This window comes from Oryzias latipes, chromosome 7, assembly GCF_002234675.1.
Source record: "Oryzias latipes chromosome 7, ASM223467v1".
Classification (NCBI taxonomy): Eukaryota; Metazoa; Chordata; class Actinopteri; order Beloniformes; family Adrianichthyidae; genus Oryzias; species Oryzias latipes.
The window spans coordinates 4063519-4525351 of record NC_019865.2 but is presented as its reverse complement, the minus strand read 5'-3'; the positions used below and the strand labels follow the sequence as shown (position 1 = coordinate 4525351).

At 41.3% G+C, this 461833-nt stretch overlaps 15 protein-coding genes and 2 long non-coding RNA genes across 28 annotated transcripts; 12 read left to right on the top strand and 5 right to left on the bottom strand.

The window, feature by feature from the left end:
* The first annotated feature begins 7566 nt into the window (after positions 1-7566).
* On the top strand, positions 7567-27599 carry pard6b (par-6 family cell polarity regulator beta). Its single transcript, XM_023956376.1, has 3 exons — positions 7567-7943; positions 9064-9286; positions 24494-27599. Exons 1-3 carry the CDS (start codon positions 7881-7883, stop codon positions 25405-25407), a joined length of 1200 nt encoding a protein of 399 aa, XP_023812144.1. The 5' UTR covers positions 7567-7880; the 3' UTR covers positions 25408-27599.
* Positions 27600-27919: 320 nt separating this feature from the next.
* arfgef2 (ADP ribosylation factor guanine nucleotide exchange factor 2) lies at positions 27920-61942 on the top strand. Its single transcript, XM_023956375.1, has 39 exons — positions 27920-28226; positions 31408-31438; positions 34090-34213; positions 37259-37405; positions 37825-38004; positions 39438-39747; positions 39817-39954; positions 40027-40154; positions 41092-41225; positions 42603-42837; positions 42909-43008; positions 43308-43447; positions 44359-44467; positions 44550-44736; positions 45434-45545; positions 45616-45821; positions 45925-46009; positions 47076-47247; positions 47349-47500; positions 47597-47725; positions 47802-47960; positions 48866-49013; positions 49098-49194; positions 49278-49318; positions 49400-49569; positions 50619-50770; positions 50981-51153; positions 51226-51386; positions 51473-51603; positions 53150-53279; positions 53443-53578; positions 56055-56193; positions 56286-56343; positions 56445-56553; positions 56651-56781; positions 56859-57036; positions 57259-57397; positions 59938-60055; positions 60749-61942. Exons 1-39 carry the CDS (start codon positions 28064-28066, stop codon positions 60905-60907), a joined length of 5511 nt encoding a protein of 1836 aa, XP_023812143.1. The 5' UTR covers positions 27920-28063; the 3' UTR covers positions 60908-61942.
* Positions 61943-62220: 278 nt separating this feature from the next.
* LOC101159503 (bcl-2-like protein 1) lies at positions 62221-89058 on the top strand. The gene is given in 4 exon segments (XM_023956378.1): positions 62221-62566; positions 65155-65878; positions 87255-87374; positions 87376-89058. Coding segments are annotated over 3 exon segments (762 nt in total). The 5' UTR covers positions 62221-62566; positions 65155-65329; the 3' UTR covers positions 87469-89058.
* A 994-nt stretch (positions 89059-90052) lies between these two features.
* On the bottom strand, positions 90053-93912 carry LOC101172078. The gene is made up of 5 exons (XM_023956379.1): positions 93777-93912; positions 92021-92120; positions 90882-91046; positions 90446-90577; positions 90053-90365 (listed from the first exon to the last, which is right to left on the bottom strand). Exons 2-5 carry the CDS (start codon positions 92118-92120, stop codon positions 90232-90234), a joined length of 531 nt encoding a protein of 176 aa, XP_023812147.1. The 5' UTR covers positions 93777-93912; the 3' UTR covers positions 90053-90231.
* Positions 93252-97283, top strand: LOC101172330 (transcription initiation factor TFIID subunit 13). Its single transcript, XM_004070292.3, has 3 exons — positions 93252-93343; positions 96538-96630; positions 96737-97283. Exons 1-3 carry the CDS (start codon positions 93267-93269, stop codon positions 97110-97112), a joined length of 546 nt encoding a protein of 181 aa, XP_004070340.2. The 5' UTR covers positions 93252-93266; the 3' UTR covers positions 97113-97283.
* Positions 97284-98910: 1627 nt separating this feature from the next.
* LOC101171829 (troponin C, skeletal muscle) lies at positions 98911-102255 on the bottom strand. The gene is made up of 6 exons (XM_004070290.4): positions 102126-102255; positions 101292-101343; positions 101028-101171; positions 100652-100766; positions 100425-100561; positions 98911-99403 (listed from the first exon to the last, which is right to left on the bottom strand). Exons 1-6 carry the CDS (start codon positions 102126-102128, stop codon positions 99372-99374), a joined length of 483 nt encoding a protein of 160 aa, XP_004070338.1. The 5' UTR covers positions 102129-102255; the 3' UTR covers positions 98911-99371.
* A 936-nt stretch (positions 102256-103191) lies between these two features.
* LOC101171577 (troponin C, skeletal muscle) lies at positions 103192-110141 on the bottom strand. The gene is made up of 6 exons (XM_004070289.4): positions 109932-110141; positions 107693-107747; positions 107442-107585; positions 107244-107358; positions 105893-106029; positions 103192-103560 (listed from the first exon to the last, which is right to left on the bottom strand). Exons 1-6 carry the CDS (start codon positions 110124-110126, stop codon positions 103529-103531), a joined length of 678 nt encoding a protein of 225 aa, XP_004070337.4. The 5' UTR covers positions 110127-110141; the 3' UTR covers positions 103192-103528.
* Positions 110142-117388: 7247 nt separating this feature from the next.
* LOC101159262 (olfactory receptor 14I1-like) lies at positions 117389-118805 on the top strand. The gene is made up of 2 exons (XM_004070571.1): positions 117389-118489; positions 118740-118805. The coding sequence occupies exons 1-2, from the start codon at positions 117389-117391 to the stop codon at positions 118803-118805; spliced, it is 1167 nt and encodes a 388-aa protein (XP_004070619.1).
* Positions 118806-122663: 3858 nt separating this feature from the next.
* LOC101159013 (phosphatidylinositol 4,5-bisphosphate 3-kinase catalytic subunit gamma isoform) lies at positions 122664-136872 on the top strand. Its single transcript, XM_023956374.1, has 12 exons — positions 122664-122955; positions 124084-125273; positions 125648-126224; positions 126816-126881; positions 128849-129074; positions 129637-129731; positions 132779-132922; positions 133014-133104; positions 133240-133370; positions 133865-133976; positions 134072-134229; positions 136363-136872. Exons 1-12 carry the CDS (start codon positions 122683-122685, stop codon positions 136618-136620), a joined length of 3321 nt encoding a protein of 1106 aa, XP_023812142.1. The 5' UTR covers positions 122664-122682; the 3' UTR covers positions 136621-136872.
* An 11870-nt stretch (positions 136873-148742) lies between these two features.
* On the top strand, positions 148743-206261 carry LOC101158765 (laminin subunit beta-2). 2 transcript variants are annotated; one of them, XM_011476771.3, is made up of 35 exons: positions 148743-148887; positions 160776-160834; positions 171272-171441; positions 175128-175263; positions 177475-177548; positions 177680-177868; positions 179072-179135; positions 180014-180216; positions 180305-180425; positions 181084-181272; positions 182286-182465; positions 182594-182706; positions 182932-183011; positions 183851-184007; positions 188344-188484; positions 189326-189487; positions 189863-189984; positions 192077-192197; positions 192402-192594; positions 192681-192824; positions 193399-193630; positions 193706-193869; positions 194158-194382; positions 195332-195546; positions 195623-195719; positions 197078-197450; positions 197720-197895; positions 199143-199390; positions 200840-201055; positions 201150-201294; positions 201379-201586; positions 203171-203312; positions 203810-203986; positions 204063-204228; positions 205625-206261. In XM_011476771.3, the coding sequence occupies exons 2-35, from the start codon at positions 160795-160797 to the stop codon at positions 205762-205764; spliced, it is 5523 nt and encodes a 1840-aa protein (XP_011475073.1). In that variant the 5' UTR covers positions 148743-148887; positions 160776-160794; the 3' UTR covers positions 205765-206261. The 2 variants fall into 2 exon arrangements, with proteins under 2 accessions (XP_011475073.1, XP_011475074.1); XM_011476772.3 differs by lacking the exon at positions 148743-148887 and adding an exon at positions 158424-158549 and having other exon boundaries at positions 205625-205877.
* A 3303-nt stretch (positions 206262-209564) lies between these two features.
* On the top strand, positions 209565-253750 carry lamb2 (laminin subunit beta 2). Of its 4 annotated transcripts, none has more exons than XM_023956370.1 (36): positions 209565-209705; positions 209903-209981; positions 227021-227190; positions 227995-228130; positions 230357-230430; positions 230515-230703; positions 231206-231269; positions 234565-234767; positions 234858-234978; positions 235061-235249; positions 236927-237106; positions 237194-237306; positions 238118-238197; positions 238702-238837; positions 238915-239073; positions 239139-239266; positions 239344-239476; positions 240663-240855; positions 241203-241346; positions 241446-241677; positions 242683-242852; positions 243348-243383; positions 244739-244963; positions 245034-245251; positions 245651-245747; positions 245859-246040; positions 246111-246301; positions 246541-246725; positions 246814-247055; positions 248386-248589; positions 249887-250031; positions 250115-250322; positions 250405-250546; positions 252134-252310; positions 252380-252539; positions 252794-253750. In XM_023956370.1, exons 2-36 carry the CDS (start codon positions 209951-209953, stop codon positions 252928-252930), a joined length of 5394 nt encoding a protein of 1797 aa, XP_023812138.1. In that variant the 5' UTR covers positions 209565-209705; positions 209903-209950; the 3' UTR covers positions 252931-253750. The 4 variants fall into 4 exon arrangements, with proteins under 4 accessions (XP_023812138.1, XP_023812139.1, XP_023812137.1 ...); XM_023956371.1 differs by having other exon boundaries at positions 209565-209710; positions 209908-209981; XM_023956369.1 differs by having other exon boundaries at positions 209580-209710.
* Positions 253751-255643: 1893 nt separating this feature from the next.
* usp19 (ubiquitin specific peptidase 19) lies at positions 255644-278880 on the top strand. Of its 7 annotated transcripts, none has more exons than XM_023956364.1 (26): positions 255644-255954; positions 256728-257084; positions 261785-261913; positions 261986-262122; positions 263960-264427; positions 265079-265412; positions 265623-265779; positions 265869-265940; positions 266015-266130; positions 266675-266916; positions 267025-267217; positions 267825-267958; positions 268602-268760; positions 268840-268950; positions 269044-269154; positions 269250-269351; positions 269441-269581; positions 269663-269781; positions 269868-270011; positions 270523-270878; positions 270958-271068; positions 271161-271377; positions 271695-271847; positions 272384-272550; positions 273072-273247; positions 275654-276928. In XM_023956364.1, exons 2-26 carry the CDS (start codon positions 256898-256900, stop codon positions 275915-275917), a joined length of 4500 nt encoding a protein of 1499 aa, XP_023812132.1. In that variant the 5' UTR covers positions 255644-255954; positions 256728-256897; the 3' UTR covers positions 275918-276928. The 7 variants fall into 7 exon arrangements, with proteins under 7 accessions (XP_023812132.1, XP_023812133.1, XP_023812130.1 ...); XM_023956365.1 differs by having other exon boundaries at positions 255644-255980; positions 266681-266916; XM_023956362.1 differs by having other exon boundaries at positions 255644-255980.
* Positions 278881-280132: 1252 nt separating this feature from the next.
* On the top strand, positions 280133-286146 carry LOC105354325. Its single transcript, XM_011476769.3, has 6 exons — positions 280133-280543; positions 282873-283045; positions 283198-283416; positions 284525-284685; positions 284762-284894; positions 285438-286146. The coding sequence occupies exons 1-6, from the start codon at positions 280267-280269 to the stop codon at positions 285612-285614; spliced, it is 1140 nt and encodes a 379-aa protein (XP_011475071.1). The 5' UTR covers positions 280133-280266; the 3' UTR covers positions 285615-286146.
* LOC110015327 lies at positions 282996-289308 on the bottom strand. The gene is made up of 5 exons (XR_002290506.2): positions 288655-289308; positions 287848-288525; positions 285408-285610; positions 283185-283972; positions 282996-283104 (listed from the first exon to the last, which is right to left on the bottom strand). It is a non-coding gene; the product is annotated as an uncharacterized LOC110015327 (long non-coding RNA).
* On the top strand, positions 288475-430720 carry klhdc8b (kelch domain containing 8B). Its single transcript, XM_023956361.1, has 6 exons — positions 288475-288562; positions 320082-321296; positions 378487-378651; positions 382943-383167; positions 408508-408609; positions 419636-430720. The coding sequence occupies exons 2-6, from the start codon at positions 320906-320908 to the stop codon at positions 419830-419832; spliced, it is 1080 nt and encodes a 359-aa protein (XP_023812129.1). The 5' UTR covers positions 288475-288562; positions 320082-320905; the 3' UTR covers positions 419833-430720.
* On the bottom strand, positions 323081-324457 carry LOC110015328. The gene is made up of 3 exons (XR_002873504.1): positions 324268-324457; positions 323940-324044; positions 323081-323401 (listed from the first exon to the last, which is right to left on the bottom strand). It is a non-coding gene; the product is annotated as an uncharacterized LOC110015328 (long non-coding RNA).
* Positions 430721-449555: 18835 nt separating the features above from the next.
* On the top strand, positions 449556-461397 carry LOC105354320 (scavenger receptor cysteine-rich type 1 protein M130-like). 2 transcript variants are annotated; one of them, XM_023956358.1, is made up of 20 exons: positions 449556-449819; positions 450715-451032; positions 451121-451228; positions 451745-451951; positions 452025-452213; positions 452288-452442; positions 453977-454124; positions 454488-454787; positions 454871-455176; positions 455248-455538; positions 455755-456057; positions 456600-456893; positions 456991-457251; positions 457338-457516; positions 457839-457950; positions 458057-458206; positions 458417-458512; positions 459250-459420; positions 459513-459693; positions 460515-461397. In XM_023956358.1, the coding sequence occupies exons 1-20, from the start codon at positions 449759-449761 to the stop codon at positions 460546-460548; spliced, it is 3864 nt and encodes a 1287-aa protein (XP_023812126.1). In that variant the 5' UTR covers positions 449556-449758; the 3' UTR covers positions 460549-461397. The 2 variants fall into 2 exon arrangements, with proteins under 2 accessions (XP_023812126.1, XP_023812125.1); XM_023956357.1 differs by having other exon boundaries at positions 459250-459423.
* The last annotated feature ends 436 nt before the right edge of the window (positions 461398-461833 follow it).

Here is a 461833-nt window from a genome sequence, read left to right as displayed (position 1 = left end):
GGTCTATCCTTAGATTTTCAACCCTGTTGAGGTCAGCTGATTGGGAAGGCCACGGCAAAACCTTCATTTCATGCCTCCTAATGTGCTCCAGCGTGGATGTTTAGGTGTGTTTAGGGTCATTATCCATTTGTAAAGCCAACCTCGCTTTTTCACAGATGGCTTTAAGTTGGAGTCCAAGTGTTTCTGAGATTTTGTTGTATCCATTCTTCTTTTTACTCGTGAAATGTTTCCTTTGCTGCTGGAATTCAAACATTTTCTTCTGATGACTCTTCCATGAAGACCATTTTACAACTATCTTTTTTACAGTAAGACAGAGTAGTAATTCAATTCTCCTGGTCTTTGCAAATGAATATAGTGACCAATCCATGACATTGTCAGGTCTCAGCTTCCCCAAAGGGGGCGGAGCATTCTATCACTTCTGCAGGATGCCCAAACGTTTGCACATGCCATTATTTTGTTTTCTGTTATTTTAAAAGCTAAATGTTGGAAAGAAAACCTTCATATATATATATTTATATATATATATATATAAAACAAGAATGTCTCATGAAGGATTTTTCCATCTTACCTTGCCTTTTTTTATACACAATAAAATAAAGTTTTACCTGGGGGGCCTAAACTTTCCATCCTCGCTGTATATATTGGTGAACTGAGAAATTGGCAGAGAGCCCTTGTTCTTCTTTGAATACACAAAACTACTGTATTTTAGTCACAAAAATGAAACAAAACTACACAATCTGAAAAAATAAATCACAAATTCAGTAAAAAAAAAAAGGTTCATTTAGTGGATAGTTGGATCAAATCCAGTAAAACGAGTCTGTAAATCTTGTTTTTTTTTTTTGCTTTATCATTTCTTCTATTGTTAAAAAAGCAAAAATTTTTATGCCAATCAGTTATTTTTGTAACTTTCGAGAGAGAAAAATTGCATCTTCTGTTCTGGTTCTTCAGTGAGAGGCACAAACCATTTAAGCGTCTGCTGCTTTTATGCTACGTCCCTATGAGTAATCGCTGAACTATATCCTTTTCTTCCATCACAATATAGATTCTTAAAATATAACATACTCTCTACCTCCACGAATCTCTTAATTTGACGTACATCTGAGTCTTTTTGGGTTATTATTAACCAAGCTTTAAACCCATAAATGTAAACATCACCATGGAAACGTTTGGATTTGGGGACCAATGACAGAAAAACAGGAGAACTCTCCAACAAACCTCCAGCAGAGGAAGTTAAGTTTTTCTGGGACAAAAGATGGTTTTTGCCAAACTTCGTCACCTTTTCCAGTTTCTATGATTATTTTTGTGGATGTTTTTGGATTTATACCTGTGAACTTTAGTCCACCATTGGCCAATAAGCATCTCTACTATAGCAGCTGTTTAGGGCGGGGCTTCTGTCCCACAGCCGTGTAAGATTTGAACCAGCAACCTCTTCAAATCCGGGTTCATCTCACCAATCAACAGGTCACGACTTTTAATTGGTCCTAATTCAATGGTCAGACTGTATTGGTTTCTGTTTTTTATATTTTATTTGATCCTTTATCATTTTATCATCGTATTTTTTGAGACCCAGCACATCCTAAAGGTTAAATGTTAACCTACATTTGAGCAAAATCCACAAAAGTATTTTTTTTTATGTTTGAAAGCAAAAGCTCATATTTTGGTTCAGATGTTATAGTTTTATTTAGGGTGGTTACCTTAATGTAAGTCTGCCACAGTTGCCATGGCAACATTAGACAAACTCGTGAACCTGGATGAAGAAAGGTTCGTTTGTTTTTTCTGTTCGGGTCTGTACCAAAGTTTGACTTTGCAGCCATGATTGTTTTTACTAAAAACGAGTACAGACGGATGCAGGAGAGGAGAAGACGCTGGGAGAAATTAAAGAAACAACAAAGAAGTGATTTTATTGGAGGAAAGTAGAGCTCAGTGGAGTTTGTGGTGATGCTACTCTGATACATTTGACTTTTGTGGCGTCTCAAGTTCACTTTGATGCATCTTCTGCAGATTTGATGGTTTGTGCATCCTCATCCAAAACCGTTTCAGTTGCCATCTTGGGAGCAATGGGATGTAAAACCATGGGAAATGGACCCTGGGAGGCAAGGCTCCTCGGCTACATGGTGAGTGTTGCTATGCCTTTGTGAGGAGTGGGAATGAGGGAGGGCAGGGAGGAAGGGAGAGGTGGGAGACGCTGGAGGAGAGAGCTAGAGAGGCCTGGCAGACTGTGGGGGAGGCGGAGGCCTCATCTGCAGTGCTGTGTGCAGGGGGAGAGCTTCAGAGGGGGGCGGGGGATGTGGGTGAGATAGGAAAGGGAAGAAAATTGGGTGGAGGAAGAAGCTTGAGGGTGGGGGGAGTCGGAGACAAACACAAGGACCCACAGATGGGTGATGGAGAAGGAGGTGACGGGTGAGTATGCTGTCAGACACAAAGAGGCTGCAAAGACAATGAGGACCCCTGTCGATAACAGGAGGGGGGTGAGGATGGGGGGTAACTACAGCCGGGTCTGGGTCACAGTTTGGCATTTGTCCCCACCTGACCCGCTTTGTGCCTCCACCTGAGTGCAATAACCAGGTCCAAAAACACAATAACTGGTGCTGACCTGGGCAGAGGAGAGATGGGACGTGAGCCTCTGGTGTCTTCTACACACGGCGCCCCCTGAGGTGGGGCAAATGGAAACTAACTGAAAAGGTGGGGGGTGATTTTTTTTTTTTTTCTAAATACATTTTTTCTCCTGTTCTTTGTGGGTAAGTGCTGTAGCACGCCCTCCTTTTGACAGTTTCGTGCTACTGGAGGTCAGACAAACCACAGTGTCACACAAACCAGAGGCAGGGAGGTGGTGGTGATGGGTGGGGGGGGGGCTAAAGAAAGCCAATGCAGACTATCGGGAGACAAGAGGCCTCATCTGCAGTGCCTCGTAATGGAGGTTGGGGATGGGGGGAGGGGGGGGGGTAAATGAGGGAGGAAATGGGAGTGGGAGGGATAGACGAGAGAGATGGTTCCCACTTCTGGCTCCTCCTTCACTATGAAGATAATTATGAAAGAGATTACAAATTATTCATGAGATGAATGCCTTGGACCATTCAGAAAGTAAAGTTTATTTTCTGAAGACATCAAACTGAACCTTCTTTTCTCCTGTTTTTTTACCTGTTTTTATGTGCCAGAACAAAATCCAGCAAACAGGGTCCTCATTTTGGGCCAACAATTGGATAAATAACCAAACAACCATATTGATATGAAATCAATATTTAATGAAAATTACACAGAAATACAATAGCAGAGTGAAATACAGCATCCCAAGGATTCATCATACAGTCCTGTCAGGATTCTGTCCAAAGTATCAGATTATATGGACTGTTAGAGTTACGTAATTATCATTTGCTCACACGCTATTATCAGCATAATATGATTGTCTCAGTTCTATCTTTCAGTAAGTAAACAATGACCTGAAAAGTTCTGATTATACAAGAATATGATGTTCCTGTAGTTCCTGATTAAATGACCCTCGTTCATGTTTGCAACCTTCAGTTTTCAATTAAAAGAGGCTCCATGCACTAGGAAGGCAGAACTCCTCCGTGACAGTTCGCGCTGTGACAGACCGATTCTCATTCTCATCTCCTGTGTGGTTCTTCTCTTTTATTAAGGAAAAAGTCAGAACCCTGACATGGACGTTTTTAATTATAAAGCTTACTTGAAAGATCATTTCTTTACATATGCTCTAGGAACAAAAATTAAATCTCTTGTTTTTGCTTTTTTATGATAATAAATCTCAGATTTTTTTCTCTGTTTTTGCAGAAAATTTCTTGTAAATGTAACAGATTTTGTTTTCTCAATGATGTGATCACATTCCAGAATATTTCTTTAAAGACAAAAAAAAAAATTAACTTCTATAAACACGTTTCCAGAATTTTTTCTAAAAGATGTGAAACAAGCCGAGGATCTTTGAGCCTTGCTGGCGTCGACATAGATCTTTGCTTGCTGCTCTGCTCTGTCGTTGGTTTGCTGCCATGCGGGGGATTTTTAATGCTTCATTTTTCAGCCCTTTTTTTTGTTAAAGGTTTCCTTTTGTTATTGCTGGTATCTGATTTCATATTTATATGTAACTTTCATTTATAACTTTTAATCAGTTTGAATTTATACAAACATTAAAGTCCCAACAGCTTTAAGTTGAAACAAAAAGGTATGAAAACATTTTCTTTACCTCAAAGTTTTTAACCTTTCATCGTTATATTTGAAGGTTTCAGGAATTTCAATTGGACATTATTTCCATTTTATTGAAAGTATTTGAAATGTTTGTTTTAAATTTTGAGCGTTTCCTCTGTTCTAATAAATGATTGGCATAAATTCTAGAGGTGTGTATCGGCAAGAATCTGGCGATACGATACGCATCCCGCGATACGATACCTATCATGATATTTTACTGGAACACTTTTTTTGTTTTGTTTAAGAGTTTGACTTAGAAAAAAACTCTACCTCAATATCAATAAATGAATTGTAAAATTCCTTTTTATTTAATGATCACAACGTTAAGCAATGCAACTCTATCTCATATGTAAGTTGTTTTGACCTAAGCAAATTCACAGTGCTTTTATTTTAGTTATTTAAAATATATTTGTTCTTAAAGGGGACAGTCAATTTCAACAGTCTGATTTCACAACAAAATATTTTTAGTATGAGGGAAAAAAATAGAATGAATGTGCCTTAAACAATGAGGTTCTAAAAGTATGATTCTGTTTATTTCCATTATTGCTTAATGTAACTTCTCCAGTTCTTTGAAAATGCTAAATTTATGTTTTTTAAATGTGAAAAGTAGTTAATGTCTAGAATCTATTTTACAAATAAACCAAATACAGAAAGTGGATGGGTTCTAACTGTAGATTAAGCAGCACAATAAAGGTTTCAACACTATTTTGTTTGAAAATAGTCTTGTTTGTTTGAGAGATTTTGCAAGAAACCCAGATACCTTTCAGCAGTCCGTCCAATGAAAGGGTGGTGGTGTTGGTGAGATGTAAACGTAGAGGATGCAGAGCAGAAATGTGCTTCTCTGTGACTTCTGCTGCCACTAAACGTAGGTGGACAGAGGACGTCTGCAGACGCACAGCGGACATGGACTTTAGGGAAGCAGGGAGGGAGGTCACTTAAGGTCATTGAAGCTGTAACGATGGTATTTCCGAAAAATGCGCTGAAAGTGGAGCTCAAAGGTTTGGAGACATGTAGGATCAAACAGGTGAAACAGTAAAAATGAAAAGTAAAACTTTAATATATAAAATTGAAGCCTAATGTAGGGTTTTAGATGGAGAAGGTCATGGAACAGCATCTCAATCAAATGAAAGGCTGGACTGGAACTAAAACATTACAAAGGTGGGAAAAAAACATACAAATCAGGATAAATAAACAATGCAGATTCCCTTCAAATAAAATCACATTTTCTATTCAATAGTCTCATTTTTCCAAGAGGTTAAGGAGCCCTTGGCTGCACGCCGTGTACTTTGATAGTATGACATTTAATTGGATTTTATCACTAATCATGTTCATAAATGTGACAAATTGCACAGTGCTGTACTTATTTAAATCAAAAATATTCACTGCTATTCTTTCTCTTTCTTGTTTCAATATCTAACATTTGCCTTTCGTGATGCTGCCAATCTATCATTTTTACACTCGGTTTACATTTCTTAGATGACGGATGTGGTTTCACCGATGCTTGTTTATATGTATTTTCTGTTTTGAAATGTGCTGCCTTGTTGGCCAGGACTCCCTTGCAAAAGAGGTTTTTAATCTCAATGGGACTTTCCTGGTTAAATAAAGGTTAAATAAAAAAAGAAAAGAAAATAGAAGTGTTACCATACTGACAACCCAACTCCATTAGCAGCTTTTGTGTTTTTTTTGGCCAGTAGATGTCCCCACACACACGCACATACACACCAGGCTGTACATATTCATCACAGCATCTTTCACAGACAAAAAGACAACACAAAAGTTTATTGTTTTATTCATTTTAAAGACCATTTTAATGGAATCTTCGTGGTTTTACCTATTTTTACTTAATCTTTTCAGACAAAATGATAATTAGAAACCACTATTTTCTCCTCTGAATGATCAGCTGTCTGTTTTTCAGCACAACACAAGAACAAATGATTTTTATTATTTATAATTATTTACAGTTTTTGCTTTAAAAGGAGTATTTTTTTTTTGAAAGTTGAGTTGCTTGAAAAGTTGGAACAAAGCCCCCCACCCCGACACTCACATGCACTGGGTAACAGTTGATGTGTTGTTTTACAGACTTTTCAGAGCAAAATCTACCAAAAGAGGGAGCATGTTCTGACTCAGACTGTGAGGGTATGGAAAAAAGTGAATAAATTGCAGGCATAGATAAAAACAACATTGACTTAGTTTGCAGCCATTGAAAGTCTGTTTCTATTGTAACGATCCGGCCGGACCGTCACTTTAGTGGGATAGCGAAAGCCAACTGCTCATGAAGTGGTCCTAATGGAAATCTGTCCGTGCCCCATACACCGCACGACCCCTGACAGTCTCAGGTTGGAAGAAACGTAGAGAGAGACAATATTAGCTTTTAAGCAAAAAGCCTGTTCATTCCAGCCAATATACAGCCCAAACAGCATGGATCGTGACTTCAGCTTCCAGCCCTCTGACTCAAGGTTTGACCCTAAGCTCCCCACTTCCCATGAGCCTTAGGGGCTGAAGGCGGGGCTAACCCCCAGGTCGCTACACTATCATCACTGATTTCGGTCGTCCGTCCCCGCTCTTCAACGCTCCCTCCAACCCAAATACAATCTAAACTGTTTTAACCCAAAATGACAAGTGGACTTTATCATGGCTTCACTTCTGCACCAAACTAAAATGAGAGTAAAATCCCTTAAAATTGGTTTCAATGCTTTTCTTGGTCCAATTCACCAAGTTTTCAATTTTTGGGAGCAAGTTAACTTTTTTGCTTTGCCAAAAAGCTAAAACATCTGTTTGCATTTGTCAATGGTGCCAGCTTGAGTCCAAACTTGAGATAAAATGTTTATTCCTGATCTGATTTATTTTATATGATAATTTGATTGTTTTAGCACATTTAAGGTAACCATTTATCGTGATTTTTGCCAACTTTTGCGATATGCGTATTGCACAGCTTATGTTGCGATAACGTTGCATCTGCAATTTATTGGGAAGGGCTTAATAACTTCAAGTAAAAAATATATGTATATTTTTTATTTAGTAGGAAAAAAATATTTATGGTAATAATAATAATCATACTTCATAAATTAAAAGTAAACCCATCACCCAAATTTCCTTTATTTTCCTGAAATGATGGTGTACATTTTGAATCAACGTAGACATTTTTTATTGAAAATGTAAAAAATGTTTTTTGAATGTCTGCCACTTTAAATATTATCCCTAATCCACATTATCTGTCCCTCGACGGTACAGAAATATTGTTTGTATTTATTAAAAGTTTTTCTCATGACGTCCTTGTTCAAAATAGTGATAAATATGAGTCTTATTTTGAAGTTTTAAATGTATTGAAATGTCAACGACTCTTATTTTGAAGGGCGCAGCTTTCCAGGCACTCGGAGGGCGGCTGGGCATTCAGCCGAGAAGAGTCGCAAAGACACAACCGGACGCAGCGCGAGGTCCACGCACAGCGGCAGCTATGAGACGAGAGAAGTTCACGCGCTGAGCCAGGCGGGTTGACAGCCTTCGTTGGACACTTCCGGACCGATATAAACGAACCGGCGCACGCGGAGGAGAACCGGGACGTCTTCTGCTGCTGTCGGAGAAGTGACTGGCGGACGCTTTTTTTTGGGGGGGGGGGATACGCGGCTGCGGCAGGAGGAGCGGAGAGAGAGGGTGTGCTTCGGCGGCTGTCCCGCTGCTAGCGAAACATGAACAAAAACCACCGAGTGCCGAGCAGCCGTTCTTTGAGTGCCGTGGAGGTGAAGAGCAAGGTGATCCCTGGACTCCTTTACCGTTTCCGTTCGATGTGTTTGTGATCGCAACTCCGCGGTCATTAATCTGTCACTCTTGCTAATTTAGCCTGCTAAGTAGCCCGGTACCAGATTAATGATGGCGCAAAAAAACACATGAACAAAATGTTAAACATTTTTGTGTTATTGTTTCCACAACATCGATCGAGACGTCGACGCGCCGCCAAACGTGAGAGTGGCGTCGTCGTTCTTCTCGGTGTAGTTCGAGGGTTTACGTTAACGTCAGTTGACGCCGCGGTGAGCTCGTGTCACCTGTCACCGCTTCCTCCGCCGCTCCCGCCACCCGTTCACTAAAGTTTAGAGCCGGGGTTCTTACCGCTTTTCCCTCCCGGGGGGATGGGGGGGGGGGGGGGGCATTCGCGGGACTTTTCTCATCTTTCTAGTTGATTGAAACTACCGGAGGAAGGCAGGAGCGGCTGCCCCGAACTTAGGGCGACGTCGCCCCTCCCGCGTGCACAGGTGTCATTCGGCCTGCGACAGGCCGGCTCCTTCCGCCAGAGCCTGCTTGTTGCATGATTACACACACCGTTGACAGAATAGGCTCTTTTTTTTAGCGCCTCTAAACTCGTTTTTGTTCATGTGTGCGCATGTCGACACAAACTACAACCGTCCCTCTGTTGATTCTACGGAGTTCTGCTCTACAATTTGTGTTTTGGGAGTTTTATATTTTGTTATTTGGTCATTTTCTACTCATCCCTGGTTCTATTTAGGGTGTCTCCTCCCAAAAACCTGAGCCTAACACACTTCTTTTGGTGTAAACCTGGCCAAGTTGGCACTGAATTCTCATCATCTTTTGTGGAGCTTGGCAACAGTAACCACAACAACCCGTCCGTATTCATCAACATTAGCCAGGAGACATTATAGTACAGAGTCTCTGAGCTGCACTGAAGAGCTCAGACGGCGTGTTAGAATGCAGCTTTTATAAAAAAAAAAAACTGATTAACTCTATTTACTGCATCCATGTTTCATTTAGAAACCCTATTATTCATGTTTTACAGACAATACTGGTAGTTGAACACCTACATGTTCGTATTGTAATTAATGCTGACAAAACTTTATTTTTATTTTTTTTGCGGGTCAGTTTGGTGCAGAGTTTCGTCGGTTCTCTCTGGATCGGTCGAAGCCGGGGCGCTTTGATGAGTTCTACGGCCTTCTGCAGCACGTGCACCGCATCCCCAACGTGGAGCTGTTGGTGGGCTACGCCGACGTGCACGGCGACCTGCTGCCCATCAACAACGATGACAACTACCACAAGGCCATCTCCACGGCCAACCCTCTGCTCAGGCTGTTTCTGCAGAGGAAAGGTAAGAACAGGAAGACTTTGAACTGCTCTGTGCTTGTCTGAGAGGTGAAAACTGCTCACCTGAACAGAAATGATCAAATGTATACAATGCTCTGCTGAAGGTTTCGGGATTTAAAAGGATATTTAAAGAGCCACTCCGATGAAAATGCAGTTTTTCAGCATGTTCTTGTGGCTTTTTTTTGGTGTCGGAGGACATATTCAAAGAACATTTAGCTCAAAGTTGCATTTCTGAGTATTTCTGTGTTCAAATCTATGTGAATCAGGAGCAGACAAAAAATGCTGTTTGAAAATGAGCATCTTTGTGACGCAGAAAATACACTTGGTGAGTGACAGACAAGCTCCCGCTCTGACCTCTCTGCACCAGGGAGAGGAAGCGGGGCGGGGTTGCCCCGTGCTCAGAGGCAAATTTCTAATGAACTACTGCAACCCTGCAGTAAACTATGTCCTAGAAAATGACACAAGTGTTTGGATTTGAGCAAAATTGTGACATAATCATTGTTAAAATACCACCGGGAACGCTTTGAAAATAGATCAAAAGATGGAAGGCGGCTTTAGAAACAGGGGTTTTATTAATTTGTTAAATTGATAATGCATTGGAGAGCCATGTTTAGCTGTAATCATAGATCTGGATGCTTTCCGAAACCTTTTTGTTTGTTTTCCAGCTCTGACCGGAGTATTTCTAGGTTTGAAACTTAAAAAAAAATGTTTGGAAAAATGTCCTCACTTCTTTTTAATACTTTTTTTTAGAAGTAGATGTTTGGATTTTGTGTTCTGCTCCTGTGCTGTTGAGCATTTCCAGGAAATGGTGTTGAAAAATGAGGATTTTTTTTTTTTTTTTTTTTTACCATCTGTCTCCTTGGGGTCAAATTTGACCCTCCTTTCGGGTTTTTAAACTTACTTGGCAACTGGGGAGTTTCCGAGCGTGACCTGTTGAACGTCCCCGCCCCCCTGGGTGTGCTTGATCGGGGCAAACCTCGTGTGTTTAAGCCGTCCCGCTGTGCCATATGACTGTATAGAGGCTAAGCCACTTTGTCAGGAGGAGATTAGTGGGGGTCACCGTGCAGTGCTGCATGGGACGGTGTTTCTATGACACGCTACAAAGGCAAACCCACGCTGCGTCTGCTGCCGTTCGTAAACACAGCAGCAAAAACGACGCATGCTAACGGAGGCTACCAGGCTGCAGACATACAAGCTGTGTGCCGCCACACGCCACGTTGAAAAATGGGAATAGAGGAAATGGGGGGGGGGGTGACTTAATGCAGTACCCCACAGACTCCATTAACTTCAGAGCTTAGTATCTCTGCTGATTTGTTACTACCCCCCCTGTCAGGCACCAGTTGGTCCCAGCTTAATAACTCAACAGACGCAGAAAATTGCCTTTGAAAATGATTCAGAATTTGCCTTCATTTTTTTTAGAATAAAAAGGAAAGGAACTTAAGCAACAATCTGATTTCAGTGTATTACAACCACACAAATCAATTTTCAATTGTGTCAAACTGGAAATGAAATAAATATAGTCGATTTGAATAATAGAAAATGCATCGGCAGCATCTGAACAGAGTTCAGCTTTCTTAAAAAGCTGTGTATTGTTGACTTTGGATCATAAATAGCTTTAAGAGGAATTGTGGCAGAGAGACGGATGCTCCTGTGGTGAACCTGTGGCAATATTTGCACAACCATCCATCCATGTGGAAAAAAAATGACGCGTTTCTTCTGTAATCTCCTGCGATTGAAGGAGGTGAGGCTCCAGCAAACAGAGGAGGCCTAAAGTGGATCCTGGGGTTTCACGGCAGCTCCTTCATGAAAGCACAGGGGTGTCGGTATGCGTCCGTCTCATGACACACGGAGGGCAGGAATTTGCAGCAATGCGAGAAAACATTTCGACGCGTGCTTGTGAAGGAGCATTCAGGAGACATTAAACAATAACACCAACGTCCTGCAGTTTGTTTTGCATTATGTCAGTTCATGTAAACTTTTTCTGAGTACGGTAGTTGATATGATAGAAACAAAAGGCTAAATATTTTGTAAACATGCATGCTTTTAATGGGTTTTAGCGTGGGTTTTTTGCCTAGACAGGACACTGAACCAGTTTAGAGTGTTATGCTTTGAGTCACAAATTTTGAAAGCCTGAACTTTCCTGTTTTGGGGTATAGTGCTCCCTCACTATGTCGCAGTTTTGCAGATTTTGTCAGTACAATTTTGCATGCTGTTATTAATTATTTTAAATATATATATATATATTTTGTTTTTTTTTTTACACAGCACACTGTGTTCTGCATCCCATGTGGCTTTAGACCATGTCAATCAGTCTCGTTTGTACCGTGTCTCCTGTACAGAATGCCTTCAGTTTACCAAAATGACATCAACCTTTGATCACGAGCCGATCTCTGGTTTTATTCTACGATACTGGAATAATTTTTCTATCAAACTTCGAACTTTGAGAGGTTGAAGAGATAAAAGTGTGTAGTTAGGGGTTTTACAGCTTTTAAACATCTGTAACCCTATTTGGTGGATTTCTGCGATGGCAGGTTATTTCTAAAACATTACCTCCGCAATAAATGAAGGAACCGATCCACTTTGACCGGTACATTTAGAAAAATCGGTCTAGTTATGAGAGTAACGGCCGTTCTGACCAAGATTATGTCGGTAAAAATTTATTAAATTGTTAAAGAAGTAAATAACCAGTTTGTCGGTTTCTCTTCCTGTTGTGTCTCTGCTGTCTTTGCCTTTTCATGTACATGTGATGCAGACAAAAAGACGTCCAATCATAAGCTTGCTTCTGCCAAACGGCCTGAGATGAATTGAAGAAGTTATGGCAAAAAGCATTTCATTTTTGTTGCTCAAAATCTAAAACAAGTTTATCTACTAAAAGGCGTTTTCATGTATGTTTTTAAATGCCAAATGTATAATAAATATCTAGATTGGATCCATTTAGGGATAAAAGTTGTACTGTATCATATCACCACAAAATGAGTTGAATCTTTTATGTTTTTAAGCGTGGACAGCGTACGCCGATGCTTATTGAATCATGGGAGAGGGGAAGGTACACCCCCCAAACGTTGACTGATGGTTTTTGAAGAGTTTAGCGTCACAGCAGATGGTGTGTGATATTCCTGGCCTTCTGCGCGCTCCTTCTACCGCTGTGCAGATGCTTCAGTGCATGGTTGTTGGGCTGTGAGTGTGTTGTTGCATTGTTGCAGTCTGGTTCCTGAAGAAAGCCCACATTGTTGTTGTTTGTGCGTACGCCCGCTGTCACAGAGCTGCTGTTGAGGCGTTCGGGGAAGGATGTGTGACCCGCTTCCCTCTGTGCCAGTCATTTTGGAAGGTTTTCTCCGTCCACCGGTGGACATCCCCTCTAACCACGCCCGTGTTGTGAACGATGTGTTGAGCTGCCGGTGATGTGTAGGCTTCAAGAGGCTTTCCATAGGTGGGGTCTCCTGACAGAGAGGTTTATGTCAGGACTGTTGGGTTTGTTATTTTGAAATGTGTGTCATACAAACAGGCTGGGTTACCTGATAGAGCTGTAATGAGGAGGAAGCGACACCCAGACAGCATGACATCACTCCGAAAGGAGATTTGCTTGGAGGCATTTCCTAAACGTCAGTGTTGGGTTTCTTTTCTACGCAAGCTAAGCATTCTTGACGATCTTTGCACCAGCATTCAGCTGCTGCAGGCGAAATATTAAGGTGAATAATGCCGAGGTCATTTATCTCTTGGAATATTTTTGTTATTGTTCTCATGTGAAGGATTTCTATTTTTGTAACGGTAAGGAGCAGCTGCCAGCCGCTCAGATACAAAGCTGTTTCTGGCTCACAGTCACCCCGTCTGACATTTGTTGTTTTTGTTGTTTAAGAGGATTAAAAAAAGGTCAGAGGAATGATCGATAACCTGCTGATTGGTAACAAAACCCATGTCAGGCTTTAAAAAATATCACGATTTCCTTAAATTTATAATATTTTTAAGTTTTTTTTTCTTGTAGAAGAAAAACTCGACACACCGGGGGGAAAAAAGCTTTAAAGTCTCACTCTGATCATCTTATGATCTAGTTTTTAAAGCTTTCCCATTGGTCTTTATGATTCTGCTGTTTTTAGCCCATATCAAAAAACTTTGTTGTTTTCTAGGACACGGTTTCTGTAAAGCGGCGGGATTGTTGGCTGGGAGCAACCCCACCCCCCTTCCTCTCGCCCATAACTCTGGGCTTTCTGCTTAGGGTACACTCTCTCTCTAGCTCTCAGCCGCTCACAGCCCCAACTTGACATTAGCGGTCCATCAAAAATGGCGAGCAATATCAGAACTATCCATTGGTACAGTTTAGATCCAGATTCCAGCTCAGACGAGGAAAACAAAGACGTTGATGGATCCATTTGTCTACTAGTGAATTTATCAAAATGAAGCTTGTGGCCCCACCCAGAGTATTTTCTTTGTCACCAATACGATGTTTTACCAACAACTTTTGTTCGTCTGCTCCTGAATTACTATGGCTTCAATAAAGAAATGCTCAGAAATGCAATTTTGAGCTTGAATTTCCCTATATGTGTCCTCCATCATGAGAAAAATGACACTTGAACATGTTAAAAACACCCAAAACACCATTTTTATCAGTGGGTCTTTGAACATGAGAGATTTCTTTCCTTGTTCTCCATTTGCTATTTTTTAAGTGCAAAAGACAATGTGAACCTGAAAGCATTCGTCATCCGAATCGTAATTTGAGCTCAGACCGGATCACATTTCTTTAACATACCTTTGCAAAGGCCGAGCATATTCGGAGGGACAGGAATGCCTTTATTTACCTATCATAGCTGAGACTGCCTTTGCAGTTAGTAACCTGTGCATGAGTCATCGAGCCAGAGTCATGGAAATGTGGACTGTGAAAGTTCACACACATGCACTGCAATACGAAAAACAAAAAAGTACTTTTGTCAGAGGGGAAATATGGCAGCTCCAGAAGCAGATGAAAAATAGAACATGATTAAAGACAGACTGAATGAGGACGGCGCCACGCGAGAAGCGCTCAGATCAAGAGACTGTAGCGGCGTTCAAGCGACAGGTGTAAATGTCGCCGTTTGTCAAGTCAAAGAATCCTCCTTTGGGTTGAAACTCTTCCTCTGAGCATGCATTATTCTGAAGGATGGTGCATGTAATGAGCAGATGATGGATTCAGCGATCGAGAAGGAATGTGAGGGGGGGTTGCTGGGGTCTATTGGGATGGACGGGAGGCAGAGTTAACGGCACGCCGGTCTGAGTAAGGCAGAAAGCATTGTTGTGGCAAGGCACATAATTAGTGAGGAGAGGGAGTCGTGTAAATGTGATAAGAACACAAGGAGAGGTAAGAGGAGAGGGAGTGGGAAGAGTATTAGCGAGGGAGGAATGCAGAGGGAGGCCCGAGCTGGGGAGGGAAAGAAAAAAAAGAGAGTGGGAGAGGGATGGATGAATGGAGGGGGTGGGGGGGTTTCCTGGGTGGAATGTGGCCAGCGTCTGATCACGTCTGCTGGCTCGATTTGCCGGGACAGGCCGACTGGATCCCGCATTCGGGGATGTGGCTTCAGTCGGCGGAGGAGAGCGACTTTAAAGACCCACTTCCATGAAAGTTTGAAAAATGTTTTTATGCATGCAAGCTTAAAAATGCATTTCTGAGTATTTATTCAAATCACTGAGAACCAAAGGCAAAGATTGGAAAAACGTTGTGTTGTGACGTAGAAAATCCGCTGAGTGGGCATCAAGCTCCCTGCTTTGCTCCATTCTGACGCCTCCACTTGCAGACAAATGGATCCACGGACGTCTTTGATCTCCTTGATCAAAATTTGTCCAGATGAAAAGTTCCGCTATTATGGTTGTGGGTGTTGGTGGCTGTAAAGCTCAAAGTTATGGGTGACGGGAAGGGAGGTGGGGTTGTTTTGCGTTAAGAGGTGAATTTTTAATGAACTACTGCAGAAACTAAAAAACAAACAGAGGTTTTTTTTTTTTTTTTTGGCAAAAGAACAACATCATCGTTATTAAAAGTCCACTGGGAACGCTTAAAAATAAATCAACAGAGGATCGGAGGGAGACTTTAAAAAGGAGAAGGAGCCAAAAGCACTTCTGGTACCTGAGCTCATTGCTGTGTGGATGAGGCCCAGACCGAGTCGCCGACCTCCGGGTTTTTGAGATGGATAGAAAAAAAAGAAAGAGGCTGCGCTTCTATCTCAGACGTGAGAAAGGCGTTCGGTAGATTGGTGACGACAGACGAACAGGTCGAGGGTGGCAAAGGGAGGGAAAGGTGCAGCGTCCCAGAACATGAAGTCTAGTTTCAACATACTTTTAAAGCGACCTTTGAGCTTGTCTGCTTCAAATCATAAATCTCTCAGAACAAATTGCTGCTGAGGTCATCGTACATTCCCACGACGTGAAGCATCTAAAGTGTATTTTATTGTCAAAGTTTTGAATGCAGGCATATAAAAAAAAGTCCCATTTGCTTTCTTACACCTGGCTGTGTAGAAATTTCTCTCTGTTTTTTACTCATCCCCTGGGGGAGCGGTGAGCTGCAGCCACCAACGCGCTCAGGAACCATTTGGTGATTTAACCCCCTCACCCAACCCCCTTAATGCTGAGTGTCCATCAGGGAGGCATTAAGGCCCTGTGAGTAAAGTCTTGGGTGACTGTGGATTTGAACCCACAATCTCCACGTTTCAGGGCAGACTCTCTGCCACAGAGCTGGTAATGGGAAACGTGAAAACGACTTGATTTGCAGTTTCTTTTTTATGTCTTTGGCTTGCACACAGACAGTTTTATAGTTGTTTTTTTATCCTTTAGTCTCTTGTGGTTTTTTTGATATGAAATGAAGCACTGTTGATGCTTCATTTGTTGCTTTGGCTCGATTCTTTATGAACTCATATTTGAACGAGGGGTCCGGCTTTTGGCTCCTGTAAGGTGATCATTCCCAACATGCTTTTCTTTCACATGATAGAAAATATTATTAAAACTTGGGTTAGGGTCAACCATGTCACTATTTTTCAAAATTCCCTAGTCTATTGTTTTTAACATCAGTGACAAACTACTAACTCAATTCAATTCTAATTCCTACGTTCATTTGTATCATTTTTATTTAGCAGGATTTGATTAAATATGTATTTACTTGCCAATATTTTTTCTAAAACTATTTATTGTGAAAAAATATTTTGACAAAACTCTTGATTCATGAACAAAGAATAATTATTCACTCTGGCATTAAAGCTCAGACAAAACAAAAAAAAACAAAAAAAAAAAACAAGACAAAGTCCAGACTAAATTGCTGAGATAAATACGTTTTTAAACCATGACTTCCTATTTGGCATTTTATGAATGTTTGTGCACTGAGAGTGAAACACGAGAGAATATGGTTTGCTTGTATCTTATTGTTTTATTTCTTTATTTTCTGAAACATCAGATTTTTTCTTGTCGAGCAGAAATGATTAAAATATTTATTAGGAAACGAAAATAAGGTTTAGGTTAGAGCTGTACAATAAATCGCAAATTTATCGCTATCGTGATATCAAGCTGTGCGATACACACATCACACAAGTCGGCAAAAACTGTGATAATTGGTTACCTTAAATGAGTTAAAACAATCTTAAAGTATTTAACGAATCAAATAAATCCATTTATGCATTTGACCAATCGGATGGAGCACTTCACGTTGTTGATCAATCGATCAATCGCTAAATTGATCACTATCATCGCACATCGTGAGTTTTCCTCATAAAGTGCAGCCGTTATTTAGGCCTTATCAGAGTGAATCAGACTACAATCATCCAAAATCTTTGGAATAGACTAGATTATTGTAATCCTACTTTACTTAGCTTTATTTGGCTTTTCTTGCTTTTTGTGTGATGCTTTAAAAAAAGAAGGTGGTTGTGATTTTGTGCTGAGTATGAAAGAAGAGTAGTAATTATGGGTGGATTTAAGTGATCCAATGATAGTTGATCTCAGTGAGGAAGTGAGGAGCTTCTTGTTGAATCACTGCTGCCTTCAAGATGCTGGAAGCAGCAGAGAATCCAGTTCTCCTGTGTGTCCATCCTGGAAAGCAGAGGGTCAGCCCTCTGACTCGGGGTCTGCAGCTGTTCCTCCTCACTTTTATCTTCCTGGTCCTGCCATGTTCAAACCCCAAACACAGCCTCCTCTCACTGGTAGAATCTCCCCTGGACATCAGCTGCAGTCCCTCCACAATCAGCCCCGTCCACATTCCACTCACCGACCCTTATCAGGGTGGCCTCTGTCAGGTGCCTCCATGACTCACAGGTCCCAGCCCTGTTCTTCCAGATGTTTCTGGATGACATCATTCCTTTTTTTCTCTCCTTCAAACGATCTTTGATAAATGGTTTTTTGTTAAAAATGGGTGATAATGAGTGGATGATGAAAAAAAAACTGTCTGGTGTCTGATGAAAGAAGGAGAATAATGAGTCTTATTAGGAACTCCTTTAAATAATAGATTTAAAGAGAACTTACTCACAGCTCGGTCACAGCCTCCCTTGTTGAAGATTGTGCCAAACCCCTGCAGGTCTACCTCACTGCTCCATAAACCCTCCCTGATACCTGCACTCTGCTGCAGCCTCAGTCCTCTTCTGCCTTCCCGTCATTCTCACCCGAACTTCCCTTCTTCCTCTTTCCCTTATCAGTGGCTTTAGGAGACTTATCTCGCCTGTGCCAGGGAGTTTACTCCCTGCACCAGGAATAGCAGCCTTCTGGGAATGTACTCCTTTGAAAGTTTTTTTTTTTATCATTACCTCCTCTCTTTTTCTCCTCGTTTCTGTAGCTGCACGTGTGCATCTTCGTGCCGTGTTTTGTTTTTCACTTCTTCCGACTCCCCTCTCCAAAGGCTCACCCCCACACTCCCCATCATGGATCGTTCCGTGTCGGGAACGCCGGGGCACCGACTCATCAGCAAACCTGAGTGTTTCCAGAACACCACAACCTTCAGCCGCTGCTGTTTGGCTCCAGCATTTTTGTTTTTAACCTTACATCCCTGTTGAACAAAAGCAGAATTTTAGCTTTTCTTTCCTGGTGTTTTGTGGGATTTCACAATGAAATCTGCAGCTTTTTTTATTATTCGATTGGTTTGTGCAATTGTGTTAATCTGATTCAGATGAACACAGATAAAAATGAGCGTGTTGTGTACTGAGTAGATGTCTTCAAGTCTAAACCATGACAGGCAGGAAGTGGTTTGCTTGTGCGTTGCAGTGAGGATAATGGCGTGTTTGGGAACCGTCGTGTTTTGCCTGCTGGACGCAGCGTCAGGTTTCCATGACGCAGCACCAAAACCACAGGACATAATGGATGGCAGGGACAGTGCTGCTGTCACTCATAACTGTGTTCCAACCAAACCAACTCACTGTTGTGAAGCAACTTAATTGTGAGGCTGTCTGCAGCAGCAGTGGCGTTCGTGTAATGAGAGCACTGCAGCCAAAGCATGCATGAATGCATGGCTGGAGACGGCGGCACTTTAACGGCCTCTGAGAATGCAGCTCTCCAGATGCATCGGCGCATCGCGTCTCTGCTTTAAATGAATCCCGATGACTCCATAACACCAAAATCAGAATTTGAGGCCGAACGTTTCCAGACTTTTCCCCTTGAGGTCACAGTTTAATCCCTCCGGTCTGCGGATGATCCAGCTGATATCCGTGCGTGATGTTGTGTCGCTGGCCTGTCATTTTCTCCTCCACTGCGTCCCTGTTTCGCTCCTCACTAACTCCATTCACAGTGTGGGAAATCAAAGCAGCGGCAGCATTATTGGAATGCCTAACCTGTGCAGAGCCGTGGCCGTGTGGGGCTGGAGACCGTTTTCTGTTCACATTATAGGAAGTCTGCCTTTTAGCATCAACTGTCCGTCTGATTCTCAACAATTTTCGTTCTCTTGATCTTCAGAGATCACACTGATTTAGGAAAGTTTTAGTTTTTTTATTACATTTAGGAAAGCATGAAGTCCTTCCTGTAAACGTATCTAGTCTCAAATCTTCCTTAATGATGGTGTTTAAAAACAGGATTATTTAAAGTTCTCCTCTGTAATTTTTTCACATCTAATCCATCAAATGGTTTAAACATTTCTGACACATTGTCTGCATATCGAACAGGTGTCAAACTCAGTCTAAAAGTCTGTGCAAAAGAGAAAAATGTCATTGCTTTTGCATTTAGTTCTTTTTCTTATTTTAAGGCTGATGTAATATACGGTAATAAAAAGCCATAAATTAACTAACATTTAAAATAATTAACTTATTGAGAGAACGGACAGGGTCAAAATTGGCCACCATTTTGGAAACTGAACAAGCAAAATAATTGTCAGTTTAATCTAAAAGCCCCAATGGAATTGCTCTTGGGTTGTCCTGGGTTCTTTGAGGTTGTAATTAGGGATGGACGATAAATCGTGGCAGTATCGGTATCGGACGATATTTGCATATCAGTATATCGGTCCGATATTAAAAAAGTCCATCAATATTCTTCTGACTATTTTCAGAAAGACTTTATTTCTGAACAGATCCCTGGCACTGGGAGCTTATGTTTACAGTTTAAACCGTGTTATTCCAGACACTTAAATATTGGTATGGTCAAATAACGGCTATCGGCCACAATTGCAGTGGAAACCAGTGGTGGTTGGTTATCGTATCAGCCTGAAAAAACCCTCTGTCGGCCCATCCCTAATTATAATACAATATCATGCAAAGATCATTATTATTAGCTGCTAAAGTGTTCTGTGGTTCACCACGAAATGCATCTTTGTTTCTGTCATTTGCATCAAACATGAGGCTGACTCTGTTTTGGAGAAATACTTTGGAGAAGTGAATCTCATGAATGGAAATGAGAAGTCCTGGTCTGAAAGCAGGAAGTTGTTTCAGAAGGTTGTTCTGTTAGTTCTGTGTGCACAGAAGGTTTAAAGAGCACAGCGTCTGCGTCCACTCTATTGATACTGGTTGTTCAATGTGTTTGTGCATTTTTGTGAAATGAAGTGTCCCAAAAGATTTTGCACAAATATTCATAAAAATGTTTGGATTGTGACACAGCCTTTTTATGTTTATGGTTGTATGAGTTGATTATTAGCCTAGGTGGCTGCATACCTGCACAATCTGTGGGTGGAGTGCGCCGCAGTCGTGCTTTTAATGTTTACCAAGCGCTGGATGACTAAATGTGATGTTATGTTGATTCACCATCAGGGAACCACAGAGCAGAAAGCCAGGTCACACTTTGAATCCTGTAAATACCAAGGAGGGCTTGGTCAGTTTGCGCCTTCGGTTTGGAGTCGGGTTCATTTTTTTCAGAGATGTTTTGACCGTTGGCACATTCTGGAACGTTCTGTGCAGATTTTGTCCTAGACATTTTTCTGACAGTAGTTTGTTTGGGTTCTTCGTACTGCATCAGTTCTGCATCTCTAAACAGCATTGCATCATGTTGCCGCTGCCTGTCTAAGGCTACGTTCACACTGCAGGGCTTAATGCTCAATTCCGATTTTTGGAAAAATTACGATTTTTTTTTTTTTTTTTTTTTGCAAGGCCGTTCACATTTCCAATTAAATGCGAACTTTTGTGAAATCCTGTGTGACCGTGAAATGACCCGGAAGTGACCCGCATGCGCAGAAGAGTACTCAACGTTGAACAACGTCACTCATTGTTGGCTGAAGTAGCTAACGCTAACAATGGATGTCAACAACAGTGTTGTCAACAGCGGAGCTCTTTTTGCATTATTACATTTATTTTCACAAAGGAGCCAGCACAGCAACAATCTTCTCATTTTAAGAAGGCATTGGAGCCGGGATCGTCTGTACCCACTGTTGTGGAATAGGGATGTTTATGTGCTGCGGCCGCATGCGTGTGTGTGTAAGAGAGTGCGTGCAGCCAGGTAGGGAATGAGGGGGGGCAGTGGGGGCGCACATTCATGTTGTGTGTTACAGAGGAAGGAGAACGATTAAAAAAAAAAAAAGGCTTCCCCCAGAATAAATGCCATTGACTCTTTATTAACTCGCTTTCGAGAATCTGAGGGTCCGAACGGGGAAGTGAACCCCGAAGGAGATCCGCCTTCGGTCCCCCGCGCTTCTGACCACGGTTTTCAAAAACCGCCCGGTTGCGATAAGAGCCCTGGAGTTTGGTCTGAATAGAGCTGTCACCCCAAATATGAATCCAATCGGTGACCTCACTTCCCTTCCACTGACCGCTCTCAGCAGCATCGTCCGCCATGGTTGATGTTTATGATCTCGTTCCCGCCTACTTCAACGCAGAATGATGACTTTTGTAGCGTATCGATGACGTACCGGTCGGATATATGTGGCCTGGCCGTTCAGGCGGAGGTTGCATTTTTTTAAAGATTTAAAAGATACGTATCGGATTCAGGACCATATACCCAAGTGGCCTGGGTCGCATTTGAAAAGATCGGATCTGTGTCGAACAGACTGTCATGAAAACATCAGATACAGGTCGCATGGGGCAAAAAAAATCGGAATTTGGTTGTTTCAGCCTGCAGTGTGAACCTAGCCAATAAGAAGGTGACACACCTAACGCTTTTAGTGTCGCGTAAATGAAAGAAAATCCTGCAATAAAGTTTCTCATTTTTAGTTGATGTTGAAGTGGAACGCTCCTTGAACACTTTTGAATTTGATAAATATTTAGACTCTGTGGGCCAGAGCATGTATGACATCATTATTTCACACTAAATGATCTTATTCTGATTTCAGTTGTGAGTTTTTGCTTTCATCCAAAAAAAAAAAAGGTTTTTACCTGGTTGTCTTCAGAACGTCAACTGTCATTTAAGTATTTTACAGAACTGGATTTTTTTGGTATTATTTTTGTGTTAAGGAAATGCAAATTTGATAATGTAATGTAAACATTTGATGGCACATCCATCCAAATACAGTTTGAGGTGGATGGCAGCTATTGTTGTTGTTGTACATCCTGGACAGGTCGCCAGTCCTGTCTCAGGGCTTGATAGCAGATTTTTACTGAAAATATTTTTAACTATAAAGATACTGAATATTCCTACTGCCCTACCAAATGTTGTACCAGCACCACTAAGCATATGTGTGTTCATGTACATTCATTCTGGTTCTGCCTTTAAGTTCCTCTTCAGACCAAAAATGCTGATTGAATGAAATGAGCACCAGAACAGGGAGGCTGTAAAGAACCGGTTTAACTTGTATCTTTTTAAAATGATGGTATTCTGACTCTTATTTGGTTTATGATTTGTACGCAGGTGGATGATCATTACTTCTTATCATAATTTCGAACGGTGTGTTTTTCTATTTTTGTTTCTTGTATCCCACGCTGCTGGAGCCGTCTTCATCTAGTTGTTTGTGCACATTAGTAAAGATGTTTGTTTTAACCTTGATGTTTTTTTTTGAGGAAGTCAGGATTTTGGGCTTAAAAATGGCGTTCTGTGTGAACATTCAAACAGAAAGTATCTGTAAATCAATCGTCCTTTAATCTTAGTTAACCGTCTCTGTTAAGTTCATTGTGTGTTTCAAAAGGGGAAACCGGAAAGCGATGGCGTCTTTTCATGGTTACCGGCTGCCGTTCCTCGGTAAATAATTAGACTAAGAGCCCGGCATTCTGCGCTCTAATAAGCTATAATGTAACCATAGTTTCTCAGAGGGTTGGGTTTCTGTGAGCAGCTCTTCCTGTGGGCTCAGGTATCATGGTTGAGCTGCAGATGTTTGTGAGTGTAACTCATAAATGCACACGTGTTACGTTGGCTCAGGAATGACCTGCTCACACAGACGGAGGAGCCCGGCTGGGATGGAGCTGGATGCTGTTTGGACCTGTGACTGGTTGTGATGCCTACGTCTGTGCAGTAACGTCACATGTATCGTCATGTTTTGTGACGGACTGGTCTTTATGCCGCTGTAAAACCTAACAACAAAACAAACTGCTGCAGTCCTGAAGAAGGTGACCTGACGCTGTGGGAGGGCTCTAAGTTCAGAGCTGGGGAGGACATGGTCTCCCCCCATTGGAACTGAAATGTTAGCCTGACTCGCCTGTCGGGACAAGCAAGGCTTTGTCTCAGATTTTGGATGGAGCGGTGGGGAGCAGCGGGGTTTGTACCTGTCAACCTGAGAGCTGGAACCCGTGTCCGTCCCCCAGTTCCCACGTGCACGGTGGAGGAGAAGCACGGGGACGCACGTTCAGCCTCTGAAAACTTTATTTATGAACCCCTTTCATCCAAAAGCAGAATCACTTTGCATGAAAAACTAAACGTTTCGACGGTCAGAACTTCCCAGATGGTTTTCAAATAAACAACAAGATAAAATGAATCTAAAAAGTTGCAGGGATGTTAATGTTTAGCTGCTGACATTGTGTTGGTTAACTATTACAGATCCAAGGTTCAGCTTTTCCCTCACTCTGTCCTGTTGACCTGTCGCACTATGACAGGCTTCACTTCCTCCTCTGGCAGCTCTTCAGAGCGACGCCTTCAGGTGACAAAGCTCTGACGCAAACAGCTGAAGGTGGTTTCTATGACCTCCCGACTGAGACGTTTTTAGTTTACAGAAGAATGAAAAGTTTGCTTTTCATATTTTTGAGTGAACAGGACAGATTTTTTTACAGCGTTGTTGATTATTATTATTATTATTATTAAATGTATTTATTTTTACACTGATGAAATAAAAAATAAAATTAATACAAAGATGTACAACGATGGATGTCAATATTCAAAATTCAAGTCCAAACTTAAAATTTTACAAACAGTATTTTTACAGAAATAAAGAAAATACGCAGAAAACAATCAGAATTCCCTGCAGTTATTCCGTATCTGAGAGAGTTTCTTCTTTGAGGAGATTTTTCTCTTTTCTGTTGTATTTTTAATCTGTAAATAATGACTTAACTTTGTTTAATCGCTCAGAAACATCGATTCCCATTTGACTGCAGCTCTTCTTGTGGTTTCATGTATGATTGATGGTCCTCTTCAGGCTTGCGTCAGAGGTTCAGAGTAGAGATAGACGGATAATTCATCTTCAGGTGGACCGGGGAGGTCATTCACAGACGGCGTCGGGTAATTTCTGGATGGCAGCTTGTTGTTTTTGTGTTTTTCTGAAGAAAAAGCACCTTTAGTATGTTCATGATTACGAGCGATGCCTCAGGTTTAAAGACGAGATGATGCAAAAGAAATCTGGCGTGGGTAATACTTTGATCTGAAAGTTTTTAATGGAAAATTAATCATTTGTTTCTTTCCTCTTCCTCCTTTTGTCTTTCTTCTCTTCTGTTCTTCCTCTTGGGTTTTGCAGAAGAAGCTGAAAACACGTTTGCTACAGACCCGCTGACCAGGAAGAAGAACACGGTCCTTTCTGCGGTTCTTCTGAGGCCGGACGCCACCAGGAAGAAGCACCCGGTGATCATCAGCCTCCCGAAAGACTTCCGCCCGGTGTCGTCCATCATCGACGTGGACATCCTTCCGGAGACGCACAGACGCGTGCGCCTGTACAAGCACGGCCAGGAGAAGCCGCTGGGTTTCTACATCCGCGACGGCTCCAGCGTGCGGGTCACTCCGCAGGGTCTGGAGAAGGTCCCGGCCATATTCATCTCCCGCCTGGTTCCTGGCGGGCTGGCGGAGAGCACCGGCCTGCTGGCGGTAAACGATGAGGTCCTGGAGGTGAACGGCATCGAGGTGGCCGGCAAATCTCTGGATCAGGTGACGGACATGATGATCGCGAACAGCCACAACCTCATCATTACAGTGAAGCCCGCCAACCAGAGGAACAATGTCGTTCGGAGCGGAGGGGGCGGGGCTGCATCTGGTAGTTCAGGGCGGTCGTCGGACAGCGGCGCCAGCTGCTACGGCTACTCCACGCACGGCGCCACGGCCTCCATGCCTTCACACATCATCCAGAACTTCTCCGCTGGGGAGCTGGAAAGCGACGAAGACGAAGAAGACCTGGTGATCGAGGCTGGCGGCGAGGCCGAGCCCATCAGACGCACCTCCTCCACATACAGCATGCCCTCTATGCCTCGCTACGAACCACACCTCAACCTCCGCACCGCCTTCACTTCCGCCTCCGCCTTCTCCATCCACACCAACGGGACTCTGCCCGCCAGCAACAGCAGCGGATCGCTGAATCACGCCGACGCCAATTCAGCCACGCCGTCGCCAGACAGGGTCAGGCGGAGCCTGGAGGAGGAGGGCACCGTAATAACGCTGTAGCCTCAGCACTGACTGAACTGTCCTGGGAAGGAAACACTCAGGGGGGGGGGGGTAAGGCATCACAGACCAGAAAATAAAACCCCCCTTTGCCCCCGTCAGGCAGCGACTGTTCCAGAGAAACACTAGCGTCACACCGACACCTCCATGCAGAAACGTGAAGGAAAACACTACACTTCTCTACATGCCAATGATCATGCATGTGTGCCAAAGAGGTGACACCCCCTCCGCACCCCCAGCTCCATAGAAATGTGAAAGAAGAAACACAAAAGTCTAGTTTAGCCCCCAGAAGCAGTTATTTTCTCAGTAGTTTTGTTTTTGTTAGCCAGCTCCTTTTTTCTCTGGTAACCCCCCACCCCACCCCCCACCTGTAGCTTTACAGCATAAATAGTTCTATTCAAATCTACTTAAGTCGGTGACATGTCAGTCAACCAAATCTTCAGTTCTACTGCTTTTAGGAAACGCTCGCTCTGCGACGCTTTTAGACGAATCTTTGTACCTCTCTGTAAAACGGACGGACCCACTAAGATGGCTTTTTTTAATGACAAAGCTTTAGTTCAGCCGGTACTGAGATTGCATTTTTAAAATTCAGAAACTGACAAATGTCTGCAAATGTGACTCCTGCACATTTTCTACAAAACCTGTCGCGATGTTTAGCATTTCTGCCCTCATTTCTTTCTGGACCACGTTTTAATGTGTTTCTTAATTTAATTTTATGCTGCATTTAAAGTCCCACTCCGATCATCTTGTCATCTATGTTCAAAGCGATCCCATTGGTCCTTTAAGTATAATTATGCAGTTTTTAGTCAAAATTGGTTAAGAAATTGTGTCGTTTTGTAGGACATAGTTTCTGCAGAGCGGCAGGAGTTCATTAGAAATTCAGCCCAGAGTTGTGGGTAGGATTTTTGGTGCAGAGCAACACCGCCCCCCTTTCCATCCCCATTGCTAAGCAGAGCAGGGAGCTCGTGGCTTGGAAATGCAATGTTAAGCTTAATTTTCTTTATATATTTGTCCTCCATACTTAGAAAAATGGCACAAGAATGTGTCAAAAACACGATTTGCATGGGACTTGAATGTTTTCAATACCTGTTTGCCTATGGAAAGTTTTATTCTCCAACATGCTTCTGTTAGAGCTCTATTCTGAGCGAATGACTTGCATTAAAACACCCACATTAATATTTATTTTAGTTGGTCATTTGACGCAGTGAGTCCCTGAAAACACACCCTGAGAAGCAAACACACATCCAGCCACACAAAATAATAACATTTCCATGTTTGTTAAAGGTGAGGCGGAGCCGTTTGCTCTCACCTGTGCTTTGCTGTCATTGGCTGTTCATTAAGTTCTTAATCATGAAGCAGATTCATTTATCAGAAGACCTTTTGCACATTGCTGCCAACTGCTTTGCAGGTGTCTTTGTTTTGTTTGTACCTGTTTATTTTTAGCACACCTTTGCTCTGAAGTGCTAAGTTCCATTGAAAGACATTCAGAGTTGTGTAAACACGCTAACGGTAGGAATGTCTGCGTTTGTAGGGAAACAATAATCATCTATAGATGAATCCATATTATCCGTACGACACTCTCTTTAGCCACAAGCTCAGTGCTGAAGCGAACTGTCCTGTTTGGATTTGGGAGCAAAAGCTGGTGGGTCTTCTTTCATTGCCAGCGTTCATCTAAATCTTTTACTAATCACTGTAATTTATTTACTGCATATCTAACTTCATCACGTGGCACTGGAATTGTAACCACAGCAACAGTTTTATTTATTCCACTATTTTTTGTCTGCTTTATTATTATTTTTTTTACAACAAAATCTTTTTCTGTGTATTCATGATTTTTCCCAAGGTACGATAGATTCCTTTAACCATTTACGCTCATTTAACTGGGTGATTTCAAGGCTTTTGTAAGGTATCAGATCTGTTGCTATTTTTTGATACTGTGAATTCTATTGGGGGGGGGGGGGGGGGATTAGCAACCTCAACATAGACAAATGTTTTAGACTGATTTTTGTTTTAATAATGGAGCAATGACTTTTGCTTGCCTGTTGAATCCTATGATATAGATTTGTAATGAATGTCAGTATTTTCATATCAATGCTGCATATGTTTTTATCACTATAAATAAGATGTACACACACAAACCAACAGGTGTAACTGCTGATGGTGGAGCTGGAAAAATAAACTAATATGTAGCAATATTTGCTGTTAAGTGTCGGTTGTATTTATGGGTAGCTGTGATGTTCAAAGTAGTTTGTTTTTTAAAGAAATGTGGGGGGAAACTGCAGATATCGTTTAATTAATTCTCATCATGGAGTTTGGCGCCATCTACTGGCTAAACGAAGTACTGATGGAAACCGGAAGTGCAGTCTACTACTCAAAATGTTAAAAATTAATTATATTTGTTTAATATGTAAATAAATTAACTTGAATTCTAGTCTATGGTTTATTTTAGGCGAGCTGTGAAGCCTAAAGTTTTCATTTCCAAGTGTGTGAGTTTTTGTCGAGACAGCTGAATGTCACGTGACGTGACGTCTAACCAGCATGGCGACGCTGAGCTGAGACAGGAACCCTGCTGGACACTGCGAGCCTGCCGTTCGTTAGCTTTCCTCGTCACCTGCAGCCGCGGGTCCTGGCGGAACATGACGGCCTGAGAGACCGAGCGATGCAGCAACCGCGGCCCCCGCAGCAGCACTCGCAGTCTGAGGCGGCAAACAACAAAACCAAGAGCATGTTTCTGTCCAGGGCGCTGGAGAAAATCCTCGCGGATAAGGAGGTGAAGAGGAGCCAGCACAGCCAGCTGCGGAAAGCCTGTCAGGTGGCGCTCGGTAGGTCGGTGTTTTGGTTTGGGACTCTGCTTTGGGGAAACCCGCGTGCGTGCCGTGTCTTTTCGCGCGTTTCAGTCGTTGTGTTTGTTGGAAACCGTAAGTTAGCTAGCTTTGCGCATGAACTGGCCTTGATCGGTGTGTTTTCTGTCTTTTTTGTCATAAAAACGGCGACGATCTCCATCGCTGCGTTTCCATCACCACCGTGTCTGCACGTAAAGTCGTTTTAATGACATTTAAGTCCGGGGACGTGAGCAGATAAACGGACGTAGATGTTGTTAGCGCGTGACAGCTAGTTAAGCTAGCTAAACAGACCAATCCCAGTGTTGTACGTAGCACTGCCGCCCGGTCAGACAGCCCGGTCCTGCCCTGCACCCACACGCAGGAGGCAGGACGAGGCCGCCTCCCTCCCGGATCCTCTGACGCTCCTGTTGCCCGGATAATGTCACACACATCACAACGTTCTGCTGTTTTAGGTGCCAGTGCTCATTAGAATAGTCTGCACAAAACCAGTGGATATATCATGGCACGTGCGATTCTGGCACGAGGCTGAACAGCTTCTAAAAGAGTCAGTCTGACTTTGTCAGGCTGTGGAAAGGCTTTAACTCTTCCTGAGTGGAGAATTTGAGGTGTGCTGCCTCCAGGCCACCTCTTCTCATTATTCATGATGCAGGTAGATACCTTTTCCGGATCCTCGCCTCACCTTTGTGTCCCATTTCAGCTCATCAGAGCTCACAGACGGTCCTTCAAACCCTCACCTGTTCACAGCCTCGTGATGGTGAAGGAGGATGAGGCTCCTTCATCATGTTTGGGGGGTTGGAGGTGGATATTTTTAACCAGTTCTGACTGACTCTTGGACCCAAGATTGACTTACAAAAGTTCAAAAAGCTCAAATTCTATGATTGATTTTTTTTTTACTTTTAAGGCTATTTTTTTCAGACAAAACACAATTATCTTTTTTTTATATATAAAATGATAATTCTTCCCATATACACTTCCTGCATTTGTTTAGTTTTAACTCATAATTGTGCAAAAAATGTTATTTATAACAAAAACCAAACTATCTTGGTTTTGAGTTTCATGTTTTCAACTAAACTAAAAGATCAAACCGTAAATAAAATTACACGGTACGTTTGTTTATCGATTTGAAATCAAGTTTAGTATTTAAACTTCTGGTGACACCCAGAAGCCTGACCCTTTAGACCGCTCTGCAGCATTTCTGCCGTCGTTATTTTCCTTAAACATGTCCGTAAAAACAAATCTACAGGGACTAGTTTAAATCTAAAACTAAAAATATTCTGAATTTGTGCCACTTTAAGATGAATTTGAGTTATTTGTGGATAAAACTTACAATATTTGATTGAGTCAAATGCATTAAACAGGTGAAAAGACCTCTAGGCTCATCCTGTTTTAAGCTTTGACTTAGTTAAACAGAGTAAAAGCACTATTTTCAGTAAATTTGAAAATAAAGAGTTGTAATTCTGGAGATTGACTTACTATCTATAAAATTGTAATAATGCAGCAAAAAGTGCCCCCAAAAATCGAGTTGTTCTTCTCTGATCGGAGAAACCTGTTGAACATGATGTGCAGCGTCACACATTCCTTTGAGTTTTTGTTCACAGCTGGAAATGATGAGATGGAGGAAATGACGGCGTGTCACGGTCAGTAGAGCATCGTCGCAGCACGACGTGTCGATGAGAACGCGTGCTAAGACGCTCTCATCTCCACAGACGTCTGGATCTTCAGGCCGAACCGCCGTCCCTCAGCAGTCTCTTTAACTCGGTCTTTAAATGATGCAGTGAGGCAGCAGCACCAGAGAGCCAAACGGTGCTCCGGTCTTCAAATATGACTCGTTCTATGTCAAAAATGACCTTTTACTCTTGCGATGAGTTTTATGGTGTTATGGATTTTCTAAATATGAAACATGCAGTTTGGACATTTCCGTCACAAACATGAACACCGTCAGGTTTTAATCTTTGCTTTCTTTGTCTCTTGTGAATTTCCTGGACACTCAGTTGTTGTTTTTTGGTCCTTTTTGTTTGTAATTCTGTTCGCACGGCTGTTTTCTCCCGTTTTCCTGAAAATAATCGTTTAAGAAATAATGGAAGTTGGTCTGTTTGGGCCTCAGTCTTCATCAGGGTTACAAAAAGTCCCTTCTTTTTTCTATTGAGCTCTCCTCCTTTTAAAGAAATATTAACTTTTCTTCAAGCGTGTGGTTTTCCCGTGTAACTGATTAGACATGCCGTCGGGGGAACTTCAGCTGGGAGCAGCTCGGATGGGCATTTTCTTTTTAAAGTGTTCTCATTCGGGTCCTGTGTTCACGTCTGCATCATCGACGAGAATTACCGTCTCAGGAAATGACAGATCAAACTCCACAAACCTAAAAATGGATATTATCACAACAACAGGCAGTTCTGGTGAAACAAAGTTACGCAACTTGGAGCAGTTTAGCTGTTTGTGCATTTAAATTTTACAGGGAACCCAACACGTTTCAGTGTCTCATAATAAAGAGCAATGAAATGACAAATAAAAGAGAACGATGATTTAAGGTGGAAACTTTAGACGGACAGTCTGCTGAGGTATCCATACGATGAGAGGTTTTGCATCCAGAGACATTTTTAAATGTAAAGACTCGTTTTTTTTTTAAATTAGCATTTAGATAACTCATTTAATTGAGTATTTTATAGTTTTTATAGTTTATAATTTGTGCATTTTTTGCCCTTTATTCCTTTTTACTGTATTTGGTGCCATCTCAAACTAATAACTCCAGCATTTATAGTTAACCTTTTAGTGCTTTATCCTATTTTTCTACAGTGGGGCAATTTTACAAGTTCTCCCACTTAAAAAGATGAGAGAGGCCTGTAATTTGTATCATACTTCAACTATGAGAAAGAAAATGTGGAAAAAAAATCCAGAAAATCACATTGTCTAATTTTCTTAAAATCATTTATTTGCAAATTATGGTGGAACAACTCTCCAAGTCCAACTATGTACCATTTGTTAGCAATGACAGCAGTCACATGTTGTGTTTCACAAACTGTGTGTTCTACACATGTTGATGAAAGATGCTCTACAAATAGTGATTGACAGGAGGCGGGCTGTTGATAATAAACAAGTGAATCCACTGCAGTCACTCACACAGGGATGCTCAGATCTAAAATGACTTTTTCTCCTTTTTTCACAGATGAAATCAAGGAAGAACTGGAGAAGCAGAAGTAAGTTTTCCTTTATACAGACCAGTCCTTTTTTTAAATAAAGTGGATTTTAGATGTTTTTTTTGGCTTAAGGAGAAGTGTTAAACATCAACGGCCTCCTTATTTCTTGGTAAGGGATTTTAAAAGATCCCCATCGATCATCTTCTGATCTGTTTTCAACTTTCAACTCTAATGTTTCAGTTTTTAGCCAAAAGCGTCTGACCTGTGGTGTTTTCTAGGACATAGTTTCTGCAGAGCGGCAGGAGTTCATTAGAAATTCACCTCTGAGTTGTTTCTCCTTCCTGTTTGCTGAGAGTTCTGTGGTTACACACTCTCCTGCTAGCTTACAGCCCCTCACATTCCCACGCTAACATTGTTGGTACAAAGAAAAATGGCGAGCAATATCGGAGCTATTGGGTCGTATAGTTTAGATCCAGATTCCAGCTCTGACGAGGAATACAAAGACGTTCACGGATCTATTTGTCTGACAGTGGTTGTATCAGAATGGGCGGAGCAGGGAGCCTGTGGCCCCGCCCATTGTATTTTCTACATCACAAATACGATTCACAACAATTTGAGTAAAGAAATACTCAGAAATGTGATTTTAATCTTAATTTTTTTTATAAATGTACTCCATCAGAAAAACAAGAACATGTTAAAAACACCAAAAACACATTTTCATTGGAGCGGATCTTTAAAGCTGAGACCTCGTCTTTAGAGCTGGACTTTTTAAATTATTACTTCTCCAACAAACAAAACAAAATCGGAATTAGTTTGTGGATAAAGATTTTCATTTATGGTGTTGAAGACTTTGAAATTGTGTCCAAATTTCCTCGCTACTCAGTCCACCATATAGATCAGGGGTCGGGAACCTTTTTGGCCGAGAGAGCCATAAATGCCACATATTTTTAAATGTAATTTCGTGAGAGCCATACAATAATGTAGCATCCCTTTCCCACACTGAGGCACGGAGACTTAACCTCTTTTAAGGTTCTTTATTCTGGTTACTGCAGGCCGTAACCGACGCCGTACAACTCCTGGCATTGCCCGCACGGAGTTCTGTTCCTCCACGGCTATTGTTTGTAGCACTTATTAGCCTGATTCTAACCCTTGTTCCACGTGCTTGCAGCCAAGAAAAAAGCACTGACCGCATGGATTTAAACAATTATGAGCGAGCAGGCCCTTAATAATAATCATGACAGAAATTAAAGGACATTTAGAAGATACGTGTTGGTCCGACCAGCAAACGTTTAGCATTGCGAAATCTGCTTGAGCTGTTGACGGGGCTCCAGCTGTCATCGAACAGCAAAATCAGCGCATAAAAGCACATTTAGTCTCCTGCAGCTTTACGCTGATTTTGCAATGCCGCAATGAGCATCTTGGATGTAAATATGTGGGAATTACACCAGCCTTTATTTTGTCTGGACTCCACTGGAAACACCAATTCATATGATGGTCTAGTTTCTCAGATCTGCGTAGCAGCACTTCCGCCTTCGGCGATCGGGCTGCCGGTCCGAAGATAAAGCTAGTCAGGGGGACGTTTCAGCGAACCACGGTGCGTCAGAAGGAGGATGGCTTAAGGCGGAAATGCTGCTATGTAGTCCTGAGAAGCTGTGTACAATCATCAGGAGTTCACAACCATCACAAAGCCCTCACCTCTGCCGCTAACACAAAGCTACAAGCCTGGCCGCACTGCTCCTAGCATGTCTGTGTCTGTTAGCAGCCGGACACATGGAGATAGCAATGATGTCATCGCCCCGCCTCCCCTCTGGAAATGCTAAGTGGAATTGAATAATGCGACAATGTTCGCAGGGTGGATGTTAAAATGCAAATGCAATCCCCTCTTTGCATTTTAATTTTAATTATGACACAGAAAAAGCGGTTTTTAAGTATAACACGAAAAATAATTTTGAAGTATTGATTTTTAATTTTGGGTCATTTGATGCAGTTACTTTTAGAAAATGAAAAGAATTTCTGTGAATTCATTTTAATTGTCAAATTAGACATTTCTTAATGAATTTTGCTACACATTTACCAGAGAACTTTTGGAAAATGAAATGTCAAATACCATTTTCTTTATCATTTTAATTAAGTGACAGAATAAGCGGTGTTGAAGAAGAAAATGAAAAAGCAGTTTGGAGGATTGCTTTTTATTTAAAGAAAAAAAACAGCTTTATTTTGAAAATGAAAAAGCATTTCTGGTTTTGACTTTTATTTTTAATTATGCTACACAAATGCTTCCATGCAAGGTGTTTGAATCTACAATTCCAAAATCCAGAGCCCTGAAAAAAAAAACCGGTATGCATCAATGCTAACTAGATTGACAAATATAGACCACAATGCATTGCGTTTGAATGATTTGTGATTAGCTAAAATATATTTAATATTATTTTTTGTATAAAATACTAGTTTTAATTATCAGAACACATTTGATTTACAAATAATTTTTGTAAAATGTACATATTAAGTTTGTACTTTGGCAAATGAGTGACGTCATATTTGCTGTTTAGAAAAAAGTAGTGAGCACGTGTCTGAATTACGTTAAACGCCAGGCTACTGTACAGTCCTGCACGAGACAGTCTTTCAGGGTTAGACTAGTTACATACAAGTCACCTTCATGACTAGAACCCGTCTGCATCTTCACCGAGATGCTCTCACTGCTTGTCTTCCAGAGATGGCACAGTGGTTCCTCCCAAAGCGAACTACATCGAGGCGGACAAATACGTGCTGCCCTTCGAGTTGGCCTGTCAATCAAAGTGCCCCCGGATCGTCAGCACCTCTCTGGACTGCCTTCAGGTAAACCTTTGCTCCCGGTCGGATTACCCGCCGGTAACGTTTCCACGCTCGTGTTTCCCGCCTGCAGGCTGCAGGGCGGTGCGAGGCTGAAATCTTGCTCCACCTGTCCGGTCTGCACCGACAACAATGCCTCTGCACTCATTCGTGGGTTTTGTCTGGCATCCTCACTGCTTCACGTCGTAGTTTTTCCGCCGGCCTGCTTTCCTCTCTGCTGACCCGGATCAGGTGTTCCGTTAAACCCGATCGAGTCGTTAGCAACGGAGCCGGGTGGCTTTGAGTTAAGACTGTAAACACAGGAATCTATAACATCTATGACAGAATACAGTCATGACAGTGCCATATGACTGTAGGGAACATGTCTAAGACCTGCTCTTCTGCTTAACTTTGCTGGTTTCTCCACATACTTTGCTTCTGGATCCACCCGCCTCCTGCCCTCAGGAGATCTCGGAGCAAAGACACACAACGCTTTTTAGTTCCATGTGAGCGCTGGCGCAGGCGTCGCATGCAAACATTAGGAGTGGTAGGAGATCCGCACATCATCTGGTGCATGCTGGTTAGTGTTTTGTTCCGACAGCACACGCCAATCATCATGGGTGCAGCCTTTTACCCCGGCGTTGGCTTTGTTCAGGCAGCGTGACAGCCTGCTGGATGCCCTTTAGAAACACTAAGAGGAGCATCCGTTGATGGAAACAAGAATTTACAAATCATGGAGTCTTACATTTATGCATTGTTGTAAAAATATTAAATATACTTAAACTTCACCAGAATGCAGTGAGTGAATAACATGTCTACACGTGTTATAGCTATAGAAATGTTTTAGTTTTTCATATATATATATACAGGGCTCCAGACTGCGAGCAATTGGTCGCATTTTGAGACCAAAATTTGAGAGTGTGCGACTGAATTTTACATCCATTCGCACATGTGCGACCAGTAAATTTGCCTCCCCCACCCTTCATATTTTTTTATACATTAAACGTGGAAGGGGCACGTCAATGATCAATGAAATAATCAATGAGACGCGAGCGCACACGCACGCAGGCAGACACACACACTCGCGCACATACTCATGAAACGCGAGCACACACTCGCGTGATACCTGTGTTTGAGGCGGCCACTGCGTGTGAGAAGAATAGGGAAAGCCACTGTGAGTGGCTAAAATGCGTGTAGGCGGAGGGGCCTAGAGCTGACCAACCAATCACAGTGGGGTATATGACTCTTGGGGGCGTGACAATGACAGGGCTTGAAAGCAGGACACCTGACAGCGCCCTCCCTCCCCGGACCACATGAAGGAGTTCCTTACTTTCCTTTAGAACGTATCTTTTCGCTCGTAATTTTCTAAATACATGCAGTCCGTGCTGAACTTTTCTCTGGGCCGCACAGACCCGGAGGAAGGTTTAGGTTTTGGTTACGGTTACGGCGGCGCATCAAACGGGTTACGGCAGCACACCGACCGCCCCCGTCCCGCGGGAGTCGGGTCAGCTGAGGAGAATATGTCCCACACCTACATGCGTGACAGCTAACTGGGCTTGAACTTTAAACACGCTCGAGCAAAAACAACATTAGTTTTAGACACACTGAAAATACGTGGGGAAAATGCAACGATAGGCGTGTTTGAGATGAACCGGCACCTCGCCTGGATCGTTTGGGGGGGGGGGGCTGTGAGATGAAAGCGAATCTGCAGCAAGACTGAAGGAGAACAGGAAATCGGAGTTGTCCTTAACATTCAGTTTAGTTTTAATATTCTTCTCCCCCTTAGTATGATCTGTGTTATTATATATTTTATGATTATTTAAGGTTTTGTAATGTATGTAGCCTTTTTTAATGAATTGGTATTTTAAATTATTTTGATTAATCCCTCCACTACAAAAACCATCAGGACACATGTCCCATAATGCATTGTTTTGTAGCCTGTGGGGCAGCTTTCAGTCAATTCAGTTTCCAGCTGTGTCCGGGTAGGTTTGCCCCTTGCTCCCGCCCCTTTCTCCTGAAATTTTTGTGATGATTGACAGTTAATGTTGGAGCAAAAACAAAAATATATGTCACACACCAGGTGATCTGCGCAGCGTTGAGTTCACCTGGGTGATCTCAAACACGGTTATTGTGCATCTTGGCTGTACCTATTTGGTGTCACCAAGATAAATTTCCATCAGTTTTCTTAACTATTTGTACTGTCATGACAGCGATGCTTTTGTCAGTTTACCTTCTTGGTGCATCTTCAAAAGTGCAGATTAAAATGTGACACTGAATTTGAAACAGCACATTGTAATTTCTGCATCTATTATTAAAGTATTTATTAGTAATACAGTGGAAATGAGTAGATTTGGTTAGAATTTTGATTTACGGTATGCGCCCCTAAATTTTCTAGTTGTGCCCCTAAAATTTTCAGTTAGGGGCCACTGTGCTCCTAGTGAAAAAAGTTAGTCTGGAGCCCTGATATATATATTTTTTTTTAGAAAGGTGCATCCAGTCAAAGCAAAAATGTCTTCAGTTAATCTGCAATTGAAGCTTTTTATCTCACAGTTCATTCAGATCTTTCTGGAAGCGTTTAGATGAACACTTTCACTTCAAAAAATGAAGAATTTATAATTTATAAAGTCGCTCGGCAAATGGAGACTCATAGGAGCCCCACATATTAAAGAGGACTTCTGTGATTCTCATCGATACTGGCAATAGTGTTTACATTTTCAAAGGTCAATCCAAACATCCCATCAGTCTTCTCCAGAGCTTATTTTGCATCAGAGAATCAAAGCAACATGGCAGCCATGCTGCGGAGGTAGAGCGGTCAACCTCTGATCAGAAGATTGCAAGTTCGGTTCCCGTGGGTCACAGTGTCCTACGGCCAGACGCTGACCCCTCATTGCTCCAGCCGGTTAAAGGTTAACGCCAGTGAATCAGTGTGATTGATTTGCTCACGTTTTCAGCAACTACTGCCTTTTTTTTATATGAATGGAAATGAGTCTCTGTTGGAACGTGAAGGAGAAGTGCACACGCATAGAAAAGGCGTCCATCCTGTCCCCTGAGCCTTCCCGTGTCTCTCTGCAGAAGCTGATCGCGTACGGTCACATCACGGGCAACGCTCCGGACAGCCGAAGCCCCGGCAAGAGGCTGATCGACCGGCTGGTGGAAACCATCTGCAACTGCTTCCAGGGCCCGCAAACGGACGAGGGAGTCCAGCTCCAGATCATCAAGGTACATCTGGAGCCTTCAGATCCTCCTGCTCCATTCAGTCAGGACGTTAAGCTATGTGCCTTCCAGAGAAACGGAGTTTACGGGCAGCATTATTCCCCAATTTTAACACCTGACAAGCCTGAAATAATTTGCCTCCATGCTTGTTCTGGTCCTTCCTGCACATGTGTGGAAAAAGGTCCTGCAGGAGGCCCTGCTTTATCTCTGGAGACCAATTTATAGGATATTAATTTGCCAAAAGAAGTCAGGTCTGCTGTGTAGAGACAGTTGTGTGGAATAGGAAGTGTACAAAGATGTTTTTTGCAGCTAAAGAAACAGGGAAGTAGAGCAGTGAATCAGCAGGTGCAACCGCATTTTTTCTAACGAGACGTCCTGTCAGATAAGCCGCCAATTCTCTTCCTCCTCCTCCTCCCCCCTTCCAGGCCCTGCTCACGGCGGTCACCTCCCCGCACATAGAGATCCACGAAGGCACGGTGCTGCTCACCGTCCGGACCTGTTACAACATCTACCTGGCCAGCCGCAACCTCATCAACCAGACCACGGCCAAGGCCACCCTCACGCAGATGCTCAACGTCATCTTCACCCGCATGGAGAACCAGGCCGTCAGTCTGACGCACTGTTTGCATCTGCTCGTCACACACCACAGGCCTGATTTAAGTAAAGTTAGCAGGCAGAGAATTATTCCAGGATCCAGACTAGACCAGAGGTCTGGAACCTTTAAAACCCAGTAGGAGCCGCAAAGTCTTATTTACCCCTTTAATTAGACCGTTACGTTTATTATAAATAATCCATTATGGTTCTTTTTTGGCATGAATAAAAATACAACTTTAATGACAAACTAGCATTTTCTCAAAATTGAATATTCTTTTTCATTTTCATAAAAACTCGTATTACTTCCTAAAAAAAAAAGACTTTCTGTGCAAAACAGGATCCTCCCAGTACGTTTTAGACAATGAGAGACACAAAAAAGCATTTTCTCTTTGTCGAGTTATCATCCTTTTTCCTCCTGACAACTGCTAACATAAACGTGAAATCGTTGGTTTATGATATCGTAGAAAAAGTATATAAAGAATATGAATATGTAGATATATATACATATAGTAGTAACTCCCCTTTGGACAGTCATTAACCATAATTGAGCAGCATGAGACACTATGTGCTTAGAACTCGTAAAACAAATGTTTGCTTAGTATTCTAAATCTGTGCATTCTGGAAGAAGCTTTGAGTGAACCTCAGCCATAAGTTTACAAACTTAACAAATTTAAATTAAACCAGAGATAATTAAGTAACCCTTGCATTTTTAAATTACTAAGATTGTATTTTTCTTCAGCTCCAGAGCCACTACGGAGGGGTGACCGAGCCTCAGGTGGCTCTGGATCCGGTTACAACGCAGAGTCTCGGCTCCCAATTCAGAGAATCCTACACAGAATCAAACTAAAGTTTATTTTTTTAACACTTTCTGTCTGTTTCCATTCAAAATGGGACCTCTCTTTGAAGTGTGGAAGTTAAGTTTGAACTCATTTAAAGTTTTTGTTTTCATCCACTTGCATATGATATAGATTGATAAATTGATATAGATTTTCCCTCAAACGTCAAAGCTACAAACCAGACGCTAACTTCAACCTCCTCCAACTTTTAAGGTGTGACCAATAAATAAAACAGAATCAAAAAACAACACAACCCTCATAAATATGATATTAAGCACAAAATCATCTTGACTGTAACTTCTTTTATCACCACACGTGTAACATAATAGGCGGTTGCAACAAAATGGGGAAAGTGGGTTTGGTACCTGGGGACAAATGTCAAATTGCAAAGCTTTATTTATAAAAAAAAAAGAACATTTTCCTGTTTTAGCTGGTAGACCAACAGCACTGCTAGAGAGTTTGTTGTTTTTTTGTTTTGTTTTTGTTATTAATCCTTTTTGTGTCGGTGTAGAACAAACATAACTTCCTGTTTGAACCACATGTATGTTCATATTCACCTGCCTTTCCTTCTCTTCTTGGATTTCCTTCTCCCGCCGCGGCCTCCACAGGCTCTGGAGGCTCAGGAGCAGGAGATGGAGCGTCTGCGTTTACCCCAGCAGAACCCCTCCCCAGTCCCCTGCAGCCGGAGGTCCGGTTCCCCTCGGTCAGACCGGACCCCGTCACCAGAACCCCAGAGCTCCCCGTCCCCAGCAGCCAGCATCCCGGATCTCACGAACAGCACCGCTTCCCGCTCCACACCCCCACCTGCAGCCCCTGAGCTCATCCAGAACCAGACAGCGGACCCGCCGCCCGTCAATGAAGGACCAGAGAGAGGCGTGGCTCCGATGAACGGAGAAGAACAGGTCACGCCGTCCAAAGGTGTGTCCAGGTGTCCTGCTCGAGTGTCGCTGCGCAGCTTAAAGCTGACGCTCTTCATGTTTCCTTCAGACTCCGTTTTTGAAGATGACGGCGTAGAGACGCCTCCAACGGCGACGCAGCAAACCGAGGAGGAGGAGGAGCAACGAGGCGGCGATATGAATGCAGCAGATCAGGAGGAAGAGTCTTGGTCCAACCTCAGAGGAACAGGTACAGGCCTCTCCTCCCACCCACCTCTCTTTCACTTCCTCAGCATTTCCTTTAAAGAAGCTCTGTCTTCAGGTGAGGAGGCCCCGGCCCCCACTCCACCTGAGCCAGCGGAGGTCCCTCCCCCCACATTCAGGACAGAAGGTCAACAAATGAACGGCTTCATCGAGGACCGCTCCTCCGTTTCCTCCACAGACATGCTGGTGAGCACCGCCCCTTCCTCTGACATCACCGTGCAGAAAGAGGATCCTCCTCCTCATCCTCAACACGTAGGATTTGGAAGAAGTGTTGGAAGGCAGCGTGAAGGATGCAGATGAATCTTCAGGAAGAAAAAAAAAAACTTCAGGACAGCCATAAACCTCCCCTGATGTGACGTCATCACCCTCGCCTCGTGTTCTGTGTAATGCCTCATGGACTAGGAGATCAGGGTGGAAACGTCTCCGTGAAGGAGCGGGTCTTCAGGGTGTAGCTAAGCAACATCCGAGTTCCTGCAGAAGTGTGGTTCTTTTGTGTTGATGTGTGGTCTTCTAGTGATTTTTGAAGAAGCTGCTTAATAGGCTTGAAGTTTCGGAGGCTTTAGTTTTTATGAAGTGGTGCCAGCGTGACCTTAATGGACAGGTCAGTTCAGAGTCCATCACTGCAGGTTGATGATTAGAGGTTGGAACTGCCCTCACGCTGCAGGACGGTCCTCCTGGATGAAGATTGTAGACTTCAGTGGTTGAAATGCTCCAGCTGCAGGCTGTCCTGGCTACCATCAAAGACTGTTCTACAACGGTAGCTGGGATTTGATGGTTATTTTTACTCCTGCCTGGTTTGAAAAAAAACCTGAGCTGTTGTAGCTCAATTTTTCTTTTCAGCTTTATTTTATGTTTATGGTTTTGCTCATTAAATATAAAACAATTCTTCTAATTAAAAGGTTTTTCCAGAATTGTTTTTTCTATCCCTGTAATAGTCGTGGTGACTTTCACCTGTGTTGACACGAGTTTTTACAGTCTTGTTAGTTTAGATTCCAATTTTAAAAAATGAGCACTCATGTTTTTGCTTTTAAGTAAATACGCTAAGTTTGCAGCTGTAGGGGTGTGATGCATATTTGCATCAACCAGTTTAAATGCTCTGACTGACCGTCTTTGCCTTTTCCAGGACGCTGAGGCTCTGCAGGGTCCACACAGCTCCGCCCGCTTCTCTCACATCCTGCAGAAAGATGCCTTCCTGGTGTTTCGCTCTTTGTGCAAACTGTCCATGAAACCGCTGGCTGACGGACCTCCAGACCCAAGGTGCGTGTTCTCTTTTCTTTGTTTCAGAGAGACTTCTCATTGTCTAGTTCTGGATCAGAGGAGGATTTGGGTCATTTTAAGACCCGCTCCAGTCATCTTTTGATCTGTTATAAAAGCATTCCCAGTGGTCTTTTGATTGTTTTTAACCAAAATTGTCTTCTAGGAAATAGTTTCTGCTCAGCGGCAATAGGTCATTAGAAATTTAACCTCTGAATCGTGGACGGGACCGTTGCTGCAGAGCCACCCCGCCCCCTCTTCCCCTCCCCATTGCTGAGAGCTCTCTGCTTACAGCCCCTCACACCCCAACCTAACAGTACTGGTGCAATAAAAATGGTGACCACTATTGGAGCTCTACAGTTTGGAGCCAACTCGTACATGGATCTAGTCGTATGGAGCGAAGCAGGGAGCTTGTTGCCCGCCCCCGCGTATTTTCTACGCCACAAATTAAATCTTTTTTTTTTTTTTACTGAATGTATTCAGCTGCTCTTGATTCAGAACAGTGGCCCCGCCCAACAGTGTGGCTGGGTTCGGACCCTGTCAGGGATGAAATGAGTCTAGTAAATAGATGGGGGGAAATATAAAAGTTACATTTTGAGCTTTATTTTCTTTATTTATGTCCTCCATCGCCAGAAAAAAGCTTACAAGAGAATGCTAAAAAATCCCAAAAGATTTTCGTTGAAGTGGTTTTTAAAGAATAATCTCTAGAAATAAATGGACGCATCGCGTGTGACGTCACCCATGGGAGATGCCTCGTTTCCGGTTCCACCCAAATGAAGTCAATTCAGTCGCCATTTCCGCGATATGTCCTTCACCACGTTGGAACCAGACGTCCTCAGTAAGCTGTGATTGGTCCGTGTCGGTCTGAGTCTACATTTCCAGGACAACCTCTCTCTCCAATCAGGAGTGAGCATGTTAGAAGGCCACACCCCTTTCACTGAAAGCAAGCTCAGGAGAATTTGTCAATCACATACGAGGCCACCTACTTTTGAGGCATCTGATTGGTCGGTTAATAACTTGAACAACTTGCGCTACAGTGAAAAAATCATTAGGATTAGAAAAACATGTTAATAAAAGGTAACGGAGCAAGAAGGGTTATTCTGACGGACATAATGACTGAGTAACAGCTGTTTATTTATCAGTGGAAGTCTATGGGATTTTGGCTTTTTGGGACCAGCAGGTACTTCCTGTTTGGAACGCCAAGGGGGAGGGGTCACTCAGTCCAGTTCTCATGTACTGTCAATGCGTCTTCTATTCCGGTGTGTTTCTGTCCTCCTTCATTTCTGGTGCAGTTGAGCAGCAGTCAGATGAGCACAGATTGTTAGTTGGATGCGTCGACAGAAACCACATTTCAACGCGAGCTCCTCCTCTTCTCCTCAGGTCTCATGAGCTGCGCTCAAAGATCGTGTCCCTGCAGCTGCTGCTCTCCGTGCTGCAGGGGGCCGGTCCCGTCTTTCGCACCCACGAGATGTTTGTGAACGCCATCAAGCAGTACCTGTGCGTGGCCCTGTCCAAAAACGGCGTGTCGTCTGTGCCCGAGGTGTTCGAGCTGTCGCTGGCCATCTTCCTCACGCTGCTCTCCCACTTCAAGGTCCACCTCAAAATGCAGATCGAGGTACAAAACACGGCGATCGGAACTGACCTGCGGGAGCCAAAACTTTTTAAAGTCACCATTCCTTCTCACAGGTGTTCTTTCGGGAGATCTTCTTGACCATCTTGGAGACTTCCACCAGCTCCTTTGAGCACAAGTGGATGGTTATCCAGACACTCACTCGCATCTGTGCAGGTAAGATGTAAACAGGTAAACACACATGTGCTCACCGTAGTACGGTTTTCCCTCACTATCTTATGGTTCACCTTTTTTTTAATCTTTATTCCATTCGTCCAGCCTTGAACTGACCGAAACTTTCCACCAACTCTAAATATTGTTGTTTCAAAAGAAACCAGAAAATGTTTATTTGCAGTCCAGAGTTCTGGAATAAATTTACTTGTTTGTTCATGCATCTTCGTCGAAAAACATCTTATAAACAAAGTAAAAACCAAGACGGTTTCATCTTTAGTCAAATCTCTGTCCTCTCCTCTCAGATGCTCAGTGCGTGGTCGACATCTACGTAAACTACGACTGCGACTTAAACGCCGCTAATATTTTTGAGCGTCTGGTGAACGATCTGTCCAAGATCGCTCAGGGGAGGAGTGGCCAGGAGCTGGGCATGACTCCTCTGCAGGTACGTGAAGGCCTCTGAATACTCCTCTGACATACGACCCTTTTGTTTTCTTCTCATTTTCTTTTTTTAATTTATGTTTTTCTGGGTCATTTTGAGATCTGATTCTTAGCTGTCAAAGTAACAATGTAACATCACATCTACCTTTGCTTTTACTTCCACTGCAAAACTCTAATTTAATTCATTTTATTTGATATAAAAAATGTGACTGAACAGAAACATTTCACTGAGATTGAATCACCTGTTTTGAGATGAAAAAACATTTTCTTTAAATAAGCAAAAAAAAAAATCAATGGGGTAAAAAACATGAATTCCTATTTGAAGAAAAATATTCCAGTCACCAAGACATGTTTTCTTAAAGCATGATTATTTTGCTGTCAGAAAACTGTCTTGAGAAGATTAATAAGACATAAAAAAGTTATTTTCCTAAGATTGTCTGCAGTTTTTACCCCTTTTTCAGGTAACATTTCACTCCTGAAGACATTTAGTCTTCTAGGGGGAGGAGTCGCTCAGTCCAGTTCTCATATACAGTCAATGGTTCTCATCTGTTAGTGTGATATGAAGTGTAAAGTGTTCATGAGACGATGAAATACTTAACATTTAGCTGTTTCGTGGTACGTACAGGTTTTACTTTGAAACAGAAGTCATTCTTCTTCTGTACATGAATAAAATCAAACTGCTTTAATGTTTGAGCTTCGAAGTTTCATCTACCTTCTATCTGATGCAGCAGTTATGTTTGTTTATTGAAGTCTAAAGTTCTGTTTATTGTAGGATTTACAGAAACCTCACCTTCAGCTAATTTTCTTTTAGCTTTCTCTGTTTTGGTTGACATAAATGTCGAGGCTTCGATGATCCAATCTGAATTGTTGTTTGAGTTGGAAACCAGAGAAAAAATCTTTCTGTGACCTCTGAAGGAGCTGAGTCTGCGTAAGAAGGGCCTGGAGTGTCTCGTCTCCATTCTCAAATGCATGGTAGAGTGGAGCAAAGACATGTACGTGAATCCAAACCTTCAGACCAACCTGGGTAAGTGAGCAGCGGAAAAAGGTTCAGCACATTCTGCAATAGCAGGGACCTGCATCTGAGGCCTTCAATGCCTTCCTTTCAGGTCAGGAGCACCCATCTGACAGCGAGGGGGCGGAGCTAAAGCTGCCCGAGCAGCTGGCCGGCCGCCGAGACAGCATCAGCTCGCTGGACTCCACCGTTTCCAGCATCCCCATGTCGCAGGCGGACCACCCGGAGCAGTACGAGGTCATCAAGCAGCAGAAGGACATCATCGAGCACGGCATCGATCTGTGAGTGGGGCTCAAAGACAGGATCTCAGTCGTGTTACAACCTACTTTTATTTGCACAAATGTAAAAGTTTAGAAAATGTTCGCCATGGCAAAAGTAGAAACATCTGAAGCTGCTCATCTCAGCTCTAACCTGCTCTGTCTATGAGGAGATTATTTATTGAGTTTTTAAAAAAAAAACTCCTTTTGTCTGATCATCAGCAGAGAAAATATTAAATGCTGACATTAAAACCAACAGTTTTTTAACAAAATTGTTGTTTTTTGTGAAATATGGAATTTTAGCATTTTTATTTAAAGTGACTTGATGTATGTAGAACACAATCTGCTGTGACAAAAATGAAAGTATGCACAAATGCGTTAAGAAAACTGCTAGACTGCAGATGGTGAACGGTGAAATAGTGAGGGACATTTTAAATTCAATCCTTTCATTTCTTTATTTTTTTATGTCAGATGTTCAGAAACTTTAAAACGTAAAAAAAAAAAATCTACTTGAAAATGTATCTGGGAAACAAAAATTTGACTTTAGGGGATTTCTTGATTTTTGAACCGTAAAAACAATTTCTCCAATTTCCTGAATAACGTTGAACAAGAGGCTCAGTGAGTTCTTTTCTGCTTTTTTCTTAGTGAAAGTCAGATCCATGGATGATGGAAACTTTTTTTTTGTTTGTTTGTTTTTTACCCCCATCTTTCATCTCTGCAGTTTCAACAAGAAGCCAAAGCGGGGCATCCAGTACCTGCAGGACCAGGGCATGCTGGGCACCACCGCCCAGGACGTGGCCCAGTTCTTACAGCAGGAGGACCGACTGGACACAGTGAGGACCTGGAGACGTTCTGGCTTCTCAAGAGGATCAAACGAAGTCTTGACCATGTGTCCATCCACAGACGCAGGTGGGGGAGTTCCTGGGCGAGAACAACAAATTCAACATAGAGGTGATGTACAGCTACGTGGACCAGCTGGACTTCTGCGGACGGGACTTCGTCTCTGCCCTCAGAGCCTTCCTGGAGGGATTCCGGCTGCCGGGGGAGGCGCAGAAGATCGACAGGCTGATGGAGAAGTTTGCCGCTCGCTACCTTGAATGTAACCAGGGGTGAGAGCCTCGTTCCACCTCAAACTGTCAGCAGAATCTGTTTTTACTTCACCAAAGACTGGAGGTAAAACGCTGACCGTGCTGATCCGTTTCCCCTCTGCAGGCAGACCTTGTTTGCCAGCGCTGACACCGCCTACGTGCTGGCGTACTCCATCATCATGCTCACCACCGACCTGCACAGTCCTCAGGTGAGACATGTGCGCCCTGTTGAGTCATCCTCTCACAAAAACGCCATGTTGGATTTTTGCAGATATCCAATATGAAGATATTGATCACAATTTACACCCGTTTTCATTGGTTGAAGATTTAATCAAAACAAAACTCCACTTCAGGATTTCTAAAAAAAGATAAAAATAAAAAAATAAGCAAAACAAGAAAGCTTTTAATTTCTAAATAAATGCTTTTAAACCACAAAAGAATAAAAATTCCCTTCAGTTTTACTCTGTTTTATTTAAAAAAAAAACAGCAAAATCTTTTAGGCACTAGATTAAAGAGTGTTATGTTAATGAGACTTTTAGAGGCAGACTTTAATATCTGTTTAAGCAGATAATTATCTTTTTATCTGCTGGTTCCAATAGTTTGGAGTGTTTGTCGCCTTTATAACAAAAAATACTGTTTTATCTGAAAGCGCAGACAGTTTTAGGAAAGTGATTGTTTGTTTTCTTAAATCATATATTAAAACTACTAAGAACCAGGACTAAGCCAGCTGAGATTTTGAGTTTTTCTCGCTCTTTTCATTGCCCTTTTAAAAAAAAAAAAGCTGCGTTATTTTCATGGTTTTTATTCTGCACAAAGTTGCGGCAAAAGTTACTGACAGAGGAAGAAGAACCTGAGATTTGTAGTGTGAATCAGTAACAGTCGGAGAGCCGTATCAGATGTTATATATTCAAATGCGACGGTAAATGGATTAAAGGTGAACTGACCTCATGTTCAGTTTTTATTTACAGTCATTGTTTACTTTATCCAAATCCTTCTTGAAAGGATGAGTCACTTCTTTGCTTGAAGTTTTTCTAGTAAGGAAGCTCGATTTTTGCCATCTATTAGGTTATTAAATTTTAATTTAGCTGTTTTTTCATAAACATTTGTTTCAAATGCCAGATCAAAATTGTGTCAATACTTAAATGTTCTGCCTGAATGGACTAATTATAATAGAACCGACTTGTCAGCTTTAGTGTGTCAATAAATGATGGAATGTGCCGCATTTTTTTACGACCTTTTGCCTAACTTACCGTTTCTCCACACGAACCGTTCCAGGTGAAGAACAAAATGACTAAAGAGCAGTACATCAAGATGAACCGCGGCATCAACGACAGTAAGGACCTTCCAGAGGAGTACCTCTCCTCCATATACGACGAGATTGCGGGCAAAAAGATCGCAATGAAGGAGAGCAAAGAGTATTCCATCACTCCCAAGTCGACCAAGCCGAGTGAGAACGTCCACCGCGCTCCACAGTTTTCACAGCTGCAAGTTCAGACTGTGTTTACGGGAAGAACGAGGTCGCTTCTCTGACATCTTTTCTTCCTCCAGATGTGGCCAGTGAGAAGCAGCGCCGTCTTCTGTACAACGTGGAGATGGAGCAGATGGCGAAAACCGCCAAGGCTTTGATGGAGGCCGTGAGCCATGCTCAGGCTCCGTTCTTCAGCGCCAAACACCTGGAGCATGTCAGGCCCATGTTCAAGGTGACACTTCCCACCATTCTGCGTTACCAAACAGAACTTGAGTGTTTTTTGAAGAGCTGCTGTGATCGAACTGTTCATGCGGTGTGTGAACCATAGCTGGCGTGGACTCCGCTGCTGGCGGCGTTCAGCGTGGGACTTCAGGACTGTGACGATCCGGAGGTGGCTTCCCTGTGTCTGGAGGGCATTCGATGCGCCATCAGGATCGCCTGCATCTTCAGCATGCAGGTCTGAAGCGCTGGTGGTGGCTGTTCACCGCCTCCTGAATCCACCATGAAGCCGTAAACGGGTCTCCTGTCTGCAGCTGGAGCGAGACGCTTACGTCCAAGCCTTGGCCCGGTTCACCCTGCTGACCGCCAGCTCCAGCATCACAGAGATGAAGCAGAAGAACATCGACACCATTAAGACGCTGATCACCGTGGCTCACACTGACGGCAACTACCTGGGCAACTCCTGGCACGAGGTGAGCCCATCACATTCAGTTCTCTCTAAATAATCTTATTAGGACTGCGGATCCGTACTTTAGTGGCGATCCGAGTCACAAATCTAATCTGTGGTTTGATTCTCTGTCTAAACATGTTTGGATGGTTACTATAAGTTTGTCTTTATACTGGATGTATGAAAATTAAAATATACATTTAATCATTTATTCCTTGATTTAGAATAATCTATTAATTATAACAGATAAAATCACAAAAAATATAAGGAAAGAAATGATATTCATCTCTCTAAACAATGTCACAACTTCCTGGTTAACTCCAGCAGTAAAGGAAACATAAACGTCACTGTTGTTTTGGATCATCTAACAAATCCTGAAAATGTTCTCCACGGTTTTTCAGTCCTCAAAGATAGTAGATGAAGTAACTCCTCAGCGAACATGGAACAACTGGAAAACCCTCACAATCCATTCATCTGAACTGTTTTATGAACTGACTGTTTTTCATTTTTAGTGAAAATACAAAAAAGGAATCTCCCAAAAGTTTAGATGAACATTTTACAGACGCCATCCCGATCCGTGCTAGCAGACGCTCACATGACATCACATCAAAAATCACAATATTTACAATATTCTGAATGTTTTTTATTCATATAATCTACTTTACTTAAAACAAAATATTTTTTTCAGAACTTATTTCAGAAAAGTGAACTTCAGTCTCATTTTTTTATTGTCTTTTTAATCTAAAACCCTCGATAGTTTTACTTTGAAAATAAGCACCTTCACAGACACTTTACTTTGAAGATATATTTACTTCCTGTGGCAGTAGCGTTAAATGTTTACACCCTTTTAGACTAGAGATGATCTTTCAGACCGGCAAGTTTTTTGCTCTGATGGTGTTTTTAATCGTCACGTCCCTCAAAATCCTGCAGATCTTGAGGTGCATCAGTCAGCTGGAGCTCGCCCAGCTGATCGGGACCGGCGTGAAGACGCGTTACATCTCAGGGGTGGTTCGGGACCGGGACAGCAGCATCAGGGGCTTACCTGCAGGCACAGAGGAGTTCATGCCCCTGGGGCTTGGTAAGTGTCGTAAACTCGCCGCCAAACTGTGATGCATGTTATGGGAAACGACCTCCATGCAAACGTTTGTCTCTTCCGCTGCAGGAAACCTGGTGGGAAGTCAAGACAAGAAGCAGATGGCTCACATTCAGGAGTCAGTGGGAGAGACCAGCTCTCAGAGTGTTGTTGTCGCTGTGGACAGGTGAAGTAGAAACATTTTAAATCAGTAACCAGAAGAAGATTTTTTTAGAGGATTAAAACAGTTTTTTTTTGTTTTTTTTGTAGGATCTTCACAGGCTCCACCAGGCTGGACGGGAACGCGATCGGTCAGTTTGTTCTCTTTCGCTGTTTTTTTTCTCAAGTCTCTTCCCCGTTGGAAATAACCCGCATGCTGTGATGGTTTCCAGTGGACTTTGTGCGGTGGCTCTGCGCTGTGTCCATGGACGAGCTGGCCTCTGCTCACCAGCCCCGCATGTTCAGCCTGCAGAAGATCGTTGAGATCTCCTACTACAACATGAACCGCATCAGGCTGCAGTGGTCTCGAATTTGGCAGGTGATAGGAGATCATTTCAACAAGGTGGGTGACGTTTTGAAGATGCTATCCGAACTCATTAGCACTCTAGAGGTCAGCGGTGACGGCTAAATGACACGCCCTCTCTGACATGTTGTAACTCTTTAACACGATCAACTGAAATCAGCTGATACTGACACAGAGAAAAAGCCGCTCTTATCGCCTAAAGTCTCCGCTTCAGAAGAAGCCCCTCCCTGCTGGTCCAGTGTGAACGCCAAGAGCACGGTAAACGCGAGAGTACAGTTTGAACCATTTGCATGTCTGTTTGAGAAAAGTGATTACAGCCCTAAAACATCTGAAATTATTATAAAAAAAATACAAATACAGAAGACACAATAGATTAGAATTCTACATTTTTGCAAATAAAATAAATTTTGTCCAATAATGTACCAAAACGTAAAAGAGCGCGCTAAACTGGGAGTCTTGGACGTGCTTTTAGCATTTGGTGTTCACACTGGACTGTCCCTACCCAATACTAGTGCATGTACTCGCAGTGGAAGAGGCTTGGTGTGAAAACGGTACAAATCTTTTTCAGCTCTATTCCCATATACGACAGATTTGGGGTCATAGAATTCCGTCCGGACAGAAGCCGTAATGATTCATTTCTCTTTCGTGATCAATTTTCCAACGGTTGGAACTTCCGTGAATTGAAAAGGACGTCATCCAAACGTCACTACGAAATCAGTGTCCCTGATAGGTCAAAGTTCAACTGGTTTAACCTTCAACACGCCTTCAGTGGCGGTGGGTTTTGTGTGTAGAGCCTGAAAACAGACCTAAAACCTTGCGTAGCTACGCATGAACGCGGAAGCCCAAAACACGCGTGTATGTGTGTTTCTATAGACTTTTCATTGGAAGTAGCTGCTTGAACATGCATTGCTGAGGCCAGCGTGAACCTAGCATCAGACTCAACTGTTGCAAATCTTCAACAAACTGCTCTTTGAGGATTCTGTGCTTGAGGAGGAGCTTTTATGCAGCTGGAATCGACCTTTTCTCTCTGTAATATCCATGATGCGGAGCGGCAGTGTAACTGGGGTTTCCCACGACGTCCTCTGCAGGTGGGCTGTAACCCCAACGAGGACGTGGCCATCTTTGCAGTGGACTCTCTGCGACAGCTCTCTATGAAGTTCTTGGAGAAAGGAGAATTGGCCAACTTCCGCTTCCAGAAGGACTTTCTCAGGCCTTTTGAGCACATCATGAAGAAGAACAGGTGCGGGTGCGCAGAGGCGGGGTTTGTTTGCCTGCAGCTCAGGGATGTCCATTCAACGAGACTTCTGACATCTGCACTGCTTTCATTGGGATCTCTAGTTTTTTGGCACAGTTTGGCAATCGCACACGATCAGTCGTGTGACTCCCGGGAGGAGTCGATGACCGTGGTGAGAATTCAATCCCAGCGGTGATCAGCCTTTGCTCCCCTCAGGTCTCCCACCATCAGGGACATGGTGATCCGGTGCGTGGCTCAGATGGTCAACTCGCAGGCGGCCAACATCCGCTCCGGCTGGAAGAACATCTTCTCCGTGTTCCACCAGGCCGCCTCCTCCCACGATGAGAGCATCGTGGAGCTGGCGTTCCAGACCACCGGCCACATCGTCAGTGAGTATGACCACAGCTGAGAGGAGGAACGGTTTAGGAACCTCTTTTGACATCCTCATTTTTCTTCATCAGTGAACACCTTCCGGGAACACTTTGCAGCAGCGATCGATTCGTTCCAGGACGCAGTGAAGTGCTTGTCAGAGTTTGTGTGCAACGCAGCTTTTCCTGACACCAGCATGGAGGCCATCAGACTCATCCGACACTGCGCCAAATATGTCGCCGAAAGGCCGCAGGTATCAACGGCGTGGCTCCTCCCTCATGCTGAAGAAGCCATATTTAAAAAAAAAAAGAAACGTATAATGTTTTGCCGACTGTCCAGGCCCTGAGGGAGTACACCAGTGATGACATGAACGTTGCCCCCGGCGACCGGGTGTGGGTCCGTGGCTGGTTTCCCATCCTTTTTGAGCTCTCCTGCATCATCAACCGGTGCAAGCTGGATGTTCGGACGAGGTATCAGACCCGCTCAAATGAATGTTCATGTAAACCAAGAAAACGCAGCTTTCGTTGACCAGAGTACGTAAATCGGTTCGGTGAAGGAATCCCACAACAGAGGAGTTCAGAGGAAACATCTTTACTGAATGAATGAAGGAACCAAGTGCGCTCCAATGAGGAAGACATCAGAATTTAGCAAACTTAACATAATTTACCAGTCTATCCTTTAAGGAAGGAGCAGATAGTTTGGTCCTGCATCTATCTGGCAGGAAAAACTACGTTTAAGTTTGAAGTTTATTTCCTTTCCTTACTTAAAGCATTTCTCATATTTGTCAATCAAATTACATACTTCACGGTGAGGATGATTATTCGCTGAAAGCATTAAAAAAGGAAACATATACAGCACAGACCAAAAGTTTTGACACACCTTCTCATTCAAAGAGTTTTCTTTATTTTCATGACTATGAAAATTGTATTTTCACACTGAAGGCATCAAAACTGAATTAACACATGTGGAATTATATACATAACAAAAAAGTGCGAAAAAAATGAAAATATGTCATATTGTAGGTTCTTCATAGTAGCCACCTTTTGCTTTGCAGTTTTATTTTTACAGTGCTTTGCACTCTCTTGGCATTCTCTTGATGAGCTTCAAGAGGCAGTCACTCTCCAATTTGGACTCATCAGACCGAAGCACAGATTTCCACTGGTCTAATGTGCATTCCTTGTGTTGTTTAGCCCAAACAAGTCTCTTCTGCTTGTTGCCTTTCTTTAGCAGTGGTTTCCTAGCAGATATTCTACCATGAAGGCCTGATTCACACAGTCTCCTTCGAACAGTTGTAGTGATGTGTCAGTTGTAGAGATGTGTCTGCTGCTAGAACTCTGTGTGCCATTGACCTGCTCTCAAGTCTGAGCTGCTGTTAACCTTTTCTTTGTAGCACTTGATTGTTTTTGTGGCCACTCGTTTTTCTGTACTTAGCTGCTTTTTTTTCTTGCCATAATACTAAATTCTAACAGTCTATTCAGTAGGACTATCAGCTGTGTGTCCACCTGACTTCTGCACAACACAACTGATGGTCCCAACCCCATTTACAAGGCAAGAAATCACACTTATTCAACCTGACAGGGCACACCTGTGAAGTGAAAAGCATTTCAGGTGACTACAAAGCTCATCAAGAGAATTCCCAGAGGGTGCAAAGCAGTAATCAAATCTAAAGGTGGCTACTATGAACAACCTACAATATGATATACTTTCAGTTGTTTCACACTTTCTTGTTATGTATATAATTCCACATGTGTTAATTCACAGTTTTGATGCCTTCAGTGTGAATCTACAATTTTCATAGATGAAAATCAAGAAAACTCTTTGAATGAGAAGGTGTGTCCAAACATTTGGTCTGTACTGTACATATTTTCATTTATTTTTGATGGCCCGATCAACATAATGACCACTCCTGCATTACATAATACAAAAAAGCCATTTGGGACTAAAAACCATGAAAGAATGTTAATTGCTCCTGGTTTGAACCATCCTGACGCCTCTTCATGTTCTTTATCTGGACAGAGGCCTCACCGTCATGTTTGAGATCATGAAGAGTTACGGACACACCTTTGAGAAGCACTGGTGGCACGACCTCTTCCGGATCGTCTTCCGCATCTTCGACAACATGAAGCTTCCCGAGCAGCAGACCGAGGTCAGACTCCAGGAGGATTCGGAGACGGGATCTCTGAATCAACCGGCCCCCCGATTCCAAAATTTGACAGTTTGTTCCAAACGAATTGAATAAAACATGAGAGAGACATTTATATGACTTTTTCTTTCTCAAAAATAGTTCTGGTCATTTTTTTTTTCATCAGAAAACCGAGTGGATGACGACGACGTGTAACCATGCGCTCTACGCCATCTGTGACGTCTTCACGCAGTTTTATGAGCCGCTCAGTGAAATCCTGCTGGCGGACATCTTCACTCAGCTGCAGTGGTGCGTCCGTCAAGGTGGGACTGAACATCACTGCGTTTTCTGTCTGTTTTTGCATCCAGTCCAAAAGAGAAAGATACAAAACAAATCTTAGTGTTATAAAAACTATTTCCCCCTCCAGAGGATTTCATGGTTTTTCATAAAGTGCCCGTTCACCTGTTAGGTTATTTGAAGAAGTGACACAGAAATCAGTTGAGTTATGACCCTCTAACAGCTGAGCTGCAGCTCCAGTGTTAACATTCTTTTGACTGCAGTAGCTCTTCAACTGTTTCAGCTGTAATTCCAGCAGATTCAGAGAAAAGCAGCCTCGTGTCGTTGTGTGCCAGGCTAACGTCATTATGTCAAAGATGCTATTTAGGTGTTAAAGGGTTAACAATCATAACTACAGGTTGTTCTTCCAGTTCAGCTCCTAAAAGATCATTAAGGCCAAACTGTCTCAAATCTATAGTAATTATGTACTAATGGCACATATGTAAGCGGCTTCTGTGTAAATAAATCAGATCTTCATGTCTAAAGTTACAAAGACAAGTTAAACCAAAATAAGTAGGGGCCGCTTTTATTTTTTAAAAATCGTTTCACTTTTGAGAAAACTTTTCAGAAATGTTTCTTCTCTGTTGTAAAATCCCAAACAGAATTTATTTTGAACAGAATTTCTTATCACACCATGATAAGAAGAAGAAGAAAATTATGAAATGTAGAAAATTTGTACTGAAGTGGGGAAACTATGAAAACAATAATTACGTAATTAGGAATAAAATAACAATTAAAATAGATAAAAAAAACAGATAAGTGCATAAATAAACCTTTTTAGGCAGATATAAAACGGTAAATGTGAATAAAAAAATAAAATAAAGATAAATATATATTAACATACACATATGTAAAATTAGTCAAGAGAGAACATTAATAAATAAAATATCAAATACATTTATAAATTTCAACTGAAAGCTAGATTAAGAAGGTAGGTTTAGATCCTTCCTTTAAAAACATGAAAGGTCTCTTAGGCTCTCTGGGAGGCCGTTCCACAGGCGAGGTCCATAAAACCCGAATGAGGCCTCACCGGATGTTTTAGTTCTTACTTTTGGAATAACCAAAAGACTCCTACTTTAAGTACATAGCAGATAAATATGAAGACCCAAGACCATTAAAAACGTGTATAAACCCATAAAAGAACTTTAAAATCAATTCTGAATTTCACTGGGAGCCAATGCAGCGATTTTTAAAATCGGTGTAACGTGTTCCCGCCCCCTGGTCCTCGTCCGCACGCGTGCGGCTGAATTCTGCAGCAGTTGAAGGTTTGATATCCTTCTTCTGGGAAGACTAGAGAGCAGGGCATTGCAATAATCTAATCTGCTGGGAATAAAAGCATGCACCTCTGTGCTAGCAAGAGAGAGAAATGGGCGGACTCTGGCAATATTTTTAAGATGATGAAATCCTGTTTTTGTTTCTCACACACTGAGAAGTTTTGTCATTTTTTTGTTTAGATAAAACAATCTCTCTCACTAAAACCTCTGTTTTGTTCTGGTTGAGCTTTGGTACATTCTCAGCCATCCATGACTTGCTGTCTAAAATGCATTTTAAGATCATCTTGACTGACTCTTCGTCATCAGGAGACAAAGCGATGTAGAGTTGAGTGTCATCAGCGTAGCTATGAAACCAAAGGCCCCCAAGTGGCAGCATATGTAGATTAAAAAGTAGCTGGATAAATCTGAACCTTAGGAGAGCCCACAATTGATTCCAAAGTCCTTTAAAGGGGCACGTATCCATGCTTACATAAAATCTTTGATCTGTGAGATAGGAGTAAAACCACTTACCGGTAAGTGGTTTTATTCTTCACTTTATTACCGACTGTTGAAGCATTTCAAAGGTCTCAGAAAAAGCTCCCTCATCAATCTGCATGGATTCAAGAAAAGACCAGAAATTTAGAGGATGGAGACGACTTGGAATAGTGGAGAAGCAAGCAAAAATGAGTCTAAAGGCAGAACCAGAACTCATCCAGGAGGTGATGAAAGAAGCAAAGGGAGATGGAAAGAGCTGCTGACCTCATTCAGAGACAAAAATGGAGTCTTCAAATGGAGACTTCCCCAAAACCTTTAGACAAATATTTTGTGAACTGAAAAAGGAAACGTCCTGAAGAAATCTTAAAGTAAAAAGGTTCTCCTGCAGTTCAGAGGGTCAACAATGGATCAGAATGGATCAACAAAAAAAGGTTCTGAGACTCGGTTTTAGAACCTTAAACAGACGTCGGTTCTCTGTAGTGTGATTACATTTGAAGACCTTTTTAAGAATTGATCAGAAACTGAATATTTTATTTCTTCTAGATCTCTTTGTGTGAAACGAACATTTGTTTGACTCGAATCTATTTAGGAAAAAAATAAACATAATTTCAGAGTTCTATTTTTGGCCATCCATTATGTTTTCATTGATAAATAGCAGAGGTTCAGAGAGCGCGCATGTGCCAGCTGTTCTGACGTGCACGTCTGCTCCCTGCAGATAACGAGCAGCTGGCTCGGTCCGGAACCAACTGCCTGGAAAACCTGGTGATCCTGAACGGGGAGAAGTTCAGCCCCGAGGTGTGGAACGTCACCTGCTCCTGCATGCTGGAGATTTTCCAGAACACCTGCCCTCACGCGTGAGTGCCGAGTCGGCATCCAGCTCCAGCTCTGCTGCAGGATGCGACGGGTCGGGCCGCCTGACTCCTCGTCTGTTTGCTTTCCCCATCAGGTTGTTGACTTGGCGACCGGCTGGACAGGATGAGGAGGCCGCCGACAGCAAGCACTTTGTAAGAAAAGCAGCTCGGAGGTTGAATGGGCTTCGACACACTGATGCTCGTGCTCGTTTGTGGAAGCCCAGAGTGAGTTTGTGAGTGTTTTTCCACTGCAGGACGTCGATTTCGACAGTCAGTCGCAGAGCAGCTTTGACAGAGCTCTGTCTGAGAGAGGTCACAGTCAAATGTCCAGCGACGACACCTGGAAGGGAAAGTCCAACGCTAGTGAGTGGTCCCCCCCCCCCCAAAATAAGTCAACTTCTGCCTCTTTCCTCCCCCCTTCCTGGCTGTGAGTTTGGAACCAAACATCTCTGCGTTTCAGACCAGAGGCTTTTCGCGGGGCTCCTGATCAAATGTGTGGTGCAGCTTGAGCTGATCCAAACCATAGACAACATCGTTTTCTACCCGGCAACCAGCAAGAAGGAGGATGCTGACAACATGGCTGCCGCACAGGTAGACTGACGGTTTGTCCAGGTGGACTCAAAGAGCTGAGACCCAAGTGTGACTAAAGCCGTCTGGTTCTCCGCCAGCGCGACGCTCTGGACGAGCCGGAGGCTGGGAGGGGAGAGGCGGCTGCCGATCAGGGCATGTACCGACTCATGACGTCAGCTCACCTCTTCAAGCTGCTCGACTGTCTGCTGGAGTCGCACAACTTCGCCAAGGACTTCAACTCCAACAACGAGCAGAGGACGGCCCTCTGGAGGGCAGGTGAGGCCAGGAAAACATGGAAAATCCCCCAAATTTAGTCGGCAAAATCCTTTTGAGTTTGTCTCCACTGAAGCAGTACTAAACCACCTGTAAATATAAAGGATAATGTCATTTAAAGTCTCACGCTGCAGCTTTTTGTTATTAAATCAGAGAGAAGCATCGAATTCCCGTACTGTAAAGTGACGTCACGTCTCACTCGGTGCTTTCTGCTTCTGCTCTCAGGGTTTAAGGGGAAGTCTAAGCCCAACTTGTTGAAGCAGGAGACCAGCAGCCTCGCCTGCAGCCTGAGGATTTTGTACAGGATGTACTCGGACCCTCAGCTGCAGGACTCGTGGCCCGACATTCAGACTCGCCTGCTGCTGTGAGTTGAATCCGCGCACCCTTCATGATGTGGCTTGATGACACGATGAAGAGGGAACGCCTCCATCTGGAGCGGTCGTGTTGCTTGTTCACACCCAACGGGATTCGCGTGGCGGTTCCTGCGGTGCATTTTGAGCGTCAGGCGCAGCACGTTGTTTCCAGAGCTTGAACATCTGAACTTTGGCGAAGAATTCGTGTTGCGTCAACTGATCAAGAACTCAGCTTTGGCCTGTGACGTGTCGATGATCAGTGGCGTAAAATTGAAATGCACACAACCCGTTTCACAAATGCACACGCTCTGATTCACAACTGTACTTTTATGCAAACGCGCAGTATCAATTTGGAAATGCACACGTTGCGTTTCACACAAGCACACTAAATGCTTCACTCACGCACAATAAGTGTTTCTCACAAAAACGCAATAAATGTTTCAGAAATGCACAGTAGTTTGTTTACAAACATAATTTTTAGGTACACTTATAATATGAACTCACAGATCACGTAAATTGCAGCATGTGTATTTACAAACGCCCCTCTCATTTGTGAGAGAAATCCCTGCGGGGAATTTTGAGACTCTCCTGACGCAGCAGGTCAACTAATGTCATCATTGGCTAATGAATCTGTCAATCAAACTCATCAGCAGGGCAGGCGTGTTCGCTTTCATCTAGACGAGCATAAAACTGTAATTATTGTTTTCATTTTTTCCCCTCCTTGGACCAATGTGGGTCAGCAAGTCATCAGAGAGACAGAAGTGCCGCTGAAAGCCGTGTCATTCAGACGCAGCGCCTGCAGGCGATGGTGAAGCTCGCCGTACCGGCAGAGTCTCTGAATGACCTCATGAACCCAGACATGGAGACGTGATTACTGATGCTTTAGTAGAGATCTTCAGACCGATCTCTGAGCGTCATTTGAGTCTTCAGTAGGGCTGCACGATATGAGGAAAACTCGTGATTTGCGATGTTGGTGATCAGTATTGCGATGACGATATAACTTGCGATATATGAACAAATAGCAAAACAACCAAAAACATCAATTCCATTTTAATGCAGCAGTTTAATTGAAATAAGAGTCAACATAATTTAAATTATAATCCAAATGACCTTCGTCTAAATAGGTGAACATCTGATTGGTCAACAACGTGAAGGGCTCCGTCCGATTGGTCGAATGCATAAATGGATTTATTTGATTCGCTGAATACTCCAATAAGATTGTTTAAGCACATTTAAGGTAACTATTTATTCCCATTTTCGCCGTCTTTTCAGATATGCGGATTGCGCAGCTTGATATCGCGATGATGATGGATTTGTGGTTTATTTTGTGCAGGCCTAGCCTTCAGTAATGCAGAGATGAGGCGGGAAAACTTGACGGTAGCTCCTCCCTCACGCCGCGGGAGCGGCGTCAAGCAGGGAATTTGACGCACGTCCAAACAGAGGCTGCAATTGGTCGGGTAAATGGCGTTGGGTTTAAGAGCAGCATTAGATCAGGTTTGGACTTTTGTCTGAGGAGGAGCATACATTTGAGTTCTGCTGGATTCAGTGTCTTGCAGAACGTTGAGGTTGTTCTCTGCGGTCTTTACATGACGTAGAAACGTAGACAGTAGAAAGCAATGATTGCCAGCTTTGAAGGTCCTGTTGGATGTGATCATAGAACAGTGACATCATGACTTCACCTGTTTGGAGAAACGCTCCTTCTCCGTACAGGTGGAAGCCTCTGGTTTTAGGTTTGCTGACCAGTATGGCCGCTAACTGGGCTTTAGATACCGGTTAAAGTCACTTTAAAGACCCACTCAGGTCATCTTTTGAGCTACTTTAGAAATTTACCTTCAAAAGTTCTTTGTTTACACTCTCTCCTGCTAGCTTACAGCCCCTCACACCTCCAACCTCATATTAGCGGTGCAACAAAAACGGCGACCAATATCGGAGCTATCCAGCCATACAGTTTGGATCCAGACGAGGAAAACGAAGACGTTCATGGGTCTGTTTGTCTGTAAAAGCCCCCCCTCCCTGCTTAAACATCAGAAATATGATCTTTTACAAAAAGATTTTTTTTTGTCTTACAACAATTTGAATGAAAAGATACTCAGACACTCTATATATGTCCTCCATCATCAGAAAATTGGCATAAGCAAACGTTGAAAACACCATTCTCATCAGAGTGGGTCTTTGAAATGCCTTAAATTGAACTTTCTGGAAACCTTTGGGAGCTCGACAATAGCAAAGATGTCCAAATGTTCTCATTAAACATGCAACTAAAACTGAGTCACTGACATTTGGACCGTGCATGAATAAGCACCAACTGTGTGGTTTGCAGCAGTTGTGTGTTTTTTTATGAGCTGTTGTGGAATAAATAAGGAGGTTTGGTGCAGATCACCGTGTTGCATTTGTCACTGAGCAGCTGCACTGACTCACACATGAGGTCATCCATGTATCAGTTACTCGCCGCTGCCGCCCGATTCCGCTCGTTTCCATGCAGATACGAAAGAACGGTTCTTGTTTTCTGCAGCGGCTCGGAGCTCGTCACGAATCTTTTGGTGTGTTTCAGGGTGTGCAGCGAAGCTCTGGGATACTTCATCAGTCTGACCTCAGAGAGCCACAGAGAGGCCTGGAACAGCCTGCTGATGCTGCTGCTCACGCGGACGCTGCGGCTGCCCGATGACAAGGCAAGGACCCAACGCTTCAGGGGGCTGGGGCAGGCGGGGGGGCTCGGATAAGAAGCAGGGTTGGGGGATTCTCAGGTTGTGGTTGGTACGACTCCCCAACTGTTGCTAACCACAACCCGTTGCAGCTCTGCATCTGTGGAAACCGTTCCTGATGAAAAACGCCTAGATGTAGAGACTGAATAAAATGGCAGGTTGCACAAATGTGACTCCTGGAGCAGGTTAGAAGTTCATCCTCCATGTGTGATGCTGCGTTTATTGATTATGATTATTATTATTTTTAATAAATAATGGACTGAGGTTTGAAACTCCCACTCTGATCATCTTTTGATCGATTTTCACAGCGTTTCTAGTTGTCTTTTAATGATGATTATACCTTTTTTCTTTTAGCCTAAATCAAAAATCCTGTTGCGTTTATTGCTGCTCGTTTGAAAGCTCTCAAAATGATGATGCACTCTGTGACTCATCCCAGCACGAGACTCTTGTGTCATTTCTGGAAAATTTAGGCCAAAGGGTTTATTTGGTGGAAAACAGGCTGGCATCGGGAAATGTTCAGACCCTCACAGAGTAAACAACCATCCGAAGGCTGGTGTTAAATGCTGGCATCTCCTCTCCTGTGAATTTTTCAGAGAGTTGTTACAATATGCTGAGGCGTTACAAACCCTGATTGTGTTGTTCAAAATGTTTTTCCTGCAGTTTAAGCCCCACGCTTCTTGCTACTACCACCACCTGTGTGAGATGATGCAGTTCGACCTGATCCCCGAGCTGCGAGCCGTGCTCAGGCGCTTCTTCCTGCGCATCGGCTCCGTCTTCCACATCGCTGCTCCTGAGGGCCGCCGCGCCCAGGCTCCCTAGGTGTGCGTGGAGCGGCGGAATGAACGCCGCTTCCCCGTTTTTGGACTGGATCCTGTTTTCAGAGTCAGAGGGAAGGATAAAAGGACTTTTTCAGCTTTGATTCTGGACTCTGCGTTGAAAGTGTTCAAGCTTTTCTGATGTGTGCAGCTTGTAAAGAAGAAAAAAAACTACCTGCAACCGCCCCCCCCCACCGACACCTTCCTTGTTCTTTCTCCTGGGGATGAACAGCACTGTGACCAGCGCTTTCCACTGACTCGCCGTCCCCTGAATCGCCTCAACGACCGAACAAAAGTCTAAATTATTAGTCTTGCTTTGTTTTTTTGTTTCGTCATGACTGTCAGAAAAATAAACACGACCTGTCATTTCATTTCCATCCACGTTCAGTCGCAGGCAAACGCCATTCTGAAAGAGAGCTGCAACACTATCAAAGATTTCAAGTGATTCTGCTTGTCACTTAAAGACATTTTTATTTATTTTTGCTGTAATTTGTTTTGCTTGATTTTGTTTTTTTCTTTTCAGAAAATTTGCTGGTTTACAACGAAAGTTAAATGTTAATTCATCCCCTCCTCTCTCATGCATTCCTGCTGGTTAACCTGTAAGCCTTATTACACTTACGACTAGCTCATAAAACCTCCTCAGTCGGCTTCCTGCTCTTGCACATCCGTGTTCTTGTGTATCGGCTAAAAACGCCTGACTGTTTTCATCTGAAGGTTCAGGATCGGGTTGAAACCAAATCCAGAAGACTGGATCCTTTGCTGTGTATTCCATGCCTTTTTTTGAAGGATGTATGTAATTATTTAAAGTGCATTTAAATATTTTTGAAAGCGTTCCTTCCCTTGCAACTCTGGATGTCTACTTTTCTTCCCTAAAACCTGGGAACATATAAATATATATAAATATATATATATATTAAATGAACTGTAAAGTTTTCAATGTAAGGTGTATAGAAATGAAAGAGGGTTCTATACACATTATTGTGATGTAATCTTCCAAACATCTGGTGAAATAATCAATAAACCCGAATTCTAAACGATAGTGGTGCAGTTCTAAAGATGCCCGCCGGGTGTCGCGTGCCCGCTGAATTTGGGGGTAACAAAGGTTACTATGGAGATCTCGCATCTTTTGTTAACTTCAATGAAAAGATGCCTAACAGCTGTAAAATGGAGCCCTGCTATCGCAACCAGAACTTGATAAATCAGTAAAACAGTAAGTAAATGAAAAACAAACGTCCGGAAATGTTCATGATGGTATTTTATTAACCACTTCTTTCCTTTTAGACCTAAAATTTAAAGTGACTTACATGTCTCTTAAACTTTAGCCAGTTGGCTAACGTTAGCCGAGCTCGTGACCACTAGCTCAGGGCATCAGTGAACCCGCGGATTTTTGTCTGTAGCAGAGTTGTCGTGGACTTTAAAAATGGATTCTGAACCGTAGTAAATGGATGTCGTCCGTTGGGTTGGAGTGAAGCGGGCGGTCAGACGGAGTGGGGCCGGCTCGCACGTTCGGTTACGTAGAGGACGTGGATCTATGTGTGGGCTGGGCTAGGTGAGCTCTGTCGGTGTTAGCCTCACTGGGCTAGCAATGTCGGATTGGACCGCTTCTGCCTGGGTTCGGATCGTCTTTTTCACCAGAAATGAGTTTCTGAAGACCACCCTACAAGTAAGAGCTCGCGCTCGGACAGTGAAAGTGACCGTGGTGGCTGCGGTTGAGGCGAAATCACGAGAGGAACATGTCAACTGCTGGCGTGGGTTTTCCTCTGAATCATCATCATGTAGCGCAGAGACCGACAGATTCCTGAGAGGATTTTTTTTTGTAGTTGTTGCTTCTATTGTCCTGCAGGACTCTAAAGGATTTGTCCTCGTGTGCGTGAAGCCTTCGCGGGGTTCGAGGCGGATGCTCGCGGCTTTGCGGGACGGCGTTCGTGACGGTTTTCAGTGAAGCTGCGCGTTTCCATCCATGTTCATCTCGGAGCTGCTTTAGCTTATAGGGGGAGCAGCAGCGTCTGCTCCTGATTTGCGTTAGAAAAATGCGGGTGGCGGAAGAACGGATTGCCGCCGTGGCGTGGCCGAACCCTGGAGCAGACAGGGTGGTGTCACCCGGTGGCATTTCTATGATGTGACTAGCTTCCGGCCCAGTGTTTGGGTGGAGGATATGATGGCCTGTCCTGCCTTCAGGAACCGACCGCCACTCTTTAATTCAGCTTTTTAAAGTTCGGGTTTGGACGATTCATCATAGAACAGCAGCGATTAACGGTTTGCAGGATCTGTAGGTATATTATAGGTGTGGTGGTGGAAACATGAACAATTTCAGGCGAATAAAATAATAGAATTAAAATAATTAAAGATCTAAAAACGAACACTGATTGTAGTTTTTTTTCAGGCGCACTCACAAAATGAAGTGGTTTTTAGGGAAGTTTTTAAGGCAGAACACTCTAGAATTTACTCCCTTTGTAGAGCTTTTGATGTCTGTGTCCTGTTACGTAACAGAATGGGCGTGGTTTGGACGAAGAAAAAGATGGGAGGGGGGTTGTGGGCGGGGCATACAGAGGCGCAAAAGTGAATATCTAACATTCTTGTAATATGACAGCTTTGGAGCACGCAGAGAAACGCTAACGGGATCTGACTTTTGTGTCGCAGGAAAGAAGAAAAATAATCGGCTAGAGTTGTTCGTATTCCGGCGCTGGTAAGAGACGCTCCTCTTCATGTCTGTGAAACAGTGGCTGTTGACAAGTTTTTATCTGTGTTTGGGGGTGACACAGGCAGGAAAAACGGTCGTGTCGCAGGCGGTTCGATACCCCATATTGATTGTTTGTACGTGTTGGTGACGATAAACACCGGCGGGGTGGATGTATTTAAGGGGAACGCGCTTCTCCGTGGTGCGTTCATGCGCTACTTTTCCTGCTGCTGCGACGCAGTGTTTACATCGAGGCTGGGTTATTATAACCCGAGCCACGTGCTGGAGTGGTTGCTAGCTTGGGACCATGTGGGCATTGTTAGGACTGCTGGCTGCGTTGCTGCTGCTCTTTTCTCCTGCCTTCGGTGTCTCCACGTGTTCTGGTTGGTTTTGGTACTAACGGGTCGACGCGTCGTGGAATTGAGCTCCTTCGGTCAGAACCTCAGTATTATTCTAAGAAAGACCAGGTTCCTTAAAAGATAACCTGCTGGACCTACAGGTGTCCCCACGGTTCCAGTATGTACACGTTAGCCACTGAATGCTCAATAATCTCCACATCATCTGTAATTTTATTAAAATCTCTAACTTTGGGCTATTCCCAGAGTAATGAAGAAGTTCAAATTATTGTATTTTTGTCAAAATAGACAAATACTGCAAAATTTATTTTAATCCAGATGAATTTATCCTTACACATTTATTTGATTGAATTGTTAATTAACAAAGTGAAGCTTAGATTATAAACTGTTTAAAAGACTGAAGTTTTTAATGGGTGTTACCATGTTGTTTACGCTTTATGACACAGAAATCGGCCTAACATTAGTTTTAAGGGGTAAAAAGTTAAAGCAATGACACAAAACTAAATGTGATGAAAATGTGAAAACCTTTTCTCTGAGCGGAGGTTGTCTGCTTTTACCTTCTCTCCTTTTAAAAAAAAGATACTCGAGTTCAGAGAGTTACATCTGTGGTTGGAAAAGTCATAACGAGACCACAGAATCACCCCAGCAAACGTTGCTTGTTTATAGATATATCTATTGTGAGTTCAGGAAGAGTTCACTGAATTGTAGACTACAGTGCTGCAGGCGAAGAGGCTGAACTTTGAGAGGATAAACACTGACTGGGCTTTGGAAGAAAAAAACAAACGTTTTTGCTTTAGGTTTCAAACCAAAATCCAAGTCAAAGTCGTGTCTTTAAAGGGCGACGTGCAGAACTGAGGACTTGGATCAGGTATAACAAACAAGAGCTGAGACAAACAGACCTCGTGCCTCTGAGCTCAAGCTGCAGGTCAGGAGGTCGATGATGAAGGCGGGCCTGTCGCAGCGCTCCGTCCCTCTGATCTGCCCTCGCCTTCCTCAGACCGGCTCACTGTATAGTTCTAAGGCACGACGTTTTCCAGCCATTATCTCATTAATATCTCAGCCATCTGCTCCACATGTAACAGCCCAATTAGAGAGCTGCTCTTTGACCCCACCTGTCTGGATTTCATTTGAAGCCCACCCCCTCTTCCTCTCAGGCACACATTATCATGCTGGAGAAGGCTGTCCAGACTTTGACCTTTCCTTGTTGTCTCTCCGCAGGGTCTGAGCTTGTTTGTCAGCCTTGAATAGGTTTGGTTTTCACCCTCCAAGTGTCCTGTGGACGACAGCGGACCATGGTGGTCTGAAGACGGGGCTCGCAGTGTGAGTTCAGTCCAACGCAGCGAAGGCTTCATCCAGACGGGAACGGAGAGGAAAAAGAACGTTTGAACACAAAATGTCCCGGAACAGAGAACTGGTTGTTTTCTACGTGAAGTATAAACTGTCTCAGAGGAACTACCCCCTCAACCACATAGTGCTCAATGAGTCTCCGAACAGGACTGCTGCGGGGGAGGTGGGCGAGGAGCAGAGCACGGAGACGCACGCCAACGGGACGTTTAACGGGACAACTCCCGGGACCCCGCCGCTCTCCCCGCTGCGAGAGCAACAGTTGCCGTCGACGACAAACATGGACGCAGTGAAGGAGGCGCTCCGGGACACGGCCAACGAGTTCGAGCTCCGGTACGCCCTTGCCTTCAACAACCTGCACAGCCAGCTGCACATCACGCCCGCCACGGCCTACCAGAGCTTCGAGAACGTGATGAACGAGCTGTTCCGCGACAACATCAACTGGGGCCGCATCGTGGGGCTCTTCGCATTCGGCGGGGCGCTGTGCGTGGAGTGCGTTGAGAAGGAGATGAGCCCCCTGGTGGACCGGATTGTGGAGTGGATGACCGTCTACCTGGACAACCACATCCAGCCCTGGATCCAGAGCCAAGGCGGATGGGTGAGTCTCGTAAACACGGGAAACAAAGACTTGTCTTTGACTCACACAGCTCTGCCCTCAGAGGGATTTCAGGTTTCTTTCCTAAATAACTGGAGGAAAGTAAACATTTTTAGCACGGAAAGTTTTCATGTTGACAGTTCCCCCCTCCCAGTCCTGCCTGATAGCAGTCAGGTAGAGAAATAGAAGCACGTCGTTTTTGCTGTGGAAAAGTACATGGGGCTAGAGATGAATGTTTGGTGGAATTTTGTTTGTTTTTTTCCGTTCGGTTGATGAACCTTCAGTGAGAATTCTGATCTTCCCCATCGCTCCTTGAGACAGCGGGTTGGGGGGAGTTTCTGTGTCAATATGAGACTTTAGCACAGCAGAAGGCGTTAAAGAATATTTGAAAAGAGGAATATTTGTGTGGTCAGCAGCTGCCTCAGCTGTCCACTAATTGATCAGGGTCTCCGAGCCCCGCGATTCCAATCGAAGCGGGAGATTAACGAGCCATTCCCGGCCTTTGTGGCTGGAGATCGAAGTTCTCACCAAACACACCAGAAAGTCCAGGGCTTTTACAGATGGCTCTTTGTTCTGCTCCGGTCAGTTGAATGGCCTTGTGCTACCCCCCCCCCCATCAGGCTGTTTTATCAGTGTATTTTCCTCTGTTGTGTTCCTCACTAAGACCTTTGCTTATGAAAGCCTGGTTTCTGCAAAGCGTTGTGTGTGCGCTCACTTCCAGGACGGCTAAGGTCACTTCTTCTCTTTTGTCCCAGTCATTTGATGTTGGAACAGAGCCACGGATGGGCGGGGCTGTTTGTATTCATCGGCCCTATGGAAGGTGACCACCTCGTGGCTGAAGACCCCTTTGTTAGGCTTTGTGCTCTTGCTGAGAACACTGGGAGCAGGGCGGTGAGGGTTTGAACGGCTGGCGCAACGGGGTTTGTTAGAGCGAAGCTTTACGATGCACTGCTATATCAGCTGACTCTTACGCCTACACCTTTAATCACCTGCAGGGCTGGGCTCAGAGCCATAACGCTGGATGCATCAGCACACATTTGTTCATTCACACTGAATAGCTCACGTGTTTGCACCGTTTTCCTGGCATCCCTTTATAGTGTGACTATCATCTAATTAGGCCACGTTGAGCCTTAAACATAGTTGTTTTCACCCTAAGCAGGACTAAAGTTTCCAGGAACACATTAATGATCATGCATGCCAGTGAAAATTAAAAATGGTCCACCTGATTAATTTAAAGTATTACTTCACTTAAAAGATTCTGCTTCCAAACTTTTGGATGCTGAGACTGGACCACCTGGATGAAACCTTATCCCCTGTTGCTATGGCAGCACAGCAACCCTGCTCCGTCTCAAAGCTCAGGTTGATTTGAAGCGCTTTTTCATTTCTTAACATAAGTGGTTCTTAATAATAGAAAAACATTCCTTGAAAATGAAAATTATTAAAAAAAAGATGTTCTGTGAGACAGTAGACTGTATTGGCAGTAGAGGATGCTCAGTTTGATTCTAGTGGGGATAGATTGGTTCACAATTTCCTTTTAACATTATTGTGTGTAATGCTTAGATGCTGCTTTTAGAAGGGGAGGTGTCAGGTCCCCAAAGCATTTGAGCCACAGCAAGGTTAGAGGGGAGGATTTTGCAGTCGCTGTTAGAAACGCATCAACACTTGTTTTCATCTGCATTAAAACGGACCGCACACGCGTGTTGTTGAAGGCACTTTGCTTAGCAACAAGTGAAATCTGCCAGAGCAAACCCGGCCGCAGGCGGGCGCGTGCGCCTCCTGGCCTGCATGTCATTGTAACCTGTGCCTTGAGAAGTGAATGACTTCATTGGAGAAACTGAATGGATGAAGCTACTGGTTGGTGGTTTCACTTCTGCTGTAGACAGTCTCGAACACATGATACCACTTCCTTCCTCCTAAAGTTGTTTTGGTTTTGCTGTGCTTATTCATTCAGCTGCTGCGGGCCAAAAGTGTTCTGAATTTCTTTGGTCCGTCTGTTGATTCATAAATTTATCAGGACAGACAAAAGACTCAACATTCCAATGGAGCAGTTCACCAAAGAGCGCCATCAGTTTTGTTTCCATTTTTTATTGGTTTTGCCCTTGTCTGTGTCACAGTCCCTGTTGTAGTTTCATCTCCTCAAAGCTGCCTACTCCTCTGAAACATGCAGGTCTCTCGGTAAACCCATGCGGGACTTTTTTGGGTTTCTTTTTTTTTTTTTTTCCTGCCGCCTGTCTTCCTGGCTGTCCTCCCCTGACGCCTCCTCACAGAATTGAAGTCAAAGCTGTTGGCAGATGTGGGGTATAGCTGTGAGGCAGGTGTGCCTTTAGTTTTAGCTGATGAAATATGAGTCTGCTCCGAGCAGCAGCAAGGTCACTCTCTGTTTCACTCGAGCGTTACTCATTCTCATCATCTCATTTATGCACATTTTTTAAACTAGTTTGACTTTAGAAGAATTCTGCCAGAGTTTGGACGAAGAAACTTGTTCAAAACTTTCCTGTTTTCTGTGTCTCTAAGCAGGGATGAAGTGCATAGGTGGTTTTTTGTTTCACGGGTTTGTGTGGTTTTTTTTTTACACGTTAAATATTCCATCTGAGATCAGACTGAACAGAGTTGGTGTGGCCCAAACCTCAGGATAATGGAGTTTGTTGTTAAATTACTCTTTAATGTTCAAATGGAACTGGATTTCTGAGGTGAGAAAGCCCCGGATTGTGGATTCCTCAGTGACAGAATCCCCTGCTGTGCTGCCGGGACATGACAGTCTGATTAAACCAGATAAGGAAACCCACAAAAATAGAATAGGATGACTTCTGAAGGCTCTTTCCTTCAGAAACAGGATGAAAGACAACAATAAAAAGGTTTGGGCTTCAAGATTTGCCCACTTATTTAGGGTTCATAATAGTTTGAAGGTTAACATACCCTATGGACACCTTAATCAAATCAATATTAAAGGGGGAATGTTTGTTCGTGTACCTTCTGTATTCCATGATCAGAGGCATTAAAGAGACCTGCACCATAATAATCGTCTTGTCGCGGTGGAGCACACAGACCTGAAGTTGACTGCATTCAGGTTCTTTGTGCTCAGGTCTGCACACCTGCAGCTGTGCTGGACCTCCTCTGTGTGGAAGTGATCCAGACGGATTGCTGATGATGAGCTTTAAAGTGTTCAATCATCACAGAGCAGACGGCAGCATTCAGTAGAAATCTTCTGCACACACTCAGCCTCACCGTCTGTCATTAGCCTCCGTTGTTTTTCTGCGTCTCTGACAACCAGGAGTCCCGGGGTAACGCCCCCCCTTGGTTCCACCACGGCAAAGCGCACTTTGAATGGAATCACAAGGGCGATATTCTCTACCCCGGGGGTTTCCCTGTAAATCAGACAGATCTCAACTGGGCCTTTATTCTGTAATTTATGAAAAGGACCTGAGATAAACTAAGTTCCAAATGTCACCCTGGAATCAGAATTTTAAATTGTAAAATTTCACCCTAAGCCCCCAAAAAGGGTTGCTGCTCTTTCCTGGGTGAGAATCCCCGTTCCTGCTGTCGGAAGCGGAGCGTGACAGCCGCTCATGTCAGCCATGCTGGCTCGTCTCTGCTGTGAATGAAAGCACGACTGCACTGTCACTCCAAATTAGGGGGAAATTGAAGCTGTATTGCCACCACGGTGCATCATGAAGTTTTGCCTCAACAGTGGTCTAGACTGCTAATAGCACGGGGTGGGGGCAAGAAAGATGGGGCAATTAGAAGCTGCTTTTCAGCTTTATTTTTATTTATATGCAGCTCAAAAGTCCTTGCGTCATTTTTCAATACCTGCTTTTTTCTGTTTGGGGGTGCGGAGCGACGGCTGTCTTATGGAAAAGCTTTCCGTCTTCTGATTAGGAATCCTGAATATATTGGGAGCCGACTTTGCACAGTGGTCAGATTAGAAATAATTATAAAGAATCACTGAAATGATAAACGACAGAGGAAGAATGTCTGCAGAGTTTTGACTCGGCTCCTGAAAGACACGGAGGGCTCACGAGGTGGAGACACACCTGAACTGACAGGGAATCGCTGGAAAGTAGAAGCTGTTTTGCACAACAGAGCAAACGTCATAAAAACTGAAAGCTGCTCCCTAAATGATCCTGCCAGAGCCTATTTCCCAGCTTCAGCTGCCCTCCGAGCTGAGATATTTGATGGTAGCTAAGGATGTGAGATAAATGCGCTCAGCCAGAGTCACCCTCTGCAACTCGCGCTTTTAAAAGAAGCCATATATTTTCAGATAATAAACCTCCTTGGCAGGCAGCAGAGGTAGAGACAGTGCCATCGACCTAATAATGCCGTTTCCAGCAGAGCAGGCGATGGCAGTGATTACACGGTGGAGACTGAGCTGCCTCGGGGTGGGGGTCTGGGGTTATTACCAATTATAGATGAATAATATCTCAACCTGCTGCTGGGAAAAACAATGTTTTTTTTCTTTTTTTTTAATCTGACAGACTAATGAAGCCTAAACTGCTTAGTTGGAGAAGAGAAACCAAAAAATAAAAGGCATCATTAGTCCAGTTGGTGGTTTCAGAAAGGTCAAAGAAAAGTTAAGTACGGTAGGAATGCTGGCTGAGCGAGCAGATTTTCCTTTTATTTGACTTTTTCTTTTCTCTCAGCAGCCCAAAAACAGAACTTTATCATAAGCTAGGGTATGTTTTTGGTTTATTTTGATCTGGTTTTAGAAACAAGGAACCCGAAGTGGAATAAATCCCAGATGAATGAAGAGAAAATATACATTTTGTAACTGTAAATCCATTCATATTTTCACAACCTGTATGAATCCTGGGACAAAGAGGAATGTTGCTTATTCTTTAGATATTTCCCAAACGCAGAGAAGCTCAAAATACCATAACAAAAAATCTTGTTTTTGGAAAAAGCTTTATTCCATTTCAGGAAGTGACAATCTTACGAAATAAATCGTCATGATATTTTAGCACAAACCAACAGGCACAGGAAGTCACTACAGTGTTATGGACCCTTTTTTATAGGAACCATTAATACCAAAGGAAGACGAGGATGTAACCTGAAGTGTTCAGATGTGTGGCTGTAATCGGGTTAGATGGCATGGCTGTAATTAAAGGCAATAGCGGGGTGAAGTCCATTAACCTGGTTCAGTTCTGGGAACACCTGAGCTTCCTTTGTGCAAACGTATTTACTCCCCCGTCTCTCTCTGTAATTAACATTCACATAGGATACACGCTTTGATGGAAAGAGACTCCTGCCAGACGGCTCTAACTCACAGGAGCTGGAAATCTCACCCCTGGGACCAATCTGGACCGCCTCCCCGTCTCCTCCTCCACCCCCTGTGTCATCTTCCACACACGTCCCCCTCTGTTACATCGCTTGTGTTTTCATTTTCTCCGCCTGTCACTATTGATTTTTAGACTTTTTTTTTGTTTTGTTTGTTTTTCTTCCGGGCATCTCCACCCACTCCATCCATCCTTGTTCTGGTCATCCCCTCTGAAGTCCTTTTCCTTTTGTGTCATTCCGTCAATCGCTGCACCCATTTTTATGTTCGGAAGCCCAGACGTGTGACCCCGATTCCTTATGTGTGAGCGCACGGCTTCAAAACGCCCAACCCGACGGCGTCCCAGAGCTTTGTCCTGTGGCTGTCACTTTTGTGAGGGAGCAACGCATGCTATATTGTCTTTAGGGCTGACATCAGCTCCATCGATTCTCTTTGACTGCCCCCGCACCACCTCCCCCACCTGCACATCTGCCACCACCCTCCCCTCCACCCTTCCATTATTCCTTCGTGACTCTCAGGTCAGCCTTTTTGGCTTCATCTCCTGAAGTTTGCAGAACTGCTTGGTTAATGTGTTGGCTGTTTTTATTGTATAAGTGGCGCATTGCAGAGGGGAGGGGACGGCGCCGACTGCTCACGTGACTTGCACAGACAAAGAGACCGTGAGCGCACGCACACACACACATGCTGCAAATTCTGCTTTGCTCGTCTTAGTTGTGCACTCAGGTGTGTTGGTGGACTTTTCTTCATCTTCAACTTATGACCCGAATGGCGTCCTCACGCACACAGTCTGCATCCGATCAGCGGCCGCTGCTTCTGTGCGAGCCGTATCGATAAACGGCGCCCTCATGCAGATCCAGCTCATGAACGTGGCCGCTCAACCACGCGCACGTCCCCATTGTTTTTCTTCCGTGGACGGTGACATCACGTGTTTGTTTGCTGATGTGTTTGTGCCTCTGCGCTCGGTTAACGGCTGTCAATCACAGCCAGAGCCGACAGATTGCGTGAATCATTTGCCTTCAGCTCTTTGACGGGAACTTCAGGTGATGCTTGTTTACAGCAGCGTTTCAGACGTGTCCCACTTGCATCAGAGATCACAGACGGGCCATAAAAAAAACACTTATTGTGTGACAGATTGATGCACAAACGTTGCATTCATTAGAATCATGTGTTTTTATCATATAGAGCCTTAAAGCCATGCTCTGGTTATTAATGTTTGTGTTAACTGGAAGAACAAGTTTGGAACAAGGACTCTCCTGTGCCTGTGTGTGTTTACAACCTCTCCCAGGACATCAGCTGCTGGTGCATGACATCAAACCTGCGGCCCCGCAGCGTCACGGGGGAGGCACCCGGACGTCAGTGCAGCCCGGAGAAGCCGCTGCACGGCGTCGGGTCTCCTCGCTGCGCAACACAGAAATCCTCATCCCAGCAGCCTTTGCTCCAGATGCTGTTTATGTTCGCGGGACGCTCTTCCTGCAGAGTAATAGATTGGTGAGTCCGTGCTGCACAGCAGGCTGCAGAGCAGCCATGGCTGTACTGACACCCCCAACAGAAGCCTGGTAACTCAGACGAGGATGAAGAGGCCATAGAGAGGCAGGTGGCAGAGATGAAGATGAGGCTGGTGACTCAGCTTGATGAAGATGCAGTATGTGGGTCAATAGGTTAAACGGCATGAATGGTGCACGCGTGCAGTGAGCGTTTTGTGCATGTTTGGGCTCCGTGCTGCACGAGCAGAGCAGCTGGGATGTTTGCAGAGCACAGCAAAGATGCTGCTCCACTTTTATAGTTTAGTGTTGAAATCGGGTCAGAGGAACAGAACCCCCCCCCCCCATCCTCCTCTGCATCGCTCTGCTTGCCCCCTGTTTTTTTGTGCCCTTTTTTTCCAGTTGACTCTTCCTACTGGGACTTTTTTTTTTCCTGCAGCCTGCTGCATCAGCCCCCCCCGTCCCGGCTTTGATTGCATTTGGTCCCTCTCTGGTTTTTCTCATTGTTTCTCTCTCTATGCTCACATCTCTGATCAGATTATGAGCCATGTCATGGGATTAGCGGATCGTACGCTGTGCATGAAAGTGGGAGAGTTGAGGGATTGATGGAGAGGGCTGATGAGCATTTCATGTTAATGTGGTAGCCCATATCAGACAGGACTGAACGACGATAAAGAGCATCAAGGCCATCACATTCATTCATCAATGAATAGCTGGGGGGGGTTGGGGGGTGGCAGTCTATCTTTTTTGGCTCTGCAGAAGCAGAGATAACCAAAAGAACAAAAACAAACTTCAGTTTCTTTCAAGTAGTTAAACCTTTTGAACATTCATCCAGTGAAAGTGAGTGAGCTCTCATTCTCTTCTTCTCACATACTTTCTCCTCGTGGGTTTCCCCTCGCTCAGTTTCCAGTTATTTTCATCACCCTTTCCTCTCTTTCACCCTCCTTGTCGTGCTCTAGTTTTTTTTCCCCTCTCGTCTCGCACTCAGCTTCTTTGTTTTTTTCCGCCTGTCTCACTCCACTTCCCTCCGTGTTGCCCTCTTCCAGTTCTTGCAGACAGATGGCGGGTCTCCGGGTCATGGTGAGGTGTCAGGGTGGGGTGGTGGCCTTCAGGGTGGATGCTGTCCGGAGACGTCCAGCTCCATCCGGAGTATCCGTCTCCTTCCCTCTCCTGAGCGTGCACTCTCGCTGGCAGACGTGCAGGCTCAGTCCGGAGCCGTCCCGCTGCGTCGCTGCAGTCTCATACCTACAGTTTGTACGTGTTCGCGCGTGCGCCTGCTGACAGAATGGGGTTCTGGAGAGAGACGGCCCCCAGAGTGCGGCGGGGAACAGATTGGAGTCTGAGCCTTCTTGTCCTGACTCATTAATCTCCTCTTTAATTCATGGTCCCACCTCCGGCTCAGCTTGTGCACGCTCACACACACACACACACACACACACTCACTGTGGAAAACAAACGGAGGGAGAGCGCACACAGAGGCGCGTTGATGCTTGGCTCAAACTGAAGCAAGCGTCACCTCTGAGGGGGTGACACATGATTACATTTTTGCCTCTTTCTTCTGTTTGGAAACAATCCATTGCCATTCAGACAAGGGTACCGCCATCACCCCCCCCCCATACTCAGTCCCCTCAGCGTTGACGGTACTTTGCAAAGTAGGCATGTGGCCAAGAACATGGAGAAAAAATCGGTGTCAAATGCTTCAATGACTAATGGAGGGTACTCTTGCATACAGGTTGTTCTTCTGAGGATTCCTTAGCTCTGCTGGAATTTTCCTCTGAGCAGAGTGTTGAAGGGAAGGATGAAATGTTTTCCCACCACTTTTTCTCAATGTTTTGACTCAACCCTTTCTTTTAATAGCCTGTCAGCCTCCAAATGCCATATCCTCTTACTGTAACCACCACAAAGCTGAATAAAGCCGGGATGCATGCACATTTTTAAGCAACAGGCTTTGACTGAATGCACTTGGTCAGGGATCAGCAAGTATAATAGGCAGTTTTCATATTTCCCTCTTGCAGTGGCTGCATTTCCCCCACATTGTACATGTAAAATTCCCATTCTGCTGCTCCTACGTCCAGCTCATGAAAAGGCATCAACTGAAAGCCAAACAGTCTCTCGCTGCTCGGTGTCTCAGAAAGTCTGGCAGCCGATCCCACCCAAGAAGATGGTGATAAACATGGGAAGTATGCTGTGTTTTGAAAATGATGTTTTTGGGGGTTTTAACATGTTCTTGACGCAGCTGCTACAGCTGGCAGGCCACAGACTTCGTGCTCCGCTCCATTCTGATCCACCTACTTGCAGACGACTAGATCTATGCGTGTCTTCGTTTTCCTCGTCTGAGCTGGACAGCTCCAATATTGCACACCATTTTTCTTTTTTTTTGGGTACCAGTAATGTGAGGTTGGGGTTGTGAGGGGCTGAAAGCTAGTGGGTAAGCGTGGAAATAAAGATCTCTTAACAACCGGGACTGAAAGTTTTAATGAACTCCTGCCACTCTGCAGAAATTATGTCCTAGAAAACAACACAGGTTCTTTGATTTTGGCTAGTAAGAGCATCATCACAATTAAAAGACCACTGGGAAGGATTTGAAAATGGATGAAAAGGCGATCATTAGATATGAGGAAAACCTGCGATGTGCTATATTAGTGATTAATATGATGATATGTTTTGTGATACAAATAGCGAAACAAAAACAACTAATTCATAATTTTCAGTTCGCTGCAACAGTTCTATTAGAATAAAAGTCGAATAACTTAAACTATGAATGACCCAAGTCTACATGGGAGCCGTGCATCTTGCATAAAAAGACTCCATTCGATTGGTCAGCAACGTGAAGGCATCCATGCGGTTGATCCAATGCGTGAAGGGATTTATTTCAATCCTTAAGTACTTCAATCTGTCGTGTTGCTGCCACAGATAAATGAAATTTCCCCATTGTGGGATTAATAAAGTCATCTATCTATCTATTTACCGTGAGATTGTTTTAGCATGTGCAGAAACATTTTTTTTTTTTTAATTTATTTAAGGGACAATGCATACAACAAACAGTGTAGAATACTCTAAAGGTAATGAGACACTGTAAATATGCAGGATTGTAGCCTAGGCTAATTTCCATCCTCTGTCCCGTTCTGACCATGGCCATTTCAAGTAACCATTCATTGCAGTCTACGCTCTTTTGCAATGTGGCACAGGCTGATATCGCCCAACGATAATCTTTTGATTTATTGTGCAGGCCCATCTTTAACACAGAGTTTTAACAAAAAAAAAATCTTCATCTGTATTTGCCTCACGGGAACTAAACACCAGTTAAAGACAGCTAAGACCAACATGCAACAGAGAAGCAACTGCCATGAAATGTTGATGCTTTGCATGCATCTGCTGCTTACCACACTTTTGACTACCACTTATTGACTTTGACCCAATATAGATCTGATCTTGATGATTTGATTGACATTTTTTCTGATTTACCAGCTGTTGCAGACAGGTCGCCTACACGTTGAATATTTTATAATTTCTCAGTGGTTCTTATGAATAAATAAAAACTCCTGCCTAAGACAATAAAAGCCGCTGAACTGATTGCCAATAGTTTAGAAGCGCCTGTGGTTGTCTGGGAGTTTCTGTAAGCTTCTGGATTTATGGAGAATCCACCGTTCGTTCTCCCAGATCCTCCCAGATCCTCCCAGGCTCACTTAGTGTGCATTAAAGCTCCTTTGAACTGTCAGGGCTCTCCTCCGAATGTCTCAGGTAGAAGTGAACGGTCAATAAAATGCATTTCATTCGCGATTTTTCTAAACCTCAGATGTTGTGAGGTCATGTGAAGACAATAGCTGAAATGTGGAAGGGCTTATGAGAAGGCCACTATAGAAACACTAAGCTTTTATCAAAGAAATGAGCGGATTATCAGGGTTAATCATTTAAAAAATTTCAAGGAAGCGCAGGAAAAAATGTTATCTACATCTGCAGAAACTCCTCTGTCCTCAAGTTTACTCTGAAGAATTGAAAAAAGAGTAAAAGATAGAGCACTCTGAAGGCTGTTGTTGGTATTCTCAGTGTTTATGTTCTTTCATTTTATGGAAGATCCAGTTTCGCTGAGGATAAAGTTGGTTTGTTTTCTTACTTTTTAAAGACTTTAACCTACTCATCACTGCTGATGCATAACAAGGTTTGGGGCATTTCCCTGTGAATTTAATGGATGCTTGTTTTTGCCCATTTGCAGACGTTTATTAAGGAAGAAGTCTGTCCTGTATTCTTCAGGTAGCTTGGATCAGCAAATGCAGGGAGTGAGCCTTTGCCCTCACAGAGATAAGCAGTATCTGCCGCTCCCCATGCCAGAATAGTTTTCTCTGTGCTCTGAGTCTTCGCGTAAATCCACATGACTTGTCAAATGTCTTCTAGTCAGGAGTGACCTCCATCTCCGCTCTTGCAAAAAGGCCCAATTGGCAAAGTGCTAAGCGGGATCATCTTCTGTCTTTTCTGCAGAGGACGTCTGAAACCCACACTGATGGGTTCTTTGTCAGCTTCCTGGCTGTTATTGGGATTAGTGGGTTTGGTTTGTGAGAAAATGAACAACTATTACACCCTTTATAAACAAGGTTGTACAAAATAGAATTTCTATTAAAAAAAACTGTTGTAACACTTCCTTTTAAAAGTAGAGGTTCCTAAAATGTTTATTTTGTCTATTATTTAGTACTATGTAATGTAAAAATTTGATGTTTAGAATATTATTCTTTGTCAGCTTTTGGAACCAATACAAACATTTCTGTAAATTAAGCTGAAATTTTAATTAATTTCTTCTTTTTGTCTTTTTTCTGATGCAAATGCAAGTTAGCGACTAAACGATTTCTAAAGATGATAAAGAATTCTGAATGGGCTAAATATCTGCAAATAATAAGAATAAAAAAACAATGAAAAATTATGGTTGTAGATGCAGCAATAAAAAAGGTGGGGGAAAATGCGAACAAAAATATTAGAAAATATTATTCAGCTTTAATAGAACTGGTAATGCTGAATGTAAAAACAGTCTGAAAATGTTAGGGCTGAATGAAAGAAAAGGGAAATCGATGACAAAACACTAACCTCCCTAGACTAACATAAACAGGAGAAAACGTGTGAAAGAAAATGGCAGTTCACCCCTATAGCTTCACTTAAACATAACTACACCAAACGAAAGACTACACAGAGAGGGCCTGGACACAAAAACTACAAAGTTTTGGTGGAGAAGACTACCAAGTTGCAGCAAAGCTCCCTACTCGCAGGCTGGAGGTCCACATGGTCCTTTTAAAGGCTTCTGCCATCAGTTTGGGTCCAACGGGAGCCACACCTTCTCAGCACCACACCTGAAAGTAATCAGATAGACAGGCACACAAAGATCCACAAAATCCCACTCTGATAGAAACAAAATAAACAAAAACACAGAACCAAAACGAAATGTTATATTTATGCCACCACATGGCAGACAAAACGTTCTAAGTAGCAAATTAAAATACCGGTATTAAACATTTGCTTTCAAAAAATATTTTTGCGTTTGCAACACAGATGTTTTCACATGTGTTCTGTTTCATCTCGTTTTTTCTACCTTAAAGAATATGAGACGCTCTACAGAACACGCTCTACACGGTTTTATAAAACAGTGTAAAGTGCGTTCTTGAGCGCGCTATACTCAGCCGGTGTGAATGCAGCATAAAACATAAGTTTGAATCTGTCTTCTTCTATGGTTGAGGAAGGACTAAACCGCCTCTAAAAGTTACTGTTGTGCTTTGTAAACCATAGACAACCATATACGTTTTGCTACAAATCTATAAGTCAGGCAAAAATGTCTTTTCTGAAAATCCAAATGTTTTCCAAAGCCTGTGAAATGTTGTGACATTTTAATGCCAAGACTTTGATGAATGTCAATACTCTATTAAATGTTTTTCAATCCTATTTATAATACAGCTTAAATGCCTTTTTCACATTCCTAAGTCATTGAAAGTTTATTTTGATCCTTGCCGATCATTTCTACCTCTGGGTCAACCTGATTTAGTCAGACACTGATGCGATGTTTGTTCGTTTCAGAATAAGTCACGTATGTGACTGTTTTGTTTTGTCCCAGTCTTCTTATCAAAGGCTTGTTTAATCAGTCGGCCACATGCAACACTGCGCAATAAACAGAATGCGCAGTCAGGGATTGCATTGTAATTGTGTACTCTGGCCACAGTGAAACTGCGGTGTCCTTTGTAGTGTCCACACACAATCACATCTAGAACATCTGAACTCATCAAAGCAGACATGTGCACTGTCAAAACTGAAAGTAACATTCTCCTAAGTTGCATTGGGTGTTATGACTCCTGAAGAATGACTGGGAGTGTCACATTCTGACTGTCTGGTTTTTGTACCACCTGCAGGTTTATGGTATTTACAGTCGCATTTTAAGTCCATCTGTTTAAAATACCCAAATATGCACCAATAAATAAACTCAGAGTTTTCCATTTAACATAAATTCATTAAGTAGCTCTTTAAGAAAAAGCACACACACTGCAGCTCACTGACATTGACATATTTATTGTATGAATTCTTGACAAACATCAGTTTAACGCAAACCTTATATATTTCTGTTATGCCTCGTTTGATATGAATTTGAGGTTTCACCAAATTTAAGGTCGTCTTCTGGTTTTGGTCCCACAATGATCAAGGCCCAAACATGCAGTGAAGCTGTTTGAAAGTCTTTGAATTCCAAACTCTGCCTCCATCTTACTTCCTTATCACATAAATCTTCTTAGTGGAGGATGACTCGCAAACATCCAGTAACTTTCCATTTGCCCTGAAGTGCTCTGCTTTTTCTGCAGTGGTTTTTCATGAAGTTTCTTAAATCCTCTTAAGAGAAAATGTCCCACTGTGAGTTTTATCACAGGGAGGTGGAGTCAGAGCCAGCTTTCACCACGGGTCCCCCTTGTAGCTGGACCACTTGTGACTTCTGCAGGTTCTGGTTTTCCGTTGGCACAGTTTGATCAAATCCTCCATCCTGAAGCATTTCAACTAATTTCCTTCTGCCACTTGGCCTGGACACGATACGTTTCTACTGCTCATTTGTCCAAAAGATGTAGATGACATGATGCAGGCAGGAACAACAAACAGTTTTTATATCAAATTTAGAACTGCACCTACACATGTGGCTGATCTCAGTCTGCATGAGGACTGCATGAGAAAAGAATCCACAAAAACTACAATTCCCAGAGCTCCACCCCTTCACATATGGTATCATTGAAAGGCCCCAAATGTGCTCTGTTGAAACCAAATAGTTATTTTAAAAATATGCAGTTGTTGGAAGATATTCAGGTTTAAAAAAAGAGGATACATGACACATTGCTGGTAGTCAGAATGACATAGTACAACCGTGGGTTGACTCTGTCGAACATCTTTAGAACATCTCCCATCATCTTGTCTAACATCACTGCAGAGGACGTTGAACTCTGCCGTCCGTCCAAACGTTTTCATTGTGGGTTCTTTTTTTTTTTTTGCATAAGTTCATTTACAGAGTTTTTGCTGTAGAAAGTCATTTATGAATAGACAGTTCCTTTAATTGTTTTTCTCCTTTCGCTGCTTTGAGTCTTTTTTTTTCTCTTCTTTGCACATTTCAACCTTAAGCTCTCAGACAGATTAAAATATTACTCTGAAGAGTCTGCTCATACAGAAAATTTCCGGATCCACATTTTGACTTTGAGCTCTTTGAGCTTTAAATTCCAGTGTTGTCGTTTTTTCGTCAACTGTAATTCTTTAACTGTTTACGTAATTCCATTTGATTCTGAAGTGGAGAAAAGCAGCTTTGAAAAAAAGCATAAAGGTCTCAACAACGTTGCTGCAAACGCAGTTGGAGTAGCTACAAATTTTGGGGCGGTATTGTTCGAAATGTGTTCTGACTAGAAACGGGGAATAAACGCCTGCATGTCATCAGCCCACAACATTTATCAACAAGAGAATCATCAACCTCTTTGGGATTTTTAATTGGTTCTTTTTTTAAATTGGTGCTGTCGGCTGTTTTTATTCCCATTTGTGATGTGTGGCGTTTACGAAATGTCCTCTGCTTAGTTTGCTTCATTTGAATTGTTCTTAGCTGAAGAAAACTACCCCAGGGTTCATGTACAAGTAAACGGTCCATCTTCTTAAGTGGACTAGAGTCAGAGTGTTCGTCCACACCAGAGTTCAGGTGAGTTTTCACACCTGACAAACAAATCCAACGATCTGAAGAAACAAATATCCATTGGAAAAAATCTTCATAAAAGTAAAATACTCAGTAAGAATTAGTTATTTTTAAATATAGAAAGATGTTGGTATGGTCTCTTTAGTACTGAAGACTTCCTCTTAGTAGAGAAAACTAGAAATTTCCCTTCTGCTTTCACACAGCCTTTCTTTAACACCACTTGGGTTTTTTTTTTGGTCACACTTTCGCTCATCATTGACACAATAAGCTTTTTCAACATGTCCTACTCTTACTGAATTTCAGTCCATCTTCTGCCCCCGTTTGCTTCAGAGGAAGGCGGCATGAGGTGTCAAAGCATGGTGCGTGAGTGTCATGGTCAGGGGAATTTTGACATCAGGGAATTCAAACGCTGCATCTTGTTCTGGTGCAACACGGAGGCAACCGCCAGGCGGACGCTGACGAATGGTCCCACGCCGCTAATGATCGCTTAAAAACTCCTTTCATCACGTGCAGCGTTGGATCATTTATCACTGCATGGATTTACCTACATATCCATACACGTCGCACGCACAAAACAACCGCTTTTGCCGTATCCATGGCAACCAGATGGAGCTTTTTTTTTTCCGGTTTCTTCTTTTCTTTAACACACTCTTCCTGTTTTTATACTCAACCTTTCTGCTTTCAAGACCTAATCCATCCCTCATCCCCCCAGCTAATGAAGAAGAGAAAGTTAAGGATGTAGAAAGAAAAAAGACAGTTGGGGGAGGGGGGGGCAGCATCCGATTACATCTGGGAATGCAGCAGAGATGAAGGGAAGAGAGCGTGACCGTGTGAAACAGAAGAGGCAGATAAAGACGGGCTTTACCTGCCAGGTGGGGGAAAAATAAAAAAAGACGGAGCTTAACCAAGCAAGCGTGCTGCCTGGACTTAGGCCCCGTAAACAGAGGGGTATCATGGGAAAGAAGTAAGAGTGGAGCCTCGTGGGCCTCAGCAAATGAAAATGAAGTGGGTCCGATTTCAAAGTCCGGACATTTGAGGAGCGACAACTGAAAAGTCATGTTTATATTGTGTGTAAATTGGAGTTATGTAAATGGAGAATGAACTGCAGATGACTTCAGGTGACGTCATGAAATGGGACATGTCACCACAATAGTCAGATGATGAAGTATCACACATGAACTATTACTGCATATTAGTCAGAACTTAAATTATATTTGCAAATTTACTTCGGACATCAAAAGGTCTTAGGCGTCACTTTTTTTAAATTTATTTTTTTACTGTTCGCCTTAAATGAATCACTGTTTCCTGTCTTTGAGGCTTTCTAAAGAGCTTTCAAAGTTGTTCAGTTTTAGTGAAGTTCTGTTGTCTCACTGCTTTTACAGAGATTTACAGATTTATTAGTTGTTTGCTTGTTTAACCTCCGAACCTTACCCAACAATAACTAAACCGTAACGAGGGAACTAGCTTAAGAGATAAACATGTAACCAATTTTGAAATCTGTAAAACAGTCGCTTACAAAACATTTGGTAAAATCAAACAAAAGGGGTTTAGCTTCTCAGACACCTTGGAGTTGCAACACCTGCGACTTCCTGCAGAAACATCTCCCAGCAGTACCTGCAAACTCAAGACCCCAAAGAAAGTTCAGCCCAACAATCCCACCTACTGCAGCATGAAAAGAAGCTCTGCAAACCTCCCTTCATGGTCGTTACCTGCACCGCGGTCGGACGGGTATTGATTGTGTCTCATGTTGGTTTTTCAGATGTCTGATCATGAACCACAGCAGGAAAAACCAGCAAGTGGCCGCTGTTTATTAGATAAAACTTTTTTTTCACTAAGGCAGCGCTAACCCCCCCCCCCCCCCCCACACACACACACACACTCTGATAAAAATCCTGTTTTGGGTGTTGGTCCTGTTTTTTCTGATGATGGAGGACAAATTTATAGAATTTTAAGCTTTAAAATAGCATTTCTGAGTGTTTCTTTATTCAAACCATTGTGAATGAGGAGCAGATGAAAAAATGCAGTTTGAAAAAGATTGTATTTGTTTCTGAGAAAATATGCTGCCTAAAAGAAGACACACAAAGGAAAGGATTTTACAGTAGTTTAAAAGATGATCATCTTTAAAGCAAACTTTCAACATATATTTGTTGTAACTTGAAGTTTCATCTCCCCCTGTATGTCTCTACAGATGCACCTTTTTTCCTCATATTAAAGACATTTTGCTGTTGTGAAAAAGGCTGTTTTACAGCGAGGAGTGACGAAAACGCCTCAGGGGCAGAAAACGGTGGCAAAGGGCCTTCAAGCTGCTAGTGTTGAAACTCAGAGTTCCAAAGAAGCCGTGTTTGCACCCTTTCTCAATCCAAAGCTCGCCGCGCTGTTTGCTCTCGCACGCTTCAGTCAGCTGATCAGAGATGCATGATGGGACACAAAAAGCTGAATGCGTCATATCGGGGGAGAAAATACCTCAAGCAGAGAGGGACACTGAGTGGACAGAATGGGGTCTCTTCTGGCCACCTTGGGACATGTTTAGGCTTGTCCTCTCACAGGTGTGGTCATCTCTGACCTCGCATACCTCGCATGGTTCTTCAAGAAATCACAGGAAGGTTTGTTCATGGCCGAGAAGGCTGCAATAAAACTGACTCATGGCCTGAGGCTGATGTAATCACTCCACCCCTGTGGTCACTTCCATGGATGTACAATAATGTTGCTCACCGCTTCCTTTTTTTATATCCTAACGTCTTATCTGTCCCTGTCAGAGGTGTCTCTGGTTCTGGAGGTCCTGGTCCGCTGCTGCCGTGCCTTTCAAAAGCCCAAATATTGACTTTTGTTTGTCAGCTTCCTCCCACGAATATAAGTCTCTTTGAAATTCCACTCCTGAAGGGGCGTTTCAGTGAACTTTAGATGAGGAACGTTAAAGGATGGTTCTTCTACCCGTTTCTCTGTTAAAATGTTGTATTTAAATTGGAACAGATCCTGTGTTTGATCGGGAAAGGCTCCCGACGCAGGCTGGACTTTGTAGTGCTGGCCCACTGAGACCGGCAGTGAAGTACAGTAGCAGTGTGTTGGTTTACGTGCAGCTGAACCATGAATGGAGCCACTGTGAGACGAAGCCTGAGATTTCATCGAGGCAGCGTGAAAATATGCTTTCTGCTCTGGCACCAAATGTCTGATGCTGTTCATGTCCATCCAACCAAACATGTCGGTTTTGACGAGAAGACAAGAACATGCTGACAGAAGGAAGGCAGTTGGTTCTTTGCTGATCTGCTGAAGTAATAATCAGCAGATCAGCTCTGATTAGTTTAATTTTCTGACCTTCTTCAAGCAGCCGAGCAGTTTGACCCTTTTGGTTTTTTAAGGCTTTAAAACGAGTCCAGCATCAATTCAGTTATTTTCAGCTGTAGGTTCCTTTCCTTCCAGAGAAGATTTTTACAAACAAGACAAACAGACCTTCACTCAGACACTTCACTCAAACATATGGTTAGAATGTTTAATTGAAGACATTTTTTAACACTTTCTTGAGCCGATTTACTTTAAGCAACAATTTGATCGTTTTAGCCGTTGTGCACCGACACAAACCCATTTCAATCGAAAATTCAGAGTTTTGTTCAGTCTCCTGAATTTCTTTTTTACAATATTTGTCTTTAGTTCTCTTTTTCCCCAAAGTGTCTCCCTTTCTTTACTTAAATAAGCATCTATGGAAGCAATAACATTTACAATATCTATTTTTACATGTCCTCCATCATCAGACCATTCATTCATGAAATTCTTTTAGTTTATAGTTTAGGATTTTTATCAAGGTGATATTTAGCTTCCTCAGATGATTTAACACTTGTTTATAGAGTTTATTGTTATTGATTTTACCCTTTGAATAGGATCCTTTGTAGGAATCTTAACATTTATTTAGCGATTTTTAGCTTAAACCTTAAACATTTGAAGTATTCTCTAATATTTAACCACTGTTTTGGTACCAAATGTAGTTTTTTCTTTTTCTCTATGAAGCAGCAGACCTCCTTTAAACTGGAGTTTAACATTGTTTTAGAATAAACTGCCGACCTTCATGACGGTGAACTGAGAGGAGTGAAACCGTCATCTACTGGAATTATTCATCCTTTCGGAAACTAAGACCTTTTTTTGACGTTTTATGATTTAAGGGTGAGATTTTAAAATCCTTCTGAAGGAGCGGGGGGGATTTTGAAGACATGTTTAGCATTGTTTCCTGATTAGAAATGCAATTCCTGGAATAAAAGACGCCTTCAGATGAATGTTTGGTTTGTTTCTGTACAGGTTACAGTTTGTATAAATGTGGCACAGATGCACTTTGTTTAGGGTTAATATTATCAGTGGACCCTCCCAGCTTATCTTTCTGCTGCACTCACACCCTCATGATTTATTTCCACCAAAGGTGATGGAGGCTTCCTGCAGGGATGTGATTCAGCCAGTTTCCTTCTCTGCCGTTAACAGGCTTCCAGAGAGGTTTGGAGATGAAACATTTTCCATAGAAGGGGTGAATCAGCTTTTTGCAAAAGTTTCGTTATGTGTTTTCCTTCGTCGCAGGGAAAGAGCTGTCAAAAACAACGAGGTTTGGAAATATTGACCCGGTTGACTCAGAAGTGTCTGAAAACCTGAAGGTTTAGATTTTCTGTGAGGGCGGAGGATGCTTGAACTCCATGAGCGTCAGTGTGGTGACATCAGCTGCTGCACCTCTCTCATGTTTACCTGGATTTGCTGTGAGGGTCTGCTGCTGGGATGAATTATTCAGCATTACTCTCTGTGTGAAACAATAGTAGATGTGCAGTGAGCTCATCCTCCTCACGCTGTAAATGCTTCCTTAAAAATGGGGTTTATGTGACACTTGAACCTCTCCGGACCCGATTTATGATTACTGAAAGCCTCATCGTTTATGACCCTTTGACCTTTTCACTAAGGTTTTCATATACTTCCTTCTGCGTCTCTGTTTTATCTGTCTTCAAAGCATTCAGGGGTCTTTAAATATGGTGATACCGTCCAAAAACGTCTCATTTTCTAGGACATACTTTCTGCAGAGCAGCAGACGTTCATTAAAATTCACCTCTGAATTGGGGTCGGGACTGTTGGAACAGAGAAACCCCCCCCCTCCCCCCCCCCCCCCCCCCCCCCCCCGATGCGTAGAGCTTTACGCTCTCCCACTAGCTTACAGCCTCTCACACCCCCAACCTGACATTAGCGGTGCAACAAAAATGGTGAGTGATATCGGAGGAATCCAGCCGTACAGTTTAGATCCAGATTCCAGCTCGGAGGAGAAGAACAGACGTTCATGGGTCTATTTATCTGCAGGTGGATGCATCAGAATGGAGCGGAGCAGGGAGCTTGTGGCCCCGCCCAACGTATTTTCTACATCACAAACATTGAATTATCTGCTCCTTATTCACAACAATTTGAAGAAAGAAATACTCACAAATTTTGTTTTGCGATTGGTTTTATTTTTACATGTCCTCTATCATCAGAAAACCAAGAACATGCTAGAAAAACAGAAATTGCTTTTTCAGATTAGGTCTTTAAACTGCTTTTAAAAATGTTAAAATAGCTTCACTTCTGTCGTGTTTGCTTCTGTTACGTGACAATAATTGCAAATTTGAGAAAAGAGGCCCCTGTTGTCATAGATGTCCTAAAAGACGTACTTGGACTCTTTAATACTGTTATAGAATCTTTCTTTAATCCATGGTTTGACATATTCTGCTCTGAACTTGCTGGACAAACTGAACCACAAAGCGTTCATGCAGATGGTTTTTAGTGAAGATGAAGCTGAACTGGAGCATTCTTCTGTCTGAGAGTCAAACTTTCCAAGTTCTGTTTCAGGCCTTTTGCCTCTTCATCCACTTTACCTCTTCATCATCACCCCCCTGTCAGACCCTCCCCCTGACTAAGAAGCACTCTTGTGACTCGGTCATTACCACACTTGTTTACTGGAAGCGATGCTGAGGAGCAACTCGGGCCTCACAAATGCTGTTTATCCTCCAGCAACCTAGCTGGGGGGCGGGCTCTACATCCCAGCTGATCAGAGCCTGACTGGCGCCTTCTTGTGGCCATCACGCTCCCTGCAGCTCAGTTCCAGGAAACGCTGTGAGTGGGCGGCAGCGCCAGTGAAGGATGCATGGTTTGATGGTTCACTGGATGAATGTTTTTGGTTCCTGTGGCCTTTGGGGGGGGGGGTGCGTTCACCTGTATGACTGTGGCGGTGGAGAGGAGCTCTGCACTTTTAACCATGTTAGTCATACCGATAACCAGCTCAGCTGCCGGTTTCACTGCGACTTTTCTCAAAGAGGGGATCCACCTACTTTGCTTGTGGCCTTCAGTTTGCAGTCGGACGGGGATTTCTGGAAACTTCACCGCTGAGGGGTTTTCTTCACATTTAAATACATCGCTGCCCCCGCTAACCCACACGGGGTTAACCCTTTCCTCGCCGTTTTTCTCTTCCAGGAGCGTTTTGCTGAAATCTTTGGGCAGGAAGCCGCGGCTGAGAGCAGAAGGTCTCAGGAGAGCTTCAAGAAGTGGCTGCTGGTGGGGATGACGGTGGCGACCGGCGTCCTGGTGGGATCCTTCCTCGCCCAGAAACGCCTGTGAGGGGACGGGGCCTCCTCTCCAGTTCCACGTCCCAGCTCCCATCTGCCTCCTCCACTACCCTCAACATTGAAATAAAGGTCCTGTTCGTCCCATCAGGGCTCCTGGTGCTGATGATGTTTACTTCAGCCGCTGCCATGCGTGAGCAGAGCGAGGATCCGCCCAGCATGTTGAACTTTTAGGGAAAAAGACAGAGAGAGCGTTTTAGTATTCTTCTGTTCGCCTTGGATGCAAACCTGTGCTAACACACACGCGTTCCTTCCAATTTTTGTTCCTTCATCTTAATCCTGTGCAGATTTAAAAGAAATTGAGTTTAAGTTTCATTCCTGAATGTTGGTTTGTGTTAGTTTGAACCTTTTTCGCCATGGCCCTGTCACACTGAGACGATGCAGAGACGCATCGGCCGTCCTCTCAGACACGTGCCATACAGATGGCGAAGGCGGCGGGGAGGATGAACGGTGTCTGTCCCGACCAGAGAAGCAGCAGGCTGTTTTCCACTAGAACTCTCTCTGTAACTTTGTGTTTGTTGGTGTTTTTAATCGTTTCGTTTGATTAAAACTCTGGTTCCTCCACCGCTTTGTGCTTCAGTCACACACAGAGTTTGGTTCAGGCGCAGCAGCTGAAGAACGCAGCGGATTCTGTAGCGACAGGAGGGCAGTTTGAAGTGCGCCTCACAGTCTGTGCGTGCGGATTCGGATCTTATTTCTTTTCTTTTTTTTAAGCTTTGTAGACGAACACATAGTAGTCCTGCAGTGCTGTGTTTGTGGGCAGAAAAAGGGACAGCAGTTTCTCCAAGGTGAAGACACTAACTGTTGTTTACAGAGGATTCCTTGTTGGAGCGTTTCTGCCCGTCAAACCCGACCATTCTTCATCGTCCTTTTACAGATTTATGTAGCAAACCGATTCCACCTGCCATTTTTGAAGATTGAGCCCCCGTTTCTTTCTCCTCCTCAGACATCAAACTGAGTGCTTAAGAGTCACTACATTCCTCCTCCTCCTCCTCCTCCCATCACGCTCTCCTACATTCCAGGACGGGACTTATAGATCTATTTTTCTAGCGTGTGCTCCGTGAGAAGCTGCTCCGCGAATCTCCCCCCGCCGTTTGGACCCGCTCTTTAACAGCCTGTGACCCCCCCCCCATCATGAGCGTTTGAGGAAGGTGTTCTGTTATTGAAGGAGGCACAAATGAAGGAAGCGTGACCACATTGGCAGGACCCTACATATATATAAATCTATATATATGTATATATATATATATATATATGTATATATACATATATATATGCTTGTTATTTAAACTGATTTAGATTAGGAAGTTAGCTTAGTTACATATTTAAGAAAAACAGAACTGATGGCTTTTAAATGTAATTTATATTTGGTGTAAAACGCATAAATGTGCTCCTTCAAACAGCCTTAAACTCCATCCATGTGCATCGTCAGTTGTGACTTTCTTTTCTTTAGGATTGTTGGACCGCAGTTGGATGACAGGAAATCAAACCAAGCAGGGTAGTTTTACAGAAACGTGGAGTCGCTTTCTGATCCATCCTCATGGACTCAAAAGTCAAGATCACAACCATGTCCTAGGGTCTGTTTGTTTGTCTTTAGATTGCAATTGTAACATTTGAAATGACACTGAATCTAATAAAGTCCCATGTTGGAAGAAGTTCTGAGTCTGTCCTCTGTGAGGAGCGGGTACCCCGGCAGCCAGAACCAGCCTGGGTTTCACAGACGGAGAGGGAGGTGGTCCCGGAGGTCCGCTGAGGTGAGCGTTGGGCGTCAGCTATGGATTTCTTTTCTGCTTTTTTTCAGCTATTTGCTCTGATCGTTGACTGTATATGAGAACTGGACCGAGCGAGTGCGACCTCACCCAAAGGAAAGGCTTTACTTCCGGGTTCTTTCTTCTTTTTTTCACGTTACACCTCCGTGTTGAAGTCAGGCGACGTCGGTCAGCAGTGATTGGTCTGAGTCAACGTTTCTACGGAAACCACTCTTGCCAATCAGGATCGGGCTTGTTTGAAGGCCACACCCCACGAAATCTGTCAAACGTTTCTGGACGTGGGGGCCAGCAGGCTCCACCTGGGGGTGGATTGGTCACTCAGTCCAGTTCTCAAATACAGTCCGTAGTTGAGACTGTCGTCTCCGTGGAAACGCATTGTCACTTTAAAATTGGCTTATGAGAAATAGAAAAATTGTTAAGCAGAAAAAACCCAAATCTTAAATAAAAGTGCACTGAAATGCTCTTTTCTGACCATTTTTTCTCAGGAGGTGGTACGTTCCTTTTAAAGATCTGTGGATGCATTAAAGGGTGTAAATAAATATCTTAATGTTGCAATAGTTGTAAGCTAACATTCTACCAATTGAATGTATTTTTTTGGTATCGTTCTATCTTTTCATTTTGTGTGCTTCTAAATCTCCTGCCTATCTGTTTCCATGTTTTTTTTTTAATTCTTCATGCTTTTGTCTTTCGTCTTTTTTCTCTTTTCTGCCGTTTTTTCCTCCTCTTTAGCCGATTTCTTGTTTTCGTCTTCTGCACCTCCTTCCCTTCACTTATTTTCCTCTCTATCCATCGTTTTCCATCTTTGAGGGCTTTTTCTCCTTTTTTACTGAAGATCTTTTTTGACCTTAAACTCGTCTTTTCTGTCACACAACCGGACTCGTTTCCTTGGGAACCAGCTTCATATCACTGATGTTTGTTTATTAGAGATTCACAGACAGATAAAACTTTATTGATCCATGGTTCTGTTGGAGCCGACAGACTCAGGGAGGACGACCGGATCCTTGAGGGAAATCTCAACAGAAATTGATTTTCCTGGAGACTCGAGGACTCGCCGTGGGTTTACTTCCACTGGCCCTTCTCGTAATCCCACTTGGCGGCGAAGCCCTGGACGGGATTGACCCTCATGTCCAGCATCCTCTTCAGCTGCATGGCCTGAGAGTCGCCCTCAAACGTCTTGGGAAGCGGAGGGTAAACTGGCAAAGACAAAAGTGGACGGAATGATCTCCACGTGAGGAAAGGAAACCTCTGCCCCGTCAACGTTGACGACTTTTACCGTAGATTCTCTGCCACCAAACCACCAGGCCGGTGAAGCCCAGGAAGAAGAAGATGCCGCCCAGGACGGTCTTCCACTCGGAAGTCTTCTGCTTCATCTCAGGGTAGGTCTGGCAGAACATCAGGCGGTACACTGCAGGGATGAGAGCAGGGATGGTGACCAGTCCTCCAACAGCTACAGACTTTCCTTTTTTTACTTTTAAATTCTGAACAGATCTACGCCCGTTAATGTTCTCATCTTAGGACTGTGGGTGCGGCAAAGGAAATGCTGGTTGTTGTGGGAAATATAAATATTTACTTGAGAGTGAAGATAAGAAAATTGCTGCACGCAAAAATCTACCGCAGATGGGAACGGAACCAAATGGATCTTCTTCTTGGAGGTCATCCGGGCCATTTTGAGTAGAAGGAAGAAGAAGATTAGCCGTTCTGTGTCTTACAGGCAATCTTCTCCTCTTTGCTCAGCTGGGTCCACGGTCCTTTCTCCTTCTGCTTCAGGCTCTTGTCAGCGTCCGTCAGCAGGTCTTTGTAGGGTTTGTCAGGCAGAGGGACGTCCGCGCGGTCATAATACATGGGCCGGGACATGTCCACTGTCTCTGACACCTCTGAGGGATCAAGCAGAAACCATGCTCAGAACCTTTAGTTTTATTTTTGAGAATGTTCTGTGAGTGAAACACAAGAGCTGGTTCAATGTGGTGCAACAGTGCCACCTACTGGTCGAACGCATCAGTTTACAACACAACAAAGAACTGTTTCATTTTAGATTTCTGAAACTTTAGCCCTAGAGGCCCACATTTTGACAGGTTTATAGTTTAAAGATAAACCGCTAAAGGAAACAATTTGTGTAAGAGGAGACAGAAGAATGCTACCATCACAAAAAACTGATAGAATAAAAAAAATGAAAAACAACGTTTGAGTCCAGTCACTGAAGATGTCAGATGGAAAAAAAAAGAATTTAGCCGATTGTTTTTACATTTTTATTTAACTGAATTCATTTGGATCGAAAACTACCTGAGTAAATACAAAATAATAGATGATGAGATAAAAGAGGAACTTTCTGTAAGCTGTATGTCCAGTTACATCTGGAGTCAAACAGAACAATTCTAGAAAGAGCAGGTGGTGACAGTATGATGATGTGGGACTGCTTTGCCTGTCATCACTAAAAGAAAAGGCTCTCCATTGATCTACAGCCAGAAGTTCACCTCTGAGTGGTTTAAAAAATATTGTTGGAGCTTTAGTGTCCATCTCAACTTTTATTTTTTAAATAAAAGCTACTTTTATTGTTGGAATTACACAATTTTGATAAATATTCTCCTGACTACCAACAATGTTTTCTGTGGAAGACTTATCTAAACCTGAATATCTCCTAAATACTGCATTTTACTAAATTAACTGTTTAGTATCTACAGAGGACGTTTCAATGAAGCCGAATGTGAAGGGGCGGGGCTCTGGGAGTTGTAGTTTTTAGAGGGATTTTTTTTAAAAAATGTCTGGACGACGTGCAATGATTTTTTTACTCGTATGCGTGGAAGAACATCCCTAAAACCTGCACGATCACCAGCACAGACGAAGGACGTACCATGACCCTGGCTCGCCATCCTGACGGCGCTGCTGGTCACGGCCACAGAGGCGCGCCTGGCCAGGAGGCCTCTCATGTGGCCTGCAGCCTGACGCAGCATCTGGAACCAGACGCAAGAGATTAATTTCATTTATAAACTACGTCTTTTTTTTAAATTAATTTTGTAGGTTTTATTTCCTTTAAGTTTCTTTTTCAAGAAAAAAAGTTTTTCCCATTTTGACACATTTTGACTCAAGGTGGCGCCTTCCCCAAAGTTGGAATTTCCTGTTTACCAGGAAGTTTCTTTAGGTTTTCCATTACAGGAAAAATAAAAAATAAAAAAAAATAAAAAAACGACGTCACAGCAGGGGACAAGTCAAAAAAGTGAATGGAACCAAAATCTCTAATATGTCAGGACTTTCCAAAGTAAGCTTTAAAATTATTATTGGATGGCCACAGGACCTACGACTTGATGGACATTTTGTGCCAAATTGTGACATTTGGCGGTTTTCATACTGTCACACAAGATGGGGAAAAAGAAAACTTTTGTCTGAGCGAACTTCTCAAAATTTCATTCACACACCAACAGGTCAAGTCTACTGCCAGAACCGAAGGTTTGTTGACCTTTGACCTCAGTAAGAGCCCCCCTTCATTGAATTTCCAAAAAAATAAAAGCATCTTTAGTATCAGCTACAAATTTAAATTCCTCCGAGGGATTTCGATCTATCGCCTCCTAACTCCTCAAGCATCAACAGGAAGCTACTCTGGTAAAAAAAAAAAAAAGGTTGTGACAACAAAATTAAATTGTTGCTATGGAGATAAAGCCAACAGAAAAGCTGCCATTTTGAAAATAAAAAAAACTGAATTGGTAATTTATCCAAAAATATAATGCAGCCATTTTGGGGGATTTTAGGGATTTTGGGGGAAAAATCCCTAAAACGTCATTTTTTTTTACTGCATTTTTATCCAGACGTGCCACTTAATGTGCACAGGTTGTCCTGCGTCACACTGGACAGACAGGCTGCATGTCCTGCATGCTCCCCAGCAGCCCATCAGAGGATCTCAGCAAACTGCTTTGGCCTGGACGATGGCCAAATCCTGCCTTCTCCTGTCTGGACGGCTCTTAATCACCGGCAGCTGATTAACTGAGGTAAACACCTCTGAGTTTAAAGGTGCAAGTTGCCCCCCCCTTCCCCTTCCACGACTAAACAGACAGAAACCAGACTGAAGATGCTGCGCTGAAAAAACCCAGAAGGCTTTGAAGTTAATGTTACCCAGGAGATGTCATCAGGGAAACAGACCAGAGTTTCTGCATCTGCCCCACATTTCACAAGGACCTTCAGCGTGAGATTTCTCCTTTCACATCACTCTGGTTTGTGTGATCTTTTACTTTGCAGTTTTGTCTCTTTTCGGGCGTCCATTTGTCTGCTTTTACGCTCCATCGGGGAATCTCCAGATGGAGCCAAACTCTCCGAGTTTTTGTTTGTACGTTTCAGTTTCAGTAAAGATAACGGTCCCCCTGAAGCGTCAGGGTTACGTCTTTAGGAGTTCGTTTTTTTTTCCTTTTTCCACGCGAACATGCGTTCCAAACTGTTCTGCCGTCTTTCAGCTGACGCACTTCTGCAGCCTGTGATACTCTCCGCCCTGCACGTCCACCACTCTCCCTTATCCAGTTGTTTGTGTGCATGTGTGTGTGTGTGTGTGTGTGTGTGTGTGTGTGTGTGTGTGGAGGGGGGGGGTCTCCCCTCTAACCTCCTCAGTCAGAGAAAATACTCACAGTTGTTGCAGGATTTGAAGATGCAGCGTTGAAATCTGGAGAAGACGAGTGTTCGGGGCCTTCCACCCTGTTTCGTCTCTCCTCTTTCACCTCCTCACCCTCAACCAGAACCAAGCGGTGGGCGGGTGAAAAGCCTGGAGAGAGGAAGAGAGAGGAGGGAGGGAAGGACCTGATGAGGGAGAGGGAGAGGGGGGGGGGGGGGGGTTTGAATTTGTAAACAACTAAGCAAAGCCTGTGAAAGGAGGACGGAAAGAATTTGGCCAGCTGGACAGAAGTGACAAAGGCCACTTTGTTTGCCTCTGCTGTGATGAGGACACAGATGAAGCTCAGTCTCACTTTTGTGCATCAACTTAGACAAATATGGAAATCAAAAGATAAGCAGCCAGACGTCCCACTGAACCAAACCCCGCACAGGCTGGCAGCGGGCCACCTCGATCCGCCGGCTGAGCGGCGGCCAAGTCAGCGGGAGGGGTTAAGAGAGGACAGACCTGTCGGAGGTGACCTCCCACAACCCAAAGTACAACTCAGATTAACTTTCACACATTCCTCTGCGGGTCACGCGCCCCGACAGTCGCCACGATGTGAGAGAACACAACAAACCGACACCTGAGTGATGCCGATCTGGTGAGGCGGGGCGCTGCGTCTGACTGCCTGCTGCAGATTTACCGACTGCTTCTCCTGCATTTGCCAGCTCGGGGCAAAGTTCATGCAGAGAAATTTGGCAGAAGAAGACAGTTGCCTGTAAATTATTATTTGGCTTTTGTGTAAAATTGTGCAGAAAAATTTGTGAATGTGACGTTTTTTTAAATTAATTCTGAATTTCTTTTTTATATAAGTAACTTAACATCAATAAAATGTAAAAAAATAACAAAAATGATCCTGACCTACATAAAAATGTTGTGAATACAGCAGAAGCTTTTCTGCAGGTCTTTCCATCTGTCATCTCTGTCTTTTTCTATTTGTAGCAGATAATTCCAGAGTTTCTGTGTTTTTCATCTCTGGTCTTGAACCAGTTAGACGCTCATCCAGCTGGACTCTATTTTTGTTTACCTCTTGTGACCTCATGTATGCTCAAGTTTAACCATTGACTGCATCTGAGAACTGGACTGAGAGGCCCCTCCCCCAGCGAGTCCCTGCAAAACCAAAATCCCACAGACGTCTAAAGAGAAAATAAACAGCTGTCGTTCTTTTTTTTTTGACATGTTCTAGATCATTTTAATTATTTTTCATGATATTTTTTTCTGTAGTTCAGGTTCTCTAAGTTATAAACTGACCAATCACATGCCTCAATAACAGTAGGTGGAGCCACATCCAGCCTTCAAAACGTTTCTGACAGATTTGGTGAATCCCGCTTTCAATGGATGTGGCCTTCCAAAAAAAGCTAACTCCTGACTGGATAGAGTGGTTGCCATAGAAACGACGCTGACATTGTCTGGCTCCAACATGGCGCTGTCCTCACAAAAACAAAAGACTAAACTGACTTTGTTTGGTTGGAGCTGGGGCTAAACCGTTGTCCACGAGTGACATCACACTCACTCAGTCCAGTCAACTACATTAAAGAATTGACAGAGAATTCAATTTTGTTAAAATAAAGTTGTTAGTTGAATCCTTTGATAAAATCTACAACAAATGTTTTTATAATGAGGTATAGATATAAACAATGTTGGGTGATTTGGTAGGTTTTTGCTCACAACAATGTCAGTTTAAGACGCAATAAAAAATTGACCTGAGTGTTCAGGAAAAAAACTCTTTCTTTACCCACTGACTCAAATTTGTTTATTGCATTTTTAACATAATAAACCTTTGTTATAAATAATTATTTATCAACTTATTTTAAATTAATTTAATATTTGCATGCTGAAAAGCTGAAAACATAAATAATTCTAAAGAAAAACTTGTTTGAATGTATGGAAGAGTCTTTGAAAAGGTGTTTCAGCTTTTTAAGGGTCCTCTACTAAATAACACATAGAGTTAAACCGTTGCACTGCAAAGTGTTTTGTATTTCCAGATTGTAGATTTACATATTAAAATAAAATGTTCTTTTAGTCATTGGTTGAGAGATATTATGATTTGAATATAATCACATTATCTCTCAGCTATTTGTTCATTCACAATTGTATTTGTAAATTAATTTACACCTAAATTTGAAAAATGCATTTGGAAACACAAGGAAAAACAATTTTGTATTTTAATACACTTTTTTCTTCTGGTTTAAAGCCTCAGAAAGTCTTAATGAAGGCCAAAAGGTTTAACAAATAGTTCTGTTAAGCAGATTTGAAAATCCAGTGAAGAAAATACATTGAAAATGAAAAAGGTTATTTCTTTTTTTATCTTTGACATGAAAAAGTTTTTCTGATGAAATAAGAATTTCTAATCTCCTCTGCAAAGAAGACAACTGGATCTATTTACTTAATTCTACTTTCATGCTGGCTAAATATTACATTCATGAATTTAAATATACTAATGAAAAACCCTTCTTGCCCATTTTTATCTGTAAAATTAAGAAGAATGCTAAATCTATTCAAAACTGAGAATTTATAGGCTTTTAAAACTTGAATCGTATTTTAAAAATACAATTTATTGGTGATGCCCTTTTTGATTCCCATTCCTCATAGTTTGTGATTAATAGTAATATCCTTTGTAATTTTGTTTCCTTTTTCACTTGTTGCTGTTTTAGTTTCTCCCCTTTGTTCAGTTTGATCTGTCGTTGTGTCACATGTCACAATAGTCAACATTGTTAATAAAGTTTTGTTCTTTGAAGAAAAAAAAGTGTCCTGTTGTACTTCCGGGAGTCGTCCTCCGGTCCAGTAGGTGGCAGTGTTGCTTTCACACCGTCAGACCCAAACAGACGAAGGTAAGCTGGCGCCCGTGTTGGCTTTTGTTTTCTTAAGGTTACTGATTTTTATTTTTGTCTGAGAACTCTCATAAACCTTCTCGGTACTCGTGTGTATTCCCGGTAGAATGGCGGAAGAGGAAGACGAGCCCGGCTTCGAAGAAGAGCTGGAGGACGCCAGCGGCGGCGCTGATGTGTCTCACGGGCGGAGGAAGCGGCTCTTCTCCAAGGAGCTCCGCTGCATGATGTACGGCTTCGGGGACGACCAGAACCCCTACACGGAGTCCGTGGACATCCTGGAGGACCAGGTGATCGAGTTCCTCACGGATATGACCCACAAAGCCATGTCTTTCGGGCGGCAGGGCCGCGTCCAGGTGGAGGACATCGTTTTCCTGATCCGCAAAGACCCCCGGAAGTTCGCCCGAGTCAAAGACCTGCTGACCATGAACGAGGAGCTGAAGAGAGCCCGAAAAGCCTTCGATGAGGCCAACTATGGATCCTGAGAGCCGCTTATGGGCCGGAGAAGATGCAGAAACACGTTCCGGGGAAAGGTGCCTTCACCTCTAAAGACCTTTCTGTTCTATTGGTTTAGAAAAAGGTTTTTCTTGTTTTCTCCTGAAAATCTTCACACAAACAATTAAGGCAAAATAAAACATTTGTCCTTCAAATCTGGGTTTTGCATCCAGGCTCAACGTGTTTATGTATTTTATTTTTTTACAACTGATGTTTTTATGTGACACGTTTCACATTCACACATTTTAATTCGGTCTGTGCGATATGAGGAAAACTCGCGATATTAGCGATGACAATATAACTTGCGATAAATGAATAAATAGCAAAAACATTTCCATTTCACTGCAAAAGTAATTTAAATAAGAGTCAAAATGTCTTAAAATATTCTCCAAATGACCCTCATCTGATTGGTCAACAACGTGAAGGGCTCCATCTGATTGGTCTAATGCATAAAGAGATTTAATTCATTAAATAGTTCAAGTTGCCATAAGATTGTTTTAGCACCTTTAAGGTTTACCATTTAGACTTTTGCGATATGGATATTGCACAGCTTGAAATTGCGATAATTAATTTGCGATTAATTGTGCAGGCCTAATTTTTATGTTTTTTAATTAAATCTAATATATTTTTGGGACTGATTTTGAACAGTTTTAATTTGATTTAAATTTTCATGAACAACTTTGGTTTCCAAAATAAAATATTTAAATTTGTAGATGTCCAGGTTTTAGGGATGCCACAATTCTCAGTTTAAAGACCCAGTCCCATCTTTTGGTCTATTTTCAAAGTGGCCTTTTAATTCTGTTTATGCCTGTTTTACGCATAAACAGTTATTGGTTTTAGCAAATAAAAAAATTGTGTTTAATATTCTTAGAATCTTAGAGCCAGAGCCAGATTTTAGCCAAACACAATTTTCTTTAGCCAGAGAAATAAAAGATTTTTAGCCAGAGAGGGAATACCCCCCTGCTGTGTCGCGACTGTCTTTTTCTTTTTATGTCCTCGTGATGCAAACAATAAAAGACATCCAATCACAAGCCAGCTTCTACCAAGTCGGGTCAATTCCCATTGGCTGAAGGTGATACACACTATGATAGTTGTGTTTACTAAACACAAATGAATAATTCTTTTTACAGCACTTCAAACAAGACCTTGATGAGGCACAAAGAACAAAACCGCCTAAAAGACCCAAAATGCAGGTTTTTTACGTTTGAAGCTGTGATGTCAAACATTTTGTTTTGGTTGCTTCAAACAAAAAGTGCCGGTAAGACAAAAAAAAAAGAGTTTTGCTTGTTTGAAAAAATCTATTTGGGTAAAAGGACTGTATCGTATCGGCATCAAGTTAGATGAACCTTGTATTCATGGATTCGTGGACCATGAATTGTGATGCGTACGGAATCATGCGAGACGAAAAAAAAAAACTCCCTTATCCAGAGAGACAGACTGAAGCTGTCCCAAATCTGCAGCGTGTCAGCTTTTTGAGGAAATGAGATGTGAAGACGTACATCTGTGATGTAGTTTGAACATGACTGAAACTTTTCCCTTCTGTAATCCAGCCTTTCACATTAAAGCCCTTCTTTTTAATCTTTCAAAATGTGAATCTTTCAAAAGTCTGCAGACGTCACAGCGTTCATCCTACAGTTATTTGTCTCTATTCATCTTAAAACTTTCTCCATTTTCATGAAGCTTGAAACCGAGCTGATGTTAATCCTCTCACATGAACACAAACCTCTGGTTCCCGCCAAATTAAAAGCACCGACGGCTGAGCTGTGGTTCAAACAAAATGTACAAAAAGAAGAAACAAACAGACTTTATTTAAATTCCTCAAAACAAACTTTTTTTTTTTTTACAGAGACCAACTACAGGTGAGCATGTGTGACTTCATTTATTCTGTTCAAGCCAGAAACTTTGTACAGAGAAAAGTTGAAGCATTGGTCTAAGCAACAGGTAACACTGGTTTAGACTACACCTAGACCGGAGCTTTACCAGCAGAAGGGTGGAGGTGCGGCTGTGCGCGCTGCACTGAGTGCATGCGATGGATTTCCTTTGGCGTCAGAGCAGCATCGGTGAGCCGTTTGTGTTGATTCGGGGAGGAGCGACCCACCACCACCACCCACCGGGTGTCCTAGCTATCTGTTGAGGATGAAGAGAGGTGGTGAACCAGGTGGACAGGAGGGAGAGGGGGGGGCGGAGGGGAGCTGATGGTGCAGGGTTTCACAGCCAGGTGGAGGAATGTCCCAAGAGTCTTTCTTGTTTTACTGCACATTCTCCATCATCTTGAGGAATTCTGGGAAAGACAAACGCAGATTAAAATATTAGCAGAGGTGATCGTGGTGCAACCGCAAGATGAAAGTAAAATGGAAAAAAAGTCTGCGAACACGAATATTCTAGGATATCTTTCATTAGAATCTGGTGCTTAAAGAGTTCACCCACAAAATCCCATCATTGCTCAGTAGGGACTTCCTTAAAGACGATAAAAAAAGGGTTTTTAACATGTTCTTGTGGCATTTCTCTGATCATCGAGGGCATTCATAAAGAAAAACTAAGATTAAACCTCAGTTTCTGAGTAGTTCCATATTCAAACGGCGTAATCATGATTAAAAGACCAAGGAATGATTTTAAAATAGCTCAGAAATTGATCGGACTGGATTAGAAAAGAATTGAAATGCTGCAGGTTCTGCAGTTTTGAATCATACCTAAGTTTGAGCTGAGAGGCTGCTTGTTGTAGACAAAGAAAACTCAACAGTTTTCTGATTGAAATCTAAATTATATCATTTTAAATGCAAGTGGAGCCAAAAACTGAAAACAAAAATGCAGAAATGCACAGACTGGTGGACAAACTTAGTCTGACTTTTAATCCAGAAAATTAATTTTTATTTCTCTGTCACCTAAATGTCACAGCTGGGTTTACAGCACATACACTCCTTAGCAAAGAGTACACCTGAAGTTTGTTTTATGGAGAAAACTAGTATGTATAAGTATAGCAAGTATACTATAGACAATGTACATGTCGTGTATAAGTATACTAACTCAATACTTCTTCTTAAGACAAAATTTAAAGGTTTTAAAATAACATAGTATGTATAAAGTTAACCTTAAGTATAGATTTAGTGTACTTGTAGTAAATATACTACGTTTAGCTAAAGCCATGTTTATATCGTCCATATCAACCTGATGTTTTGTGTTCGAAATGTCACCAACCACTTAAATGTGCACAAACACTCAAAAATAAACAAACGTGTTTCTTTGGCTTCACATTTTCCCTCTTAACTGTCGACATCGTTTGTGTCCTCAGTGACGTAATTTACCGTCAAAGTCAAGCATGCCGTCGTTGTTCTTGTCTCCGTCCTTCATCAGCTCATCGATCTCGTCCTCCGAGATGGGCTCACCGGAGCTGCGGATGATTTGAGCGAACTCCTCTCTGTCGATCACCCCGTCGCCGTTTCTGCAGGAAAGCGCGGCGAAAACAAACGGTTACGCACAGAAACACGGCGGCCAGGCCGCTGGCGTCCACGCCGTGACGCAGGGAGCGTACTTGTCGAAGACGCGGAAGCACTCTGCCAACTCTTCCTCGCTCTTTCCGGCCTGGTCCTCCTTGAGCAGCCTCACCATCATGACCAAGAACTCCTCGAAGTCGATGGTACCGCTACCTGAGGTTGGACAGGGAGCCATGTTAGCCATTGTTGCGCGCGTCCCGTTTGAATCTCATTTTTGCGCATGGTTTTACGCACGCACACACTGCCAAACTACAATATGAAACTGTCTAATGGTCTTAATAGAGTGACTCTACAGCAGGAAGCGATGAAACATGACAGCATCGTCAACATGTGATTGCCAAGTGTTGCGTAAGGGCGAAAGGTTTGTGCGTAAAATCGTCGTTACGCACAATTAAAACATTTCCCGTCGCTCACCATCCTCGTCGACCTCCTCAATAATTTCATCCAACTCCTCTCTTGTCGGATTCTGGCCCAGCATCCTCATCACGGTACCCAACTCCTTGGTGCTGATGTCACCGCCACCGTCGGTGTCAAACATGTCGAAGGCGGCTTTGAACTCTGAAAACATGGATCGAAGCAGTTTGTGTCTACATCAAAGCTTGATCCATTACTTTATTGGTTATTTTATTTATTAAAAGCACGAGCTAAAGAATGGTGAAGTGAAGCAAAGCCACTTACCAGCCAGCATTTCTTCGCTCAGGTAGGAGCGGGCCTCTTGTTGCGCGTCAGTCTGAAAGGAAACAGGGCCACTTTTTAACAACACCACCCATTACAAGCTTAGTTTAGGCCTCCCTTTGTTGCGAAATTGTCGTGATTTTAACAACAAACCCTAAATAATTGACATTATTCAAGTTAAGATACACGATGCCTCTGTTGTACCATTTTATTTAGGATTTCACTCCTTTTACGCACAATTCAGGTGCAACTTTGCACATAGTCCGTTGCAATAAAAGAACTACGGACGATGTTAAAGAAAATATGACGCATTTCCATCAGTTTTGTGCTTCACTATTAAATGGTTTCGTCTTAACGAGACTCTGGAGTGTAAATCAGTCCGGCTATTTCCGGCTCAACGCATTGGACTCGCTGTATATGGCCCGCAGTCATCCAATCCTCTGGAATCCGACGCTCCAGCAGAATCAGCACTTTTACTGTCGACGTCCATCCCGTTACCCATCAGCACCCAGTGTCCAGTTTAAGATCATTTGCATCTGATTTGAAGGAAGAGTCACGTTTTTGGAATTAATGTGAACGTGAACAATTAGTGGGTTGATAATTAGATCATTGTTTAGGAAATGACGGTGAAGTTGTAAGAATGTGTGACACTATTTAATTCAATTCAACAGATGATAACTTTCTCAAAGCAACAAAAGCCAACGACAATTGATCAACAATCAGAAAACTATTTAAGAAACACTAATTAAGACTCACTGTCATCATGAATAATGAATAAATCAGCACCTGCTTCACCTGTCAGTTTCACATTAGACATCTACACAAAAGTACTCTCACCATGTTTGTGGCTTAGCCTTTCCTCCCAGATATCCAAGAAAGAAAAGCCCAAAGGAGTGGTCAATCCGCGTGCACCCCAACAGAGAGACTAGACATCAAGACAAGGTTCACACACACTTTAAACGGCGCAACTTGGCCCCGCCCACTACCCCATCACACGCCTCCAGATTTAGTATCCTGAACTTTTAGGGTTCGGAGGCCAGGGCAAGCCAATCACACCTTGAAGGGTGACGTTGTGAGCCTTGATGGGGTAAAATCTGTAAAATTGGGTAAACAGGAGAAGATTTGGGAGCGGGAGTGCAGCGGTTAGGAGGGAAAAGGTCTCAAATCGGATTCAATGTCAGCATCAAGTTTAAAGATTTAGTGTGAAAAGAGAAATTTGACAGAAAATTTGTGAAGATTCTTAGTTGTTGTTCCAACCATGAAAAGGAATTTTACTGTAATTACGAATCAACAAAAACAGAGAGCAGGTGTGTGTGACACGTGGGGTCAGGAGGTGATTCCTGTTCTTTAGATTTCTAAAGAGGTTCAGTGGAGATGAAGTGTGAAACTGGAAACCGAGAGCAGAAGCTCATGGAGTGGGTCGGTCTGTTCCGGGCCCCTCCTCAGGCCTGCCCTGAATAGCAGGTTTTGAGACTGGCACCAGAGAGTTCTGCTTCTGAGGGAGGGGCCCAAAAAAAAAACAGCAGAGAGGAAAGTGGGAGGGATCCGATCGCGGCTGAGAAATGGTGGGAAGCTTAAAAGGCTTTAAATCCTGAGGGGAGCCGCCACTTTCTAAAAAGAAACAGAACCAACTGTTTGGTAGCAACCAGCTTCATCTCATTTCTGGGTTGGAAGGCGAGCATCAGGCGGCGCCGCTGCAGTCAGCCTTGATTGTCAGAGAAGCTTTCAGACTCTGTTCATGAAAGGACAGCAGCTCAGAGATCAGACCGGACCGTCTGCATGGTGTTAGACTGTCTCTGCCAGCGAAATGTGAGCAAAAAGGTTGACTCAAAAAAAAAGAAAAACAAAACAGTTTTGAAGACACCATGCAGAGTGATGCTCAGGAACAGTCTGACACAGAGAGGAGAAACGGAAGAAACCATTTTATTCAGGATCAACAGCTCAGAGACAGCAGGCAGTTTTCATGGGGAGGCGACGGTTGAAGCTCTGCGGTGTTGCATTTCTGAGGAGGAGCAGCTGCCAGGGGGGCAGCTGGGGGGTGGGGGGTAGCTGCGCCTTCGTCTTAAAAGGTTTGAATGGGTATTTATAGACGAGAGGTCTCACTCCCAAATTTCATGAGAGGGAGAAGCATCCGACTTAAATCCGTAACTTTATCAGTTGTGACTGTTTTTCTATGGCATTCTATAGGTTCATGCTCCTCTTGTGGGTGGAATCCCCCAAACAATGTAGATCTGAAGTCCTCACTGGACGTTCTCCATCATCTTCAGGAACTCTGTGGAAAAAAGAGTTCCTGTCACCGGCGGAGCCACCAACGGCCCAGAAGGCCACGCTTCGAGTGCAGACAGATAAAAGTGTGCAACTGTTTCAGAGCTAATTCTGTTGTTTGCCACACACACTGAACAAACACCAAGTTAAAGACTTTAGCCCCTTTCAAAAGTTTGCACATTGGCTGGCAGATTGTCTTTAAGAGTCAGGCAAGAAAAATAGTCTTAACTTTTTATTTTAAGAAAAAATTCTAGTCACTAAGACGTTTTCTCAAACTAAGATTATTTTTGCTTTTGAAAATCTTTCTTGATAAGATTATTTTTCTTCCAACACAGAAAATAAGACTCTCGAAACAAGTCTTACTTTCCTAGAATTCAGATTTTGCAGTGTGTGTCCCATGATAAGACATGGTGTGTTTGAACATCGTGATGGAGGCAACCTCTGAGGATGCAGCAGAAAAAGTGAATATTAGAAAAGTCAAAGAAAAACTTAATATTTGCTTCAAAAAATGCCAAACTTGGAGACTTTTTACATCAAAGCAACAAAAATGTAACATTTTTGACGTCTGCCCCTCACAATATTCTGATTTAACACAATAAACTCTAGCAGAATTGCCATTTTACTGACTCTGACACATTACTAAAGTGTAAATCTTTTCTTCGGTTTAATAAAAGAGCAATAGAAGAGTTTCTGCTCTAGCTGCTCGCCCATCGGCCAGCACAGCGGCCACACATCAGCTCGGATCTGGTTTCTTTTTCTTCAGATTCATGTTTGACTTCGGCTCCTCTGGTTCTGCTGGACTCGTTTTGCCCCCATCATGACCACACCTGCTTCTTCCCACACCTCGTTCGTCCTTCAGTGTATTTCCAAGGGTTAAGGTAGCGATGAAGGTTCTTGTCCATCCAGGTGACGTTGTCTTGAAGATGAATCTTGGCATCTGGACTTACAGTTTTCTTTAAGACATCAACTTGTTTGCGAGTTGAAGGCCTTGTGTGTGTTTTCTTCCATTTTCCTTCAGTTTTACATTTCATAGTTCACACTCTGGTCTTTCTACAGGTCAACCTCCATCCACGACTCATCACTTGAAATCCCACAGAGCAGGCATCTCAGGTTTCACACAAGTCTGATTTTTGTTCTCATTAGGTCACACTTTAGTTTCCATCGATTCATCTCCCTTTTTTGCTCAGAGTTTGGCATAAACTTTCCATCTTTGTCCTCCAGGAGCTGGTGAGCAGCTTTTCTCTGCTTCAGCCTTAGCTGCTCTGCTCGTCACTAAAGCTTTCATAGAAAATCGTGACAGACGTCTGAAATGTTTCCCAGTTTTCCACGAGTCACTTAGCTGTTGTAACTAGAAACAAAACCACCTTCATGACAGACTAACTGAGTCAAACAGCTTTCGACAGATTGCAGAAACCTGCAAAGAATTGTTTTTCCTTTTGGGGAATTTGTGTCTCCCTCTTTCTAACATGGACCATCCTGTGATTTAAGCTTTCATCTGAGAAAACCAAAATGGGGAAAGGATCCTCAGATGAACCATATTTTAACATATTAGGGAGAAAAAAAGTCCCATTCTCCATGTGGACAGAAAGACCTCGGAGCTGCTGGGGAGCACGACAGTGGGAGGCTGATGGTTTGGGCTCGTTTTGCAGCTACAGAATCTCGTTACCGTTTCTTAAAACCACGTTGGGCGTGAGAAATAAAGTTGCTGCTTGTTTGTTTTAAGGTTATTTCTAAAGGGTACACTGCAAAAACAGCGCCCTAGTAGAGAAGTCAAAAGTTCTTACACTTTAAAAAAATGAAAATAAGACGAGGGTCTTTTTACTTTCTGCAGATTCAGGTTTTGCATTTTATGTTCACACCTCTTTTGTTTTACACAGCGTGACTTTTGTGTCTTCCTGTTACTAATCTGAGGCATTTGTTGGCATTTAAACTAGTCAGGTTTTGAGTTTTCAGTTTGAATTTTATGGTTTTATACTTTAAAGACTTTCTCCTTTTTGTGTTGGCGTTTAGTAATCTTTAGCTTTTTCAGTTTCCTGTCACCCCTCGGTTCAGTTTACGTTAGACTCAGATTTACCTCAGTCCTCATTGGTTTTCAGTCACATCCTTTCTTGTTGCTGCACTTTTTCTTGGTCATGCTTTTGTTTTTGTTATTTTTTTGTTCAATTCTTATCAATTTATTGGAGACCTTGTTCAAGTTTCTGTGATGGAGCCCTTTCATCTTTAGTATCCGTCATCTCTGATGATAACCCACATGTTGTGTGTTATAGCTGAAAGGATCTCAGAGGTCGGTCTTTGAACTCATCACTATTGAATTCTGGCTTTAGGCAGCTCAGACTCACCATCAAAATCAAGTTTTCCATCTTTGTTTGAGTCTGCTTCACCAAACATCTCATCGATATCCTCCTCTGTGACGGCTTCCCCCGTCATGTGAAGGATGTCTCCGAACTCCTCCCGGTCCACGAAACCGTCCGAGTTCCTGCAGAGACAAGAACAATACTGTTGACAAAAGGTTCAGGGTTATTTTCATCCTTTTTTAAGCCACAAGTCCAACAAAATATTGAAAATGAAGGAAAATTCTAAGAAGATCAAGCAGCAAAATCCAAAAGGAGGAGAACTTAAAAGAAAAAACTTTTTGTGTTGTTTTTTTCACAGCACCTTGTTTAATTCCTTTCTATTTAGTCAGTTGTAGTTAAACACTTAAAAACAAGACCTCACTGACTGCTGTAAAAAGAGCTGAACCCACTTAAATATAATAGAAATGCATTTATCGGCTGAAAAATTAATTGAAAATCTTTATTTTCTGTTTGATCTTCAGTTCAACAAACTTTTCCTCTGTTGCTAAAGTAAGCATGAATCTTGACATCAGGGAAAATCAGTGAGCTTCAGAACATGTAATAATGTGAGTTTAATAACTCCACCTCTGAGAAAAAGCAGCTTTGGACAAATAATATAACACCAAAAAAAAGTTAAACATTTTTTGCACAGACTTCTTGAGACAAACCTTCTTAAAATATTTAACTGTAACTTAAGCCCCTTTAAAAACATTTAAAACACCCATAGAGTTATAAATAAGATGACACTTGGTAACGGGAGTGACTAACAGGGCTTTAAAAAAATCCTGGGATAGAAATGCAAACATTTTTATTCAAGTCTTCCGTTTTTGTTGTCAGGAAACCCATTTTGACCTCAAGTTTATCCTACCTCAGGGGTGGGGTGGGGTATTTTTAGATGCACAGGATGTTGGCTGCAGTACTCATTTTAAACACTGGGTGTCAGGCCAACATGCTGATGCTGTAATTGATTTTCAAGGAAAATCTGGCACTTACACCTGCTGAATTACCGTTTTTTTCCTTTTTTACCTGATTGTATCTTCTGTTGAACCCTTAAGTAAATGTCATTGTTGATTATTTGTCTGTTAACAGCAAATGTTTAAGTTTTTTTAGTTTTTACAGTAATTTCTCTCCATCATTTCTGTTTACACTCTTGGAATGAGGATTTTAGTGAAGACTTTAATGCAGAATTTGTATTTAGATAATATAAAAGAATTTGTAAAAACATCTTAAACTGAACTAGAAGGGACCGGATTAAAATAATCTAAGATTGTTTTTGTTTTATTTTTGTTCAGTCTTTGACCTTGATGATGTTCCTGCTAGTGAACTTCTAATATAATAATAATTTTACATCTCTTACTTATCAAAAATGCGGAAACATTCAGAAAGTTCTTCTTCGCTCTTTCCAGCTTGGTCCTCCTTCAGCTGTTGCACCATCATGACCAGGAACTCCTCGAAGTCGATGGTGCCGCTGCCTGCAGAGACATGAAGAGGCTGGATGAGGAATAACACTTTCTTCAGTTCTGTTAGAAAGTATTTTATTTGAAAACGCTCTCACCATCTTCATCCACCTCCTCAATGATGGCATCCAGCTCCTCTCTGGACGGGTTCTGGCCCAGCATCCTCATGACGGTGCCCAGCTCCTTGGTGCTGATGTCACCGCCACCATCTGTGTCAAACATGTCGAAGGCGGCCTTGAACTCTGAGGAAACAGAGAAACTGTTTAAAATCCCTCCAAAAGGATCACTGCAATAAAAAATAAAAGAAAACACACAGCAGGACGTCCACACCTGCGCCTCAGAAACCCACCTGTGATCATTTCCTCCGTCAGGAAGGAGCGGGCGTCGCTCTGGGCGTCGGTGGGCTTATAGGAGCAGAAGGAAGGAGATTTAGAGAAGCAGAGAGAAAGAAAAGAAAATTGGAAGAGACTGTGATTGATTTCAAATCAGAGGCTTCTCTGACAAAAACGTAACAGGCCTGTCATATTTCTCAACAGTAGCCTTTAGCTTTGATCCTAACTTAAATATGCTGTTTTCTTAGATTAAGGAGGTTGTCAGAACGTTTTTTTACCCATTTCTGGTTTATTTCAAATGGATTATTGACAGTGATTTAAGTCATTTAACTTGTTTTGGATTCATACTACGATGACCAGAATAAGTCTAAAAAAACAATTATTTTCTACAATAATCTATATGCCCCTGTGTGTAGAAAAGATGGAGCGGGAGAGACTCATTCCAGGGGAAAAGGGGGGCCAAAAAGAGTCCAAGAACACAACAAAGGCCCACCCTGAAGGTCATAAAGCAGCCAGAGATCATGGAAAGATGAGCAGACCTCACTGGACTCTGAGTTCAGGTCAGAGTTCATGATTCTACAATCAGGAAGAGACTTTAAAAAACTGATTGATGGTGGAGTTCAAGGAGAAAGATACTGCTGAGCATCAAGAACACAGAGAAACATCTGGATTATGCACAAAACCTTCAAAGGTAGGACCTCAGAGCAATATCCAAACATGGTGGTGGTAGGCTGATGCTGTGGGCTGCCTTGTTGCTTCAAGTCTTTCTTCAAACTGTTGTGAATCTGTCCTCGTCTGAGTTGGGATCTGGATCTAAACTGTACAGCTGGATAGCTCTGGTGTTGCTCGCCATTTTTGTTCCACCCCTAATGTTAGGTTGGGGGTGTGCGGGGCTGTAAGCTAGTGGGAGAGTGCGTAAACAGATGGATGGCGGGAAATGGGGGCGGGCTCACTCTACGGCAACAGTCCTGCTCACAACTCAGAACAGAATTTTTGATGAACTCCTTCTGTTCTTCATAAACAGAAAACCACCAAAAAAAATTTGGCTAAAAATGGAAAAATCATAATTAAAAGAGCACTGGGAACGGATCAGGAACGGGACTTTAACACACAAAAATGAGCTTTTTTTGAACAAATATTTCCATCATAACATAAAAATGACCTTCACCTTAGTTTTGTTTGGAATCCAGTGTTTTACTGAAATGTTAGTTTAGTTTATTAAAATGTACAAACCAAACCTTCTCAGAAAAAGCGTGAATTAAAGAGGCGTCAGGAAACGTTTATCTGAGGGGTTTCCTCTTTGGGTCTATAAAGCTAAAGAAAGAACTGCGTCAGAAAAAGTGACGTCCAAGAATCGGAAATAAGAAGCCCGGCTTAATCTCCACCACCTGCCATGGGCCTCAACATTTACACTCTGAATCGCATCTGAACGTCTTTCCGCTGCTCAAATGCTCATCAACATCTTTAGATTTGATAAAAGTAATTCTTTTCCACATTAGGAACTGGGTTGTGTGGAGTATGAGCAGCTTTCAAGAAACTAGGCAGAAAGACTCGGTCAAGACAAGGACACACTAACACCACCTACAACAATGAAACCGCCGAACTCTGATAGTCTGAGGAAACTGCAGGATAAGAACCTCCAGGCTGCTTCACTTCCTGTTTCCTCTGTGAAACAGACTCAGGAGCTTCGTTTGCAGCTAGAACACTGAAACTGACAGGTGCTTCCTCCCAGAACCCACTTCTTTCTCCCTTTCAAACGGCTGCAGCCTGGGTGGGGGCGTGAGGGGGTGGCTCACACTTATCCCACAGGCTGCAAACGAGCTATTTTTAAGGCGAGACCCAGAGGAGGATTTGGGAGAGATTTTCCCAAGGTGAAAGCCGGAGTTGGGACACTCGGAAAAGGCGGCTCGAGGTCTCAATTTACTCAGCTGTTTGCTTTCTATCTTTAGTGTCGCTTCCTTCGGAGCAAATAATGGTGTGAGGTTCTCTAAAAAACAAGTACAAAAGTTTGAAAGGTTTAGTTTGGAGTTAAAAAAAAATGTAAAAAAAATCCAGTGTCCAATTTGAGAAGTCCTGGGAGGGCGGGGCGATCCAGAAAATCTCTCCTTTTGATGAGGAGAAGCAGTGGATCTTCACCATCTCCATCCTTTGAGATCATCTTTGATCCTCACCGATACAAAGCAAAGAGCACATGCTGGAAAATTCATCCTCTCTTCTTCTTCATCCACCTCCTCATCCTTTTTTTCGGTTTCTTACCATGATGTCCGACGTCAGAAGAACAGACGGGTCGTGAATAAAGTCTTCCTCGTCCTGCACAGTCCAGGTGCTTCTCTGCCCCGCTCCATAAGTACCCTCTCCAGACGATCCGGATTGGACCAGGATTGGTCTTCGGAGCACAGCTGACCAATCAAATCCATCTCTGGATTGTGGTCTCTCACAATAACCCTCCATATTTAGATCTGACACAAGGGAGCTCCTCACACCCATCAGCTGGAGATTATTTGGGCAAGAGATCAACTACTCACATACTTGGAGGTCGTTGCCCGCTTGGACAGACTGTCCCCCGATGAGCCGCTGTCTTCACAGCCCCTGACCCCCCCCCCCCCCCACACACACCTGAAACACAAGCCGAGTTACGGCATTCTTCAGGGATCTCTGTCTTTTTGTTTTAAAGATCTTAACAGAAGAAAAAAGTGAAAATAATTTGTTAGAAATATAAAATAAGAGGAGGAAAGCAACAAAAAAAATGTTCACTGTATGACCTGTGAGAACAAAACATGTTACTACAAAAAGAGAAACTTAATTTCTGACTTTTGTCAGAAATCTTTGTCAATCAGACAAAACATTAACGACATAAACAAGTAAATAAATAAAAAATGCAAATAAAAAAGTGAGGTCAGAAAGTTTCTAAAACAGTGGGAACTAAACCAGCAACTCTAAATTAAAAGCAGTTTTTATGAATCACAAACAGAACAAAAAAAAAATTAGACATTTTTGTTTAAAAGAGTCCTTTTGGACCAAATCTTTGTACTATTTGCAAAAACTTTGCATGAAAACATCTAAAAATAGTAAATCCATTAAATATTTCTGTACAACAAACTGTAGCAGCAGCAAAAAACATTTCCCGCATAAAAGCGAGTATTTTACTGTTGTAGCCGCTGTTGCATCACAAACACAGACACCTGTGGTTTTTCTCATAAAAGGATGATGGGAAAAGACACTGAATGAAAACGGACGCCATCTACAGGACGTTCTTTTTTGCCAACTCGTTTACATTTGGTTCAGTCACATTATTGTTTGGACCAGACTTTAGTTAGTTTGAATTGATCCATTTGGAAATTAGAAATGTGTCTTTTCTAATGTAAATTGGCTGAGGTCGCAAATGATTGAAAAGATTTTCCAACTTTTACTGGCGTTGCTCCAGTGTCTGTTTTTGCCTCTGGAGGAAACGTTAAATTTACTTTACTTTTGCCCACAAACACACTGATGGTAGATCTGATGCCACGCACTGGTGCCAACCTGGAACCACCAGGAGCACTGTGGGGTTTGGTGTATTGCCCCATGGAGGGTAAGGCATTGCTTTACTTGAGAGTTGGTGGAAGCTGTACAGTAACCACACAATAAAGGGACTTAAAAGAGCAATATCTTGGCGCCTCTGTGCGGGAGGAGAGGGACGCTACAGAATATTCTTTGTTATCTTGTGATAACGAGATAGTGGATCTTGTTATCACAAGATAATGATTTAAATAAATAGTAGGGCTGGCCTGGTCATGTGTTCTTGTTAAAGGATTAGACTACAAGTCTGGAATAATATCTATCTATCTATCTATCTATCTATCTATCTATCTATCTATCTATCTATCTATCTATCTATCTATCTATCTATCTATCTATCTATCTATCTATCTATCTATCTATCTATCTATCTATCTATCTATCTATCTATCTATCTATCTATCTATCTATCTATCTATCTATATTTAGAAATAGACAAATCTTGTCAAATTGAAGAAAATTAATGAGACAAAACGGAAAAAGAAATTCTGCTTCCATTAAACTACAACATCAGATTTTCGTTACTGTTGGTTGAACTTTTCTTTTGTGTTTTCTGGTGTTTGTTACATTTGAATTCATTTTTGTTCCCGGTCTCTCCACTCCCACGTTAGACCAGGTCTGAGATAAACAGAAATAATCAGCTGTTCCTTATCAGCTGATTGTTCTCTTGTGTGTTTAGGTCGATGTCTTTTTGTCCAGGTTTGTGTTTTCAGTTTTTCTTGTCTTTCTCTATGGTCATGTTGGTCACGCTTACCTTTTATCTCTTCTTTATGATTCATGTTTTTGAGATTGGACTCCCGTGTTTGGGCACTTTTCATTTTTATTCTCTAAAATGCCCCCCCCCCCCCCTGTTATTTGAATGTGTTCCTCTTCCTTTTGCTGTATGCCCCCCTTATTGATCCACTCAAGCTGTGCCCAGAGGGTGCAGGTTCAGCTTCTCCACTCCACCTTCCATCACTCCTTCTATGAGGAGCTGCTTGCTTCTTTGAGTGACGGCACCAGCAGAGCTTCTGCCCAGCTCAAGAGTTTCCTCAGATGAGTGCCTAGGCAGAGACAGAAGTTGAAGTGAGACGAGGTGAAAGTCTTTCTTCTCTGCTCTCCGCCAATCCTTCAGCTCCTTCTATTCCTGAACGTTGATCCAAGGAGCAGCTGAGCTCTTTGGACAAACACCTTCTACATATGGGCAAAGGTATGTTATCACCCCCTGCACCCCCCCCCCCCCTCACCCAACCAAGGTTGCAGTCACTTTTATCCAAAACTGTTCCCTCTCTTCTGATCCTTTTCATTCATTCTTATATAAGCAAAACAAGATAAGGACACGAAAAGAGAAAAAGCAGAACAGCATAGCGGACAGAACAAAAGGACAGCAACATATATCAAAGGTTGAAATAATTAATGTATGTTTTATTTGATCAGTCACTTGTTAAATTCCATATGAAAATTCTACGATTATATTGATTCCCCAGTTACATGGGTTTCGACCTATTGGCGAATCTGTATAAATAAGTAATGCCACAGATAAACAAACAAACAAAGTATGTGAAAAAATAAAGCAAAAAAAAGGGGGGGGGGGAAGAAAGGCTTCTTAATGCATTCATACATTCATTACTGAATAGCACGATGTCCTTATTGCCTTAGAAACTGGTAGCTACTTTTCATAGAAAACCTGTATAATGAATAGAGGACACATCAGCACTTGCACAGTCCAAAAAAAGTTCCATTTTTTGGAGAAGTGATCAGTTGTGAAGTGTACAACACAAGGGATAAGATCCGGGATTATTTATGAGCCATCCAAATATTGTCGGGGGGCTTCTTGGAGATCCGTTTGAGCAGAGTATTTTTCCTGGCACAGAATATTAGGACATTCAGTAATTTAATTCGTCTATTAGGGACACCAAGGAGGTTCTAGTTTCATTTCAATTTTCAACATTTGCAGCAATGCATAAGCTCTCCATATCCAATTCTTTTTTATTTGAGGGCAGGGCAGTAACAATGTGAACCAGTAGCTGTTTTACATTAAGGGCACAATGAGCAGCAGCGGACTTACATTTAGAAAGGGGGTTTCTTCAGTTCCTTTTGATCAACCCCAATTTCTTCTTCTGTGTTCTAGTTTGATCAATGTTTCTTTATTCTCTATGGACGGCTGGATTTATGTATTTTTTTAACATTAAAAAGTAATATAGAATTCTTACCGAAGGCAGGCAGGATGTGTGAAGGGATGAACCATTTTCGCAGTTTTTGAACATGTAATGATGGAGTTAAACACTAGAGGGAGCCAGAGCTTTTACTGTTGACCTGAGGTCACTTAAAATTTTCTTTTGTTGATTTAAAAGGGCAGGGGTGTCAAACTCATTTTCACTGAGGGCCACATCAGCATAGTGGCTGTCCTCAAAGGGCCAGATATAACTCATAAATGTAACTACTCCTTAATGTAAAATAACTCATTTATTTATTTATTCTAACTTTTTAAAGTGACAATAACAGTTGCATAGAAAACATATGTTTGCTTGTTACTTTAGCATAAATCCTTTTAAATTTTGACCGCTTATTAAAACCCACATAACTCCATTAATGAATGATCAAACTGTCCAAGTGAATAAAGAAAAAAACATAAAACTGAGCTAGAAAGAGCATGTATTACACGTGTAACATTTTACTAAAAAAGGCTGCACACAGCCTTGCATCCAACTGTTGGTCTGATGACAACAATTTGTATGCATACACACATAAGACCTGCAAACACTGGATAATTACAACTGCAGCTATACATAAATAATATGTAATCAACAACAACAAAAAAATTCTTCTTTGTCTTTAAGTTGCTCCCTACAGTAAATCCCTCCACCTCCATCTAATCCCCTCCTCAGCATCCTCCTCCTTTACATCAACCACCCTCATGTCCTCCTCTTCCACGAACCACCTCTTTTCCTTCCTCTTTCCGGGTAGCATCCTTTTATCACCGTCCTCACAGATCCTCCTCTCAGTGTGTCCAAACCATTTCCACATCTGCCATGATCTGTTCCTCTGATGGATTCATTCCTTACATAAATGATATATTCCATGTTTCAAAGTTTATGAAACTCATATTATTTGCTGATAACACAAATATATTCTATTATACAGACAATCATAGGGAACTTATCAAGGTGGTGAACACAGAGTTAAACAAAATAAAATTATGGATGGATTACAAAAAAATATCTTTGAACCTACATAAAACCAAAGTGATGTTTTTTGGAAACTTCAATGCAAATAAAGAGCTTTCAATTGAAATAAATAATGTCTTAATCAAAAGTGTTACAGATATCAAATTCTTAGGGGTTTTTATCGATGACAAACTAAGATGGAAGCCACACATCAGACACATTCAAACTAAAGTCTCAAAAAGTATTTCAATCGTAAATAAATCTAAACATATATTAGGATACAACAGTAGATATTTATTGTACTGCTCCTTAATATTACCATATTTCACCTACTGTATAGAAATTTGGGGGAATAATTACAAGAGCTCACTACATCCTCTCTTTTTACTTCAAAAACGAGCCGTCAGAATTGTACATAAAGCCGGATATCTTGATCATACAATCTATTTTATCAATCAAGACTTTTAAAACTGGATGAACTTGTGGATTTTTATTCTGCGCAACTTCTATACAGAGCCAGCTGGAAATCGTTACCATTCAACATCCAAAAACAGTTCTTAGAAAATGAGGGAGGCTACAGACTGAGGGGATGTAGGAACTTCAAGATCAAACTGATAAGAACCACAAACTTTGGAACGGGTTAAGTAATGAGCTCAAACAATGTTCAAATATTCAAATATTCAAGAAAATGTAGAAAGAAACTCTTATTTCAGGATATGAAGATTAGAGGATTTAAGGATCAACAGGTGTTTGAATAATTCCAAATCCATGTGTGAACTTGATTGTGGTGAAATTATCAAAGCTCTTTTAATTACAACCACTGAGTGTTACATTGTAATGTGCAATGATGATTACTGAAATGTTTAAATTAAAATCAATAAGCTATTGATTTTGTTTACTTGATCTGCAATGTGTAGCAATAATTACTGGTTTAATGTTATCATGTGTTCTAATGATAATCAATTATTATTATATATCGGTACCGTTACTGTTTACTGAAATCATGAATGAATGTTTTCCGAAGATCATCAATCATTAATAAGCACTGGATTTTGTTACTTGAAGAGAATCTATCTGATCAGAACCGGATTTAAAACGCTGTAAAACTATCAAATGAATGAACTCAGTAGGGGTGGGATTATATAAGCTTGTTTCTTCCCTCTCCTTTTCAAGCAATAAATCAAACTCTACTTATACTTCAGTTAATGATCACTGTATTTAATTAAGCAAATGTGATTTAAGTGACATTTTAGTTTTGTTTTCTGTCTTTTTAATCTATGCATTTCATCATTTCTGTAATGAGTTTGATAATATGTGTAAATTCTTTATTGCTTTGACTACAATGATTGAAATAAATCAATAAATCAAATCAAATCAACACTCTTTTTCAATATCTACTTAGTCCTCTAGTCTCCCCTTGTCCTCCTCACACCACCATCCTCTGCTGTCTGTCTACACTGTCATGGCTTGCTAGGCGAGGCAGACAGACGCTGGAAGCCAAAAGGAAAACGCAGGTAAGTTATGAGGTAAGGAATAAAGTTTATTTTGATCCGGTGTGGCTTGGAGTCGTGGCGTGGCTGGGGGTTAGTAATGGCTCGTGGCGTGGCGGGATGATTCCTGGGCTTCCGTGAGGAACTTCGACTCAGGAAGAGGGGAGACTCAGGTGACCACTCGTGGTTTGGAAGTCCTGAAGACGAGGCGTAAAACGAGATTAGGCAAGCGCAAAAACACATGAGCTAAACAAAACTTAGTGACAGCCTGTGCACCATCAGGGGTAACGAACTGGCGATGAATGCTGGATCTGGATCTCATTAAGAAGGTCTGGAGGATGATGAGGTGAGTAGTCACAGCTGGTTTGAGTCAGGAGAGCAGAGCAGAGAGGGGAGGGGGAGGAGAGCTGCCAGAGACACCATGACATACACTTACTTTAATCAAGTAATTTAACCCTGAAGAACCTAAGAACAAATTCCTTCTGGGTTTTTAAAGTTAATATGACTTTTATTTTTTATATAGCAAAGTGGAAAAAAATAAAACAAAAATAGAAAAATAAATAAAGGCAGCTGCGGAGTTTGACCCCAGGTTCTCCAGGCTTGAAAGCTAATTTAGTGGTGTGTTGTTTTAATAATTTTGATTTAACTGCCTGAAAAATTAAATTGAGACTAGAAAATCAAAAATTAAACATTAAAATGAAAATTCAGGTTTTGTTTAAAAAAATACTCGAACAAGAAAAAGGATGGAGTTGTTAAACCAGCGAAAGAAAAAAGAGAAATAGAAAAGCAGAACTCTGAAACTGAAGAAATAATGACAAACATACAGCTGTTTTATTTTAAAGGGAACATTTTGATGGAAATGTAATCTTTTTAACATTTTCATTTGACAAAAAAAGAAAACAAATGGGTCACTTTATTCATTTTCCAGTAATTCCAATGTTTCCAGAAAATATTGAAATAATGTTTTCCTAATGGATATATTTTTGGGTTAAATAATTCGACTCCCTCCCACATCCTTTCAAGCAATAAAACTCTTTTAGAGTAACAGACGATTTCAATGTGTCATATTCTGTTTCCTTCATAGCTAACAGGCCTGTTTGTGATTAGGAGTTATTATAATTCTGTGTATATTTCTGTTATTGTTTTGTCTTTGAAATCATTCTTTTTTGTTGTGATGGCTTCTCCATTTTCAAATCCAAGTAATTTCAGGTATTTTGAGAAGAGCTGTCTTCTTCCAGAAATCTTCTCGTTTTCCATCCATGGGTAGACTCATCTTTTCAAGATCCTTTTGTTGATGTTGGATTTTAGTTTTGTCATTTATGGACAGGATTCCTCGCGCGCTGTCCACGCGAACAGCCAGTTTCTACAGAACAGCTGCGCGCAAAGTTGCGCGCTTTACGCGAGCGCGCCGCTGAGCGCTCAGGTCAAGAGGTGGACACTCCATGGACACACGACCAGATGAGAGGCGCTTGACAGGTCTGCGTAACCTGGTGGTCCAGTTTGGACCCAAATGCCCGCCGTGATGTGGGATACGGAGGCGCCCAACATCAGCATCGGGTGCGTCTGGCCCAAGAACAACGGCACGGCGCGCGGGACGGAGAGACTCCAGGATGCAGACTACCTGTTCCGCTTCTTGTTGCCTGAGCTGGCGGTCCCTGCGCTGATCTGTCTGTTTGTACTACTGACAGTCTTCTCCCTCGCGGTGAACGTGCTCACCCTGTCCAGCATCGGGCGCTCCGACGACCCGTCCTGGCAACCGCGCTTCACCTTCTGCAGGAACCTGATGCTGAGCGACCTCCTGCAGACCGTCACGTTCGGTCCGGCGGTCATCCACTGCCTCATCCATCGCCGGACGATGGTGTCCAGCTCCTGGTGTTACGTTCAGTACTTCGTGGGCTCGGCGAGCGTGTTCACCAGCCTCGTTACCATCACCTGCATGGCGCTGGAGCGGTACCTGTACGTGTGTTACGCCATCTACTACGTGGTTATCCTGACGGAGCGGCGCCTGCGGCAGATCATGGCGGCGGTGTGGGTCTACTCCATCTCCATCAGCACCGTCATGATAAGTCTGCTGCTGCTCCGGGGCGCAGAGGACAAGAGCGACTCGGCAGTCACCATGGGGCTGCTGTGCGAGCCAGACGTGCTGGAGCAGCACATGGGCTCCCCGCGCCATCTCGCCATATTTCGCAAATTTTTTGGTGCCTTCACTCTGCTGTTGTGCCTGCTGGTCCACGCGGTCTCCTACTTCAGGATGTACAAGGACGCGCGCAACGCGGTGGTCCCGTTCAACGCAGTGAACGTGAAGGCGCGCAAGACGGTGGTGTTCTACTGCGGCATGCTGTTCCTGCAGCTGCTGCCTCTGCTCATCAAAGTCACCTCGGACGCGCTGTGGGAGTTCCAGGGCACCGGCGTGCTGGAAACTTCTCAGGCTCGAGGCAACTGCCAGCAGAAGCAGGGCCCCACGGCCACGGCGGCCGCGCTCCACGTGTCGCTACTGATCCTGCTCCTGGTGCCTCCGTGCATTAACCCGCTGGTGTACGGGCTGCGGAACGCGGAGGTCCGCCTGGCGCTGTGCAAGCTGCTCCGGAGGAGACGGAACAGGGGCGCGCCGTTTGTAGAGGAAGTGATGAATGGAAACATTTTACTGCAAAACCACATTCAAGCGGGTTAAATGACTTCAAACCCAACTTTTATTCACAAAAAGCTGACAAACCGTTCCTCTGCATCTGCGTTTATCCAAGCAGCTTCTATGGAATAAAACTTAACATACAAGAAACTTGCAGCTCCAGAACGAGTCCTATCTGCTCAGACACGAGCGTTTCTATAGTTACTTAGAGATGTAACGATTCACTTTATCAACGATCATTCTTCAGGATGCGCTGTCCTACTTCAGGATGTACAAGGACGCGCGCAACGCGGTGGTCTCGTTCAACCAGTGAACGTGAAGGCGCACAGGACGGTGGTGTTCTACTGCTGCATGGCATGCTGTTCCTGCAGCTTGGTTCATTTTGAACCATCGGATTCACTGACCTAAAATGGATCCAGATCCAGAACATCTTTCCCCAAAAGTCTAACCAGTGTGGCTCAGAGATATATCTGTGCAGGTGAAGTTTTCCAGATTCCTTGTATTTCTTTCAAGAACATTATGTGTAAATTACATATGTGTCCAAGCAAACAAGTAAACAAGAATGAATGTTATATGAATTCATGTTTCCTAAATTTCATCCCACTGTTGTTTTGCACATCCAAAGATTCCAAAGGGAACATTATTATAACATTCTGTTTGGTCACATGTCTTTGCTGAATTCAAAGACTAGAATGATGAACTGGTCAGTTTTTGCTGCTTAAATTTGTGTTGTCTGCTGTGATGTAATTATAACCTACTGTGCCTCAATATAAATGTTATTTTCCAATGTTGATAATAATCATTTTTCATTTCATTTTGAAGTAGTTTAATAACGGTATAGGTTGATTCGATTAACAAATGCTTTTAATTTTCTTTTAAACATGTCCTTTCTAGAAGCAGATCAATCAGATGAGCTGAAGCACTCTAACAGATTTTACTGTTATGAATCTTCGGACACGCCGTGTGTATATTTAAACAAACCCCTTTTGTATTTGAGGCTAAACTTTATTTATATTTGAATATATTTATTTTAATCTTTTAACTTCTGCAGCGTGGCAAGAGTTAATTAAAACTCACCTCTGAGTTGTTGGCGGGACTGTCGGTGCACATTTAAGCCTCTGCTGATTTCCCATCATCCCTTTGTTTACATTGTCTCCTGCTAGCTTGCAGCGTCTTACAACTGCTACCTAACATTAGTGAGCAACAAAAATGGCGAGCAATATTGGAGCTATCCAGCCGTACTGTTTGGACCCAGACGAGGAAAACAAAGATGTTTGGATTTATTTGTCTGTGAGTGGATGAATCGGAATGGAGCGGAGCAGGAAGACTTTGGCCCGCTCATTTCAGTTGCTGCATCACAACTAAGAGCTTTTCAAACATTTTTCTTCTGCTTGTGATTCATCCCAGTTTGAATTAAAACATTTACACGCAGTTTTAATCAAACTCTTATAATGAGAAAAATGCAACAAGAACATGTTAAAAACACCATTTTTCATTGGAGTGGCTCTTTAGGTTCTGAATTGTGTCGTTGAAATGTGCTTCATATTTGCCTTGTCTCCGTTTTACATTAAAAGTTTATGCAAAGCAGTTTTTGTGCAGCTAAACTTTGTATGGGCAGTTGAGATTCCTCACACGTTTTCATAAATATTGCAATAACATAAATGTTCCTGCTTTATCCTAGGCATGTCGGTGGCTGTGTGTAGTGTTTGTTTTCTTGCTCTTCCCCTCATATGGGAAGCAAAAAGTGCTTGTTTTCTATCACTCTGAAACAAACCCTTTAGTTTAACCCTTGTGCTATCTTAGATGACCCCACCCTTACATTAACGTGTTCTTCCTACCATGACAAAGGTGGAGAGGATTTCATGTAATCCATGGACACCAGTGAAGATCACAAAACATTGAAGGAAAAAGGTTCAGAGCACTGTCTAGTGGGTCTAGATGACCCAACTCCCAACGTTAAAGTGCCTAGGATAGCACAAGGGTTAATGCCTGAGGGATGCAACTTTTCACTTTCACCACAATTCAGTCCAGTGGTGTAATGTGCTTTTTGCTTTTAAAGAATTGTTCCCCAGAGGGAATATAAGACATAAATGAATGAAGCAAAAACAGAAGAAATAGATGTTATTCTGTTGAAATATGTTTCATAAATTATGTTTATTATTATTATTATTATTATGTTTTTGGTCAAAAACATTTTAGTTTTTTGTGTTTTTGTGCGTATGATGTGTAAAGTGAACATAACGTTCTTTAAATGAGATGTGGTTTTGTGATTAAATGAGTCAGAAAATTAGAAATAAAAATAGATATGTCAGTTATGCCTTTTATATGTCAATTATGTATGTATATGTCTACAAAATATCGTGTGTTTGTGTGCATACAATTTCTGCCGTCAATATTATGTAGATGCGGATAACATTCAGCCTTTTTATTATTTATCTTGTAGCATGGCGTTGCCCTCTGCTACGCCATGTAGAGGGCAACAGAACTCTTTAGTTTACGCCTTCTACAACGTGAACTAAGAGTGGTGAACTGAAACCACTCTTTTAGTTCACACAACGCCCTTTTACATTTTTTGAATAAATTATCTTATTAGTAATTTAATGACAAGTCTGTCACCAACTAAGTTGGGTGAAAAAGTCCTTTATGGGACCACAGCTGACTTCGATATATATAAATTTGACTTCTTCAGTGTGTTCAAACTTAAGTAACTATGTAAGAAATCCACAATGTGCATTAATATGTGAAGACACATATTTGATAAAGACGCTTTTTGTTGCCATTTACAGAAGTTTTCCACTGTCCAGTTAAACCACTTTTATGTGAACTATAACATGCTCATGGATGGAAATGTGTAGGGATGCATATTTATCAATATCAGCATATCTTTTAATTTTTTTGCTGTTACGCACAGGAATTGGTTGCATGAACATTTTATGGGTGTTTGGATCTTAATTTAGCTGTTGGGCTCATTCCTCCCAATATTTAGCTTTAGGAGAGAGACAGTATGGATGAGTGGACTCCAGAATATCAGGGTTCAGTCAGAGGAGATACATACGGTATGCAATAAACATGTGCCTAAAATGTGGTGGTTTCTTTTGAGAATTGTTCCCAATTCCATGTATTAAAACATTGGGGTTTTAGCATCCTCCCTGCATCTTGTTGCCATATGGCAAACCAAAATCTGACCCGGAAGGAGCCCCTCCAAGCACCTCAAACTCAGGTTAAATATTTTTTTACTTAATCAAATTAAGGATCGTTCCATTTTTAAAATACTGTAGTGCAATTAATAAAAAGTTTGATTTGTATTTGTATTGCACTCAAGGTCACCTCACAGAAACACAAATGTATTAATAAATAAAAGCATAGGAAACAACAATAAAATAAAATAAGATTAAAAAAACAGTTAAAATGTCATAATGCACTGCGAAAAAGAGATGTTTTAAGAACTGGGAAAGTGAATCCACGTTTTGTAGATCAGAGGGGAGGAAGTTCCACAGTTGCTCAGATTTTACTTCAAGGAGGCAATTGAAGAGGGAGAAAGGAGGAAGAGTGGAGTCAGTTCTGGAGGAGATGGACTGGATTAAGTGATGTAAAAATCTTACAAACATCCCCTTTGATGCAAGAACAAAATCAAAGCGAAAGTAAAACCTATCAAGTTGTTAACTTACCTAATTTCAGCAATGAACATGTAATAAGAAATTTGTTAAAAAATAAAAAAGTAAAGTTGTTGAAACACTCATTAACTTCATGCCCCTTAGAGTGAAGCAGAGATCTGAGCCGTTAGATTTTCCGTCCTCTGAAACGCTTTCATTGTGGTAGAGCTCTTAATCAAGACAGATAATACCATGAGAGGATCGTGATCAGAACAAAATAAAGAAGCAGCCTTATTTGAATTCTTTCAATCTTGTCATAAAAAAGGCTTTCAGGCATAATCAAAAGTAGGATTTAATTAAAGTGCATCTGCAGTTGATTGCATAACAGCCAAACAAACCCCACAGGTTTGGTTGTTCCTGGAACAAAGATATTTCTCCAGGATGCAGAAGTTGATCACTTCCTGCTTGCTGATTTTAAATGGAAGTATTAAAAGGTTTTCAGTCATGCCTAAAAAAAGTTACTGCTGCTAACAACCTGTGTAGCAAAAACAAGGAAGTTACCTCTGTTAAAGTGTCAGAATAGCAATCTGAAAAACAATGAGGAAGTCACCGGCTAGGCTCAGAAACCGGTCAGAGCAGCAAAGAAGCTTGGAAACCTTCATAAACGATCCGGACCGTCGACCAGATATGGCGACTTCACGCCCCTCAGAGAACCTGTTGAAGTTCATCTGTGAGCTTCAGCCTGAACCTGGTGCTGTGCAGATGTTCAAAGGGGACGACCAGAGTCTCAGCGTGGATTATGAGTCTGTGTCAGTCGTCATTCCTGCACAATGCAGCGTTCATCAGCTGCGGCTGCGCATCTGTGCGCAGGTACGTAAGAACCAGTTGCACAGGACTTGGGACAGGAATTGGTTTTCTTTTTATTTCGTTGTCTAGAAGATCTCGTTGTTTGGCTATGTCCTCATTTAAGCTCTGCAAAGATAGAAATACCTTTTTATTTACCAAACACAGGAGCGGTTTCTCCACTTTGGTTTGGTGTAAAAAGTGTTTGAAAGACGTTGTTTCTGTTTCTTGCTTGTCTGTTTGTTCACCCGTACAGGGGCTGCAGGTTTTTGGGTTGTCCGGGTCCATAGAGGCCCATACAGAGTTACTCAAGGGGAATGCAGGTGTGTCTTTCAGTTCAGCTCAAAGAACATATCCTTGTGGTGTGTGTAAAGCTGCTGGATAGCCCATTTGATTAGGTTCAGGACTGCCAAATGGGACACCAGGGTTCAATTTCCAGGGCTGTGATGAGCTTTGCTCATAAAACACGAAGAAATGATAAATCTGTGGCTTCCCTACCAAAAGGTGAACAACAGCCATTGTCGTGTGTGGCCTAAGTTTTCGTAAGGTAAAATAAGTTGTACTCATTAAGTAAGTCTTCATTGAGGTGCATAAATTTGAACGTACACGTGACACGTAAGAGCCAGTAGGATCCCCACACAGACTACTCTCTGATTGCCTATTTTCCTAAATTCTGACAGTCAGGTTGCATGCGAGGTGTGCACACTTATCACATGAACAGCACTAATGGGCTCCTTGCAGTAATGGGGTTTAAAGAAAAATCTGTACAATGGGGCTCCGTCTGATCTACTTCCCCCTTACCCCTTACGGGTTGTGTAAGTCTTCACCACGACCTCTCGCTGGCAGCATGCCTATAGAAAAAAAAATAGCATTAATATTTTTACTGAACAGGCTTATAGAGTGGTCCACGACCTTGATATCTGGTATGGTCCACTGGCGTGCCCCGTGCAGGTTTGCCCATTTTTCAGCTGCAGGCAGCTCGTATCCACCCTTAAGGGCAGTTGTGGATGAGGCTTTACTTTGAGTTTGGAGGGAGAAATGTTGAAGTTCTTAGAGAAACAAGAGAAACTAAGGCCAGTGTGCTAAAAAAGACACTTGCTTTCAGCATTTTTACAGCTTTTCTTCATGTGTTTGTATGTGTTTGCATGCTTTCAGGCACAAGAACAAAACTGTCTCACAGATCCGTTTGCTATACTGGATCCCAAGAAGTATGCACTGCTGTATGCCCGAGATGATGATTTGTATGAGGCCTACGATGACTGTCAGGTTCTCAGGACGTTGGACATTCCATGGTCAAAGGAGGACTCCTGCTGTCTGTCGGCGTACATACTTGTAAAACCTATGGTGGTGGTGGTTGATACCGAGGAGATGAAGAGACAGCAGCAGAGTTTGACTTACCTGGTGGGACACGACTTGGAGGAAGACGCCACTGACAGACTTGATGAGCTCACGTTCACTCGCAGGAAGCTGGCGTCACTAAGAAGACAGGAGCTGAGGAATCGGGATGATGTGCAGTACACCACGGATCCCTGGGTAACATCTGCCCCCATCACCGATGAGCTCCAGGAATGGCTCAACAGACGGCTCCCAGTCACTTTTCACTACATGAGCAAGATCAGCTTCAGTGTAGAGGTTGATATTAATGCAACACCTGAAGTTCTTCTCCAGGTTTTTGTAAAAGTGATAGAAGACCAAGGGCTTGAATGTGATACCAGTAAGGATCTGGTGTTGAAGGTTACAGGCAGGGAAGAATATTTCACTGGAAACCACACCCTCATCAATTTTCTGTGGGTTCGCCGGTGTTTGATCACCAACCAGGAACTCCACCTGTCAGTGCTTCCTGTGTCCCACGTCGTGCCTGAAACTGTCCAGTTTGTGGACTGGCCGCTAGTTGATGGTTTCAGTGGAAAGTTCAGCTCACACAACGACCTCACGCTCCAGGAGAAGGATCTGGACGACATCTTCATGATATCCTTGTGGGACTGCAACAGGAAGTTTAGAGTCAAACTGCTCGGTTTTGACATTCCTGAAATGCCAAACAAAAGCCAGCAGATGGTTTATGTCGAAGCGTCCTTACTTTATGGTAACAAGTCCATGTTTTCCGTGTCCTCCTCTGCCAAGCTCTTGGCGGATGAAGTGCTGTGGAATGAGTGGTTGGACTTTGATGTTCTGCTCAGTGATCTGCCGCGTGGAGTCAAGCTGAGTCTCACCATCAACGCAAAAGACAGTGACACGACGTCGGCAGCCAAAGAGCAGAAGCAGAGCTCAACCAACAAGGCATCCGAGTCCCTGAAGATCAAAGGCAACGTCCTCTTCTTCGTCAGTCTCTTACTCATTGATCACAGGTGAGGTCCAGTGTTCTGGAACCTTTCAGCAATGCCATCAGCTCTGAAAGCACATCCACTCTTCCTAACAAATTATTAATGTGTTTACCAAGAAAAAACTGTCATGTATAAAATCTTAGATTAGAAACACAGGAAATTTTTAGACATAACACCCAACGAGATGTCCATCATCAGAAATTAATGGACGACGATGAAGAGTGAACCACCCGACGCAAAGTCCATCCATTTCTGGTAATGGACACCTCATGAGGCATTGTCCGCTTACATCCTCCAGCCAATCAGAATAGAGTATTCAGACCAAACAGGTATTCTTTCATTTTCTTTTGACTAAGTTACATCCAAAAACAAACAGTTTTTTGTTGTTTTTGGTGCAGATCTGTGCTGAGCCAGGGTCCCTTCACCCTGCACATGTGGCCTTACCTTCACAAGGAGCACGATCAGGCCGACAGGCTGTCCTCTGCAACCAACCCGGACAAAGCCAACTCCATGGCCATCAGCATCCTGCTGGACCGCTACAGATTCCCTGTGGTCCTCCCAAATGCCTTCAGTGACAATGCCCCTTCCTCCAGTGCTTCCCTCTTTTTACCGTCATCCTCCAACACAGATCCCCTCAGTCCTGATGAGAGTATCCCTCAGTTCACTGATAGTCCTACTCTCAGATCTCCAACTTCAGTTGCCAGCTGCAGAAGGAGGTCTTTTAAAATGGGGAGTGTCCAATATTCCTCCAGTTTCCCTCAGTTCCTGCGCAAGGTTGAGTGGATGAACCGCAAAGCGGTTGAAGACGTCCACTGGCTGCTGGAGAACTGGGATCCTCTGGAAGTGGACCTGCCGGTGGCCCTGGAGCTGTTGAGTATGGATTTTGTAGATGAGGTGGTGAGGAGACTTGCAGTGAAGAGACTGGAGGCCCTGTCCAACGACGACCTGCTCATGTATTTGCTGCAGCTGGTCCAGGTAAAATCTCCTTTGTCTTTTAGCTGCTGCCTTTTAGGGGTCCCACAAGCAAATCATTTGCCTACTTCTAACCTACTTCTGATCCTGGCTACTCTCTACTTTGATCTTACATGTAAGGCCAGCAAAAGAAAAAAAGTACATTTATAAAGAAGTTTAAAATACAGCAAAATAAATACATTTTCATTTAATTGCACTTCAGGAAGACTTTGAAAAGAGTCTTTTTGTTCATCACTAAAGTCCTGCAGATTTTAGCTCAAACATTTACATAAACGATTCACAATTCAATTCTTTTATGTTTGGACCTATTAAAGTCTTAAAGTTTTGTATTCAACAGGACAGTTTCATTGTAGGACAACTTAAGATGTTGCTTTAAAGCCTTACAGTTTAATTTTCTTTCATGTTGTTGCCTGAGCTAAGAAGAATGCCAGGAATTAGCCATTACCTGCTACATGCACCCTTATGAAAAGTAGTGCTACTTTAATGCCATTTTATCTCAGTTTTTATGTTATATAGTATATATATATATTTTTTTCTATTAGGAATGAAATGAAATGAAAACAAAGAATACATTTTATGTGTCTACTCTGACAGACCTTGAAGGTGGAACCGTTCCACGACAGCTTTCTGGCTCGGTACCTGATCCAAAGAGCTCTGCGGGTGAGTACAGAACCTTTACTGGGGACACACACTTCCTGCTCTCTATACTGGTTTTGATTTTATTTTACTGGTTTATTTCAAGTAACCAAAGTGAAGTGAATGTGTCAATTTCAAAGAAGACTTTTTAAAAAGCCCTGAATTGTTGTCATTGGTACGTTTACTGCTCCATGCAATCAACTCAGTGGCCTAGTGGAAGAGTGTGCATCCCGAGTCATACCAAAGACGCCCCAATTCCTGCTTGACACTTAGCATTAGTGGGCTGGATTGAGAAGTTAAACCCCCAAATGGTTCCCGAGTGCAGCTGTGTCTGCAGCTCATCACTCCACCTATTGGCAATGGGTCAAATGCAGGTAAACAAATGACACACATCCAGATGAGTGACGACTGACAGGACTTTAACTTTAAATCAGGGGATTCCCAGTAACCACTTAAAATTTCCCAACCTTTTCGGTGTCCTGAAGAGTTTGGATTTCACAAATAGAATCCACTCAGGTATTCATTTGGGCTCAGATCAATGATGAGATATTGTGCATCAAAAGTTGAGCCGTGAATCAAAACCTGAATTGGTTTTTATGTGAAGCAGTCAAAACAAAACCAAAAAATCTAGATACAAACTGAAGGAATGTTTATCCAGACATAGATATGTCTTTGCATGTAATTAGTTGGGAATTGATAGGAAAATAAAAATGTATAAAGTAAACCATGAATGTGTTCAGCTGAGATAATCTCTAATCATTTCCAATGTTTAATAAGGTAAAATCTTCATAAAATTCTGTGCAGAGGAAAAATGTCAATTTAGTTCAACTTAACCCCTGACTTCATAAACAATAAAAAAAAGTTATTTTACCTGCCTAAACTAAAGTTATCGAACCGCTCGTTTTAATCAACTGTAGAAGTTTGTCCGACATTTTCTGCCAGATTAGTAGCAGTTCGTCCTCGACTTGCCTGTCAGACACCAAAGCCGGATTCATCTTGCTGGGTTTTGAGCAGCTAGCCTCAGCCGCTGCTGTTCCCCTGACGCTTCGTGCATCTTGTTGGAAATATTTCGTCCAGTTGTTAGTTGAGGAAGGAAATAGGTTTGAATGAAAACGAGTCTAACAATATAATAAAGGAATTGGAGTGTCATGATTAGCTGAAGCGAAACAGACCCAGACGCTGGAACCCGGAAAGAGCACAGGAGAGTTAGTTGGAAAATAAGATTATTTATTGTTCGGGAGGAGGACCAGGGATGTGGTGTGGAGTTGTGATCTTGACGTGGAGAGGAACCAGGACTTGAGGTAAGTCTTGACGTAGCTTGGAGTTGTAACCTGGCAGTGAGCGGATGCGTGGCTTGAAGCTGTGGCGAGGCTTGGAGTTGTGGCGAGTCTTGGGATTGTACATGGTCTGGAGTTGTGGCATGGCTGGAGGTTCTTGAGGGCTGCTGGAGATCAGGCTGCTGGTGATGAGAGGACCCAGGTAGACACTCCTGGAATTTGGTCCTGAAGATGAGCCAGAGAATAATAATTAGCATGAAGCATGAGTAACGAGAACAAGAGACAAAACTTGATACCAGGTAATGCACTATGGAGGGGCGAACTGGCCATGAATGTTGGAACAGGATCTCCTCAAGAAGGCTTGCAGGTGATGAGATGACTGTCTACAGCTGGGTCCAATCAGGAATGCAGAGCAGAACGGGGAGGGGAGGAGAGACTGACAGAGGCACCATGACATGGAGGTTTAAATAGGTGGTGATAATATGAATATGTATGGCGCTCCATCAGAAAACACATCCTACTCTTCTATTTCACTAGCGCCCCCTATTAATTTGTTTATTAGAATAAAAAAAAAATAAAAAAACAATAAAGTTTATGGTATCTAAGCCTCTAACTAGGCAACTTTTGAATAGTTTCAATTAAATAATAATGAACAAAATGATATGAAGAGTCGCTGAATATGATGAGTATCAATGGGCGTCTGTCTCTCCGCAGAGCAAGAGAATTGGCCATTTCTTCTTCTGGTTCGTCCGCAGTGAGGTGGTCAGCGGTCAGTACTTCAGGGAGCGTATGGCTGTGATTTTGGAGGCCTACCTGCTGGGCTGTGGTGCAGCCATGATCAACAGCTTTATCCAGCAGGTCCAGGCGGTGGAGGCCCTGCAGGAAGTGGCCATAAGAATTAAGAATCTTTACCCTGACAAAACCAACCTGGATTCCACAAGTAAGAAACTTTCAGTTAAAATCAAATAAAGCATTTAAATAATGACAAACAATATTTCTTACTTGAGCAGAACTTGCATCTGAGTGCAGTGACACTCATGTTGGTTCCTTGTTAAATGTCTGGGCTCACCTGCTTCCATTTTCTTCTGTTTTATCATCTCATCATTTGAAATAAAAACCTGAGAATTGATGTGTGATTTCTTCATAGAAGCTCATCACGTGAGAGATAAAGCCTTCAGTGTTTGGTCAGATTTAGCTACAAACTTTAATTCACATCACTTAAATGCTCATGCATAGTTTGCATTTGTGGATTAGCTTCTGTACATCTGGTGCTTGTCAGGAGCAGCTTTTTTGGTTAAGCTTTAAGAAGAAATCCTAGTTAAAACGCTCCAGCTGGAAAGCTTAACAGCATCTTGAATATGACTGGAGGTAATCCCCAACAGCTGCATATTCCACAGGTGTACATTGTCTCTTTCATGACTCATTTCAGGTGCGGTTATTCCTGTTTCACTGTTGAATCATTCTAGTCGTTTGCTTAAATGTGTCTGTTTTTTTTCTTTCAGCTCCTCTCAAGCTGCAGGAGCTGCTCAGAAACAGTAATCTGCCAAATGAATTCGTGCTTCCCTTTGACCCCCGGGTCAAAGCCGGAAAGATCCTGGTGGGTGTTGCTGCTTTCTTTGATTGTGTTTGGAAATTCGAGTAAACAAAACACATTAACTGGGTTCAAACAACAAGTAGGTAACTTGTAATAATTACAAGTTCTATATCACTGCGCTGAAGCCTGAACCATTCGACACGAAGCAGAGGATGGTTCAGGCTTCAGCGAAGTGCTTTTATTCTCACAATGCACACTTTGAAGACCATTAACTCGCTGGTACCATGGTCACTTACAAAAGAAAGAAACATTCAATCAGTTTTATCACTTTATTCTTTTTATTTTTCGGTTTGGATCGCTTTTTTTCACAAAAAGCGGACTATTTGTTATGTGGAGCGCTGCTCTGACCTCTCATCTCGACTGCAGCGGCAACGGAAACGAGATCTAAATGTGCAGATGGTCACGATGGGTTGAATAAAGCATCAGTTCAGAGAGAAAGCCCCCCCCCTACTGCTTGTTTTTGTCCAGATGATGAAGCAAAAGTTTGTTTTAAAGGAGCCAGCGCAGGGATGTGGAAATCTCAATGTTGCAGTCTGTTCTCTCTTCTGTGACATTTCTTTCTTCTTAGACATATTTACTGTAAAGCAAAATGGTTTTTTTTCCCACAGAAGCAGCTGCACAGAAAAGTGTCTGCTTCCACTCCTCAGCAGGAGCAGAACAAAGCCCAGTGTCAAAAAGAACAAAAGGTGTGAATGTGTGCACTTTTTTGTGCACAAAGGGCAAAAGTCTCCAGTTTCATGGAGAGCTTGTCATGTTTATACAAAGCATTACAATAAAGTTAGGATAAACCTTTTTTTCTGTTTAAGTAAATTAAAAAAAAACAATTTCCTTAGTTTCAAATTATTTTTGCAAAATTTCCAGGACTGACGATAAAAAGCAAACAAAAGTTTGTTGTGTGACTTTGATTAAATGCAGATCTAACCCTGGGTTTGTTTAGTAGAACTAACGGAATTTGATTTTTATATCTGCATGATTTCAGCTTTACAGCAGTATCTGTGCAATACTCTAAGGGAACTTTACTAAGTTCCAGTTATTCGTATCACATTGATATCTTTGTATTTGTATTTGTGATCATGCAAAGTAATACCAAAGTTATGGACAAAATTAAATAAATTATATAAACCGGGATCAGATTGAAAGGAATTAATTCAAACATACATTCAGAGATACAAATTTGTTAAAATATAAACTAAAAATTGATTCTGAATTCCTTTAAAAAATCTTTACAAAAATAAAGTCAATCTGATCCCAGATCTGATCCCCAAAGTAAAAGTCTGTCCCCATCTCTGTACACAACCATGAAGAAAAAAAGCTGTTTTTTGATGGGTAAACTTTGATACAATTTTGTTTTGTGTTTTTAAAATGAAACAAAAGCTGCAGGAGAGACATCACCCTTCAGTGTTTTTCTGCATAACATGTAGAAAATTAAAGGAGAACGACCCAAAATCTAACTTTTAATGAAGCTCTAAATTCTTATGTTTATTTAAAATTTTATTTTATGGTTTCGATGCATTTAAATCATTTACTATTTTAAGTTTTTCAGTTAGAAATCTTTTTCTATTTTATTCATATTTTTTAATCAGTTTTCTCATTTGCAGCCGGAGGCGGATCAGTTGATTTTGCCTGTTTGTCCGCGTGGCCAACGTTGATGACGGCGTTCTGAATTTCTGAATTGTTCCAATACTTTAGTTTTCCTGTTTTAATTTTGTTTTTGGAGGTTTAGACGGTTTGATGATAATCTTATTATGTTTCACCATAAGAAGCATTTTAAAGTGCTAGTAGAACCGTTATTTGTCTAAATATATTTCAGAACAAGTTTTTATTTGTAAATATAACAGATTTTGTTGTAAAGTCCTTCTGAACAAAATCAATCAACTCTAGAATTGATGCACTGACTCTTTATTAATTGAGCCCGGTTGTGTTCTGACCCTTCTGGGCCACCGTACTTGATTATCTGAAGTTTTTTCTTTTCTTCTGAATCAACCTTTTAATAAATTGTAGAGACTCCTGCATGGTCACCTCAACCCTGACCTCTAGTGGACTTACATGATTACTGGAATCAAAAAGTGTTTCTCTTTTCCACTCTCTCAAACCTTTTCCATCCATTTTTCCCACCTTTATTATACATTCACATACAAAAAAGCGGAGACACTTTTTTTTTCACAGTAATGTACTTTGCATTGAGCAGAAAAAAGCCTAAAGTCCTTGAATTTCATTGGATTTGTTAGTGAATCAACTTTGTAAATTGTTATGAATTAGTACTTGCTAATGTGTTTTATAACCTGCAATATAAATGATAAACTCACCTTGACTGAAGGCCTTGATGAGCCTCAGCCATACCTATATTGAATTAAATGCAGAAGTTCAGGAATTTTAAAATTCTTAAAAAATAATTTGATTTAAAGTGGTTTGATTAAAAGGGACAAATTCACCTTCTTTTGTCTTTTAATCTTAAAAAGGCAGATTGCTTTGCTAAAGAATTTTCACCTTGTGTGTCTTTCCATGTATGGTAATCTTTTAAATTTTATAGAAAGAAGTCCTACACATTGTGAGTTTGTGAGTTGCAACTAGAAATAATTCAATCTATCAAATTATTTTTCCTTGAACTTCTAGTAACCCATGTCTTTAAAATACAGTTATTTGTTTGGTAGAATTCTCATGTAATTAGTTTGTATGTGTAAAGACAATTTTAAAATGGTTTGTGAAAAATTTAGTGAGTTTTCATCGACTTTAAAGATTCAAATTTGAGCAATAATTTTAGTTCTTGATTCATCCAAGAAAATTCTGGGTACCGAACAATGCAGGTGAAGTTTTCTAGATTCCTGAGATTTCTTGCAAGATTTCCAACTGTATCTCAAGTTCCTTTTATCCAAGCAAATGGTGTGTTTCTTTCGGTAAATTTAGATGTACTTGTTGTTAAAGAGAACAGTCAACATTGTCTGATTTGAATACATTTATTGTAAATTCCTCATTACACACCAACCCAGATACAACGCTTTGACCACCTTGAAACAGCTCAATAACACATTTTGCTGATGGTTCCATTCTAGCTGGAAAATTGCAAGGTGATGGCCAGCAAGAAGAAACCTCTGTGGCTGGAGTTTTCTCCCATGCCTTCACCCATCTCCTCCTCGCCTGTGGGGATAATCTTCAAAGAGGGGGACGACCTCAGGCAGGACATGCTGGTCATTCAGGTCTCTGACATTATTTCTGCCATCATCATTTCCACATTTCTAATAAAAGATCTGATCAGTAAAAATGGTTTTGGTTCTGCTTCTTCTTTAGACGCTGGTGATCATGGATTCCATCTGGCAGGAAAAATCTCTGGATCTCAATCTAATTCCATATGGATGCATCGCCACAGGACACAACATTGGTATTGTTTTTTTATTTAAAATCATTTACACTATTCACAAACTGAATTTTAGAGAACTTTTTTTAGGTAAAGTGGTGAAAGTTCTGCACTGTTTTTATTTAAAAGAAATGCTGACGCAGTCTCTATTATGTGCAGGCATGATTGAAATAGTGAGAAATGCGGTGACTCTGGCTGCGATCCAGAAAAGCTTTGGGGGGTCTGCGGGAGCCTTTAAGAACAACGCTCTGTTTGAGTGGCTCAAGTCCAAGTGTCCCCTTCAAGAAATAGTGAGTTGTTTTTAAAAGGAAGTTTGGACCCAGAGTTGCATCACATTCCAGTCGTTGTGTGGAATTCATGTTATTTTGTTGTAATAACGGTCAGAAGTTCAATTCCCTGGCCTGACACCAATATAAATCGAATCCAATCGAATCCAAGCAAATCAAATCAAATCAAATCAATTATGTTTTATTGTAAAAATTATGATTAAAGATAACTTTGTTAAAAATGGCTCAGGAGCTCAATTCACTGATCTTCCAGCAATTCGAATGCAATTCAAGCTGTCTTCATAAAGTCATGTTTTCTGTACAACTTATTAAAAAAAGGTTTAGTTTAACACACAAATGTTATATTTCAACCTTATACTCTTCTGAAAATTAACACAATTGCATTGTTTTTGTAAAATCAACAATTTTATTCGGCATTAATCGAAATCGCATCAACTCATGTAGACAATGTCCTAAATGGACTCAAAGACAATTTAGTTATTCTTCTATTCTTGCAGCACTACAAGACAGTGGAGAGGTTTGTGAAGTCCTGTGCCGGGTATTGTGTAGCCATGTATGTTCTGGGGATTGGAGATCGACACAACGACAACATCATGATCACAGACCAAGGTGTGCAAAACAGATCCGGCTCATGTTTGGAATTTGACTGAAAAAACTTTGAAAAGAAGAAAATGAATGAAAATAATTCCTGCTTTCAAACACAGGAAATCTGTTTCACATCGACTTTGGTCACATTCTGGGAAACAGGAAGCAGTTTTTGGGCATGAAGAGGGAGCGTGTGCCGTTTGTCCTCACTCCCGACTTCCTGTATGTCATGGGCCGCGTTAAGAGTCACAACAGCCTCTACTTTCAGAAGTTTGTGGTAAGTGTGCAGATCAGCTGTGATTTATTTTAGTTTCATTAGACGATTCTTTTCTGTGTCTGTTTTGGGTTTATCTTGTCCTCCTGACTTTGTATCTTCAAAATGTTCATGATTCAATAAATTAAGTCAACCAACGGCTGCACAGCGGTGTAGTGGTTAGCGCTCTCACCGCTGTGACACACCAGGAATGTGATGCGCATTCAAGAATGTGCTGAATGCAGGATCGAACCGTGCTTTTAGCATGCAGGGTTCACACCGGACTTCTGGAGTGGATTGTCACTATCTCGTGAATCTTGCACCTAGCTTTTTTTTCTTTCACAGCTTTATTCCGATATATTAAAGTCGTATAACACCAGCCGGGCACAAATTATATAATTTTTCTCCTCCACGATCACTTTTCATAGTTGGCACTTCTGGGAATTAAAAAGGACACTACCCATACATCACTGCCAAATCTGAGTCCTCGATTGGTCAAAGTTTCATTTTTGTTTTGTACTTGGAGCCCAAAAACCGCCTTAAAATCTGGTATACCGGTAGCTACATTTGAGCGTGAGAGTTTTGAGCGCAGAAGCCTGAAACGCACATTTATACCCATTTACAGAGGCTTTTCATTGGAAGTGGTCGCTTGAACGCACGTTGCTGAGGCCGGTGTGTACTTAGCATTACAACGAGAAGGCCCTGGTTCAAATCCCAACTGGAACCTTTTTGTGAAGAGTTTACATGTTCTCCTCATGCATGTGTGGGTTTTCTCTGGACTCTACAGTTTTCCTCCCACGCTCCGAAAACAGGCTTCATGGGATAAATGATGATTTTAATTGTCCCTAGGTGTGCATGTGAGTGTGTGAGTGTGTGCTCCTGAAACCGGTTCTGGTTGTATCCCACCTTAACCCAACAGTAGCTGGGATAGGCTCCAGCAGCCATATGACCCTAAAACCCGGCAGCCTGACATAACAAAACAATGAAGTTTTGCGTTTTAGTACGCTTCGACTCTGTGAATAATCTATCAGTTTTACAATCTGTTTTTTGTTTTGTTTAAAAAGCTTCCTTTTTTATAAAAATAACATCAAAAGTGTAACATAAGTTTATAAAACACTAATATTGTTTTTTTCCCCCAGAAGGTTTTATATTAAAATAAAAAAAAATTCAAAAGTTGCCATTTTGTTGTACAATGCTGTTTCTCATGGTGACCTATGAGTTTGCCTGTCAATCATTGAAAAAGGGTGTGAAAAATTATTTTTGTTTTTACACAGACATGACAGTGTCTGGTGTGAAAAAAGACTTTTTAATCATAGCTTTTTATAGAGGAGCCCCTTTAAACAAGATGCTCCATCTCAAAGGGCCAATTCTCCTTTAAATCTAACTTGAATAAAAATAATGAAAATAATTATTTTGAAGAAAAAAATAAATCTAAATAAAATTGATATTTATTGTTTCATTAATTTTACAAAATTTTTTATTTACTTATTGTCACTATTTTTGAGATCAGTACTGTTCAAAAGCTCAAAATGCTCCTTTCATGAGATTATTTGATTAATCAGTTGATTGCAACAAAAACTATGGTTGCATTCCTGTTCATCATAAATACAGGTACTTTCTAAATGTGTGCCCAGGACGAATTCTGATACTATTAGAAAGAGAGTGATCCCCCAAAAAAAGGGCCTAAGGAGGAGTTCAGTTCAGCAGAACTGAAAAGCTGCGCTTAAACAGCCTGGGTCCCCATTCGCCCTGTGTTCGCATATACATGTATAGTCAAAACACTGCACTGCATCTATTTTTCTAACCCCTTTCACACAAATAGAATGATTTTATGTTTGGATTTCTTTACTTTCATGTCTTTCTACCTCGTCTGGATGCTTGAAAAGTGTTTTTATGAAGAGCTGTGTGCTGTTTAGATTCATTGGCCTTGAGCTGTCAGGGCTTTTAGTGTGAACTCATAACAACTTTTCAAACTGAAATAGAATATTTTCCACTTACCACATGAAAACAGAAGCTTTTAGACACCACGACTTTTTAATTTGTTGCAAACAAATGTTGAGAAAATGCATCTGGATGAATGTCAAGCCATAAATCCATCGTGAAAAGTGAGCTTCCTCTTTTCCAATAAGTTCTTTTGCTTGCTCTTGTTCTCCTCAGGACACCTGCATCCAGGCATATCTCCTGCTGCGCCCCCACTCTCAGCTGCTGGTCACTCTCTTCTCGCTCATGCTGCTCACGGGCATCCCAGAGCTCAGCACCTCGGAGGACATGCGCTACCTGAAGGAGGTGCTCCAGCAGGAGCAGACTGATGCCGAGGCCAAGGAGCACTTTCTGCAGCAGATCTCTGAATGTCAAAAACAGGGCTGGACCGTGCAGACCAACTGGTGGATCCACATGGTGGCAGGTATAAGGTAGACTCCACCCACCACCACCATGCGGAGTGAAAGCGTGTGTTCAATGCAAAACGATTTATAGTCTAAATGAAGACGAAAAAAGTTAAGAGTCTAAATGAACAAATTGAAACCGACAAATGATTATTCTTTTTATGTTATTGAATTTTCTTTTTGAAGGTTTTCTTTTTGGCTTCCTTTTTTTCCTTTCAATTCTGTTAACTTTCTAAGTTTGAAGTTTCTCTTTTTTCTTTCCAATAAAGTCATAAAGATACAAACAAAAAATTCAAAGCTCAAGAGACAAACATGTTTGTGAAGAGGTGCAGAATCCCACCTTTGCTCTGCTGAATCCTTCTCACTTCAGTGAAGTGTTGCACAATGGGGGGGTTGACCTGACAAGTGCTGCAGGTCTTTGGGTCGTCCAGGTCCGTGGAGGGACGTAGAGAGGAGCAGTCGCATCGTAAAGGGAGCGCAGGTGTGTCTTTCAGTTTCCTTGAGGCTCATACAGCCACCTCAAGGGACATCATGAAAATGGAACATACCATTGTCGTCCGTGTGGAAAGTGTATTGTGAAGTATTTGCATGGATGTTGCATGCACTTGTGATGTACGGGCGTTGCTGCCATACCATTCCTTCTCTGCAATGCTCCAGACATTAGTAAGGTGTCGGTACTACCTCCTTACTCCCTGCGCACAAATGCTTTACGTACATGGCATGCACGAGATACGTTCAGTCCCTGTAACACAACCACACAAACAACACTTTGATTTTCTCATTTCTAACAACCAGGTATTCCAGTACCTGTACTTGTACCACACAATGGTTGGTCAAGGAGCATGCACCTTTTTTCTTGAACTCCACACAAAGGAACATTTTGTACAACATGCCTGCGTCTAACCTATTTCACCCTTACTTATCCTCAAATGTTGTTAATATGTTCTGTGTGAGCTGCATGCCAGTAGATATAAATGTGTCACGGGGAGCGGATGAGGGAGTACCCAGGTGCAGAGAAGGAGAGGAGGCAGGAGGTTGCAGGGGAACGGGGGCTTTAATAAACAAAACTAAAGACACAAAACCAAAACCACTGCATACGGCAGGCTAGAAACTTAAAACACTAAACACTCGAAACAGGGAGAGCAGACTTACATACTATGGACCAGCACAGGAGGAAGGGAATGACAAGACTTAAATACATACAGACAAACGAGACACAGGTGGAAACACTCAGGAAGGATGGGGACCAAAGTAAAACTCAAAACTACAACAAACCAGGAAACACTACAAAGTAAAACAGGAAGTTAACTCAAAACATCACAGAACCAAAAACAACTTGAACACAAAAGCAGAAAAACCTAAAACCATGACAAAATGTGCATGAACTTTTGTGCCCTACAGGTTTACAGAGGGGTCTACAATCTTGATGTTTTGGACAGACCCCCTGCATGCCCTGTACAGGTTTGTCCGTCTTTCACCTGCAGATGTATCCACCTCTAAGGGGAGTTGTGACTAAGGCTTAGGATGTATTCAGACTGGAAAAATCCTTCCGTCTGGACCAATCTGCTCAATTTGGTCCAAATCAAGTTCCAAACCCTCCGTTTGGTCTATATTCAGACTGCCATCAAGGGACTTTCCTGCTTTGAACCAAGGCTTGTAAACAAAACTACATTGGACGAGGGCGGGGCTAAGCAACGAGAGGCAGAAATTATAAAAGTCCTGCGCTTTGCAATCCTTGTCGGGATAGTTCACTGATTCAAGCATTATTTTTCGCTGACCAATTTTGAACTGTCTGTACCAATATCAGGTTCAACACTTTTTACTTTGGTGCGGCAGAGTCATGCTGCAAGGCGCTTACTGAGGAGACGATGGCTAAAGGTACACTGATGAATGTTTATGACGTCTAGATTGTCAGGAAAACAGTGTGAGAAGCAATGTTTATCACAAGACGCGTTGTTCTAAGGAGTCTGCATTCATCCGACCACATTTCAGTGAGTTGCTGTGTCTCATTGTCATGGTTGCTGCATTCCATTCCATAATGCCCAGCTACGGTGACCATTTTGTTACAGTTGTTCTTCTCCGAGCACAGAGCCTATTCAGAGTGAGGAATCTCAGAGCGAACCGAAGCTCAGTCTGATTGGAAATGAACTGAGACCACCTCAAAAGATGGGTCAGCGAGCGGTTCCTGGTCCCGGGAATATGTACAGTCTAAAAACCCCCTTAGAGGACATCAGGGAATCAAACCATTGATTTTGTCTTATTTTTCCATGGTAGTCAGAAGAAGCAATTTTCAGGCAAACGTAATGTCCGTCACTGAGGCACTAACAGTCCTTTGAATGCTGTCAGGAAGATTTGACTTGAAAAGCCTCTTGAGAAATTCTGTTTTGGGATTTTTCACATAGTTTTGTTAAACAGAAATTTAGCTCCACTGTTCTTGACAGAAATATGTAAAATGTAGAAACCTGCTGAGATCTTCCTGCATAAACTGTTTAGTGCCATTCACCCACTGGACCATTTGAGTGTTTTTTCACTTTTGGATCATTGACAGCGTTGACATTCACACTAAACTTTAAATTAAAAGCATTTATGATGCATGCAGTGGACTAGTCCACTTTGCATATTTGTGGGAGGAAATGATCCAAAAAAAATAAATACAATTACAGAGAATCAGAGGCAGAAGTCATTACGAGATTGTCATTTCACCCGAGGGAATGAGCGTTGAGTTTTTACGGTTGATGGATAATCCATATGCTTCACAAATTACCTAAATTATCTAAAACAAACATTAAAAAGTGAAGTATTAAAAAATGAACTGAACTGAAACCAGACTCAGAGAAATAAAAAGATGACAGAAAGATCTTGGTGGATTTAAGGCACGATGAAGAATGGGTGGCACCTGCGATGATGAACTAAAACAAGTGTGAAGAAAATCTGTTCCAAAAAAAGTGAGAGAAAAAGATTCAACTCGGCTCAAAGAAAGGAAGTTGTTGGTCTTCACGCACCGTTTGAAGGTTAACCAGAGGAGTTTAGAGAAAAGTTTATGTAGGTAAAATGACACAAACTGGTGAGACAACATCTGCAGTTTGATTTTAACAGAACACCATCAGAAAGTGAGTGTTTTTATGCTTCTTCTAATGTACATTTTGTAGGGCTGTCCGAGTGAACAATTCCAAAATCTAGTGCCCTAGAAGTTTCCCTGAAGTCTCTGCGAAAAACCAGTGTGCATCGATGCTCACAAGATTCGCAAATATAGACCACAATGTATTGCGTTTTTTTTTGTTTTTAAATAAACCAACGTTTTCATTTTCAGAACACAGTGGATTCACAAAACGCTCATTTCAACTACGACATCATATTCAAGTTTAAAAAAAAAAGTAATAATGTAGTGGGCATGGTCTCCGAATTGCTTTTAAAAACCAGGGGACTATATAGTCCCGCACTATATCATTTTTCAGTGGTTAGGGTGGGAATTCGGACACAGTCAAGAGGATCTCATAGTCTGTGTGATGCTTCCATATGAAGAGGCCCAGTTTTCGGCATTTTCAACGTTATTATGCTAATTATTCCTTTGTTGTTTTGTGTAAAACAAGACGTCTCATTTGGAGGAGGGGACGTATGTGACATTTTCATTCCCCTTTGATATTTCATTCATCTTTGTTGTTGAATGTTTTTTATTATTAATTTTTATTTTTTTATTGAACTTTTCAAAGACAAAATAAAAACTCCAGCAGAGGATGAACACACTAGGAAATACACACTCACTAGGGGGGGGGGGGGGGGGGGGTACATAATACTCTCAGATGTCATCAACATACAGTGTTAGATCAAAAAAAAAAAACACAAACAGGGGCCAAATGATAGCACAGGACAGAAACTAGAATAACAGCCACAGGGAAATTTGTTTAGATATTACTTTAACACCTACTGAGGATTGTAATCTTTTCAGTGAGGAATAATATAATTTAAATTCGTTAGATTGGATTTAGATTGTAGTTTCCTAAAAGTAAAATGATTTAATGATATTTGAGAAAGAATCATCTATATTTTCCATAAACAGAAGCACATCAAAAATACCAAAAGGGGGAATGTTCAGTTTTAAATTAATCCAATTCCTTATGTGAGTCCAGAAATCCTTAGAGTAATTGCATGAAAAAAACAAATGTTCCAGCGTTTCCCCATTTGAGTTACAAAAAGTGCAAGATTCCACATCAAATTTAAATCTGCTTTGAAGAAAATCAGAGACAGGATCATATTTATTAATTATTTTGAAATTAGCTTTTATTTCGGGCAGAACAGGCCATCTAATATACTTTGAGTGTGCTTTCACTAACAGAGATTGGCTGTTGGAATAAGAAAATGATCTAAAAGAAGCTCGATCATGGACATGATGATAAATTCTTTCTTTTATAATTCAGTTGTTCAAAAATTATTTAGTTTGAGATCTAAGAAATTACATCCATGTATCTGTAATTTTGGTAATGAGATCATTGTTCTATGAGAAGTTAATACAGTGTTCTTTATTAAATGAATCAGAGCAGCAGGAATAACTCGACATACTTTTTAAATTCTTTAAGGCTGCATTTGTTGTTGAAAGTTGTAACGGGACGTTTCAACTGTTTTCCTTCCGCTTTGGTGTTTCTTATGCGCATGACAGGTTCATGACATAAGGTGACAAATGGACTTCTGGTTATGTGAATGAAAAGGGCAGAATAAAGTAGCGGTCCTCTACACCAAAACCTGTATCTGAGCTCTTTATTTTACGTAGGAAACTCCACTTTACCGACACGGAACCTTGGGACGCCGCCTAAACTAATAAAATGATCTTGAGTTGCCAAAAGGTTCAGAATGTATTTGTTGTTGAAACTTAACTGGAAATTTAGCTTCACAAAGCGCTCCGCATCTTTTATCTGTCCCATAAACGGACAACTTTGGTGTTTTTTCATTCATGACTTTCTCGTAAAGTTTTGACTCGTACATTTACGTGTTTTAAAGTAGCACATTAACAACTTTATTCTCAGAATTTAACAATTATGACTTTTATTTCTCGTAAATCTAGGACTTTAAGGTCATAAAAACTCTGTCGTATTAAGAATCTAATTCACACAAAAAATATTTCATTACAGGCTTGAGCCTCTTTTTTTCATAAGACAGAGTTAGGAAGCTCTTACATGTAAGTCATGTCAGATAGAAGTTGCTTCCAGAAAAAGAATTTCCATTAAAGAAAAAAAAACTGAAATGATCAAACCTTGACATTTCACCGGGACCACCATTATTTTTATCAATTCACCATAGGTTCATGGAACTGTAGCAGTGCTATTTAGAAATACATCTATCACATTAAAAACTCTGAATTCAGAACTCAAGGGATTGATTCATAATAAACTGCTTTTAAAGAAAACAAACCAGAATGAATGCCGGTTTTATTGTCGTAGTTTCAGGGCGAATTTACCAAAAGCATCATTTAGAATAAACTATATACTGTATATATATGTGAACATATTTTCCATTTGTAATTAACATGCAGCGTGGGGAGTTCAAGCTGAGCGTGTCTAGACTCAGTGAACTGTAATTATCTAACGTGACTGTGGTTTAAGCGTGAAAATATGAGGGAGGAACCAAGGAGCTCCTTGCTTTTCCATGTCTGACAGTCATTAACGTCAATCAAAGAGTGAAAGAAACTCATGAAACTCAGAGCTCAGTGTTAAGATTTTAAAGAATTTTGTCCAATTTTATTTGCTATTAAATAAAAAATGTGGAGGCGGATGGTTAATAGCCTACTTCCCCTTAGAAATGAAAACACAACATAACAAAAATGATGACACAAGCTGCTGTAGAGAAACTGAATGCTCTACTTGTAAGCCCTTTAAGCACCCACTCTCATGAAAATTGTTTTTTTGGTGTTTTTAGCATGTGCTTTTCTGATGATGGAGGACATAGATTTAGAAAATTCAGCTCAAAACTCAGTTTCTGAATATTTCTTGATTCAAATCATTGTGAATCAGGTGCAGATGAAAAAAACGCTGTTGAAAAAAGATCATATTTGTGACGTAGAAAACATGCCAAGTTCTCTGCTTCGAGCTCTCAGCAAAAAGGGAGAGGAAGAGAGGGCGGGTTGCTCCATGCCAACAGTCCTGCTCACAACTTGGAGGTGAATTTCTAATCAGAATCATTACATCTGCTTGAGAGGATTATTGGTTCCAGCCTTCCCCCCATTCAGGATCTGTGTCGATCCAGAGCCAAGAAGCCGGCTTGCAGGATCATAAAAGACCCCTCGCATCCTGGTCACTGCCTTTTCAGGCTCCTCCCGTCAGGGCGGCACTTTAGGACAATGCACACCAAAACCACTCGCCACAAAGACAGCTACTTCCCCCGAGCTGTCACTCTGACGAACTCCTGACTCCGGACCACTCAAGGACACTGAACATCCACAGAAACTGTCAAACTGGAACCTTTGCTGCTGCATTTTTGACTTTTTTATTTTATTTTATTTCTTTATTTAGTTATGTTTATTTATTCATACAGCTACCTTATATCTAGCTTCTTTTATTATTTATCCTTTTGTTTGTCTTACCCCTCACACTTTCTATACCTTGCCAGTTTGCACGAGAGCACAAGTTACTGAAGACAAATTCCCTGTACATGCGCTGTACTTGGCAAATAAAGTGATTCTGATTCTGATTCTAATGAACTCCTGCTGTTCTGCCCTAGAATGTTCTATAAAATAGCACAGATTTTTTGGTTTTGATTAAAAACAACAATTGGCGTTAAAAAACCCCACTGGGAATGTTTTTAAAATAGATCAGAAGATGATAGGTGTGGGACTCTTTAATTTTTAGATTTGCTTAATTTCAGTTTTATTGATAAAGCCCAATATTACAACACAGTTGTCTCAACGGAAGTCACTAATTGTACAAAACATGAAATCAGTTACACAATGCAATAGCTGATTGCTATTGCAAATAACTGATCTCGTGTATTTCATTAAACAATATATCTGAATCTAAAACCTAGCAAAACTGTTTTTTAATTAACTTTAGAAAAAAAAACTCTACACATTTAATAATAATACGCCTAAACCCGATACGGGTAAAACACTTTAAAGCATAAATAATAAAGACAAATTCTATCAAGTTCAAATTCCATTCAAGGCTTTCTTTCGTGCTCGGTGCTCCTTTCTTCGGTTATAGCTTGCAATTCGGTTTGCATTCACGGCTTCACAAACATTTACGATGGTTCTTCTCCAGAGCGGTCGGTCGGCAACCAACTCCTTCCATTGATCTAAAACTCCTCCTGACTTCAGAATACTTTTACAAGTGTCCTTATATCTTAGTTTCGGTCGACCAACAGGACGAATACCATCGTCAAGTTCACCATAGAGGAGGGATTTTACAGGACGATTGTTATCCATTCTATATATACAGTGGGAAAAAAAGTATTCAGTCAGCCATCAATTGTGAAAGTTCTCCTACTTAAGAAGATGAGAGAGCCCTGTAATTTTCATCATAGGTAAACCTCAAATATGAGAGAGGAAATGAGAAAATAAATACAGAAAATCACTTTGTCTGATTTTTGAAGAATTTATTTGCAAATAATGGTGGAAAATAAGTATTTGGTCATTTACAAATGAGCAGGATTTCTGGCTCTCACAGACCTGTAGCCTCCTCTGTAAGAGGATCCTCTATCCTCCACTCGTTACCTGTATTACTGGCACCTGCTCTCTATATAAAAGACACCTGTCCAAAACTTCAAACAGTCACACTCCAAACTGCAATATGGCCAAGACCAAAGAGCTGCAAGATTCAAGATGCACAGTTAGAAACGGGTTTCCCTGCACAATGAAATTCTTACTTTGCTGTCTGCTACGAATACCAAAAAAGTATACAGGAAACTGAAAATTCACACAAAACATACACACAAAAAACACAAGATGTCGTGCAAATTCTAAATGTGCAAGAACAGTGATAATAAACAATAGCGAACAATGAGGATGTGCAAGGGTGTGTGCAAGGTGCAGTTTGTTGTTCCTGAGTCTGGTGGTCCTGCACTTCACACACCTGTACCTCCGTCCCGAGGGGAGGAGAGTGAACAGACCTCGTTGCGGGTCGGTGGGGTCCTTGATGATGGAGGCAGCTCTCCACATTTTCTGAAATCTCTCACGTGATGTTTAATGGAAGCAAGAAGTCGTTTTAAAACTCTAGAGTTTCGCTTTCTGGACTTTATTTTTACAAAACTGTTCTAATCCAGTTTTGGGCCGTTTTTTTTTACTCCTGGGCCACAAAGGGAGCTTAGACAAATGCTGCCTTCATGTGGAGTCGGAATGACCGGAAAAATGAGCGTTTGACTCAGAAAACAACAAATCGTCAGACACCACATAAAATGCAGAATAACTTCATGCACCTAAACAAAGGTCAATGTAATTGTCGTATATGTAGACACCGAGTTACATAGAAAATAAAACACGAAAAAATGATTTTTTTTCCAATAAACTTTATTGCCCATTTTTCAATTTACACTAATTCACATTCAGTTGCACAATAAAGAAACAATTGCTAATATCAAACACAAATATAAGACCAAACAACAATTATAGTAATAGGTGCTGTTTGGGGCATTTTTTTTTTAAATACTCATATACAAACCAAGTTAAGGTGAACAGATGTTATAAATGCACATACAGAAAAAACAAAAGAAAATTTAAAGATAGGCAAAGGCAAGGCAAAAAAGAATTCAAAATAACAATACTTTTGATGTATTTTAATAAACTGCTGTAGTTTTCTTTTTTTTGTTTGGAATGTTTTTAAGACACTTATAATAATCAGAAAAATAATTTTAAAAAAACTAAACAAAGGGCATGTATTTTTCCATTTACATAAATGAATGAAATGTTTGCATAAAATAATAACCACATTGATGACGTCAAAAATTCCCGGGTCCAGATTTTCCCTAAAGAAAAGAACATCAAGTAAAGAAAAAAAGGGAATATTTAAAACTTTGAGGGAAAACCAGTTATGAATATCAGTCTAAAATATTTTTATCTGGTTGCAACTGTAAAGGAGATGTTCTAACGTTTCAGATAAGCAAAGTATGCATGGTTCCAATTGAAATTTGAATTTTTTATGTAATAAAATCTCCAACAGGGTACATTTTAGATATTATTGTAAAATGTGTTTCTTTCATTTTAGGTGGAAGTGGGTATTTTGTGTATAAAGAAAAAGATTTGTTCATTAGAGTGGTTTCTAGGTCGCGTATATCGTTTATACTAAAGTTGCAGAAATTGTTTTGTAACACGGAAAAGGATTGTCAATAACGTCTGCATAAGGCCCCCAGGCCCTCCCTGTTTTAATCTATGTAGATGCACTTTGACCGCAGCAGAATTCAGGAGACTCGTTTCTTTTGCTGAAAATGAAGGTGGGTCTTTCTACTCATGTCTTTCTTTCCTGACGCTTGAGCACTCACTTGGAGCTGCTCCTATAGACACACCGCTTTGTAATTCCCCCACCTTTCATCTGAGCTACAGTTTCAGAGAAGGCTGCAGCACAGAGCTGATGATAATGATGGATTCCATCCATTCCTGGCCCTCTCTCTGAACAACCACCCAAACTCAGAACCCCACCGGCACGCTCCAGTCCTGACGCCTGTGATTATCTCAGCTCTGTTTTCAGTCGCTGTATAGAATATAGATGTTGCTGCTTATTTTAATAGGGTGTAAAAAGCTGATGTTCTATGATTTAAATACACTTCTGGGACTAAAATTGTTTCAGTTTTCCAAAATAAACAAGTCAGAAGTGCTCACAGTTTCTCCATGTTCTCTTACGTGAATTATGAGTTCAAATAAGGGACAAGAAATGTGCAAACACCAACTTGCATAAACACACAAATATATAGCGTGGTCATGACAGAAGGTTGTCCTTGTGTGGGGCGGCTCCTGATTGGGGACATGTGATAGTTGACCCGACTGGCACCACTTAATGAGCTTAATGAAAGAAGCTGTCATCATCCATCCATAAATCCAAGAGTAAAAATCCTGTCAGTGATGAGTTGAGTCATCTTCCTCTCATGAAGGCAGACGAGGCGGCAGACTTTAACATCCATTTTTTGTCCTTTAAAATGCTGCTCAATATGGCAAATTGAACAAAAAACTCAGGAAATGAGCAGAACTTTTCAGTAACCTTTGAGCCACTTCAGATCCAGGGATGAAAATGTGCGAAAAGACGTGCAAACAAACATGGGATCAGTTTTGTGTTTTTATTTGAGCTGTTGATGGGAAGAAGGACAAACAAATAGAGAGAGAGTGCAGGTCAGTCAATATTAAAAAAGAAATCTATTCTCAGAAACACAAAATGACAGCGTTTAATTTGCAGCACTGACATTTACATGACATTTTGATAAAGCAGCCAACTGATTGCACTGATCAAAGAACATCCTTATCCTAAGTTGAAACATTTCTGTTTGAATGTTTATCGTATTGTTTGTACTTTATATTTGCTTTGATTGCTTGAAATAACTAAAAAAATAATTTTAAATTAAATCGTGAGGAAAAACTTCAAACCAAGGAAAACTAAAAGAACCAGGATTTATATGCAGTTACTGAAGAACTAAAAAAGTGCTGACAAAATCACCCCAAAAATGATCTTAATGGTATTTGGCCCAAATAAGTGATTTTAGATAACATTAAATAAATGTTGATGTGATGAAGCAACTGCGGAGAGGAAAACTCCCTTCAGAGGTACAAATGTGAAGAAAGACGAACCAGAACGTTTGTTTTGAGGCAACATAGAGGTGACCTGCAACAATAATGGTTTCCTGTAGTGAAGGTTGTTTGGAAATATGCTTTTTTTTAATTTCCATTTAAACCAAAGCTTACGTTCCTCTGAAGATTAAAAAACATGTTGATACCACTTAGAGAAAGCCTAAATGCTGAAAAAAAATGGATAAATGTCTCCACAGGAACATTTCTACACATTTTTTTCCCTTTTTCTTTACAATTTTATCACTTTAACTCCATAATGGACTGTCGTTTACAACATGGAGTTTGATATGGGCTACAGTGTAACCAATGGCGACAAAAATAGCGACCAACATTGGAGCTATCCAGCCGTAGTTTGGATCCAGATTCCAGCTCAGACGAGGAAAACAAAGACGCTCATGGATCTATTTGCGTGCAAGAGAAAGGACGTGAAAAAAATACTCAGAGATGTGGTTTAAGCTCAATTTTCTTTTTATATGTTCTCCAACATCAGAAAAATCCAACATGAACATGTTAAAAAGATTTAAAGAACACAATTTTCCTAAAAGCAGGGCTTTAAAAAGTGTCATAATTTGCATTAATACACAAACACATTTGAAAAAGTTAACAATGACGGAGAAAAAAAATGGAAAATTCTGATTTATTTAAAAATAATGTAATCAAATTGACAATGGCGTTTTCTAGGGATTGAATCAGCTTCCTCCGTCTAACCCTGTCTCCTGCATCCTCTCCTCTAACACCAGCTACCTTCATGTCTTTGTTAACTGCCTCCATAAACATCCTTTTTGGTTTTTCTCTGGACCTCTTGCCTGGCAGCTCTAGACTCAGCATCCTTCGACCAATAGATTCACCATCTCTCTTCTGGACAAGTCCGCACCATCTCTCTGACTTTATCTCAAAAACCTCTAACATGTTCTCTTCCTCTGATGTCCTCACTACTGATCCATCTGAAAGAGAACCAGCATTTTCATCTCTGTCATCTCCAGCTGTGCCTCTTGTCTTTTCCTCAGTGTCTCTATAGGCCGAACAAAAAAAAACTTTAATAAGCTTTTGTTTTTCCAATGTTAGGTAAAAAAAATGCTGGAAATGGCAAGTTTTTGTTTTGAATTATTGTTAAATTAATGTGTAAAAATAGCAGTTTCAGGAAGCAGAAACTACAGAACTTTATGGTAGAAAAGCTTTTAGGCTGAACTTAATGAAAGTTTCACTGTAAGTCATGCAAACACAACAAGTGCGGTTATTATCCACATCTAAAAACAAACTGTTAAAGAAAGAATCTGGAGCAAACAGTGAAGTTTCTAATGAGGAGCTCAGGAGACGAAGTGTTCAGGTGATCTGTGGGAGGAGCCTGCGGCTCCACCTGCTCCTCCTCCGGGAGGGGCGCAGTCCGGTCCTTCCCTGTGTGGACGGACGGAGGGAGCTCAGTTTGCGCGCAGCTGCTGCGGGACGGGCCCCGCACACAGGAGGACAGCGAGAGACACCGGCAGTCCACGCGCGTGCGCTTGCGTGACCAAAGCAGAGGAGCGCCAAGCCCCCCTCCCTCCCGAGCAGGTGAGAAATGTTTCCATTAAAGCCTAAACGCACTGAAGTCAGGGAGTCTGCGGGGAGGCGGGACTCTGCGGGGAAATCTGCCAGTTTTTATCGCCTCGGAACTTTCAGTTTCCTTGGAGTTGTTGGTTCAAAACCCAGAGCAGTTCCTGAAATCTCAGTGTTTCTTCTTTTTGGAGCTGAACGTCACCTTATCTTTTTTCATTTTGTTCTGATTAATATTTAACAGACTTGCAGCTCATGGATGAGTGTGAGCGCTGAGTTTGCCCTGAAGTCACACAAACTGTAAGACACGCACAACTGAGAGCCAACTGCGCAGTTTCCTCTGCAAATGGGCTTTAAAGGCATTATTTTCAAGAAGAGCCTCCTCAGGAAACGCTGAGATACCTTTTCTAACTCGAAGTGATCCCACTAAAATCACAACTGTCTGATGTCTGTCTGTACAGCAGACATTCAAGTTAAAACATTATTTTGCTTTTGTTTTTTTTGCACTGCTATGTCTGACAGGACAAAAACTACACTCCTGGAGGATCTATGGGCATTTATTTTAACTTTTGGAAATGGATATCCTCCCACAAATTGGAAAAAAAGTACATTTTAATTTAATAATTGCTTCTCAAAAGCTCACGAGTTTCTAGTAAAATGTTATTATTAAAAAAGATCTTTAGGATGCAGCAGGCAGTTCTGGTCTCAGCTATTTACATAAAAAGCACTGTTGGGTCTTTTGCTAAACTCAAATAATGTAGTAATTTTTTTAATTAATTGGTTTCAGTCCTAGAAACAAAACAATAAACAACAAATAAATACTGTAAAACAGTTGTCTCTAAATGGAGAACACAATGAAAATTAAAAAAAGGGGTTTAACTGAAACAACTAATGAATGCTGACTTTAGAAAGATTAATGTTAATTGGCAGTTGCCAAACTTTACGCTTTAAAAGATAAATACTGACACACTCCATTTACAGCAGATCTAAACTCTTGTGTGGACCAAACAAGCAAACTCTTCCAGGTAAACTCTGATTCTTCAGCAACGTTCAGAATGAAAACAGATCAGAACTTTGACATTAACTTAAGATAGGAAGAAATGCTAACATTATGCATTGCTATTGGTTTCATTTGAACTTAGTTTTCTTGTTTTATTGAACTCTGTTTGGTGTCAGAAATTCTAAATAATTAAAATTAAGGCCTGTTTACGGTACACCAGCTGGGCGTTTCCGTGCCAACCATGGCTCCGCCCATATTATTATTTTCATTATTATTTTATCATCAATGCCCTCATCCCCGGCAGGGCTAACAAAAACAGCTGATATAATAGGGGGCGTGGTTTTCTTTTATTGGCTGCAAAAGGCGTCGTGGCTCACTTGCAACACCACTGTGCCATTCTGGAGTCCAGGGGGCGGGGCTTACTTATACTATGTGAGGTGGGGGCAGTGGCTAGTGCCATTGACGGCGCCAGATCAGTCGCATCTACTGTATGAGTTGCTCTTTTGGGTCAAATGCACTCTGGAACGGCCCAGCTGCTGTGCTGTGAGTGGACCCCGAAAGCATCACGGCATGTTTTAGGTGTCAATATTCTTAACAATAGTCTTTCCTCCCAATAGGATGTGAGAGGGTTCTGATGAGCATCTCAGTCGCTGCTTTCCTGAACTCTTTAGTCGAGCTCTGACTTAAAGTAAAATATCAGTGATCCCATACAGATCTGAAACAGAATGACTTACAAACCTATTAAGGTGTGAGTCACAATATTCTCAACCTGGTGCTTTGCTTTGATGACGTGGAGTTTGGTTGAGTTTGTTGTGTGTTTGGAGGTTCTGGATCAGGTCAAGCGTCCACGCTCATATTAGTACAGCCTGGAGAGTCAGGGGGGTCAGAATGAACATAGCAGTGCATCCCTGAGCTTTAAAGTCTCACTCGGATCATCTTTTGATAGAATGTCAAAGCGTTCTGGGTAGTCTTTTAGCCATGATTATGATGTTTTTAGCCAAAAACCTGTCATTTTGCAGTTGTTTATTGTTTTGGATGGGACTGTTGATGTAGAGCAACCCCGCGCCCCTTTCCCCTCTATCTTGCTGAGAGCTCAGAGCAGGGAGCTTGTGGCCCGCCCAGCGTGTTTTCTACATCGCATTTACGCTTTTTTTTTCAAACTTCAGTTTTTCGTCTGCCCCGGATTCACCACAGTTTGAATTAAGAAATACTCAGAAATGCCATTTTGAGCCTAATTTTCTTTATATACGTCCTCCATGACCAGAAAAATGCCACATCAAAACATCGAAAACACGAACCTGATTAGAGCTGCACCATATGAGGAAAACGTGCGATATTAGTGATTAATATTGCGATGACTATATAACTTGCGATATATGAACAAATAGCAAACAACCAAAAACATCATTTCATTTCATTGCAACAACGTAAAGGCATCCATCTGATTGGCCAAATGGATAAATGTATTTATTTGATTCGTTAAATACTTCAAGCTGCCGTAAGATTGTTTTGGCACATTTAAAGTAAGCATTTATTGCAAATTTTGCCGTCTTTTGCTATATGCATATTGCACAGCTTGTTATAGTGATAACGATAAATTTGGGATTTATTGTCCAGGCCTAAACCTGAGACTATTAGTCACTCTACTGCTCATTAGTTTATGTCCCTCGGTAATTTATGTCACATTTTGTGTCACATTTTCTCCCACGTCTGCTTTTTCTTGGATGCTTTTGACTCTGCACAGGCTGCATGGTCTTTTTGCTGCAGCATCTCTTTGTGAGTCAATGGGGGGAAACTTGGACTAGGACAGATCAAGTTTACACAATTTTCTGTTTGTCTGGAGAATTTTGAAAATATTTAGCACCTATGGCTACTGCACAGTTGAATAAATACTGAAAGACCGAGCCTCTGTTCAGACACAATTTCATAGTTTTGTAAACTCTTTGCTCAAAGAAACCTGCACGAACCTGAATTATGACACAGGTGTAAAGGTTATTCTGCGTGTTTTTCTCAAAAAATGTCATGGTCCATGTGCAACATGTTGGGTCAGCTACAGTAAAAGAGCCAAAACTGACTCCTAGAGTTCAATCAAGAGAAATTCATTTTCAGAAACGGCGTCACTCAATTAATTTTTTTACAAACAAGCATGCTATAAACACTGAAGAAACAAAAATCAATCAAACACAGGTGCAAAGCAATCAAAGAGGGCAATCTAAAACTCAGCAAAGACCGAGCTCCTTCAAAATAAGACGAGGAAAAAACTGAAGCTTTGAATCCTGAAAGACAAATATTAATATTAAACTATAGAGGGAAGTACTTTAAGAAAAAACAGGAATGTTCTCTTCTTTAGGAGTCACACCCCTATAGATCTATGGCAGGAATGCGGATTTATAGATCTTAGTTTTTAAACTGAGATCAAACTGTACCTGTAGATCTTTAAACCAGACTGTGGCTTTAGCTGCAGCTCTGGATGCTTGACCTCTGACCTTATCCACACGAGTAAAGATTTAGCGCCACCTCTCAGCTCTGGGCTCTCTGCCTTTCCAGTCCAAACACGAACGCGGTTCTCTGAATGAAGTCACTTTATTGCCTCGTCGGCGGCTACTGTTTGTTCATGTTGTTGCAGCACCCTTTTCCAGCTGTGCGCAGGTGTGTCCCGCTGATTAATCTGGGATGAATCAGCTCAAATCTCAGACAGAGCAGCTAATTGGGCCTTGATCCGATGCTCTGAGTCGTTTCAGTTTGTATTAGAGGGCATAATTCAGAGGCGGCTGTCTGCGAGTGAGTTGTGAAACTGGAAACGGTGGAGGAATGGCAGTAAATTTGTTTCCAAACTTTCTGGGCCGATGGCAGTGAGAGTCAGCTGTGTGCCTCCCACAGAGAGATGCTGCATTCCTTTAATGGAACATTTTCTTGTTCTTTAATCCTTCATTTTCTGCAGCAGAAATAAAGTCACTGTCCCAGCGGCATTATGGGATTTCCTCAGGCTCCAGGGACGATGATCTGCTGGTGTGTGTGGAGGATTAGGAAGACGTCTGTTGGGAAGTCTTTTCCTTGTCGGCACTGTGGTTAAATCAAATCCTTTTATCTGGACAGGTTGTCTTTGGGTGGTCGGCCTCTCTTCTTCTTCTCCCTTTTTTCCTGAAACATCAAAGGTGAACTGATTGAGATAAAGACATCAGGTTTTCATTTTCAAACTTTGGTGCTATTCTGTGTTCTGTTCCTTAGGATTGTGGATGTGAAGCAGCTTTTTCCCCGAGGATAAAGGGTGAAGTGATGTGATTGATAGTGTAGGAGTTGCCCATCGGTTTAAATAGACTTTTTGTGAATCCGTTGGTCAGAGGTTTAAATACCAGGCTAGATGGCCATTGATTACTTGGGCAATAATCAACCCCACCCACATTGCCTGGGAGGATTGACTGTGGAAGTGACATTTCTGTGTTTTATTTCCTTTTTCCCCCTGTTGTGAAAAAAAAAACCCTATGTGCTCCAAACACTGCTCTTGAATTGTTACAGTTCAATTTACAACTCAGTGGCCTTGTGGTGGAGTGTCTGCCCTGAGACTGGAAGGTTGAAAGTTCAAATCTGGGCTGAGTCGTGTCAAAAATGGGATCCAATGCCTCCCAGCTTGACATTTAGCATTAAGGTGTTGGATTTGGGGGCTAAAACCACCAAATGGTTGTGTCTGCAGCTCAAAAACAAATTCCACACACCTAGGTGTGTGACAACTAATGAGACTTTAATTTAACAGGCTTTTTACACCACATCTTTTTATTAGTATTTTGCATAAAAATGGGGTTAAAATACAGATTTAGGAAAGTGCAGACAATTTAGAACATAACCCCCCCCTCCCCCCCACTGCAGTGCTCTTTCAAACTGCATATTCATATTATAAGATATGCATTATGACCACATTTCAGTGAGTTGCTGTGTCTCATCGTTGTGGTGTTATGACATTGTTTTTAAAAGAAAACTGTAAGGGAAACTACAAGGTAGCGTTTAGGATGACATCACAGCAGCACCTGTTGGATGTGGTCACATCACGCGACACAGTAAAGCACGTAAGAAGTGTTAATTCAGCGGTGTTTAAATAAACATTCTAACAAATAACCAGCTGGTCCCTTTTTTCTGTTTGATAAGACGACAATCATTGCTTTTACGTTTGTCCGCGTCTCGTCTGATCCTTCATTTCTACTCTGTTCACGTCGGCTACGGTGACCCTTTTGGGACAAATGTTCCGCTCCGAGGACGGATTGTTTTCAGACGGAGGAATCTCAGAGCGAACCGAAGCCCAATTGGAAACGAGCGGAGACTACCTTCAAAGATGTGTCAGAGAGCGGCTCCTGGACCCGGACCAGGGTCCGCTTGGGTGTATTCAGACTGAAAATTTGTTCTGGATTATCGACTGAAAACAAACTCTGGGTCACTTAAAGTGAACCAAATGTGTCCAGTCTGAATACACTCTTAGAGTCCTCCTTTTCTTCTATAAAAGGAAGAGACAGTTCAGTGTAACCTGCAGTCGCTGTTGAACACTTATGTTACTCATTATGTTAATTTAACAGAAAAAAAATACGGGCGGTAAAAGATCCACTGCTTTATAGAAATCTTTTCATACATTTTTTTAAAAATGATCTAACGACTCTTTGTTTCCAAGCTTCACCAAAAGTCCATCAGTTGAAGAGCTCAGGCTCAAGAGCACTTCAAAAGTTTTTTTTCCCCCCTTTCATTCTAATATCAAGACCAGTAATGCACTTGTGAGCAGCTGCAGAAGCAAGGACACGATCTCTGTGTGAGAGGAGCCCAGGTTCGTTGTCAGACCCAGCGGCAGCTCGGTCTGATGGGATCTGAATGTTTGGTCTGCGAACTCTCAGACACACAAACCAAACCAGGCTTAGTGTGACGGTGAACAATATCAGTGAGTCTGGTTTGTTTGGGCTAGGGCCTTCAGATAGCTTTGCTTTGCCCATCTGTTATGTGGGAGTTATAGTGGTGGCATTCAGCTTTTTGCTGATTTCCATTCATCTTCTGACAGATATTGTGTGTCTGTGTGCGTGTAGAGGTGTGTGCGTGTTTAACCTGGATCTTTGACTGAACTTGAAATTGAAGTTTGTCACTTTAGAAAAAAAACACATTTTTATTTCCATTTAACTCATAGTAAAATAAAAACAGAGACATGACCCTCAAACAGTTTAGAGTCACCTTGACGTTTTTAGTCTTCCATGGAAATGCAGGTACCAAGGTTATTTCTAACGAGGTTGGAAGTGGTGTTATTAGAAACTAAATGAGTTCTTTGAACTCTCCTACCTGACATAAAAAAGAAATCTTTACAGCAGGTAAATTCTGTTCAATTTGTATAAACAAGCAATTCTAATGGTCCCAGTATCCGCCCAAAGAAGGCCATAGTTCTTCACATTTCTCTTGTTACTACAAACAACTGTCATAAAAAATAAAGGGTTTTCTAATTATAATCTTATTTTAGTCATTTGAATTAGCAGTGAAACATGGAGGATGATAGAGATACATCTGTATGTAAAACCTGAATAGTTTTAAAGTGGACGTAATACCTTCATAGAATAGAATATCTTTATTTGAATAGCACTTTTCCCAGAAAGAACCACAAAGTGCTTTACAAAAGGAGCATAAAATCCAATCAAAACACAGAGAGTTAATAAAATACAATAATAATAATACAACTAAACACAGTAAAGGTTGTAAAGCAAGGACTAAAACCAACTCAAAGCTCTCCTGAAAAGAAAAAAAACATCTTTAACCTGAGATTTAAAATACTCAGCTGAGTCAATTTAAAGGAGCGACAATGGGAGACGAGGAGCAACGGCTTGAAATGAGAGATCTCCTCTAGTCTTAAAGCGGGTTTTTGGAACGTTTAAAAGATTTTGGTTAGAAGGCCTCAAGGATCGGGCCAACGAGTATGGGGTTAAAAGGTCAGATATGGACGTCGGAACTTGGCCATGCAAGGCTCCAAAAACTAAAAGTAGAATTTTAAAATCAATTTGAAACTTGAAAGTTAACCAATGCAAAGCCGACAACAGAGGAGTGATGGTATTTCATGTCATGAAATAAAATTTTTGTGCGTTTGTGTGTGACCCCAAACTTTTCAGAGGTTGTGCGCCTAGATGGGACATGATGAGAGCAGAGTACAGCTCCTGACCAGGACAAAGCCCTGCAGTCTAAGCCCACAGCAGCATAACTAAAGGAATGGGTCGGCATTTGCTGCGTCAGCCGTGAGCTTTCCCAGAAAGGAACGTCTGCTTTCATAGATGGAATCTGCTTCCTGAACCAAAGCACTGATAGAGAAGAAGACGCTTCTTCCCAATCTAACTTTGTTAGGTCGGGACCCTAGCTTATTTCATTTAATTTATGGAAAAAGCCCAGCTTTACAAATTAAGTCAACTCAGCGGGCTGTAAAGGATAACTTCAATAAAAGAAAACATTTAAATTACAACAAGTTATTTAGAAAAGGAAGGTCTGCAAGAAATGAGAGCAAATGCACTATGAGACCTTTGGCACCTGAAAGAACTTTCAGAGTCTTATGAACAAATGAGAGAATTAATAGTCTGTGGAATTTGAAAATGTGGAAAAAATGTGGAAAAACCTGCCTGCAAATAGTTTTTTTTAAATGCTGCAGTTCTCTTTGAGTCCGTGTTTCTGATTTTAGCAGGACAAACTAAAAGACAACAGTCCAAGAAGCTTTTTTGATCACAAATGTGATCGAGATCCCATCAGCTGTGATCGGGACCGGCGGGTCCAGCGGCCTCCGCTCTGCTTCCTGTGTGACACTGGGCCTGTCGATGCCCCACTTTTGTAGATGTCAAAGGTCAGCTCAGTGAGCTGCATGTGAAGGCGGCTTTGTTCTCTAATGCAGTTTTTTTTTTAAAAAGATGTCTAGCCTTCATCACACACATGCATGCACATGACCCACGCCCCCAGACGCAACACCCCCCCTTCTTTAAATCTCATAATGGACACCAAACCATCAGGCTTCTGGTTAAAGTACATCAGATCATGCACAGCTAACACAATACATCTAAAAAATACACATTTAGTATGCAAAGTAAAAAAAATAGATTTTCTTCAATGCGGGGCTGAAGGAGCAAGAACCATGGTCTTCAGGACTCCAGTTTGGAGATCCATGAAGACCTGCTCGGTTCTTCTCAGTGCTGCTCTACTGCAGCGGATTGTAAGTAGCCCTGAATGCAAGAAAACAAATCTCTCCCTTCTTCTTGCAGTAGAAACCAGGTTTGAATGTTATGAATGAAAAATATTTGCTAATCTCAAAGAAGTTAAGCCGCGTGTGACAGAAACCAGGAAAAGCAAGTTAGATAGTTCAAGAAAATGGACAAAAACTAAAAAAGAATGAAAGAAATATAGAATAATAAATACAAAGAAAACTGCAAAAACTGCAGTTGTCTCACCAAACTTCCAAAGAATTAGAGAACCTTAAGAAATCTGTCCAGATGCTAGAATCCATCACCAAAATAAGTGTTTGCTTTGGATGCTTACGACCTTTGGGCTGTTGAGCAGAACTCATGAGGGAACTGCTAGAATCTGAAAACAAGTTAGCTCTCAGGCTGAACATAAAGGAGGATGTTTGAGTTGTTGGTTCATAGGGACAATGATGATAATGGTGTGTAGAGTGACAGAACAACCCAGCATACCAGGAAGTGAGGTAGATCTTCCTCCACCAAAGCTCTACCTATTATTTAAGTTGTTTTTAATTTAGTCATTGTGTCTCACAGAAATGTTCACAAATTTCTTTTTTTTTATGGTGTAGTTAAATCTGATTAGATTTGAAATAAAACACATTTACTCTGACTTTTGGTAATGCAACCCCTACCATTGTGTCGAAACGGATTGATTAAAGAGATTTTTAGTGTAGTGTCTTTTTGGTGGTTAGTTTTTTAAGAATTAGAAGCTCTGGTTTGTCAACCTGCTGCTCTTCGTAGAAAAGTTTTGCTGTGATTCTTCAGAGTTGGAGTGGAGCCTTCAGGAGCAGATCAGAGGCAGGTGGAGGGAAACCTCAACTATTGTGTTCCCAGCAAGCTTAAACATGACAAGAGCAAACACAAGATCTATGGAAGCAACCAGAACCAGATCCAGCTTTGATACGTTTGTGATCATATGGGGTGGGGGGCAGCGACCTAGTTAAGCCTGAAAAGCTGACAACACTCTTTGGCTTCCTCCTTGTATTTCTTTTTTTTTTAATCATGACATTTCTCCTCTTTTTTTTATCCTCCTCTTCCTCATTTCTCTCTTTTGGCGCCTCTTCGGTCCTCCTCGCCCCTCAGTGTCCAGAAGAAAGGGGTGGTGCATTCCAAAAGCCTGGAGACCGTTCCTCCTCTTTCAGACAGCGGCCCACAGAGTGACAGAGGAAATTAGAATAAGAATGGCTGCCCATTCACCCCCAGTGCCCCAGCGACGAGCTGGAGGGAGCGAGGGAGGCCGAAAAGAGGGAGGAGAGGAACGAAGGGGGTCCCGTACAAACCGTGTTCCCATTGGCCGCTGGCGTTCCCTCTGTTTTTTTACCACTGCCCTCAGTTATGCTTACCAGTTTGTTTTACACATGCACTCCACACATGTGCATGCACGCGTAAATGTACACGCTGGGCTCCAGAGCTGACCCACGTCCACTAAGATACAGGACTCTGTGACCCAGGACTCAGTGAGTACGACTGCATCGTTCTAAAACTCAGCTTTATTTGACTCAAACCTTATTTTAAGTCCATTTCTGCTGCTTTAAATTTCAGATTGTAGTAGGTTTGTTTTTTCCATGACTGCTTCTTTCCATGGAGTGTATGTATACATGTTCAGATTTGCTTTAGTCAGTGTCATGACACTTAAAAACATGTTTCTAACACCTGTAGCTCTCACAGGTAAAGAAAAAAAAAGGGTTCATATTTCCTGGTTTGTGCAGTGAGAGGAATTCAAAGCTGCAGAGCTTCTGACACTTTTCTTTAGTCCAGCTGTCATCTGAGAGTCTACAACAGAACATTGTGTCACCTTTTGCATGCTCAGTATGACTCTCTAGTGCAGGGGTGTCAGACTCATTTTCACCAAGGGCCACATCAGCATAAAGCTGTCCTCAAAGGGCCAGATATAACTTTTACATGTAACTAAATGCAATGAAAAATAGATGTAACCACTCCTTAATGTTAAATAACTCATTCATTCATTTCTTATAACTTTTTAAAGTGACAATTCCAGTTGCATAGAAAACACGTTTGCTTGTTACCTTAGCATGAATCCTTTTAGATTTTGTCCGCTTATTAAAACCCACAATCAAACTGTCCAAGTGAATAAAGAAAAACAACAAAAAACTGAGCTAGAAAGAACACGTATCACATGTGTTACATTTTACAAAAAAAAAAAATTGCATCCAGCTGATGGTTTGATGACAACCATTTCTCTGCATTCTCACATAAGACCTGCAAACACTGAATAATTAAAACTGCAGCTACACATAAATAATATGTAATCAACAACAAAATGTTTTTTTTTAAATATTTTAAAAACATTTATGCTTTCGCGGGCCACATAAAGTGACACGGCGGGCCACATTTGGCCCCGGGCCTTGAGTTTGACACCTGTGCTCTAGTGTGATCTGTTAGTCACTTAAAGACCCACTCTGATCATCTTGTAATATATTTTGTTTATGGTTATGCAATTTCTAGCCAAAATCAAAAAACCTGTGTCGTGTTCTAGGACATAGTTTCTGCAGAGCGGCAGGACTTCATCAAAAATTCTCCTCTGAGTTGTGGTGCAAAGCAACCCCGCCCCCTTTTTTCCCCTCCCCATAGGTGAGAGGTCGGAGCAGAGAGCTTTTGGCTCGCCCGGCGAAATGTTCTATGTGACAAAAACGCTCTTTTTCAAACGGGTTATCACCTGAAACACGATTTGAATTAAAAAAAATCAGAAATGCAGTTTAAAGCTCAGATTTTTAATACATGTCCTCCATCATCAGAAAAATGCCACAGGAACATGTTAAAAACAAAATTCTTAGTGGGTCTTTAAGCTGTTGTTTTGTAAAAAAGGTAATCTGAAATAATCAAATTAGAACAGTTGTAATTACTGTAAGAAAGTTTGTTGTGAGGTTTTTTGCTTTTGTGTACTTAAAGATATTTAAACATAACGATGCAGCCAATTGACCATTAAATCTGCATTTATTTATGGAATTGTTGGTAAAACCTGGAGCTTTTTCTGTCAGTAAAAAGTCAATATTAGAAAACTTCCACCCACTTCCATACAGCTTCTAGCCCTCCAAAAAAAACCAGGGATGTGCTGCTGTTTGATGACCGGACGCTCACTGATGAACCAAAGCGAGAACAATCTGTTTTGTCCAATGATCTAAATAAAAAAAAACCTTTTTTGGGATGAAACCGGTTGTTTAAAAAAGAAGTGTGCACCCATGGAGCTCGAGCAGGACGGTCAGCAGTCATGCTTTGTTCATGCATGTGGCCCCCTGGATTAGCGAGCACAGTTTAGAATTTCTTTCAAAAATGAAGGCCTTGAAGTCATCTAGTAGGGAAACAAAGCACCTCCTCTCCTGGATTTAGGATTTATTTAAACGGCTAACAAATCCTCGGTTGGGACGGGTCTTTAAAAGGTTTCAGTTTACTCTGCTCAGCGTTTCCTCTCCTGCCAGTGTACACATAATTATATTGTCAGCTCTGCATCCATTGTTTTTGAAACAAGAGGGATTTTCAAAGATGGAGAGCCGCTGCCTGAGACTTTCCTTTTTTATGCTTTTTTTCATGACAAACTGTTTTTTTGACTAAAAGGGAAAACTCTTGAGATTTTAGGCTCATGCTGTGGTGGGAAGTCAGCTCTAAAAGCAAGTGGCTGACTGAAGCAGCTGTGAATAAACTAACTCTCTGAAATTGTATTGCAGCCTGGTGGTCTCCTGTTCCATGACCATCATGATCCCAACGCTAAGCCTCCTCATATTTGGTGAGTGGACCCTTTCCTCTACACTTTATGCCTCGGCAACAGCTCCTTCTTCAAGAGTACGGCACAAAGGATCATATGCTAGATTCCTATGGTACAAATGCTCTGACTCCTTCAAAAAGCAGCATTTGCTTGTAATAAGATGAAGACCAACCAGAGGCACAGGAAGAGTCATTCAAGTCATAAAACCTTTTTAGAGAAGATTTTATCCTGGAGATTTTAAGTGAAGTGCTTTTTGCAAACCTTGGTTTTGAAAGGATTGGGAAAAGGTGATCTGTAAACCTGTTTAACTCTTTCAAAGATCTCCCTTTGGCTCATCTTTGTAATTTTTCCTTTATCCAAAACAATTTATAACTCCAAACGTTGAAAGGCAGTAAACACATGCATCAGTTTATAAAAAAAAACAAGAACAAGCTGAGCTTGAAAGAAAATGAGAATTATCTGCTCTTTGTTTTCCATTGAAGGTTTATGTTAAGGCTGTGTCTCACAGCCACTATTTACATTTAGCACATTTTCCACGTATGAAATTTCTGTCTTCAGTACATGTGTGATGTACGTAATTCATAATTGTTTTGACATTCAACGATACGCACATATGTCCTTCGAAGGTTTTGGCCGACGGGTCTTTACGGGAATTCGTTTTTGAGCTGTTCAAAATATTTGGTCTGTTGAGAATTACGCCATTTCCACCTATTTTACGTGTTTTATACGCAAATCATACGCAATTGTGCGTGATTTTTGTGAGAAAATTGTGGCTTTCCACGATCGTTTCCCGAATGTCTAACAGACTTTTCTTTTTTTTTGTTGTTTTAATATTAATTTTCATTTAAGTGAGACAACAGAAAAACAAAAGAACAACAAACAAACGAAAATACACTAGAAAAACAGATCTGACACGCACAGACAACTACCAATACTAACACACAAAAGCAGGAGATAGGGCTAGGGCTACATTATTAGAGAATCATATAGGTAGACAGGAAAGGCTCGAGACATATATAACTATGCATTCATTATATTCTTCATACTGGAAAAATCAATAGCATTATTTCAAAAATAAATAAATAAAACAAACAAACTTGAGAGTAATTACCCATAACCATAAGACGCCTGCAAATGAAATGAATAGGGTATTATAAAGAGAAAAATGCAGGGACACAACACCCCAGAGAGTCCAAGATAGTCACATATTTGATTCTCAGATCTTTCTAACATGTCTAACAGACTTTTCAGGCATGTACCACCGATGTATGCCTTTTATAACGCATATACGGCGCACATATCACGTCATAATTACATAACTGAGGCATAAATCACTAATGAATTCCAAATAAACAGCTCAATATACATTTCGGTTCATGTCCTACAATAATTTACGTGTTCTATGCGGGGTTTACTCGTCTTTCTCCCCTGATATTAACATGGTTCATTCGCGATACATCTGTGATTTTTTTAAGAAAAGACCACAACTTTTCTCACATTTTCCATGTATATTCACGTATGACCAATTATCACACGTACAATATGCGCTAAATGAGCGTAGTGGCTTGTGACAGGGCATAACCGTGTAGCCTCCAGCAATGCGAATTTGTCCTCTAAAGCACTTCTCTAAACCAATCAAATCTTTCTAACTCCTTTTGGTATCTACAGAGGACATTTGAAGCTTTTCATCTATACCAAATGTGAAGGGGTGGGCCTCTGGGAATTGTAGTTGTTGGTAGATTGAAAAAATATTTTGACTGGACACTCTTTTAATTAGACGATTACAAAGCTTGAATTGTCCAATCAGAAAACCAAATCTGAAGACTATCAAGATGCTTTGAGAATCAGGACAAAATCTAAAATCATGTATGAACTTGAACCTCTGTGAATGGAGATGGAGAGGATTTAAAAATTAACGAATCCAAAAATATCTTGTGATTCTTAATTTTTGGGTTTTTAGCTTCATGAATTTGCTTAATTTCTGGTTTCTTCACCATCAAGCCTCACTAGTTCACTGTACAGTGCTTCATTTAAAGTTCAAACCTTGCAAATGAAAAATGAAAAACAGACATTTTCATAAAATTGTGTAACTAAGTTTCTCCTCCTGTAGTGTTGCTGTACTTTCATGTGGAAGCGGTGATATTCCACAAGAATTGACATTTACTAGAACAGTGTACCTGGGCAAGTCCTTTTAGGTCTAAATATTGGTACGCATTTTTAGTTCTGAATCTTTATTTTTTTTTATCCTCATAAAACAAGGAGTAAATTCTTAGAAGTTCCATCCTGAGTGCTTGCACTAAAATGCTTTTTTCTGGTTGTTTTTTCCTCTCAAGGTACATTGAGGGCTTTTGTTTTATGCTGACATTCTTTACATTTCATGTTAAAAGCTTTCAGTTGAAGATTTTTCCTGGAAAAGCAGAACAACCAGGGCAGTAAAACCATTAGAGTGCAGGTGGACCTTGAGACACTACTTTAAAAAAATAAAAAGGAAAGCGTAGATGAAGGTTGGAGACCAACCATTGAGAACAAAGAGACACTTTGAGCATCAAAATGGTTGTGCGTCATAAATACTACCATCATATTATGATCACATTATAATCGCATTAAGCCTAAAGTACCAGTTAACTGCAGGAAAGCCTCTGATTATCCATTTTCATCCAGTGTGATGGTCTTTATGGCTACATGCCTGCTTTCTTGCAGCAATATGCAAACACCCAACAATTGTGGAAACCATAATTTTTTAACTAAAAATTGGGACACAGGTTTTTAAGAGCAAACTTTTCCTTCTAGACATCTTTCATTTCTACAGACCTATTTGTTGTGCGCATGAACTCATTCTAAAAGCCAGAAATAAATGTTTTTCACAAAGTGAAATTAAATTCCTTTCTGTATTTTCTACCTTCCACTCATGGAAGCTGATGAGCTGTATTATACTTGTTTCTCTAATTTGACAGGAAACCTGTCGATGATTAACTGAAGGAAAAAGGCGGAACCTTTTCAGCCTCAATCATCCAAAGCCTGAGCCGTCAACCTGCAGCAGCTATTAGTGAATGAATAAAAGGGTTGACTTAACTTAGTCTCCAGGTTATCAAGGCCGTGTAAAACAGTGTCAGGAAAGAGTCGGATCCTCAGTAGTGGATATTTAAAGAACTGAAGGCTCTTCTGCCTGCTTTAAACTCACATTTTTAGTTTGGACAAAACAAACTTTAATTTTAGATAACTTTGGACCAAATCTTTGGAGAAAGAAGGGCCTTATAGGTACTTTGACTTAGTTACTTCCTTGCATTTGCGGGGAACTAAGTAAGTATGGAATTTTTGAAGAAATGTGATCCAAAACGTAATAATCATTGCACAAGGAGCAATGTGGGGTTTCAGTGTCTTACCCAAGGACACATGGGTGACCAAGATGGAAGCCAGTTCTACTTTTGTATCTTTTAGCCTTAAAGTGGAAATGTGTGAATTTCTGCTGAAAATCCAGTGAACGGGAAATCAAATCAAACTTTATTTGTAAAGCACTCTTACAACTCAGGTAATAAATAGATTAAAAAAGAATAAAAGTAATAAAATAAAAATGAAAAATAAATAAATTACCAAATACGTACATAAATAAACCTTAATAGACAGAGAAAATGGTAAATGTGAACGAAAACATTAAACATAATAATAATAAAATAATAAATAAATTAAAATAAATACATGTGTGTATATATATGTATATATAGATATAGATATATCAAATTGGCAAAAAGAAGATGAATAATTAAAATATCAAATAAGTTCCTAAATTTCAACTAAGGGCTAGATTAAAAAGGTAGAAAGACAGCAACCTCTGTGTGGCTCTGTGACTCTGGTTCGGTTGAAACATGCAGCCCACATTCTTGCGACTCCTGCCGTAACCTAACCTTGGCTCGGTTTTGACACAACACTCGCCTGTAATGGAAAAATAGTTGTATTCGTGTCATTTTACAATCACCTCTCGGTACATATTTGCAAAGGTGTGTTTGCATTGTTTTTGTCCGGCCCCCTACCACCTGGAATGTCTCCCAAATGACTGACATTTTCCTCTCTTTGCCTGCATTCCTGTCATATGGAAAAGAAAGATGCCCAAAGGTGTGTTTTTGTGTGACTTTAACACTATGTGCTTTATGGCCACGTGCTGCACTATAATCACACTCTTAAACCACCTGGTGTCACATAAGCGTTTTGGCGGTATAACTACGACCGCTCACCTTTGCTTTGAGAGCTTTTGGTCAGCAGAACCTTTAACAGAACTCACCAGTTCCTTGTTAATGTTCGTGTGGAGCATGGTTTCTCCCTCAGGCACTTCCTAGGCATTTGTTCCCAGAGGTTCTTTCTGTTTTTTTAAGTTCAAAGCTTCCAACAGAAGCTTTTTCACCCAAAAAGCAAAAAGGCGCACTCTGTCACTCTGAGATGCTTCTGTATAGATTTGTCCTTGACCGCAGGGTGACCATAAAACTGTGTTTTCTATTTCTGTGAAGTGAAACAAACTGTTTTTCAGTTCAGACACATTGGAGAGTTTACCAGCATGCTTAATATCAAAAACTCTTCATCCTGAAAAGACAAATCTGATTTACGTCTTAAGTCTGATCAGATCTCTGTAAAACCTTCATTTGTTTTGAATTCATTCTTAGGGTGGCGCAGTGGTTAGCGCTCTTGCCTCACAGCAAGATGCCACTGGTTCAAGTCCCGGCTGGGGGACCTGAACCGAAACGCCAAACTCCAAACACCATGCATGTTCTTCCCGTGCATGCATGGGTTTTATCAGGGGACTCCGGCTTCCTCCCACTGTCCAAAAACATGCTTCATAAAAGTGAAAGTGAGTGTGTGTTAGGCCTGCACAATATACAGCAAATTATATCGTGATCGCAATATTGATCACTAATATCGCATTTCGCAAGTTTTGCTCATATCGTGCAGCCCTAGTGTGTGTCCATAATTGTGGACCTGGGACAGACTGGCGACCTGTCCAGGTTGTCCCCAGCCTTTGTCCATGAGTGCCGGGATAGTCTCCAGCAGCCCCGTGACCCCGAAAACAGCTAAGAAGATGAATGAATGAATGAGTCATTCATGGACCTGCTGTTGTGTTTGGATCACTTTTAGGTTTGTGCATGTGAACAAAAGAGCCTGAAAATTTGTTCCGTATTATCGTAGGAAACAAACTCTGGTTCACTTAAAATGGACCAAATGTGTCCAGTCTAAATACACCATTTAGTATCATGACATTTTCACTTTTTCTCATAGTTGTATTTCATTTTTGTAGATTTTGCTACTTTTTTTTATTTGACTTTTTTTTCTCATATATGTATTTCTTCGATGGTTACACTAACATTCCATTGTACAATATGAAGTTTTAAAGGGGAAAAAATCAGCTGCAAGAGCCAGTTTGTACCTTGACGTGAGCTGATGACACATAGTTAATTAAGATGGATGGATTCTGAAAGAGGCAGCTGCTGAATTTATTATTTAAAACGAGTTGGAAAGGTGCTATACAGATAAAGTTTGATTTTAATTGAAAACAGTTCAGTCATAAGCAACTAGAATAACTAGTTAACTCACCTGTTAACCTCTTAAGACTTAAATAAAAATTTTCATTTTCAAAAAATACTTATTTTTTTTTTAGAAACAGCTCAGTTACACACATCTATACCCAGACATCTTGATTTTAGAAGCAGCACATCCAGCCCAAATAAAGCCACCGATAAGCTCAAACATGCTCTGTTGTTTTCAAAACTTTGCAGCAGTTCTGAGGTCAAACTGGCTCCTAAATCTCATTCCTAGATTCCTAGATGTGGTTTAGCTTATCGCATACATCTTCATATGAAACCACAAGGGCTCCCGTGGATTCTGTTTCTGAAGATTCACAAACTTTTGTAAAGTTACTGAACTTCGTTTTATTCAGGAGAAGTCGAGCAGAAACCTGCTGTCATGTCCCAAATATCCAAAATGTGTTTTGGAAAAACAAACGCGTTCCATGTTTGCGGCGCTGCCCTGTAATTACCAACAGCAGCGCCGTTTCCTCCAGCTATCTGAGGCTGACAGACCAGAGGAAGCCGTTGGACGGATTATTCCGTTCATGTGTGGTCTGTCTGAAAACACAAACTCCATCATTAATTATAGTAGATGCTGAATTATGAGTGCTGACGTGCCCATGCAGGGATGGTATCAGTGTCCCCATCAGGCCCAAATATTTTACACCTGTTCATACCTGTGATGATCCTAACAGGAACCGTATTAATCATTGTGCAGTGATGTAGAGAAGAAATCGAACCGAAAACACAATCATTAATGTTTTCTGTTATCACCGCTGAGTCAAAAAGAAGAAGACTTAAACTTTCTGTTTTCCTTGTTTTGTGTCGCTCTCATAAAACCCACGTTCAGAGCAAACACAAGTGTTTTTTTGTCCACCCACATGGGTTTGCCTCTGTGATGCTTTATGGCGCCTCACCCAGGCCGACCTCTTTGACCGCTGCATGAACCTCTTGTGTGAAGTAACACCTCGGAAATAAGGTCAGGGAAAAGCTGCATTCCTTATTCTTTAGGGGACGATGGAACAGAAAGGAGGGATTGTTGCTGCTGTCAAACTTCCTGGTCTTATCGTTTCTTGTCTTGGTCCAGGGTGTGTTTTATCTCAGTCTACAGTCCACAGGCTTCTCCCCTGACACATTCAAGGGCAGTGCTGCCTTCAGCTGATCATTAATGTTTCGAATTTATCGCGTAAACTGCAAAAACCTCGTATTTTTGTCATGTTTCTAGTTTAAATGTCTTTTAACATGTGATGTAAGATAAAACTACAACTTTTTAGGTACTAGAGTGATGCTGTAAAATATTTTTATTTATGTATTTATCGATTAGTACGACAGAGTTTTAGGGCCAGTTTAGATTTAGATTAAAGTTGGATTAAAAAAAAATAAACTAAAGTCCTAAATTTCCCGAGAAAAAATTCATAACTGTTAAATTACGAGAATAAAGTAGTAGATTTACAAGAAAAAATTCATAAATTAACGAGAAAAAACACAAAAATTGTCTGTTTATTGGACATTTGCTTGAAGATGAAAGATGTGGAGGATTTTGTAAAGTTTTATATCAGGATAGGTTTTTAAAAATCAAGAAATTCTGAACCTTTTGGCAACCCAAAATCAAATTATTGTTAGTGGTTTCTGAGGTTCGTGTCGGTAAAGCAGAGTTTTATGTGTAAAATAAGGAGCTCAGAGACATGTTTGGGTGTAAAGGACCGAAGCTTTATTCTGCCTTTTTCATTCACATACCCAGAAGTCCATTTGTCCCCTTACGTCATTCAAGTGCACAAGAAACACCAAAGGGGAATGAAAACAGTGTTACATAGGTCCCCTTTCCCAAAATAAAACGTCTCGTTTCAACATAAAACAAGAAAGATGAATGAAAATAGTCTTTAACATTAGCATGAGAACGTTGAAAATGCCAAAAACCGGGCCTCTTCAGACGGAAGCATCACACAAACATAGAGATCTTGTCTTTGGTGGAGGAAGAAAGGATGGAAGTGGACAGGTGCAGGGATACCGATGTCTTCATCATTGGGCTGCAGAGATCCTGTAAGAAGTTATCCTGTATGCCCACGACTTTAAAATCCTACATTTTTGAGAAAAAAGTTGTAAATTTAACACTTTAGATCTCGTAAAAGTACTTTATTTTTGGTGACCCTAAAACTTTGTCGTGAATTAGAAAGTAGACGGTCCTAATATGCAAAGAACCTTAAAACTACAATTTTAGTAAATCTCTTTTGGTAAATAAAGAGCTTAAGGCTTATTGTTGTAGATTGTGTGCACACATGTGCATGAACTCAAAGTCTGAGCTTTGTGTGCGGAAAGCGAAAGCTTTACTTCCAGCGCTGGACCTGGAAGTTCTAGTTGAAGTGTCGATCTTTAGGCTTCGGCACTTACAGACGGCAAGTCAGATGTCGCCCACTCCTTCTTTAAAAGGTTGTCTGAAAATGTGTCTGCACGCTTGTGCGTTTGTCACGAACTTCTCCTGACATTTATCTCTTAGGTTTTTGCTGCTGATCTCTCTTATCACATAAAGGGATTGACTGGGGTGTGAAATGAAAACATGCCCCAACTCACCCCAAGCGTTTCTCTCTTTTTTTTTTCTCCTAATAAATAATTTGAAGCTGATATACCTGCTAGAATATATGGAAAAGGCAGCCAAATTCCATAGAAACATCTGAAAGTCCATCAGAAATTTTAGAAACTGAAAGTTGGCTTTTAGGTTCACAACAGAAAACGGAACGAGATATGGGGGGGCGAGAGATTTGTGTGATCATGCTAGCGGGTGGAACACATTGCTTTGGTTCTTTGTACAAAGTGTGAGACAGATGTTACAAACTCGTAAAACTTAATGAAGCAACACATTTCTACGACCAGTTCACATTCAAAGGTCTAAAAAAATCTAGTTTTATAATTAAAAAATGTTTTTTCTTTTTCCAGGCCACAGTTGTAAATAAGAATGTTGTTTATCTGTTTTGCCGGAAAAAAATGAGGGTTAAATAAATAAATGAAAAATACATTTTTGTTTGAGTCTTAAAAACAAAGACTTTAAACAAAATTCTGAAGATTTAAATACTTTAATAGAAAGAATTAAAACCTAAATCCTCTAATTAAACAAAAAAATCTGCAAGGTTAAATGAGCTTCTGCTGCAGCAGAATCGAGTTAATGTTTTCTGCAGAGGATGCTTTAGGTTCCATTCAAAGCATGCTTGTCTTTCCAATCGAGCTTCAGCATGTTTGCTTCTGTTGTTTCCTGCAGACTCGAGACGGAAGCTTTTCTCCTCTCCATCACTCTTGGAGCGGATGATGTTTTACCCCAGAGGGACTCTGTGTTTTGATTAGAGTGGAGGATTTTTTTGAAAAGCTAAAAATAGACTGAATGATGGCTAACTATAGAAAATGAAACGATTATAATGGAGAATGGAATCACAGCTGCCCTGACGGTGAACTGTTTCATTATTATGGTCATTTTTATTTTTTTAAGAAACTTTGCTACTATGCAATTTTAGTTTGGATTCACTTAAAGAGCCACTCTTATCAGCTTTTCATCTCTTTTCTTAATATATGTCCTCCATCATCAGAAAAAATGCCACAAGAACATGTTAAAAACACAAAAAACCTAATTTTCATCATAGTGAGTCTATAAAAATCTAAGTCTTGATGACATTTTTAAAAACATCTTTGGAACCATCCAGGAATGAATGAGAGTCTTTACTGATACACCAAGTAAGGTTACTTTACATTCACAACGTAATAAAGTGTTGATCACAGACGACTGAGCAAACAAGTGCAGCAATAAATATAAATATTTCCTTGAAATGTAATATATAGGAAATCATGGTGCCTGCACTATCTCTAAAAGTCAACAGTGACCCTGATTTTCAGCAGACTTCTGACCTGCAGACAACTTGACCTCAACTTATTCAGCTGCATTGATAGCAGTTGCAGAAGGACAACCTGACAAACACTGTCTGCAGACATGACAGTACAGAGAACTGGGACTCTGTTTTTCTCTTGTTTGTCTTGTTTTTGTATAATTTCTGCTTTGATTTGAAACAAAACATTTCAAATCCAATCTCCAGTTTGACAGATTTGTCTTTATTCATCCAAATAAGACATTTCACAGGAGTTTGCTACAATTTCATATAAAACGAACTCTGAATGTGGTTGCCGAACACAAATGTGATAATTTCCTCAAATAAAAAAAATAAAAGTTTTCATTTCTGCTGTAAATTTAATTTGATTTACGAGAAAGTCAATGGAAAATAACTTGCAGAATGAACTTTAGATACTTTCATTTTTAAACGACTTCTATCCAGGAGTTGAATTATTAGTACATTTCTTTCTCAGTCAAAACACACCAAAATGCTGTCACCTAACACATGTTCATCATGTTCAAAAACTCACCGCAAAGGCAGCGTCCCAGGTGGTTAGCCTAGGATTGCTTGGTTAGGATGCTGCTACACCACAAATAAAAAAAAATGTTGCAGGTCAAATATTGTAAATGTATTTTAAAAATACCCACAAGGAAGGAGGGTAGCAATCTGATATCCAAAGCTACAAAGTTGGATCTTGGTTTGACACATTTGTGTCTCCATACTGAATCAGTAAAAACCTAATTTGAAGAAAGAATCAAACAGAAAATGAAGAAAAATGTAAATGTTTTAGGATTTTTACTTCATTTTGCAATTGAACTGATGTTTCATATGAGAGATTTTTTTTCTGAACTTCATGTTTAACAGAAAAAAAATAAACTTCTAGAAGTTATGAAAGTGAAAACTTTGACATTTATTTTGAAGCCAGTTGAATCAAAGGTCAAACTGGGCTGCAGCGAGCACAGACCCATTAAACTGTTAGACTATTATATAGTGAACCGGGGTAATTATTATAATGCTCCGTCTTTCTCTCATTTCTCCAGCTCTGAATGCAGCCGGACAAGAGCTTCCATCGAGCCCTCACGGCTGCACGGAAGGAAGCTGTTACCCCGCAACAGGAAACCTCCTGATTGGGCGAGCTGTCAACCTAACCGCCACTTCCACATGCGGCCTAAACGGACCCGAGCAGTACTGCATTGTCAGCCACCTGCAGGTAACAGACGGGTGAAAGAAATAAAAAAGAAAACTCCATCTAGACTCGGAAGATTATGGGAGATGAAAGTACTTATAGCTTTTTATAAGTCTTTTATTCATAAAGACTCAGGTAAAATGAGACGATGTCATTTTATTTCAATACTTGCTGTGTGAAATTATGATATTTTTTTAAAACATTTTTTAAAGCAGAGATTTTTTTTTCTGGCTGGCTTTTCTTGTCACAGTAAAACCACTCTGAGTAGTTTCATCGTTTTTTGATTGTAACATCATTGTGTTTTTGCATTTATTTTACTTTGGATCTAGTTCCGGTTGTAAAAAGATAATAGTTTTCCTAAGAAGGATTTCTAAAATTCAGATATAACCCCCACAAACATCGGCTTACTTCTTTTGATGAGAACCTTTATGCTGCATTCACACCAGATGTGATTCTCGTGTCAAATTTGCATCTGATGTAGCGGGCTTTATCGCTCTAGCTCCGTGTGCCCTGCGACAGGCTGATGACCTATCCAGGATGTGTCCCGCCTTTGCCCAACAGTAACCGGGACAGTCTCCAGCAACGCCGTTGCCACAGCGATTAAGAAAATAGATGGAAGTTCAGGACAAAAAAAACCTTAATCGAGTCACTAAAAACGTTATGTGGCAAAAGCTGAGTCCCTGATTTTGCGTCCAACGCCCAAATCGGGCTGCAGTACCTCAGATCGGGTCTGTACATTCACTTAACATTGAAACTTGACGCACGAATCACTTCCGGTGAGAATGCAGCATTAGGCCGAACCTGAGCCTACTTTGAAAAAAAGTGTCTTCAAATTTGGATGTTACTCCCACTCAACGCTGAGATTGGTCACCAGTCATCCACAATACCAATAAGCTGTCGGCGCTTGGAAAGGACATAACAATGCGGGACATAATGTAAGCGCTTTGGGTGTCTTGAAAAGCGCAGATAAATCCAATCCATTATTATTATTATTATTAATGTTGGTTTATACCTTATAATGCAAAAAAGAAAATCACTTTGGTGCTTCAGAGCACACCCACGGCAAGAAATGCGTTTCTCCTCCGCGTTACCAGCGCGATGAGGATCGTCCGACGGGGAGTAGGGATACCAAGCCTAAAGTCCCTACAGCAGCCTCTCCTTGAAAAAACAAGTACGGACTCCGCTACGGCTCCAAATGCCCCTACAATTGGAGGAGCCAGAGGGGTAGGGGGAGAATTGGAATTTGCTATTGGTACTATTGTAAATGGAGGAGCATAAAAAATGTACAGGTAGCGGCAAAAACCATTTACTGTATTCGAGAACTGGACTGAGTGAGTGTTACGTCACATCACCAATTAAAAATAACTGTGTTCCCGTGTTTAAGGCGGGAGTGTTGCGTTAAATTGATCTACAATAGTTGAAATCTAACTTCTTTTTTCCCCCTCAATTATTCTAGATGTTTTAAGGCTGTAAAACTCCTTACTACACACTTTGTATACTTTTTCAGATAAACATGAACATTTTCTCACTTTTTTGAACTTGAACTCTCATTTCAAACCTTAATAGAAAAACAAGGCCAGTACTACAAAATAAAAAGATGAATGATGAAATTTGGCACTTTCTATACATGAGACATTACACTAAGGAGATTGATTGACAATGGTGAAGAGCCAATCAGGAGGCAGAACAGGAGGCAGTTAAAAAATATTTGCACTGAAGTAAAAAAAACACCAAGTATGAATGTTTGGTAGCAGTTTATAAAAACATGCAGAAAAACTGAAATGGAGCCATGAAGGCAGAAACGAATTATCTTGCAGTTTCCTCCACACCTGTGTTATGTTGGTTCTGGTCTACCTCTACCGGCCACGTTTTCCATCTTTCTTCACCTGAAACACCTCCCGACATGCTCACCGTTGTTTACATTCATTTGTCTTGCACCGTGCATTTCTTTAGCATGCCCATGCCTGCACTTCGGGGCCTGCGGACAGCAAAAATTCAACTTCCAGGTGAACATAATGAAGATTCTCACTATGGTGACAGGCTTTCTGCTGCAGTGCAGTGACAGCCCGGTATGTCTGATGCAACCTCAAGAGGCCCCATGAAACAGTTGTCTCAAAGCGTGTAAACGTCCACATACCCATCTATCATTGGGATTTGAGCTTTTGTAAGGTGTGGCTTGGATTTCTGCCTCGGAAACCCAGAATCTACCTTCATTCACTACTCATGAAGGAGCTACACTGGTACCATGTTATCCGTTGACAATTGGAGACCAAAGGCCGTCCTCGCTTCAGAAAAGCCGAAACTAAATGGGGAGTTGGTGTGTTACACGGGTGTGTTGTTGGGGCAGAAAGCTTTATCTGGGCTTGACTAATGGGAGTTGAATAAGAGCAAAAGAATAAGTCTTAATTACAAACAGCAACTGCCGCTGTCATAGAAACTCAGGAGAAATCCGTGTGTTTGGCTCCGTCCTGATTGCTCTAATTGTTAGATTTGACTGACGGGTCTCTCAGGGTTAATTAGACTTAAAAATAGCATTTGCTTCAAATGCACAGGTACAAGTTGTGTGTTTGCAGCTTTTGTCATTCACTTCCACATTTCTGTTCAGTGCCAGGCTGAGCCTTTCTAACAGCCATGTTGTTTCTAGCAGCTTAATCGTCCCTGACAACAGCCTAATTAAGAAACGCTCCCCTGGAATTCAGATGCCTGTGCCAACTTACCCCACACTGCTCTTTTTTTCCTCGGATTGCCCCTCTTCAATGGACCCGCTTCTGCCAGCTCTCTGCTTGTTCACAACTCATTAGTGATTTGTTTTATGCTAAAAATTTCTCAACTAATTAAAGACCCGCGGTGATAAAAATTGTGGTTTTTTTCTTGTATTTCAAATGTTCTTATAGCATTTTTTTGTGATGATGGATAAAAGAATTTAAGATTAAAATTGCATTTCTGAGTATTTATTTATTCAAATTGTTGTGAATCAGGAGCAAAGGCTTACTTGTGGGCGGGCGGAAAGCTCCCTTCTCCGCTTGGGAAGGGGGGCCGGGGTTGCCCTGTTTACAACTCAGAGGCGAATTTCTAATGAACTCCTGCTGCTCTGCAGAAACTATGTCCTAGAACACGACAGGTTTTTTTTAAAATTTTGGCTAAAAGCTGCATATTCATGATTAAAAGACCACTGGGAACACTTTGAAAATTGATCATAGAATGAATGGAGAGGGACTTTCAGGAAAAAAGTCATGATAAATATCATTGGTCCGTCATTACTTCATCAGATATGATTCCTCTAAAGCACATATTCCACATCTTTAAACAGTGGGCTCTTTACAGTCCCATATCACTATATCCCCACCTTTACTCATGTTTCAACTGTGAGTTTAAAACTAAAGGCTTTCTTTTTTAAGCAAAATTATCATGTGTGTTCACATGCAACTCTCTCATGAGTTTTCTTTCTTTTGTTCCTATGAAGACATGGTTATTTATGGAGCAATGCAAAAACTACTCAGGCTTTCTCAGCTTTCTTAGTTTCCTGCAGGCGTTTGAATTTGACTCTGCTTTTATGGTTTATTCGCAGCATGGACATTATGCTAAACTGACCATCAGTGACCTGAGAACTATAGAAAATGTAGATCTGAGACCATGCTTAGTGAGATTGCATTATAAATGTTTTAAGCCAAACTTCATCCTTCAAACAAACTTGTTCTCTGCCTCACCAGGAGCTGGACAAGTGCTTTGAGTGTGACTCGCAGCGTCCGTACCACCCTCTTCGACACAGAAACAGCCACCGTATCGAAAATGTGATCTACCTGAGTGATCGCAGCGGAGAGCTCACCTGGTGGCAGTCTGCCAGCGGTGGGTATTTAGAACAGCACACATCAAACGCCCTTATTGTTATCTTCTGTTAGCCAACAGGGTCTGATTGATGTTCAGAAACAAAGTTCTTTAAGGATAGAAATGCATTAACATGTAAAGAATGTTTAAAGTTACATTTAACAACAAAGCTGTTAATAAAAGAATAACTGTGCACTAAAGTCATGATAATAATAGAAATGCAAAAAAAATAAAAGGAACTTACAAAATAAGTTAAAATTGTTTGTCGTGGGTCCCGCCGGGAAATAATGCCGAGGAGCCATGGTGAGAGTGGCCTTTCATTTATTTCAGACCTCGAGCAGCTCCACGCAGGGCACAACAGGTCATGACACCTCCGTCACTCTCTTTTTCACTTCCTATGATAGTCCCTTTTAAATGATAAGCCCCTCCCATTGGCCGTGGCTCTTCATTATTATCCAGGTAACATCACAGGAATCAATCTTACATTGTCCAGCAAGACACTTAAACATAAAATAGATAAACAGTTTGGAAACCACCACCAGCTGACGGTGCCACACCATCACTGTGTTATATTTAAAAACTGAAACACGGTGAGAATTTTATTATTAAAAATATTTAAAGGCTATGTTTTATAAATGGTTTAATGACTGCAGAAACAAGAACAATGTGTACTTTGACTTTGCATCTCTTGCTGGGTTGAAGTCATAAGAAACTGGACCTAATGGCTCTTTTAGGGTCATAGGTTGCAGACCCCTGGATGAAGCGTTTGAGGGGAGCCCTAAAATTTCATTCCAAAGCCAAATATCCCAAACGTTTTGCGGGCTCTGCCTGATAGAGTACTGCCCAGACGTGTACATAAGGTGCCTTTTTTATGTCCAACTGTTTTTGCGCATTTATTTATGGTAGGAAGGTCAAAATCGAGTCCTTTTTTAAGCAAACCGTGTTAGAATCCACAGTTTCTCGTTCTCTCAGAGAACCCACCCTGATCGGCCACAGAGCAGCTATGTGCTGAAACCATTTAGGATCAAGTGCCTTGCTCAAAGACACTGCGGTCAGTCAGGGTGGAGAAAACACTTCCGGGCATCTATTCCACACAGATGCTATCTTTCAAGTTCAAGGTTTAAACGGCAGCCCTCCTGCCATAAGTTAGCCTCATAAATCATCGGGGCGCTCCCAAATTTGCAACTTTTTTATCAAATTTGACAAATTCTTTTGCGTCCTCAGTTTTCTCGAGAGGTTTGCATGACACATTAGTACGAAACTGTTTTAGCTTATTCATGTGTTTCCACACAAAAAGTAAAAAGCCCTAAACTGCTAAATTTACCTGACGATTTTAAAAATCTGCTCTGTCAGGCTACAAAAAACACCCAAACTTCTGTTTTGTGCCTGGATGCAGACATCATCACTCCACTTCTTTTCTTTTGTCTGGCTCTCTTCTATGAACCTGTTTCTGCCAGCTCTGTCACTCATTAGTGCTTTGTGCTTACAGTCACCACACCAACTGTAATTGTTGTAAAGTATTGAAAAAGGCCCAGGGCCATCATTATCTTCTCAGATATTCAGAGAGCTTGGTGCATTCCTCCATACTGAATATAATCAGCTGTGTTGATTCTTTTTTCACCTCTGCACAACAAAGCTTAATTATTTCTTTTCTGAACTTTTATCAGACAGACATCAACATTTTCACACGTTTCTCTCTTGTTTGAACTCTCATAAGTATTATAGAATAAAAAACAAAGATCTGTTTGTGATAAAAGATCACTGTAGATTTTGCAAACTGAACACAGCACGTAGAAGATGGATGGACAAGGTCTGTAGAACAAAGTGAACTGTAAAAAAAAAGAAGAAAGAAAGCAGACAAACAAACAAAATGTGAAGCACAATATAGTGAGCAAACACTGTAAATTGAAGGTTTTCTTTCTGCTTCGCAAATCTGAGGAACAATGTCTGATTTATACGCTTGATAGTGGAGTCAGATGGTTATGGAGATGTTTTTCTTCCTTATGGAGCTTGTTAACCTTTTGAAACTGTAAACTTTTTTAGCGACACCTAAATAAAACACGCTCTTTGACTTACCGGATCTCTTCAACCGTCTATGCAATCAATATGCTGGTTCTGGTGAGGAGAAAAGCAGCTTATCACATCAGCTTTGCTGTGATATAATTTTATAAAAATGAAGAAAATAACAATTCAGTTCATGCTTTTGACACTGCTGGATGATTTCCTCCACAGGTAAGGAGGATGTCAGCCTGAGACTGAATCTGGAGGCTGAGTTCCACTTCACACATCTTATCATGAAGTTTAAGGTGAGCTTTAGTAGAGCTGTACAATGTAAATGTCCATCTTTTAATGATTGTTCTGAAGTGAATTCATGTGGTTTCTGTCTGCTGCCGTCTGTTCCGTCATTTCACTGACTAACTTTTGAAAACTCTCCTAGACTTTCCGACCTGCAGCGATGATCATCGAGCGCTCGGCAGATTTTGGCAGAACGTGGCGACCCTACCGCTACTTTGCCTCCAACTGCACCAGAACTTTCCCCGGCGTACCCGCCAAAGGCTTGCACCACATTAACGACGTGATCTGCGAGGAGCGCTACTCCGACATCGAACCGTCCACTAACGGGGAGGTACGTGGAAAACCGTGACATCTGACCCGGGTCTTATATGTTTTCTGTAGTTGCATGTTTGACACTGGTGTAGAACGGGAAAAAACATTTTTAAAGTAATCGGGTGAAACTTCAAAGAGATTCAATAATAAAGCAGTTTTTAGCTGCCATGTTTATTGTAGCTTTTTTTTTTTTTAAGTTTGAGTCAAAACCCAAATTTCAACCCCTACTTTTTCAAAAAGTGCTATTTATTTTTAACTAGCTGAAAGCTCAACTGGTTTTGACATAATTTCTGACCTCGATTAGCCTGAAATCAAAACAAAGGAGACATTTTCAATTATTGATGCTAGGTGCAGCAACAAATGTCTGCCTTTTGCCCCCAAAAAAAGAAAAAATTAAACTAATAGTAATAAGTAATATAATTTTTGGAAATATGGAGCCAAAACCAGCTGGTTTGTATTTTTTCAAAGTTCAGTCACAGTGTTTATGCATAAATGTATAAGCATAATCTAAGTTAAAGAATTCATAAAATACCAAACATAAAGTAACAGAAAGCTTGAGTTAATTGATTTATTGATTTAGCTTGATTTATTTCTTAATAATTTATTTGAAAGGGACTGGGGGAAAAAAAAGCATTGTTATAATTTCAAATGGAACCGATGCCATCGCCAAAACTAACAATAACAAACAATCAAACAAAGAGACTAAGATTAACACATACAATACATATAATACAGAATATTTATAACAAAACACTAGTAAAGGCTTGGTTGGACTTGGGCCATACATAAAAGAAGATTGTTCAAATAAAAGCTGGGAAATGTTGTCAGACCAATGAAACATTGAGCTCAATTGAACACCGTGATTCATAGAAAACATTTTTTGTATGCCTGCTAAAATATGGTAACTTTTTTATGCAATCAAACAAAAAAACCTAAAGAAGACAGACAAAAGAGGTAAACATACATTTATATATATCAAACTTAGTTAAAATGATGATATTGCTGGGAATTTATTGGAAAATTAAAAAACTAAAATAATAAAATAATTATTAATGCTACTACTACTACTACTACTACTACTACTACTACTACTACTAATAATAATAATAATAAAAATAATAATTATTGTAACATATAAATGTCACAACTGTTTTATAACCCGCCCAAAAATGTGAAATGTATCTTTTGTCTTATTTCCAAACATTTTTCTTCTGTATTTTAGGTCATTTTTAAAGTTTTGGATCCATCAATTCCTGTGAAAGACCCTTACAGCTTGGAAATTCAAGGTCAGTCCCATGACATATAAACTTCTCGTATTGTCAGAACGTTACAAAGTAAAAGTAAAAGGTAAAAGAACCAGGTCCCGAATACAAGCGGTCAAAATGAGCTCCCTCCAATGGGTGGCTGGGCGCTCCGATAGTGATAGAGCGAGAAGCTGGGTCACCTGGAGAGAGTTGGGAGTAGAACCGCCACTCCTCCAAATTAAGAGGAGGAGCAACACCAACGATTTTCAGAACAATCAGGCAGCGGCAGCTGATGTTGGAGATTCTGCCGAAGCCTCCCCGTACATGTGACTGTAGCTTAACAAGAGAAACTGAGTCATAGAATGAAGCTAAATCTAGACTTTTTATAAAACACTTCATGTCAAGTACAGGAAGCAGCAGGTCTGTTACCTCAGGGGTCTAAGCTCCAGCTCCATTAAGACCTCACCCCCCACAGTCTCCATACAGAGCAAAACAACTAAAAAGTCTTAATTTATACAGAGAAAACTGAGGAAGCCTGATTGTAACTGTTCTCAGGGCTTAATGGGAATTCAGGATGGACAGAAAGATTGGAGTAATGTAGAGGGAGGTTGCATAGACATGAAGTTTTAATTGGATTTTGACATCCATGACAAATTTGAAGGCAGTCTCTTATGTAAATAGAATCAGAATATTGTCTTTTTTTAGAATAAAATACAGAATATTCATGTACTATTGCTTCTCATCTCTGCATTTCAGTGAGTTAGATTACAATTTAAGGCAGACGAACACACAGCATATTGTTGTTGTTTATTATCAGGATTCTTCAGTGCTTTAGGTCGTAAGAAAAAGAATAATTCATTTTCTGAAAGAAAATGCGATGATTATAGATGTTTTGTCAAATCTTCCTATTTCTTTCACAGAACTTTTGCGCATCACCAACCTGCGTATCAACTTCACAAAGCTCAACACCTTGGGAGACGACCTGCTGGACCGTCGCACTGATGTCCTGCAAAAGTATTACTACGCCATCTACGAGCTGGTGGTCAGGGGGAGCTGCTTCTGCTACGGACATGCATCAGAGTGTGCCCCGGTGCCGGGAGTCTTCACCCGGGAGAGCGGCATGGCGAGTTTCTGACGCCCGTCACCAGATAAACCGGTTTAGCTTTTGTTTTGTAATTAACCTCTAACTTTGCATACCTTTGGTCGGTCAGATCCACGGTCGCTGCGTTTGCAAACACAACACGGAAGGGCTGAACTGTGAGCGCTGCAAGGACTTCCACAAAGACCTGCCGTGGAGACCAGCAGAGGCAGAGAACCCTCACACCTGCAAAGGTGCGCTGGCAGCCTTCTAGAAAGCATGTTAATGAGTCTGTTTCTCAGTTCTGTGTAAGTGGAGAAGACCCAGATGCAGGCAAAAGTCAAACAATGAGATTTTTTCAAAGCTTTCAACATAGTTAACTGCAGGATGTGAGGGATCTGCACTTTGAAAATACATCCATCCATCTTCTGCTTTCCTTTCCGGATCACAGGGATCAGTCGCCTGTGCCGGCTACTTTTGGGCAAAGGCGGGGTCCACCCTGGACGGGTCACCAGCCTGTTGCAGGGCGGCTTTGGAAATAACTTTAGACATTTATTTCCAGATTGTCCAAAATTGGATCATGGTCAATTCAGTAATTTCCAGTCATTTTCTGAACAAGCCTGGATAATCATACCTCCACCTCTGTGCTTGACAGAAGATTTTAACACCTTTATGCTTTATTTTCCTAATTGGAAACATCGTATTTAATCCAGGGCTCCACTTAATTTTGCATCACCTTAAAAAGAAAAAACACTGAAAAATAAAGGGTTTAAGGGGTCATTTGAAATTATAATTGTTTTTTTGGATGTTAACAAACAACTCCACTTAAATGTTCAAAGAAACACAAAAAAGATGGCTACCTATTTATTCCAAGAAAACCTATGCATGTCGCTGTTTGTGTTTTCTTTCCAGAGTGTAACTGCAACGGTCATTCCAACCAGTGCCACTTTGACATGGCTGTGTACCTGGCCACGGGCAACGTCAGCGGAGGCGTTTGTGACAATTGTCTACACAACACAGTTGGGCGCAACTGTGAGATGTGTCAACCATTCTACTATCAAGACCCCAACAGGGACGTCAGAGACCCACAAGTTTGTCTTTGTGAGTTAGTTTACTAGTGCAAAATACATTTGAATCTCTAAAACACTTTGTCTTTCTTATCATTTCTTGGCAACGCCCTTTGAAGTCCCACTCCGATCATCTTTAGTTCTATTTTCCAAGAGTCTTCAGTGGTCTTTTAATGGTGATTATGCCTTTTTTAGGCAAAACCAAACAACCTGTGTTGTTTTCTAGGACATAGTTTCTGCAGTTTTTGGGGATACAGTGTAGGACGAACAAAACAGGCTGGTGACTGATATGGTGACAAGCACATAAACAAAAAAGGATCATGTCTACGACAGATTGTGGCTTTTCAACTTTTAATTGCAGTGGATCTTATAGTTTTCATGAGCAGGTGAGGTTTTAGCCCAGCCTGTTTTGAGTTTTTTATTCCTGTAATTAGCAATAAAATGTGGAAAGAATCGGAATGAAAAGCATAAAAACAGAACAATTTTTTGTTTTGTTGTGAATACACCAAAAATAAGAATGAAGATCACCTTATTTCTTTTTAAAACTAATATATTTTGTTAATTCAATACGCTTCCACACCTTTGTGGTTTATCGGGTAAGGAACATGTTACACTTAAATAGTGCTTTTAGGTAAGTGCGTGCTACTTCCACGCAGCTCGACCGTTCGGAAATTTACCTGTCAGCGTGTAGTTTGTGTGGGTATTCTATGGCCGTCCTATGGGCACTAGCATATCACATGAACACCCCATGCGAGTGGCATTTGCACGCCATCAGTGAGGGACCGTACAGGTTTTATCAAAATATCCTCAGAATGGGTCTTTAAGTAAATCTTTCTGCGTTGATTCTCATTCAGCAATGCACTATAGGTATAAAAGCAGTCAACTGGACTTGGTTTGTCTTTTATAAAAGGTATTATTACAAGTTTCTAACCTGAAACATGGATGTTTTTAAGTTCATTTCTTGATTTATTTTTTTTTATGTTCAACTTGAGGTCCTTGACCATAACTCATAGCCTGTTATGATGGAATGTCCTCTCTTGAGCGCAGTGTGTGATTGTGACCCGGTGGGGTCATTCGATGGCGGCGTGTGTGACAGCCACACCGACTTGGACATGGGGATGATCGCAGGCCAGTGTCGCTGTAAAGCCAACGTGAAAGGCATACGCTGCGACGACTGCAAAGTGGGTTACTACGGACTCAGCCAGAACGACCCACAGGGATGCCAGCGTATGTATCCTCACCTGTGGAATTAAAGTGGAATTAAATGTATTTGAAAAAGAATGATGTATTATCTGCCTTAAAAATGAGCAGAAACCAGATCAGCTAAATTCTGTTTGTGTGCATTTCTTCATCAGCTTGCAACTGTGACCCGCGTGGCATCATTAGGATGGGAGATCCATGTGACCAGATCAGCGGGGACTGTTCCTGCAAACGATACGTCACCGGACGTTACTGTGACCAGTGTCTGGTCAGTGACACTGACTCCATGAGTTCACGTCTCATGATTTACTCTTTGACATCTTCCATGAATTTTAAACTCATCAAATCATGACCTGAACCTCGTTACCTTCTGAGGATGTAATAACTCTGGTTACAATAACAGAGTTGTTCATCTAGAACCGCTGGGCTGACTCAAACCGGTAGAATTCACCTGCGATTGTTCCTTATGGTTTGGGCTTCTGTGTTTCTGCAGCCTGAATACTGGGGGCTCAGTAACGACCAGTTTGGATGCAGACCCTGTGACTGCGACTTTGGTGGAGCCCTCAACAACAGGTGAAGACTCACTCCATCTTCTGTTCTTAAAGAAAATCATTGTTTCTCACACTAGCGTTTATAGTCATGTTAACCATGAAAATCCTTCAATTTTTTTGTCAGATCATTTTCTCATGTTTGCCTCTAGCATAATGCTGCTTTAGTTTTGGGGATCCTCTTCTAGTTCTGAGGGCGAAAAACTCTGGTTGTCTTATAGTAAACCATTTTAATTTATCATTCCTCCACCAGTTTTCCTGGACGGCTGTATCTTCTTTGCATTAAGTGTGGGAATGGGCAGTAATGCTGCAGCTCAGCTCTGGTTTAGTTTGTCAAAAAAAAAAAAGTATTTCTACAGCTTCAAACCTATGACATTCTATAGATAAAGGAACAAATAGGGATTTTTTTTTTTTCCCATTTAAAAGTTTGGGCTGAATTTCCCTGATCGTCTAATGAAAAGACTGAATGCAGTTACTTGCACGCTCTCTGTGATTTATGACTTTGTCTGGAAATCCCCTTTAACCCCTCCTGGATTTATGCGCTGCAGCAGATACTCCATGGAAATTAGTGCTGATTACTCCTTGGCAAAATTGCTAATTGTTAGGACACAGTCGCTCACACTAATGGACAATCATTTGGATTGTCCCATGGGAGCAGTCACAGTTGTAATTGGCACACTGTCAGTAAATTGTCTAATCATTGGTAAATTAACAATAACTGTGTGTAATCTTTGTCAGAATGGATCAGCTGAGCAATGGTTTTGTGATTGATGAATGGAAGTCAGTGTAATTAGTTTTTATCAAAAGCCAGGATCGGAAATGATATAAAGCTCTAAGTTTTACCCCCCCCCCACACCCCCTTAGGTGCATGATGGAAAGTGGCCAGTGTGACTGCAGAAGGCATCTAATTGGTCGCCAGTGTTCAGAAGTGCAGTCTGGGTATTTCTGCGCTCCTCTCGACTATTACAAATACGAGGCAGAGGATGCTAGCGGTCACTCTCCCAATGACCCTGCCCTGCCGGTGAGTGTAGCTGCACGACACAACATTTATGGTCACTTTTTTTCCTTCAACAATTGCGCTCTAATGTAATTATGTTTGTGGTTTTTGTCTCTTCTGGAAGGCTTCAGGCTTCACAAATTTCACACCTCCATGTTTGTCAGCCAGAAGTTACAAAAAAAAGACTAAAAAATGAATGAAGTTCAAGCTACAAATGTCTAGTGTGTCCGCCAAAATTTCCATCCATGTATATAAAACAGTTTTGCTTCTTAAGATCCACTTTTAGTTTTTGCACTAAACTAAAATGGTAAATAGCGTATACTTGGATACCCTTCTGAAAGGCACTAAGCGCTTTGCAAGCAGAGTCCCGTCTTTACAGTGTCCCTTCTTGGCCTAGGACACATAAACATAGTGCCAGTCTAGGCGGGAACCAAACCTCGAATCTTCGGATCAGAGGTCGACCGCGGAACCACGGCCGCCCCACTATTTAAATGTCAGTAAAAATAGCAATTTGGTTTCCTCAGCATTTTTCTTGGTTATATTCCGGAAAGTCAGCTTTCCTGCTGACTTAAAAACGGCCTGTCAGTCTTAAGGTCGTGTCACACAGCCATTACGTACATTTTGCGCATACTGCAAGAATGAAAATGGGTCATATGTGAATATGCATGGAAATAATGGAAAAAGTTATGGTCATAGCATGAAATTTTCACAGATGTATCATGAATGAACCAGATAAAACCACGGAAGAAGTACAAATAAAGAACACTCAAAACATGAACCGTGCTTTATTATTGCACTGCATATATGCAATTCATTAGTGATTGTGTGTCAATTACACTTATCTTGTAAACCCATTTTTGTGCCTTTCGGGGTCACGGGGCTGCAGGAGTCTATCCCGGCCACTTGAGGATGAAGGATGGGAACATCCTGGACACGTTGCCAGTCTGTCTCAGGGCCACAATCACACAACCTTGCAGACTCACATTCACACCTTTAGAGTAACCAATTAACCTATGTAGCATGTTTTTGGACGGTGGGAGGAAGCCGGAGTCCCCAGAGAAAACCCACGTATGCACGGGGAGAACATGCAAACTCCACACAGAACGGCCCCCCATTGGGGTTCTGTTTCAGGTCCCCCAGCAGGGACTTGAACCGGGTGTTCTTGCTGTGGATGAATGAATGAATGAATGAATGAATGAATGAATGAATGAATGAATGAATGAATGTATGAATGAATGAATGAATGAATGTATGAATGAATGAATGAATGAATGTGCATCAATTATGTCATTTTAACGTGACACAAAAGTTATACATCAGTGGCAAATGTGTGAAAAGTCAATTAGACATACATGGAACAGTCATGGAAAGCTGCAAATTTGCAGATGCATCTTGCAAAAACAATCGCGTAAGATTTACATAATAATTGCATATAAACTACATAAAATACACGTTAACTGCGTAATTCTCAACCAGACAAAAAGTTTGAACAGCTCAGAACTGAATTCACGTAAAGACCTGTCAGGCGAAACCCTCGACATCTGGTAACATCGACGAATGACGAACACAACAAACACTTATGAAGTACATGTGTCACGCATGAATCACGAAAGACCGACATTTTATACGTGGAAAATGTAAGTCATGGCTGGGTGACATGTCCTTTAAATTTATGTAACACTCTTAACTGTAGAGTCTGTCTGCAGGTTGATGTTGCTGTTGTTCTTCCATCAATTTAGCAAAATGTCAGATCATAAAAATTCAGGTTTACTGCTGTTTAGGTTTACTGCAGAGCAAATATGATTCTGAGGATTCAGCAGGGATCAAAGAAAAGGGATTTAGGGATAAATAAATGTCTGGAGGGGGTTTAATGTTGGGTCTGTACTGAAAAAAAGAAGAAAAACTTCTCAGGTACTATACAGTTTTCCTCAAATGCCTTCCTTCATCTGTCAGGGATAGTACTTTGCTTAATAAACACGAGAAAAAAGTCCAAAGGGTCTTTTTCCTGCCACTTTTTTCAAAACTGTCTCTCTTCACTTGGATTTGACGAGTTCAGACAGTCCGTCCCTCTTGCATCACAACCACAGCGATGAGCTGTAACCTTGTTGCGAGGAGACGAGGCATCCGTGCAGATCCATGAAATGACATTTTCTAAATAGCATCTCAGTGTTTCAACGGCTGCTGCTGAGAAACTGAGCAGAAAGTGAGGGCTGTTTTCAAAACCAGCAGGATTAGCAGGACTAAACTGCTCAATACATTCCGTTCACAGGAATCTATTAAGCAGTGGTTTAACTAATTAACCATCATTTTATGATTACATTTTAAACTAATTCTGACAGGTTAGACACAAAGGAAGGAGAGAAGGACTTGTACAGGCTAGCCAGACAGAGAGACAGAGATGGGAAGGACGTGCAACAGATAAGGGTGATTAAGGACAGAGATGGAAAGGTGCTAACAACCCAGGAGAGTGTACAGAAAAGATGGAAGGAGTATTTTGAGGAGCTGATGAACGAGGAAAATGACAGGGAAAGAAGGGAGGAAGATGTGGTTGTTGTGGAGCAGGAAGTAGCAGAGATTGGAAAGGATGAGGTTAGGAAGGCTCTGAAAAGGATGAAGAGCGGAAAGGCCGTTGGTCCTGATGACGTACCTGTGGAGGTATGGAAGTGCCTAGGAGAGACAGCAGTGGAATTTCTAACAAGGTTGTTCAATAGGATTTTAGAGAGTGAGAAGATGCCTGAGGAATGGAGGAGAAGCGTTCTGGTCCCGATCTTTAAAAACAAGGGTGACATGCAGAACTGCAGCAACTATAGAGGAATAAAGTTGATGAGCCACACAATGAAGCTGTGGGAAAGAGTAGTGGAAGCCAGGCTTAGGAAGAAGGTGGAGATCTGTGAGCTGCAGTATGGTTTCATGCCCCGTAAGAGCACCACTGATGCCATTTTTGCTTTGAGAATGTTGATGGAAAAGTACAGAGAAGGTCAGAAGGAGCTGCATTGTGTGTTCGTAGATTTAGAGAAGGCGTATGACAGGGTGCCGAGGGAGGAGCTGTGGTACTGTATGAGGTCGTCTGGAGTGGCAGAGAAGTATGTCAGAGTAGTTCAGGACATGTATGAGAGAAGTATGACGGTGGTGAGATGTGCTGTAGGTCAGACAGAGGAGTTCAAGGTGGAGGTGGGACTACACCAAGGATCAGCTTTGAGTCCTTTTTTGTTTGCTATGCTGATGGACAGGCTGACAGACGAGGTAAGACAGGAATCTCCCTGGACAATGATGTTTGCGGATGACATTGTAATTTGCAGTGAGAGTAGAGAGCAGGTGGAGGAACAGCTAGAGAGGTGGAGGTTTGCTCTGGAAAGAAGAGGTATGAAGGTCAGTCGTAGTAAGACAGAATACATGTGTCTGAACGAGAGGGATCAAGGTAGAAGCGTTAGGTTACAGGGGACTGAGGTGAAGAAGGTGCAGGATTTTAAGTACTTGGGGTCAACAGTTCAGTGTGATGGGGATTGTGGAAAAGAGGTGAAGAGGCGAGTGCAGGCAGGTTGGAGCGGTTGGAGGAAAGTGTCAGGAGTGTTGTGTGACAGAAAAGTGCCAGCAAGACTCAAAGGAAAGGTGTACAAGACAGTGGTGAGACCAGCTCTGCTCTATGGGTTAGAGACGGTAGCAGTGAGACAGAGACAAGAGGCTGAGATGGAGGTAGCGGAGATGAAGATGTTGAGGTTCTCCTTAGGAGTGACCAGGTTAGACAGGATAAGGAACGAGTACATCAGAGGGACGGCTCATGTTGCCTGTGTTAGCGACAAAGTCAGAGAAGCCAGACTGAGATGGTTTGGACATGTTCAGAGGAGGGATAGTGGATATATTGGTAGAAGGATGTTGGAGATGGAGCTGCCTGGCAGGAGGGCAAGAGGACGGCCAAAGAGGAGATATATGGATGTCCTAACAGAGGACATGAAGTTGGCTAACGTTGGGGTAGAAGATGTTCATGATAGAGTGAGGTGGAAAAGGATGATTCGCTGTGGCGACCCCTGATGGGAAAAGCCGAAAGAGAAAGAAGATTTTAAACTAATTCTGCCTGCCCATGAACATTTTTTCTGCAAAACTATGGATTTAATCCAAACAAACTTCAATGAATAAAATAGTAATGTGTGACAATAAAAATGTATCAAGTTATTCTGTGGTTTGTCTAGAAAAGGCAAAGATCAAAAAGGCATGAATAGATCTAATGGACCATCCTGAAAATTAATTTAATTAACCCCAAGAGTAAACAGAGAAGTGAACTTTACATCGCATAATAATTCTAATGACTTTCTTCTGACAGTTTCTCTGCACACGCATGTGAAAAATATCCTCTGCTCTTCAGGGAAAAGTTCGTCCTCAGGCCGCAGACGACTGCATTCAGCATCTGAGCAACCAGGCGAGGAGGCATCGGCGCCACAGACGGGTCTCCAGCTCGCAGCAGTACCACACCGCGCTGAGACGCATCCGGCAGCTTCAGCAGACAGTAACACTTTTAACCACTCACCTACAAACCTTCATGTGTGCGTTAAGATGTCCAACCATCCACTTCTATAAGAGCAGGTATGTCAGTACCTGAAAGTTGAATAGTTGGACATGGAAACAACTTTTAAAAATGATCAGAAATTACATTTAAATCAAGTTTTCTGCTGTTAGAAATATGAACGCATTGATGATTCTACGTTGCCAGCATACACTTTATCTCATCAGGGAATGAAATTATTACTCAGATATTCGGCGAAACATTCACAGGGTGGCTTCAGGTTCTTCATGAAATTGTTTTTATGCTTTGACAGAAAACACAGAGTCTCCCCCAAATGCCCCCCTCCTTCCACATCAAAAAGCTTTTCTGTTTGAGTCCAGAAATTTGGTCCAAAGGGATTCATTAATTTTCAGCTGATTTATGAACAGGTCACTGTTACTTAAGTCATTTCTGCATTTTGAACATTTGGCCAACAGAAAAGTGACTTTACATTTTGGTTTTGCACCAATATAAAGCCCATTACTATCGTAAAGTGTTGCCTAATGGAGTTTATTTAAAACAGCAATTGGATAAATACCTTCTTCTATCCATCATACTCCTGTTCTCCTTCCTCGCTTTTATATCATCCATCCTTTTTTGTTTCTTCTATTAGTAACTGTCTGTTTTACAATTTCAATTACTCTGTAAATATATGAGCAGCAGGAGACTTTATGGAAGAACATTTCTCCTCTGAGGACTAGGCCATAAATCACAGAATCAAAGTGTCAGCCTGCGGAAAGTGGAGCTCTGAATAAACCACGGAAACAGTGTCCATGAGCAAAAGTTGGTTCTCTGTGTTTTTCAGCCCGATGTGACGACTCTGAACAGAGAGCACACTCCCGGCCTCGTGGTGACCTGGACTGGACCCGGCTTTGCTCGCGTCAAAGATGGCGCCGGTTTGGTTTTCACAATCGACAACATCCCTCATGCCATGGAGTACCACATCATGCTTCGCTACGAGCCTGAGGTGTGTGACTCTGCAGTCTATGGACGACAGTGCTGTGTACATCGGTTCAGCTTTTGCGGCCTCACTATTTCATGGACTTTTCATGGATCTTGTCAACAATCTCCTCCACGCCATGTCTCCTGAACAAAAAGCATTCACCTGGACAAATCCAAATAAATCTTTAACCGGTTGCAGATCTTTGTTAGTATACTATAATACTGAACTTATCTATTTATCAACAGAGAAAAGTGTGAAAATGTTCATGTCTGTCTGAGAAAAAGGTATAAATTGTGTACTTTTACAGCCTTAAATCATCTGTAATTCTTCTGCACCTATCGCTGTCTTTTTTTTTGTTAGAACGTTAGTTCAATAAACTGTATTGGTGTGTTTGTGCAGTCAACAGAGGACTGGGAGGCTGTCGTCAGTATTACCTCCGTAAACCTGCCCTCGAGTCTGCGATGCGGAAACCTTCTTCCAACCGAGCAGCTCTACACGGAGACTCTGCTGCACAGAAACAGGTAAACAGGCCTGCATATGTGAGCAGCTCTATTCCTTCAAGTCACTGCAGGCTCCTGTATAGAGCATTTTTTCCAGTTGTCACTTGAACTTGCCTGGGCCGGTGTGTTCTTTGTGAGTCAGGTGGGCTAACTCAATAAAGAGGCTTTGTAGGTATCGGTTGAAGGAAGGGAGCAGCCCTGTTTGCTGAGGTCCAGGTTATAAAGTACATGACTTCCTGAGGGCAAAGGTACAACCTGACAGAGAGGCTGTGCAATATGTCCAACTGCATTTACCCGGCCAAGGTTCAGAGACGTCAATGGGCCACGCTTTCTCTGTTTGATTTATTCGTTCATGAGGAGACTTGTTTGTCTGAATACATCATCCATGATACTATGGTGAAAAGCAATCCAGTCGAGGGCTGTGTCCACATTTCCTCACTACTTAGAAACACTATATGGGGCATTCATCATTGTTTTCAGGGTGTCCCAATTCAATCTTTCAAAATCCAGTTCCCCTGGAAGTCTCTGTACAAAAGAAAATACAGTGTGCATCAACGCTCACTAAATTGCTGAATACAGACCACAATGCATTGTGGTTGAAAGATTTGCGATTTGAAAAAACTGTATTTTTTTACAAGTGGGAGGTGTATTTATAAGTCATCCATGTCTTCATCAGAATGCAGGGAATTCAGAGTCTTTTAAGGGTTAGTTAGGGAGTAGTGAGGGAATTTGGACAAAGCCTGGTACTACGTTCACACCGGGCTCAGCAACGTGCGTTCAAGCGGCTACTTCTATGTAAATGCCTTTTTAGGTTTCCGCGTTCAAAACTCTCGCAATTATGCATCACTGCCCAGGTTCACTGCTCAGTTTTTTAGGCTCTGCACAAAACACGCGGTCATTGAACGTGCACTGGAAGTTAAACCAGTTAAACTTTGACCAATCAGGGACTCGGATTTTGTAGTGACCAATGGATGGCGTCTTTTTTATTCACGGAAGTGCAGACTATTTAAAATGTGATCATAATTGCTGTTTGTGCCCGGCCAGGATTATATAATATTTTATATAATCCGGAGCTGGATTCACCAGATTTGTTCCAACTTTAACATTTCAAACCAAGCCTCTTCCCACTGTAGGTACATGCGCTATTATCGGGTAGTAACAGTCCAGTGTCAACACCGTATGCTAAAAGCAGGTTCTAGAACCCATGTTCAGCGCATTCTCAAACGTGCATAACATGCCTGGTGTGAACGTGGCATTAAAGTTTGGAGCAAATGTTCCTTCTGTAAAAGATTCATGATCTTTGTTTGAGTAAGTCTTAGAGATAATGCATCTGTGGTCAACCCTGATCCACCCTCAGATGTTAGACTGCTGGACATTAGGGTGGACATTAAATGAAGAGGTTTGATTCATCAAATGAACACCACCTGTGTGTTCCTCCGTTGGTCGTCTGTCAGCATGACAGTCGGAGACAGCCGAGCTGAGGCGTGGAAAATGAACGGTTCTGTGCCACGGTCATATATCAGAAACGCAATCTGTCAAACACCACGAGTATTTTTGAGGCGGCGCAGCAATGTGACGATGGATGGGATGGACAGGAAAAATATAGAGTTCAGAAATGAGGTGCTGACAAATGCCTGGCTGTTGCCAGGAAACACTGGAGGTGAAGCAGAGAAGAGACGACAGACGGGAAAAGAAAAACAAACACCTGATGCTAAAACGAGGTTAACCTGCATAAAAGTCAGACCAAAACAGCGTTTGGATTTAAGTCCTACATGGACAATTTTCCTGTCAGTGTCAGACTAAAAGCCCAATTAGTTTTGTTTAAACTGCCCCTCCAATGAAAATCACGTTTCTTGATTTTTTGACATGTGGCATTTTTCTTATAAAGAGAACAAATGTTATTAAAAAAAAATCATTTCATTTTTGCCTTTCTCCTTTTAAATTGCTGTCAATCAAACTGTGGCAAAGACACTCGGTTCGAATTAATGAGCTTGGTGATGTCACAACGGCCCAGTAGCCCATACGTATTGGATTTTATTTTCATACACCCATACAAACACGGAACTGGATTATTCTTTTGCTGAATTTTGCGGCGGTCTTGTTTTACCTGCAGATACATCCAGATGTCCAGACCCTTTTGCTTTGAGCCCAACAACAGATATGTGGTGGCGATCAGGTTCCAGCGACATGGAGTCACGCACAGACACCTGACTGCCTTCATCCTCATCGACTCGGTGAGTGAGGCGTCTGGATAGGTGAAGCGTGAGATCTGGGTCCCAAAGCTTTTCGTATTCTCCTTCAGGGGAGTTTGGCAGGATGTCTTTCCCCTCTACAGTTGGAAAACCTATGTGTAGAATTCAACACTAAAAGTCTAAACCTTGAACAACTGTTTTAGAGTATCAACTGTTAATTCCATTGTTTCTGTTTTTACCTATTAGCTCATTTTGATTCCCAAATACACCGAACTTCCTGGCTTTCAAGGCAGTGGGCTTCAGGCGGAGCAGAACCGAGAAGACATGGTCCGCTACATGTGTTTGGATTTCTTCATGATCACTCCGATGCCCCTCCTGGCTGAGATGTGCTCCAAACTCATCTGCAGCATCTCATCCATCATCCATGATGGAGCGCTGGGTGAGTCCACGCCGCAGCTCCGGAAGCAGCCACCTTTCGGCCTGTCCGTTTTGATCAGTCTTTGTGGGGTTTTTTTGTGTGTGCAGCCTGTCAGTGTGACCCTCAGGGCTCCCTCAGCAGCGAGTGCAACCAAGTCGGAGGCCAGTGTCGCTGCAAGCCCAATGTGATGGGGCGGCGCTGTGATCAGTGCGCCCCGGGGACGTACGGCTTTGGAGTAAGCGGCTGCACCGGTGAGAGTTTTTTTTTTACTTTACTAAAATGCTGGGGGGGGGAAAGAAAACTGGAGAACTAAAAGGCCAAGATCAAATCAAAGACCCAATCTAAAGAAATGTTTTTAACATGTTTTTGTGGGATTTTTTTCTGATGATGGAGGATATTTAAAAAAGAAGACAAAGCTTAAAATTGCATTTCTGAGTATTTTTTACTCAAATTGCTGTGAATCAGGAACTAACAAAAGAATGCTGTTTGAAAAAGATCGTATTTGAGGTGTAGAAAATACTCTGCTCTGATGGATCCACGTGCGTCTTTGTTTTCCTCGTCTGAGCTGGCGTCGAGCCCTAAATTGTCCTGCTGGACAGCTCTGATGATGCTCAAAACTCAGAGGTGAATTTCTAATGAACTACTGCCGCTCGGCAGAAACAAACAACACAGGTTTTTTCATAATTATAATTATAAGATGACTAGGAATGCTTTGAAAATAGATCCAAAGATGATTAGAGTGGGAATTTAAATATTCAATGTTTTTAAAAATATATTGTTACTTTAAAGAACTAAATAGAAATCCCATTCTCCCCCCTCATTTAGCTTGTAATTGCCACCCTGATGGCTCTTCGAGTCACCAGTGTGACCCGCTCACGGGGCAGTGCCCCTGCAGGCAGGGCGCCATCGGGCGCCAGTGCTCCGACTGCCAACCAGGCCAGTGGGGTTTCCCCAGCTGCAGGCGCTGTCAGTGCAACGGCCACGCAGACCTCTGTGACCCCCAAACAGGAGAATGCAGAGACTGTCGGGACAACGCCGCAGGACACCAGTGTGAACGGTCAGCCAAGCTCCTTGTCCCCCCCCCGACATCAAGCTTTGAACAAACGCGTGAGCTTTCCCTTCCCTCCCACAGGTGTAAGAACGGCTTCTATGGAAACCCGGTGCTCGGCTCTGGAGAACACTGTCAGCCCTGCCCCTGCCCCGGAAACCCGGGATCAAATCACTTTAACGGACATTCCTGCCAATCTGACTACTCTGCTAATCAGATTATATGTAACTGTAATCAAGGCTACACTGGTGAGCAAACACAAAGCCATAAGATTCCGCTTCTGTCGTCATGTTTTCCTAATCTTCGGCAGATTTAATAACTGCTAAACTCTAAACATGCAGCAGAAGGCCTTCAACCATGCAGTTGGTGTGCATCCTCACGTCTGCATGCACTGCGCAGTATTTTACAAGCTGTCGCATCCAACATTTTGCTTTAATGAGTTTAGAAAAGGAGCAATCAGGCAAATACATGACCCAGAATATTCAAACATAGGTGTAACAGAGGGACTACTTTTTTCCTTTTTCTTTTCCCTCAAGGTTCCCGCTGTGACCAGTGTGCACCTGGTTACTACGGCAACCCCGAGCAACCTGGAGGTCAGTGTCTGCCGTGCCAGTGCAACAACAACATTGACCCCAACGACCCCGAGTCATGTGACCCCAGGACTGGCCGGTGCCTCAGGTGTCTGTACCACACCCACGGGCAGTTCTGCTCCGAGTGTGAGCCTGGTTACCATGGAAACGCCATTGCCCAGGAATGCAGACGTGAGTAAAGTTAACACATTTTGAATAGCTTCTGGAAAAAATCTTATCAAAAGCTCTATTATAATAAATTTGAGTTTAGTAAACTTGTGACTTAATATGAGTAGATGAAATTAATAACGTTCTATTTAGTCCTTTTTTTACCCATAATTCCTTCTCCTTTTTGTCAAAATCCAATTGATGTTTGTATGGGGGACGAATAATGAGAAAAACATTATTTCTAACTGATTAATAATGTTTGTCCTCCAAAAACTTAAACGTCTTTCTTTCTGTGTTTTTTTTCGTGGTTACCCAAGGCTTGATTTGATTTGATTTTTATTAAGGGTGTATTCAGACTGGACACATTTGGTCCACTTAAAGTGATTTGGAGTTCATTTACCCTGATAATCTGCAACAACTTTTCTGACTGAATACACCCGAGCTGATCCTGGTCCGGGACCAGAAGCCGCTCTCGGACCCATCTTTGGAGGTCCTGGTTTGTTTCCAATTGGACTGAGCTTCGGTTCGCTCTAAGATTCTTTTATGTTTGGGACTGTAGGATGTTCTGTGTTTGGTTTGGGCCTCCTTGGCTGATGGTGGTAGGTGCTTTATAAATAAATACATGTTTTTTTTAATCTGTGGGAAAAGTATAATTAACTACATTTACTAAACAAGATGGGATTTTTCTGCTTATCCTTTATTAGTACAAGACCGTAAAAAATACATCTTTTTAATATTGAAGAGTATATTACAGTGAGAACAAATTCTACAAATTGTTTGTATTGTCTTTATTGAATGTTAACCATGTGATATTTATTATTATTTTAAAAATCTAAAGGAACAAAACACACATTCCTGGCTGTTGTGTTTGCTTGTGCAGCTTGATTATTCAAACCCAGAGGTTCCTGTGCATCTCATGGTGAACGGGTGGTAATGGGACTGTGTCTGCCTTGCTGTCATTCTGTTTTCCCAGGCTGCACCTGTGTAACTGCTGGAACCCTGCAGTCTGCGTGCCACGATGGACTCTGTCACTGTGACCCGGAGAGCGGCGCCTGCCCCTGCAGGGAGAACGTCCGTGGCCGCGTCTGCGACCAGTGCGCTCCAAACCATTGGAACTTCGGCGAGGAGAGAGGCTGCGAGCCGTGCGACTGCGACCCGCAGAACTCCCTGGGAACACACTGCAACATGGTGAGGGGACGTCAGGACTCCGAGAAACCCTGAAGGGACATTTTTAAAGTTCTTATGGGGTCTTTTATGGGGTCAGTTCACAGGCCAGTGCCACTGCCGTCCAGGTTTTGGAGGAAAAACGTGCACCGAGTGTGAGCAGTTCTACTGGGGGGACCCACAGGTGGAGTGTCGAGGTACACATCAGAGGAACTCAAACTACAATGAAATCATCTTAACAAATAGATTTTTCTCCCTTAAACTTATAGGTTTCATTCCCACAAGACAATTACTAAACCAGAAGAATAAAAATAAAAAACACAACACACAAACCAGATTGTTTTTTGACAGTAAAAGGGAAAGAGAAATAAGGAAACATTTTTTCTGGCTCTTTTATTTAATTAATAAAGTCATTTTATTGTTTTCCCTCCTACAAAAAAATAAAAAAATTTTAGCTTTTTGAGTAGAACATTAGGATTTACCGTGTCAAATGCTTTTTGGCAGTAGATATTCCTTCCATTATTTCCATTAATGCCATTGGTGTAGAATTATTTGTTCTGAATCCATAATGACTGCTGATTAGATTGTTAACTTTGTTACAAAATCTGTCCAGTAGCACAGCATGGCTCTCCACAAACTCTGGGTGCAAATTATGTTAAGGATTTTTTTTTGTGTAACATTCTTTTCAAGTAAGAAAAACCACTTTTTTTTTGTATTTTTTGAAATACAAAAAAGTCATAGAAAAAAGTCCAGTTCAGTTCTAATCTTAGATAGAGACTCAGAAATGCATATTTTACACTTAAAATGAGCCTAAAGACTTCAAAGTCCCCTTCTGATTGTCTTCTAATCTATTTTTAAAACCTTCCTAGTGGTCTTCTAACTACCATAATGCAATACTTAGCCGAAATTAAAACAAAAAAAGTTTCAATTTCTAGGTAATAGTTTCTGCAGAGCAGTAGGAGTTCATTTGTCACTGAGTTGTGGGCGGAACAACTGGCGTGTAGCAATGCTGCCCCACCTCCTGTCCCCCCCTTTATACATGCCTTCAATCATAAAAAAACAAAAACAAAACAGGAACATCTTAGAAACATCAAAAACACGATTTTAATCGTCTTTAATTTGCAGCAACATGAGCATAGAAAACTAAAGGAAAGTCAAGTTGGAAATCTCGGAGTCATGATGGACTCAGACGGGAGTTTCAGCTTCACTGTGACTAAATTTAGACTTTCATCAGTTTTTTTTAAACATCTCTGTCACACAAAGAGATCAAAGCTTGAAGGCCTACAGGAAGCAATCAGCTGGTACAACGTTGGATTACCACCAAACAGGGTGCAGCTGCACAAAGCAGCTTCCTGACGAGATCTAGTGCTACACCCAGGTTCATTCCTGCACCTTTAACTGTTCCATTTTTGTTTCTCAAATGCTTTTGTTCCTTATTTCATTCATCTATTGCTGTTTTATTGTAAATTGCTTCTACTGTGTCTGAAAAGTACCTGTTCTTTCTGCACAACGAGAAGTTTTTGTTTCAACCGATTCCTTCTCTGTGTCCATCCAGAGTGTAACTGCCACGTGCACGGCTCTAACTTGCGTGTGTGTGACCGGACAACCGGACAGTGCGATTGTCAAGAGGGAAAGGCGGGGCAGAAGTGCGACGAGTGCGCCCGCGGCTTCACCGGCGCGTTTCCCAACTGCGTTCGGTGTCACCAGTGCTTCCAGCTGTGGGACGACATCATCTGCCAAATCAAGAGGGACCTGGACCACATCCACTTCACGGCGCAGAGAATCCTGGAGAGCGGGGTCATGCCGGGAGTTGGGGACGCTCGCATCCGGGAGCTGGAGGAGAAGCTGAAGCAGGTGAAGGATCTGATCGGGTCAGGCAGGAATGAGAGCATCCATCAGCTGATTGGGCAGGCCATTGACGACATCAGGTATCCAAACAACACTTTTGGTTATACTATACTGTACTTGCTACTTCTCTTTACTCTTTTTGTTTTTATACATTTACTCACACTGCTTTTTATTTATAAATTGCATCCTTGCACAAATTGCACATTTGCACACTGACTCAGTCTCGTTTTTGCACACTGATGTCTTTCTGTTTGTCTTGAGATGCTCAAATCTCATTGCAACTATTTTAAAAACAACGAATGATTCTGATCCGGCTGTGTCAGTTTCACGCATCCTGCTGTGCTTTCAGGGCTGAGATCGCTGTCACTGATGGACGTCTGATGGCCATCAGTCAGGAGATTAATACAACTGCTGGGGAGGAACGGTTCCTCCAACGCACGCTAAGTATCATGGAGGATGAGCTGAGGGACCTCAACTACACCGTGGCTAACATGCAACTCTACCACCTACCCGTAGGATTTGCAGGTGCCGACCTGAATCACTACAGGCTTCATTCAGATCCGGGTCATTTCAGGATCAGCTTGAACAAAAAACAGTACAAAAGTCTAAAACTCTAAAGTACACTTGAAAGAGATATAAAAAATCTCTAAAACTGCTTAAAAAAAGGTTTGCCAAACTTTCATTAACAAAAACAAACAAATGTTTCGTTATCACTACTGTACGCCACACCATCACTACACCAACAACAGGAAGAGACATCACCGTGACCTCTATCACCCGATGTCAATCACATCCTGGTACCCAATAGGCTCAAAGCCCCGCCCCTAAGGGAAATTAGACTCGAACACTGTGAATGAAAAGTGAATTGAAACTGTAAATTGAGGACTGAAAGTGAAGAGGAAGAGAAAAAAAGAATCAAAAGTTGAACATATGAAAGAGCATCTATAACAAATAAACAGCGTTTTTTATTTGGTAACAGTTTTAGGTTCATAGGTTTTCTTTTTTAGTTTTCAGTTTTTCTACAATTTTAAAATATATATTTTTCAAATGTACAATATTTGTTCCAAGTCCAAAAAAAGATTAAATGTACTTTCTGGTATTTCATTCACTTGAAGCTGATCCTGATTTGACTCCTTTTTCTGGTCTGTTTCTTTTTTGAAAAGAAAGGATCGTTGCAAAGTGAAATGACCTGAAAATGAGTGTCTGCTTTAAAATCAAAGTTCAAATTGAGCAGGTTAAAACTGAAAGGGGGTTTAGTGCTTTATTTCTTTTCTTTTTTTTTTTGGCTCTGGAGCATCCTTTCTGAAAGTAGGATCCAATCGCACAATCCTTTGTGGTCTCAACATGTTGTATGTTTTTTAATCATGGATGGATTTGTCAGATCATTTGTTAAACAAACACGTCCAGCAGAGCTGAATTTACTGAAGTGATCTTACTTTAAAATTCTGACTTTTTCTTTTGAAACTTTTTGGATTTTGTGTTTAGACGCAGGTGTAAGTTCACTTTTTGCCGACAATGTACATTTGTAGTTTTATTCAGCGGGACAGAAAGTTATTAACCTGCTATATCCTCATTTATATTGTAGAAAAAGGTAAACTGAACTTTGCTGTGACGTGTATCTTTTAAATCTTTTGTATTATTAACTGTGTTTTTCAAAAAGGACAGAGCAGAAGAGACAGAAACATCTGACACATCCTCAGACTCCAACAGGAGGACAGCTACTGAAACAATGATCAGAGTTAACAATACCTGCCTCCTTCTTCCTCTTTTAGATCAGTTTGAGAAGCTAAAGAAGGACTATCAGAAGTCGCTGCAGGCTGAGGAGAAATGCAACGCTTCGGTGTCGGGACCTTTTAGTCCTGTGGAACAATCCAACAAAACCCGAAGGATCACAGAGGAGCTGCTGGAGGCTACGAAAGACGAATTCCTGAAGGCCGTGGAAGCTAACAACCAGTCCTTGAATGAGCTCCAGCAAGAAGCTCTCAAACTTGGCGAGACGGTCCAGGACCTCAGCCAGAAGGTGAGCAGATCTCTAAACCCCCACGGATGTGTGAGGAGTTTGGTTATTTAGAATGAAGAGACATACGAGATGCAACACTCAGGCGATTTACCTGCTGTTTACCTAAACTCACACCTGTCTCTTTCAGTTCAGCGTCAGTTTGCATTCAGGCGATCTGAAAGTGCTCCCAACAGAAAGCATGACTACCATCAAACCAAGCCTAAAAACGAGAGACATCAAGCGATACAAACAGCTCCGACCTACTTCCTGTGGTTTACCTGACTCACATCGGTGAGCCGCGACTCAAGACTTGAGTCGAGCCGGTTTACCAAAGCTTCTATCTAATTGCCATAAATTGACCGTCTGAGCGCCTTTTGAAATGGTGGATACATTTTGTCCCATCATATTATCCCGTAGCTCTCAGTGGTGTGAGTTCTTTTTATAAAATAAGAGGATAGGAAGTAGGTGGGAGCTGTTTACAGCGCCAGCCCCTGCTGGACAGTACATGAATTTAGAAATCAGTTTTTTCTAAATCAATCAGGCTTCTGGGATACTTACAGTCCAGTTCAGTCCAGCTTGTTCTAGTATTAATGTCATTCATTCATTTATTATATTTAAAGATTACACTACAACCTTTCAGCAGGTTGCTGCTCTGTACTACATAAAGTCAGATCCACAGAAAAAATTACAATCATAAGTCTAGTCAAAGTCAAGAAGTCAAAGTAAACTTTATTGTCAATTTCTATAATGTTTTCACATTCATAGAAATTGAAATTGAGTTTCTCTCAGCTCCAGTCTAAACAGGGAATCTAAATTCAAAATGCAATATAAAATACGATAAGATGAAAAAAATACGGTGACTATGAAAAGAAAAAATAAAGTGACTGTAAAAAGAGGAAGAAAATAAACTTGCAATCATAACAGTAGAAAGAGACGTTCATGAAAAATGAAGCAGTATGAGGGGGACGTGAAAAGTGGGTTCAGTGTTGGCACTTGTGTTTGTTCTTTAAATGTCAAACAAGTGTTCTTTTGAATAAATGTCATGATGATGTTGTTCTAATGTCTAGCGGTAGCTCACTCGGGGCTTGAGTGAGAGCATAAATAAGGTAAATAATGCTAACAAAAGGTCTAAAAGTATGGCAACTGACTAACACCCACAACATTGTTAGTTTTCTGTTTAATTAAAAACTCAAAAGAAATCTTTGAGAAAAGCTTATTTGAGTACAAAGTTCATATTATTTCTCTAAACAGTGAAATGGTTTTGGTCCAGTAAAGTTTCTCAGTAGATCGAAGTCCCACGTCACATGCACCCATACAGGTTTGACTATTTTCATAGTCAAACCATAGAAAACTGTGGGCAATTATTTAAAACATTTAAAATACAAAAGAAAAAGAAATCGCTTTTTATTTTCATCTTGAAGCACACTTGATGATTCTGCGGGGTAAATTTCACTCCATCTCTCATTCGAGGTGTGCGGCGGTCACAGCAGCGTCAGTGTCAATGGCAGCTGTCCGGACAGCCAGTGCGGTGGAGCGGGGTGCCGCGATGATCGGGGTGACCTCATATGTGGAGGCGAAGGCTGCAACGGGACGGTGGGCAGCGCCCGGGCAGCACTGAACCAGTCTGTAAACACCATCCAGAGTCTGATGGCTGCAAACGAAGAGCTGCAGAACATCTCCAGGAAGGTGCAGAACTCCTCCTCCTCCTCTTCCTACACAACGCTGCTTCAGACCGCAGTGTATAAAAAAGGTTCTGGGGCTTTTTTCGCTTTGTCTTCAGCTCCAGGAAATTGCCAGTCTGACTCAAGATGTGAAGAACCAGACGATGAAAACGCTGGAGAAAGCCCAGGAGAAGAAGAAACACTTTGAAGACAACAACAAGAATCTCAAAGACTTCATTAAGATGATAAAAGACTTCCTAACCGGTGCGCAGATGTTGCTTTTATTAGAGTCACGCCAAATGATCCTCGTTGAGTCACGGATGTGCCGTTTGTCTGTGTTCTGCTCAGGGGAGGGCGCTGATCCGGAGAGCATAGAGAAGGTGGCCCTGCAGGTGCTGTCGATCACGCTGCCGTTCAACAGAACCACTCTGGATAAAATCACCACAGAGATCAGGGACAGCCTCTCCAACCTCACCAACGTCGAGGCCATTTTGAATCAGACCGCTGACACCGTCAACAAGGCCAAGGAGCTGCTCAGCAAAGCTAAGGATGCAAAGTAAGTCCGACTTTTTCAAACGTCTTTGCAGAACAACAGAGCCTAAACTGTCACGGCAGGAACTCTGTTGTCTTTGAAAGTCCTGAAGACAGAGATGGTCTCTGACTCTGGAACTAAAAAAAACATTTAGTTCCACAAAAGAGGATCTTGAAATGGGATGAAATGTATAAAGTAGAAAGTTGATTTGTAAATATAGTTGTTTTTTCAGTTGTTAGCATTTACTGTCTACATTTTATATGGTTCTAGCCCCGCCCCCTCCAGTCAGAATGACTTTTTTGCATTTGAGGGGGAGAATGAAACTGCGGGAGGCATTCAATAGTGTTCTTAGACATGAATCGAAACTCATAGATATCGGTGAAACCGTTTTTTTTCCCCACATCTCACTTTCAGCAAACTACATTTTTCAATTTATGTTTGTGTCTTTTTACACTGTTGTCTGAATTTGAATAATGCCAGGTCATGTCTGATAACGGGTTCATACTTTGCACAAGGTCATTACTTTAAAAATAAAGTTAAGTGAAAAACAAGCGGATCTTTTTTTCTGCAAACTTTGACAATTTGTATGAGTGGAAAAAAGTAACAAGTAGTGAATTACTTTTAAGAAGTAATTTAATTACTTGATCCAGGAACTAAAGTAAAGTAATCAATTACTTTTAAAAGGTAATTTACCCAACACTACCCTCAACAAATCACCCAACGTAAGAAACATTAAAGATCGCAACGACAAATAAAACAATAAAAACTAATAATAATTTAAAAAAACTTTATATTTTAGAAATTAAAACAAAATTCCAGAAACCAAAACGTTAAAAAAGACATTTCAGAAAGCAAAAGTAATTTCCAAAAATCAAAATGAAATGTTAAAAAGGAAAACAAAACAAGAAACTCACCTACTGTAAAAGTTCAGTGATGGTTCAACCAAGTCTTTCTCACTGTTCCTTCTACTTCCCCCTCCTTCAAAACTCATGTGTTATCATTCAATCAGTGACATCCCATAATACCTACCTTTTGTTTCAGCTTTTAACATTTCATGTTGATTTCTGGAAATTACTTATATTTCCAAAATGTTTTCCTTGTATCTTACTTTTTTTGGAATAACGTTTCAGTTTCTGGGATTTTGTTTGGATTTCTAAAATGTGAAGCTGTTTTTTGTTTATTTGTTTTGCTTCCTTAATTGTCATTGTGTGTAATATGTATTTGTGTTGAGTGATTTGTTGATGTGATTGTCACTTCAGAGCCACCGTACTTTCTTGTCAGTTGAACAGATCACTAAAACCTCCGTTTTGTGGATTTCTGGTCGTTATGTTGGCTGTTTTTGCAGTGATGGACTTCTATTTAACCAGATTGAACAAATATTTTTGATTCCCTGCTATCAATGGAGATCTTTCAAATCCTTTTCGTGACCCGGGGTTTTAAACTTGTGTCCATTCCCCTCTTGTGGCCTGATTCACCCAACCCAAATTTGAAATCATGGTCTTTCTGAAGTGGTAATGAAATTGAAAATGAAGCAACATCGATTGGAACATCTGCGAGATGCTGCACAAGCATAAACATTTCTATCCTTTTTTTGTTGTCGTTGTGCAGAGCTCAAGCCGAGGGAGTGAAGGATGCAGCCAACAGCACCAAGCAGGCATTGGAAGCGTCTGAGAAAGCCATTGAAAAGGCAACCACAGCCCTGAAGGAGGCACAGAGCAACCTGAACAACACCCAGAACGCCACAGCAGAGGTACGGCTCAGTCACAGAAAAGCAGATCCAAATTCTGCTCAGTCACGGCAGAGCTGATCCAAACTCTGCTCAGTCACAGCAAATGGTAAATGGCGTATACTTATATAGTGCTTTCTACCTTCCTATGAAGGCCCAAAGCGCTTTACAGTCACAGTCCCATTCACCCATGCAAACACACATTCACACACACATTCACACACTGATGGGGGCTCCGCTGCCAAACACTGGCGCCAACCTCCCACCAGAGGCAAGGTGGGGTTCAGTGTCTTGCCCAAGGACACATGGACACAAGGACACATTTGACACATGGGCGTGCAAGGCGGGAATCGAACCTGCAATCTTACGATCATGGGTTGACCGCCCTACCGCTGCACCACGGCCGCCCAGCAGAGCAGATCTAAACTCTGCTCAGTCCCAGCAGAGCAGATCCAAACTCTGCTGTCGTTCTTCACCCTTCATTTCTCCACATTTGTTTCCCTTTTTTTTGTGTACTTTAGGTGGAGTCACAGCTGTTGCTGCTAGAGAGGAAACAGATGGACATAGTGATGCGTTTGCAGAACCTCTCAGCCGAGGCAGAAGCTCTGAGGAACAAGACGGAGATGAACAGAAGGATGGCAGACGACGCTCTAGCCCTGGCAAACAACGCCACCCTCAGGGCTTCATCATTGGAGCAGGTTGGTGTGCTCCACACCCGGTTTCACACTTAAATAAGGAACCGCGGTTGATGTTGACTGTTGCTCTGTGTCCCAGAGCCTCAACGACACGGAGGAACAGTACCAGGAGCTGCTGCGGAAAGTGGATTCCCTTGGTGGCGAGTCTGGGAGCCTGGACACCATCAGCCAGAAGGTTCGAATGATGAAGAGCGACGCAGAAGATCTCTTCAACAAGGCAAAGGATGGCATAAAGGAACTGGAGGGTGAGTACAGGAAGCTGATTTAGTTTGGATGCTTAACCTGAAGCCTGCAGCTCCTAAACTTTAGTAATCCAGGGCCTTTTTTCAGCTTTTCCTCTGCTTTCAAATTTGCTTGATTAATTTCTCTGTAAAACTGTTTGACATCCATATGTTTAGTACAACCCCAGCTTCTTTTTGTTTATATTACACAACAAACCTTGAAACTCTCCAAAAATCTCAATTATGAAAAGTAGATTTTTTTTGTTGGACAAAAATTGATGTTTTTATGAAAAATCAAACATGTAGAGAGTTCATAAAAAGCTGAAGCTACACTGAATATTTTACGATGTCCCAAGGATTCATTCCAAGGGCTGTCGCAATTATGAGTCATAACATAAGTGATGTTTGTTTTAAACCAAAAATTTCAATTCTAAAAAGATTTTGAAACCTTCATGTTACATTTTTAATAAAGACAATGCCAATTGCGGGGGTTATATTAAACAGCCGATGAGCTTCAAAGACTAACTGATGAGTTCAGAAACCACAGAGGGTTCATTTTTTTGGTCAATATTTTTAAATATATCGTTAATCACCTTAACTTTTTCTAATTTCATGCTATACCCAACAAGAAATATATGAACTCATTCAAATGAGTTGATTATGACAAGTTTTACAAGAGTTCTTTTTTTGTTACATAAACAATAAGATCTGAGTGAAGCCTTAAAAATCATGGAGTTAAGTGTCTACAGCAGTCTCATCTTCACACTTTACCAGATAATGTTCTGTACTAAATACTTTGACCAAGAAAAAACTAGAAAAAGAAATGAAAGCTGTGACAGAAAAGAAACAGTATCACATGAACAGCACTTTACAGGTAACTTGCTAAGTGTGAAACACACCTGCGTCTCATACACCTGCACGCTCCATACAGGCACTTTGACCCTTTTTCACCGGCGGACAGCCCAGATCCACCTGTAAGGCTTAAGAGGAAATGGATAAAACAATAGGAAAGCAACAGAGGACCACAAATGTTCAGTTAAAGTAGAAGAACGAGCAATGATCCTGCAGTTTATGAATTTAAAGATCAGAATTGTTGGGGGGGGTGAATATTTAACTCTTTAAAGAGAAAAACCAATTCTAAAATGGACAGGAACTTGTCAGGGAAGCAAGAATGTGACTCACACGTTGACTGCTTTGCAGCAGTGAACGTTCAGCCCGGAGGTGACCCTCTTTTTTTTTATACTAGACTTTTTTTTTTTTTATTTGTTACAAAATTTCCATTAAGAATTTATTTTGAGTTTTGCTAATTCTTGTTGTTCCGGTTTGACCGCGACAGCCCCGATCTCGGTGGCGCCCCACAGGCTCTCACTAGCATCGTTCGCCTGTGGTTGGCCGCTCTAACTTCCTTCTCTGTCCGCAGAGCTGACGAACACATTCAAGGACAACGAGGACAGGATGCAGAAACAGCTGGTGGAGCTGGAAGATCTGAAACAAAACGCCACCGACGTGCGGGATGAGCTGAGGAGGAAAATGCAGACGTTTAGTAGCTGCCAAGTATGATGATCTGTGCAGAGGAGCGCCGAATACTGTGACTCTGGAACAGGCGAGCATCACTCATGAAAAACAAAAGGCTGCTGTGGAGATACCTCTATTCTTTCAGTGTATTTCAATGTTTTACTTGTCAAGTGTTAAATGATAGAGCTGCATTCCTCTGTACTGTACGTCTGAAAGCATTTATATCCACACTACACTCTGTGGTGTTTGCGCCATTAAGCTATTTCATCTATTATTACATTTCCTGTGGAGAATTTGTTGTTTTTTGAGTGTAAACTTTGACTTTATCACATTCATACATAACCAACTATAGAAATGTCAAATTTTATAATAAAAAAGCTCTGAGAAATGTTGTGGTTTTATGATTCAGTTATGATTCATTCTTAAGGTCGTTGGAGAAATATATCTAAACCTCTGATTTTTGGATGAAATTTGTATATATTTTTGTTGCTCTGATGTGCATTAAGGGGAAAAACAAATAAATGTGATGTGGTTTCTGTTAATTCGTCCTGTTGTGCCGCATTGATGCCGCGTTTGTCATCTTTTTTTTTTTGTTTCTGTTGGAGTAGAGGTGTTGTTTAAATTCTTTGCCACAAGAGGGCGCTCTGTAGTTTTGTTAGCAAAACCCTGTGATTCAAAGGATTTCCAATGTTTTAATCCCAGATAACAGATAACCAGAGGGACTTTGGGGACCAAACAAGTATTGTGAACCGCACAGACAAAACTCAAATTTACTGATTTTATTTATTTTCAGGCAAAAGTTGGAGAATTTTAAAAACACGCAGTTTTATTATTAAAAAATGAATGTCTATAGTTAAATGACAACTTCCTTTATGTTGACATATAACAACTTTTGAGCCTCTTGTTTACAAGATTCATTCCTTCCACGTCTACATTTAGCTTTCTCCACAAATGGTCAGGACAGGCGGTTGTAGGACTCAAACGCTTAATGGCAGACCCTGAAACCTTAGGTCATAAACCCAAAAGAAGACACTAAAAATGACACAAACACTTTGAAATGACTAAGTCCTGGGAAAAAAACCCAAAGGATGGCAAAAGGGGACCAGTCACTGACGAACAGAAAACTATAGCATTGAACACAGTTATCAGTTGGAAAACTGAAATCCAGATGTTCTCAAAACACAGGACAGGAAATCAAGAAACTACTCCACATAACCTGAGTGCACAGTTGTTGTGGTGGTTAGCACTGTGGTCTCCCAGTGAGAAGACCCTGGTTCAAATTCTGGAGTGTTTGCATGTTCCCCTTCAGCATTTATGGATTTTCTCCAGTTTCCTCCCACAGTACAGAAATATGCTTCATATGTGAATTGGTGGTTTTATATTGCCCCATGTGGGCATGTGGCCCTTCAACAGACTAGCAATCTGTTAAGTTAACATCTGGGATAGGCTCCAGTAACCTCATTGCTTTGAAAGGGATTCGGAAAATGGAAGGATGGGACCTTCCTGACCATAAAAAATGAACCTAGTCTCACAAAAGATCCTTAAATATCCAAATATCAATTTAGAAAACTGTCATAAAACTACTTTTAAAAGATGGGACAGATGTTGACACTGCATTATCTCCTAATATTTTGGTCAGTTCACAGCTCCATTAACCCCCATGGAGGCCCTTTGAATATGTCAGGCGTCTCTTAATCGTTTATTGTATCTTTCAAAAATATTCCACCGACTGCTGATATTCTTTACATTATTTCTGTTCCCAAATTTTATTTTAAACATTTAGCTATTCAGTAACAGCCCAGAATTGATTAGAAAATAGATGTTTAAATGGAAAGAAAACTATGTTTAAAGTTTGTTGTTAAAGTTGTTTGACGCAAAAATACATTAAATGAATTTAACATTTTTCATGTTTAAGATTAAGCTTTTTTTTTCTTGCCTGTAATGTAGAATGTTTAAAACAATGGGACATTTTATTAAAAAAAAAAAGAAAAACAAAAGAATTCATTGATGTCCACCCTGCCCATCCCTGCAGTCCAGTCCTATAGGAAGCACTGGTACTGCAGACTTGCTCACAAAGATCCTACTCATTTGCTTTTGTGGCTTATCAAACCGACCTTGAAGTGGAAATTCTTTACCACTCTTCAGTTATTCTCCAGCTTTCCTCAGTGTGAAGGAGGCCTGCTACTCCCTTTTGTAGCTGAGCTCTAACAAAGAGAGGCTGTCCTCCAGCAGCTCATAGAATGTGGAATATGACAGATTTCATCGGATTTGTCCGGCGGGGACCGTCTGCCAGCATGAGGCTCCAGCACCTGCAGCCATCAGACAAACCTGCACCTGTCTGAGGGGAAGAAATGCTTTTCTGAACTTTACTCAACCACCAGAGCTTTCTCTGGATTAAAAACACAGGAGCTGATGTACTTTTGACTTTTTGTGAATCAAGTCATGCTGACAGCATTTAGCTGGCAGAGTGCATTCCTGCTTTGGGAGGGGGGGGGAGTTTATCTGAAAATGATTTTCCCTGCTGTAAAAAAAACTCCCAGGTAAACAACTTCAGATGCTACTTCGATAGAAATCGGAGTAAAGGTGGTAAAACCAAGCTAACTTAGACAGAATGGTGGTAAATTGTGTTGGTGTACAACGTTTGACCCATTTTTTTTTTTTACAACATTGGTTCAGTTCTTTAAGGTTTGCTTGCTTCAAGTCATGTTGGGCTTGAAAATGATCCAATAGCTATGGCTTCATTTATTCCTAATAAAAAAACTGGAACACAAAGCATAAACTGTCAGTGATGTGATTGTTCCAGTGTGAAATGATGCAACGTGTGGTGCATTGTCTATTTTGGACTTAGAAGTAAACATTTTGTTCTAAAGCAATGACAGGAATCTGTTTGGTACGTTCAAATTCCATTTGTCACACACCTGGGTGAGCAAAATTTGCTCTGCGCATTTGACCCATCTATGGGGAGCGGTGACCTGCAGTCACAGCCTTTTGTTGGTAAAAGCCTTAATCGGACACTAAGAATGAAACAAGCTGAGGGTCAAGCAGGGAGGCATTTGGGTCCCTTTTTATTTTTACTTTTTGCTATGACCCATAGATTCAAATCCACCACTTGTGAAAAACCCATGATTTTACCATCACAGTGAGACTGGACAAACGAGAGCGTTCAAGAAGAAAGATGCTGCTAAGGAACAATAAACTATTCTATTCTATTCTGATCTATTCTATTCTATCGTAAACTTCTGCACACAAGGTCTTTGGACTGATGCAGAACTTTTTTAGACTTAAATCTTACAGAAGTTCAGAAAACATCATCGGAGCAATGGTTAAACATGCGTGTGGTGTAGTGTGACGATGCAGGACCACTTTACGGCTTTAGGACCTGGACACCTAGTTATCATTAATGCAAACATAAATTCTGATCTCTTAGAAACTGAAAATAAACAATTGGAATATTTTAAAGTGCATCACTTTTGCTGGAGGGTAACTTTTTTTCCAATCTCTGCTGGATCTCATTTATTCTGTGAGCTCAGGATCCTGTTTGGTTGGAATTATTATGTCACACATGATGTGGATATTGATGTATTTTAAAACATATGGCGCACACCAAAATTAAATTCCTAAAACTCAAATCTCAATGAAAAACTTACTAATACAAACTTACATTTTTGCATTTTTTGTTGACTAATAACCTAAAAAAAAATCACAAAAGTATTGTTTCACATGTATTTTCTCTAACGATATTGATTGTGAACCACTTGGTGCGCCCCGTTGTGGATTCCGAGCTCGCGCGCCTATCGTCCGCGAGCGAACTCTGACAGACTCCCGCTCCAGTGGAAGTCCAGCACGGGGTTTCCGACGGACAGCGGCAGGAGTGGGGGGTCCGTTCGCCGCTTGACTCTCCTCCGCAGAGCTCCGCAACAAGTGCTGCAGGAGGAGCCAGCTCCCGACGGAGGCGAGAAGCGAACATCCAGGACGGGACCGAACCCGTGAGGTCCGTCCTTCACCACTTTAGACCCATTTTAAACTTAAAAACTCAATTTTAAACCATTCTCGAATCTGTTTGTGATTTAGTGCAGCTGTCTGGATGAGTTTTGAACAGTTAGCTTAACGAAGTTCGTTTGTGTCTTTTGGGACAGAAAAAGAAGTTCCGGGCTTTGACTGTCATGAACGCTTTTGTTTCCAGCACAGGTTACAGGTGATCCGCGGCCCCGCGGCGGATGCGCGCGCAGAGATGCAAGCCTCGCTCTTCACGCTCGTCAGCGGTGAGTCCACCGCGCGCCGCAGGGAAGCCAGCCCGCGCCGGCGCAGTAGACCCCCTCAGAGGGGGAGTCAGTGAGTGCGCGGGCGCGCGGGTTCTCCGGGTCCTGGCTTCTCTTTGATGAGTCTGTGGAAAATGCAGAACTTGTGATGAACCACTTTCATGTCTTTATGGCTCCAAAGCAACACCCACTTGACCCCTCTGAAGCAACACTATTTTAGTTTTTCTTTACAAATGTCTCCTTAACTTCAGAAAACGCTGTCCCCAAATGTAATCCCAGACCTCCCTTTCCCTCAGAAAGAGTGGACATGATGAACACAGAGTCTCTGTGTGCAGAGATTAGATAGCTGAAGTTCCTTTTTTTAGGGCCTCTGGACCCTCTAAGGTTGACTCCATCTGCATCTCTGTGGGTGGTGCTGCTCTGTTTATGGTCCTCCTAAAACTGGCCAGCTGAATCCGCAAATAGAGGCTTCAACGGCGCACCTTCGCCGATGAAGACCTCTGTGGATGCTTGTGGGCTGCAGATCTGTAAAATCAAGACGGTGTGACAGCTGGATGACCAAGCAGCCTGGCAGTCTTTGTGGCCTGTTTCCTGTTTTTTTCTTGCACTCAAAACACTTTTCCTGCCACTTTCTTGGAAAACAAGTCAAACTTTGCAGTAAAAGAGATGGTTTCATGATTATAACAAAGTGATTTGTAAGGCTGTTGTATTTCCTTGGTTGTTTGTTTGTTTTTTTGGATCAAAGTTCTCAAAAATGTTAGCAGGGTAATTTAAAAGATCCTGGGACTAAAAGCAAGAAGCTAAAAAGGGGCGATTGTCTGCTGTGAATGAAAGAAAACGATTCGTTTTGGAGGTTTTCCCGAAGCCTGGCGCACGTCGGGGTTGACAAAAACGCTCCGCTCTTAAAGGAAAAGCTGGAGGTCAAAGGTGACTTCCTAATCCCCAGGTCAGAGATGGGGTTAATTGGCTTTTGCACAAATGAATGTATGTGTCACTGCTTGTGTTTGATGAAAGAGAAAGAACCAGAAAACAGGGCTGACTCGGTCTGAGAATGAGGACAAAACAAGCGGCGTTGGTTTAAGTTTGTCCTCTTGTGTGCTGGACACATCTACCTGCTCAGTCAGTCTTTTGGCAAAGACCCCTGGCATCTTTGGTTTTTCAGCAAAGCCAAACTTTGAATTAGTTTGGTGACGGGAAGAAAAGTTGCAGATGGAGGCCATCCTCAGAAAGTCGCCTCTTTGCAGGCATCAGGGAGGACGCGTGGTCCTCGCGTCCCGCTCAGACGTTCGCCCAGGTGAGAGCGGGTCGGGCGGAGGGAGTCGATCTCAAACCTCCGGAAATGTGCTGATCTTTGAACAATGGAGCGGCAAAGCCGACCGACCACGGCTCTGAAAACAAAAGAGAGAGGCTGAAAAGAGGAGGGGGTGGGGGGGGGGGCAATGAAAGGCTGGTAAATTAGGTTTCTCCGTCCTGTTGACAGGAGATTTTCTGGAGTTAAAGAGGAGGAAGAGATGAAAGCAGAGGAGGAGAGCTGAAGGGGGGGGGGGCAATGGAGCGGCTAAAGCAGAGGTGAACAACGCTGAAGCAGAGATGAGATGGTCTGAAGTAGGGCTGCACGAAATGAGGAAAACTCGCGATATTGGTGATTAATATTGCAATATAATTTGCGGTATATAAACAAATAGCAAAACACCAAAAACATCATTTCCATTTCACTGCAACAGTTTAAAAATTATACACCAAATGACCCTTGTCGACGTAGGAGGCAAACATCAAACATAAAAGGGCTCATCTGACTGATCAACAACGTAAACGGGTCCTTCCGATTGGTTAAATGCATAAAGGGATTTATTTCATTTGTTCAATATTTCAAGCTGCCATGAGATTGTTTTAGCACATTTAAGGTAACCATTTATTGCGATTTTCGCCGTCTTTTCCGGAATGCATATTGCACAGCTTGATGTCATAACAATAACATAAATTTGTGCAGGCCTAGTCTGAAGTACAACATAAAAGAGCACGTGTCTGAATTCAGTCACTACTGACTACTTTGAGCACTATATAGTAGGGGTGTCCCACGATACGCGTCCCACGATACGATACATATCGCGAAATTGTACTGGAACACATTTTCTTTTAAACGGTTGGAGCGGCGCTTCAAAGGTTAAGAAAAATTAATAAAACACCAGTTCTTTCCAGAAACAATACAGTGTGATGAGTCAGCATGGCAGGATGAAGAAGAGCGCTTTAATGGGGCTAAGGTGCTTCATTTACGTGACAGTCTGCTCTGCAGCTCCACTTTCTCACACAGGTTTCACCGCTCATCGCCTCGACGTTGGCCTTTTTTCTTCAGAGCGTTGTACACATCATGCTGATCCATCAGGTCGCTAAAGCAGAATCTATTGCTGTGAGGTTCTGTAGAACTTTGGCCCGCTTTCGACAGCATTTTAGCTGGTGCTCAGCGCATTAGCCGCTGTGCAGCTGCAGTGCGTCACTCGTTCTTATCTGAGCCCCAAAGCACCACAATCCACGGTTTTATGATACTGACAGCAACATGGGTCAGAGTTTCAGTTCGGTACCCATCCTAGGCAAAGACTAAGTAGTGCATGTCTCACAACAACAAAACAAGCTGCTTCTCGCTGAGATCTTGTAAATGTTTGGTGCTCAAAGAGGCTCAGTGTGCTCTGCTGCCAGCTAGCGGTAGGGGGTTAAAGTGGAAAACAAGAGTCAGACGCTGAAGGACGCTCATAAATAATTTAATAAGTATCGTCCTGACAGCATTTGAAATCGACACAAATATCGCCAAATGAAATATCGCGATATATCGCAGAATCGATCTTTACCTACACCCCTACTTTAAAGGGCGTTCACCATTTTTTTTCCAGATCTACAATTCCAAAAATCCAGTGCCCAGGAAATTTTCTGCAGAAAAACAGTGTCCCTCAGTAGATTGGCAAGTATAAACCACAATGCATTGCGTTTGAGTGATTTGGCATTTTAAAAAATATGATGAAAATGCTTTTTTTTTTAAATCATTGAGGTTTTCATCATTAGAACACAGTGAAAGTCTTTATAAAATATTCATATTCATCAAGTTCTTGCTTTGCCTTTAAATCCAGGGCACTGTCCTGCACTGCAGTGTTTCAGCAGTTTCCCAACCCTGGTCCTGGAGGAACGCAGTCCTGCATGTTTTCCATGTTGCTCTGCTTATGCACACCTGATTCAGCTCATCGTCAGGCTCTGCAGAAGCCTGACATGACGGTCATCAAAGGCAGGTGTGTTTGAGCAGGGTTGGATTGAAAAAAGGCAGGACAGCGTTCCTCGGGTTGGGAAACACGTCGCTCCATGTTAAGTCTACATAAAGCTTTACCTTCAAACTTCAGATCAGCCGTTTTGAGGGGCGGAGTTTCACAAAACTACGAATAAACACTAAAATACGGATTAAAGGCAGCATCAGTTTATGGATTTGATTTACATGTTAGCTTCCGTCACGTCTAGATTTAGTTTAAAATCAATTTCTTGTCCTGTATTTCAAGCCAAACTGTAGTTTTTAATATTGAATTCAAAGTTTTCTTTAATAAAGAATAAAAATAAATAAAGAGTTTCAACATTTAGTTTAACTAGTTGTGTGAAAGTAGTTATTTATGGCTAAACCTGTTTTCTGTCAACTTTACCAAAACAGCTTCATTTGATAGAATTTGTCAAACTTTTTTTTAAAGAAAACTGTTATTGCATATAAAGGGATTAAAAACTAAACAAAGGTGGATTCTTGGATTCTTAACATAATTAAGAATTTGTACATAAAAGCATTATTTTTATCCGTTTTTGCTTGAAAACCTACAAAAAAAATTTAGTTTTGGCTGCAGAATGGTGTGACAGATTGAAATCCCAGCCGGGTTCCTTTAGGATGTGTTTTCTACAGGAGCTGCTGCTTCATCTCTCTGCCCAAAACATGGGTTGATTGGTGTCTTTGAATTGTCCTTTGATTCTGAGGGAAACAGTCCAGGGTGTTCCGCTGCTGGAGCCTGAAGGATAGGCTCCAGCATCCCCCAGTATAGTATGGATGAAACTTTAAGGGGAAAATGGTTTCATATTGGTTTTTATGGATAGAGATTAGTTTGTGTTTGTATCTCAGCTCTATTTGTGAACTTGTGGGTTAAAATATCAAAGATTTCTTTACAGGTGCATCTGGATTGCCAGATTTTAAGGACCCCCTTAGACAGGTGCAGCTTTAAGTGAGCAGGTGCGTCAGTGTTTGACAGGCTTTGGTTGCTTTTACCGGCATTTTGTGACTCCAGTCTGGTTTACTCAGACTCTGTTAAAAAAAAAAGGAAAAAAAAGTTCTGTTTTCAACACCAAGCAGTCTGCAAGAAGCATTAAGTGTTTTTCCGACTGTGAGGTGAGTGAATCAGAGCAAACAAAGGGAGTGCTTTTCCTGCAGCTTTGCCTGAAAAATACATTTTTGAAACCAGAATTCAAACTTTATATTGAAATCCGAATCTTTTCTCCACTCTGCAACCTACCTCCAGTGGTCATGTGAGGAACTGCAACATCCGGTACTTCTGTCGTGACGCGTCACGTGATCGCAAAGTTGGTAGCTTAATAACCAAACAATAAAACATATTTGAAAAGTTTCTTTGGGGAGAAAAGTCAGTGAGGAAACTGAAGAAGAACCTTCGAGTTCAAAGAAACATAAAGCTGCTGTTTTCAGACAAAAACAGGAGTTTTCTTTGATACATGAGACAGTTGTTCCCACCTGACTTTTGAATGTTTCACACATGTAAATAATAAAGTTGCATATACCGTTGATTCGTGTTTATTATTATATTTAGAAAATACCAGTTTTATGACGGTTGTGTTGCTTTATTTTATCTTGGTTTATTTATCCGTTAAAAGTCGGACCCGGCTGAAGTTAGCGTCCGATTGTTAGCATCCACTTTGTTGTTAAAGGGAAAGTCTTCCTCACAAAGTCCAAGTTTAAAGCAGACAGAGAATGAAGATTCAATAAAATGAAGATGTTTCTGATTTATGGAAACCTGTAAAAGGGACATTTATGAAATTTCCTACAACAAAGGGGAATTAGAGGGTTATTTGTTAAAAAACTTGAGCCCAAAAAATGTCCCTCTGTTAAAAACACAATCAGGATTTATGTAAAAATAAAATATGATCAACCTATTTGTCCTGAAAGATGATCTGAGACTGTTTCAGTGCTATAATAGTGATCTATGAAAAGAAAACTGTAAAGATGCTTTTATTGAATTCTGTACAAATCAGAAACAACTTCTACAAACTAACAACTTTGTTTGATTAAATCACAAAAATCATCAACAAATTACAAAAAAGAAAAAGAATTTGGTAATTTTTTCAGATTTTTTTGAACAAAATGTCTTGCAGTAGCATTTTAATTTAAAAAAATTGTTTTTTCTGAAACCGGAAGCTTAAAAATATACTTCTGCCCCGTTCAGACAGGTCTGTGAAAATATTGCCTGACATTAAAGCGGTCGGTGAACTGAGGTAGGTTGGGCCCACTGCTTCAGAACCTCAGAATTCTCACCAAACTGGCTGTTTGATCCGAAGTTATCCAGCCTGAAACCTCTGAGCTGAAACTTCAGAGGTTTCCTGTGAAGAAAAGCTCAACAGAGGCCAGCCTGACAGCACAACAGGAGGTTTGTTAGACTAAAAACAGAGTTGTAAAAACAGCAGAACCGTTTTTATACGTTTCTGGGATCCTTCTGTGGTTTTGCTGCTTTGCTGTTAAAACCATTAAAATCCAAGTGAGACTAGTCAGAGTATTAGGATGACTGTCAAAATCATAGATGCAGAATTCTGTCAAACCACTGAATTTTTTCTGTTTTGATCCACAATTGAAAACAATTTACAATTTCACTTTTTAAATATACATGTATTTATTTTATTTTGAACCTAAAAGGTAAATTTTGCTTTGCTATGTAGGACCGTTTTCACAAAGCTAAGGAATTAAACAGAGCTAAGTTGGTACTTTTATAATTAAAAAAAAATTTTAGATTGAAAATGAGCATAAAATCATTTTTTGTTCAAAATGACACTGATCTTGGTAAAAGTCCATTTGTTTTTTAGTGTCTCAGGCCGTTGAGCAGTGTCGCCCAATGATGAAAGGGTCGGCAGTTCGATCCCCACTCCCCGCAGTCAACTGTTGAGTCCTTGGGCAAGACACTTCACCCTCTCTGCCTCCAGTGTTGCTCCGCTGGTGCGGGACGGCGTATGAATGTCTCGTGATGGCCAGAGGGGCTGTAGGCGCGTACCGGCAGCCACGCCTCCGTCGGGCTGCCCCAGGGCAGCTGTGGCTACAGCAGTAGTTTAACATCACCAAGTATGAGCCGTTTCCCAATCCCATCTGAAGCATTGGAGGGATTTTCATTTCTGGTATTTTTTATAGGGCATTTGCAACAGAAAAGAACAAGTTGTTTCCTGAAAGCAAACACATCCCATGTTCTGTGCAACAAGTGTTCTCTGCCACCGTTTAATATTTGAGTTTTTCTGCTCTGATCAAAATTTCTGCTTTCCTTGGGATTGTTCGGCAGTCGGAAGGTTAACGGTTCATATCTCAGGTTAGACGGCTTTTCAAAAGACATTTAACCCAACGTTGCCCTCCCTAAAAAAAAAATGTGTGTGTTGCTTTGGAAAAGGCGTCTGCTAAATCCTACAGGATGCCCATGAGTGGAGAGGAAAAGGAGGACAGAGTTCAGCAAATTTAAGGCTTAATGAAAGTTGGAAACCCCCCTGAAGATCACTCCTGTCTTGTTGCATGGAAAAGCTGCATGGATGCAAAAAGAACCTGAATTTAAAATGAGTTGATTAAGTGTTGCTTGGTTAAAAAAAAATGGCACATAATAATTTAACTGTAGATGAACAGCAATTACAGTTTGATGCAGTGAATACAATGAAGGAAAGAGGGATGAAAGGATTAAGTCTCTGACAAAGAGAAGGAAGCAGGGATGTTTGCCGTTTTCAGATCCTTGAGTTTTTTGTATGCGTGGTACACTTACACCCCCACACACACACACAGAGACTCAAACAAATACACAAACATACTGGGTCACCTGCCTTGACTCACATATGAACTGAAGTGCCATTCCATTCCTAACCCATAGTCGGTCCACTTTTTGCAGCTATTACAGCTACAAATCTTGTGGGAAGGCGGTCCACACAGTTGAGGAGTGTGTTTATAGACATTTTTTTCTTTCAGTTTTCTTTTTCTTCCAAAAGCGCATTGGTGAGGTCACACACTGATGTTGGTGAAGAAGGCCTGGCTCTCAGTCTCTGCTCGAATTCATCCCACTGGTGTTCTATGGGGTTCAGGTCAGGACTCTATGGATGGAAGCCATTCTGAAGCATAATTAAAAATAAAAGTCAAAACCAGAAATGCTTTTTCATTTTCAAAATGAAGCTGCATTTTTTGACTCAAAATGAAAAATCAATACTTCAAATTGCTTTTTCATTTTTACTTAAAAACTGCTTATTCTGTGTCAGAATTGAAACGAAAATGCAAAGAGGGGAATTCATTTCAACATCCACCCTGCGAACATTGTCGCATTATTTAATTCGAATAAGAATTTCCAGAGGGGAGGCAGGGCGATGACGTCAGTGCTGACTCCGTGTGTCCGGCTGCTAACAGACCTGTCAGTCTGCATGCCTGAGTGTTTGATTTTATACACCTGTGGCCAGGTGATTAGGGCACCTGATTCTGATCACTTGGATGGGTGAGTGAATACTTTTGGTAATATAGTGTAATGCCTTTTGATGCCTTGAAATCTTTCAGCCGTGTTGTCAGGCGAGAATGCCACGTTTCATAGCTTCTGATTTAAGGCTTTAAAGCCTCAGTCACATGCACACGTATGAGGGGCTGACTTGTTCGGGTGCTGCAGGTTTTTTGGGTTGTCCTGGCCCGTGGAGGGTTGTGGAGAAGAGCGGCTGCATCTTAAGGGGAGTGCGGGTGTGCCTTGCAGTTCCTTTAAAGATCGTATGGCCGCTTCAAGGCACATCAGAGCGCTCTACGACCTTCATGCAGACCACCTGCATGTTCTGTTTTGCCTGTTTTTCACCCACAGACTGCTCGCCCCTACCCGCAGGGGCAGTTATGTCTAAGGCTGTGCAAAATAAGTGGACTAGAGTCTCTTTTACATTTGCATGTCAGTATTGTAGTTTTTTTGTCAAGTTCGAACGTCATCCCTGTCTTTACACAAAACAAAGGCAGCATTTACAGCTCTGCCCCCAAATCTTCTGATTTGCTGATAGATAGGTAGATAACAATATCTGAAAGTGCGTTAAGATTGTACCCCTCGCCCCTCCCAGAGTAGAAGCTTCTTTAATAAAAAAAAGGTCGACGTCCAGATTTAAGCTGCGTCAAACTTAAACACGGCTTCACCGTGTTTACATGTGACCTGAGAGAACACCATGGGGAAGGGGGGAAGGGGGGGATGCATGACGGACCTTCAAATTATTGAAATCCAACATTCTTGATTTAGGAGGAGCGTCTGACTCATGGCATCAGGAAGTAAAAGAAGAAGAAAGATTTTGAGTACAGATGCAATGACTCAACTTTAGGACATCTTCCTGATTTATTTTCAGTTTTGCAGTTTCGTAAAGTGTTCAGATCCTGTTCCATGAAGAAAACAAAGCCATCATTGATCCCATCTCTTCCTCCTCTGGGTTTGTACGGGGTCACGTTTATGTCAAACCTGTTAATCATGACTTCACATGCTGGTACTCCCCTGTGTATTTTTAATTATTTGCAGAGGGGCATGACCTTCTGTCTTTGGCCTCACACAGAGTCTTAACTCTTCCGGACCCGTAGCAAACTTTGCAGGTTCACCACAACCTGATTATTATTGCTTCCTTTTGTGCATGCTTTGGCACACAGGAAAAAAAAAAACATGTTTACGGAGATTTAATGATAAGATCCCACACTGTTTGAGGTTTTACAGAAGCAGAAGGCGATTTTCTTTATCAGAGGAGTGATTTGCAGCTTCAGGGTACCGGACTGTTCCATCTGTCTGGAGAGCATCGAACCACAGAACAACGTCCGGTCCTGCAGCGAGCCGCGGCTGATCCAAGTCACCGATGTCAAAACTGCTTAACCAGCAGGAACCATCATGTGTGTTCATTTAACCTTCAGGCAGCCGGGTGGGTTCTTTGGTCGGCTTTGGAGCAGACCTCTCTAGATGTGGTGGTAATTATTAGTCCCAAAGCTCAGTTCAGGCTTTATGATGTGGTTGGCGTGGACGGCGACGGAAAACTGGAAAACATGTTGTGTTCCGTTACTGGGAGAGTTCTAAAAATGACCACCTCAGAACCAGCAGCTGCAGCCTCACTGTCCTCAGCCCACCTGTTGCTGCTGGTGATTCATTTCATATTTTCTGTCCAGCGAGGGAGGGGTGGGCTCAGTCATTTCCAGGATCCTACATGAGGGAGAGCAGCTGCTTCCCAGCGCCATGCCTTGTTAACAGAACAGTCTGCGTGACGGGCAGCGTCTTTCAAACTGACGACTGTCAGCCGGCAGCTCAGACTTCACGAAACGGGAAATGTCTCCTGGTTTCATGAAGATTGGTTTGTGCTGTTGAGAAAAGGTGAACAGCAGCTCACCCTGCAGAGCTTTCCTGGAAACCAGAAGAGCTGAGCCCGCAGGCCAGAGTTGGAGATAATAAAAGCAGGGAGGGAACAGCTGGCTGGCCGTGGGAGCTGACCATCTATCAGCTTGGTGCAGAGCAAAGACAGGACGGAGACACAGAGGGAGAATGTAAACTAATTAGCCCAGAGGAGTTAAAAATAAAGGACTGTTGACTTTTCCTGGCCCAGAATTGAAAGGAGCCGTCTGACACCCAGAGCTCCACCTGCACAGCTGATGCTTCCCTGCAGATCAGCCATCAGCCTGCAGGGATGGATGGATCTCCTCCTGCTTTATCTCTTCCTGCCTCAGCAACAGCATGCGTGTTTGCATGTGCACTGTTTGTTTTGATGCATTGTTTGTGCTTGACGGCAAACTGCGTCTCGCCAGGTTGTGCCTAAAGAATGTGTCACGCCGATGCCAGATCTCACTTCCTCCACCAAAGATTGGGTTTTATTTGCTCTCACTTGGTTGATTTAAAACAAGAAAACTTTGCATTCACGGGACGTTTTGAGTCAGTGGAGAAGGTCAGATACAAACGGTCTTAAATGGGAAATCAGTTATTTTTGGTTTTTCTGCGTGTTTTTGATGCTCCTTCTTCTGCAAACAAAGTGAAGGCAGAGCTGGGCAGTCTGACCTGAAGAACCCGTGACTGTTTCTAGGAAAAAGCTGTTTTTATGATCACGTTTCAATTCAATTCCTGAGTCTGGTCGCTAAATCAGCTGATAACCCAAAAAATAAGTTGATCGTATTTAATTAGCCAGCTTCACTCCCTTTAGCGACTCCTTTTTTCTGTAAAAGTGACTCAATTTAATTGATAAATATATATTTATGAATATGACAATAAAACAATTCTCGCTTTTTAACTTTTGCTTAAACCTCTGATTGGGTTTCATTCAATGAAAGAGTTTTTCTTTAACAGAGTTTTTTCTTAAATAACAGTTAGTTTTTGGTTTAGTTTTTTTTTATTTTGTCAAAAGATAATTGCCATGACCTCTGACAGGAAAGCGATTTGTCTGTGTGCGCCATCCTCTGGAAGAAACTGACGTCCTAAAGCCCAAAATCTGCTTTTTCTAAAACACAGAAGCAGGTCTGGTTTCATTCCCACAATAGAGACTCCCATTTCAGAAATCTGATGTGTTTTTGTGTTTGCTGGTCAGAGGGAGCGCAGAAGCCAAAGATCCCCGAACAAAAGCTAAGCTGACTGCAGTCGGGAGTGGAATTCCGTTTGTGGAAATGAACTGGATACCCTGCAGCCCCGTCCGTGTGTGTGCCTCTGACAGTTGAAGCGCTGCCTCATGTGGAAGACGTTTTGGCTCAGATTCCAGTTTCAGCGTCCTTTGGCGTGAGCACGACCATATTTGCTCTTCCTCTTTTTTCATGCCAGCCATGGATAAGTGAACACAGAAACAGCAGCTGCCACACTTACATGTAATTTATAGCAAAAGCTTGAAAGCACAAGATACACATTTTGTTGCTAAATAATAAATGTTTTTAAATAGAACTTTAAAAGACCTCATCCAACAACCTGTACCTCAAATGTCAGGATTTTGATGTTTTGATTTAGTTTCATTCATCTAAAGATTTTAAAGTTTTAATAAGAGGTGTTTCTTTTCTTTTTTTTTTTTTTAAACCAGAGTCTTTCCCTTTTTAGGAAGAATTTTCAGTTTTTCTTTTATTTAAACGTACGTTCACAGGAAGCTGGAGCTTCTCATTCTAGTGTTTTTGTCTGAATGTGTGTGGCCTCTATAAAATCAGTTACAAATATATTTTAAAAATTATTACTGGTATGAAAAATATAGCTTTACTTTTTGGTTTGACTAAAAAAAAAAGGTTTTTATATGCATGAAAATAGTTTTAGGCATCTTTCAGAGAAACAGTTTTGTTTTAACAGAAATCATTTTCTGATATGTAAATACCAGGCCCTATTTTATACTGACCCGCTAGTCTGTATTCTGAAAAACAAGATGCTTGTATGAGACTTTTGCATCTAAAAGAGGTGCTGTGGGGGAGGAGGGGAACGCCCTCTCACACTTAACTGATAGCTGGTTTTTTTTAGACAGGGGAGCCCAAATCCAGGCCTTTAGGGGCGGTGTCCTGCTGGTTTTCCAGAATCCCTGCCATATCTGCTGCTGTTTCAGAGGGATTTTTGATGAGTAAGGATCTTTGACCGACATTTTTCGACCGCGGGGGTGAGGGGGGGTTCTCCGCGTATTCGCGGGTGTCTCTGGTCGCTAACCGCAGCGAATAAGCGGGGGAAACCTGTATTTGTAAGGATGTTAAGTAGAAGTTGGCTGCTTTACTGCCCCCTGTGGCTGCTGGTAAAACGACATGAATAAATCTAAATATTATACAGTACAGACCAAAAGTTTGGACACACCTTCCCATTCATTTGAATGAGAACGTGTGTCCAAACTTTTGGTCTGTGCTGTAGGTGACTCTTAAATGTTGTTCACCTTTCGGCACAGCCCTTTGGGGGTCGCCATGGTGAATCAGCTTTGTACTGATTCTCCTCCGTAGTTTGGTAGAGATTTTTACACCGGAAACCTTTCCTGACACAGCCCCGTGTTTTATCTGGGGACGGGGACAGCGAGGCCCAGACTCGGGGCCCCCTTGTGGCTACATGGTTAGGCAGTAACACAAAGGGTCTTGGCCCAGGATCCATGATGGATGAGGCTCATTGACCTCTGGGAAACAAACCCTTGTTTTCCATGTGCCAGTCGTACAAGCAGCCATTAGCTGACTCTTAAATATTTAGATTAAGTTGTTTAGACCTGCATAATCAGATTTATTTTGCTTTACTTACAAATGCTAGAATGCATTTTGAAGGTTAAAATTGGGCAGACATTTGAATTTGAGCTTCAGTTTCAATTGTTATTAGGCATATTGACAATAATAAGTTCCAAATTATGTTTGAATTTAACAATTCTAACAGCATCCACTGGAGGTAAAGCCTGTGAGTGTCATATGAAAGTTGTCGCAGAATAAGATGAAGGGATTATGTGGCAGAAACATTTTTGGGTTAAAATTTCCATCCATTAGTGAGAAAATTGAAATGTGGCTGGATCTTCCAGCAGGACAATAAGGTTAGCAATTAGGATTCAGTCAATCTGTGGAGCAAGTTCAAAGGCTGTGCACCAAAAGGTCACAGCTCTTGAGAAGATCTGCATGGAGGAATGGACCAGAACAGCAGTCACAGTGCAAACCTGCTGAAGACCTACAAGGAACCTTTGACCTCTGTCAATTCCAACCAGGGTTACAAAGTTTTGAGGTGAATTCTTGTTTTTGACCAAACACTTATTTTCTGCACCATAATACAAATAAATTCTTTAAAAGTCAAACAATGCGTTTTCCTAGTTTCTTTGTTTACATTCTTTCTCTTACAGTTGAAGTGTAGCTCTGATGAACATTACAGACCTGCAGAATTAGTGACTGATAAGTACTCCTTTACACCACTGTATATAAAAAGCAACAATTTGAAGCGATTTTCTTGAAATAGATTTTAACAGTAAAGGATGGAATCCCATTCTGGATGGTTGTACTGTTTGTTCTTGTCTCCTTTTTGACTGCAGAAAATCAACCGTATCAACCTTTTAGATGGAACAAATAGAAGTCCCTCGTGTAAGTTTCTATTGCTGCCGTCAGCTTTAGTTGGACTCTTGCCGTCTTTGTTGCTCAGAAAGCTGAGAAGTTGTCCAGGCATGCTCAGAAGTTTTACTTTGTTCTTCTCAGCTCTGCTCCACACGGTCTTTCAGGGGTTTAGTCATGCAGCTCAACTTTCAGATCCATTATTTTAATTTATGTAACACCCTGAAATTACAAAGATGAATCACTGCTCCATTAAGGAGGAACCAGGTTTGGTTTGAGGAGGGGCTTTGGGAACTTCAGGAGTGTTCATGGAAGCAGGTTGAAAGGCCACCGTCACACGTTCAAGTCTAGGACCATGTTGATCTTTTACTCTGGAGGGTCTTAAGCAGAGTTCATATAGACTTTCTACAGACGAGCAAACACAGACACAATACCACAGATTAAAGATGACAAGTAAACCCAGTGAATACATGAATGTCCCCTCTTCCTGCTCCCTCCTGTCGAGCTTTGAGTTTGTGCCAGCAGCTTCCAGAGCTGATTTCATGTTGTGTTTGGGTGGATCTTCTCATTGTTTGCTCTGAAGCTCTGCACTGTGTGTCGGTTCTTCCTCAGTTCTTCTCAGCTGGCCTGTCTGTGGTTTCTCACACTCTTCCTCGACTCAGACAGAGAGGATAAAGGAACAGCCTCAGAACAAACGACTTTATCTCAGATCATTTAGCTTGTTGCTGTCTCTGCCGGTAATCACACTGGTTGAGCAGCTTAGCTTGTTATCTTGTGCTTGGGTTAAACCTCTAATGGCTGTCTTGTCTGTTGCCAGTAAGCATTTGCTTGATTCCTACCTTCAGTGAAATGTGGGAGCATGGGTTTTCATGTGATTGTGAATGAGTGTGGCTTTGTGGAGGAGTGCCCGTGTGTTTGTGAGTGTGTGCACAGGTGTGCAGCGATGTTTTTGGAACACACCTGTGTGTTTGTCCTCTGGCTGGCAGCTGCCCGACGTTTGGTTTCAGGGTCGTTCAGTTGGGAAGTCTTTCTCAGGCCTCTTCCTAACTGATTTTAAACAAACCGTCTCAATATAGTGTACATTTTGAAATATAAAATATAAATAGAGAAGTTAAATTAGGAACAGAAAAGCAGATTTTTGCTTGACAAAATTTAAGAAACCACTTTAAAGACCCATTCTTGTGTTTTTGGTGTTTTTAACTTGTCCCTGTTGCATTTTTTATGATGAGAGAGGACAGACAGTATATAAATAATAATAATAATGGATTGACCATCACCGGGGTCGTTCATGCGCGGTCACACACCAGCCGAGCCTCACTGGATGCAAGGAGGGTGAAGTGTCTTGCCCAAGGACATGATAACAGTTGGCTGGGGGGGGCGGGGATCGAACCGCCGACCCTTCGATCATTGGACGACCTGCCCAACCGCCTGAGTCACTGCCATGTGTCAAGAAAATTAAGTGCAAATTGCATATCTGAGTATTTCTTTATTCAAACTGTTGTGAACCTGGAGCAGACAAAAAAAAAGTTGGTGTTTAAAAAAAAGAGCTCATTTGTTACAAACTCACTGCTCCGCTCCATTCCGATGCATCCACTTGTAGACAAATAGATCCATGCATGTCTTTGTTTTCCTGGCATCTGGCTCCAAACTATATGACTGGATAGCCGTAATATTGCATGGCATTTTAATATTAGGTTGGGGGTGTGAGGGGGCTGTAAGCTAGTGGAAGAGCCCTCAGCAGCAGTGAGGGAAAGGGGGGCGGGGTTGCTCTGCACCAGCTGTCCAGCTCACACCTCAGAGGGGAATTTCTAATAAACTACTGCCTTCTCCTAGAAAACAACACAGGTTTTTTTTTATTTACCTAAAAACTACATAATTATACCACTGAGAACGCTTTTAAATAGTAAAAAGATGATCAGATGGGGCTTGTAAAGAAAGAATTAATACATTTGATTGTTTTTTATTTTGTTATTTACTAAAGATCATGCAATTTTATTGAAAGAGTAGAATGTGTTGATTTTAGCAGAAACTTTTGAACATCAATGCTCATTAAATCCTCCAATAACAGGTCTTGAACACAAATCCATCAGTGAGGTAGAAAACTGATCAGGTTTTGTACATGAAGGGTTTTTACTGATAACACCGGCAGCAGTGGTGCTTGTTCACCTGAAAACATGTTAGGTCCTCCAATGTGGCGTCCAGCACGTCCCAGCTGTGTTTCCACCAGAGCTGCAGAGGAGTCACCCCGTCCTTCAGGGGGCGAGAGCGGAAATGTCGTTTCAGGAGGAACTGTTGAACCTGATTGACGGCGGAACTTTATGTTGTCACGCAGACGAGAAGATTAGGGGCAGCTGTTGTGGGCGGACTGTAGATTCACATGAGGAACATGGTCTCCTCCTCAGCACAGACAGGCAGGTCCCAGAAGTGTGAAGGAGGAGCGGAATGTGTGACGGCTGCTGTTCTGAAAGTTTATAAGGTTTATTTTAACTCCCACACATTGCCCGCCGGTTCAGTCACACCGAGACTCCAGTCCTGGAACAGACAGCCTCACTGCTTTATCAGAGCTTCACTATCAGTCTGTAAAACTCCTGGTTCTGCTTTATGTGACAGGATTTGACTTCCTCTGCACTTCTGGTCTGAAGCCTGTAGGCATGGTCGGTTGTCCATCCCTTCAGACCTGTCTGTCTGTAAAAGCTAAAAGTATATCAAGAAAACCATTCAGACCTGTCTGTCTGTAGAGGCTAAATGTATATCAAGAAAACCATTCAGACCTGTCTGTAGAGGCTAAATGTATATCAAGAAAACCATTCAGACCTGTCTGTCTGAAGGGTTTTCTTGATGTATATTTAGCCTCTAGTCAACAGGTGTGCTCAAATTATCCTGGTTAAAAGGACGAATAGCTTGTAATTTAAATACTTCTGTAAGGGTATTTTAATCGTGAGACAAGGCTCACGATTAGCTGCTGGTTTTCTTGTAGTTATTTCAGGAAAAGAGATAAAGACTTTGATCCAGTTTAGTGCAGACATCTCAACACTTGACATCAGGAAAGGGCCCTGTTGAGAAGTGCTCTTTAACCGCTGGGCCGTAGATCGGTACCGGTCCGTGGGACAGTCGGTACCGGGCCGCAGAGGACAAAAAACATTTTCTACATTTTTTCTGTTTTATTTCTCATCTGATTCTGAAACAAGTTTTATTTTGAAAAACTACTGTATTCACATCCGACTCCTTCTTGACACATGTCAAGTCGCTCGGTAAAGTGTCGAAAATCCATAATTAACTGTCTTGACTGGCAACCACGCCTTTGTCATCACCAAGTATGAATGAGGAGTGAATGAATAATGGACACGCTTTGAGAATCTGGAAAAGCACAGATAAATTGAATCTATTAGTTGGTGTGTGTGTGTGTGTGTGTGTGTGTGTGTATGTGCCATTATCCAATCCAACATAAATGTGTTGGCGTCCAATTTTGTAGCTTTCACTTTGACAGTTATGGACTTTTCCTAATCCTGTGCTGTCTTGTGGGGTCAAAATGACATTGATGTGTCATCCCTACCATGACAAAGGTGAAGAGGATTCAGGGCCTATATCATACAAAACAGTCATAAAATTACATTTTAATTTTGCACAAAATGTAGGGTACAAATAAAGTTTAAAGCAGGTATTTTACAGAGGGTGCAGATGAGGATAATTTTTACCCTCAAAGCTTTAGGGAAACTGGAGGTTTCGTGGTCTGAAGAAAATTAGGGACCACTCGTTGAATAGCGATGGTGCTCTACAATCCGCTTTACTGTAGATCTGTCCCCCCCCCCAGTCCTGGCCGCTGCAGTCGGCCAGGAGCCGGACCACGCCCACGGCTGCGCCCATGGAAGCTGCTATCCGGCCACAGGAGACCTGCTGGTTGGACGAGAAAAAGACCTGAAGGCCTCGTCCACATGTGGAATGCGACGGAAGGAGCCGTACTGTATTGTTAGTCATTTGCAGGTGAGTTTATGGTTGAACAAGAATTCAAGCTGAATGCAGGAATATTTGGGAACAACTGAGGAGACGCATTCTAACCAGAACTAGGATTTGTTCACATTTTTATTCTGATAAATGTTTTTTGTTCAATCTTCTTGTTGAAATAGAAACTTGAGTTTCTTGGTAACTGCTGTTTGTGCTCAACACAACCCCATCTTGGTCCATTGTGGTCTTCAGGGGCATTAAAATTCCTTTTCTCTGCGATGTCCTGGTGAAATGCTTTTTGTTTCCTGTTTGTTTTCAGCAACATGTGTGAGGATTTTCCTGAATGATCTCAAACAGAAAAAGCTCGCCTCTTAAACTTTTGGACCGCGCATTGGTGACGTTTTTATGAAGGTAAATATGTTCCAAAAAGAACGCACTTGTAGATTTGAGGTGAGAACTTGTGATATAGAATGTGAGAACTTGCACACCAAAAATCTGCATCTGTGTGTAAAATTTAGTTTGTCGAATTTTAATGCAGAAGAATTTTACACACAGATGCAGATTTTTGGTGTGCAAGTTCTCAGATCAAATCTACAAGTGCCTTCTTTTTGGAACATATTAACCTTCATACGTTTTGCAGCTTAGCATTTGTAGAAAAGTTGTCGGTCCAGAGGCGTGTTGAAGTTTTCTGGAAATCTCTGGGAATTAACGTTTGGATTATTTTGAAATAAATGAAAAGAAATGTCGTTTTTCCTCCACGGGATCTCTGGTCTTCTTCAGATTCTGTCCTGTTTCTGCCTGAATTAGTTGTGTGATGCTGGCTTTTTTCCTGCTCTGTCTCAGGATGAGAAAAAGTGCTTTGAATGCGATTCCAGGCGGCCGTATAACCCAGTATACAACACCATTAACCACCGGATCGAGAACGTCATCGCCACCTTCAAGCCTCACCGCAAAAACTCCTGGTGGCAGTCGGAGAACGGTGAGGAGACCTACTAATCTACATGTTCACTCTGTTATTTAAAGACATTGCTGCATGTTTTAATACAATCATGTAAAAGGTTAGATAAGTTTTTGCAAGATTTGAGACCAACTTGAATTGGGCTTAATAAATAATAGAGTGGGCTGATGTGTGGTTTCTCCTCAGAGAGGAATAAAGTAGAACATGAGTGGAAAACATTAAGGGGGAAAGCAGAAGGCAAATGCAGGGTTTTCTTTTCTTTTATTCAATTTGATTTATTTAACCTTTATTTATACAGGCAAGACAGACGAAAAAAATATATTTTGTTGAAATATATTTCAACTGTGGCCTGGCAAAAGGCAAGACCTTTTGAGGAAGAGAAATGAAAAGAGTTACAGCAGACACATTTGTTTTTGATTGAAATGTATTTTGACAAGTTTGTGTAAAAATCTGAGAATAAGTCAGGCGTAGAGGAGGGTCCCCGGAGGTATTTGTATTTTTTTACTTTGCTCGTTTGTGCTATCTGCACTGTGTACTTCTGGCCTGTTTGACTGTTTAGCTTTATTAATAACTCCATTTTTTTTTAGATGTAAAGCTTTGGTTATTTGCACATTTTATCAATGCAGCATAACAAACTTCTCGCCATTTCAGTTTCGTTTTGAAGGCTAAGCCGCTAAAGAAACCCTGGTGAAGTAAGAGTCACAGAACTGAATCTTGGTGTCCTGAACTCTGTTTTGATTTATACAGGTTTTCTGAACTATGGGCTGTGCTTAGCTGCTAACTTTGATTCAGACTTGTTTGGGTTCTAGCTCAGACTGTTCTGTCCTGCTCCTAAAGGAGACCATTTCCTGTAAGGTGCAAGAAAGCGTTCTACACCATATCATAAATTTACAGTGAGAAGCAAAATATGACAAAGTCTACAAAGTCCATCACCTCTCATCTCTTAGTCTAAATCGTTTATTCACCTACTTTCATTAGATACATTTCTAAGGGGCAAAGAAATAAGCTTGCAAGATTAGAACATCCTTCCAGTGGGAGGGCACGGTAGAAGAAGTGTCACAATGTGGGGCTGCTTAGCAGCTTTAGGGACGATAGAATCTGTCAGAGGACTTCACCTCCGGATGTCAGTGAGAGCTTTTGATTCTGGATGGCAAAGACTCCAAAGATGTTTAAAAATCTACTTAGAAACTGAATTAAAACCAACCCCAGAAATACGTCTGGATTCAATTGATGACTGCTTCACTTCAAAAAACATTTTTTATGCTTAATTTGGGTTAATATATTGTATTTTTTGGCACTAAAAACCTCATTTTCATCAAGACAAAGCAAGCTTTACACTGGCTGCTGCGGTCAACGTTGAACCATTTGTGCGTATTTCTGCTGGTTGTATAATCTTGTTCAGGTTGTTCTAACCTTAATTTTGTGAGCCAGTGGGAGCTGTGCATTTGACAAATGAATGGAATCCAGAGTTTTCCTGATATTAAACGCCACAGATTGACGCTGTAAGGAAAACACCAAAGTAAATCCTCTACAGAATTTTGTTCCCCTCCAAAAGTTCTGCAGAAACTTTGAAATGAAAAATGCAAACTGAATCTGGGAGGAAGGGGGCTGGATGTTTCTGTAAATTTATGATTTTTAAACTTTTTTTCTTCTTCGAATGTACTTATTTGGGTTTTAAGAAGTATTGCAAATGTTAGCTTTTGCATAGTTTCTGGTTTTAAAAACCGGTCTGATCTGTACTAAAGAAAGGCCTTTTTATTTCATTTTGACTGATTCTTCACAAAAAGGTGAGCGTTGTTCTAAAATTAGAAGACTGCTGCCTTAGAGAAGAATTACAGACAACGCTTTGTTCCTTCAGTTGTTAACTCAAGAGGAAAACGTTTGAATGTTTTGGTCCGTTGGAACATCTCAGGATGAGAAAAAGATCTTTAGAAAAATCACAGGGAGGAAGAGTGAAAGTGGTCTTCAGTGTGGAGTGGCTCTTCAGAATCAAGAGCTCAGGAAGCGTGTGGACTTTTCCGCTCGGCTCTGCCAAGACGGTCTGTCAGGAAACCATCCATCACAACCAAAAAACAATTCCTCCTGACCTCACTGCCATGTTCCATGATGGCGCCGATAGCACACAGGGTTCTAACATCCCAACTTCAGGCCAGCCAGGGATTTGTTTTCAATGGTATTTGATGAATAACTTAAGTTTTAAGTTAGATTGTCTTGATGACGGCCCGTCTTCACCTCTTTGTTCCTCAGGAAAGTCTGATGTTTTCATCCAGCTGGATCTGGAGGCAGAGTTTCATTTCACTCATCTCATCATGACCTTCAAGGTAACATTCAGCTATCTTCAAATATTTTTTAACAAACAAAAATAAAAAAAACTCTGAAGGCGTTTGGGGGTTGTTGCCTTGCAGACTTTCCGTCCAGCAGCCATGCTCATAGAGCGATCGGCAGACTTCGGCCGTACCTGGCAGGTGTATCGTTACTTTTCACACGACTGCGACGCCTCTTTTCCTGGAGTTTCCCACGGTCCTTTGCGTAACATCAATGACGTCATCTGCGAGTCACGCTACTCTGACATCGAGCCATCAACAGAAGGAGAGGTGAGCTCCCAAATTACTCACAATTACAGTGTTTTTTTTATGACAACGGGTAAAGTTTTAGCGCCCTCCAAGAAAAATGTGATGTGATTCACGACAGTAGTCTGTTATTTGATCCAAAAGGGTTCATTAAAGTAAAAAAACGCGCAACATATGTTTAAGCCAAGTATCCCAGGACAAAAAAAATATTTGAGAAATCCATCAATGTTCTAAGACCTTAGTTTCTGATCATTAATAAACTATTGGAAGGCCTTGATGTGACCTGATGGGCATTTTTTTCCTGCTTGAACCAAACTCTTGCCATGTTTTTTTTTTGTTCAGACCCTAGAAAAGTTCAATCAGCCATTTTTAATCTTTCATTGAAAGATTTTTTTAGTTCCTCTTGCAATAAAAGTCCGAAATCCCTCTTTAGGTTTGAAACCCAGCTCCTCTTGTGTGGCGCTGAAGCTTCAACCATCAGTTATGTCACGCAGACTTTTGACATCATGTGTGTTTCTTGATGAAGGTGATCTACAGAGTTCTGGATCCGTCCATCAGGATTGAGGATCCATACAGTCCTGCCATCCAGAGTAAGTCACGCTCAGACTCTTAAGTCAAAAGTAAGCTGAAGGCAGATGTTTAGCTTATTACAAGACGCCTGGTCTTGCTTTATTTTCTCTGTGATTTTCCTACATTTCCTGCAAAGAGCTTTTGTGTTTCATTGATGTATTACCTGTTAGTCACTTATCTTAAGTAAAGGTTTTATTTAGTGTAGATGTTTGTTTACGTCTGTCATCATAGGGGACTGAGGACAGAGCAGTTGGTTTCTCTGGGGCTGTGAAACACGGCTGCGATGTGAAAAGCAGCTGTTGCTCAACACACACACATGTCCCGCCTCTTATGTTTAGACTGGCAGGACATGAGAGCTTTCCCAGAAACCCAGACTTTGTTTCCAGGACAGCAGCGAGGGCTGGCGTCCTCTGATGTGAAATATCTCATGGAGGTGGCCCACATGTACACCCCAACCATCCTCATGATCCGATGTAAAGAAGATGGTCATTGTCAATTCGTTTGAGCGCTTTGGCTCCTTCTGCGGTTTGATTTTACAAGATTTAGGAGAAATCCTTCAATTGTGATTAAAGGACGGAAATGTCGCAGAAATTAGTTTTTGTGTACTTAGTTGTGTTTTGGTGTTTTTGGAGAAAAATAACCTGCAGAGTCCAGAACAGTTGCTGATGCAGTCCATCTTTATGTCCAACCCTCAAAGCAACTTTATGTTGATCAGTGAGTTCATGTATTTTAAGCTAAACATGCTATTCAATCAATCGATCGACCGACCTTTATTTATATGAACTTTTCATATCAAAGCATAACACAAAGTGCTAATAATTTCTATATTCTTTTGAGAAAATCCGTTTATTAGTACAGCCAATGGTAATCAATTTAAGTTGATCCAAGACAAAAAAATAATAAAAAAACTAATAAAAAGCACAATAAAGTACCTCCAATAACCATCCGATAAGAAGGTTTATGATGATGAAGATAAATGTATGTTTATCTGAAAGTTTTATATAAAAACAGAAAATATTTACGCGAAATGTTGTGTTTGATTAAAAAAACAAAACAGACTCAAAGTTTTTTGTGAAAGTATTAGTGATTAACTAGTTTAGATGCTGGCTCCTACAGGCTGAGTTTTTAGTAACAGTTCAATGATGACTGATGTCATTAAACAAAACAAATGGATTAGATTGTAAATGAATGTAACTGGTAATGTGGTTTTTCTAGAAGCTTCTTCTGCAGCACAGAGAAAACCTCTCCTAAAAACATAGCGAGGCTGAAGTCCAATCAGATGAAAAACATTGGTCATAAAATTTAAATTAAAAGCAAATCCAACTAAATAAATAAATGAAAAACAGCTAAAACATCTTCTTTCTGCCCTTTTTCTAGCACAGAAGCTATTTTATTGGATCAGAATAAGTTATAGGCTGGTGGATCAACTGGTGTATAATATGTTTTAGCAGATATTATCCTTGCTTAATGTTGCTGATGTGTAAAGCATTGAACAGAATTAATAAAGAGTGTTTTTTTTAGGAGGAAAGGAAACCAGTATCAGGGTTTTTCTGTCATTTCTGTAACCTCTAAACAGCCTCTTTTGACTTTTCTACTAGTGCAAACAATAAATCTGCATGATGTCATGTTATCTTCAGGAGAGGCTTATGAAATATCGAGCACAGAAAAGCGGCTGCAGCGCCAAGCAGAGTGTCAGATTCAGCTCCTGGTTTCATGAAAGCGGCGTCTGGCAGCAGCTTTCACTCTCAGCTGAAGGGGAAAACTGTTCTCTGGAGTTTGAGGAGCTGCACTGACAGATCATGTTACTGGAGATAAAGCCAACACGGCACGGCCAGAATCTGGCAGAAAAGAAATCCCCCTGTGAGGCTTCTGCTTCAATGTCTGCAGGGAGAAACGAGTTTGTTCAATAATGACGTAAAAGGGGGGAAAAAGATCATTTTTATGGACAAAGCGGAAAAAAATTAATGAACTTATAGCTTTATACTTTTTTCTGGGAGAAAGCTGTATGTTGGTGAAACATTTGCTTACATTTTACAATGTAAAGAGCCCTTTTTCACACTTTATGCTCATTTTTTTATCCGTCTTTTTTGACAGCTGGACTTTAATGGCAATACATGAATTATTTTCTTTTTTTTAGAGGATTAAAAAGGAGGAAACACATATCTCCCAGGAAAAAAGTATTTTCTATTTGTTCCTCCCCAAATATTTTAAAAAGAATGAAGGAAATGTTTTATTATATCCACCTTTTTCCTGTTTTCCCTTTTCCAATTGAGCTTTAACATGACATTTAGGTTATAAGAACTTTTTTGGATAAATGTAAAGAAGCAAGTTGGTTTTCTTGTCAGAAGATTGAATTGAAAGGAAGGATGTTACTTCTTTAACAGTTTACAGCGAATACACCAGCAAAGAATAGTCCCTTAAGTCAAAAAAATCTGCTTTTAACAGTGAAATCATTAAATTTAGTGAACATTATGTGCCTTCCACTGATCCACAGCAACATAATTTAGACAAACCAGCACAGGAACAGCAAAGAAGTTACACTATTGTCTTTAAAAGTACATGTTCAAGTCATTTTTTGGTACTCGGGTGAAGTTGATATATGAAAATTTGCACTCAAATGTGTGGTAATTTTTACATTTCAGTCTGATTTTGATAGTTGGTGGTTTTAAAATGTAATTATTTTAGCAATTTTACTTTTTTTGTTGGTTGAAGCAGCTTATCTTTTTTCTTTTTGCAAAATTTTCACTGATACACTGGCAAAAGTGTCTCTTCAGATTGTTCTGAATTAGAAGTACTTGTTTTTCATCAGTTAGATTTTTTAAAAGGAACACGTATGGATGTGTTTTTTTGTCATCCAAAGTTCAGTGTAAGATTTTCTGTTTCGGCTTAATGTTCTCCCACAAGTTCATCTCCGTCACGCTCCACTGGCTGACCTCCAGAGCTGCAGTTTTTCCATTTCTGTGAGCTTTGGTTGAATCCAGACCTCCTTCATTTTTGTTTTTTTACTTTGAAATCTACGTTTTGACGCATTCTTTAGCTCCCTAAACTTGAAAAGTCTTCTGTTTTACCCCCAAAGTGCATCTCTGATGGACCCCTTTTTGAGCTCAGTGTATTACAGCTGAAGGGCCTTTTTTCTGCTCTTGTTTGGAAGGATTTTCTTGCTCAAATTGTAATTTTCGCCTGTTTTTTCTTCTCTGTAGAGCCTTAAATTTACATTGTGTTTGAGTTTTGCTTTACACATAAACTTGCCTGATTTCCAAAATGTGTCATGTGACTCACAGTTTCTACATTAAAGCAGAGTCTTCTTCTCCTCAGATCAGCTGAAGATCACCAACTTGAGGGTGAACTTCACCAAACTCCACACCCTGGGAGACAACCTGCTGGACCCCAGAGCCGAAATCAAGGAGAAGTACTACTACGCCATATACGAGCTGGTGGTGCGCGGAAACTGCTTCTGCTACGGCCATGCTTCAGAGTGCGCCCCCATCAAGGGCGTCCGGGCAGATATAGAAGGAATGGTGAGAGCGCTGAAGGCGTTTTCTCTGCTTTTCTCACTGTTTTGTTGAGCTCCTCCACTAAACTCAACTAACCCTAACCCTCTCTTTAAGGTTCACGGGAGATGTGTTTGTAACCACAACACCAAGGGTCTGAACTGCGAGCAGTGTGACGACTTCTACAATGACCGGCCGTGGAGGCCGGCCGAGGGCCGCAACACCAACGCCTGCAAGAGTGAGTCTGATGACGCCGTCTCAGCAGATGTCCGGGGTCCCGCCGCAGACCCATGAGCCGCTGCCTGTCTCCTTCTGTCCAGAGTGTAACTGCAACGACCACTCCAACTTGTGCCACTTCGACATGGCGGTGTATTTGGCCACGGGAAACGTCAGCGGCGGGGTGTGTGACGAGTGTCAGCACAACACCATGGGACGCAACTGCGAGATGTGCCAGCTCTTCTACTACAAAGACCCCCTCAAGGATATTCGGGACCCTCATGTCTGCAAACGTAAGCATTGTTGACCTAAGCATTCGTGCTGCTGCAGATGAAACACCCCCCCACCCCCCCCAGGACTGTGGGCAGACCCCGCTGAGTTTAGGAGGACCACTCTGCAATGAAACGTCAGTTTTGAAGATCCTTTTCTTCTTGAACCTTCATTTATTTGCGCAATAACAGATTAAGAACAGACTCTTGCTGACAGTTGTGACAAAAGATAAAGATATTTGATGCCAAACAACCCAAAACTTAACAAAATTAAAAGAAATACCCTCACCAACTGTGAAAAAAACTTTGTTAATCTCCCAAGGGAGAAATTCAGTTGTCCGGCAACAAAACACACATAATAAATAACATTAAAATAACAGTTCATAAAATAAAATAGCAGTTCATATCAGGCAAGTTTGTTAAACAGCCTGATAACTGAAGGGACAAATGAGTTCTTAAAGCGCTCTGTCCTGCAGCGCAGTGAAAGGAGCCTATTACTGCGTGTGCTCCTCTGTGCAGGCATCGTGTTGTGCAACGGATGTCTGGGATTGTCCAGGATGCTTTGCGTTAAGGCCCCTCATCCTCTCCTGCAGCACAATTCCCACTGAGTCCACCCTCCTCCCGATCACAGATTCACACTTCTTTATCATTCAACAGCAAAACACAGCGCTACACGAACTGGCTGCCACCACAGCTGGCGCATGCGTCCATAGGGCACACTTATCGTCAGCTGCACCTAACAGGCTCCCTGCGCGGTCTCCAGGCAGTTAAAAAAGACAAATCCATATGAATCTCACGTACCTCCCCCTTCCTTCCCCTTACATGTTGCATAATTGTTCACCACAACCTGTCACTCACAGCTTTTTCTCTGTACGGGCCCACCGAGCGGTCACCTCTGTGCTCCCTACAGGTTTGATCATTTTTCACCCGCAGACAGCCCAGATCAGCCCTGAAGGGCAGTTGGGACATTTTCCAGAGTTTTAGAAACGGGGGCCACACATTACACAGTTGGATCACAAAAAGTGTCACAAGATTATTAACTGGATAAATGTTTCAGTAATGTCAGGTCGTTGTTATTTGTTCAGGACACACATGAACACAGGTGATGCAAAACTTTGATGCACTTCACATTTGTGCACACCAATTCTTTTTTTTTGCTTAAGAACTTTTGTCTTTTTTTTAATTTTTTAATAAAAATGACATTTTTGTTTAAAGACTTTCTGTTCTTCCACATTTTGCAGGTTTGGTTAAAATGCTTTGATGCTGCTTTTCTTCATGTGACACATTAGCAAGTCCACCTTAAATTCATCACCCAAGGATGCCTCACATAGATCAAACAGCCGTAAAAGTCTCTCTTAAAGTTTGTAGTGTCTCGTCCAAACCCGAGATCCTGATGAGGCCTGACTTGAGTTGCATTGGATGCCTGATGGAAAAGCTCCGGCAGTCACAAGATCCTTTAGAATACAAAGAACTTCAAGGATTAGAATAATGCTAAAGAGTGACGGATGCTCAGAAGTGACTTATTCATGTGGAAGCCTCTGGCTTTAGAGTCATGTGAGGCACAGAGATGCCTCTTCTTCATAGGTCCTTGAAAATCAGAAATATAGATTTTAATCTCTCTTTTTCAATTAATTGATGCTGTTTTTTGTTCTTTCATCTGACTCGATGAAGTTTTGTGTGGATGCTGTTTGTGTTTTACAGCTTGTGATTGCGATCCGGACGGCTCAGAGAATGGAGGAATGTGCGACAGCCACACCGACCTGGCGCTCGGCATGATGGGAGGTCAGTGCCGCTGCAAGGCCAACGTGGAAGGCCCGCGCTGTGACAAGTGCAAGACCGGCTTCTTCGGCCTGAGTGCAGACAGCGCTCATGGCTGCCAGCGTGAGTGACTGCGCACATTTGTCAGCTGGCCGCAGGTTCTCGTGGTGAGGCTGACCCACGTTTCCCAAACGCTCTCCAAACCTCCAGCTTGCCGTTGTGACCGCAGAGGAACCGTGACCGGAAGCTCGCAGTGCGACCCGGTCAGTGGAGACTGCTTCTGCAAGCGCCTCGTGACGGGGCGGAGCTGCGACCAGTGCTTGGTAAGAAGATGGAAGAAGGTCACTGGTTCAAATATCTCCATAAACCTTGTTGTACATGTTTTGTTTACTTTCTTTTTCTTCATACATATTGTTGTTATTTTAGAGTAGCAAGCAAATTGACTACAAGATCACCCAGCTCAGGTTAAGATGAGACTCTTAGCTGTTTCTCTTTCTGTTCGTCTTGCCTCCTTTCTTCTCTTTTTGCCTGATTTTCCTCTCTGCCTGTTAAAGGTTGGACAGTGATGAGTTTCCTGTTATATTTTAACCTCTTGTCCCAGATCTACTCAGCCAGGAATAGTTTAGACGGGAATGCGAGCTCCTGCTTGGGTCACGCGTCTAAATTTAGTGCAGGCATTTATTTGAGGCTCGTCTGCTGGGTGTGTGTTACAGCCGGCCTAACATGGGCAGGCCTGGACCTGATCCTTAAGTAGAACCTGGTGATGAAAAAAAAAACAATCGCGTTGATCGTGGAAGTTTAGGAGGCGTCCTCCGGATGAAACGGAATCCTGCCGCCGGAGGGGAGGGGCTTTAGTAAGCCCGGCTGCACAATCGCCTAATGGAAACAGAATAATAGTATTTAAATACATCAAAGACAGAGATAAAAACCAGGAAAAAAAAGGAAAAAAGTTGGATTGCTAAAGGTCATATGATCTGAGAGCTGGATGTGTGATTCTCACAGTGATCGACCTGGAGTGGAGGTGGTGGTGGAGGTGCTAAGGGTGTGTGTGTGTGAGTGTGGGGGGGGGGTTTCCCACTCAGCTGTTTGCTGTCGTCTGTCAGTCACCCTGCTTCTGTTTGACTTTGCTTTCAGCCAGAACACTGGGGGCTGAGCCACGACCTGAACGGCTGCAGAGGCTGCGACTGTGATGTGGGAGGAGCGCTGGACAACCTGTGAGTGCTGCCCCCCCCAACCCCACCCACACACGACCTGCTGCCCCCCCCCCCCCAATCCCACCCACACACGACCTGCTGCACCTAAAAGCATCACCCACAAGCTTTTGTTTCAACAGGCTAAGCTAAACCATATTATTTGATCAAAAGACACTCACTTTGACTCCATTAAGCGCGAGGCTTCAGGTAGACACACCAAGATCATCTGAAAACCGCCCCCACATCCTCAGAACGGATGACCAAAAACCCAGAAGGAGATTTCAAGAGTTTACTTCTAAATTAAGAAAAGGTAACATGTGTAGCTCTCAGGTGTTTTCACAGAGAAACACTGGAAATCGAAGCAGCAGAAATTCAGCACCAAACTGATAAGAACTTTACCTCTCCACCCAAGCTGGAGCTTTTTGGCTCCTCCCATCACCTAATGATCTCTGGAGCCTTTACAATGAATCACCAAAATATACCGGTAGTGGTCTCTTGCTGTAACGTGGTACACCTTTTTTTCAGTTGCTCCATGGAAAGCGGTCAGTGTCGCTGCCGCGGTCACATGACAGGACGCCAGTGTACACAGGTGGAGTCTGGGTATTTTTTTATGGCTCTGGATCACTTCCTGTATGAGGCTGAGTTTGCCAAAATGGGGCAGGTGAGACGGCAGCACGCTCTACTCAACGGAGCGACCTGAAGATGGGTCTGACTTTTTCTTCTGTGTATTTTTCACAGGGCTGTACTTTAGAGACCAGGGAGCACCAGTCGGGCCGCCATGCCTCGTGGACAGATGTGGGCTTTGCCCGAGTCCCCGAGGGCGGCACCCTGGAGTTCACCATCAGCAACATTCCTTACTCCATGGAGTATGATTTGCTGATCCGCTACGAGTCTCAGGTGTGTGTCCGTGTTCATCCGCCATCCCTGTTTGTTCCGGACCTCCTAATCTGTTTTTTGTGCAGATGCCTCGAGACTGGGAGGAGGTACAAATATCCGTCATCCGTCCAGGTCCGATTCCCACTAGCAGCCCCTGCGGGAACACCATCCCAGATGACGACAGACTCCTGGTGTCCCTCCCGGCCGGTGCCAGGTGTGTGACCTCCCCGTACTCGCCATCGTAGCCCTCCGTTTGTCTGCAGCTGTGCTGATGAGAACTGCCTGTGGTAGGTTTGTGGTTCCTCCTCAGCCTGTGTGTCTGGAGAGGGATGTGATCTACACACTTCGCTTTGAGTTCACACGCTACCAAGATGCCAACAGCATCCTCATCGGAGGATCCAACGCCATCCTCCTCATGGATTCTGTGAGGAACTTTTCCCTTTAAACTACAGTGAACAGCCGACTTTTGAATGAAGAATGACATGGGTATTTGTGGATTTAACTCTTTAACACCAGCACTGTAGCTCCAGTGTCAACATTCGTTCAACTACCGTAACTGCAACTGTTCAGGGAATTAACGTAACTCCAGCGGTGTCTGAGATGGAGGAAAGCAGCCCAGCTCTGATATGCAATACTTTACAGTTGTGAAGTGCTTACGCAATCGATGTAAGTCTGTTGATTCTGTCCTGGCGAAAGCGGCTTTACTAACTTTCTGTGAGTCATGTGTTGCATAACGATGCAAAGCAGATATGATGAGCCGCTTTTATTTGGGTCCGAGTTACGGTAGGTGTTATACCTGTGTTAATCAGGTGCCCCGGCAGCATCTCGGGCGTTAAAGACAACTTAGCAGCTGGACGGCCCTAGAGTGGTGGTGGGGGGGTGGGGGACTAATGACTCCACTTGGCTCCGTCCAACTTGACAACAATCCAAAAATGGCATTTTGGCAGGAAGCAAGGAAGCCCCATTGGGTCTGTCCACCTTCCAATCAAAGACAAAAAAAAAAAAAGCTAACTTGAGTTCAAATAAAATCAGCCAATTAAAAAAAATCTCCCCACGGCTGATATGAATGGGACACAATACATCAATTAGATGCAAGAAACTAGACTTTACGTTCATTCATCTGACCTTTTCCCACGAGAGTCTTTTCTGCTCTCCCTCCAGTGGTCTTTGGTGGAACTTCAACCTTTAAACAGAATATGGGGGGGGGGGGGGGGGGGGGGGTGTGTGAGAGAAATCCAAAAGAGCAGCATCATAGATTCTTAGTTCTGTGGTGATGGAAAAAACTCTTTTTCAGGTTGGGGTGGGGGCTGCCGTCTGTTTACTGTCCCAGCGCTCATTTTTGTGTTTGACGCTTCCAAATTTGCTGCTTACATCCAGAAACGGGCAGAATATTTTTTCCTCCTTATGTATATATATATTTTTTAACGTGTTTATGTCGTTTTAAGAATAATTGTCAGAGGGGTTTCCGTTTTAGAAGTTTTCTGCCCGTCTTGGGCCTCTACGGTCTTGACTTGGACTCGTAGCCAAAGACTCGCGTCCAATCCATTCTCTCTTTTGGTAGCCGATGTTAACTCTTTATCCTCTCCTTCCCATGATCCTCTCTTCTCCAGATCGCTCTGATGCCTCGTCACTCCTCCTTAGATATGTTTACTGCGGGAGATCCTGCCTCTGCGGTCAGAAAGCAGACCTACGAGCGGTACCACTGTCACGAGGGCGCAAAGAGCGTGATCCGCCCACAGATGAGCGACACCTGCGCCAAACTGATCAGCAGCATGTCGGCTATTATAAACGATGGGGCTCTGGGTGAGTGAGACGGATCAAAACCTGTGTTACTCATGACAGGTCTGAACTCAGTAAGACAGTGCAATTATTTCTGGACCCGCTGGGAAATCAGTTCCAGAAATTAAGCTGATGTTTCTTTTGCTGGACTTTTGCCAAAAGAGACATACATCAGCAGAAAAAAACAGGTGGATCTAATTCTCTGTGACTCGGCTGCTGCAGTTGGATGAACATTAGTAGCAATTCAAACACTGACTGTTTTAAAATCACTGTAGTTTGAGTAAAAATTGAAGAGGAACCATCTGGATTTATTTAGTTTTTTTCCTCTGCAATCAGTCATTCTTCACAACAGCCCTTTGTCTATCCCCCAGCTTGTAACTGCGACCCGCAAGGGTCCATGAGCTCCGTGTGTGATGTCAGAGGGGGCCAGTGCCGCTGCCGGCCAAATGTGATCGGCCAAAGGTGTGACAAGTGTGCACCGGGAACCTACGGCTTTGGACCCTCGGGCTGCATACGTGAGAACCTCGTCTGTCATTCGGCCTAATCCGTTTCTTTACCGCGCGTTCTTGCCTTGTACATCAGTTCACATGCTGGTTGTGTACGTTCCTGCACAGCCTGCGGCTGCAGTCTGGAGGGTTCAGTGACCCGACTTTGTGACAAGTTTAGCGGTCAGTGCCAGTGCCGGCCCGGAGCGTTCGGTCAGCGCTGCGACGGATGCCAGGCGGGACACTGGGGCTTTCCCAGCTGCCGGCCCTGCCAGTGCAACGGCCACGCAGACCAGTGCGACCAGAGGACCGGAGCGTGCATCAACTGCAGGGACAACACCGGAGGAGACAAGTGTGACAGGTGAGGCTCAGAAAGGCCAGAAGATCAGGCTGAAACGGCTGTGGTCTGAGATTAGGAGATAGATTAGTGCAGGACGTCTGGACATGCAAAACGCCAAAACTATGCATTAACATAACATTAAAATGAAAAGTAAATACTCCCTAAGAAACAATGATGAATTATCAAGGGATTTTCAGACGCACAAAGCTCTTACAATGTGTCCATTATTCATTCACACTTGGTGATGGTAAACTACTGGTGTAAACTAGTTGCCCTGGGGCAGACTGACAGGGGTTGTCAGTCACCAGGACATTCATACACTCACACACCAGTGGAGCCACACTGGAGGCAGGGAGGGTGAAGTGTCTTGACAACAACGGTTTGCTAGGGGGAGCGGGGATCGAACTGCCAACCCTTCAGCAACCCTGCAGGGTTGGCAGTGCAGCAACCCTGCAGCCCGAGCCACTGCAGCTAGCTGCAGTGGCTCGGGCTGCAGCAAAGCTGTGAGCAGCATTGCACGCCACTCTCGCCCTTGCCGGCTTCTTTTGACCTGGCCTTACTGGCTGGGCAGCTGCTACTTGCCCCTTAATGCCCCTTTCTGTGTGGCAAAGTCATTTAAAAAAAATAAAACTTTTTTTTTTTTTTTAGTGATGGCGGCCTTTCTGTTGGTTTTATCTCCATAGCAACCGTTTAATTTTTTGGACTCCTGGGGGGGACGAACAGGTCTTGGTAATTTTTGGAAGAATCAACTTTGAGATTTTCTTGGCAACTGACAATTGTTATAGCCACGCCCACATTCCAAACATGTTCAAATCATATGACTTAGGAAAACAATCTGGTCCTTGCAGTCCATGACTGCCGCGGATCGGAATCAACTAAAATCAAAGTAACATTATCACAGGAGCTCAAATAAAGATGCTGTAATTTCTGTCTCCCACTCAATGTTTGACCTGCTCTGTCAGATGATCAAAAGGTTAAATACTTTTTGTATTTTTTTCTACTAAGGCTTGATTGTCCTCTATGCAGGTGTGCTGATGGGTACTACGGAAGCCCCGTTTTGGGAGGAGCATCCGGGGCTCAGTGTCGCCCCTGCCCCTGCCCAGAGGGACCCAACAGTGGACGTCACTTTGCAGCATCTTGTTACCAAGACAACCGTAACCTACAGATTATCTGCAACTGTAACCAGGGTTACACAGGTAGGCCTGAGAAGGGAGTTTGTTTTTGTTTTCAGCTCCATTCCTTTCATCCTTTTGATTCTCCTGTAATGGTTCACCATTGATTAGGAAAAACGATATTTTGATCACTTTGAGGTTTTCTTGGAATTTATTAGACTTTAAATTGAGGTTCTGTTCAGGAGCTCAGAGCTAACTGGAGAGTTACAGATCATCGCCATAGAAGAACTAGGTGAAGCAGGTCAAACTCAGACCTAATGGTTCCTGGAATAACACAGAAACCACAAAGGAGTAATCTACAGGAGCTGAAGAAGACGACAAATGAGCGCCTGCACACAAAGGAGCTTTGTATGTTCATGATGGGATGGAACAGGAACCTGCTGGTCCAGAAACCTTCAGCTGCTGAAACTCTGATCCAGCTGTTCAGGCAGTTGTCACACGGCTTGTGACACAGAAGGGCGCCTTGATGGCGAGGGGTAACTTCTCATCACCCCCCCCCTCTCTTTATGACTTGCACAGGGATTGTAAAACGCTCCGGGGCGACCATTTTTAAGCGTGAGTAAAGGTGGTTGACACCCACCCACCCCCACTTTCCACTCCTTCCCATTTTGTTCTTTAAAACCACGGCTTCACCGTCTGCCCTCCCCATGCATGGCGTCAGCAGTGGTGCTGTGCCACCTGAGTGACACCTGCTCAAAGCATGTCAGTCTGTCCTGTGACTGCCTGTGTTTGGTTTGTTATGATGGAAACAAAGGAGAGGAGGGCCGTTTGTCGACCTGCAGGGCTGGGATCAAACTATTAAGCGCTCGTTTGAATAAAAAGGATGTATTTATTTACTTTTTTAACCAAGTCTGCAAATGAAGCCCAGAAAATGATTGAGATCAACTCAAACTGAGGTTTTTTAACCCCTTGATGCCTGAGTTTATTTCCCCGCAATGAAAAACAAGAATATTCCCTCTTTTTTTTGTTGTTTTCCTGTAGATTTGACATGGAGGTCATTTTGTAGCTGAACTGGTTTGATGCACATTTGCATCAGCAGCCATTAAGGGGTTTAAAATAATAAAAATTATATTTAAAAATAATAATAATAGTTTACTTTATTCGTCCCACAATGGGGAAATTCTTTCTCCGCATTTGACCCATCCCCTGGGGGGAGCGGTGAGCTGCAGGCTAGCCGCGCTTGGGGGGCGACAGCTGGCTGGGGAGAGTGGGGATTGATCTGCCAACCCTTTGGTAACTTTATTCAAACAGGGAAGTTTCGTATCTTTTCTTTACAAAGACAGTGACCAGCTCCTTAACCGATGACTCTTCACTAGAAGCTAAATTCTCTAGATTTGTTTCTTTCAAATATGATGAAGTTTGATTATTCAGAGCTCGATTTGTACAAAAAAAAAGTTACATTTTATTCTGATTTCACCAAGAACCCATTAAAGAGACACTAAAACTGGAAAAGGTTGTTACAATTTCTATTAATGTAGCTTTTAATGCACACAATATCATTAAATGGTAAAAAATGCCACCCTCTCACAAAAACAGGTTTCACTTGCTATTTTGGATGTCAGGGTTTATTTACCTCATTTACTAAACTTTTCATAAACAATTCTCCTATTTAAACCTGTTTCAACACATAAAGTGAAACAGGTCAGTAATGCGATTGGTTAACTAGTTAACTTTTACCCGCTGAGGAACCAGTCTGTTAACACATTTATGCCATTTATTTGGTTTGCTTTTAATTTTTCACCTTTAAGACCCCAAACTCGACTTTTGTCAAAAAAAATTTGAGTCCAAACAATTTCCTTTCTTTTTTCTTTAAAACTCAGACCGGTTTAAAGCAGCCTCAGAGTTTTAGAGCAAATCCATCACATCCTCTTTCCCTTTTGTCCACCTTCTGCCTCTCCTCTGTGACACAGGAGCGCGCTGTGAGGAATGCGCCCCAGGTTACTATGGCAACCCCTCCCAGCCAGGAGGGCGCTGCCAGCCGTGCCAGTGCAACAACAACATAGACATGTCAGACATGGACGCCTGTGACAGGCGGACTGGGGAGTGCAGGAAATGCCTCTACAACACCGAGGGCCCCAACTGCAACATCTGCAGGAGCGGATACCACGGCGATGCGGCGCGCCGCAACTGCAGGAGTAAGTGACACAGCGCCACGTTAAGAAAAAACCCGTGAACATTTTTTTTTAAAGTCTCATTTGGCTTCAGAGTGCACATGCAACTTTCTGGGGACGGAGCGCAGCCAGTGCACGGGGCGGGAAGACTGCGTGTGCCAGCGAGCCTCCGGGCAGTGCCAGTGTCTGCCAAACGTAGTGGGTCTGACATGCGACCACTGCGCCCCCAACCACTGGAACCTGGCCAACGGGATGGGCTGCGCGCCGTGCAATTGTGACCCCAACAACTCTGTCACATCCTCATGCAACGAGGTACTGAGCCCCGAGTTCAGGCAGAACCAACCTGAACGCATAGAAACGAGTTTGAAAGGTTTGACGCTTCAGTCCAAAGGAAGTTTGTAGAATTCTGTTGTGGTCCAGTTTTGTGGCATCAGAAGCACAGAGATGCCCACAGTTTCCCTTTTTTCTTACTAGCTGAGCGGGTCTACCTCAAAGTCTGCTTGACCTGCGATAGATATGTCTAACTGGTGGTAGACCCATAATGCAATGGGTGAATTACTAATGAACTGAACTGGCCTGGAAAGGCTCCCAGAGGAGCTGCAGTAGATGTTTGTGCACAGGAATATCTGTTCTAGAACTTCATGCTCTTCATTTTTTTAGATGCTCTCTTGTGTTTTGAGTTTCTTTACTTTTTTGTTTTTTAATGCGCAGTTCACGGGTCAGTGTCAATGTCGGGATGGCTTTGGGGGCCAAACCTGCAGAGACTGTCAGGAGAACTTCTGGGGAGACCCCAGGACCATCTGCAGAGGTTAGTAGCTTCACTTTGTTTTCCTCCTTTGTGTCTTTTTTTTTTTTCAGCGTGACGTTCTTCTGAAACGTTTGTTCAGCCTTTTCTCTTCTGGGCTTTTCTCCTCCTCAGCTTGTGACTGTGACTGGCGAGGGATCGAGACCTCCCAGTGCCACAGAGCGACCGGTCACTGCGTCTGCCAGCAGGGGGTGTCCGGGGTCCGCTGTGACCAGTGTGCCAGGGGCTTTTCCGGCCAGTTCCCTGACTGCCAGCCCTGTCACCAGTGCTTTGGGGACTGGGATCGGATTGTGCAGGTGGGGTTCTGACAAGCAGCCGACATTGGACCCTAAACCTTTATCCTTCGACATGTCGCCTCGTTTCCAGGACCTGGCGGTGCGGACCCGGGCCCTGGCGGAGCGAGCCCACGAGATTCAGACCACTGGACTTATTGGGCCTTATGAGAAATTCTTCAAAGACCTGGAGGAGAAACTGGCTCGAGCTCAGGGGATCGTCAACGAACGCAACGCCACGGCCGCCGCCGTCTCTGCTTTAATGGAACTTATTGAAGATCTTAGGTAAATCTGCTGGATTTCACTGCATACTTTTCTTTAAATCCACAGCAGTTTAGTTCATTACATTCTTTATTAAAGAGAGCAAGCAAAGAAAATGTATTTGACTTAGTATAATAAAAAATGAAACACAAGGAAATCTGGGAACATCCCACCTTTTTCATCCCTGTAGCCCCTTAATTTATTTTCTTCAGCTTCAGATCTGCTGTTTGAAAAAGAGATTTAAAGCTCTTTGTTTCTCACAGGGCACAAATCGGTGAAACAACCGACACCCTAAACCGCCTCGAAGGAGACTTAACACTAGTTCAGGACAGCAACTCTGAGGCCAGCAAGGAGCTGAGCGCTCTGGAGAGGGAGGCCAAAGAGCTGAACCTGACCTCGGAGCAGCTGCATCACCAACTGGACGTCCTCAAAAACTCCAACTTCCTCGGTGAGCCAGAAAGGAGGAAGTGTAGCCCAGCAGCGTTTTAATCCTACACACAGAAACGGTTCATGTGGGTTTTTTTTGTTCATTCCAGGTGCGTATGACAGCATCCGCAGCTCCCATAACAGGTCTCGCGACGCAGAGCGGCGTGCAAATGAATCAACCACAACCCGGCCCAGCACGGTCAGCCAGTCTGCAGACACTCGCCGCCGTACCGAGCGGCTCATCGCCGCCAAGAAGGACGACTTCAATCGCAAAAACGCTGCAAACAAGCGCGGGCTGGGAGACCTCAACGCCAAAGTCCAGGATCTGGACATGACGAGGCTCAACGAGAAGGTCCGAATGTTTACATACGTTCAAAAACAGGTCCTAGTCATTTCTGTCATGTAAAATGAAAAATTGTTTTTTGTTAGTTCAACATAAATTGAAAGTTTTATATTACATGTTCCTTTGTTTGTGCAAAACATTTTTGGTAATTTAGATTGTTTTGCAAATATTTTTGAAACGTTATTTTAAATAAATAAAAAAATTTGGGGAAAACATTGTTTAATACAAAAAGTTTAGGGAGTTTAAAACGTCTAAATATGGGGTTTATAATTAAATATTGAGCTAAATCTGCTTTGAAGATGCCATTGTTTTCTCCAGTTTAAATCACAAAAACTGTTTCAGTTATTTAGTGTTTTTGTTTAACGTGAGAATACAATACATTTCTAATGTAAATTAAGAGGCTTTCTTTATTGTTACGAGTTCCAAGCAAAGATGCTAAGATGTGTGATAGATAGGGGCGTCCCAATTCCATTTTTTTATAATTCAAAAACATATTACAAATGCAAATTAAGCAGGTTTTCCCTTATTTTGATTTTATTTACCTTATTTTTAACAATTGAGCAGTGCACTTTTCCATAAGGTATTTAACTATTAACTAGCACAAATAGCACAAATGTAAACATATTTATGAATTAAATAAAAACACTAGCTCAATTTTAAAAACCCAGCAAGCATTTAAACAAATGCTAGGCAACATTTTTCTACAGTAAGGCCAGTAATATGCTGTTTCGAACTGTAATCTTATTTCTTATTGTCCTTTACTGCCTAATAAGGTGGATTGTATTAGATGCAGCTTTGTGTTAACTCACTCTTAAAATCCTAAACTTGCACATGACGTGATGATAACAAACAAGGCATCCATCTTTGTGAGGTTTCCACTTTCAAACCATCTGAGTTTTTCTGATCTGGATTAAACTCATTAAAGCTTTAATGTGCAGATTCTCTGGCAGAACTTTGGAAAAATTCAAAGTCTTTCATTGCGATGATAGAATGATTTGTGGTACTCCAGTAGAGGGTTTTTTTTAGAAATTATTTAAACAAATTCTGTTGACAAAGAAGTCAAAAGTCAAATAATTTGCTGGACAGATTCATCTCCCAGTCTTTATAACCTTCAGGAGTTCCCAAATTCACAAAGTCTTGGCTGCACTATGTTGGAATGAAGATAGTTGCTTTACAGCTTCTTCCTGTAGTTTAGAAACATGTTTTATGGGTTGACTTCAAAGTCTGCAGTGGACTGGCAGAGCAGATGTAGAAAATGAATGGAGAACCGTTTTACTCGATCTTCAAGCTTGTTCAGCTGTCCTCAGTAAATATAACTGATCATCCGGTTTATGAACAGGTCTGCGGGTCGTCGAGTCACGATCCTTGTGGAGAGAGCCCGTGTGGAGGCGCAGGATGCCGTGACGATGATGGAAACAGACACTGTGGAGGCCTGAACTGTGACGGAGCTGTGGCGGCGGCTGACGATGCCCTGCAGAAAGCCAAGCACGCAGAAAAGGAGCTGAACAAAGCCTTGGAGGAGACACAGGGACTCTTCACCAAGGTAGGTGTGTGTAGGAAGTTCCAAGGCTGACAGGGACGGAACTAATCGCTATGGCGACCCGAACACTGCTAGAGCTTCCGAATAAGTTCCTGTCGATCCACGTTCACATCGCCCTCGGAAAGGCGGGTTCAAGCAACTACTTTCAATGAGAAAGTCTTGCGTTTACGCGTAGCTACGCACATTTTTAAGACAGATTTTAGACTCTACGTACAAAACGCGCAGCCATTGAAGGCACATTGAGAGTTAAACCAGTTGAACTTTGACCAATCAGGTGGTTTTGGTGGATTTGGTGGTGACGTATGGATGGTGTCCCTTTTAAGTTATGGAAGTGCCAACTGTTTGAAAACGGATCATGGAGGAGAAATGAATAACTACGGTTTGTGCCCGGCTGGAATTCTCTGACACCAAGTCTTTCGTACATCAGAATACAGCTGGAAAAAGCTGAAAGATTTACACCGCTTCAACATTTCGCACCAAGCCTCTTAACTGTAGGTGGCAGAGATGCGCTAGGAAACCGTAGAAAAGGGAGAAGCCCCTTCCTGCTTGTCCAGTGTGAACACCATAAGCTGTACTTGCATTCAAGAACTCATGTTTAGCGCATACTTGATGCCCGCTGTATCTGGAGCTTCAGAGGGAGACCCGTTTTTTGATTCATTGATATTTCCATTGATTGTACATGAGAATCGAATGACCCCTCCCCCCCTGGTTCCAAGAAGCCAAAATCCCATAGACTATTTTTGAGAAATAAACAGCCAAATGCAGTGCAGCGGAGCACACCAATGAAAAAATGTTAGAGTAGATTCACAAGCAAAGATGAATACAGACGTCTGCGTTGGCATCAGCGTTAGGAGACACCTGTGCTGAGGTGAGGGTGTGTTTGGTAACATTTTTAAAGATGGGAGCCCTTCCCGCCGTCACTCAAAGCTCACAGTGTAGCAGCAATGGCAGTCGGAGCCCCCACACCCCCTATATGAAGACCATGGGACAACTTGGCACCCACAAACAGCTCCAGAGAGCAGACAAACTACCCAGAACAGACCTCCAGGAAGCTCCACCTCCCAGGAGGGGGGTCCCAATGAGAGACAGAGGTCCACCATAGGATAGAAAGGTAAGTCCAGACCCACTGGGCTGCAGACGCCAAGGCCATGATATATAAGGAATGGTTTTAGATGTGATCCCAGGTTCAGGGCATGGCCCCCCTCACTGTGCGAAGAGAGATCCACCAGTTCTTGGGAGCCATAAACCTTCTCTAAGTTGGACTTTAATGTTTTTAATCTTAAGACCTTTTCTCCTCCAGGTTGCAGAAGCGAAGAGCAAAGCAGAGGAAGCGAAGAGTAAAGCACAGGCGGCGCTGGACAAAGCCACCGCCACCAAGAACAAAGTGGAGCGCTCCAACAACGACCTGAGGGACCTCATTAAGCAGATCAGGAACTTCCTCACTCGTGAGCACTCAGCAGGTTGATCTCCATCCAACGTCTTGCTTGGTGCGTCCTCGTCTGACACTTCTCTGTTCGATCCCCGCCAGAGGAGGGAGCGGACCCGGACAGTATCGAGGCAGTTGCCAACCAGGTGCTGAGGCTCTCCATCCCCGCCTCCCCGTCCCAGATCAGAGAACTGGCCGATGAAATCAAGGCGCGCGTCCGCAGCCTTTCCAACGTGGAAGCCATCCTCCAGCAGACGCAGGAGGACGTCCGCAAGGCAGAGCAGCTGCTGCTGGACGCCAAGAGGGCCAGGTAAGCCCCCCTGCTGAAATCTGACCCAAATGCACCTGTGGGGGGGGTTTGCTGGTTGACATGAACATGTTGGTGTTGTCAGGCATCAGGCGGAAGGAGTGAAGAGCACAGCGGAGGCCGTCACTCAGGCTTTACTGGACGCTCAGACGGCTCAGACGTCAGCGGAGAAGGCCATCGCCAAAGCAAAAACTGACATCGGCGAGGCGAGGAATCGCCTGACTCAGGTTACCACAACTCATCTGGTCTTTGTACGCTTTTATGCTCTTATGAAGGACATAGCTAAAGCAATAAAGTGACAGATTCTTTTTTATTTCCCAGTCAAGCAGCTAAAAGCATCACCACCTTAAGCAGAAACCGTCAGAAACCAGTCAGAGCGGACTCTCTGGACGCACTGTGGTGCGGCCCAGCAATGCGTCCAGTGAGTCCGTTTACTAGATGACACCTAAAAGTAGGAAGTATGACCTGCTTACATCATTTAATCTGTATATTTGACAAAATTCACGGAAAAAACGGGCAATTTTTTTATTTTCTGGACCGCTGAAATATAAGAACGTGGAGGGACATGATTATGTAAATAAACCAGACAATACAGATTTATATATAATGACCACATGATTATTTACTCCCATGTTGTAAAAGGAAAAATGGATAACTTATGAAGTAACTCATTAGGAGCCGGTTTAGCTCGTGCTGGTTTGCGGCGCCTTCCGTCCGTGAAACCTGGGTTCAACTCCGGGCTGCTCCCTGTTCCCTTCTCTACTTCTGTGCCGGTCCCAAGCCCGGTTGCTTTGAGAAGGTTGCGTCAGGAAGGGCATCCGGCGTAAAACATTGCCAAGTTTACCATGCGACTCGTTCGCTGTGGCGACCCCTGATGGGAAAAGCCGAAAGAGAAACATGAAGTAACTCATTACTTTAGGTATTCATTTATAATTTTATTACTGTTTGAAAGTTACACATCTCCTGATAACTACAGTAAAAATGTCTGTCGGTCATCACTGACGTCTTAGACATTATCAGACATCTTAAAGTCCCACTCGGATCGTCCCCTCTGAACTGTTGGTGGGGCTGTTGCTGCAGAGTAAGCCTGCCCTGACTTCCCATAATCCCTTTGTTTAGCCTCTTTCCCAACCCCAACCTAACATTACTGGTGCGACCAAAATGGCAACCAATATCTGAGCTATCCAGTCGTAGAGTTTGGAGCCAGATTCCAGCTCAGACAAGGAAAAACAGAGACGTACATGGATCTATTTGTATAGAAGTGGAGGCATCAGAATGGAGCAGAGCAGGGAGCTTGTGGCCCGCCGTCTGTAGCAGCTACGTCACAGCTACAGGATTATTCCAACAGCCTTTTTTCGTCTGTTCCTGATTCACGATTTGAATAAAGAAACTCTCAGAGATGCAATTTTAGGCTTAATTTTCTTAAAAAAGAGAAAAATGCTCACAAAAAAAATCTTACATGTCAGAAACCTACATTTAAAGAAAAAAGTATTTATGTGGTTCATAAAACTCCCGTCAGTCATAACATGGTGATCTGTCTTTGAAAGGAAAATCAATATCAACAGGAAATGAAGCTACTCTATATAGAAATAGCTGAAAGCTTCTGAAAGATGGCCTCTAAACCAAAGAAACAATCACAATGAAGATCCAGACCTGCCTTTAACACATAAGATGAGTTTGATGGTCATGTTAAAAACTTGTCACTGTACGTCCTCCAAAGCGTTTAAGGCGTCCTCGTTCCAGCAGCTGCTAAAGGGTTGATGGAAGCATCCAGACTATCAGGAAAACCAGCATCCGTTTGGGATTCTGTGCAGATTGAATCAGAGACATCCGACAACGAGAAAGACCTGAACGACGCCATGGACCGCCTCGGCACTCTGGGACGGGAAATCAACATCCTGAAGACAAAATGTGCGGAAAACAACATGGCAGCGGCCCGCGCCGAAGAGACGGCCACCATGGCTCGGGACAAGGCGAACGAAGCCAAGCAGGTGCGTCTCTGAGCTCGCTCAGACCCCGGTCTGACAGGAAATCAACCGTTCTCCTGTCCTGATGCTCAGATTCTAGACGGCCAGCTGACAGACAAATACAACGAGGTGCAGCAGCGGGTGGACACCAAAGCCAAGGCGGTGCAGGAGGCCAAGGAAAAGGCGGAGACTTTCCGAGAGGAGGCAAACGATTTACTGAAAGACGCTCAAGACAAGCTGAAGAGACTTGCAGGTGAGTTTGGTTTTATTCAACCTGGTAGAACCAAATCAATAAAGTCGGGAGTTACATTTAAAATGGTTTATTTTGGCTCTAAAGTAAATAAAAATGGGAAGAATCTCTTGTGATGAACAGCTGAGGGGAGCCTCAGGCTGTGATTTTTAACCTGAAAACAGTTAAAGGTCTGAAAATAACAGTGTGAAGTGGAAACAGTTGAGCCGACTTCCCGGTTAATCCCCAACGGTTCCTGGAAATCCCGGTCCCCACAGAGCTGGAGTTAAGCTACGAGGAGAACCAGAGGAAGCTGGAGGGAAAAGCTCGACAGCTGGACGGCTTGGAGGGAAAAATGCGAGAAATCCTCAACGAAATCAACCTGAAGATCCGCATCTACAACACGTGTCAGTAACTCCAGCGCTGCCTTTACAACCCCCGGACGCTGAAGGAGCCTCTGTAGGTCGGGGCACACGTCGTGCAAACAGGCTGGCCTTTTAGGTTTTGTGCCGATTTTGGACTGAAGTGAATCGTGGAGGTGCATATTTAAGATTTCTGCATCACAGCTTTCTGATTTACACTCTATCTTGTGCATTCTGTTTTTGTATGGACAGTAGCATGTTGTGCTCCTCAAGTACAAAATCTCACCTTGCTGGAAACATTTCTTGCATTTCATGTTAAAAAAAGGGCGGCAGAGGCCCGATTCCTGTGAATGTTTGAGCATTGATGGCTGTAATTATATGTAAAATAAAAAAATATATATATATACTAGGATTTATTTTACCCCACACACAAACCCACATTTTTAAAACTATTTTTTAGGAACACGTTTGTATTTATGCAGCACAGCAAACTGGAATAATCAAAATTTGTGTTGAAAGAAGATGAAGTCTATATTTTCTTGCAAAACTCCTTAAACTTCAAGTGAAAATGGGAAGAACTTTTCAAATCTGTGATCACATATGGTGGTTCTGCATCACCTGTAGAATTTAGTGCCTTACATAGACAGTACTATGATGTCACCTGATTGTTTTTTTTTTTTTTTTGCATGAGAAATGTTGCCTAATAAACAGCAGTAAAGCCAAAAATTTTACTTTTCAGTAAATCGATTGTCGTTTAAAAAAGGAGAAAAACCAAAGGATACCTGTTAAGTTTACTGGTAAATATATTTGCTGAATAAAATTGAAATAAGCTAAAGTTTTTTGTATGTATTAAAGTGTTTTTTAAACATGAAAGACGCTTCCTTTTGTCCTTTTTTCTACTTGCATTCAAACACACACGTGAACCAAAACATGGTCTCCATTTTAACATCGTCATTTAATACTTAATAATGTGTGGCCTTGGCTACTTTTTCAACCTTTCTGTATTGAAAATGATATGAAATGTAATCCTTTTATTGGTTTGCAAGTGTTTTTTCTACTCTCCACGGCCTGTTTTTCTTTACCACTCTCAGACTAATCAAATTCCTGGTTAATGCTAGATTTGTCATTTGAAATTCTCCTTTATGGGTCTTTCGTGTCTCTATTCAATTCAGTTTATTTCTGAAGTGTCAGTTCACAGCTAAGGTTTTTAGGGAGTTTCTCACTAAGAAGGAATCAGGAGTCTAAGTATGTTTTTTGTCTAAGATGACATTAAAAAGACAAAAAAACTGAACACAGAAAACGAACGTTTGTAATATGGCTAAAGGGGTAAAGTAACTAGAAACTACCATTTCCACAAGAAAATTCAGGTTTGAGTGCTATATTTCTGAATGAAAATAAAACTTAAAAGGTAATAATTGGCAAAAAAAAATAGAAAGAAAAATGATCAAAGTTGACCATAAATAAAGATTTTTGTGAAAAATGCCAGCCCCGAGTATCAAACCAGCGAGCTTCTGCACCAAGGATTCCCCGTGTATTTCAATGGAGGCAAAAATCATGGAATATCTTGAAAAGCTCAAGGATTTGAAGGAACAACAGTCATACCTGGAAAAAGCTGAAAGAGCTGAACATTTGAATGTTTAAAATAGCTGAACGATTTTAGAAGTTAAGCGGCAAAAAAAATTAGCAGAAGATACTAAAAGAAAGAAAGAGAAATGGGAAAACAAAGGCTTGAATACCTTATAGCTGGAACATGGAACGTCTATCAAGCATCCAGGAGATAAAACAAATGAACACAACTGTTGTGAGACAGAAGAGGTACGTTGGCAGCTGTAGAAATGATGGAACAGACAAACCGATTCAGTGGAACATCAATGGCAGGATGTCAGACTCCAGGACTCAAGGGCCGTTTTTGGAAATCCAAGTCTGACTTACTACCAATTACCTGGATCCAGGTTGGTTTTACCTTCAAGAGGTTACTATGGTAGGTTATTTGACAAACATGAAGGACACTGGCATGGGGTCAATTTTGCATCAGCTTAAAGTGAATGAAAAAAAAGAGATTTTAAATTTAAATTTTGAAAAAACTTTTAAACTCGAAATTAAACATTGTAAACTTGAAGTATCAATAAAAAATGTTTTTAAATAAAATTATAAATTGGAAAAACTGCACTTGGGGACACTTTTAAAGTTTTCCCAATTTTTCAGACTGACTGACCTTCATTTCTTACAGTAATGGTGGCCACTCGGTTTTCTGTACTTAGCTGCTTTTTTTCTTGCCATAATACAAATTTTAACAGTCTATTCAGTAGGACTATCAGCTGTGTATCCACCTGACTTCTCCACAGCACAACTGATGACCCCAACCCCATTAATAAGGCAAGAAATTACATTTATTAAACCTGACAGGGGATTTCAGGTGACTACAAAGCTCATCAAGAGAATCCCAAGAGTGTGCGAAGCAGTAATCTAAGCAAAAGGTGGCTACTATGAAGAACCTACAATATGACATACTTTAAGTTGTTTTACACTTTTTATGTATATAATTCCACGTGTGTTAATTCAGAGTTTTGATGCCTTCAGTGTGAAAATACAATTTTCATAGATGAAAATAAAGAAAACTCTTTGAATGAGAAGGTGTGTCCAAACTTTTGGTCTGTGCTGTATATAGAATTTACCCATAATAATACAAAGAAGAAATAAGTAAACAGTCTTCCGTTTCATTCTGTCTCTGAACGTAGGGAGGCGTTCTGGTCACGTGATAGCGCCACCAGGAAGTAGGTTCGCTTCGGTTTGAGTCGGGTCCATCCGGGCAGCGGGACAACAAAGTCGTCTTACTCTGCAGAGGCCGAATGACACCCGCGGATTAAACGAGGTCCTCACCTCAATGTGTTCTTAAATAAATTGCGGCAGACATTTCCATTCAGTTCACGGAAATGGGATCCGGCTAAATGTAGAACATTCTAGAAACACCGCGGACCGCTGGGGTTTCCAGTCCGGAGAAGGTGCGAAGCGGCCCGCGGCCGTGAAGCAAAGCGGCAGCAGCAGCCGGACGAGGAGCACCGAAGGCGGCCGCTATTGTGCGTTCAGACGGCGTGATTACCCTGTAATTTTTATATTTTGAAGCAAGTTTTACATTTGGCGTATTGGTAAGTCTGTAGCTTACGTTGACCCAGTGTTGTGTAGTGTTTTAGCTCCAATTTGAGCGTTTTCGTTGCAAGTGCTGCTAGCAAGCCGCTAACGACAATAGCTGCCGAGAGGAGCGTTTGATTTCAGGACCCGTTCTGCGCTTCACACGGAGAGACGGAATCTGTGGCTTAATAGTCCCACATTCTATGTTAATTATATGCTTCTGATATATAGTCAGTTGTGTGGCGTTCTTACTCCGTAGGTCGTTTGATATAATTCAAGTAAGTTTGTATTTTAGACCACAGTCACGTGACAGGCACATAAACATAATGCCCTAAAACAAACGAACCCCTCTGCTTAAGCTAGTTACTAGCTTAGCTAATATTTACTCTTTTAGTGTTGTAATTATTTGTTTGACGCCCGATATTTTATTTAAATGCATGTGAGTCGCATTGTTTTGTATATTGACAGGAAGAATTGGACTGTCTTGTGATTTTTGGCAACGAATTCAGACTCTTCTTTTGTCCGTTACCATTATAGCCTCGTCCTGGCTGCTGCAGTGCTTCTCTGTGTTGACATTTGAAACCGGCTCCCAAATGGCCTAAAGCAACAACCCCGTGGCTGTTTGCTGACTCATCTAACGTGGCTTGGCTTTGTTGTAGCAAACTTTGGTTAAATTACAGTTATGAATCATTAATATTTATACCCCCCCTCCCCCGTTTAGATCCCCACCTCTTTCCTCAACCTTCCTGATTCAATTCTGGGGGAGATCACATCAGTACCATCGCCAAGATAGCCGGCCCAGGCAGGAAGAGGCACACCTCAGATCCAGACCCCAGCAGCAGTGGTAGCGATTCCAGCGACGGGCGGCCGGTCAGCGCCAAGTGCCAGAAGATGGCCAGCAGTGGAGGCGGCGGAGATGGTCATCGCGTTGGGGCTCAGCAGAGAGGAGGCAGCGGCTCGGACGTGTCCTCCAGCAAGAAGAAGCAGAAGGACAGGGCCAACCAGGAGAGCAGAGAGGCCAAGAGAGCGGCAGTGGCGGCGGCGGCAGTGGATGGAGTTCTCGCCGAGGTCAAAAAAGGTAAGAGTCAAGCATTTATGTAGCTGAGAAATTCTTTAAAGTCTTTTTATCTGGCCATTTGTGGCATTTTTTCTAACGATGGAGGACATGTAAGACAGAAAATTTTGCTCAAAGTATTATTTCAAGAGTATTTCTCTATTCAAATTGTGAATCAGGAGCGGACAAAAAATATCAATTTGACTTGGGGAAGCGTTGAAATACGCTCCATCCTGCTCAGCTCCATTCTGATTAATTTTTGATTTTAACAAATGATTCACGGATTCATGAGCGTCTTTGTTTTTCCTGGTCTGAGTGGGTACCTGGCTCAAAGCTGTACGGCTGGATAGCTTCAATATTGCTCGCCATTTGTTGGACCAGTAATGTCAGGTTGGGGTAAGCATGTAAACGGAGAGCTCTCAGCAGAGTGGCAGGATACAGATTTTTTTAAGTTTAAGTAATAGGCTAAAATCTGCATAATAATGATTAGAAGACCACTGCTTTGAAAATAGGTCAAATGATGATCACTGGGAATATTGTGTAAATTGGAAACGTTATATTCAGCGTTCGAAATAAGCGGTTATCCGGTTGTCCGAGACAACCAGATTTCACAGAGGACAACCCAAAAATGAACTTGATGGTTGTCCGTGTGACAACCAGGTCTTTTATTCAACATTTTGGTATTTTTCAACTATTTTTCAAGTTTCAAGGGTTAGTTTTTGGCAACCTCTGAATTGAGACGTATGCAGCAAATTCTTTCCACTGACAAACTAAGTGCGTGCATGCTAGCGAATCTTTTCTGTTTCTACATTTTCACTTTTCAATAAAGATTATTCAAAGGAAGGTGTTGAACAACAGTACCTGGCGCGACCGCTAGAGGTCTCCAAAACAAGTTCAAAATAATCAGCCCATTAACAGAAGATTTAAAACACATTCATAAAACACTTTAACTTTCACTCATAACAGAACAGACTGACACGAGCTGAAAAAAAATTTTTTTCCATGGGATTTATATGATACTATAAATTTTTACTTCAGTCTTTGTATTTTATATTTTTTGAGCAACAATTATCAAAACCAAAGAGAGAAAAAAGAACCAATATATTTGAATCTGTGTAAAGATACTAGTTATAAAGATATTACTTTCAAGTTTTTGGCAATACTTTGTGTAACCAGATGCTTCAATATTTAGTAAAAAGTTTGTTTTTAATATTTAAAGAGTTTTTCAAATGTCCATCATAAGAGGCAGTTGATATTAGATGTATAGAAGAAATAAAGATGCAAGTACTGACATCTGAGTAGGTTTCATTGCTGTTGAATATTGGTATCGAAGGACAAGCAAAAATTGGGGACGAAAACCAAACATTACTTGCCAGGTTACACCCCCCCCCCCCCCCATTTCTAACGCTGTACAGTATATGCAGAGGTTCGGAACTAGGGACCCCCGCCAATACAGAGGGACCCCCCCCCCGCAGCCTAAGAATGTCCGTCACCGGCTCTTACTCATCAAAAACCCTTGTAAAACATCTATCAATTAATGTTGCTCAATAAAAGGGGTTACTTATTTATTTGTACCGTTACGTACTTTATAGAGCACATCAGGGTCGTCTATGCCTAAAAACAGGAGTCTGTGCTTCCTCCTTCAGCAGGTTAGTGCCATAGGTCATCTTCTTCCAGAAGAGGCCGGCTTGATTCACATTAAACACCTGCTCCATTATTATCTTTCTCAGCGTTTCAGGATATTTTCTTGCCACTTCTTTTTTTTTTATAACTTTATTTTTATTAGTTTTTGTTACAGGAACACAAATAACAAACGACATCACAAGAAAAGGTCTATTCTAGGTGCTTGATCTGTCTGTCTGTTATACAGTGTCCATTTCTTCCACATTGGGTGTAATGGTGCCTCTTATAGCAGCCGGCAAGGAATGCTGAGGGCCGCCGTGCTCTCCATCCCCCCCATCCTCCCCTGCAGCACCTCTTTGGATCAAAAGTTACAAACAAGCGTCTTGAGCTGTCTTTGAGTTTTTGTGATGACTTGGAGGAGTCACGTGAAATCTGCTAAAATTGAAAGACGAATAAGCGGGTGAAGACCGTATTCCACACTTATGAAATTCTATTTTTCTATTATCAGGCCTATAGAGCAGAGATGAGAAACCACAGTTTATCAAGTCTCTTTTTTTCATCATTGTGTGATCTCTGTGCAGTTTCTGCTTCATGCACAGCAGTAAACATCACTGTGTCTTCACCAGATCCTCCGGATCTCTGCTGCATTCCTGCGACTTCTACAGACTTTGTTGATGTAATAATTTTATGTATATAGAAAAGATAGTCTAACTATATTTAGTTAGACTCATATCTCTCCAAAAAATGTGTTTTAGTTTTTTTTTTTGTATTATTGGTTTTTTGATTCTTCAGCTCTTGGCTGCAAACTAAAAACAGGAACTCAAAAGCTGAAACTCCATCACAAACTGAAGAAGCTGTTTTTACATCTCATTCACTAATACTGTGCAGCAATTAACTAAATATATCAAGCTAGAAGTCTCTCTTATCAGAAAACCACACAATTTCTAAGTTACTTCAAAGAAATCTGCAAACAATTTCAAACTAAAGAGGTAAAAAAAGAGCAGAGATAATAAATGCAGGGACTTTTGTCGATTGTTCCGAATTCTGAGTTTAGTCTCAGCAGCATAGAAATTCATGGATTTCTCACAAAAGATTGTTCAAGTTAAAAAAAAAAAAGGTTTTTAAAACTATGAAAGAAAGGTATACGACCTTAAATCGGCTAACCGTACTCTCCATGATGCAACTGTTTCCAGTTAATAGTCTTATCCCAGAGGTGTTGCATTCATATGATCGCTCTTTCATTTACTTCCTACCACAAAGTAATAAAAATAAAGAGTATTATTGGACCATAAAGAGAGTTTACTGATTGACACTTGGCTCTCTGAGGAACATCTAACTTCACAGCACTATAGTCAAACACACCAACACTGAGGTGAAAGTGCTGTGAAATCCTTCTGTCTGCTGTTTTTACAGCCTTCCTTTACTATTTGATTTTCCACATTCTGATGAATGCAGTGTTTTATGGAGAACTTTTCAAGCATGTGAACTACAGACACAGACGTTTTTTTTTAGGAATTTACAAATTAGGAAACAGTAAAGAAACAAAAAAAAACACTTCAGATTTTTTATACAACAATTTCTTAAACTTTAGTAATGAAGTGTCCTCAAGAAGAAAACCCTTTAAGAAGCATGTCCTTTTGTATGATTCTAAATGATCATTATTTGGCTTTTAAACAGATGTATTTAAAATATCTTTTTTAGTAATAACTCTTTCATGGTGCGTATCTCTTTAAAAGGGAAAGCCTGCTAATGTTGCTCCATGTTTGTGTTACCACATTGTGTAACATGAACTCTAAATGCCTTTCACTGAATGCGTGTTTTAAAAAAAAGGTAAGCTGAAAGGGGCGGCCGTGGTGCAACGGTAGGACAGTTGTAATATTGCAGGTTCGATTCCCACCTTGCACGCCCATTTGTCAAAATGTCCTCTGCCTTTGGTGGGAGGTTGGCGCCATTGTTCGGCAGCTGAGCCGCCACCAGTGTGTGAATGGGACTGTAAAGCGCTTTGCCTTCGAAGAATGTAGAAAAGCGCTATATAAGTATACGCCATTTACCATTGACCGTGCGACAGAAGACATCCGATGACCGACTAGCCTGCAGTTTGTTATAACAGATTATGTGGCACAAAAAGGTACCAAACAACCTCAGCGTGCCGCTAAGCGGGCTCTTTAGGTTTGTTTGTTCTTCTTTGTCTTGTCCGTCCTGTTCACCCTATAAACCATCATGATAAATATAGCAACTTTAAAACAAGTTTATTTGTGTTAAACTGAAGTTGGTCCTGGTGTCTTGGGTGACATGTTTGATAGTTTACTGCTTTTAATTTATTTAAACCCAACTTTTTTACATTTATCAGCAAATGATAAAGACAACAACATCAGGAAAAAAAATACAATAGTGAAACATTTCATTTAGAAGCAACTATCTATTCAATTCAATTTTATTTATAAAGCCCAATATTTACAACAAAAGTCATCACAATGGGCTTCATGCCGGTAATTGTGTAATAATAATAATAAAGAACATAAAGTCATAGAATTCAATAGCAGATTAGTAAACTAAACAGACTAAACTAGTTTGTCATAAGGATGAACAACAACAAAAACAAGCAATTTAAATAAAAAGCACAAGATCTAAAACAGGGGTGCTTGCACTTCTTCAGCATGCAAGCCACTTTTGATATGTCTATATATACACACACACACACAGAGCAATGACTGATGAGACTGAGGTTCTCTGCAGCAGAAGCATTCATGTCATTTCACTGGTGGGGCTCTGCTGTTAATACAACCGTCACCAGCTGGGGGGGGGATTGGGTGTTGCTTCTGACCTTTCCAGGGCGATTAGGTCAGAGCAAGAGGCTGAGCAGGAAAGCCGAAGCTCTGCTGCAGGCGGCTTTTTTCTGAAAACTCCGGTCTGCTGCGCTACTTTCCTTTTTAGTCTCTGCTGTCTGTTTTAGGTCAAAATGGGGAGTGGTAGGTTGTTGTTTTTGGTTCTATGAGTAGTTTCATGACTTCTTGTTGAGTATGGAGGTAGTTTTGAATGTGTGTGTGAGCCGGAGGGCAGCCCGACGTCTTTGTGGTTCTAACGTTCCATCGTCTCCTCAGACGTGTTTGTAGACTGGAAGCAGAACGACAACGAGGTGACGGTGAGGCTGCGCTGCGGAGACGGCGTGCAGAGGATCGACGACATCGACACCAACTTCACCGACACCAACTGTAATGTTTCTTTCCCGGGTGAGTAGGAATGAAGCAGAGCGACGTCCAGCTACCCGCAGGACATGGTTTCAGACCCCTCTGTGCGTGCAGATGGACGTGAGTGGAGCTGCCAGCTGCAGGAGGAAATTGAGGCCTCGTGCAGCAGAGTCCAGTACAAGGAGAAGGGGGGTTTCCTGCACCTCATCATGCACAAGAAGATCCCCTTTCACATCTGGCCTTCTCTGAAGGTGAGCCCGTTCCCTACTTACCTAAAACGCTCAGCGCTCTCTAGCTGCACCGGGATGACTCTAAAGGTCCGTTTGCAGTGCGCCTCCGTTGATTGCCGTATTTTCACGACTTAAAAGGCGCTCTTGCAAGTCTAAAACTTTCTCCAAACTGTAGGGGGCGACCTATGAGGCGGTGCACCTAATGTGTAGTTTTTGGAGCGCCAAGTACGACGCACGGGCGCCTCTGCGCTCCGTCCTCGCCCTGCGGGCTCCTTGCCTCTCCCTTTCCACCCTCTCGAGAAGGAGGGAAGGGAGAGGGCTCTCCTTCTTGGGGGGCGCCGAGGAGGAGCACTTCGTGCCCCCCGATGTCCGGACACTGCACGGTCCGGGCTCGGCTGCCGGTGGACCGAGCGAACCTTGTCCCTGAGCAGAGTAGCCAGACTTATAGATTTGTTTTTGTGGGGAAGGGAGGATGCTTTGCTACGGTGTGCACTATGTGTCGGAAGCTTCGCACTGCGAGCCCAAAATGATTCCTGCACTTTACGCCCTGACCAGAGCTATGGTACAGCAGAAAGAGTGGCATCCCTGCCCTTAGACCCCCCCCCTCCTCAAAAGACAGACGAGCAGCGTCTTGACGCTAAAAAGCCTGTGGTTCTCAAGAAAAACATGAACATATACACATAAATCACATGCAGCTTTTCCCCAAACGTTTTGCTCACAAAGATGTTTGCTTTTAGATGCACTTTTAGTTCATGTATTTTATCCCTGGTCATTTATTTTGAGAGCAGTTTATGTCTTAAATAACTTAAAGGAAAGTTCCTAGCTACTTGATTTTTGTTTTCTGGGAGATTTTTATTTTTGTTTACACCACATTTGCAACAAATTGTGTCATTTATTTTTAACAAAGACACTATAATTTGTTCACAGAATTAATATCTGATTTACAGCTATTTTTTTTTTAAATAATGCGAAAACTATGGCTTTGTTTTTTCAAGGTTAACACCAATGTGCCTAGCAGCTACTTGACTTATTCTATTTTATCCTGTTTACAGCAATTTAGTACTAAATAATGGCTGCTGTTCATGTTCACTATTGTTTAAACTGAATTTTACAGATATTTCCAAATGAAAATGTCATTGTTTTGCAAAGACAGTATTACTGATTTCAGCAATGTTACACAAAAGTCTGTTATTCATTACACCAAATATGACACAAGTTGTTTATTATCATTGTGTTTAAAAACGAAAAAATAAATGGGGAAATATTTTCCCAAAAGCAAATTTTTAAGTTCTTCTTTCTTAAAGTTTGATATATTGTGAGTTGTTAGAGACGATATATATCGATTCACATTATCGCCATATCGTGATAGTATCGTTATCGTGAGCAATGTATCGTGTATCGCATCGTGATTCCCAGCCCGAATTGAAACTGGACGCTCCTGCAGCGCAGATGGCATTTGGTGAAAGCAGCTTCAGGATTTCACTAAGATGAACTGATGGTTGAGTCTAAATGTCTCCAAACTTTCCTGGTTGACATTAGTTAAACTGTTATCTCTGCTGTTTTAAACTGTCCCTAAAGTTTACATGAATCAACTAGGACTGCGCTGCTCTATATGTGAGACTGAATGACATTCTGTTGCATAAAAGTCTTGTTAAAAATATTAAAATACAAAGTTTGTGCAGGGGTTTGTGTATTTTTTTATGCATTTTTGACGAGATTTCATGGAAAATTTCAAAATATATTTGGTTAATGTTCTACAGGTTTTTTACTTTTTGCTGATTAAAATTGTTATTTCCGTTGTGTCCTGCTGCTGGTGTTGCTGCATTGATACCTTTTACTTATTTCTTCTCTGTTCTAGTCAAACAAGAAGGTGAAGCAGGCTGCGGCTTCATCAGAAAAAGTCCGACCGTCGTCCCTCCAGCCTCACCCTCCCTCATCACCTTCACACGGCGAGTCAAGGCGAAGTAAAGCCGAGCGGGGTATGAAGCGTTGCTTGAAAAACAAAGCCTGTGACAAGGCCCCCGCAGACCTCGCTGGGGTAAAAAGTGGAGCTTCAGAAACGACCACCAGGCCAGCCGCTGCTGTATTAGCGGGCGAGCCGCATCCCCAGGAACCCAGCACCAAGCGGCCCATCATACGGCTGCCCAAGACCACCAAAGGGGCAGAAAAGGAGAAACTCGCTGCAAAGTCTGCAGCAGTGAACGGCGGTAAAGCCACAAACGGGCGGAGCCCCCAGACTCCAGGCAAAGACACAAACAGCAGAGCAGAGGAGCGACTCACCGGTCAGGAAGTCGGACCTGAAGTCTCTTCTGCAAACAGAGCCCAGGTGAGACTTGCTCAAAAACCGTCTTAAAAATGGTACTTTGAGTTTAAAAAAACCTGGGCGTTAAACTTAAATATTAACTCTTTGAAGTCCGGGGCCTTTTTAGTGTTTTTATAACTTAACAATTGGCTTTTAAAGCAGTTTTATGTCATTGATATTCTTTTTAGGATAACCCCTGCTACTTTTTTTTAGTGATATTTTTCATTCTATTACACAGTAGCTTAACAATAAATCTGAAACTATATGAAAAACACAATTCGGTGTAATTAATTTAGTCTTTTTTCTAACTGCAAAAATCACAAACATTGAGAACAAATTGGTTTTATGTTTTATAACACAATCAAACAAGTATAGATTTAACCCCCAAAAATGCATAAAAATGTTTAAAAAAAAAGCATGGGCTGGGAGGACAATTCACAATATTGCGATAAAGTTATGATTTGTGATACATGAACAAATGGCAGAACAAAAGACAACTAAGACAGCAGGGAAAGTTTACACTTTCTTAATTCAGGAAAGGCTCAAATCCCAGTCAGGTCGTTAAAAAGCTGAACGTCTAAACCGCCTTAAACATCAGTCGGTCGTCTTTAGAGATCAACGCAGAATCTTTTGGTTAACTTTCACTTCGGTCTTGTTCTTTTTCTCTTCCAAAAGAGAAACCAGTCATTAAACCGATCCGGAGTAAAAGCACAAGTTAAAGACGAACAGCCCAGAGCTCCTGAGAGCACCAGCCCCTGCCTCAAACCCGTCTGCTTCAACAAAGAAGCAGACTCCGCCTCTGGAAAGCAGAGGGAGTGCACGAACTCCGAGGTGGCGGCGAAACCCGCCGAGCTTAGCCCAGAGCCGGGTCCTGTGATCCAGCAGCAGCTGGTCTCGACAGAGGCGGTCCAGAGCCACGCAGCCGGTCTGATCCAGAACAGCTGTGATGGAGAAGAGAAACGGGATCGGCCAAAGGAAGAGCCTCCTCTGGAAATCAGTCCGCTGGAAGGTTAGCCGGGATTTTTGGTTTCCTGCAAAATGTAGAGCATCATTCATCCAAGTTCATCCTCTGAGCTGTTTTTGAGAAAACAGTTGATAGAAATGTTTTTACCTGGTTTTTAGTAACTGAGATCTTAACAATCAGGGCTCAGGAAGCTTTTGATCTGTTGGTTTTCGTTCAGCGCTAAATGTGAGTTTCCCGATGTGTTCGTCTGTGCAGCTCCAGAGCCGATGGTCAACCTGCAGTCTGTGAAGAACGGCTCGTACGAGAAGGGCACCGATCTGATGGTGGTTAATGTTTACATCAAAGGGGTTTGCAGGGACACTGCCAGAGTCATCTTCAGGGAGCAGGACTTTACCCTCATCTTCCAGACCAGGTCCGGTCATAAATACAAAGTTCGTAAACCACAACGTCTTCCAACACAGAGCGGGAAGGGATCACCCAGCTTGATCTTCTCTTTTACAGCGACGTTAACTTTCTGCATCTTCATTCGGACTGCGGACCCAACACTGTCTTCAGGTGGCAGGTCAAACTCAGGTAAGTTATTTTCCCCGAGCTAACGAGCGGAAACGTTGGCTTCAGGCGTGACCAGAGTCCGTTCTGTCTTCCAGGAACCTGATCCAGCCTGAGCAGTGCACTTACACCTTCACCCCGTCCCGCCTGGACATCACCCTGAAGAAGAGGCACAGCCAGCGCTGGGAGGGGCTCCTGGCTCCAGCCTCACAAGGTCTGCTGCCGGGCTTCTATTTGGACCGCTTTTGCCGACTCTTCAAGCCTTCACGAATCCCAAAACCCTTCCATCAAAATTTGCAGATTACGTTTGGATTCCTGCTGACGCTAAACATTTTAGAATTTTTATTGGAAATGTGTGGTTTTATTTTAAAGCGATGCTGGTTTTTCTTTGACTTTATTTAAGCATGTGCCGCACTCAGAAAATGACTGAGATAAAGTCAAATTCTTTTTTCAGCAAACTCAGTTCAAATACAGAGAGGCAGAAACACTTCAACTGTAAAGTTTTGCGTTTATTTGGTTGTGAGAGACCCTTTTGAGCTGTTTTTAAAGCAATCCCAGTGGTCTTTTTATTTTATATCTGATGAAAATTACATGTTTGTGACATTTTTCTGATGGTGGAGGAATGTTAACCTTAAAATATTATTTCTGAGTATTTCTGTATCCAAATTGTTGTGAAACAGGAGCGGACGACAAAAAGGCAGTTTTTTCCATTTTTGGGCTCCGTTTTTCTAACCACAAGCTCTTGCCTCCTGTTTAAGGTGCAGTGGGTGGTGCTAAGGTGGCTGTGGCCTCCAGCCCCGCCTGCATGGACAAAAGCCAGCCAGGCAGCAGTCAGCACAGCCTCCCTGCCAAAGAGGAGCCCCCGAGAGTTGGGGAGGAGACGGCCAAGGCCCCCAAGGCCTCAAACAGAGGCGTGGAGGGAGGGGCTCTGGACAGCGTTGCACCTCGCTCCGTCTCTGAACACGTTGCCATCACCAAATCTGAGCCCGCCGTTACCGCGGTGAGTACGAAGTGAACATTTGGTGAGCAGTTCTCCTTTTTGAGGAAAGTGCTGCTCATTGCTCGTTTAAATAAGACATTTCGTTCAGACTCTTGCCTCCTGCTTCAGCCTAAACCCACCTGCATGGTCCAGCCTATGACGTACAGCCTTCCTGCCAGCATCGAGCGCCACGAAGAGGAGGAGGAGAAGAAGGTGTGCCTCCCCGGTTTCACGGGACTGGTCAACCTGGGCAACACCTGCTTCATGAACAGTGTGATCCAGTCCCTGTCGAACACCAGAGAACTCAGGGATTACTTTCACGGTAAACAAAGTTCATGTTTCCTCGCCTCCGTAAAAACGAGCTCGAGCTTTAGCGAGAACTCTGAAAGGCCGTCCGTCAGCCAGGTTTACCTCAGCTTGAGGCTTCACTCCAAAAAGAGGAAGACTAAGAATAGGAAAGGAACTCCAACCTCAAGAAGAAAATCACCTGAAAATAGTCAAATGATCTAACCATGCAGCAGACAGAGTTCCACACAAGCTTTCATAAAGGAAAAAATGTTTTACTAAAATGACTGAAACTTTGATATTATGTAGTTTTTTTGCTCATTTAAATCAAATAGTTTGCATTTTTTGATACTGTATTTTTTGTGAAAAAAAATGTAGTTTATGTTGATTGTTGATTGATTAGAATCTCGAATGTCTAAAAACAAAACTTTGAATCTTTGTGAGGATCAAATAGTTTGAAGTGTTCGAACCGGAAAACATGAAGGTCACCTCAACCCCGGAAGTGACCTTTTTATGGCAGTTTGGAAAATGCTTTTTCTGTGACGGCTGAACACGATTGAGTCAAAGCTGTAGAATCTATCATCCATTTGACCATGTTACATTTTTTTTTTGTCATTTAAATTTGTATCCCTTTGTCCTTCCAGACCGAGCGTTTGAGGCTGAGATCAACTGCAGCAACCCTCTGGGAACCGGAGGAAGGCTCGCCATCGGCTTCGCCGTGCTGCTCAGGGCTCTGTGGAAAGGGACTCATCACGCCTTCCAGCCCTCAAAACTCAAGGTGAGCCAGAACCACGGACCCTATCTGAGAACTGGACCGGTGCTCCAACCACATGAAGGCAATGCCGTCGCCATTGTCTCGCAGTATATGACATGTTGGAACCAAAAACTGTCAGCAAGCATAGTCGGTCTGAATCAACTTTTCCTTGCTAATCCCTTTCACCAATCAGGATTGAGCTTGTTGGAAGGCCACACCCCTATCACTTAAGCGGGCTGCCCGAAATGTCAATCAAATGTTTTAAATGCTGTGGGGACCATTAGGCTCCACCTATTTCTATTGATGCATCTGATTGGTCAGTTTATAACTTGAATAATAATATAAATAATAAAAAGAATAATACCATGATAAAAAGAGGATTATCAAGAAGATGTTGAAAAAATGTATCAGAGCAAGAATGGATATTATGGTTATTTATTTAATGGTTATTTAGATTAAATGTTTAAAAAAGGAAAAAGAATAATAAAGAAACTGTGTTTAAAATAGAACGAGAATCATGTTTTGCTCCTTTTTTCCACTAATGATGTCAAATCTTCCTCAAATAGAGCTTTTGAAAAAATCTCCAGCAAAAAAAAAAATTCCTTTTGAAATTCGTAAATGTTTTCCTTTTGATCTCGCCGCTCACACGGTCATTGTCTGCGTTTAGGCAATCGTGGCCAGCAAAGCCAGTCAGTTCACGGGTTACGCTCAGCACGACGCGCAGGAGTTCATGGCGTTCTTACTGGACGGGCTGCACGAAGACCTGAACCGCATCCAGAACAAACCGTACACGGAGACGGTGGACTCCGACGGACGGCTCGATGAGGTGGTGACGGCGGCGGAATCTGGGTTTGGGTTCAGTCAGAATCCGCTCTGACCTGGCGGTTGTTCATCTGTCGGTCTAGGTGGTGGCAGAAGAGGCGTGGCAGAGGCACAAGATGAGAAACGACTCCTTCATTGTCGACCTTTTCCAAGGCCAGTTCAAATCCAAACTCGTGTGTCCCATGTGTTCAAAGGTAATGTGCTATTCCTACAAAGAGACTCGGACAAGCTTTGCTTCACCTGGTCTGACATTCTGCCTGTTTTTTTTTTTGTTTTTTTTTTTTTAGGTTTCCATCACCTTTGACCCCTTCCTGTACCTGCCTGTTCCCCTTCCTCAAAAGCAAAAGGTTCTCTCCGTTTTCTTCTTTGCTAAGGAACCTCATAAGAAGCCCATCAAGGTGAGACCAGTCAGTTTCAGTGGGTTTTCCTGAACTTCTACCTTTTGTTGGAAACGGTGCAAACAACTCCTGCTTTTTTTGGGGGTTTCTTCTAGTTTTTGGTGAGCGTGAGCAAGGAGAACTCCAGCACAGCTGAGGTGCTGGAATCCATCTCCAGGAGCGTGAGGGTCAAACCCGAGAACCTCAGAATAGCAGAGGTTGGTCAGTTTGTGTCTTTTTTGCTCCATAAAAAAGAAAATCACAATTTGTTTTAGTCCAAAGAATCGAAGGAAATTTCCTCTTGTAGGTGAGCAAGAACCGCTTCCAGCGCATATTCCTGCCGTCCCAGTCTTTGGACACCGTGTCGCCCTCAGACATGCTGTTCTGCTTTGAGCTGCTCTCCAAAGATCTAGCCAAAGAGAGGGTGCTGTTGATCAAGGTGCACCAGGTAGGACATGGGCTGTTTTCGGGTTGTCTCCTGCATGACGGACAGCCGCAGAAACTCAATGGTCTCCTGATCATCTTCCAGAAACTTCAGGTGCCCAACACTCCCATCTCCAAGTGCGCCGCCTGCCTCAAGCCTCCGGTGTCTGAAGAAGACAAGCTGAAGCGCTGCATGCGCTGCTATCGAGTTGGCTACTGCAATCAGTGAGGAGCACCGGCGTTTTATTCTTGATTCCACTGTGAAGAAGTCAGAATCGTCACGTGGGTGGTTCCCGTTCTTCTCCTTTCAGAGTTTGTCAGAAGACGCACTGGCCCAGTCACAAAGGTCTGTGTCGGCCCAACTCTGAGAACGTGGGCCTGCCCTTCATGGTCAGTGTGCCGGAGTCTCGGCTCTCCTACGCCAGGCTGGCCCAGCTGCTGGAAGGTTACTCCAGGTACGTACTTTGCCAGAAAACTGCTTGTGAAGTGGATCAATTCAACCTCAATTTTAAAGACTCACTCTGATGAAAATTGTGTTTTTTATTTTCTCTTGTGGCATTTTTCTGATGATTGAGGAAGTAAAAAAAGAAAATTCCGACAAAAATGTCATTTTTGAGCATTTCTTCAATCAAATTATTGTCTGATGCATCCACTTACAGACAAATAGATCCATTTATGTTTTCCTCATCTGGATCGGAACGGTTTGGCTGGTTAGCTCCAATATTGCTCGCCATTAGAGACCACCGGTAACGCTTTAAAAATAGATCCAAAGATGATCTGAGTGGCACTTCAAAGTTTTCTTACAAGTATTTGTTGTTGTCTTTTTTAACCTTTTTGGTTTGGGAGAAATCTGTGTTTTGCTGATACTTGTATCAAAATTCAAACACATTTTCATCAATTACAAATATAAAAACTTATTTTTCCAATCAACCCACATCTCTTAAAAGGCTTCCTGACTTTCTGCAGGTTTTCAGTAAACGTGTTCCAGCCTCCTTTCCAGTCGGGCAGAGCATCTCCTGAAACCCCGCAGTCCCGGGTTGACCTCCCACCGATGACGGCGAGCTCTCCTGAGGCTCCTGGTTCTGGGGATGAAGCCGTGGGCGGCAGCAGTTCAGTGGGAGCGGCGGATCTGGAGCTGGACAGTCAATCCCTGGCAGACATTGCTCCGGCCTCGTCGATCCACCCTGAGGTCTCAGACTCGCTGTCCTCCTCCCGGACTAAAGATTCAGGCTTCTCAGAGTCAATCTCCTCCACCTCCTGCTGCTCTCTCGACCCCCATGCAGAAAAGGAGACATCCTGTGAAAAGACGGTGCGACCCGAAGGTAAAACGCTAATAGAAAATCTGTTTTTGTGATTTATATTTGCACAACCTGAAAAAAAAAGTTGTCTTTTCCTATGTAGCTGCAGTAACGGGGTATCAGCATTCGAGTGAATCTGCGTCTGGTCACGCCAGTCAGTTCTACATCGCACTGCTGGACTCCAACAACAAGGAGCAGAGGCTCGATGAGAAAGGTGCTGCCAGAATCCACGAGAGCCTCCACAGAAGCTTCAAACCGCCTTACTTACCAACTGTCCTCCCCCCCCCCCCCCCCCCCTCTCTGCAGAGGACGCTCTGGCGGATCTCCCCGAAGATGCCACTTTGGAACTGGTGTGGAAAAACAACGAGCGCCTCAAGGAGTACGTGCTGGTGAGCTCCAAGGAGCTGGAGTACGAGGAGGACCCGGGCTCCCTCAGCGAGACGGCCAGAGCGGGACACTTCACCCTCGAGCAGTGCCTGAATCTCTTCACCAAGCCGGAGGTGCTGGCGCCAGAGGAGGCCTGGTAGGAGTCCGGCTTCTGCTGTTAAAGACGAGAAGAACAGAAACACTCCAGGGGACGTTCATGTGTCCTGCCTGCTCCATCAAAAACTTATAGGACAGACTAAATTAAAATGATCCACACAAAAAACTTTAAATATCTGTAAAGTGGAAATGACTACAATCATTTATGTTTATGTTTTATGGTAAATTTGGGAAAAGAAAAGTTGTTTTCCTCTGAAAAAAAGGCTTTTAAAGTAGACAATGTTCACATTTTAGGCCTTAATATACAAACGAGTCTCTTCTTAAACATTTTTTTGTTCCTTGTGTGCATCTGCTTAGGTACTGTCCCAAGTGCCAGCAGCACCGCGAAGCTTCAAAGCAGCTGCTTCTGTGGCGTCTGCCCAACGTTCTGATCATCCAGCTCAAGCGCTTCTCCTTCAGAAGCTTCATCTGGAGGGACAAGATCAACGACATGGTCGATTTCCCCGTCAGGTAGGCCTGCACAATATACCGCAAATTTATTGTTATCGCGACATCAAGCTGTGCAATATGCATACCGCAAAAGACGGCAAAAATCGCAATAAATGGTTACCTTAAATGTGCCAAAACAAACTCATGGCAGCTTGAAATATTGAGCAAATGAAATAAATCCCTTTATGCATTTAACCAATCGGAAGGACCCGTTTACGTTGTTGATCAATCAGATGAGCCCTTTTATGTTTGATGTTTGCCTCCTATGTAGATGAGGGTCATTTGGAGTATAATTTTTAAACTGTTGCAGTGAAATGGAAATGATGTTTTTGGTTGTTTTGCTATTTGTTTATATACCGCGAATTATATCGTTATTTCAATATTAATCACCAATATCGCATATCGCGAGTTTTCCTCATATCGTGCAGCCCTACCGTCGGGTAACGCTCGCTCAGTTGTTTGTCCCTTCAACAAATCCTGTGTGTTGAAGACCTTCTGGATCATTCCATTCCATTCATCATTTTTTATTCTTTAAGTGACATGATTTTGTTTTCCAGAAATTTAGATTTGAGCAAGTTCTGTATCGGCCAAAAGGACGACATGCAGCAACCCCCCATCTATGACCTGTACGCTGTCATCAACCACTATGGAGGAATGATCGGAGGTCACTACACGGCGTACGCTCGACTGCCGAGCGACAAGAACAGCCAGCGCAGTGATGTTGGTGAGGCTGCGCTTTCTGAAGCAGGGGCGACAAACTTAGCATAGTGGCTGTCCTCAAAGGGCCAGATATAACCTCTAAATGTAACTAAACGTACTGAAAAATAAATGTAACTACTCCTCTTTGTTAAATAACTCATTATTTATTTATTATGACTTTTTTATAGGGACGATTACAGTTGCATAGAAAACATACGTTTGCTTGTTACTCTAGCATAAATCCTTTTAAATTAGATTCTGTCAGGTTAGGTTATATGGAAAGTGTTTAAGTCCTAATGTTTAGCTGCCCAATCAGATATTTCAAGTCCGATTCCCCCTAAATATGAATAAATACACACCAATATTTATCTTTTTATTTCAAGAAATTAAAAACCTTTATGCTCTCGTGGGCCATGTAAAATACTATGGCGGGCCACATTTGGCCCGCGGGCCTTAAGTTTGACACATGTGCTCTTAACGGGTTTTAATCTTGTCACCTAGCTTATGAGCGGCACCTTCTAACCGTGCGTCTCTGTGGTCCTGCAGGGTGGCGACTGTTTGACGACAGCACCGTAACGATGGTGGAGGAGAGCCAGGTGGTGACGCGATACGCCTACGTCCTGTTCTACCGCCGCCGGAACTCCCCCGTGGAGCGGCCGCCACGCTTCCTCAGACCTGTTGGAGCGGATTCACCTTCTGGCGCCGGGGCCACTGCCAGCCAGGTGAGGCACTGAGGCTTCAATCATCTGGCTTCATAATCTCAGGATTTTCTCTGCACTTTTGCCGTATTTGCTGCCGCGTTGGAAATGTACAGCAGCTTTCACTTCAGCGTCTCCTAACAGTTTAAGGATATTTGATCATAAGATTTATCTTTAAGAGGCCTTTACAGCAGCTGCTGCTGGGTTTAAAAGCAAGTAAAGACAATAGGGGATATGCACACGCTACCTCCACCTTCAATGTACAACCGCTCCGTCATTTCAGGTTTGGGGAGTCGACAGCGGAAACGATGCCGTTTTACATGGAAATGAGTCTTTAGAGTTTACCATTTCTTTTCTGAAGCTTTCTCAAGTCCCAATAAATGAAATTTGGCTCCAGAAGTGCATCAGGTGGACACATTGACTGTATAAGAGAACTGGACTGAACGAGTGTGATGTCACCCATAGACAATGGTTCCCACCAAATGAAGTGCTGTTTTTCCGCGATCTGTTTAGCGCTATAGTGGAACCAGGTCACCTCAGTAAGCAGGGGTTCAACATTTCTATGGCAAGCACTCTCCAAACAGGAGCAAGCATGTTAGAAGGCCACACCCATTCCACTGAAAACGGTTTGAACGCTCTGAACGTTTGACGCGAGGCCGCCTACTGTTATTGAGGCGTCTGATTGGTCTGTTTATCCAACAGCGTTCGAAAGAAGCTGTTATCCGGTTGTCCGAGACAACCTGAGTTCACGGAGGACAACCAAAAATGAACTTGCTGGTTGTCCGTGTGACAACCTGGTCTTTTATTCAACATATTGGTATTTTTTGACTATTTTTCAAGTTTCAAGGGTTAGTTTTTGGCAACCTCTGAATTGAGACGTATGCAGCAAATTCTTTCCACTGACAAACGTAGTGCGTGCATGCTAGCGAATCCTTTCTGTTTCTACATGTGTTCTTTTCAATAAAGATTATTCAAATAAATGTGTTGAACAACAGTACCTGGCGCGACCGCTAAAGGTCTCCAAAAACATGCAAAAAGATTTAAAATACATTCATAAACCCTACAACTTTCACTCATAAAAGAACAGACTGACATGTGCTGAAAAAAACCTTTTTCCATTGGATTGACATTAAACTCTAAATTTTCTACAGCAGTCTTTGTATTTTATATTCTTAAAGCAACAATTATCAAAATCAAAGAAAAACATGACTGTGTAACAGCTGTTTATTTCTCCATAGAAGTCTATGGGATTTTTGACTTTTTGGAGCCAGTGGGGTACTTCCTGTTTGGGATGCCAAGGGGGGAGGGGGTCACTCAGTCCAGTTCTCATATACAGTCAATGGATGGACATAACAAGTAGTTATGTAGTAATGTAAATAAAGGTGTCTAGACTCAAATTGACAGCAACTTGTCACGTAGACCTATATTTATCAAAACCTCAACACACACTACGTACTTGTGTTCCATCGCTATTTCGCGGATCTCCTTTCACAGTCTCTTGGATTTTTGTTTTTAGTTCAATTTTTCATGATCTTTCTCTTCATTCCTTAATTTTCTATAAAGGTTTGAACTTTAAAGGTTTAAGCAAGAGAGAAAAGTGTAAAAAGTGTCTAGTTAGGAGTTCTACAAAAAGCTCCTAGTCCACTCCTGTCAGTCGTCTCGGGCCGTTTGGTGGCTCGGATGGTTTCCAGACGCCGGGACGTTCGGCCGGAAGCGAGTTCCGTTCAAAAAGAACAGGGATGGCTCCTCCCCTGAAACGCCTGCGTCCATCAGGATTTGACGGCTCAATCGGCTCATCGGGAGTGAAATGAAAGCGATCTCGTGGAAAACGAATGTCTCACTTTCGCCGGTTCTCACCATCTTTTGGGAACGTGTGGAAAGTTGTATTTAGCTGATGCAGCGCACTCGGGGACTCGGCAAATACTAGCTTGTTTTGTTTTTTTAAATTAGGAAAACGCACAAAGAGAAACACTCAATGCAAAAAAAAAAAAAAAAAACAACTCAAACGAAAACCAATAATTACTTGGGGTCGTTTGTTTTTTGGAAATCATTGGGAAATGCAGTAAGAGAGGAAGTAACTCGGCGCAGTTCTGTGCATAGAGCCCTTTGGGGATCTCCAAAGCTCACCGGAGCCTTTTCTTCTCCCACTCTGACTCTTTCCTTAAGCAAAACAGGTTTACTTCCCAGATTTGCTGTGACTTTTGCTGGTGGTCTTTGCTGCTGGAATCATGTGACGCTGCTTTGCTCAGGTTCAGTCTTCGTCTCTGACAGACGGTTTCTGGACGAGTCTCCTCTGGAAGGAAAAGCGGCTCAAGTCCGTGTTTTAAATCGGCGCCCTCTGCTGGCTGTGACGAATGTTAGCGTTCACTTTTAGGGTTTATTAGAGCAGGCCTTCTCCCAGAAGCTGACACCAGTTTCCGCCAATCGCAGGCCTCTCTAATATGGCGGGAACTGGAGGAGGAGGAAGAGGAGGGGCTTGACGAAGAGCCCAGAGGGCTGTTCCGTTCTGTCCTGCGGCGACAAAGGAACAGAGAAGAGGACTACCGGACGGAGGGCCCAGTGCGACGGCAGCGGGTGTTGGATCATCCCGATGACTACTGTGTGCGATATTTCCTTCTGGGCACGCTCGCCGCCGTGCTCGCCGTCTTTGTTAACCTGGTCTACCCTTTTCTTTTCAAGGCCAGGTGGAGCTGAACCCATTGCTGTCTCAGGTTTGGCTCAACCTACTTTGGAAGATCAGGTTGTTGACTCGTTCAGAGGAAGATCTTGCTGCTTGACGGCGCTTGACCCGCCGGAAGCACAAAAAAAGTGACTGTAGATGCTGACCTCACTTGAAACATTTTTATTTTTAAAATGAGCGTATATATATATATATATAAAAGTCTATGAAATGTCCCTGAAAGTTTGTTTAATATATAAAAATTGAGTTTAAAACCACAAATATATAAACTAGACACAATTATGCTTGTGTGCGTTTAGCGGCACACCTGAAAAGCACAAAAGATGCAACATAAAGTTGACCAGTAGAGGCGCTGCAGAGCCTAAAGGCCTTAATTTACCTGTGGGTGTATCTGACGCCTGAAACCAGTCCGTCCTCTTTTTGTCCTTGCTGCTGCATGTTGAACATCAAAAGGGGCGGAGTCAGGAGCGAGAAAAGGGGATGTCAGAGTTTTACTCGCCTCTCCAACAAAACCGTAAACTACACAACAGCAGGTCAACACGAGGTCCCGTTGACCTCAGGTCAAAGAGCGGCGATAAAGGAAAATGGACATGAAATTTGTCACATAGAGAAAAACAAAATGTTCAAAATAACCAAAACCAAACTTTTATCGTGAAATCAGTTCAGCTTTTATTAAACTGAATTTGTCTTTCAGTTAAATCCATCCTTTAACTCTGGATCAATCCCAGCTGAGGCAAAGTCACGCCCTCTTTAAGCTGCTTTAACGCCATCAACATCCTTCTGACACGGGAAAAAAGCCAGGTCAGAATCAGCCGATTGGTGTGGATGGTGCGTGTGCTTCACTACTCTTCAGTGTTGCATATCAGCACAAAGCTGCTGGAATTACGATAATTGCACACATGGTTATGATGGTTAAAAAACATCAGCACCGGAGCTAAAGCTCTGGTGTAATATTGTGTACGCAAAGAATTGTGGACTTGGATTATTGTCTGTCCTTTTAGAAAGGATTCCTTACACCCCCCCCCCCCCACCCCCCCCCCCCAAGAAAATAACCTTAGAAGAGACTTCAGACGGACTTTTATCTCGTTGAACAAAAAGCCGACCTCTTCGTGATCCTCTTGCTTGCTCGCGTGTGTTGCTCCGCCCCTCGATGACGCCCACCTGCTCCAGGTGGGAGGAGCCTGCTGGAACATAAGTACGTTTGGCAGATTTCTCCCCCAGAGACAGTTCTAATGCAGCAGGAAGGGAATGGTTTTTGTCTGCAGTTCTTTATGTCGTTACAGCTTTTATGCCGTAAACCTGCGTTTTCAGTCCGGCTGCCATCGCCATCGGCGTTCTGTTAACGTTTCGATCGTCTCTTGGTCTATTCTGAAGGCGTTCTCGGCTGTCTTTTAATTCCGACTATGGCGAAACCAGAAACACCTGTCGTTTTCTAGGACATAGTTTCTGTAGAGCGGCAGGAGTTCATTAGGAAGTTGCTGAGAGCTTGTGGCCCCGCCCCCAGCGTGCCATCTACGTCACAAATGCGGTGTCTTTCATCTGCTCCGGAATCGCAACGATTTGACGACTGAAATACTCAAAAATGTCATTTTAAGCTTAACGTTCTCTTTATCTGGAGAACTAGAACGTTTTCATCGGAGTGGGTCTTTCAGGGTTTCAAAGCCATATATGCAAACGGATGTTTCTGATCAATGTCTGATCCATATAGATCACTTCTTTCTGTATGTTTGACTGCAATGTTTGTTTTTGGAATGTGGAGATTTCAGACCCAGAATGTTGTTTGTTTTATTTTTTGAATGTATTTTATTTTTCTGTTCAGACTTTTGCCCTGTAGCTTGCTGTGATTGGTGGTCATGCGACCGTCCGGGTTCTCAGGCAAACCTCTTCTGTGTAGAGTCTTTGCCTTACATGTGTCCAACAACAGAGAGCACTTGTGTATTGTGTGACTCTCCTCTGATATATGCAATGAAGTTTAAAGATGCCTCCTTGTGGCCTCGGCAGCAGAGGGGGAGGAATGTGGAAGTGGAGATGCTGCTTGACTGAAGGAGAAAATGTCTCATCTGCAATGTAAATGTAGAATTTGTTGTGCTTCTTAAAAAGGCTGATGCACAAAGTCTGTATTTAAGAAGCCGTCACAAGTTCCTGGCAATAATTTACCGACGTACGTCCTGAATGCTGCTGAAAAGAAGCAACAATAAATCTTCCTTTTGAGCTGAAAGTGTTTGTTGTTCCTTTGGCGCCGTGTTCACGCTGCTCCTCACTGACGCTGAACGCTGGTTTGTTTTCCAGGCTCCCAGCCAATCCCTGTTCACCACAGACCTGGATCCCGAAGGCCCGCCCACTCTGACCCCCGAGGTGTCCTCTGACCTCTACGCCCCCGCCCCCGAGTGCGCGTCCCCGTCGTACAGCAACATGGAGGAGGTGGATTAGTGGCTCCTGCAGGGCGAGAACCAGGGCTGCTTGGGGGGGTCTGAGTACAGTCCCTGACCCGCCACATTTGCGTGCACCGACGCACCTCGACGTTCGCTTCCTCCCCCCCAAAACCCTGGCTTGGACCTTGAAGCGGGGGTCCTTCACGAGAGTTTGAGTTTGTTAGTGTCTAAATATTTCTGTTGGTTTGGGTTTGTTTCACTTATTTATGACAGAAAAAGAGGGGGGGTGTTGGTTCTGAACCCTCAGTGCTTTCCTCCTGAACCCGTTTAGATGTTGGGATGCAGTAGGAACGGGAGACGTGCATGACGGCATGTTCACACAGGCTCTCGCTCCTGTCAGTCGCTGGTCCCCCCCCCCCCTCGTCATGGTCTTTGTACGTGAAGATGGGACACATCTGACTCCTGCTGTGGAATCTACAGATGGTTAATATAAATAAAGACAAAGTGTACAATTGCTGACGGCAAAGTCTGCAATCGTTTGTCCTCTTTTCTTACTCTGAAGGATAAAAAGGAGTTTATGTAAATAAAACAAATACAGACTGAAACTGGTTTCCCTCTTTCAATCTCATTTTTTAAGAGCTGAAGAACTGAATCCTCGCTGCCGTTCACCTCGTCTTATCGGCTGAACCCCGCCGCCGCCAAAAATGCTCTCCTGTCAAATTTTTGACCAAAAGTTAATAAATCACAAAAATGGCTATTTAGATTGATTAAAGCGGTGCAAAAAATGTTTTCTAGTTTTAATGTGAGGAAAAAAACGTACAGGTTTTCAAGCCCATTAAATCTTATAATTTGATTTTATATGACAGCTTTTTTAAATATAAATCCAGATTCATTTCTGTTTTAGAAAAAAAAAAGTTTAAAACCAAGTAGCCTAAAATTAAACAAAAAATGGGTAAAAGAGCACCTTTAGTTAAAAAAAACCCTGTAGGTTTGTTTTGCATTGAATGTAAAGTAATTTAAATCCTGTTATGACACAGTGGTAAAACTGCCTCTCCAGAATACCTCACAGGTGAATTCCTGAACCATACAGGTATTTCTGCTTAACGTTAGACACGTTTGAAATCCGATCTGTATCTGCAGGAAACATCACCTGATCCATGGACACAACTGTTGCTCATAAACGTGTTTATTTTTGGATTATGTTACACAACTTTTGTGAAATAAAAAAGTTAAATTGCTAAATGTTTTTGAAAAAGTCCATTTTCCCCCCTATATTTTTTTTCACATATTATTTGTGTGACCAAACAGATATTGTCCCACATAGATAATGTCAAAAGTTTACAACTCAGACATATACAATCAAATTAAAACTAACATTTTTTTTAAGAATTTGGTTAGCCAGGCTTTAACACGGTTTTCCCGTAAAGATTCAAATCCTAATAGTTTTTCCCTGAAGATTGGAAAGAGTTTACTTTTTCAGATAATTGCACACATTTTGCATACGTTTATAATGTACATTTTTAAAAATAAAAAGCAAAAAAAAAAGGCTATGACTTTTTTATGGTCTTCTGCGTTTTGTTGTTGATTAACTGAATCCTGTGAAATTTTATATCTTTATACTTGTACAGTGACAGTAAAACGTGTGTTTTTTTAAAGTTATTGTCTTTGCAGAATACATGATAATTATGTTTAATTTTTTATTGTCATTTTAATAAAATGTCACTTCTATTTTTTTTGTTGACAAAGTTTTGGCTATATATATATTGATTTTTTGTTTACACCATGCTTGTTAGTCTGTTCAACTACCAGTGTAATTGCATGTAACGGCTCTAGGGGTCGCTGTTCCTTAAAACAGCAAAGAAGAGAAAGACGACGAAGAAGAAAGCGGAAGTTGACAGAGGTACCGGTAAATAGTGTCACAGAAACATAAGACTAAAGTCGTCAGGAAAAACGTCTTATCCGTAACCTTTTATTTTCGTCACCTCGCTTCCATGGAGAACCTCTGTGACAACGGCGACCCTCAGGTGGACGAACATGACGGGGTCGACGGCCCCGGGCGGGCGTTTAATTTGACAGGTGATGTATACGTCTGTGATGGGGATGTCTCGCGGGGGCTGTCGCCAGTGAATCCGTCTCGGAGACGGAAGCTGGTGCTTCACGTCGATCTGAACAACACCATCCTGGTGTCGGACGCTGTGACGGCCCAGGGGACGGTCGCTGCGCTGGAGTACTTCCTGACCACCGTCACCTGGGGGAGGATGTACAAAGGTAACCCCCTCCGTTGATGCCCACGGAGCTTTTATGGTGGAATTCTGAAACTGGAATGTTCCGGAAGTTGGAACTGATGACATCATACAAACATTTTTAACAGATTATCTTCTTCTCCTTTGTCATCACAATCTTGATAAAATACCAGCTAAACTCGACATTCCACAAACAAGCTCTTCTTGCATGGGCACTTTATACAAACACACTTTCTCTCCCCATAACTTCTTTATTATTTGGAACAACACATTTATATTATATAAGAACAAATCTTTGTTTTTTCCACATTAATTGGTTTGAGAAAAAAATTCTACCGTGGGCTAACTTTTTGACACGAACGGGCATTTATTAAGGTATACTGAACAACACTGAATACAATCTTATTGTGACTCCTAAACAAGATGCCTTTTTGTGTTTGATGCTGTTTCCAAAGAAATATGTCAAAAGTTTAAAACACCTGTTAGCCCTTGTGCTATCCTAGGCACTTTAACATTGGGAGTGGGGTCATCTAGACCCAGTAGACAGTGCTCTGAACCTTTTTCCTTCAATGATTTGTGATCTTCACTGGTGTCCATGGATTACATGAAATCTTTCCACCTTTAACCACCTTTGTCATGGTAGGGAGAACACGTCAATGGAAGGGTGGGGTCATCTAAGATAGCACAAGGGTTAAGAATGAAGAAATGCCCTCTATGGATGCAACTGACACCACCACAGGAAAAATCTGTTTTACCCCTACCCACAAGAACATCGAGAACAAAATACGTGTGTTGTGTCAAAGGGATGTCATTTCTGTACCGTGTACTAAAACCTACTGGAGACGTTTTGCTCCTGACAGTATTTGGAAGAAAGGCTGGAGTGTGACCCAAAAATGTGGGATAAATAAAAAAAAGAAAGACGTTTCTTTTAAAATAATTCACTTATCAATTCATGCTAAGATGCGTTAAAACAATTGACCCTAACTGCACCTTTTACAACAAACATCCAGAAACAGTTAACCATCTTTTTTGGAATTGTTCTGAAATTAGAATTTTTTGGAAGATGTGTTTACAATTTATCAGAAATCATATTCATAATTTTTGGCTTTCATAATAAAAACTTGGACTCAAATAAAAAACCCATAATTAATCTTATTATATTTGGCAAATATTATGTTACGGAATGCAAATTTTCTTAATCTTCTATATTTTTCCCCCTGTGTTAATCAAACAAATTGAAATGCATCTCAGTAACATCTCCAAAAGTCTTAACCAGAAAGCTGTACGCTTGTATGAAAGTTGTAGAAACCTACCACTTATGAAATGTTTTTTACTGCTAATACAGCAGTAAACTCACAATATTTTGCAAGTTTTCTACATTTTTTCATTGTTTTTTTTACCTTGTAGTTTTTTGGTCATGCAGTCGTATTAAAAATTTTCAGCCTTTTGTTAAAAGTTTTTTAATATTTTATAAACTTTAGTGCTGTCTTTCTGATGGTTTCACTGTTATAATCATCAACATTTACGCTGAAGGAAAAATCTATTTTATAATTTATGTAAATAGTAGAATATTTTTATGTTCTTCTTGTGGTTGTTTATCCCCATAATGAATTCTTTCCCAGAAATTCCAATTTAACTTAAAAACAACAAAAAGAGATTAATGAGCAAAAATGCCAGGAAGTATTATTGATGTGTTAGAAGTAGGGGTGTAACGATGAATCGATTTATATTCCTATGATCCAACTAGATCAATCTGTCTGAGGAAAGTTGCTAATCGAGTCAAGCTATACCATTTATAAAATCCTTTCAAAATGTAATAAATCAATTAAATCCATTTTAATTTGATTTATTTACCTTTATTCCACAAGGTAAAAAAGACCAAACACATTAACACACATCAGCAAAAACTGATCAGTCCATCATTCCAGTCCAATGTGTGGAAACACTTTGACTTTTGTAAAGTCATGTGACCAAACAGAAAGAATGTTCTAATAATATTCCCTTTGAAGTTATTCCAGTTATAAACCGGCCAATCAGATGCCCCGATAAAAGTAGGTGGATCCTGCCGGCCCCACTTCCAACATTAAAGAGCTTTGATTGACAGATGTTTGTGTAGCCTGCTTTCCAGTCGTAGGGGCGACGCCATAGTGGTTGCCATAGAAACGCTGACTCAGACCAGTCGCTGCTTTCTCCCTTGTGAGAGAAATATGGCGACTGCATTGACTTGATTTTGTTGGAGCATTTCTTTTTACCATTTTCTATGAGTGATGTCAATCAATCGCTCCAGTTCTCGGATACAGATGAAGCCCCTCCCACTCCTACTGTAGCTCTTATCATGTCCTCTTTGAGCGCAGGACAGTGGGAGTGGCTAAGTGACACCCCCTCGCTGCTGCCGCCCCACAGCAACGCCGAGAGCTACTACTCCCACTTTGGGCGGACGGTGGGCTTCACCTCTGGTGCTGGGCGGCGGTTCAGGGGGGCGTTGGATGAACATCTGCAGATGCTCCGCTGGCCAGAAGGGATGAAGGTGAGCCGCTCGCCACAGCGTCTGAGTGAGGAACGTGGGATCTCCACTCCTGGAGATTCCTGATGATCATTTTTTTCAGTCAATTTTAAATTCTGGATAAAAATTAAATTGTGTGTTTTAATTATCTGTACGGATGTACCGGCCGTCCACAGAAGGACAAGGAGCTGTCGATCCGAGGTGAAGACGGGTGTCTCTACCACTGGATCCTGCCGTCCTTCTTCCAGCTGCTCAAAGACCTGACGCAGGAAGGCCTGGACTTCGCCGTCGTCTTCCGCACGTTTGGAACCGACCTCCCGCGCGTCCTGAGAGCCATGTCCCGGGTGCTGCAGGAGGGGCTTCACCCGCTCTTCCCTGACCTGCCCGAGCTGAAGGTGAGGAATCATCTCACCCGACACCAACCACAGGAGCATTGAGGGCGGCGGTACAGTGGTAGGGCGGTCGGCCCCTGATCGGAATATTGCAGGTTCGATTCCTGCCTCGCCCGGCCTTGGGCAAGACACAGAGCCCCACCGTGGCCCTGGTGGAATCTGTTTGACTAAAAACATTTATCAGCAGCTCAGACTCATTTGATTCAAGTCTCACTCCAGATCTTCATCTGATCTATTTTTAAAGCATCTTCTAATTATAATGATGATGCTGCTGTTTTTAGCCACAAAAAAAAAAAAACGGTGTCTTTTCCAGGACATAGTTTCTGCAGAGCGGCAGGAGTTCATCAGAGTGTTGACAATTTGAATAAAGATATACTCAGAAACGTTTCTTTTCGTCATACATGTATGACAAATGACATATATATGGCATATATGTCCTCTTTTGTGAGACAAATGCCATAAATGCCTCAGCATTTTCTTTGGAGTGAGCGCCGCCCTGCTGGTCTTTCTTCGTCAGGAGAAACCCGAGGAGATGCTGGAAACATCCGAGTTTGAGGTCCTGCAATAAAAGAATTCTGTAAAGTCATTAAAAAGCATCAATTTAAATTTTCTGTTGCACTAACCCTTGTGCCATCTTGTGGGGTCATCTGGACCCCACAAGATGGCACAAGGGTTAAAAAACATTTTGCTGTTGCCATCCTGGAAAGGCCGCTGAAGGTTATAAAGTGGAAATTATTTCTGCGATGGGAAAAATGACTAAATCGTAGTCAGATTGGGATTTAAAAGTGGAAAAACCTAAACATTAGAGCAATAGAACGACTCTTAAACTGTTTTTTATTTGGCATAACCTGTTGTTGCCATTGAAACATTATTATTACATCAGAGAGGAGCACTGCTGATCCAGAACCTTCAGTGCTCGAGTCAAAACAGGCCGTGGCTGTGAGTTTCCTCAACAAGTATCTGATGGCTAAGAGTTTCTTCATCTGCATGAATGCCCCTCCATCATCATCTTCACACGGCTGGAGGAGTCCTCGCGACTTTCAAAATAAAGATCTAACCGGCAGCTTTTATTGTGAAAGGTGCTGACTCTCCTCCGGGTTTGTTCCCTCAGCTGAGCGTCGACGTGGAGCCAGGAGATATCAGCAGCAGCAGGAAGGGCGTGGTCCTGACCCGCGGCGACCTGAGCCGGTCCTCTCGTGACGGAGAGAGGAGCCTGTACCAGTACCTGAGCTCCCTGGAGGGTCTGGGGGGGTTTCGGGACAACTTTGAGTGGTACGCTCCAAACAGCAGCTTCTCTTCTGAGGGAAATAACTTCTCTAAGCTTTGTAGTTTTTTTCTTTTTCTCTAGGTGGGCGGCGAACAAATTCTCCAGCCGCGGGGGAAAACCGCTGTGGATCGACCCGTTTGACCAGCAGGTGCAGCACATCTTCATCGATGATAACATCCGGCAGAACGATGAAGATTCGGTGGTGAACCCAAAGGTATGGGCGCCTCTCCCGATGGGACGTTTGTGGATCTGATTATTCTACAAAACGTTTGGCTCTAAACTAAACTAGGCCCGCACAATAAATCGCAAATTTATTGTAATCCCGATATCAAGCTGTGCAATACGCATATCGCAAAAGTCAGCAAAGACTGCGATAAATGGTTTCCTTAAATGAGCTAAAACAATCTTATGGTAGCTTGAAGTATTTAAGATGATCACAGTGACACTTAAAGTATATATATCTATATAAAAAAATGGGTCTATTTATTATTAAGAGCAAATATAATGTTAAAAAGATAGCATCATTCAGGTTTGATATATCTGTAGCTTTTTATTTTTTGTCATTTGTTTTTACTGCAGAAACTGATGGAAGTCTTGAATCAGAGGCTGTTTTTTTTTCCCCACAGAAGCTTTTTCCTTGAAAAACTTTCTCTAAGAAAAGAGATTCCCGTCAGTCACAAAGACCCATCAGACCGATGGGTTGTGCGATCGTACTCGTACGGTTTACCTGTAATTCCGTCCCGTGTTCGTTCCGCAGGTCTTCTTGGACCCTGGCGGTTCTGAAACCCGCACGGCCTGCACCTCTGAGCTGTTCGACATCGCGCTGATCCAGAACGACCTCCTCCGAGCCATTTCTGACCGCAGCTACTTCACCCAGCGCGTCCACATCTGCATGGAAAACTATGACAGGAACCTCCAGCAGGGGGCAGGCTAGGACCACAGGGGGGGGGGGGGGGCGCAGTTCATGTGGAGCACAAAAGGGGGGTGGAGGGTTAAAAAACAAAACAAATGTAGCACTGAATGTAGAGAAGGCGATGAATGTTCCATCCTGAGCGGAGCTTTTTGTCCCACTGCCACACAGTGTGGCAGTGAGGTTCAGTGCTGTTTTAAAATATTTGCACAAAACCGATTTGCGGAACAGAACCTCCATAGTTTTTCCTTCTGGTTTTAAAAGCCAAAGATAATCCTCTAATACTTCCTGCAGTGCAGTGGGACTCCTGTCAGAAACGCTGAGCTCTAAACGTAAAAAAGCAAAACTGTCTTTAATGCCGAGCCGGCAGATTCTGCTGTCTAGTGAGTTTTATTTGCACAGATTTAGTTTTTTAAATCTATTTTTCTGAAAGCACTTTGTTTAATCTATTGAACAGTTTACATTTGTGCAAATATTTGGATTTTTATAAACATTATATTTATTGTAGGCTTCTAAATAAATGCTTTTTTTATTGACAAAAGCAAAAACTTGAAAGTTAGACGACTTTCTTTTTGTAAAAAAAAAAGGACAAACTTTTTTTTTTAAGTAAAGCTGAAAAAAGAATTTTCTTCTTATGCTGTTACAGTGTTTTACTGTGAGCTTTAATATAAAAATATGTTTAAAACAGAAATAATCCAACTTTATTGAAGGTTTTGCAGAACTTTTTAAGCACTTTTCCTTGTGTTTTTAACAAACTAAAACAACATGAAGTAAAATAGAATATAGGGAATTCATGTTAGATAATATGTGAGGTGGTTGAAATCAGGCTTAAAGTTCAAAATTATGACTGTATAAACATAAATGTGACTCACTAATTCTGGAAATACAACATCAGTTCTATATATTATGGTTTTCTGTTCTTCGTGACATAATTACATAAAATGTCTTCATCTATGAGGCAAAAAACTGAATATAACAAAGAAAAGTGTCATTTTTAAAGGAAAGAATGTGGCTGCTATTACACATTTGAGACAGTAGAGGGAGCTGTTTGCAAGAAAACGATACCAATTAGGAAAGAAATGCCATAAATACAAATGTTCTTTTTAAAAATTGTGCTTTCTTTTCCAATCTTATCAAAAAAAATTTCCTCAAGTCCTCAGTGTTGATAAAGTGTACTAAAGCAATCAGCTGGTGATGAGCTTTTATTCCTGTGTGGTTTCATTTTTTGTTTAAACTAAATGAAGAAAAAGGTTCATCGTTATGAAAAAACCTGTATCACAGATTCAAATCTATTGTTTTTTTTTTTAAAAAGGCAGTAGTTCAACTTTGTTGGATCAAAGTTATTGAAGCTTTTATCATTTAGGTAAAGCTTAGCGCAACAAAACTTAAAGATTCTGAAAAAGATAAAAGCTTTGAAAGCTAACAGCCACAGAAGATAAGTTTTTATTCCCAAATTAAAGCAAGTTTGTTCTCACTTGTTTATGGTTTTGTGTTTTATCATTTTGGTTTTAAATTCAGAGTTAACCTATGTAACTCTGCCTTTTTTGCTTAGAACCTGAAATCCACTACTTTTCACGTCCGGAAATAAATTCAGGCTCTGAGGGGTTTACGTTTTACTGTTTTACTGTTTTGCAGAAAGAAAATGGTTTTTGGTTCAAATCCTGCAGAAAATGCTGCTGATGCTGCAGAAAGTCCAGAGGAAAAGCTTCTCGTTACATGTGCATCCAGTTCCATCAAAGCTGGAAGTTTGAAATCCAATTTTTTTCTCCTGATTTGACTGTAAAAATAAAATATGAAGTTAATCTGAGCTGCTTTTGTTTTTTTTATGACCAGAAAACTGCAATAAAGTCAAATAAAGGAATTTGTAACTTTTGTGAAATTCACTGAGCACAGCTTGCTTTTAAATATTTAACTCAATAACTAGATGAAAATGATGAAATACAGATTATTTTGTTAATTTATAATCGTTTTATCACGTTGTATTTATGTACTTTAAAAAAGTACACAAGTTGTGTATTCGAACACTTTTTAGACCAAAACATTTTTTATATTTGGTAATTTTGTTCTTTTAATTTTTTATTTCGGTGTCATTTATTTATTAAAGTTTTTATTTTAGTCTTGTTTAGGCCTCAGCATGAAATCCGCTCGTGGCTTCGTTGTCACGTGTCCTCTGCCCGCGTGGGGGCAGCAGTGCAGCTCATGCCCCCCACCCCCATCTCCCCCTTGCATCCTCCCCCTCAGGTGAGTCTGGACTTACCTGACAACTTGTTAGCGAGCCGGAGAGCCGCGCGCCAGCTTCGACGCCGCGTGCTGCTGGGGGGACACGCGGCGAAACGCACGCGGGATTTGTTTTGGTGAGGCTGCGTAAAGGCTCGCTGGTGGGGAGGAGAAGAAAAGAAAGAGGATCACGGGGGGCGAGAGACTGCGATTCAGCACGAGACGAGGAGCAGTAGGGATGCGACATGTACCCCCCTCCAAAAAAAACCCTCCCCGCTGGCCCGCGCGCGCATGGAGGTAAGCGGTGATAAGCCAAACTTGTCCTCCACGGCTGGTCTCGTGTCTGCAGGCGGTGCAGAGGAGTGAGAACTCCGGCTTTGGAGGAGAGTTCGCTCCTGGGGGGTGCGGACGCTTTCAAGAAAAAAATAATCTCAAACGCATTTTTTCTTGGGGCGGGGAGGGGGGGTCTGTTAATGGCAGTCGCGCGCCCTCTGCTTTAGGTGCTGCGCCCTTTTTTGCCTCGTGCCCCCTTAGTCGAAGCCATCCAGTTGTTCGGACGCCTCTGCAGGGGTTCTGCAATCTGATGTCAACATCTGGAGAGTCATTTCTGCTCTGACAGCAACTTCTGATGGTCCTCCTCATCCTCCTCTTCATCATCATCTCTCCAGGATTATTCCAGCATCTGGTTTCTTTGGTTCCCATCTCGTGCGCTCTTCACCTGCATGGATGAGGATTATTGAGGAAGCAGCTGGCAGGTCTGTGATGAATTCATACTAACATCATTTCATGAAGATGCATGTCCACAAACAGCCTCAGATGTCAGAGGAAGATGGAAAAACGGTGCTACCTGCAGATGCGACATCAGATTTGTGCTGCAGAAACGTGCGCTGAAGTTTAGATTAAAGGCTGGAGCGCTCCTCACGCTCCTGACAGACGTGGAAATGGGGTTTTGGTGCGGCAGGTTGGTTCTCAGGTGGATGACACCTGCTGGAAGCATCGAAGCGAGTCCTTTGCTGCCGCCGTGATCTGCTGAAGCGTCACCTTCTCGTCCGTCGGGATCAGACGTGAGCTCCTCTGCATGCTGAGGAGAAGATCCCAGCACCATCAGGAAGTTATTGGCTACTTTCAGTTGTTCCGTGGCTGCAGGGAGGTCATCTACTGTGTTGGTATCAATAACCCAGATATCCTAGTTTTTCTTAAGACTTTTTAATTATTTAGGTGAAAACTGCAGACTTGAACCTACAGGGATGATCAGAGCGTTAAAAACTCACTTTAGGATTTCATTGGTATAATACTCCTAAACATTTATTTTAAGGAAAATGTTGCTTTTCACTTTTGTGAAATTTTAGAACCCTCTGTGGTCCACAAGACCCAAAGTTTGCCCACTCCCTGATGTAGACCTCCTGCTCACCAAATATTACAGTTCCTGCAAAGACCACTGGGGGCAGGTTTCCAAAGGCAGTGACACTTTTTACTCCCTTATCAAAAAGTTGGTTTTTACAGTCAAAATTAAGCTTTTTTGGCTTCTAAAGCTGTTGATGTGTGTTTGTTTTTTTAAATTATTGTTAGATGATAACTTTGTAGTGATTTTAGCTTAAAGTGCTTCCTATTTGGGAAGTATATTTTTGTGATTGGCAGGTGAAATGGCTTAAAACATTGCTTTGTCTTTCTGATGCGGTTGGAGTAAAGTGCAGTTTACGTGCCCCTCCCCCTTTTGGCGTCATTTTTGTGGAAGTCAATGGGTGAATATATACGTGTTATGTTTGTCTATGATTATAAAGCACCAATCTGACAGTTTGTTCAATTTTTACTATTTATTCATTTTAATATGTTAGTATGTGTAAAAAAAAAAGGCTGCACGGTGGCGCAGTGGTTAGCGCTCTTGCCTCACAGCAAGAAGGCCCACGGTTCGAGTCCCGGCTGGGGGATGTGAAAAACACAACATCAATGGGGGACCTTTCTGTGTGGAGTTTGCATGTTCTCCCCGTCTATGCGTGCGTTCTCTCCGGGGTCTCCGGCTTCCTCCCACCGTCCAAAAACATGCTTCATAGGTTGATTGGCAACTCTAAATTGTCCATAGGGTGTGAGTGTGAGAGTGAATGGGTGTGTGATTGTGGACATTCTACCCTGCGACAGACTGGCGACCAGTCCAGGGTGTCCCCTGCCTTCGCTCACAAGTTGCCGGGATAGGCTCCAGCAGCCCCGTGACCCCGAAAGGGAAAAACGGTATGGAAAATGAATGAATGAATAGTATGTAAAAATATTGCCCAGTTCCTTCAAATACTATGGATGTTTTTATAAATGACATTTTAATACCTACCTGTCCAAGGTGTCCCCTGCCTTCGCCCATAAGTGGCCGGGATAGGCTCCGGCAGCCCTTTGACCCCGAAAGGGGAAAACGGTATAGAAAATGAATAGAAAATGAATTTTAATACCTGGTTGGCTTTGAATTCATTTTAAAGTTACTTCTGTATTATTATATTGTATAGTAAATTGCAAAATGCATTTTTAAAAATGATCTAATTGCAAATTGGAATGTCAATTGATTTGTTTTGTATTATGACTCAAAAACCCATGACAATTTAAAATGCAATTGATATTGTTTTTATTTAGTATTTTATTTTGAAAATTTTCATATTGAATTGTAAATTTCAACACTGAATTCTAAATTGCAAAATTTATTTTCCTAATATCCAAGCCTGAATTGCAATTGTCAATTAAAGAAGTCATTTTAAAAATGCATGATCAAATAGCAAATTGAAATTTCAATTGAGAATAGCATATTAGTTTTAATTATGACTCAAAAAAACCTTTATAAAACATTTTAAACGAAGCAAACCAAATATTTATTTGTGACTGAGGCACAGCAATATTTTAGGTGAAATGGTTATTTTAATGTTCCATTTGAAGTAAAGATATTTATTGTCACTATATTACAATTTACGGCAAATAAGAAAAAAAATCACAAGAGCGAGACACTTTTATTTAATTATTCTGTCCGTCTTTGAACACAAACCCATCTCAGTCTTAACTATTTTAATTCCTCCTGGACTATTTTTGGAAAATGACCCATTAACTGTACAACATCTTCAAAATCCAATGGGATGCAGATTCTATGAGATTGATTTTTGTCAGAAATGATCCACTCAGGCATAGAAATGGGCAGCTTTCTCAACATTCAGGTCCTTCGGCCAGCAGGAAGTGCTGCACAGGTGAGCAGGGAGTGACATGAGGACGGAATTAAGTTTCATTTGTTTCTCCTCGGCACATTTTTACAGCTTAGTGTGTCCCGCATTATGAAGCTTCCTCCCTGATTCTTTTATTTGTTTTAAACTTTATGTTTTGTGTGTTTGTCGTTCCGTTAATTATTAGTTCTTCTCTTTTGCTGGTGATGTGTTTGTGAATGCAGCATCCAGCATTCAGAAGTCCTCACTGTTTCATTCCAAGTATTCGGACTTCTGGGCTTAATTTTTATAATGTTTCAGGGATTTGGTTTAAGAGGTGTTTTTTTTTTTTTTTTTTGCAGCATTTTGCATTTTTTTTAAAGAATTCTTCATGTTGTGATAAAGCACTTAAAAATACGGCAATATAATGTTGCCAATTCAATCATAATTTAGAAGTTTTAACAAGTTGGTTTATTCCTTCCTTTCTGCTGACTCTTTTTTTTTAAACTAAATGAGCATTCAGCAACTTTATCATTGTTCCACATTAATATGAATTTAACTCTAACCTTGGTTGGTTGATATAGTGTTGAAGTTCTTATTTAGCAGTTTTTAAGCAGGTAGTTTAGCCTTTTTTTACCATTATGTCTTATTTGAAATATTATAATCTGAGATTTTTTTTAATATAGTGTACAAAATTAGCCTTTTACATATTTTTTTTGTTTCCTTTTAGTTACTCTTGAGCTTTTTCTTAAGGATGAGTGATGTCAGATTATTTTTACTTTCTTTATATATATCTATGGTATTTGAAGGTTGTCATTTAGCTGATGCTGTTGAACTTCTGCATTTTTAGCCTTTAATGCTTGAGTCTCAATAAGGGTGACTCCATTTCTAATGAATTTCTGCTTAGATTCAAATTCCAAATGAAAAGTTTCATCAAAAAACACACTAAATAAAGCAAACATGCATTTTAGATAAGAAAAATGTTAGATGACCATTTAAGCAAAAGGGGGAAAAAATCCAACAAAATGATTCACTTTAGAGTCCACATCTTTTAAGATTCATGCTATGTGTAAAAAGGCATTTTTTCAAGATCATTTCCAGTAACATTGAGATTGCGTTTCCCATCGAGACGACTGTTGTTGTGAATTTGGGCTTTACAAATAAAATTGAATTGAATTAACAGAAATGCTTTTTCTCTTAAAGGACAATAGTTCCAGACTTCCAAAGGAGACAGAATGTGTGTAAATGCCTCAAAAACCAACCCAACCCCCTCATGATGGGGGGTTGGGGGGTGTCATTAGGAGCAGATTCAGAGGGCAGGTGAACGACGATGATTGGCTGAGAAGAACAGCATTGTTTTGAACCAGAAGGAGGAAGATGACGGCGAACAGAAAGCTGAAGAGGATGAGACAGATTTGTGAAATGACTTTAAAGCTTCACTTCCTTATGTTACTTTCAAAATAAAACCTACAGAGGTCTTGGTTCACAGGTCAGAGTGTTTCTCATAATCGTGTATACGGCCATTACAAATGCGCTTCCTCATAATTCTGAGGCTTTTTTTGTTGTGGTTTGTATTCTAGCCCTGCTCTTCTAGAAACGAATCCAGTTCGTTTTTTTTTTTTTTTTTTTTTTAATTCTCATCTGTAATAAGTATCTTTAGTTTTCATCCTAAACTCTATCAAGGGGATGTTTTTCTGGGTAATTAGCATTTCCTTTGCAGGAGTCACGTCTCACTGCTGTTCTTTCTTATTCTTCTGCAGAACAGAAGCAGAGTGCAAGCATGAAAATCTCTTTAGCTGCAATTAAGGCGGTTGTTTGGTACTCCGACAAACACGCAGACATTAACCCAGACTGAAAAGTGTGGAATTTGGCCAGCATTCCCATCTGAGGCGTTAGTGGATTATTTACCGTGCATGCCTGCAGTCCTCCAGGCTCCTAAGCCTGCAGGATCTGTCAGGTTTGGGACTGGGCAGAAAGTAATAAGGCAGGAAAGGATGTGTGGAGAAATCTGCTCCTCTGTCGCGGCTTATTTCTGTTGTAACAGGAGTTTCTGCTGGGAACTGCTGGAGACATGGGTTGTCCTCTCTATTGGTCCACCAGCGCTTCCTAAATTCACTCATCCATCCACTGAACTCCTCATCCTCGTTTTACCAGCTCTTCTTTACGTAGCTGTTTCAAAGTAAGCTAAATGCAGTAGCTAAAGGTATCGTAGAACTGTGGCGGGCAGATTGTGCAAGAATTGGACTCGATTAAGAGCCAAAATTAGGGATGGGCGACATATCGGTGCCAGTATCGGTATCAGCCAATATTTGCTTAATTTGAGTTTATCGGTAGCGGACCGTTATTTAAAAAAATCCTCTGATATTCTTCTGACTGTTTTTAGAAAAACGTTATTTTTTAAATATATACTTGCTCCTGATAGATTGGGAAGTTCATGTTTACAGTCATAGTCAGCAGTTGACTGTTTTCTGTGGCAATGGGGAGCTTATGGCTTACAGTTATGTCCAATATATGGTCCGAGGGCTTTCAGATATATTTATATGAAAGTTTAAAAGTGATACTTGTTCCTGTGAGATCCTTTGCTGTACTCTCAAAAAACTTTCACATTGAATGAACATACAACAATTATGGAAATGATTTCCACCTGCATAGATAGCTTTACTTAAAACAAAAATGAATCAAATTGGTCCTACTTAATGTATGTTGGGTCAACTTAATGTATTTAGGTTCAACCTAAATCACCTCAATTGGTAATTGAAATAAGTTTGTTCAACTTAATTTTTATGTCTATCCAACTCAATTTAATATCTTGATATAACTTCAATTTTCTTTCTATTTTTCTTTACTTTTGTTCATTTTTCTAAAGTTTCTACCAATGGGGCTTGTACTTTTCATATCAAAGACATGAATGACCCAGCCATGTCTCTCATTACGGGGCAGGGACATACTGTGTTTTACCGCACGAGGGGGTTGGTCATCATCCTCTCCCACACTCTAACTCATGGTGCAGAAATAAATAAACATAACAGTTTAAATTACTAGTTAAAACTGAGTAAAACAGACAACAAAACCCATGGACAAAAACTCACTTAAACCCCATCTGCCCAGATAGGCAAAGAAAATGGTATCCCACAATTCCTTGCACTGCCTTATGTTATTGCGTCATGATGCATTGACAGCTTCACACCAAAGTTACACCATCTTAATGGAATTAAGTTTATTGAAAGTAAAATAACTATGTCAGACAACTGCGTGTTATTCTTAAGTTGAATGATCTAAAAAAGAGATTTATTTTCACCAAACTAAATAATTAACTTAGATCAATGTAAAAAGGTTTTTCTTTCCAACTAAAGCCCAAATAATCTTTTTAGAGTGCTGTAACTAATTTGTAAGATGTTGGTTCAACAAAATGAGACTATGCCCTCCTTAACTTCCCTAAGGTGGCAATATTGCACATGGAAACTTGTAAAATGTGAAGAAGATGAGCTCAACGTGGGCGGGGTTAACTTTCTGCAGCGTAATGTGGGCGGGGTTAACATTCTGCAGCGTTATGTGGGTGGGTTTAGCATTCTACAGCTTTATGTGGGCGGGGTTAACATTCTGCAGCATTATGTGGGCGGGGTTAACATTCTGCAGCGTGATGTGGGCGGGGTTAACATTCTGCAGCATTATGTGGGCGGGGTTAACATTCTGCAGCGTTATGTGGGCGGGGTTAACATTCTGCAGCGTTCAGGCCTTCCGCGACGTTGAGCGTTCCCCAGGCCGCAGCCAGGTGTAGTTGAGGTATGTCCCATAATCTCGTGATATTGTGAGGTTATCTAGGTCAAGTACGATGTGATTTTCCCGAAAAGAAAAGTTGAGCATTTCATATAAAGAAAGAAAAAGGAAATCTAAACTTTCTGTTATTCTAGACACTTAAGTATCGCTTATGCAAATATGGGCTGTTGGCCAAAGTTGCAGTAGAAATATCGGTTATCGGTATCAGCCCGGAAAAATGGGCCCATACCTAGACAAAATACTTACCTAACCATTAATATATGAGTTTGATAGTTTTTGTGTCAGAGTATAATGGTGTTTGTAAATGACTATCATAGTACTTGGGAGTACTGTGTTCTCTTGCTGCAATCATGGTTTACCTTTCGCGGTTTCGCTGTTTAGTGGATTGTTTCTTTTTTTTTTTAACAGTGCACTGTTAACTGATTGGCCGGAGGTGTTGTCACTAAATCTTCTCTGTGCTGTGTCTCCTTTACAAATATATGCAGCTGTTTATGATTATTTATGGGATGTGTCGCCCCGTGATAAACAGAGGAATGCTGTTTACTAACACATCCTTTAGTTTTTGGTGCTTCTCTCTTCTTTTGAATCATCATTTTCCTTTTAAAGCGTAGTTTTAGAACATTTGCATCTCATTAGAAACATTATTGACATTATGGAAGAGGCTCCAGATTCAGGCTTTAAGTGGGTTAAGTAATTTTGTTTAAAGCTTCGGGAAAATGTTTTCTGTAATCTGTTTAAGACCGATGCTGAAGGAAATCATGTTTTGTCACATTGATTTCAGCGCTGCTAATTTTGCAGTGTTCAAGTTGCTGAAAAAAAAAAGAACAAAATTACAAACCATTAAAAGGAAAATACATTTTTGACCCAATTTGAATGGAGGACGCAAACGCTGCACTGAGAGTCTGACCAGATTGAAGCAGCAGATCATTTCGTCAGCTGTTTTCTGGACTTATCAGGTTGGAACAGACGTTCTGCTCTTCCAGTTGGCTGCTGGCGTTCACTCGATAAGAAACGTGGCTCTCTCGTGGACCGGTCCTCGCATCAGCCGGATGCTGCCATGGTAACTAAAAACACTCATCTGTCGAGAATTCTCTTTTACATCTTGTCCTCCAAACACAGACTTTTGTTGTGACGGGAAAGATTTGAATACAGAAGACTGTGAAACGGAGTTTAAAGAAGACATTTCTAGTCAGAACATTTGACTTTAAACAGATAAATTTGTCATGTGTCAGACCCGTAGTGAGGAAGCTATGAACTCGCCATAAATACTATTCATTTATTTTGAAATTTCCACCGCTGTTTTATTTTGAACTTAGTGCCCAGCTTCCTGTTCCTGAATGATCTGCTCTGGGGTGAATTGATGCGTCGTGTTCAGACGCCTGGCTAAAGTAAAAAGTGACATCTTGACTAAAGTGTTTTTCTAAAACATGAACCATATTTAAGCTCAGTGAATCGGCAGACGGCGACTAGTCCGACCAGAACTCTCAGATTCAAGTCGCTTCACTGTCGCGTCGTCTCTTCAGGTCTCTGTGGGGCAGAAGTTGTATCTCAACAGAAAGTTATTGAATGTTCATTCAGAAAAAGCAGGGCATTTTTGTAATAGGAGGCGAAAAAGGGCAGGTGTTCAAGCACCCCTATGAGTGCACATGCCTGACGACGACAAAAAAGCTAAACAAACCAAAAATGAAACATTACAGAAAGCAAAAGTATTTTCCTGAAATCAAAATGAAATGTTGAAAAATGAAACCAAATGAGAAACTGGAGAGGGTAGGTCACTGATTGGAAGATGATCTTTTTAACCAGAAGGGCTTTGGCATGGCGATAAGACCTTTCTTTAAAGGCCCACAACCATGAAAATGGTGTTTTTTGTTGTGATGACATTTGTTCTTCTTATGATGGAGGAGTAAATAAAGCTTAAAATTACGTTTCTGGGTATTTCTTTATCCAAATTGTTGTAAATGAATAGTAAACGGAAATGCTAAAAAAAAAATTGTATTATTATTATTTTCTTAACATCAAAAATCCTCTGGGTGGGGCCACAGGCTCTCTGCTCCGCTCCATTCTGAAGCATCCATTTGCAGACAAATAGATCCATGAACGTCTTTGTTTCCCCCGTCCGACCTGGAATCTGGATCTAAACTGTACGGCTGGATAGCTCCGATATTGCTCGCCATTTTTGTTGCTTTGCTGATGTTAGTTTGGGGGTGTGAGGGGCTGTAAGCTAGCAGGAGAGAGTGTAAACACATATGGTGACAGGAAGCAGTGGGTGGCGTACTCTGCAGCGACAGTCCTGCCCATAACTCTGAGGTGAATTACTAAAGAACTCCTGCCGCTCTGGAGAAACTACGTTCTAGAACAGAGTTTTTGATTTTAGTTAAAAAACAGCATCATCAGAATCAGAAGACCACTGAACAGCCACAGTTTGGACAAAACATCTTTCCTCTTCCTCAAACATCATCCACTCATCCAATCAGTGACGTCCCTTAGTTCCTACCTTTGTTTTTTTGATTATTTCATTTTTTAACATTTCTGGAAATTACTTTTGTTTTCCTAAATGTTTTCTTTTTTTATGTTTTGGTTTCTGGAATTTTGGGTTGTCTTGTCTTGTTGTCTTGGCATAGATTTATCAACATAAAGACTTGATATAAATAATTTGCGGAAATAAGGGACTCCAGTTTAGTTTTGGAGTGTCAATTTCTAAATTTAACTGCCGATATTTGACTAAATTGGTGGCAAAAGGATCATATTTAACTGGAGCCTCTGCATTAAATTGCAAAACTGAAGCAGTAGTTTTTTTTAAATTTTTTATTCCTTTTTCTTTCTGAAATCTTAAAAATCTGCTTTTCTCAACTAACCTGGTTTAAGCCAAAAACTGTGTTTCTGGAACAAAGGAAATGGGAAAAGCGGTTCCTCCCAGGAAAAGCATCTCTTGTCTAATGGGAGAAGCTGGATGAAAGAAGTCCCTCTGAGGCTGTGTGGGCTGCAAACCTGTGACTGGATTTCTCGAGGTTTCCCCTGAAAAACTGGGTTGTTTAAGAACGTGTAAACAAAGGGTGAGTGTGTAGCTACAGCTAAATCAAACCAGGAGTTTTTGGCTGCATCTGTTCCAGCAGCTCAGAAATGTTCAATGTTACCATCCACAACCCCTGAACTTAAACTTTGAGCCAGGAACACCTGAAAGACGGCTATACATGTACTTTTTATAAGTGGTTTCCTCTTTTTTTTAACTTTCTATCTGAAATAAATGCTGGGCTAAAATGAATAATACTGCTACTCCATCTGCATGTTATAAATAAACCACTTTTCAGGGAACCTTTAGGAGTGTCTCTGCTGTCTGAAGTAAAATTCACTCTTGTCAAGCTGAGGCTCTTCTGGGATCGCGGTATTAAAAAATAGTCCTGCATGGACCAAGAGCCATGAAGGCAGGAGCAGGGATCAGCGTTTGTGCGTTGTCACAGTTGCTTCTGTCGGGGCTGAAGTCGGCACGTTGACATCTGCACTCTTGGTTCGCTTTCGGGGGCTTCTGGTCGTACTTCAGAGACGATTCTGAAGTGACACTGAGATGAAGACCTTCTCGTTTGAGTGGAAACTGTAAGCCTGCAGTGCAGCTGAAGAGCCTTCAAAGTTTTGTAGAGCCAAAACTGTCAGAGCATAAAAGAGGCTCATTAAAACCCTGATTAGCTGCAGAGAAGACGGGGACGCTCTCTACGGGTCGGTGCAGGGAACCGTTGACATGCAGCTGCACTGATGTGAGCACGGACTACAGACAAATAATAGATTCATATAATGATCATTTGAATTTGATCCGGTTCATAGTGGATTTTTGGTTCATTTTTAAAAGATCCGATTCACTGACTTAAAATGGATCCAGGACACCTTTAGTCAAAAATGTAACCAGTGTGACCCACAGATAAATACCTGAGTACTGATCAGTGCAGGTCAAGTTTTCCCATAGACTTCTATAGAGAAATAAACAGCTATTAATCAGTCTATTGGTCAGAACAACCACCCTAGCTTTCTTGTTAATCCGCGTGTTTTCTTGATATTTTCACGTTATAAACTGACCAACCGGAAGCCTCAATAAAAGGTGGTCTCTTTTCCAATGTTTCAAATGCTTCATCAAACAGATTTCGTGTAGCCTACTTTCAAGTGGTAGGGGTGTGGATTTCAAGAAGTGCACTCCTGATTGGTGAGGGTGGTTGCCATTGGTTCATGTCAACAGTCAGAACCCTGTCTCCCCCTCTGGTCACCGGCAGGAGCCGCCCCCCGACTTGGACCAATCACTGCTTACTGTCTGATGTCGTTTGGTTCCAACATGGTGGCGACTGAACTGACCTTTGGTTGGAGCTGAAAGTAAACTCTGGATGACATCACGCTCACTCAGTCCAGTTCTCATGTTCAGTTAAATGTTTGAATTGTATGCAGACACGCAAACAAAAAATGGGCCTTTGCATTGCACTAAGTAGTAAAGACTGGATACAGCCATAGTTACGGCTACATGAAGTGTGGGAGGGGCTTCATTTCGTCATTAGTATTACAGCTCAAGACTTCCGTTTACACAAAGTTTGTTTGCAAAGCAGTTTAGGATCACTAAAAAAAAGAGACTTTTCTGACTCCCTTGTTTTGTCACTGCAGCACCCGTCTGTTTGAACGAGACGGCAGAAAAAATACCAAACATTTATCTCCATGGTGATCATCACATCATGTTTCATTTGTGGGCCGGGAGTTACAGATAACAGCGGTAGTTGGGTAAATGTCAGGATGAGACGACAGAGAAAACATCATCTTTTTTTTTTAATGGATGCTGTGGGTGTTTGTGAGCACATCAGCTACTTTTTTTAATCAAGTAATCAGTGAAAGTACTGCAGGATCCTGGTGCTGCAGAGACTGAACGGTTGGGGTCTTTGCCTGGATTGGTTCAACACGAACATGAGAAGCAGACGTGCACTGAGGGGAAGCCGGACGGTGTGATTGCTGCGTGAACGCTACGAGGGGACACACTGCTGGAGATTGGCTTCATCAGTGGGGATGCGCTTGATCTTTGTCCTCCTCTAAAGAAAGCTGAGTTCCTGTTTAGCTGAGCCACTGTAAAGGATTCATCATCTCCTCTGGTCTTTATGTCTAACTTTTGAGCTGCTGCATCAGCGCTTCAAGGGATGCTCCGTCTTTCAAGCCCTGAAAGGATTGCAGATGATACAGTCCACTGAACAGAGAAAGACGGAAGTATTGCACTCTAGAGAGTCACTGGGAGTGCAGGAATCATTTATCTCTAATTAGCAGACGGGATCTATGGTTATGCCTCACTGTTAACCCCCCCTCCCCCAGTCCGTGCTCTGCCGTTGCCATTGGTTGGTTGTGACTGTCAGGACCCCGCCGATTTCAGATGACAGGCCGGGGAAAGATGGGGCCGGCGTCCAGCAGCTGGTGCTTGGTGTTGTGTCAGGAGCAGTTGATGTTTTAATAAATTCATCTGCACTCCTGTAAAGTGCTGGCAGCGATTCAACACAGCATGTGAGGGACTGCAGCGGTGTTTGGAGACACTTTTAAGCTCTTTAAATCTTTACAGGTTCTAAACGTCTTTTGATCTATTGTCAAAGTGTTCCCAGTCGTCTTTTAATTACGGTTATGCTGTTTTTAGCCAAAGCTTTAAAAAAAAAACAACTGTAATTTTCTAGGACATAGTTTCTGTAGAGCGGCAGGAGTTCATTCGAAATTCACCTCTGAGTTGTGGGCAGGGCTGTTTGGAGCAACTCCGCCCCCCTTCCCCTCCCCGTTGCTGAGAGCTCTGACGAGTCGAGCTTGGAGCCCGCCCAGCGTTCAAACAGCATTTTTTTAATCTTCTGATTCACAAGAATTAGAATAAAGAAATACTCAGAAATACAAATTTTATCCTAATTTTCTTTATATATTTATTCCATCAGAACAAGAGCAACAAGGACATGCTAAAAAAAACCCGATTTCCATCGATTGTCTGATTTCCACAACAAAATATTTTTTTGTAAAAGACAAAGTCATAAAATAAATGTGTAATAAGTTTCTAAAAGTATGATTGAGGAAATAAAAATGTTTCTTTTCAACATTCCTTAACTTAGCTTCTTCAGTACTTTTAAATGGTTCAGGAGCCTGAACGGTGCTTCAAAAATAAAGGGGAAAAAAGCACTAATTGTGGCTGTGGGGCAGCGGTAGGGCGGTCGACCCATGATCGTAGGATTACAGGTTCAATTCCCGCATTGCACGCCCATGAGTCGAAGTGTTCTTGACACTGAACCCCACTTTACCTCTGGTGGGAGGTTGGCGGCAGTGTTCTGCAGCGGAGCTGCCGCCAGTGTGTGAATGTGTGTGAATGGGACTGTAAAACACTTTGGGCCTTGAAGAAGGTAGAAAAGCGCTATATATGTATACGCCATTAATCCTTTCCAGAAATGGCACGACGGGGTGAAGGAGAGCGCTTTAAGGTGAATAAAATACAGACAGTCAGCTCTGCAGCTGCAGCTCCGCTTTCAGCGGAAGTAAACACGGATTTCCCCGCTCATCGCCACAACGTTGGCCTTTTTCAGAGAGTTTTACATATCTCTCTGATCCATCACTAACCAACTAGAATCTATTTCTGTTCGATTCTGTAGAACTTTGGCCCTTTTTGCCGACGGCGTTTTGCTCCGTGGATTAGCCACTGCACATCCGCAGAGCTTCACTCGCTCTTATCTGAGCCGCTGAAAAGCACAGCAATCCGTGTTTTTATGATACCGGCAGCAACACGGCTTAGAGTTTCGGATTTGTTACCCATCCACAGTAAAACCTAAGTAGTGCATGTCTCACAACAACAAAACAAGCTGCTTCTCGCTGAGATCTTGCAGAGGTTCAGTGCGCTCTGCTGCCAGCTAGTGGTCGGAGGTTAAAGTGGAAAACAAGAATCAGACCCTGAAGGACGCTCATAAATAATGAAAAATCATTTTGACAGAATTTTGAATCGATACATGTATTGCCAAATGAAATGTCACACCCCTACATGAGACTGAGGGTGTGAACCATGTGCTGATGTGCAGGAAAGGGAAGAAATGATGTTAGCTCCAGGCATGAATTGGAAAACGGAAGACACAGGAATCATACATGAGTTGGAAAATGTCTGAGGGTAAATGTGCTGAAGTGGAACAGACACAAATTACTATGTGATAAAATAGACCTGCTGGTCCATTTTCTCCTATGTTCTCTTTCCCTTTCTTGGTCAGGTAAAACTGCCCTAAAGTGAGCTGCGTTTGGACAAGAGGCCGACTTGAAAAGAATGAAAAACACTTGTAATAACAGAAAATTTGCCCAGAAGTGGAGTTTGAACTGAAGGTAATTCAGTGTCAGCGGTAATGAACAACGTGAAAAGCCAGCAGTGTTTTGAAATGAAAAAAGGAAAATGGCCACTTTGCTCTGAGCAGAAGTGCAGGATTGCATCTAATCCTCTTTAGTTATAACCTTCAGAAACTGCAGGAAGATGAAACTCTCCTGGAGGGTCCCTCCTGTTTTCATTGAAGCAGTCAAGCGTAGGCTTTAGCTGCAGTCGGGAGGGGGAACGTGTGAGCCGTGGCTGTAAACCTGCTGTGGATTAAAGCGGAACAGTCGGCCTGAAAACAGCGGACATTCCTATCACGACTGCTGCTACCTTTTTCAAACAAAAACCTGCCTCTGATGGCTTTCATGTACTGTGTTTCTGAAACTTCAAATATTTCAAGCACAGCCTGGATGGAGACTCTGGCTTTTGACTTCCTCTGCTGTCGCTCTTCCAGCTCTGAGAACAGCAGCAAAACGACCCCTTTTCACAAAAATAATCCAAATTATGACTTTAAAATGGAAGAAAACTCGCATTTTAAAGAGATGGCTGACTGATATTCGACACTTCTCAACGCCAACCAGTTTTTTACCGTTACATATTCAGTAAACCCAAAATGCTTAGCAAAAAAAAAATATGTGCTAAATGACAGCCTTCCCTAAAATTAACTACAGTAACTTGAAAAAAAAAGGCCAGTAATTATATTTCTGTCTCTGGGCGTACTTAAAGCACACACTTTTTAAACTTGACATCTTCTGATTATTCTATTTAATTACAGGAGATGAGATTCTTTCTTGTTAGTTTTATCCGAGGACCCTAAAGTAATTAAACTTTTGAAGTAATTATAAGACGCCGAAGTCAAAAGAAGAAGTGGCTCCAGTTTTCTCCTTTCATCGAGAGGGTTAACTTAAATCTAAAAATCTATGACTCATTTTTCTTTTTTTTCTTTTCTTTTCGGGCTGTCTACAGGTAAAAAAAAAAGACAAACCTGCATGAGGCACGCAGGTGACTCGTACGAAATATTAAGGTTGTTGACCAGTTAGTGATCCTGTAGAGTAAAATGTTGATGCACAGTCATTTGTTATGCTATGGGCGACAGATCGTAGTGAACACCTACTGTATGCAACACGTTGGGGTGAAGTAGGTAAGACAAAGGCGTGTCGTACAGATGTTTCTTTTTTTTGTTTTCCAACTCCAAACCCTGTGCACTGCAAGGGGGTTCCTTAGCGCTGTTGTGTGCGCTCCTTGCGTGCAACCGGATTGTCCAGTGTAGTGTAGAGTGTAGTTTGTGTGGACACCATATGGGCACTTGTGGATCACGTGCACACCCCGTGCATGTGTGCAGCCTTTGTGCGTGGTCAGTAAGGAGCCAGAACTCACCTTACAAACAGCTAAAGTGGGGTTTTCAGGACATCGTGCAACAGCATCACCCACTGTCATGGGGGGGGGGGGGGGGGGGACACTTACATTAGCCCTATCAATACAATTACCAAACACACAACACAATGGTACTTTCCATTTTCATGTCCTCCCTTGAGGTGGCTGTACAACCTGTGGGTTACTTAGACACACCTGCACTCCAGGTGTGTCTTTAGCTCCAGTGTTTATGTTCTTTGAAGAACCTTTAACGTTTCTGCCGTCTATGCGATTAATTTAAAATTTCAACACATTGGTGGGTAAAAGCAACCTTGCACTTGTATGCAAAATTTTACAATACTGACGTGTTTACCTAAATCAGCTGATTCTGACATGGAGAAAAGCCGCGTGGCAGAGGTGTTTGAATGTTAAGTTGTTTTTTTTTTAATTTGAAATGGTTTATTTCAAGCAATCAGATAGGAATAATACACAAAAACAATCAGTTATACATTCATACAATAACTAATCAAACTTAGGATAATTAGACATGTTAACAAATTTATATAATCCCACCCCTGTTCTACCGTAACCATTTTATTACATGATTTATCATTATCCGGTTCATAACTTTTATCAAACAGAATTAAGAATCCTGAAATATCAATAAAGCACATGACAAAGATGAAGTGCTTAAATTATTTATTAAAAAATAACTTTTAGAAATCAACTAGCAAATGAAGATCAGTTATCCAAAATATATGCAGATTATGTTACTTATACAAGTCATTTATATGATTAAAAGATAATACTATATCAGTGAAATAGACATCAAAAGTTAAAAATATGTGCAGAGAGAGATGGAAAGACTGCGGAAGCGGCCGCCTTTCAGACACATCAGGGGGAGTGAAGATCAGTGAACCGGGAGAGACTCTTAATGAACCCATGGATGAACATGGAGACGTGATCATTACCAATGCGCACAACATAATCTTTGTCTTCCATGCATTGGAAATCAGTTTAAACACATGTAGCGATCAGGCTAATCATTAGCTTGTAGCTCCTCCCAAATGTGGCCAGGGCGTCAAGGTAAGGAAGACATTTTTGGCGGCGAGCAGAAAATTCGCAACACGGCAAAGGAGAGGCAGTCGACGTGAATTTGACGCGTAAATCACATCTGGTGTGAACAAAGCTTTATGTGACGCATTACTGACGTAGCGTCAGTGAAAATCCTTGTCAAGACGTTTATATTCAGAGGAGCGTTTAGTTCCTGTTTGACTATTTTAACTTTTATTTTGACTTTTGGTGGGCCTTGTTAATACTGGTTGACAGTGTGTTTTTCTTGATTTTATGCCATCTTTTGTAAAGCGCTTTGTGATTCTTTCAGTGAGCAGTGCTATAGACCTAAAGATATTCTATTCTATTCTATCCCTCTGCTTGGTTTGACATCCTCAGCATGTTTCCATCTCTTTCATGAGTTGTTATCCAAACTGTATGTAAATCCTGGATCAGAAGCCAAACAGGAGGAGGACCCGGAGCTCTGGTGTCTCCTCCCAGAGCAGCAGCTGTCACATAAAGAGGGGATCAGGTCATTGTGCTGCGGCAGGTTAATGAGCGCCGTCACGGCTGGTCTGGAGAGCCAACAGGAGAACTGACGAGCTCAGAAGGACGAGGGCTGATAGACCAGGTCAATGACAGCTCAGGTTAATGGGGTTGATGGAGTTTTGCATCCGGTCACTGCAGGTCAACAAATGGATCCTTTAATCTGTATTTGATCTGTTCAGGTCACTTAACCCTCTGATCAGAATATTCCACACTTCAGACTTCTTTTCTTGGATTTTGAATCAGACTTTGTGTAATTCCATACTTTGTGTCAGCCTGTTGAGCTGCTTTTATAAGGCAAAGCAGTTGTTTTCTCTTGTGAATATCTTTAAAAAGATATTTTAATGGTAAAATTACTATAAAATTGCTGTTTAGATGAAAAGTTTTGTTAATTAAAATGTGTTTAAGTCCTAAAAACAGACCCATTTCTTATCTACTTCTGCTGTGTGAGCTAATTTTTATAATCAGCTGTGGTCTGAATTATGATTTCTTCATGCGGCAGATTAAAGTCAATATTTGCATTGTTTTTTTCTGGTTCTTTCCTTCCCTGTTCATATAAAAACATTTGTCATGTGTCACAGCCTGGAAAAAGCTTCATGCTCAATGCCTGCTCAGACTTCCTATCCACTGACATGATTTTAAAACATAAAAATAATCATTTTTCTTTTAACTCACTGCAGGTTTGCTGTATTTGTTTGGTTTTAAAAGGTTGAACACACCTGATCCAGGTAATGAGCTATATTATGGTTTGTCAAAGACGAAGGGCGGTAGATCCAAAAACACCAGACTTGGCAGCAAATACTGCTGGGAGATAACAGATAACAGAACATTGACTGACGGGTGTCAGTTAGCGGTCCTTAAAAACTGCAGCTAAGTTTGGGGAGGGGGGGGTTATCCGGCGAGGAACCAGCAACAGTCAGAAAGCATCAAACTGACTTCCACTTGAAAAATGAGGATTCAGACTATTTCAGTGATGTAGTAAAGGGTGTTCACATTGTCCTCACGGTAGTTTAAACAGAAGCTAAATAAAAACATGCAGTTGAAGGCTAACAGACTGTTCTTGTCCTTCCATTTTCCATTTTTGTCTTGGTTGAAAATGATAGAGGGAAAAAAACAAACATAAACTTCTGCAGTTTAGCTTTTTTTTAAATATTTATTTTAAACTTTATATTGCACACTGTCAGTATTTCCACCCAGCTGAGATGTGGGCGATTTTGCATAAAAGACCAACTTCACTCACCGTTTGATCTATTTTCAAAGCATTCCTAGTGGGCTTTTATTCATGATGATGCAGTTTTAAGCCAAAATCCAAAAATCTGTCGTTTTCTAGGACAGAGTTTCTGCAGAGCGGCAGGAGATCATTAGACATTCCCCTTTGAGTTGTGGGCGGGACCATTGGTGCAGAGCATCCCTGCTCCTCTTTCCTCTTTCCAAGAAGATTTTTGTTGACAGTCATTCTCGCTAGCTTACAGCCCCTCACACCCCCAACCTAACATTACAACGCACAATATCGGGACTATCTAGCCGTACAGCTTAGATCCAGATTCCAGCTGAGACGAGGAAAACGAAGACCTTCATGGATCTATTTGTCTGCAGGTGGATGCATCAGAATGGAGCAGATCAAGGAGCAGTCTAATTTTTAAGTCATAAAGTTTTTTTCAAACGGCAATTGTTTTTCTACTCCTGATTCACGATTTAAATAAAGAAATATTCAGAAATGCCATTTAAAGCTTAATTTTCTCTGTTTGCGTCCTCCATCATCACAAAAATGCACGTTAAAAACACAATTTTCATTGAAGTTGCATCTCATTTGTGTCTGATTCTGAAATTTTCAATCATGACAGAAAAACAAACGTGAAATCGGATCCATGGGTGGGTCGGAGTTTTAGATCAACAAAAATGACTCCTGAACTGTTTTTTATTGGTTAGAGATGCTCTCACAAACTCAGACAAATTTTAAACATTTCTGTTTTCCAGGATCTAAAGCTTCAGTTTTGACAGACTGTAGTAATGGCAAAACTAAAAATGAGCTTTTTAATGAAAGATTTTTTATGAAATGCCCCAAAAATAACCCCAAACTGTTTTGCTTCATCATTGAGTTGTCTAATGTCTTTGTCTTTTCTCTCAAAAAGCTTTACGTTTAGTTAACAACATGGTTTTAAGCATCAAACAGGAAGAGTGTATTTTATTGTATTTATTAATTTTACCCAAACTATTCAACACTTCAGTGATATTTGAGACAAAATAAGTTTACAAACTGAACCTCTTTACTACCGTTAATGTTAAAAATGTCTCACTAAATGAAATACTAATTTCTTTTGTTAAAACAGTGTCAGTGGAAAAATACGTCACCTTTTTTGTTTGAGTAAAATCCTGCACACAGTAAACATTTATTCTATGATGCAGTTTAATCTATAGTACTTTACATATTTGTAGTTATGCGGTTGCTGAGCATTATGCATACAATAAACAGCTTTCTTCGTGGATTAGCATTAGTTAACTGCTGACTAATGCTGACTTTGCCGTTTCTCTGTGCCTCCTGAACTTGTACCGTATTTTCCGGACTATAAGTCGCACCGGAGTATAAGTCGCACCAGCCCAAAAATGCATTATAAAATAGAAAAAAACACAGATAAGTCGCACTGGACTATAAGTCGCATTTTGACGGGACATTTATTTGACAAAATCTGAGACCAAGATATAATAACTTGCACAAACTCATATGACACAATCATAGGAGACTGTTTATCTCATAATTTCACAGTAATTCTTTCTCATACTTATTTATTTATTCCTTTCATGAAGCATCATTGGCCAACTAATACTCTGTTTTCATCCTGTATTTGTAGAAACAGTTGTCATTTTTATTTCATTTCTGAATCTATTAAATCATTGGAAAATAGAATATTATGTTTTCAGCCTTCAAGATCTTACTGTAAAAAAAAGGTTTGCTGATTCTCTGAGTCACTTAACATACTCTTAACACTTAACATACCTCATACATCAAATTGACCCAGGAACATCATCTCTGTTCCTCACAAATGAACATAACAAGAGGGTTAACAATGTATTTAATTCAATATATTTCTAATACAAGTCGCTGCGGAGTATAAGTCGCACCCCTTGCCAAACTATGGAAAAAAAGGGCGACTTATAGTCCTGAAAATACGGTAGTTGCTTGAGGTTGGACAGTGGATAACGCACCGCTCAGCTAGGTCTTCGGTCATCCCCGCCCCCCCAGTGCAAAACTAGGACCTTGCTAGTTAGCATGGTTGACCTCTGTTCCACATAGACCCGAGGAACACGGCAGCTGCTACAAAATGTTCATAAGTTGATTTGCATTTCATGTTTCTAAAATAGTTCAAATAACATCAGGCCTCAAACATTTCCAACTCTGGCCGTCTTTGCAAAACGTTTGGACCCCCGTGCTCCAGAAAGTTCTGAGCAAAGCAAACAAACACAAATAGTGGAACATTTCTAAACTAAAGCTAAGATGTTGGACCAAACCCAGTGTAGAAAAACTTAAAACCGTTAAGTTTGTGACGTGCAAAAGCTTATTATTACTGGTTCTGCTTTTTCCAAAATACTCCACTCATTTAATGAGTTGTCCTGTTGAGCTTTGTTGTGATGAAAAGGGTCTTTACCAACATGAATAAAAGCTTTTTTCTGTTTGCTTTAGCATTTATGTGAAGATGCGGCAGATAACTTTACCAGTCTTGTGCTGTCGCCTGTTGGTCAGTTATCAGTTAGTCATGAAAAAGACGACTGAGATGAGGATCCAGAAGGTACACGGCATGAAGAACATCTTGTTTACAAGATCTTTATGATGGCTGATGGCACAGAGAGAACTGATCGATCTAGCCTACAGCCGTCTTAATGCTCATTAAAGGTACATAAACTAACAGTTTCCCTTTAGAGAATTATAGTGTTTCTGAAGTGCATCTCAGTTTACTGTAGTTTAGAGATCCTGTTCGTGATGACATCCACTTTTGCTCACCTATCATCCCAAATCTTTTTCTTTCTCCACATTTGCAGGAGGATTTTAATGGATTTTGCTGAGACAGATTTGGATGGAAAGGATGTAAGCGTCACGCAGCAGAAGACAGATGATGTGCACAGACAGACAGACAGAGCGCAGCCAGCTGTCACTGCGGTCTGACGCTCACTTCGGCCTCCACACTTCCACCCAGAGATGATTCCCTCTCGGCCTGCGCAGAAATCCTCCTCGTTGAGCCGATAACGCTCCCTGCAGCGTTTAAGTGGATCACTGCCTTTACTGTAAAATCCTCTCTGAAGCCAGCGGGTCAGTTTGATTACCGGAAAGTGCTGGATCGTCACTTTACTGCTGCAAGCCGATGCAGTAATGGTGCTTTTGGGCTAAAATCTGCATGATGAGCACTCTGCCGAGTCTGGACGGCTTTCTGTTGCAGGATTAAGAAACAAGCGTTTAGTAAATGTTTTAATCTTTTAGCAAATAGTTTGAGCAAAAACGTCACATCCTCAAAAACTCACCAAATTTTTTTCTGGGCATAGGGAACAAATTATGATGACATCGCAGCGGCAAAAACCACCAAAAATATGAATGAGGCCAAAATCTCTTATGAGGATATTTCAAAACACACATGTTGGGGATATCCGAAAGAAAGTTTTGAAATTATGATTGAACAGCCACAGGCTCTACGGCCTGGTGGTCATGTTGTGGCAAAGAGTAAAATTTGCCAATTTGCGCAACTTCCCACAATATGGGAAAAGAAAACTTTTGTTTGTTGATCTGCACAAAATTTCACACGCATTTCACACAGGTGAGTGTACAACCACAGGCAAAGTTGACCTCCGATAGAGGCCGCCATCTTAAATTTTCTAGGTTAAAGCACCTTTACTACCATCTACATTTTCGATGCATCACCTCCTCGAGCGTCCTTGGAAAGAGCAACTTGAGAATGGATTGTTGGATTTGAAGTTTGTAAATTTTTGAAGGGTGTTAGCGTAGCGACCACGCAAAAGTAACATTTCCCTGTTGCTCGCATAATTTTACCAGAATGTTGTGAAAATTTAATACATGAATCCCTGACTCAAGCTGAACGAAATGACATAACATACGAAAAAAAACCTTGGTTGCCAAGGAAACCCTAAACTTTACTTGTGCGGATTTTTCTAAATCTTGCATAAATCTTTTCGTCACACCCATGCAAGCAAAAATACAAATGGTTGCTATGGGGATAAAACCTTTTTTAAATTTTTTTTAACGTATTTGTCACATGCAGCTCTGACCAGGGCGGCAGAGGGAAAGTTAAAGGGCATATAGCTCAACCAGTAAGGGTGTTTCAGGAGGGGGTTACAGGCCTGGGGAGCGCCTGCCGGCCATAAATGTGGCTCACCGCCTTCATTATTTTTGCTGTTTTCAAGTCGTAAATTTGCAAAAAATCTAGATTTATTTCAAAGATACGGAGTCAGAGATGGATTGGGTTTTAGAAGCCGCCGCTGTGTCACAGACAAAACAGCATCCAGAAGTTAAAACAGCTGATTTTAAGACATTTCCATACTGTACCATGCAGCTGTGTTCATGTCAAAATATGAACCCTGGAAACCTATTTTGATACCAGCCTGGAATTTTCCAGAGTTGCCTGTTTTCAAGAGTGACTCAGGAGATTCTGCTACTCTGCCTCTGCTGCCACTTTAATCCCACAAATGAAAAAAGCAAGCATGAGTGAATCGAGATAAAAGCTGGCATGAGCAGAAGAGAACTTTAAATGAAGAAGTCCAGGGCTTTGCTGAACTTCCCGAGGAGCTGAAATGTGAATGGGCTCCCAGTCAATCATGCGGTTCTCCACCGGCAGACGGGGATTATGCTCTGGAAGGAGTCACTTGAGTATGGAGAGGAGAGCTGCACAAGTTCAGAGATGAGTCTATAATGGTGAAAACAACAAGATCAGGGAGGAGTGAAGCAGACTGAGATAAAATGAAGCTCGTGGAGGGCAGGTGATAAAGTACCAGACGTTTGCATAAAAGGAAAAAGGGATAGACCAAAGGGAGTAAAGAGATAGAGAGGCATCGGAGAGCAAGACGGAGTGCAGTCACAGTCAATGAGGCACGGAGAGGAAAGACAAATGTGTCTGCATGGGAATTATATCCACGCAGGCTGTCGTCCCGACCCGCCAAATGAAAGCATTTCTCTGCGCCGCACATTTCCCATCAGTCTCACTAAGAGGAACGGCGGACTCGCATGCCCCTGAGGTTAACGCTCCAATAAGACTCCCCGTTCGCCGTCTCCACGGAGACAGCCCGGATGACATCATCCCCAGTGAGGGCCAGCAGAGTAACCGACTCAGTCAAGAGTCCCGACCCCCCACCCCCACCTCTGTGATGCTTCCTGTTTCTCCAAAGCTCTGTTCCTGTTGATCTAGATGAGGCTAATCTACTTCTTTCCCTCAGTCTGTCCCTTCTCAGCTCTGCAGCAACCTTTTAGTCAGAATCAAATAACTGAGACCCTCTTCAGCCGCTGCAGTATTGTTCTGAATGCCTGATGGCCATTCTGGTTGTACAGAACATCATGTTGCTACAACAATCCATCTGGAAAAACTGTCAAAACTGTGGGAATTTTTCTTTTTTGAAAGCCTTAGTCACAACTGCCCTCACTGGCGGGTGAAAAATGGGCAAACCTGTACAGGTCATGTACAGTAGGTGGCCCACACCAAATATCACAGTCATAGTTCTCTCTGTGAACCAGTAGCATTTTTTTTCTACAGGCCTGCTGCGGGCGACGTGTCGTAGGGAGCACACACACAACACGTAAGGGTGAAGGACAGATTTTTCCTTTTTCCAACCCCCCCAGATCCTGCGCACTACTTGTGTGCAGCCTGATTGTTAAGAATGAGTGAGTTAGACAATTGGACGGTTGGTAGTGCGGCGACCTCCACGACCCGTGTGTGCAGCATTTGTAAGGTGCCGGTACTCTCGCCCTACGAATGACCGCAGGGGATGGGTAACTCCAGGACTCGAGGGCCACATTCCTGCATGTTTTCCAACACACCGAGCTTTGGCGTGTTCTAAGTGGCTGGACACACCTGAACTAGTTTATCAGTCATGAGTAGGGCTTGGATATCTGGAAATTATGCTGACACGGCGGCACTCGAGGCCTGGAGTTGCTCATCCCTGGACTGGAGTGTGGCGCTATGCCACCGTATGACAGCATCATAAGTGCGTGCAACTTCCCTTATCCTTACGAACAGTTCATGATACACTTGACCACACAGGACAATGGTGCGTTCCATTTTCATGAAGTGAGGGGGGCTCATCTGGGGTGGTTACTGTGATTTAAACTCACGACAATCAGAAAGGAAATCTTAAAGCTTTAAAACCGTTTTTTTGTGTGTGACTAATATTGATTTGCCCCACAGAATAACAGGTGCTAAATCCCATTTTAGCCAGACTTCATTTCAACAACCAAAAAATACTTTTCCCCCCAGTATTTCATATCAGCACACCAAAAGCATAACAGATGTTTTCGTTTATAGTTTCAGATCACATAAATGTTCCAAAGAAATCATGTTATTGGTTAAACTAGGACATGTTTTCTGTTGAATTAGGCACATTTGCTTAATATTTGATACTATAAAAAGCCTTTGCTAATGTGGAGCAGAGACTGATTTGAGTTAAATGTTTTTTTTTTTTGTTTAAAAAATCTGAGAGTAAAAGAGTAGTCACACAAGGTCATTTGTGTTGTCCGGGAGGTTCTGGTGTTTCTAGGGGGATAAAAAAGCTCAACAGGTGGTGGTGGTTTTAAAAAAAAATATATTTCACCTCAAAACAAACCATCTCTGAATCATTTTTTCATCTAAGCCTTTAAGATCTGATGATTACTCCTAAATCTCTTGATTCTGTTAAGGTTTTGATGTTGTGAACAGATGCATTGTTCGTCACATCAGACATTCTGCTCTTTTCCTGGTTCTAGTTTAATAAATGGATGGCTCCTGAGTGCAGAGGTTAAATGTTTTTGTATTAATAAAACTTTGAGGAGAGATATGAAGTTTTTCACCACAATAGACGGCTTCCACATTACGTGCAGTCAGCTGGTCCATCATGGATAGAATCTGGGAAAACCGGCCATGTGATTACATCCAGGAATTGGTCACTGGCTTATCTGCTGCAGCGATAACTTCCTCCAATTTTCTTGTGGACCTCTGCAAACTGCAAACACTCGACACCAGGAAGCTGCAGACTAACTATTTACAATCCATGACGTGTTTTATAAAGTAATTAACTTTAGAGGTGGAGTCGCTGTCAGTCTGCGATGTCTCCAATGTGACATGAAGGTGGCCACTGTTCTAGAAGAGGATGCAGAAGACAGAGTTAGATGGAGGAAGCTGAAAAAAAATGACACGTGACTTGCTATCATTATATTTATGCTCAACTTTATTAATTAATTTAGCACTTTTTAGGCAGAATCTAAATCCCATTTGGCCCTCCCAGTGGAGAGTATCTTCATATTCAGATGCTACTACCAATCAGTGATGTCATCAATATTCGGCCGTCATTTGTGTTGGCGCGTAATTGCCAACGTACAGGAAAATACGCAACTTTTGTTTAAAAACTTTAAAAAGTCAACACGACGCGGATCGTGGAAGGGATACCCAGCCCTAGGTCCTTACAGCCTACCCTTAAAAAAAGGTCGGACACCACACACACAGCTTCAAATGCCCCAAACAGATGGAGCAATAGGGAGGAGCCAGAGGGAGTGAATTTGGCCTTCGTTTTGGTTTCTTTTAGCCGAGTTACCATCAATTATTTAAATGAGACGTTTGTGTCATGTTTTACATGAACCTTTTTGGTTGTTTTTGTGCTTTTTTTGGGGGGACATTTAACTCCTAATTGTGGTTCCATCCATCCATCCATCCATCCATCCATCCATCCATCCATCCATCCATCCATCCATCCATCCATCCATCCATCCATCCATCCATCCATCCATCCTTCCATCCATCCATCCATCCATCCAACTAACTTGCAGCTTCATGCAAAAACAGACATTTGCACCTGTGAGGGGCAAATCATGGTCACCAGTCAGGGACCAGTTGTTGCTGTACCTTGGTTCACACAGGTGTCTGCACTTTTGGGATGGTAGTTGTTTATATGAGGAATGTCTCTAAAAGCTTTTATTATTGTTTAGGTTTCTCATGGGAATACAAGACCTTTCCAAATGACCTTTTTAATTTGGTCATTTGTTTAAAAGTAGTCAGATCTGAGCGTTTGCAAAATTGAAATCTATCCTATTTAAATTTTTGTTTCCATCACTCAGCTCAATTTTTCTAGTGTTGTTGTCGACTGACTATATTGGGCTGTCGGCATGTGTTGCTGGCAGCGACGGCACACCCCGGGGACTCTTGGTCATAGTCACATCTGCCATGCGTGCTCCACCATGGCACCACTCACAGCTGATAGAAAGAGAATACAATAATCACTAGCGGATGAGAACGGAGAGAACAAAGTGTTCCTTCTGGCCTTCTGGTGTTATATAAGTGCATCAGCTGAGTTGTGTAATTTTACTAAAGTACCACAGTGAAGCAAATATTGGCTTTAAAATAACTTAATGTTCGAAGGGTGACTAAAAACCATTTTTGTGCCATTGTTACCTGGATTTCTGACAGAAGCAAAAGCCAAACTAGAGGTGTAAGATGATCTGTTTATGAAAAACTGAGGTACTTGTATTCTACTTGTATGCTCCTCTCTCTGGGGTTTTGCTCTAATGAAATGGGGAAAATATTCATAATATTTCCCTGCATTACCGTCTATTCTTGCAGGTGGATACAGGCCGTCTGCAGACATAAAAAAGGTAAAACTGTACTAGGCATGCAGGTGAGCCATACAGAATATTAAGGTTGTAGTGATCTTGTGGAGTGAAAATGTTGACGCACAGTTTTTTTTATGCTGCGAGCGACAGGTTGTGGTGAACACCTATGCAGCACGTAAGGGTGAAGTAGGTGAGATGCAGGCGTATCGTACAGATTTGTCAGTTTTTTTTTAAGCCCCTGCAAACCCTGTGCACTGCAAGGAGGGCTCGTTAGTGCTGTTCATGTAAGTGTGCACTCTTTGCGTGCAGCCGGATTGTCTTATTTCCCCAATTTTAACAATCTGAGTGTAGTTAGTGTGAACATACAGGCATTTTCGTATCACGTGCACACCCCGTGCATGTGTGCCTGGTCAGGAAGGAGCCAGAATGGGCAAACCTGTATGGCATCACGCAGAACATATCACGGTCGCAGACCGCTCAGTGAACCTGGAGATAGAATATGATCATGCACATTTATTTGCAAGCTTGCTGGAAGCGACGGGTCACAGTGAACAATTAAAATGCAAGGCTGATGTCAGTGAGACGCAGGCAAATCATATGGATTTTCCACTTTCAATGAGGAGCCAGTACTCGCACCTGACTAACAACTAGAGTGTGGCAAATGAACACTGTACAACATAGTCATCTGTATGTCACAAGTGCATGTAATTTCTAACCTGTACAGGTGCATATGACTATTTTAGAAAATTTAGTTAGCAGGACGCATGTTTGATTTGGGTCTGTTTAGATTTGTTTGAAAAACCTTTTCGGGGTTTCGTTCGTCAGAGATGGTTCGTTCCGTTTTCTGTCACTTGTGCTGCTGAAGTCTTTAAGAAAACAATTAAATTTGATCAAATGGACCTCCAGCAAAGGTCATCACCGCTGAAACATGTTACATCCTCCCATAACGTGCAGGTATGGACGTGCAAACTCACTGGGTCTGCTCTCATTTATCCATCGCTCTACCTCCTGAAAGGTCACAGTGTCCTCTGGGAACAATTGAGCTGCAGAAAAGAGCGCCATTAATTATGAATATTGTTACACTAAATGAGTGAGAGAGCAAACCTGAAGGTCGCCGATGGGGAAAAATGAGTAATATGGCCGCTGAAAGATGCTTCTGCTGTCAGTCCTAATGTCGCGTCATGGAGAAACGCTCTCGGTATGCAGATGCTGGTCATACAAGCTTCACGTATGTTTAAAGACAACTGTTAGAATGCAAACAAAATATTTTAGTTGAAATAACAAACTTATCTCTATAGCTAACTGAGACTTTCTTTAGTCTTTTTCTCATCGGATTTAGCTTGTTTTTTCAGCTTGTTCTGTGTGGTGTGCATGGATTGTTAGTTTCTTTTCAATTTTAAAATAGTATAATCTATTTTTTTAATCTCTTTATTGCTCTTTTGAGCCTCTTTATAGCTGTTTCAAATAATTTATTATTGTAACATCCAAACATACACTTTCCGTATTCATTATATTCTATACTATTAGAGCTTTTCCGTGTATTTTATTTTCTGTACATTTTCCGTTTGTCCTGGTCAGGGTGACCGGGTCGCTGGAATTTACTCAGTTACTTTTGGGCGAAGGCAAGCTTCGTTTTAGATATTTTACCTGTCCATGTTATATTTACTATATCTAATTTCGCGTGAACACAATTTCTTGATGCTTTTTAATGTATTTACATTCTCACATTTTGCTTTACAAATTTGATTCAGCTGTTTTAAACTAGTTATATCAAAAACTTTACTACAAAGAATTTCACATTTTCTATGATTTAAAAGTTTCTATATCCAGGAAAAAAATTTCCATTCTTTCCGATTATAAATATGACCTTTTCTGACATAGTTTTTAACATTTGTAAAGTTTTAAATAGATTTTTGGGTTGGCTTTTTGTTTATTGTTTATTTTTAGTTGAACCAGTCGTAATTTGAGTCTCTTAAGTAAAGGACTCAATGGCAGTTTCACTCCATAAAAGCTTCATCAAAAATACATTCTGAAATGTTGAGTTTAAGGGTCAATTCAGGCTGGACACATTTGGTCCGCTTTAAGTGAACCAGAGTTTGTTTCCCCTGACAATTCGAAACAGAACCCTGATTCTGAAATTCAGAAATTGTTTTCCCAACAAACTATATGTCATGAACACTTATCAACGTTCCTTAACACCGACGTCTCCTCATCACTGCAGCTTCTAGCATCCTCTGAGTTACAGCGCACGGCTCGTCTCCTTGCCAGTAACCGCCTTGCAGCACGCCTCCGCCGTACCAAACTTACAACTAAAAAGTTTTGCTCCCGACGTTCAAAACTGGTAATCAAAATAGAAAGGATCATAAAACGCACCACGTCTGTCTTTGTCATTTTGTCCCGCCCTCGTAGTTCCTGGCCAATGACTGAAGAGATCTTTAGTCCCGTGATTTTGTTTACACGCTTCGGTCCGGAGCAGCTTGATATCAGTCTGAATTCAGACCAAATGCAAGGTTCAGGACTCAAACCTGGAATAAATTAAACGGACTTGATCCGAAACAAAGGATTTGTCCTGTTTGAATAAAACCCTACATAATCAGGAAATGAAGATAGAAGATGCTTTTTTTCTTCATAAAAGTTTGGATTTTATGTAATAAAATGATGTATAATAAGATGTTTGAATTCTTTGATCGCTTTAGAACTCAGTTCTTTGGAATCTGAGATTTCTAAAGATGTTCTTGACACTTTGACAGCAGTAAAAAGACAAACGTTTTAAGAAGACAAACAGGAAAATGTTTGGAGAAAGTATAAATGAAACGTGAACCTCCTTAACACTCGGTTTACTAACCTTTTCCTTTTTAAATATTAGTCCGGATCATTGCACCGAAGCCTTAATTTAACTAGAAAAAGATGTTCCCTTTAGAAAGAGCGCTCAGTGGTTTTGTGGTGGACTCCCAGCCAGCAGAAACCTCTGGCAGCGTCTGAGCGAGCAGCCATCTGCTCAACTGGTTGTTTGCAGGAGGCCAGAGAGGCGAGAGATGAGCTTAGTGAAGCTTTAAGCGTGGAACCGGCTGGTGGAGGCGCAACAGCAGCACAGGATAGAGCCATCATAGAGCAAAGATGTAGTTATCTGGAGACAAAACTCAGGACAGAAACCAGGAAGATGAAGCTTCGTCTATCGTGGGTTTGGGAAATCCATCTGGACTGAAGGCTGTGGTGAGGAGGCTTAGGGAAAGGTGAGGCTATGATAAAGCTCTGAGTGTTCATGCACGATTATGGACAAATTTAAATGTGAGGAATGGGGAAAGGCTGCTAACCCGACAGTCAACCAGCATGAAAACCCGTTTTAAAAAGCTTGTGGAAAAGTACCATTTATCCAGATCTAAATCCGGGAGCGAAAACAATCAAATTTTAGCAGTTAAGTTTAATGAATTTTTCCAAATTACAGTTAATGTGTTTGTTAAACTGCTTTAATCTGTTATTATCATATTTTCTGTTACCCCCCCCCCCCGTTTCTTCCATTTTTTTTTATCTCTGCTGGGAAATATTGATAATTTTGACAATAACTGTTAAAAAAAACGTCATAAAAAACATCAGAAACAATAAAGTGGCTGTTTTGGAAAAGAAAGTTGCTAATTATAACCAAAAGTTGCCTAAAATATGAGTTTTTTTCAAATATGTAATTATAAAATGTAACAAATATGAATAAATTTATTTATAATTAGTTTTTTCAGATTTTTTATTAGATTTTAAAGGTGTAATGTCATATTTGCCATTTAAAGAAAAGAATCGGCGAGCATGGTGTCTGCATTGCGTTGAAATCCATAGTACTGGAGAGTCCTGCACTACATAGTATTTTGAGGCATTTCGGACAAAGTTTTCAAAATGGCCGCTCCATGTGACCTACTGTGGTTACGTTGTTCATTGTTTCATCGCATCATCGCAATCGTCAACCATGTTAAACGGGATGGGCCAATGTGGTCGCAGTGCTGTTGCCGACATGAAATAGCATCATGAATACAGGTTTTTTATGCAACTGCTGACCGTGCCGGCTGCCATTTTTAATACTTTCTTTTTTTAAGGGCTCAGGGCAAGGGCCACCCTTTGACTTGGTTTGGCACCGAAGATGTCGCCGGCGACACTGAAAATAACACACACTCTGACGTACTGCAACTCCTCGACCACTAATGCAATTGACGTGAATCAGCTGATTCTGACGTGATTTGCAATATTATACCACCAAAATGTACCACAACACGATTGGCTGACGCAATCAGCTGATTTATGTGTCAACATAGCTTGCTGAGAACGTAGCTTTTAGTGTTGCATAACACTGCAAGGTTGCTTTTCTGCGCTTCAGAATCTGTTGGAATGATGTTAATTTCACAAACGGTTGAAGAGTTACGGTAGTCAAAAGAATGTCAACTCTGGAGCTAAGGCTTTTAAAGGGTTAAACGAATAAGACGGGAGAAAAAAAAATAGAAAAGAAGCATAAATCAAAAGAGGATTTAATAAAAAATAAAAAAACACGAATGGGGAAAAACTGTGTTTTGCACAAAGACAGAACTGGCAGCCGACTGTCATTTGAATGTTGCTGTGAATGAAGAATCGAGACCCAGACTGGAGTCGCACGTAAATCCCACAGAGCGAGTGAACAGTTTGCTTTTTGCTTTTATTTTATTGACGTGTTCTCCCTACCATGACAAAGGTGGACAAAGGTGGAAAGATTTCATGTAATCCATGGACACCAGTGAAGATCACAAATCATTGAAGAAAAAAGGTTCAGCGCACTGTCTAGTGGGTCTAGATGACCCAACTCCCAATGTTAAAGTGGCTAGGATAGCACAAGGGTTAAACTAGAAATGTATTTTGTCTGTTTACTTGCTGTTGTTTCATCTGTGGGAGTAACATTGGTTGTTATAAGGAACTTCAATCCGAGTTTTTTACAGTCAAATACCCATTTTAACCACGAGTTTTAGACTTAAAGCTGCAAGAAAGGACTTGTGAACGTCTCTGGCTGGAGCACATGCAAACTCATTATTCCTCATAAAATTGATTTATGACGTGAGCTATATTTGGAGTGCAACATGCTCATATGATATTCATTTTGGGGTCTAGAACTTCAGCTTTGACTACTAGAAGAGTAATGCAAAACAGAAAAGCAATTTGAAAAGTCCTGCTGCCAATGGAAGCCTATTATTCAGATCTGAGAACAGTATATGTTCCAATCTGCAGCTCTTCTCCTCGTTCTAAAACGGCGTTCTCTTTTTGTTTTCCAGGTTGTCTCGCAGCAGAGGAGCCTGATCTTCTCTGAAGCTGCCAGCGAGCGTTGAGTTGCAGGGTTCAGAAATCCCTGCGCTGCACTCGCCTCAGTCTCAGGGCGCTCCGGCGTTTGCAGCTCCGGTTTAATTAAAGAGGAGAAAACTATCTCAAAATGCAAAGAAGATTATCTTGCTTAGCTTGAAGTTCCTGTTTTTTGTTGCTGACAGATCTATCAGGTTTGTTCAGACAGATCAGAGATCAGCTGAGAGCCTGGCCTGAATAACTGCTTCTGTCTGAGGAAATAAAACTGAGTTATAAAGGCTCCCTCCTGGATTATTGGTGGAATACATTGTTCTCTAACTGCCCCTCTGCTGCCTCCTCCTTGTTCTGGATTCTAGTCTCCACGCTCCAGCTTGACCTCCCGGTTTTTGCAGGATAAATCCCCTCCAGCACATTCATCTTATTGTTTCTGGGAGGAACATGCCAGAACTGGAATCCGAATGAAAATAAAGCAGAGGAAGAAGTGACAGAGCTGGAGAGGAAGGAGCCTGAAGGGCAGATGGCTCAGAAACACTAACATCTGGATGAATAAAACATGTGAGCAGAGGAGGGGGGTCGTGACATCTGGAGGAGAAATGAATGACTCTTTTTCCACTTCATCTTCCTCGTTTCTCATTCTGCTCAGTTTTTGAGGACTAACATCTGCGTTGGGTTCACCCTCATGTTTCTGCCCCTGTGGAGCTCAGTCACCTGATCACACAGAAACCAGCGTCTTTGACCCCCCTCCCTCGTTGTGCTCTGTCCGTGTGATGGTGCATCCCCTCCTCCCGGTCCAGGAGACATGCCTGTGCTGGAGATGGCAGTGAGTCCTGTGAAGTCCCTGCTCTGGGAGCAGTTCCCCCCCATGTCGCAGTCCCGCGTCTACTCCTCCACCGTCCACCACGAAGGCCTGCTGTATGTGGTGGGGGGCTGCAGCGAGACCGGCACGCCCCTGGACAGCGTCGAGGTTCTGGACGTAGAGAGCCAGACATGGAGCCAGCTTCCGCCTCTGCCCAGGGCTCGGGCGGGGGCTTCAGCTGTGGTGCTGGGGGGCCAGGTGATGGTGCTGGGAGGCATGAACCGGCAGCAGACACCACTGGCTTCTGTGGAAATGTACCATCCTGACGAGGGGAAGTGGGAGACAAAGGCCAGTCTGGGTCAGCCCTCCATGGGGGTCACAGCAGTGGAGAGAGGTAAGAGTCAATGATGGAAGTCTACTTTTATGAGGAGAACTTCAAACAAGTTCAATGACTTCAGAACTTTGCAACAGCAGGTCTCCTAAGCCAGTGTTTTTCAACCATGTGCCATGGGAGATGGTCAGGTGTGCCGTGGGAAATGACCCTTTCCGTGATCTAAAAACATTTACCATCTCCAGGATGTCAGCTCTGTGTTCATCCAAACAAACCCTGATAAAACACTAAGTAGTTAGGAATATGAAAGATTATAAAATACTTTTTTCTTTGTGTTTATTTAATTCTATTAAAGACATTTTGGTAAGAATGACGGTACCGCGATTTATCCGCAGCATCAGACGTTTTCGGAAAAGTCTGTGTAGACTGGACGTTGTAGCTTTCCACAGAATCCGGTATCAGACCGTGGAACAAGTGAACAAAACAATGAAGCTCAGAGAAGAGAGTCTGTCTGCGATCGGCGGCTGTTTGCACTACATCTCCCATGATGCATTGGGTTAAAGTGACAGCGTCTCAGCGCACAATAAATCTTCGTTGTTTAACGTCTTGAAACCACAACGAACACACATCAAACAGTTTTTAAATCTTTTAACTTAACTTTTATTACATCTTTTAGAAAAAACAGCTGCAACTTCCAGCTTTTTCTGCCACAATAATTATCACAAAAATGCATGTGAGATTGCAGAGGAGCTATAGATCAATACAGACTATAGAGTTTTCTCCTTTATTTTTTGGATCCTGGTGTGCCGCGGGATTTTTGTCAAGGTTTAATTGTGCCGTGGCTCAAAAAAGGGTGAAAAACACTGACCTAAGCTACGTTTACGCCGGGCATATGAGGCAAGAACACGCTAAATGCTGGTTCTTAGTATTCACACTGAACAAGCAGGGGGGGACTTCTTCTTCTTCTTCTACGGTTTACTAGCGCAGGTACCTACAGTTGAAAGAGGCTTGGTGCAAAAATGTTGAAGCGGTACAAATTTTTGTCAACCTGATTTTACTTTCCACGTGTGTTCAATGGCTGCACCTTTTGCACGTAGAGCTGAAGAACTTGAGTGGCAACGTGTGAAGGCTAAAGTTTTAAACACGGAAACCGGAAACGTACGTTCGCACTCGTTTTACATAGTAGTGGAGCCGGTTATTAAAATAACTGTGCATTTTGAGGAACAAACACCATCTTTACAAACGGCCATTCTGGAATTTTGTCACAGCTAATGTGCTTTTCTGAAAGATGGGTTCCTAAGGTACATTCAAGCCAAATTTAGCGCTTGTACCACAAAAGACACAAGTAGTCTGAAACGTCAACCTAACCGGCTCCGCTGCAGACTTTTCATTGGAGATGGCCGCTTGAATGCGTGTTGTGAACGTTGCTTACAACTTTGGTATCCTTCACGCTTCTCAAGATGACGAACTTCAGCATCTTTTTGTTATTTGTGCAGTTTTATTATATCTTCTTATACTAGTTTTGTGCAAAGTGGTTTGGCAAATTTGACGTTTTTAACACCATTTCAAGGTCAGTTGCTTTCCTCGATGAAGTTTGGAATTGTTGTAGTTTTCAATCCTTTTCAAAACTCTTCTTCCTCTGTGATTATTCATTCATAAATCCATATAATATTGTAGATTAAGTGAATTGGTATTTTTTGATTTCACAAAGATGTAGAAAAGTTGAAGGAGCAGGAATAATAGGACAATTGCCTGACTTCTATTGTACATAGCTTGGTTTTTATTTTGAAATATAATATAATATATATTTATTTTGTTTTCTTAGTTAAGTTGAACAATTCATTAAAAAAAAAAGGTTGCTGTGATTTAAAAAAAAAGAGGTCCGTGGCAGAATGAGGATTTGGACGAGAGGTTCTGTAATATGTGAGGAATAAACCATTTGATGCTATCAGGGGGTAAATGCACATCACACATCTAACACTGTAAAATCCAGGGATTTGCTGAAATTGATAGAAAACCTGAAGCAGAAACCCAAAGAAAATAGGTCGTTGTTGTTCTTGTTGTGGTTGTTGTTGTAGTAGCACTTCTTTCTTCACGGTTTCCTGTGTTTACATCCTGGGCTGCCTGCTGTTGCCCGCCGAGCAGATGAAGTCTGGAATCAATGTGACCTTTTAAAGAAATGGAGAAAAAGTCGGGCTGTGTTTTTTGCACATTTTATTCCACACAGTGAAGCCGTGTACAAGCAGAATCCACAGAAGCGCGGCTGCTGAGTGGAATGCTGATCAATGTGATGCATCAAACCTGCATGGTGTCAACTGGAGGAGATTTGATGAAAAATCCTATTTTAGGGAAATAAGCCATTCTGCACATGGATCCGAATATTCTAACATATAGAATGTACGGAGGGAAGCCTTAAAGTCTGTTTTAGACGCTTGTAAATTTAAAGAATTGTCGGTTTTTAGATAAAACGTTTTTAAGGATTCTTGTTTAAAGGCTAAAACCACAAATATTTAACTTTGCAACAGTTTCTATCAGCTAAAGAGGATATTTTGGTCAGATTGCAGTGGATTTTTTGGATCCCAAAGGCAAAACGGTTTCAGTCACAATGGTGAGTTGAGGTTGAGTCTTGATCAGAAATTATGTTCAGGCTTCCACGGCGTGTGTTAATTTCTGATTATGCACACTTCGTTGGCATTTATCCCTTACCTAACAGCAAAGGGCAGGAGGCTGATGGACGACTGATTTCCTGTTTTCTAACAGGGAGGATGCAGAAACGTCACTGAAGCTGTGGTTCCATGAAAACGTCCGATTCTAAAACACAAGACAACAGGATTAAAAAACACGACGGTTTTGTTGATGAATCAGACCTGCTGATGTCCATCTGTGAGTCCAGATCCATGATCTGATGGAGAACAGGCTTTCTTCAGATTTTTCTGCAAAGTAGTCCCTCACGATCACACTACCACCACCGTGTCTGCTGTTCTAGTGTTCGTTTTTGTGTTTGTTTGGCTCCAGATGTGGTGTAGATGCTTACTGTTTGTTGAAAGGTTTTGGAGATCATCCAGATGTATCTGAGTCTTGGTGTCTTTTCTCTTGATTGAGTTTTCAAGCCTTTTTTGTGTCAGTCACTCCTGAAGGTTTTCTACTGTTCCAGCTTTTTCCTTTGTCTGGATGATGAATCTCACCGAGGTTGTGTGGAGGCTGAAAGTTGTTGAAATCTTCTGAAGGATCTTAAATGAAATATATTTTTCAATTTACAATTTAGTATTAAAGAAACATTACATTTTAATTCATTGTTTGCTTCAAAATTATTTAAAGTAATCCACTGCATTGTAATTTGCCATGAAGTTTTTGTCTAAATCCAAAAGGAATCGCAAAAAGGAATCTGAATCAGAATCCAAAATAAAGGATCTGTATCCAGACTGTACGGCTGGATCACTCCAATATTGGTTGCCATTTATTTGATAATAGATTAAAACATGATCTGAGTGGGACTTTAGGTTAGATCTGTTGAAAACATCTGGTGAGATCTGGTGAAAACCCTGAAAAAGGGTTTCAACTGTTTACTGCTCCAATTGCTTTAAATTTGGAATTGCTTGACCTTGTGATGGTTTTGTAGCATCACACCACCAGTTCCTAACAGCTCTCACTCTGAGTTAAACTTCAGAATCCAGTTACCCATAAGAACAGAAACCCTGTGATAACAGGACTTGGATGAATGAGAAGTTGTTCTTCTTTTCAAGTGTAATTAGTTTAAATATTTGCATAAATCCCGGAGCTTTCGGAGTTGTTGATTTCCCAGTATTGCAGTGAGTCTGAAGCGTTAGTTAAACATGCGGCGTGAGAGCCCAGCAGTCAGAGCACTTTCACTCGTTATAGGAGCTCCCGCCGGAGGAACGCTTCACTGCAGAAATGTTGTTTCCTCTTTGCAGCTGCAGTGCAGAACCAAGAGTAATGTTGAAGTGTGTGGAGCTCCTGGAAATATCTTTAGCAACATGAAACTCACTCTGGTTTCAGTGTGAAGGGCTTCTCTTCCGGACTCAGCGTGGCGCACTCAGGTTCCTGGGTTCTGCTCACTGCCGCCGTGATCCTCAGACGTGCTGCAAAAGCCGGTGGAGAAAGAAACGGAGGAACTTTTCTTGCCCGGCTGCATAATTGATTTGACAGCAGCATGTTTTTTTTAAATGCTCTGCTGTTCCTGCAGTGTGGCGTCTGCATCTTCAGGATCCGTCAGAACGTCAAAGGCATGTAGCGAGGCTGATGGAGGTGAGAGTCATGAAGGAGGCAGCCGGGCCCTCATGCTGAGTGAAACAATGTCGCTGCTGCCTGATTTAAATATTAAACCCAGGGCGATTCAGCCAACGACAAGCAGCTTCCTGCTAAATTTATCTAAGACCAACTTATTTATGAGGCACTTTTGACAGAGTGAAACCCTAAATTAAATTAGACAGACATGGGAACAAAAATACAACATTAATAAATAGGTTAAACCAAATAACAATTTAGTAATTTGGTCCGGATTTAAGCAGCAAATAAGATTAAATAAACAAAATATTCCTAGTCCAACAAACGAGGAAGACGTGATCCTGAAAAAAGATCATTTTATATATGATCCGATTTCTTGAGCTATCAGATTTTTTAAGGGTAATCCGATTTTTTGTGACCTAAGTTTCGTGTGTTATGTCGGACAAAAGCACATTATGAAAACGTTTTACAAAATCTCACAAGTATCCATGTTGCAGTGACCAGGTGACAGAGCTGTTCTACATAATAGGCTGGAAGGATTTGCAGGACTGAAAGGTTTCTTCTTCTTCTTGTGCCTTTTTCATATTTTCTGTTCAAAGCTTGTCTCAGTTGTTACCCTGGACATGTATTACGAGGGACAGGTTTGTATAATGAACCTAAAGCCCAAAGTGGTGTATTAAGAGGAGGTTTGTTCCGCCTACCTTAATGCACCTGTCAATCAAAGAAATGTTTGATCTCTGATAAAATCAACATTCATACAGTTGTCATGAAAAGAAAATACAGCTTTGAGAAGATCTTTGAAACTAAAGAATAATATTGTGTTATTCGTGTAGACTTTTTATTATTATGGATCGATGGGAAATTTCGGTCTTTTACAACTCGACCCCCAGTGGTCATTGAGGGAACTGCAACATTTTGTGCTTTCAGATTTGTGTGATCTGAGATCTCAAACTTCTGAGCTTCCTAATCCTTTTGTCCATGTTTTGAACTTTAAAAAAGCTAGATGAATCAAAGTTTGAAGTTCTGCAAAATAATACTACTACTAATAATAATAATCCACAATAAGACTCCTGATTGACTGAAAGGATCTTTTTGCTGAGAGGAAGTAGTTTTCACACTGCTTTAGATCAGTATCTGATTTAGGACAGGGATGCAGATTTCCTTTTCTCAGATAACTTGTTTCTTCTGCTGGGTGTGAAGGCTTACCAAAACTTTGGTTTAGACCAAGTGGTCGGATCTGGATCCAGCAGAATCAGAATTCGTGAAGAACGTTGAACACCGTTTTGGGTTCAGTGTAAATGCACAAACAGGGTAAGAATGGGGAAGTTCTTTTACCTTTGTGTGAGAAGGCCTTGGTTAAAAGCTGCTTGACCAGACCCACGGCCCACTTTTAGGAAGTAAGAGCGACACCGTTGCGCCTTCGGTTTGTGTTGGGTTCTGCTTCTGAGCAAACATTTGGACCTTCCTGATGTCTGTGCTGACCCTGTGTCTGTGCATCTGCCTTTCAGCTCCAATGGTGACAGACTTGGGTCTGTTCCCGTCCTCTTCATCAGCTGCTCTCATCATCAGTCTGCCTCTCGCTGTTTTCCCGTTTCTTCACTTCCTGCGCATTTCAGGGTCGGATGATTAAGCCAGCATTGCTGTTGCTTGGCAACAAGTGTGTGATAGCTGTGTTTGTTTTTAGACTAATCAGAGGCAGCCCGATGATGACTCGTCTGCATTGCGTGCACATCTGAAGACGGAGCGCGTGTATTATGATTTTTTTTCCCTCTCCTTTAAAGCCACTCAGCTGGTTTCTCTTGTACTTCTGAAACACTTTCATTCCTCTCTTTCTGTTTCTTCCTTCACCGTTCCTCTCTTTTACCTTTTTCTGCGAGTAACTAATGGATCATTCCAATATGGTGACGTGTGAACTCGGGTTCTCATCAAAATAAATGTCAGAGAGAGGATATTCAGGAAAAACAAACCACTTATAATGAACACAGGTTTGATCTTTTCAGAATTGTGCATTTTGTGTTCTGTCATTGGTTACCTTGAGTAACCTTGAGTCAGCGCATCCTTCTTGTAGGCTTGTCAGTTTGAAAAATCAAAGGGGTTTTTGAAAGACTCCGACTTTTTTTTTGTATTTTATTTGATCATTTTGCACATTTAAAATCTGAAGTCAAAGTTGTGGGCAGCCATGGTGCAGAGGCAGAGGGGTCAACCTCTGATAGGAACATTGCAGGTTTGGTTCTCACTTTGCCCACCCCTGTGTCAAAGTGTCCCTGGGCGAGAGTCTGAACCCCACATTGGTCCTGGTGGATTTTGGTTGGCCCTGGTGTATCAGTGTGTGAATGAATGTAGGTAGATGGGTGAATGGAGCTGTAAAATACTAAGATCCACTCCGATGAAAACAATGATTTTGGTGTTTTTAACATGTTCTTGTGGCATTTTTCTAACAATAGAGGACACGTATAAAGAAAACTAAACTTAAAATTGCTTTTGTGAGTATTTATTTCATACAGGAGAAACTACGTCCTAGAAAAAAAAAACAGGATTTTGGCATAGTTATCAATAAGAGATCGCTTTGAAAATAGATTTGAGTTATTTATTTCAAGCATTAATTGTAGTCAATACAATGAAAAAACAAATTGCACAGATTTATCAAACTCATTACAGAAATGATGAGATGCTTAGATCAAAAAAGGAAATTCATTTTCAGGTGAATTCCAACTCTGATATTTGTGAGGTTTGTATCATGTTCTTCAGAAAGCTGATACTGAAGGAGCTTAAACTCAGAGATGTTTTAATGTTTTACCCACAGAAATGACAGCTTTTCTGCCTCAGCTTGCTGTGTAGCTCATGTTTTGTCGTCTCCTACAAAAGCCAAACGTGTGGTTGTCGTAAATCCTCTCAGCTTTGAATACAAGACCGGACATATCAGGATACAAAAATAAACCAAAGTCTTGGAAAAACAGTACATTATTCATGAAAGGGAAATATCTTGGTCAGCCGGGTTTTAGCTGTTCCAAATAGTTCACATTAAAAACAGCTGCACTTATTTTTTTTTATTCTTGGGGGGAGTTCATCTCTTATTTAAGACACATCTGCAGCTCCAGCGAGGACTCAGTCTTTTGAGGAGTGAAGCTTCGAATGAGCTCAACTCGAGGTTAAGGTGTGCAGTTCATATACAAACTGTCAATCATCTGTCAACTAAAGTTTGACAGCATTAAAAAAAACAACTGAACAAAGTGTATTCTAAAAACTAATCGACATATTCTATAATAAAAATAAAACCCTACAATAAAGTAATGGGAAAAGTTTAGACGACCCAGCAGCAAAGTCTCTGTCCACCTCTGAGCTTCAATCTCAGTATATCTAGAAGTTGCTGATTGGCCAACCTGAGGAGCAGGACTCAGAACCAGCTGACTGCAAAACTGGATTATTTAGAGGTTGTGAAGTGTTGATTAGTGTTTTAGAGGACATGCAGGAAGGAATGCAGGAAATTACTAGGGTTTCCATGAGCTGCTTTGAAAAAAGATCAAAAGATGATTGGAGTGATTCTTTAAATGTCTGGTTTGCTTTAGCTAAACATGAACCTACAGGTCATCCAAGAAGCATCATCATCTGGTATTGGGGTATGATGGCCTAGACTGGAGGGTTGCTGGTTCAAGTTCTGAAATGTGCAAGATTAAAGATCTTGGAGATCTTCAACGAAGATAGGTTGATTTATGTTTGCATCTCACATCAAGTTTGAACAGAAAGTCCATGTAAAACTGCTCTCTCCTTTACAGTTAGGTTTTAAAAATATACTTACGTCATCGACGGCTGCACAGTGGGGCAGTGGTTAGCCCCGGTTTAAGTCCCGGCTGGGGGGACCTGAAACAGAACACCAATGGGGGACCTTTCCGTGTGGAGTCTGCATGTTCTCTCAGTGCGTCTCTCCGGGGACTGCGGCTTCCTCCCACCTTCCAAAAGCATGCTTCATCGGTTAATTGGTTAATCGAAATTGTGCCTAGGTGTGAATGTGAGTCTGCATGGGTGTGTGATTTGTGGCCCTGCGACAGACCGGCGACCTGTCCAGGATGCCCCCCTGCCAGGGCACAGAAGTGGCTGGGATAGGCTCCAGCAGCCCAGTGACCCCGAAAGGGACAAAGCGGGTTTAGTAGATTAATGATGAATGCATTTAATCCAAAGACAGAGGTATGTGTTTCCCTTTTAATAAATTAACTAGTATCTGAATCTAATCTCAAACCTGTTAAAGACCCATTCTGTTTGGTGTTTTTAACATGTTCTTGTGGCATTTTTTTCATGATGGACGACATATATAGAGAAAATTAAGCTCAAAATTGTATTTTGGGGCAGGGTTGCTCTGTGCCAATGGTCCTGATCATAATTTAAAGGTAAGACAATCGGAGTGGGACTTTAATGAGCGCATCCAACCAGGTGGACGCCAACGGTAGATTCAGGAAACCCTGGAGACATGATGCTTCTTTCAGCTCACCCAGGAACACATCCGATCCCTTTTGAAAGAGGTCAGATTTGGAAAGTTTGGTCTGGAGTCTGCCCCCGTCACCCAGATGGAGATTATTTAAAGTTAATATATCTATAGATTTGACTAATGAACCTTTGCTCAAAAATTCTGACATGCATGGAATGTATTCTTTTCCAGGTTTTTTTTTCTTCTTCTCAGATTTCAACAAGCATTACTGTAATTGGCACTGCGGGGAAAGTCAGGGACAATTAGGCAGATAATTGAGGCTGGAGACCAGAATGTAATCAGGAACATAATGTAGATTCACGAGACAAAATGGAAAAAAATGTCGAGTTTTTGCAATGACGCACAGATGCAGACCGACACAGAAAGCAGTGATCCACAATGCGGCTTTCTGGGCCTCTTGATGGGATCTGCTGCTCCTCTGCCTGTGGATACAAAGTGACCAAAAATTCACAACACACTCAGCTATGCACTTTAAATTAATCTTTTTGGACTTTAAACGAGCCTTCTTAGATTTGGAGCAGTGAATTATTATCGACTAAGAATAGAAGTGCGTTATCTTTGTGTGTTTTTCTACAACTGCATATTCAGTTTTATTCACACACGAATCTGGTTTCTCTCTTTATGAGGACAGTTGTGGGTTATTTCAAGACGTTCATGTGCATTACTCAAATATGAATGAATATCAATCAGAGTTTTTGCACAAGTGTAAAGCATGCGTATGCAATGTGTTTATTTCAAAAAGGCCTCGAGTCACCCAACGTTTCTCTACATGTAAGTACTCTTGAGCAATTCTGAAGGATTTCCATAAGAGTTTCTTTGACCATTTGCTGCTTTTCCAGCCATTGAAACTGAAGATTTTTGTTTGAGACACTTAACAGAATATGAACCATTCAAGGATAAAATTACGTGAATTTTTAGCTTTTTTTGCCCTAATTTTCCTATTTGTTTTTCAGCAAACAGTCTGATTTTCAGATTCCTGCAAAAAAAAAGGCCACTCTAAACCATTCAGGACGCCATTTCTAACAGTTAGGCTGCACCCAAAAATGGGAAAATCTGGACGGCAAAGCACCTAAAAAGAAGGGTCAGAGAGAGGTCGGTGGTCCTGGACCAGCATCCGTTTGGGTGTATTCAGACTGAAAATTTGTTTCAAATTATCGCAGGAGACAAACTCTGGTTCACTTTAGGTGAATCAAATGTGTCCAGTCTGAATACACCAATAGTCACTGTCATAACACATGCCACTTATGAGTCTTTACTTCTAAATTCTTCTCTGCTGCACGAAGGGAAGGGACTGATCTTTGCACCATTAGAGCAGAACTGATTCTAGCCTGAGGACATGTTGAATTCAGATGCAGACAGTTTTTCTCCTCTGAAAAAGCCTCTTGCACTCATCAGAACAAGTCCTGCCGCTGCTTTCTCCGCCTACACATTCTGGGTGGAAAAATATTGAGAAAATCCTTCAAACGATGGTCAGGATGATGTTTATTCTGAAAGTAGATGTGGATGAGAGCAGCGGAGCAAAGGGGTCAGACTGAAAATGCAGAAAAACATCTTAGACCAATGATGGATAACAACTTTGTAGTGTTGATGTTTGAAGTCATTTGATTGCATTGACGGTAGAAATACCAATCATACTCCTGGTTCCACTTTGACCCTGCAAACGTCTACTTTTGAAGAGCCAAACTTTGAGGTGCTGGCTTCTCAAAGCTGGAGGCTGGATTTTCTACAGCTCACCGTCAAATGGCTGAGATTCATCCTTTACCAGCTGTGTATTTCATTTGAAAAACAGATTACTGAGGAGAAACTACGTAAAAACAAATCTCAGCCATGAAAAAAGACAACAGCCTGCAGTTGTTTAAAGCATGTTGTGGTCAAAGTAAAGGACGAAAATCAAAGATGGAGGAGGCTGAAGGAAAATGTCTGAACTGCATCCATTATATCCTCTAAAGCTATGTTCATGGGCTCTTCCAATTAAAAGTTTATATAAAAAATGTAAACACGCTTTTTTTGGGCTTCCGCATTCAAATCTCTCACGCAGCTATGCAAGTTTCTACAGCTGATTTCATGCTCTACGTACAAAACGCGGTCATCCCGTGCATAACAATGGAGGATGATATCATGGACTACCAGTGTTGTCTGGATGACATTTCCTGAATACGGATGAGTGTTCCTTGTTATTGCTCAAAGCAGGCAGGCAGACTGATGACAAAGCTCACACTCAAAGAGATGAACTGTCTGAGAATGAATCACAATTTGATCTGCCTAACCTCATCCAAGGTCTGCACAATGACGGGTCACAGCAGAGAAGACGTTCATGTTTCTGTGGGCCAATTTATTTTTCTAAAGGTTTTCACCTTCAAAATACAAAGCACTGCTGCACCATTAGTATATTTCTAAAGCTAAACAGGAAGTCGGAATGGAAACTGCGCCTCCACGCCTGCATCAGTTTCTCATCCCCAGGGGGATGCTGGAGGCCTCATATTGTAAAAGACATGATTTCTGTTTCATCAAACTCCATCCTGCTGCTTTTCCCCCCCAATCAAGCTGTGGCAGACAGAAGTAGGTGGATTTACTGTGTCCTCGTTTCTCCCTTATTTCTCTCCGTTCAAGCACCTGCCGACTTCCCTTCTTTATCCTTTATGTCAAATTCGATCTCATGTTCCTCTTTTCAAGCTCCTCTATCTACTGAAACCAGCCGGCATCCCCGAATAATCAAATCATTTATAACTTATCGAGTGCTTGAATCCATTTTTCTCCCTAGAAAATGACAAAGTTAACACTCACAGAAAGTTTTTTTTATTGTATTTTATTATCATTGCCATCAACTGTGTAGATTTGAAGCAGTTGGAATGTGTTTTCTAGGGGAACTGAAGAATGCCTTGATGTTTTTATTTATTTGATTTTTTGTATGTTTATCTTTTGCTTCAGTGTCCCACTGTGGTTAAGAAATGAAAAGCAAGATTCAAATTTAAAGATAAAAAAGTTGATCAATGAAAAGTTAAAAAGATTATTGTCGCCGTTTCCACAATAAATGCCTTGCAGAATGCCCACACCGTACCAAAGTAAAGGATATAAAATGACGTGTACTCATGTCACGCTTGTTATTACTTCCTTTCAGGCCCACAGGGCTTTACAGTCACAGTCCCATTCACACACCGATGGCGGCTTCGCCGCCGTACACTGGCGCCAACCTGTCACCACCAGGAGCTACGTGGATTTAGCTCACTGACACATGGGCAAGGCAGGAATTGAACCTGTGATCTTTTGATCGACCGTTCCACCTCACCTGTTTGGAAAATATTTGTTGTTTATTGCTGGGAGGTGTAGAGTGTCTAGAACTCTGGAGAGACAGAGCTCTGACCTCTGACCTCTGACATGTCATTTGAAATAAAAGAATAAAATCTTTCTTCTCAGATTTATGGAACATCTGATAGAAGTTTGGCTTCTGCACGAATTCATTTTCCAACTGAGCGTCCGATTAAATGCTTTCTACATTTTATTTGGTTTACTGGGAAACTGTTTGCAGAACATTCTGAAGAATTAGTTTCTGTGTAAAGTCAGAATTAAACGGTTTTTGATTTAAAAGGAACAAGCTTTTCTGATTCCAATACCTAGTATTTATTAATATTCAGTAATAGAAATGTTTTGTGCTTATTCAGATTATTGAATTAGTTATACGTGATAAAAATAAAAACCCTAAAAGGACCTAAGGAACAGGCAGATTTCTGGTAGGTAAAAAATAAACCTAACAATGTGCAAAAACAGCATGATTGTGGTTTCCATTGTTTGCTGCAGACCAAATTTTATTCAGAATGTTCCAAACGTCTGTGTGGAACATTCTGAATAGAGTTTCCAGGGTGTTCCCCACCACCCCCCAACAATAGCTGGGATAGGCTCCAGCAACCCCACCACCCCAAAAGGGATTCGGCGGGTTCTAAAGATGGATAACTCAAAACTCTTTTTTTCTTTTTTTAATGATCCACTCAGATGAAATTGGTGTTTTTCTGGGATTTTCTTCATGAACGTTACGTGTAAATGAACGTAAAAGCAAAGTAGTACAAGGTAAGAATGTAGCAATTTAAAGGAAAACAGTTAAAAATTGGCTTATAGAAGGCTGTTGTAATATTTTCTGCTTTTCATGTGTATTTTGACTATTAAACAGTAAATCAAAGCTAAAGTTGAGTGTGCCACTTGTCGGTTGTATGAATTATTTCTGGCGGGTTGTGAACGTGAAACATTCAGCTGGCCTCCATTCCGTTAACCGCATAGCCAGAGTAGACATCCATACTACCATTAATGAAATATGTATGCTGGAATTCTTTTTTCTACATTTCCACCCTTGAAAGCGATGAATTGAAAAGACACTTGTCTCTTCAATTCTTTTTTTTTTTCTTCTTCTTTTTTTTTTTGACAACCGCGTGAAAACTGCAGAATCCAGAGAATCAGTCACTTTTGGCTAAAGCTGCAGGGACGATGAAATATCACCCTTTGAGGAGCTCTCTGCATGAATAATGCAGATTTCCGCCTCGCTGGATCTTTGTCCTGCAGAGAGGAGGTGTGGTTCTGTGTGCAGTGCTCGGCGGCCCGGGTCAACATGAAAAACCATCAGTTTACCGCAGAAATCTCTGATCCATCAAGCTGTTAGGTGATGTGGTGGTGCAGCCCCCTCTTTGCAGCCTCCACAAATAATTGACTTATGAAAGTGAGTAACACACACACACACACACACACACACACAGACCCACACCAACTATTTATAGCAGCATGCAGAGATGCTCTGAGCGCTGTGATGTCTTCTTTCCTGCTCGCTTTGGTTTTGATGTCAGAGCACGCTGCTGTCGGTGCTCATCTTTCTCCTTTACATGCCCCTGATGTCAGGAACGCAAAAACAAATCTAATTATTATTGGTTCTTCTCTGGTTGACGGAGCAGAAAGTGGAAGGTCATCGTTCTGTAGTGGTGGCACATTTGAAAAAGTTGACAGGCGATCAGAGCATGTGCAGAAGTGTGTCACATGACCGGCTTGTGTCGACTCAAAGGTTAACTGCGCTAACTGATGTTATTGACTGAGGTGAAAGCGCCTGAAATGCTTGTGTGGAGGCTAAAGTGAACTGACGGCATCAAAATAATGGAGCCATTCTTCTGTGTTTGATTCAAACCTCTTGACTTCATTTGGCATCTGATTCGTTCATTGTGTGATGAAAACTGCTCCAAGTGCCAAATTCTGAAAGCTCATCATGTTACCATTTTTGAGAAATGTTTTATAAAATTCCAAACATTGCTTTAAGGAACAGAGCTTAATGCCCACCATCTTTTAATTTGAAGTGTTGATAACCCAAAGTTAACCAGCATAAAACGAGACGAGAGGAATTAAACACTCCAGTTCTTCTTTTGGCTTCCTATTAGATTCTTCTTTTCAGTGGTTTTATTTTTCTTTGGCCAGTTTAGAAGTTAGCTTTGAGTATCTTCCTTTTCACTTATAATTAAGAGCTAATTAGCTAATTGTCCCACCCCCCCACCCAGATCTAGCATTTATTGCATGATCTATCTCAAAGGATGGTAGTAAAAAAAACCAAAGAAATCTCAAGTTCACACCAAACATTCGATTCGGGGGCATCCTGTTCTAATGTTAAGTCAATGTACGGGTGCAGTCAAAGGTCCTGTTATGAGCGTCAGGCATGGCGGCATGTTTCTGGAGTTAACATTTTTGAATTTTGGTGAGGAATTCTTGTCGCATCTACCAATCAGGAACTCAGCTTTGATCTGTAATGTGTTGAGGACGCGATCTGCGGCCGGACTCCAAAACCAACATGCAGGAGAATCGGATCGTTTCCTCCTAAACCTTGTTTTTTTTATCCGTGTTGTGATGATAATTGCAGCTGGATGGAAGGAGAAGTGGCTGCAGACAAGATGGCGCCCAGACATCATTAGCCGGAAACGGAAATTCTACAGGATTTCAGAATTGTAGCACCTTTTAGTAAAAATGTGAATAAACGGTTCAGTGTGTAACGTGATCTGAAAACAGGCAAAATACAGTAATCGTTTTATTCCTTGCAAAAAGGATATTAACTCAAATAAAAAAAGCAGAGCTTTGTAATACACTTAATACCTCAAAAAGTTGATTTTGCCTGATATACAGTACAGACACACCTTCCCATTCATTTGAATGAGAAGGTGTGTCCAAACTTTTGGTCTATACTGTAGGTCCTTTAACCTTTGTGCTATCCTAGGCACTTTAACGTTGGGAGTTGGGTCATCTAGACCCACTAGACAGTGCTCTGAACCTTTTCTCTTCAATGATTTGTGATCTTCACTGGTGTCCATGGATTACATGAAATCTTTCCACCTGTATCCACCTTTGTCATGGTAGGAAGAACATGTCAAAATAAGGGTGGGGTCATCTAAGATAGCACAAGGGTAAAGAATGACTCGTACTACTTTGTGCTTTTTATTTTCAGCTAATTTGGGATCTTATTAATTATTCTAGTTAATTTTTTCAGCTGGTGAATTCAGCTTTCAAACTACAATTCCAACAATAAAAGAAGATCCAACCTTCCTCTGTCAGCATTTAGCATAGAGTTTTCATATTCAATGCCTTGTTTACTCCTCTAAAAAAGTTAAATCCTTCAATGAATTAAAGATGCCAAGGTATTTGCAAGAGTGTCATTTTTTTCAAGGTTAGTGTGATTTATTGAAGAAGGCGTCAGAGACCAGTTTGATCACTGCTACAAGGTCTTTTGAAAGCGGCAGTCATAATAATCTGTATCTCTTGAAAGCAGCTGAAAGAACCCCATCATCAGTTAGAAATTCTGTCTCTGCCTTCATTTGGAAAAGTTTTATTAGGTGTCATAGACATGACTTTTGGAATACAGCGTTGTGCAGCTGTTCCCGGGCGGAGGTGTATCATGAAAGCTCGTCGGCGCTCAGTGTTTTCCAGTGTCACAAAATGTGACAAAAGTCGGAGCTCGTTCCTGGTGCTTTAGTATAAAAGTGCCGCTGCCGGCTGGAGGTTTTTCAGAGAGCCCTAAAAGCTGCTTCCAATCCTCACCTGCCATGCTGTGAGACCCCATCAGTGAGTCAGTATTTAGGAGGCAGCATGGAGGAACCTTTAGTGACCTTTTGGCATTCGCAATAAAAATATACAGTTTTCTTTCTTTACTTTTTGAATGCTGTTACAGAAATCCAGTTGGCAAAGAAACGTCTTAAGAACCAAAAGGAGGAAACTTTTCAAATCTCATTAAGCAACCAGCACCACATCCGTATACTTTATAGCCTCTATGGTGCAGTCAAGCTGGGGTGCAGAACGGATTACAGCTTTAAGCGGCATGTTCTGGGTCAAAAGGCAGTCAGACCAGGGATAAAGGCTGCAGATGGTGAAGACTGGCAGATGGTGTTCAGAGCGGGTTCGGGCGGGCGGAGGAAAATGGAGGAGAGCGGCTCCGGCTGCAGAGGCCTGCCCGATGGAGGTCCAGTGACGTACGCTGGGGATTGTTAATGAGGAGCAGCTTGACGGGCAGATGACGGGGTCAGGTGATTACAGGAGAGGGACACAGCTGTTGTCCCGATTTACAGGCGTTTTTTCCATCATGCCAGAGTTCCTGTTCAGAAGGACCTGATACCTGATACGGCAAAGACGGAAATCATCTATTTTAGCTGATTCGTTCATCAGTTCTTTTATAATAATAATAATAATACATTTTATTTAAAAGCGCCTTTCAAAACACCCAAGGTCACTGTACAAAGTTAGAGGTAAAACACAATAAAATCACAAGTAAAAAACAATAAATAAATTGGATTCATTAGTAAAATCAGCTAACAGAAAATGAGAAACTGTGTTCCGGAAATGCAAGCTTAAACAGATAGGTTTTGAGTCTGGATTTAAAGATCAGAAAGGAGTCAGTGTTACGGAGGTCTGGGGGGAGAGAGTTCCAGAGTTGGGGAGCAGAGCGACTGAAGGCACGGCTCCCCTGGTGACCATACGGGCCGGAGGGACAGAGAGCTGAAGGGAGGAAGAAGACCGAAGAGAGCGAGAGGGAGTGTTAATATGGAGGAGATTAGAGAGATAGGAGGGAGCCAGGCTATGGAGGGCTTTAAAAGTGTAGAGAAGGAGCTTGAACTTAATCCTAAAGGCTACTGGAAGCCAGTGCAGTTGCTGGAGAACGGGAGTGATGTGATGGAAGGAGGGGGTTCTGGTGATGATGCGGGCACCTGAATTCTGGACTAACTGAAGCTTATTTAGAGTTTTGTTGGGAAGACCAAAGAGAAGAGCATTACAATAGTCGAGACGAGAAGTGACCAGACTATGAACTAAAATGGAGGCGGAGTGGATGGTGAGGGAGGGGCGGAGACGATTAATATTACGTAGATGATAGTAGGCTGACCGAGTAATGCTATTGATGTGGGATTGAAATGATAATGTACTGTCAAGGATGACACCCAGACTCTTTACTTGAGGGGAGGGGAAAACTGGAGAGGAATCGATGGAAAGGTTAAAATTAGAAACTTTGGAAAGGGTGGATTTGGAACCTACGAGGAGTAATTCGGTTTTATCACTGTTAAGTTTGAGGAAGTTTAGGGTGAACCAGGTTTTTATTTCAGACAGGCAGGAGGAGAGGGAGGCAGGTGGAATACAAGAGTTGGGTTTACTGGACAGATAGAGCTGAGTGTCATCCGCGAAACAATGAAAATCAATATTGAATTTACGAAATATATTGCCAAGGGGTAGCAGGTAGGTAATGAAGAGGAGGGGACCGAGAACAGAACCTTGAGGAACACCAGATGAAATGAGTGAGGGTTGGGATTTGAAAGAATTCAGTTGAATAAATTGAGTGCGGCTTGAAAAATAAGAATGAAACCAGCGGAGGGGGATGGACTCGATACCGAGGGCTGAAAGTCTGTGGAGGAGGATGGAGTGAGATATGGTGTCAAATGCTGCGCTCAAGTCGAGGAGGATGAGGATGGTGATGAGTCCAGAATCAGCTGCAAGGAGAAGGTCATTGGTGATTTTTAGTAGGGCAGTTTCTGTGCTATGAAGGGGACGGAAACCAGATTGAAAGGGTTCGAAAAGATCATTTTGGGTGAGATGATGGGAAAGTTGGGAGGCGACTATTTTTTCAAGAATTTTTGAAATGAAGGGGAGGTTAGAAATAGGACGAAGCTGGCTCTGGGGGCCTTGCGGCGGCCCTGCTGGCCCTGGCCTGGGTGGCGGGCTTGGTCGCCCGGGCGGCGGTTGTTCCCCGCCGGTTCCCGTGTGGCGTTGGGGGGATTCCGGCTGCCGCTGCTGGTGCGGTGGGGGTCTTGGGGTGGGGATGGCTGGGCACTCTCCCTCCTTCTTTTCACGTTCCACCATCCATTTTAGAATAACATAAACACTCACCTGAGCACAGGTGTTAGCTCAACAGACTGAATGACTGAAATATTTCACACTAGTTGGTTTTAAGGCATAAGTATGCGTGTGAACACTATCTGTTTTGTGTACATGTCGACAGGGGGACATTTTTGCAACTAACAGGTGTGTTTATAACATTTGAGTGTGTGTGTGGACAGGCTCCGCCCTTTTTTTTTTTTTTTTTTTTTTTTTAACATTTAAACCTTACCATAATGATTAACAACCAGTAAACTTGTTGCTTTATGCTGCTTCATGGTCTTATCCCCCTTCCCCTCCTATTATCCCCCCCTACCCCCCCCCCCCCCCTCTCTCTAACGTCCCTCTCTCTTCTTCCCCTCTTTCCTTTTCCGTCCGGTCCAACACCAAAGATTTTCAAACATGATTGAAATTAATAAAGTTTGGCCTCAATTACAAAAGGGGTTTATTCAGACATACCTTTGGTTTGTCTGAAGATTAATAACCCCTCTTGTTAAAGTAAAATATGTCCAACCCAAGAGGCCCTCAGCTCTCATCTGACTGCCCAGCTGTTGGACAGGACAAGTTAAAAAAAAAAAAAAAAAAAAAAAAAAAAAATAGGAGGAAGATTATGAAAGGAATTGGGGTCTGAGCCGGGTTTTTTTAGGATGGGTCTGACGGCAGCGATCTTGAGGAGTGAGGGGACAATACCTGATGTCAATGAGGAGTGAATAGTGGCACAAATGAAAGGAAGAAGAGAAGGAAGGCAGGATTTAACATGGGATGTTGGTAGGGGATCTAGCAAACATGTGGATGGTTTGGACTTATGGATGAGGTGGGAAATTTCACTGGGATCAGGGAGGAAAAAGGAAGTGAATATATGAGTTACAGAAAATGAGTCAGACGGGGTGGGAGGAGAGGTGGAGGAATGGAGATGCTGATGGATATCTAGAATTTTCTGGTTAAAGAATAACTGAAGAGAATTACAGTGGTCATCTGAATAAAAATGAGGGGGAAAACTTTTAGTTCTTCTTTAGTCTCTAATTTAGACTTCTTTTTTATTTTTTACCAAATGCTGTTAGATTCTGTGTTTTTTAGCTTAGCATTGAGCTGTTTTCGTGTTTAGAATCATTTTTAGCTTCTTTTTTTTTGCCTCTTTTTGTCTAGGAAACTTTCAAAGCAAAAGTTTTTTTTTTGTTTTTTTATGGCTGTATTCACAAAAGTTGCCTTTTTTGTTGCTTTAAAATAGAAAACACACAACTTCCGTTGTGCAATCTCCTTTTTTCCCGGCTCATTCATCAATAATTTGGTTTCATCTTTGTGTTCTCTCTGCTGACTCTTCCTTCTCTTAGTGTGTCATTGTTAACACCATTTCAGCAGCTATTTTACATTCTCACTTAGGATTCTATTAAGTTTTATTAAAAGTATTTTGTTCTTATAAAGCAGATTTACACTACTTCTATAAAACCTATGCCTACTATATATACTATACAATATAATTGCTACAGAACAGAGCAAAGGGGCCATAAAGAATGAATGAATTCTTTTTTTAAATTTCTGCAGCACTTTCCCACCCCATTGAAGAGCCGAAGAGATAAAAGAAAATATAAAAATTGAGCAAATTAAGAACAAAAATGTTTAAATATTTTTAGAGTGAAGTTAACAAAGACAATAAAATGCAAAAAACACGTACAAATTTAACAAAACGGGTTATAAAAAATATGATTCCACCAATTACTGAGCGTTAAAGGTTTTTCAAAAAAGCCAAATTTTTAGTCGATGTTTAAGAATAACAGAATACGTTTTTTTGAAAATTTTAGTCTCCTTTTGTAGAGGATTGCAGGATTTAGATCAGAGAGGTTTAGATTTGTAGAAATGGACATGTAACCCTTGTGCTATCCTAGGCACTTTACCATTGGGAGTTGGGTCATCTAGATCCACTAGACAGTGCTCTGAACCTTTTTTCTTCAATGATTTGTGATCTTCACTGGTGTCCATGGATTACATGAAATCTTTCCACCTTTATCCACCTTTGTCATGGTAGGGAGAACATGTCAATGTATGGGTGGGGTCATCTAAGATAGCACAAAGGCTAAATAACATAATCACATTATTTTTACGTGAAGGAAATTCATTTTTGTTTTTGTCTGCAGCAAAAACGTCCAATTTATTTAAGTCTGCGTCCATGAAATTCAAATAATTTCTAAAATTGCTGTTCTGCCTTTCAGGCTTTTCTTACCCTCTCCTTTTTTTTTCTAATTTCAGAGGAAAACGAACCCCCAGCTCATTTATTAATCAAATCAAACTTTAACTGGTTTGGCATCTCACTGGGACTCATAAATGACGAGTCAGTGTCTGTTTACTTTGGAGCAGCCTGTGTGCTCATTTATGTCCTGGGTTTCATTTGTTACAGCAGCAACACTAAATGATGTTTTGGCCTAAATTTTAGTGACAAAATGTCCTCCCTGTGGGAAAGCCACTCTAACTCATGTCTCACAGAAAAAGATTTGTAAATGTAGAGTCAGACATGCCTTACTTTAAAGCGGTCTGGAGAATGCCAAAAGCAATTTAGAAAGTCAGCGTGTGATTGGTTCAGAGATGAATGTGCTGCAGTCATCATTAACTTTGTTTACAAAGCTTCTTCCAGCCACATTTCACACTCAGATTCGCACAAGTGTTTCCTTAATTCTGCTGCACATAAAGGATCCTACTGTCCATCTGTCTGGAGAAACCCGAAGTGTGATCAAACAAAATGCAGATCACACTTTACAGTTTTCTAAATGTTAAATAAAAGACTAAACAGGAGCTTTAGGCTGGTTCTTCCTCTATATCAGCAGTGTGCCGGTGCCCAATTGATCATGAAGGAAGTATAGATGGATTGCAAGCCATCAAGCATAAACAAACAAAAAACAATGTATCTATTATTTTTTATTAAAAATACATTGACATCAGTCAGTCATCATCCTCGCCGTGTATTGTTTGATGAACACACAGGACAGCCAATCGAACATCCTAAGATACATGGGACTCTGCGCACACCTGTTCCCCTATGAGCGCCGTATTCCACTAGCAGATCTTTGAGTTTTTCTTCCTCCTAAACTTCAGAACAGATGAGTGTTTTGCACCAGACTTCTAACCGTTGATGTAGCTGCTAATGCGTCTCATTTTGTCTCGACTGGCTCAAGGTCGGTCTCTTAAAAAAGAACCTGAAAGAGAACGCACGTGGACCGTTTCTGTTGTCGGACTCGGCACACCGTATGGTGTGGTGCAGTATAAATGACACGAAATACATGGGTCTTCAATAAGCTGTTGAAAAACTTATCATGCTATAATGTCATATTTATCTAAATGTATCAATTAAAATGGTCTAATTCACTTTAAAGTCTGGTTTTTATAAGTCTGTGCATTCAAGTACAAGAATATAACCAGCTCAAATTTTGTTGTTTTCAGATATACATACATGTGTGTCTATATATATATATATATATATGTGTCTATATATAGATAGATATATATGTATATATATTTGTATGTCTGTATGTATATATATATATATATATATATATATATATATATATATATATATATATATATATATATATATATATATATATATATATATATATATATATATATTTACTTGCCCACACCTGCCCATGCAATAGCTTCGAAGTCAATTGTCCAATTACTTATGAGACCATGAAATGAAGGGATTGTGTTTAAAAAATGCTTTAGTTTTTCACATTTTTATGCAATCTTATTGTTCAATCCATGGAATAAAAGCTGAAAGTCTGCACTTCAATGGCATCTGAGTTGTTTTATTTAAAATTCACTGCGGTAATGTACAGAAACTAAATTAGAAAGAATGTGTCTCTGTCTAAATATTTATAGTCCTGACTGTATATATAAAGTTTTGGTAGGTAACTAAGCAGGTCTGCCCAAAATCAGCTTGGATTTTTTGTAAACATCTACTGTTACGGAAACAAGCAAAGTTTAACTAAAAAAAGAAAAGCCATAAAAGTTGGTGGACAAACTCTTAACAAAGAATAGTGCACTTATCATTTATTTTATTAAATATACTTGAGAATTAGTATAAGCATAGCCAGTTTACTATAAACCATGTAGGTGTAAGAAGTATACCACCTGAATATGTTTTCAGAATAAATTGGAACATTTTAAGTTCATAATATATAGACAGTATATAAATAGTAAACTTCAACTGCCTCGTTTTTAGTGTAGAGTAGTTGTACATTTAAATAGACTACTTTTTGCTAAGGGTATTCACCAGCCCAAAACAGTAGACGGTAAAAAACAAAAAATAGTTTTTATGAAACTCCCTTTGATGTTTCACCATATATCAGACCTGCCAGCTTCTTTTTCACTCTTCAGGAAGAGAACAGCATCCCTGCTGTCATCTGAGGGCCCTCCTTTGCAAACTTCCAGCTCTAATAGCCATCGTCATGGAAACGTGCTCACGCGGTAGTTAAGGATAATCTACGTCTTGGTGTGTTGACCGACACTGAAACTTTCATCAAGAAAAGCAAATATAAAAGCTGAACGATGTTTACAAAGTCTAGCGTGAAACCGATCTAAAATTCCTTATTTTTAAACGGTGCTGGTGAGCTGTCAATCATCCTGTCGGCTGTCGGTCGCTAAGACAAATTGGTTTGGAACAGAAGCGTCTGACCTCAAACGCCACCATGCATGTCCAAAACCCCCGCCGTCTGAATGTAAAACCCCTGCAGAGGCGCCGTGCCGCACTCATCAGTTATTTCTGAGGCTCCAGGTGCGAGCTCCACATCTGAATTGTAAATTACCCGGGAAGAGGAGGAATCTGAGCGGCAGCTCGGAGCTGCGCCACGACGACCCGGTCTCCAGGCGAAGATGAGGGGAAAAACAGAACAGGCAGGTGACTGTTGGAAATGTGAAATGGAGAAAAGCATAAAGTGGGGAAAGAAGAAGCAGAATATAAGACACCGACCACCCACACAGCTCACATGTGCATAAGCTGCTTAATGTAGAATTGGGTGGATGTTGGTACAAAGGAGGAAAAACGCCTAAATCCTCTGATTCAGCAGGACAGCTAAGCTCCCAGACTTCCCGTGATTCCCAGGCTATCGTTGTTCCCATCTGAAATCTATAAACACTTGACATTTACATAGAGAGATGTTCCAGGGTGTGAAGAGCTGCTCCATGGTGCTTCTCCTTTTTTTCACACGGCTTACAGAAATACTGTATTTGCTTGAGCAGCCTATCACCACGCCTCATGTGTCTTTTTGAAGATAAGTCTGCGTTTATTTCCCGCCACACTGACAGGTTTTCTAGCTAGGCAAAAGTTATGAAAACCTTATGGGCCATTCGGGGAGAAAAGATGGAAAGAGGACAGGAGAAAGGAAGGCAGTGAGGGGTGGGATGTGACGGACGGATGTGGGCTGACAGTCCCCCAAAGAGGAGAGAAATGGAAGGTGAAGGGACTGACACAGTGGTATTTCTTTGAACACACCAAAGCCAGACTGGCTTCGGTTTAAAAAAAAACACGTCAAAATTACAGATCACAGTACGACAGAGTTTTAGGGCCAGTTTACAAAAAAGATCATTTTTTAAATAACGACTTTTAAGTCGTAAATTTACGAGAAAAAATCTTGTAAATTTATTAGTTTTTTCCTCGTATATTTACGAGTTATTTTCTCGTAAATTTACGAGAATAAAGTCATAGATTAACAAGGAAAAAACACAGAAGGTTTCCGTTAATCGGAGCCTAGCTTGAAGATGAAATATGTGGAGCCTTTTGTGAAGCTTTATTTCCGGATAGGTTTTAAAAACAAAGAGATTCGGTTCATTTTGGCGACTCTAAATCAGATTATTTTCAGTGTAGCCGGATTTCCGGGGTTAGGTGTCAGTATAGCAGAATTTCATATGTGAAATAAGGAGCTCAGAGACATGTTTGGGTGTAGAGGACCGCTGCAGCCTTTATTTTCATTTTCATTCACAAACCCTGAAGTTCATCTGTCACCTTACGTCATGAACCTGTAATCCGAACACCAATGCGGAAGTGAACAGTGTTACATACGCCCCCTCCTCCAGAGGAAACGTTCCGTTTCAACATAAAACAATAAAGAGGAATGAAAATAGTCTGTTGAATTAGCATTAGAACGTTGAAAATGCCAAAAAGTGCTCCTCCTCAGACGGAAGCGTCACACAAACGTAGAGATCCTGTCTTTGGAGGAAGAAAGGATTCAACTGGACATCTGCAGGGACACCGATGGCTTCATCAAAGGGCTGCAGAGATCCTGCAAACCACCCATCAATAAATAAAACATTGATAAATCTTAAATTATACAAATGAGCTTCCAAACATTTGGAACGTTATCAATAAAAATTCAGCTCACCTGTTCCATTGAGTTTAGTCTGTCTGCTCTGCTGCTGCGTGGCGTTCACGCACTGCTCTGTATGCTTACTTCCACTATAATCCCATACATCTACGAGTTTTTTTCTCGTAAATCTACTACTTAAATCTCGTAATTTCCGTAGTATCACAGAAACAGGACAGAGGCTCTGAAAAACTGCAGGACGATCCTAGTGGGAAAAAGGAGAGTTCAAACTGGACTTCCATGTTTCTGTGGATCATCATCTGCCTCTGCTGTTTCTCACTTTTGAATTTGAGTAATTATTATTTTTATGAGGTGGTTCAACGCCTAGCTGGGACCTTTCTGTGTGGAATCTGCGTGTTCTCCTCATGCATGCGTGGGTTTTCTCCAGGCACTCCGGTTTCCTCCCACAGTCAAAAAAAAAAAAAAATAGCTTTATAGGTTGATTAGAGTGTCGAGAGTGTAGCTGTGAAAGTGAATGTGTGTTGTTGTGTGGGCATGCAATGAACTGGTGAGCCAATGCCATCTTCGCCCCACAGTGGCTGGGACTGGCTCCACCAACTGAATGGGACGAAGCTGGTCTGGAAAATGAATGGATGGATTTTTCCAGCCCTGGTCCAAAAAACACTTGAAGCCCAATGAACATGGAATGCTGCCGTTTTCACAGACACTGTCGTTATCAGGAGGAGTGACAGAGTTTGTCCAAAACCAATGTTCTGCTGTTCTGCTTTGTTCCTTTGGGGAGTCATAATTGAGCCACTTACACAAATTGAATAAAAAAATCTAAATGCAGACATGACTGCGCTGTGGTGTAGTGGTTATCGCTCTCATCACACAACGACAAGGCTCTGGTTCAAATCCTTCCTGGGACCTTTCTGCATGGAGTTTGCATGTTCCTCTCGCTCACGCTGGGGTTTTCTCAGAGAGCTATGGCTTCCTCCCACAGTCTTTAGAGGTTAATTGTTGTCTCTTAATTGCCTTAAGGTGAAAGTGCATGTGAGTGTGTGTCCCTGCGACAGCATGATGACCTGTTCAGGGTTTACTCTGCCTTTGCCTAACATTAGCTGGGATAGGCTCCAGCAGCCCCAAAAGGGATTCAGTGGGTTCTGAATAATGGATAGATGGCCAAGTCGTGTGATTGACTGAGTAGTCACTTAGACGTTTATCTTTAACTGTGTGTGATTCTCCACACATTTTATAAAATGTTCAAAAAAAGGAAAAAAAAAAATCAAACCAAGTTTAGAATAGATAAACTGGTCACTTTTAAACCAGGTCTTCAGCTGACGTTCCCCAGTTTGAGGCCAACCTGGATGTAGGAAACTTTGCAGTTCCTTAAATGACCACTTGAGGCACAGTAAATGTGAAAAGTTCTGATTTTATTTGAGCTAAATTTATTATCAAGAGGGTTTTATTTGATCAAGTTCAGTTATAAAGCACCAGTTCCTGACCAAGGTTGTTTTAAGGTGTTACACAAAATGCAAAGAAGGGTCAAACCAACCTCAATTAATTACTGTTGTTATTATAAATGACGTAAAGGGTATAAATGGCGTATACTTACATAGCGCTTTTCTACCTACAAGGACAAAGCGCTTTACCGTCACAGACCCATTCACACACACATTCACACACTGGTGGCTGCTCCGCTGCCAAACACAGGCGCCCGCCTACCACCAGAGGCAAGGTGGGGTTCAGTGTCTAGCCCAAGGACGCTTCGAATCATGGGCGTGCAAGGCAGAAATCAAACCTGCAATCTTACGATCATGGGTCGACCGCCCTACCGCTGCACCACGACCGCCCCGTATACATCTATATAGGACTTTTCTACCTTGATTTAATGCCCTAAATAGTTTACAGTCCCAGTCCTGTTCACCCACGTACACACACACACTTCTAGCAGCTCCATCAGTCCACATCCTTCAATACCTTTTAATTGCATTTTGATGGTAACTTGAATAAGTGACCGACGGCTCTCACTGAAGGCTTCCCTTTAACACTTTCTGTAGATTGGAGATTTCAGAGAAGCCTCCAGCAGAACCACATCCAGTGGCGTCCATCTCTCTTGACCAGAAGAGTCTGATAGGACAGCAAAGAGACAAACACACAGCTCAGTGCTGAAACTCCACACAGTTTTCAAAGAGTAACAATAAAGTCAAACAACTTTATGCAACTTAAATCTAGAAAACCAGGAAAAGCGAGGGCCTGACCCACCTCCTCTGCATGACTGCTTCAGCCAGCGCTGCTCTGCTGCCTTTAAAAATGAAATAGAATGAGACACGCTGTGGTGCCATCATCACCATCACTTTGGTTTCAGTCAGAGTCCAGAATCTTGCTCAGTCAACAATGTAAGCAGTCAGCGTCTGATCGATTCCTGTTAATCAGCTGTCTTTCATTCTCCCATCTTAATTATCAGAATTCCTCCTGCAGTTGCGTCTGTTTCTTCCTCCTGCTGCTCCGACAGTTGGTTTTTCATTAATCGCAGCGATGGGAGCTCATCTGTTCCTCTTTCTCCCTACGATCACTCCTGCTTTTTTCAGTCATTATCACAACAGTTATGATACATTAGTTATGAAAATTAGAAAAACCGAATTATTTCTTTTTCCCCTGTGGCTCTTAATGTTATTAACTGAAAAAATGTCACTGCAGAGTCTGGACTATGTTTGCGGTTCTGTCACAGTAAATATCTTTTTTTAATAAGTTGTACCAGGTTTTCCTGGACATGTTATGTTTTTTAGAGATTTAAAGCTTTTTATTTTGTTCAGTGTGCAGCGGCACGGAAGTATAAATGATAGTTTTAGTAATATTATTGGAGAAAGAGCGGCTCCATCCAGCTTCGGCTGATCTCCATCTGCAGTGAAGAGCAGAGGCTCAGCAGGCATTAAACTACCCCAAAAAAGACTGTGATATATTTACATATATATGGCAAACCCATGCTGCTGCTGTTAGAGGCTGCAAAAGACGCATTAAGACTGTTGAGACATCAGAAGCTTCATCTTTGTGTGAGGCAGTCACTGACGGGTAGAAAACAATTTGATGTTGGAAACTTCGAAGATAATTGAAAAGACGCTTAAACAACATTTGTGTTGCCAAAAATGAGCCCATGGGGGGCTTGACTTGTCACCAGTTCAATATAGTCAGTATTGGTTTGGATCATTGATTGGATCCCTCAAAACAAACTTTTATGATTCACATCTTTTTTTTAATGCAAAAATGTGAGCATTGGAACAAATTTAGCTTTCCTGGGAGTGATGAGGACAGAAAGAAATTTAAACCACTTTAAAAACATGACGATCCAATTGATACAGATACATTTGATCTGCACCAGGTTTGATTCAGGATTTTGGCTGTAAATGTTGGTCCTATTGATTGGATTATTAAGGATGTAATGTCTACTGGCCTTATCTTTCCATTTTTGAAATAGAAATAGTTGCATTGTTTTAATTATGAGACATTTTGAGCTGTTCTGTGATGTGACTACATCCTTACATACCATCTGCAGAGCCTGGTATGAGTGACTGACAGCTTTTCTTGGTTCGTTTATAGATGCTGATATGTTTTCTGTGCAGAAAAGTTACTGCATCAGATGCTTCCTCCTTCTGTCAAAAGGTGCCAGAAAATGAGGAGTACATTAGAAGGTCACAGAGACGTAACCTCTTTATGAGCCTTTAATGTGATCTCTGTTGGATGAAGCTGAGGTCAGAGTTGGATTTCCTCCTTTGTGCTTGCGGTGTGATTTCCATCCGTTACTTCCTTTTCCAATCCAACATTTTTTTTTAACTTGAGTCTTCTATCCACTGCTCCTGTATCCCCTCTTTCATTTACACCCTCCCCATATCTGCCCATCGTTGCCCCACAGGGGGTAAGTCAGTATTGATTAAAAGCTCAGTGTGTGTTTTTGTTTTTTGCCTGCTGAGCGTTTCATGAAGCTACTGTACACACCCCACAGCCTCTCACTGAACTCAAGACACCAAAAGACTAAGAGGAGCCGTATGGGGTTGTAGCTCACAGCTCAACTGCAGCTCTACTTCTCCTCCTCCCAAAAAAAACTCCTGTTTGACATATTTGCAAACTTCAAAAAGATGGTCGTGATTAGGTCATGTCACAAGGACAGTTCTTCCTCCTGTGCAGTTTCAAGGAAAACCTTTGAAAAAAAAATATTCCCGTGCCGTGAGAGCTTGGGACAGGTCGTGAGCCCATCATGCTTCACACCATGACAAGAACCCTGCACCCACTGCCACTCCTCCAACCGACCATAAACCAAAAGAACATCATGGGAAGCATCAATGGAGCTGGGCAAAGAGTTACTGGAAGCAAGGTGAATAGAAATAGACTCATTGATTACTAAAAGAGTTTGATATCTCACCATCAGAAGGCCATGTTAATAGGTAAGCTACTCTCCTTTTTTTTATTTTTTTATTTATTTATTTTTATTTTTTATTTTTTTATTATTATTATTTTATTTATTTTTTTTTTTAATTATTATTATTTTTATTTATTTATTTTTTTTATAAACTTGTCCTGTCCAACAGCTAGGCAGGCAGATGAGAGCTGAGGGCCTCTTGTGTTGGACATATACAGCTACTCTCCTTTTTAAATATTAAGATTTAAAGTTAAACCTGTTCATGTCATTTTGATGTGAGCATCACCAATAAGTAATCAATGAGCCCACAAAGTGCTGCAATTTAAATGTTTCTAGGAGGACCTGGCTGCAGACAAGGTGACGCCCACACATTATTAGTTCGAAGTGGAAATTCCGCAACTGTACCCAGAAGCAGAAGTGGTTTAATTCTTTCAGCCATTCATCTTCTAAACCCTATTTGTCCCTTTCGGGGTCACGTGGCTGCCGGAGCCTATCCCAAACACTTGTAGGCGAAGGCTGGGGCACCAGAGACAATTTAGAGTAACCAATTCACCTGTGAAGCATATTTTTGGACGGTGGGAGGAGTAGTGCACCTGTACTAAAAGACTTATTGAACTCACCTTCAACCCTGAACTCGACCGACATGGAGCAGCTTATTCTGTCGTGGAGAATAGCCACTCTTATCTGAGAATCAGCTGATGCATGTTGATCGTGTGAGGTGTTACGGTATGCACATAATAGGTTTTGACAGACAAATCTCCAAAATTAAAGATTTAAAGCTTAAAATAGGGAAAAAAGTACAACTGTCAAGGTCACCAGGTAAATGAGTCTTTTTCTATAGAAAGAGTTTTTTTTTTTTTAACCAAAACGGTGGGAGAGAACTTGAACTCCCGGTCCCGGCTAATGATCTGGGCCATCTGCAGCCAGGTTCTCTTGAATGTTTCCAGTATTTTCATGCTAACAACCCCAAAGCCTTTGCTGAAGACATCAGACTGTTTCTGTTTTGGAGCAGACGGTGTTAAAATTCACTGTTATTGCTTTGGCTCCTTTAGGATTTTTGCTTGAACCAGTGGTCTCCATGTCCCGTTCTGACATGTCCGCTCCTTCATGTCCTCCTTCACTACTCTCAAGAAACTTCCTCCTGGTCTTTACCTCCTGCTGTCGAGGAGCTCCTTCTTTTAAAATGCATATCAAAATACAAAATACTGCGTCTATTTTTTTAGGACAGGAACAAACTCTGAGTCTGAGCCCTCATTTTTTTCTTTTTCTTTTCAGTAAAGACCTTCCTCATCCTGTTTGGGTTTTCTATATACTAACAAAAAGCCCAGTTATAAAGAATATATACATCTAAGTCTTACATTACTAAACTTTTTTACATATGCAGATTTCCAAAGTTAACCAAACTGGAAGCATGTGCCTGTGCTGAAAACTCTCAGTACTTTCCATTCAGGTGGGTGTTGACATCTTTATACATAATTTAAACCACTGACTATGGGAGAAACCATCACTGAAGATAACTCAAAACCCAGATCACGAAAATAACTGTCTTCCTGAAGTGCTGTGTTGTGATAAAGTTGTTTAGCTCAATTGCCGGTGGTTGTTACTCAGGAGGATGTTGCCCATTTTGCATGAAATGCAATGCTAATCCATGATTTCCCAGGTGTCAGCGGTAAAGATTAAACTGAAAATTCAGACACTAGCTAAAAAAGGTTTTTGTCCCACTGCTGCGTGTGCACAGACGGAGGTGTTTAGTCCATATTTCCCTCATGATTTTAAGGCGCTATTTCAAATGGAGAGACAAACTAACATCCTTTCTCCACTGTTGGGAAGTCTCGTAGTCTTTGTGGTCTAAGGTTTTTCTTTTTGGAGCCTTAGTCAAATGGGAGGTACCAGTAGTCCTGTACTAGTGCTGCGGTTTTTTTTGGTCATTCGGGCCTGTTGTTGGTAGTAGAGGGGAGCGACAGCACCTTAAGGGGAGCGCAGGTGTGTCTTGAAGTACCCATGAGGCTCATGCAACCACCTCAAGGGACGTCATGACCATGGAACGTAACATTGTAATGCGTGCGGTACTTGCTTCAGGAAGTATTTGTATGGATAATGGAAGTTAAATATACTCCCAACGGCTCCCAGCTAACCCCCTCCCCCACACCTCTGAATTTGTGAGTCAGTATTAGTGTCATTATTGACAAAGATTGAGAAATCATCAACACAAACTTCTTTGAGCCTTAGAAATAGCACCTCAACTAAATGAATTGCCGTTTTAATATTAATAACAATAATAAAACGGTTTGAAATATATATTTTTATATTTTCATTTGTAATGGCCTCCCGCTCCGCTGTTCTCATTTGCCACCCTTCTAAAGTCTTCTGCCCCCACCCCATATAAAATCTTTTATCTCTGCCACTGACTAATGCTAAGAAACAGAAAATCAATAGAAAGTTGTAAAATCTTCTTTTCATGGTTACTTCGCAAAGGTATCTTTGAAAAAATGTCAAAAGCTAGTAAGAAGGATTTCCACACACACATCTAAAAAGGGACAAATAAGCTAAATAGCTAATTGTTAAATAGACTTAATTAAAATTGAATGTTATACAGCCCAATAATAAGTATTTTTTTGCTACTTCTGTAAAAAGGGTTTGTATTGTTGGAGTTTTTGCGTACCTAAGTTTAGTCCTCTAGATTTTGGGATTTGTTTCTCACCTACTTCCCCTTTACTCACCCTTACATGTTAATTAAGTGTTTGCTATAACCTGTTGCCCGCTGCATGCCTGTAAAAAACAAAAAACAAAACTGTGCATGAACGTTTTTACTCTTCACGCTCACAAACGGTCTATGATCTTGATGTTTTCTGCTGGCCACCTGCGTTTCCCAAACAGGTTTGATCATTATTCAGCCCATGTCCACCTGTGAGGACAGTTGTGGCAAAAGATTGATGGTGCATTGTTTAGATCAGTGTTTTTCAACCAGTGTGCCGCGGCACACTAGTGTGCCGTGGGAGATGGTCAAGTGTGCCGTGGAAAATTGCCCTCATTCACTGATCTAAAAACATTTCCCATCTCCAGGATTTCAGCTCTGTGTTCATCCAAACAGGCCCTGATAAAACACTGAGGAGTTAGGAATATAAAAGATCGTAAAATACTTTTTCTTTGCGTTTATTTTATTTTATTAAAGACATTTTGATAAGAATGACCGTACCGCGATTCAGCTGCAGCTCCGGCTGTATTTGGGAAAAGTCCCGTCCCTTTGACGGTCTCCACCAATCATTCTTAAGGGGCTTAATCACATGTCATCAGTCTGACCAATCAGAAGTGGTTAAAGTCTTCACTTCCTTGTCCCGATTTAGCTCGTAAAGTCGCTCAGTTCTAACAAAAATACCAGCTAAAGCTCGTCTTTTGCGCTGTAGCTTTCCACAGAATCCAGTATCAGACCGTGGAACAAGTGAACAAAACAATGAAGCTCCGAAAAGCGATCTCCGGCCGTTTTATGCACTACATCTCCCATGATGCATTGGGTTGTGAGAGTGACAGGGCACAAGGAGATCTGTCGTTAGACGTCTTGAAACCAACGAACACACATCAAACTATTTTTAAATCTTCTAACTTAACTTTAATTGAATCTTTTAGAAAAAAACAGCTGCAGTTTCCAGCTTTTTCTGCAACAATTATCTCAAAAATGCATGTGAGATTGTGGAGGGGCTGTAGATCAATACAGACTATGAGTTTATCCTTTTTTTTTTTAAATTTTTGGATGCTGGTGTGCCGCGGGATTTTTTTTAAGGTTAAAGTGTGCCGTGGCTCAGAAAAGGTTGAAAAACACTGGTTTAGATAATGTGTATGTTATGGGATGAGTTGATCGTCTTCGTTACAGGGTTCCTCTGATGGGATGCACGTGTCTATCAGGACATCTGCGTGTCTGTGTGGTTGGTCCTCTCGCCTCCTTTCCCACTGACAGACATCTCTGGATTATAATGAGGTCCCGTTCCTTCCGCTGCTTTCGTCTCTGCAGTAATGAGCCAACTTGTTTCCAGAAATATACATGAGGAGAAGCAGAGGAATACAGAAACATGAAGGAACCTCTGATCTCTCTGCCTTACCAACCTGCACTGTACAATCACTCTGCATCTGCAGTGCATCATTCTGCAGAAAGCATCAGTCAGAATCAACACAAACAGCAGGAGCTGCTTGTTGTTGTCACAATAGTGCACCTATTTGTTGATTTAGCTGCCATTTGGAAATCATTTTGGTTCACCAAAGCTAAGACGTTACTCTTTATGTGGTCTCTGAAATGGTTGAACTTTCTTTGACCATCTACTGCAAATTCTTTTTTTTCCCTCCGACACTTCCTCTTGACACATGCTACGCACTCAGCAGGCTTTGGTAACCACAGACTGACTTAACCTTTGAGCAGAGCGTGTGCAAAGGGCACGCCTTACTGTCCTCCAGCAGCAACAATGCCATCGTGGATAATCCTCTTAAATATGTGGCTGAGGAAGAATCCCTGTGACCTTCCTCGCTTTATCCGAATGCTGGTGTTTCATCTGTGTGGTCGGCTCAAAGTTCACAGATAGTTGTGATGATGGCAAACACAAAAAGTGTTAATCCTGAGACAGAGATCCCACATTTATCGTGGCAGTTGTGCTCTAAAAATGACTCACGATAAGTCAAATCCACAAGGTAATCATTTTAATTTTTTCATCTTTCTTTCAAACCTTGAAGAGAGGTCTGGAGAAAGAATGTCAAGAAGGGAAATGAAAGATCAAAGAAATGTAATTCTGTCTTATGTTATCAATTCAGGAAGGTGGATAAAACTCCGCTGGGATGTGAGGCTGCGTTATGGGTTTTCCCGACCACTGAGCTCTGCAAAGATGTTCGGCATTTTGAATCACTCTCTGAAGTACAAAAACAAAGTGCTTTAACAGAGCTAACAATCTGGATTCTGGAGCTAATGATGAAGTTACCAATATTGACGTTCTCTTTAGCAAAGCATTGGATCTGTGGAAACTACAACGTGGAGGTTTGAGATGGAGCCTGACGATGAGCCAATTAGAGGTTTGAAAATGCCAGCCATGACCTTCTTCCAGCATTCAGGGGACATCTGTCTGATTATGGTACCGTGTTACCTGCTTGATGTGAGACTGGCGAACTTTTATCTGTCCCACTGAAGCTTCCATCTTTCATCTTTACGTGTAAGCAGACTCCTGATCTGAGGAGATTTTCTGCCTCAAGCGTCCATCGACCTGCCTCCTTCCTCTCACGCCGTCGCCCTTCAACTCTGACAGAGCAAATCTAAAGCATGAATCAAGTTAAGTCTACAATGAATTCTCTTTACGGCTGTAATACAGTGAAGTTACGGGTTTTACTGACATGAAATTAATTATTATAGAGGAAGTGACTCCCTGGTAAAATGGCTTCATTTACAGGTTAAATACATGAATGATTATTATTAGTTTTTTTTCAATGAGGATCATTGAAAAACCTTTAATAAAACTTTTTTAAACAATTCTTGAGTTGATTTCAATGGACGGCTGTCCTTCCCAGAAATCAGAGAAAATGCAAACAATGTTTTCTATTTTTTATTTAACTTTTTTATTTATCCAAGCAAGATAGATAAAGAAAAAAGATCTTATTTTTAACTGTGTCCCTGGCAAAAGCCAAGACCTTTGGAGAAAGAGAAATAAAAAGTTACAGGAGGGGACACATAGACGGAAACAGTCAGGAAACAATAGCAATAACACAGACAATTATTAATGTAAGTAAAATCAATAAATTCTTACAATAATTCGAGCTAGGTTACAGCAACATTTTTCTTTAAAAAAATGGTGCAACAATTTGAAAGTGGGGTGAACTTAAAAGTGCAAATAAATATCAATCAGCAATGTTGTTTAAATACAGCAAGAGAAATGAATAAATACTAAATTAACTTCTTCTACTAAACTTACAGGGCCTAATAAACTACTAGATAAAATACTGGTTTAATTATTTAATAACAAAAGAGGATTGTAAGAAAGCTTTGGGATGCTGAGCAACTAGAACAAAATGGACTAAAGAAATTGTGTTTTTACCAAAGTGCAAATGCCCTTTTAACACAGTTTTAACAGTTAAACCAAACATAAAACAGCAGAAAAGTCGCATGCATTATCAAATGCCTCACCGTTATACAAGTTTTAAGACGTTATTTTGAAACAGACAGTGAGGATGCCTGACCAACGCTCAGTGTACCACGTTCTCCTGCTTCAGGTGCTCCAGCAGAAGCTGCTCAGCTGACCTGAGGCACAGCTGGAGTTTTTGGAGAGAGCAGCTCAGGGAGGTGAGGTGCTGATGCAACATCATTTTAGGATAAAAACACAAATAAAACATGTTTTAAAACCAACTCTAAAATGTACAGGCAGCCATAAATAAGCAAGAATTGGAGTCATTTGGGTCCTCTTTCCCGCTTTGACCAGAACATGAGCTGCAGGTTTATGGACTCGTTGGAGATGTGAGAAGAATAACTGGAAGAGCCAAGAAGTTGAAAAAAGGAAGAGTGCTGAGTGACTTCCAAGGAGATCAGGAGGTTCTGTCAGATGTTTGAACAGCTACAACTAAAGTGATCAAGGAGATCAGAGCAAAGTATTTCATCTTGAATAAGGAAAGCAGATGAGGAGACTTGGTGGTGGAATGAAGAAGGTCAGGAGTGCAACGGAAAGGAAAATGTTGGCGGAGAAATGTTAGAAATGTTCTGGAGGTAGACTGAGATAAGAGGAGGACCAGTGAGGATGCTGAGGTTGGATAAATCAGGAAAGAGACCAAAGAGGAGGCTCACAAAGGAGGTCAGGAGCAGGTTAGATGGCGGCAGATGATCCTCTGTGTTGCCCCCTAAAGGGGAAAAGCAGATCTACAAAAGGGAAAAAGAAGTTTATATAAATTAAACAAATAATTTTAAACGAGGCACATGTTAGCCGCTGTCCCTCTTATCCTAATCTTCTTCTTCTGGACTATTAAATCTTCCCTCTTTCCTACTGACTGTGATCAGCTCTGGAGAGTCTTTTACAAATGAATATTTATTTTATAGAATTTAACAAAGAATATGAGAAAAAATTAAGTCCATTCTAGGTAACGATGCAACAACCTATAGATCCTCCAGCTCAGTAAAAAACAAAAAAGTTTCTGGAGTTTGTGTGCATTTCCTGCTGTGGACAGATCAATGCTGCTCTGTGGCTGACAGGTGATTATTCTGAAAAAACAAGAATTGATCCTTGTTCTGGCCTTGTGAGGTGAAGTGGAGGAAGTGGGGCTGACAGCAGCTGCCCACACAACAACACCAACAGCCTGTAACAAGCCTCTCCGTCCGTCTCATGACAGCCGCTGGGAGTTTTATTGTGGGATTTAAGAACCTTGTTGACTCTCTGTGGTGAAATCAGTTTTATGTTCCATTTCATGATTACATTTCACCTCTGAGGCAGGCCGGCGGCTCTAAAAATATACTAATTGGGTTTTTACTGGATACAAGGACAACCGGAGGAGGCTTGTCTTCCAGCTAATTTACATGAAGCAGCCTGTCTCCAGACTCTCTTGAAAACTGTGTTAGACTTGATCTATAAATAACAGATGTGCCAGCGTTTAAAAGTGTGCATTATGCAACTGAGCTGCAGTTGGAGCAGTCTCGATCTGGAGGAGACACACGTGCTCACCCTGACGACGGCTGCGTTGTTTCATCCTCTGATGTGCAACTGAATCATAACAGAAAATGTAAGAACACTTTGATTTGGTGGAACAGCTTTAAATCTGTTACAGTTGGAACTCTTTGTTTAGTTTCCTTTAAAGTAGAGCCACAAGTAGGTGAAAAACTGGCCCGGTCTTCTCTGCCAGGCTTCCACGCCAACGCCGATCCCTCTAGCGTCCAGCGGGGTTGAGGTGAGGACTGCTGGCGGTCCAGTCCAGCCTCTCCACTCCTAGAATGAGGAGGTAGTCTCTGACGGTCCCGCTCTGTGCGCGTGACCGCTTTTTTGTTTGCAGATAGTTTGACTCAGTCTGTGGCGGTATCAGATTGCCACTGATTGTTTCTATACATCATGATTGCTTTAAATTTTTAAAAGTTTTGGTATCGGAGGGCCAATTTAGGAACCCAACATTGGAGGCAATGCTGGTGAAAAAGTTTAGTTTTCTTCCTCTGGAATGGAATAATGTCGGCCACTTTCAAAGCATAGTCTTGCACAAACTCGTAGTCACCAAATGACTATTTCTTAAGCTACCAGAAAGCTAGCGTCCGTCACCGCTTCACTAGATTTGGATTTGCTCGTGAACATTATCTGCTGCACAGCATAGCCTCTAATTGGTTGTTTAGACTTGTCACCAGTAGGTTTGTTGTAGTTTTTATGATTTGTAACATAATGGCGATTAATGTTGAGCCTTGTGTTAACCTGCTCACAGATCAGGAGCAAGACTTCATCCGGCCCATGAGGCACGACAATGTATGCATTCGTCCGCTTAGCTTGAAAACGCCTTTTTTCCTCACCAACACACCTGCGTCCCTTCCCAGAGCAAAGGGACGTCATCTGGCCCCCCAGTGGTGACAGGATAGCACTGCAACGTCGACCTCCTGGAGACACCCCCCCCCCCCCCCCCCCCCCCCCAAGCACTGAAACCACCCATTCTAATTTATCGCGGGCCACTAAAAATGTTCCTGTGCTTTGAAGCTTTGAAGTTGGCCTTGGTCTGATTGGACTTGCCCAGTTTAGATCGATCAAAAGGGAAAAATATCTTCATCAGGCAAGACAGAAGTGTTGGTCTTTTGTGTCAGCCTCTCAGCAACACCATTTAATTGGTTTCTTTGTGTGTGGTTTTCCCACACAAGTTCTAGAAATTTGGGAGTCATCTTCATCAAAAAACAAGAAATGGAAATGCTGGCTAGAAATGAAAAGTGCGACAGTTTTTGCACGGTGGATGTCACAGAATAAGCGATGTTTAAGTAGAAAATGAAAATGCATTTTGGGTAATCGATTTTTACATTTATTTTTGAGTCAATCGATGCAGTTGCATTGTCAAAATGAAAAAGCATTTTTTGTTAATCCATTTCAATTGTCAAATTAGATATTTCTAATTGAATTTTGGAACACATTTACAAGAGAAATGTTTGAAAACGAAATGTCAAATACCATTTTCTATATCATTTCAATTAAGGGGCAGAATGAGCTGTGTTGGTTTTTCATTTTTATTTTTAAGTCAACAAACATCACTTTATTGTGCAAAATTGAAAAGCATTTCCGGCATTTATACTTTGAATTATGAGACACATATGCTTCCATAGAAAACTCTACAGGAATGTGTCCTGTAGAGTTTTCTTTTGAAGTTTAGTCATATTTTCTCTGCATAGGAAGAGTTTTTCATTTTATTTGATCTACAGAAAACCCAATTATAGCTTAGAGCCACTTTAAGAACTTACAAATCATTGAAACAAACGGATTCCCTAAACCTACTACTATGATGGAATCAATTTGGATGAATGAGAGTCTTCATAGACATTGAAAAAAAACTTTAAAATTCAAACGTTTTCAAGGATCTCCAGCCAGAAAACTAAAAAGAAAACCTTACCCTTCATCCATTTTAGGACCTCTAATGAGATCAAACCCCCAGAACAAAAAATCCCATCGTCCAGTGAATAAACAGCCCCCGGTTCTCTAATGACCCATCGTCCTGGACCACATCTTCATAAAAGAAAATCATTTATACGCTAAATCATTATCTAAAACACTGATGCCTTTTTAATAACCTCCAGGCAATAGCAGGGAAACTTCCCACACAAGATTCCTCGAATGCAGCAGCTGCCTTTGTTGTTGGCTCCACAAAACAGACACGCAGCCAGGTGGCTGTCCAACCATTTATCATTTTAATAAGGTGCTGGGCTTTTTTATATTTTTGTTTGGGGCCCTCAGACACATTAATTCATCGTCTGTCTTCACCAAGCGCCGAATTCATCTGGATTTATTGCAATACCTTCTTCCACTCGTCTGAGTCCATATCAAGCAAACTATGTGATCATTTAAACTACACCTAAATTTATGGTTGGAAAAGGAAGTTTACTTTAGAAGATTTTATGTTTTTTTCCACTTGTCTGCTCTAACTGCTTTTGGGTTTTTTTCTCACAAAGGCAGCAAAAATCTGTCAGAACTTCATTTAATTAACAGAAGAAAGAAAAAGACGGATTAAAAGAAGCTTCACTAGACTGGAAACAACACATTTGGCAGCACCATTTAATGCTCATTCATCTTTCAGGAAAGTTAAGTATCATTAAATAAAAATGTAAGAGAGAAAGGTGAATCATTTCCACAAGAAGCAAAATTCACTTCCAGATTATCTGAATTAGATGCACAGAGTTAAAAAAAAAGTAGTAAAGCTGAAAAATGATCAATTTAAATAAATAGTTATTATTTAAAAAAAATAATGAATCATAGTTGAAAAAGAAGCTTGGTCATTTCTACAAAATGAAATCAGAAACACAAAATTAGAGGAAAAAAAGTAAAACGTGCAGTCTAATGCTTAGCACAACATTTAGTGCTACTTTTTAAGTTTAAAAGAACTAATTAATGCTCAAAATGGCAAAGTTTACAGTTTTTGCAGGTGCTACTGGTTAAAGAAATGATAAAAAAAAGGTTTGACATTTTTATTATTAAAATTTGACTTCCATTCAGATGTACAAACATAAAGTTTTGCAGGAAATCAAAGGTAAAATTATTATGAATGAAGAATATAAAATATACAAAACACAAATCATAGATGGAAAGTCAAAGGTTTTGTGAGCTTTTTTAATAGTTTATTTTAATAGACGTCTCAGTTTACACGCTCAGTAGAGATGTAAATAGAGAGCTCTCAGTTTTGCTTTTTAATCTACACCCTGCAGCCAATCAGAATTGAGTATTCACCCAGACCGTTGTGTCATTAAAAGACCATTGGGAACACTTTGATAATAAATCAAAAGATGACTGGAGTGGGACTTTAAAGCTCTTTAACATAACTAAGTCATGTTTTTACCACATTTTTTTTCAAGATAAAATGCTCTCCTTCTCCTTCAGTCACTTTATTTGGTTTTGAATCTAAACCAAAGTTGTTTGTTTTAAGTTGCAAAGTTTAATCGGAGGAATTGTAGACTATTCGGCATTAGACCGGACTCGGTGTGTGAGGCTGCTGCTTGTGTGTCGGCGCCGAAGCCTTCGCCGTGCGTCACTGAGCTGTCACTTCAGGTTAACGCAGGCTACCTTGTATTTGACAAATAATGACGCGCCTGCACAACATCGCAGCTGCCTTGTCTCTGTATCTCATCATCATTGTGCACTTTCTGACATGCCTGCACCTATCCCCCCACCCCCCCCACCCCCCTCACCGCCACTTCTCACTGCACTGCACGTGCATGCAAGCTTTGTGAGATGCTGACACGCTGCCACTTCTTCAGGTGGGTTTTCATTATGCACGGCGCCCAGGTTCTTCTTCTGCGCCAATTAATGGCCGTTTGGACCGGAACCTGAAGGTTGTCAATTATCTAGAGAAGAAAACGATGTAATCGCTTAAACCCTGAACAGGAAGCCGTGTTCCCTACACCGCACGGGTTCCTTCCACAGCCAGAACCCATCTTGTTTTGTTCAGCTCAAGTTCACAAATTAAAACAGCGGTTAGCGAATGGAGACACTTATTGCAGCTGCTCGCAATTACTTCAGTGAGGCTTCAGCTGAAAACCTGATTACCGCTGCAAGCAGAAAAAAGCAGCAACACGAGGCTGTGCTGATGGGAGTGACAGGTACATACAAAAAAAGGGCTGGTAGAGTCTGATGGAGTCAACATCAGAAAAAAGGACACGCTTTTACAGTCCAAAATAAAGCTGAAGGGTCCTCGGCTCTGCGGCGCCGCATACTCTCCCCCATCTATGCCCCCCCGGCTGCCCAAGAGAACTTTATTTAGGGCTGCCCGCTTGACTGTTTGCTCCACCGCAGATAGTCGGCTTTGTTTGCAGGGGGAATCCCTCATTCAGCAGTAGATTATGGGTGGTGAACAAGTTTGACACCAAGAGGCCGAATTTTTTTTACTGAGAGTCAAAGAGCCACACCACACACTGACCTTCCAAGACGTATACACACACACACACACACACACACGCAATTAAAGCCATATTATTTTCCATAACACACTCCTCTCCCGACAGTACAACAGCAAGTATTGTACTTGTTTTTATTTCAAGGAAAGTGTCCACACTCAACACACACATCAAATGCAGCTTAGCCAGAGTTAACACGACTACCCTGGAGGTCAGATACCCCCTCCACACACACAGGCATCCTCTCTCTCATCTCACACACTCCTCTGAAGTCATATTTATGATGATAGAAACTGAAACTGAATATTTCACCGTTCATCCAACAGTATTTAACTGGTAATTCTTTGTATCTCAACATTCCTCTTTCACTGACCCTCACACCAACAAACATCTGGACAGAGCATCCTTCTGGTGTCTGAGTAATTCATAATAACAATAAACACATTAAATACATTACATTTCATGTGTGTGTAGCATAAATTTAATTTGAACCCTCAGTAAAAAAATGTTTTCTTTTATGACTTTTTCTTTTTAACCAATGATTGACTTTTGCATGAAAAACTGATAATTGATGGAATATTAAAATGTTCACACAAGCATGCTCTGTCAGTTGCGTTTTCCAAAGTACATCTCAGAATTTCTTACGTTGTTGCAGTGATGGGATGATGATCTCAGTGGGATTTTTCTTGTTTCTAGTAATCCTCTGCAGATCAGGTTTATAGTCAGTCATAGCCTCTCTGAGCAGTTCCTTTACGTGAGCGTCGGTCAGAACGGACCGATACGGAGTTAATTCAGTCTCAATAATCTGAAATGCACACAACCTGTTTCACAAATACACACGCTCTGATTGACAACTGTGATTTTACGCAAACATGCAATATTAATTTGGAAATGCACACGTTGTGTTTCACAAATGCACACTAAGTGTTTCTCACAAATGTGCACGCTGTGTTTCACAAACACACAATACATTTTTCAGAAATTCACAATAAAGTTCTCAGAAAATCACAATAGATGCTTCACAAACATCATTTTTAGGTACACTTGTAATTTGAACTCACATATCGTGCGAATGTTAGAATGTGCATTCACAAACCCGCTCTCATTTGTGAATCTCCCATTTGTGAGAGATTTTTCTACGGTGAATATTGAGACTCCCTTCACGCTGCAGATCAGCTAATGTCACTATTGGCTAATGAATCTGTCAATCAAACTCATCAGCAAAGCAGGCATGCTCGCTTTCAGGCAGTTGAATGGCCTAATGTGTTGCACGGCTGTGGAACGCCAACATGAAAAACTGCTTTTCTCAGCGTCCAAATCAGCTGATTCCCGCTGATCGCCTAAACTGTCAGTTACAGTAGGTCAAAGAGCTTGTGTCATGTAGCTCTCGCCATGACCTTCCCGGTGTTAAAGGGTTGATTTCATGAAAGGTTTTCAAAACTTTGTGCTTGTTTTTAATAAAACTACGATTACAGAAGAACAGGTCTAGAGGTGTGAGTACCTGGAAGGAGTTCATAGAAGTTCAAGAGAAGAAATATGTTTTTTATTCATGCTTTCAATATTTCAGTCCAGTCAAAGCAGGGCTGCATGGTGGTGCAGTGGTTAGCACTCACGCCTGTAGGCCCTGGTTTGGGTCCTTTCTGAGTGAAGTTTTTTCATGCATTTGTGTTTTTTAGCTCTGAGTTTATAGGTTAATTGGTTCCAGTACAAAACTGTATCTCAGGTGTGAATATGAGTGCGTAGTTGTCTGTCTCTGTGTTGTCCAGTGATGAACTCCTGTCCAGTGTGTACCCACCTTTGCCCTTCAGTAGCTGGAGAGGCTCCAACAACCCCATGGCCCTTAAAGGGAGTGAAGCAGGGTTAGAGGATGGATAGATGGCTTATGAAGCCCCACTTCACAACCAAGGTGACTTTAAGGCCCTACGGAGAATGAATACAAATATAAAACCAACCAAAGTAAAGTATGAGTCTCTTAATCCACTGCTGTTGAAGATTTGGAGACACTTACTTATCAAGATGAAAGACTGCCTTGCCTTTGTGAAGTTCTGTCTGTGTTTGGCATCAGTCTAAACCCTGGTGAAAAGCTAAGTGGATGTACAGTAAAGGTCACAACTCTGGAGGAATTCATCTGCATAGAGACGATGCTGCCAGATATCAGGATCAGCCAATTTTTCTTTGAGGACAAGCATTAAATCCCTCCCCAGCTGAGATTGATGGCGGCTGCTGCATAAGGAATTTAAAGTGCCAATAAAATCTGTATGATCTCCTCTTTGCATTAAACATGTGACTCGTTTTAAGCTTTTTCATAGATCCCACCATTTTTCTACACAGAACTCTATAGATTTATGCAGTATACCTCTCTTAAAAGATAAAAAACAACTTTTTTTTTTTATTCTATTGGTCTCAGCCAGCTTTGGTTAGACGAGTAGGGTTAAGGTACTATGAAAGCTCAGGAACATCTCCTGATTACTGGTGAATAAACACACCGTTAAAAGAAGCACAGCAATGATAGTCCTGCAGTAGAAGATGACCCAAAGCAGATATGGCCTAAAGCTGCAGAACTGCTGGCATGAACTGGGATCATCAAGGTCTATCTGGACCATGAACCTTATTTCAATCCAGTTAAGGCCGTGTCACACAGCCACTGATCCGTTTAGCACATATTGCACAGATGAGAATTGGTCATATGTGAATATACGTGGAGAGGTTGAGAAGAGTGGCGGTCTTTACATGAAACTTTCAGAGATGGATCACGAATGAACACGAACAGGGGTTCCCCGAGGCAGTGTCTGCGGGTGCATGGTCGCCCGCGTGGACCACTTAGTGCGCCCGCAAGTCATGCTCTAAAAACACAGATCAATAACCACGCTTCCGCACACGCACCGCAGATTCCACCCAACCTCTATGTGCGCACCTAGCAAGTGCATCATATATATAAACCGTCTGTTCACACCAAACCCAATTCGCTCATCAAAGTACTGCTGTTACTGTACTGTATAACTGTACTATTACTACACCGTCTTTGTTTTTAAATGCCTCAAAATTTCTGCTTGACGTCTGTCCAAAGGCGTGTTACCCTGAACCTCCCGCCGCGTGTGGGAGAAGCTTCCAAAAAGCTTTTCTCGACCTAATTTTGCTTTCAAGAGCCTCTACTATGAGATCCTGGGTTTGATCCACTGATATTCTTCTCTGCTGAATATCCACCAGCTTGGTTCCTTTCCATACAAAGGTGTGATGTTTTCTGTGGCTAAGTGCCTAAAATAGACTCTGGTGGGATCATGCTGATTGCGAGTGGGCGGTGCAACCAGGAGACAAGTTCACACGATTTGCATTGTAGCCGTTTTGACAGCAATTTAATTTATTTGATGACTGACCTCTTGGTGGCTTTTTACACCAGTGAAACAGTCAGTCATGCTTCAGTGTAGAAGGACCCGACATCACGGATGGAATGAAGAGATCACTGTCATCTTAATGTAGTGGGCAACTTTACTAGCAGTGACTTATTAGGAAACTCTTGCTTTGTATGTTCAAAACTGATGTTGATCACAACATCAGAGTTCTTTTAACCCTTTAACGCCAGAGCTTTTGGCGGCAACATCAAAATATCAAACGCTCTTCCGTAAATCTTTGACAGTTTATGCAATTAATGTAACTCCGTCGGATTCTGAGGCGGAGAAAACCAGCTTGTGCCACTATGGCGCAATAGCTATGGTTGCAATGTGTTGCATATCGGGACAAAGCTGCTCTTTCCCACGTCATAATCTGTTTAAGTTGCATTGATTGCGTAAACAGTAGAAGAGCTTTACGATAAATCACTGGATAGCACTGGAGCGAAAGTTTTGGTCTCAGCCGACGTATTAACAGATTAGCATAACATTCCCTGGCAGCGAACAAATACTTGAGAGAATATTCCAACAACTGACCATACTTGAAAAATGTGGGATTTGCAAAATAACTCAAGTATAAAATCAGCCCAGTACTACCAGATGGCTGAGATGGGATATGCACTGTGTTCCTTCATAATAAAGTCAGTGACCTAGACACAGCTGTAAGCCATGGCACAACTACATTTAACAAGCCCCAAAAATAAAGAAAGAAAAGAAAAAACACAAAAACAGATCAATTAATCATCAAATCAGAAGTATATTGTTATTCCTCAAATTACCACTAGGGCCTGGTATCAGATAGGAGCAACTGTCCATCAACTTTCATGTTAAAAAAGCCAGAATTACATAAAAAATACACAATTGTGCAGTCAAACCATTTTTGATGCGTTTTGCTTTGTTTGTCTTCAACTGTAGATGGATGATTCTTTTTAAAACAGCTATTTCGTTAGAGTTCAAATTGGAGCTTAATAGTGGGATGTTATTATCAATTGACAATAATGCCAGGACCCATGGGTGTATTTTTGTTATCCCATCTTATCAGTATTTTAGAAGTGTCATGAAAGTAAACAGAATAAAGTCCAGTCAATATGCTTGACCAACTTGTGACTTCATTTAAAGGCTTTGAGACAAAGACGAGTAACTCTTCCTGGTAGGGGCTGTACTCACTCGTCTGCACCACCTCATGAGAACCCGCTCGTTTCGTGGGTTGGGAGGGGCTGGTGCTCAGAGCGCAATTTTTTAATAGTCAGAAATGCGGGAAAGGATCAAAATACCACTAAGGGGTTTCTTTTCATAAAAAATGAGCGTTATAAGACAATTAAAAGCTTAAAATTTTGATTTAGCTTGTTATAGGCCATTTAAACTGAAATGATTGAGTGAAAAATGTGTTAGGTGCTGGTATTTGAATTGGTGAAGAGCTTATGGTAAAGATTTCAGTGAAAATTCCCAGGCAATTTAAATCTGTGCCAAGAGAGGGCATCGTATTTGATATTTAACCAGTCAAATGTGTGCTTTACCAGCTGTAAAAGTGGAGTCAATGAGTTGGAGAAAAGTGTGTCTCAAAAAGGTTTAAGAAAAAAACTGTAGAGAGTTAGGAAAACTGTGAGGAAAGTTTAGGGAACAGACGAGTCAAACGGACACTAGAGACAGATCCACAGGGGAAATATGAGGAATAGAGAACTCTCGTAAAGGGAGTGAAAGACTCAACATGACAGAAAAAGAGGAGCGCATTGGAGTAAGAGACAGAAAAACAAGAGTTTGTTCTTCAGAAAAACAAAATCAAAGTGCACAGAAATTTAATCTGGGAGCCCTAAACCAGCAGGTCTCATGTGTTCAGAAGCAGTAGCACTTATTAAAAAGTGCCAACGTGAAACAGCATGAGACAAAACAAAAAACTACACACTGAAATATGAAGTAAGATCACAGAGAGAGCTTAAAATGAGCCTCTAATTCAATGTCTGACATCGTTCTTAGCTGTGTCCCTGCTGCTTGGATTGCTTGGAAACCATTTACTGATGGATGGTTGTAAAAGGTACTTCAGGACAAAAAGAAACAGAGGCTCTGTGATAAAACAAAGCAAACAGCAATTCTTCTACTTTTCTCACGTCTGACGAAAGCAACTCTGCATCTTGACCGTGTTTGGCTCCAGACAGAACCGACTGCTGGGCAGTTTTCTCTTCAGTGAATATTACGATGACCAAATACTATTAAAGGCTCATCAAAGAACAGCCACACATGTGACCCTCTTTCAATCTAGATTTACAATCCTGCCAGGAAATGCCGGGGCTCAGTTCTTTCCCTGAGTGGGATAAAAATGTAAATCAAGCCTCTGGGAATATTCAAATGTTAAGATATGTAAAGAAGTGTCCTAAAACTGGTTATGACTGAAGACCAGAGGTCTGCAAGCTGAGGCTCCAGAGCCACACGGCTCTTTTACCCCTTTTATTTAGGCTCTCTGGCTGAAAAAACAAACAAACAAACAAAAAAGGTAAATATTTTACAAAGGATCGTATTTTTGGACTATAAGTGAAAAACAGTCGTCACAACTCATTCACAAACAGTTGAAGGACATTACGCATCAATCCACCAGACTACAGTACCCATAATGCTCCAACAACACTTCAAGTGGTGTAGCTTTGTAGTCCTACTAAAACAATTGTGTGGTCCCAAGATGCAACATTGATTTTTGAAAAAAAAATGTAAAGAATTTTAAGTTGATCTGATTGGTTCTGGTTTTACAATTTTCTTGCTATGGTGCACCAAAAAATTGTAAAATTACCTTTGTTTTTTTATTTTTTATTACTAGCAGTACGCAATCTATTACTAAATGTTCTCCATTCAGATGATCCTTTGTCGCACAGGATGTCTTTTATTTTGAAAATAAGTCAGAAGTTTCTGTCAAAATCTTTACATTTTTTCATTTTTGAATGAAAAAAATAAAAAGCAATTATCCCCTTATGTTTTATTCATGCCAAAAATAAAACACTGGTTCATTTCTATTATCATGATTGTAACATTAGCATAAATACAAAACAGTGTCGTTGTACGACTTTGCTGCTCCTGGGGGGTTGTGGATGGTGAGAAAATCACCCCAAATGAAGGTTACAGACCTCTGCTCTAGACATTAAACTGAAAAGGAAAACTTTACCTTATTTATTAGATCTTAATCGTATTTGCATCTTTGTTATTATAATTTGTTTTGAAAAGTAGGAATATTTTATCTTCCTAATTGAGAAAACGTTGAAGACGTCCTGAGTCACCAATGCATCAAATTATGTGTTTCATGACAACAAATAGTTTTGAGTTGTTGCAAATTCATTTGGGGTTTGAGTCGTGCAAAGATTTCATAAACGATAAAACGATAAAACGATTCTTTAATATTTGTTACACATTTGTTTAATGGACCCTTTTAAGGTTTTCGTTAATTTCCCTGTTTTAGAACAGCATGCAATAGCAAAATGTTTTGTTCAGTTTTGTGTCATAAGCGATGTTGTAGTTCCTGACCACTCAACTTGATTCACTAGTTGTTCTTCTTTAATCGTCTCACAGAAAGGACTAGTTACTCCTTCACCAATATTGCAGACATTCAGATGTCTTCTTAAAATGCAGGATTCATGAGACAGCGTCTCACCTGCTGCCCCCAACAGCTGCTGAGCCACCACGGCAGGGTTTTTTTTTCCTGCCATGCCTCATTAAGTTTCATGCTTCTCATGTGATACAGATGTCCTGTCTCCACGTGAAGGTCTGATGTCGGACATCAGATGCACAGAATTCAAAAGGCTTGACATTTTTAGCAAAAATGTTTTTGTGATTTTCTATGTTTTTTTTTTTTTTGCATTGTTTCTCCACAATCTGCTATGAAAGTTGCGGATGTTCCTTTCATACTTTTAGAGGTTTTTATGTTTTCAAAAAATTTTACCTTCTCACTCCCATGTAAAATGTTTACCAAAAACTTAATTTCATACAAAGTTATTTTTTTTTCTTCAATTTTAAAAAGACAAAAACATTTTACATATAGGAGAAACCAAACAACCTCTACACAAGCGGCTTTACCAACATCGCAGAGCCAACCCAAGTGGACCTGAGTCTGCAGTACATCTCCACCTGAAGGCCACAAACCACTCTTTCGAGGACAGTGAAGTCCGAATTCTAGCCAGAGAGAAAGGATGGTTTGAACGAGGAGTGAAAGAAGCCATCTTTGTCAAGAAGGATAAACCTTCTCTTAATAAGAATGGTGGTCTCAGGTTTATTCTTCCATCCATCTACGGCAGTGTTTTGAAACCTAAACAAACCAAACCAGTTCCACCTGAGTCGTTAACCGCTGAAAGAGACGACCAATTTGGAGAGGGAGTCACTGGCTCCCCAACCCCCAGCTGAGGACAAAGGACTATTAACGACCCGAAACCATGTAGGCTAAGTGGACAATACCTCCAGTTTCAGGTCTGACTCCTCCCCCATGAATGCATATATATACCAGCTCTTAGATCAGCTAATTCAGAATTGACAAAGCCTCTTGGATAAGAGGTGAAAGGCCTTCTAACTTTAAAAACCAAGTCCAGATGACATCCCCTAAACCTACTACAATGGAACCAACCTGGATGAATGAGAGTCTTCATAGACACTTTTCTTAAATTACACTTTAAGAAATATAATACTTTTAAACTTCATTTAACTTGATTGAACATATTTTGGTGTATTTTTTAAAATTTAGTTATCTAAATTAATTTTTCAAACAGAATTTGTTTTTGTTTGCTCCTGATTCACAACGATTTAATTAAAGAAATCCTCAGAAAGACAATTTTGAGCACAATCTTCTTGGCTTTTTCCTCCATCATTAGAAAAATGCCACAAGAACATGATAAAAACACCAAAAAACAGTGGGTCTTTAAAGCCAGCACCAGTGTTTAAAACTGTGCCTCTGAATAAAAAGCTGATCCTGTTGCTGGCAATTCTCACCCCTCTTGTCTGAGGAAATGGACGTGTCTGCACTGCAGCTGCATTAAATGGCCTATATCATGCAATCCTCTTTTTTTTTGAGCGTTTAAGTGTATTATCATGTTCTATCCTCATTTATCCAATCACACATTTATAAGCATTGCTTTAATAACCTCGCTCTGAGCACCAGCCCCTCCCAATCTACCAAAAAAAAGCTGTTTCTCACTTTCGTATGTATGAAAGTGAGAAACAGCCCCTTCCAGGAAGAGTCCGGGCTGCCAGCTCTGCCCCCAGACTAACACACACTTTCTCAGTGGAGCTGGCGATGATCGGCTAAACGCTTTCATTTTATATTCACAATACGGCCATTCCCTACTGAACTCTTTGACTTTATATTCTTTATGATTCATGTCTATTACACAATTACCGGTATGAAGCCCATTGAGATGACTACTGTCGTAAATATTGGGCTATATGAATAAAAATGAATTGACTTGAAAAAGCAGGATATAGGCCTCTGAACACGACTGGAAGCTGCAGACGTGTTGCTTGTTTCCACGCTGGAACTTCTAAAGTCAGGCTACTGAGCACTCCACTTTTCTTTCCACCACTAAAACCAGCCACCTTTTGGGCCAATAAGTGACACACTTTGATTATCCGGTCTCCCGGCAAAGCTTTTGGCAGGACTATTGATTCACTCTTTCACCCGCTTTCAAGAGAATCCTGCGGTTTGATGTGTCAACTGTACCTTTCCCATCGACTGCTCTGCTGTTGGGCTCCAGTAAAGCCTGATTCCATACAGTTTCCTCCCTGACCTGTTATTGAGTGGAAAATTGGCTTCATTTTTGAGCAAACAATGAAGCTAGCCGTAGAGATTCCCTCCACCAGTTTGTCGCTCTTCATCATCCGGGTCATATCTCTCTGAGGGAACAGAGCGAAACCCAAACACATCTTCTATTTCGGGCTGCAGTGGCGTCGTGGAGGCAGCTGGCCTGAAAATCCCCTCTGGAGAGAAAAACCTGAGTCAGTCATAAATCTACAGAAAATAGAAACTCTTAGATTATGTTGGAACGGAAAGAAAGAAATCCCTGGTTTGACATTTGTCCTGCACCTGTAACAACATGTGCTTCTACAAATTGAGTCCTCTTTGACCAGAACACGGTGTAAATTACTGGAGCCACGAGGAGGTGTGAAAGTTATTGATTTGATATTGACGGGTGTTCATTAGGCCGAGCCAGGTGCCCTTTAGAGGTGTTTGGTACACGATGTCACTGCAGCCGCAACAGGTGAACACGACCATTTTTTTCCTGTTAGGTATTAGTAACAACACAAGAAAGTAAATACATATCTAAAATGATTTAGTGAGACTATAATCAATGAAATAGCAGTGTAAAAACAGCACAAATACATTTTATTTATTTTTTATTTTTCAAATAGAGTTTCAATGTCGAAATATCATTCCTCCCATGACATCTCTTCTGGGTTTGGGTCTTCATTAGTTGTTTTAGTTCTTTTTTAAGGTTAAATTTGGACATTGTTAGAATTTTTGAGTGTCATGTGAGAGAACCTAAAGAGCTTCAAACTTTCCTTTATCCTGTCCAGTTTCAGTTTTCAGGTAGGTGAACTAAAATCCCTCTTGATGCTTTATTTTCATGACTGATGTCAGAGATTATCTGTCCTGTTAACCCTTGTGCTATCATAGGCACTTTAACATTGGGAGTTGGGTCATCTAGACCCACTAGACTCTGAACCTTTTTTCTTCAATGATTTGTGATCTTCACTGGTGTCCATGGATTACATGAAATGTTTCCACCTTTATCCACCTTTGTCATGGTAGGAAGAACACGTCAATGTAAGGGTGGGGTCATCTGGACAATACAGATACGTCATTGACGTCTGACTCTATAGGCACTTAGTTGAGTAAAAGGATGTCGAAGTTGGAGACCCAGGGTGAAAATACATTTCGTGGCTCAAATTATTTCCATTTTGTTTAATTTCTGCTTTTGTAGGAAGTTTTATTTTGGAAAATTCTCTCTACCACATACGTCCATGACTTTATGTTGGAACAATGTCAAGACATTTGCCTCCAAGCCACGTTAACGTTGGGAGTTGGGTCATCTAGACCCACTAGACAGTGCTCTAAACCTTTTTTCTTCAATGATTTGTGATCTTCACTGGTTTTCATGGATTACATGAAATCCTTTTCCACCTTTATCCACCTTTGTCATGGTAGGGAGAACATGGCAATGTAAGGGTGGGGTCATCTGGACCCCACCAGACAGCACAAGGGTTAAATAGATCTAATACAGCTTTAAAGCTGTTGCTCAGACTGCTAAATGAATAGTCCAAAGTTAATAAGAAACATATCAGAATTCATCTTTTAGCTTTGTAGGATAAGTTTTCATTCTCAAAATGGCGTTCTGTTAAAGCCCCTATATTACACTTTTACACATCTGAAACAACTTCTACAAATCAAAAACTTTGATTGAATCTGTGTCATCCGGTGTCATTTTCGGACGGTCTATTTGCACATCATAGGAGCATTTTTATTTGAAAAACAGATTTTCTGTTTTCTGTTTCTGGGCTTATTGTCTGACATTAAACTGGTCCGTGGCTTAAAAAAGTGTTGGAGACCACTGGGTTGGAGGAAAACCAAAGGAGATATTAATGGAGTCTGTAGAGAGCAAAATGTTCACAGGAAATGATCCAGAAGATTGGGTTAAATGGAGGCAGATGTTTGCAGTGCACCTCCTGAAGAGAATATTTTGTTAAAATTAAGCTACAACTGAGTTGAGTAGTTTTTATTTTTATTTTTTATTTATTAACCGGTTAAAGCATCTCTGAACCATCCAAAAAACAAATTGTGCTGAAGGATTTTTCACAATGTGATCTTTTGAAGACCCGCTCCAAAGAAATGTGTGTTTTTTATGTTTTTAACGTGTTCTTTGTGTCATTTTTCTGATGATGGAGGACTTATATTACCAACATTACATTTTAAATAATGTTTGAGTTGTGTATCAAAAGCAGCGAAAAAAAGAAGAAGAAAAAAAGCCGATAAAAAAATAGCTTTTGTGATGTACAGTTTACACTTGGTGGGTTTTAAGCTCCATTCTGATGCACCCACTTGAAGACAAATAAATCCATCTGTGTTTTCTTCCTCTGAGCTGGGATCTGTACAGCTGGTTATCGCTGATATTTCTCGCCGTTTTTGTTGCTCTGGTAATGTCAGGTTTAGGGTGTGAGGAGCTGTAAGCTAGCGGGAGAGAGTGCAAACAAAGGGATGATGGGAAGTGTTCGCAGGCTTACCCAGCGTCAGCGGTCCGGCCTACCAGAGGCAAATTTCTAGTAAACTACTGATATGATCATAATTAAAAGCCCCATGGGAAAGCTTTTGCAATAGATCAAACGATGATTGGAGCGGGGCTTTAACTTTACTATTATCCAAAGAAGGAAAAAGCTGAGAAAGCTTCTTTGTTGAATGTAAAAAGCAAAAAATCAGCAGCTTTTCCAGTAAAACGTTTTCCTCCCAGCAGATTTATTGCGTATTAAATTCTTTTAAAATATCCTCCTGAGCCGCCTGGTTCAGGCTCCTATTTGCTTTCCCTCTTTCTTGCTACTTTGTTGTCGTCTTTTCTCCCTCCGAGTGTCTCTAATCCAGACTGAGCCTGCGAGCAGGAGGCCTCTAAAAATAGTGGAACAGCTGGAGTGATCTATCTGCGCGCAGTTCGAGTCGGTAAACCTGCGCTGAGTGGAGGAGTCCAACAGGTTATCAGAAACCAGCGTTTCACTCGGAGAAGAAAAAACACTTTTCTTTCCTTTTAAGCTGGGTCATGTCTTTTGAATCCTGAGAAAATGGAAGCAGAATGTATGAAGGGAGCAGCCAGAGTGACAGAGATTTGGACCCCCAACCCCTCAGACATATGTGTTTTTGAGCTTTAGAAATGAGAGGGGAAAAGGCAGGTACCTTTGTTTTTCAGATGTTCTTGGTGTTTTTGCAAACAAATCTCTGCTTCACTTCAAAACTCTGACCCAAATCCACACAGTTCTACGGCGAGCAAATATGTGACAGGAAAACGGGGGGAGGAAGGCGGGGGGGTTGAATGGATTAGCACCAATAGAAAAAAAAAATAGAAAAAAGAGAAGAGAGGATGAGAGGGAATGGGATAAAAGGATGAAATGAAAGGCAAGAGAAGAAAGGAAAGAGAGAGGGGAGGACTGAAGCTGTCAACTAAATGAAATGGGGGGGAAAAAAGATGAAAGACGTGAAAACAGCTGTGAGAAAAACAAAAAGAGATGATTATTCAGACAAGCAGTAGAATATCAATGAGACATCAACAGCGAGCGTGAAGGATGCTTTCCTGTTTTGTCTTTTCATACCTGGACGTTAACCTCGGCTTATTTTTGACCTGAATTGCCCCCCCCTCCCGTGTTTTTTAATGGTTTCGCTGCAGGGAAAACTCAGTGGTCTGACTTTGAGTGCTGATGGCTTTTATTCAGTAACCTGCCAAACAGACACTCCATAATAACACTGTAGATTACAGTATCGTTGCCATGGAGTCTCCTGGGGTGACAGGCATAGAACAGAGCACAGTTCCTCTAATTAGAGGAGAATGGGCTTGTTTGGATTACCTAATGCCATTCTGGATCCACAATGCACCCGCATCCCAATATAGCACCAGAGAACAACTCAGTCATGCATGATTTGACACCATGACATGAATGAGATCTTAAAAGCTACTCTGAAGCATTTCTACCCAAAGAATCTTAACGCGTGACGCTTATTTTGAGTCAACAGGTCATCTCTTCTAAGTGGGTGGCATTTTCTTTTGAGTCGGATTGCCCAGAAAATCCCAAATCAATTTTTTTTATCCTTTTGACTTCTGGCGCCCCTTAGGGTTTAAAAGCCATAGATGAAAATGCAACAAATATACCCTGATTATCTGAAAAAACCCATTTTGATGCTAGTTTGTATGAAAATATTATCATTATTATCATTAAACCATTATAAATAACATTTTTAACAAGCACATTTTCTCAGAAAAGTTTGCTTTATTGTACTTTTTTCCCCCCCAAGTGCCAATTCTTTCGACAGGCTAATCCCTTAAACCATTCTACAAAGAAACAACCTGAAAGAAGAACAAAATGTTCTCAGCATAACAGAAGTTGATCATCTGGTATATTGAAGTTCTCTGAACCAGAACATCACCTGTATCAATAAATGCTGTGTTTACTATGACAGAGACAAAAGAATTCTCTCAGAAATTATGGTGAATGAAAGTCATTTCTTTGATACTAAAAAGTTTTGAAGGAATAATTTCTAAATAGTGTAGTATTGAGGGGAATTCAGTCAGTGCTTAAAAAGGATGTAACTCGATAACTGGGCCTGTAGGAACCAGGTATTTACTTCAGTAAACTTTGCTAATTCATGTGCATGGCCACAAAAGATTTGATCATATACACTATTTATTAACTTTAAAAAAAATTTTTATCCTTTAACACCAGAGTTTTAGCGACAGTGATGATGTTAAGATTATTGAAACTCTTCAACCATTTACACCATTAACTTAATTTCAGCAGATTTTGAAGCTAAGAAAAGGGGCTTTGCCCCAATATGTAACACTTTAAAGGGCCTTTATCGTGTAAAGTCAACTTTTTGAGCTTTTAAGTGACATTAGTCTCATTCCTTACAATAAACACCCCTAATGCGTTGTCATTCACGCTAACCCGTCCTGCATAAAAAAACTGAGCTGTTTTATCCTGGGAGTGACAGACTTGTTTATAGAACGAGCCTCCCGGTGTTTACTGGTTAAACTGCATCTGTGTCAATTTAGTTTTGCTTTTAATTGAGCTTCAATCAGGAAGACAAAAGACTGCTCCATACTTTTCCCTTCCTACCGGCATGAAATAATTCATTCTATAAGCTTGATTCACTGTTTTCATGATCAGAGATAAAGTTTCTATAAAAATGAATTTTTTTTCCTTAAAGAGATTCAGAAGATGGAGTTAATGGCTTTTTATTTTTGGGCTTGTATAGTAAAGCAAAAATGTGACTATAAGTATATGCAGCACTTGTGACACAGTGAGTTTAAATTTCTGTTTGCTCCATCCTGTCGCTAAGCAAACGACATATTTGATTTACTGCTTCATAAAAACTGAAGTCCCCCAAAAGAGCAAGCTCAAAAAGAGTTTTATTTTTATATTCAGCACAGGAGCTCCCTTCTGGGTTTAGCTTTTTCCTCCTTACCTCCATTTATTCCCAGATAAGCAGCCTTTGATATCCAGAGAAAGAAATGCATTATTGTATTGTATTCTAAAGTTAGAAAAGTGCAAAAGATTTTCTGCAACTAAGCATCTGCTTGAAGAAATACATACACTACTTTGCTAAAATTTCCAATTTTATGTATATTTACACCCCAGATGTCAATCAAATAGGAATAATTATTTGTGTGTATGTGATTATCAGGAAAAATATGATGAAAAAATGTTGGGGAAACAGGGAGAACAATCCACCTACGCTTCCAGGGCCACAAGCAAAACATCCCGAGACACCAGAATACTCACCGCTTTGTGCTCCAGCACTTCACCTCATGGGTGGGATTCAGTCCAAGCGGAGGTCCTGGAGTGCAATTCACACTGGAGCCAGGCACAAAAGCAGAGAGTTGAAAGTAATTGGATCACCCACATAGCGCCTGAATGAGAGATGGCCTTTCTGTCCCCAAGAGTAACCCCGAGCACCTTTTAAATTTAAAAGGCCTATATCCTGCTTTTCTTAAGCCTTTCAGGGTAAACTATTTATATTATAAGTTACCTTTGGCACACTAAAGAATGATTTTTATGAGTTATTTTCAGCAGTGTGTCTGTATTTCGCCCACGAAAACAAAAATCCGAACTTTTGCAAAGACGGATGTGGATATCGTGCGTAGAAAATGAAAGCGTGTAGCTCTGCAGAGAAAGTCTGCCAGCCTGGCGGTTTTGGAAGCGCACTTTGGGATTGTTTATAGTGTAAAATGAACATTATAATACACTTAAAAGCACAAATAATTGCACTTTGCACGAAATAGGCCCTTTAAATTGAGTTTAATCTTATTTGAAACACTAACCCTACAGCTCATCAATCCTAGCCAGACTCACCTGGAGGTTGAGTCTGGCACGCAAAGCATGATGGGATCTGCTAGCGATCTAAATGGCGATGTACCTCTATGAATGATGCATAATGTGTATCTGTAAAGTCAACATAGCCATGACCTACTATAAGTGTATGAGGTTCAGCCTTTTTTGCATTCAGCATGTGACCTCACCAACATTAGGAGTCTGCCCTGCACTCAGAAATGACGGCAAACTTGAATTCTTTCCAGCTGTGACTGCACTCTCCTAAATGCATGCACTCCCAGGTGAGCACCTGCCTGTTCTGGGAGTGCTCCGTCTGCACCATTTACTTTATGTACACCAGAAAAATTGCATTTGCTCCGTCATAACTGGCTGCGTTCAGGAGGACAGCTTTATTATTGCTTTCTCCTTCACAGTTTAACTCGCAGCTCTGAGGATCCATCATCTCTCTGTCCCTTCTCTCCGTTTTTCTCTCTCTCACTCTTAGCAGAGTTTGGTCCCGTTACAGCTTTCAGAGTGATGATCGGGTCTTAATCTAATCTAAACCTCCTCCTCTGCTCTCTTTCTCTGTTCTTCTCGCCTTTTTTTTCTTCCCATCGCTGGGCTCCTTTTATTCCACCCTGCAGCTTTTCTTTGCCGACTCAGCAGTTCCGTCGGGCCTCTCCCTGTATTCTAATGAGGCTGCAGCTGTTTGGGATGTTTGTCTGCGCCCTTGTGAAAACCCAATTCCGGGGAACTTTCCTGGAGACGGGTGATAAATATTGCAGATAGGCTGGGTGGCTGTGGGGGGGTTAAGGAAGGGGGGGGACAAAAGGGCTGCATTAGTTGATGAAGCTGCTTGCAGGTGTTTCTTCAGCCCATTTTATTTATTAATGATTCTGAGAGCAAAGTTGTTTGGCACGTTGTTTTCTGTTAGACAAGTGGGGGAGCTTTTAGTGACTTTTTTTTTTCCTTCCCGCTTTTTTTTTTCAGATGGGAAGGTGTATGCGCTGGGGGGTATGGGAGCAGATACGGCCCCCCAGGCCCTGGTCAGGCTTTACGATGCAGAGAAGGACCAGTGGCAGCCGCTGACGTCCATGCCAACCCCGCGATACGGAGCCACGCCCTTCTTGAGAGGAAACAGAATCTACTTGATGGGTGAGGCCTCCACTTCTACTTTTTCTCACTTTAAGACGTTCTGTCAAGAACATTGAAGTATTAATGTTGTTGGGCCAAAACTGTAAACAGAACTTTAGCGGGCCAAACATTCTCACATTTATGGATGGAAAGTGCTGATGCACGTTAACATTTAGGCTACTTTAAGCATTCAAGTAATGTTCCTTGAATTCAATCTGTGTAAAAACAACAACAATGTCTTTATAAATTTAAAAAAACGTTATAAAAAAAGGAGCCCCTTTTTTAAATTTATTTTTTATTTTTGGCATTTTCCACGCTAATTTTCAATGGTAACATAATAGACTATAACAGACTATTTATATATCATTCCTCTTTATTGTTTTATGTTGAAACGGGACGTTTCCTCTGGAGGAGGGGGCGTGTGTAACACTGTTTACTTCCGCATTGGTGTTCGGATAACAGGTTCATGACGTAAGGTGACAGATGAACTTCAGGTTATGTGAATGAAAAGGAGAATAAAGGCTGCAGCGGTCCTCTGCACCCAAACGTGTCTCTGAGCTCCTTATTTCACATATGAAAGTCCGCTTTACCGACACCGAACCCCGGAAAACCAGCTACACTGAAAATAATCTGATTTTGAGTCGCCAAAAGGTTCTGAAACTCTTTTTTTTTTCAAACCTATCCGGAAATAAAGCTTCACAAAAGGCTCCACATATTTCATCTTCAAGCTAGGCTCTGATTAACGAAAAACGTTGGTGTTTTTTCCTCGTTAATTTATTACTTTGTTCTCGTAAATTTACAACTTAAAAGTCGTAATTAAAAACACTTTTTTTTTTTGTAAACTGGCCCTAAAACTCCGTCGTATAAATTTACTAACAGTTAAGGCAAAAATAAAATGCACAGGAATTATTTGGAATAGATGTTTCAAAAGCAGATGTAGCACAAAAAAAATCAAATTTGTTGTTGTTATCTTGGACAAGAAAACCCAGAAAAGTTTAGTCAATTATTTAACCCCATCTGTTCTGCATGTTTAGACCTTTTTTTCTTGGTTTTAATTGTGTTTGTATGTGAGGCTGCATAGATTAGATAAAGAGCTTTAAGCTGCTGAATTCTTTTCTCCCTATTTGGTTTAATTCCTTTGATATTTGGCAAGAATTTCAAAACATCATTAACTTTTTTTTTCTTTGTGCTCAAACTGTACGTTCTGGACCTTTTGTTTTGTTGTTTTTCACTTTTCTGATGAGGTCAATTAACAAAGAGTAGTATTTCAGTACGTTAAACCTTCAGTTCCACAAGTTTCTGTTTATTGAACAACGGACATTGTTGTGATGTCATGAATGTGAATGCTGTCTGCTGGAGGGGTCAACACAATGTGTTTGTTTCATGCTGCTTCTGCAGCAGCACGACAAGCGTCCGTGCTCCCTTTAAACGTGCACACAGTTCGCAAAAAGCAAAAAAACAGCCGGATTTGAAACACATCACAGCACGCCTGTTTGATAGTTAAATAAAAAAACAAACACCAGAAAAGCGCTCAGCAAATGTTGGTGTTTCGGTCTGCAGTGTATTTTTATTCCAGCGTTAGTTGCCGGTTGATCTCTCTCTTTCTTAGCTGCAACCATCTTCATAATAGATGAAAGTGAAACCGTGATCCTGCAAAGACTCTGAACACCCAGACCAGCGGGCTGATTCATCTCAGTGTGGCTGGGCCTAATGAAGCCCGGTAGGGGCCCGGTTCACAGATGACTGGGTTGTTTACTCGTGTGCCCACACTGTCGCAACACATCAGTCGGGCACATGCAGCGGGATTCTCCTTTCAATTTTGAACAGATTTGCAGCATGTTTTCAGATAAAGAAACTACTTTTCTGTCTGACCTTTTGTCATGCGGCTCTGAGACATCCGTTTGCTTTGTTCTCGTTTTGTTCATCTGTTCTTCTCGTGAACAGAACCGCAATACATTTACATTTAAAGTCGAGCAAGTCCACACATGTATCTGACTGGGAGAATTGAATGCTGCCCACATAAATGACTTTTTTGGTGTTTTTAAAAATGCATTTTTCTGATGATGGAGGACAGATATGAAGATAATTAAGCTTAAAATTGCACTTTTAAGTATGTTTATATTTAAATCATTGATGCTGTTTGAAAAAGATAGATCCCTAACCCAAACTCGCTCCAGCTGGTGTCTGGCTCCAAACTGGATAGCTCCGAAATTGCTCGCCATTATTGTTTGGTTGGGGTTGTGCAGGACTGTAAGCTAGCAGGAAAGACTGTAGACAGAGAGCTCTCAGCTATGGGTGACGGGAAGGGGGGGTGGGAACCGAGTGGGACTTTAAAGAAAGAAATATATGAGACAAATACTATATTAACTTTACCGCCTCCCACTACACCCAACACTAACCACACATAACATATTCCTCTAGTTTCTTCTTTAAAAAATTTTTTTTTTAAAGTTTATTTTAACAACTTTCAGAACTTTGATAGAAATCCTAAAATATTACAAAGGAAGAAAAAAAAGATATATCTTTTTTAAACTTTCTTTTGAACTTTAAACATGTTTAGTTAAGTTTGCTTTTCCACAGAAACTTCAAATTTCAACAGTCTTAACTTAAAAAATAAAGAAATGTGTGTTCCTATATTCAACTTTATGTGATATTTGAATAACTTTTGACTGCAGTAAATGTAACAACATTAAATTAGTTTTATATCAATCAATACGTAAAATAAGGCGATAAAATTAAATTGCAGGTTGAATAATACTTAAAATTAAAACAAAAATTTAGCCACTTTACTTTTAATGTACAAGACATATTTTCCCCCAAAATGCTCACCGAGGAAACTAAACTCAAATTCTAAGGGACAGACATTTTAGGGAAAGAATTAAAAAATCACTGAATGTTTCACTTAAAGCCTTCAGTGAAAAATACAATAGAAAAAAAAAAAATCTGAATTTTTATGGTCAGAATTTTTCCAACTTTTCTCGACCACTAGGGAGCAACCAGGACATTTCTACGCATTGATATAGTGGCTGTTTTAAAAATTGATTATGGCTCTTTGACATTCTGCTCTTCAGCGTGATCAAAAGGTAAACTCTTCTTCTGGTGAGGCCCTGAACGATGGTCAGAAGACCAAACAGGAGGAGGATAAAAGCAGATTTCATTATGTAAATGTGATCTCAGGTCGGTGCCCTCAAAGAATGACGTGGAGCTCCATTCCAACAGTTTCTGCTGCAACCACAACATCCTTTTGCTCCAAAATCCTTTTTCTTTCTAATGCCTCCCACACACTTGGACTCTGTCTTACTTTAGATATTGATTTTTTTTTCTAGCTGTCCCGCCCACTCCAGCTGACCCTCGTCCTGCTTTTTCTTTCACTCCTCCACATTCTCCTCTCCAAAATTTCGGTGTCATTGTCTTATTCTTTTACCCCTTTTTTTTATTTCTGCTCTTCCTTGTTTTGTTTTTTTCCATCTTTTTTCATCGTTTTCCAGGAACTCGGTTGTTGAAGCGTCAGAAATATAGCAGACATATGTCCTCGAAGCCATGACGTCATTCTAGAAATGACAAATGAAAACTATAAATTGACCTTTAACCTTTAAGGAGAGTTATTAAAATGAATATTTTGGCTTTGAATTACAGAGTAAGACATAATTTTGTCTGAACTATTCAAAGCAAAAACAAATCCACAAAGTTCCGAGTGTAAAATATTATTACACAAAACGAAAAAGAAAAACAAAGAACAAACTTTAACGTAGAACTTTGAAAAAGTAAAACACCAGCAAATCCAAGTCTCCTCCTTGGCCAGAGTTCACATTTCCATAGTGATCTAGACCTGATCATGCACTGGGGGTTGACCTGTACGGGTGCTTTGGGTCATTCAGCCCATGGAGGGTCGTAGAGACGAGCTGCAACACCTCATACATCACACTCTAGTTGTTAGCAAGGTGCGAGGACTGGCTCCTTACTGATGCACACGCATGGTATGTAAGTGCCCTGGGATGCACGCAGGGTGTATTTCAGTTTAAAAACTCCTGCAGAATTGTGAGGTTGACTTGAGGGAGGAAACTGAAGTGTGGCTAAGTTTAGTGTTTTATCTTCATCAAGTGCCTTTTCCTTTTCTGAAAAGCTTCCTGGTTCTATTTTTCATAACTTCTTTCCTATAAAATCTCCTTTGCCCTCCTCTTGTTTGTATTTTACAAGGTTAAGTTATTTCCTGCAGCAAATACTGAGTAGGCGTCCTCAAGGAGCGCTGCATTGTGCTTTCACATAAACAATGGATGGAGGTGACTGACCCCCCCCCCCCCTTATCCTGCAGGCGGTCGTCAGGGGAAACTGCCGGTGACGGCACTGGAGGCGCTGGACCTGGAGGTGAACAGCTGGACGCGGTACCCCTGCATCCCCAGCAGGAGGGCCTTCTCCTGCTGCGCCAGCAGCGGGCGGAGCCTCTTCAGCCTGGGGGGGCTCCAACAGCCAGGGCCCCACAACTTCTACTCCCGGCCTCACTTTGTCAACACCATGGAGGAGTACGACCTGGATCAAGGTAAGGAGTACAACTGGTATTAGAAAGTGTTTCAGTGTAGGACGTGGTGTCACCACCGCAATACTGAACCCATACAGGTAAACATAAGGGAGCTTTATTTTTGAAATATTGCTATATTAACTAAATATTTTACATAGGAGTTATGGACAGAAAAACATATCGATGCATCAAACTAAAGTTACAGACTAAGGTCATTTCACAGGTTCTGTTGAAGCCAAAATCCCATTTAACCCAAACTTTTAAGAAAACCCAAACAAGACTTTTTGCTAATCGCCAGTGAGAACAGCAGATCTGTGGCGTGAATAATTACAGCACTTAGTGATTTAGTTCTGTTTCAGCAGGATCCCATCAGTCTAATTTAAAAACGCAGCAGATCGCCCCCCTCATGCATATTATGAGGCAGTTAATTATGTTATAAATGAAACAATTCTCCAGATGTTCCTGAGGTTTAGGAGACAAAATAGATAGAATTTTAAATATATAATTAAAGTGTTTCTTTAACTTGTTTGACTAAAAATAACATGTTTTAACACAATCAAAAAGTAAAATTTTCGAGGCTTGAAAATGTCAATACCAAGTGAAATAAAGACATGAATAAAGTCCTTGAAAAACACAGTATATCAGTTTAAAACTAAAGAAAAGGGTTTTAAGTTTGTGCGTACACAAGAAAAAGCTCTAAGGTCTTCAGCGTAGCTTTTAGCGTCAGCAAACCAGAACCTGAGGACAGAATGTTCTGGAGGATCAGTGAAGAAGAAGAGGATGTGAAAGGATGACTGAGACCTTCAAGACATTTAAAAACTTTAGGATTTCTGTGTGTAACATGTTGCTGAATAATCCAAACTGACAGGTAAAAGTAGCAATTAATAGGATGCAACAGTTCTAATTAAAAAAAGAATCAATAGGCAAACAAGTCTAGTTTTTTGTTGCCTGATTAACATAAAAAATAAAACACATTTGCTATATTTGAGCATTTTCTTACTGCACAAAAACATGAGCATAAGGGTTTGGAGAGCCAGAGAAAAGTTTGCCTGACTGTCATCCTATAATGATATAAGTTCAGACACATTCAAGTCTTTCTCTTTATATCTGTGAAACTAATTATTCTCCTTTAGAATTCTCCCTTTAGAGAGAAGAATTAAAGGTTTATGAACAATAAGAGGTTAACCAGGTTGAATATGCAAGCCCAGACCATCATATAACCTCTACCGCGTTTGATTGTAGCTCTCTTTTTTTCCCTTAAACGCTTTTAGCTTTCAAAAACGTTCCTCTTCTGTCTCGTTCAAAGCTTTGTGGATAGTCCAGATGTTCCTTTGCAGCTGGTTGCTCAGCAATGTCTTTCTCCTTGGACTCTCCACGGATCCATTTTTTTTACTTTTTCTGCTTCTTTGAAGACCGGCTGGAGAATTCCATGATGTGTTTTCTCGAGTTAGCGTGGTCAGTCAAAGCTTAAGGTTCCTCACTGTTCCATGTTTTCTCCATGTGTGGATGATTGCTCTCGCTGTGATTCTGCAGACCAGAACGTTTGAAGGACGTTTTGTTTTACAAAATGACCAACGCGCCGACCGCCAAACTGAAGCCCCCAAGCGAGCACAGTTACCAAAAGACAAACGTATTTGAAAAGCAGAAAAGAGCCAGAGAAGAAACAGAGGAAGAGCCTTTGAGTTTAAAATAAAAGGACTCTGCATTTAACAGACAAAAACCAGGAGTCTTTACTCCAAAAAATGGATTTATTGCAGCGGTTGTTCCTTCAGACCATAATAAAATGTGCACAATATTGTTCAATGTTACCAGGATGCTGCTAATAAAGTTTTCCAAACAACAGATTCACATTTAATATTATTTTTAGAAAATAACATTTTTAGTGACATGTTTTTTCTAATCATTTGTTGCATTTTAAAAGTTGGACAATGCTGATGTTGCTACCTGAATTTTTAATGTTTTCTTTTAAAGTTTTTTTTTTAGCTTCCACTCTGACGGTTATGGGTTAACGTAAAATTTCCGGTTCCAGACTTTCGGTTCCGGCTAATGATGTCAGGGTGCCACGTTGTCTGCAATCAGGTCTTCTTGCAAATGGGCCCCAAGTCTGACTCTCCCTGTGCCTGTCCCCAGCCTGGATAAAATACAGGGTCGTGTCAGGAAGGGCATCCGGCGTAAAAATCTCTGCAACAAACGAGTCAGTGGATTTAGTGGATGATAATCTGGCATATTCTGAAAGGTGAACAACAACTTTGACAGTTATTGGTTAAGGGCTATATTTTCACCGACCAGCTTGTAAGTCACTGAAGTTGGCGTCTGATTCCTTTTTTGTATTCTTTTTTTTTTTTTTTAAGCTTATAGTTTTATCTTGTAAGGGTGAAGTTTATTTTGATCTTCTGTAAAATATCTGCAGCTGGTGTAAACTTTATTTGTGCTCTAGATTTCATGTAGAAACCATTCAAATTAAATTGATCCTGGCTAGAAAATGATTGGGGACTGCTTTCCTAGAGTCTGAAATCCTAAGAAAAAAAAGTGAAACTTCTGTGAAAGTGGTAAATCACGTTTTGATGCAACACAAAGGAAGTTCATTTTTCATTTAGAAGCCAAGCACATTTCCTTTAAATAAAGTCCTTATTTAAAACAAGCATTTCCTGATGCTTAGGTTGCCCCAGTGTAATGATAGCATTTGTTTAATCAGAGTTTCTTTAGAAATAACATCTTTTTCAGCGCTGTGATGTCATGTCCACCTTTCCTGTCGGGTCTTTTCTCTTGAAAACATGTATTCAGCCTCAAACTGTCCACTCGAGCTGTGATGATTCATATTGTGAGACAGGAAAACATGGGGCATGGAGGTCAAATCTCCACGGTGAGTCAGAATTTCTTTGCTTTGACTGACATTTCTAAGAAAGAAAGAGAAAAGAAGAAACATTTTAACCGGAGGGAAAAAATAAAGGTTGGGGCGCCGAAGCAGTTTGGAAAAAATTCAGCCTCTTGGCAGGTGAACAAACTGTCAAATGTTGTTTACAGGTTTAAAGTCTCTTTTGTGTTTTAAGCATCATTACATTGGGCTGTTTGTTGGTGGGCGGAGGGGATTTATTTTTATTTTTATGCAGAAACTCAGGCTAAAGGTCAAAACTGGAGGAAAACGTTGCATGTAGATAAACATGTAGATTTATTGATTGAATGCTTTATAGCTTTGTTTTCTCATTTCTCTTTATTTATCTCATTATTCTAGGATCCTCTGTCATTTTTTGAGTTTTTCAGCTATTTTAACCATTCAACTATTCAAATGTTCAGCTCTTTCAGCTTTTTCCAGCTATGACTTTTGGTCCTTCAAATCCTTGAACCTTTCACGATATTCCAGGATTTTTGCCTTGGAATCCTTGGTGCAGAAACTCGCTGTTTCATTACCTAGCTCTGGCATTTTTCACAAAAATATCCTTTTTGTTATTATGCTGTTTTTACTTTATATATGGTCAACTTTGATCATTTATTTATTTCCAATTATTACCCTTTAAGTCTCATATTCATTTAGCAATTTAGCATTTAACCCTGCATTTTCGTCTGGAAATGCAGCTCCTTCTAGTAGATATAGATCGACAGTTCCATTTTTATTTTATATATTAATTTTTAAAAGGTTTGATTAAACACGTCCAGCTGCTTCACTGTCATAATCCATGATTTTACCGGAAAGGTAAAGACGGTGGGGAACCATCATTGTGTTTGCATCAAAGATTAACAACAGGACTCGACAGTCTTCATGTTCCTCACCTATTAAAGAAGCTGTAGAGCAAATTGATTCAATTTAACTCATTAGTAACTGTTTGATTACAGAAAACTAGCAAATTTTCACATAATGTCACAGAAAAAGCAAAGACGCAGAAAATTGGGAAAAAGTTTCATAAAAGTGAGGGTTTCTTGTGTTTTTTTCAGATGGTTTCAAACCCTCGTGGATGTCTGTGTGACTAATCCATATGTCTCTTCATCTGCACCCCACGATGACACCGATTATCAGACAATTACACAGCAATTAGCTCGGCGGATGTCAGCGCGTTTGTGGGTTTATTAAAGCCAACAGGCTTTTCAAAGCAGGTGGTCCTCTTTCCGTTCTTCCCTCCCTCCCTCCTTCTCTCTCCCTCTTCCCCATCTTCGGCTTAATGCAGGGAATTAAGCAAGGCGCCCGTCCGTTGCTTGTTTTACACTCTGTCACGAAATGCAACAGTTATAGAAACACTATTCAGTGTCCTCCCGCTCGCTTCGCTGCAGCTCAGAACTTGGAAACGACAGGAACCTGCAAGAGAAAATGTGGTTTTCATTCACAGTAGAAGCTTTAAACAAATACACAATTATGTTAATCGCAAAGCAGTTTGGATTGGAGCAGAGGCGCTGGATCTGTTATCTGGGATGTTGATTAAAAGACCAGCTTGTCGTCCAGATAATTACTGGATTGGACTCGCTGCCACAAGAAGCCTATAAATAGACCCGAGGGAGCACTGAGATGATGGCGCGCACGCATTCCCTCACGTGTGCACGTCAGTTTTTGCTTTGTGCGACTGCATTGTTTGGATGACGTCTGGAAACCACGAAAAAAATGTGAAATTACACTGAAAAGATAGAAGCTGAATGCTGAGGAGGAAGGAGCCTGAGCCTCCTCTTCTTCACCTGTGACACTAATTTGTCGTTGACATGAGGCTCAAACCATCAAAACATGTAGAAACACAGCTTTGAGACATTTAAACGACCTTTATGAAACAAATGTCTGATTGGAAACTAAAATGAGAATCTGACATTACAGGAGCAGAAACGTTCCATAATCGTTTTAATAAAAATGTATTTATGCAGATTATAAAAATACTTGTGGTGTCTTCCTCTCCTCCCAGCTCTCTTATCTATGGGATTTTGGAATACAACATATTAGGATTAGTCAATTCCTAATTTTGGGAATTTAAATATGTCTTTAAGCAAACATTTTTGGGTCAAAATCTTCATGTCAAACTGCTTTTTGGAACATTTTATTTTTGTCCTGCTGCAGTCCTGGACTGCAAGGACCAGACTGTTGTCGCAATTCTTCTTTCTTACTTCACCGTTGAACAATACAACACACCATATGTGGTTAACAAAACAAAACAAAAAATCTCAGTTGCCAATTCCTATTAAAATGACACAGACCTGTTTGTCAACCAGAGACCAAAATATAAAATGGTTGCCATGGAGATAAAACCAGCAGGAAAGGCCCCGAATTGAAAACGATTTTTTCATGAATTTCTTACGTGCAGCTCTGATTAGGGTGGCAGGGGCAAAAGGGAAGGGTGAGGGGCAAGTAGCAGCCAGTGGTTGTGTCAGGAGGGGGCAGCGAGGGCAAGTATGCTTTCGGGCCATACAGTTGCATACATTTAATGTTCATTCTTACATTTAGTCTTTTTTGTTGGAGCTCAGATTCGTCTCATCACACAAAAAATTTATTGACAACATCAGGCAGCAACTGATTTAGTTAAAGGTGGATTTTATTAATCTTGTCATTAAAAAATAAATAAAATAAATAAACCAGTTGTCATGTTGGGTGTGACACATTTTGCTGTGTAAACAGACGCATTGCAAATTCGGTGGTTTTGTTGTGGTCAGTCATTGTGGATTCTCAATTGTCTTCAGTTTCTCCTGAGAACAGAGTCCACCTGAACCTCGAAAGGTGTCGCATGGAGCTGTCTTTTATACACTGCAGCTTCAAACATCCGTACTCGCCTTTTTCTCTGCTGATCTGTGCTGGGATCTGCACTGGCGTGGGTGATTGCTCCTCAAATTGTAGATCCTTTGGCTGACAAAGACTTTTTCTGGTGAAAAAGCTCAGCACACCTGAGTTGATGTGATCATTGCTAGGTGCTGGGCTTTTCCAGCTGACATTTTGCTGTTTTCACTGCAGACTCTGCCTTGCAATTACTTTGAGAGTATCCTGGTGATGAAGTCGTGTGCAGAAATTCCCAGGGTTGTCTGAACTGATGTCTAGATCACGCTAGTTAACAAAAGGGGCTTTCAGACTCTCTAGCACACAGATGCATTTCATGTCTGGCAGAAAATTTCCCTTGCAAAACTTTGAAAAATAATCCACAGTGATTAAATAATCTTTACTAACTGAAAACAAACCGCGTCAGCCCAGGGTCTGGGTGAAATGTCAAACATCCGCGTCCGTTTTAGCCGCTTGTCTAATAACCTGTAGATGACAGTTTTAAATGTTTTTTTTACTTAATAACTAGACACCCGAGACTTTTCAGTTTTATTGTGGTTTGTTTTTGTCCTCTGGCTCCTCTGAGGTATCCCTCCACTCTCAGGTGGGAATGGTTTATGTGTGGACGATGCCACATCTCAGTCAATCAGGGATAATGGCATTTTCACCTCTAAGAGCTATTCCCTCTTGAAAACTTAGCTCATCTTGGATGACAAAAACAACCTGATCTGACTCTGACTTTTTAATTTGTCGTTTGGCCAACCATGTGGAATTGCTTGGATTACCATCGGCGGTGCATTCAGCTGTGTTGCATTAAAATTTCTGATAGATTTGGACATTTTTTGCACCATGTTCACCATTTCTCTCTGCTTGCACCGAACCATGGAGATAATGATCAGGGAGATTTGCTCTGCTCAGAGAGTCGGATAATAACATGTCACTTCCTGCTACATGCTGCACATCCACATCACGCCTAAGGAATCATCATCATCATTCTTTTGAGGCTTTTGGGTTCTGGTGACCCAAGCAGCATCAGCGCTTCACATTGGTCAGAAAAATTTGACCAGAAAGTTTACCATTTCTAAAAGACTTGGAGCTATTTTCACATTTGTTGGGTGGAGAGTCATTTTGATCCTTTTTTTGAAGAAGAAGATGGCCGATGCTGCATTTGTCAGCAATTAGTTTGATGTTCTTTTCTCTGCAAAGGTTTAAAAAAAGCTTGAGTTTTCCCCTCATCCTGAAATCTGCACTTCTGTACAGACCAGCTAAGTTCTGTAGAGCTTATGTGAGTTTCTTCTGAGAGACTTCTAGAGCCAAACCTGTTCCCTTTGGCGCCCCATATTAATAGTAATGGAAGATGTCAAATAACTGGACTCTTCTTGACCTGCCAGGGTCAACTTTTTGCGTTACAGACAGTGAAAACTTAGGCTTTGGATAGGTCAGGGCAAAAATCCTCAATAGTTGCCTAGAACAACAAACATTCCTGGTTTTTCCATTTGGTTTTTCAAAACTACCATCAACCAATCCAGTTTGCTCTACAGTTTACTGAGATTGTTCTTCAGTATTTGAATTCATAGATACTTATGACCCAAATTAAACGTCATGCTGATTTTCTTTTAGCGCAGTGGTCCCCAACCTTTTTAACGCCGCAGTCCGGTATGACGACACACAACGTTTTCACGGACCGGTCTTTAAGATGTGACTGACAACTGTTGTGGCGACGGTGCTACGAAGGAAGAACAGAAACATGACAAGACGAACTTTGAGCTTTTATTTTGATAGGCATGTCATCGTACATCGCACAGGTGTCACCATCCTCTCCCCTTCCCACACTCATGGTGCAGAAAAGAAGTAGTGTCTATATTAAATGTAACTTTCTTTTTTCAAAAAAGTCAAAGGCTCCTCTTCTGTCTCCTTTCTGGTCGTTTTCCCTTTGGCAAAGAAACTTTCCAAAGACGTATGTTTTTTTTACTAATTTTGGTAGCTCCTGGGTTTTATTTTAGCGGTAACCGATCACATGACCGAGAAGAGCACCTTGGCCCGCGTCAAGAGTGACATAGACGGGTGTAACAGAGAATCGGGCAATTTCTCAAAATAAAACATCTTTCAGATTCCAAAATAAATAAAACGGAAGTAATGTAAGTTATTTATTTTTTCTGTGCGGCCCGGTACCAAATGACCCACGAACCGGCACCGGTCTGCTGCCCGGGGGTTGGGGACCGCTGTTTTAACGGACTGCAAGATTCTTTTAGCAAGACTGCAAGATTGTTGGTTCAAATCCATGGTTGGGTCACTCCAAAGAATTTAAATAGTGGACTCAATGCTTCCTTTCCTGCTTGAAACTTACAAGGAGCTGGATTGAGGCTTTGGACCACCAAATGGACTGAAACCTGATACCAACTACACCTGGTATTCTCCAGGCATTCTGAGTAAACAATACTTGTTTTTTAATTGGTTTCTTATAGAGTTCTCTGAAATGACATGCTGTCTATTGCCATAATGTGCTAAAAATGCACCTTTTATAGGTTTTATGTCCTTACTGGCTCTTTTTCCAAACAGAGGTAGAGCAGCTCCTATTTACCACTCTAGATGCTAGAGTTTCTAGTTTTAAGAGGTTTTGTAGCTTCATCTAGCTTTTTCCTTAGCTTACTTTGATGTACATCACTTGTTGTGTCAAACTGTGAATATAAAATCATGGCTATTTTTACTGGAAGTCAGATGTGTGTAACTCCCAAAATAATTCAGGACCAGCATAATCCTGTTTAGTCCAGATCATCCCAATAACATCCAATCACCGTAGTGGTATGAAAACTAACTCGTGTTTTCCTAACAAACACTGCAAACACTGAATCTTAAGAAAGTAAAAAGATCGTTGCTTCAAGAAAACTCTGGAACGGCCACTGTTGGGCAAAGGTGAGGTACACCCTGGACGGGTCGCCACCCTATCGCAGCAAAAAAGTTTGTAAATAGAAAAATAATTTTGTTTAAAAAAAAACAGTGACATGTTTTCTAAAATAAGAAATTTTGGTAAGGCGATTTTTTTCTACCATTGGCAGATTTTTTGCTACCTTTTTTTAAAGAAAAGAAAAGTTAATTCTCAAGGGCTCAATCTAAGAAGCAAAAGTGATGTAAACACTAAACTTTGTTATATCAAAGCTAAAAAAAAAAATCTGTTATTTGACTGAAAATGCAGCCGGATCTCACTTTGAAAGTTTAAAAAGAGGGGAAAATGAATTTTATCTTCGTGTAACAGTTAGATTCTGTGATTCAATGTTAAAAAAAGGAGGCAGGGGCTGTTTTTACTAAAAAACTATATGTCAAATGTGTTTAGGACAAAAGCATGGAAAACATTGTTTTTATTTGACAAAAATGAGACAAAAAAAAGATCCCCTTTAACAAGAAAACAGTTGTTTTAACTTTTAATCCTTGTCACCTTCAAATTAATTGTCTGCGTGATCACCAAAGCCTCACGTAGTAGTGATGTTATTTAGGTTTTTTAAAGCTGAATAACTGTGGAGCAGAAATCAGAGGAGTTGTTCATCACCGGGGAGCAGAGCAGCGGTGACTCAGTCTTCTGTGTGAATCATGGCCGACGTGTTTGCGCTTCGGCGTAACCTCCCGCCGTCACTCCTCTGTGAAAAGGTTTTAAGATCTGACACGTCGATATTGGAGTTTTTTCCCTTGCTTCGTTACCCTGCGGTGTTAAAAGTTCTGATGTCCATCTTCTCAGCGTTCTGTCTTTACAGCTCCAAAAGTAAAGCTGCATCAGCTGTCAGTTTTAAAGATGACTCAAAAGCCCTCAGTGGAAAAAGCAGTTTATTCTCGTAAACCTTTTTTTTTAACTTCAATTATCAAACTGTGAGGTTAATGGCAGGAATGACCAAAAGTGTCTTTGTCGCGGGGTTCACTCAAGAAATCCAGAAAAATATAAAAACAAAAACTGTTAGGCAAGCCAGGAGAGATTTCATCGGGTTTTTTTCCCTTTTAAGAGACTTTGGGAGACACACACAAAATAAAGCAGGGATGAAGGCAAAAACAACATAAATTCATCTGATTTCAGAACAATTTACCTTCCATTGTGTTTGCATCAGACTGGCACTCCTTCTGCCCATTTCTCTCACAAACTCTCAGTCCCTCTGCCATGATGAGAGTGAGGCACCTTCTTCTGTGCCTCTTTTGCCACTCCCACCTAATTAGACACTCTACTCAGAAAATTATAAAGAAAATTATTCTCATGAAACATTTCATATTTCCTTTAACAATATAATTCAATAATGTCTTTCATCACATTTACTTCAACCACAAATAATTCCGTGTGACGGAGCCGCTCGGTCACAGTCTTGTTTTCAGTGGTGCAGCCATTTTTTCTCTTTGAGATTTACTGTAATAAATTAATAAATAGTGTAGAACACAGAAAGAAGATATTGATTGTGTAAAATGTAACATTTGAAAAACAGTTTTTGAAGTCCGTGGTACTTTGGTGTTGTTTTGTAGGACTTGTTGATCTTTGTAGGACCTCAGTGAAACATGTTTTGATCATGTTTCACGATACGATACATATCGCAATATTGTCTTTCTCTTTCGGCTTTTCCCATCAGGGGTCGCCACAGCGAATCATCCTTTTCCACCTCACTCTATCATGAACATCTTCTACCCTAACATTAGCCAACTTCATGTCCTCTGTTAAGACATCCATGTATCTCCTCTTTGGCCGTCCTCTTGCCCTCCTGCCAGGCAGCTCCATCTCCAACATCCTTCTACCAATATATCCACTATCCCTCCTCTGAACATGTCCAAACCATCTCAGTCTGGCTTCTCTGACTTTGTCGCTAACACAGGCAACATGAGCCGTCCCTCTGATGTACTCGTTCCTTATCCTGTCTAACCTGGTCACTCCTAAGGAGAACCTCAACATCTTCATCTCTGCTACCTCCATCTCAGCCTCTTGTCTCTGTCTCACTGCTACCGTCTCTAACCCATAGAGCAGAGCTGGTCTCACCACTGTCTTGTACACCTTTCCTTTGAGTCTTGCTGGCACTCTTCTGTCACACAACACTCCTGACACTTTCCTCCACCCGCTCCAACCTGCCTGCACTCGCCTCTTCACCTCTTTTCCACACTCCCCATCACACTGAACTGTTGACCCCAAGTACTTAAACTCCTGCACCTTCTTCACCTCAGCCCCCTGTAACCTAACGCTTCTACCTTGATCCCTCTCGTTCAGACACATGTATTCTGTCTTACTACGACTGACCTTCATGCCTCTTCTTTCCAGAGCAAACCTCCACCTCTCTAGCTGTTCCTCCACCTGCTCTCTACTCTCACTGCAAATTACAATGTCATCCGCAAACATCATTGTCCAGGGAGATTCCTGTCTTACCTCGTCTGTCAGCCTGTCCATCAGCATAGCAAACAAAAAAGGACTCAAAGCTGATCCTTGGTGTAGTCCCACCTCCACCTTGAACTCCTCTGTCTGACCTACAGCACATCTCACCACCGTCATACTTCTCTCATACATGTCCTGAACTACTCTGACATACTTCTCTGCCACTCCAGACGACCTCATACAGTACCACAGCTCCTCCCTCGGCACCCTGTCATACGCCTTCTCTAAATCTACGAACACACAATGCAGCTCCTTCTGACCTTCTCTGTACTTTTCCATCAACATTCTCAAAGCAAAAATGGCATCAGTGGTGCTCTTACGGGGCATGAAACCATACTGCTGCTCACAGATCTCCACCTTCTTCCTAAGCCTGGCTTCCACTACTCTTTCCCACAGCTTCATTGTGTGGCTCATCAACTTTATTCCTCTATAGTTGCTGCAGTTCTGCGTGTCACCCTTGTTCTTAAAGATCGGGACCAGAACGCTTCTCCTCCATTCCTCAGGCATCTTCTCACTCTCTAAAATCCTATTGAACAACCTTGTTAGAAATTCCACTGCTGTCTCTCCTAGGCACTTCCATACCTCCACAGGTACGTCATCAGGACCAACGGCCTTTCCGCTCTTCATCCTTTTCAGAGCCTTCCTAACCTCATCCTTTCCAATCTCTGCTACTTCCTGCTCCACAACAACCACATCTTCCTCCCTTCTTTCCCTGTCATTTTCCACGTTCATCAGCTCCTCAAAATACTCCTTCCATCTTTTCTGTACACTCTCCTGGGTTGTTAGCACCTTTCCATCTCTGTCCTTAATCACCCTTATCTGTTGCACGTCCTTCCCATCTCTGTCTCTCTGTCTGGCTAGCCTGTACAAGTCCTTCTCTCCTTCCTTTGTGTCTAACCTGTCATATAGCTCATATAGCTCACATATCGCAATATTGTACCAGAACAAATTATTATTATTTTTTTTTTTAAGAGTATGACTAAGAAAAAACTGTACCTGAATATTGATACGTCTTTCATTGTAATGAAATGGTAAAATTAATTTTATTTAATGATCACAATCTTAAGCATTGCAATTTTATCTCATATATAAGTTGCTTTTACCCAATACAATTCATGGCGCTTTTATTTTGGTAACTTAAAATATATTTGTTCTTATAGGGAACAGTCTGATTTGTCCGATTCCACGACAAAACACTTTTCAATATAAGAAAAAAATAATAAAATGAATCAAAATAGAACCAATAATGTTCTAAAAGTATGATTGAGAAAATACAGTTCTGTTTATTTCCAAAATTGCTTGATGTAGTTTCTCCAGTACTTTTAAACGGTTCAGAAGCCTTAGCGGTGTTTGAACAGGTGCTTCAAAAAAAACCCCACCAATTCTGACAATTCAACATGAAAGGATGAAAGGAAGTTGCTTTAATATGGCTAAGATGCTTTATTTCCGTTACAGTCTGCTCTGCAGCTGCAGCTCCACTTTCTCACACAGTAAACACAGATTTCCCCGCTCATCCCCTTAACGTTGGCCTTTTGTCAGAGCGTTGTACACATCACTCTGATCCATCAGGTCACTAAATTAGAATCTATTGCTGTGAGGCTCTGTAGAACTTTGGCCCGCTTTGCCGACAGCGTTTTGGCCGATGCTCAGCGCATTAGCCGCTGTGCAGCTGCAGTGCTTCACTTGTTCTTACCTGAGCCCCAAAGCACAGTAATCAGCATTTTTATATGTTACTGGCAGCAACATGGCACAGGGTTTCAGTTTGGTACCCATCATAAGTAAAACCAAAGTAGTGCATGTCTCATAACAACAACACAAGCTGCTTCTCACTGAGATCTTGTAGTAGTTTTGTGCGTGTAGAGCTGCTCAAAGAGGCTTGTGTGCTCTTCTGCCAACTTGCGGTCGGGGGTTACATTCAAACCCATAATTTTTTTGAGCAGAAACCTTTGAATCAAACACTTCAGCGCCATCATGCCCTGAAACAACTTCCTTCTGATCAGGCTTCCACAGCCGACCATCCAGGAACATCCCTGCTGAGATGGGAAGTCCAGAGTGTGAGGAAGTTTTCAAAATGTTTTGAAATTTCCCCCTTTATTTTTTGAAAATAGCTTAATTGTGATTAAACTATTTCTGAGAAACTATGTCCAGTTTTTTTTTGGCTAAAAATGGGATAATCATAATTAAAATGCCACTGGGAACACTTTGACATTAGATCAAAAGATGAAGGGAGTGAGACTTTAACCTCTTAGGACCTGGGCTCCACATGCGTGGACGTCACATTTTAGGTTACATTACCACAGCAGTTTGTCTATGAAGACTCTCATTCACCCAGCGCCTAAACCTACTGTGATTACTACAGCAGGTACTTCTGCTTAACTGGGGCCCTGTGACTGCACGTGTAGAGTGTTGGCTCAAACATTAGCTCAGGTCTAAATAGGTAAATGATGTGACTGAAATGCAAAATGACAAAATCGTATTTTTAAGATATCCCTCTTTCATTTGCAGACTTTGATGGATAAGCGACCTCTTGAATTTTTTTTTTTCTGTAGTAGATCCTTTGAATATCAAAATCTATACCGTAATTTCCGGACTATAAGCCGCTACTTTTGTCCTGCGCTTACAGCCCTGCGGCCTATTCAGTGACGCAGCTTATTTACGGATTTATTTGGCGGCCGCCATGAACGTACTTTCAGATTCAGAGCATGGGTTGAATGCTTACTCAATTCCAAGCAACAAGTCATTTATGTTTGAACACACATTTAAGCAGCCAAACAGCATGGAGTTGACTTCAGGTCTTAGACACTTTAGTCATGGTTCAACAAAAAGAAACACGCATGCCCCATCCCAGAATCCTTTGGTGCCATTAGACCCAACGTGCACGTGATCGCCACTGCAATATGACGCAGCTTTCAAGTTAAAAGCAATCGTTAAAAGCAGCGTGAAAAAATCCACCATCACCAACGGGTTTGGAAAAGCCGGTCAGCTGCATGACGGAAAAGCTGCGATCTGCAGCTTGGCTACACGTAAATATGTGGGAATAACATCAGCCTTTATTTTGTCGGGACACGACTGGAAACACAAATTGACGTGATCGTTTTAACGGTTTCTAAGGACTGAGCGGAATTTTACTTTGAAAAGCTCACACCGACCCACAGCAGCCGTGTGAGCTGGAGAGATGTTCTCCTGCAGCTCGTTCACATAGAGCTGCAGGACCGATGGCAGTCTGAAAGCTCCCACACGTAACAACACATCCTCCCCTCATACACAAAACGTACAGTATTAAGTCCGATTCCTCCGCACAGACACGATTTGCTCCTTACACCGGCGCAATGGGGACGAAGCGCTCCTCCCTGGAGCCGCCCTGGCCAGGGGCGTCGGAGAAGATAGGAAGGGGAGACAAGGAGCGCGCGGGGCAAGCGCAGAGGGCATAGGCGTCCACGGAGCAACAGTGTTTGTTGTGGAAGGAAACTTCTGACGCACGCGCCGCGCGCTTTTCAGTCGCCGCTGCTTTATTTTACTGGTGTGTTTTTTTAACCAGCCCTGTTAGTACCATGATGCTGCCGCGACACAAGCGGAAGGAGAGCTGTTCCCGTTCGCCCCTCCATCCACTGCTGCTCCTTGCTCATTCTTAAACACGTACAACAGTGTGGCGACACCGGGCGTTGGCCCCGCCTTTAGCCCCTAAGACTCATGGGAAATGGGGAATCGCGGAGGTAAATTTCCTCATCATAACTGAGGGATGTAATGTTGATTATATGGTTACTGTTTGTAATTTTATGTATGATACCTCAATTGTCAATAAGTAAAAAAAAAAACAAAAAAAAAAACACAACTGAGGAACTTGTGAACAGAAGTGACATCCATCCTGTTTGGCAGGTGTTAGCGTCGGCAAGTTCATGAGCTGACGCAAGCTAGTCTCCTCCCATATTTGTACCCAATTTGGGAGTCAGGACGTGCTTTGATTCATGCGGCTTGTACACTGACGCGGCTTACAAACGTCAGAAGCTAGCTTAATACGTGAAAATGATTGGGTGCGGCTTGTAATTGGGTGTGCTCTATAACCCGGAAATTACTTGTAACAGTTACTATGCCAGTTCTTCAGCAGCCAGAATGATGTATTGTTTACTGGAAAGCAGAGGTGAAGAGTTTAGACCTCCAGCCATTGTCACAGGATCAAACACTCATCGATCTTTCACACTTTTCTGCTCAGACTGCAAAGATGTCAGTCGGACTACGGCTGAAGCAGCGGACACCACGCCGTCACGCCCCCCATGAGAAGCTGGTGGGAGGAAGCAGATTAGAATTCAACTCAGTAAGGTGTAGATCCCTGAAGCGGGAGACACTGGCTTTGGCCTTGGTGCAGAGTGTTTCTCATACGTCCTGTGGCGTGCCCATAGGGCTGCACTGCCATTTCATTTGCCCTCAAGGTCTCCACCTGTTGTGTCACACTGCGGTGGTGAGACCTCTTCCTCTGTCTGACACATGCTTATGCCAGCTGCAAATACAATCATCGGACGCATCTGTCATTTGTTTTTATTGGTTCCATGCACTGCTCATCTTCTCTTTTGTAATTCTGGCTCTTCATACTTTGGAGGGATGTGTTTGGATTCGACCAAACTCCAACAAAAAGCTGCTCACATGCATGTTTAGGGCTGCACGGTAGTGCAGTGGTTGGTGCTCTAACCCCCAAAAAGGGATACGGCAGGTTCAGAGAATGGAAGGATGAGTATTTTCATGATAAATGTGGGACATTTCGGTGAGTTATTATGTATAGTAAAGAACATTTTAGGGATAATCGACTTAATCAAGGAATTGATTTATATTTCTACGGAATGATCAATTTTATCTTGGATGAAGACTCCGGGGACATTTCCCCCCAAAATGTTCAATGGGCGTAACGATTAACTATGATTTAATTTCCACATCCAAATGATCCAAAGGGAGCATTCTTAGAACATTCTGTTTGGTCACATGTCTTTGCTAAAATTAAAGTGTTTCCACACATTGACCTGGAACAATGGACTGATCAGATTTTGCTGTCATCACACGTGTTGTCCACTGTCGTGGTCGTTTTTACGTTATGATAAAATAAACCTACTGTACCTCAATCCAAATGGTATTTTCCAATATTGATTCAAATTCATTTTATTCATTTTGAAACCATTTTTAATAGTATACTGTAAGTCTATTTGATTAACAACTTGCATTAGACCAGCATTGCTTGTAAAATATTACCAGAAATAAAAATGCTAGCAGAAAACAAAAACTCTGTCTCAACATCCCGACTGTTTGTCATTGAAATTATATTTGAAACACAGCGCCCCCTCCTGTCAGGTATGGGATGCTCAGCTGTTATTCATTTGTAGCTTTGAATCTTTTGCTTTGGCTCGAACATGGGAAAGAGAAGACAGGACGCATGCAGGAGAGTAAAGAAGAAAAACCTTCACTCACCGGTCAACTGATTATTGTTTTCAGTTTTTTAAATTCTAATTTCTGACTTGAGCTCGTTCATTCCTCCCGGTGAGCAGCTTTTGGAACTTCTCTGGGGAGTTGGATCCACTTTGGTTCACTTCAGAGGGAGACGATGTGAGAATAGAAACCAAACCATAACGATTAGGAGTCTGAGTCCACAGGACTCTCCTTGAATTTATGTGCTTTAAAAAAGGAAACGGCCACCTCCGATAAAAAGCAGATGTAGTCCATGGAGCAGCCATTTCTGCAGAGTTGCAGAGACTCGCATAAACTTTTTATACCACCCCCATCCACTAAGCATGAATATTTATTGGGTTAGTCATAGGCCTGGGGGGTTCATTAGCAGACTGAAAAAAAGGCCGGCATCCTCTGTCTTCCTCCCCTCATTATTCTGGTCTGTCGTGCCCCCTCAAAGCCTGATGGATAGGTACTGAGAGGCAATAATCGCTTTGTTCAGGATCATCTTCATTTGCAGATAAACATTCGAGTGGGGGCAGTTCTGCGTCTGCAGCTGTCCGTTGAGCAGAGACACTCCTGTTATGGATGGCAGAGGTTTGTGTGAGCCCTGTAGGCATTGTTCTTCTTTTCTCTGGAGTTGCAGATCCTCTCCATCCTCATAAGAGGACTTGGATTAGCGCATCGATCCCTGTAATCTATAGCAGGCTGCCATTCGTCAGACCTGCACTGCAGCAGCTGTCTTGTGCATTCATGTGAGCGCAGCTTACAGACTGTCCCAGACGCGACCAGTTTACAGGAAGAAAAATTTGACTCATGGACAAAATTGGACAGAAAGAAAAAATTCTTTAAAATGATTTTTTACCCTTAGACTAAATAAATTCACAACTGAAGAAACATGTTTTTGTTCACTTGGTAAAATACGGCGATGTAAAAGGGGCACTGTCCATTGTGTAGAGTTTTTGTCATGTAAGATGGTAGTCTTTATCTACACACACACACACACACACACACACACACACATATATATATATATATATATATATATATATATATATATATATATATATATATATATATATATATATATATATATATATATATGTGTGTGTGTGTGTGTGTGTGTGTAAGCCAATGTACAGACGCGATTAGAGGTCCTGCAGTGTGTCACGGCGCATCCAGAGTTCAAAATTGACTTCTGCATTTCGACTGAAGCTCCGCTCACCGAAACAGCCTTACCCATCCTTATGTAACTTTGCCCACAATCCCTGGAAAAAATTCAAAATGATTGGCTAAAATTGTACAGCAAAACTGAATGAAATATAAGTTATTGACACGTCTTAAAAAGAGCAACAAAATAAAATAATGCTGCCACCTAGTGGAAGGGAAAAATACTGGCAGTCGGCTTTTTCAGTAAATGTGCTAGCTTCATAAAGTTGTCAAAATAATTGTATATTGACCTCTAAGGAGACATCATTTTTGCCAATGATAAAACAGTCTCCTAAAAACAAACATGACATTTCTAACAAATTTCCTCAGTTTATTTTCTAACAAAATGAAAAAATGACCCCCACTTTGTTTTCAAAGCCATAGAATGACAGAATGACAGAAAGATCGACACCAGGCTGTATATTTGTTAATGTTTGCTGTCAAATCAAACTTTCTTGTTACATGGATGTTAATGGAGAACTGCCCCTTTCTGACACCAGCCTCCAGTGGCCTCTTGAGGTATTGCAGCATAGCAACTCATGGATTTGCATCAGATTTAGAGAACTGAAGGTGAGGGCTTTTTAAAGACAAGATCAAAAACTCCCAAGCTGACACACCTGAACTCCCACTCTTACTTTCCTTTTTTGCTCCTTATTTGAAAATCTCTTCTGATTCTCTCAGAGTATAACGATGCCGGATTCTCTAATGAGAATTTATTCTTTCAAAAAGACAATCATGTGAAATGATTTGCTCTTAATGCGAGTCGTTTTTCACCTCACTATTTTTGCAGGACAACAAATTTATAGAACCAGATGAGTTTTACTAGAATCATTTATTTCAACAACCTTTTGATAAGAAAAAAGGACATAAAGTGCAGGAAAAAGGAGTCTTAAGTGAAAGTTTTTCCTATTAAAGACCCACTTAAATCAAAACTACATTTTTGGTGTGATTCAAAATTGAATTTCTGATTATTTCTTTATTAAAATCATTAATAATCAGAAGAAGATATTTAAAAAAAAAAGCCATCTGAAAAAGAATGTATCTGTGACAAAGTAAATACGCTGGACGGGCCTCAAGCCTCCCTGCTCCGCTCCGTTCTGATCATCCACCTGAAGACAAAAAAGATCCATGAACGTCTTTGTTTAACTCATCTGAGCTGGAATCTGGATCAAAACTGTACGGTTGGATGGCTATGATCATGGTCGCCATTTTTGTTTGGGGTTGTGATGGACTGTAAGCTAGCAGGAGAGAGTGTAAACAAAGGGATGATGGGAAATGAGGGGGGCTTACTCCACGCCCACAATTCAGAGGTTTCTAATGAACTATGGCAGCTCTGCAGAAACTATGTCCTGGAAAACAAAAGTTTTTCTTTTTTAGCCTAAAACCAGCATAACAATAACTAAATGACCACTGGGGATACTTTGAAAATAGATTAAAAGATGATCGGAGTGGGGCTTAAATCAGTTCAGTTCAGTTCCACGGACTTGTTTACACGTCTCAAGTCCCTGCTTGTGGGACCTGCAGGTCACAGCAACTGGAATTAGGCTTTCCCCTTGTGAAAACATTTATAAATTGTGTTTTCCATCTTTTGTCATGAGGGGCGTTGTGTTCTGGCTGAAACCAGAGCTGCTGGTTGCATGAGACTGAATTTGTGTGGCAGTTCAGCCTAAAAAGGTTTCTTTTTAGAGTGGTCCCCCCATAAAAGAGCTCCTGACATTAAAACCTCATTTCCTTCGCAGCATCTTTCAATTTCTTCTTGTTGATAGCCTTTGAAAATAGATGTAGGCGTGAAAGCCCGCCCGTTCAGTCTTGTGAGGCTGCAGGTCTGAACCTGCGAGCATTTGCATGCGTCTGGATCTGTGGCGGGATTTTCTGCTGCATGTGTGTGTGTGCGTGCAGCTGTGATTGGCCTCCATTACTGCGTGTGCTGGTCTTATTGATGGGAGCCGAGCGAAACGGGAGCAGAGATTGATTCAGAGCTTTAAATAAACGCATCTCCTCTTCTCCAGCTGAGTCCACCAGACATCGTGTCACTCAGCTCACCTGCGACACCAGTGATGTCAGCCAGAATAAAGCCCTGCCTCATCGCACTCGCTCCAGCTTGGTCCACGGCGAGCGGTGATGAACGCCAGGATCCTGTGTCATTTATCGTCCTGTAGGTCAAAGAGATGACAAATGTCCTGCTTTCACTCTGATGTGCTCTCACACAAACTCCTTCTAATTCAAATTCAAATGAATTTTATTTATATAGCAGCTTTCACGTAAAAAGCAGCTCAAGGTTCTGTACATAAAAACAAACATGAATGCAGAAAACACCAATCCCCATTCATGCAATAAAATAATTAAATAAGCCCCGCACCATAAAATACACAAAAACAAACGCAAGTAAAAGAGAAATGACTGAAGAGAAAAAGCTAAAGAAGAGAGAACCCAGAAGGCTGGACTCTGACAAATATGATCCTATGAAAAAAACAAAGTTGATTTTGGGACTGTTAATGAGAGCAGAGCGGGTTTTGTACACGGGGGATGAGGCATGAAAAATGGCTCAGATAAAAAAGGTTTAAACTTTCAAACGCTGTAACATATGGTCTCTTTGATAAGACAGAAGGGTATTTAATGAGGTTTCCCACACATGGAAGTATAGTCACCGCAAGCAAGACTAGAAAATAATGGGGAAAAGAAATGTTACAAAATTTTTTTAGTCTTGTTTTCCCTGCAGTCAGAAAAGTCAGAAAAGAACTCGTTAAAGCCTGTCATGAGCCGAGCACATGCATACATAATTTAATGTTATCACGTTATGATGTGGGGGGCGAAGGCATAAACATTGCTTGAGAAGGAAAACTGGAAAATGTACTCTGACATAAAGAAAGTAATATCACGAAGCACAAGGATCAACCCAGACGAGAAAACAAATTGTCACCACGGGACTCCGTGCCTTTAATGAGATCGTCATTTTAAGTCGTAGGGTTGCTTTTTTGCTGTTCTAGCGTTATGTGTCACTTAAATACAGAGAACCTCTCCTGTTCTAGTTAAGCTGCAACACACGCCGCCGTGGGTGATGATGGCTTCGCGGGTGAGGCGGGTGGTGTATAAAAATCCACGGAGTTTGCTGCAGCCCAAAGCTTCAATTTTCTTCATGTTTAATGGGTGATTTTTCTCTGTTTTCTAACGGTAAAGATGTCAAATTCCATTTATTATTTAAGAAAAGGGAGGCTTGTAGTTTTAAAATGTCATAAAACTGGCAAAAAATAAAAATACAGTTATAACAGTGTCGGAGAAAAGGGTAATGGTGTGAAGAGACCATTCCTCCACGTTTTCTACAAAAGAGAGCCGCTAGAGTTACGTCTGCATGCCTGTTAAACGCTGATCTGGTTTGTTCCTCCTGCATCTCTGCAGGACATTTGCATGTTATTTGGCCTCTGCATTCTCCACAGCTGAATAGATAATCTGTTACAGCACCATCTTCTTCAGAGAGCTGCTGGACTTTCTGCTTCTGACTCCCAGTGTCTCCCCTGCAGCAAACACGTCTGTCTTGTCTCATAAATAACATCTTTTGTTTTAGTTTATAGATTTACAGATCAGCTGACTGCATCACTTATGAGAAACTTCTTCTACATGATGCAGCAGTTTTTTTTCTTGCAGAAGAAGTGAGAATAGCAATTCAAAATCTTATCAAACAAAAATACAATAGCAAGTGAAGAGTCCCTCCTCAGATTTTACCCATGCTGCATTGCAGTAAAAGTAAAATAATCTGTTTTTCTACTGAGTGAGACCATTTATTTTCATCAACCTTTCATTGAGTTACGCGTCGTTTTTGTCTGCCAAACAAGGATTCAATTAAATCTTTTGGTGGTTGGATCAATGTCTGCTTGTCCCATGTGCTGCTGCTGCATCGTCCACCTGGACTTCACACGTTTCTTTGCAGGGAACCAGAACTTCATCCTGTTTAAAAAAAAAAAAAAAAGACTTGCCATTATAAGTGCACTGTGTAATACAGGCAGTATTAAAGTGACTGTGAGGATCTGAGAGGTGACTGAGATCACTTTGTCATGAAATTCCTTTCTATCAGAATTATGCAACTTTATATGTTTTGTACCTTTATGGGTGGAAACAGGCTGGACATCGTCATCCGTATGTCATGAGTAACGTCAAATAGCCTTACAGATACTTCTTGAATCATTTACCACACGCACGACTATGGTACATTCCATTTTTATGACATCCCTTACGGTGACTGTACTGGTCTCAAGTGAACTGCATGACACACTTGCTCTACCTTTGAGATGCAGCCGCTCCTCTATTAGTCTCTACAGACCCGGACAATCCAAAAAGTGGGAGGTTCCTGGCTGCAGACAAGATGGCATCAGACATCATCGGCCGGAAGCAGAAATATACAACTTTCCCTAACTGTAACTTTAACCCTAACTCAAAAATGTTTAAAGTGGCAGAAAAACTTTTGGTGAAACATGAAACGGAAAAAACTATCTGTTAGGGTTTTTCTTTTTTTTTGGAGTGATATTAGGGGGATTCCAGACTTCCAATTCTGGACGTGGATGTCTGGATCCAGGTCCTCTTACAAAAACCCACAGCACTCGTGAGGGTCAACCCACCTGTACTGGTGCATGTGACTAAGGCCTTAAGAGAGGCAATGGTAAATGGTGAACGGTGTATATTTATATAGCGGTTTTCTACCTTCATCAAATGTCCAAGGTGCTTTACAGTCACAGTCCCATTCACACACACATTCACACACTTTCACACACACACACTGGTTGCTGCTTTGCTGCCAAACACTGGCGCCAACCTTCCAACAGAGGCAAGGTGGGGTTCAGTGTCTTGCCCAAGTACACTTCGACACATGGACGGGCAAGGCGGGAATCGAACCCACAATCTTACGATTGGAGGTCGACCGACCTACCACTGCATTTTGTCCTTGCCAGTACAGAAAAAAACGGTAAACAAAATTTGAAATCACTTACAATTAGGAACAGTAAGAAAGAAAATCACAGGAAAAGACAAATGTTGAATAATAAATCCACGATAATTAGATCACAATAAAAGCATTTGACATGGCAGTAACATAACGAGAATTAAGGGAAGAGAAAAAAAATCACAACAATTAATTCCTTAGAAGTTGGGGTATATAAAATGATTTATTTCAAGCAATCAAATAAGAATAATATCAAAAAAAACATTACAATCATCAGTTATACATTCATACAATGACGAATCAAACTTAGGATAATTATACATATTAATAAATATTGCTTAAACAGGAGTGGACGTAAGCTAATTTATATAATCCCACCCGTTCTACCGTAACCATTTTATTACATGATTTATCATTATCCAGTTCCTAGCTTTTATCAGACAGAGTTAAGAATCCTGAAGTATCAATAAGTGGGAAAATATCTTTGTTTTAAGTGTCTTGGAGACACAAAATAACTATTTTTCTTTGGTTTAATAACATTTTCATTATGTTGGTTTGCTCCGTGACATGTCATTTAGAATATATGGGAGTTGCTGCGGTTTACATTCAGATGTCATGGCTGAATTTTAAAATCCTTTCGTTCATTTTTTCTTTGTTTTAACACACCTGCAGTAATATCCCATCATCCCCTGCTGCCTCAGGTGTTCCGTCTTTGCCTGCTCTTCACTCTCATGTTGGTAAATGTTGTGTTACTGCTGCTGCTGCCATTTGTCAAATGCTGCCAGGCGTGGCGCTTTGATCGCGGAGCGGGTCCAGTCCGGCGAGGGCGAAGATTGATGAAGTGCTGCGGCGCTTTATTTCTGTCACATTAGATTAGGCGGCGCCACGTTTTGGGTTTCTACAGATTAGATCAAAGGATTGTCTTTGTCTAGCACAGAAATCATGGTGCAGTGATTATTCTGGCCGTTCGACACTCTATTTAGCCAACAGGAGATGCTTGGACCTCTCAGATTATTTTTGAAAACCTTTTCATTCACGAGGATTGCTTTATTTTTTCTGAAATTGCTGAACATAGAAACTGGGTCTTCAGACTATTCTGGCCTTTTTGATCCGATTCATCCAAATTTGAGGCCTTTTACATGTTGATTGTTGAAATCGTCTTTGTGTTTTTTCCATAACCACAAAGAATGGAAGAGTCTACATTCAGAATGAGGCTCTTAACACATCAAATGTGCCTGTTATGAATGAAAATTGCTCCTAACTTTGAGATTAAAGACTTAAATGCAGACATGTAACCCTTGTGCTATCTTAGATGACCCCATCTAAGATAGCACAAGGGTTACAGCACCTTGCAAACCCAAGCTAGCCTTACCAGTGCAACAAAATTGGCGAGCGGTATTGGAGCTAACCAGCCGATTGCAGCACCGCTACAGGTTTTTTTCAAAAGGCATTTTTTCATCTGCTCCTGATTCACAACATTTTGAACAAAGAAATATGCAGAAATACAAATTGAATTTTAATTTTCTTCATGTATGTCCTCCATCGTCAGAAAAATGCCACAAGAAGATATTAAAAAAACTAGACAGACACATTTCATTGAAGCGGGTCTTATGTTGTTTGTTTTTTACTAAAAAGACTCAATTTAGGGAAACATTTAATGGGACATTAACAAGAAAAGTCATTTTTCAAACAAAATACTAACTTGTCCGGTGCAGGAAGCAAACACAGGGATCATAAGGTGTGTGTTGTTGAAACACTAAAGTAAACATGCAGCTCACTTTAACCTCCAACAGACGGACGGACGGTCAAAGTCAACTTCATTGTCGATTCTTCACATGTGCTCAACATGCAGTGAATCGATCAAGGGCAGGATTGGACTGAGCACTGTTCATGGGGGAAGGTGGGTGGAGAGGGAAGAAGGTCTTTGGCCTCCTGACGGCCTGGTATATGAAGCTACTTCTGAGCCTGGTGGTGCGGGAGCCGAGGCTTGAGTACCTCCTCCCCGAGGGCAAGAGGCTCAACAGGTTGTGTGCTGGGTGGTGTGCATCCTTGACAATTGTCAGGGCTTTGCGGGTGAGGCAGGTGGTGTATGTGTCCTCCAGGGAAGGGGGTGGTGCTCCAATGATTTTCCTGGCTGTGTTCATTATGCGCTGCAGGACAGAGAGGTTGAAGCGTCATCACACAGTATTGCCCCCAATATAGAACTTAATCAACTGTCTGAGGGAAAATTAAGGCAGGTGGCTGTCAGTGAGGGAGGGTGTGTGCGTGTGTGTGTGTGGGGGGGGGGGGGGTCTTTAGCGTGGTCCTACTGTGCAGGTTTTTCTTTTCGTTTTATTTCTGTGGATTTCTGCTCTTTTTGACTGAGAGTTTTCGTGGATTTTTTTTTAGGAATGTCTTGAGTTATTCCATGCAGGATGATGGGAGGATGCAGAATCTCTGCATCCCTCCAGCATCCTGTCAGGCATCTGTTTGCAGTTACTAGAAGCAGCAGAACTTTACAAGCAGAAGTTTCCTAAAATACAGGTTTTTTTAGGTTCTCCAAACATGTTTATTAAATCATGAAGATGCTGATTTCACTGCTGCTGTTGCTAAAAAATGGAATTATTTGGGAGTCTGCATGAGTTAACTTGTCTTTGTTTATATTTTACCAATAAAAAAATGTTGACATCATGTGATTCTCCCATCTTTTCCAGGAGTTTGGATCAAACCCAGCCGAACGTCACGGATGAAGGAGAAGAGGGCGGACTTCGTGGCCGGCAGCCTGGGAGGAAGACTGGTGGTGTTAGGTGGTCTGGGTCAGAACCTCTTTTTTTTCTGTTTCATTCATCACTTTAGTGTACTGAATTAACTCCTTTTGGGATCTGTTGAGAACATTTGGGATTGCAATGAAATGCGAAGGGGTGGGGCTCTGGGAATTGCAGTTTTAGGGTGAATTGAAAAACACTTTTTCCCTCCAGGCAGTTTGTGTCCTATGATATTTTTAATACTAATTTTTTAAAATAATTTTTGTTAGAAAGTTAGTGTTTACAAAATGAAAAATATGAGAACATCTAGATAATTATTAGATTCCCACTGAGGTTCATTGACTGCCTTGTAAGGTCAGTTTGAAACCCAGGAATAATGGCTTCATATTGTTGCAGAATGATTCTGCTTTTAATCAAATGTCTGTAATGGCTTTAATCCCCCCTGCACTCCAACCTGATCCAATACTAGAAGGCGTCTCACTCACTAATGAACTCTTTAGGTTGTAATTTTCTGCCTGATGTATTAATGTTGAAACTATCCAGGCTTTTCTTTCTCGTTATAAGACTGAAATTACGTTCATCTTTTTAAATAAAACTAAAAATGAGAAGTTGCAGAATATTTTCTGCATTCAGGGTGAAAAATGTCACTAAAAAATAATCCAGCTGACAGGATCAGCATGCAGCAGAAAATTGACGTTTTTTTTCCACTCATGAGGATTTTTTTTCGGTAAAATGTTTGAAGTCAAGACGAACCTGAAGGACTCTCAGCGCACGGCACCAAGTACAAGATGATCTGATTGTTATTGATTGAAACCTGTGTTCATAGGAGGTTACCGGGTTTCCCTGTGGGCCAAACAGTTGTTTCTGTTTGGATCTCAGAAACCATCATTAATGTGCCCTGACATCTGTGCATGTGTGCGGTTGAGGAGGAAGAGGAGGAGAGCAGACTGCCCTGCTGAGAAGCGGTTAGAAGATCCAGCAGGTGATTCGGAAGTAAAAAGCAAAGAACAAACAAAAATGTACAGATGTTAAAGCCACTTCTGTAAGGTTTGGTTAACTTCTGATCCTTGGTACAAGGAGGAGCCTCTGGCTGCTCTGTGACTGATGCTTTTTTCTATATTTTTGAGGTCCACTTTTTTAAAATAGAGCTGTAGAACAAAGATGCTCCACACTTTCCCATTTTATTTCAATACAGAATCCCTTGGAAGTGAAATCAAACTGTTTCTTTACTCACAACTTACTTTAGCCGACTCGAACGGCACCAAACCTCTATAAAGAAGTGAAACAAACTAACCTGAGAGTTGTTGGAAAGCACGTATCTACCAAAAGGGGCCCCACGTTCTGTGGTCCTAGGGTGTCATGCCCCTCTGCCATGCTGTCAGGGCGCATTTGTGCACTGGTTGCCTCTTCCAACTTAGTGATGGTTTTTTCAGCCCCCTTGGTCTTAGGCACTGTGGGTGCCTGAGGCTTTTGGAGGTTGGACGCCTTGTTGCTGACCCACAGCTCCATCCGCCGCCGAGAGTCTTCCTTTAGAAGTGCCAGCAGTCATTAGAATTCATTCTGGTTGTTGGGTTGCTTAGGTGGTGGTTTTTGACCCATTACATGTAACGATGCGACACCCTTCTTATGTGTATGTATCCATCACACATCCATCTGCACTTCACTGTCTCACGTCAGGAAAATCCACCTTTTCAGGCAAAAAAATAACTCAGTGGCCTTGTGGTGGAGTGTCCACCAAGAGATTGGAAGGTCAAATCCATGGCGAAGTCTACGGGACCCAATGCCTCCCTGGTTGACGCGCAGCATTAACGGGTTTGTTTGGGGGGAGTTAAACCACTAATGGGATCTTAACCATGACTGTGTCTGCAGCTCATCACTCCCCCAGGGGAGGGGCCAAATGTAGAAAACAGATTTCACACGAGTGACATCTAACCAGACTTTAACTTTAAATGAGAGTAACCATAACACCCAACAGTCAAAGAGCAATCTACCAGAAAACAATCTGCTGCTGCTTGACACTGCACATACAGTACAAACCAAAAGTTTAGACACACCTTCCCATTCATTTGAATGAGAGGGTGTGTCCAAACCTTTGGTCTGTACTGTATATTTCATTATTAGTGTATGGCTGTATTTTCAAAAACTCTATCCAATAATGACCTAACCATCAATAGTCTGGAAAAATGTTAAATTATTCAAAAAGGTCATAAACATAAGAATAAGCACAATTTAGTTCCTATTAACTTCATGTGTGAAATATTCATTTTGAGTGTCTGACTCATCTCTGAGCAGCGTCTGGAACGAAACCAAGAGATTGTTAAACCATCAATCTAATAATTAATTTAACAAAAATATAATCTGAATCGAATTAACCTGAAATTAACCAGCCTCAGATTGAAATCAACTTCATTTTTGTCTTTATATCTGTTTTTTACAGTTGATTTTCCTGATCTGATAAATGATCAGAAGGCGGTTACAGAGTCCAGAACATTTATTTATGTAACCTTCACTGTCCTGGCTGGTCGTTTTTTAAGAAACGGCAATGAAGCAGAAGATCCCCGCAGGAAACTGTCATGTCTGCTTCTTTTCACTCTCCACACTTGAGGGTTTCCATAAACTGGAGTTTCTGCATCAGCAGGAGCTCCAGTGACCCTGCTGTGGGCAGATCCAACCGCAGGAATCATCAGTAACCTGACATCCACTCATTTATTATCATCATTGTAAATGTTTTTCCCTCTTTGAAATGCTAATCCTAATCCGTTTATCAGCAAAAACTGACAAAAATCCAAAGTGGCTCAAATTGGGAATCGTTTTATTAATTTTGTTAACTTTGCAGATGACGGAACTGAGAGTCAGATTAGACATCTATTGATTTAAAATCATCCATGGTCACAATTTTAATTGATATTCAGAAAAGAAATGCAGAAAGATCCATCAAAAGGGATTCTTTTTTTCTGACTCAGAGGGATGGAGAGACCAAATGAAGACGACATTATACAGCAATAGACTTTTATTCTTTGAAAAGAGTATTATAATAATAATAATAATAAGGCAGCGTTCAAATTCTGAGCATCTTCTGTGGGGACCTAGACTGGGGCGTAATATGAATTAGGGGCTCGTCCAGGCTTTATTTGTTTTTTGTGATGAACCGCGTCCAGTGGCCAGTTTTCTTCATTTTATGATTAATGGCTTGGATTTTTCCTATGTTGGGCTTCTTTGTGAAGTTTGATTGGCAATTTCTATTGTGAGGGTTGCACCATGAGTGTTACTGCCACCACAAAGAACATGCAGACACTAAAGACCTGCAGCACGGTTTAAAATTTAACCACAGCTGCTTCATAACTGCTGGCTACATTGGTAAATAAATATTGATACATTTTTTGGTCTGAGAAAAAGTGAATATTTTCCAGCAAATTATGTGAAATTTCTTTCAGCCGCTGTGAATTTTGCACGGAGGGGGCGTGCTGCTGCATTTGTTTTCCTGTTTTCACGGCATTGTCGAATTGCACTTGGACGCTGTTTGCCGTCTGTTCAGGCCTGATAAGAGGAAGGAGAGCGTTTGACAGCAGCATTTACAGCATAGAGGCTGCACAGCAGGTGTGTGGGCTTTGATTTGACCTGAAGGTCCTGTCAGCGCATCCTTAAGAGAGAAACAAAAGCTGCAGGAGGTCAGGGATGGGAAAAACAAAAGAAAGGTATCGACGCCTTCAGTATAGAGAAGTAAACACGTCTACAGATGAGTGGTGCAGGAAAACTCACACTTGACATTTTCAGTCTTATACCCAAATGTGAGGATCGGATGTTAAGATTAAAACGATAATTAAAGCTGTGAATGGCGTTATATGGCCCGGAGGCACTACACGCCCCCGCCCACGCCGCCCCCTGGCTGAGCAGCTGTTTCACGCCCCTCACTTTCCCCCTCTACCACCCTGTTAGAGTTGCGGGCGACAAATTCATGAAATTATTATTATTATTATTTTTTTTTCAAAATGGCAGCTTTTCTGTTGGTTTCATCTTCATAGCAACCATTTTATTTCTTGGTGGTGAACAGGTCTGTGTAATGTTTAGAAGAATATATATATATATAAGTAAATTTTTGGATTTCCTTGGAAACTGAGGCTTTTTGTTAACCACGCCCACTTTCCTGATAGGGTCATATCTTACCATGTATCATTTTGTTTATTTTGAGCCACAGTTTTATGTATTGACTTTTCACAATGTTCGGGTGAAAGAAAATCCAGCATTTTTCATCAAGAAGCCTCCCAGGGATGCTCAAGGAGGTGATAGTTCAAAAAGAGTTTAAACTTTTAGAGGGCACCAAAGGTGATTTTTGTTTATTTACTTTCAATTTGAGATTGCGGCATCTTCCCAAAGTCAGCAAAACTTGGGTTGTGGTTGTAGACCTAACCTGGTGGTTTGTGTGAAATAAGTTTCTGAGTTTGGGGGTAAAAGTTTTGCTCAGAGGCACAGTAAGAAAGAAGAAATACATAAACGAGATGCTCCTTGCTGTTCTGGCCTGCTGCTTTACCATCCAGAAACTGTGATCCACGTTTTAGATTCAAGTCTCCTGTGCTGATCTGTTATATTTAGTGTCAAGCTGACACACAGTGGCTGAAAAAAGTAACCGTCTAGCATGGTGGTGGTATATGATGGTATGGAGCTGCTTTGGTAACTTTGTTATTGTTGGAACTTACCAACAAAAAAAGTCTTCTGTTCACGAGCTCAGAAGCAGAATGAGAATCTGTCAGCAGCAGCTCCACGTCTAAATGGATCACCAGGATGGTTCTGGATTGTTCTGGTCAGGTTCTGGACTTGAATCTGACTGAGATTCGGTTTTATGACCTAAAACCGGCATTCGTGTTGGAAAACAGCATTCAGACAACTCCACAAAGGAGACTATACTAAAAGAGCTGAGAAACTGCTTTCACAAATATTTAATCAAAGCCGTTTTTGCCTGCAGTATCATTTTATTTTCTCCCATATGAGGTGATGCTACATTAAGAGCTGTATATTAAATGGTACGTTGCATTTTACTAACAGCGCCAAGTGGTTAAAACAGGATTTAAAACTGTGTTTTCATATTTTTATTAGAAATTGTGTAGTCTTAAAGCTTTAAATCCACTAAATGTGACAAAAAATGTAGAAGTGGGGACTGGGTTTCTTTGCAAAGTTAGATGCATTGTGGTTTTTGTTTAGTAACTAATGCAAAACTTAAAATCCTCCTCCTCACTCAGTGAAGTCGCAAAGCTTTTCACCGTCATCTCCCAACGGGGTTGATTTCATTTCAGCAGCTGTTGTCAGGGAAATTTTTTTATTTCAACCAAAGACTGAAACAGACAGAAAACTAGACTGAAGTCAGTGGCTGATCTTTGGTCTGAGCATGCTCAGTTGGTGGGAAGAGCTTTAAACCGAAACAGGAGGATGTGGAAAAACTGGAACGGAGGAACCCACTTCCTGTCGAAGTTTGATTGATTTCACAAACGCGTTATAAAGAAAATTATATCAATGTTTTGTTTTACGTTGTGTGTCACTGTGGCAGAGACGGTAAATAAAAGAAGGAACTTTAGGAGCAGGTGAGGCAGAATGTGAGTGGAAGCTGGCAGGAAAGATGAAACAAAGCCAAAATAGAAAGAGAATATGAGAGGTGATGCCCAAAAAGAGTCAGAAAGAGGAGTACCAGCGAGGAAGAATGACAGTTAAAAGGCACAGAGAAGAAGGAGGAGGGCTGGTGCGAGGATGAGGATCGTCTAATGATGTGAAATGAAAGGAGAGGGAAGGGATGGATGAAAATTGGAGGTCAAAAAGGAAGGACTTTGAGCATTAGTCAACAAAGATCCATTTTACATGGAGTGTGTGTGTGCGTGCGCTCATAGGCGTCATCATCAAACTGTTTTTGTCAAAGGAAAGGACGCCTGAATGAGCCGGCATTACTTTGAAAGAGCCGCGGCTGCGCTGCCTCTTTCTTCTTCCAGCAAAATGATATTAATGGTCTCTCTTAGACGGATGTGCGTGCACACACACTCACACACGCCCACCGGTCCATTTAATTTAAGGGGAGCTGCTGTGATGTTGGTCTCCATAGAAACGGCAACAACTTTAGGGCTGCCTGATGTATGACGGTGAGCTCTGTACCTGAGATGAAAGAGGAGAAATGGCAGAAGGATAAAGGATGCTTGTTTACACTTCACAAGCTGCAGAAAATAAAGCTGCACATTCATAAAGGTGCCAGCTTGCCTTTTCTGGGGGTGTTGGAATTTTGGAAAAGCTCTAGGAGTCAGCATTTCCTGGGAATCTTAAATAATCTGACGTTCATGAGAGATTTAACATTTAACCCCTTCTAGATGACGCGAAGGTGGAGTCCTGGATTGGGTGGCATGCTGCAAATGTTGACATACGGCATGGACGGGTTGGTATTTCGTATTTAAGTTCATGAAGACCTTACTAAAAGTACTTCTAAAAAAGTTCAGAGGGGCTCACATGTGTATCTGTTGTTGAGTCACTGTAGAGTGAAAAGTAAATGAGCAAGGGGCCTGTAATTGCTGTTCATGTGACAATTAAGCACACCTTGCAGGCTGCCTGACAGTTAAAATCTAGAAACTTAGACAATCAGGATGTAGTTTGTGTGGGCATCCGACGGATGTACATCCCGTGGTGCGCCATTTTTAAGGAGACAGTGCTCTTACCTCCCTAATGACTAGAGTGCAGTGTAAGGGCACCGTATGACAGCATCATGAGTGCGTGCAACTTTCATTAAATGTAGGAATACTTCACGATACATTAGTGACACGCACAAAAATGGTATGTTCCATTTTCAGGAACTGTAAGACACACCTGCACTCACCTTACGATGCAACCACTGCTTTCTGTGACCCTCCATTGGCCCAAACAACCAAAAAACCTGCAGCACCCGAATGGATCAACCCCATAAAAATGACTTTATAAAGGAAATGATTCATTGTTTGAGCGGAGATCTTTTCCCATCGTTTAGGTAAAAAGGACTACGTCATCTGCAAAAATCAGAGATGGGATTTTCGGTTTCTGGAACGGGAACACTTGCATTCTCAGCTCCCCTGAGGAGCTTTTTATGTTAAATTTATGAATAGAATCAGTGATTATGTTCTGATCTTTTCACAAATAAAAACCTGCATTATCACACTGGAGATCATAGTCAGGTTAACCTTTTTTTGTTGAAATATAAGTTTCATTTGAAACATTCCAGAGAAGTTCTCAGAGAATAACCCTCAGGATATAAACACATTTATCTATTTTTACCTCAGACTGAATGACAATCATCAAGACAGAACAGCTCTGTTTGACTTCATTCATCCACAAAATCTGCCTTTGTAGCAGGAACGTTTAAAAATAAAAAGTTTGATTAGCCGGGATCCAATGCTGAATCCAAAATCATTCCCTAGCCCTCCGGTTTCTCCTAACCTCTACATTTATCCTTCCAAGCGGAGAGATGAAGAAAAATAGTGTCTTCAAATTCGGACATTACCACCGCTGGATGATGTCACCAATAGCCCACACTTGGAAAATAGAAAACATGAATTTATAACTTTAAAAAGTCGTGCAAAAAGCAATTACTTACATTTAAAGGGGAAACTTTTGTGCTTCAGAGCACAGCCTGGAGAAGAAAGGCGTTTCTCCTCCACATTGTAATGTGGCGCGGATTTCCCCACCGGCGGAAGGATACCCAGTACAAGGTTGCTATGGCTCCTCCTCATAAACACGCTTTTGGACACCACTACAGCTCCAAATTCCCCTACAAGCGGTACAATAGGGAGGAGTCAGAGGGGTGAGGACGCAATTCGTATTTGGCCTAAAGCGCTCCGTGTTTCTTTTCCTGGTGTACCGATTGGTCAAAGTTCTTGTGATGTCACAGAGGCACTCCTTTCAGATTAAGTTTCCATGTAAATTGATTAGAAATGAATGAATTTAGCAGAGCCGGTGTTGATTTTAGAGACTGTTTCTGAGCAGACAGCAAGCACATCTGGAATACAAGCTAAAATGCAACACGGGAAGGTTTTCACCTTAAAAGCTTCTCACGTCTCTGTTGCTGCAGGTTAAATCATTTAAATGGAAAATGAAGATTATATTTTTGATAAGTAAAAAGGATTAAACCATTCTGGTTCTTTGGTCTGCCTATGCAATATTTAGCTAAATTAAGATTCTTCTAGAGTAAAAGCCTGGATTTTTCCAGATTGGACGTGTTCCTGCCTTCACAATCTGACTGACAGAATTTGCTCAACTTTATTTTGGAGAAACCTCCGAAAAGTCTCTTAGCAGCATCCTCCAGGTCCAGGTCTGAAGATGTTCTCCAGTCAGATGAAGAACATGACAGCCGACAGCGAGTGTCTCAGCAGAGCTCTTCCTCAGCTGTCACTCACAGCCGGCAGAGGGAAACTCCCACCCCGGAGAGTCGGAGCTGAGACTGGAAAACAGTCAGAAATTGGTTCATGTACTTTGGAGAACAATATGCAAAAACAAAACCGCGGGAAACTTTTTCGCACAAAGCATGTTGGTTTTTCAGCAAACGGGGGCTCTGCTGTGTTTGTGTTATTGTATCTTCAGATCTTTTCTTCAGCTCATTGGCGATAGATGTTTCCCGTTGAGCGCTGCAGCTTTCCGTGCACGTGTGACTGACTTAATTCTACTCCAAAGGTTTTCACGTGCACACACGAGACTCTGCCCTGAAGCTGAAATGCGTCACTTCTGCTTTTCCATGTTGCTGATGAGAGCCGGCAGGAATGCAAATTCAGGATGTTATTCTGCATTTGAAAGTGTCTGTTCACCTCATGGGCCACAAGGGTTCGCCTCTCTGAATAATTGAAGCTTAAATCCTCAGAGTTCAGCATTTCACCTCTGATCCGAGCCCTAAATATTTCAAAAGTAATCACAAAACAAACGTGTTTTCACTGAATTATTAATGTGAACAAGCTTTACAGAAAACTGGACTCATGAGGAAGGATGGAAAGGTGTATAATGTAGATGACTCATTCATGTGAAGGATTCCTAATCCTTTATCCAAGATGCTTCTTCTGATCAGAACTGAAGTCGACTCTAAGTGGTTGAAAAACATTAGAGGACTTTCCCCGTCTCATGCAGCATGTTGGTGAAATTTTACTGTCAGAAAATTTTGATTCCTTTCTCTAGAAGCTGTCAAAGTTGTTGAAAAAATGAATCTTGAACACCTCAGTTTAGTTTCCAGTATGGCGTCTGAGTGACTTTAGTTACAAACACATGGAAAAAGACGAATTTAAGACGTTTAACCCGGAAATACATTAACCCTTGTGCTATCTTAGATGACCCCACCCTTACATTGACGTGTTCTCCCTACCATGACAAAGGTGGATAAAGGTGGAAAGATTTCATGTAATCCATGGACACCAGTGAAGATCACAAATCACTGAAGAATAAAGGTTCAGTGCACTGTCTAGTGGGTCTAGATGACCCAACTCCCGATGTTAAAGTGCCTAGGATAGCACAAGGGTTAAGACACGTGAATTAAATTAAATTCAATTCAATTTTATTTGTATAGCCCAAATTCACAACAAAAGTCGTCTCGATGGGCTTCGTACCGTTAATTGAAAAGGTAAATCACAAAATCAAAAGGATCGTAGAATTCAATAGGAAAATTCTAAATAGAACTAACTAAACAGACTAAACTAAACTGGCATCCCTGCCCTTAGACCCCCCTTCACAGTAAGGAAAAACTCCTAAAAAAAACGGAATCCGGAAAAAACAAAGAAACCTCAGGGGTGTCCACATGAAGGAGGGATCCTTCCCCAGGAACTCATAGAGAAGAAATAGAGAAGAAAAGTCGTCTAACTCTACAACTACATATTTAATGTCCAACAGACGAGCTTCATCCAGACGGAGTTGGGGGGACAGTCAGGGGCGCGAGTCGAGTCAGAGACAGGATCCACAGCCAGGTGTAGGAGCAGGAGCAGAGGCGAGCCAGAAACCCTCAGGAAGGGAAAGGGAAAGAGGAACAGTACATGAATCAATGCACCAAACAGAGGCATGGAGAACTAAATGATGAATAATGATCAAGAATAGAGAAGAGAAGGAGGGTAGAATGAGAAAAGAGGACAGAACCCCAGTGCACCATAGTTACTCCACCTTCAAAATTACTAGCAGCCTACTAAAAACTTAATGTTATTGTTATTAAGTTTAATTTAAACACATTAACATTAAGTTAAATAATCTTTGAACACTATAGTCTGATAATAAGCCTGTCCACAGAGGAATGTTTTCAGTCTAACTTTGAATGTAGAAACTGTGTCGGCCTCTCTTACATGAGCTGGGAGTTTATTCCATAAAACAGGGGCTTGGTGGTTAAACGCTCTACCTAGCGATCCCGTCCCCCCTTCCCCTCCCTGCTGCGGAGAGCTCTCTGTTTACATCGCTACAGCCCCTCATACCCCCAACCTAACATTAACAATGCAACAAAAATGGCGAGCAACAGTAGAGCTATCCAGCCATACAGTTTTGATCCAGATTCCAGCTCAGACGAGGAAAACCAAGATGTACATCGATCAATCTATCTAATTTACATTTTGTGTCTAAATTAAGAGAAAAAGTTGACAAATTTATGCCACATTGGTACAGTTTGAACTAAGTTTTACTCCAAATAAATCCAAATTGTTTGAGATTGGTTGAATTGCCGTTAAGAGTTGCATTTGCGTTTACATTTAAGGACATTTTATGCTTTTCTTAATACTGTAATGATGCCATTATCATCTGAGACCATGTGTGGCCGCTTAGATAACACCATTCAGGTGTGTGGTTTATTCAAAAAGCAAAATTCTGCATTCCTCTCTTATTTTTCTCACCGCTCTTTTACTCCAAATCATTTTCTTCAACTTTCATGATTTAACTTTTGCATAAATAGGGTATAACTTAAGATAAAATCTCAGCTGAAACCTGAAGTTCATGGTATTTGTTGTCCCAAACTGTGGATTTAATAAGTGTGAAGGAAACTCAGACATTTCCATTGTGTGTCCAGAATGGAGCCTCAGTTCTGGATTCCATCCCTGATGCCGCCACCAACTCCTCGCTCTCTGTTTTGCAGGTAACGAGCCGTCGCCGCTGGGCTCGGTGGAGAGCTACGACCCGGTGAAGCGGCGCTGGGAGTACCTGGCGCCCATGCCCACCGCACGCTGCTCCCCCGCTCTGCTGCAGACACCCAGCATGCTCTTTGTCATCGGAGGAGTGTCCCAAGGACCCAGCAATGCCGTGGAAGCCCTCTGCCTGCAGGAAACAGTGTGACACGCACACACAGGAATGTCCAATTCATCCACGTTTGAGCAGAAACTCTTCTGACTAACTGACGGATTCCTCCTGAGCACCGAAGACTTTTGTAACATTTAACAAGCATTTCTCAGCAGGAGCCGTTGAGTCCGGATCAGCTGCTGTGGCGAGGACGCAGAACCCTCGCTTTTTTACAGCGAAGAAACCGGAGGAAGAGAAAAGACGAACGCAGAGCATTTCTAGCGGACAGATCTAATCTGAACAAACAACACGCCTTTGAACTGTTGAACTTTTTTCAGCTTAAAAGCAGGGTACTTTTGTGGATCTTACAGGAACACAGGGCCATATCTGAATCTCCTCTTTCTGGTGGGCGTAGCTTTCTCTGTCCGCGGTGACGACACCTTCACACATTTTTCTACAAACTGAGAGCTTGAATGCAGGCGAGGTGGAAGTCCGTCTGAGAGCAGGGTGCTGAGAAAACCGACAATGGGACAAGGTGCACCAGTTAACAAAACACCATTTTTTAGCTGCTGGTTTGCGGTAAACCTCCTTATGATTGTTTTATTTTAGGTATCAGATCTCCGTGATTGGTTTTCTGCTCAGTGTCTTCACACAAAGAAACCAAATTTTTAGTCCCACAATTTTAATATATTTCCTCTGAATCTTGAAACTTAGTCCTGCATTTACATTCTCCTGTCCTTAGAGGGTGCTGCAAGCTGCTCAGCGTCCAAACCTCTCGCGCCCCTGCTTTTCATAATAGTCGGCTAAATAGCTTTTCTTTTGGTTCTTGTTCCTTTCTTTTGTGTTTTTTGTAAATTAAGTGACTCTAGATGCTACCATCCACTGCAAACGGGATCAAAAACATGTGATTGACATGTGATCACAACAACCCCAGCGGTTCCTCAACTGAAGCTGTCAGATCTGCCCATCCGGGCTTTCCAGCCATCAGTCTCTGAGCTCCGCCCCTCACTCATCAGCGTTCCTGTCGCAGGTGGAGTTAATTTGAAGTTATTTGCTGCACTGAAGCATCCAGAAAAATAGAAACAATTTCTCTACTGAAACCAGGCAGCTGGTGAAGCTCGCTATAATGGCGTCCTGCTAAGTTCAGTCACCACCAAAATGGTTTATGATCTCTCTGACCTGTGGATATACATTAGTGTGAATCTATGCTATGTAAAGCAGTGGTTCCTGACCTGTGCGCCGCGGACCGGTACTGGTCCGATGGACAGTTGGTACCAGGCAGCAGAGGAAAAAAAAACACAATCTGCATTTTTTTAGATTTATTTATAATCTAATTCTGAAAGACGTTTTATTTTGGAAAACTGTCTTCACCGCATCCAAATCATTCTTGAAACAAGTCGCTCGGTCACGTGTCGATACTTAATCTTTCTTAAAGCGCTTGCGCCAACCGCTAAGTTGAGACCCCTAGCTAGCTAAGAAAGAAATTTTCCTCACAAAGACAACAACCAGAAGAAGAACCTTAGACTTCAAAATAAAAGAAATCTGCATTTAACACACAAAAACCAGGACTGGCTGTTTAATGTTACGCTAATAAAGGTTTATTTTATTATATTTATAAAATACCACATTTTGCAAGCTCTTTTTCTGGGGGGGGGGGTTATTAGTTGCATCATAAAATTTGTGTGCAGCGAAAGTTAGCATCCGATTTTTTAGCTTCCACTTTGACAGTTATGAGAAATCCAGATTACATTTCAATGGTTCCTACCTAAAATCTAGTGTCTAAAGCAGCTGCTGACATTTTACAGAGAATGAAGACAAATTTTATCCGCAAAAGAAAAATCAGACACCCACCTCAGCCTTGTACAGGCCGGTTCGTCAAAATACGGCCTATTGTCTAACATTAAACGGGTCCAAATCCTAAAAAAGGTTGAGGACCACTGGGCTAAAAGGACATTTTAGCTAAAGTTCAGCACAGTTTAAAAAAAAATCCGGAATAATGCTGAATATTAATAACTAAATACCAATAATCTGTTTTAATAAAAAAAACAATCCGTCAAGCTTTCCTTTTACCATTTATAATGTTTCAATATCAATTTAGTTGTGACACTGTAAATCTATTAAAAGAAAACTAACTCAAAATAACAAAAAAATCTTCGTGCTACATTTGGAGATAGAATTTAATTTTTTATGTCAATGCATCAAAGCCCACAGAGAATTTTACATACAAGGTAGTCTGTGCTTTATATTTTCTTTCAGTCTTAGGGATTTTATTTTTACACTGAAGCTATTTTTTCTGTATTTTTAAGGAGCTCAGACGTTTTTGAATAGGGTGAGGCACGGCGCTGCACAGCAGAACAATCAGCAACAAAGAAAACACCAACAATAAGAACCAAATGTCTGAAGTAAATTAGAGGACTGCACTGCACAACCACTTTGGGCTTTCATTCCGGCTCAGACTCTCTGCTTCAGCATTTAAAGGATTTTTTTCATTATGTACACAAAGAGCCGGCAGCTCCTCTATTCAGCGTTTGCATAAAAAAGTTCACGAGCTTTTCTTGCTTGTAACTTTTTCAGACAATGTGCGTCAAAAATACTAATGTTTCCATTAGAGTTGCAGCAGATTGAGCATTTTTCACACAGCTGTTCTTTTTCAATGCTTGAGAAAAAAATTAATTGAATCGGCGGAGAGTTTATTAGCAGGCTGTGTGTTTAAAGAAGTTAAAGGCAGCGATTTGTGAAGGAAATCTGGATTCTCTCCTAGGATGAGTCTTTAGCCAAAATCGTAGGGGTTACACAACAAAACAACAATCTCATTCTCAGATTTATTATCTATTATCTACTCTGGAGAACCCAAGAAAAGAAATCCTGGGCTATTTATGTTAATTAAACAACATTTTTTAAACAAAACAAAAAAAAGTACAAAACACAGTAGCCAAATGTGACCCCATTGGGTTTTCCAGAATAAAAACCCTATTTAAGCCTACAACCATATCTGACCCTTATCTCATCATTATGATCTATACTTCCCTTAAAAACCCAACTCATTTACATCTCGGTCCATGTTTTCTGGTCTGTAGTTCATCATCATTCCACTGGGGGCAGTATTGCTCTCCAGAAATCTCAAAAACTCTTGGCATGAAAGGTTTTGCTTTATGGTGAGATTAACTCATTTATTGTTATTCATTATTTTAAATACCTACTGACTGCACTGAAATAAATAAACAATTATTTATTTACAGTTACTTCATTTTAACAATGTGTGGATCAAATTTAAGACGGTAGGTACATAAGGTGCCTTTTCCTGAACACTCGTGCCAATATTTTTGTTAAACTGGTATGTAGTATAATTGATACTATATTGATACTATATTTATATCTATTTCATTAAAAGAAAAAAAAGTATTATAATTTTATTGTAGATTTCATCAAATCATTAAAAAAAATTCTTTGATGTATTGGGCTTTACAGGGTTTAAAAAAAAAACAAAATAACATGATTATAGAATAATAAATGGCTTTACCCAAAAAAAGATCACGCCAGAAAATACAATAGGCCTGTACACACATGCTGCACAAACACGCGTGTGTTTTTCACAAAGCCTCCTCAGTAGCTGATCTTAACAGTCCCTTATCTGTTGCTGCAGTGAAGATTGAATGAGATTCTGCTTGATTCTGTTATTTCTGCAACTCTAGTTTGTGTTCCCCGTGTTTCATGTTGGCTTTTAGCCTGATTGTTGTCGCTCTCCCTCATTCAGTCACATTAACACATTTTCTGCAGCTGACTAATATTTAAAGACCCAGTTCGATCGCCCTTTGATCTTTTTTCAAAGAGTACCCAGTTGTCTTTTGATAAAGATTATGTCGCTTTTTGTCAAAATCTAAAAACCTGTGTGGTTTTTATAGGACATCATTTTTGCAGAGCGCCAGGAGTTCGTTAGAAATTCACCTCTGAGTTATGGGTGGGACTGTTGGCGCAGAGCAACCACACACCTCTTTCTACACACACCCATAACCATCTGTTTACTTGTTATCCCACTAGCTTACAGCCCCTCACAACCCCAACCCAACAGTACAGGTACAATCAAAACAGTACAGGGCCTATCCAGCCATAAGGTTTTGAGCCAGATCGGAATGGAGGGGATTTTCTACATCATGGATATGATCTTTTTCAAAAGGATTTTTTTTTTCATCTGCTCCTGATTAACAACGATTTGAATTAAAAAATACTTAGAAATGCAATTTTAGGCCTAATTTTCTTTATATATCCCCTTAACGAAAAAAAGACCACAAGAACATATAAAAACACCAAAAACCCAATTCATAAGAGTATGTCTTTAGGATGTTCAAAGGGAAAATGTATCTCTAAACAGCTACACGAAGATCTAAAAAAAAAATCCCCATGCATGGCCTGATTTGTGCGCACAGCATCATCTACTGCCAAATCTCAGATCACAGCAAAAGGACTTTTTTTATTGCAAACCTGATCAAGAGAATTAACCCTACAGATCTTGACTTTTGTCAGCTTAATCAGACAACCTGAGAGGTTGAATTTCATCAAAAAAGCTCGTCTAAATATAAATATGTTTGCTATGTAATGTTTCCCTCTTTAACTACACTAGTATGGCATGTGTAAAATTGGTTCCCAAGGAGAACTGGAGATTTATGTTTTGGTTAAAAACAGCTGCACACCAAAATCAACAACAGACGTGATACAGATATGGATGCTAGGAACCCTTTTAGATGTTTTATTTTGAAATTCAAATTGACCTGTAAAAATGTAGTGCAGCCCTCCTGTCAGTGTAATAACGTAACGGACGCTTACGTTGTGAACAACCCAAAACAGGAAATGTCAACAACTGTTTATTGGTGAATCCAGCAGGCGTGGAGGGCTTTTCCTGCTTGCTTTATTTTTTTGGTTTTCTACCCATTTTCTACTCATGTTCTCAGGCTTGCAGGCATTTGTGTGGGCAGCTCATGAAAATCAGGCCAATCAGAGCACGGGATCTGACAACAGCAGCCTGCAATTGGAGCAGAGAAAAATATGACGCAAGATGCACCAGGTGGAGCTTTAGGAAAACAAAATAAGGCCACACTCATTTGTTTCCCTAATTATCCAACCCAAAGACACACATTTGCCTCATTGGTATTCTGTGAATCATAAAACACTTTTGGGGAGAAATCTATTGTGAAGCAGAGGACTGACCTGCAGCAAGAGTCATGTTTTAATCAAGATGATGACATCGTAGGTGAACCGTGAGGGGTTATTCCTTCAGGAAAAATAAAAGATGAAAATACCTCACTGCACCCTTGAATGTCTGGTGTGAGACATTTAAAGTCAAGGAAGTAGGTGAGCTATACCTAAGGTGGTGTCCAAATTCCATCACTACTCACTACTTAGTTCACTTTATGGGCTGTTTGCTATTTTGTAAGGATATCCAAATCTACAATTCCAAAAGTGCCCTACAAGTTTCCCAGAAGTCTCTGCAAAAAAACAGTGTGCACTAGATTAAGGACTAGACCACAATGCGATACGTATGAACGATTTTCCATGCTAAAAAAAAGATTTAATTTATTTTTTATAAACCATCCAAGTTTTCTTCATCAGAGTACAGTGGATTCATAAATAGTCTTTGTAAAATCTTTATTTTTATTAGGTTTTTACTTTGAGTTGTTATTCTAAATTAGGTTGTTATTTTCCATTAAAAAGGGAAGAAAAAAAACAGTAGTGAGCATGATCTTCGAATTGCTTTGGAAATCCAGGGCAGTAGATTGTCCCCACACTTTATAGTGTTTTTATTAGTTATGATGAAAAGAGGGAATTCAGACACAGCCTAAGATAAAAAAAAATATTATTTAAACAAATCATTGCATTTAACTTACTAAATTTAATGTCTTGCTTATTTTGCCATTGAAGTATTTTTTAAATTGCTTGATAAACATAAGTTGGTTGTTTTTTCATGGTGTAACGCTCTCTGTGACTCCACCCCTGATATGTAGTTGCCATGACACCCAAACACGCATGAAAATAAGTTCACTGGAACTTTATAATAGCTAATTCATGCAGAGAAAGAATACCAGTCCATTTCAGTTTTTTTTATTCCTACTATGATTAATTTGACTCTGGATTTATTTAAAGCCTTTACCACAGTTTGACACTAATATTTCTTTGGTAATTACAGAGTGACAGAAGTAAATGCTGATGCAAATTGAAAAGATTCATTAAAATTACAGAAAAACTCATTAAACACGATCCCTAGTTGTTTTCCAGAGGCATTTTTGTGGACATTTCATTTTATAAAGCCACAATTTTTATTTAAAATGTGACTTTCCATTAATTCATATGGTGAGCAGAATAAAACAAACAAACACAAACTCACATACATTTTTTTTGTAAAGCATCAGCTTCAACATTTCGACTGCAGAAGGCAAAGCTACAACTGCATACAGGAAAGAAGACATAATAAAACAAAACTGGGTCAACAAAACCAACAAGTCTGTTTTATAATAAAACATACCCTTTATTTGGATTTTAAAAAATGAGAAAAATCAATTATTTTTTGGCAGAGCAGCTTTATTTCTGCGCCATCTTTTGTACACAGAGCAAAATTTATCAAAGTATTTTTCAGTGTTTCAAAGGCTCAAAACAATTAAAAGGAAATTATAAAATATATAGAATGTCCCCAGCCCTCCCTCCACATAATAAAGCATAAAATGATAAAATGTGAATAAAACTCAAAAAATAAATAGAAACAGAGATTTAAGTGGAAATATTGCTTGATGATGTTGCAAAGAAATCATAAGCAACACAAAAAATATATTTTTTTCCCAATATAATTGAAAATATTGACATTTCTCTATAGATTTTGAGATGATTTGTTTGAGAAAACTTCTTGAGTTGTGATTTTTCATTCTTTTTGTGTATCAGAATGAGTATTTGAAGCACAGCTTTACAGTTTTTCACATTTAGAGCACAGATTAGAATCCATTTAACCCCATAATAACATAGTTACATATCATTCTATACTTCACTGAGACTATAAATGCCAAAATAGCTCCTTCTTTTTCTGCACTCACTCAACAATGACAGACCTGATAAATGAACCTTCTAATAAAAGGAACTCTTGGTTTTCTGTAGGATTCACAAATAAGAAAAATGATTTATTTTTCTCAATAAATGAAAAACATTCAACAAGTAAAGCTTTTTTGTAGCAAATGGCTTTTACAGAGGAGAGAACAAAGCTGCAGAGCACCAAACCGAGCTCAGACAGGATCTGCAGGTTGTCGGTCTGCACCTGGATTTTTCCTGCTTCTTACGTCGAGCTCCCAAGGCCTGGATTTTTTCTGCACCTGACTCGTCAGCACCACAGTGCTGCACAGAGACGGAGGGTTACAAATCCAAAGATTTCGAATCGACCTGACTCAGCACCTGTACCGAGCTGTTTGCTCAGCCAGAAAGCAGGACAAGGTGCTTCAGTGCAGCAGATTATCCACAGCTATGCTCCAATTCCATAACAAGGACACGCCCCTTTCCGCGACATCAAAGGTCAAACGTTCCATCACAAAAAATCTGCAGCTCAGTGACGTTTGACAACAAGTGCCGCCCACCCCTGCTCTGTTGACTGACAGCAGGCCTGCGCCCATCAGCCCCAGCGGCTGCCTTGTCCATCCTCGCCTCCCACACCTGCAGGTGGAGGTCAGGCCTGCTTGTCAGAGGCGGGAAGTTTCTGGAATGCCCGACGAGGCCCACAGACTCAGGTTCCGACAAAGCAGCGGGGGATTTGGTATTTTTTATTTCCCTGTTTGGCTTTTGACAGCTTCTCCATTTCCATGTTTATTTATTTGTGTGTCAGTGTGTTCGGGCAACGCGAGGACAGTTTCTTAGACGACACGTGTCAACGCCCACCGGTAGCACCCACGTGTTCTTGTTGCATTAGCATTCTGTTTCCATGTGTTTTTAGTTTTACATTTTAGCCTGTATCAAAGAAAAAAAAAAGAAAATCAGCTGGAGCGTGAATACTGCTGATCAGGGTCAGATTCTGTGTTTTTGTAGATGATCGTCCATGTTTGATCCATATTTTGCCTTTCGTGTTGTGGATTGAGGTGGTGAAGGTGACAGGTGTGCTGTAGTGTCGTCAAGTTCTGGGAAGTGTTTTTGACTGCTGTAGCAGAAAAATCTATTTTTTACTAGATGCATAAAATTCTATTTTTGTTGTTTCGGTTTAAAAAGCAGCTTCAAGGTTCTGTATATAATAAAAGAAATGTGTGTTTGTGATGAGAACGCTGAGGATAGTAGATGTGGAACAAAGGTGGTTTATTTGAAGTGCTAGTAAAACAAAAGAGGTAAAAAAAAATCCCGTCTGTTCTGATCCGTATCCATGCTTTCTGCTGGCGCTGGATTAGTGCTGCTGGGAACTCTGACTGTGGAAAAAACGGCATTTGAGTGTTTTTCTAAATTGAACCTAAGGGTAAAAAAAACTTAACACTAAAGGGCGCACCGGATCCCAGGATGCACCGTCACTGAATGGCTATAATCTAACGTAGGTCCTAAAAGGCGCATTGAGCGAGACAGAAGAGTCAGATAAGTCTGTCAGTAAGTCAAACTTTATTATTTGCGTTCTCACTGGAACTCGTCTAACGCTCCACGTCAGCTACAAACAGTCATGTTAGCGTATCTGCATTACCTGTAACTCCCAGCCTTGTTTGTAACACGTAAATAAACAGACTGATATTGCTAAGACAGACATTACTGTGACTACGCTAACCCACAACCTTAACGGGAAAGGTACCCAGACACCGGCTGAGTGTGCTTAAGGTAAGAAAATAAAAGAAAAAATGCGCTATGAGTGTGGTTTCATGAACACGCACTCAGCCCGTGGTGTTTACACCGGATCAGCGCCGGACAGGCAGGGAGTGGCAGTTACTGGTTACTAGCTTTTGTTTAGTGTGTTTAGCGTGGAATGTTAAAGCAGTGCAAATCTCACAAACCTCTCTACAGCCTTTTTTTCTTCATGACTCAATTTTAAAGCGCTTTGTCGTTTTTTTTTTTTAACGGTGCAGAAAATACGGTGAACTGTATTTGGTTACGGATGAAAAGAAATCCCCCACTAAGTCTTCTTGGACCCCTGATCAGGCCCACTTTAGAGCAAATTAGTTCAAAACAAGAATTCATGGATAAATTTGATGGGATTATTTAATCCAGAACAGCTACATGACTTCATAATTCAAGCCTGATCATGGCGCCCTTTTAGTGATGAGAGGATTTCTGTTCTCTGCACATGAGCTGCCCTAAAACAAAGCAGCCAAAATGAGGTTAAATAGAAGAACAATGACAAATATTTCAACTGCATTAAAAAACAAAAACAGATAAGCCCTAAATTTATGTTTATCATGGTTTAGCTAGTTTAATTAGTTGGCTGCATATTTTTTTAACTGGACTAGACTAACAAGTGCAACACTTTTACAGTTTAAGGGTTTTAAACAGACAGAACCTAAGTTCCCTATAGTTTCTACAATTTCTACAATTCTAAAATCAAACAGTTTTTACTTTGTGTATTGCTGGATGGCACATGACCTATCTATTCTGCACATGGAAGACAAACACAAACATTTATTGAGGTTTTGCTGGTTTCTCCTTATAAATACTTCTAATGTGAACTTCTGTTAGTATCTGACTTTGCTGGGACGGTTGACAGAAGAGTCTAAAGAGTGTTGCATAACTTGACACAGAAATGGGAATTTGGGGTAAAAATTAACCCATATTTTTCACTTAACCCAGACGTTGGTTTAAAACTGAGCCGTTTTAGTTCAGTCTGAGTTGACCTTACAGGAGGAAGAGGAGGTTGTGGTGTCGTGCTGCATAGACTTCGTAATTGATACTGCTTTTGCTGACTTTTTGATTCTGCTAAACACAAGTGGTTTAAGAAACAAATCTGGTTTGTGGCATTGACTGTATCTGAGAAGTGGATGGAACCCATAACTCAGAGTGTAAGTGTAATGTCACCCATGTAAACAATTTATTTCTGACTCTAACCAAATAAAGTCAATGCAGTCGCCATTTTTTTCATAATATGGACTCAGATGTTGAGCCAGAAGTCGGTTTGAGTTTCCATGGCAACCACTCTCCTCAATTAGAAGTGAGCTTGTTGGAAGGACACACCATTACCGATTGAAAGAGAGCTACACAAATCTGTCTAATGTCTGATGTGGGGGCAAGGAGGCTCCACCTACTTTTATTTAGGCCAGTTTACAACTTTAATTACTTGCACTACAGAAAAAAACTAGGATTATCAAGAATATGTTGGGGGGGAAAAAGGTGGAATGGTTGTCCTGACCAATAGAATGACAAAGATGTTTAAACAACAAGATCAATAGAAGCCAAATTAATTCTACCTAAGATATTCAGTCAAAACTTTAATAGCTTTGATTTCCTTTTTTTTACCCCTCATTATGTGGCTTGAATCATTTTAAGAGTGCAATAACTGAAGAAACCAAATATGTGAAAGGTTAGTCCTCCATGTGAAGTCAAGGCCAGCAGATTCTGCCCTCTTTGGCAGAGACTCATAACTTCCTGGGGAGTTATGAGTCTCTTTGAGACATAAAGAATGAATTCATCACAGTTGTTTTACCAAAAGGCTGCATCACTGTTTATTGTGGGTTTAGGCAGCTCTCCGCTAAAGCAGGTGGATGATGGGGATCCGTTCAGCTACATTCTCTGCTTATGTGTCTGTGTTTCCGGTTTCCATGGCTTTGAACCACGAACGCGCCGAAGCTTCATGTGGTCACTCCGTGTTGGTCTGACATGCTAGCTTGTGAGCCGGCCCAGTCGCGGCTGGCAGGCGTCGGTGGTGGCTGTGACTGGAGTGCGGTAGAGTTCAGTGCCTAAACTTCGTGTGAGGTTGTGCCTCAACTTTGACTTCTGTTTCTCTAATAAACTGTTTGGACTTGTTGTCCTTGGCTGTTTTTTTCTCCCTCTCCATCAAGCTCCTTCTCATGAGGAGGAATGTCACCTTATTCATAAAACATGAACCTGAGATCAAAGGCCTCTTCAGACCGTCGCCGCGGCGACGTGGATGGAGACTTCTGCAGACGGAGAGGGAAATGTGGTGAGCCCTTCTGCAGCGTGATGTTGTAAACATGGCTCGGCCACAGTTGGAAATTTGGCGGGGCCCAGCGCTCTGGGACAAGGACCCGAACCCAACCCCCAGGGACACGAACACCTCCGGCTCAAGTGTAATGTGAACCCCCTCCCCGCACGGAGAGAGCACCGCCGGGCCCAGGAAACCGGCACCCAGGGGACACGGCCGCCGTTGCCAAGGGCCCCGTACCCCCCACCAGGGAAGGGGTAGGGGACAGATGGTCCTAGGTCCCACCTTCCTTGGGGGGGGGGGGGGGGGGTGTACTAAGGGGGGTGCAGTTAAAATTGGCGGGTAGGGCACTAAGGGGACATCTCCTGATTACTCACAGTGATGTCCCCTCACCCTCCCCACCAAGGGGCCCTAAATGTCTAAGGTGCAGTTAAAATTGGCGGGTAGGAGGACATCTGCTGCTTGCTGGCAGTGATGTCCAAGCACCCCCCTACCAAGGGTCCTACATGACTAAGGTGCAAATAAAACCGAAAGAGGGGGGCCCACTCCATACGGAAACCATAGGAGGGGGGCCACTGCCAAGTAGCCCCCCCCCCAAGGCGCATCGCAGGCTAAACCCCCCACCCCCTCACCCTAATATGAAGTTATATGAGGAAGGGGGTAAGTTGGGGACAGCTGGTAGACTGTCCCCCGGTAGTCAAACAGCTGTCCCCCATCCTCCTCCCCCCCCCCCCCAGCATATGGGGCAGGTCCACCGAGCCCAGGGGCCCCATCCCCGGAGGCGCCGACACCCCAAGCCCAGCACCACCCATCCCACACAGAGAGAGAGGAGCCAGAAAGCGTCCCCCCCCCTCCCCGGAGCAAGTCCAGGCCCCCACCCCCAAACGCCGGCCCTAGAAGAGCTCTGGTCAGGCCTTGACGGGACCAAGGCAGCCAACCGGCCGGGGCAACCGCCGATTGCCTCAGCGGAGACCCCGACCCGTCAACCCCCCATGTCCCGTACCAATAGCTGGCTCCCCCTCCCCCCCAGAGCGCCCCCCCACAGGACAGGGCCGACGAGCCCCCCACCCCACCCCCAGACCCCGCAGCCGAAGCGGATGACACCGGGAGCGACGGGGGGTCCCAAGAGGGTTGTCCCGTCCCGTCCCAGAGCCAGGGAAGGACTGATCCCAGCCCCAGGTGTAGATGGGCCCATCCAGCGCCGCTGCCCCCCCCCCCCAGAGCAGGGCTCCCCGCCAACCCCCCCCAGCACAGGCACACGGACCACCCCCCAAGCCAAGCCAGACCACCACCCCACCCCCCCCACCACGCACACCCAATCACAGAGGACCACGCAGCGCCCCAGCCCGCCCCACCCAGGCACCGGACCCGACCCCCCGACCAACGGAGCCCCCACCACCCCCCGCCAGGCACCGGAGGCCCCAACCCCCACCCCGAACCACGGCAGAAGGGCAAGGAGCAGCGACGACCAGGCCCCCCCACCCCCTAAGTCATGGAGTTAGCTATGGGAGACCAGAGAGACTGAATTCTTTCCAAGTTACTTGAACCTTGGGCTGACATTTTTTCCAAGCTGATATGATTAAGCAGCAGATTTCTGTGTTGACTTATATTTATATTTTTCTTGCTTTTCCAATTTATTAAAATAGTTTTTTTTGGAAAAATGCAAAGAGTTATGAAAATGATAGATACTAATGCTGTTTCTACATCGATGGCACTCATGTCACCAAGAAAACACAAAGTGACGGTGAAGCTGTGATTGAAACCTTAAGCCAGACTGATAGATCGGCACATACCTGCTGCCAGAGAGCTTGGACAGGTGTGCAGAACCACAGTGCATGCATGTAATTGTCGGGTAGATTACTATCACAGTGCTCGCAAATGTCTGAGTTACTGAGACCCATCTTGAACATCCTCTGTCCAGTGTAGTAAATTCTGTGAAGAGTTTTGAAATGGATTAGCTGCAGATTTGGACTTTTTGTCCGTTTAAAGGTGTTTAGACAAAGTTCTGACCAGAAGCTTTCATCTGTGCTGATGCTCAAATCCGCATCCCATTTTGTTGTCGGAAGTGAAATATTATTATCTAAATTACATAAACGTTTGTATATTTTGGAGAGAGTTTTATTCATTGAGAAATTAATCAGAGTGGTAACTACATCTGGTAGCTTTAAATCGTTGTCTCTGTATTTAAACTTTTTAGTAATACTTGATTTAAGTTGCTGATATTCCAAGAAGTTATTTATTCCATGTTTGTCTTGAAGTTCCTGGGGAGTTATGAATCTTCTATCAATAATTACGTGCTCTAGTTGTTTTATGCCCCCTGCTTGCCAAGCTGGGAAGTGGATAATTTTTTTGTTTATAAGGATTATTTTTTAACCATTTTAAGATGTATTGTAACCTATTTGCAAGAAAGTATTTGTGGAAGTTAGGTAATTCTAATCCTCCTAGATGTTCCCCAGATGTTCCATTTCTGCAACATCTCCATATTTTGTTTCTTTTCCATTAGCTCTAGATTTTGTTCCATTTTTCATTCCATCTTTGGAATGGGTTTCCTTCTATCTCCATAACATCTCCATATTTCTTTCCATATCTGTTGGGTCTTCAGATGTCATTCCATTTTGGTTACATCTCCATATTTCGTTCCATATCTGTAGCGTCTCAAGATGTCGTTCCATTTGGCTTACATCTCTATATTTTGTTCCTTCTTTATGTAGGTTATTTTCTTCTTTGTAATTTCATTTCTGTAACATCTCCAGATTTTGTTTCAAATAAATATCTTACATTTACTAAAATCTTATGCTGAAAAGAATTCATGGAAAATCAGTGTATCAGGCTTAAATCAGGGTTCACTCCAGAAATGTAAGAGTTTTCTTAATTCAATCAAGAATATATTGATCATAAAACATTGACTTGCTGTTTGTTAACGTGTTTTGTGGTGACACACAGAGAATCTGTCAGCAGAAATTGTTGTCAGACATACCGATGACGTTCTGAGTGAAAGTTTCTAAATGTATAAGTCAGTTACAGACAAACTTTAACAAAAGGCGTTCAGGCAACATTAGTTCAAAACTGACATTTTTCCAAATGTACCTATCCCATATGGTCAGAAAACATAAATACATTAAAACAGTTTAATCACTAATTGGGTCAAATTAGTTGAAGCAGCAAAACAATGCCACCCCCCCCCATCAATGACTTCTCAATGCAGATTAAAGGTCTGCTAATCATCTGTTTAACAATCTACCAACAGCTGTTCTTACATAAACTCATCAAACTGTGAATTAATGATTCCTGTAATCACTAAACAATCACTGATGAACCCTCTACACACACAGGAGACATTCTGATGCTGCACTCATTCCTGATGAGGCTGTTTTAGGTCTCAGGAGGTAAAAACCAAGGCGGGACTGAAGAGGATATGAGTTTTAGAGGCAGATAATGATGTTTCATTGAGCTTCATTCTGCATGTCTGCTCTGGTTTCCAGTCTGTACAGGCCTGTGAACAGGAATAATGAGGGGTTTTCTCCAAGGACATTTCCACTTCTGTAGCTGTGTGTCAACTGCAGCCTTATTATTTTCACCAGAGCAGCCAACAAAAAAAAAAACACTGACAAACACCAAGAAATCGTGGCTGTGGGTCTGATGAGCAGCTTGGCAGAGTGTGAAAGTCTTTCATCCAAAACACACTGTTTTTCTTTGGCTGCAACCCTCAGCATCATGACGGCGTTTTATCTCAAACGGCACATTCAGAACATTTTTCAGCGGCACAAGAAAACATTCATTACACAGTGTATGGAAATCTAACATTTAAAATCAACTCAGTATTCTGTTCAGTGCTTACATAACCCGTTGCAGCATCAGCCAGTCTGTTTAGCCGCGGTTCCATGTGCAAAATATCTTTGATCGGATCAAAGATCGGATTAGAATTAAACTGTGTGCATGCGCCCAGAAAAACGTCACCCGATTAAAACCAACGTTTACATTCGCCACACTTTGGATCAGAATCAGTCATTTTGACATGCGCAGAACTATCTTTAATACCAGAAACAACCCTGGAAGAAGAAACAGCGAGTTCAAACAAAGCTGCAGCACAAAGTGAGACGATCTTCTACATGTGCTTTAATAATTGTTGCGATTATTATTCAGGAGCTATTTGCTCATAACTTTCTGAATCTGTGCGGCCGGTGCTTTATTCTTGGTAGCACCAACCCCAAAGAAGGGTTAGGACTCGGCTAATACGTGTCAACAACATTTAGCCTCGGTTGTTTTTAGAATCCATGAGGGCAATGCAGCAGTCAGCATCTTGGCTGCACGTAAATATGTGGGAATATCATCAGCGCTTATTTTGTCTGGACACGATTGGTAACACAAATTCACACGAATGTCGGCACGAATGTTGCAGCCTATGAATGCAGCATTTCTTCATTCAAAAGCCGCCTCGGCCAGCTCACACACCGTCCCAAAGGCGCTCCTCTGCTCAGAGACACCGTTAATCCTGGGAGACACGGTTCTCCTGCGGTCCAAAGCTTCCTCTGGAGCTCACACCGTAACAAAGCACCCTCCTCTGCCCGCAACTACAAACGAGTCTGGCTGCTCTAATCACAGACATGCTTTGCACCGGTGGAGCCAGTCCAGTTTGTGCTCCAAAGCCTCCTCTGGAGCCACACCGTCTATGCATGACGTAAAAGCCGGCGCAGTGGTTACTCACGACTGGAATAAATTGCTTACGTGCTCCATGATCGACTGGGCATGCGATGCACCATGATCGGATCAACAATCTGCATCAACCACCTATCTCGATCGGAAGGACATTTTGATCCGAATGGGTCTGATCGGGGCAGAGTATTCTGGAAGGCGTGCTTACATGACACATTTTTGGTCTGATCAGGCGTTTATTCCGAGTACTTGTGTCCAAGTAAACGCAGCTATTGGCAGTTCCGGCATTTAAAGTGTTTTCAAAGTGTTCCCAGTGGCCTTTTAATTATGATTGTGGTTTTTAGGCAACATTTAAAACATGTTGTTTGAACATAGTTTCTGCAGAGCTCCAAGAGTTCATTAAAAATTTGACATGTTTTTGGAAAAATGTCCATTTTCAAGTGTCGTTTGGCAGTCAGACAGGTGTCTTAACTGAGACACAGGTGTGTTATGCAGTTCCTTTGAGGCTCGTACAGCTAACTTAAGGATCGTCATGAAAACGGAACGCACTATTGACATGCGTGTGGTAAATGGATCGTGAAGTATTTGTGAGGGTTGCACACTCTCCACTCCAGCGAACTAATGCATGCACATGGTGTTTCAGTGACTGCTCGTTAGGTGACCACACAATCTATGCTAATGTTTAAACATTTTTATTTCTAACAGCCGTGCTGCATTCAAGTAACGCGCACCTATAGCTACAAACGCACTGGGCATGCGATGCAGCTCAAGAATGCACCAAACCTGGGTTTTTAAAGGTGCGTTTAGTCAATGGTTTTCACACTGGACAAGCAGGGAGGGGGCTCTTCTTCTTTTTCTACTGTTTACTAGCGCTTGTCTGCCACCTATAGTTGGAAGACGCTTGGTGCAAAATGTCAAAGCAATGAAAAATCTCATGAACCTTGCTCCAGACTTTTTCTTTCACAGCTGTATTTCAATATGAGAAAGACTTCATGTCTTAATTCTCCTTCATGATCAATGTAGTGAAGTAAAAATGAGTCATTCTTCGCTGGTCTTGACGCCCAGTTTGTTTGCAAACTCTCAGGCTCTTACAGGAGCGGCTCTTCACTCATGCCGGGACAGGAGTGAACCCGCCGCCGCTGCCCCTTCTGTCCTCAACTATAAGCTTTTGTTGCTATTAAACAATCGATTCAAATGATTCTGTGAGCTAAAGGGGACGTCATCCATACTTCACTGCAAAATCCGAGACCCCGATTGGTCAAAGTTTGACTCTAGCGTACATTTAATGGCTGCGTGTTTTGTATGTAGAGCTTGAAAACAGTCATCGAATCCTGCGTAGTTATGCGTGAGAGTTTTGAACATAAAAACGCACAAATACACACATTAACATAGACTTTTCATTGAACGCATGTTGCAGACGGGGCTCATTATAGCTTGAACAGCACTAATGTTTGCAGAGTGAAGGGTCACGGGGGGAGTTGAACAAATCAAAATTCCATATCTATCCTGTCTTGCAAGCCCTGTGCGTGTTTGCCCGTTTTTCACCCGCAGACGGCCCGTATCCTTCCGTAAGGGCAGTTGTAATGAGCTGCTTGCAGGAAATTTAACTCAACAATCAGGCAGTTTTGAAAAATGTGTGCTCCATTTTAGCAGCCTTCCAGGAAAGGAGATAAAAAATAGGAGCCCATGCATTCCTTTGCATCTGAAAAATGACAAAAGCATTTCAGTGTGATAGCGTTGTCGGTGCAACAAAAAATACGATGGAGAGGAGAGAACAGCTGCTCCCAACCCCTTCAACCCAGAGCTCCATATCTGAACTGCACAGGCAGCGTCACCCTGAACCCCGCAGGTACCAAGGAAACAACAAAACACGACACACAAACACACACCCACATGCTCTGAAGCATCTGTGTGAGTGTGCCATGTTTTAAGGCCCGTCAGATGGAAAAAAAAAAAAAATCAGAACCGACCAATAAAGCAGAAGGAGCCTGGACATTTATAGAAGGGGCTGAGCTCGGTTCGCCTGCATCCTTCACTCCAGTAAACACAGAGTCTGATCCGTGTCACCAAGTCTCATTATCCCCCTGAGATTTGTGTCTTCACTGTTGGCTCCAGCTTGCGTCAGACCTCAGGAAGAAAATGTCAGGAAAACAGACGCTAAAAGGCAAAAGGTAAAAAGTCAATCATCTAAAGCGGTTTGCTGTTGTTGAGATGATGCACGAACAAACCTTTTGATTGATTTGAACCAAAATAAAAATATTTTATTAAAATTCAAGATCCAGCTTAGATCTTTGAGTTTTGTGACTCTTTGCTGCCCCCGAGTGGTTGTAGCTCTAAATGACTATTTAACTATTTAACCCTAGTGCTATCCTATGGGGTCAAGAGGACCATTGGCGTGTTCTCCCTACCATGACAAAGGTGGATAAAGGTGGAAAGATTTCATGCAATCCATGGACACCAGTGAAGATCACAAATCATTGAAGGAAAAAGGTTGAGCGCACTGTCTAGTGGGTCTAGATGACCCCACTCCCAATGTTAAAGTGTTTGGGATAGCACGAGGGTTATGTAGGCAAGGCAAGGCAAGGCAAGTTTATTTGTATAGCACAATTCGTACACAAAGTAATTCAAGGTGCTTCACAAAACAGAAAAATGCATTAAAATCACAATACATCATTGAAATCAACGTAAAATTTACTTTAAAAGAAAAGAAAAAATTTGAAAAATGATTTAAAAATAAAGGAAGGAAAGGAAAGAAAAGTGCAGATAGGACCTTTCAGTCATATACACGGCTAAACAGAAATGTTTTAAGTCTAGATTTGAACATGAACACAGAAGAGGCCTGTCTTACGCCTTCAGGGAGGCTGTTCCAGATTTTAGCTGCAGAATATTGAAACGCTGATTCCCCTTGTTTAGTTCTGACTCTGGGAATCAACAGGAGGCCGGCCCCTGAGGTCCTCAGAGTACGAGATGGTTCATATGGCACTAACATGTCAGAGATGTACTTTGGTGCTCGGCCATGGAGAGACTTGTACACAAGCAGAGCTGCTTTGAAGTCTATTCTTTGAGGTACAGGGAGCCAGTGCAAAGACCTGAGCACAGGACTAATGTGATCATACTTCCTGGTTTTGGTCAGGACTCGAGCAGCAGCATTCTGGATGTACTGAAGCTGTTTTACAGCTCGTTTGGAGAGGCCGGTGAGCAGGCCGTTACAGTAGTCTAACCTGCTGGAGACAAATGCATGAATAAGTATCTCCAGGTCTGGTTTTGACACTATGTTTTTGATTTTGACAATGTTTTTCAGATGGTAAAATGCCGCTGATGTTACTGACTTGATATGGCTGTTAAAGTTCAGGTCAGAGTCCATGATTACCCCTAGGTTTCTGACTTGATTTGAGGGTTTAAGAGACAGAGAATGAAGGTAGCTACTGACTCTTTCTCTTTGTTTCTGTGGGCCAAAAATAATAACTTCGGTCTTGTTTGAGTTTAGCTGTAGAAAGTTGCTTTGCATCCATGCACTGATCTGTTGGAGGCAGTGGCTGAGTGAATCCACCGGGAGGTTGAACAGAAGGGGTCCCAGGATCGATCCCTGGGGCACACCACTAGTCAAGGCCATGTAGTCTGAGACACAACTCCCAATTTCAACAAAATATTTCCTGTCTTCTAGATAAGACTTGAGCCAACTTAGGGCAGATCCAGAGATGCCAACCCAGTCTTGGAGTCTGTGCAAAAGGATCCCATGATCAACAGTATCAAAGGCAGCACTCAGGTCTAGCAGGATTAAGACAGAGACTTTGCCATCATCAGTGTTCAGGCGGATGTCGTTGGTTACCTTGATAAGAGCAGTTTCTGTGCTATGATGGGGTCTAAAACCTGACTGGAAAACATCAAATGAATTGTTTAATAAGAGAAAATCAGTGAGCTGTTGGTAGACAACTTTTTCAAGGACTTTTCCTAAAAATGGCAGATTAGAGATAGGTCTGTAATTATTCAGTACAGTGGGATCAAGACCGCTCTTCTTCAAGAGAGGTTTAATGACTGCAGTTTTTAAGGCCTCTGGAAATATTCCAGATTGAAGAGACATGTTAACTATTTGAGTAATTGATGGCAACACACTGTTCAGGACAGACTTTAGAAATCTAGTGGGTAACACATCAAGGCAGCATGTAGACGAGCTCAGACGGGTGATGGTCTCTTGGACAGTTTGGTCAGTGACAGGTACAAAGTGAGTCAGCTTAGAGTGAGTAGGTGGCCGTTCGATAGTTATATGTGTTGTGGAGTTGATGGCTTTTTTAATGCCCTGAACCTTGTCATTAAAAAATACAGCAAACTCATTACATTTAGGTGTGCAAACTAGTTCTATTGGTAGCTGGGTTGGAGGGTTAGTTAATCTGTTAACTGTTGTGAACAGGACACGAGAGTTGCTGCTGCAACTTCCAATGATTTCAGAGAAGTACCTTTCCCTTGTTCTGCATAAGATCTGGTTGTAAGCGTACAAATCCCCCTTATACATTTCATAATGAACCTGGAGTTTTGACTTGCGCCACTGTCGTTCAGCTCTGCGGCACTGTTGTTTCTGTGCCCTGACTAGATCATCGTTCCTCCAGGGAGCTTTCTGTCTATGTTTTCTCAATTTAACCTTCATAGGGGCAATGGCATCCAGAACATTCAAGATGCTAGAAGTAACAGAATTCAGCATTTCATCAACATTGGCACCAGAGGCGTTTTCAAGGTCTACCATTTCTACAAACTGTGCCCTAGTGCTCTCATTTATTTGTCTCCTTTGGACAACTGCAGGGCCAGGCGGTGGTTTGGGAGAAACAGACAGGTCAAAGAATACACAGAAATGATCAGAGAGGGCGACATCAACCACACTGACATTGTGAATATTAACCCCCTTTGTGATGAGCAGGTCCAGAGTGTGCCCTCTGCTGTGGGTGGGGCAACTCACATGCTGAATTAGATCAAAGGTTTCAAGGACACCATTGAGCTCTTTTGCATTTTTGTCATTGACATTGTCAACATGAACATTAAAATCACCTGTAATGACTAGACCATCAAAGTCTGTGCACACAACTGAGAGCATTTCAGTGAAATCATCAATGAAACTTTGGCTGTGCTGAGGAGGTTTGTACATAACTATGCAGAGTAAGGGAGGAGTTTGTTTTAACTCAATCTTAAAGGACACATACTCAAATGATGAAAACACACCAAATGATAGTCTGCGGGTTGCAATATTATCTCTAAACAGTGCAGAAACACCTCCACCCTTTTTATTTTCTCGTATTTCCGATTCATGTTTGTAGTTGGGGGGAGTTGATTCGACTAGAACTATGTTTCCTGTGTTTTTGTCAAGCCATGTTTCAGTTAAAAACATAAAATCAAGATTAAAAGAAGAGATAAGATTATTGATTAAAAATGATTTGTTGCATAAAGATCTGACATTGAGTGCAGCAAGTTTAAGATTAGTTTCCTTGGGACTGGTCAAAACCTTGCAAGGGATATCAACTAGATTTCTGTGATTGGACAGTCTAACTGCCCTTTTTTGCATTCTACGTGGTGCAACTACAGGTATAGCACCAGAAGGAATCTGTTCATCACAGGGCCCCAGTTTGACATAACCTTTCCTAGGACACTGGGGGCCCGTTTCATCCTAGCTCTGGGGGATAGCACGTCTAGAGGCGCGCAGGGGAGGTCGAGTTGAGGGTAGTTTGGGTGATTGAGCAGGAGGAGCGGGAGCTGGACGGGATTTGGGTGAACGACGGAGGGGGCGTGTTGGAGGGGCTTTGGATGAAGGACGTGTTGGAGGGACTTTGGGTGAAGGATGAGGAGGGGGCGCTGGAGGGGTAGGAGAGCTCCTGTGTGGTGTGAGGCTCACAGGTGTTAGGGGAGCCATCTTAATTCCTGACTTAATCAGGCTATCAAAATGGCTAGGTAGGGCCATGGGTGAAAGTGGGGGGGATGAAAAGGAAAGTGAGTCTTCACTGGGAGTGCAGCTAAAGCCCTGGCACACCATCACTTACTACCCTCACACTGTGATGAAAGTGCTGCTTCTAGGTATTTGCAGGGTTTTGTTCCTGTAGGATTCAAATTCATGATTTGATTTCTTTCTGCTTACGTTTCAGCTACAGTCCTGGTTTCATTTCTGTGGATTCATCTTTAAAAATAACGTTAAATAAAAAACGTATTGATGGTGTGTGACGTGCCCTCAGGCCTCAGGACAGGAGAAGAATGAGGAGAAGCAAACACCGTCAATCCCAGACTCTTGTTTTTGTCACAGATGCTTTTATGAGAAGCAGGGCTATTTCTGTGCTGCTTGTCAGATGTTCTGGTGTCTTTGTTTGAAATCATAAAACACAAATCCAGCACAGAATTGTCTGAGCAGGCACACACGAACGTCGCTGCAGAATCATTTCCAGTCACCTTTGATTCTTTCATTTATCTCAGCAGTTTGCTGGGTTCAAAAACATCTCCTTCCAGCATCACAGAGACCCTCAGGACCCACAGGACTCCACCTTTGATGGTTGTTACTGTTTGGCGCGCAAAGCAATCGGAAAACTCGTCAAGTGTGGAGCTTTGCTCTCTTCATGCAACTGCTGAGGCGTCTGTGGTTGGGTGTGATGAGGGAGGGGGGTGTGGGCAAAGAAGAGTTTGCACAAACATCTGAATGCAAAGTCAGCGCTTTAAGATGAATAGAAAGAGTTTATCTTCTGGTTTAAAGCAGGAGGTTGACATAAATCTAATGCGGTTCTGTCATTCATCCACAGCAGTGTGCTGAACATGAGGAGCTTCGGTGTGTCTCAACTGATAAGATTATTTAGAACTACCTTAAAAAAAGAAAAAAGCCAAATAAATGATCAAATGAGGACAATTTTAAGGGTTATTTTAATAGTTAATCTGTAAAACTAAATCACCAAATCATCTAAAGCATCAAATTTACTCTTTATGCTGCATAAAAATGGAATTATGTGTCATACGTAACATGCATCCTCCTGAGGCTTTGAAGATACAACAGTGTGTTTTTTTAAATATGCGGTAAAAATTTTCTCAAGAAAGGTTTTTGCTTTTTTCTATTGAATTAAAATATTTGTAAAACCATTTTTTTTATAAAAAAAAATCTTAAAAAAGGGCTCCATCATAATGTTCCTTTTAACATTACAAAGTCTTTTATTCATTTTTTTTATTTCCAAATTCACTGTAAGATATGTGGTTTTAGTGATGATCTTGATCTAAAAACAGGATGTTCTGCTTGTTAAAATGAGAAAAGTCCAGAGAAATAATTTAAGTTTGAATTTGCTCATGAAACAAACAAACAAAAAAAACTTATTGTGAAAAAAGGCAAAAAATGGAAAGGCTTTTTTCCCCAACTTTTTTACTTATATAGCAGAAAATCATTAATTAAAATTCGTGTGTGACTGAAATTTCCTATTTTAATAGGCATGTGTTTCTTTTTGTCTTTTAATTAAAACTCGTAAAATTGTAGAATTGTTCAGATAAAATATTTGGCAAATTGTTGGAAATTTTTGGGGGGAAAATTATTACAATTTAAAATAATGTTCACTAAAAATATTTTACTTGTTAAAAGAAAAACTCATTAAACCAAGAAAAAGATCTTGATCTGTTTGCTAGTTTTCGTCAATGTTTGCAACTGAAAACTGAAATAATTAAACAGGGGGCCTTTTATACGCATTATCACCACAATGAAATGAGGGAAAACTTGAAATGCAAAATGGAAAAGTTGAAAAATTATACAAAACTTTTTTAAAACTAACATTAGTGTGCAAATTAAATTCAAATACTGTATATTTATAATCTAATAGTGTAGTATCGTGGTAAAATGTAAACATTTTCTACTAAATTCAAAAGCTGTACAGTCTTTTTGCTCTCCTATAACAGGAAGTTTGGTCTTATGGAGCTTTAAGAGAAAAAAAACTGAAGAATGAATTTTAATCATTTTAATCCTTTAAAGATCTTTTTTAAGGCTGCTTCTGTTTTTTAACCACATGAGCGGCGCTGCTAAGAACACAGGAAGCAGAGACGGCCGTGGTTTTCTCAAACTGATGAGTGGGGGGGGGTCATACCTGTGATTAGTTCCACGTGTAACAGAACAATGTATTACCACAGGATTAGTAAGAACTAAAAACAAATAAATAAATTGTTATCAAGTTTTTAGAGTTTTAAATTTACACTTCCTACAAACAAAAAACTAGATTTTAGTTTTAGTCACAGCTCAGATGATGTGAGATCAACCAAAAACATGAAGATGTGGTTTTATAAAAGGTGGAAGGACAGCACAGCTACTGTATTACACTCTGACTGTTCATCAGAATCCACACATTATTTCAGAATTAGAGAATTATATTTCAATATACATTTATGGCTCTTGGGTCAGGCTGTTACAGACATCTGCTTTTAATGTCCTCAGTGAGATAAATGTATGTTTTTATTTTTAACTTTTCTGTTTAATGACTCATCCAATCATGTTACTGTAAAAATACTCAAAGTAAAGTTCTTAACCTGTAAGAAAAATCCCATTCCTGCATGTTGCATACATGTTGGATTTGTCTTTCATGTAAGTAAATTACAACAAGAAAAGGTGTAATTCCCCCGTTAGGACCCACAACTTTAGAAGTTTATGCAAGGTAGGATGTACACAAAGGCACTGAGACGTGCACTCCATCCGTGCACAGAGACGGCCTGGCAGAGGAGAAAAAATAAGAAAAGCTTTAGCCTTTCTGTGATAAAGGGTCATGGGCCCAAACCCAGAGGAAACTGGAATAATTTGATTAAATTACACCAACGATAATAAAAACTTTAATATATGTTAGACTGTGGCACTTCGTGGTACTGTTTGAAGAAAAACATCATTAAAAGATTTCCCGTTCAGTTGTTCTGCTGATGTTTCCATCTTGTTTCATCCGTTTTTATAATTACTAAATGACCACTTTGTTTATTTGTTTTTATTTTCATCAAGTATTTGATAACAATGTTCATTTTAAAAACAAATACTAGTATAAAAATGTTTTTTTAATAGTTTTCTTTAATATAATTTAAACATAAATTGATCTAGTAGTGTATTAAAATTATAAAACATATTTCTGTATTAATAATAAATGTCAATTTTCTGCATCATAAACAGTCTTTTAGACACAGCTTTACTGAATCCTGCAGAATATCGCGAAAACTTGCTAATACTTGCTAATACTTATAAATATTACAACATTTTCGGCTCTCCTTAAAAATCCAATATTGTCAGGTTTTAAATACATAACAAGATGTAACAAAGAAAGACAAAAAATGCATTTTATGTGAAATTTAGGGAAATTTAAGTTGTTGATTGAAACTGCTAACAAGTGTTGAACCAAATAAATAAAACGTATTACTTGATAGAAGCTGGTAAATCCCAACCTGCATTTTTTCCCCAACAAATGCATTTTCTAAGTTGGTTTTGTGTAAAGAATGTGTGCAGAAGCTACTAAAATGACTTCATTTTTGCTGCAGTTTGCACATTTCTCCATTTTTCCTCTTAAAGACAAACTCAATGCCGTTTTTTATTCCCTGTAAACATGTTAAACTTTGACTGAAAATAGGTATTCATTCATTTATATTTCTGTCATATAACTATAGAGTTTCCCTGACAGTTCTAAGCATTTGTAAATCAGAGTATTTAGTGGCTGACTTTTATTACAAATGTCATTAAAACGTTTATTTTTCAAACGCATCTGGAGCCGCGCTTCTGCTTTAAATGTCACGTTGCTACTAAAGTTTTTCCTTTAGATTATGTTTTGATAAAATAAACAGAAATAGATATAAGACTCTAATCAAACAACTGGAAACAAAAATATTAGCTCATAAATGCAGTTCGAAGACGACCCTTTCATGTTTCCTGATAGAACGTGAGAAGCTGAGGCTCAGATCTCTGTTTCCTGCTAAGATAGAAGATCTGGTTTCAGAAATGCAGCCCGAATGTTTGCGGTTTCTGCTGAACAGGCTGTGCTCACACACTGGAGTCGGTTATTCATCACTGCTGATCACATCGCTGATTAAAGCGAAGTGTGTGGTCAAGAAAGCTCTGCATGGCGAACGGGCGGCACCTTCAGCCGTCAAAGCCTTCACCTCGCTACGAAGGGGAAAAATCAAACTTCTGAAGACATCCTGGGTTCTGAACAAATAACTTTTATTTGTATTTTCCATCCACTAAATTCATCCGATTTATTTTGTACTGGTGAATGTCTTTTACATGAGGAGTTATACAATGACCCCCCATTTATTGGTAAGAAAGTATTTTATAGAGGAAGTACAGACAGTCGTGATGAAAATCACTGAACTATGAACTATGAAAACAGGAAACGTTACAGTTTTAGCCAATCAGAGGCTAAATGAATCCTGAATTTAAAAAATTGAATTTAGGTGATAAAATGTATGACACAAACACTCATCAATATTTATTTTAATAATTTAAATTACATTTAAGAGCTGTTAAAAAATTAGGAAAAAAACAACTTACATCATTCTATCAGAAACCATTTTTAATAATAATATTCCATTAAAATACAAAAACACAAAAAATCCAGGTCTACGGTTTTACTAATATTTTTTACAGTGCACAGCAAAGCCCATTTGAAGCTGTTTTGTTGTTTAAGCATCTTTCAATATTGACATGCTGTATGTGGCTGATGTGTGACATGATTCCAGGAGTCCATTTCATTTAGCATCAGCTTGAACAGAAAAAACACTGATCAATATTGTTTCAGATAATTGGAAATGAAGTCAAGCATGAAGGAGTTTATGCGTAATTCTCCAAATGTTGCATAACAAAGCTCTCCAAAAGTTCCTTTTTTTAATTTTAAATCCATCATTTTAGGATCCTTTATTTAGAATGGAACAACCTTCCTGAACGACAAAACCGAAGGAACAAATCAGTCATTCAGGAAAGGGTTACCGGTAAATAACAACTAAGACAAATTCAGTAGAAATCATAATGGAATCTATGATGAGCAAAGCTTCAACGCTGTTTACCTGCTGTGCTTTTGCAGAAGTTGCAGCTGTAATTTATTGATTCATATCACCAGTTATCCTGTTCAGAGAAAGGAGGAACGTCTGAGGCCTCGAGTCAGTAAGTAAGTCAGTAGCTGAGCTTTATTTCCAAGGCATGTTTTACAGTCATTTTAAGAGCTCAATTTTTTTCATTAAATATTGCTTTTGTTATTTTTGCAACACTTGAGGTTTTTATTGTTTTTTATTATTTTTTTGCCTATAATGATACTAATATTTACTTAAAAATTGGGGGGCAAGTTGCAAATCTTTTGTCCCCTCGTAGCTCCACGAGTTGTAGAACAATTGAAGCAGGTCTGCTGGGAGAAGCTGAGTAAAAACTAAGTAATTGATGTTCAATTGACCATTTTGACCTTCAAACTCTTGTAAAGTGATTTTTCCTGGTAAACTTGGCAATTAAAAAAGGTTTCCACACAAAAATGATTAAGTTAAAAGGATCTTTGTTTCTGTTGGAAAAAGCCAACACAAACAACCAGACCCGCATGTTAGCTTTGACTCTTGGTCCTTAAAGAACGAGTCGTCTCGCTCTAAACGCCGGGGATTCATGTCTAAATGCCGAACAGCAAATCTAACTCTTCAAATAAATTCCACTTAAAAAATGTGAAAATAAGTCAAACAAGTCTGATCTTAACAAGAGAATCAATGATTAAGCTAATCGATGATTAGGTTTCAAATCCTGCATACCATAATTATGTCCACACTACATCATACATTCACAGCGAGTGTGGTCTGAGCAATGGCTGCTTTTCTCCCAGGTCTCTAAAACGATTGTGCTTCAATTGGCATTTTTAGAAGAACTTCTTCAGATGTCAGGAAACTTGCACTGCGTAGAGCCACGCAGGGCACAGGGGATCACACCACTTTTATAAAACCGTGTCTGCTTAGTCCTTCCATCCCAAGCAAGTGTTGCAAATCTGCAAAGCCATCTTTTTTGTATTTCAAATTGCTGAAAGAACATTTTATTTTTTAATTTTTTTGTAGCTACACCAAAACCAAAATAGCAACTGAACACCACCTGTTTTCTTTGTGGAACTGTAAAGTCAAACTGTCCCTGAATGCCACAACAGCAACTTAAGTGTAGGTTTTAATTTATACCTTAAAGCTTATAAATATCATGTATTTTTTTCTCATTTTTCTTTATTGTTGTTTTTGGTGAACCAGGATTTCTATTTTTTGTTTAACTTAACTGGAGAGAGATTTAATTTCCTTTTATTTTCAAACACAAAATAATTAAGTTAAATATCAGGATAAACATGATACACAAAAAATGATGAAGTGCTGAAGTGTGTAGAAGATAAATCTTATTATTTTCACCTTATTGTATTTTATAAGTTCAAGCTGGAGGAATCGGTAATAAACGGAAAATCATTTTTAATTTACTTTTTGATTGAAATTTCTGATTCAAGAAGGTGTATTATTATTATATTGATGTATTATAATATATTGATTAGTTTTATTTATATGTTAGGAAAAACAGTTTATTGTTATTAGGTGATTTAAACAGAACTCAATTCATTACATGTGAATTCTTACGGAAAGATTAACTGAAAAACATTTTGTTGACAAGAAAGAAAATACAAAAAATTCTGTTAATGAAAATTGATTTGTGGATTTGTTGAAACAAATTTGGAAATTAAAGAATAATTTATTTTTCAAATTTTTAAATCTAGCCCCATAAACTGGGAAAATTGGTTAAAATCATTTTTATTTAGAACCAAACAGTCCCAAAAGGCCTAATTCATCCTTTTTTTGTTTTTATTTTTTTTATCATTCCTGTTGAATTATTTCCAATATGTATGGTTATTTTTCTGTTTTTTCTCAGCGGGCTGTAAAATAACGACATCGAGAATCTTCTTCAGCATGAACGTGTTCAAAATAAAATATAAAACAGTAAAACAGTTTGGATGTTCAACACAAATGTTAGACTGTCAGATGTTTCATTTGTACTTTTTATAGTTTCCAGATGTTTACTGATAGCAAAAAGCAGGAAGTTGATCTTTGTTTAGGCAGAATTCATCTTTTTCTTCTTAACTATAGTTTGACATTTTATTGATGTAGGCTGACATTTGAGGTCCTTGATGTCATCTGGGTGTCTGCCTTTCAGAATAAAACACATATATGTGGATTTTTGTTTAAACTCAAAAGGTCATTACAGCTACAGAATGTTTTTATCAAAGGGACGCGCTCTGAAACGTGTCCCATCGCACCTACTCGGAGCGCTTTCCAGTGGCGTGCTAGTTATTTATATCTGAAATGATTTTTTGTCAAAGTTAGTCAAAGTTTTTCTTTGAAATTACCTGTAAGAATGTTTTTTTTTTATTTGTAATTTCTGTTTGTTTAAATGCTAACATGTGAATAAAATTGTTTCCTTAAATGTTTTGGAAAAAATGGGTTATAGTTTAAACATAAAAAAGATGCCCACACTCCTCAAACCCCTAAATTCAAAGCGCTAATCAGTGACGCCGTTATTAAAACTGTTGCTTTTTTTAAAATAGAACGAGTTCCCTCACAGCTTTTAACATTTAGTTTTGAGCGCAACTTACATTTAACTCATTAGATAGTTCCCTTTTTAAAAAACATTTATTCAATTTTTTACAGTTAATGTTGAAAGTACAAGCTCTTAATGATTGTAAATACATTTTGTTCTTTTCCAAGATATTATATTTACTATAAATCTGATCATAAACTCTTTTTGAATAACAATTATGACACCTTTGATTTCATTTTTAGTCCGAATCTCTGTTATGTTTTCTTCACATTTTCATTAAAACGTTGGATCTGATCAGAACCGGATTATGTGAACTATGCAAAACTATAGATTGTTTAATTTAGTAGGGGTGGGATTATACAAGATCGCTTCCTCCAACTCCTTTTCAAGCAATAATTTAAACTTTAAATGACTATTTAATTAAGAAAATGTGACTTAAGTGTGACTTTGTTTTTTTTTTCATAGCATTTTATCATTTCTGTAATGAGTTTGATAAATCTGTGTGATTTTTTTGTATTGTTTTAACCACAATGCTTGAAACAAAAATAAATCAAATCGAAAAACGTTTCCTCTTGACATGTTTTAAAGGTAAGCACTGTTACATCCATCTATGGACATTTTGCTGGAACGTTGGGCGGGTCGTGACGCTGATATAAGAAGGGCAGATCTCATTGTCTGTCAGTTTATTGTCATGAGGTTTTGTAAAGATGCGGTTCCTCCTCCTGCTGATCTGCTCCTCCACACACATTGTTAGTGTGGCAGCTCAAGGCAAGTTCTCATTCTTCTCATTTACAAACGGTGATATGATGGCTTCAGTTTAGTTTAAACAGTGTTTAAATAATTACAGAAAACACTATTTTTGTGCGTTTGTAATATTTTTTATGAAACTGAATAAAAACTGACCTGCAGCTGCTGCTCTGTATAAAAAGTGGCTTCTAAGAAATAAAAGTGGAATGAAATCTTTACATTTCTCAAGAATAAAAGTCATAATTACATTTTTGTAGATATTTGTAGATGTAAACAACATGAACTTATGGCTCTTACCACCCTAAAGGCGGTTGTTCATGCTGATGTGCAATTTTAGAAAAAGACATGAACTAATAAAATACTGTTTCCTTTTAAATTAAGAAAACATAATATGGCTTTTAAATATTTACAGCAATTTAATTATAGCAGTGTTATCATTTTCTATCAACAATATATTTAACCTCTTTTACTTTTAATAGTGAAAGTTTCTTTCAAAATAAAATACCCCCTGTGTTAAAATAAGATCCTCCTCCTGCAGCAGATTGACTTGCAGTTATAATAATTATGCATTCCTATACCTTTACTTTACCTCAGAAGAACAGCTGGACACTGCTGTGCAGCAAAAAATAAGAACAAGCACTTTAAAAGTATAATAAATAGATTTGACCTTTTATCACCATTTTAATTATTTATGTGTGCATTTTGGCAGAACAAAAACTCACAAGTTGATTTAATTTAATTTTAATAAATGGATAAATAAATAACATTTTTTTTCCCAAAACCACCATGCTAAAAGACAAAACAAGGAATGTGCAGTTCAGGTATTCTTTACCAAACTGTGCAAAAGTATACCCCAAAAATACTGAAATGATGGTTTGAGTCGATTTGAATCTGAAACTTTTTTCCTCATCAACAGCCAAAGGTAAAGTTATTCTGCGCGGTGGAGAGAACCCGTGCGAGGGTCATGTTGAAATCTACTACAACAACACAGCGGGGCATGTGGGAGACAAACACTGGGACGACAACATGGAGAAGGTGGTCTGCAGGACCACTCAGTGTGGGGTACCGGTGCCCGGTGCGACCAAAAATGTCCAGAGGCTTGAGAACAGAACGGTGTGGCTGAATGAACTGAAGTGCAGCGGGAACGAGGACAGTCTGTGGGACTGTCCAGGGTATCCGGCTCCAGGCGTCAGCGTCTACCAAAAGCCCACGGTGAAGATGATCAAATGTTCAGGTCTGTTTCACACAGTCATGAAGGAAAAGTTGGTCAAAAAGGATCATTTTTTGTGTTTATGATGTGTTAAAAATGTAAAATCTTCCAGGTCAAATCAAGATAAGTCTTGAACCACATGAATGCCACGGAGTAGCAAAGTACTCTGTGAGCGCGACTCATTCTGGCTACTTCTGCAAGGACAACTGGGGACCAAAAGGTTGGCGTCTTTTAAAAAAAAAAGATTTGCAAAGTGATGTAGATTTTAGGAAATGTGGACTACAAACATTAAAACTGGTGTAAAGGTTTACTGCCCCAGGTTATAAATGTTTTTTTTTTGTCACACTTAAAGGTTTATGTCATGTACACTGCAAAAACAGGATTCTTTGGAAAGTAAAAAAATACCTTTGTTCCAAGATAAATTGATCAATTTTCAATCATGTAAGAAAAATAATCTTATCAAAAAGTTTTTCTACAGCAAAATAATCTGAGATTTGTTTCTTTACCATAATAGGATTTCTGTTTTTCACCCCCTCTGTAAATCTTTTAAATAATATGTTTCAAATGTTAAGGATTTTTGACGTATTTTTACAAGGGGGGGGGGGGGGGGTTGTTTTTTCTGTGCAGAGCTTTAAGAAGAAAGACACAAAAGATTAAAAAAAAAGTTGTTCTGAATTACAGTGTTTGCCCTGAAAACTTCAGAATTTTTAGCCTGATTGTAATTCTTATCTTACAGACACCCAGACTGCAGAACTGCTGTGCAGAAGTGTTGGATGTGGAGGTTTGAAAGAGATCCCAAGAGCTCGGTGGGTTGACATGAGCAATTATGAAAGATCAGAGAAGATGGGGGTGGATTGTGCTGGCATTGATTCGGTGACCAATCTGTGGCTGTGCGCCGGGAAACCCAACCAGTGCAGAGACCCTGTTGTTGTAACATGTGAAGGTAACACAACAAACAAACACATAATTGCAGTAAAAAGTTGAATATTGCAGAAAATGGTGGTTTTCTTGAACAGGGCACGAGAGGCTGCAGCTTCTAGGAAGTCCGACAAACGTCTGCTCAGGGCAGCTGCAGCAAAAGAAGACTAAATGGGAAGCAGTGAGAAACAACATAAATATCACTGATCGTTTATGCACAGAGGTGAACTGTGGTACCGTCAAAAACTACACATATGTTGATCAAAACCTACACCTGACATGCACAGGTAAATGTGACAAAAACGATTTCACCATTGGCTATGTTAGTGTCTTTGGTAACAGATTTTTTTTTTCTTTACAGACACAGTTAAAGTTGTTTTGATGGACGGCAAGAGAGAAAGCAAATGTTTCGGTCGTGTTCACGTGAACAGGAACGGTTTAAACCAACCGGTGTGCGGCGCTGGCTGGACTGCAGAGAATTCACATATGGTCTGTAAGGAACTGAGCTGTGGAAAGGTAAGCCCCCACCAGGAGCATAAACGACATTAACTAGAAAGTTTTCAAGTGGGTTTGAATCTAGCCTATTACACTGGAAAATACTTGCAACAACTACAGTATGTATAGGAGTACTACGGAAAGTTTTATATGGTATCAAAGTATTTTTTTCTGAGATTTTTTGCTCAAAAAATGTAATTCGTTGTTAATTCTTAAACGCTTGTTTTTTGTGAAATGCAAAAAGTATCTGAAACAAGAAGACAAAACACAATTGTGCTCTAAACAAATGAATCTGCAGATGGAACTACAAATCAATTTTACTTAATCACAAACATTCATTCAGCCTTAAGTTGTCTCAGAAATAAAGATCTCAGATTGTGTTAATCTTTGTACGTCTACAAAACAATTACATGAATTCATGACGGTTATTGGCTACAATAACTTTGTTTTAATTGACTATGGATTTGGATTTAATAATTTTACCTTAATGGAAACACAACAACTTCAAAAAACCTTTGAGATGGGTTTTTTATCTTTTAAAGGAAGAGGTGGTTTTTGAGGCGAATTGAAATTTATACACAATATTTTGGGAAACTGCAATGCAAACACTTTTTTTTAATTGAATGAGTCACTTGACCGACAACCGGATGGCTCCTTGGTAGGAACTGGCTGTCTTGGGCGCAGCAGGCGCGACCAGACGTCCCACAGCATCACGGCTCATCAAAGGTTGAACCTGTCATTGTTGGAACAACAGCTCCTCTGTAAAATCACCAACCTGATTTCCCTAAAGGGCTTTATCCGTAGCCGCTCCCACGTGTAAGGAGCTCGCCGCTCCATGACCTGAATAAGACGCCAACGTCTCCTTTGATAGATGATGATAAGCGCTAGAGCCATGGCAGAAATGTAAATGTATCTGCTGTCAATCAAAGCATTGTTCACATCCGTTGCCGTGTTTTTGAATGACTTATGACGTGAGTTGGTTTTTGTTTATTTGCATAATGATGATTTAATGAAAGCAGTGTCAATGCAAAATTGCGCTTTTCGACATTTCCAAAATGTTGATAAAATTGTGCACATATGTGTGATGAAACTGCAGCTAATGATCCATTTTATCTCTCTTGAAAAACGTTTTTTTGTCAAGAAAAATGCCAGCCTTTGTACATGTTTTTGTTGTGTCTATTTTAACTGTTATTAAATGTTTAGTAAATTTGGCAGCACACTGTCTTCATTTACATCTGTACTTTAAACAAGAGAAGCAGTGTTAAATTTTTCTGCAGATGTGGAGAAACATTTGCAGCACAATTTTAGTCATCTTCAGTGGATTTTATTTTTATTTTTTTATCTGAATTTGAAAAAAGTAAATTTGTTTGTTGGTTGTTGCCAGCAGTAGCAGTAGTAGCAGCTAGCTTACTGGAGGAAGAACTACACCAAGACCATACAGTTTTCCTGGAACATACACTGTTTCATTTTACATAACATAATTCTACTGCTGGAGTTATAATTGAGCATAAACATTATATGTCTAGGATGTTTGATAGTAATTTCTTTCCTACAGTTAATTGAATGGACGAACAAAGCTCCAGTAGGACCAGGGGTCATGGATGATGTCAACTGTTCGGGCAACGAGTCGTCTCTGTGGCACTGCAAGGCCCGGCACGGCCCACAGCTGACCTGTCAGCAAACGCCACACGTTATCTGTTCAGGTGGGAAACAGCAAATTACCGTCTGTTAGACCATTTTTAAGTCACACATGAATGTTAATAATCACATAAAATTATTGGTTTGTTCAAATTAAAGACAGTAATCCTGTGGAAAAAAAAAGAGAAACTTTTACAGTTCTAGACTTCATTTGACATGAGTTAAAGAATCACATTAAGAAAACCTTTTTTTTTAAATTAAGGAATTTTCATGTTTAAATTCAATATTTGCATAGTAAAGATGTTATTTTTCTATGAATTACTGTACCTTTTTGTATGGTCATACAAACAAGCACATAGCACATCAGGAGCAGAAAAGCGCTGTATTCTGTTTGTGTTTGACCTGTTTCCACCTATATTGGGTCGCAGGAAGTGTTAAGTTTAGTCTTGCGGACGGTCCTGGGAAATGTGCTGGTAGGCTGGACGTCCTGCATGGAGGCGAATGGAAAAGGGTCGCTAAAAGCAAATGGAATGAGAAATATTCAGACAACATCTGTCAACGCCTCAACTGTGGAAAGACAACCGGAGAAAACCATCCTGAAAGGTTCTTCCAGGGTTCTGGAAGCTTTGTTTCCATAGCGTGTGACCAAAACCAGCCTGATATTTCTGAATGTGTTAAATCTGAGCAAAACACACGAAATGAAGAAGCTGTGGGAATAACCTGTGAGAGTAAGGACCTTTTCATCTCCATCTTTCATGTACTGTCAATGCTTTTAAATTGAAAGTTTTATATCCCAAATGTCTCTGTGCAGATCATGAAGTGGTTTTTCTGAAGGGATCTGAATCCTGTTCTGGAGCGGTGGGAATCAGACAGAACAACAACACCTTCTGGCTCTCCGGGTCCAATGAGACCTGGAACTCTGAGGCTGCAGAAACGCTGTGTCAGCAGATGCACTGTGGCCGCCTCACCAAGTTCTCCTCCAGCTCTTCTGCTGGTGACATTTCTGATATGATCTTCAGAGCTTACCGCTGCTCTGGAAAGCAAAGGTCTCTCTTTGACTGTGACAAAGTGGAACTTCCTGACCACAATGAGAACATTGCTCAGGTGGAATGCTCAGGTAATGTCAAACATCTTTCTGTCTCACATAAGTGCTTCATTTGACTCTTTCTCCTTTGAATCCCATTATAGGAAAAATCAATGTAAGCCTGAGTGAAGGCTGCTGGGGAAAAGTCCGTATTTTTGCAGAAGGAAAGTCTGAAGGTGTCTGTGCAGACTCCTGGACTGAGGAAATGTCTAAAACTCTGTGTCAAGAAACGAGCTGTGGGGAAGCTGTCTTTAAAGCTCGCAAACTTCCCGCAAGGGAAGTTGTTACGTTCAAAAGTCTGCACACCGTCGGCAATACTTCTAACCTGAGGGAAAGCACCTTTGTTAAAACGGAAAAAAGAGAAACGTGTGTCCCGGCCTACGTCATCTGTGGAGGTAAAACCTCATTCACACAGTTAATTCTCTTTACAAATGTGCAAAATTAAGGGCTTGTCTTACCTTAAAAATCCTTAAGTTGTTAAACCATTTAATTTTAAAACTGAGTGTATTTAAACTCTGTGTATGTAAATACCCACATTAGGTGTAGTTAATAATATGAATTTAGAGACTGCACAAATCACTTAACACAAACAGATTTTCATTGTCATCCAGGCAGAGAAAACATCCGATTCCGTCCTTCCCGGGATAAATGTTCAGGAGTTGTTGAGGCATTCTATGAAGGGGACTGGCTCCCCATGAGCACGAATGCTGCCATAAGATTTGGTGCTGACTATGATTTCTGTGAACACCAGAAATGTGGTAAATCTGAAAATCCTCCAACTCGCCTTGGACTCCCACATGACGGTGAAGCCATCACCGCGATAGACTGTTCAGGAGATGGCTCAAAAGATGCCTTTAAGGTGTGCAGCATCAGTCTTACAAGAAACAGCGTTCTTGGAGTCCAACAATGTTCAGGTTCGTTCAAATCTGAATCTATCCAAATCATCTAACATCGTTTCACAGCGTCAAGCTTTAAACGCTGTTTCACTGAAACCAAATGAGGACTTTATATCTGCAGCTATAATAAGTCAAAAAAGTATTATTCCAGTTGTGCCTCATTAAAAAAAGTCATTTAATTTCATTACTTGTGAAGTTGTTGTGTATCAAGTGAGACAAACCCACATGGTCTCACTGTTTTCATGTTATAACATCAGCAGTGTTGTCAGGTATACTGCTCATTGGTTGATAAACTCCTAAAGAAAACATCTTTGTGGAGGTACTGATAAAATAACAGATAGGGAAGCAATTAGAATTGTATTTGAAAATGTTTAATAACTCATGTCCCAAGAGAAAAATTTTCGAAAAGATTAAATTGGTGGAATTTCCTCAAACAAGTGAACAAAAAACTGAGAATAGGGTTTCTCTGTTATAGTGACTTTCTTGCACAGTTTAAAACTTTTCAGTTCTTTGTCTGGACTACTTGAAGCTCTTGTGTGTTTGTCTCTGCTGCTGTTCAGACTGGAGGGAGATAGTTCTAGAAGACGATGGCTGTAAGGGAGAAGTGGCTGTTTACTCTCAAGCAGGAAGGATGCTCGTCTCCAGCGAAGGTTGGACGGAGACAGAGGGGAACCGACTTTGTAAGGATTTGCAGTGCGGCAAATTCAAGACTAAAAGAGAAGTTTCAGGGGACGATTCCTTCTGGAACAAAACCTTTAAATGTGCAAATGATGGAAAGGCTGAAAGTATTTGGGACTGTGAGACAGAAACTCCTCCTTCACTGCAGAGGAAGAAACTCTTCATTGAATGTCAAGGTGAGATTTACTTCTGAAGAACTTGTCAGTGTTGTGAAAGGTGAGGTCAAAGTGTGTACCTGTCCCTGTTTGATGTGAGGATCTCTGTTCTTCTCAGGTCAGTCAAAGGTCAGCCTGTCTAGCAGCTGTTCTGGAGAAGTCAGGATCAACTCTTCTCCAGTGTGCAATCAAAACTGGGACACCGACTATTCAAACAGGGTCTGTCAAGAACTGAACTGTGGCAATGCCTTTGACCATTCTGGATTGTCTGGTAAAAAACCTGGACATTATGTCAGTTGTGACCAACACCACCATGTCCTGGGTCAGTGTGGCAGAGTGGAGGGAACGTGCCAAAGCTCTGTTTCCATCCACTGTTACAGTAAGTTTGTTTGCATCCTTTTTTTTATTTTTTAAGGATTTACTATGGTCATTTAACTTTTCATTTCAATTCTTTGTTTTTTACAGAAAATATTTCATTTTCGACATCAGAAAATTGCGGAGGTCATCTTATAGTCAATTATGGAAAAAAGCGGGAAAATGTTTGTGCTGACAAAGAAGCATTAAATAAAGATTTGTTAGACACCTTGTGCAAGATGATGAACTGTGAGGCGAACGACAAGCCAACAAAAGAAGCAATTCCAGAGGTTTGATTGAATTTTCATTCCCAAAATTTTGCAGTGTTTTTTGGACCATAAGTCGCTCCGAAGTGGTTGTCGCAACAGCCAAAAAATGCATAACAAAGAAAAATAACCTCTGGACTATGAGCCGCACTATTGGGAGATAAGTGTGATGCTTTTGAACAACTCCACCAACCTTTGAACTTTTTCTTTAAATTTGTAGTTTTTCTCTAACAGAAGTAAAAACAGTAGGAGTTCAGTAGTTTTAACTGCAGTCCTCATCATTATATATCAAAGTGTTGTGGTAACCAAAGACCCAGCAATTCAAAGATTTGTCTTACATCACCAGACGACCCGTAGCTGGAAAAAGCTCCACTGTCCAGCAGATGTCAGGGATGTAAAGTACTGTGTGACCACACAACCTTGTAAGACAAACAAACAAGTGACTCTCCAGTGTAAAGGTACATCACTGGCTACATATCAATGTCTGTGTGTGTTCACATGTTTGTGTTGTTTCACTGGACGGCTACAATCATCTCACTGAATTGCAAATGCATTTGATTTCAGGTTACATACAAAGGAAACCAGATCCCCCCCAAAAAAAACCAACTTCCGCTATTGTCATAGGGTTGGGAATAGGTGTGGTTGTGTTGATTCTAATTGTTTTATTTGTACGGAAACTGATTGTCCGGAGGACTCAGAAATCCAGAGTTTTACGTGAGTACATTTGTTATCTTTTATACAGCCTGTCCAACAATTTTAAGTTCTTAAAATCCTGCTTTGTCGCTGACCATGATCTCATTTAATTTACGTGTTTACAAATCCAACAAGTACTGACATCTATGTTTTTTACATGTAATTCTAATCTCTTCTATTGTTTGAAAGCTGAAAGCATCGATCCTCTTTCTCTTACGAATCCTTCTGTAGAACAAATGTTTCCAGACAGAGAAATTGATTTTGACAGTGAAATGTATGAAGAAATGAACCAACCAGATGACATGGAGGAGGACTTCAGACAGGACAGTGAGTTTCTTTCCTATTGGCTCAGTTCACCAGTCAATATGTGTACATGTTTAGTCATGTATGAGACACAAAGTGACTCATGAATGAGGCACGTATTAAAGCCTTAGTTACATGGGGGTTGGCACATACGAGTGCTGCAGGTTTTTGGGTTGTCTGGCCCGTGGAGTATCATAGAGAGAAGCGGCTCCATCTTAGGGAGACTGCAGGAGTGTCTTGCAGTTCCCTTGAGGCTTGTACTGTCACCTTAAGGTTTGTCATGATAATGGAACGTACCACTGCTGTTTGTGTGGTCGGTGTATCGTGAAGTATTTGTAAAGATAATATAAGTTGCAGTCACTTATGATGTTCAAGTTAAACTGTTTGATGGTGTCCATATACCCTTAGTAAGGTGCGGGTACTGGCTCCTTACTGACCATGCACAAATGCTGCTCACACATGTGATACGCAAGTAGGATTGCCACACAAACTATTCTTTAATTGTATCATTTCCTAGTTTCTAATGCTATGTACACACTGGGTGTGTGGCGCATTCAACAACACGCTTTTACCATACGATGTTCCCAATCAGGACTTGATCTGGAACAAATAGACCAAATGGTTTTCCCAGTCTGAGTGCACCCTAAGGCATGAGCAAAAGCTGGAGTTTTGCATTCCGATTTCAGATAATCTGGTTAGGATCACAGAGCTTTGTCAGCTGAAATTGAATTTTCATTTTGGTGCCTTGCTGCTGTTTTCAGGATTCTTGGCCGAAACTGAGTTTGTGAAGGGCAAAGGTGCGCAGAGCTCTTCCTCTCTGCAGTACGATGACGTGGATGAAGTGACTGAGGCTCATCCTCTGACCCCTAAAGAATTAACGCCTGCTTCCTTAAGAGAACCCTACCGACAAGAAGGAGCTTCATACCAAAGCGGTGGAAAGTTCTGACATTTTAATGCAGATTTGAACCTTTTATCCATCTTTTAATTCACAACAACCAAAGACTTACGAGTTTTCCTTTTACAGATGGAGTCACTTATGAAGTGGATGACCTGCCTGAGAATTACGACGACGTTGGAGACATCGCTGCTAATGTGCAGACTACAACCGACGTCCACAACCAGCTTAAGGCCACACCTAGGAGCAGCACAGCGCCACCTGAAGGCCAACAGAGCGATGAAGATTACCTTGAGCCTGATCAGAATGGGTGAGACCAAGAAAGGGTAAAATTGTGCTTAAACTAAACTCAGATGAAATATTTTCCATTCATGAAATATCTATAAAATCAGTCAAACGTGGTTCGAGTGGTAACAGAACAGACACCTGAATTATTTTAAAGTTTTTAACATTGAATTTGTGCTCTATTGAAGTGCAAACTTAAATCTAGTTTTTGTCAGAAGTTTTCAAATCTACATTGGTTTGAAACAAACGTTCAACATTTTATTTAAAATGTACTTTATTAATGTAGAGAATTTTAAGATATTTTAAAAGATATTCTTAAACAGCTATTTTAAACATTTATTTTTTAATAATTCTTTAAAGCAAAGAAAATTAGAAATGAACTTTTGAAGCACATCATTAATTTCAATGCTTCTCTTCTCTATGAAACTTCTGCTTTAGCTGTTATAGACTATACTATACTTGCACAATTTGTGTTTTTGCTCTGACAACATTATAAATGCTCCACATGAATTTTCTTTTCGACTTTCAAATGAACAAACAAATATTTCTCTTTGTATTGTTTTAATATTTTAACAGGACTTTGCTGTATAAACTAGTTTATTCTGACATGAATTAAAGCTGTGATTGTTTTTTTTAATTGTCTCTGCAAGAAATACTGCAGAAATGTTTTCTTTTATAATCTTTTAGATGTTTGACAGTTTTGTTATTAGTTGCAAACTTGACGGTTATCAAGCTTAAATGTATACGTGTTAAACTAATATGTTCAGGTGAACAGGAGCTATTCTAAAGAAAATGTTATTTTTAAAAGAGTCTTAGTCAATTCTTCATATGTTTTCATTCCCTCAGCTTTCAAGCAGTATATGTGAACTGGACTGAGTGACCCCCCCTCCCCCCGACATTCCAAACAGGAAGTACCCCCTGGCTCCTTGAAGCCAAAACCCAATAGACTTCTATAAAGAAATACACAACTGTTTTTCAGTCATTCTATTGGTCAGATTAACATTCTTGCTCTGATACAATTTTATCACATGTTCTTGATAATCATATTATATTTTTTCTGGAGTTCAACCTACAAACTGACCAATCAGTCGCCTCACTACACGTGGGTGGTCTTGTGTAGAACATTCAAAACGACAGACAGACAGCGCTTTTAGGTGGTAGGGGTGTGGCCTTCCTCCAAGCTCACTCCCAATTTGCGAGAGTGGTTGCCATAGAAACGTTGACTAAGACTAATTCAGACTGTTTGCTGATGACAGCTGGCGTCAACATGGTGGCTTTCCTCTAGCGGAAAAAACAAATGAGCTCGTTTGGTTGGAGCCAGAACTGAACCATTTTCTATGAGTGATGTTGCACTTACTCAGTCTAGTTCTCATATTCAGGCAAAGGTTTCAAACTTTAATTGTATCATTGGATACAATGGAAGTTAAAAAAAAAAACATTTAAAATGTATTTCTTTTTAATGAATTTTTTTTTGAGGTGTAAACCTTCACATATTTTCTCAGTTTAAGCTTAAAAAACCAAACTATATTTTTTCCGATCCAGGTTAGAATAAAAAAGGAATTGTTCACTCTTGGATAAAAACAATAAAAATAGCTAATAAATGTTTGTGTACCCTGTAACAAAACCAAATGTGTTTTAAAGACATTGTGTTAGGTATCAGTAAATGTTTTATAGTTTTTCTTTTTTTTTTAAATATAGCTAATTTCTTGAATAAAAAACTTAAAACTCATTTGCGTTTATCAATCCATTCTTTGTTATTCCTTGTTTACCATCTTCCTTTCTTTGCTGACTCAAACCCTTAAAGTATTTTAAATATTATTTAATACTAAATGCTATGTATTTTCATGTTGTGATGTGTAATTTTTTCCAGAGACTTGTAAGGACCCTCAGCACGATTCATTTGGAAATGGCTCAGATGTTGAGTATCAAACTGTATGTTAAATATAAGTATATAGTTTGATACACAGCACAAAAAGCCGTTTTTTCCAACAGACTTCAGTTGCTCACAGTTAATTACTCCTGGTGTAAATGTTATATTTAGATTTTTTTTTATTCCAACTTTGACTTTTTCCTTGGAACCCTCAAATCTGGACTCAACTGTGACTCCAGGAAGAGCGCCTTGGAGCCCGTTCTTTCACGTATGTTTGCAGAGGGATGGTCAAAGT

What these genes read in the sequence shown, in the direction of transcription:
- LOC101159262 (XM_004070571.1), top strand. Translation starts at nt 117,389, where the DNA reads ATGTGGGATACGGAGGCGCCCAACATCAGCATCGGGTGCGTCTGGCCC. An exon ending in GCGCGCCGTTTGTAGAGGAA is followed by an intron (nt 118,490 to 118,739) that starts GTGATGAATGGA and finishes ATCATTCTTCAG; the next exon opens with GATGCGCTGTCCTACTTCAG.
- LOC105354325 (XM_011476769.3), top strand. Translation starts at nt 280,267, where the DNA reads ATGGAGAACCTCTGTGACAACGGCGACCCTCAGGTGGACGAACATGAC. An exon ending in GCTGGCCAGAAGGGATGAAG is followed by an intron (nt 283,046 to 283,197) that starts GTGAGCCGCTCG and finishes GGCCGTCCACAG; the next exon opens with AAGGACAAGGAGCTGTCGAT. An exon ending in ATTCGGTGGTGAACCCAAAG is followed by an intron (nt 284,895 to 285,437) that starts GTATGGGCGCCT and finishes TTCGTTCCGCAG; the next exon opens with GTCTTCTTGGACCCTGGCGG.
- LOC105354320 (XM_023956357.1), top strand. Translation starts at nt 449,759, where the DNA reads ATGCGGTTCCTCCTCCTGCTGATCTGCTCCTCCACACACATTGTTAGT. An exon ending in TGTGGGAATAACCTGTGAGA is followed by an intron (nt 454,788 to 454,870) that starts GTAAGGACCTTT and finishes GTCTCTGTGCAG; the next exon opens with ATCATGAAGTGGTTTTTCTG. An exon ending in ACTCTTCATTGAATGTCAAG is followed by an intron (nt 456,894 to 456,990) that starts GTGAGATTTACT and finishes TGTTCTTCTCAG; the next exon opens with GTCAGTCAAAGGTCAGCCTG.
- LOC101172330 (XM_004070292.3), top strand. Translation starts at nt 93,267, where the DNA reads ATGTTACCCAGGAGATGTCATCAGGGAAACAGACCAGAGTTTCTGCAT. An exon ending in ATTTCACAAGGACCTTCAGC is followed by an intron (nt 93,344 to 96,537) that starts GTGAGATTTCTC and finishes TGTTCTTTGAAG; the next exon opens with AAAAAAAAGTGTCCTGTTGT. An exon ending in TCAGACCCAAACAGACGAAG is followed by an intron (nt 96,631 to 96,736) that starts GTAAGCTGGCGC and finishes TATTCCCGGTAG; the next exon opens with AATGGCGGAAGAGGAAGACG.
- usp19 (XM_023956364.1), top strand. Translation starts at nt 256,898, where the DNA reads ATGGCCAGCAGTGGAGGCGGCGGAGATGGTCATCGCGTTGGGGCTCAG. An exon ending in CCTGGCTCCAGCCTCACAAG is followed by an intron (nt 266,131 to 266,674) that starts GTCTGCTGCCGG and finishes CTCCTGTTTAAG; the next exon opens with GTGCAGTGGGTGGTGCTAAG. An exon ending in GCAGAGGCTCGATGAGAAAG is followed by an intron (nt 271,069 to 271,160) that starts GTGCTGCCAGAA and finishes CCCTCTCTGCAG; the next exon opens with AGGACGCTCTGGCGGATCTC.
- LOC101159013 (XM_023956374.1), top strand. Translation starts at nt 122,683, where the DNA reads ATGAGGAAGTCACCGGCTAGGCTCAGAAACCGGTCAGAGCAGCAAAGA. An exon ending in AGGACATGCTGGTCATTCAG is followed by an intron (nt 132,923 to 133,013) that starts GTCTCTGACATT and finishes CTTCTTCTTTAG; the next exon opens with ACGCTGGTGATCATGGATTC. An exon ending in CATCATGATCACAGACCAAG is followed by an intron (nt 133,977 to 134,071) that starts GTGTGCAAAACA and finishes TTTCAAACACAG; the next exon opens with GAAATCTGTTTCACATCGAC.
- arfgef2 (XM_023956375.1), top strand. Translation starts at nt 28,064, where the DNA reads ATGCAGCAACCGCGGCCCCCGCAGCAGCACTCGCAGTCTGAGGCGGCA. An exon ending in AGGAGGACCGACTGGACACA is followed by an intron (nt 45,546 to 45,615) that starts GTGAGGACCTGG and finishes GTCCATCCACAG; the next exon opens with ACGCAGGTGGGGGAGTTCCT. An exon ending in ATGTCGCCGAAAGGCCGCAG is followed by an intron (nt 51,387 to 51,472) that starts GTATCAACGGCG and finishes CCGACTGTCCAG; the next exon opens with GCCCTGAGGGAGTACACCAG.
- pard6b (XM_023956376.1), top strand. Translation starts at nt 7,881, where the DNA reads ATGAACAAAAACCACCGAGTGCCGAGCAGCCGTTCTTTGAGTGCCGTG. An exon ending in CCGTGGAGGTGAAGAGCAAG is followed by an intron (nt 7,944 to 9,063) that starts GTGATCCCTGGA and finishes TTTGCGGGTCAG; the next exon opens with TTTGGTGCAGAGTTTCGTCG. An exon ending in GCTGTTTCTGCAGAGGAAAG is followed by an intron (nt 9,287 to 24,493) that starts GTAAGAACAGGA and finishes TGGGTTTTGCAG; the next exon opens with AAGAAGCTGAAAACACGTTT.
- LOC101171577 (XM_004070289.4), bottom strand. Translation starts at nt 110,126, where the DNA reads ATGGAGGGTTATTGTGAGAGACCACAATCCAGAGATGGATTTGATTGG. An exon ending in GACGGAGGAAATGATCACAG is followed by an intron (nt 107,586 to 107,692) that starts GTGGGTTTCTGA and finishes CTGTTTCCTCAG; the next exon opens with AGTTCAAGGCCGCCTTCGAC. An exon ending in TGAGGAGGTGGATGAAGATG is followed by an intron (nt 107,359 to 107,441) that starts GTGAGAGCGTTT and finishes ATGTCTCTGCAG; the next exon opens with GCAGCGGCACCATCGACTTC.
- klhdc8b (XM_023956361.1), top strand. Translation starts at nt 320,906, where the DNA reads ATGCCTGTGCTGGAGATGGCAGTGAGTCCTGTGAAGTCCCTGCTCTGG. An exon ending in GGAGTACGACCTGGATCAAG is followed by an intron (nt 383,168 to 408,507) that starts GTAAGGAGTACA and finishes CATCTTTTCCAG; the next exon opens with GAGTTTGGATCAAACCCAGC. An exon ending in GGTGGTGTTAGGTGGTCTGG is followed by an intron (nt 408,610 to 419,635) that starts GTCAGAACCTCT and finishes TCTGTTTTGCAG; the next exon opens with GTAACGAGCCGTCGCCGCTG.
- LOC101158765 (XM_011476771.3), top strand. Translation starts at nt 160,795, where the DNA reads ATGACCATCATGATCCCAACGCTAAGCCTCCTCATATTTG. An exon ending in GGTGGAGCCCTCAACAACAG is followed by an intron (nt 183,012 to 183,850) that starts GTGAAGACTCAC and finishes ACACCCCCTTAG; the next exon opens with GTGCATGATGGAAAGTGGCC. An exon ending in CCAATGACCCTGCCCTGCCG is followed by an intron (nt 184,008 to 188,343) that starts GTGAGTGTAGCT and finishes TCTGCTCTTCAG; the next exon opens with GGAAAAGTTCGTCCTCAGGC.
- lamb2 (XM_023956370.1), top strand. Translation starts at nt 209,951, where the DNA reads ATGCAAGCCTCGCTCTTCACGCTCGTCAGCG. An exon ending in GATCAGGAACTTCCTCACTC is followed by an intron (nt 250,032 to 250,114) that starts GTGAGCACTCAG and finishes GATCCCCGCCAG; the next exon opens with AGGAGGGAGCGGACCCGGAC. An exon ending in CGAGGAATCGCCTGACTCAG is followed by an intron (nt 250,547 to 252,133) that starts GTTACCACAACT and finishes GATTCTGTGCAG; the next exon opens with ATTGAATCAGAGACATCCGA.
- LOC101172078 (XM_023956379.1), bottom strand. Translation starts at nt 92,120, where the DNA reads ATGCTGCGTCAGGCTGCAGGCCACATGAGAGGCCTCCTGGCCAGGCGC. An exon ending in GATGGCGAGCCAGGGTCATG is followed by an intron (nt 91,047 to 92,020) that starts GTACGTCCTTCG and finishes TTGATCCCTCAG; the next exon opens with AGGTGTCAGAGACAGTGGAC. An exon ending in TTGGTGGCAGAGAATCTACG is followed by an intron (nt 90,366 to 90,445) that starts GTAAAAGTCGTC and finishes TGTCTTTGCCAG; the next exon opens with TTTACCCTCCGCTTCCCAAG.
- LOC101171829 (XM_004070290.4), bottom strand. An exon ending in TGAGGAGGTCGACGAGGATG is followed by an intron (nt 100,767 to 101,027) that starts GTGAGCGACGGG and finishes GTCCAACCTCAG; the next exon opens with GTAGCGGTACCATCGACTTC. An exon ending in TGCTTCCGCGTCTTCGACAA is followed by an intron (nt 100,562 to 100,651) that starts GTACGCTCCCTG and finishes GCTTTCCTGCAG; the next exon opens with AAACGGCGACGGGGTGATCG.